Source organism: Ambystoma mexicanum, chromosome 3q (genome assembly GCF_040938575.1).
Source record: "Ambystoma mexicanum isolate Mex_15411 chromosome 3q, UKY_AmexF1_1, whole genome shotgun sequence".
Taxonomy (NCBI): domain Eukaryota; kingdom Metazoa; phylum Chordata; class Amphibia; order Caudata; family Ambystomatidae; genus Ambystoma; species Ambystoma mexicanum.
The window spans coordinates 1,081,171,190-1,081,710,891 of NC_090926.1; the positions used below are offsets into that span (position 1 = coordinate 1,081,171,190).

A 539,702-nucleotide genomic window follows, 5' to 3' on the forward strand; every position below is an offset into this window, starting at 1 on the left:
GCGTGAAGTTGGGGAGGGGTTGAGGGGGGTGTTGTTTGTGAATAGAAGGGAGAGAGCCAGGAAACGAACTAGCACGGGGAGCATTATGGGAAGGGATGGGATGGGGATAGTCCGACCAGATGGCATCGGGTAATCTCAGAATTGTGACCTGGAATGTACGGGGCCTTAACAGCTACCTGAAACGTAATAAAGTGATGTATTTAAAGAGGATGCATGTAGACATAGCCCTGCTGCAGGAGACATTCCTTACTAGGGAAAGGCTGGAGGTGGTCAGAAGAAAATGGAAGGGCAAGGTTGTGGGGGTGGCGTACTCGGCGTACGCTAGAGGGGTCATTACTTGGGTGGCGCCTCATATGCCGTTTCGGGCGCTTGATTCTACGGTGGACCCGGAGGGTAGAATGGTGGTGGTGACGGGTCTCCTGGAAAACAGGGAAGTGCATATAATAAATTTGTACGCCCCCAATAACGACACAGCAGCTTACTTTAGGACCCTCCACAGTAAACTTGGCCCCCTGGCAGGGGGCACGGTAGTGTGGGGGGGGGGCTTTAACTGTACCGTGAATCCCAGAATGGACAGGTCCAAGGACAGGGTAGGGAAAACGGCACTGGCGGCCAAAGCGCTGGGTACCTTACTGAAAGACCTAGGCCTAGAGGATGCGTGGAGAAGGCTGCATCCCACGGATAGGCAATAGTCACACTTCGCAGCGCCACATGACTTGCACACAAGGTTGGACTGCATGTTTGTGACAGCCGAGATAGTGAGAGACATAGAGGGAGCGGAATACAAGGCCCGAGTACTATCTGACCACTCGCCCTTGGTGGTGGACTGGAGACACCAGCCCCCGAGAGCGCGGATCCCTACATGGAGACTCAGGACCGAGGCTCTGGAGGACGAGGGGTTTCGGGAGGGCCTGAGGGATGCCATCGAAGAATACTTTGATATAAATACGGGAAGCGTCAGCTCTGTGGGCACACTGTGGGAAGCGTTTAAGGTGGTGGTGTGCGGGGTAGGCATTTCCCAAGCTAAGGGGCTACAAGGGGGTATCGAAAGGGAACTCCAAGAGGCGGAAAGGGAGCTAGAGAATCTCACGCGTTGCGAGAGCACCGCTCATGATAACAGAACCAAAGTAAAGGAGCTACAGTTGTCCTGCAACGCACTCTGGGATAGGCTATGCAGACTCAATTACAGGAAATATACGGCGAGGATACACGCAGGGGCGACAAGCCAGGCAGACTGCTGGCCTGGCTGTATAAGAGTGAGACCCCCCGCTCGGTGATCAGTGAGATCAAGGATGAGAGAGGTTGCATATGCAACACTCAGAAAGAGGTAAATGAGGAGCTCCTTAAGTTTTACAGACACTTGTATGAGGACACGGGGGAGGATATGTGTCAAGACATACTGGACACATTGGAGGACATAGAACTGCCCACCCTGGATGACCTAGAACGCGCAGAGTTAGACGCACCCGTCACCTCGGATGAGCTGGAGGTAGTGATTCGCCTGCCTGGTTCGGATGGGCTGCCTGGTGAGTTCTACAAAACATACAAGCAAGAGCTGCTTCAGCCACTGCTTGCCACTTTCAACGAGGCCTATGAGCAGGGGGAACTCCCATTGTCCCTCCGCGAGGCTGTGATCATCCCATTCTTGAAACCAGGCAAGCCGGCCGTGGAGTGCGGGTCTTACAGACCATTGTCCATGCTTAACCAGGACAGCAAAATACTTACGGCTGTGCTGGCCAATAGACTGAAGAAGGTGATTGGGAAACTGATACACCCAGATCAGACGGGATATGTTCCAGGCAGGAACATCACCGATAACCACAGGAGGCTACACCATATCATTGACCAAACTGAGGAGGACACGGGCGAGTTGGCTACAGTGTCATTAGACGCGGTCAAGGCCTTCGACTCGGTACAATGGCCCTGGCTGAAAGCGGTCCTGAAGGGGTACGAAATGGGACCTGGATACCTCAGATGTGTCCAGTTGTTTTACAGCACCCCGATGGCGAGAGTCAAAACAGTGTCCACAATCTCAGATACCTGGCAACTTTGCAGGGGGACCAGACAGGGATGCCCCTGGTCACCCATGCTATATATACTGGCATTAGAGCCGCTGGCAATATGCCTGCAACAACAATATGGGGAGGTGGGCATAAGCACTGTCAGTGGAGGGCTCCTGATATCACTATATGCGGACAATATGCTCCTTTATTTGCGTTATCCAGAAGAAAACCTGCAGTATGTGCTGTAGGTAATAGAACGGTACGCCACCCTTTCGGGAATATCGGCGAACCCTAGAAAGTCTATTCTGTTTCCTTTGGGCAGATACAGTAATGTCCCGGTACAGAGGCTGCCTGTCCTGCCAATACCATGGCAGCCCGTGACATTTAGGTATTTGGGAATAAATATTTACCACAAGGTCGAGGCAGAACACAAGCATAACACTGAAAAGGCAATAGAGGGGATCAAGAACAGCATGGTATTTTGGTCTAGATTGCCCCTGACCATGATGGGGAGGGCGGCCTTGCTCAAGATGGTGGTCCTGCCTAGACTCTTGCACTTTTTCGTGAATGTCCCGTTTTTGATACCTAGGAGCCTATTCGCGAAACTTCACAGCGTGTGTAGGGGTTTCGTGTGGGGCAGCTCTAGGAATAGGGTGGCTCTGTGGAAGCTCCAGAACCCATGTGACAGGGGGTGGGGGATAGGCCTGCCTAATTTTGAACTCTATTACCTGGCGGGGCAGCTGCAGTACATGGCCAGGTGGCTTTCGGCTGAAGACTCGGCAGAAGCTAGGCTTCTGCGTGGAGACTCAGCCCCATACTTTCTGATGGAAGTGGTGTGGTTGTGCAGAGACAAACTGGTGGGCAGGTGGCGGCTACTGAGGCTGGGCTGGGAGATCTGGCACACGACATGGAAGATTGGGGGGGATTCGGAGCCGTACTCCCAGCAGGCCCCTTTGGCGGTGCTGTGCGGGAACGACTCTCAACTACTTGAATCGGTCTGTAGATACTGGGAACAGGTAGGCCTGACCACCCTTGGGGACATATGGCAGGAAGGGGAGGCATTGGACTTTCATAGGTTGTAGGAAGAGACGGGGGTACATGGTGGCCAATATATAACCTACACTAGGCTTGCGAAAAAGACTAGAGAAAGATGGCCCGAGACAGTGCTAGCGGAAGACCCTGACGCCTCCCTGGAAACTATGTATGATGTATCGGAGGGCGGGCACGAAATATCGAGGATATACGAGCTTCTGCGAGTAAGGGCGGGGAAGGAGTTGCTTCAATTGAGACAAGATTGGGAGGAAGAGGTGGGAGGACCCATGACAGACAGGCAATGGGAATGGGCCCAGAGGTACCATTAAAAGGTGTCCCGGAACGCGAGATTCCAATAGCTTCAATTGTACGTTACCCACAGAGCTAATTTAACTCCCGGGAAGATTGCAAAGTTTGGGGGACCAGCTACGCAACAATGCCCCAGGTGTGGGGAGGTGAATGCAGGACTGCTACACATGTTTTGGGCTTGCCCGGAAGTGCACAGATTTTGGGACGAGGTTAAGACGAAACTGGCTGGTGGGGGGGTGGTGCTGCATGTGGAATCGGCCTGGTCATGCATGCTTGGGCTTTTTCCTAGACCTCGGCATTCAAAACACATAAACAAGATGAAGGACCTGGCTTGTGTTTTGGCCAAGCGCAGGATTGCCATGGGCTGGAAGGCGGCCCACAGACCCAGGGTGGAGCTATGGTGGACAGACCTCTTGAGGTGGGCAGAAGCTGAATCTGTAGTCTGGTTTGAAGCGGTCCCTAGGGGGGGCGAGGAGGAAGTAGGGCCCTTGCTGGCCTGGCGGCAATTGGTGGCCTCTATGGCAAACTCTCATCAGGGTAACAACGGTACAGAGGACCCGGATGATGATTGCCTAAGTACTGTGCTACCCAATGATGCTCCTGTAAATGACATGTGAGAACCGGCTCTAGTTTAAGGGGGGGGGGGGGTTGGGGAGTTCTAATGAAAATGTTTTGGACTATGATGCTTTCTATGATTTGAAACAGTTGTAATGTGTTTGTTTGACTTCAAAATAAAATACAAATATTTTTTTAAAAAAATATTTGCTTCCTGGCAAAGGTCCGGGAGGTGCCTGAGGTAGGGCTATAATTTGACGTAAAATTAGATTTCTGCCCCATAGGGTTTGTACTTCTACGGTCAGTGTTTGACCAGCATTAGCTAGGTGCAGCAGTTGATCCATGTCTTTCGAGCGTTGCTATCTGTCACAATTAATAAAGGAAATGCCCTGACCTGCAGATGTCTTCGGGTTAACAAAGAGAGTAAGGCAAACCCGGAATTTGTCAGAGCCCTGAATGGAGACAGAGGGTTGTGCAGAATCGGGGAAAAACCCTTAAAGTGGGAGAAAACCAGGGCAGAAGCACAAAGGTACAGTGCATATAATGGTCGGAACTCTGGTGAGAATCGCAGCACGGGACATGAACTGTGAGCTGTAGAGGTTTGCAGTATTCGATCGGCAGAACGAACTAGATGGCAGCTTTTGGGGAACAAAAGAATTAGCTGTGGGACAGCTACAATGAAGGAAGAAGAGTCGCGCCATAGCCAAACAAAGGCGGACTGGCAGATGTAGAAGGTTCAGACGGAGAGAAGAGTTAACAACAGCTGTGGACGAGTAGCGGAGTGGAAAGATAGTTAAAGACTGCGAGGTGGTGAAGTTCCAGCTGGAGATGTGTGTGATTAATATGAGCGCACTGGAGAGTAGATGACAGTGAACATTGCACGGACACACAGTGGAAGAGTTACAGCGGGGGGGGGTGCAAATTCGCAGAGCTAACCAGAGAAGAAACAAGATTGCGAGTTTAAGTGTATGGCCCCTAGTGCACTGCTCATATTCGCAAAGTCAGAGAGCGGAATGTAATTGACAATATAAAAGTATTCTAGAGTGGTGGCCTTTGTTCAGTGATGATGGCCTTTGTCCAGTGAAGGCATACGGCCCGTGACAGAATCCCTCCAACTACGAAGTGAACATTGTTACAGAGACAGTGTGAGGCGATACATTAGCAGGCAAGGGAAGGGTAGAGATTGACCTTCCAAAAATGTGAAACTGACACGAAAATAGAAGATCGGAATGCTTGCATACAGCACAACACGGGCTGGCTTGCTGTGAAAACGAAATACTACCGGAGCTGAAATACACTGAACGCTTGCTGAGGAGCACAGTCACCGGAGGGTTAGCACAGCGTGTGTGCAAAGAGTACAATGCTGGATTAAGGATATGTGACAAAAAGGAATAGAGGGAAATATGGAAGCCCGGCTCATGTGAAAGTGGGAGCCATGCAAGACAGCTAAGACACTGCGGTGCAGAAGGAAGACACGCAAGATGGAACGGAAGAGGACAAACAGCACAGGAAGAGAAAGAGTGGTCGGCAGATGGAATCTGGCACAGATGAGCCGAGTAATGTCAAGGTAGAGCACCAAGGAAGCCAGGATCTAAGATTATCCGAAAACTGAAACGGGGCTATTTAATTATAGCTGCCACAATACAAGCCTGGTGGTGCGTACACCAGCAAGAGAGGGGTAACCCAGGCCAAACCGATACTCAATGGACCCCCTACTTTATAGGAGAAGTGCAGCAACCACACCAGTGGAGGAATAGAAATCCCAGTGGTAGAAGACTACAGGGTGCTTGATACACTGAAACTTCGGAGACGCAGAGCATGCCCACAGCAAGGGTTGTGTGAATCCGGGGTTGATTGCTGGAAACGGCTCCCCCGGAAGAAGGCCAAGCTCGGTCTGTTAGGAGCATGCAGCAGTTAAAGCTGAACACAGAGTGTCATTAATGTAAGGCAATGACAGGAGGGGAGTACCTTGCTGGGCAGTTCAGAGTGCACTGCAATTGCAAAGCACAACAGAGTGGTACCAAAGGGAAGCGTTAAGACCTGTGGACTCAGATAGTCAGTAAAGAAAAAAAAGAGGGGGCAAGTAACACACAAAGTGCAAGTAATACAATGATCCTAAAGGCTAAGGCAACTGAGAGAAGATTCTAGAGTAAGTGGGATATTTGTGTGTCAGAGCGAGACCCTGTACGGATAAGACACTGAAAGTGCTTCTGGGCTGACAGCGGAGACTCACCCCCCCCCACTATTGCACCGGGGTAGCTGAGGGACTGCGCCACGTTAACTGGAGTAAAAAAGAGAGCCACAGTGCAAGAGAGTGTGACTATGGCATCTAAATCAAATAAAAGCAAAGGGAAACAGTCATCAATTGATGCATTCACCAAACCAGCACAGTTGACGGAAGGCGGAAAGACGACAGCGCAAGAAGCACGTAAAGAGGAAGCACCGGGCGAATTAATCAGCAAATACTGGAGGCCATAGCAGAGTTGAAGTCGATGCTGGAATTCAAAATAGACGCAATCAGTGTGGTTGTGAACTTCTTGAGACAGGATGTCGAAGCATTGACGGAATGTACGGGGATGTTAGAGAAAGAAGTGAAGGCGAACACCAGCAGTTGCAACGAAAAATCACAGGAAGTTTCCATACTGAAACAACAAGTGCGGAATCTCGAAAACAGTGCAGAAGAAGCGGAAGGATGGGCGCAAAGAAACATTGTACGGATAATTGGACTCCCTGAAGACGAGGAAGGTGCAAACCTGACCAACTATATAGAAGATATGTTCCTGCAGGAAATAGAGGCTGGAACGCTCATGCAAGGGTTTACCGTGGAAAGGGCGCATAGGGCCCTGACAAGCAAACCACCGCCCGGAGCCCTGTCCCGGCCGATAATTGCCAAGATACTAAATTGCAAACACAGAGAGAGAATCCTAGAACATTTCTGGAAAGGTGGCATGATCAGCCGAGCATCAGCGTCCATCACAGCATATCCAGATTATACCTTTTTGGTGCAAAAACAAAGGATGAACTACAGAACTGTTAAGAGGCGGTTGCGTGCCGCCAATCATAAAAACATGTTGTTTTACCCGGTAAAGATGAAAGTCCTATATAACAACTGCACCATTTCTTTTTAGACCTTGGAGGACATAAGAAAGTGGAGGAACATGCAGAATATACCGATAGAGAGACAAGACCAGGCGGGAGATGGACGTGATAAGTGACACCGTTCTTTGGGATTAATGTACTTTGGAGTAACATGGAGATGTGTATATAACGATCGAACATTGACATTTAAGTAGCGTAGCAAATGTGTGTTTCACTGTTAGCTAAATGCAGGAGGCACAAGTGCTGCTTAGTTTAATCAGTGCTGGGAATAACACTATTAACCACATTAGTTTAGAGTAGTCAGGATATAAGTAGTTCAGTATCCTCCTGCTGCACTTCGAGTACCGGCACAGAACCGGGAAAGGAGCGCGATTCAGGGAGGCCTGAGATCCAGAGTTGGAGCTGGGCCAATGTTGGGAACAGTTGGGGAAACGGGTGGGGTGGGAGTTGGAGTAGTTAAAGGGGAGTTGTCTTACGGATACGCACGGGAAAGTAAAGGAGGGAGAACCATTGATGAGAGGGGATGGAAAGATTGAAGAATATGGGTGAACTCAAAATAGCAACCTGGAATGTGAGAGGCCTGAATAGCTACATTAAAAGTAACTGGGTTATGACATATCTGAGATGCCAGAAAATAGACATAGCGCTCCTACAAGAAATCCACCTCACCAAAGAGAAACAAGACATGCTAGCAAGGAAATCAAGGGGGATGACCCTGGGTTCAACTTACTCGGCGTATGCTAGAGGGGTACTAATCTGGGTGGCACGGACAGTCCTATCCAAGATCCGTCAGACCTTTCTAGACAAAGATAGTAGGAATGTAATAATTCAGGGTTTGGTGGAAAGTAAAGAGGGAGGAGATTTTAATTGTATTTTGGACCCGACGATAGATCGATCTGATGATAAACTTGCTTGTCCAACCCCTTTGGCCATAGCTTTGAATACACTGTTACGCACGTTTAAGTTAGTGGATATATGGAGAACAATATACCCACGAGATAGAGTATACTTGCATAATGCCGACCTGCAGAACTTACATACGAGGTTAGACTATGTGTTTTTTTTAAACTCCAGCTTCTTCCTCTTATTCATTTTCCTCATTTTGTGATTAATTGGATACAAGATTTTATGATTTTTGTTTTAAATCGCTTACATTTTCTGTTTCTCCTTTAAACTGAATATTTAATAATTGTATATTTATTTAGGGAGTAATTAGTACACATTTTGTAAATGTTTTATAGGAATCCTGATGATTATGTATGTCATGTTGTAAAAGGTTATTTAACCAAACACAATAATAATTTTTTTTTTAAAACAATGTGTTTGTGGGGGCGGAGGCGCTGAGTGAGTTCACACAGGCTGAATACAAAGCGATGGTCCTTTCAGATCATGCCACCCTGGTTGTTACTTGGCAGGTTCTCCCCCCCCTACCACCCCAGGCTAAAGTCCCGACCTGGAAACTGAGGTAGAAGCGCTGAAAGATACAGGGTTTCAGGAGCATTTGAGGGCTGAGGTAAAAGAATATTTTGAGCACAACACAGGCAGTGTGGACTCAGATGGGACGCTGTGGGAGGCCTTTAAGGTGGTGGTAAGAGGGGCGCTATAGCTAAGTCGAAAGGGATGCAAGATGTTATACTTCAGGATATACGAAAGACAAAGTAAACTAGAAACTATAATGCACGTTGGTAATAGATCCTTAGAGGAAGCCAGGGAAGTGTCCTAACTACAACAGGAATGCAGGGAACATTGGGAAAGATTAGGAAAACCAAGATAAAGGAAATACATTGGGCGACAATATGCAGAGGGAGACAAGCCGTGCAGATTGATGGCCTGGTTGTATAAAAGTGAGACCACACGGAAGATAATCAGAGCAGTGAAGGGGACGGATGGAAAGTTGCGTGAGACGCAAGAAGAAGTAAATAAGTGTTTCTATGATTATTATATGCAACTGTATAAGGAATCCACGGAAGGGGAGGAGGTGGATTTACAAGAGGCATTTAGCGAGATCAATCTTCCCAAACTGAGCAAGTAAGAGAGTGACAGCTTAGAGATACCTATCACGATTGAGGAACTAGAGAATGTGATAAAAGAACTACCGATCAATAAAGTCGCGGGGGCACCCTGGCAAATTTTATAAAGAATAGCGTGTCAACATCCTTCCCCCCACTACTAGCAATGCAAAATGAGGTGCTAGAAACTGGGAAGTTGCCTGGGTCCTTGCGGGAGTCGATAATTATCCCCCTCCTCAAACCAAATAAGCTGGATACGGAGTGTGGCTCGTATAGGCCCCTTTCGTTGCTGAACCAGGAGGGGAAGATTATTATGGCAGTTATGGCAACGAGGCTTAGACCGATCATAGGTAGGCTTATTCACCCTGATCAGACAGATTATGGCCCACACAGAAATATTACAAACAACCTAAGAAGATTACATCACATAATAGATTATACCCGTAGAGAAACACAGGAAGTAGTAGCGGTAGTGTCACTAGATGCAGTAAAAGCGTTCGACTCAGTCAGATGGCCATGGCTACTAGCGGTCCTGAAAGAATTTGTCATTGGGCCCACATACATTAAATGGGTGTGGCTGTTGTACAATGCACAGACAGCAAGAGTCAAAACGGGCTCCACGGTCTCAGAGCAGTGGCAGCTGGGTAAGGACACAAGGCAGGGTTGCCCATGGTCCCTGATGCTCTTCATCCTAGCGTTGGAACCATTAGCGGTTTATTTAAGGGACGAGTATGGAGAGGCGGGTATAAGAATTCGGGAAGAAAGGCATTTGATTTTGTTATATGCGGATGACAAGTTCCTTTATCTGCAACACCCAGAGGAGAATTTACAATATGTCCTGGACGTGATGGAACATTACGCTACACTGTCGGGTATAACTATTAGCACCCAAAATGAGCCTGTACCCCTTAGGAGAGTACGGTGGGAAGGCCATACACAAACTGCCGGTGTTACCAATTAAGTGGGACATAGACACGTTTTGGTACTTGGGAGCGGACATATACCACGACCCTAAGAGAGAACACATACATAACACAGAGAAGGCGGTTTGCAAAATTGAAAATTGTATATCATTCTGGTCGAGGCTACCATTGTCCATAATGGGGCGCGTAGCATTATTGAAGATTGTGGTATGCAGGAGCTTCATATGGCATAATTCAAGGTGCAGGGTGGCGTTGTGGAAGCTGCAGAATGCATACGAGCAAGGGGGAATAAAAGTGCCCTATTTAGAGGTATATTATATGGCTATCCAGCTGCAATATGTGGGCAAATGGCTGTCAGATGGGCAAACACCTGAATCTAGGTTACTATGTGTAGAAAATACACCGTTCTTCCTGAACAAAATTATATGACTACCCAATTTGTTTAGGACCAGCGAGAGCCTACTGTTGTGCCTAGGGTGCAAAATGTAGCGCAGAGCATGTCAGTGGATTGGGAACGTAACGCTGTATTCTCCGCAAATACCGATAGTGGCGCAGGAAGGGATAGATAAACAAGTTTGGTTAAACGTGAGAAGGAGTTGGGAACCCATGAGGGTGGCGAATGTAGGGGACGTACTGAAGGAGGGGAGGCCCAAGGAATGGGTGGAGCTGATAGAAGATGCTGGGGTGCATCGAGGGCAACACAACACATACTCCCGACTCTTGAGGAGCCTAAGACAGAGATGGCCAGAGACTGAAACGACCCTTACAGCCAGATGAGATTATAAAGCCATTTTAGGATGCATCGGAAGGGGGACACGAGATCTCACGTATATATGAGCTATTGATTTCCAAGGAGGGTTGAGAGGGAGGACAGATAAGGCAGAATTGGGAAGCAGATTTACGGGAACCAGTGTCAGATAAGATGTGGAGCAGATCTGTGGGGTGCCACAAAAAAGTGTCGAGGAATGTGTGGCTACAACAAATTCAAGTATATGTGACTCACAGAGGATATTTGATCCCATACAAAAGTTCAATAAAGTAGATATACAGACCTGCCTGAAGTACAGGGAGGTTAATGCAGATCTGGTGCATATGTTCTGGGCGTGCACAGAGATTGGCAGATTCTAGGGTGAGGTGGCCCAAACATTGGAAAAAGTGAAGATTACCAAGGATGTGGGATCCCCCAAGGCTTGTTTGTTCGGGGGCTTCCCAAGACCAAAGTGCGCTAAACATGTGCGCAAATTCAAGGACTTAGCGTATATACTAGCAAAACATAGAATTGCGATGGGTGGAAGGCACAAACGAGACCAGCAGTGCAGATGTGGTGGAGGGATTTGGTCAAATGGGCCAACGCAGAAACCACGTGTGGCACAAATCGATCGATAAGAACAAGGGGAGGGAAGAGTGGAGGCTTGGAGGCAGCTGATAGCTGATCTGGCAGTCTCTGATCAGGGTACCCAGGACTAGGAAGAGACCTTAGGACACGCTGATACAGTAGCTAGGAGGGCGGATGACGAAAAAGGTGAAAGGCAGAATGATGGGTGCGATGTCGGCCTGGGATGGGTAAGGGGCCTTGTTCTGGGAAGGGGAAGTAGTCATACATTGAATGTGGTGGTTGGAAATGATTATGGTTTGTAAGTTGTTTTATTATGTGTAAAATCAATATCAATAAAAATTGTGTAAAAATAAAAAGGGATGGAAAAAACCCTGTAGATAATCGGTTCTTCTGTCTGCCGGATGGAGGTGGGTTCCGGGCGAGATGAGAAGATTGAATCCTGGGGTTTACAAGTATGTTCGCAATATTGATGATGATGAAGGGAGGCAGAAGAATTAAAGGATCCAGATGGAATATGTATGGTAATACTTGGAAAATAATACAGATGGAAATTTGTACCAGAGGGTTGATGGAGGGTATATTGTGATGGAGGCAGGATCAAGGAAGTGGGAAAACAAGAAGTGCTTTATATTAAAGATGGTTAGCCAAGTGCTGGCTGCGATAGAACAATGCGGTAGCAGAAAGGATATCACAGGGACCGCGGGCAATGAAGGCCGAGTTGTAATGAGAAGTGGGATGGCTGGTCTCCAAGCGATGAAAGGAGCACATATGGAGAAGCAGGAAACACGAGGAGCGGGTGCGGCTGGAGCGAGTGCTGCAGAGAAACAGTACAGCAATTAGTCAAAGTCACGAGAAATATTGCTGCTGTTATGCAACGCGATGAGGGGTTTAACAGCAAGGCTGACGATGCAACCACGGGTTGGCGCAAAGTAATCCAGTGTGGAACGTGAGGAGAGGGGCATTAGAGTATGCACAGAAAAGGGGGAGAAAGCTGCACGGTCGGGCAGGGAAGAAAAGAGGAAAGCACAAGGTGCGTGAGAGACAGGAAATCAAGGAGAGTTGGCAAGTGCAAGGAAGATCAGAGGGGGAGGCAGGGTGTTAGCAGGATCTGGATTAGTACAGCGGAATAGCTGCCACCAAGCTTCAGAGGAAGGTGGGCCGGAAACCACGGCTGCTGTCAACGAATGCCACAAGTGAGTAGCAACGCAGTGTGCAGCTGCGTTGTCTACGTTTAATTAGGGAAGTTGCTTGCCACTCTAGACTACATTTCTCATTCCTGGCTGTGTCCAATGTTGGCGGCCATCTTGGGGGTGTCCAAATAGCCCACTCTCACATAACAGGAAGACATCTGGGGCAGACTAAAACTGAGGCATACATAAACAATGGATTCTACTGGCCAGGGATTTTTCAGACCATTAAGACCTTTGTCCAGGCCTGTGATATCTGCCAGAGACCCAGTACTCACGTACCACCACCATATAAACCATTTACCTATTATTGAAATTCCTTTTTCAACGATCGGGATTGATATAATTGGACCTCTCAAACCTTCTAAAATGCGTAATATATATGTACTGGTAATTGTGGACTATGCCACCCGGTACCCTGGGTCCTTCCCCTTCAGAACTAATACAACATAGCAAATTTTAAAACACCTGCTACCCTCTCCTCCCGAGTTGGTTTCCCAAGTGAAATAATAACAAATCAAGGCTCTAATTTCACGAGTAGACTTATGGGAGAAGTTAAGGAATTATTGCAAATGACTAAATTGCGCACATCTGTGTACCGCCCCCAAACTGATGGTCTTGTGGAACGGTTTCCTAAGACTCTTCAAACCATTCTATGGAAGCTAATAGATCAGGATGGGAAGAATTGGGACCAGATAATTCCTTGGGCTTTATTTGCAATCAGAAAAATACCTCCGGTCTCTACTTGGTTTTCTACATTTGAACTGCTTTATTGGCGGGAACCCCAGGACGTCTTAGACATGCTAAGAGAACCCTGGGAGAAAAGGGAATACCACTCTCACAGACAGCAACCCGGCTGAAAGAATACATGGCAGTCGTCACATCCTTGGTACAGACTCATATGGTTAGCGCCTAGGAGCAACAGAAAACTTCCTATAACCAGAAAGTTGCCTTGAGATCCTTTTCTATCGGACAAAAGGTATTAGTACTTCTACCTATGTCCGATAATAAGTTAGTTTCTAAATGGCATGGGCCATACGAGGTAGTAGAACAGATGGGGCCATGCAATCATAACATCTTCAAGCCTCTTAGAAACACAGGTTTATCACACAAACCTACTCAAAGAGTGGAAGGAGAACTCCTCTGAGGCTAATGCTACTATTCTGTCCTGTTTGGTACCGGAAGAAGTAGAGAATACCACCTTAATTCCCTCTGATCTCATGAATAATCAGAAACAAGACCTTGTTGACCAAGTAAACCAATTTCCGGTCCGTTTTGTGAAGAACTGGGATGAGTGAAAGAAATATACCTTCACATTTGCACTCAATCAGGCAAGGTAGTACATTTAAGACCCTCCCTATTACCCAAGTCTAGAAAGAATGTCATCATTAAGAAGTAGAACAAATGCTCAAAGCCAACATAATAGAGCCTTCAAACAGTCCCTGACCCCCCCCCCCGTTGCCCGTTGTGTTGGTGGCAAACCCTGATGGTAGCTGAGATTCTGCAGAGATTTTAGGAAAGTGAATACAATGTGAGCTTTTGACACTTACCAAATTCCCTGTATTGATGACCTTATAGATAGATTGGGTAATGTTGTCTGCTTGTCCATCATAGATCTCACCAAAGGGTATTGGCAGGTTCCCCTATTTGGACCTGACAAAGAGAAAACATCATTTGCCACTCCCATAGAACTGTTCCATTTCAAAGACCTGCCCTTTGGATTAAATAGTGCTCTTGCAACATTCCAGAGATTAATGGACCCAATTTTACAGTTTTACTAGGACTTTTGCTGAGCATACATTGATGACACCGTGATCCACAGTAGAACATGGAAAGATCACCTATAACATCTATATACAGTTATGCAAGCTCTAAGGAAAGCCGGATTAACTGCCAACCCAAACAAATGCAAACTGACCCAGTCTGCTTTTAAATACCTTGGTTTTTTTGTGGGTAATGGTAGTGTACAACCCCAGCAAGAAAATGTAAGAGCTGTCCTTGAAACCCCTAGACCAAACACTAAACAGGATGTAAGAGCTTTCCTCTGACTAGTAGGATATTACTGTATGTTTATTCCAAATTTTTCTGATAAGACCTCTAGACTTATGGATTAATTGAAAAGTGCAGAGCTCCAACCGGTTAAATGGGAGGAGGAAGATGAAATCTGCTATAACACACCTTTAAACAAATCTGTGCCAGATCCCCATTTTAAAAGAGGCAGATTTTTCCAAAGAGTTCATTTTACAAACAGACTCCCCCTGACAGGACTAGGGGCCATTTTATGACAAAATCATGACTGTCTGGAACATCCGATTCTGTATATCAGTCGGAAGTTGTTCCCCATGGAGAAAAACTACTCTGTTATTGAACTAGAAGCACTGGCCATAAAATGGGCAATATTACATCCTGAGTACTATTTACTGGGGCAGAGGTTCAAACTAATTGCTGATCACTCTTCATAAGTCTGGATTAGCCAGAGGAAAGAGTCAAACCCGAGTGGTTTCTGGACCTACAACCATACTGTTTCTCCGTGGAACGTCGGAAAGTATTAGAGCAAGGAAATGTGGACTTTCTCTCCCGGTTCCCCTGCGAAGCGTCACGGCCCAACCCGCATAGGGGAAGGGTATGTGAGAAACCACAAGGCAGTCTCACAACCACTCCTCTGGTATCTTCTTACTGAGGTGGCCAGGGAAGGGCCATCACTTTTGGATCCCGACCGAGGGGGTAGACAAGCGAGGGAGGATCACCTGTGTGGAGCGTCCTGGGGTGTTGGGGAGAGGGAGCCAGACGGTACGACATGGTATCTCCCCTTTCCTAACACTAATTTACCATCCCTTCCCTCAGCCTTCATGGGCTATTTCCACTCATGCCCTATTTTTCCCCATGAGTTCCCACAAAGTACTGAGAAGAGGAAGAAGCCTTAAAGAGGAATGAACACTTCCCATAGAAAACATCAATCTAGTACTGGTGGACTTGGAAGACTACAGAGATGAAGGTCGGGCATGACCCATTCATTGTATTAACTATGGCCAGGCAAGACAGACTAAAGACTCACACCTGAAACCCCTTGACAGGGCTCAGGTTTATAAACAGTGGAGCCCACAACAGAAAGGGGGAGGTTGTCAGGAGAGAGCAGCAGAGAAGCCGGTCCAGCCTGGAGAGTACCCATGGAGGACAGAATGCCAAGAAGCTAAGGACATGCAGAGTGAGGCAGTCTGCGAAAGCGGAGCAAAGGAGATGTTTCTCCAGGGTGCTGGCAAGATCGGAAGGAGGGAGCCATGGAGATTGTTGGTCCCTTTGTTGTGGCTGCGAAGTATTCTTTCGCCTGGGTGGAGGCACCGACCCAGGAGTGTCTGAGGGCACTAGGTGAGACCCTGACCTCAATGGCAAGGCATTGTGTGAGCAGAGAAGCTGTGGGAAGCAAAAACATGACCAATGAGTTTCAAGTGATACGAGGAACCAGGTGCGGGAGCGTATGAAAGCGAAAGTGAATTACCATGTATCTGAGTGGTCGTGTATACGCGGTATGGTCGCGAAGGTCTCTGAAATGAGAATAATGAAAGAATGAACTTGATAAAGAGATTATGAGTGAACAGCAGAAGTGGGAGCTGTGAAGTGGTAGCAAACCCCCGAACATAAAGCTATGAGACCAAGGGTTAAGGAAAAGAGGCAAATATTGAAAGCCAGCGAAATGGAATATATTGAAAAGGGGTGATTAAGAAAGCGAATAACTCACCAGTGACACTTTTAAACAAAGCTTGGGAAAATAAGAAGCCAAACGGGAAACCAAGTGAGAAGCCATGGAACAGTGTTTTTCTGTTGGATTGAATATGCAAGCAGTGAACATTTAACCATATATTCTTTGTACAAGACCTGTGCCTTGGAGTCCACATCCTGAGTGAGAGGGGCATCCTTCTGGGTGAATAGACATCCAGTTTTCGTTAGATAGTTGAAAGTATAAGAGACAGGAACAGGTTTAGACACAGGACAGTGGATTTTTTTACTTTACGGACATCCTGACAGAGTCCTTTGTGTTTTTTTTTTTTAAAACAACTTTATTTATTACGGTTGCAGCATATATAGACAGTAAAGCATATGAGACATACCTGCCTCTTACATAGCACAGAGTAAATAGACTTAACTGTTTATCCTCCCATATTACTCCCATAGTGATCACCCCTGGAAGTTCGAAGTTCCTGGATCGTCATCGTCAGTGGGCGGGCGAGGGCATCTGAGGTCCCAGAAAGTTTGTCACCAACTGTGGCTGAAAGGTTAATGCTGGCAACCGATTGTGGTATTCCAATACCGGGGACCAGCAGTCTGTAAAGCGGTCTAGAGCTCCTTCCTTCGCCGCCGTGACTTTCTCCGCCACCAACTTTTATCCACCAAAGGGGTATCAAGAGGCCTTTCTGTGCTTTCAATTGGTGGGCCACTGCCGCCAGTATCAGTTGCGTGAGCAGTCTGGCGGTGCGCCCTGTTTTGGGATAGCACTCCAGGCTCGCTATTCCTTGTAGGATCACCTCTGGGTCCATGGCCAGTTTGTGTTGGATTATGTCCTCAATAACGTGCGTGATCTTCACCCAAAAGGCCTGCGCCATCGGGCATTCCCACCACATATGGAAGAAGGTCCCATGTGCGCCACATCTCCTCCAACAGTTTGGGTCTATGGATGTTTGGAAATGGTGCAAGCGTTCTGGGGCGTAGTACCATCGGTGGAGGAGTTTCAATGCGCAATCTTTGTTTGTGATGCATCTGGAGGCGGAATTGATCCGTGTCCAAATATCCACCCATGGGGTGTCCCAGGTCCGCCTCCTATGTGGCCATATACGGAGGTCTGGTCGTCAGCATGTCCTCCTGTAGGAATCTGTACAGCCTAGTGATCTGCGCCCAGCGTGGGCCCTTCTGTAGCGCGTGCTCAAGAGAATTAAGGTCTCTCGTGGCCCCCTGTCGGACTGACAGCTGAGAGATCCAGTGCCTAATCTGGGCGTATGTGAATCTCTCAGTTTCTGCCAGATGGAAGTGGCTCTTGCATTCTTCAAAGCTGAGTGGGGTGTTATTGTCATAGAGCTGTGAGAGGGTCCGAAGGCCTCCTCTGGACCATCTGTTGAAGTTTGCTATATACATTCCGGGGGAAAAGCTGGATTCCGGAGGACCGGGGACAGCGGGCCTGGGCCGTTGGGTAGCTTCTTTCTGTGCCGAGCCCATGACCATGCATGTAGGGTGACCTTGGTACATGATAGGATCATTCACCAATGACTACGGGTGATGCCTGCAATGTGGAACAGGGAGTTCAGCCGGAGCAGGCTTTTAGCATGTTCGATGCGTGTCCATTTGGGGGGGAGAAGGGTTGTCTGTTCCACCCAGGCCGTAGCGTTTGAGAGTTGAGCTGCTATGAAGTATTTTATGAGATTGGGAAGACCCATCCCTCCCCATTTGGCTGCTCCATTTGTCATGACCTTCAACGGGATTCTAGTTCTCTGTCCATTCCAAACGAATTTCGAGAGTTTCTTTTGTAGCTGCTCCAGGGGTTGTGTCGGGAGGGGAACCGGCAGGGTCAAGCAAAGGTATAGCAGTCTAGGGAGATGATTCATTTTACATGCCATAACCCTGCCTAGCAGAGATATTTCTTGTGCCTCCCAGTGCTTCAAGTCAGCTTTCAGTTCCTTAAAAAGGGGAGTGGGGGGCAGTTTGCAGCATACAACTGCTTTGGGTCCGCTGTAATACATATCCCAAGGTAGGATGAAGATGTGTTGTTCCATGTTAACAGGCAGTGCTTTTGGAGGTTTGCTGTATAATCTGCGGCCAAGTTTACCTCCATTGCCTCAGATTTAGAGTAGTTTACCTTGAACCCTGCCACTTGTTCGAATGTGTTCAGTTCTTCCAGGGCAACGGGGAGAGAGGATTGACAGTCGGTGATGGAAATCATAATGTTGTCGGTGTATAGGGAGATCTTAAATTGCTTGCCGTCTCGGTTCACCCCAGCAATCTTGTCATTTAAGTGAATCCTTCAGGCGAACGGATACATCACGAGGGCGAAGATCAGCAGGGAGAGGGGGCCACCCGGTCTCGTCCCGCACGAAAGTGGGATCGGAGTCAAGATCTTTTGCTTAACTCTCAATGATGTCTTCAGGGTTTGATAATTAGCTAGCAACATCCTGCGGAATGAGGGGCCGAACTGGAAGGCCTCCAGCGTGAGTCGCATAAAGTTCCAGTCCACCCTATCAAAGGCTTTAGTTGCGTCCAGAGTTAAGACTGCCAGACCCTTCTGATTTTGAGTGTCTATTTCAATGACTAGCGCCAGCCTTTTCGCCAGCACTTTCGAGTAGGCGTTTGCGTCTACATTCAGAAGAGATATAGGCCTATATGATGAGCATTCTTTCGGGTCTTTACCAGGTTTCAGAAGCATGATTGTGGTGGACTCCTGCATAGAGGGAGTTATGGTGCCGGTGTCTCGGAATGAGTTGAATAGATCCTTTATAGGGCCCAGGAGAAGGGGACAGAAGAGTTTGTAGAATTTAGATGGGACGCCATCCGGACCTGGGGCCCTAGGTTTCAAAGATTTGAGTACTTTCTCAACCTCTTCAGCTGTAATGGGGGCCTCCAGGGAGGATCTATCTGTAACCAATAGGTGTGGGAGACAGCCAAGCGTTATAAACTGTTCCTGTTGCGCTTGTGGTTGAGGGGAGGCTGTCAGTGTGTCAGCTAGATGCGCTGTTGCTATCCGTAGTTTCACCTCTTCTCCATACAAGGTTATGCCTATGGGCTCCTTAGGGCAGTGATATGGTTTTGCCGGCGGGTTCTGGCTAGCTTGTTCACCAGGAATCTGTTGGCCTTGTTAACGTTCACATAATAGTTCTGTTTCGTCCTAATCAGGATCTGGGCGGTATCTTCTGTGTAATGGGCCTCTAATTGTGTGTGGACCAGCCTCAGAAGTTTGGCTGCTTTAGGTGACCATTTCTTCTTATGGAGGGCTTCCGCCGTTGCTACCTCTTTATCCAGCTGCTCCTTTCTTTCATCTCGCCTTCTCAGGTATGCCGCTGCCTGGGCTACTAGTTCCCCCCTGATTACTGCTTTCATGGCCTCCCATCTTGTTGCTGTAGAGGTGAGGTCTGGAGGGTTCTCCTTGAAGTAGTTCTGAATCGCCCTGGTTACGGCATCTTGCACCAACATGTCATGCAGCATTGGTTTGTAGAGAGCCCATCGATGTTTCTCCGGAGGGTCTGGGTCGAAGATCTGGGCAGTCAACAATATTGGAGCATGGTCAGACAGGACCCTTGTACCAATCTCCACCTCATCTGTGAACGTTAGGAGTTGTGGGCTCGCCAGTATCAAGTCTATACGAGATGAGGAGCAATGGACGTGCAAAAAGAATGAGAAGTCTGCTGTATGCGGATGGAGGACCCTCCAGGTGTACACGACCCCCAGGGCCCAATGCAATTATCACGTCTCTTGGTGCCGGGGCACCTGATTTGTCCATCGAGGGGTTTGGGACCCCATTAAAGTTGCTCCCTATGACTACTTGGCCTTCAATAAAGGGGGAGGAGGGTAGATTCCAGGTCCGCGAAGAAGGCTTCTTGGCCCTCGTTTGGGCGTAGACAGCAATAAGTGTGTGTAGTTGGTCATAGAGGTCATCCTTTATCGCAATGTATCTGCCGTCAGGGCTTCGCAGGGTCTCTTTTTCCTTAATGGGTGTGCCTTTCGCTAGTAAGATTGCTGTGCCCCCTTTTTTACTGTTGCTCGACTCCAGTTATTGTTCTGGGAAAGCATGTCCTCGCAGCCGTGGAAGTCTTCTACAAGCAAGTGTGTCTCCTGGAGGAACACCACTGAGCCCTGGAGGTCCTGCAGGCACTTAAGGGTGGATTTGTGTTTTTCCAGGGCGTTCAAGCCTCTGATGTTGAGTGATATGTAGCGCAGCACGATGTGCGGCGGCGAGCAGAGACGTCTTTATGGGAGGGCAAAATGGGCACTTGCCCAGTGCCCCCACCTTGGAGGGGGGCCCCAAAAAGGCTGCCTGATCTGAAGAAGTAAGATTACATTGTTAACCAGTCTTAAATAGCACACATCAGGATATTTTATGGGGTGCTGTTGAGTCCTTAATCCCATTGCCTTTCTGTTTTGACAAGTATATTCTGCCTTGATCAATTCATCATGTATTGCTTTCTGTGTTCACTGTGGTGTACATAGTTTGTGTGTTCCTTACAGCACAACTCTGTAGCATTATTTCCTTCCTGTGGGAATTATGTTGATCATGTGCAATAGGCAACAGTGAAATGCATATTGATAAATTGAGTGCGACAATGGTTCAGAAGTTAGCTCAGTGTGTGAAGCATCCATTGCAGAGATGTGTGTTCATATGCAAATTAGAATATCATATTCCAGCAAGGCTGGCTGATCCTTTCCTATGTCTGAAGTTTATAAAACTGCCTGCATATGTACTTGGTTTTGCAGAACAACATCTGCTGGTATCAGCAATGTACCTGTACCAGATAGGGAATGCTATAAAAACTAACTTGTCATCCGTATGGTGAAGGTCTAGAAACTGGTTTGTTCAGATGAGGTGTTGTAAAACCTAGGCAATCGCCTCCAACGATGGCATAAACTGTTAGTCCAAGAGGTGACTAAGTATCCAAATTGAAGACTATGGAACGAAAGCATTCATGCTTGTATCCTGGCTTTGCCAGAAGACGATACAGTGATCCTGGTCAAATCATCTAATATATCTTACATTACTTTGCTGTCTTCTGTGAGGTTTGCCTTCTTGCATGCTTCTGGCATCGTCTAGCCCATTACTTGATCTTTCTTGTTATGTAGACCATTTGAGTGGAAGGGGTGGGAGACAGAAGAGAGCGGACCAGATGTTGCAGGCCTTAGGAGAAGCATATTTCAAGGTCTGCTTGTTTGACACAAAAAAGGTTAGCTTTTCGGTAAAAGTCAAAGGTTTTTATGCACGTTTATAAATGAAAATGTCACAAGCCATTGTTTTGAAAGTATTTAAAGCTTTAAAATACAAAAGACAAGCCCAGATTATATTTGATAAATCACATCGCTTGGTATGCTGGTACTTATATACTTCCCTTGATGATGGCGAGAATGAAGCTAGAACCATTCCCATTTTGCATAGAACCCTGCTATAATATTTTGTTAAAAATGGTCATGTTTGGTAATATGATTTGTGTACATTCCAAGTCCTTTTTTATAAAATGAGATTTTTTTAGTTAATGGTAAGAACTGGAAAAGAAGGTGTTCAAATGCAGAAATTGCAGTGTTGGCACAAATCCCAGCTTCACCCCTTCAATCCTTAACCAATGTGTGATCCTGGGCATCTCATTTAATCTTATATTGCCAGTCCCTAAACCCTTCAAAATTGTCAGCCCTTCAGAGTGAATTCCTTCTCATGGTATGATCTTCATAAACAACTTATTCATGGTTTCACTGGCTATAGGATTGCTTACACTTTAATAGTGAGCATATTCATATCGCACACCACAGGCATTTGTTCCTTTGATATCTAATGGCAACACTATTTGAAAACCATATCCCACTTCTAATCTCAGTCTGTCTGAGATTACAAGTGGATGCACTTCTGGTAGCTTCTAATCTGCATCCACTATCCATGCTACGGTATGTGTCTCTGTCCATGCATGAGCACTTTTGCATTCTGTGAGGCAGCTAATGAGAGTTCTCTGTCTATTATGGATGACATGTACCTTTTACATATTGTCCTGCATTAATACTAGCACTAGAGTAGTAACCTATTCGTAGACTGCTAATGTTGGTCTTCAAATGCTACTTGTTTATCATTCTGATTAGAGCAAGAATGACGAAGGTAAGGGGACTTAAAGGGAGTAAACTAGCTCATTATGCTGCGAGACAGCATATCAACCTATAGGTTGTGAGCGCAACGGGTGGGGGGGTGCGACCATTATTCTTGATCCCTTAATTTGTTTGGTTTGGTGGAGGGGGGGCCCAAAGATGTCCATGCTCAGGGCCCCAAAAGTGATTAAGATGGCCCTGGCGGCGGGGTATCTTGTTGTCCTCGGTTAGCAGTCAGGTGGGGAAGGAGGAGGGAGAGAGCTGCGGAGAGGAGGATGTTTTCCAGCGTCAGGTTGTAGATATTGGTCTGCTGCGACCAGGTTTTAGTTTTGTCCACATCCGGGCCAAACTTGGCCTGCCAACCTATGGGGCCCAACCAAAAAACTCAAAAACCAAAACTTAACCAAATTGGGCCCAGAGAGCCTCGGGCCAAAGTGTGTGTCCATGCACTCGGCTGGGGCATATCGTTGGATGCCCGGGTTCCGAGAGAGTACGTTCCGGCGCAGAGATCAGATAGCTTCTTGTTAGGTATGTGTGGCGGTTGGTCCCTCCCACCCCCCTGGGGACTTTCATTCAACAGTTCCACTGTAATTTCAGTGTCAAGCTTTGCATCTTGTCTGGGGATGGACTCATCAAGTCCTCATCTGGGGTTGATGGTCCCCCTCCCATGATGCCTTCGGCTTCCTCCAGGGAATGGATTACGCAAGTCTGACCTTCGAATGAGAATTGAAGGGTGGCTGGGAAGAGGCACCGATGTTTTTTCTTTTGGTCCTGAAGGAAGACTGTCAACGGTCGCAGGGCTCGTTGTCGCTGTACGCGCCAGGTCCTAGAAGATTTGTATCGTGGCTCCCTGATATGTTAGGTCTCCCTGCGTGCGACTGGTGGGCATGATCTCTTGCTCCGAGGCAAAGAAGTGCACTCTGGTGATTACCTCCGGGATGTCAGTTGCAAGGGTGCCCTTGCGGCTCCGCAGTCTGTGGGTGCTGTCTAGCATGAGTAGCGATTTATCACGGTCTGGGAGGAGAGTTTGGAAGAGGTTGCCAATATAGGCTGGCAAGGCTTAGTCTGATACTGAGGCGGGGACCCCTCTAATGCAGATGTTGTTCCTGCAAGCCCTATTTTCCAAGTCTTCCTGCTTGCGGTGCATATTTCCGCTGTTTTCTTCTAGGGATTGAATTTTCTGCTGCAGATCCACAGACTTTATCCTCAGTTTCGCCCACCCTGTGTTCCACCTCTTCTATTCGGTGGTCTAGCCCCTCTATTTTAGACGTGACCTCTGTCATGCAATTGCGAAATTCCATCTTAATTTCCACTAGGAGGCCTTGGATATCGTCTTTCGTGGCCCATTGGCACTGGGATCTGTCGGGTGATGTGGCCTGGGCTTGGGTGGGGTCCACCTTCTTGGGTTTCTCCTGCAGATGTAACATGCTGACTATGTCTGACGATTTCGTGCCTTTATGCTTGGTCATCTTAATGCATTAGTAAGTGGCAGCCGGGGTAGTAGCCTGGGAGGTGCTGCGTTGCCAGTTATCTGACATTGGACGAGTGCTTAACGCCTGCTTGTGAGGTCTTGGGCTATATAGGGGCTCTGTGTGGCTCCTGGGCTATGTGTCCTTCATTGGGCGAGATCGAGTTGTAGGGGGAGGGGCTTTGTGGTAGGGCAGAGGTAGCTATTCATGGCTCCAGGGTTGATTGGGCCCAGAGTATCGGGGTGGGCCCCCCGTGCCAGCGGCACAGGTCGAGTTGGGGGAGCAGCTCTGCTATTAAGGTTATTGCTAGTCTTGTGAGGGGTAACCCTTCAGTTGCGGGCCTGTGCCAGCTTACTTCATTGGGTGGAACTCGGGCATGGCATATGGTGCTTGATTAGTCAATGGCCCATTCACTCTGGCCTATGGGGGATGTCTGGGGGAGCCTTCTCTGCTCTTACCAGAATTGCTGCATTGTCAGTCCTCTTGTTCTCCCTGGATCACGGGCAGTGCGTGCTGGGTGCCCGCTGGTATCTATTTGGTGCTGTAGCTGTTGTTGTCTCGGCTGGCGTGGTGTAAGAGCAGGAGGCAGGGGGCTCCCCTCCGTTAGTAAGCCCCTTGCTGTGGCTGGCCGCTGAGCCCCCTCTGAAGCGGGATGGGGGCTCTGGTCCCAGCGGCAGAGCTGCGGGGGCTCCTCCTCCCTCTGGCCTCCCTGCAGGTGTAGTAGCTCACGCTCCAGCGGGGCGCTTTGGGCAGTGGTGCTGGATCTTTCCATGTGCGGGCCCACCGCTTTGGGGGCCCCTTCTGTTGTAAGTGCTTGTGGAGCCAGGGGCTCCCCTCACCTCCCTGACGCTCTGGCAGTTTGAGGGGGAGGGGCAAGGCAGGATCAGGGCGTAGTGTGAGTCCCCTCTTTTGCCGGGGCCTCTGCCAAACCCACAGGGCTTCTTCTTGCCATAGCGCTGCAGAGGGCGTGGGGTCTTGCCCAAGCAGGTGTATCTAGCGGGCTCAGGGCTGCGTGCCGTGTCGTGACTGAGGTCACACCGGGATGGGCTTTAGGTCTTCCCGAGGCCAGCAGCTGGATGTGGGTTCCAGGGCTTCCAGTTGCTTAGCTGCCAGGCTCCAGGGGGTCCAAGGGCAACAGCGCGGGAGCCGCTGTGCCGATGCGGCCAGTTCCTCCTCCCACGGCTCAGAGATGTCAGGGGGCCGCCATTATGGATTTAGGGCTTCTGCCCTGGCGCCACCCCGGAGCGCGGATACCGTGGCTTCTGCTGTTCGATTTTTCCCCCAGAGCCAAAGCTACTGCCTCTGGAGGGGTTCAACCTCCCGATGAGTTGTTTCATGTCGGATTTAGGTGTGAAATATAGGCTAATAGTGGCAAAAGCCTGGGCGTCCCATGGAGCTCTTAATGAGGCGTCCGCATTGCCAGAGCCTCAAGCCACGCCCCCTCTTTAGTGTTTTTGATGAGGTAGGGCAACACCCTCATAGTAAGTAGGGCAAGATAGTCTTTTCTATTCCTTTTGATTGTGAATAAAAGTGTATGCCAACCAATATGCCACCTCCGTGCCAGACTCATACTTCTGCACCCTTGCAGATGTCACAAACACCTTTATTAATAAGACTGATCAAAATAAATACAGGGTTCCTCTTCCTGTTTGAGAATGCAAACAGCTGTGTATATATCAAAATGTATATAAAAAATCATAGCATATGCAATAATGTATATATATGTGTATATATCTCGATATTAACAATGTTGTCTCATCCTATATTGATTTTGAAAATATATCTATATATCTCCAAAACTCGATATATCGCCCAACCCTAACCCTATCTAGCTCCTCCCTCGACAAACTAGTTTAGTCTCTTGCCTTTAACTACAACCTCTTCATTGAAAATACTTAGATATTCTTCTTCTTACCCCCCTTCATTGCTGCAATCTCAGCACGCATATGCAACTGCCTAATCGCCATCTGCCACTAAATAGGCAACAGTCATCCTCCTTCCTCACTCCAATGCCAATCCCACTCTTCCCTACTTCATCTCTCCCCCCCTGACCTCCTCAACCCCTCATCCGTGGCTCACAACATTTGGTTTCTCTTGTACAGAGCCTGAAACTCCATCAGGTCATCATAGCCACTGCCACCACAGCCAGACTCAACTTCGTAAGCATTTAAAAATCCAGCCATACCACTCACCTAACAATCTCTAACTACTCTTCTGCTCAGCAACCTAGACTATTCTGCAAGCCCACTTCTTGGTTTAGCCCAATACACTTTTGACACTTAGTTCAAAGTCCGCAACTTTGCAGCACACACCCATTTCTACCTACCCAGATGCTCCCCCACCGCTACATACCGTCACTGCTTTAGATTGCTCACCCTACTAAACTTCTCTCTGAATTCTTGCTCCTAGCCTCTAAATCAATCTATGATTTTGCCCCCACTGTCACACTGAATGCATCTCACTCTTCTCTCCCTCTCAAATCTCTGCTGCACATCAATCTAGCGCTCCCTTGCACACTAGTGCCTCCTCCTGCTTTCGCTCCTTTTGCCTTCTTGCCCACTCCATTGGAATGCTCTCTCCCAGCCATCAAAGCCATCTCTTAAATTGAAATCTTCACAAAAAGGCTCAAACTCCTGCTAGCAATGGGAGGTCCCCCTCACATCTCCCCACTCTCCTATCAAAAACTCACCACCCAACCCACCACTCCGGCATTCTGCCCTCCAGACAAATCTACATCACTTGTAAAAATGCAAATACTGGCCTTAGACTCTCAATGTTAAAAATGTTGCATGTCTGCAAGTTCCTGTGCCTGTTTTATGGTCCTATTTTTACCACTTCACCACCTGGTAAAAGTCATTTAGTTAAAAAATGCTATTATGTAAAGGCACCTCAGCCTAGTGTTAGAGGTGGCGTGTGACCCCCAGCCCCACGCATGCACACACACGCTCGCACGCATGCATACAGGAACACACACGGGACACGTGTTGCTGGTACGGGATCCCAGCCGCGACTGCCTTCCGAGACCTCCTTTATTACAACACGCATGCGTGGCCTGGAACGAGGCTTGCGCATGTGCACAATGCGTATGTACTACGCAACATCCCTCCTTTTCCCCCAAACAATGAACAAGTCTGACATTAACAAGTAACAAACACAACCTGGTAACACCGGAACAGTTCTCGACCTCCTAGAAGATCGGGTCCATGATGAAATCCTGGAACCTCTGCGGGCACTGTCGACCCTCACAGCTCGGGTACCTTCGGGACTCCTCTCGAGGTGGTCCTGGTGTCCCTGGGACCTCTGGAGGGTTTTCGTCCCTCTGTGGAGGTCCTGGTCCCGGTCCCGGAGACGACGGCTCCGGCGGCACGGGAGGTGGGGAGGCCTCCATCCACTTGAAGAACGAGACGTTCCGCGTGATGGTTCCTCTTGCATTGGCCGCTGTGACCTTGGACCCCTTGACGTGGGTTACCCCTAGTGGCTGGGCCTCGTACGGGAGTGCCAGCTTCCCCTCCGGCCTTCTGTTCCGGACCAGCACAGTGTCCCCTACCACAATCATCTTCGCGGGCAGGTGCCTGCGGGCCCTTTCCGGCTCGTTCTTGACCGCACGCTCTGCGCGTGCACGGTTATTGTCAATCATCCCCGGGAAGTGCCCCTCCACTTCCGGCAGCAGTTCTCGAGAGCACCGCTTGGATAGGGCCTCGGCCGGTGCGTCCCCGGTGGACTGATGGGGGGTTGTGCGATACTCTCGCAGGAATTCTAAGAGGTTTTGGCGTAATTCCCCTCCCCCATCCAACGAGATTCGGAAGACCTTATTGAGTGTCCGCATGAAGCGCTCGGCCTCACCATTCGCCCTGGGCCATAGCTGGATGACCTTCCAGTGTGTGATCCCTTTTTCCTCACAGTACCTGGCGAATTGCTGCCCCTGGAATGGCAGGCCATTGTCCGAACAAAGTTCAGTGGGGAACCCGTGGGTGGCAAACATTTTTTCCAGTGCCAGGATGGTGTGGTCGCTGACCGTTGACTCTACCAGCTCCACCTCGGGATACCGTGACCATGGGTCGACCACTGCGAGAAAAAACAGTTCTCTGCCTGTGGATCTGAAGTCGCCTTGCACTGTCCCCCATGGCTGTTCACTTCTTTCCATCGCTCTGATTGGTGGTCCCCTTTCCACCGGACTGGCCGCTTGGCACGGTACGCATGAGCGCACAAACTCGTCCACCCTTTTCTCCAGGTCCGGGAACCACACCTTCAGTCTTAGGCGTGCCTTTGTCTTTGCGGTTCCCTGGTGTCCTTTGTGGGCCAGCTGTAGCAGTTTCATCACCAAAGCTCACGGGATGACGATCTGGCGCCCTCTCAACAGAAGGCCGTCCTCCGCAACCGAGAGCTTGTTGCGCACATTCTAGATCTCTTGGAGGTCTCTTTGGGCCCCTGTCTCCCTCCTGGCGTTGTTGGTGAGCACCTCTCTCCACTCCCCGCAGTCCATGGCCTCCTTAATGATTAAGAACATCTCATCTTCATTTGAGGCATCTGCAATCTCCTGGCGCGCCAGGGCCACTGGCAGGGCCGCCTCCATGACATTGTGCACCATCTCGACGCAGTCCACAACCTCGGCCGTGTCTCGGGGGCGCACAGCCCCTGGATGTCTGGCCAGGTAGTCTGCAGGGTTATGGGTGCCCGGGCGATACTGCAGCTTGACCCCATATTCTATCAGCGACAGCATCCACCTCTCGATGCGTGACGGTGGCTTAGAGGAGACGCCCGCCATGATCGGAATCAGCGGCTTGTGGACAGTTATCACTACAATTGGTTTACCCAGAATGTAGATCCTGAAGTGCTTGCAGCCCCACAGTATATCTAGGGCCTCCCGCTCGATCTGGGAGTACTGTGTTTCTGTTTCTGTGAGCGCCTTGCTGGCATATGCGATTGGACGCATTAGACCCTGAGAGTCTGCTTGCATGAGCACCGCACCCAACCCCACCGGGCTGGCATCCACAACGATCTGGGACTCCCTATCCGGGCTAAAGTACGCCAAGGATTGGCCACCACCTAACTAATGTGCAAGATGTTACTATATTTAACAAAACTTTGCGTGCCTGACAAATTGCAAGAGCAAGGCCCTGTTTTCTTCTAAGAACAATGCATTTGAAACCTTGCTTTTTTCTTTACCTAACCAAAACGTCATATTTATGTTTAACAAAACGCACTGAATTCTGTTTGAAAATTTGTCTGTCAACATTGTTTCACAATTAGTTTATACTGACATCAGGATGAAGTATAATCCAGCTGTGCTTTATTAGTAGGTTGTAGAATTAGCAAAACTGCCTACGATTACTTCCTTTGGTTTAAATATTCAGAACCAATATGTTTTTAAGAATGGTTTTCGTGTAGTGAGTATTTTTCTGTTAAACAACTGCTTAACATTGCTTTCTACCCTTATCCTAAAACTCATGTTGAGTATTGATGTGGATAAATCTGTTGTTGAATATTGCCTCCATTCCTTGATTGTACATAATGACTATGATTTTTCTATTTCTATTCTATTTTTTGGTTTTTTGTTCATTTGATTTTCATTTATAACATATGTAAATAAATATATGTCCCCTGAAGTAAGGGGTTTACAATAATTGTTATGATTTGTTCTAACATATACTGCTAATTCTTCACTAAGTGAGTATATTTTGCATGCTGGGAAGCAGGTGATTATTTTTAACACCACTACAAACCCCCATAAGTAACACAACATTCTACAAATCAAGAATGGTTTAATTTTTCCGGCGGCTACCAACCCCCTAGGTGTTCATTCCTGGCCAGATAGAGCATTCTTGATCCCGGCAAACGCCTTTTGTTCCTTAGATGTCCATGCCCATGCAACATCGTTCCTCGTTAGGGCCTGTAAAGGCTCTGACAGTGACGCCAGGTCGCGGATGAACCGTCCACAATAGTTCACCATGCCGAGGAAGCTTCTTATCTCTGCCGGTGACTCGGGCGGGGCCGCCTCACAAATGTCTCTCACCTTCTCTGGGTCGGGCGATATGCCCCCGGCATGGAATACAAACCTGAAAAACTCTATCCGGTCCTTGAGGAACTCACACTTCTTTCGGTGCAGGGTCAGCCCCAGACCTTTAAGTCTTTCCAAGGCATGTTCCAGTCTCTTCAGGTGTTCAGACTCTGACTGTGCGAAGACCAGGATGTCGTCTAGCATGTTTATGACTCCTTTGAGTCCCGCCAGGGCTCCCCGGATGACGTTCTGGAAGACTTCCGCCACTGACGAGACGCCAAAACTGAGTTTTTAAACTGATAAAGCCCTTCATGGGTCACAAAGGTGGTAATGTACTGCGACTCCGGGTGGAGTTCCAGCTGGTGGTACCCCGACATCAGATCCAGCTTGGAGAAGACTTTTGCCCCTTCCAACTCGCCCACTATATTGTCCAGCGTGGGCGTCAGGTGACACTCCCTCTTAATGGCGGCATTTGGCAGTCTCATGTCCACGCAGATGCGGACAGCCCCTGGTTGCTTGGGCTTTGGTGCCACCACTATGGGTGAGACCCACAGGGTTGGGCCCCCCACCCTCTCGATAATATCCAAATTGATGAGCGATTGAAGCTCTTTCTCCACTTGCGCCCTCAGGTGGAACGGGATCCTTCGATGCTTGAGGGCCATCGGCCTTACTGACCCATCAATGTGGAGTCTGATGGGGTCGCCCTTCAGCTTTCCTACACCTTGAAAGATGCTTTCAAACCGTCGCAGCAGGTGATCAATGTCCGTGTGGTACACACCCAGAGTGAAATGCACGATGTCAAGGGCTTCGGATGCGGCACAACTCAATAGGGAGTGCGGGCTCACACTGGTCACAAAGAACCTCGCCTTGATCTTGTTCAGCTCATGTGACACCGGGGCTACGAAGACTCCCTGAATCGGCAGCGGCATGTCCCCTCCGAAGGAGTATATGCGGGCTTTGGACTCCTCCAACTTGGGAGGACCCGGGAGGGCCTCATAGTGTTCAGCTGCCAGCACACAGACTGATGCCCCTGTATCTATCAAGACTGGGGTGGGCACATCGCCAATGTTCACCCACACGTCGGCTGCCTGCTCTGCCTTGACCCGGTAGCTATGCTCGATATGGAAAAGATTTCCTCCTCTTCTTCTTCCTCCCCGGCGATGTCCAGATCTTGCCTGCTCAATTGACGATACGCCCCTCACTCGCCGGGCATTGCCCCCAACTGACCTCGCTGGCCCCTCGACGCAGCCACTGGGGTTGAGGCCCTGCACACTCTCGCATAGTGTCCCGGTGTGCCACACCGTCCGCATACTCTCGTCTTTGTAGGGCACTCACCCGTATGTGGCAAGTCATATCCACAGTACGGACACGACTGGGTATTTCTGGGTGCAGAGGGACTGTCTACTCTTCTGGGGGCCCAGCGCACCCTACCTTGAGTGGAGCGCCCGATGGACTCCGCCAGTTCATACGCTCTCCCAGTGTCAAGAATTTGCGGCAGCATCAGGCCTGGCTCCCTAAGCACCTGCCTCCTCAGCTATATGGAGCTGCACCCCTGAATCAGCTGGTTCCTCACCATCTCCTCCTCATTCACCCACCTGCAGGTGCTTGCAAGGTGTCTCAGCCGTGCACAGAACTGGTCCAAAGACTCCTCCCCATGCTGTCGAAGTTGATATTCGCCATGGGGAGGAAGTGGTCTTGGAGGGCCTGTTTCACCATATCATAGGTGACCACCTGAAGATTGAGTGAGCCATAAATCCTGTGGACCTCCGTGCCAGCTGAATATACCATTGAGGGCACCTTCGCATCGTCATCCGTCTCTCCTGAGGCCCTGAAGAACATTTCTAGCTTTTTCACCCACAATAGCCTCTTCGGCCCGAGCTTGGATGGTGGGCCTGTGGTGTCGAATTCAGGCATGGGTGCCAAGGTACTGTGCAACCTGCGTGGATTTGCCACTGGGGCTCCCTCTTCTCCCTCCTCCTCACCCATGATGGTGACTGGGTTGAGGATATTGCAGATGGGTCAGCCCTGGATTGCCTGCACTGACCTTCAGTCGTCTAGGATGTTGTCCAGGCACCAAAGGCTTTGGATGGAGGTGTGGTGGGCCTGCAGCAGGTGTAGGAGGCGCCTTGAGCCTTTATCTTTTTTTTTTCTTTTTTGATGAGCCATGGCCCTTTATCACAAAAGGGCCATGGAGTGTCCAAAAATTATCTGAGGATGATCCGGATCACAGCCGGCGCACAAGCACCCGTGTGGGCCGCAACCACTGTGATCCGCATGTATCCCAAGATGGCCGCCGGCCACGTGCGTAGGTGCGCGACCGCGTGGGGAAGGAAAGCACTTTCTCCGACTCAGCAGCAGCTGGAGCAATGTTGCGTTCCCCACCGTCGAAGTTCCTTGTCGCTAGTGTTAGAGGCGTTACAGTTAGAGTGTTAGAGTGTGACCCCCCAGGCCCCCCGCATGCACACACACGCTCGCACGCATGCATATAGGAACACACATGGGACGCGTGTTGCTGGTACGGGGTCCCGGCCGCAACTGCCGTCCGGGACCTCATTTATTAACAACGGGCATGCGCAGCCCGGAACGAGGCTCACGCAGGCGCACAATGCGTATGTACTACACAACACCTAGGCCTTCCTCTAGTCTGTTATTTTCAACTTTTTCAGTAATTTCTGTTCAAAATAACACCCTATTTCTATATAAATACAAATAACTGGTGAGAAGAGAGGTAATGGGGAGCAAAAGAAGACCAAGTACTGGGAGGAAGAAGAGAGAACGATCTAGGGTACTGGGGTGGAGGTACCTAGTAGCAGACTCCAAGAGGACCAACACCTGGCCTGAGGACTCCTGCATCAGCCAAGAGAGATGAAGAGACAGGAAAGAAGTGTTTGGGATGCTCCAAAACCTTGAGACCGTGATTGACTGTTTGAGTCGCCCCAACAAGGTGCTTACTTGGGGTCGAGAGGGAAGGACTGAGGACCATGGTCTTACCTTGTGGCATGCTAGAGCTTTGGTAACTATGACTGGGTCATGGCAGGACCCTGTCAGTGCGGTGCAGAGGTGGTAATGGGTGTTAAGGGGGAAAGGTCTCTTTCAGGTGGTTCTCAAGAAACGACAGGGGCCAGAATGCACCAGACTTTTCAGAAAACTGGGATGGATAATAATTCCTGGGAAAGAGCACTATTTAGAGAACAACTACAAGTACCACAATGCAACTGGGCCCATTTGACAGGATCGGGCCTGGAACAGGAAGACCGGACATGTTACCCAAATGGGAATAGAATAGCCTTGCCCATTCAGGATCCGAATTGGTGACCCAACAATTCTCTCAATAACCATGACATTGCAAAAGGGTACAGTGAGGCAGTTATGGTGGAGCAGGGACTAGCAAGAGACTGCCTAAGAATAGAGGAGATCTAGAAACACTGCCCAAACCCATTTGGACCACCTACTTACTAAGTAAAGGGGAGACACAAAGAACAAATGAACACAGTGACAGGGTGGCCCACATGGCAAAGATGAAGGCAGAAAAGGCAGCGGGTCTAGAGGTCTTTATGAAAACTTCGAGGGCACGTCCCGACCTTCAATGGGATAGCTCAGATAGAGATTGACCAGGGGAAGCAGCTGACTCCGATAACAAATGGGAGCAGAGGGGACCTTCCATACGGGAATAACTACAAAAAGCCAGCAGAGTCATTTGGCAGTGAGAGTTGTACAGGTGAGGTAAGAAGAGGAGAAGGTGGACAAAGAGACCAGAGAGTAGGGTGTAGCACCGGGGAGAAGGACGTGGAGAAGACTTTGGCGTATTTACAGGGAGGGCAGGTTAAGAGTTGGAACTGACAGAGTGGTACTAATTTAGCAGTTTGTATATGAGTGATGTATATGAGAGGTGATTGAAAGTACGTTTATAGGGTAGACTGTGGAGGAGGCATGTGAGGAAGAGAGTTTGTAAATGGGATAATGGGAAGTGAGAGGCAGGAGGGTAGAGAAGCCAGTCTCTTGAGACGGAAATTGCCTTACCTCTGACTTGTGTCGGCTACGCGGCTTGAAAAGATACAGTCTATCTCTGGAAGAAGCCAGTCTGACACCCCAATATAGTTGTAAAGGGTTACCAGCAAGTCCTCCTCCTAGCACAGATCCAAAATCAGGAGGGAAACACTCCGGGGCAGTAACCCTCTGATGCCTTTCCAAGACGTCAAGTAGAAGGAGGAAGCTGAGGGTCATGATCAGAGATAGGATTCTATGATGGTCCAGCATAGAGGCAAAGCCCACAAACAGATCAATTGGAGGACAGGAAGAGCTGGGAGCAGAGGATTCCAGGGAAGGCTCAGGGAACTAGCAGCAAGTATGAAGGAACAGGAAGAATGCTGCACAAGAATGAGGAGGATGGATAGGTCAAGCAAGACAAGCAGGGAGACAGAACGGATCTAGCGCCAATGCAACCTACCGAAGAGTTGCGATGCACTGAGCCTCTGCATCACAGGAAGGATATCCTGGAGCAGACGATGTCAGTACGTGAGTGAGATCTCAGACAGCTGGAACAACTAGACCATTACCCGCACCTTCCAAAGTTGGCGTGGCGGGACTACAGAGTATACCTGAAACGGGAGGGGCGTCTATCCATGACAAGATGACAGTAGAAACCGGGATAGGTTGATTACCAACCAGGCCCTGTTGGCTTCGATGTCCTGCAATAAGGATGGTAATCCTAACATTATGCATTGGTTACTAGCCCAACTGCTTTAAAGTTGAACATCAGGAAAGAAGCATCAATTTAGATGGGTAGGAGGGTGGGCCAATAGAAAAGGTGGTGGCACCTGACAGGGTTGTTAAGCAGAACTCTGTCACCTTCTGCGATGGATGCATGGAGCTGTGTATGTACATTGGTGACCATTTTTCAGAATAGATTCCTATCAGCCTCTGCCATCGCCAGGTCTTCTTTTGTACACTTCGAGGTGGCTCTCAATAGACTACAGTAACCATAATGTATGAGATTGCTCAGATACCTGTGATGGATAATTGTTCCTGGGAAACAGCACAATTCAAAGCAAAACTACAATTATCACAATTCAATTAGCCCAATGGACAACATCCAACCTGGAACAGGAGGAACAGACTAGTTACCCAAATGGGAATAGAATAGGCCTGGTCATTAAGGAGCCAAATGCGAGACCTAAAAACGATCTCACAAACCATAGCCTGGCTGCCGGGGAACAATTGGGTAGCTGCAGCGAGGCAGAAACTAGCAAGGGACTGCCAAAAAATAAGGGAGACCTAGGGGCAGTCCCCAAACCCTGTTGAGCCACTATTTTATTAATGTTTTTTTTTTATTTTTTTTTTTTTTTATTGTATATGGTTCAAAACAAAACAAACCATTAGAACCTTTACAATTTTTAGTGTTACAAAAACAGTCAAAAATAAAAAAGAGGGGGGCGCTGTTGAGCCGCCGACAAGATGGCCGCCTAGCTACGGAGCTCCGAGACCCACAGACAACGAGCGAAAAAAAAAACGGCGGAATCCGCACATCACCGACCCCGACAACAGTACCAGCTGATTCCCCTAGCTGTGGGGCGTACGCCGTCGAAATCCCGCCATCTGGGACCCGGCGGCGGCCGAGATACGACCGACGGCGCCGGCCGGGCCTGTGCTGACGGGGGGTGAGGACGGAGTGCCTGGTCATCCGAGTGCACCGAAGAGTCGGGCCGCGAGGAGAGCTCCTGCCGGGCCGCCGCCTTGGGCCGCTAAACCCACGGACCGTGGGCGTGAAAGGTGAGTGCCTGGGGACGGTCGAGCGGGCCGCCAGCCACCCGCTACCTCGCCGGGGCTCCCCCAAGCCCGGCGTCACCTCCTAGGCGGCTGCGGCTCGCTCCCTCCCCCTCACCTCGATTGTCCTTCCCTCCGGGTGCGGCAGCGGCCTCTGGCAATCCCGGACCCCGCTGGCTGCAGCCCTCCGCGATACGGGAACTGAACCCCCTCCTCGCTCATCCGGAGGCGGGGACGGCGCAGGGACAGCTCGCGAGCCCTGAAGCGCCCTGTGGAGGCTCCCGGCCCACAACAACACTACGGGCACCCACCACTGGCGACTCCGGCAGCACGACCCCCTGCCCAGAGGACCCCACGAACTGCCCACTCATGGACTTTACCCCAGCAAGCCCCGAACACCGCCGGGCACAACACTAGCCTCCCTGGAGACCACCATTCCCTCCAACTGCACCCTACGGGCCCCCCTGGCCAACCTCTCTCTACAAAAACACGGACTGGGGCAACACCTGCGACATTCGGCACCCCAAATACTTGCCAAATTACTAGCCGGCTGCCACCCCTGTCACTGTAATTCCGCTACTAACCCGCCCATCCGAGATAGGGATGTCGAACAGAGCGCGGGGAGCAAACAAGACAGGAGCTATGGACAAGTTCGCCAGGGCGGCGCCCAGGCCGGACCAGGCATCCTCGTCCACCATACAAGAAGACAATGAGACCCAGCCGGATCCACCACAGCCCGACCTGACGGCAATGATGGAGTCCATGGCAAAAAACTTTGCAGCGTTCCACGAAAAACTGGACGATATTAACGCCAACGTGGCCTCCCTGAAGGCCAAACTGGACCAACATGGCGCAAAGATCACGGAGGCGGAACAAAGAATAGGGACAAATGAGGACAACGTCCACACACTACAAGACACAGTTGCAGGACTCGTCCGGGACATGAAACATGTCAAAGCCAAGTGCGACGACCTCGAATCGAGGTCGCGAAGAAACAATATCCGCATTGTCGGGGTTCCCGAAGCTGCGCTAAAAGGGCGTATGGAACTAGCGGTCGAGCAGCTACTCAGGAACCTACTTGGCAACCCTGAGCTATCACCATTCTTCACGGTGGAGAGGGCGCATCGATCACTGGCCCCACGACCCAAGCCCGGAGACTTTCCCAGACCAATAATCGCAAAATTGCTCAGCTACAAAGACAGAGACCACATATTGCGCCTGGCTAGAGAGAAGGGGGAACTAAGGCTGGACTCCCAAACAATCAGAATCTTCCCCGATTTCTCCGTGGGAGTACAAATGGAACGTCGCCAATTTGGAGGAGTCAAAAGATGTTGAGAGATAGAAAAATTGAATACGCTATGCTCTTCCCGGCGCGCCTAAAATTCACTCACCGTAACAAAATATACTTTTTCACCGTCCCAGATGAAGCAGTCAAATTTATCGAGGCGCAAATCCCGCCAGTGGACCAAATGGAAGAACCGGTGAACGATGTTTGAATCCCAGACCCTGCCCGTTAGACCTGAGGGTTCCATTCACGCTATATGCCGGAGAGAGGTGCGCCACCGCGACTCGAGATCAGGATGACACCCCTGGTCCTGAACCTTGTCACCCCAGCCTAGCGACTAGGCACCAAACCACTCCGACAACAACGCAGACTTTGGGACCTAAGTACACACTTGCTTTCCTTGTAACCCTTTGTTTCAACAGCCGTGTAGAATACTTATGATGTACCATCGTGATATGTGTCAACAAATGTGGGTCGTCGGCAGCAGTAGCCCCCACTGCAGCTGCAATACCGCTTGTGACGAAGAGTTTATGGTTTAGCCCCTGTTGGGCTGTTGGTGAAGCGTTGCCTAACTTGAAATGGCACGCGGTTGGTTATACCGGGGGTGGGTGTTGTTACACTGCTGGCTCTGCCTGGGCGGTGAGGGAGGGGGGTGGGGAAGTTGCGGGAAGTTATAAGAAAAATGGCAGGAAGGTGATGACTGGGTTTGTACTGATGCATGACAATACCACAGATGCACATCTCATGGCAATCAGACACAGATCCTCTTGCACTTACAGTTGGGATGTCCCATAAAATGTCAACATGGCTCTCAAAATAATGACATGGAATATTCGGGGACTGACAAACTTTACAAAGTCCCGTAGGATCACGGCGTACGCACAAAGACATGGTATCACAGTACTCCTGCTACAGGAAACACACGCCCAGAAACTCCTATCATCCAATCTTGCACCGTCCTGGGGCCCCAATAGATTTTATACCCAATTTTCCACCCAATCCAGAGGAGTCCTAACACTCATTCACAAATCTATACAATTTAAACTCCATGCAACCCACATCGATACGGGAGGCAGGTATGTGATCCTCCATTGCACCCTAGCGGGTGAGGAATGCCTACTTGTAAATTCGTATGGTCCCAACACCGACTCCCCCGAATTTATAGACGCCGTAATGGCCATTGTCATGAAATATGTGGCGGTGCCCATTATATGGGGTGGGGACATGAATCTCATACTCAATAATGACATGGACAGGACAACCTCGACCCGCAGGGTGGTGCCCCGAGCTGCCAGGCGGCTCCTTACACACATGAACTCCCTGAACCTATATGATGTGTGGAGAACGCTCCACCCCCGGGTTAGAGATTACACCTTTTACTCCACGGTGCATGACAGCTCTTCCCATATAGACATGTTCTTGTTGTCGGGTTGCCGTGTGGGCAGGGTGCTAGATATCAGGATACTCCCCCGCACACTCTCCGATCATTCCCCCGTGCTGTTGCAGATCCAACTGGGCAGCGCTATGACCGCCCGGCCCGCCTGGCGGTTTAAATCGGAGGCCTTGGCTGATATTGTTTTCAAGGCCGAGATATTGTCTGACATAAATACTTTCTTTGAAAACAACAACGCGCAGGATACAACGGAGGGGACCCGTTGGGAAGCATTTAAGGTTTACATCAGGGGGATGTGTATCTCGAGGGAGGCCGGGGTTCTCAAAGCTATAAGGCAAGCCCTACACAGCTCCGAAGCGAAGCTCAAAACGCTTGAACAACAACACACCTCCGCCCCAACTCCAGCCACCCTTGCAAAAATCAGAAAGGAATTAGAAACGTTTGAATCTCACGCCCAGAGTGAACTGCGGTATTTAGCCCGACCCGTGGCCGCCCGCCGTTACGGCGAAGGTGACAGACCTGGCAGGACCCTGGCCAGACTGGTGCGGGCGGAAAGTGGCAAATCCCGAATAGACAGCATCCTAGACGAGCATAACGAGCGGCATTGGTCGGACCAGGCTATATCTGATATCTTCTCTGGCTTCTATGCCAAGCTCTATGGGCCCCAGCCGGAACACAACACACATGACCTAGACGACATGCTGGAACACATCCCCATGACCATCATCTCCCGGAGCACCAGGGAACAGCTTGACAGCCCGTTCACCCTGGACGAGATAGTCCAGGTGATCTCCGACCTTCCGAAGAACAAGGCCCCGGGCCCTGACGGGCTCACAGCTGAATTCTACCGCGAACACATCGCCATCCTAGCCCCCATTTTGCACGGTGTCTGGACGGAATCCCTCCTAGCGGAGTCTCTCCCTCCCTCCCTAAGGGAAGCCCTAATTATTGTCCTTCCCAAACCAGGGAAACCCCCAGATGAGTGCGGATCCTATAGGCCCCTATCGCTTATCAATACGGACATGAAAATTTTTGCCAAAGTAATTGCGAATAGATTCCTCTCATTCATGCCCCATATGATCCATGCAGACCAAAGCGGATTCGTCCCGAGCCGCTCCACTGCACTTAACATCCGCCGATTATTCAATATAATGTCCAGAATTGACCCGAAGGCAGACGCAGTGGCAGTCACGCTAGACGCTCAGAAGGCGTTCGACATGGTTTCCTGGAGATACCTGTGGGCGGTGCTGGGGAAAATGGGGATAGGTCCGAACATGCTTTCCTTTATTAAACTCCTGTATACTGACCCACGAGCCAAGGTGCTGGTCAATTCTGTTGTTTCCCCCCCCTTTGTGCTACACAGGGGCACCCGACAAGGTTGCCCATTCTCCCACATCCTTTTTGCGCTCGCCATCGAGCCCATGGCGGATCACATCAGGCACAGGCATACCCGCAAGGGTATCCGCCTACAGGGCACGCCGGAAATCATTTCATTATACGCCGATGATGTTCTCCTATATGTCAGACACCCCTCAACACATCTCGACCCAATTATTCGTGACATAACAAAAATAGGAACATACTCAGGCTTTACCATCAACTACTCAAAATCCGAGATATTTCCCCTCACTGCGGCAACCCGGCAGCCGACATGTGAATTCCCCCTGCGATGGTCACCGGGAGGCATCAAGTACCTAGGAGTGCAAGTGTCACAGACCAAGACCTCCCTATTGGCGGACAACTATGAGGCAACAGCAGAGCACGTCGAATCCAAATTGCTCAAGTGGCGCAACCTCCCCTTGTCCCTCGCAGGCAGACTGTCACTAATCAAAATGATAGCGGTTCCTAAGCTCCTCTACATCTTCGCTAACGTCCCGGTATGGCCCGGGAAGCAGTACTTTAAGAGGCTCCACGCCGCGTGTGCCCAATTTCTCTGGCATTCCGGGGCAGTCCGAAAAAAGTGGCTTCACATGACCCCCCCCTACGAAAAAGGGGGCTTTGCAACCCCAGACCTCACTATGTACTGGATTGCGGCACAGGCCCAACACGCCACGCACTGGTATGCACACCTGAACCCACCTTCACACGTCAAACTAGAGGAACTGGCGGGGGACGGCACTAACATAATGACCCTGTTACTACACCACACGTTCCAAACTGACGCCCCTGCAGATCCGGTGGCCACTACGATCAGGGCATGGAATATGATCTTGACCCCTACAGATGGGCACCGCCCATACTATAAATGGCTACCCCTGCGACAATTCCCAGGTCTCTCCCCCACACATGACCACCACTTCATCCAACATTGGGAGGCCCTGGGATACCGCGCACTCGCAGACCTGTATCCAGAGGGCAAATTCATTACCCCCCAGACATGGAAACCTGGGCACTCTAACTCAGCTCTGGAACTACTACAATACTTCATGCTGAGAGCGGCGGTCCGGGCAATGTGGCCATCATACCCAAATGAGCCCCCTGACGCGCCCGAACTCCAATTCATAGCAAATTCCGTGGGTGGCAAAGGTGTAGTCTCCTCACTGTATAAAATGCAACTGGTTAAGCGTGAGAATACGTCCCTAAAACCAAGGGAAGCCTGGGCCAGGGAGCTGGAAATAGAGATCACTGACGAGTTGTAGAACAACATGTGCGCGCACACACGCAAAGTCTCCCTGAGCGCTCGATTCCGTTGCATACAGTATAAGCTACTCAACAGACTGTATTACACACCGCTTAGAGTAGCGAATTTCACACGCTCTTCTGCCCACAGGTGCCCGAAGTGCGACTCCGAAGAGGCAGATCATGAGCACATGTTTTGGTCCTGTGCTGCGCTGAGCGCATTCTGGCTGGGGGTAACGGGAGCGCTCACAGAGATAATTGGATCCCCCGTGGACCCCGTCCCACAGGCCTTGTTGTTTGGAATATGGACAGGGGAGAACGCTAAAAAAATGTCCAAATTCCTGAACGTGGGTGCCATGGTTGCTAAACGGTGCATCTTACAATGTTGGAAACGCCGCTCTCCCCCCACCTTCGAAATGTGGCTTAGAGCCCTTACCTGGGTTCAGGCCTGTGAGGAGGAGTACATTGGGTCTCTGCCAGCACCATCTCGCCCAAAGAATGTATGGACGGAATTTTGCACCTATTTGAACAATAAAGATGAGATTGAGGACTCGGTGCCCTTGACCGTTCCTCTGGACACGCTACCATGAAGACGGGGGCGGCCGCCCCCCCCCCCTCCTCTTAAGTTGTCAGCACCCCTCCCCCCTCCCCGAGCCGTTCAGAAATGTATGATGTAATACCCGACTGTAATAATGCGAATATGTGGATTTCTGTGTAAACTATGCTATTCCTGTCTTGACTTCCCTTGCCAATAAACAAAAGTTTAAAAAAAAAAAAAAAAGAGAACACTAAGGGGAAGTAACCATGACCAATAAAACCAAAAAAAAACCCAAAAAAACTTGCCCCTTAGATCCTTAATAAAACTATGTCTCTAGAGCCTGAGAGTACTGTGGCAAAGTCCCAACTTTTCTGCCTTCCTGGGGGTTTGCCCTTTAGCGGTTTGACCCTTGTTTTTTTGTGGGGTTGTATTGCCTTTTAACCTTTAAGGGTTTCCGGTTTCTGGTAGAACCTCACTTTCTCTCTTTTCCTTAGAGATCGATTTTCCAACATTCCGGCTCTCTGTTTGGGCTTAGCCCCCAATTGTAGTTTCCCTGTCACTCTAGGTAAGCAGGTTCAGGATCTTCAGGATTTCTACCACTATTGCAGTTAACTTCACTTCCTGACCTGAGATCATTCTCTCCCAGAGGTGCTCTGATACCACTCCTTCCTCTCTATCTGTGAATCTTCTTAACTTAGCCAGTCTCAAAGTCCAGGTCCCTTCGCACTCCATCAAGATGTGGTGAAGCGATTGTAATTTTGAGTTGGCACAGATTTTACATTGTTTGACTGCCCTCTCCTCCTATTTTCTTATGGTCAAGATATCACCCGTAGGGGGAAGATTCAGTCTTACCCGTAATAAATTCGACCTTATTCTCGGGTCGGGGTACTTTTCTAGATAGCTGGGAAGAGAGCCTACCTTTTTTTCCGTCTTCAGGAAGGCATTATGTGGGCATGTGTTTCTCACCTTGTCTATAGTTTCGATCCAGTTCATACGTTGTAAATCTCGTTTAACCCTGAGTGGGTTGGCAATCAGGGTGCCCACGTCCAACGCTATTTTTCTAGAATAGCGATTACCCTGGTTTCCAAACCTGTCAGGGCATTTGATTCGTTTTTTTGAAAGAAAAGTGCTCCAATATCTTCGTATAACAAGCCTGGACTAGGATCATTTATCTCTCTAAAGAGTGCAATTAGTTTCCACTCTGCTTGACACTTTAAAGAATTGAGACCCAATTCAAACCTCAGGTTTCAGCCCGGGGTGCTTAGTGGAAGATTGAGAGAGTCTTTCCAAATGTTGCCTTCAATTCTGGCCCAGTTTAAGTTCCAGAGTGGTACTTTGGCTTCTAGGCCATACAAGATGATTGGTACTATTTTGGCTGTTTAATATTTTATCATTGGAAGAATGATCTTTTTCATGTGGGGTATCAGCCCCTGTACTTTAGAGAGAATGTTTGACTCCTGATTGGTTGGACTAGAGTAGATTTTATATCCCAAATAAAGTAGTTTGTCTACTCGCGGTATTAACTCTCCGTTCAGGGACCATCTCTCAAAGCTTATTTTTTTCTTTGGATGTTTGAAAACCAAGATCTTCGATTTCAATGGATTTATAACCAGATAATGTTTCTCTGCATATTCTCCCAATTTGGATAGTAGTCTTTGGAGGCCTATGGCTGTCCTATCCAGCAGGACGATGTCGTCTGCATAGGCCTGCCAAAAGATCTTCTTTCTGTTAAGGATTGGGCTGGCCAATGCTGCTGGTTCAGGTTCTTCTCCCATGTCTAACAGGAAGAGATTGAAGAATAAAGGTGCTCCCAGGCACCCCTGCCTTACTCCTCTCTCAACCACCACTAAGTCTGATAGGCTTCCTTTCTCATCTAGTCGGACCCTCACTGATGTATTCCGGTACAGCTCTATCAGTGTAGCCAGTAGAGCCTCTGGGACTCCCTTTTGCCTGAATTTTGCCCACAGTTTACCTCTGCTGATCGAATCAAACGCTTTAGACAGGTCAAGCCAAGCCCCATATAGTGGTGGGTTCTCCTTTCCTGTAGTGGTCTCACTAACCAGGCTCAGGGTCACCCTGTTGAGTGCTGTGGACATCCCCCTTCTAAACCCTGTTTGAAATCTGGACAATGCCCCCTCATTTTCTACCCATTGTGTTAGTTCTTTCACTACCAGCCTCATACAAATCTTGCTTTCTATATCTAGAAATGGGATTATTAAGGCTGTTTTCCTCGACAGGGGAAATTGTTTGGTGACAAGGATCTCTTTAAAAAGGTGCCTCAAAAATCTGGCCCAAAGATCTGGTTCGTTCTTAAGGACCTGATATGTCAGGCCACTAGGTCCAGCTGCTTTTGACGTTGATGAGTCTCTGATTATCTCCTTGATTTCTTCTTCGTCTAGATTCAGTGTCCCTTCAATATCCCGCGGCTCTATCGTCTTTTCCTCTCTTGGCTTCTTAAAGGTTTTTGAAAGGTGTACAATCCATTTCTTTTCATCGACCAAATTGCACAAGGAGCTGTTTGATTGAGAGTCCAATTGGCCCATGACAGACCAGAATCCTCTGGTGTTTGTCTTCGCCAGGAGTTCTAACATTAGTTCCCCGTCATTTTGCAGACGAGCCATTCTGTGGTTTTTAGACCAGTGTCTATAATTGTTCCTAATGCCATTTGCTTCCTTTTTGTATACATCTGGGCCCAAGTTCAGCCTCCTCAATCTACGTAGATCTTTTCTCGTTTCCCTTTTTTTGGCTCTTGCCTCTTCGTCAAACTTGTGTTGATGGTGCTGTTTGTTAGGCAGAAACCTGTGCAGTTCCCTTGGGGACCACTGCAAAAGATTTAAGACTACAGGTATAGCAGTAAACCCACTTGGTAGCAGTCTGCACCACCCAGATTTACCTGGTAGCTGTGGCTGAGCAGTCAGACTTCCCTCAAGAAGAGTTAGGCAGTATGTAAAGTATCCACAATAGGTACTCAAATACAATAGCACAAGCAAACACTGACCAGAGCTTGGTTTCAAAAGTATATAGTTATTTATTTATTAAATACACATAAGTTGAAATCACTCTAGCAAAATATAGTAAAAACACTTCAAACACAGTTATAATGAAAGCAGTTTCAACCCTTACTCCTATCTAGACAACTCTAGGTTAACACCACATAATTAAAACAGAGGTGAGCGCTTAACGTTAGATGACACTCTAGTAGGTTCAAGAAAGGGGATAAAAAGAAACAGAAATGGGTTAACACACCACTCTAAGGTCCAGAACACTTGCAATAGGCTCAAAGAAGCACAAAGTCACAGGTGAGCAAAAGTCACTAGGCAGGGCCCACTCTTAGAGTAGCCGGAGCGAAAATGTGCCCAAGATCACACTGTTATTAGGGATTCAAAGTCTTGCAAGGAGTTGGAAAGAGTTTAGGGTGGCTTAGAAAGTTTAGCCAGGGTGTTCCAGGCACTCCCAGGTTCGAAAGCCAGGGGCTAAATCTACCCCGTACAGTCGGTGGCAAGGGAAGCCAGGCGGAACACGGTACCTTCAGTGGACAGGATCCTCCAGCGGTGGCAGTTGTTCCAGGCAGTGGCAGCAAGGCTCGACGTCGGTCAGGGGAGAAGAAGTTCTCGCTGAAGAGCAGAAGAAGAGGGTCGTTGCACTGCCCGGGAAGAAACCAGCCGCGGAGTCCTCCGGTTAAAGGGTTGTACCGACTTTCGTGGTTGGGGTAAAAGTGGTGGGGTTCCGGTTGCCGGGGTGCTTGGCACTGGCAAGGCGGCCACGAGATACCTCCAGAAGCGGAAAGAAGGTGAAAACTGGTTGTCCCCACCAGTCAAGGGAAGGAGCCACTCCGTTAAGAGTTCTCCTCGGTCGTCGGGAAAAGTGGTGAGACGGTTCAGCAGGGCTCCACCGGGTGGTGTCGTCGAAGCAGGTCGGCTCAGCTCTTCCCTCGTCGGATTCTTGGTCCTGTGGCGACTTCTAAAGTTCCAGTCCCCAAAGCCCTGCTTTTATGCAGCAAACCCCCATTCACCCAGCCTAGCTGTCACTCAAACATGCTAAGTGGTGAGCCGGCCGGCTCACCACTTGGGCCAATCAGGACGGAGTGCGACTTGAGTTACCAAGGTAACTCAGTCCAGGGTGCCTAAACCCCCCTCCACCCCTCCTAAGTACCCCAGACAGAGTGGCACCACTTTGGAGGGCTTCTGTGGAGAAGCCCGCCAAAAGTGGAACAAAGGGCTCCACTTTGGGTCAGAGTTACAGAGGCGAACGCCAACGCCATTTTAGAATCAAGTTTTGGCAAAAAGTCCCAACCGGAGTTATAATAATAAATATATAAACCGGCGGTATGTTTAAGGCTACCGTAAATAAATAATTAAATGTGTTAGCCTAAAACAATGGGAAATCCCATAGGGAAATATTCGCGGTCGAATATAAAAAGTAGTTTCCACTGCCACCAGCCAAAACTCGATCAGGGGGGACGGAGACGTGCCCCCTCGACTAACAGACCCTGGGGCAATCGAATTGCCCCAGCCAGTACGTCCACAATATGATGGTTTGTACTGGTTCTGTTCAGGATTCCAGACTAGCAAAGTCTTTGGTGACTTTACATGCCCTGGGAGACAGTAGTCAGTCCCAGGGTATGGAGTCTATGTTGGGGAGTCCCTAGGACACCCCTGGGTCACGGCACAGAGGGTGCTGTGTAACCCACATCACAAAAATACATGAGGCCCTATGGAGTAAAAGACCCCATAGCCCATTCAACACAAGGTTTAACCAAGAAAACACACTTCAACATGTCCAAGAGTGAGGGTAAAAGAGTCTCACTCTTGGCAGGAGAAAAAAAGAAACCCTAGAAATCCAGCAAAGCTGCTGGGGGACTCACTAGGTAGGGAAATTCAGCCTAAACAGAGAATTCTCCCTAACACTCGCCCCCCCCAGACTAAGGGACAGGAGGATTTAATCCACTCCTGGATGAACCTCATACCTCTAGTCGATGATATACATCCTAGAGAGTCCATCAGCATTTTGATGGTGACACCCTGACCTGTGCTCAATGGTGAAATCAAACCCTTGCAGGCAGATTGACCATCTCAATAGTTTTGGATTTTCCCCTTTCATTTGCATTAACCATCTCAAGGGTTTGTGGTCAGTCTGAATAACAAAAGTAGAACCATACAAGTATGGCCTAAACTTCTTCAGTGCCCACACAATAGCAAAGCATTCTCTTTCGATTGTTGCCCACCTTGTCTCAGGATCCTTCAGTTTTCTACTGATGAAGCAAATGGGGTGCTCCCTACCCTTCTCATCCAGTTGGCTTAGAACTGCACCTATACCTACATTGGAAGCATCAGTTTGTACAATGAAAGTTTGGTGGTAGTCAGGAGCTCTCAATACTGGAGCTTGGCAAAGAGCTCTCTTCAGTTTTTCAAAGGCCTGATTGCATTCCTCATTCCATTTTACCTTTTTAGGGAATTTAGGAGAGGAGATTACATTCAGTGGAGAAGCTATGGTCCCATAGTTCTCAATGAAATTCCTGTAATACCCAGGGATGCCTAGGAAGGCTCTCACTTGGGTTTGAGTAGTTGGTGTTGTCCAACTTTGCACAGCTTCAATCTTGCTGAGCAAAGACCTTATTTCTCCACCTCCTACCTCATGCCCAAGGTAGACCACTTTACTTTGACCAATCTGGCACTTACTGGCTTTGATTGTCAAATGGGCCTGTTCCAGAGCCTGCAACACATGTCCTAGGTGGTTCACATGTTCTTCCCAGGAGTGGCTGAAGACTGCAATGTCATCCAAGTATGCCATGCAGAAATCTTCCATTCCAGCCAGAACTTGGTTCACCATCCTTTGGAATGTGGCAGGTGCATTTTTTAATCCAAAAGGCATGACCTTAAACTGGTACAAGCCAACTGGGGTTGAAAATGCAGTCTTCTCCTTGGCATGGTCTGTCAGGGCTATTTGCCAATAGCCTGACGTAAGGTCAAATGTGCTGAGGTACTTGGCTGCACCAAGTTTATCCACCAACTCATCTGTCCTGGGCAAAGGGTGGGCATCAGTCTTGGTGACTGCATTTAGAGCTCTATAGTCCACACAGAATCTCAAGTCTTTGGATCCTGCCTTTGGTACTAACACAACTGGGCTAGACCATGGACTAGTAGAGGGTTCTATTACCCCGAGATCAAGCATCTTCTTGACCTCTCCTTTGATGTGGGTTCTGATATGTTCTGACATTCTGTACCCTCTGCTTTTGACTGGCAGACAGTCACCAGTGAGTATCTCATGCTGGCCCCAAGGGGTCAAGCCTGGTGACAGTGAGAACAGGGAGGCAAACTGATTTAACATAGATTTGCACTCCTCTTGTTGCTCAGGTGTCAGGTCGGAAGAGAGATTAACTCCTTCGACTTTTTCATCTAAAGGCACCCCTCTGAGGAGATCAGGGAGAGATTCACTCTCTTCCTCCTCTGCAGCTGAAGCTAGAAGCAAGGCTCCTACGTCAGGTCTGGAGATGTATGCTTTTAGTCTGTTGGTGTGGAAGACTCTAGGAGCTTCCCTGGGCCTGCCCAGATCCACCAGATAGTTGACCTCTCCAAGCTTTCCCACAATCTTGAAGGGTCCCATCCACTTGTCTTGCAAGGCCCTCTGCCTTGTTGGGAGCATAACTAGAACTAGCTGGTCTTGAGTAAACTCAACCATGTTAGCCTTCTGGTCATGCCAATGTTTGACCAGAGCTTGACCAGCTTTCAAGTTGTCACTTGCTTCTGCCATCATGTGTGACATTCTCCTCCGGAGACCTATCACATAGTCAGTCACTCTGACTGGCTTGAGGGGAGGAGCACCTTCCAACCCCTCCTTAATCAGGGCCAATGGACCTCTGACCGGATGGCCATAGAGAAGCTCAAAGGGAGAATAACCTACTCCCTCCTGAGGGACTTCTCTATAAGCAAAGAGCAGGCATGGCAGTAGAAGGTCCCATTTTTTCTTAAGGGGTTCCTCTAAAGCACCTATCATGCTCTTCATGGTTCTGTTAAACCTTTCAACCAACCCGTTTGTCTGAGGGTGGTATGCTGTTGAGAACTTGTAAGTAACTCCACAGGTTTTCCACATGGCTTTCATGTAGTGGGACATAAAGTTTGATCCCCTGTCAGAGATTACTTCCTTAGGAAACCCAACCCTGGTGAAAATACCAAGGAGGGCCTTAGCCACAGCCGGAGCTGTAACAGTCCTCATAGGAATTGCCTCAGGGTACCTAGTAGCATGGTCTACTACAACAAGTATAAACCTGTTGCCTGAGGAGGTTGGGGGATCAAGGGGACCAACAATGTCAATCCCTACCCTCTCAAATGGGACTCCCACAACTGGGAGAGGCACTAAAGGTGCCACATTCTTGGAACCAACCTTACCAGAAGTCTGGCAGGTATGGCAGCTCTTACAATATCTATCTACTTCAGCCCCCATCTTTGGCCAATAAAAGTAGAGTGAGAGCCTTTCCTTGGTCTTCTTGAAACTCAAGTGACCAGCCAAAGGTATCTCATGGGCTAGTTGTAAGAACTGTTGTCTGTTCTCTTGTGGGACTACAAGGCGTTTGTAGTCTCCAGGTTCAGACTCAGTGGGTTCACTGTAGAAGAGGCCATCTTCTCAGTGCAACCTATACTTCCCAGGCTCTTGCCCATCAGCTTGAGAAGCTGCCTGGTGGCGGAGACCTTCCAGAGTTGGACATTCTCTTTGCCCCTTACGGAAAGCAGCCCTGCTAGGCCCACCTTCTGCCAGTAAAGACTGCAGCTCAGGATGGTCCTCAGGGTCCAAATCTCCAATAAGGTTTGGGCCTCCTTCTAGCTCTTCCTCAGAGTCTAGCTCAACCACACAGGGTTGTACCTCCCTCTCAGCCTCAGCTGGAGGTGGAGTTACAGGTGTAACTTTGGACAACCTAGGGGAAGTCCTTGTTGGAAGCACTGGAGTGCTTGCTGCTGGCTTTTTCCTAGGAGTCTTGGGTTGCCCCTTTGCTCCTGATCTGGTTGTTACTGCAGTAAGTTGTTCCAGTGGGAGAGGAGTGATTTCTGTCATCATCTCCTGAGATAACCCTCTCAGGGTTTTCTCTCTTGCAGGTTTTGTGAGCTCCTGTACCCTCTTGCTAGGGGGTCTGGGGGTATGAGATACAACTCCAAGAGCTTTGAGGTCATTACCTAACAGAACCCTACCTGGCACTTCACATTGTACACTGACAGGTATTTTTACAGCCATATAATTACATTGGATGAGAACTGGTAACTGGGGACACATCTGCACAGGCCCACCAGCTAACTTGGTGAGGCATTTGGGTGCCTTAGCAACATCCTCTGCCTTGAAAAATGATTCATCCACCACAGTTATGCTGGCCCCAGTGTCCCTAATGGCAGGAGTCTCCTGGCCATTCACTTGGACACTGTCTTTATAATACTCTTTAGTATTATCTGGGATAGAGTTATATACATCTAAATTCTGTTGTTCCCACAACCCCAGAGAGACTAAAGAAACACTAGCTGAGACTCCAGTGGGTTCATCAGCCAGTAATAGAAAGTTTCCACTTGCCATATGTACTTCCTCTTCTGGAGCGAAGGCTAAGGAGGCAAGTTGGACCCCTGAAGGTTTACCCTTACATCTGGGATCTCCTTTCACATGGTCAGTAGCCTTACAAACAAAGCATGAGCCAAAGGCTCGCTGGAATGGAGGCTTGTTCTGACCTCCTTCTGGTCTGGGACCAGAAGGTACACTAGCCTGATTCGGTTTCCCTTGTGGCTTACCCTTATAGTTTTGTTTGGGGCCCTCTTTGGAATTAGTAGTATTTGAATTCTCTTTGGAGTCCTTTTTAGGCTGTCTCTCCCCATCCTTTTTCTGAGTTACCCCCGAATCCTTGTGAGTGGCCCGGTTGGCAACCCACAAGTCAGCAGCCCTAGCTAGTTTCCGGGAATCTAATTCCTTGGAATCAGCCAAGTGTTGTCTGAGCTCAGGAGAGCAGGCATCATAAATAGTCTCCAACATAAACCAAATCTTCATACCTTCATAAGTGTTCACCTTGTAACCCTTAATCCATCCCTCTAAGTTTTTCAACCCTTCACTCACCCAGGTAGCCCAAGGGGTACCATCATGCTTTTTGAGGCTCCTAAACCTCTTAAGATACTGGGAAGGGGTCTTCCCAAACCTAGCTATCAAAGCTAGTTTCACACATTCATAGTCCTTCTAATCCTCCTCCCCCATCTCCATTACCACATCAGTTGCAACAGGGGGAAGCCTAGAGAACAACCAGGTGAGTAAGTCATTTCCTGTGATGTTCTGGAGCCCATGATTATATTCAAACAGAGACAACCAATCCAACACATCCAACTTAGGCTCATACATACCAACCAATTCTTTAGGCATCCGGGGTCTTTTAGGACTGGAACTTCTAGAGGAGCCGGAGAGAGAAGCATTCTCAACAGATAATTTCTTCATTTCTAGCTCATACTTGAGCTCCATTTCCCTTAGCCTTAGTTCTTTGTCAGTTTGAGCATTCAGTTTCTTATACTCCAATTCTAGTTTCATTTTCTCCAGTTCAAAGTACTGAGGACTAAATGTGGGACCTGGTAAAGGCCCAGTAGGTACAGCAGGTAGAGCAGGTAGAGGCCTAGGGGGGACAGTCACAACAGCCTCACCCTCCTCTTCTGACTCTTCCTCAGAATCATCAACATTTTGCTCCATGTTAATTTCAATACTGTCATCTACAGTTGCTGGAGTGGTAGGTTCCTCTGAACCCTCACCCAGACTTTGGTTAGCTAACAATCTTTCAATCAGCTCCATTTTCTTGCCCTTAGTCAGGAGGTCTTTATGTTTACAGAGCACTCTTAAACAATCAGCAGTTTTGGCTGCAAGGGACTCTTGACTATAGCTTTCTATAACTGACATGTTAGAGGTTTACTTTTATAGTGCTAAGCTTTGTGGTTAGTTGCACTAAGGTATCTAAAGCACACTAAAATGTATACTTAATACAAATCCCACCGCTGTACACCAGTGTTAGGCAGAAACCTGTGCAGTTCCCTTGGGGACCACTGCAAAAGATTTAAGACTACAGGTATAGCAGTAAACCCACTTGGTAGCAGTCTGCACCACCCAGATTTACCTGGTAGCTGTGGCTGAGCAGTCAGACTTCCCTCAAGAAGAGTTAGGCAGTATGTAAAGTATCCACAATAGGTACTCAAATACAATAGCACAAGCAAACACTGACCAGAGCTTGGTTTCAAAAGTATATAGTTATTTATTTATTAAATACACATAAGTTGAAATCACTCTAGCAAAATATAGTAAAAACACTTCAAACACAGTTATAATGAAAGCAGTTTCAACCCTTACTCCTATCTAGACAACTCTAGGTTAACACCACATAATTAAAACAGAGGTGAGCGCTTAACGTTAGATGACACTCTAGTAGGTTCAAGAAAGGGGATAAAAAGAAACAGAAATGGGTTAACACACCACTCTAAGGTCCGGAACACTTGCAATAGGCTCAAAGAAGCACAAAGTCACAGGTGAGCAAAAGTCACTAGGCAGGGCCCACTCTTAGAGTAGCCGGAGCGAAAATGTGCCCAAGATCACACTGTTATTAGGGATTCAAAGTCTTGCAAGGAGTTGGAAAGAGTTTAGGGTGGCTTAGAAAGTTTAGCCAGGGTGTTCCAGGCACTCCCAGGTTCGAAAGCCGGGGGCTAAATCTACCCCGTACAGTCGGTGGCAAGGGAAGCCAGGCGGAACACGGTACCTTCAGTGGACAGGATCCTCCAGCGGTGGCAGTTGTTCCAGGCAGTGGCAGCAAGGCTCGACGTCGGTCAGGGGAGAAGAAGTTCTCGCTGAAGAGCAGAAGAAGAGGGTCGTTGCACTGCCCGGGAAGAAACCAGCCGCGGAGTCCTCCGGTTAAAGGGTTGTACCGACTTTCGTGGTTGGGGTAAAAGTGGTGGGGTTCCGGTTGCCGGGGTGCTTGGCACTGGCAAGGCGGCCACGAGATACCTCCAGAAGCGGAAAGAAGGTGAAAACTGGTTGTCCCCACCAGTCAAGGGAAGGAGCCACTCCGTTAAGAGTTCTCCTCGGTCGTCGGGAAAAGTGGTGAGACGGTTCAGCAGGGCTCCACCGGGTGGTGTCGTCGAAGCAGGTCGGCTCAGCTCTTCCCTCGTCGGATTCTTGGTCCTGTGGCGACTTCTAAAGTTCCAGTCCCCAAAGCCCTGCTTTTATGCAGCAAACCCCCATTCACCCAGCCTAGCTGTCACTCAAACATGCTAAGTGGTGAGCCGGCCGGCTCACCACTTGGGCCAATCAGGACGGAGTGCGACTTGAGTTACCAAGGTAACTCAGTCCAGGGTGCCTAAACCCCCCTCCACCCCTCCTAAGTACCCCAGACAGAGTGGCACCACTTTGGAGGGCTTCTGTGGAGAAGCCCGCCAAAAGTGGAACAAAGGGCTCCACTTTGGGTCAGAGTTACAGAGGCGAACGCCAACGCCATTTTAGAATCAAGTTTTGGCAAAAAGTCCCAACCGGAGTTATAATAATAAATATATAAACCGGCGGTATGTTTAAGGCTACCGTAAATAAATAATTAAATGTGTTAGCCTAAAACAATGGGAAATCCCATAGGGAAATATTCGCGGTCGAATATAAAAAGTAGTTTCCACTGCCACCAGCCAAAACTCGATCAGGGGGGACGGAGACGTGCCCCCTCGACTAACAGACCCTGGGGCAATCGAATTGCCCCAGCCAGTACGTCCACAATATGATGGTTTGTACTGGTTCTGTTCAGGATTCCAGACTAGCAAAGTCTTTGGTGACTTTACATGCCCTGGGAGACAGTAGTCAGTCCCAGGGTATGGAGTCTATGTTGGGGAGTCCCTAGGACACCCCTGGGTCACGGCACAGAGGGTGCTGTGTAACCCACATCACAAAAATACATGAGGCCCTATGGAGTAAAAGACCCCATAGCCCATTCAACACAAGGTTTAACCAAGAAAACACACTTCAACATGTCCAAGAGTGAGGGTAAAAGAGTCTCACTCTTGGCAGGAGAAAAAAAGAAACCCTAGAAATCCAGCAAAGCTGCTGGGGGACTCACTAGGTAGGGAAATTCAGCCTAAACAGAGAATTCTCCCTAACACTGTTTAACCCCTGAAGCTGGCATTTTGGGGCGTACAACTAAAGTTGATGTGTTTATGTCGCTGACAATGGTCTATTAGGGTAGATTTTGGGAGTCGTTCTAGTTCTTTATTTAATTTTCCCCCCTAGACTATATTTGAATAGCCTCACTCTTCCGTTGCTCCCCTCCAGTTTTTGCTTATGTTCCACATGAGGATGTCCTCATAGATCTGGAAAGGACAGTTCTAAGCTGGAGTGGTCACTAACTGCCTCTGGTTTTATTTCCAGTGTGGCTATTAAGGAGAAGAGACTTTGGCTGACAAAAATATAGTCTAATGTAGAGGAGGAACCCCCCCGCTTCCAAGTTGTGGTAGTACTTTTGTCCCCCTGCGAACACCCATTTAACATTTTAAGATCTCATATGTTCATAAAGGCGAGCCATTGTGCCCCTCTCCATGATATTTGTTTTCCTCTCCAGCCTCTCTTTCCCTCCGTGCTGTTCTACGCATACTGAGTCGAAATCCCCTGCTACCATTATATGGGCACTCCCCATTTCTGCCTTAATTGTCGTCAGTAGTGTGCCTAAGATGGCTAGAAATGCTTCCAGTGAGGAGGAGGCAGGATTCCAATACACGTTTATCACCACTATTATTGGATTTGGTATCTCTAGGTTCAGATGGATCCTGGTGGCCAGAATGCCTATTTCATTCTTAAATATCAGTGTGGTGGCCTTCCCTGAGCTATTTTTGAATTCTAGTAAGAGCCCGCCTGCTGGTCTGCCCAGCGATTTTTGACTGGCTGGCAAACAGTACATGGTAAAGCCCTCTATCTCTATAGCGTTCACCAGCCAGGTTTCTTGTAGAACCAGAATGTCCATCTTACCCAGAATATAGTCCTTGATATTTTTTTATCTAAAAGTAGTGGGTCCACGTGTATTCCAGCTCAGCACATGAAAGCCTGTTTGACTAAAGTTGTCTCGCCCCCAGTCCTATACTCGTTAAGACCCTCATCAACGCTCGCTCATTGGTTGCCCACGCGACTGATGTCGCCGACATTATCTCCACTAACTACCTAGACTTTATCGCCATCACGGAGACATGGCTCCACCCAGCAGCTGGTCCCACAATAGCTCTAGCCACTCCTGACAACTACAACATCATCCGAGCTGATAGGAAAAGTGGAATAGGCGGAGGAATAGCAATTATTGCAAAATCCACTCTTAACATCAGAGAAGTAACTAGCACAACCCTACCTTCAGCCGAACTTCTATCTGTCAAACTCCCATTATCTGACACACAAACCATCCTGCTCCATATTAAATACAGACCCCCAGGATCCCCCTCTACCTTTGAAGAGGATATCTCTCTCCTACTCACTACCAATTTGAAACCGAAATCCCAAATCATCATTCTGGGAGATTTCAACCTGGGACTCAATGACCCCAATGACAACCAAGCCACTTCCCTAAATGACACGATTACTCATCTAGGCTTCACCCAACACATTAATCAACCTACACACACAAAAGGAAGATCCTTGGATTGGCTTGCAGATGCCAATTGCAACCTTTCACTGACTGACATCACTCCCTGTGCTTGGACTGATCATCATCTCATTACCTTCTCCTTACCCAGATCCCTACCATCTACCACACCACTCACAAAGTTACCTCAAATAATCTCCAGAAACAACCGCAACACCACTATAGAGAACCTCAAACCTCTTCTTGCGCCTATCAGTATAGCTAATCTACCCACGCAAAAAACAACCCAGCAGCCATAGTAGACCTATATAACAATACTTTAGAACTAGCCCTCAACCAGCTAGCTCCTCTCAAACAACGAAAAGCTAAACCTATTGCCCATTCCAACAAATGGTTCTCAGCAGAATTAAAAGCTCTCCGCAATATTAAAATAACTGCAGAAACCAGCTGGAGAAAAGCCCCTTCTCTCTCCACTAAAGACAAATTTGCTTCAGCTGCCTCCACCTACAAATCCGCCATCTTAAATGCTAAGAAAGAGACCTATAATTTGAGAATACAAAATGCCAAATCTGGCACCAAAGAACTCTTCTCTATACTAAGAGAACTTGAATCACCACTGCCCCCTAGAGAGGACTGCATCAAAGACAAGGCCTGGTGTAACAATATCCAGCTTGCCCTCGCTAAAAAAATTGCCCTCCTACAAACCAAGATAGAAGCAAAAAAAGCTAGCCTTGCCTCTAAGCAGAACCCCAGCAGCAAAATTAACCACACTACCCCTATCTGCCCATCTTTCCACTTCTCACCAGTCACAGAAGAGGAAGTAATCAAGGTAATCGCAAGCCTCAAACCATCCAACTGCAAAGGTGACATTTGCCCAGCATCCGTCATCAAAGATGGTGCTAATGAGTTAGCCCCTCTCATCACCTCTCTGATCAACTCCTCCTTCAAAAACTCAGTGGTCCCCAACAACCTTAAAGAAGCGTGGGTCCTACCCCTGCTCAAAAAACCTAACCTAGATCCCAACACCCCCACAAATTACAGGCCCATCACCACAGTCCCATTTCTTCTCAAAATCTTGGACAGGGTAGCCTATCTCCAAATACAACAACATTTGGCAGAAAACAACCTCCTAGGCCTGTGACAATCCGGCTTCAGACCAAGGCACGGGACTGAAACTGCCCTCTTGGATCTAAAAATCCAAATGGATGACGCCAAAGTCAAGGGCACACTGGCCATCTTGCTCTTGTTGGATCTCTCTGCCGCCTTTGATCTGGTTGACCACCAGATCCTCACTCAACACCTCTCCTCGGCTGCTGCATTCTCTCAGAATGCCACTAAGTGGATCCAGTCATTTCTGTCTGACAGGACGACTAGAGTCTTTGCCCCCACTGCGGCTGCGGACCCTATCCCAATCACATGTGGAGTGCCACAAGGTTCCTGCATTTCCCCCACCCTTTACAACATCTTCACGAAGCTCCTATTTGACCGTCTTGACGATCTGGGTGTCAGCTACACTAATTATGCCGAGGACACCCAGGTCCTCATCACGCTCACTGGTAGATATGAGGAAGATGCTGCAAAGCTTAATGATATCTACTTAGAAATCCAAGCCTGGATGGCCACACACAGTCTTTGCCTTAACGACGATAAGACAAAATTGCTTATCGTAGGCTCCCAGGCTCGCCTCAACAAACTGGACCAAAGGTACCATTCCTTTACCATTGATGGTAACATCATAAAAGTCTCCAAAGAGGTTAAAACACTATGTGTATACCTTGACTCTACCCTATCACTAAAGAAACAAATAAACTCTACCATCTCAGCTACCTCATACACCAATAAATTGATCAATGCCTGCAGGCCTTTTCTCTCCACCTCTAGCTGCCTCACCCTATCTAGAGCGCTGATATTGTCTAAATTAGACTATTGCAACACACTCTACTTAGGCACCACCACTAAAAACGTGAATAGACTCCAGATCCTGCAAAATAATGCACTAAAATGTGTCCTCAACCTCCCGCGCAAGGCGCACATATCCACTGCTAGAAAAGAAGTCCACTGGCTCCCGATCCGTGACTGAATCAAGCTAAGAACACTGATCATCACCCACAAGTGCCTATCACACACTGCCCCACGGTACCTTTCTGACAAATTCTCTAGACACTACCCCATTAGACCCACCAGAACATCTTACCTACACCAACTAAAGATCCCTAATTATAACCTAAAAACAGCAGGGGGATCCAGTTTTCCAGTGCTCGCAGCACAATGTTGGAACACCCTCCCAAATACAATTAGATCGGAAGCCGCATTCTGGCCATTCAGAGCCATGGTAAAATCATGGCTTCTAGCAGCCTAAACATCCAGACTCTCACCGTCATGACCTGTTAGCTGCCGCTCCCCACCTGTAGTAATGTTCACTCTACCTACAGCATAGTCAGGACCAACCTGTAACCCGGTCCGCATTAGCCACTGTAACTTATTTTTTCTCTTTGCATATTCTCTGCACATACTGTTCTCGGTATATTTTACTCCTGTATGTAAATATTCAGAGCTTGGACCGATGTACGCTCTGTCTGTTGTACTATGATGTGCGTGCAACGATATGTAACCCTGCTGTACACATGATTACGCGCCCAGTTACCTGAGGGTTCGGATGCGCTTTACAAATAAACAAACTAAACTAAATTAATTAGAATTTCTAGGAGTGCGGCTAGCATTTTTTCTTCTTTTGATGGATCCCCCAAAACTGCAGAATTTTCCATTCTATGGCCCAATAGGTCTCTTTCTTTGCTATGTGATCTTATATTTCTGGGCTCTTGCTGAGGGTTGGCTCCATCTGGGGTTATTTCTGTAGGATTTCTGTCCACTTTTAGGCCTTGAGATTCCAGATCCCTGGCTGCTTCTAGGCTTGCTTAGTATGCTTTTGTCGAAATCAGCCCCAGCTCCACCTTAAGTGGCTTATTACGTTCAGGGAATCTGACATATTCTATGTCGACAGATGCAAATAGGTACAAGCTCTTGGTTTTCTTGAACATTGAAAGGATTGTCCCTCTGCTTAGTAATTTATATTGATTGTTCTTTCTTGTGGATTGTAGCCAAATTCTTGGCACTTCGAAGCCTTTTATGGCCTCCTCCATTTCCTCCCCTTGTGTGATTTTTGTATCCTTCCCCTGAGCGCTCACCCTTTGCGTTTGTCCAATCTCTTTCGACTTTCCTGACCCATTCCATGCCCCCCTGGATTTTCTGGGTTTTACCTTCACCTTTTTGAATTGTCACCCCATTTTGGATGGCTGGCTCACCATTTGCCAGTTGACTTGGTATTTTTTTTGACACTAAGAAAAAGATTGGTGCTATTTTCAGTTTTACTCCTTCTGAGTCCATATCTGCCCTTTTGGTCACCATGCATCTCCTCGGTTGTTTGCTTTGCAGGAAAATTGGGGTTAATTTCATGTTCTTCCCTTTTTGGACGTTCTCCTCTTGCCAGGCTCGTTGGGCTATTTCCCCTTGAAGCTGCAATGGGGTGACCCTGTCCCCTGGTTTTGGGTTGCCATTCTTGTTGTTTGCTTTTTGGGCTGGGTCTAGTTGTTTGTCTGTTTGCAGGCCTATGCTCTCCTGCTGAATCTCAGGAGAGTTTTTGGGTGAGGACCTGTGCTGTTGTTTCTCGCACGCCAGGGTTTGTCCTGAACTTAACTGCTTACTGGAGTGTGAGCCAGGTTCTGTCGCAGGCTTAGTTAGACTGTGAATGTGGGTGCCTGTGTGTCCTTCGGCAGTTGGCATTGTAATATTACTCACAAAGTTTTGTAAACCTGCATTTTCTTTTTGTTGATTTTGTCTGTTTTTATTTTTTCCCCTGTTCATCATTGGGGTATTGGCCATTTCATCTGTTAATTTGAGCAGAATCCCTGCTTGACACTGGACCTCCCCCTTCAAAAGTTTGAACACTGACACTAAAGAGTTTAATAGAAAAAGTAGTTCCTTTAAGGTGGATTCATCTGGATAATGGCCTTTCTGGCACTCCTTTTCCCTTTCTGATGCTGTGCTCTCTTTCTCTAACTCTTTTCTTGAAATGGAGTTTCCTCCTCAGACCTCTATCTCTTCTTCCTCTGATTCTGAGTCCGTTCTTCCCCTTTTCGGGGTCACCTGTACTTGGATTGTACTTACAGCATGGGGCTGCTCAGCCTCTGGTCTTGGTGTTAAAGTACCCCAATTATCCACTCTTGAAACTGTGGCATCATTCAGGCTCTTACGTCTTTTCTTGACGAAGTTCTCTTTGGTCTTTCTTTGAATATTTTTTGTTGTGCCCGTAAATTCCAACCCTCGTCTCCATTGGTTGACTATTTCTGTGTGGTTGGATTGGACTTCTTTCTTCACGGTCTCCTGGTCCAAAGTGCCATGTATCTGGGCTGTCGTTACCCTTAGTAGGGTGGAATGAACGCGTCTTGAGCCTTCTGGCATTGGGGTCTCCAGTGTCGTCGAGCTTATAACTGGTGCTATATATGAGACGTTCCATTCTGGCTCATTTATAGGTTCCAGTAATGCTGTGCTTCGCAACTTAATTTTGATAAAGATGTGTTCTTTGTGATCTGCCTGTTGTTAAGCTTCCAGCAGGCTACTCCGAGGTATTCCTCCTGACCCTGCCCTCAACAGGGCCCGCTCAACTGATAATGTGTTGGGGGTCTGCAGCGTATCTTTTTCTATGCTTGTCTCGTTCTTCCCTTTTTGTCTTGTTATTACAAAGGGAAGGCCCCTTTCTTCTAATTCCTTCACTTGTACTCCCAGTGCTGACCTCTATTTGGCTTCCTTGGTTGAATGGTGGGGTGGCAAAATTCTCTCTTCCTCCTCCTTCTCCTTCCCCGCTTCCCTCTGTCCTAGAGCCCGGGGCGCTCTCCTACTGGGCTAGCGAGCGAGTGGGATCAAAGGGTTATCCCCCGCAGTCTCCCGCTCACGTTATGTGCGCTTCCCTTTAAGACCTTATCACAAAGGATCTTACTTGATTTTGTAATGCCGGGTCTCTGTCTGTAGGCGCAGTGCGTTGTTCCGGTTTTCCCCTCTTCTCGCTCTCTGGTCTCCGCTCCTGTTCCTGCAGTTCCTTGTGCGCGCTGCTAGAAAGGTAGGAAGGAGGTGTTCCCTCAAGTCTGTGTCCAGAGAAATGTTCTCGTGGTCTAGCGAGCAACGGAGCCCTCCTAGCCCGCAGAGCCCGAAAACCCAAAGGCTCTGCTCCCTGACGCTGCGTCCCGCTCTGCAGTCTGTCTGTGAGTTTATATCCAAAGACAGCAAAAGAGGACTGCCCACCTCTCTCAGCACACAATGTCCGTATGAGTAGAAGCTCCAAAGACTCTGCTGACTGACTCCGCGGCCCGCTCCGCGGTCTGTCTGTGATTTTATATCCAAAGACAGCAAAAGAGGACTGCCCGCTTCTCTCAGCACACAATGTCCGTATGAGTGGAAGCCACAAAGACTCTGCTCCCTGACTCCGCGGCCCACTCCGCGATCTGTATGTGATTTTATATCCAAAGACAGCAAAAGAGGACTGCCCGCCTCTCTCAGCACACAATGTCCGTATGAGTGGAAGCTCCAAAGACTCTGCTCCCTGACTCCGCCACCAACTTACCAAAGGAAGGGGAGACCCAAAGAATAAACGACTGCAGTGACTGTATGGACCACATGGCAAAGACTTACAGTTTTGAAGAGGGGAGACAGTGTGTCTGCAGAGTGCTGTACAGACCTGTCAGGCTAGAACCCCTCTCATTAGATAAGAACCATAGTATGAGCAAAGGACCGGGTAGGAGAATGGGGTCTCAAGGATCACCTGTCAATAACCACATGCAAAGCATTTATCAGCAGTATAATATCACCTATCCCTCGACTCTACGTTTTCTTCCCAAATACTTTGGTAGGCAATCCAGAAAAGGTGCAGATTGTGGCTGTAGACCACAATAGGGTAGGGATGGAAGCAGGGATGTTGTTTGGTGTTGCCAGGGGTCGTACATGCAAACCCTTATGTTTCACTTGCTACACCTGTGGTCTCCCTTGCAACCCCTAAAAAAATAAGTTAAAAGAAAATTATTTTTTTTTTGTTTTTTTTTTAAATTGTAGCTCCTGGACTGTGACCAGCGTCATGTGGTTATTTATTTCTGGAGTAACTGGCTTTCTTGTTCAGGCCTCTTTAAAAAAACAAGTGTAATACTTTGAGCAGTGACCCTAAATAAGAAAGAATAGGAGTAACACATAATTTGTCTTTCTGGAATTCTATACAATAATTGCTAGACTCATTAAAGATTTATTTCAGGCACACTTCAGGGGGGTGAGTCACTGATTTAGTCTGTCCTTAAACACCTCAAATTCACAATGTAGACAAAAACTTCCAAAAAGCATTTGGAGTAGAATAAGCATCCGTTTCGGACTATGGTCCTCATTACGAGTGTGGTGGACAGGAAACAAGGGTGTCGGTAAGATTACCGGCACCCTTATTTCTGGACTGCCACACTACGAGTTTGCCTGCTGGAGCCATTGTGCCTGGCAGGTCTGACCTGCCGGGTGCAGCGGCCCCGGTAGGCAGACTTTTTATGGAAGCACTGTCACAGTTAGTAACAGTGCCAGTGCTTCCGTCTCCCCACTCCCATAGAGTCCTATGGGGAGTTACAAAATCCGGCGTCTGATTTCCTGCGCCGCCGGGACTTTTAATGCCCGGTGGCACTGGGAAGTCAGGCGCCGAATTCAGTGTTACGGGTTTGGCGGAAAACCACTGCTCGCACTAGTGGGTTACCGCCAACCTCGTAATGAGGCCTAATGTATTTTGCTTTTCGCAAGTGCAAGTTGCAGTTTAACATGTTTTTTTCTGCCGTTGTCTCTGTTACGATTATCCCAAGACATTCCATCTCGGTGTCCTCAGTCACTTGAAAATATCCTGGCGCCTAAAAGCTTGTGTACAGTTTAGACATGTTTGACATACCACATTGTGGTCCTTGATTTCATTGTGCCACAATTAATGCTTTGTTGTAATGTGTATATCTTTCCTATCTCCATGGCACACTGTTCAGGATGTTTTATTTGCATGTATGAGGTAACGAGTGCCCAGAGTGCGGATGCTGTGTGAGTGCGCTGCTTTCCCTACGCTACTCTAAATTCTTTAATGCAGTTATTTTTTTTTTTATTAAATGATTTAGTTTTATTTACAAAAAGTTTTCATTATATCTAATCCTTGCATTAAATTTAACTCTAACGAAACAAAATCACTTGAACTTCACAGGAAATTCAGAAAAGGAATAAAAGGGTATAGCAAAAAATAAATTGGGAGTTCACAGTCATGGTGTCAGAATTACAGTTATGAACCTTCCCAATGGTATGTATTTTGCCAATCTCAGAAGCCTGTAAAGTAAATACACGCAGGCTTGACATGTGGCCAACTTTCCACCACACCTGCAGATGAACTGGCCTGATGTTAAATCTCATTTACCAGTTTAATGGTATACACTACAGAGAGTAATTTGTTTTCTGACTTTGAGAACATTGATAGCTATAACCGGCAAGATAGCACAGTTGGTTGAGCGCTCCCTGTTACGTGTGATCTGCAGGTTGCAGGTTTTTGACTCCTGGCCAGGCCAACTCAGCTGTTCATCCTTCTGAGGTTGATAAATGAGTACTAACACAGTTTGGGGGATTTTGTATGTATATTTGTTCTATATAAAGTGCTTAAGCGTAAGTGCTATAAAATAACACATCATTATCATTTGGCCTTGGATGCCTACTTGCACTTACAGTGATTTGGTAATATGGGCCTATACACACTGGTATTAATGATACATATGATGATCCATTCTTATATGAAATGTATATCACATTACAGTGATATTGTCACCATATTTTTCATAGTGTACTTAGGAACAATGCTATCGGATCCCACTTCCTGTTTTGTCAAGGGGTGAAAGGTTGTGTTGCAGAGCTTCCCGTGATGTCAATTCGGGTTGGGGTCAAATAGCATCCCTTCATGTGATGTCATTAGAGGTCAAGGGTTGTGTGATGCCACTCCCGCTATCCCTGGCATTTTGGCGAAATGACGTCCCTGAATGGAAGATGATCTATATGGCGCAAGGACGTAAAAGGGAAAAGGAACAAGAGAAAACAAATGTAGGACCTGACCCCAATGAAATGGGAAGACACTGGTATTATTGATGCAGTCAGTTCCTGGTAAAGGGTCTCTCATCCAGGAGAGGCAAAGATTCAACACAGTTCAATGTTCAAATCTGAGCATACGAAAGATAGTCTACAGGAAGAAAGCATGGAATTCACTCTCCTGTCCCCAAAGACAGCATAAGAATATTGACTGTGCCAAATCTGAGGGGTTAAACAAGCTGAAGTCCTATACAGTCCAAGGTCCGATAACCAGAGTATCACCTAACATCACAACGAGGAGGATCCAAAAAGCAGGTCGAAATTCATAATCTAGAGAACAGCCCAATCACACCAGGTATCCAGATACAAAAATAGAGAAAACGAGCCAAACAGAACTCGCCATTGTCGAGCAACACGTTTGTCTCCCACAGCTCTCTTATACATTTAGTGTCCTCGTAGGTCCTTGCAGTCCAGAAACGTGCATCAGGCAGTTGAGGACACAGCACACATGTGCCGGGCTGCAGCGAGTATATGAAGTTATACAAATTGCATTTAACAGGGACTGCGCTGCTTCCAGGCACAGGGTTCATTGTGCTCGTTTTAGCAAGACTGTGATGTCAGCAGATAGCGTGAGTGTGGGTTTAGCAGATAACGTGAGAGGGGGTTTAGATTCTATAAAAGACAAGGAGGCAAGTATTATGCATTATTCTTTACTTCTGACAACCACAGCAGCAAAGAAAAAACTTTACAAACAAAAACTTTGCTCAACAGAAAAAAAATGAAAACAGAGTTTAAAAGTCAATACAGGGGAAAGCCCCAATCGAACATGGAGGCCATGTCATGCCCTGCAGGTAACCAATGGGCAGAGACACGCCCCCATATTAGTCCTTTACTCGAATCCCAACTCCTCTTTATGTAGTTGTCTTGCATCAGACGCCCACTGTGAAGACAAGACGGAGTGGCGCGCTCAGTATCCACACGAAGTTCCAAGGATAACAACCTAGCCACCCCTTGTAACTGTGAAGGACTGTTCCTGAACGGACCATCTCACCCCAAAGCTATAAGAACAACAAAACAAAGGATGGGTGGGCGGGATAATACTCAACTCCTTGTCTTTAATAAAATCTAAACCCCCTCTCACATTAGTGAGTGGGATTAATCATTCTATGTCAAGTCAGGAGGCTTCATATTATGCAAGTTTAAAGCCCTTGCATCACATTAATCGCAACATGATCAATACGCTTGTGATAACATGTTTTAAACGTTGATTCCCTTGACCAATCAGCTGCTTTCAAAATTTGTTCAAGGCTACCCCGCAGGAAAGCGGCCTTAGAGGCCATAGTGCCTCTCACTGAATGGGACCCAAAAGAGGAAGTATCAACCACTGCTTCCTTCATAACCCACTTAACCCATCTGGCTAAGGTGGAATGAGACACAGGCTTATGGGGTGTCTTATAGGAAATGAGCAGCTGAGAGGTATTAGGAGGCCGAAGAGCCTCTGTCTTCAACTCAAAACATTTTAAACATTGTATCACACACAACTTAGAATCTTCAGGAAAAGCTTGGTAAGAAATTGAGGAAATTAAACATTTAGTTCTCCTGGAAACAAAGAAGGTAACCCCCTGAGGGGTGAACATCTTGTTATCCACATCCAATGCTCTAATATCAGAGACCCTTTTAATAGAAACAAGGCATAATAACATGGCTAACTTGGAAAAAGATGCTGCAAAGATTAATCCTCATTGGCAGGCCAAGAGTGAAACAGATCCAGTACCATATTAACGTCCCAAAAAACAGAATACCTAGGTTTAGGTGGAACCTTTATCCGTATAGATTTGAGGGCCCTGTGCACCAAGAAGTGCCTACCCACTGGTTCACCTTTAACCAACACATGTCTTGCTAAAATTCCAGATCTAAACCCATTTATAGTTCTGTAATCCTTGCCCTCCTTAAACAACTCCACTAAGAAGTTAACCACTTCTACTGGAGGGGCAGTTGAGCCACACACCAGCTAACCCAGTGGTTCCTTGCTGAAGAGTACCCTGACTTGGGAGAGGTCAACCAGGAGTCCTTGATGACGCAGATAGAGTCATGCGAAAGTTCCTGGAAGCACCAGGAAGAGCTGAACTCCTCCAAGCCATAAGGGAGAGATGCCCCCAAAGGACCAGCTCGTGAGGAAGACCCGTCGGGTACGTCAGGAGTCGTGGGGGGAGAGGGAGAAGATGAGGAATATTCACAGCCAACTCCAAGAGGGATGGAAACCACACCTGGGAAGGCCAAAAGGGGGTCAACAACACCAGCGTTGCCGCTTGTCTTTGCGCTTGAACCTGACTCTGGCTATCATGGCAAAGGGAGGGAAGGCATAGGAAAGGGGCCCCAACCAATCCTGGAGGAAAGTGTCAGTTGCTAATGCACTGGGATCCGGTCTCCAACTGTAGAACCGGGGAACTTGGCAATTGAGTCTCGAGGCAAAGAGATCCAACTGAATTGGACCCCAGAGAGACAAGATCTTGGCAAAAAAACGTCCTGTCTAACATCCAGTCACTCCTGTCCTGGAGATGTTTGGAATTCTAGTCTGCAACAGTGTTGCTGACCCCCGGAAGATACTCTGCTTTCAACAGAATGTCCCGATCCAGACAGAAATGTCAAAATGTCCTTGCTAGATCTGCTAGGGCCTTAGACTTGGTTCCCCCAAGTAGGTTGATGGATCAAACCGTGGAAATATTGTCCATCTGAAGAAGGACACAGCAATTCCCCTGATCCTTGAGGAGACTCTTGATTGCAAAGGAGCCTGCTAACAACTCTAGACAGTTGATATGTAGTTGCTCCTCTGAAGCGGACCACTTTCTACCTGTGGAGACCTGCCCTATCCTGGCCCATCAGCCCGCTCTGCTGGCATCCGACTCCAGGATGACATCCGGAGAGGGACCAAAAATCGCTCTGCCATTCCATGCCTCCATGTGCCTGAGCCACCAGAGGAGCTCCAACCTGGCTTCGGGAGACAGAACCACTAACTACGAGTAACTGTCATGCCTGCGCCATGGGCGCATCCATTTACGCTCAATATGGACTATTTGTTTATCATTTATTTGCAACAGACTCTTGGATCCATCTATATTTACTTTGGGAACTTTATTATTTTTCCCACAAACTACGTATACCACAATGCACCTGGCTACAAGCATCGATTCCTGGCTGTTCCTATGGGTTATCAAAGGAACTACACCCCCCAGAAGCCCTAGAGATTTGCCCTGCTTCCACCAACCCAGGAACAGAAAGGGAGGTGGCCGATTGCCTGCAGGTGTGCTTAGCCAGGTGCAACCAATTAGCCTGCCTCTGTGCTGGGCTAGGCAGTATAAAGGCTGCTGCCTGCAGTGGCTCAGCCTCTTGCATCTGAGAGTCCTTCCTCCACCTTTCACGTCTTCCTACGGATCCTGTATGCTGTTTACCTTCACTCCTACTTGGACCCTGCCTTGTTGCTTGCTACACCCTGCTGCCTACAGCCCTAGCCTTCTGGGCTCCCTGCCTCAGTCCAGCTCCTCTGGGCTTCCTGCCTTGCAGCCTGTTACACTTCGCTGCCTACAGCAATAGCCTTCTGGGCTCCCTGCCTCAGTCCAGCTCCTCTGGGCTTCCTGCCTTGCAGCCTGTTACCCTTTGCTGCCCTCCAGCCTCTGCCCTTGCCCTGCCGGGCTCTCCACATTGCGCGCGATCACGCTCTGCTGCCTTCCAGCCTCCGCCCTTGCCCTGCCGGTGTCTTGTGTTGAGAGTCGTGAAGATATAGAAGACCTCTGTCCCCAAGTGCCGCACAGGGAGAATCACTAAATCACTCCCTGTGCAACCTTTGCGGCCACAGGTGGAGATAATCCGAAGCCGGAACCTAAGTACTAGGAACCCCAAGGCAGCGGGGATCTGATGAAAGGGATGGAAAACCTGAATGGGAGGATGGTTCCGGGACTCACGTAGGCAAAAGACCCACCCTGCGGGATAGGTCTAGATGTACCTCGCCAGTCTCCACCTGGAGAGTATATTGAAGAGGGCCCCAGGTAATCAGGTGGAAGCCACCAACTGAAGAGTGGGATTCCCCGTGTAGAGGTGCAATCAGGGAGGCCCAACAGAGATCCGTTGCAGACGAAGGTCTGAAGCCAGGAAGAGCAGTCTACACCAAAGGGATAAACAAGAACGAGATCCAGAGGAAGTCTGTAGTTCAGTCCGGGGTCAGGAGCCGTGATGAGCAGAAAAGCCAATGTAGCCAAATCCAAAACGTGATCCACAAGAAGTCCAGTAAACATAAGCCAAGTCCAAGGAAGCCAGGTAAGCAATACAGGTAAGAAAAGTCAAACAGAGTACTCCTGGTAAACCAGCTGTGAAGCGTAGGATACCGGCACTGCACTGCTTAAATATCGTCCGCTTCCTGGTCACATGATGTCAACCGGAGTCACGTGACCGCGAAACCGGGGCACGTGACCGTTTCCTCGGGTCACGTGATCGGGCCACAACAGCACGAGCGAGTGTGTTACTGCTCGAGCGGTGGCCTAATCTCCAAGGCAACTGCCAATGGAGGAACGGCCGCAATCGTGACTGCAGGGTGTATGGCGATTGCTTGGCCAGCGCGCGAGCCAAACAGGGTTGCCTACGTGAGCCCCGGGAGACAGGTGAATGGGAGGGGTAGGACACTGGACTGGGTGTCGGGACAAGGTCGTAGGAACTACCCGAGGACATGAAAGAGCCCCCCCTCAAAGGCCCACGACCCCGTGGGCAGGAAGGATGTTCCCTATGAAACCGGGAGACCAATCGAGGGGCATGGACATCCGAGGCGGGGACCCAGGTGCGTTCCTCCGGACCATAACCCAACCAGTCAACAAGGTACTGCAGGCGACCCCGAAGGAAACGGGACCCCAATATGCCCGAGACCTCGAAAACATCTGGTGCATCCAGGGACACGGGGGCAGGAGAAGGGCGAAGACGCGTCGAGGATGGGCAGGGCTTGAGGAGGGAGGTGTGAAACACAGGATGAACCCTCCAAGAGGAGGGGAGTACCAGGCGATAGGCCACCGGGTTGATGACATGGGAAACAACATAAGGACCCACAAAACGGGGCATGAGTTTGCGGCAGCCCTTCAAGTGGAGATGTCGGGAGGACAGCCAAACCCGGGACTCAACGGGATACAACGGGGCCAGGGTACGCCTAGCGTCTGCGGAGGCCTTCATGGATGCCTGGGCCTCCTGCAGATGAACGAGGACCTGGGTATGGAGGGCTGACATGTCTCGAACGCAGGCTACTGCTGCAGGGTTCTCGGTGGGAGAAATGTCGGGGATAGGGAGGACCCTGGGATGCTGGCCATACATGGCGTAAAATGGAGAGAGACCCGTGGAGGAGTGAGTAGCGTTGTTGTAGGCGAACTCAGCGTAATGTATGTTCTGTAACCAGGTTGATTGTTGTTGTAGCATCAAACAACGCAGATATTGTTCCATGGACTGATTTGTCCTCTCGGTCTGGCCATCGGTTTCCGGGTGATAAGCGGAGGAGAACCGGGCATCGATACCCAGAAGAGCGGTCAATGCACGCCAAAAACGGGACGTGAACTGAGAGCCTCGATCGGACACCAGGACAGAGGGAAGGCCGTAGCGGCAGAAAACGTTGTCAAAGAATAACTTGGCCAAGGCAGGGGCAGACGGGATACTATGACAAGGGATGAATTGAGCCATCTTGGTGAAGACATCGACCACTACCCATATGGTGTCGTAACCCTGGATCTTGGGTAAATCGGTTACGAAATCCATGCTCAGGGTGTGCCTGTTTCACTGTCCACGGGGAGGCAGTAGTTCTGACAGAGTTCAGACTCGAAATGGACGTGTCCCGTTCCCCAATCTATATGCGGGTTATGTTCTCGTAACCAGGGTATGCCTACTATGACGCCGAACTGAGGCGTGGATATCAGATCGAAATGGAGGATTTCCCTATGGACTGACAGGATAGTGAGGATGAGGGGGGTGGTCTGTTGCTTAATGGGACCAGAAGCGAGTTCCGTCCCATCAACTGCTTGAACCGGTTCGGGTCGGGGTTTATTGATCAGGGGTAGGTTCAATGTCCGAGCCAGAGCGATATCAATATAGTTCCCGGAGGCCCCGGAATCGATAATGATCCGCACGGGGTGGATAATCCCAGGGGCAGGCTGTATGGTGGCATCTACCTGAATGGGCCTGATCTGACCAAATGATGGAACGATCTTCGGGGAATGGCATGGAGAACTCGATCCTACCCCCGTATCTAGGATCGAGCTGGATGAAAAACCTGCTTCTTGGGTCTGGGTCTCCGGGGACACTCCTTCACAAAATGCCCCCCTAAGCCGCAATAAAAGCAGGCATTCTCAGCCCTTCTGCGCTCCCTCTCTCTCTCGAGGTGATGGGACTCCTAACACCTCCTATTTGCATCGGCTCACCGGTGGCTTCAGAGGACGACGACGGAATAGCAGAGCTGGCCGATTGGGAAAACCCGGCCTCAGCCCTGCGTTCGGAGCGTCGTGCGTCTACTTGGAGAGCCAGGTCCACCAGGGCCGGGAACTGGACTGGCAGAGACGGTACCATAGCCAAGGCGTCTTTCATAGGGCTGCTAAGTCCTCTATAGAATACCACCGATCTCTTACTTTCAGGCCAGGAGGTCTCTGCTGCCAGTTGGTTAAATCTTGTGATGTATTCAATAAGAGAGCCCTTCCCCTGGGACAGGTCCAGTAGTTCTAGATCATGGGATTGTGCTTTATACCTGGTGTTGAACACTCGGGACATTTCCAATACTAGCTGATCGAAATCATAGAGGGCAGGATGGTTGGTTTCTAACAGCGGGTTTGCCCAAGCAGCAGCCGTGCCGGCTAGGTGAGAGAGAGTGAATGCCGCCTTGGTGGTAGGATCCGGAAAAACAAGGGGTCGACACAAGAAGTGCAACTTACACTGGTTAAGGAAAGTCCTAAACCTTCTTGGGTCCCCATGGAACTTTTCTGGGGCAGCCAAAGGGAAGGGAGAAGACAAAACCACCGGAACAGGAGCCTAGGGAGTCGGGATTGGGTGTACAAGGGGTATCGATGCTGGAGGGGCGTCTCCGAGCTCCGGGTCCAAGGGTAAGGGGTGTTGGGTGCTTTGTAACAGGTCAAGACGCTGATGGACCGCGGTATTAGCCGCCACCATATCGGCTCGTAGTAACGTGATTGCTTGGATGACAGCAGCCAGGGGGTCTTCGGCGGCACCCTCCATATCTTGCACGACAAGGCTTCACAGTCTGTCTTGTGTTGAGAGTCGTGAAGATATAGAAGACCTCTGTCCCCAAGTGCCGCACAGGGAGAATCACTAAATCACTCCCTGTGCAACCTTTGCGGCCACAGGTGGAGATAATCCGAAGCCGGAACCGAAGTACTAGGAACCCCAAGGCAGCGGGGATCTGATGAAAGGGATGGAAAACCTGAACGGGAGGATGGTTCCGGGACTCACGTAGGCAAAAGACCCACCCTGCGGGATAGGTCTAGATGTACCTCGCCAGTCTCCACCTGGAGAGTATATTGAAGAGGGCCCCAGGTAATCAGGTGGAAGCCACCAACTGAAGAGTGGGATTCCCCGTGTAGAGGTGCAATCAGGGAGGCCCAACAGAGATCCGTTGCAGACGAAGGTCTGAAGCCAGGAAGAGCAGTCTACACCAAAGGGATAAACAAGAACGAGATCCAGAGGAAGTCCGTAGTTCAGTCCGGGGTCAGGAGCCGTGATGAGCAGAAAAGCCAATGTAGCCAAATCCAAAACGTGATCCACAAGAAGTCCAGTAAACATAAGCCAAGTCCAAGGAAGCCAGGTAAGCAATACAGGTAAGAAAAGTCAAACAGAGTACTCCTGGTAAACCAGCTGTGAAGCGTAGGATACCGGCACTGCACTGCTTAAATATCGTCCGCTTCCTGGTCACATGATGTCAACCGGAGTCACGTGACCGCGAAACCGGGGCACGTGACCGTTTCCTCGGGTCACGTGATCGGGCCACAACAGCACGAGCGAGTGTGTTACTGCTCGAGCGGTGGCCTAATCTCCAAGGCAACTGCCAATGGAGGAACGGCCGCAATCGTGACTGCAGGGTGTATGGCGATTGCTTGGCCAGCGCGCGAGCCAAACAGGGTTGCCTACGTGAGCCCCGGGAGACAGGTGAATGGGAGGGGTAGGACACTGGACTGGGTGTCGGGACAAGGTCGTAGGAACTACCCGAGGACATGACAGCCGGGCTCTCCACATTGCAGCCGATCACGCTCTACTGCCTTCCAGCCTCCGCCCTTGCCCTGCCGGGCTCTCCACATTGCAGCCGATCACGCTCTGCTGCCTTCCAGCCTCCGCCCTTGCCCTGCCGGGCTTTCCACATTGCAGCCGATCACACTCTGCTGCCTTCCAGCCTCCGCCCTTGCCCTGCCGGGCTCTCCACATTGCAGCCGATCACGCTCTGCTGCCTTCCAGCCTCCGCCCTTGCCCTGCCGGGCTCTCCACATTGCAGCCGATCACGCTCTGCTGCCTTCCAGCCTCCGCCCTTGCCCTGCCGGGCTTTCCACATTGCAGCCGATCACGCTCTGCTGCCTTCCAGCCTCCGCCCTTGCCCTGCCGGCTCTCCACATTGCAGCCGATCACGCTCTGCTGCCTTCCTGCCTCCGCCCTTGCCCTGCCGGGCTTTCCACATTGAAGCCGATCACGCTCTGCTGCCTTCCAGCCTCCGCCCTTGCCCTGCCGGGCTCTCCACATTGCAGCCGATCACGCTCTGCTGCCTTCCAGCCTCCGCCCTTGCCCTGCCGGGCTCTCCACATTGCAGCCGATCACGCTCTGCTGCCTTCCAGCCTTCAGCCCTTGTCTTCTGGGCTCCCTGCTCTGCAGCCTGCCTCACTCTGGCTGCCTTAGCCCTTGTCCTCTGGGCTCCCTGCTCTACAGCCTACCTCACTCTGACTACCTACAGCCCGTGTCCTCTGGGCCTTCCTCCTGGCAGCTTATCACGCTCCGCTGCCTACTACCTACCTTTTCCGCTGGGTGCTCGGCCTAGCAGCCCTCTACAGTCCTCTGCTACCTTCTACGTTCAACGGCCCTGTCCCTCAGGGTTCACTCCGGAGAGGGGCCGGAAAGATGGCCTGGATGGAGGCTGACAACATCCCCACAACCCTGGCTAGCTGTCTGAGGGAGACCCTCCCCCTCTTGAGGAGGAGACGGGTCTCCTTCCGTAATTGGAGAGCCTGCAGTCCGGAAGGAGAAGGATGCACAGCTTGGAATCTATATTGAAGCCCAGAAATTGGATACATTGCGTAGGCTGGAATATGGATTTCTTTACATTTCTGACAAACCCCAATGTTTGCAGTAGAGACAATCTTAAACCTAGATGAGTCTGAAGAATCTGAGAACTCTGACCTAGCAAAAGCATGTCATCTAGGTAAATTATTATCCGAATCCCGTTGGACTGAGGTGAGCCATCACCGGCTTCATTAACTTGGTGAAGCACCAGGGGACTGACGAGAGGCCAAACGGAAGGGAAGCAAGTGCGAGACCCCCACTGGAACTGCAGAAATTCCTGCTGGGGAGGAAACACTGGAACCACCAGGTACGCATCCTTGAGGTCTATCTTGTCCATCCAATCTGCCAGGAGAAGGGTGTCCCTGAGTAGGTGAATTCCCTCCATCTTGAAGTGATGATACACTACAAATGAGTTTAGGGCTCTCAGGTTTATGACTGGGCGAAATCCCTCTTAGGCTTTGAGACCAGAAATAGCATGATCAAAAACTGGGAAGCTGTAAAGGATTCCGGGATGACTGCCCCCCTTGAAAATGAGGTCTCTGACCTGCGCATCTATCAATTTCTGATTGTCCTTGTCGGAAACTAGGCTGAAAAGGTCAGGCCAAGCTGACAAGGGGGAGAATAAAACTCTATTTGAAAGTCCCTCACCATTTGCAACACCCAGGGATCTGAGGTGAGAGCTTCCCATTGAGGAAGAAACCTGGCCAACCTGCCCCCCAGACCTTTGTGGGAAGAAACCTTTAACACATGTGGTATTACCTGGAACTGCTCTTGCTCTACCAGCACCCCTGCCGGTACGTCCTCTCCAGTGGAAGTTCCTCTAGGGGTAAAACTCAGCCTGTGCTCCCGGAGCAGAGGAGGAATTGTGTGCACCTCTTGATGTATATTGCTGGGGGCGTGTAGAGCCCTGGGAGAAATGGCCAGAGGAGCAGGCTCTACTTCTTCCAGCCCTATAAAAAACCTTAGGGGCAAAGATCTTTTTTATATTGACCTGAGCTTTATCTAATGCTGTGAAAGTATGAACATAGGCAGATAGGTCTTTGATAAATCTATCACAAAACAGGTTGCCTTGGGCCTTAGGACCCGCCTCCCCTTCTGCCATGTCTGCCAACTTGGAATCAAGCCGCATGAGGAGGGACTTACGCCACTCCCTAGAGATGGAGGCGTTGGCGTTGCCGAGCAGGCAAACTGTTTTCCGAAGCTAGCTCTGCAGGGCCTGTACATCAGTAGGGGAATTCAAAAGTGTTGCCTCCTCAATTCAAAAATGTTGGTCACCGCCCCCAACACATCCAACAACTTGTCCTGGCAGCTCCACCAGGCCTCATCCACCCCCTTCTTGGGGTGTTTCCCTTTGTGAGACAAAAAAGAGACCATACACTGGTCGATGTCTGGTGTAAGAGCCACCTTATCTGGAACCACCAGCCTAGGGTACTCAGAACGTAATTTGTTTCAGTCTTCCTTGGGTAAGAGGCGTCTAACCCAATAGTTCAAGAAGGAGGATACAGCATCCAAGTGGTGCCATTCTGCGGACCTGGGATGCTGGATAAGGGCTGGGTCAAAGAAAGGAACCCCACTGACATCTAACACTGACCCTTGGGAAGGAATCACTGGGTCTTCCTTTCTCTTGCGCCTTTGCAGAGGCAAGTCTGAATCCTCTGAACTGTCTGTAGTCGAAATGGGAATGGAAGGGGCACTAGCGGGAAAGCTGTGAGCCACCTGGCCAAGAGGAAACTGACTGGGACTGCTGGGACCCCTCCAATTTATGTTTCTTCGCACACTTACAGGAAGCTTGTACCGGTATAAAGAACCCTCCTCTGGTGAAGGGTGAAAATCAGAGATCTTATTAATAAGCCTATCAAAGGCTGAGGCCCACGCAGAATTGAGATCCTGAAGAGCAGTGTCTAAGGATGTCTGAATCACCTGAGCCACAGATGGCCGGTTAGGAAGGGATGGCTCCCCTATAAGTCTATTAACTATATCTTCCCCCAACCTCTCACTTTTTTTGGCAGGCCTAACCTGAGTGCTGGCATCTGCGGAAGAGGGCCCCTTAGACCCTCTAGTAGTCATGACAGCACAAGCACACAATATGGGGAAAAGGTAAACAAAAGAAAAAATATATATCTTTTGTGTATATTCTTTGTATTCAAAATAGCCCAGCAGGCAAGGGTTAACGTGATTATTTAACACGGCCCACACGTTGCCATATTATCAACATCGCCGAGCAGGTGAAATTCAAGCGGCTCACCCTAGCAGGGTGTGGCACCAAGCAGGAGCGAGGGAAATTACTTGCAATATTTTCCAGAAGTCGAGCAGGCTGCCGGCACCCCTTCAGTATTGGCAGGTCGACGATCCTGGCAATTCGCTGAGGAGAGAGATGCCAAGCATGTTGCGCACTATAAACAAGAAAAACCCACGTGTGCCGGCCTGAAATCTCCCTGCCAGGCTTGCACCATAAACAAAACAAAGAGGCCTGAGCGCGCCGGTCTGTAGCTTCTGTGACAGGCTTGCGCGCGTCAGGCCTGCACAGCAGGAGTCCCCATCCGAGGCGGAGCTCACAGCGTATGTGCGACCGTTACCGCTGAAGCAAAAACAAAGCGGCGGTCGAACACAAACTCCTTCCACCACACAATGAAGGGGAGGCAAATTACAACGTGCGACCATACCGCTGAAGCAAAAACAAAGTGGCAGTCGCACAAAAAGTCTTTCAACAATCCAATGCAAAGACAAACTATAATAAAAGGGATGTCCTCTAACGAAAACAAGAAAGAAGTGACCGCATCACCAATATCAGTATAATACTCAGTGCTACAATGTATACACACACTAACAAGTAATGACCAGCAACAAGGCACAACTAGAAGGAGTGACTTACTTTGTGGCATCAGCAGCAAAGAAAGAGGAGTTGGGATTGGAGTAAAGGACTTATATGGGAGCAGGCCTCTGCACATTGGTTACCCGCAGGGCATGACCTGGCCTCCATGTTGGTTTGGGGTTTTCCCCTGCATTGACTTTTAAACTCTGTTTTCAGTTTTTTTCTGTTGAGCAAACCCTTTGTTTGTAAAGTTTTTTCTTTGCTGCTGTGCTTGTCAGAAGTAAAGAATAATGCATAATATGAAGCCTCCTGTCTTGACATAGAATTAGGGCTTATCACGCTCTTTGGTTCAGCAGAGCGTTTAAAGTGGAAGCTCTTTATAAGTAATTGGTCCATTTAAGAACCAAGGCGTTCAAAAGGGGTATTTTATTCTGAAATCAGCTGGACAAAACTAGTTTTATGCCCAAATCGTCTTTTCTGAGGGCAATTAAAATATGTTAGAAAAAAATGTTGCAAACTATCTCGCCAGTTTTCATATATTTGTTTTTTGGTGTGGCAAATAAGTTTGCTTTGTAGAATATCACATTTCACTTGCATCATATGAAGTATGTCTTTGTTAAACAATACACAATCTTTTGTTACAAGTTTAAATTTGGAAAGAAAGCCTACAAGCCATTTTTTTATCCTTTTGCTGAAGCGCATTCTGGTATTTGTAATTTTCAAGATGGAGGAAAATAACAGTTGTACTCTTTCTGTCTAGCATCTTTCTATATGGATTCCTATATTTCTAGAGTATTTTAAAGATGAACTTTTCAAGTCCTCTTTATAAAACAGACTATGGCCCTCATTACAACCCAGGCGTTAAGGGGTTAACGGCGCCGTAAAAGGTGGCGGCGCCGTTAAACCCTTAACGCCTGATTACGAGGTCCCTTTGCGGGTTGGTTTTTTAACGCCTGCTTTTAGCAGGCGTTAATAAACCAACCCGCAAAGGGACCTTGGTGCTAAGTACGGTGCCGCAATTTGCGGCACCGTACTTAGCGCCTTCCCCATTCCCATTGAGCCCTATGGGGCAAAAATGGGAATGGGGAAGGGCCATGGCAGCATGGGGAATTACCGCCCCGCCAACCTCGGAATGGGGGTGGTAATTCCCCATTCCGCCATGGCAGAGTTGGTAAGTTACCGGCATGGACCATGGTGCTATTAGCACCATGGTCCAACGCCTGGGTCGTAATGAGGGCCTATACTGTTGAAAGCCAGACGTGTTGGTGAGGCGTGAGGAAAGGAGAGGATAAATTGGTTATGATGATTTAGGAGGTCCGTGGAAATGGGAAAAGCAGTTGATGGACTGAAGGTGTTGTTCTCCCTGGCCCTTTGATGATTTTCAGGGTACATGTTGAGGGTATATGTGGGTAGATTGCGTCCACCCACTTTTCACAGAACGGACATAACACCCGTAGGAGTCTTTGAGCCCGCATTAAAAGCTTGTTTGGTCAAGTGTTTGTCCACCAGGATTTGCACCCAGGACCTCATGCTCTCAGGGCACACACTAACGCACAACACCATGTGGAAATGTGTTCAAAGCACATGTCTTGTATTGGTATTTTACTTTCCATGGAATATTTCAATATAGATTATTGCATTTAAAAGATGTGCACCTTTTATACTTTGCAGGCAACGTTATAGGAAAGTCTCCTCTATCTGGTTCTTCTTCAGATATTGAAGGTTCATTTTTTGAAAGACAATGTTCATTTGTTTGTTTATTGTGCATTTTCTTCTATATGGAAAGAATACAAACTAAATTTGCATATTTCACTTTAAGATCCGTTAATTCCTGTGTGTATGTTAATGGGTCCAACACTTTTTTGGGGATTTGAACCTTATACATAACATTTGAAGACATGCGGAATTGCTTACGCCGTTTGCCTAAATACTTTGCCTGTAAACAAGCTTTGTTTTGATTGCACTATAAGGCAATCCTGCAGCAAAGTCACTTTGCTCTGTCTGGCTCAGAGCCAATACTCACCCGTACATCCTTGGAACCTGCAGGAAACAGCACACCATAGCTAATGGCCATGCCTTTTGGCTCATTCCGTGCATGTTGGGCTGGTGGGGTAGGAGGCCATTACTGCAACGAGGAAGAGCAGCGAGTAATGAAGATCACACACAAGTAATCTATGGATTACTTCCATATTCCTCTTTTTCATTCAAATACCTACCAATACGAAACTCCAATCCTCAATGCAGGTCCTCCAAGGCCCAGCCAAGAAGCTCCGGTCAGAGGTTCCATTCTCTCGGTTCCACTCCAAGCCTGGTAGGGAGACTAAAGTAGTTGCATAAGCCAGCCCAGTAGCCTTCCTGGGACGCTGCCAAAGGCTGGAACAATTTGAACTACAGCATGTCCAGACAATAGGGTGTTATACATCTGGTGGGAGGGGCGAAACATTAAACAAAAGCGAATGGACATAAAAGAAGGGCTCCTGACAATTGAGCTGGGTACCTCATAAGTAAGTACTGGGACAAGGAAGAGGGAGGTGAAGGTAGTGTAGCTCACTGTGTGTTTTAAACATAATAAAAGCATTGCTTGGAGATATTTTCTTTGACAGTCAAAATAATCATCTAAATTAAAGGTACACTGCTAGTTTGGACAATATGGCCAAATATATACACCATAAAAATAAAAGCAATTGTGAAACTGCTGCAAAAACAACAGTTAACTTCAGTTAGCAAAACATAAAACACCACTTTTATGCCCTGCATGCCGTAGTAGATTGAGTGTTCAAATCAAAGTTGCAAAAAGACCAGCCACAAATAATATTTATACTATCTACAGCTGTGAAGATATGTGCACACGTGCTGGATTTACAGATTGGTCTAAAATTCTGGCTTAATCACTAGACAAAATGGGTGCTCCTGGGCAAAGCAATTTATCTCACTAAGGCTTATCTGAGAAAAATAGAAGTGTCTACAAACGATTCAGCTCACTCTGTCGACTACTCCAAAATACTGAAACAGTGTATTTGATGCCAATGGATATTAAAGACTCATTTTTGTGACATCATTTTCTGTGATGCAAATAAGGTGGCCTCACATATCTTTTGCTGCCCATGGTCTGCAAATCCCAGGGACGCCTTAAATATCCATGCCTGTGTTTCACAAACCATGAAATAACAGTGTGATATTCCTGAAAACAGATCACACAGCATGTGGGGAAGTAGAACTCCAGGTTTTGCCATTTATTTTCTGGCTCAGCTCATGTTAGCTCCCAGGGGGCTAAGCTAGAGACCTGGGCTCTGCTATACCCATGAATTATCGGGCTCCCCCTACCTCGACTGCTCTCCACACACTACTAGACTGTGGCGCAGGCAATATTCTAAACTATAAATGGGTCAAGCCCTGCTGAGAAAAAGGCTGGTGACACTGTTTGGCTGCCTAAGCTGTGCTTAACAGTGTGGACAAGGACTCATTCGTTCCTTCTATTTCACACGGACTGTCTGCTGAAGCGCGCAGCGCCTTTAAGGATTCCAAAGCACCCGATCAGCTGACTGTGAAATGCCAGCCTGTGTGTTGCGGGCTGATGGAAAAGAAACAACACACCGCCCTTGTGGCGTAAAGCCCTGGTGAGAAAAGGGCTGGTGACACTGTTTGGCTGCTCAAACTGTCTTTAACAGTGTAGACAAGGACTCATTTGTTCCATCTATTTCGCACGGACTGTCTGCTAAAGCTTGCTGGAGCGTGCAGTGCCTTTAAGGACTCCAAAGCACCTGATCAGCTGACTGTGAAACGCCGGGCTGAGCGTTGCGTGCTGATAGAAAAGAAACACACCACCCTTGAGGCGTAAAGCTATGGTGAGAAAAGGGCTGGTGACATTGTTTGGCTGCTCAAGCTGTGTTTAACAGTGTGGACAAGGACTCATTAGTTCCTTCTATTTCGCACGGACTGTCTGCTGAAGCGTGCTGGAGCGTGCAGTGCCTTTAAGGACCCCAAAGCACCTGATCAGCTGACTGTGAAAAGAAACAACACGCCGCCCTTGCGGCATAAAGCTCTGGTGAGAAAAGGGCTGGTGACACTGTTTGGCTGTTTGGGTGGATGGTGAACGGAAGCTTCCCTTTAGGAGTTCGCCTGTCTGGCAGAAAACAGCAAGAAAAGAGGCCATTTACATCAGTTGATCCCTGCGGCAAACTATAGGAGCATGAAAGAGGAAGGGCGTCTGCTCCGGAGCTACAAGCCACGGCTGAAAGACCCGACTCTGAAAAGGCCTGCCTCAGCCCCTGATTGTGACTCGCGGGAGTCAGGTAAGCAAGCTCTCCAGTTTCATTTGTTGCATCGCCAGGGGGGACCCGAGCTGACTGCAACTAAACTTTCAAAAATTCAAATCAGCAGAAGGAAATCCATGAGTGGTGCCGTAGTCACAAGAAACAATGTATACGATCTAGATTCCCAAAGGTTAACCAATCCATGTCCGCCTGACCCAGAGGAGCCCTGTGACACGTTTTTCCCAGCAGTGGAGCCTACGGAGGCCTCCGCGGCTCCCTCATTGCTCCCCATAACTTGCCAATGGCAAACTCTGCAGTTATCAAAGAGGAGCAAGTATTAAAGCTGTTTCATTTGACGGCACACACAAATGAGAGCCCAACGACCGGCGATGAATCGCTGACTCAAATACTAAATGAATCCGTTGTTGGATTAATGAAGCCTCCATCTCCACCCAAACTATGTTCCATCGATTTTGAAGCCATATCACTCCAAGCGGGTCAGGTCGCTTGCCCTAGTCAACTAAGAACTAGTGAGGCAATTGCCTCACACATACCTGTAAATCCTGTCAAAAAGGATCAGTGTGTGGGGGAGACGGTGCCTGCTGAGCAGACGGAGGGGGCGGTACAGTCCAAAGTTTACCCCCCACTTATTGATTTCCACAATGCACAGGACTCTACCGAATTTGAAGACCTAACTGGCCTGCTTTCCACCCCCTCGTCACCTGTATCTCTTGCCAACGAGTCGGACAGGGAAGAGGCGGTAAGGTTCATGCCCGCCATGAAAGCCCCAAAAAAACCCGGATGATCAGACAGAGGAGGCCATCGGGGAATCCCTGGATCAGAACGCGGACTCTCCAGGGCACCCCACTAGGGAGAGACCACTGTTGGAAAAAGATCGATCACCTATATCGACGATCAAAGGTGGTGACTCTATTTCTAATGAAGAGGCCGGAAGCGAGGAACAATCTGCGGAGTTACAGGCATTGCCTAAACTACAAGACAAGATGGGAAGTGCTGCCAAAGGCAACCCATCTGTATAAGCCCATCAGAGCAACAAGAAAACCCCCACAAGACGAGGGACTGAAGGTAGACTTCCAAACCGCAAAACAACAGTTAACCTTATGAAGCAACAATTTCAGACAAAAGAGTTTGAATCTTTTTTCAAAAAGAAATGTTCATATTCAGAAAAACAAACTGAACTTTCCCACGCCGAAATCTTAGAATTGGCAGAGGAACCAACAAATCGAGTGCTTGAACATCTAGGGGCCAGCACTCCCGACGAGCAGTGCCCTCGACAGATAGAACCTGATCTATCTAATCCAACTAATTTGGGGCACAAGTCAACTCTAGCCTCAAATCAACTAAGATGGCATATCACTCCCAAGGCCCCAAACCAGCCAGCAAACTTGCCCCTTCTGTGGGCTCCCCAAAATAACACAATTCCACAAGATTCATCCCTGGATGAAAAAGGGGTCTCTCGTGGAGGAATATCAAAAAGCACTGCCATAAAGACAGGGCTCATTTTAACCAGTCCAGGTGAAAACAGGGGAGGCCAGACATAATCGGGAGGTGAGACTACAGACCCTGGCAGAGGTCTAGCCCATCCGTCATCGGATGACACCGACTATGAGATCTCTACTAATCTCCGGCCTGTGGATCATGCACGCAAGACGGCAGCAAATCGAAGCCCAAAAAGCCCAGAGTTTGAGCGCATGCGCCAATCCATTCATGAGCATAGACACTGTGATAGAGCCTCTGATCAATCTGCTCATTGTGACCCAGGGCGCCAACATAGGCGGCTGAGCAAAATCTCTCGCGCACCGGCAGAGACTCCCCTCCAAGAAAATAGATTTTATGACAATCATGTCAACGATCACCATCGCTTTAGCACCTTTCTGCAAATTGTATGAGGCATTGAATGAGGCCCAGAAGGACCAAACTACGCTATTAGCCATCATGAGTACAAAGTTGGCTTTTCTGGAAGGGTATATAACAGCAAACTTAAGAGAGAAAACTCTAATATGTCTCACAACATCTAAGCTCGAAATATTGACAACTGCCTACTCAGGGGATTTCGTGAGACCCGAGTACCACGGGGTGGAGGGGGGGGGGTTATTCTGGCCAACGTGATCAGGCACATCCAAGGCAGATTTTGGTCAAATTCACGTGGACTCCATCCCAGCCCCAATGGAGCTTTTGAAAACAAGAAAGTAGATGGGGCCAAGAGTGCTATTGCTACCTCCCCTAGAGGTATAGAAGATTCTACCCATGTCAATACTGGAGACACTGACCATCAGTCTGCTTCGAGTTCGGCAACTCAAAGCAGAAACAGTGACTCTGGACCTCAAATAACCACCCAGAAATGCTTGACTAAGACCAAAGCCCTGAGCGTATCACAAGACACTCAGAAAGAAACACCACAAGTGTCATTTGGGATTTTTTCACAAAAAGCTCTGACAATTGAATCATCTGCTTTTGAATCAACAAACATGTTCAACCTAAAAGGCCAGTTAGGATCCTCAATGGCAACGCTGAACAGTCATTCTAAAAAACTGGTTCAGCGCAGAGAAAAGATCATCCCACAGCACCGTGCGAGAAGATTTGGGGAAAAAATCCAGGGAACGACAGAGTGAGCGAAGAATCAGCATAAGAGTCTGACGATGAGACTTCATCAATCGAGTTCATGAATGTGAGTATATACTCAGTAGAAGACTCGGAATCTGAACTGTCAGCTAATCAGCCATTAAAGAGACAAATAGAGGAAACGGATGCAGTGATAGTCTCCCAAGAACCTCCAGCTAAATTACCATTTACCGAAGATATTTTGCCAACCACCAAGATGCCCGTAAAAGAGAGGAACTCCACGGAAAAGAACGGACACCAACAGGAGCGGATTACCAAGCCTTGCAATCAAGACAAAGGGGCGAATGCAAAGAGCCAAACCACCCACAGGGGAAGTGGTGGTGACACAGATTGGAGAACGAGATCTGAAGTCATTAAACAAGCTAGGAGAAGATCTCCTTCTATTTGGGAGACTGTACTGTCAAAGCGGAAGCCGGAAACAAGGTCCCCTGTGAAACCCCTCGAGGCAAGTGAAAGGGATCAAAATTGCAGAGAGAGGAAACCTGCAAAGGAAGGCATGTTATATAAGCCCAGTAACCATCCTGAGGCAATAAACCATACCAAGACCATCAATCAAGGCCTGTCCTTGCTGATCCCCCAACGCAGTAGAACCTTCCTTTTGGAGAGAACAAGACCTTTAAAGGATAATTTGATTCTAAATCGTCAAACGATTGTTGACCTCTTCAAGCAAATTCCGAGCCTCAGACCCCTTGTATCAAACGGTCTGAAGGTGGTGGAACCAAACACGATTAGGGGTCGATTAGGGGCAATGACAGCTCATTCCTTCATGTGGACTCACCTTTAACTAAAAAAATACTATTGGAAGCAACAAATTATTTGCTTGATCTGGGCTACAACCTGAGGGTAACAAATCCAGATGGCACGCTAAAGGGAGACTCAACTCCAAGGAGTGGTAGTAGGAATGGTTTAAGAACTGAGGGAATGCCAAAAGACCACACGGGAAAAAAAATCCATCAGGATTACCGAAGTGATGTGACAGAGAAGCATTCACTGGTCCGATCGGGAAACTCCTCTAAAAACGTATCGGATGCACAGCGATCAAATAAACAAATAAGGAGTAACACCTCGCAGATCAGCAATAAGGAAGACCATGCTCCAGAGGATAAAACCCTGAGGGAAAGAACACCTAGGGGACCTCACCCATGAAAAGGCCGTATTCTACCGCCCTAGTCGGAGGAAAGGCACAGGAAGATGGATGACCCCAGTAGGACCCGAGGTACTCATCGTTCATCACCGACCAATTGGTCATGGAAGGCTGCAGAGAAAAAGAGAAACTACTGATGTTAGCCACTAGACAGGAAGGACATGGCTGCCAGGGTGGGTCTTCCCCCGAAACATCCTCAAAAACCGCCGGAAAATACCCTCAAACTAGGCTCTTGGAACACAAGAATATTCAGTCACCTAACTTCCAACAATGGTGTCAATCTGGGAAGCTTCGACCTTTTGTGTTTCCAGGAAACCTGGCTTTGCGTACAAACAACTCTTGAGGGTTACGACATCTGTTTCCTGCACACAAAAAATGACTAAAAGGGCGCCCCCAGATTGGGACTGCTTACTGCATTACGAAGAGGGTGCGGCCTATCAATTAAGAACTGCCTCCAAGCTACGGAATTCATATTAGCAATCTTCCTAGATTGGCAACAATCCCTGATTACTGAAGGCACAGCTAACACCGAGCTTATCCTTCTGATAAATACTTATTGGAACCCCATTGCAATAACCACCAAATCCTTTCTAGAGAGTAGGGCAATGATAATAGAGGAGGCACAGGACGGTTTCCAAATAAACCATCTGATAATTACCTGGGACCTAAACGTTTGTTGCCAAGACCCAGCACAACAGAAAAAAAGAAAGTTGGCCTCATTGGACGGAGAAGTGCGGGGCCGGCAATGGAAAACTTTAATGAACGCGATAGATTTTCACAACATGCATTGGAGGAAATCAGTGAAATCCTCTAACATCCACACATGATAAAGACTGGGGAGAGATTTTAACATCGACCATACATACATATCAAGAGAGCTTTTGGCCCAGATAACAGCCTTTGAAATCCTACGAACCTTACACAGTGACCACAATCTACTTATGACCACATGGAATTCGGCCTCTTTTCCGAAACAAGTAATGTCCGCTAAGATCAAATCCAGTGGAAAGGGAGTACGACTTAAATTAACAAAGGAAGCAATTTTATCCCTCATGTCCAGATACGCCAGGCTTACCACACATAAGGAAGGAGAGACAGATACCCCAGTGGACTATCAACCTTTATTACAGGTTTACAAGGAATCCACAAACCTGGGTCGACCGAAAGCTCAGTCTCACCTCCACGAATTTAATATACAGCTGGTGGAGTGACGAAGGCTGTTAAGGAAAGCGAAAAGACTTGCCTCCACACACAAGGCCGCGGAATTACACGCAGAAGGGTTGGTGGAGGTCAAATGGTTCAAAGCACGGTTGAGACACCACTGTGCAACCTTGTACCAATTAGACTCAGAAACAATGTTGAGAGCATTGACTGGCAAGTCATAGACAGCCTTTTGGTCACTGATCAAAAAACCTTTGAGTGCCCCAATAGATGTGCTCCAAAACAACGCGGAGGAAAGAAAGTGGATTGACCACTTCACCATCCTATACAGAAAGCCACCGAAGGAACTCCTTCGCACATTTTCATCAGCACCCTTGCGGGGTCACTGGGATATATCACACAATCCATAAACCATCATGGACAAAATAAAAAAGTTAAACAACTCGAGACAGGGGGGCCTCATGGGATCTCCAACCTGGACCTGAAACAACACCCAGATGCATGGGCTGATTTCATAAGTAGGGTATTTGACAATTGCAAGAGCGCAAGAAAAATTCCATATATGCCAACACTCCCGCTTTAGGCTGGAGGGTCCCGATTTTTCATTTGACAATACTGCAACATTTTCGTTTCTCCCTCCTAAAATAATGGTAACCCCAATGCAATCGAATGGGAGAATTCGGTTCTCCCAATTTCGGTGAGACAATCTCCCTCCAAAGCAATGTAGAATGTTGGCATGTATGAAATTCCTACCTCTTGGTAAAAAGCTCATATTGTTCCGATCTTTAAAGGAATGGTTTGGTCAAAAAATGTTATTGCCCCTACGGGTCGGCCATGCGTTTTTAAGCCTAAGTCGCTCGATTTTAGAAAAATGTCCTATGGACCTTACCCGAGTTTTCGTCCATTAAACGCACGCGAAAACAGGCATCAGGGAGCTGCCATTTTGTGATAATCCTATCATTTCCCCCATCGACTTGGCTGACCTGCTTTTGCGGCACTAAATCATATCCCCCGCCCCTGAGCCTGACATTATCAAAACATTCATATTCCCTGCCTCTCTCTATGACGTTTCTGTGCTGCGTAGGCAAAAGCGCCCAGTTGTCTTTTACGCAACTTCACACAGAACCCGGAAACCAACACAGATCAACTCACAACACAGCGCGCCACAGTTCAGAATATGAAACTGTACTTTAAAATCAAACAGCAACACGGTACATTTGGTAAAGTACATTTATTTGACATTAAATGTTTATAGAATATTCAGCAATTGCCATATGAACTCCGAAAGCCATTTATTTTATTTTATCTCTATCTGCAAATCCGTAAAAGTTTATTGTGAGTCACGCGCTGTTCCTTTTCGTTAAAAGAAGCACTTTTGTCGCACGTTGAACCGCAAGGCTGTTCCATCAAGTAGGCACTAGGCCAGCGTAAAGGTTGATATGTTGCTTCTAGCCGCTAGTACCGCGTAAGGGCATATGGGCCCTTGGCGATCGTCCCATAAGATCAGCAGCATTGTGCAGTTGTTTACATTAAGCTGCAGCTGGCAGTTAAAAAAACATCTGCCTGTGTCTGAAACTGGTGGAAGTAGCAAAGGGAAGGATATACCTGTTTTGAAAACATAAAATTTATAATTAGTCTCGCCAGCCGATCTTTATTAATATTATTCATTTTATTTATTATGGCCGAGCTGAAACTATTTGCTTTCAAGGATAGTGCAATGGAGTATGTTCGGCTCTAAAATCAATGCGAAAAGTAACAAAATAAATCGAGGTAAGTACACAATGAGAAACGACTTTTTGTCTACATGCGTGTGGAATGTGGACCTGTATGCCAATGTGCCCGCTACAAGGACGATCCCACAAACGTTTTCCAGGCTCTTTATTCATTCATTTATTCATGCATCCATTCATTAATTCTTCATTCCGGTATAAAAGCGTCTAAAGAGTTACTTACATTATATTTGCAATTTCCATTGTGTCTCTGCGTAATGCAGTCCGTAAATCCCACTGTGCTGTTGACAACGATTTTTCGTATACTGAACTAACATGAAACTCGGTCTAGTTTCAGAATGTTCTGCCTTATCGTCTCTTACGTTATTGCACCCCCCCTTCAAATGAAGTCTTTTGGCATGGTCCCTATCTCTCAAGGTCAAAAAACAATAGAACCTCATACTGCCAGTGCGAGTTGTGGACCTCTTCAGGGCGTGAGCTGAAAATCAAAGCCGCTGACCTTCACTAGAAATGAGCATACATTCTTTCTTTGCAACATCCCGTAGTAAAGCCATCTGTGAGAACTTGAAGTTTCGAATCCATCTATGTAGTGCGCCTCAATGTGCAAATGCGAACTGGATTCTCTCCCATCTGCAACGGCTCGCTTGGTGCGTTCTAAGGCCCCCAATTTTGTCTTCATTGTCTGCGAGCTTTGAAGCCCCAAAGAACCATAACTATTGATACTTTTAATTTTTTGGGGAAGGTCAGGGAAAGTATAAACTACCCGAGGAGTTGAGTTGAAAGTGAGATTTATTGTTTGTTTGTTTTATTATTTGCAATACGCAAGCCTCCCCTCGGTTAACAGTGCGCAGCATTTACAAGAGATTGCAAAAATTAGTTACATCAACAAAAATATATACATACACATATAGACAAGGTCAGCAATATGAGGTGAATAGAGAGAGAATTCAAAGATGACACCCAGGTTGTTCGGCACCCAGGATGGTGAAGGTAGGGGTTAGGATTAGCGTACTTTGTATGCACACTGTATAATAACATTTATTTACAAAAAGACAATCGTATTACAATTATTTAAACCGGGATTTGTACTTCACAACCAGCTCTTCTTTGGGTGGACATGGCACAGTGGCAATGTTGGGTGGCAATGGATCAGTGCTCTGCACAGAAACGTTCAAAATTCCATATCTGTGCTTCTCTAATACAGCAACAATAAGGCTTTTGACAAAGTCGAACTCCATTTCCTCATAGACTGGTTTGATAACCCATTGCTTACTTCTTTTCGAAAAGGCCTTAGTGTAGCGAGGCATCCTTACATTACCCTTAGCCCTAGATTGTTCACGGCCGAGATTCTCGTTATGGGCCAAGACCGCTAGTAGAGTCCTATGTCTCATGCCCTGTATGCTGAAATGCAAGCGCTTTGTCCTGTACTTTAGGCACATATTGTGGAACACCTCCAAACCTCCTGTGTGACAGAAATCTGTCAGTCCCCTCAAATCTCTTGATAGAGTTTTATCGAAAACAATCTTCTCAATGGCTTTGTGTGTCGGTGAAGATGGATTCAACCACTTCTTCTTCCGTGCCTCCTCTGGGGACAAAGGGCCATGTTCACATTGGTGGAAATGTAGGTTTTCTGACCAGCGGTGCACGTTGGCACAGTGTTGCATCAGTGACCGCCATTTTTCAAGTAGTATTTCCACTGACCCTTCACAAGTTTTGGAGCTCCACCAAAGATGGTTGCTGATAGACTGGGACCACTCTGAAATACTTTCCAAACCTTCTTTTTTCCCCTGCAGTCGAGATTTTCTTATTGATTGATTTAGCATGCCATACGTCAAATTGATGTTTAATATGTGGGAACTGCTCTCTCATTGTCTTGGCAATTGAAACATGTCTGTCCGTAGCTATGAGGTCGATGTGCATTCCCCTTGATTGCAGATATTCCACTGATTATATAAATCCTAGTTTCTCCATGGCCACTGAGGATGTACATTGTGTTACCTGCACGACCACTGAACTCACAATTTTCTTACTATCCATGTCCTGAAAGTTGTAGGTGCAGTACTTGGCAGAAAATCCAGGTCTGTCGCACTGTCCATCGCCGGCTAGCCTGAATCGTTTGCCTTCGAATGTACTTGCTAGAGACAATTGTTCAATTTTCCAAGCATCACTAATGGCCGGAAACAGATAATCATGTTGGTATTTATGGTACTGCGTTTTTTAAATGAAATGGAGTCCCACAAACTGAAAGAAAGACTCTAACTTTCTAAAACTGGAGCCACTAAAAATTTATGCAGCTGCACACAGTAGATTGCCTGCTGGCAGTTTCCCCAGCATCGGTTGTGCAGACCATGAAAACGTATGATGTAATGTACAGGCGGCATGTATTGTGACGTTACTGCCTTGTTTTTGATGAGTCACATGAATCAATGGCTTCCCACATACTTTCCCTCTGACGCAATGCCCACATTTCAGCATACTTATAATATCCATCAAACAACTGTCGAATACTATGTATTTGCCCTCTTTCATTAGACTGTCATCCTGAGCCAAAGTTGTTTCGGCCTGTGACGTTGAGGACATATCACCACATTTGAAAGAAATATCGCTGCTATCAAGTTCTGATGCGTCAGTGAATGCTGCTGCTGGTTCATTCTCTGTCATTTCAACATCTGCTACTTCAACATTGATGGGAGAACACAACAATGTCGACAGCTTTTTTGGTGGCAATTTTTTGGCGGGTGTAGATTGTGTGAATTGATCTGCGACTACTTCAGAGCTATCTTCAATACATCCAGTATCATGTGGTGCGTTCGTACTGTAGCAATGGTCCAATACAACTTTGCCTGATTCTCCGGACACATTCATTTCATTTTCTGTACATTGGAAATGAGCATCCCGAGTCTCAACACGCCGCGTCTGAATTAATAGTTCCTCCATAGCATCCATAGTGTAAATGGTCTGGCAAGCAACATCTCTCATTCGCTTCACTGTCTGTGTATGTATAGTTCGTAGACCCACGGGTAACTAGAGGACAGATTGGAAAAGGGATGTTCAGTTTAAACACAAGATAAAGTATAGTACAATTGACTGGAAAAAACATAAAATAGTCCCCAGCACAAAAAAAGTCTAAAGTTATGAACTGTTTGTAACTAACCTTATTTTCGTTTCTTTTCTTTGCAACTTTTTTGACTCGACCTTCAACATCTGCACGCTTTTGCTCCGATACATATACGCATGTCTCCCCTTCCTCTTGCGCTGCAACGACTATATTATCTGTATCCGCATAGAGAGCACGGAATGAGGCTCCGTCGACTGCCTGAAACATAGTATTTTCATTACTGTGTATCAAAATATTGTTAGCATAAAACACACCTGAGGACGAACACACATGTACATCTCAATAGCCAAACACGATTTAAACATTCTGTGGAACAATCAAACGACAAGTATTCGAGCTCTGATGACCTAGTTCGATGGAGCTGTCAGTATCCATACCTCTGGCTCTGCATGGACTGCCACAAATGATTGTATTGAAGAGGAGGCATCAGCAACTCCCTGAAACACAGTACTTGCGTTATTATGGTTTTCAATATTGTAAACATAACACACACCTGGGGTCGACGGCACAGGTACATATAAAGAGATAACCACAAATGTTGCATTGCCTAAAAGAATCAAGGAATATTTAAATATGATCAGTATTTGCATTAGTAAGGATTACAATATTGAAAACACAACACACGCTTGGGGTCGACCACACAGGTACATATCAATGGCTAACCACAAATGAAGCATGGTGTAGAACAATCAAAGGACAAGTGTTCAAGTCCTGATGATCACGGTCGATTGAGCTGTCAGTATCCATACCTCGTGCTGCTGAAGAACATCTAGGGCTGTTGTCAAGGTGGTGGACGCTTCAGCATCTCCCTGAAAGACAGTACTTGCATTAGTATGGATAACACTAATTATAACTGAAAACAAACATCAAGGGACGACAACTAAGGTGTATATCAATTGGAAAGCACTAACCAAACAATTGGTAAAATAATCACACGATACATAAAAACTATTACTTGACATGCATAAAACAAGTCTGTAGCGGAATAGCCAAGTAAGATTACCTGATACGCGCTAGAAGTGGTTGATAACTGCGAGCACGTCACGGAAGTAGAATGTTCTTGCTTCAGATTCAAGGGATAGTCAAGAAGTTGTAAAGGTAAATTATTGTTTGATAATGAAATACCAATATTTAAAATTGCCATGTAAGGAGACAGAATACTTGAGTAATGCACAATATAGCACAGTTCCCGGTGCCCATATATAGATTTTGTTTGTGAGTTATGAAATCTAAAAATATTATATTGATAAATGTCATTATTCAAAAAGCTATACACTCATATCAATGTCGAAAGTATTACAAATTGGAAACAACACCTAAAATATCAATGAATCCATTTGGCTACCTACACACTACCGCAAGGCCTAAAGCTAAAAACGGACACTTGACTCACCAGTGGCGGAATGTGGACGAATAGAGTGGGAATAACGTTTGCGAGCAATTTTCGTGTCGATCGCCGTTTATTCTTCTTTGTTACCCAAGATGTGGTGTACATGTTCGAGGGAACGTGCCGGCTGCAGATGCGGTATCGATCACCCCTCTTGTCCTCAAAGACTTGTTGGACTCTACTTTCCAGCTCATCCAGTGGATATCCGCAATGTCTGACCCATTCTCTTATTCAATCAACAGTTTTCGGGAATACATGCATTGTAGTGCCTTCAGATTTAGCATGGGTCTTCGAAGGGCAACCGCTAATCGAACAGGCAGGCATTGTTGAAAATTCTGAAAAGTAAATATCAAGATTATTATAAAACCTTCATTTATATGAATAAAAATGTCATAAAAAAGTAAATGAACCATACCATGCTCAATGCAAGGTTTGTTTTGGTCGCCGGAACTATACCAGTTCATCATGTGCGGCTTAGTATTTGCATAAGTTACAGACATTTTTTTAATTATGTGACTAACCTCTGAACATGTGACTCGTCCCTTGGATGTTCTGTCTTGCACAAAAAGGAAACATGCTTACATTATAGACTGGACCCCCGAAGGATGCAATTCGATGACAATTGACACAAATGAAAATAAATAGATCTATTGATAGCATAACAATTGAAACTCAAGTCAATACCAATGAGACCAATGACCATAGCTCTATTGGGTACTGTAATCGCAAATAGATAGAAATGTAAAAATGACCGAAATATGACTAGGATACATGGCCGTACCTTGACCAACAAACAGTTGGATTCAGCAGGCCGAGCAGTATGTTGCAGGAGAACAGGTAGATGGCCACAGGTAGCACACTGACGAGTTTGCTCGAAGCAGTCACAGATAGCACGACGACGAGCAGATTAGCATAGATCTCAGTGCTTCTCGGGTAGAAGGTTCAGGAGTTGACTTGCAAAGTACAAAGATGTTCTCATGAGACATATCAAGTGGTTTATAAAGTATTAGAAACAGGGGTGTGTTTATGAATGAATGACGTATGTATGTTGTGGTATTATGTGGTTTGCAGGGGGGCGGCCTGCCTCAGGGGAGGCCTGCCTGGAGACACGGGGTCTGAGGAGGCCATGTGAGCGATGGCCCCTGAGCGTAGGATACCTTTTGAAGTGTACATGCTGTTTGGCACCTTGGCCGTTTGTGCCCGTGACAGCCCCCCATGCCAGCGCTCATCCCTGGGTGCGAACCGCCTTTGATAGAGGGGGGGTGGGATGGATGGGCCTGGGGCGTGCAGATAAGGCACAGGAAGACTGCTGAATGGAGACACACTTATGTGGATTGCAGGGGGGTGGCCTGCCTCAGGGGAGGTCTGCCTGGAGACACAGGGTCTGAGGAGGCCATGTGAGCGATGGCCCCTGGGCATGGGATACCTGTTGAAGTGTACATGCTGTTTGGCACCTTGGCCGTTTGCGCCCGTGACAGCCCCCCATGCCAGCACTCATCCCCGGGTGTGAACCGCCTTTGATAGAGGGGGTGGGATGGATGGGCCTGGGGCGTGCAGATAAGGCACAGGAAGACTGCTGAATGGAGACACACTTATGTGGATTGCAGGGGGGCGGCCTGCCTCAGGGGAGGCCTGCCTGGAGACACGGGGTCTGAGGAGGCCATGTGAGCGATGGCCCCTGGGCGTGGGATACCTTTCGAAGTGTACATGCTGTTTGGCTCCTTGGCCGTTTGCGCCCATGACAGCCCCCCATGCCAGTGCTCACCCCCGGGTGTGAACCGCCTTTGATAGAGGGGGGTGGGATGAATGGGCCTGGGGCGTGCAGGCAAGTGTGTGGGAGCGAGGGGCCATCAGGCCCCTCTCATCCTTTACCTCTCAGTAGAAACTCGTACCAAGTGCCTCAAGTAGTGGGTTCACCCTTGCCCTTATGTGATGTTAACTTTGGATGACATTCGTGTAGATGGGAACACTGAGCAGGACACGGGGCATCCATTTTTGTACCCCCTTTCCACTCCATCTTGGTGACCAGGCCTCACTGCGATAGTACAGCGTGCAGAGCACATGGCCCACACCCTTGTAACACATCACTCTTCCTCTGAGATCATGGTCCTGCATGTGAACCAGCCTGAACTAAGCACATAGCTCGTTCATCTCCACAAACGTGTCCTTGTCCACGCACCCTCGCCAGTGGAAACTTGCTGCCATTCTGACCCTGTATCCCTGCAAGGTATTCTCTTCATGTGCCAGACCACTGACCACGCCATGATGCCCAACTAGCATATCCCCAACTAACATTAGACCCCTACTGCAGCATATCGTTGCCTATCAATAACAAATGCCACATACCGGAGATTCTTGTGAGCACAGACCCACACTTCAAACAGTGTATTATAGTGGTCAAGACCCTTGACCTAAGGCCCGTATAATCCAATGTTAATTGATAGTTTAGATATATGTATGACTTTTATAGAGACATAACCGACTGAAAGACTTTGAACAAGTGTTATTTAGTGCATGCCTTATTGATAATATATTATGTTAGCTTAGATATGGACCACCCTGCTTCACAGCGACCTGACCTTCACCCATTCCGAGCAGAGATGTCTGATGTCCATCCTTGAATGGAGACACACTTGATTCATTTAAAAAATCGAAACAACTGTTGTTAAAATATATGTGGTGTTTTATTTTGTATCTTATTTTGATGACACAAAAATACAAAACTTTAAACATTGTACAGCTCAGGTTGCAGCACAGCGAGAGAAAAACCCCTGTACTGACCGCTGTCACTCGGGAACGTTTCTCTTATGGCACGAACGGCACAGGCGGGTATCACTCTTCGAACGCGGTGTCCAAGCCTCCCCTGAAGCCACCATGTAAAGGAACGATAGGCCACCAGCCTGTACCACCTGTGAAAAGGAATGAAACAAACTGTTTTTAAATGACCAAGATAAGTTTAATAAACGTTTTGTTGTCAATGACAATTCTTGTAACTAATGGCATTCTGCTCTGACAATTGCTATCTAGACACTGCACACTATTGAACGACTTTCATGCGTTACAATGATATGTATATGTAATTTTGGATATAGTAGAAGACCATGAAATAGGAGTGGCATGACAAGCAGAGTATACTTACTCGTTACTCGGATTACGAGGATGAACAGTTGCGCGAAGTTTGTGCATAAGCACCATCATTATCCTCAACACGGACCGTGTGAGGCAGGCTGCCCTCAAGTCTGGCAGCTCGGTGATGCATTGCGGTCGTGGCTCGCCTTCCGAAATGTAGGCCACGCATCCCGAGTTTTCACAGCAGCGGCAGTTCTCGTCCTCGGTTGGCATTAGCTTGCACCGGTTGCATGTGCACCAGGTGGAAACACCGACCATGCGACTAGGTCCAGGCTATTCAGCTGTTGAATCGTCCTCCCAACTGCCGTCCGAAGACCCATCGTTTTCGCGTGTTTCCCTTTCCAGTAGTTCCTCCTCGGTATACTCGGGCTCGTACATGTAGGGCATTATTGTAGCCATTGTGTGTTAAACAAACTAAAATAATTTATAGCGGTGGTACAGGTATCTGTTCACACGGGCTACAAGCAACAAAGGTAGCTGACCAGAGCACAGAAACGAGTCACAGAATACTCAAAGTAACACAGAGAGAGGAATGGAATCGAAAATCTGCTGCTGTGTGTTGTGAAACGGTCTGTTTATACTTATTGAGGAAAGAGGCGTACTGCCATTTCCATGGCGACACGTCATTAGCTGAAGCGCAGCGAATGTTGACACAAGACATGTTTTGGTGTTGTAAAATGGGTGGTACGTGTCTGCTGATGACAGGCTCAGGGGATATGATTTAGTGCCGCAAAAGCAGGTCAGCCGGGGAAATGATAGGATTATCACAAAATGGCAGCTCCCTGATGCCTGTTTTCGCGTGCTTTTAATGGACGAAAACTCGGGTAAGGTACATAGGAAATGTTTCTAAAATCGAGCGACTTAGGCTTAAAAACACATGGCCGACCCATAGGGGCAATAACATTTTTTGACTGAACCATTTCTTTAAGAAAGATGCTAGAGATGATCCCAGGCAGTACAGGCCAATTGCCCTTTTAGACACCATAGGCAAGATTTTTGGATCATTGGCCTTGGACAAGCTTCAAGAGTGGACTTGGGAAGCAATACGGCAGACCCAATGCAAGTGGATTTTGTAAAAGGACTGGGGACCTCGGCAAACATTCTGGCCCTGAATACCCTCAAAGCGAGATGCAAGGAAAACAAACCACCGATTTTCTTAGCATTCGTTGACCTGGTCCAGGCATTTGACCAGGTCAGCAGGAAAGCTCTGTGGGGTAAATTGAAGGCAAACAATTGTCCAGAAACAATCTTGGACCCTATCCGAGCCCTGTATACTGACACATCCATCCAAGTCAGGCTGAACAATGCAGGCCTCCTATCAACCAAAGTAAAAATGGAAAGAGGTGTGAAGCAGGGGTGCCCCTTGGCCCCAGCATTATACAACGCTCACACCAGTGACTATAAAGACAACGAAAGCCAAGTTAGAATGTTCCCACCATCCCTGGGTGATGACAAAATAGCGAGAATCATATATGCAAACGACATCATATTGGTGGACATGACTATGATCGGCCTGCAGAGACAGCTGGTAAATCTGCAAAAATATCTGAGCCACAACAATCTAAAACTTAACAAGGACAAAACAAAAATAATGCCCTTTGATAAACAAACTAGGAAAAAGGAAAAAACGAAAACAAGGCTCGATGGGAACTTGTTGGAAAAGGTGGATCATTTTCGATATCTGGGAGTAATAATCAGCAACAACGTAACTGAAACTCCCATGCAGGAGCACCTCTATGGGAAGACAAAAAACCTGGTAGCTCAGGCAAAAACCATTAACAAGAAATATGGTCGTTTCACTCTGATTCCTACCATCAAATTTTACAAGACAAAGGTGGTCCTGAGTCTGACGTATGGGGTGGAAGGTATGCCATTGTTACCGGAAAATCTCTGGCCTAAACTGGAAGGGCTCTTCTGGCGTCGCGTATTGTACCTCCCAAATTCATCTCCCGTGGCAGCCATTCGTAAGGAATTGAGCCTCATGTCATTAAAGTCCACAGTGGCTAGAAATAAACTGATGCTGTATAGGAAACTACTCCTACCTAATCCCCTAAAGATCTTGAATGAGCTACCGAATGAACTAACTAAAGGAACATGTAAAACTCTATTAAACTGGGGAGAAATAAACCATGCTCTTTTGAAGGAAATCGAAAGCTCAGAGGAGTAACTGATAAGCAATCCTACCAAGGTTTCTAAGCGTTTGCTTCAGTCAGATTGGATTACAACCCTGGAAGAAACAGCAAAGTTGAAATGTTCACTGTTCTTGCCCCATTTTCCTATTAAGATCAATGAAGTAAAGACCTACTTGGCAAGTTTTGCCAACCATTCAATCCGACACAGTTTTCTGAGGATTCGAATGAATCTGCTATTGACTAACGAAATTCTATCAACCAGAGGCCAATGGACCACAAAACACTGCAGATTTTGTAACAAGAAGGAAGTAGTGGAGAACATCAAACATCTCCTTCTTGAATGCCTGGGCATGAATTCGGCAGGTAAGGCGCACCGGGGCCCCCTATTCCTAGACCTATGTTGTTTTGATCGAGAGGAATGGTGGGCCAGGCTATTCAGCGGGGAGAAGGTCAGGTGGGTGGCACTGGTGGCAACCGTCCATTTCTTCCACTCATTAGGCCTTGACAGGCGACAGGAGAAGTCTTGAGTAGGAAGGGAGGACATTAAGAGAGGTCACGGGGTCTGATTACCAGCTAATTTGACCCTTTGAATCCTTGAATCTTGAATCCTTGAATTTGACCCCTTGAATCTTTAGTGGATTCAAATGAAAACAGGGACTGGAACTCGCAATTGAATTTGAACTGATAACTCGAATGTTGCACACCAATTTTAATTTACTCTTCCTTAAAGTGGAAAGACAGGTAAATGTGGACTAATTGGAACTCGTTATGAGCGATGATTAGAAGTAAAAAAAGAAATGTCAAAAAATGAAATTAAAGGAGGATAAATAACTTTTGTAAAAAGTGAAATTTCAATGTAATCAAATTTAAAAAAAATAAAAATAAATAAATGGGTCGCTTAAGAAAATACTGAATACTTCGAAAGCTCTACTGCCAATGTTTTTATCATAAATATTCTTTTAAAAACATGTTTCTGATCTTATCCTGCAAGAGTGTTCTGCGAGCAAAGCATGATGACTAGTGTCTCCTCTCTAGAGCATGCGCAGAACATTGGACTAGTTCCTGAACTGAATCCCCCGGTACGAGAGTTACTGAGCCAGCGGCTGAAGGACAATTAGTGCTGCGGCTTTGTCATATATTATATATAGAGCTGCCTCTTAAGCGCGGGTTATTGACCTGGAAAACTGGCCAATTGGAGGCAGGCGGGAAATGAACTTTCACGTCTCAGATAAGGTGAGCAACGTCATGCGCATACGCCGGCGGTTACGGGTTCGGTGCCCGCGAGACTGTGAATGGAAGCTATTTCTCCCGAAATGTTTGAGGGGGTTGCCCCGTGCATTGCTTATCGGCTCTGAAGTGAAAAACACTGACGCGGCGCTTAGATTGTCTCTTACATGAACCATTCACTCTAGTTTACAAGTATAAATGCCTCGCGGTCACTTGGAGTTAAGTCTTTTATTTAGGGTTAGGACATTCAAATTGATGTGTTTGGTGCATATGTGATGTCAGGATTTAACCTCATTCTTGAGTCAGGACAATTTGAGTGCGGTCTCTCAGCCCACTTTTAGTAGCTGCATTAGCATAAGGGGTCATTTTAAATAGAATTATAACCTCATGTAGTGGACCGCTAACACTTATTGCCAGAGCTGTCAACTGACCTGCAACTCACGGGGTTGGCCCCCAAACAAAAACGCATAACCCTCTGACCATAAAAGTGTCACGAAACCCATGAGAAAGGCAGACTAGAAAGCAAAGTATTTCGTTCCTGCAGTAATGATTGTTTTAGATGCAAAGCGATCCTTTCATCTGGTGCAATAGTTTTACTGATGTCTGCTTCTGGTAAAATCACAGAGCTTTGACCCCCTGTGACCTATGGAGGTTGCAGAATTCGCAGCACCGAATACAAAAAAGAATAGCATTTGCTGCCCCCATCCTCCCAAAAAAAAAAAAAAAAAGTTGATTTAAGTGCCTTGGCGTCAGGCACAAAAGTTATTGGTGTGGTAAACATGATGCTCATTTACACGCGTTTACAATTGTACTCATTATGAATCCAGATAATTGTGGTTGCTCCATCACTACATATATTAATTGCTTCCCTGCAAATGTCCTGGATGGAGACCCCCTGTGCTTCAGCCCAGTAATCACCCATTGCCCTAGTCGATTGCACTGGAACCTTGGAGGAGGAGTCCCATCCAGAAAGTGAGTCATGGAAATGGTGTCTGATCTCACTGCTAATGGTCTGTACGGTAGCTTTTCTGCCCAAACTAGCACTCACAAATGTCACAAAAAGGCCGCCAATGGTCAAACTCCCTTATTGAGATATTTTATTACTGACCTTCTTACATCCACATGATTACATGCCACCTCGTCTGAAGATACAGGGATTAGAAAAAAAAGGGAAGGATATTCTTCTGGCATAAATGAAACTTAGAGATGACTTTGGGAAGGAGGCCGTCTGAGGAACAGTGTCTCCTTCTGAGTAACTAAATGGGCAGCCTTCCATTCCAATGCCCCTATTCTCTCAGCTTCCTGGCAGAGGTGATAGCCACCAGAAAACGCTTTTGAGATTCAGAAACATCTATGAAATATCATCAATGGGCTGAAAAGGAGTAGCCTGCAGAGCCTCAAGACTAACAGAAAATCCTAATGAGGGATTCTGGACACTGCCATCGGTTTAGCGTGCAAGAAACTCTGCGAAATGAGCTACCTGAGTCCCACCCTCTGTTCCTCCCGACACCCTGTAGATCTGAAATATCTGATGGCTGCCCATTGGGCCCGCATGCCAGAGACTTGCCGATCAAATGTAAACCCCTCCTGTAAAAACCTGAGCAGCATATGGAATCCCAAAGCCCCCGCCAGAACATCCCTTCTGTGTAAGTTTTTCAATGTATCCAATATATATATATATATATATATATATATATATAGTGTATATATGTCGCGTTTGGGAGGTATTCAAATCTATTGATTGTTGGCAACTTTAATCTTCCAGCTAATACAACAACTGGAGGGAAGTCATACAGCAGCATCCTTAGCCATTCTATGCCCATCCCCTCCACTGCACATGCCCCCTGGCAAGGGAAGCAAGCACAAAACCTTGGAATCTGGGCATTTTCTGGGGCAGCAAAGAGATCCAGTTTGGGTGTCCGAAACCTCTGGCATAGCTCGAGGAAAATCTTCAGGATGAGCTCCGACGACGCAATGGAAATTTCCTGCTTAAACGGTCTGCTTCCGGATTTTCTTTTTCTTTTGTTTGTTTTGTTTATTTATTTTATATAGCGCACCAGACCCAGGAGTAAAAGGGCGCTTAAAGTACAGGTTACAGAGGTACAATATATATAAGTTCTGCAGTTATACAATTGTAGAGGTAATGTACAATATACAATATATACAAGCAATGGTAGTTAGAGCACGCAATTAATATTTGTATGGTATGTACAATATATACAATTAGTACTGTGCTTAGTCTATTTTGGGATTGTTTTTTTCCAGTAGCCAACTAATGATTCATTTCCTGAACAGTTGGAAGGATTTGGTCAATTTGATGCGGCAGGGTGTTCCAGAGTTGAGGGCAAGGACCAAGAAACTCGAGCCACCAGCTCTTTTAGTGATGAATCTGGGCACAGTGAGGCAGAGAGTATTGGAGGATCTAGTGATTCTAGTGCTTGGTTTCAGAGTGAGTTTGTTAGTGAGATAGGGGGAGGGCTAGGTGGTTTAGAGCTTTGTAGGTAAGGCAGAGGTTTTTTAAGTCCATTTTTTGTTGAATGGGTAGCCATTTGTAAGATATTCTTATGTGGGAGATGTGCTCTCGCCTGGGGATGTTTAGTGATGCTCGCAGCGCATTATTTTGGAGAACGTGAAGTTTATTGATTATAGCTTGGTTGGCACCTAGGTAGAGGCTATTGCAGTAGTCAAGCTTCGATTGTATGAGAGCCCTGGCCAGTGTGAGGCAGCTATTCGTAGATAGAAAAGGTCTGCAGGCCCTAATTAGTTTCCCAGTGTAGGCGGTGGCTGAGGGGGTCATGTTGACTTGTTTGGAGAGGTTGGTATTGGCCTCAAGGTAAAAGCCTAAGGTTTTTAACAACTGGGATGATGTTGCCATCGATGGTGAAATTGGAGTAGTCAAGGCTAAGTTTCTGTAGGTTGTTGGGAGATCCGACTAGGAGGAGCTCGGTCTTCTCATCATTCAGGCAGAGGCCATGTGTGGCCATCCATGCCTGAATGATAGAGAAGATTTTGTTAATCCTAGTGGCGTCGCTATTGTAGTTGCCAGTGATGGTGAAGAGAATCTGGGTGTCATCCGCGTAGTTGGTGTAGGTGACACCCAGATGGTCCAGTTTATCAAAGATGGTCTTTGTAAAGATGTTATAAAGGGTGGGGGAGACACAATAACCTTGTGGGACACCACAGGTAATGGGGATGGGGTCTGCTGCAGCCGCAGATGAAAAGACCCTCATGTTTCTGTTGGCTAAGAAGGATTCTATCCACATGACAGCAGAGGGGGAAAAGTGGGCAGCAGATGAGAGGTGGTTGCAGAGTATTTTATGGTCAACCAGGTCGAAGGTGGCTGAGAGGTCTAGGAGGAGTAGGATAGCTGCTTTGCTTTTGTCCTTGATGTCGTCAATCTAATTTTTGAGGTCAATAAGGGCAGTTTCTGTTCCATGTTGAGGACGAAAGCCAGATTGACGCAGGCCTAGCAATTGATTGGACTCGAAGTAATCTTGAAGGAACAGCCCTGATAGCCAGAATATTCTGCTCATTCCAAACCCCAAACTCCAGGGCAAGTTGCTGCAGGGGTCTGGTTCAGGTTCGCCTTGTCTGTTCACATATGCCATGGCCGTATTGTTGTCCATCTGCAGAGTCGTAGCATTTCCCTTAAAAATTGAAGAAAGAAACTTCAGGTCCCTCACAGCTGCAGCCAGCTGCCTGCAGTTGAAAGAATGACTATCTTTGTGGACTGTCCACCTTTCCTGATGTCTGACCTTTTTCTACCGCTCCCCCACCAACCTCACTGGCCTAGATAGTAGTGATAGTGCAAAGGTCTCTTGAGAAGAAACCTTCTGAATAGATTTCTGCTGTGGAGCCACCAGCCAAACTCTTTTGCAGGGATTATGATACCAGTACAGCGTTCTTCTGCAGGTGGTGCAAAGTTGCCTCATTTGTAGTCATGCCCACGGAACCTGGAATATGCAGGAAGCCTTGTGCCCAGAACTTATACAAAATCCCTAGCCGGGCCTGATGATGGAATAGAAACCCAATATGGGTTTAGAGTATATTTCACTCTCTGCTATCTGGGACAAGAACCTTTCTCCCTGCAGTGAGAAGGTGAGCGCAATGATTTGAAGATCCATTAATGGTAGAAGCCATGACCTACAGGCTCTAGGGGTCCTGCAAGTTTTGCACATCCTGTTGCAATTTCCCCTGAGATGATACCTTGAGCAGCCAAACATCCAGATAAGGAAACACATGAATGCCTTGCTGATGGATCCACGATGCAGCCGGCCACAGGTCATTGGTGAATACCCTTGGGGCCGACTTCAGACTAAAATGGGAGTGCTTTGAACGGGAAATGATCCTTTCCAATGGTGAACTGTAGAAATGGTTGATGTTTCTTATGGATAGGGATATGAAAGTAGGTATCCCTCAGTTCCACTGATGCAAACTAATCCCCCTCCTAAGTTATCCGAATTTATCTGAAAAGCACATGATAATTCTGCACATGTGCATCCGTTCGCCCGAAATTGCCTTTTTGGCTTTAATACAGCCGGAAAACCCTGTGCACCTTGAAAAATCGCTGTGCCTCCATTGATAACCACAAGGTGGCCCCAATCTAAGATGGCCGCCAACCTACTCCACTGATGCAGCCTGGCCCCAACTGCCTCCAGGTCCTGCAGCCTGCCCTGATTGGCCACTTGTCCTTTATGTGGTGCAATCCCACTAAGGAACCCAACAAGGAACAACTCCTGTCCTGACCCTGTCCAGAGCCTAGGGCCAGGAACTCTGCCTGTGCAACCACAACTTGTACTCAACCTTTCCTGCCAACACCTTCTGACAAGCGGTAAGCAGCCCTGAACTGCCTTTCAACTATTGGGAAACAATTTTCGTCCCGCCCACACACCGTCTGTAGTCAGTTGTCGGCTACCCAGTCTATCCACCCCTAGTTCTCTTATGCTGCGCCCTCTGCACTTTCTCTGTTCATTGAATCCTCAACTCTGCCTACCCCATTTACTACCCAAGCCACTTGTTGCCGCTGTTATTCACTACATGCTGCATAACTGCCTACCTATTATGCATATGTCGCTAATGTGGTTTACTCTGCCATTGCGTAGTTGACTGTACTCGTAGCACACTATGGGCCTCACCACGAGTTGGGCTGTATTCCCGGCTGTAATACCGCCGACTGTAATAGCCCTAGCACCGACAGGCCCAGTGGTATTACCACCGGATCACGGGTTTGGCCTTAAAGGTAAATCACCATTCCTGATTGGGTCCATTGGATCCAATGGGGAATTTTCAGTGCTAATATTGCGGGCTAATACAGCTGGCTGTAATACTGCCGAAAACAGGGATTTTCACCTCCAGAAAAAAAGCTGGAGGTAAAACAGCCAATTTAGCGCCCAACTCGTGATAGGGCCAGCCCTTAAATGCAGCGGTAATACCATTACCAACGCATTTAAGGGCTACAGCCCAACTCGTGATGAGGCCCCATGTCTTACGCTCTGAACATACCAGCCTAGTCATGGCCATAGTAATACTAAACCTGTAATCACTGTAAACCCTTCTGTTCACCTTGCGCACAAATGCATGGCCTGCTAGCTTACCAGCCCACAAATGACTGCTAGTGCTTTACTGGTGCCCTATTTGCCTTGCAACTACCTACTACAATGAGTCTGTTATTGTGTTTAGGCCACTGCATTCAGCCTATTTTTGCCACCGCAATTGCATTTAGCCTATTGTGCCATTGATACTGCATTTTAGGCACTGTGCTTTTTTGACTTTGCATTTAGACATTGCCATTGACTCTGCATTTAGCCCACTGTGTCTTTTGACTTTGCATTTAGCCTACTGTGTCTTCTGACCTTGCATTTAGCCATTGTGCCATTGACAGTGCATTCAGCCCACGGTAGCAGAGTGTAAAAATGCTGCAAACTCTAGACCCATCCTGCCCATCACACTGGCCTCTCTGGTTGCAGCGCACCTATTGGCAATCACTGTATTTCAGATCTTGTGTCTAACTTTACTTTCCTTTCTGTTCCTGATTTTGCCTTCAAGCCTACCAGTGCTCAGCTGCACCCCATGCCCACACTTGCTATGCTCCCCTCTCTCACACTATCCACTAATCTTATCCAGCATGGCTTCACCTTACCCTTATCTGAACGACCCAGCCCTCTGGATCCGACACTTTGCCTCTAAACCCACACCGTATCGCCCGTGCACTACTTACATCAGAAATTTGAGACTTGGCTCAAGATGTTGTCGTGCATCTACCAATCAGTCACCTAGCACAGCCAGCATAGCCACACCACCGACTCAGCCCATCGCCACCTACGCTCGCAATCTGAGACTAGGCTCGAGACTCCACTTGTCTCCTACACATACCCTTCCTCACGTCAGCAGCATCACAAGCCCTTGTCATGCCCTTGTCCAATTACCTTCGAACCAGACTGCACTCGCCTGCACTCACTGGAGTCAACCATGCACTTCACACATCAGAAATCAGAGACTGGCATCCAGATTCCATCTTGGGACGCGCCACCAGGGACATTACCCTAATTCCAAACTCCCACGACCAGTCAACGACCACATTCCTAAACACATCCCAACCCCAGTTCCCTCCACGAATCCCAACCCACCACCACTTCTGACTACATGCCATATTAAGGCAAATAATAATAAGAAGCTCATTGGCGCCCTGATTAATGCCCGCTCCCTCTCAGCACATGCCCTTGATATTGCAGACATGATTACTTCTGGTAACCTAGACTTCCTGGCCATCACCGAAACTTGGTTGCATAGTGCATCTGGACCTTCACTTTCCCTTGCAGTTCCAGATAACTATTCCATCATTAGACAGGACAGAGACACCAATCAATCCAAGGGTGGAGGAATAGCTGTCATCTTCAAAAGTTCACTTGATCTTAGGATGATGCCCAACATCCAGATTCCATCTGCTGAACTTCTATCCTTCAAGTTACCCATCTCCCCCAACCAAACTATTACAGCACATCTCCTATATAGGCCCCATGGCCCCATTACCTCATTTATTGATGATATATAATCCATCCTTGCATCTAGCACCAAGCCCAACTCGCAAATCCTTCTACTTGGTGACTTTAATTTAGGCCACCAAGATGTGAATGATCCCAAAGCCACTGACCTCCTAAACATTCTAACTGACTTTGGCCACACCCAACATATCCAAGAGCCCACTCATATCAAAGGCTGCACTCTTGATTGGGTTGCTGACCTAAACTGCAAGCTCAACGTGATCTGTGATTCCATGCCTTTGGTCAGACCACTACAAAATAACCTTTGCAATAACTCCAGTCCACAAATCTGCAAACCCAATCTAGCTTCTGCCACTCTAACCCGTAATAAGAAGGATATCTCGACCGAGAAACTTCTTCCCATCATCCTTCCTCTACTTAATACTACTCTGACCACCAGCTCAGACCCCACAGTTTTAGTGGATATTTACAACCAGGCTATGCTCAAAGCCCTCAATACTATTGCACCGTTGAAATTGCGTAAACCGAAACCTCGTTCTCATCTGAACTCCTGGTTCACCCCCCATCTCAGAGACTTATGCAAAGAAAAAAGAAAGGCTGAATCCCTTTGGAAAAATATACCCTCCCTGGTTAACAAAAACAACCTAACTGGCCTCCTCCACTTATAAATCTGCTATTCTTGCAGCAAAAAAAGATGTCTACAACAAACGTATCATACAGGCCCAATCAAACTCGAAGTAACTCTTTAAGATCCACAAGGAATTAGAGTCCCTTGTAGCCCCTCTTGGGACTTGTTCTCCAGACGCTGCCTAGTGTACAAATATTCAAAAGGCATTTTTGGACAAAATTGCCTTACTGCAAGCAAAAAAAATGCTAAAAATAATAACATATCTGATTTTACCTTGAACAGACCATTGTTTAACCTCCCAGCCCCTTCTTGCCCTCTAAAACCCTTCAGCTTCTCTCCGCTTTCCATTGAGGAAGCGGAAAATATTATCAAAAAGCTTAAACCTTCAAATTGTCAATGGCGATACCTGCCCTGCACCAATCAAGGAAGCTGCTCATGACCTTTCGCCTTTTATCACTACTTTTATAAATGCCTCCTTCAGATGGGGCATTGTCCCAGATAACCTTAAGGATGCTTGGGTTATCCCATTAATCAAAAAACACTCCCTTGACCCGAGCAACCCCGCCAATTATAGGCCTATTACTACGGTACCATACCGCCTAAAAATTTTGGACCGCGCTGCATACTTGCAAATTAAGGACTATCTTGAATCAAACCAATTACTGGGTCTCTGTCAATCTGGTTTCCATCCTAGACATGGCACAGAAACTGCTCTGATAGATTTAAAAACTCAAATTGACGACCTAAAAGAGAAGGGCAAGCTGGCACTCCTCTTTCTGCTCGACCTATCAGCGGCATTCGACTTGGTTGATCATAAAATTCTCTGCCACCATCTCAAAATTGCTGCGCACTTTTCGGACTCAGCGTCATCTTGGATTAGCTCCTTTTTAGCAAATAGAACTATGAGGGTCTTCTCTCCTCTAGTCTCTGCAGATCCTGCCTCTGTCCCTTGCGGAGTCCCTCAAGGATATTGCGTTTCTCCCACATTATACAATGTGTTTACCAAGCCACTCTTTGACATACCTCAACTATCTGGGTGTCTCATAAACTAATTACGCTGACAACACCCAGATACTCATCCCCATCTCTGGTGACTTTGCTCTTGATGCTAAGGCACTTAATGATGTCTACTCAATCATCCAGGCTTGGATGGCTCATCATGGACTTTGCCTCAATGATGAGAAAACGGATCGCATTCCAAATTTGCCAAACTTGAACCAGCTTACAAATCATTCACCATAGATGGTAACATCATTAAAGCGTCGAACGCAGCAAAAACTCTAGGCATCTATCTCAACGCAACTCTATCTCTAACTAGACAAACTAATGCCGTAGCGTCTGCTTCGGCCTATACTTGCAAACTCATCACAGCCTATAGACCCTTCCTGAACACTGAGAACTGCATCATCCTAGCCAGAACACTAATCATGGCAAAAATAGACTATTGCAACGCTCTCTACCTAGGGACCAGTCATAAAAACATTTACAAGTTACACAAAACAACGCCATCAGGGCGGCCCTCAACATCCCTAGAAGATCTCACATTTCAGACATCAAACGTAGCCTTCACTGGCTCCCCGTCGTGCAGCGAATATCGCTCAAAACCTTAGCCTTAACTTACAAGGCTCAGAACAACCTGGCACCAGCATATCTGACTAGCCGTTTTTTGCAGCATGTCACGAACAGACCGCTGAGATCAGCCTATGTCAACACACTCACTATACCTAGATTTAAGCTGCAGTCTGCTGGGGGATCAAGTTGCCCAGTCATTTCAGCTAAACTCTGGAATACCACCACTTCCACACTCAGATCATAATCCACGTTCCTCTCCTTCAAAACCAAACTCTGGCTTCACAAGCTTGATGAGCCTACTACACTTTCATCATAGGCACCGGCCTTTAACTACATTAGCACTGCTCACCCTTCCCATTTTCATCCCTTACACCTGCTTCAGTTTCCTTTATATGCTCTTGGAGTAATTATGTGTATCCTGTACCATGATGTTTTAAGTTCTGTTTTAAGCCTTATTGTATTATCTTTGTTAAGACTGCTCCACTGTCGGAACAGGTTATGCCTGCTTGTAACCACGTTCTTGTAACTAAGCGCTCAGATGCCTCAGGGCAAGGTTGCTTCTCTACAAATAAATAAATACAAAATACAAATAATAAGTGGAGTGATCCTCTGGAGACATTCCATCTTGAATCTTTTTTGTGATGATGAAATGATTTAGCCTCTTCAAATCCAGAATGATTCTGACCTTCCACCATGAACACAATGGATTAAAACCACTTACCTGCTTGGCTTCTGAGAACCTTCAAATTGCCCCCTTCTGACAAGGTTCTGGGACTCCCTGAAGCATAGCCTTCCTCTTCTGATGACTCCCGGGCACAGGGGTAGGAATGATCCGAGACGAGGGAGGAATGGAGACAAATTCTAGCTGCTAGATTAACCTGTTCACCCAAGCATCCGTTGCGATCATTGACCAATTTTTGTGGAGCCAATGCAGCTCTCCTCCAACTGACTTGGCATTCGTTTTTTGTCATGAAGATGTCTTATTATTTCTATGTTACCATCTCTGCCTTTCTCCAGCCGCACACTTTCGTTTTCTTTCTTAACTTCACAGCATGTTTATCCACCTTGATTATGCAGTGTACTTTATCTTCTAATGTATCCCCAAAAGGCATGATGCCACATGACTGTAGATTTCTAATACTAGTCTGTCTGCTAGTATTTAATGTGTAACAGCCTGCACCCTACCACCGCAGACCCCATAACCATGATGGAGGCCTTGATACGGTCATAGGCGAGATATGACATAAACCCAGTCTACATTTGGTTGCCCTGCAGAAAGGGAATGGGATCATAACCTTCATGCAAGGCCTTTGAAACCCTCTTCAATCTACCCTTGGCAGTGTGTTGTACATGAGGAATAGATTGCCGCATAAAGGTCTTGATGGGCTTCTCTGTAGACCCTTTTCATGGTCCTATCCAATGATTGTATCTGTGCTGTCTCTGGCATCTTCTTCTGGGTCTTTGGATGATTGCCTACCAGACTAGGTAGGGTTTGTGGAATAGCTTTCTCTTCCCCGGTCAGAGGATAGAATTCAGCCTCAAACCTAGGAACCGCCACCTTCTCAGGGTTGTTCCATTTCCTCAGGATTCTTTCTTTTACCTCTGGGAGGAGTGATAGCCTAGTCTTCATAGCCCGCTTGACCTGGGGAAGGACTCTAGTAGACTTATCCATGGTCGGAGAGAGCGCAGGATTTGGATCCCCATATAACTTGCCACCTGCATGAGGACAGAGGCGACATCCCCTTAATTTAATTACTTTACCTTCTTTTCAGCTTCCAAGAAGGAGGCAGACTTAGGAGAAGATTCAGATGAGGAGGAGGATGATGTACTAGAGGAAAATGATGAGGAAGAGGGAGCCTTCTTCCTTTTTTACTTCTATAACTCTCCAGTTTGATTGCTTTCCTAAATATCTCCAGCGATCTTTTTTCAGATATACTATCTGATTATTTTGATACATTTCCTGCATTTTTTGTGAGACGTAGGAGAAAAGGAATCCTCCTCCTCTAAAGGCTTGGGGCCTCATTACACGGTATGCGGTAACCATGGCGCTATTAGCGCCATGGTTGCCGCCAGTATTTTACTGTGTCTGCCTTGGTGGATCTAAGGTGAGCGGGGGTGGTAATTCCCCATTCACCAATGTACTTCCCCATTCCCATTTTTGCCCCCATAGGGCTCAATGGGAATGGGGGAAGGAGCTACGGTACCGCAAATTGCGGTACCGTAATTAGCACCAAGGTCCCTTTGCTGGCCCGTTCCTTAACGGCTGGTAAAACCAGCCGTTGAGGTCAGGTCCCGCAAAGGGACCTTGTAGTAAGGCGGTAAGGGTTTACCGATACCGGTGCCCTTACCGGTAAACCCTTACCGCATTCCGTGTAATGAGGCCCTTGGTCTTCCATGTATGCTTTCCCATACTGGCATCACAGCCTCTCCAGGATGCGCATCACCACAACCAGCACTGCCCGGCACTAGAAGTGCAATGGCGAGCATGGTATTACCACCGCACACAAACCCATATGGCTGTCGCTCCTAGCGTTGCCATGCCAACTGGACTGAACACAGACTGTGACTTTCCTTTCGCTCCAGCTGGTGCACAGGGCTTACTTTGTTCTTTCATGCCATGCTTCCTCTTTGAAGTGTAGCGCTGTTATAGCTGCACCTCCCAAGCTGTGCACTAGAAATGTGCCCTGCCAATGGCTCAATCAGCACACCCTTGCCCAGCAGGGTCACTGAGAACCTCTGGTCCCCTGGCCTCGTCCCATTGGAGCACTATGTAGGGTGGGGAGGAGAAGGGGCTCAGAGGAAATGCAGGATCATTGACCCTCCCTGCCGAGCACAAAGGGGGTTTTGATGCAACAGGTGGTCCTGCCACTTTCTAGGGCCCCTATGAAGGCAAGAATCAAAAGAAACAGTGGCATGCAAGGATTCTTGGGGTGTTGTACTACCAGGTGAGGGGCGGGCCATGCAAAAAGTAATATAAAAAAATGAAGACGTTCCTATAGGTAGGGCCAGCCTTAAGGCAGGGCTGCCGGGACGACCAGCACAGGAGCGTGGCCCATTTAATGACAATAGGGCACTGATATTTTCTCATCGGCACCTATTGCATAGTGATTACCGCCTGCTGGAAATTGACAAGAGGTTCGGGGGTCCTCATTTTTGGTTCATTGGCAGGCACTGCCTGTAGGAGTGCTGGGTCACCTCACACGTGTACAGGAACAAGGAAAAGGGATGTGGAAGTAATAAAGGGCAATTCCATTGGTTGTTTGTTTAATGACATATTTTTATTGACTGTTTTTCATGAAATAACACATGAATAGTATACATTGCTTTCAGGATAACATAATAATGCAGTAAAACCGGGAGGTATTGGAAGGGGTAAAAAAATAATTTGGGAACATAAAATAATAAACATCATAAAGCTCATGCAAAAGTTACATCTGCCATTTAGTCACCGTTGAATAGCACAAACATTTTAATAGAAGCCATAGTTTATGGGTTAGGTGCCACAGTGAATGGAGAGAAATAGTATATATGCAAAACATGGAGAGAATGGGACCCCCAATAGTGCTGCTGCCTTCAAAAGTAGGGGGATATTTGAATCTGATGTCCTAGGAGGTGTTTAGGAGGTCGAAGGCTCTAGGACAATAGGGGCACATACAAACCTTATTGTGTGTCTTCACATATTATAAGAAACAGTCCTATTGTTTGATACAGGTCATCTTTCCACATCTTAGTCAGCCAGTCCTCTTCCGTAGGTGCCCTGGGCGATTTCCAGAATGTGGCTCTAGTGATTCCAGGTATTAAACGCATTGGTCCATGCCGTTAGTTACCGACTCCGCCATGGAGAAAGGGGGAATTACCACCCCATTACAAGGTTGGCGGGGCGGTAATTCCCCATTCCTCCATGGCCCTTCCCCATTCCCATTTTTGCCCCATAGGGCTCAATGGGAATGGGGAAAGCGCTAAGTACGGTGCCGCAAATTGCGGCACCGTAATTAGCACCAAGGTCCCTTTGCGGGTCCCTACTTTAACGGCTGGTCTGCACCAGCCGTTAAGGTCGGGTCCCACAAAGGGACCTCGTAGTTAGGCGCTAATAGGTTAACGGCGCCGCAGCCTTTTACGGCGCCGTTAACCCATTAGCACCTGGGTCGTAATGAGGCCCATTGTCTGTAATGTGTAATACAGGCCTTTTCTATGCACCCCACAGGCATTTCTCCGGGGTGCAGAGGATATTAAGGCTAGTTATGTTTCAGGAGCTGAATTATTTCTGCCCAATATAGAGTGTTTGGGTCAATCTATTTTCGGCATATTAAGCGCCTAAATCTCTATGCCATGTCTTTACATTGCTTGGTGGGCTCTCGTTTAGTTCCGCATTCAAACACTAATAGTCTGGGGAGTAATTGTCCCAAAGAACCACTGTGAGAGAATATTATTTTTTCAAACACTGTAAGGGATCCAATAGCTGCCTTCCTGTTCTCCCCCTGCAGAGCCCAGTGCTGTAATTGATAGTAATGAGAACATTTGCTTTTGTCAAGCCTAAATGTCTTTTTAAATGATTCCAAGGATCTGATTTGCCCTTGATTGAATAAGTGTTAGGGATTCACAACCCCAGTACTCCAGAAATCTTACGCCCTGCCCTTATATGCTGGAAGAAAATTCGAATTAAAATGAATAAGGGTCGCAGGGCCTGGAAAAGAGGTAAATCCCAATCTCAAGGCTATGCTGTCCCAAACCTGTAGGGTGGTCTTAATTGTTGGTAGTTCATACATGCTTAAAGGTCTGTCTCTACGAGCAAGCCAGTATATGTACCTAAGGGGCTTACCTGTGACTTGTCCTTCTAGGAGTCTCCAACATTTAGTCAATATGGGATCTATCCAATCCCTAATGATCCACCGCTTGGTGACCCGGAAATATCTTAACAATATTTAGCACCGATAGCCCACCTTTATTCCAGGTTCTCTATAGGGTTGAACTCGACATTTTATGTGTGTAGTTTTTACGTATAAAACCCATTAGGTCGCGTTGTAGGTTTCTCAGGATCTATTTTAGTAATCGTTATTTGCAGTGACTGGAAAAAGTACAATAATTTGTCCAGAAGATTAATTTTAATTGAAGCAATTCTTCCGAACCAGGATATGGTTTATCTGATGATAGGATCAGAAGTGCACAATCAGACTCCAAGGCACATTTTAAAATGTTAAGGGAGCTGGAAGGTCCATGCAAGAATAAATCGGATACCATTGCTAAGGATGCTGCATGGTGTACTCTAATTCAGGAAGCCATGTTAGGGAAGTTGGACAGGATAAAAAAGAACATTCAGGTAAATAAGAAGGCTTGTGTTGTGGTACGCATCTAATTCCCCCCTCTACAGAATTGGCTAAGATCATCAATTTAACTTCAGATCTATTTCTGAGACCGAACTGGCTATGATCATTGCTAATCCAAAACCTACTAGCTGTAAGGGAGACCCTTGTCTGGCCATGATAATTAAGGAGTATGGCCCTATATTGATGGGCATACTCTGTACATTTGTTAATGCATCGTTCACAGAGAATCGTGTTCCTGTAGGATGTAAGAACGCTTGGATTACACCCTTACTGAAGAAGCCAGGCCTATGTCTGGTAGCTCCCGCAAGTTATCATCTCATTGCTAACACACCGCTTCTTTTAAAGATTCTGGACCGTGTAGCCTATATGAAAATTTGAGCATATTTGAATGAACACAGTATTTTAACCAAATGGCAGTCTGGTTTTAGGTAGGGGCATGGGACAGAGACGGCTCTGCTCAACCGGAAATCAAGATTACTGCAGTATATGTGCAAGGGGCAGACCGCCCTGCTCATGCTGCTGGATCTGTCGGCAGCTTTTGACCTGGTGGACAACACTAAATTGGTCACCAGGTTAAAAGAGGTAGCGCTCTTTTCAGATAATGCCACTCTTTGGATTGCATCTTTCCTGAGCAACCGACTGTGTAGAGTGGGGAGGCTGAAGCCCCCCCAGCACGCCTGGTGTATGGCGTCCCTCAAGGAGCCTGTTTAGTGCTGCCTTGTTGTCTTATGTTGTGCCCATAAGCCTCCGGGTAACTTGGTGCACATTAAAAATTAATAGAGTTGGTGCGCATTACAAATGAATAGAGTAAAGTAAATTCCGTTGCTTACGGTGTGACTTAATTGAAATACATTGGGATAATTAGCCTCTTACAAGAAGGAGAGGTGAGTCAGATCCTCAAGAATTTAAGATTGTGTTTGACCCCCCCGAAAGGGAGTGAGTCCCTTTACCTGTTCAATTCTCTCTGGTTGCATGTTCAAGGTCTCGTATTTGCTCAAATTTAATTTAAATCCTGACACGTCTTGGAATTCTTGTAGTAAGAGAAGCACCAGGGGAGGGAATATTCAGGTTATCAAATAGATCGTATGTCATCTGAAAATAAAGCAATCATATGTGGCGTGTCAGCCTAGGGTATGCCTTGGATTAGCTAATTCAGCTTCCCTTACCCTCAGATATTTGAGCCAGGCACATGCCACCAAGACCCAATATTGCTTCATGCACTTCCTTTCACACAAAGGGAACACTTTTCAGCCAAGGAACTATCATTACATTTCTAACTCAAGGGGGCCCTTTGGGTTATTACTCGGGATTGACTCAGTTGAATAATCTTTCTCTATTAGTAACCAATGGAAACAGAGCTAACAGCTCAAGTTATTTTTCACTGTGAATATGGTGTTGTTGGAACACCCTAGTCCTGACAAGGGCCCATTATGGGTTACATCGGAGTCACATCCTGATAAGGCCATGTTAGTAGATTTATCCGGGTAAAGATTTGAAAGCCATTCAGCAAAAAGCAAAACATTTTGGTTATCTAATCAGCGTTACCATACAGGACTTTCACCCTCACAACATTAAACCAGACTTTGAATCACAGCATTGTTACCTCAGTTTGCCTGTTTTGCTTCCATGGCTAGGCACCCCAGAACCCTGCATAGTGACTCCTGACTCGCTCTGCCTATTTACTTTCCTTGCCCCCCCACAGTTAAACCGCTAGCACTCCACATAGTAAACCAAAATCAGAACTATTGACTATGACTGCTGCTGCCGGTCCCTTCCACTACACAGCTTGACAAACTTGTGACAAACCTGTTACTAAACCTTACCGTCATCCTACTTTTGCTTGGTTCATTTTCCAAACTAAACTGAATGCTGGTCTATATGTGCTGTTCTCTGCCTGTCTGCCACTTCTCCCAGCTAGGTCCCACCAGCCCTCGTCCACTGAAATTAAACTTTACTTGAACCTCTATCCCTGCTCACTGACTTCTACCATATTCCGTATTACACTTTGTGATGTGCAGCCCAGAGAGCCGGCACTTTATATCACCTCAGAACTCAACAGAGTGAGTATTCCCCACTAGGAGTCAATGACATGGATGTACGGGCAGCTCTTCTTAAGGGCAGAGTTCAGGTCAAGAAGTTAACCTGCAGTTGATCTCACAGAGGTTATGCAGACATCGCAACAATTCCAGACCCCTCCCGAAAAACGGCACCAACTGCTCTAACTACTCATCGACTGAGTCTTGAAGAATCATGTCTACGAGATAGATCACAGATCCCTACCTCACACTTCGTACCCAAGTATCAGCAATGGATTGGCTGCTCTATTGAATCAGTTCAGGTGCTCAAACAGAGAGGAACAAGCACATGACACAGAACAGAAAACCGTCCTTTTAAAGCAACAGTTTACAGTAAAACAAGTTAAGAGCATGACCTTGCACAACACATGTCTGAGGGCATGCTCAAATCATCAGAAAGCATAATCAGGTTGTCAGCTGAATTATAGGAGTACCCAGCCTCATGGAGTGTATACTCCCTTCCATTTGTGCGAGTGGTTCATATACACACAAAGAGTGACTCTGTTATCGGCAATTTAGTTTTCAAGCATTGGACGACCACAGATAAGTTACAATTGCTGACATCAACAATGAGCCTGCTAAATGTAAGGAAGGCATGGTATCAACAGTAAGACAGACACAAGTGACCACAGTTCAAGGGTGTTTATTGAACTGCTGGGAGCAAGCTACGACCATCAAATAATAACGCAGTCCTAGTGGTGTCTTGTCAAAATAAAAGGGCCTATTCTAAACCTTATTGCCAATCCTTAACTCTAAATACAAATAGTTTGCGAAACAATGTTATGCAAAAGAAAAGTGTTCAAGAAATGATATAACAGGATATTCAAGCCGCTGGCTTTCCTTCCCCACGTTTTTAGCATGGGACAAGGCGGCACACTTGAGTTTAGCAAAGTCTCTGGCTTCTCTAGGTGCAGTTCAAAACATCAACATCATGGCCTTCTGTGCCATAGTCTCTTTGCCATTCAAAGTCTCTTTTCCAGAGGGCCTGATGCAATAACATTCCCTCTGTCCTCATCCTACTTGACCTCTCCTCTGCGTTTGACACGGTCAATCATACCACCCTGCTCAATCGTCTTCGTGACAACCTTGGTATCACTGATCAGGCTCTGGCCTAGCTGACCTCTTTTCTCTCTGATCGACCCTCCCAGGTACAACTTGGGTCCTTTTTATCTCCCTCTCCACATGTGGTGTTCCCCAGGGGTCTATCCTCTCGCCCTGGCTTTTCAACCAATACCTGGCAACTCTCACTTACTGCATCTCGATGTTCTGCTCAACTTTCCAGTGCTATTCTGACGACACCCAACTCATTTTCAGGGTTCCTTCTGCCTCCTCCTATCCTTCCCTCTTCTCCGATTGTCTAATCGCCATTCAAAACTGGTGTGCTGCCAATGATATATGTCTAAATGCCCACAAGACTGAGATCCTCCTTATTGATACCCCATCTCCATCCTTTCCTCTCACTCTCTGGCCAGCCTCCCCTGGCCCTCCTTCCACCCCCACTTGCGCAGCTAAGAACCTTGGGATTATCTTTGACTCTACACTTTCCTTCTTCGCACACATCTCGGATGTCTCCTAAAAATCTAACTTTTTACTTCACCTCTTTAGAGATACTCTACCTTTCCTCTCCTTCCCTCAAAAGCTCACTGTCTCCCAAGCTCTGGTTCTTTCCAGACTGGATTACTGTAACAGCCTCTTCCTAAATCTACCTGCCTCCACTCTCCGCCCTCTACAACTAATCCAGAACAGGACTGCAAGACTTGTCCTTGGCCTCAAGCCCTGGGATCGTACCTCTCCAGCCTTGAAATACCTTCTTTGGCTCCCAGTGGATGCCAGGATTAAATTTAAAACCCTCTGCATTGTCCACAAGGCTTTCTGGGGCCTGGGTCCAATATACCTTCAACTATCCCTCTGTAAATACCTCCCCTCTCGAGCCCTTCGCTCCTCTACTTCTAACTCCCTCAGGGTTAGTCGTTTTGCAAAATAACGAGCTGGGGGTAGATCCCTGTCTTCGGCTGGTGCCTCCCTTTGGAACAGCCTCCCGGCCACCTTGAAACTTGAGGAAAAACATCTTCGGTTCCGGAAACTTCTCAAGACCTTCCTCTTTGCCTCTGCCTTTGCCCCTCTTCTCCCCTGTTGATCTGTTTATTCTCATGGCATTGTGCACCTGGCCACCCTCTGTTCATTCGGTCCCAGGTATCTGCTCACCCTGCCACCCCCCTGCACTGCCTCCAGGCCACCATCTGCACTAGGGTTCTGTATCTGTACCCATACAGCCCCCCTCCCACGTTTCATATGCACTTATCAGATATACCTTTCTGACTAACTTTCACCTGCCACTTGCTGGCTGCACTACCATGGTTTAAAGCCCTTATTTATTATTTATTCTATTTAATATGTATTTGTTTTCTCTCCTCTGCTTCGCACTTTCCACTCCCCCCGCCTCCCTCCTTTGCACTTTTCCCCCATTTTCCTTTCCCATGCACTTGCGCTTTCGTAAATGTCACTGGGCCTAGTAAGATTGCTGTTTTTTCTGTTTTTTCTCTCCCTTGTTCCCCTCCCTTTTTGCCTGGTCGCGCTCTGAAACACTTGTGTACGAGCGCGATATAAATAAAATATTTCATTTCAATACGACAAACAACAAAGTTCCTTTCTCCTTAGGGTTTCACCTATACACAATTCTCTTAGGTGATTTACTATTCACCTCGGATCCGCATCCGCTAGGCTCACATCCATTTTAATACAAAATCTTCAATCAGTCTCCCTCTGCCGGGTTCGGACCAACTTTATCTACTTTGTCATCAACTTTCTTTACTGTATCAACATCGAAGACCTTCGATTGTGTGGGATTTTGCTTGCCTGTCGCAGGACCACTTCGATTCACAATCCTTTGCCACTCTTTCACTTTTGTCGACTCTCAGCTGGATACCTTCCAGAGACCTTCGTTTGAGCACAAACGCGGTGCTGGACCACTCTGTCAAAGGTATTGTATCTTGGTTTCAAAGTTGAATCACTCATCTGCAGTTCAACTTTTCTCGCATTAGTTATCACACGCGTTTCATACAATGTTCGTTCCAGTGCTCGCCATACAATGTTGCCGCATGCAACTTTGACTTCATCAACAGACACACTTGTATCTGTCTACCCATCTCACCAGCTGTGTTGATTTCACTGACGCTGCCTTGTTGTTGGAGCCAAGGACAGTATCACAGCAGCTGGCGATTCTCTCCGCCTTGATTATCTATGTAGCAGGACCCCGGGTACCTTCGACACACAATGCAGGATTCTTCAGCCTGGTTTCCTGGTCTTACGCTTTCTATTCTCAATTGTTTGTGAAAGTAACGGTTCCTTGTTGAAAAGGTCAAGAGAACCTCCCTCTTCGCGACCCCATTCTGTTTCGCTGTCTTGCTCCTCTTCTTAAACAGCCATCTTGGAACTGATGTTTCCTCGTGTACTTTGCCTCACTCAAAGTATGCTCTCGTGCTCCGCCTTTTATCCATGTGGGGAAGTGTAATGGAAGTCAATTGTGTGTGATGGTTAGTAATTGTTTGACCTCGCTTGACCATTGTATTGGGACATTTCAGGTATACGGCTCGGGTCTACGTTTCTCTCATAGCAAGCAGTCTGTGAGAAAGTGTTCATTTTGTAAATGGGGGCAGGGGTTTGAGTTCCTAAATATCCTACCTTGTAGGATGGGGGTAAAGGTGTGTCAAGGAAGAGGATACCGCATCTCCCACTCCCTGAAGACCCCACACCCAGGTGATCTTCCTGCACTGGTCCACCCCCAGGAACTGGATCCAAAAGCGATGCCTGTATATCCACTTCCAGCTATCATCATCACGTTGGATGGCTCTTCATGAAAAAACTGTTCTCTTTAAATTCCTGCTGCTCATCTATAAATGCACCCATGGTCTGGCTCCCCACTATCTCGCTGACTGCATCTCACTGTACCATTCCTCTCAAACCCTCTGCTCCTCCTTTCTTCACAACCTATCACTCAACTGCCACTTTCACCTTTGCTCCTTTTCACTACTTACCCCATTCCACTGAAATGCCCTCTCCCTGACCCACAAAGCCATCCCTTCAAAGGAACTCTTCAAAACACTGCTTAAACACAACCTGCTCGAGATGAAAGAATCCACCCAAATCCTTCCATACCCCTATCCAAACTAACCACCCGGGCCATCTCTCCTGCATTCTGCTCTCTGGAGCACTATATGCAATTTATAAATGTGTAACTACTGGCCTCAGACTCTCAATGTTAAACAAATATTAGGTCCTCCTGTCCCTGTGGCAGTAATATGTTCTCACTCTTACCCATTTACCGCCCGTATACATCACTCAATTAAACAATGCTCTTATGTAAAGGAATTGTACCCTGAATGTTTGTGGGCTGGCCTGCCTCCCATTTAGCTGTTTAGACCGTTTCACCATCAGTGAAGGGGCATTGGCCTTCACTCGAACTTATGTATCACAGAGGGTGGATTGTCTGGCCATTATGCTGTTTGCTTCTGTGGTACTATAGGCGGCATTCATACCTAGCATGCGACCCTAGCATGTTGAGAGATTGTTAGGGGAGAGATTGTTAGGGGAGCACTATCTGTTCTTTAGGTGCAACAACCTTCTGGTCGCTCTCCTAGTGCCTGCCCCACCCCCTTCTGTTGCTATTGCCTCCTGATATAAGGATAAGGAACAAGATGTGCACTGTGGTTGCATTTAGGCGTTTCCCACTGTACTAACTGATGCCATTCACATCACATAACTTCTCTAGAAGGCAACCCTAAATCGGGCGAAGTGGGCTCTTTTCCTCTGCTGTTCCCCACCGTGAACGCAATGAATATAATGAACTTTAATTCTTGGAGTGCAGCTAAATTTCGAAGTAGCACAGGAAGCAGGTTTTGTGTCTTTGGGTAGTCCTGCAGCTGGCCTTTACCCAGGACCCATCTGCGATTGAAATACGAGGAATGGGGTTGAACCAGAGTCATCCCGCTAAGGTCTCTACTTCCTTTGCTTAGCACAGCGTGGCCTGCCATCTGCAAAACGCAATTGATATTTCTATGTGATGAAATAGTCTTTCTTTATCTAACCTGTGGCACTAGAGCTACTGTGCTGAATCCTACTCCCTGGTGGTTTATTTAATGTTGTCACATTTTATTCTTTACTTGACATTCTGACACACTCATTATCATTCTTCGCCCCCACTTGTAGCTGAGTTTCGACTTCATTGCTACTCCCTTACCCTGGAATTACTCTGGTGTAAGAAATGCTACTCCAGTATAATTAATGCCTATAATGTAATGTTGATAATATTTGTTTGTATTTGTTTATTATTTATATCACACACCAAACCCTGAGGTAACTGGGTGCTTGAAAACTTAGAGCATACATATATAATAAGGCAACCAAGTGTAGAGACAATAAATGGGACACTGGTTACAGCTGGGTCGGATAACAGGAGATAATGTGCAGTATTCTAGCTAAACAGATGATGAACAGTAACATAAAATAGACAGTGATCGGATAACCTGATGATGGCGTCTTAGTGATGCGGCAAGTTGCTCAGCCAATTTTTTTATTCTGGCTTTAAAAGTGAGGAAGGAGGGTTCCTGTCTAAGAGGGATGGGAATGGAGTTCCATCGTTTGGCAGCTTGGACAGGGAAGCTGGCTCCTCCGGCTGTTTTTAGATTGAACCTAAGTACCACCAGGCTATGGGAGAGAGAAGATCTGGTGGTACGTGTAGGTGTACAAATTTTGTCCGCCAGATATTTTGGTGCTGAGTTTGTGAGGCATTTGTGCGTGATGGCCAGGGTGCGTAGTGGGATTCTGTCACGGTTGGGCAGCCAGTTGACGTTGTGTCTGTGATTGGATATACAGCAGGATCAAGGGAGACTAAGTGCTGCTCTTACTGAGTTATTTTGGAGTACCTGAAGTCTATTTAGATTGTGTTCAGAGGAACCAAGGAATAATGTGTTGCCGTTGTCAAGTTTAGATAAAGCGAGTGCTCTAGCTAGCGTTAGACAGCTGCTTGTAGATAAGCAAGATTTACAGCTGTAGATCAGTTTATTGGTGTAGGCCATGGAAGATGCCACACTGCTGACCTGTTTTTTAAGGGAAAGAGTTGAGTCGAAGTAGACCCCCAATGTTTTCATTTCTATAGAGACGTTGATTTTATTACCATCGATGACGAAAGATGTGTATCTCGTGTCGAGTTTATTCAGGCGTGCCTGAGTCCCCACGATCACTAAGTCGATCTTGTTGTCATTGAGGCATAGACTGTTGGTGGCCATCCAGGCTTGGATTTCACTGTAAATATTGTTTAGCAGTTTGGAGTCATGGTCGTAACAGCCAGTGAGGGGCATGAGGACTTGAGTGTCATCTGCATAGTTGGTGTAGATGACACCCAAGTTGTCCAGGCGGTCGAAGAGTAGCTCCGTAAATGGGGAATAAAGTGGAGGCTGGCTTTGGTGGAAGCTTGTCAAACGGTGGCTCCTTGGTAGACCTTTTGCACTGAGTAGCTACCGAATTCTTATTTAGTCTCTAATAAAAACTGACGATTTTTCACGTCTCGATAGAGGAAGCGGATGTAGCCAGAAACTGCTAATAGTAACAGGAATAGTTTGCGGCAAAAAAATGTTACCACACAATCTTGATTAAGAGCCGACGCGTGTGAGACTTTTAGTTACAATCACAGAAACAAAGGAGGTCTATCCCTTGATACAACAAGTATCTAACAATTTTTTGAAACATAACAACCACGATTACGACTATGCCCTAATTTGAAAAAGGCTGTTATCAGCCGAAACAAGTGCCAGCGCAAGGGCACTATACAGTGAATAAAATTGATTTATGCAAATTAATCAAGATTTTGTGGTAACATTTTTTTGGCGCAGTCTCAAAGAGCCATCCTTTTCCTGTAGCTTCGTAAATATATTGTATAATGTGGGGGACACCACAAAGTATCGGTGTGGGCTCTGTTGAGGCAAAAGGGGAGAAGATCTGGTGGTCCGATTTGATAAGGATTTAACCCAGTCAGATGCGTTGGAGGAGAATGCTGCCGCTGTGTTAAAATGCTTGGTGAGAATTTGGTAGTCGACTAGGTCGAGGAGTAGGAGGATTGCTAACTTACCTTTGTCCTTCACCTCGTCCATTTGGATTTTTAGATCTAGGAAGGCTGTCTCAGTTCCATGTCTGGGTCTGAAGCCGGATTGTCTAAGTCCTAGGAGTTTGTTATCCTCTAGGTGCTTCTTGAGTTGCAGATAAGCCCCCTGATCCAGGATTTTTAGAAGGAACGGAACGGTGGTGATGGGCCTATAATTTGTGGGGACATTAGGATCTAAGTTGGGTTTCTTTAGTAAAGGCATAACCCAAGCTTCCCTGAGGTTGTTAGGTACCTGGTTGGAGGAGAATGAAGACTTTATCAAGGAGGTGATGAAAGGGGCTAGGTTTTTAGCTCCCTCTTTAATGATGGTGGCTGGGCAAATATCCCCTTGGCAGTGGGATGGTTTTAGGCTTTTTATAATATCTTCAACTTCCTTTGAAGTTACTTGGGAAAAGTTAAAGGGAGTGCAGGGATGAGGGGTTTTCGCTGGGTCGGGGGCAGATTAGGAGTCGATAGTAAGGCTTGCCTTTTTAGCTTCAATCTTATTTTGCAGTAGAGTGATTTTGTCTGCAAGGTCTTTTTGGATTTTTGTACACCATTCTACGTCTTTGATGCAGTCTTGTGTAGGCGGTGCAGGGGATTCAAGCTCTTTTAGGTTGGTGAAGAGTTCCTTAGTACTGGATTTGGCATTATGGATTCTGGAATTCTACGTTTCTTTTTTTGCAGAGAGGATAGAGGCTGACGTAAATGCAGTTTTGTTGTTGCTGGAAGGTGATTTACGCCAAGTGGATTCAGTTGATCTTTTAGTGTTTCGGAGGCTTTTCAGTTCTGGGGTGAACCACTTGTTGAGGTGGGCCAAGGGTTTGGCTTTCCTAAGTTTCATAACTTAGGACAAGATCAAATTTGGATGGAGAATTATTTTAATCACTTTTAGAGCTGTTGAATTTTGATACATAACTATATTTCCTGACTTAAGTACAGGTAGCGGGGCGAGTGTCGGGCTTTGGCTGCTGTGCAAGCCCCTCAGGCATTCCATGCTGCAGTACGAACATTGGTTTCTTCTGTATTGCATTACATTTTCACTGTGAACATATCTTCTACAGTGACTCAACAGAAGCTGACTACATGCAGTTTAATGCACAATAAGGTTTGTAAAGTGGCAACTTTAATGACCCCTATAAACAATGCTAAAATGCTTATCCATGAGACGGAGGGATTACTCGGTGACCTAGGTGTGAGAAATATTATTCCTATTGCAGCTAATGGTGGGGCGAAGAGTACCATTTGCTTCAAATAAAACAAAACCAGGTTGCCTCCAACCCACATCTTCAACAGAGGAATCAAACACTGCTAAAACAGGTGTTGTGCAGTCTACGCGACCTTGCAAACCTTTAAATGGATACTACTCTTCCAAACCCTCTGTACGCAGGGAATACCTTTCTGAAGTTCTGTGACCATTACACTAGGAAGGAGCCAAGCTATATGCCACATTGGTTGTATTTATTTTGACCAGCGTGGAATATAGCATGTCTCCTTCCTGGTGTAATGGTCACAGGACTTCAGAAAGGTATTCCTTGGGTACAGTGGGTTTGGAGGTGTGGACTCCGTGTTCGTCTTATCCTGGACATTTGCATACACCTGAACGTCACGTTGCTGACCCTGCAATATCATGTTCTATTAGGTTTGATGCACTGCTGTTTGTTAATGATGATAATATGAGATCTGAAAACTAAGAATCCACCCTTGGTGCAAGGGGACCCGAGGACTACATTATCAACTGGGTTCAACATTGACAATGAGTATGTTGTAGGTACACTTTCCAACAGTTTGAACTATGATATTTTGCCTATGAAAATCGAGATTTATTAATTACATGAGTTAGTGGAATCACTGAGTAAGGATTTTATCATCCTGCAAATCAAGTCTAACACTAAAGTTGGGAATCCCATGAGTGAGAGACATTATGCTCAGCCCACCCCTATACTAACGTCTTCGTGGGTAGGGTGAAAGCATCTGGTATGCAATCTTCTAGAATGAATCAATCAAAAAATCTCTATTATAAAATCAAGAACTATTGCTAAGCCATCAAAGACTTAACCTTACACAGTTTACAGCATGGGACCCTCTTTAAATCCTTGTCTGCTATCTCATGCTGCTAAATTGCCTCCAACATGTTTAGAAAGGCATGTAATAAACCAGGCCTAGTTACCTCTCACTGCAGGAGACTTAGTTTACTGACACCATCCTCTGAGATGTGGGATAATTAATTTCTACCTCAACAGAGAGTTAAACAAATAATTGATCCAGTGCACTACGCACAATGTGAATTCCACTTCTGGGGATTTCAACCCGCTATCCCTGAAAAAGAATAGCTCCCAATGCTAGGGTTACAAAATCTTTTTAAACCCCAAAAGAACTTTGTTTTTCAATTTGTCCGTTTGCTTTACCTAGGAGCTCTGCTCAGAGAAAGTCACTGAACGTCCAACCATATTGTCAAATTTAGCTTTATCCAGCTATCAATAAAACATGGAAAGACTGGTGTTATTCTATGAGTTGGTTGTGTCTCTATTTCCAATTCTTTACATATTATACCATGCTTCTTTCAGGATTTTTTTGAAGGTAAAGGCCTGTCTCAGGATATTTATGTGTATATTATTAACAACAATTATATCCATTTTAACTCAGACACTGGTTTCTATTTTAACTGAGTTGCAAGAGTACCCAGTGTATAATATAAAAGATTTGTTTTCACAACACTTACCATCTCCAATCTTAATAAACAAAAACAAAATACATCTTATGTTGGTTCACCTTCTTCCAATAAATGTACTATAGAATGGTTTTTAGATGTATTTTATGCTCTCTAAAAGAAATTCTCTCTGCTTTTGTAATTGGAATACTTAGAAGTGTGGTGCTGCACAAAATATTCTGTCATGTATTGTCTCTACAATTTACACGAAGATCTAAGTGTATTGGCCTCAATCAATAATAAAAAGTACACCTCTCTTGGGGTACCCGAGTCCTGGTTTAATTATGCTCCCTTGCAATTCTCACTAGGAAGTCTCATACAATGCTTTAAATGCTCCCTTGTATATCTCACTAGAAACTCTCAAAAATGCTTTTTATTGAATGCCTTGCCTGGCACCTGCTTGAATAATGTTAATTATTGAATATCACATGGGTGCTTCTAAAAAAATAAAATAAAAATGATTTCAAAGAAATTAGATTGTTATTTCTCTCTTGGCTTGCTTGCTCATACCCATGCCTTCAGAAGCTTGCTTCGGTGTTTTCCTTCAGATCTGCTAAGGTTCTGCAGATCATCTGGGCATCTTCCCTCTGCTAAGGTTCTGCAGATCATCTGGGCATCTCCTTTCTTTTCTGCTGTGCTAAGGTCCTTCATATCATCTGGGCATCTCTCCTTTGCTCTGCTAAGGTTCTTTTAGATCATCTAGGCATCAGCCCTCTTCTCTGTTAAGGTTCGGCAGGCAGGTATTTTGGGCATCTTACCTATGCTCTGCTAAGGGACCTCAGATGATTTGAGCATTTTCCCTCTGCTCTGCTAAGATTCTTCAGATCTGGGCATATTACCTCTGTTTTTCTAAGGCCCTTCAGATCATCCGGGCATCTCTCCACTGCTCTGTTGAGGTCCTTCAGACCATCTGGGCATCTCTCCTATGATCTGCTAAGATTCTTCAGATCCTCTGGGACTCTTTCCTATGCTCTGCTGAGGGTCTTCTAGGCATCTTCCCTCTTCTCTGTTAAGGAACTTCAGATCATCTGGGCATATTCCCTCTGCTTTGCTAAGGAGCTTCAGATCTGGGCATCTCTCCTCTGCTACGGTCCTTGTCATGGTTAGGAGGCACAGGTGGTCGCTCGGGGGCAGATGGAAGCGCTATGGAGTACGTGGTTGTTTCTTTCCCAAGATGGCGCCACGGATGCTGTGCAACGTCTTTCCAGGGAACCCTGTCGGGGTTGGCTCCTCCCCCAAGTCGGGTGGATGTTCATCTACAGTCTCCTCTGGCACCGAGATGTCAGGTTGGAGCCAGGCCACGATCACCTACATGGCCCTCAAGGGCCTCTCCATCCCTCCAAAGACCCACTTGGAGTCAGACTTGGCGCTTGTGGCACCAGACTCACTCACTCCTATAGGATAACATTAGGGATTGGACTTGTAGTGCATTGATGGGGACAAGATGGATGCCCCCACATATTTCGGTTCCCAGAACTGCATGTGCAGTCTAGTCTTTTGGGTGTGGTTCAGCCCAGAGACACCTGGGATACCCAGAGACTATTTAAGCCACGCCCAGGCTGAGAAACATGCTTTGCGTTTTCTGCACCTGCAGCGTGACACTCAGTGTTCGGATCGGTCTCCAGTAGGCCTGCATCTTTCTTTTGCGCTCAGCTCCTGCAAGAACAAGAACACCGTTAGGAACAGCCTTACCTTGCGGCGCTTCTGCCCATCATTCATCGCTCCTTCTGTTCTGCGGGCATCTTCGGCGGTGTCATTCCCATCCCGGCATGCCGCTTCCTAAGGAAAAGGGAAAAGAACAGAAAAAAGGCATTAGTAAGCATTCTGCAAATCTTCGCTTAATTTTAAATACTATACGAGCTTCAAACGCTTAGCTGAATCCCAGCCGTTCTGGGGGAACTGTGTCTCTGGAACTTCTCATCCATCTGCAAGAGGGAAAAGACACTCCAGGTTAGTGTGGAAAAATCTAGAGGCGCTGCATACCGCGCGTACTCACCGCATTTGTTCTTCATAACCGGTATACACGCTGAAAACGTTGCGGCACCTAAAAGACACAGAAAAAGAACTCACTTCAATACAAATACGAAAGGGGTGCATCGTGCATCGCGCTACTCATATCAGCAGCATGCCGCCATCCCCGGACGCCGGCCATCATCTATGGAAGGAAAGGAACAAAGTTGGAGAACTGTTCAAAAGACTCATTATACTCATTATACTTACCTGTCGGACTCTTGCCAGTGAACTAACTAGGCAGCAACGAGCCCGCATCAATCATGCGCCCCTGCGCTGAAAGCAGGACGGAGAGCACACTATCCAAGAAAACAAGGTGAGGTATCGATCAAAGGGAAGGGTTGGACCCCGGGGAAGAAGTGGTTCAAGCACATAGAGACAATAGGGAGTGAATAGCCTCCAGGGAAGGGTTTGAGGTCGTAAGAGGTCAAAACAGGCTGAGTGACATCCCCGTGGATACCAGGTGAGCGTTACAGTAAGCCCGTGAAAAGATTTACGTACTCTAGCGCTCCCATTCCTGTGATTTACTCTGATATTCTGTTTTCCTTTATCCACTCTCAAAAACGTCCTCCTCTCTGTGACTCACACCACAGCAACTTGGGAACAGATTCCCGTCTCGGTAACTTGAAGACTACTCCCCACACGGTACGCTCCACCCTTTCCATATTCAACCTCCTGATATTGACACTCTCCTACATACATCTCCAACACTATCTGACTGTAGCAAAGGAGCAGGAGCTCCCAACAACGCTGCTGGAGCAGTGTCCCCCTTGAGAAGGAGAAGCAGGAGCTTCCCTTCATCAAGGTAAGCACCCAGGGCTGCACATATTTCTCACTAAAGCCCTGCAATTGTGCCCGACGCCCGTCGCAATCAGCAAATTGCGAAATTAGCACAGCTCAGCTGCTAATTCCACTAAAAGGCACCTCGTTTACTGTGCCTCCCTATCGGGCAGCACATGGGCACCTGCTCCAAGATGGACGCCCAGGGAATCTAGGCTCCATCCACTGCCTCCTCCCTACCCTGCACAACCAGCCACTGCCATTGGCCCTCGACGCTCACAAAACAGCCAATAGCACGCCGGGAGGCGCGAGCCAGTCATCTTCACTAAGGCCATCCAACCAAGGCTGTTTCCTGCTTCAGCCTGCCTATGCCTGACTCTGCCTACTGCCAGGGACCCTGCTCATCAAAACCGCTATATTTCTGAGCAACGGCAGCACAAGGTACCGTGTCAGCTAAACTCCATCTACTATTGCCTGCAACTTAACTCAACACCCACGCTCGCATTTCTTATGACCATTACAACCCACATGTACCCCCTTTGGCTGCCGCTATACCGTTATTAAGACACTGCCTCGAACAATAACCAGCACATGCCTTAAAAAAATCGATCTTACTCACTTTGAGATACTGTCATTAACTACAATTATTATCCTCAACTGTAATTCATGTACTCGCAATCTGCCCACAAGCATGTGCAAACCTCGTGCCCACCCATGCTGCAACCTCCAAAATCCAGCCCATAGCCATTATTAATGATAGTCCCCAGCCCAATAACTGCATTAATGCTGTGCCCAATCTCATTTAGCACAACAACATTGTATTACTGTATCTAGACATAGCCACCACCTTGTTATTGCAATGACGCATCTGCCCCTCTCTACCTGACTATCGCTTCTAACATATGCCCAACAGTTATTTAAATGCTATCTTGGTGCAAATCTAGCCCTGCTACTTGAATGTCACATCTAGCACATGTTCACCTGCTACTCTGATGCGAGACTAGCCCTGCCTTGCCCTATTACTTGAATGCTATCTTGATGCAAGACTAGCCCTGTTACTTGATTGTTATCTTGGTACAAATCTAGCCCTGTTACTTGATTGTTATCTTGGTACAAATCTAGCCCTGTTACTTGAATGTTATCTTAGTGCCAATCTAGCCCTGTTACTTGAATGTTATCTTGGTGCAAATCTAACCCTGTTACTTGAATGTTATCTTGGTGCAAGTCTAGCCTTGTTACTGGAATGTCACATCTGGCACACCCACACCTACTACTCTGATGTGGAATTAGCCTTAAATTTGCTCTATCGCCTGAATATCCTATCTAGCATACACGCCCACTGCCAGCCTCCAGCAACCTTTCTAGGTACCCATCCTCCACCACAGCCTTCCTCAAAACTGTACAGTGCGCCTCAGCAAGAATCAAACGGCCACCCTACCATACCTCCTCATACCCTTATTACACCTCACCATATCTACTGTTACTTTAACCATGTACCCAGCAGAAAACGCACCCTGTTCGACCTCAGAAAGAAACATCAGGCTTCGAGCCAGATTACCCCGTCTCTTCGAGCCCAGTTACCAGAACAAGTTCATAAGATCTACCTTACGACACCCTAAATCATGCCCCAACTTAACTACACACTGTAATGGCTCCACCCAACCAAAACTCATCCGGATAACAATCCAGGACACACCCAATACAACTACTCTATCCGGAGCCTTAATCAACGCTAGATTGCTAGTAGCCCACGCCACAGAAATAGCAGACACACTATCCACTAACAACCTTGACCTCCTGGCGATTACCGAATCCTGGCTGCATGAAGAGCAGGCCTAGCACTCTCAATAGCCATCCCTGTAAACTACCAAATAATCAGAATAGACAGACCCAATAACAGAAGAGGCGGACTGGCCATCATGATCTTGAGCTAAGACTATCGACCCAATCATCTCTCAAATCCTGCGAACTTGTCACGACCCTCGCCCAAAACCCCCTCTGGCAAACCCATTGGCCAGGTGGAGTCAGGACTCGGGCCTCTAGAGCCTGGCATCCTCTTCAAAACCCTTCATGTGGCCAGTCCTGGACAGAACGACCTGAAAGAGGAAGATGGGGGCAACATTAAAGAAAGCAGTATAGACATTTACAAATTACGAACTGTTCAAAAGGCTTACCTGGCTGGTCGGCTCTCGGCTGGCACCACTCCGGACATTCCACTTGCGCTAAAGAACATCGCGACCTACAAGGAAGGAAAACACAGCTTAGCAAAGGCAAGACTTTGCAGCGCTGCGCATAGCGCTTACTTACCGCGTCATAGCGCTCTTAATGCGCAATCATTTACCAACGGGGCTCACCCAAGCCAGTTCGCCGTGCTGAAGCTCTGCATACCTAAGGGAGAAGAAAGAGACATTTTAAACAAAGAAAGGCATGCAGGATAGCAACAAAACTAAAGAACAGCAATAAGACCTACCTGAACAATCTCAAACGGGCCGGCGTCAGTGAAGTAACTGGACCGCACTCGCCCATGAATGACAACGTGCCCCTGCAAAGTTCAGATAGTTAGAGGAATTGTTTAAATAGATCAGCTGAGAGTTGGCTGCGGTACAGGTAGAAACGGCGGGTTACCCTAACCCAACTGCAACAAATATGGTAAACCAATTATTCTCCTCTTCCGCGCTCTACACTCTTCTTTAAGAACAGTTAACAAAGAAATGGTGCCACAATTTTAGTTGCCTGTGAGCAGTACTAGGATTTATTAGTGAAGTTTCTGAACATATTAGTATCTCTCCAATTCAGAAGCTATGTGTCTAGAAACTATATTCATACTCTGCAGATATAAATCATTGTGTTTTCAACCACACAAATTCCAGTTTAAACAGTCAACAATTCACATTTCTTATCTAATAATCTCTTGTAGAGAGTCAGCAAGTTAACTAATACAAGATAGTTGTCCTAAAACACACTATAACCTGAAAATAATATACACAGGGTTGCCTAAAAATCATACACAGAATTGCCAACACGTGTTTTGACCTGAATTTGGTTAAAGTTCAGTCCATATATTGATTGGTTCACATGAATTATATAATAGTCATCCATGTATAACGACGTCACTGTAAGGATAAGGGGGATGTGGACAAACAAAGGAAAATACAGCTATATAGAATATTAAATAATCTCCAATTTAAAGTCATATTTTACTTCATGAGCATCTACAAGGTACTTGTATCAATAGTATGACTGCCCGGTCTCTATAGTCTAAATGACTCTGAATTTAGTTACTAGATATGCACAATTTCAACACCTCAGTATTAAGAGATCTCAATTGATGTGTGTAAAAGTGAGCCTCCGTCTAACACACATTATACAAGAAAACCTGTATTATATATTAGTTTTCCGTAAGGGGAAAGCATTATTTAAAGATATACATGTTACAAATACCTGTATCTCTATCCCATTAGTCGTGATGTGCACTATTTACAGTGCAATATTCGCATTGAAAATCCATCAATGTGGTTGCTTGCAGTTAATTGAATTCAAGCTGAGCGTTTCCTCTCTGTTTAAACAGCCAGACCGCTACTGACGATAATACAAATGGCAGAGTATCTTCTCAATAGAGGTAAAGACAGTATAGCCCTTTTTACCCCACAGGGAAGTGACAGTATTGCCTTCAGAAGTAGAGCATTGGCACCAGAGACGCTGGCCAATACATTTATCAAATTAGAATGCTTATGCAAACAGGAAATTAATACATTTTGGGAGCAATCGTCCCTCAAAAACAATTTGGAGCACAACATCATACCACAAGGGTTGAGAATATTGATATTTCCTGACATTACTAATGACGAAGACCATGATGATCAAGGATGATCAAGTTACTTATTACACACGCAGCACGAGAGCATGCACAAGTAATCAAAGAGATTGATGTAGTTAAAAATGAAATAGAATCCATGAAGAATCCAGCATCAACTAAAGAAAAAAATTATGAGAAGATGTTAAAGAATACCAGGGCGAAATTAAAATGAGAACATTTCGGAAATTTTACAGAGATGAGAGATTACAACGGTGACCGAGTCTACACTTTCAGTCCAAATATGATGGTAATTCACACCTAGTCAAAACACCATCTGGAACACCGACCACATCAGGTGCAGACTCGGAAGTGTAAGTGGGAATCACCCCAGAAGCAGGTGCAGAATCATCTTCTGGTTCTAACAGATCTCAACATAACAGAAGAGGCTATTTGCCAAAGGTACATACACCTTTTGATCAACTACCTCTAGTCAGACCAATTATGAGTGGTCATGGCTGGGCTCTGCTCTAGTCCTTCCGATTGTCTGGGCATCTTTCCTCAGCTCTGCTAAGCGACTGCAGATCTGGGCATCTTCCCTCTGCTTTGTTAGCCTGGCTGTCTGTGTGGTGGCCCCTTGTCCTTTTTCTTAGGTTCTTCTGAGGCTGCTCTCTAATGTGATCCTGTGGCCACCTTACATACTGTTTTTTGAGCTCATTAAATGTAGTCTCCAATGCCATTTGCCGAGGTTTACATTTCGTTATTAGTCACTGACGTAGTTGCCATATCTTTGTTTAGCTGTTAGTCACTCCTGTTTATAAAAAATATCTCTACGTAATTGGGTCTTCTCATGAGACTCCTGGCGCTATTCCAGGTCCTGCCTCTTGTTGATTATCTTTAATTGATAAAACTTTCCTACATTAACTTGGTCCTGATTGGGTCTTATTACCTCATCAGACACTTGATGTTAGTCCAGTGTCCTGTCTCCTGTTCTCTTAATTGATAAAAGTTGTCTCGTATACTAATTCCAACTTTGTCCTTTCTCTTTGTCCTTCTAGTACCTCTTCATATGTTCCATTTTATTTCTATTTTATTTTTGCTTTTGTAGCAGCACGCAAAACTCAAAGGCATCTAGGAGCTAGTTACATTAAGTGCAAAGTGACATTAACCAGTGCAAGACCACGTATAAGGGTTACAACATACGGGTGGACCTTGAAAGCATAATCTGTCGGAGCCACGCCTCCTGATACAGGGGGCTACTGTAGGTGTACAGGAACGCATGAAAGACAAAATTAGAGTAGATGCAGAGTCTGGCCACGCCTCATGGTACAGGGGGGCTACATCAGGGATACAGATAAAGAAAAGGACAACATTAGGGTAGGTGCACCGTCTGGCAAAGCCACGCCTCATTGGGCGGGGGTCTACATGAGGTGTACAGATACTCAAGAGACAAGATTAGATGGGCCCTGCCTACTGGTCCATGTTAGTTACAGTTGTAGCGGACCCAGCAGGCATAGGGAACGATAGTATCATGACAATTATAGTTAAACGTACATCACAGGGTAACCAAGTCATATTAGGCGGGGTGCAGCACAGGGCGTAATAGGTAGTAAAATCCAGTAGTTAGACTACAGATGTAGCACAGGGCTGATCAGTCAAATGCAGTAGTTAGAGACATGATTCAGCAGGACAAACCCCCCAAGAAACTGGTTAGGTGTTAGGCACGGTCGGCGTGCGTGTGAGTGTGGGGAGCACTAAGCCACAAGGGGGCTATTAGAATTGTTTGAGATAGGCAAGGTAAAATGCATCACAACTTAATTTAAGAATTCATAATTCATGAACTGACAAGTAGTCAAGCGCATGTTAGTTAGTGCTCTGGTAGTATAAACAAGGACTGAAGATGGTCAAGACCTAAAACAGCAGGGGCTACCTCGGTTATGCCGGTCTTAGCAGAACAGTTTAGAACACAGTAATGATGGTGATTGAATATAAAGTTAGTTGTACGTTCATCTTGGTTTGTCTTGGTCTGAGGGTTGTGCGAGAAGGCATAGTCAGTGACGTGTGCCAGGAGGCAAATTCAGGAAGCAGTCTTGGTGGTAGGGCAGGCATCCACGATCATCGCAGGTGGGAGGAGGGCAACGAGGAGAGGATGGGGCGTGCCGGGAGGGCAGAAATGGTGAAGAGGGATAAGGATAGCTGGCAGTAGACAATCTTACCTGCCAGTCAGAGTTGCGATATTTGCAAATTTTATGGAGCTGCTGGAATCAATTTCCTGTGGGTGGTGGTGACTTTGAGGAGAGCAGTGAGCCCCTCCAGGCCTGGACATGGCCAGACAGGAGACATTGTGCAAGGCTTTAAATGCTGGCCTTTGGGGGCTGGCGTTGCCTACCGGATCCCGCCAAGAAAGGTCAATGATGCTGCAAAGCAGCCTATTGGTGGTTGGCGAGGGAGGGTAAACAGGAAGGCCTTCTTCTGGTGGGCAAGTCGGTTGCATTGTGGCAGCTATCTTGTCTGGCCTCATGAGTCTAGAGGCGGGACCTTTCACAATCTGTTTTTTTATGATTGTTGCGTCAGCAAGATTGCGAAATAATGTTTTGGGCTTTCCAATTGTTAAATGTAAAAAGATGGCTTCATTTACCTGTTAGGATTTTCTCCATAGATCACACCTTAATATGTGTATCTAACTAATATTCTCAATAAGCAAGCTCTTTCTAAGCGCTTAGATAAGGTGTGTGAATGTATGTATGTATGTATGTATGTATGTGTATATATATATATATATATATCTATCATATATATATATAATATTTGCGTGTATAGAATGCATAGCTTCTTTAGCCTTGTGTTGGTGCTTCAGGCATGATATATGTATCTTTATTGAATGCATAAGTTACTTGAGGCCTTGTGTTGGTGCTTCAATAATGATATAGATCTAGCTAATTCATGGCTTACTTGAGGCCTTATGTTGGCCCTTCAGTAATTACATATATCCTGGTAGTAAATTAATGTATTTATTGTTTGCTTGTTAGACGCTTATAGAATAAGAATATACGGTTTCAAAGTCCCCACAGGGCATGGGAAGGGTGAGGAAATACAATTGCGGAGGAGGCGGAGGAGGCGGAGGAGGCGGAGGAGGGGGAGGAGGCGGAGCCATGGATGAAGTGCTAGGAATGTGCTACACAGCCTTGGCCACTGGAGGTGTATGTGCGAGTCTCCAGGGCGGAGAGTGTGCGGATGCAAAGTGCTGTGGATAGACAGGAGCTGGGGAGAATTGGTGTGCGAGGTCAAGGCCCCGAAGATGCAGAAGGGCTAAGGACACCAATACAGCACCTGTGAGATTAGTAGAGGAGGAAAAGAGGAAGGTCTTAACGAGTTAGCGGAATTTGAGAAGATTCTGCTCAAGGCGGCGCAGGGAGAGGAGGGGGCTAGTCCAAAGGAGGGAGCCCGCAGAGGAAAGGGAGCAACCCCCTGCCCTCTGTTTAGCAATACGCTTTACACACAAGGAGTTGGTCCCAGAGGAGCGAAGTGGTCTAGAGGGAGAGCATTGGGTGAGATAAAGTTGAAGATAGTTTGGTCCCCTGGCCCAGACAGCCTTGTGGATGATGCAGAGGGATTTGAATTTAATCCGTCTAGCAACTGGAAGCCAGTGAAGACTTTATAGTGCAGGAGAGATTTGGTGCCTGGGCTTAAGGCCAAGAATAATTCTCGCTGCTGTATTCTGGATAAGCTGAAGGGGTCACAGAGTGGAAGAAGGCAGATTCAGGAGGAAGCTGCTACAGTAGTCGGGTTTAGAGAACCGGGGCTTGCGTCACATTGAACCTCTCAGGGAAAGGGAGAAAAGGTAGAATTCCTTTGAGAAGGAAAAGCTGATAGTTGGACGTCTTGGCAATGTCCTGAGTGCGAGGGAGGAAGGAGAGAGGATTCAAAGATGACTCCAAGGTTTTGAACTTCAGTTGAAGGTGTAGGGGGGGAGCCCAAGGAGGAAGGCCAGAGTGAGGGGAAGGAGGGAGCAGGGGTCCCAATGGGAAGGATCTCAGTTTTACAGGCCTTGAGGCAGAGATCATTGGAGGCCCACCCGGACTGGATGGCAGATGGGCAGTCATGGATGATGTGGGGTGGGGAGGGGTGAAAGAGGGTCAGCAGGTAGTCTGAAGAGCTGTGTCATTTGCGTAACGCTGGAAGTTGGTGGAGATGAGGCATGCAAAGAGAGCAAGGTCGATGTTGAAGAGCCAGGGGGAGAGTATAGAGACCGGTTAGTGAGGAAAGGGGACAGCCAATCCATTGCCCATTCTGAGATACCAAGTGTATCGTGGAGCCTTTGTATGAGGATGCAGTGGTTACTGTGTCAAATGCAGGGGAGAGATCGAGAAGGATAAGGACAGCTGGGGAATTGGAATCCAAAGATGTGAGCAGTACTTCACATGTGTTCAGAAGAGCAGTTTCTGCACCTCTGGATGCTCAGAATCCAGACTGATGGTCGTGGAGGCCACCAACCAGTTCAGTGTGAGAGTTAAGTTGGGGCAAGGCCAGCTTCTCAAGTTGCTTCCCCAGGAAGGGAGCGGGGGGTAACTGGCACGGAAGGTAGGGGTCAGAGGAAGGTTTTTTCAGGAGTGGGCGCACAAAGGAGAGCTTGAGGGGGGAGGTGAAGATCTAGTGATGAGAGGGATTGCAGAATAAGCTTAGTACATTACTATCTGTATTATCGTTCTAAACTGGTTCATCACATCCATATGGGAGTATCCATACCAGATGTTACATATATGCTGTACACAAATGTAATCACCCAGATGGTCACATATACCCGTATGATCCAAATACTGTATGTTGAGGTTACAAAACTTAAGTATACCCCATAAAGAGCCGAATACATGCTACAATAAGCATGCCTGGTTTATAATGTGCTCTCTGTTTTGCTCCATTCGGGTGCACATGTACACACACATCAGTGGCTCCAGGTAAGTTTATGTTCTGGTAGTATTTTGCTTCCTGTTTTTTTGAAGTTAAGAGTAAAATTGATATTTCCAAATCGTGGTGTTTAGCAATTTAAAATGTTTATTTGAATTTTTTTATACCAATTTCTTTACATTGAATGGTTCATGGAAATTAAAATATGATACCTTAAAGTTTATCTTCAGAAGATGATAATAATGAGCTCTTCTATCCGTGATACAACTCTGGTACAACTCTGGCTGCAACCATTTCTGGGGAGCTGTGTGCGTGGAAGCAGGGGATAGAAACCCATTTTTGTTAGGGGGGTTTTACTCCCTATTTTTGCAAGATGGGAGTATTTTCCTGTGTTTAGGCATACGTCTCTGGTAAACTGTGTATCTTTAGACAGGCACAACCCTTTGATATTGAAGGATGCGATGGCTTCCCCGAGGGGCTAGCACAGCGTCACTAAATTGTCTCCACAATCTGTGCGTGTGTACAAAAAAAGAGAAAAACTGGTATGCATGTGCAAAAAGAAAAAAAGATTTGAACATTTGGTACAACTGCTTTCATTTGCTGAATATGTCATGTATACTTTGTTACCCCCAAACAGCCCACTTTCCATGATGTTGCTGCCTATTTCTCTGAAGACGAATGGAAGCTTTTACAGGAATGGCAGAAGGATATTTACAGGAACGTGATGAAGGAAATTCAGCAAGCCTTGACCTCACTTGGTGAGACTACACTTTCTTATCTTATACAATATGAGACAAACCCTGTATACTAAGTTTTGTGGAGGAAGAGAAAGCGATTTGTATTTTTCAATATGTTGTATGAACTGTATTACAGTTGTGATAATGCCTTACCTACGTGGAGATCTATGCCCATATAGATGATACATATAGGCCACAGCAGCCACAAATAATGACAAATTTGAATTAGTAATTGTTAGTCCCTGATTTTACACACCCATAAATGCACGCACACATACCCACACAGCACATATGTATTTGTAAATATATAACCTTGCATTAATATTTCCACCAGCAATAGATAATCCCAATTTCAAAAGTGACCAGTCCCTACTTTAAAAGGAGTACAATTTAACGAGTAACAGACTTGAGAACTGTTACAGAATTATTTACTGTATGCCGAGATTTTAAACAGTGGCAGTTTCATCCTTTGATATAAAGGGAACTCCTATATAAAGCTATTACATTGCACCATAATGCCCAGTGCTTCGTCATGGTGCTGAATAAAATGGATTACGTGCTAAAGGAGTCTATGTTCGTCCTGCCCACTACCACACTTAAGTGTAAAAGTGACAATTGACAGCTTTGAAGACAACAGATTCAAAGATAAAATGGTTTGTTAACTTAAATGTCAGGATGGTTGGAGCCCTAACTTGGATGCTAAGGTAGGATTTCCCTACTTAATGAAACTAAGGTAAATCTGAGTCAGAAAGTTCAACTTAAAAGTCTGTCTGTGTCCAAAACCCATCCTTGCCCTTACAACTAAAACTAAACAATGTGTATGGATGTTAACAATACAATAAATGGTGATCAAAACAAAGTTCTGAGCTTCTTTCAGCTCCTGCCTTACTTTTCAGCTCCCATTCCCCAAGTTCAAAACAGTTCTACAAAAGTCTTGATTACCTTTCCCAAGTGCAAAACAGTTCGACAAATCCTTGGAGTTCGTTTCCCAAAGTTCAAGGCAACACAGTTCCAAAGAAAAAGGTCTTGAGGTTTGAGTCCTCAAGACAGCACTAACGTTCATTAAGTGCCAGGTTTCCCTTCCCCAAGACTTCAACTTGCCAACTTATACTTGGTCTCAATCTCTCAATGTTCAAAACCACTCAAGATGAACTTAACACTCCAGGATGCCGCAACAATTCAATCAGCTTACTCCTTCTTGATTTACTTCAACAATGTCTTTGGCTTCCATAAGTTATGGTTCTCTGGTCTAGGCACAGCTGTCAGACCACACGGTCCACCAATTACAGGTCGCGCAACCAGAAACCCTAGGCTCTTTAGCTCACACAGGTTCTTCTGTATCTTCCCCTTTGTGAATGTTGACACTCTCGACAGCATCTTGGCTTTGCCACAATGTGTCGCATATCATTTGCCAGTCGGAGGCCCTGCCACACTATATTCAAGCATAAAGTTCACTTTGTATTGGTTTTATTCTTTTACCACCTCGCGGCTATGCTCTTGCAATCTTCGACTCTTGCCTCGTAGTTTACTTTCAAACGTGCAATATCTGAACATCATATTCATTTGTCATCAGGTCGTAACTTTGCCCATAAAGGTTTCATTCGGTTCGGTATTCAATATTGGTGATCATTTGCTTTGCTGCTTAATTTTTATCCAACCCGCGGCTTCAGGTTTGTTTCATTGTGCGCATGCAGTTTCATTCGTTCGGCATTCATCTTGCTTCCCTACAGCTCCCAGGAGAGCACCGGTTCAAGTGACTTTCTCCCTTCACTCACCCTGGCGTCACCTCTGGGCAGCTGGGCTGTTCGGTTTTGGCTCCCCCCGCTGCCTTTCCTCCACTTGTGAGCCCCGCTCGCGCTTTGGATTCTCTCCAGCTCGCGCCGGCAGATCTGCTTCCTTTACGCAGACGCTGGTGGCTACTTTGTTCCTTTTCTTTGCCCACAGCTCCGGCTGCATATCTCTGACCACGGAGGATCCCACACCTGTGGTTTTCATATGGGCCGCCTGTTCCTGGGCTCCACAGTTCCTTGAGGATGGTTGCCTCCTCGCAAACCGGATTCCCTGCTGATCTCTTTGCTGCTGGTCTCCTCCTTTCCTATGCACCTGCAACCCGTTGACAGTGTACAGATGAGAGTTCCCAATTGTAATTGCCTGCAATCAGAGGAGAACTTGGGACATGCCTGACCTTTACAATACTCTGCAGGCCTCTTCCTCTTCTAAGTCATTTCACCACTGTAGTACTGAGTAGTGTTCACTACTCTTAGTCGCCTCTTCCTCGTCTCAGTACTGTAGTAGGTTGAATGAGGGAAAATGAGGGGAGATGTTTTACAATAGCCAATAAAGGCTGGGGGAGGGTTAGATTTGTTTTCATATGTAACAGGCGATACCATGTCACACCTGTGGATATCCTCTCCCCAGTACTCAAGGACCCTCTACTCAGATGAGATTCCCTCGCTTCACCACCCCCGGGTCAGAATCCAAAAGCGATTACTTTTCCCTGGCCACCTGAGAAGAGGATCCAAGGGGAGTAGCTGTGAGGATACCCTCGGGATTCTAGCGCATCTCCCACAACAAAAACAATATTAAATTGTCACAACATTTTATTCTAGCAACACTTATCAATCCATTGCCAAACGTTACCAGATACACACACAGTAAGATGCCACTCGTAGATTAAATGGTAAGCATATTCTATTCATGGTGATAACTGGCTGAGATTGCAAAGTAGTTTATCACACAGTACTCTAAAGAAGAGCTTAAAAAATATGTGATACAACAGGGTAAAGCACACTGTGTGATAATTCACAGGGTATAAGGCGTTTGGGAGCCCCTCTACTGAGAATGAACATGGGTCAAATGCCCTGGTATATGGAATTTGTTCCACTCAGGAGGGTCTAAAACCATGTTACAGCTCACTGCACCCTTCGCAGAGGAGAAATAACCATTTGCTATACAGTGTTTGTCCTACCCACAAAGGCAGTCCAGCGCCGAAATGCTAGACAATTCTCCTCTGAACAAGAGTACCAACAGCAACCCCAGACACGTGTTTCGGCCTTGTTGGGCCTCATCAGTGACGTGAAGCTAAGCCTCTCTAAGGCACAGTGAGGAAGGGGTCCAATTCCCACCATACAGAACCACTGTGCTTAGAGAGGCACAGCAACCTTCACCGGAGCAGGTTTGGTGAAAACAAATTTGAATGAAAGGCAAGCAGGGGAAGGCAGGAAGGAATGTAGCAATGAACGGGAAACGAGAATAGGCAGGAAAGAGGGGGGGAAAAGAACAGAGTGTACACCAAGCCGAGTTGCCATGCGTCTCACCCCTGCTGATGCCGATTCTTATAGTGGAAACTGGAATAACCTTCCTGAATGATGTCTGTAGTGACACGGCTGACCCACCATCTTGGAAGGAGACTAGACCCTCATAGAAGGTTCCAAACACCATGCAGGGTCCTGAGTATGTACATATGAGGAAACCAGCACCACTTCCGCCATAAGGACTGGTAAGTACTGACACCCAGTCCCAGGAAGTCCCTGCAACATACCAAAGCCCTGTAAGAGGAGGTACATGAAAACCAGAAGGGACCCAGGGGTTGACACAGAGGCTAAGGTGGCTTTTGCCCAGACCGGTATTGGCACAGATGTTAATAGGTATAACTAAAGAATGGTCTGGGATCCCAGCAACCAGAGGGCTGCCATCAGAGGCATTCTTCCTCACAGCAGAGGTAATGAGGAAACCACTGACCACCAGAGAGGGGTCCGGGACCCCAAGAGTGAGAAGGAAAGCATCAGAGGAAATCCTCATTGGTGCAGCTGTAATGAAGCAACCACTGGCCTCCAGAGAAGGGTTTGGAAACCCAACAGTGAGCAAGAACTTTACCAAGCAATACCAAGGGAAGGGAGTCATTCCCCCTGGTTCTACTGGGAACTGCATAAGCTTATACCAGGAGAAGGGATTCATTCTCCTGGACATTGGATAACGTCTTTATGAAGCCCGTAAACCAGGCGAAGGAACTCATTCACCCTGGTATTTTCTGTTGAAAGAGAACACGTGCTGGCCACTATTCAAGAAGCAGGAGATGGGATCCATTCTCCGGAAGGAGGAACTTTGTTTGTTTACTTTTTAGTTATAGTCTGAGGGTTAGAGCAGGATTTGACACAGGATGGTGGAATTTTGATTTGATGGACATTCTGACAATTCCTTTAGTTTTTGTTTCAGGCAGGGAAACCCCTCTTAGAGACAGTGGGCCTCATTACGAGGCTGGCGGCCGCGGAAATAACGGTGCCGGTAAGGGACCAGCACTGTTCATTCCGGGCCGCCACATTATGAGGTCTGTAACGGGTCCTAATCTGGACGCCTGGCTAGATCAGACGTGCAGAGCGGGACCAGCTAGCAGACCAGGATGCTAACAACGGGCCCATCATTAATGGGCCCATTGTTAGCATCCTCCCCATTCCAATTGAGCTTAAAGTCGGCATGGCCTGGTAATTCCTTTTTTTTTGGGGACCCAGACCCGGTACACGGTTTGGGGGTAGCCATGCCGGTAAGAACGGCATGGCTACCTCCAAACTCCTAATGAGGTCCAGTGAGTTATTTTATTTAAGAAATAAGTGTATAACCAAAACCTTGCTGCCTTTGTGTCAGCTTCCTCCTTTGACACCTTTAAATATGTTGACAGGAGTGGGATCTGACTTAACTGATTTAAATTGGGGAACCCTGAAATGCTGCAAAATGAGCAATCGAGCCACTGGTGCCACTGTAGCTATTAGTGAATCTATAGGTTTTGACTTAGACAGCAGTCGGGATGGCTCGATGGAAATAGGTTAACGGCAGTTGATTCCCACAATACTAATTCTGTTACCTCCTAGGAGCACCTTCATCCACCTAGTATCCAAATCTGTGTTAGCCCGGAAATAGGACCTGGATGTAATGGCTGGAGTAATAGACCCAGACTATAGGGGTGACATAAAGGTATTAATATAGACTATTGGGGGAAACACATTTACTAGCATGTTCTCCCAGCAACATCACTGTGGCAGGTGTGGGCCTCACACATACAGACCCGAACCCCCACCCCCATCTCAGCATACAGACTAACAAGCATACACATGCATACATACACCCATACCATCCTCAAACAGACGGCTTAGAACGTATATTAATAAAACCCTGAAATACATTTTTTAAAAGCTAGTGGAAATCGCTGGAAGCAACTTGGACACAATGATCCTTTGGGCCCTTTTGCCATCAGAAAAGCTCCCCAAGCCTCACTAGGACTTTTCTCCTTCTGAGCTCCTTTACGGACGCGACTCCCATAGATGAACTGTACATGCACTGGAAGACCGGGGGAAATGGAAGAGGCAGTATTACCTATGTTCTAAACATGGCAACAGCCCTCGATTCCGGCATAACTAGTGACATTACATTGAACAGTCGATGTAAGTTTCGGGCCGTAGTCCTGTCAGGACTGAAACTGCATTGGTCCTTGTATACTAAGTGGGGCATCAACGGTAGTAGCCTAGCCACAATTACCTTTGCAAAAATGTTAATGTCCACATTGATTAACGATCACAATGGGGTATGAATCCCGACCCGGATAGTGTGAAAACGGGTGAGTGTGATTGTGTTGCACGCTGTGTCAGGTTATGTGGTTTGGTGACTTTAACATTGATATTACAATGATATATGTGAAAGTCATTGTGATTGATTGGTAAAGTGAATACATGTTACAAGTCACAGGTTGGACACAGCGTTTATAATAGAACAATACATTGTTAGAAATCGGGAGTACAAAGGAAAAAGGGGGGAAGGGATTAAGAAAAGGAGAAGGGCAAAGAGTTATTAGAATATGTTAGTATAGATAGCACTTGAGATCATGGAAGGTATAGAATACAGGGAAAGGAATCTTTACTGTGGGTAAAAGTGAAGTTATTAAATAACAATTGGTACTTTTGGGTAGAGCCTCCAAATGGAAACCAACCTGTCGGGTAAGCATATTAAGAGTGGGGTTAGGTAACTAATAGCAGGGGGTTGCCATCAGGGTTAAGCAGCAACAGCCTGAGTGAAACTGTTACTGCAGTTGGAGATGGAAAAGGGCTGTGGGGGGGCACCAAATGGCTCAGGCTGGGGAGAGCGAGTTGGATGGGGATCTGTAAGACCTGGTTATCGCATTGTGTGGCTTCTAGTTTCTACGGACGATGGTAATTACTGTGTCAAACAACATTTAATCAAGCTGAGGGGACGAGTTGCAGCCATGTGGTGCACATCTGATGGGTGTGGTGGTGGGAATTGTTCCATGTGAACTGCTGTGCCAAAAATAATCAATGTTGACTTAATAGACGCTAGGGTTCCCATGTGCATAAGTGCATGGTTGTGTTGAGCACTGGGATCTCATTTAAAGTACAGTTGTGTTTCCCCATGGCATGTGCGGCAGAAGCCCGGGTGCCCATATGTACCCTGAACCATGCTCTAAAAGGCGAGGGATGTGCTGATCGAATCGCACCATCCTTCATCAGTTATAACGTGGCTGCTGTTAAGGCTGCGGAGATGGAAAAAAATAGGGTGGGCAATGAATTAAGTACAGTTCCCATTCAAATTCAGAAAGTGGCAGTGTTTGGGCATTGAGATGGTGGTGGGCATTGAGACTAAAGGATGGCCCGAGATCCAGGCACACCTAGTACACCATTGCAGAGCAAAACAGGATAGAGATGTAAAGTAGACCAAGCACAGAAGGCAGAAGCAAAGTTGGTGCAGAAAAAATTAGCTAAATTCAGTGTGGAAGGAGCAGTCATTACAAACACCACAGAAGGACAACACATGTAAAACCCATCAAATGGAGGGGGTATTTTCCACAAAAGCGAGGGCACGATCCACAACAAGGGTATTTTTCACAAGGAACATGGTATTTCCAGAGAGGGAGGTGGACTGGAATTCGATTCAGAGTAGTAAAACCCAGGTTCGGAGACCCGTGTTGGGTTTGAGGTGAAGTGGGACACTTTGCATGAGTGTGCAGGAGCAGAAATCAAGTACAGTATGGCCCTGGTCGCGTCTCAGCAAATCAGACCATTTATGTTTTTATTCTTTAAAATGCTGACTTAGCTCAGGAGAAGCAGAGCGCGGTACAAGTGTGGGTCGGCATTTGGACTGGCTTCATTTAACAGTAGCGCAGTACCATGAGGTTTGTTCGTGGGTATTTCCGTCCATTGGAATTGGTCCTTGGTCAGGTGAAATGATATGATAAGTCTTTTATAATGTACCTGTATACAAGTGTTTATATGCGCGACAAGACCAGGGAGGTAAATAGCGGGTAGACAAGACAAACAACCTTATTATGCCTTGTGTCATTCAGATTGTGCAAGTGCGACGACGTATAGTGCAGGGGGCAGGGAGTAGGGGGAAGTGTGCAGGGGGAATGGAGGGGTGTGCCAGGAAGAGGGAATGGGGTGAAAGTGCAATCATGGCAGCATTGCTCTGAGTAAGTGCAGCCAGTGCAGCAAAGATCTGGTTAAGTGCAAGGAGCAAACAGGACTGTGGGTAACCGTAACAGCCCTTAAGTGCGCAGAGATGGTAGGCAGTGTAGGGGAGACTGATTGAGGAGGAGCCTGGTACTCAGGGGACTCTGAGGGCAGACAAGCAACCAGTTGGCTCAGGAGACTGGTAGGCCAGCAGGCAAAAGAGAAAGCAGAGAAGAAAAGAAAGGTCTTGAGTTGTTTCTGAGGACTTCAGGTGGTCTGTCTCAAGTTTGAGAGAGACAGGGAGGCATCTGCAGAGGAGAGATCTACCCCCACTCTCTGCCTTCGGTAGCGTCTGACCCTCAGCGTTCTAGATAGCTGAGCGAAGGGCTTGAGGAATGGTATTTTGGAAGAGAAAGTTGGAAGTAGTATGGGTCCAGGCCCTAGAAAGCCTTGTGGATGATGCAGAGGGTCTTGAACTTCATCCCTGCAGCCACTGCTAGCCAATGGAGAGATTTCAGGGCTGAGAGGTGCAGTTTCTGGGCTTGAGGCCAAGGACAAGTCTTGTTCTGGATTAGTTGCAGATGGTGGAGGGTAGAGGAAGGCAGATTGAGAAAGGGGCTGTTCGAACCTAGAGAGAACCAGGGCTCTGGAGACAGTTAGCTACTGGGGGAAAGTGAGAAAAGGAAGAATACCTCTGAGGAGGTGCAGCTGGTAGTGGGCCTTCTTGGCAAGGTGCATGATGTGAAGGAGAGAGTGGAGTCAAAGATGACACCGCAGATTTTGGCCTCATCGGAAGGCAAAGGAAGAGGGCGCAAGGAGGGCGGCCAGAGTGAGAGGGAAAGCAGGAGCAGGGGTCCCAATGAGAAGGATCTCCGTCTTGCTGGTATTAAGGCCGAGATCATTGGAGGTGCACCAATCTTGAATCGTGGATGGACAGTCAGGAATGAGCGAGAGAGAAGAGAAGGCTGAGGGGAGCCTGAAAGAAAGATGAGTGTCATCAACATGACGCTGAAAATTGGAGCTGAAGGTAGGGATCAGGTGGGCTGAAGGTAGAGATCAGGTGGGCTGAAGGGGCCAAGTAGACATTGAAGAGCCAGGGTGAGAGGATAGAGCCCTGGTGCACATGTGTGCAGAGAGAGGTGGTGGCTAGAAAGAGCTCAAGTTGGACCTGGGAGGTTCGGTCTAGGAGGAAGGAGGTCAACCAATCCAGAGACTGATCCTGCTGCCCAGGTTCTCGGGGAGTCATTTGATCGGGATAGCGAGAGTGACCTTGTCAAAGGCATAGGAAAGGTCAAGGAGGATGAGGACATAAGGAAGGCTAGAGTAAACATTAGTGAGCAGATCATCATGGCTGTTCAGGAGGGTAGTTTTCATGCCTCTGGCGGTTCTGAAGCAAGACTGATGGTCATGGAGATAACCAACAGATTCAGTGTGAGCAGTAAGCTGGTAGATGGCCAGCTTTTCCAGAAGTTTGCCCAGGAAAGGAGTGATGAGATCGGGCGATAGTTTTCCAGACCGGTAGGATCGGCAGAAGGCTTTTTATAGGGGGGGGGTGTGCACAAGGGAGTGCTTGAGGAGAGAGGGGATGGGTCCAGTGGTAAAAGAGCGATTGCATAAATCAGCTAAGGCTGGACCGAGGGTGTTAATGTGGTCCTTGATCATTCTGGAGGAGCAGGGAAGCACCTGTTTGGATGATACTTTCATAGATTGGACTGGTCTAGCAACATTGTCAGGTGGGGAGAGAAAGAGGAGAAAGGAGGAGGAGAGGGAGAGGCGTCCAGAGGGGGCCCAGAGAGGTAGATCGAGGGGCAGAGAGAGAGGACAGGATGTCCTGAGTTTTAGTGGTAAAGTGAGAAGCCAAAGCTGTGCAGAAAGCATGGGCGTGAACTGGAGAGGAGGAAACTGCAGATGGATTGACCAGCTCCTTGCAGATTTGAAAGAATTTGTCCATGTTTTTAGAGGCTGCAGAGATACTGCTTGGATGTGGACTCTCATCTTGGACAGGATATAGAGTCTGTATTGCCTTTGGAGCAGGTGGCAGGATGAAGCCCTCCACTTCCTCTCAGCCACCCTGCACTATTTGAGGGCGGCGAGTTCGGAGTCATACCAAGAGATGAATTTGGAAGTAGGCTTCAGATGGATTCTCATGACAGGGGCAAGGACATCTAGAGTGCTGGAGATGGAAATATGAAGTTTAGAGGGGGCTGTGTCAGAGTGTGAGTCAGCCGCAGACATAGGAGGAGCAGAGAAAGTAGCGGCAAAAGCATCCACTGACACACGCTTCATGGGCCAAATGACGAGAAGGTAGGTGGCAGTGGTGGGGCGGGCTTTGCCTAAGGGATAGAGTTTCAGGTGAGAGGAGATCAAAGTGGTTAGTCCAAGAGAAAGTAGTGTTGAGGGGGTTAGAGAGGGGGATGTCTGAAGAGATGAGAACATCCAGTGTGTGACCGGCAGAGTGTCGAACCAGAGGGTAGAAATGAAAGAGAGGGAGTTGCAGAGGTTGCAGAAGAGCCCAGAGGAGGGATTAGAAGCATCCTGGTGGATGTTGAGGTCTCTGAGCAGGAGAAATTGAGAGGTAGTGGCAAGGAGAGAAGAGGAGAGGTCAGCCCACTCTGAGAGGAAGAGAGCAACCTCGCCAATTGGCCTGTAGATGGTGGCCACAGTCAGAGATGGGCTGGGAGAGATAGAGCCTTCATACCAGGCAAAGGAGGAGGCCTGTGTAGGAATTACAGTAGCTGGGACCCACTCTGGAAAATCGGGGCTACTCCACCTCCTGCTGGGTTGGTTCTAGGTTCGGAGAGGATCTTGTAGCCACCAGGGAGGAGAGTGTCAAAACTCGTGACCGATTGGCTGTGAATCATGCATTGGTGAGAGCAAAACCATCCAGGTCAAGTTCTTCGAGGTTGTGGGAGTTGTCAGAGTGTGTTTGACAGCAGAGCAAGAGTTAAGAGTGGCGACGTGGAGCAGGTTGCCACATTTGAAAGACTTCCATGGTGGGGTACAGGCTTAAGGTACACCCAGTGGAGGAGGAGGGACCCGAGAGTGGGCAGAGGAGGTAGCAGGAGGTGGCGTAGTTGCCCGAGATGAAGAGGAAGTTGCTAGGGAGGTGGCAGAGAAAGGAGGTGGCAGAGGAGCCCAAGAGGTGCTAGGATGAGCAACAGGAGAAGGAGGGAAGTTGATGGGACACCTATCTGAAATTGGGCTGAGGCTGAGGGCACTGGACCAAAATGGTGCCATTCAAATGGACATTAGTGATGATCTTGGAGGAGTGGAAAGAGGCCAAGAGGGCTTCCCACCGAGTGCCACCATTAATGGGAGCAGAGGAGATAGGAGAGAGAGCCAAGACCATATGAGGGGTCCATTGGTCTGGTGAGGGAACAACATGGAGGATGTCAGTGAGAGTCTGTCTGGAGGAGGCACTGATGTAGGTTTCAGTGATAGGGAAGCCTGGGTTGGAAACCAAGATGTCCCTCTTGAACTTCTTCATTGCAGACTTAGTGAGATGGATAGGCTCAGATAGAGTAGCAGTTGGAGAAGATGGGAGAAACCATAAGGGGTGCAAGGAGGAAAGTAGTAGGAGGGAGTGAGAGAGAAAGGAGAGTAGTACAGCCCAGTACCGAAAAGCACAGGATATGCAGGGGGTGGGGTCACACCAAAGGGAGCACACAGAAAGGAGCAGATAGGAGGAGCAGGCAGGACACCAATGATACAAACGTAACCCCCAGCAAGGTGGGGAACTAGAGCATGGGAGAGAGCATAATGGGACACAGATCATAGTACAATCCTTGATATTCTATATGTATTGTATCACCCATTGTAAGCGACCACTGTTTTTCTGTAATAGCCTGTGTCAGGCATTGTAACTAAGTTTCGAGTCCTCTTGTATTGCTGCGCCCAGATGCCCACGGGCTTGGAGCGCATTACCAAATAAATAAACAAACATACAACAGTAATCCCAGATGAATTGGGGCCTGCAGAGTGCCTAATGGGAACCAGGCCACAGCACAACAGAAACCGCAATTGAAGGGGACCTAGAGAAAAGGACACAGGGCATTGTTGAAAGAGCGATGTTTTGAGAGATTTGCGAAATTGGAGAATTGGGCAATCCCCATTTCCCACAGAATACGGTCCAGCACCAGTTGCCCCAATACCCACAACCAAATCCCCTCCAAGCACAATCGCAAACCCCTGCTCACCAGTGGGATACAAATGTTTTACACCAGGGCATAGTACCACAATACACAGGAGTGACACTGTTGGAAGGGAACCTTTTTACATTTTCAGGTAGACATGAATTCCCACTAGGATAGCCTATAGAGGGCTTCAACGTGCCCAGTTTTATCGATACCTTTTAGACCCGGAAGAGGAACCACAGTTTGCAGGGAAGCTAGGTGACAGGACATTCTTGTTTTTGGTCGACTTAGGAGCTACCACGTCTTGTATTAACAAAGGAAGATTTTATTTTTTTGGACAAAATGGGTATACAGGGATTTTCTGGGGCTGTTGTAACAATTCTTTTCATTGAGGATTTAACCCTTACCATAGGCATGCAGGAAGATGAAGCACCCTCAAAACAAACACCAGTTAACATATTGGGCAGTGATATTATGAGCAAACAAAACATGACCGTTTCTTTCACCAAACCGGGCATAGTGTCCCCCCCCCACCAGATATGTACTGCATACATGCTAAGGCAGTTATACAAGCAATCTGCGCTTGCAGCACTCTGCGAGGTGCTCCACTTTCCCCTGAAGTATTCCTTTACGGAGTGCAAGTGTTAGGATGGGTGCCCAGGATTGAAGAAAACACATTTCAATTAACCACATAATTTTCTTTCAGACAAGCAGTGCACAAGGAGGTAGCTCCTTCCACCACTATTATAATACAATTAGAGGCAGCAATTACAAGAACAGACAAGGTTGTTTATTACGTGAGGCGATAACTGGAGGACCGAGACATAAGAAAGAGGAACTAATCAGTGAGTGACTATAGATGAATAGCTCTGGAACTAACAGGGCTTAAAATGATTGCAACCCTCAATTATAAAATCGCAAATCATGCCGCCCAATCTAACAAAGTGCATCCTAATTGCAATGCCGTGTTTGGAGTAAAATAAGAGAAACTGATCTACCTATGTAAAAAATGCATCCCTAGTGACACAACTCAACCACATTGATTATCCCCATACAGAGTGCCGGGAATAATGGTACAAACAGCAGAGGTGAATTACTCACCTCAAGTCTAATACCAACACAGGCACTCCATAAGCACATTATCCATAAGAGTCAGAAAGGTAATTTAACATAACCTAATTGATTAATATGAAATGTATGTATAAGGCTGACTCACACTAACTGGCTGAACACTCCGCCCTTAGGAACAAGAGTACTTAGGAATGTGAAGTGTAACCATAGGAGAATGAAGGAAGGTGAAGCATAACCTTAATGAAAAGTAACTAGCGATACGGATACAGCAGATCATTCAGGTACAACGGCTATAAGATTCTCATAAGTGTGTTGCTACAGAGAAAAATCAAAAATAATAAAAGTGATAGAGGCTTATTACTCAATAGGCTAACGAACAAGACGATGACAATCCACATGAGATATTGGATTGATTCGCCATAGGAAGACAGGTGAGCAAATAGCACCTGCCGACAAAAATACAGTGTATCATGTATGTCCTTAGAAGTGTGACTTAGTGTTCCCTTTCTATTTCTCTCCAACCAGGGCACACGAAAGCCAACCTCCCAAAAAGTTTGGAAAACCTGAACACCACCCAGGAAGCCTCCCTAGCCAAACAGGGAGCAGAGACAATAATGAAAAACTGTCTTCTATTAACAAATTAAATACTCTGACATAGGCAGGTGTATACTTGTCCTGAAGAAGGCGGATACATAGAATATAGCCGCCGAAACTGGTCGCCAGAAGGATCTTTTTGGTTTGGGGTGATGACCCAAACCCCCTATACCCACTAAAAGCGAGTTGTGGACTCGGTAGAATAACATCACAAAATCATATTTTAATGAGTGACAAAAATCATGATTGTCTGTTGCATGAAGAAAAACTTGATTGACACCAATTAAGTAATTTTTATTAATAAGACACCTAAACACATAATCAACCTACTTAGAGTGTGCACTTCCTTTTAGCATTTCTAGGAAAGCATTAGAGAGGATCGGGTCAGCCTCTTGCATTCCTCCCTCCCTAGGGACATTTACTTGTACATCTAAGGGGAAGTAAGAGGCTACATACAGGGAAATCAAGTTAGCTATAGGGACTTGGAGCAGCAGGAATAACTTTGTAATCAAAATGGTTCTGTCAGCAATGTGTTAAAAATTTTTGGGTAAGACAGAATGGAATCACCCAGATACTCCAAACTGTATAGACCCACATTCTAACGGTCAGATGATGACGGCTGTCTCACCCACAAGCACACAGGCCTTTGGCTTATTACAGTCTTCTAGACCCAGTAATACAGGGAAATTTTTCTTTTGAGCAAGCACTTGCAGCAGCAGCATTTGCCATACACAAATAATCCACCATTACTATGGCTACCCAGTGACACTTTAAGTGGCACATGCAGTGTTTGCTATCCTAGAAAAATCGAATTCTACCCTTACCCCCCAGCGAGCTGCGGGTATGAAGTGATTCTATCAAATCACTCAATTAACATAGTGGTTTCAAATTGTTAATCCAGCAACATTTCTTGCAGTCCCAGTGCAACCAGGTGAATATGTACATATTGGGTGATAACAACCTAAGCCATGTTAAAGAAGACCTCTTAGAGGAAGGAGAGATACTTTTCCTTAACAGGTCATCAAGATCGATCAGAACACTGGCTACAGACTGAAGGAGGTAGATGTGGTACGATGTGAGAATGGGTTAATATAAACAAATTAGACTTCCACGACAATATTCGGCACACGCAGCAGGTCTTGTGACATTAATAACAGCAATAGAAATGTCAAAAGGGTGTGTGCCACCATTTATTCAGCATATGTCATCAACAGTGCACTCAGTGATGTCCAGATGGAAGAGGCGAGGGTTTAAAAAATCAGATGGCACACCAGTGCAACATGCAGATTTAATTTCCAGATTGATAGAAGTACTGCCCCTTCCTTCAGCATTAGCAGTTGTAAAGTGTGCAGCCCATACAAAAGGTACAAACTTAATAACTCTGAGCAATGATGTAGCAGACAAAGCAGCGTATTTACCACATGTTACTGAAAAAGTTCCCACGGTCTCAAACATTCCACAATAAAGTACAAATCACTAAACCCTATAATGCCCTGCTCACGGCTCAGAGGGTGTTCTTTATCCCCCGCACAGATTTAATATGAAGACAAAATATTTCAGCGTAGCCCATTATGCCCCAGGAGCTGCTTAAGATTGCCCTTGAACAATTGCATTACCCAGCACACACATCCAAAGAGTACATTGCAGCTGACCTGCAAGAGGAATGGTTTGTTCCAAACTTGCAGGAACACGTGGCAGAGTTCATTACTAATTGTGTAACATGCAAATGTTATACTGCTAAAGATGATATCGCCCCATCCGTCATGGCCTTTTGGACATCTTCACATAGTTTGTGGATATGTTTGCCAGATGCAATCATTTCCACAATCTGGTTGGTGTGTGCTCATTCTCCCGTTGGGTTGAAGTAGGTCCCTGTGTCCACCCGTTGCCAACCCCAGAGCTAAAGTCCTTGAACATGGTATCTTCCCATGATGGGGTATTTAGGAGGTGTTGAGCTTTGATAATGGACCACATTTTTTCAACCACCTCTTCAAAGAAATCACTTCCTTATTGGGCATAAAACATACATTTTGTTCAGCTTACCACCTTCAAGCCAACAGAATTGTGGAGTGCCTCAACAGCTTCCTAAAAATGCTGTGCGAAGATGTGAGAAACACTCCACAAGAGCTGGCTGCATTGCTTGCCTTTAGCTTTGTTTGCTGGTTCAGATCATCACTTAACCCTGCATGAGATTGTAACAAACAGGAGAGGAGGCTGCAAGCACTGCTTACTCCTGTCCGCACAGCTTCTGATGCTTACAGCTCAGCAGAGATTTTGGGTGATGAGTTTCAGCGATATCTTGGGGAGCTTACCAATTCTCTCAAGTTCATATTCCAACAGATGGGGCCCTGCCAAAGTTGGCTAGCCGCTGCAACAGCAGACAGACCAATGCTGCAAGACAAAGCATCACTGTTACAGCAAATACAAGTTTATCTGGGGGACAAAGTCTTTAAGAACTTTATGCAAAAGTGGAGTGAACCTAGTTTTCTTGACCCATCCGAAGTGACTTGCGCCACACTGACTGCTGTGAAGTTTGCTGGTCGTAATGCATGACTCCATTTGTTGTACGTCCGGAAAGACAAAGGTAACCCCCCTCCCTTCTAGGAGAAGATAGGGGGGGGGGTGAACAAGGGGAGTATCTGCCAGCTGTGGGGAATCCTGCAGATCCCTCACCAAAACCCTGCCTAAAGTCTCCTCCCAGTTGGCCTGGAAAGGGTAGGACTCTTTCTGATCCCAATCCTGGCGGTGGTATACTGCAGGGGGATTACCTGGGTGGAGACCAGGCCAATGGTGGTGGGGAGATTCCGTGGGGTGAGACTCACTGGGAGGGATACTATTATTGCCACTGGGTTAAAGGGGGAACTGGCTTATTGACACTTTGATATATCTCAACCTCCTAGTGACGCTGAAAGGGTAAACTCCAAGCTTGTAACCCTGAAACATATTGTATCAAAAGAACAGGTCTTTTGTATCCCTAAAATTAAACAACTTCCTCAATGCCAAATGTCTACCAAAAGGAATGATGCAAATGTACTCTTTCAATAGCATCTGTCTCTAAAAAGGTTTAACCTCGCAATCCCTCTTCTAAAAATATTAAGGGAACCCCCTTAAAAGTGTGGAAGGTGGAAAAACATATTTCCTTCAAATGAACTACAGGTCGCAGAATACCTCAGGGACTGTGACGAAGAGGAGGACTGAGGAGGCATGCAGAAGTAAAGCACAGGCAAGTAGGCCTAACAGCCTTTGCCAGGGTCGAGCAATTAACATTAAGAACCTGCGCCTGAAGTCCATTGCCCCACCTGAGAGGCATAAAAGGCTGCAGCAGGAAGGGGCAGGAGCTGGAAGGTTGGCAGTTGAAGCGGTAAGAGAAGAGTACAAGGCTGGCAGTTCACAAGGAAGTGTCACTAGTTAAGGGGCGCAAGGATTAGGAAAGAGCAGATTTCACCTGCAGGTTCTGAGTTGGTCCTGTGCTCAAACTCTGTCTGGCTGTGGCTGCACTGAGAGAGACTTGGAAAAGTTAATGGTTTCCCCAGGTGTGCATAATAGCTGTGACTGCAGAGCTGAGGTTGTGCAGCTACCCGAGACCCATGTGCAAAAGCAAGCTGAGGGAAGTAGGAGACTCTTGTGGTAGAGGCCGAATCGCATACACTCGTGCTACAGAGCTACAGAGGGTGTGGGTCACAAGAATGCCTGAAGTAGTAGTAGTAGCAGGAAGTAGCAGGAAGAAAAGTTGCGAAGTGGAAGCCGCTTGCAACCGCAGTGTTTTTGGAGCTAGTGAGTGAAGCTCTGTACTCCAATTCACTGAAAACCCATTGCCGGTAACTGTAACCAGCTCAATTAAAACATGTGTAGAAGTAGGAGCAAGTAAGAGGTTCATTGCTGTGGGAAATCTAGACGATAAAGGAAATGTATCATGCGCTCATTTAACAAGTGCTTGCATATAAGATAAGTCTTCTATTTTACATTGTTGTATTAAATAAATGTACCGAGTGGTTGCATGTCTCCAATTAAGAGGTAGAATGCTGGTTTGTAATCTCTCGAAAGGTAGCAGCTGACTTTCCCGAATTGTTACAAGAACACTTACATCAAGGAAAGGTTGCTTATGAATGATTGTGATTCCCGATCCATGTTAAAACAGCATTCTGTAAGAATAAAAGGGAACACCATTCTTTAGTTCTTTTAAAGTTGAAATTCTCCATCAAAGAGTGGTTGCGTGTATCTAATTATGTTTCCCTTGTGAAACCTGAATCTTGTAACATCCAGAACAAGTACTTTGTAATTGTAGACGTTGCTGAAATAACGAGAAGAGCAAGCATTATCCAAGCTAGTAGTCAAATTCTAACGTGAAACCAGCCCTATTAAGATCTAACCACCTATATTTTGAAGTTGTCAGTGCTACAAATCCAGTGCCCTCTGATACAAGGGTGACAAAGCTATCCAAAGCTGGTAGAGTGGCAATGAAGCTTTGGGGTAACTGCTGGAAATATGGTGTACATAAAGCTGGGGAAGGGAGCTGGGTGCTTGTTAAAAGAACTGATCAACAATCTGTAAAGCTGCGACTGTTGAAGTTGAGAGAGAGAAGCAGTCTAGAAGCCAAGGTCGATTCTTGTGTTGGTGGTAAAACAGACAGAAGAGGCAAAGAGCGTGCCCCTTTCTTATGTTATAGGAAGGAAGAGTGCCTGTGGTGGTCAAAGAGTCTTGTCTTTAAATTGCCTAATAAATCCTCGGTAGCAAATTGCAGTAGAGCTAGTGAACATTATATTTAAGATGATTGAAGCAGTAGTACACTATGAAGCAAAGGGCTCTGCTTTCACAGTGCCATTAGCAGAAGGGAGTTGTCAGAAAGAAAGCAATCCACTTAGAAGAAGCATCCTGACAAGTTATATCAAAGACGCTGCATAGGTTACAAAAAGATGGACAGTTGTTGAAGCAGAAGTGGTACTTTGGTTTTGAACTTTGCCAAGTCTCTCCTGGAAGGAGGCATTTAGGATTACCATTTGTGCTGTGTTCTTTGTGGAGAAAGAGCTGTTACCAGTGGATTTTTGTTTGGATGAACTTGTGTTTCTTTTGGAACTGTCAAGTACTGGTTCAAGACTTTACTTTTCTTCGTGAGAGATTGATTTTGGACATTCCTGGGAAAGCGATCCAAGTCACTGGCTATACCAAATCATTTATTTATGTTAAGGATTTATGTTTTGTTGTTTAGTGTGAGGGACAGTTTTTTTTATATGCTAGGTTTTCCCTTGGAGCCTAGACTATGTAGGGAACTCTTTGGTAGAGTAGGTTTAGGTAGGTTTTCTTTGCATTTTCTTGTATTAATAAAATGTCATATACTGAGAACTCTACAAGCAGTCATGCGCCTTGCATTGCTGACCCCCGCACACATCTAATTGACTTGTATAACCTTGGCTTCTCTTTTTGGGCAACCAGGCTCCTTTTTTTTCAGATCCACAGCAGAAGAGACCCGTAGGAATAAATGGATTTTGGCTACACATAGCGCTAATGTTGTATATGTATCAAAGAAGGTTAAAGTCCATGACCAGGAGCAAAACAGATGAATTCAGAAATGGTCTTGAGCTGCACTAGGGATGAGCATCACACCGACACTGATAACATGTGGTGTAACCACATGAAGGCAGTGAGAAGAGAGAGGGCAAATGATACCTGCTATGTCTGTTCGTGAATTCCATTTGCAACAGGCACACCGGAACTCACAGCCAGCACACTATTTGGTTCACCTGGCTTTATGCAGGGTTAGGGGGGGCTCAGTGGGTGATATTTATGAATATAATGACATCAAGCTAAACAAATGGCAGAAAGGGAAGAAACGAAGGATGTTGTATTGCATTATGAAACCGAAGGATCATGGAGAGGGGAGTTATTTTCAACACAACACACCCTTTCCTGTAAAAAATGAAAGAAAGAGGACATGTGCTGCCTTGTTGCAGGACCAGACCACGATTACATATAGGGGGTGCTGTTTTTTTATGAGGGTGAATGGGTGGAAGGGCTTATAGGATGTAGGGCAGAAGGATTGGTGAGATTTTCGGAAGTGGCTATGCATATCAACGTGACTTGCTTTAGCGTTTGGGAAAGTAATGTACAGACATTAACATAGCTGTGTGAAAAGAAGTACCCCATTATTATAAAGGCACTTACACAATCTTCCTTGTGTTTCAGATCGAAGGGTAGTGTTAAGGTGGGAGTAAACAAACAGTGCACAAGAACAATGGAGCTCTCGAACCTACGAGGAGGAACAGCAGCACTCATGGATCATTACTGGGCATTTGACTCCTTGGCATATACCCAAATCCCACCACATTGTGCCAGAGTTTGTTCCCTTATTAGCCTGCCCTTACCAGCACTGGTAGTACCACATTCTGATCTTGTGTCGCTTTCTGAACATCTGCTTATTTGAGATTTGTACCACAAGTAGACTAGGTGATCCCTAACCTTGCAAAGATGTCACAGTAATGACTATTTTTCCTAAGAATCCTGTGATAGATTAGCAGAAATACCTATGGGATACCGTCTCTTCCGCAAAATGACATCACTCTTTGCACCAGGTATCCAGACAGCGGCCATTGACAAATGGATTCAGATAACCCATTCGGAACTATTGCAGCTGACGAATGGTACAGAGCAGGGTTTGAATGCTATCAGGGAAGAACTCTGGCCAGTTAGATTGACCACCCTGTGGAATAGATATGTCATTGACCTGATAACCGCTATGGGAGGAGTGTGTTCAAAGATCAGATGTTCCTGGTGCACATATGTGCCCTCAAATGAAGCTGAAAATGGAAGCTTGACTGAAGCCATCAATTCACTGCACATACTCTACACTACTATGGAGAAAGAAAGCAGCAGGGAGGTTGAAGAGGGCTGGTATACTACCATTTTTGATCTTGGGTGCCCACCTGGTTGAGTAAGATTGTAAAAGTGCTAGTTCCTATCCTTGTTGTGGTGTTTATTGCCCTTTGTTTGCCAAATGGTTTTGGGTTGTTGCAGAGGAGTTGGGGCTAAGGGAATGTTGATGATGCCCCTCACACAGAACAATTCCAACCTAACTCCCACACTTTTCTCGAGACATGTTGATACACAGGCAGATAAGTGGAATGGTGAGATTGAACACCATATGGTTCATATAGGAAATCCAAAGGCTCCTCCAGGGACACTGTTTGTCTCCCCTCTAGATCCTGAAATTTACACTCAACATCAGATAGATTGTAATGGTGATGGTGATTGCTGTTTTATGACCTGTACACCTGAGGAGTACGCATCACTGGGAGAACGCTTACATGGCGCCTGTAAGGCATCGGTTCCAATAGATGATAGGGTTAGAAAGGAGTTACCATTTGCCAAAGGGGGGAGTGTAAATGACTCCAATGTCCTAAATGTGTGTGCGAGTATATGCTGAGAACTCTTTTAGCAAGGTATTTGACCCCCGATAGTGACATGGCTGTCACGTGCCTTTTTGTAGTGCGATATTGTATTTAGGGTAGATCTAGTTTTTAGGCTGTCTGTTGTGTAGTAAAACACAAATATAGCAAAGTATTGTTTCTTATTCTTTCCACCACACCTACCTTATTAAATAATGTTATGCAACTTGGGTTGCAGCTTGGGTTTAGTTTTGATGTGTAGATGGAGCTTTATTAAGTATAGTCATGAAATGGCATTTATAACGCTCCTTTACACAAGTTGTTGTAATGAGCAAGAGGTCTGCCATGTTAGAATAGGCTATTGTTAAAGCCTGCATATTTTGCGATTTTAGTGTAGTAGGCTGCATTATTGAGCTTTGGTCATTTCATTGAATTTTATTTATGCTCTTGGACAGAAAGCTCAAAACCAAGGTCTGGATGGAAAGGGATGCAGAACAGTTTTCAGCTAATTGTTGCAAGTGCAAGTTCTCAGGGACCTGAACTGAGACTTGAGGCAGCAGGTGCCTTCTCAGACGATGACGAATTGTTGCGAAGGACACTGTACGGTATGCAAGAAGGCCCAGCCAGCAGCATTACCAATTCGCAGAACTAGGTTGTGAGCACAGCGCGTCCACTGAAAGCAGTGCAGAAGTGCCTTGGTAAAACACATAAATAGAAGAAATAAGACCTGTTTTTGTGAGAAGATAGCAAGGTGATTGCTGCCAGAGTTTTCAACATGTATCGAGATGGGAGTTGCAGAGTGAGCAGGTGTAAGGGGCAGGGAGCCAAGAGGCCCATTTATGGGGAAGGGATTGTGGTGTTGCAATCCATGGAACAAGGCTTTAACCTTGCTGATTTCCACTCACTAAATGATTGGTCAGTCGAGTGAGATACCGCATCCCAAGCTGCCTCAGGTGTCATTGTACAATGAGGACTGAGCTTTTTTTTATCAATTGCACCATGTTGAGTGCCAACCAATTAAAATTATGCATTTTGTGCTGACTATGAAATTATGTATAGTGCTCCTTAGGGGCTCGATAACTATCAGCCAATGGAAATGTTGGAATTGGAATTAATGTTGCATTTGTAGAACATGTTAATTTTTCAGTTTCTCGCTTTAAATATTGTTGCATGTTTTCCGTTCCATTGAGCTGCCTGCTTCCCACAGCCCTATTTGCAAATATAAAGCTTTTTTTCTTACAATTTATGAACTCTATTTTTGTATTACTTTTGGATTATTTTGGGGTACTTCACCTTTAAACACCTTCACTCGTCCTAACCGCACTCCTACAACTGACACTCAGCATTTCCTTTTGTCTCCTTTTCTTTTTTGTGCCTGCTGCCTTTAACTCCTCCAGCGCTTCCACTGGTTAAAGCACTCCCCTTTCTCTAGGAACCAATCTATGCCCGTCTTCTACCCAGGAGCTGAGTTACACTAGTCGAAGGTTTTAAAAACCCCTAAGCCACATCTATTCACTTCTACATTCTTCCAAACCAGCAGATTGGTAGTGAAGAGAATCAGACATTCTATTTTGACAAAAAGGAGCAACCTTGCGAGCTGGCATGGAACCTCTCATCCAATGCTCCACTTGTTTTTTTAAATGTCAACTGTTAGCCAATATATTGAATGAACAGTTGCATGGTATTTTTTGGTCTTTAGTAAAAAACAAAATAAAAATAGAACATTTCAAATGGATTTTGTCCTCCAACGTATTCCTCATCTTTGACATGTAGTGTCCACATTTCGGCTGCTTTGTTCATTTTTCGGCAGAGGGCGCCCTGCGTCAATGGCATCCATCGAGGGTGATGTCATCGGATGTTATAAGTAGCACGCATGGAACCCGTGGCCTCAGTTCCATTTTTCCGCAAACCTGTTTGCTGTTGAAGTTCATTGTTATGTCTTCGTCTTCCACTCCGATACCTCAGTCCGGATTCAAGAAATGCCGGGACCGCGGCTCCAAGATGTGAATCACGGATCCGCTTAGAGTCTGCCTGTGGTGCCTCAGTGAGGGCCAGGACACGGATACGTGCTCCAAACGCCGTCAATGACTGGAAAGGGCTTGCGGGAACGAAAGGGGAAGCTCAAGGTAGGAAAGGTGTCCAAGCCCCACGTGCTGGTCCTTTCGACCGACGAGTCGAGAGCAGACTCCCCTCAGAGGAAGAAGGCTAAGCGTTCACGGGCCAGGAGTGGATCCCATCACTCGTCCTCGTTGAAGCGCTCTAGGAGAAGGCACCGCCGGTTGCCTTCCTCGTCTTCTTCAGGCGGCACCCCCAAAACGGTGAGTTGCCAGTCCAAAAAATCGACGCCAGCTAAGTGGGAAGCTTTCCGCCTGGAAATGCTTAAGATTATTGAAAAGCGGGGCAAGGCCCCGTCCACGCATTCCTTTGAAGCCGGCAGGGAACTGTCTCGGCTGGACACTCGTGTGCCTTCGAACTTGGGTAAACTGCACGATCCTCATCAGGAGCGTTTGAAGCCCTGTTCAGACAAGGTATCTAAGGATCGTTCGAGACATGAAGCGAGGTCTTGGTCTTCGTCTCCATCGAAACCATCCAAACCGTCAATGCCCTTGAAGCCATCAAAGCCTTCGATGCAATCAGCGCCACGCCGTCGATACTGCCTGTGGGGTCTTGCACTCTGGTCCAGCCCTCAATGCCTTTGGCGCCGTTGTCGGTGACTATTTTGCTGGCGCAGCCCCTGTTGTCAGTGGAACCTCCAAAAAGGGTGGTATCGAAGTCAACGCTTTGAATCCTCTGGCTGCTATACCTGAGAAAAGGTGTACTCCTAAGCCAAAGACTTTAAGTCCCTCCACTCCATTTTTGATCAGGATGATCTCACTGACATTTTGGATCAGGGTCCCCCTACGGATCCAATATTGCCATTTCATGTTTCTCTGCAGAACAGGGTGCCCAGAAATTGGGAAATCCTGGAGACCAATCCAGCAGTGAATAAGTCTCTGACAAGAAAATACTGCCCCTCCAGTTGAGACCCCGGCTATCTGTCCTCTCACCCTACTCCTGAGAGCCTGGTGGTCCAGGCAGCCACGGCTACCTCAAAACAGACTGCGTACCCTACCAGCCCTACAGATAGGGACGATAAGCGCATGGATGGGCGTGCAAGCTATTTACGGCTGGCAGTATGGCATTGAAATCGGCCAACTCTGCTTGTGCCTTGGCAAGATTTATGGCGGCTGAGCATATTCCTGAAGGGGAAGAAAGGGAGGTCTACCTGGCTATTGTGAAGGACGGAAAGGAAGCCATGTGTGAATCCCTACAGTTTGGATTGGATGTTGCAGACAGTGTCAGCAGGTCCATTGCTACAAGCACTGTGATACATAGATTTGCGTGGTTGCATAAGTCGGGTTTTGCACCGGATGTGCAGGCTAGACTTCTGAACATACCATTTGACGGGTCTCACTTTTTGGCAACAAGGCTAACAAGAGCCTTGAGAAGCTGCAGACCTCTAAAGCAGCCACACGTGTTTGGGCACCGCTGTTCGGCAGCCTCAACCTTTTTGTCCTAGCAGACAGCAGTGTAGGGGTAGATCTTTTCATCTTTTCGCTAATACTTCTCATTTGGAAGGGTGAGAGGAATGGCCAGTCAACAAGGCCAACTTAAGTTTTCTTATGGTGGACATGGTCGAGGTGCAAAGCACGCTGAAGCAGCAGCCTCTTTGCCATCGGGCTCTGATACCGCTGCTTCAAAACCGCTCTGAGGCCTTTTGTCACAGCTCACCTGTGGGGGGCAGGCTGTCTCAGCATCTAGAAGAATGGCGAGCCATTACTTCGGATGCTTGGGATCTGGCAACAATAGCCCACAGGTACTGCCTTCCTTTTCTACAGAAGCCTCACACCAATCCACCGGGAGTACACTCTTTGAGGATTCCAGATCCGCTCCTTGTGCAGTAAATATTAACCCTGCTAGAGAAAGGCGCTATAGAACCAGTGCCTGTAGTGGAGAGGAATAAGGGAAGGTACCCCCCCTTATTTTTTGGTCCCCAAAAAGGACTGGGGACTGAAACCCATCTTGGACTTGAGAAATTTGAACAAGTTCATCAGGAAGGACAACTTTCGCAGATCTTTCAGGCCCTCCAACTTCAGGATTGGTTGGTGTTATTGGACCTTCAGGATGCTCATTTTCATGTGCCGATCCATCTCCAGCACAGGAAATACTTGAGGTTTGCCCTTGGTGGCTCGCACTATCAGTTTCGAGTCCTGCCATTGGGATTGACTTCCGCCCAAGGGTATTCACCAAACTGATGATGGTTGTCGCAGTGCATCTCAGGAGAGGGGGGGAATTCACATCTACCCCTATCTGGACGATTGGCTGATAAGGGCGAGTTCTCCCGCACAAGTTTTGCTCATCTCAGCGTTACCTGCCACTCCATTCACAGACTGGGCTTCTCCCTCAATTTCAAGAATTCCCATATGAGACCTTCCCAGCAGCCCCAGTACATCAAGGCTGTTTTGGACACATCCTTGGGGAAGTGCTCGCCTCCCAGGGTGAGGGCTCACAATATTCTCCAGATGGTAACCATGTTTCAGAGTGCCCAGAGTCTTTTGTCCTTCGACTTCTTTTTTTTCACTTTTCTTTATTGGCATGACGAGAGAACAGACAATCAAAGCAATGCACAAGATAAAAAAGGTAGCAGGTACATGGGTGGTAATGCAATACCTGGGAAATACAAGCAAGGGCAGACATACAATTATACAAATCTGTGAGGCTCAACAATGGGCTAGTTTACATCACCAGGAGGAGGGGAAGACAGTAGTTCTAGGTCATCCTTGCTCTTCAGATAGGTACAACATTCCGTCCATATATTCTTGGGTCGAGGGGTCATCGGGAGGGTATTGATGTAGTCCTCCTCGTACGTTTGAGTCCAGGTGAGGGCCCTTAACCATGTCTCAAACGAAGGGGGGGATCTGCGCTTCCAACATTGTAATATGCATTTTTTGGCTACTATGGTGGCAACATTCAGAAACCTGGACACTTTCCTCAATTCAGGGTTATCCCACAGGCCGAACAGTACAGCTAATGGTTCTGGAGGGATGTGGGACGCTGTAATTTCTGAGAGAGCGTCTATTATGGCGTATATTATTTACATCTAGGGCAGGTGCGAGTCTGGGTATGTGCGAACCTGTCCAATCTGTGCAGTGTGTAGTATAATCTGTTCAGGAGCTTATATTGTATACACCTATGTCTGGCATTTAGAGAGGTGGTTCGGGTGTGTATGCACATTTTCTTCCACATTGTGTCAGTGATGGGGAGACCCAGCTCATCGCTCCACGTATCACGTGCCGTAAGTAGCACATCTTTAGGGTTGGCCATCAGCATTTTGTACAGTGAGGACACTATCCCTCTAGCCCCGGCTGAATTGGATATATAGTGAATCTCCGGCGAGTTTGTGGGCTCATCGGGGTATGAGGGCCACCAGACTCGGAACACCGCTCTCAACCTGAAGTATTGTAGTAGTTCCAGCGCAGTGCCGGATTGACCGGGATGCCATCTCTTCGGGGTGATAAACTTCCCTTCAGGGTAGAAGTCGCTCAGGGCTCGGTAGCCCAAATCGTGCTAGTGTTTCATTAGGAGTTTATCATGTGTAGGGCTAAGGCCTGGGAACTGCCAGATGGGCAGCCATTTGTAGTACGGGTGGTGGCCGGGTTGTGTCTGTAGTATTCGTTTCCAAGCCATGGTTTTAGCCGCTACGGGGTCGACCGGGCATCGGTATGAAATGTGTGGTGGAGTATGAGAGGGGATGTTGACTTCTTCGCATGCTAGTTTCTCGAGCTTCACCTGCGGGGGAGGGTCGGTGAACGTGTACCAGTATGTGGCGTGTTGGGCCTACGCGGCTGTCCAGTATTTAGCGAAGTCGGGGCGGTGAAGCCCCCATTCTCATAAGAGAGAGTCATATGCTGCCATTTCTTACGAACCGCGCCAGAGTGCCACAAAAATTGAGCGCATGCAGTGTGCAGATTCCTGAAGTATCGCTTTCCGGGCCAAATCGGCACATTAGCAAAGACGTACAGCAATCTAGGGACAGTTATCATTTTGATTAGAGACAGTCTACCAGACAAGGAGAGCGGGAGACTGCGCTATTTCAACATTTGGGCCTCTGCAAGCTGCGCCACAGCCAAGTAGTTGTTGGACAAAAGTGAGGCTTTAGTGAGGAACACCTGCACCCCGAGGTATCTGATGCCCTTCGGTGACCAGCGGAGGGGGAATTCACAGGGCGGCTGTGTAGTGGTCGGCGTGAGCGGGAAGATTTCATATTTAGTATAATTTATGGAAAAGCCTGAGAAAGTGCCAATTTTAGTTATGTCCCATAATATCGGGTCCAGGTGGGCAGCCGGGTCTCTGATATAGAGAAGCACATCGTCGGCATATAGTGAAATGATCTTGCGGGTGTCCCGAAGACGTTACCTTTGCGTGTGTGTTTGTCCCTAACGCTGTCAGCGATGGGTTCAATAGCAAGCGCAAAGAGTATCTGGGAGAACGGACAGCCCTGGCGGGTACCTCTATGGAGAGCGAAAGGGGCCGAGGCCCTGGAGTTGACTAGGACTCTGGCCACGGGGTTTGTATAGAGCAGTTTGATATACAATATCATGCATGGGCCAATTCCCATTTTGTGAAGCACCGCCCACATATATTGCCTCGACACCATGCCGAATGCCTTCTGGACATCGAGAGTGACTGCCACGGCGTTTGCATTGGGGTCAATTCTGGACAAGCGACGGATATTGAGGGTGGTGGATCTGCCGGGTACGAAACCACTCTGGTCGGGGTGAACTAAGTGGGTCATAATGGAGAGGAATCTATTAGCAATAATCTTAGCAAATATTTTCGGGTCAGTGTTGATTAGGGAAAGGGGTCTGTAGGAGCCGCATTCGTCCAGCGGTTTGCCCGGCTTGGGTGGCACAATTCTAAGCGCTTCGCGCATGGATTGGGGTAGGGTGTTCAACCTTAGTGACTTGTGCCACACCTCCAGGAGTCTGGGTGCCAGGATGGCTACATGCTCCCGATATAAAACTCTGAAGTGAAGCCGTCCGGGCCTGGTGCCTTGCCCTTAGGGCAGTTCGAGATGACTGTGGTTATCTCGTCGAGGGTGAATGGAGCCTCAAGTTGGTCGCTAGTCGCGCAGGAGAGGAGGGTCATGGGGATTTGGTCTAGCAGGATGTCCGTGTCTTGTGGGCTGCGTTCTTGCTGGGGGCCATACAGGGTCGTGTAGAACACGGTGAATGTCTCGAGGATGTCTTGGTCGGACCAGCACAGGGCGCCACCTGTGTCTTTGACATAGTCAATGCGAGTCCTGCCCCCCTCTGCGCGGACCAGTCTGGACAGTGCCCTACCCGGTCTGTCTCCCTCACCATATTTCCTGGCTGCTACAGGACGGGCATAGTATTGAACTTCCCTCTGGGCATGAGTCTCGAATGTTTCCAATTCTGCTGTGATCTGTGCCAGTGTGCTCGGGGAAGGGGCAGAGGCATACTCCTCAGGCTCTTAGCTTCGCTTCCGATTGCTGCAAGCTATTTTTTATGACTTTGAGGACTCCAGCTTCTCTAGAGATGCACATCCCCCTGATGAAGACCTTGAATGCCTCCCAACGTACCCCATCGGAGGTGTCTTGCCTGTTGTTGCATTCAAAGAAGGTGTTAATGTCAGCTAGGATATCAGCTCTGAAAACTATGTCTTGGAGGGCCTCTGACTTAAATCTCCAGGAGGATCGGGGAGGCTGGTCCTGTCCTAGTGTTATACGAAGTGTTACCGGTGAGTGATCCGATAGTGTGCGCGGCAATAGCTTGGTTTCTGTGGCCCTGCCCACCATGCAGTCTGATATGAGAAAAAGATCTATCCTGGAGAGGCTATCATGTACCGATGAGTAGAAGGTGTACTCTCTAGCCTGTTGGTTGAGAGCTCTCCATACATCTTTGAGACCTAGTGTGTCCATGTGTGCGTGTAATCTATGGGCCGCGCGTGATGAGGCTCTGCGGGCCGCCCCAGATCTGTCCAGCTCGTTGTCCAGAATTAAGTTCATGTCTCCGCCCCATATGATGGGAATACCAATATACTTCAGAAGCGTGGTGGTGATGGCATCAAAAAACTCTGGGGCATCAAAGTTAGGGGCATATGTATTCACAACGAGGCATTCCATATTGACAAGTGAGCAGTGAAGTATTACATATCTGCCCTCGGGGTCAATGTGACTGGTGCGCAATGAGAACTGGACTGATTTATGGATTAGTCAGGACCCCCCTGGACTGAGTTGAGTACTTCGTATAGTATCTATTGTTGCCCCATGTCGGGGCGAGGTATGTCGCTAGGCGCCCCAAGGCATGAGTTTCTTGAAGAAAGAGAATCTTAATGCCATGCCTCTGGGCATAGGCAGTTATCCTGCGGGCCTTAGTGAAGTTACTCAGACCACGAATATTCCATGTCATGATGTTAAGGGCCATAGTGTCACATTATGGGACATCCCTGCAGTAGTATTCATTACCTTTCCACAGTTTGCATTCGCCGTTTGTACAGTTATATTGAGTTGAAGTCATGTAACTCTCTGCCATGTCTTTTACTATTACTCCAGCCCCAACTGTGCCACCCCCCACCCTCACTGCCCAACCCCAACATGCACTGCAGTCCACCCACCCCAAAACACAAATGCCGCCCTTTGGGCCTGCTCCAACCGGGAGGTGAAGGTCGGAGGGCCAGGTCCAACGTGGATAGGCCCACAACCCAGCCCAACAGAGGCCAGTCATTAGGAAGAACAAAATGAAATCGAAACCAAACATTGCAACTGCAACGGGGGGCGCTGGTGCCGTGCGGCCGGCATTTTAAGCTTGGTGCTGGGCAGCATGTGCTGTCCCGAATGTGTTGCTGCAGTAAACGGTTATTGCAAACAGCCTCTGGAGCCAGAGAGTTCACTCTGGTTGGTCGACATTGCAGGAAAGGGTAGGACACAAGGCTAGCTCCGAGAACCAAGAGGGGGAAAAGGCGGTGTATAACGTTTAGGAGCCAGTCTGCAGCCCAAGTGCATATGATAGGAGGCCATAATGCTGAGTGGACATAGTGAGGTTGCCATCAACACATCTTAAGGCAAGGATCAGTGGGCGTAATATATCACTGTGGGCCGTGCTGCTTGTGATTAGCTGTCATTGGCGCGGTCGTCTCTCGGCCCATGAAGCGGCATTTGTAACTCGATGAACTTCACCGCTTCGTCTGGGACAGTGAAGAAATCTAGCTTGCCATTATGAGTGATTTTTAGCCGTGCTGGGAACAGGATGGCATAAGGGATGTTGCGCTCCCTGAGCAGCTTCTTAACGCCAAGGAATTGACGCCTCTCGTGCTGCACCGCCAATGATAAATCTCAGAAAATTCTGATAGTGTGTACCTCAAATCGCAGGTCTCCCTTCTCCCGCGACAGGCAGAGAATGAGGTCTCTGTCACGGTAATTGAGTATTTTAGCGATGATGGGCCTGGGGATATCGCCAGGTCTGGGGCGTGGCGATAAGGTCTGTTGAGCCCGCTCCATTGTGAAATATGGTGAGAGATCAGGATTATCCAGCAGGTCTTTAAGTAGTTTTTCCACTGCGTCTTCCATCCGCCCCTTGAGGGCATTCTCGGGGACTCCGATAATGCGCAGGTTGTTTCTGCGGGAGCAAGACTCTAAATCGTCGCACTTTGCCTTAACACTTCATGTCACGCGATAGGGAGGCCACAGTGTCTTGGAGCGAGTGAATTCCATCCTCATTCTATTTTCGGCCTCTGTGATCCTCGATCCCGCCTGGTCTAGTTGAGTTTTTAGCGAGGCAACATTTGCGTTGATGTCATCCAGTTTTTCGTGGAAGGAGGCGAAATCTTTGGCCATGGATTCCATTAGTGAGGTGAAATCTGGCGTTACGACCCCTTGGTGAGGGTCCAGGTCAGGTTTGTCCTGTGATGACGCACGGGCCGGCTCAGCCCGGGGGACCGCTTTAGTAAACTTGTCCATGGTGCCCCCCTGGGCAGTGCCCTTGGATCTGCCCGGCATTGCAGCTAGAGTGGGCCCGGGTATGGTGAATGCGTGTTGGTGGATAGGATGGTGCAGTGGGGGGTGTAGGCCTAGATGGGGCCGGAGGCCTCCCATCAATGTCTCAGCGCCAGCAAAGTGTGCAGATCGTAGCAGAGGCAGACAGTACCAGCTGCAGTGTTGCTTGTCATGCAAGTCGCCCCATGGCAGCCGGGGGACCGCTGCAGATTGTGGAATATTACTGTCGGAGTACCAGTACTGTGATGGCTGGAGCACGTGGTATCTTCATGTGTCCAAACTGCCCGCGGCGTGCAGGAAGGGTCTGCAGCCAGTCACACTGGATGTAGCCAGGGCCGATGATGGGGGGGCAGGGTGGTTCGGGGGGCGCCGCTCACATCCAGTGTGTGCTGGTCAAGTGATAAGAGGACACAGTGAGGTGGGGGTCGTGGCGAGGAGCAGGCCTCAGGAGACACACAAGCAGTGTGTGAAGCACAGGTTGGGCAAGCCTGGGTGGTCCTGCGCTCTGGTCCCCGGCGGCTCACATGGGGAAGCACCGGAGGCGGTAAGATCGTTCCCAGGGGGGGAGGGCCCGTGCACAGTTAGCTATGATGCCGCCACGTCAATGGGGCCGTCGGCGCCTTCGGGAGAAAGAAGTCTGGTTGGGGCGCATGCACACAGGAGGAATGGGTAGTGGTGAGGCAGCCACAGGTCGCGGCCTGTTTGGGGGTTGTCAAGCTAATGTTCCAGCGTCAGCGGATTGCTTGGGCCTCAGAGAAATGGCTGTGGCTAGGTTGGAGTGGAGTGCAGAGCGCAGGCCACGCCGCGGCAGTCAGGGGCAGTCGTAGGATGCAGCTAGTAGACAGATGGGCCGATGGTGGCTATGCTGGAAGTATCTGCATTACGCCAGACGGGGGGGTAGGAGCCATTCTCCGCTCTGCATAGGGGCCAGGCGTTGAGGGCCGCAATATGAAGTGAGGCTTTTGCGCGACAAGTGGCCCCCCGACCTGACCAGGAGTCTGCAGGACTCAGACAGTGTAGAGGTAGCGGCTCTGGCCCAGGGAGGGATGCGGATATGTGCAGAAATAGATTATGAGGGCAGTGGCGCCCGGCCCGTGCAGCCAGCAATGGGCAAGGGCCCACGAAGTCAATCGCAGCGGTCAGGGGGCAACGCCGTGCGTTCTTCTCCCCGCGCCTCACCTGGTCGGCCGCGGGGTCTGTGGAATCCTCTGTGTCCTCAGTGCTAGTGAAGGCCATGCAGAACGCTGGCACAGCGGGAAGTGGCCACAGCACCGCCTGCCTCTCGCAGAGCTCGGCCAGCAGTCCGCGGCAGATCACAGCATCTGTAGCGGGTCCCCCTCTCAATTGCAGTGATTCCTCAGAGAGGCGGGATTCAGGGGCCGGCCGCCTCAACAGCCACAGACGAGCACAGGAGTCAGGCGGGCCAGGCGGGGGGAAGCCGGAAACCAGGCGACTGCCGGGGCCGGGGAGAGCACAAGGCCCGACACCGCTGGGGGTGCCACAACTGGTTCCCGGGAGGTCGGATCAAGACCAAATTTGCAGAAAGTGCGCAGTGCAGTGGTGGAAGCAACACAGCCAGTCAATGGTCCTGTAGAGTGGCGTATACCGCAGATGTGAGCAGATAGGTGCTGAGGCCGCACAGAGCTGAAAGGCTAGGCAGCCATCTTGGGCTGCTCCACAGCGCCACCCTCTGCCTTCGACTTCTTAAGGTTGCTCGGCCTCATGGCATCCTGCATATTTCTGGTGCCAGAGGCCCGTCTGAGAATGAAATCCCTTCAATGGGCTCTCAGGACTCCGGTCAGGGTCTCACAGGATCTCCTGTGGTGGGCCTGTGAGGAAAATCATATGAAGGGAGAACCTTTTTGGCAACCATGGCTGAAGATGACTGTAGTGACAGGATGCTTCCCTCACAGGGTGGGGAGCTCACGCCAAAGATTTGCCCATCAGCAGTCGTTGGTCTCCATCAGAGTCCAGACTACACATCAATCTTTTAGAGCTGCAAGCAATCAGGCTAGCAGTGCAGGCTTTCCTGCCATCTGTACGGGGAAAGAATGTCCTGATAATGAGTGGCCATGCATTACCTCAACAAGAGAGGAGGCGTAGGCTCACTGTCTCTGTGCATAGAGGTAATGCAGCTCTGGTACTAGGCAATTCCAGAGAGAAACTCCATTGCGCCGGCACACCTATCCGGAGAGTAGAATGTGGCGGCGGATGCTCTGAGCAGGCAGAGCGCAGTCTCCCATGAGTGGGACATAGCTCAGGAAGTCCGTAGGGAGATCTTCGCCCTTTGGGGAACCCCTCACATGGATCTGTTCACGACCGGTGCCAACCGGAGGTGCGAGCGGTACTTCTCAAGGGAATTTCCTCTGAGGGGAGCTCTAAGAGACGCGTTTGTGGTGGACTGGGAATTCTCGCTACATTTCCTCCTGTCCCCGTCATCCCTAAAGGTCTCAGGAGGTTGAGGCTGTTCGGGACCCCCATGATCCTCATTGCTCCGGATTGGGCCAGGAGATTGTGATCCCTGGACCTTCTAGATATGTCCATCTGTCCTCCGATACGTATACCCCAAAGGGAGGATCTTCTCTCGCGAGTGGAGGGTCGGGTTCTCCATGCAGAGGTCAGGACTCTCAACCTTCACACATGGTTACTGAAAGGTTGAGATTCAAGGATTGGGACCTCCCGGAAAATGTGATGGAGGTGTTGCTTTCGGCCAGGCGGCCAGCAGCAAAGTCCCTGTACTGTTGCAGTTGGAATAAGTTCTGCGACTGGCAGGAAAAGAATATTCATCCTTTTCAATGTTCAACCCCGGATGTTCTATCCTTTTTGCTTTCTTTAGCACACAAGGGTCTTCAGGTGGAAACCATTACAGGTTACCTAGCAGCGCTCTCAATCTTTAAGCGCTCATCCGAAGAATGCTCTTATTTTAAGATTCCACTGGTTACTCAGTTTCTAAAGCGCTCACAAATGTGTTCCGGCCATCACCGTTTCAGGTTCCGGTTTGGGACCTTAATTTGGTTTTAAAGTTTCTGATGGGTGCTCCATTTGAACCATTGCACTCATGTCTGTTAAGGTTGTTGACCTTTAAGACTGTTCTATTGGTAGCTATTACATCTGCAAGTAGAGTGGGGGAATAACAGGCACTTTCTTCTAATTCACCCTTTACTGTATTCCACAAGGACAGGGGTTGTGTTGAGTCAGACCTTCCTTCCTAAGGTAGTTTTGGACTTTCACTTAAGTCAGAAAATGGTGCTACCTGCCTTCTATCCTCCTCTCCATCCTAGTAAGGATGAGCAAAGGCTTCAGAGCCTAACAGAGCATTAAGCTTTTATATTTCCAGAATGTCCAAGGTGAGAGTGGACAACCAGATCTTTGTGGGGTATGCAGGGCACAAGCTAGGCCAGGCTGTTTCTAAACAGACCCTGTTTAGGTGGATCATCCTCACTATTTCTGAATGCTATAGATTGGTGGGCAAGGACCCTCCTGAGGGCTTGCACGCTCATTCCACCAGAGGCATGGCTACGTCGACAGCCCTACAAAGGGTTGTCCATCTGTGATGCGGCGCACGTTTACTAAGCATTATTCCCTGGATACATCCCATGCTCAGGATGTGTCTTTTGGTAAGGAAGTGCTTTACTCTTCCCTTTAATTTCTACTGTACACAATTCTTCACCCTCCTCCAAACCTGGATAATGCTCTGGGAGTCTGTCAAAGATGAGGAATACATTGGAGGACACAATCCAATTCGAAGAACAAGTTACTTACCCCTGCTAACGTTCTTTAGATTGGATGTTCCAACGTATTACTCATTGCCCTCCCACCCTACCCCTCTGTAGAGGTTCCCATGCTATTACAGGTTTTGTTCCATCAAGTTTGAGAATGGTCAGGCCCGTTTTGTGGCCTGCTGCTACACGAGAAAGGGGAAAAATCAGAACTGAGGCAACGGGCGGCGTGCGTGCTACTTATGACGTCCGATGACATCACCCTCGACGGGGGGCCTTTGCGGGACATCGACCCATGGTGCCCTCTACCAAAAAATGCCTGAAGCAGCCAAGCTGTGGATACTACATGTCAAAGATGAGCACTACGTTGGAGGAACATCCATTCAAAAGAACGTTACCAGGGGTAGGTAACTTGTTAAACTATGGGTACAGGAAAGCACTGAAAAGGAGCAGCCATGACAACTGAGAGTAAACATGACTGCCAGTTCTCAATTTTGTTTAGTCTTTTATTTTCATTTTATTATGTGAATTAACCACCTTTCTAATTCCTGTGATTTTGCAAGCCATGAGTGAACGAATGCAGCACCAATTTGTTTCTGCATCAACAGCCCTTCCCAGGCTACTTTGACCTGTCTCTGCAGTGGTCTTCATTCCTTCCCCAAAGGCATAAGGCTGGGAAGAGTATTTGAACAGGCCCTGAGCATTTAATCTATCCAACAATTAAAGTAGTTGGCAATGTTCTGTCCCACAGAGAGACAATGCTCATTCATTTAGGTTTTTTGTTTAGTTTCCCATTACATCACAAAAAAATCACATAAAATGTAAATTTGAAAACCACTAAAAGGAGAAATGACAAAAGGAAAAGAACATTATTTGTCCCAGGGGTGACCAAACTTCTGCGCTCTGTGATGTCAGGACTACTTTCAGCAGTTCCAGTGGCTACAAAGCCATTGGTGAATATTCAGAATTGTTGTTATATGCATCATAATAATAATATGAACAGAATATTGTTTAAAATAATGGGTGCTCATTGGCATAGTTTTTGGGGGGCTGGGGGGTGGTGGAATTAGGCAGCCTTGTCCGAATCCATGTATCAGTTAAGCTGTGGAGACTTTATTAATCATTATTATTAATGGGTGGGGGGAAACGAATAATAAGGTTACTCAACCGTAGTGACCACCTTACTCCTAGTCCATAGTACCCTTTCATCCATACTTATGGGCCATTCCTCTGTCCTGTGGGACGGGACCGAAGCATTTTCTAAAAGGCATTACATTTTTCAAAGATTTGTCCATCCTCTCTTTTTACGCGGGGTACCGCATGTGGCTGTAACCCTGCCCTCAATAGCTCCGCCCAGCGCATCGCCCATCAGTCCTTTTCTATCGCCAGGTCAGAGACCTTTAAGCAATAATAGAGGAACCTTATTAGAGGGGAGGGCGGGCGGGGTATGGAGGAAAGGGGACTATGGACTAAGAGTAAGGTGGTCACTACGGTGAGTAACCTTATTATACTCCTACGTCCCATCCCCTTTCCTCCATACTTATGGGAGATTCCCAAGCACTCCTCACAGGAACTACGGGTGGATGGAAACCCCCTGCTGAAAAAGTTTTTTTTAGCACAGCCTGGCCAAACTGAGCATCAGATCTGGAGCTCAGGTCCAAAGAGTAGTGTGTACAAAAAGCTGATTGAGAGGCCCAGGTAGCCGGCTTTCACAATGGTCTCCCAGGGGACATACTTTTGAAAGGCAACAGCAGCTGCCTTGCCCCGTACCAGATGTGCATGAATCCCTTTAGGAGGTTGGAGATTCTGAACAGTGTAAGACTCCATAATACAGGCAGTAATCCATCTGGAGATAGTCGCTTTGGAGGCCTGTTTACCCTGCGGATTACCAAAAGTCACCATTAGTTGAGAAGAACTCCGAAATTCAGATGTTCTGTCCAGATATATCTTAAGAGCTCTTTTAACATCCAGGCAATGCAAAACCCTCTTGGCTTCCGAAGCCGGGTTTGGGAAGAAGAGGGGCAAGGAGATTGACTGATTGAGATGAAAATCAGAGACCACTTTTGGAAGGAAAGAATGATTCGGCCTCAGGACAACCTTATCCTTGTGGAAAACCAAGAGGGGATGCTTCACTGACAAAGCCTTGAGCTCACTCACACGTCTTGCCGAACTCACGGCGACCAAGAACACTTTCCACGAAAGGTGCTTAAGATCTACCGTAGCCATTGGCTCAAAAGGCTTATGGCACAAGGCCGTAAGGACCATGTTCAGATCCCACGTCGGATGCAGTTTGCGAACAGGAGGGTAAAGACGCATTAGACCCGCAAAGTGCCTTTTAATCACTGGATTTGATAGTGAAAAAGAGCACTGGTCCGTGGATAAGTAGGTGGCAACAGCCGAAAGATGAGTCCTGCATGACAGGACATGAATGCCCGACCCTGCTAGATGAGAGATGAAGGACAGCACTGTGTCGATCGTAGCCACCCTGGGGTCCAGATGTTTGGCTAAGCACGAGTGACAGAAACAAAGCCACTTGCTCCTGTATTGAGATCTCGTTGAGGGCTTCCTAGCTGCCTGAATAACGCGCATGTTATCAGCAGACAGGTTGAGATGTTCTAAAGATCTGAACTCAGGCACCATGCTGCCAAGCTGAACGATTGTGGGGAGGGGTGCCGCAGCTGCCGATCTCTTTGGTGAAGCAGGTCGGGAACCAACGGAAGCCTGATCGGTGCACACACCGACAGATGTTAAAGCTCTGAAAACCAGAACCTGGCCGGCCACCACGTAACTATGAGCAGAAGAGAACAGTTCACTGTGTTCCTCAGTTTGCAAATCGTCCGATGAATCGGAGGCAGAGGCGGAAAAGCATAGGCCCTCATGTCGTGCCAGGGAATCTCAAGAGCATCTCCCAGCCTGTTTCTGGAGGCATACAGAGGAAGTTTCCTGTTTGCCGATGTTGCAAAGAGGTCCACTTCTGGAGTGCCCCAACACAGGAAGACATGTTAGAGGACCTCCACTTTCAATTCCCACTCGTAGCTGACCATCGTTCGTCAGCTGAGGGCATCTGCAGTAACATTCAGCGGGCCCGGGATGTGTACTGCCACCAGCCAGATGCCATGCTGAACCGCCCATTCCCAATCTTAATGGCAAGATCCACAAGAGGAGGGGACTTGGTACCCACCCTGCTTGTTGATGTAAAACATGGACACCACATTGTCCGTGCGGACACGAACCACCTCGTTGACAATGACCGGCCTGAACGCCTTGAGCACCAGGAAGATCGCCAGGAGCTCCAGGTGATTTATATGGAGGAGCTTGTCTTGGGGCGACCAGAGATCGGAAACTTGAAGGTCCAACGTCGCACCCCACCCCAGAAGGGAAGAGTCTGTCGTGATTGTCACTAGCAGGATGTGCAAAGACCTGACATGTGGCCACTAGAACTGCCATTCTGACCCCTGTCAGCTATAGTCTGCAGTCGATCGTGTTCCAACGAAAACCCAGGAAAATCAGGTCCTGAGAGACCATCCTGGAGGATTTCCGCCAGTTCACCGACAGCCCAAGGTGGAACAGGAGCTGGAGGAGAGACTGAAGGTTGCTTGTGGCTTTTAGCAGACAAGGACTGCATAGCAGCCAATCGCCCAAATACGGATACACATGGATACCCTGAAGCCAAAGATAAGCTGTGATAACCAAAATCATCTTCATAAAGACACGCAGTGCCGAGCTGAGGCCAAAAGGGAGCACTCAGTACTGGAAGTGCACCTCCCCCACAGAAAATCGTAGGTATCTCCGATGCGGATTCCAGATCAGGATATGAATATACACATCCTGGAGGTCCACCACGCTGAGCCAATCGTCCTTCTGTAAGGAGGATTTTATTTGACCGGGCGTGATCATCTTGAATTTCTCTTGGGGTAGAGAGAGATTGAACTGGGACAGGTCTAGGATGGTGCGAAGGCCAGCCTGGTTGGGTTTGGGCACCGTAAACAGCCAGCAATAGAAGCCCTCCCCTCGCTACTCTAGGGGAACAGGTTCCACCGCCCTGAGATCCAGTAACTTCTGAATCTCGGCCCTGAGGGAGGGCGACCCCGACTGCTGGAAGGGAGGATTGATGGGTGGGGAAGAAGTAAGCGGAAGCCCACCCGAGCGACTGACAAGACCCACCGGTCCCCGTGATGGTCTGCCACGCCTCCCAATGAGATGTAATGCGTCCTACCACTAGTGTCTCGTGCGAGCGCAGAGAAACTTAATTTAGCTGGTTTTTCGGTCGCAGCGCCACCTGAACCTGAAGAGGAGGCTGAGGAACGGTCAAAAAACCAGCTCTGTTGCTGCCGGTAGGTCCAAAACCTTATCCTGTACCTCCTTAGAGAACTTGGTGCCGTGCAGCCAAGCCTGATGAGAGGTGGCCACGCCAAGCATGAGACCCCGGGCCGAGGTGTCGACATGATGCGCCGCGGCCTCCAGCATATCCTGCGCCAGGACCCTAGCATCTGACAATCCCGCTCTGACATCCTCTAGCTTTTCAGTGGGAATAAATTCCTCAAATTCCAACAGACCTTTCCATATTTTCATATTCGCCCCCGCTAACACCAGTTCTGAATTCGTTTGACGTAAATGCAGGGCTGAATTAACTAAAATCTTCCTCCCCAAGGTGTCAAGAAGCTTGTCCTCTTTGGCCAGAACCTGTGTAGCCGTTGTGGAAGACGATGCAGCAGGTCTGGATTGTAAGGTGGCAGCAGCCACTACCGTGGAGCAGGGGGGCGGACACACCGCTAGAGCCACCTCTTCCGAAGAATGGAGTCTTTAAAGTGCGTCAATCTTCTTGTTAACAAACAGTCCAGAGTGTGGTTTTTCCCAAACTTTACGGACCTCGGCCAAAACATCCTTCTGCAAGAACAAGCCGGTACGCTCCGAAGGAGACAAGGTGAATCCCCTCGCCTGCAGACCGGGTGCCTCGGGTACTGGAACATCCAAAAGTCACATGTCCAGCACCCAGTCGTGAAAGGCTCTGACAGAGGGGGGCTGGTCTTCGCTGTCCTGATCCCCTTGTGCGTTGTCCAACAAATCCTGACCAGGATGAGTCGCATCAGGCACCACTGTAGACTTGTCCACTGGGGACAACAGGCGTAAGGGAGGAAGAGTTGGGGGAGACCAGGCCGGTAAAGGCGGCACCGGCGGCGGAACCAGAGGTGCTACAGCTGGGATCGTCGGCGCAGGTGGGCATATCTCCCTAAACAACCCTCGAAAGTACTCCTTCATGGGGTTGGTATGCATTAGCCTTTGAAATTTGACGAAAAAGACATCCTCCGCCAACGATTTAGGCACGACTGGAGGAGGCCTTTCATGAGCAGAGTAATTCCAGGGACGCAAGGGAGAGGGGTGCCAAGAGGGCCCTTCCCCACTGGTGTCCACATAAATCAAGGGCGCCGAGGCCGCAGGGAGTGAGACATTGTGCGGTAGGGGCATCTGAGCGTTCCAGTCAAAAACTGGACGAAAAGGATGTGCACAAGAAAACCGATGTTCACCTGAAAAAACACTCCCCTCACCCAGAGTTGATGGCATAGTTGTAAGGAAGGTATCCAAAATGGCCACCGTACACTTGGCGGGAGCGGCCGCCGTTTTGTCAGCACCTGAGGAGGCAGGGGTCTCAACAGGCGGGTCAGGTGTCTTCATCTGAGCCTTAATACAAGGAACCTCGGCCGAGCCATTTCTGCGTGGCCTAGAAAGTTTTTGAGACATGCTATCAGCCAGAATAGCCTTCAACAGAAGGACCTCGGCCGGGGTGCTCGAAGAAGTAAGAACTCACCAGGCGTTTCTTCGTCTCGTCGATGAAAGCTTGAAAATGCGAAGGGGGAGTGCGCCGAAACAGCTCCTACCACCGCTCCAAACGACGTTGAAGTGCCCGGACTGAAAGGGAGTTGCAGTAAAAACACAAATCCCACCAGTGGTCCGGCCCCAAACAATCTAAACAAAGAGGATGGGATCCGCACTAGCGAAGCGCCGCTGACTGGATAAACGAGTAGGAAAATCTAACTGAACCGGCATAGACGGACTACCACGTGACCACTAAGCCGGAGCAGGAGAGGACGACACTGGAAGGAAAAAAATCTTCCGAAGATGCAATTGCGTCCAGTCCCGATCGAGCAGAGAAAAGGACTGATGGGCGATGCGCTGGGCGGAGCTAAGGAGGGCGGGGCTACGGCTGCGTGCGGTACCCTGCGTAAAGAGGATGGACACATTTTTGAAAATTGTGAGGCTTTTTACAAAGTGCTCCGGTCCCATCCCACAGGACGGAGCACTGTCCCATAAGTATGGAGGAAAGGGGACGGGACGTAGGAGTATAAGATATTTCATAAGTGGAATCGGGGATGTGATGGTTCCCAGCACTTGCTTACTTACTGTAATGTGTTAAAGCTTCATGATCACATCATTCGTAGCGTACAGGATCGGACAGGGATGTTGACAAAAGAGATAGGTTTGAAAACCATGCAAGGAGCTGCAAAATGATCATTGATTCTTTTCTTTTATAACAGGTCCTCTGATAGCTAGCTCTATCTTTTCATTAAGAGCTAAAGGAATGGATGAGCAGTGTTTCATAGACCACCTGAACCCTGAGATGAGATGCACTAGCAACCAACCAACACGTAAGTAAACCGTGCACATGAGCTCTTAGAGGAATAGTAGAGCTTGATTCTTTTACATGCAGCTCTAGTTGGATTGGAAAGGTGCAGTGTCTGACCTTTGGAGGCCTCCATAACATCTCCCCATATTCCTCCTTCTCCGACAAATAACACTGAAACCCTATGGCCGTTACTTCAGTGTTATAACCAAATTTGAGGTGTCAAATCCACTATAAGTGAAAATAAATGATCATCAAATAAATTATCAGGCATTATCGTTAGTCCCCTCCATCCAGTGGCGTCGCTAGGGGGTGGCCTGGGGGGGGCAGTGCCCCCTGTGAAACCCTGTGCCCCCTTTGTGCCCCCCCACCTAAGATGAGCAGTGACCATGTTCTCCCCCTACACTTGTCTGTGCCCCCCCTACTTTTGTCTTTGGCCCCCTCTGTGCCCCTCCTAAATTTGATTCCTGGCGACGCCACTGCCTCCATCCTCTACTACCTCATATTTCAGGTTTAGCCTCCAGTTGGTACAAACATAATTGAAAGGCTTGGATTTTGTTATCCACTCGCCTCTTCTTATGGCTCCTATTTGAAGTACAAGGGACACTGCCCTAACATTGCAGCGGAAGGAGATCAAATGTATACCTGGGCGGAATCACGCATATCAGAACTCAAAGCAATCTATATTCACGTAATTCCCGTAATTCCATAATGCCGAACACTGGAATCTGTCTTAAGAATCTGTTTTAAGAACAATACGAAGTTATGATTCCAGTCTCAAAAAGGATAGGAAGGACAATCACTTGAGCAGGGTATTTCCATCTTCAGTGGCATTGTGTCTCTTAAGAAGTGCCTTCGATCTGATATGCCACTTGCTTAGGCTTCCACTAGAACTCCTGGCTTCCCATCTACTGGTCCAGGACCTTTTGGAACTAGAAAAGCAAGGATTCCAACAGCTGGGTGTGTCTTTTGAAAGTTGTAGAAGCCATCCAGATGTCTAGATTAACTGGAATGCCCAAGGCCCAGTCCAATAAATGAATATTGTTTCCATCATGCTGCTTGTCTACTAGTTTGGATCCACTGTGATATGATCCCCCAGAATTCTAGACTTTTAATTGGATGGTTTTGCCATGGTTTTGGATGGTCTAGGCCGTGGGCTGTTTCTGCTTTCCAGCCCACTCACCCCTCTTCCTTCAACCTTCCATCCCAGAGGAAGATTATAGTCCCTCTTACTTCTATGCCTGATTCTGGGGTCTCTACAGGGGCCTCCATTTTAACATGTATAAGACTGTGAATTGGTTCTTCTCTAGTATTACATTCATGTTTTTGGTGGCAATTGCATTAGACAGAAGATTATATGACATGGCATTATTATCCTATCATGCTCCGTATTTGAAAATGTTGCCTGGTGTGCTGGTATTGAGACTGGTACTTTGACCGAAGCTGTGTCTACCTGTGACAAATCCACTGTAGGGAACACAATGGATCCACAACCAGGCTCTGACTCTGGCAATACCAGGATACGCACGGCAACAAAGGGTTAATTATAGATTTCAGCTGAAGGGGCTATTTGACAGCTAGAACTACCAATCCCTGGCAGGGATCCAAGTGTTGACCTTTCTTTGTTTGTCCTGTCGTTGCTAGGAGACGGGTGTGGTGGAGAATGAAGACGACGGTTATAGTTGGGCTTACTGAAAGCTCCTGAGGAAACGGAGAAAACTGTTTATATATTTCAAATACGAACGGCTTCAACCAGAAACTATTCAGGCGAGCAGCACTCCACGAACAAAAGTGTTCCAATAATCCAAAGAATCACGGAAATCCAACAGCAAACACTGCAGCATAGGTTGCATATAATATAACAGCCTTTATTTTGCGTGTGCAACAGATAAAAAGTAATCTCCCAGTGCAAATTATGCTTGGCCAGACGGCAGCCTGACGCGTTTCACCACTAACCAGTGGCTTGTTCACAGTCTATATATATATATATATGAAAAAGAGTTGCGCCGTTGCGCTTATACCAAGTTATTCCATTGAAGTTTTGGAGCGATCAACACGATTGCAGAGTGAAGCAAGTGACTACCGAGGTCTTTTCCCCGTAATCAACGCGACGACCTGATGAGAGGTGAGAGGGAGACCGTCACAAATATAAGGAGGGGGAGAGTCTGAGAAACGACCCACTAGTTGTTACAAATATAGTGGGAAAACCCTCCCGAAGCACTCGATTCGAAGATCATTGTAACGGAAGCGGAGGGGGAAGAGTGCCGCGTGAGGCTGGGAAATCGCTGCTTCGGCAAGTAAAGACAAGAGGTGGAGCTTACTTGGAGCCGCCGAGTTAAACATAACAGTGCCGCTGAGTGAAACTTACAAGGGCCGCCGAATTTCTTCATGACAGCACAGCTGAGGGGCGGAGTTTTAACCGGCGCCGCTGCGTTATGAAAGACTGAGGGAAATAAAGGCAGAAAAGCCATTACGTTTGTTTAGCGTGTGAAATTGAGGAGGGTTCCGATAAAAAGAAACACTGAAAACCAAGTTCGAGAGGGGACTTTAAAACAAGCCCAGGTTCATAAAAGCCGGAGGGAGACAGAGAGAGAGAGGAGCTACAGTAAGGAGCGAGTAAGAGTAAAGTAGAATTTAGAGAAGCAGACAACTTCACAGTGAAAGAGTGTTTGAATAATTCAGGAAAGAACATGATTTTTGAAGTAAAAAGAAAAGAAGAGGAAATATACTATATTCTGTTGATAGAAGTTAATGACTGAAGAGATCATTAAACAAGGTGCTAAAGGCACAACGGATAGAAATTCAGAAGGAGAATAAAGCACCAGAACTGAATGTTAGGAACAAAGACTGTGTAATTCAAGGAGCTATAAAAACAGTATTAAAGTGAAATAAACAGAAAAAAACCAAAGGAACTTGAGGAGAACTGAACTAACCGAAACTATAAGAAAGACTTGATGAAAGAGAAAACAGAATACTCCCCTTATAGACCTACCTGAAGAAGCCAGTTCCACTGCATGAAGTTGTTTTTCCAGTTGAGGATGTCGACAAAGTTAAAAACGTATCCTTTTTCCTAAAAAGAAAAGAAAGTTAAATTAAATAAAAGTTGCTTCTGGAGCAGACAAACCCTAACTTTCAGTCTCAGTGTACTTATTTCATATCACATATAGATTACACGCTACAAATTTGGTGTCAGAGTGGGATCGAGATAGAACACCATGGAAGAAGTCATTAAAACACTGAGTGAAGGTCAGCAACTTCTCCAACAAGCTTTGCAAATACAGAATCAGCAAGCGCAAGCGGATAGACAAGCTTTCCAGCAAGCAATTCAAGTCCAACAAGCCCAATTATTATAGGCTACCGCCATACGTAGACATTCTCAGGTACCAGCTTCAGGACTTCAAAAATCTTCCACTGGAGAAGACCACGCCCATTTTTTTGTTTATTTTGAAAGGGTGGTGAGGGGAATGCACAATAGCCTAATGAGAGTTGGTGTCATTATATTGTGCCGCTCATGACCGGCGAAATACAGAGCGCCTACCAGGCGGCAAATCCAACGGGAGAGACGATTTATATGGATATGAAGAGAGTGGTCCTAGAACGCTTAGGACATGATGAAGAGGCATACAGGCTGAAGTTTTGTGAGGTCAAATTGCAAACGGAAGAAACGCCACGCCAACTTTTTTATAGGGTCAAAGAGCTTGGAGATAAGTGGTTACAGACACCGAAAACCACGAATCAAGAGGTGCCCGAAAAAATCGTTATGGAACAATTCATTGAAGCCCTGCCCATTCCTATGCAATGCTGGGTTCGTCAACATCATCGACCCAGCCTTGTGGAGGCGCTGAACATTGCCTCTGCCTATCAAAAAGCAGGACAGGGTTGTTCAATGAATTATCTGGCAAATGTTAAACCACCTACAAACTTAAGTAACCACTACACCAAAGGCATAAACGCTCCAAGATGGCCTAACTCGATGCTCCGGAAAACGGATTGCAAACCCACTAGAATACGACCTAATAGTGAAAGCCCCGCTGGGATTCGAACGCCAAGTGTGGTTCCTAAAGGATACAGTGTTTTGAGTGTGGAGAATGGGGGCACTTGGCAAGAATGTGGCCTAAAAGAGTCAAGATAGAACCAATGGATGTGGGGAACATCGATGTTCCTAAAGAAGGAGAATTGCAGGAACCAACAATGGGTACACGATCACCATATACCTACACCTGTGAGGCTGAGGTCGATGGGAAACCAACGAGAGCCATGGTGGATAACGGCAGTTTGCAAACTGTAAAAGTACCCATCTGGTAGGTAATGTAAGACTTTCGGATAAAAAGATTCCGATTCGCTGTGTCCATGGGGATGTGAGATCCTATCCTACCAAAGAAATAAATTTAAAGGTGGTTGGAGAACAAATGGAAGTCAGGGCCGCTGTGATGCCGGTATTGCCAGAGCCACTCCTTATTGGATCAGATTTCCCGAACTTTGCAAAGATAGTAAAGAGAGTTGAGGAAAGTTGGTTGCAAGACGCCCCTTTTTCTCATTATGAAATTCCTATAACTTTAACTAAAGAAAAGAAAACAAGAGCTCCAATAAGAAAACTGAAAAAAGACTCAGGTCGGAAAGAAATGTTTTTCCCGTAGTAATGGATTGGAAAATTGATGAAGGTGGCGATAGTTTTCGTATGGCCCAAGATTTAGACCCATTATTGGCAAATGCTAGGTCAAGTGTTCAGGAAGACATATCAGGAAAAGGACCCTACTTCACTAAAGAGAAGGGGCTATATTATCGGATCAGTAAAGGTAAAACTGGAGTTACCACAAAACAGTTACTGGGCCCTAGTAAATATTACCAAACTGTTATGGAAGTAGCTCACTTGCAATTGGGTGAAGGACATTTGGGAACGGATAAGACCATACAGAAGATTTTAGGAAGGTTTTATTGGCCAGGTCTATATGCTCAAGTAACACGGTTTTGTCAGGCTTGCCCGGAGTGTCAAAAGAAAAATCGAGCAAATGTAAAAAAAGCGCCTCTACAGCCCATGCCAATTATTTTGGAACCTTTTAGTAGAATTGGGTTAGATGTTATTGGACCCTTAGAACCATCATCCAGAGGGCATAAATACATCCTAGTAATTGTTGATTACGCAACTGGATATCCAGAGGCTTTCCCGCTTAAATCTACCAACGCACACACATTTGTGACGTATTGATACCCTTTATCAACAGGGTAGGGATACCAAAAGAAATCGTCACAGATCGTGGGCCTAATTTTATGTCAGCAGTCATGGAGCAGGTTTGTGGGATTTTAAAGATAAAGCATTTAAAAACTGCTGTTTATCACCCACAGACCGATGGTCTCGTGGAGAGGTATAATCAGACAATAAAGCAAATGTTACGCAAGTCCACAGAACCCGGAGATAGGGGTTGGGACCGGATTCTATCATTGTCATGATGCCTACCCCCGGAGCACCACGCCAGGCCCAGCACCCCCGGGAGCAGGCATCACGCCCCCGGGTAAAAGCCCAGCGGCCCTTTATAGGGGCTCTTTGGACTCTGTCCTGGCACCGTTGGCGCCAGGCTCATGTTGGACATCAGTCCTGGCGCCATAGGCGCCAGGCTCATAAGGGGAAGTGTTTGGTGCACTTACCTGAAGCAGACCATGCTGCACACTCACCTGATGCAGACCATGCTGCATGAAGAACCAAGCCAAATGAGGCTTAGGAGGGACTATTTTTCTGAAGGAACTATTTTGCTACTTGGGTGGGGCTGTGGAAGAATACTCACCTGGAACTACTTCCAAAGCTATTTAAGCCACGCCCGGACAGCCACACGTGCTTCGCGTTGTTCTGCATCCCAGCAGCTGAACGCTCAACGTGTCTGCTCCTGCACCTGGACTCCAGCCACGCCCGCCTCGAACCTGGAACACCTGTAAGGGAATAAGAGAAGAGAAAGGTGAAAACCAAGAACTTATTCAACCTTCTTACCTGCATCCGGAATCTTTACGCCAGCATTCCTGAAGGAAGACTTCCATTTAAAAGCACCGCGTTGCTCGCTGCAGCGCCGCACTTCACTCACCTGTTCCCGAGACGCCGCCCGGCTCCATCGCGGCTCTCAGCACCGGTCGCCACATCTCTGCACCTAGGGGAGAGAAGAAGAGACAAAAGGTGAGCAAGGGAACACAAGAGGAAAGCCGAATTTTCAGCCATATTACTTACCATACCGGCTTTTCTTGGTGAACCATTCCACATCTCGGGTCGGCACCGCATCTTTGGCAGGTACCACATCCCGGCCCCTATGGGGAAAGGACAAAAGACATTACTGGGGAATTATAAAGACATTTAGAGGGGTCGCCCCCATCACTAACTCACCTGATTTACCACCGGCAATTTAACCCCTCAACCCATCGCCTTTGTTCTGCACCTGAAATAAAGGACAGAAAAAACAACATAAAAGGAGGCTCACACTTGAACTTTTGCATCTTCATACTTACGGCGTATCGCTCAGAAAAGTCAAGTGGATGTGCCAGCGCCATTCTGAAAACCAGTGAAGTAACTGGACGAACGCGCGCCCCTGCACCAGAAGCAGGATGGAGAGTTCATCCTTCCAAACCATAAGGTGAGCTTAAACTGGGGGTTTTGGAGGAAGTCAGAGAAGAACGAAGGGGGAAAGGGGGGAGCAAGCACACTATTCAGCAGACAGTTAATCCCCTTTCTCATCTGCAGAAGGATATTCCTACGGGCCAGACAAGCAAGATTTGGGGATCCTGTTCAATCGGTGGTCCGAATTCTGCGCATCACGCTTGAAGAGGCCACAGCAACCCAGACCAGACCAGCGCCTCCGTGGGAGCCAGGTGAGCGTTACAATCATGGATCTTACTCATACTCTACAACACACCCCAATCATCAATGGGGTTCTCTCCGTTTGAACTGATGTTTGGGAGACCAGTGAGAACTTTACTCGACATTTTAAAGGAGAGTTGGGAAGAAAACCCGGGACAAGAGATTTCTTTAACATAGTATGCCTGTCAACCTAAAGAAAGAATAGGGAACTTACAGAAAATTGTGTGAGAAAATTTGTTGCAGAGTCAAATCAAGCAAGAGAATTATTACAACCGAAATTCTCTATTGAGAACATTCCAAAAAGGGGACATGGTGTTGGTACTACTACCAACCTCCGAAAATAAAATGTTGGCAACTTGGAGGGGTCCACATGTGGTTGAAGAAGTCCTTGGACCCTTGACCTATAAAGTGAGACAAAATGACCGAAGAATGCAGACATAAACGTACCATGTGAACCTGCTGAAGAAATGGATTGATCATGTATCAACCATAGCAATGATTAACACTAAGCAAATACCCATGGAACAATTTCCGCAGTTAAAAGGAGATTTAAGAATCGAGGCATTAAATATAAATCAAAATTTGTCAGAAGGACAGAAAATGGAACTCTTAAAACTTATTAATAGGTATGATGAGACCTTTTCCAGTTTACCAAGAAGGACGAAATTAGCCTACCATCACATTAAGACCCAACCTGGGGATGTGGTCAGGATCCGACCTTATAGAATACCGGAGGCAAAGTTGGAATCAATTGATAAAGAGATCCAAGAGATGTTGGAGTTGGAAGTGATAGAGCCCTCGAGTAGTGAGTGGTCGTCACCCATAGTTTTGGTGCCCAAAACCAATGGTACAACTCGCTTTTGCTTGGATTTCAGGAAACTGAATGAGATCTCCAAATTTGATGCCTATCCTATGCCTAGGATAGAGGATTTACTTGATAAACTCGGGAAGGCCCGATTTTTAACGACCATAGATCTAACGAAGGGGTATTGGCAAATACCCCTCCATCCTAATGACAAGGAGAAGACTGCTTTTGCCACGCCCTCTGGTTTATTTCAATTTACGGTTCTACCTTTTGGATTGCATGGGGCTCCTGCCACTTTTCAGAGACTGATGAACTCGATTATTCGAGGTAATGAAAACTATGTCAGAGCATATCTTGATGATATTATTGTTTTTAGTCAAACCTGGAATGATCACCTTTCACATCTGGACATTATACTTCGACTATTGCAAAAGTCCGGACTCCATGTGAATCCCAAAAAGTCCTTTGTGGCTAACTTTCATACAAAGTATTTGGGCTATTTTGTCAGACAAGGCATTATTAAACCCCAAGAGGAAAAACTAGAGGCTATAAAAAACTTACAATTCCCCCTGAAGGCCAGACAAGTTACAGCTTTCCTGGCATTTATTGGATATTACAGGAGATTCATACCGCATTTTTCAACGTTGGCTACACCTTTGACCAATCTCCTGAAGAACTCGGCGCAGCCAAAAAAGGAATGGCGTTCGAAGGAGACAGAGAGCGCTTTTAACAACCTAAGGAATGCTCATTCAGAGAAAGCAATTCTTCATTGTCCCTATTTCTTAGCTCCCTTTTTCCTACTTACAGATGCATCGGGGACAGGCCTGGGAGCTGTATTGTTCCAAAATCAAGGAGAGGCGGAGAGATCCATTATTTTTATAAGTGGAAAGTTACTTCCCCACGAGATGCATTATGCCACGATTGAGAAGGAATGTCTGGCCGTAAAGTGGGCTATAGAGGCATTACGATATTACCTATTGGGCCGAGAGTTCACTTTGGTAACCGACCATGCTCCTCTGGTGTGGTTGGCTTGTAACAAGGACACGAACCCCAGAGTCCTCAGATGGTTTCTCTCCGTACAACCCTTCAACTTCAAGACAGTACATCGTCCCGGAAAGCTGTTGGCACAAGCCGATTTTTTTTTATCTCGTAGCACCACCCTTCCCAAGCGTAAGGGCCTAGAAGGGGGAGGGGGGTGGGTGACAAATCCACTGTAGGAAACACAATGGATCCACAATCAGGCTCTGACTCTGGCAATACCAGGATACGCACGGCAACAAAGTGTTAATTATAGCTTTCAGCTGAAGGGGCTAATTGACAGCTATAACTACCAATCCCTGGCAGGGATCCAAGTGTTGACCTTTCTTTGTTTGTCCTGTCGTTGCTAGGAGACGGGTGTGGTGGAGAATGAAGACAATGGTTATAGTTGGGCTTACTGAAAGCTCCTGAGGAAACGGAGAAAACTGTTCATATATATAAGAAGAAGAGTTGCGCCGTTGCGCTTATACCAAGTTATTCCGTTGAAGTTTTGGAGCGATTAACATGATTGCAGAGTGAAGCAAGTGACTACCGAGGTCTTTTCCCCGTAATCGACGTGACAACCTGAGAGGTGAGAGGGAGACCGTCACAAATATAAGGAGGGGGAGATTCTGAGAAACGACCCACTGGTTGTTACATGTATAGTGGGAAAACTCTCCCGAAGCACTCGATCCGAAGATCGTTGTAACGGAAGCGGAGGGGGAAGAGTGCCACGTGAGGCTGGGAAATCGCTGCTTCGGCAAGTAAAGACAAGAGGCGGAGCTTACTCGGAGCCGCTGAGTTAAACATAACAGTGCCGCTGAGTGAAACGTACAAGGGCCACCGAATTTCTTCATGACAGCACAGCTGAGGGGCAGAGCTTTAACCGGCGCCGCTGCGTTATGAAAGACTGAGGGAAATAAAGGCAGAAAAGCCTTAACGTTTGTTCAGCGTGTGAAATTGAGGAGGGTTCTGATAAAATGAAATGCTGAAAACCAAGTTCGAGAGGGGACTTTAAAACAAGCCCAGGTTCATAAAAGCCGGAGGGAGACCGAGAGAGAGAGGAGCTAGAGTAAGAAGGAGAGAGTAAGAGTAAAGTAGAATTTAGAGAAGCGGACGACTTCACAGTGAAAGAGTGTTTGAATAATTCAGGAAAGAATGTGATTTTTGAAGTAAAAAGAAAAGAAGAGGAAAGATACTATATTCTGTTGATAGAAGTTAATGGCTGAAGAGATCATTAAACAAGGTGTTAAAGGCACAACGGATAGAAATTCAGAAGGAGAATAAAGCACCAGAACTGAATGTTAGGAACAAAGACTGTGTAATTCAAGGAGCTATAAAAACAGTATTAAAGTGAAATAAACAGAGAAAAACCAAAGGAACTTGAGGAGAACTGAACTAACCGAAACTATAAGAAAGACTTGAAAGAGAAAACCGAATACTCTCCTTAAAGACCTACCTGAAGAGGCCAGTTCCACTGCATGAAGTTGTTTCTCCAGTTGAGGATCTCGACAAAGTTGAAAAGTATCCTTTTTCCTAAAAAGAAAAGAAAGTTAAATTAAATAAAAGTTGCTTCTGGAGCAGACAAACACTAACTTTCAGTCTCAGTGTACTTATTTCATATCACATAGAGATTACACACTACACTACCCTTTAATGTAGACCAGGAATTTGTGCTGCTCAACTTATTGTTTTCCAGCCCCAGGCCAAGCAACCAAGGTATATGTTCCCTGGGTGTGAAAGGGCAGTACTTCCACAGGAGTGATCACTTTAGGAAACACAATCATCTCTTGTGCTGCCACTTGAATAGGTGGCAAAGAATGTTTATTGCCAAGGCTTATGAGATGCCAGATGAGCCTTTCCCGCTGATTGGTCAAGCACAGATCTCTAGGCTTGTTGCAGGTGCTTAGGCTGAAGCTTTAGATGTTCTTCACTTTGTAAACTTTATAAACGTTGGCTCTGTCATCCTTTCAACACAGAATCCACCCGTCTCAGAATCCCCTGATGTTGCATTCACTTTCAGTGTCTGTGGTTTTGGTGATGATAGGCCCAGCCACCTGATATAGGGCATCTCCTCATATGGGAGAAAGGGAAGAAAGTACTCTTTTACCGTTACCACTGGTTGTTTTGGCTGTTAATCCACTAAATTACAAGTTGTGGTAATGCAGTGTTGGTCTCCATTCATGGAGTACAGAAGACTTCATTTGAAATGTACAGCATTATCACATCTGCTAATTCTAACTGTGGTAAAGCCGTCATTTTTGGCTAGTCATGTGGAGGAAAAACCTGCTGTTAAGTGCTCGAGATTTTTCCTCAACATTATTATTACACTTGGAATTTACCGCCACATAGCAAAACTTACAATTTTTTCTTCTTTCAACTGATTGCACCCCACACATGCCATCCGATGTATTGCAAGTAATCATGCAATATTTCATGTGGAAAAATGGTCCACACTTTAGATTTTTCACCCAAAATTCTTTATACTCTTACGAGGTCATTAAAAGGGTGGTGGTGATATGATATATGATGGGTTATTTATAATGTGCTTAATACCCAAAGGTCTCTAAGCGCGGACCCGGGGATCAAACCTGTATTGCTCTGTGTCGTCTTGCTTCCAAGTCGAGCATGTTGCCCCTAAGCTATCCCCCGAGACTGCGGTAATAATGGCAGTAATTTTATTAGCGGCATTAGAATTACTGCCATTTTGACTGCCCAAATATGACCTGGAATTGGAGGATTTACCACCAGTACTCTGCTGGAGGTAAATCCTCTCCATTAATGGCCAAAACTGAAGGAATTGCTGCTGGTGAAATTGCCATCCATGGTAATTCCACAAAATCCCAATGGGAGCTAACTCTGCCATACTGCCACCTGTAATCTAGCAGTAACTTTATTATTGTGGATGGTTGCTGTATTTCTTGATTGAATAGTACTACATTGCAATTATTTTTAGTAATATAGATTACAATTTAAGATTACATGAAGTTGATCTCCATCTGGGGAGTAATTTGTGTAATTTTGTTGAGAATGATAGATCGAAATTACACTTTACTTTTGTTGTATTTATTTATTGGGCGCTATTATTTAAACGCTACTATTTAAAACAGTTTACAATGTTAAATACATATAATGTATACAACAACCTTATCTAAACAACGAGATTTGAGAGATGTTAAAGGTGCTAAAACCTTTCTAATGAAGATCAAAGCAGCAATTATAATGGGGCTCTGTCTGTCGCTTAAAAGTCTCTTTAAAAAAGTCCAGCGAACCAAGGGAACTTGTGTCATGCGCAAAATGCAGAAAATAAAGTTCTTTTAATTTCTTTAATGCAGCACAGCGTAAAACAAGGTTTCCAGCAAGGGATCATCCTTACAGAATCTAAAATTCTAACCTTGCAAGGGTTTCCACATCTATTTTGTGAGGGGGGATAGCTCGGGGCAACACATTTGTCTTGGAAGCAAGGCAACGTGGCGCAACATATTTTTGAATCACGATCCCGCGCTTAGAAACTCTCTGGTATTACGCACGTTTATAAAAGAACAATTATAAAAATAACAATTATCTGGCTCCTGTTATTTCCTGTTTTAAATACAGATTGAAGTGCAACCTCAGAAACGACTTGGTAACTCTGTTACCACTGTATTACCGCACCACCATACTACAACTTTGGTGGTGCGGCAGAGGAAAACACTCCAGAAAAATGCTGGCAGTAATACCAGCCACATTACTGTCAAAATACAGCCAAATCAGCAGAATTACTGCCCACGGTTATTCCGCCAAAACTCCCTTCATAAATGGGGACTTACGCCAGCATACAACCACTTGTAATGCGGCGGTCAATCTGCCAGGCCATGTGGCAGTAACAGGAATTCCATTTGGTAGTATTTCGGCGGATTTACCTCCAGAATACTGCTAAACTTGTAATGTGGCCAGTTGTCCTTAACCACCCACTGGGGGATTTTAATAAATGCCTTGTTAAAACCTAATCTTTATTTTTCTTCTAGAGCACAATACGAAATAACTTCAAGTTGTTTATAGAATCTCTTGTTGAACACCAATCATGGACCCAGAACCTTTTTTTCACTGCATCCTGGTTACATATTAAAACCTTGCGCGATATGTTAATAACACTCAAAAGATGATGGCAGGCTTTGGCCCATTCCATGATGAAATCTTCCTAAAACGAGCAAAGGATGTCCAGCTAGTCATTCATACCAAGGACATAACCCAAGTTCATGCTTCAGAATGGCCATAGGTTCACCTTGAGAAAGCCAAAAACTCTCTTCCAAATCAGGCCTTCTTCTGCTGCCCAGCTCTTATCCTTTTTATGGAGATTACTTCAGTCCAATAAAGCAAGTGAGAATGATTTTGGCTCCACAAAAATATAAACGGGTAAAAAAATAAATCCATATTTAAATCGTATTCTTCATTTGTGTGGCATAAAACAATGCTTTGTTCTGTACTTTTTTTTTAAAAAAAGAGGCATTGCTGCTGCTTGTCTTTAGTATATTATACCCAACATACTTAAGTTATCCACAATTTTGATACATTTTTTTCTAATTTGCCAGGAAACAAGCCATTTTTTTTTTATAGTTTGAAGATACTAGCATCACTTTAGTTTTCAAAATGTTCATAGAGACAATCGATGTTAGGAAATCATCCACTGCGGTAAAGGCCTTTTGAAGGTCTACCAGTGTTTGACCCAAAATAAGTGATCCATCTGCAAAGCATTGAATAGGGACAGAACCTAATTTCAGCGGAAAAGAAAGCACATTGGAGAGGGAATACTCCAAATTTTATGTTATTTTGCATTTGTAGACAGAGGTAGAGAGAGAGAGAGAGAGAGAGAGAGAGGGAGAGAGAGAGAGGGAGGGAGAGAGAGAGGGAGAGAGAGAGGTAGAGAGAGAGGTAGAGAGAGGGGGAGAGGGGGAGAGGGAGGGAGAGAGAGGGAGAGAGGGAGTGAGGGGGGGAGAGAGGGGGGAGAGAAGGACATGATAGCTGCTTCTTAGCAGTAGGTGTGGTGATGAGGAGATCAGTTGGAGATCATTCTGGAGGGTGGCCATCCAGACTGAGTTCTGGCTGCATTAGGCCTGAGGAGACTCCTAAGCTAGCTGTGTTTTCCTAGGATGATGGGTAGTTTGATGAGTCATGTTAGTATGAGAACAGCTTTACCAAATGTGTCATAGTACTGCTGTGTTCTAGTTGAATGGTGGTGTATAAGAGAGAGTAAGCGATTGTGGTAATCAGTAAAGTGTATGCGACAAGGCACACTCAGTGATGTTGGGAATACCTTCTAAATTCAACTTTAACACAGTGACACTATTAGGGCACACTTTCTAAGTTCAACTTTAACACAGTGACGCTATTAGGGTGCGGATAATCGTTGGACCTTAATATGTGACTGTATGATGTAACACAGCAGGATTTCTGGGTAAGAATGGTAGGGCTTTCAGGTGTGAAGTGATTGGTTTAGTCCCCACCCTTGCCCCACTTGCGTTTTTGTTGGTGCTGGTTGACGGCGGGCTAGTTGCTTCTTGCTTCTCCTGCAGATACGATCTGGAGCCGCCTCGTTGGAGCCGTCCTTTGCCTCAGGGTCCTTAGCCGATGGGGCTGCCGGGCAGAGAGCTTCCCTGGATAGGTCTGTAAAGGCCTGGTAACACGGCTTACGGCCCAATCAGAACAGGGGAGGCGGGTCGGGAGGAGGGAGACCATGAAGAGGGTGCGGGGAGGGCAGGGGTCACAAGGGGTGCTTCAGGGGGCTGGGGGCCATTTTTGGTGGGCAAATTGGGAAAGAAAAGCCCAATATGGGCATACTCACTGCACCAGCTCCCTCGATGGACTGAGGGAAGCCGGTGTGCATTGGGTCACTAGACCCCTCTAGCACGGGCCTACAGCCCAATCAGAGGAGGGGAGGCGGGAGGGAGACCAGGAAGAGGGTGCGGGGAGGAAAGGGGACACAAGGGGTGCTTTGGGGTGCTGGGGGCCATTTTTGGGTTGGAAAATTGGGAAAGAAAAGCCCAATATGGGCATACTCACCGCACCGCTCCCTCGATGGACGTGAGAACACGGACGCAAGCACTATGGGGCACTCCGAAATGTACACATTTAAAAAGGTCGGGTGCAGAGTAAATCGCTGGTGCATTCTCCCAAAAGTATAAGTATATATTTCTATTCAACATGCTCCCTTTGGCATCCAGCCTTATTTGTAATGAAATGTCAGTAGGCAAGCTCTTAAATAAATCGAAGAGCAAGAGAGGAAAGTCCCAGTTGAAATGTATGACCCATAGTTTCCTACCATTTACAGAATAAAATTCCAAGGATAAAACGTTGAATGCAACATAAAGGTCTCATTTTTTGCACAAGCCTGAGAGCATAGCATGTGCAGCAACAACTCATTTTGGCTCCCCATTAGGCCCTTTCTAAAACTGCCCTGAAATTGATTCACCCTATTAGAAAGACCGTCCCACCGCAAGGCATATATTTGTTTTCAAAAAGGTTTGCTAAATAAAAATGTCTTGATTAGTAAACAAACAAATTTGATTAGCAATTGTGTACTAATATGTTTAATGTCACCAGAAGTTATTTGTACCCAAGACATAAAATGAGCAACAATACAGCATTTTTGGGTACTGCTGAAGTGAGACATTAGTGAGATGAGTGTCTGTAAAATGTAAAGGTTGGCTGCATGAATGGACACAAATAAATGTAAATTATCAAAAGGCTCTGAAAACAGCTTTGCCGTGCAAGGGTCTGTGCAGCCGGGTCCAGTCAATGATGCAGAGGGCTGTGTCCCATATATTGTATGATCCACATGCTTGACCCATCATTGGGTTTGCAAGGGGAAGTTTAGATGTTTCATGAATCAAAAAGTCATTGCCTGAGATGATGTATGCAGTATGGTGCTGCAACAGGCATGCGGTCATTCATGATTTTCATTATAGCATTAAATACCACTTTCGGGGGAGGGCAGGCCTGCTAATAACCTCAACCCCAAGCCAGGTAGGCCCAAACACATAATTTCAGCCCTCTACATGAACGTGTTATTTATCGCCATTAGTACTCAGAGCCACTATTTGTGTCACTGATATTTATTTATGGCCTTTTGAACTTTAAAGAGTGAAGGAGGTTGATACTGTTGCACACTCTCTCCATTTGCCCCTTTGAACTTGCAATGAACAGGAAAAAGAGGGCGGAGAGACCCTTAAGGACAACAGAGGAATGCAGGTTGTGCAATGCTTTCATTGAACAGGGTGGTTTAAATAGCAGGCCGTGCTACACACGTGTCAGTTTAATTAGCAAATCAACAGAATTACATTGCAAATTGCGATGTGACACTGCTTATTTTATGCCTTGCACCGCTCCACCTGCTTGAACACAATTGAGGCAAAAGTGTTGCTACTTAATCATTTTGTTTTTCTTCCCTGTTTGACTAAATGCACAATAATAAAATATATAAAAAGAAGTTATCTGGAGGTAATTTGCTGGTAGGAACTTATCACCTTTTTTATAGGAATCAAAAACCTAGATTCTAGTAATTGGGAAATTCTTTTTGTTTATAATATTAGAAAATAAAATAATAGAAATAGCGGAGTACAAAATAAAATAATAAAAATAGCGGATTACCTTTTAAAATGGCCTTAGAGAGTCTGTCTTGCCCCCTAGCATTGGTGCTTTTTGCCCTTAGAATTAAATCATCAATCTCCTCCTCTGAGAATTCCATATCCCAATCGGGATTACCCGAAAACGTGGGACAAGGAGAACTTTCTTTCCTTGCATTCACCCTCATATAATAATCCTTGCGTACCTTTTCTGCAATTGACACTTTAGAGATCATATGGGTATATCATTTTTTCTTAAACAGTTTCCTTAAAGTACATTAATGCTTATGAATTGAATAACATCAATAATTAATATATGTGCTTTCTAAATGTTCAGGTTATAAATGGAAATAAACATAATTTCTCATATTAAATAAATTGGGCGATACATTCGTATTAACATAATCCATCTAAGAAAGTCACCAATACATTTTGTAAAAGTCAAATGTAGATGTATAAATCAACAATCATATCGAGTTTTAGACATGAAGATCGTCTCGATTAATAGAAGTAGCTTCATTGAGGTGCTACTACTTTTCTATATGTCTACTAAGGGCTTAAGAAGGCTAACCCTTCTTTCTTGGCATTACTTACATAGAAAAAGATGAGCCCGCTTTTGCCTACCATTATACACAGGTAAACTAAAACAGTTTTAAGGAAGTCTTTTGTAGACATAGAAACTATTAATAATGTTTCGTTTTTTACTTAAAAGTTAAAGTTAGGCCAGGAAACATGATCACCAGGGGCGAGCATTTTCAAGCACGTCCACTGAGGACATATAAAGATTAGTCATGTTTTGCTAACCATTAAACACTAATCTGTCAGTAGTGCTGTTGGGACTAATGTGAGAACAGAATCATAGCGTGTATACACTGGCTTGCACTATGAAGCCGACATGCCCTGTTTTGTAAAATATAGGTAAGTCAGCAAGTTAAGTAATACTTTATGTAAAGTATGATACTGGAAAAACACAGGGCGTGACATTCTGTTGGTTGTTCATCTTCTCACAGAAATTCCTTATGAAGTGCACTAGTATAACCAACACAAAAGGTTTAACATATAAAATAAAATTGGAAAATATCTGGTTGAATAGAATATAGGTGTGTTCTTTAAGGAGTTCTTGTGAGGTAATCATATAATGGACCAGATAATGTTTTTGGAGTAGATTGGGACACATGCACACGATGATGGATCTTCAGCATTTTACCTTTCCCATGCTCTATTGTTTTCTATTGCATCCATACCAGAGTTTAATATGAAACCATAATTGATCCCTATTCGGAAGCAGAGGTGAATTTTCAAGGGTGCATATCAGTAAAATGTAATCAAGTCCTGCGTTGTGCGATGAACTTGGTACTATATGGGCTGCAATTAATATGCCACGCAAAAACAATTAGGCAGTTGATATGGTGAACTATCCTTTGTGAGTTTTTATTACATGACTCATAAAATCATAAGAATAAATGTTTAAGCAATAGGACTCCATACATGTTTTTTGAAAGTATGAAACAGGCTTGTTCATAAATATAATGCTTGCTTTAACTTTATAATGTTTGTTTTTGTTAGTCGAAGTAGTAACATGTCTAAGAATGCAAGATAAATGATATTATAAAAACATGTTGTTTATTTTTTAGTATTTCCACCTTGAAAACGTGTCAAATAGTGCAAAACGTATTGGCTGCAGTGATTACATGCACAGCTTCTTAAGATACCTTTTGTGTTGCAGGTTAAGTGTTTCTAATGTAAATGAAATTCCAGGTGACAGTACCCCATGCTGATGTAAACTCCAGTCTCCTCTCTACAGGTGATACAAGTGCATATTCTGATGTTGTGTTGGCAATCAACTGTGAGGAACATCAATATCCGACAGATCCTCTGGACCCAGAGAGAAGGTCAAGCAATGGGAGTCTCCAAGCAGGTGAGAGGAAGTCATGGATCTGTGATCAGGGATGGGACGAGACTACTATTCTTTTACTTGCATAATTAACTGCAAGAGAGTTACCAGCAGAAAAAACAACTGAGGGCCTGGTTAGAGTCTGGCATAGCGGTAAAACAAGCAGTATTTGGAAATATTTCCTATTTAGGTTTGGGAACCAAAGCCCGGTAAAAGTCACCTGCTTAAGAGTGGAGGTAAAACGGTCAGTAATTGTGGCAGTAATAGTTGGAGGTTGTACTGCCCCCCCCCAATGGAGTCCAGACCAGTGGGACTCCAAAAATGGTCAGTAACCTTAAATATAAATCAGGTAGCAATCTGTATTTACCACCTGTAAAAGGAGAAGAAAGCGCCACTGAATCACATGGTGGTAAATTATGTATGCTCATGAGCTGTGGCATTACTGTTGCATTGCTTGGATTAAAGATTGCTATGCATCCTAAAACTAATAGTTCCCTACCTCTCTTACCTACACCGAATTTCTGCCATTCTTGCCATCATCTCCCGTCTAGACTATGCCAACTCCCACTATCTGGGTGACCCAGCGCATCAGCTTAGGAAACTCCAACAAACCCAAAATTCTGCAGCCACGCTGTTCCTCGGACCCATAGAACACATCTCCCCCGCCCTTAAAGCGCAACACTGGCTTTGCATCTGCCATTGCTTGACTTTTAAAGTCATGTGCATCACTCACCGTGCCCTCCATAACACTGGGTCAGAGTTCCTTCAAGAAAAGATCACTTGCTACCAACCCGCCAGAAACCTCCGGTCCAGCTCGACACTCTTCATAATTCTCCCTCAGCTCCACCAGGATTGGAGGAACGGCATTCTCTATCCAAGCACCCTCTATTTGGAACACCCTTCCTCTTCAGATCCACTGCAATGAGGACTAACTCTCCTTTAGAAAACAACTCAAAATCTGGCTATTTGCCTCCGCAACTTGAAATCTGTCACAGAGAAAAGTTCAACGATCCCCTCCAGCCAAATTGCAGTCAAAGGTCAACCATACAGCGAGTCTAAAAAAGTTGAATTGGTAGATAGTTGTCTGCAAGGTGGATGTGCCTATATTGGTATAAATAGTGTTATTTGGTTAGGTCATCCAAAATGATCCAGCTAGGGGTCTAATGAATAAAGCACTTACAAACTTGTAGGGTGGCTAAAGATGCATTTATTTGGGTTGTCTTTGAAAAACACAGAGTGGCTCAATAGTCAAGAGTTCCTTTGATTTCAAACCTCATCTTTATTCTGTAAAGTTGTTTGGTTCAGTTTGATATTTTCTCAAATTGTTCTCGATTTGTCTCTGTCCTTTGAGCGGTTCTCAATGATTAGAGGTACTTTTGGGCTTAGATGTCACTTAAATGCAGTGATTTGTTATTTGGTTTACTTTTTCTCACTGTTTGTCCTTTGTGTTCCCAATAAAATGTTTCTCATTGATAATGCTTTCAAACTTCTTGTATCGATTTTCCTTTATTTGTCGCAACCTCAACATGTGTTTCCCCATTATGTCTGAAGTGGATCATCAGGAGGATTTGTTGGGGTCTTTCATTCAGTCCTCACCTTTGAGGCATATAAACACAAATTACTTCAGCCACTCCTCTGCCTGTGCCCTAGGAAAGAAGCATCCATGACTAAGAGTCTGCTGCCACACACAGTAAATTACCACACAACTATTCGAGTTACTCAATGTAAAGCTGTGTTTAATACCTTCACATTGAAACCACTGGTAGACATTCCGTCCATATATAAAGAGTGGGCAGGTGTGCCTCTCTACAAACCTCTGGAAATGAGATTTATCCTGGATTGAGCACCTTCTCCCAGAATAAATGCTGCTAAGGACTATGCCGTAGAAATTGCGACAGGGACCCATGTACTAAAGGTCAGATGGGAAGCCTTTCTCCATTTCCCAGCTGATCCAGTGGTAACCCACAAAATGTTGGCTGATTGAAAGCTGGCTGCCTTGTCTAAATAAATCAAAACACATTAATTCACATACAAAAGTTGCTAACTTTCATCCTCTGACGATCCAGGCAAAGATAAAATGCAGGTAGGATCAACTCCTAAAAGCAATGGATATCCAAAAACACATTTGGCGGAACAGGTTTGCTCTAAACTCAAAACCAAAGCCATCGGTTCTAATGATGCACCAAAGAGCCCCATCTCTCTCAACCGCCTTGCTGAGGTGATGGGTCAAAAACACAAACTTTAAAAAGCAAACCTTTCAAATCTACTGCATCAATGGGCTCAAAGGGTGGATGTTGTAGTGCCATTAACATCAGTAGTAAATCTTCGTCTGGCACCCATGCCACCACTGTAGGCATTGTGACAAAGTCACATGTTGGGGGCGGAGGATAGGCAGCTGTGATCCTGTAATCACCTGCTATGTAATCCAGGCACCTATGGAGGTATATGGGGAATGCCCTCCGGTCCCACATCCAATCTCTATATTCCCATGTTGTACCAGTTCTCCTAACTTGAAACCTCTATGGCTCCTGAGAAGCAAAGGGGTGGTGGTGGTGAAAACACAGCCCACAAGCCACGCAGTTCTCTTGGAGAGCCTTAATTGTCAGTTATAATAGTTAGTGTTTCTGTGTAGAGCAGGTTTTAAATAACATGCATAAGGAAATGCGCTTCTAAAAACAAAGCTCGTCCCTAATAATATTTCGAAGTGGTTTTATGCTAAACTATAAAATATTCAATTTTCAAGAAGCATAATGCTGCCTATGTCTGTTCTTATAGAATAATTTCCTTGTTACATACAATACCGAGTGACTCCTAGGCTCTCTATTTAGTATCTTTCAGTTACTGAAAGATACAGGGTAAAGATTGATTACCCCATAGTGGTGTGTACTCATTTGGAATTGGAATAGGCATGCTATAATCAAAATTGTAAAGATATTGTGGGAATCGGCTCCTGCTGTGAATGTGTTTTGTCTATGAAATCATGAGTGAGTCATATAAGCATGTTGAGTGTGTAGAATGGTGGGTCCTCGTGTTCCCACAGTGGCAGTTATAGTTTGCCTGGTCTCCCCTCTCTCTATTGTGAACTTACTTTAATAAACAAGACTTACCTTAGCCCATGTCTCCGACTTCCTTCTTCATGGAACTTGCTCGAGGTTGCAACGAAACCAGCGACTAGTCTGCTTTTACTGGTCCTCCGGAGCTTCTACTGGGACGCCCTCTACTGCTGTAGTGGGTGTAGAATCCAGCATCTGCAGCTTGCCCCTCCCACCCTAGATCTGCCCACCACCCAGGGCATTCTGCTACCTCCATGGTCTGGTGTTCACTGCCTGCCTTTGTAGGTGTCCCAATGTCAGCAAGGCTTTTTCCTTGCAATGGGAGTTGAAACTGTTTGGACAGTGGTGGCTGGCTGCACCAGAGAGCCTACGGCGGGAGGTGCCCCAGTCCCTCAGGGTCACCTGCTGTGTGCTGATTTAGGCTACAAAGCAGACCCTGTGCAGCAGCCAAGGCCTGCCGCCTCACTGAAGTTGGGGCATCCCAAAAGCTACCATCAACATTCTAGCTGCTGTTTGTATTTTATTTAGATTTTTATAACTCCTAAGCGCTGTACAGAATTAAACGGTACAATCAAATGAAGCTGTTAAAATATATGTCCATTATGAAGAAGAAAGCAAACAGGATTGTAACTGAATACGAAAAGCAGAGAAAGAAGTAATAGACTGCATGGAAAAGAAGAAAATGTCAGTTTAGGAGCCAGAAGTGAAAAAGAACAGAAATGTGACTGGTCACAAGGACACGAGGGCTGGCCAAAAAGAATTGAGCTTCTGAGCGGCGTAAAGATCGAGTAAGCTGTTACCAGAAGACCATGGATGACCATTAAGGAGGAGCCACAGCTTATAAAGATTTGAAAACAAGACAGAGAAAATGAAATTTGAGACAAGAGTCAAAAGATAACCATTGTAAAGTGTGATGTGCAACTGAGAAAGGGAGCAAATGAGGCGAATGGAAGAATTAAAAATGGATAGATGATATGGAAGATGAGAAGCAGGTAGCCCAAGAAGAAGAGACAAACAATAATCCAAATGAGAACAAATAAAACTTGGAAAAATAATGTTTTGCCATTAAAAGTAAGAAAAGAACTGGCTTTACGAATGTTGATTAAGTGGAAGCAACAGGTCCTAGAATCCACAGAGATGTGAAAATAAGAAATTATGCTGAGATTGTGAGCTGATAGAGAAAGAGGAAATGTGGGAGGGGACAAGGTAAGATCTCAATTTCTATGGAGAAAGCAGTCATCTAAGATTCGATGGTAGAAGGATAGGCTGAGTGACTGAGGTGCATAGACTTTGAGAAGGATGAAAATGAGAGAACGATTTGAGTCGTCTTCATAAAAGTGTTAGGAAAAATTATGAAAAACCTTGAGGTATTGGTGTTCGAGAGTAAAGGTAGAAATAGAGTGAGAAGGGGAACTAGTTGTGTCAGATAACCTGGGAGTATCAGAGTAACAGGAGAAATAAGAATGAGAAGAGAATATTAAATCAAGGGAGGAGCCAGAACTGTGAGAAGGTGGAGTTGGGACTTGGAACAAGTGATATGAATCAATTAGCGAGAGAAATTGAGAAGATTTATGAACAGATGAAATATAGAGATTAAAATCACCCAAAAGAATAAAAAGGGCATCGGCAAGTAGGAAATTGAAGAGTAATGTTTTAATGGCATTACAAAAAGAGGAAAGAGTTTGAGATAAATTACAAGGACACTTAGAGGATAAGGATATTTAAAGGAGTAGAAATGATACTCGAAAGAAGAAAAGGATGTTAAGTTAGGGTGTTGGGTAAGAGATGCCAGGAGGAATAAAAAAGGATATCAGTACCTCCCCCTTTGGCCCATCACATGTGGACAGTGAGAAAAAGGAGAAAAGGAAGTAGACAAAGTAGAAGGTGAAGCAGTATTAAAGGGCGAAAGCCATGTTTTGGTAAGCCATAAGAACCTTTAGAATGAGACGGAAAAAGAGATCTAAGACAGAATGTGTCTTATTACAGATAGAGAGAGCCAGTGTGAAGAGCCATGGATCCATAGAGCTCATAGTTTTTGCCATAGACTTTTATTCAAAATAAAAAGGGGGTTGGAAAATGCCTTGCTGTCCCTATTCTAGGAGGTGTTTTCCTACCTCAACCAAAACTAAGGGTCTGTCCGATATCACTAAGTCAAAAGCAAAAATGTCCTGTGTTCGAAATACTAGTTCTGCCCTCACTTTCTAAAAGAAACTCTAAGGTGAAAAGGGTAATATCTTTGGCCTTGAAAGTGCATAAATGTTCAAGTTCAACAGGAAAGGCGTAACTCCAACACCCAAGTTCCCAATTCATAAACTTCACAGTTCCAGAGAAGGACTCCCTTCCCCTGGATTTCTCTTTGATATCCTTTAACTCTTAAGGATATGAGTCTTCCTTAGACATCTCTGGTCAACAAAACAACTAGTATGCAGAACAAATTGTATCCAACTTTGTAGGATACCTGCTATACTCCCCTGCCAGGTTTTTCTCCACTGTAATGTTACTTCACTCACAAGCGTTGCTTTCCCTGGTGTACTCTCCTGGCAGGACTTACTCATGTGATTCACTTCACACACTTCACAACTTGAGTTTGCCTGGTATACTGTCCTGCCAGGGTTTTCTTATGTAATTCACTTTACAGACTTACAAACTTGACTTTGCAAGTTATACTCCCCTGGATGGGCTTTCTCATGTGTTTCACTTGACACACTTGCAGACTTGTATATATCTTGCATTCATTCTGCTATTTCCCCTTTTTACATATTGGCTCTCATATTCCCTTTTCTATGCTTCCTTTATCTCTATTTGTCCTTGGTAAGGTTGCCAGTGTCCCAGCTTTCCTCCTGAGGAATCACTGGTTTTCTGTGGTGACTTTGTTGCTGTTGCGCCCCAGTATCCCCCCTGAGGACTCACTGGCTTTGTGTTGTCCTCCGGTTCTCCTGCGGTGAACATGACTCTTTGGCATCCTGACCTCACTTTACAGGCTCACGGACTTTGTTTGTTGGCTGGCTCCTGCGTCCTTTGCGGCTCTTGCCTACCTGCTGTGTGCTTCTCAGTGTTCGAGTGGTGTGGATACTGCTCTCCGGTTCCCACATACGCCAGGAAGTCTTCCCCTCTCTTCATCTCATGGTGTCTACAGAGTGGACTGGTTCCTTCTGTTGTCTCTCTCTGGCCTTCCCCTTGAGCCAGTTGGCTCCATGGTCTTCCTTGCAACACAGTAATCCCTTGATCAGCACCGAGAGGATGAGGCTTCACCAGGCAGTGTCTCTCACCTGTCAGCTGGTTAGAGTTTTTAAATGTCTTGGTACCTATAATGCACTTGCAACGACTAGGGCGCATCTTGTGCTTCTCGCCTTTACTGATCCTCATTACTCCTTTCTGCTCTCTCGTCGCAGTACTTTTGCATACATGGAAATGGAAGTCATTTCTTGGTAATTTATGTATACAACATTGGAAGGTATTCTCGGTAGCCCCTGTGGGTGGTTGAAGGGAGCAATGACAATATTCCAGTAAAGCATGGGCAATGGAAGGGGTTATTCCTAAAAGCAAAAAAAGGAAAAGGGATACCATGTCTCGTCGGATGATGCACATGGGGGGAGGTGACCTCTGGTGGTCACCTCCCCCCATGTGCTCCTCCCTCATATAGCCACCCCTCACAGTCAGGATCAGGTAGCGGCTGCTGTTCCCTGGCCACATGGAAAGAGGCTACCGCTGGGATAGGAGTGATGACATCATCTGATTCATCACACAAGTGAGATGGAAGGATTGGAGCTGTCGACTGCAGGCAAGTAACACAAGTCTGAATGGGAGGACACAGTATGAGAAGAAATGAAATAGACTGAGGCAAAAGTTTGGCAGTATTCCGGTGGTAAATTCACCTGAATACCAGACAAACTGTATTATGGTTACTGCCACTTGGTCCCGTGGGTTTACCACAGAATTGCAAGTGGTGGTTGGTGGTGTAAATCCCCATTTTATGGGTGATTTTTGGCGCTATTACCGGGTGGTTATTCTGCCAATTTATGGGGTAAAGTCGAGGCTCTACCTCCAGCATGAAGCTGCACTTTTTCCCTGCACCGCCAAACTTGTGATGAGTCCCAAAGTATTGAGAATACTTAAAGAGAATGAGACTAATTACTGGAATGCTCCTACTCGTCCCAGTCAAGACAAAGCATTGAGAATATTTAAAGAGAGTGTGAATTGATACTGGAATGCTCATACACATACCAGTCAAGGTCAAAAGTGGACAATAAGTGCCAGGGGGAAAATACAGATGAAAGTGCTGATGCATCCTGTGAAAGTAAACTCATAACAAATAGAAGTATCAGAGTCCAAGAGTAGCGTGAGAAAGCGAACGTAAGCTGAGAAAAGCAATGAAACCTGGAAGAATCCAGTATCCGAACTGTGTGATTTGATGAGACTGGTGGCCAAAAGCCATGGGGATTTTTTTGCATTTACGTAAATCTGCCTATTTTTGAAGGGGTGAAATGGAAGATTTACCGCCAGCTGGATTCTCCACTTTACCTCGAAACCTTGTAATATGGCGGTGCTAGAAAGTAACTGTAAAGTGGTGGTTACAGAATTACTGCTATTTTTCCTATCCAGCCATACTCTACATTCGGGCCAATGCATTTGAAAGTTATCGAGTTTGCTAAAACTTGATAGTCCTGCTGCATCTTCTGTCCATGGTGAGACACATCTTGCACGACCTTGCACCAAAACATTTAAAGGAAGAGGAGTAAATACATCGATCAAACACGCACACACACCCTCTGCTCCAGCAATGGAAACGCCACCTAGAAATTTAACTAAACCACAACGCCAGCAGCTCCCTGAACAAATACCACAAGTGTGACTTCACAGAGACACACACACTGCCCCCTGGTCACATTATCCAGAGAATTGCACATGCCCATAGCTATACTCGTAATTCTACTGCACAGACACACATTGTCTCTGCACTGCAAACAGCACCCCAGCACTATATTTCACAGACACACACTGCCTACTGCACAACACATATCTGATGTTGGCATGCGTGTCCCTAGCACTGCTTTCAAGGTAGATACTAGTGTCGCTAAATGGTGTAATAAAGCTGCCTATTCTACTAGTGCTTTAAACTGAGCAGAATCCGGTATCAAGCCCTATATGAAAAATAAGATATTATTGTGATGAGTTTCTGGTGTGTCAGGGAACACTGTGCTACTGTGTTCTCTTTGTTACTGGACTTGCTATTGGGAAGTTGCTATCGTCGGCAAAAGTTGAATCATTGAAGTCTTTCCACCAGCTCCTTGCCAGACCCTGCCTCCAGCTGACGCCTGCTCTCATTAACACCCACGAGAGCGTAGCGTAGCAGAGTGTGACGAGTATCAGGTGTCCGGTGGGCCGCCGGGCTGCAGGCCCAATGGAAGAAGGTAGGACATTAAGAAGCGCTCAGAACAGGAAAGAAGGCGGCTCTGCAGTGATAGCTACGGCAGCCGCCTCCACAGTGATGTCGGTTGTGCATCTGGAAATGGACGGCACGGAACAAGGCGCAGCTGAGGTAGGTAGGACTGCATTGAAATCTGCAACACTAAACATTTCATTGCTGTCTTCCCCAAACCCTCAACGAAACGTACTGCCTGATTTAGCCTGAGGGGAAAAAGCACCTTATGTGCCGAAGGTCACTGCTGCTCAAGAGTCCATAGCTATATCCCCATTGTGTGTGGTAAGGGGAATGAAGCAGGTGCCTTCGCGGACACACAGTGCTATCTCTCGATTGAGAATGGGTTTTCCACCTCCCGTCTCAGGTCTTATCATGCAGGGGATTGACACAGGAAATGTGTCTGTGAGCGATGAAGGTAACACTACGAACAACTTGTTATTATTGCCCATAGGTAGGTGGTTGCAAGGGGGTAAAACGGATCTTGCCTCACCATGACTACGGCCGTCTGCCTCGTTGGAGAGGGAGGCCAGTGAGGCCAAAGGGGAGGCCGGCGCAGTTGTACTCGATGCTCAGACTCCAACCAATGACTTACTTTTGGCAGAAATAGGCCCAATTTTGGGTGGTGTGCCCCTGGTGGTAATGGCCCAGATGCACGTCGACCCCAATGTGGTAAAAAGCCTGTCCAAAGTTCAAGCCAGGAGCTCGGCTTTTACGTCCCCGAGAAGACTTTTGGAGAATAAGGATTTGCTAACCCAAGTAGCAAAGATTGTTTCGTCGACTCCTTGTGAAACTGTCAAAAAACCCAAACCTCTGCTCAAGAGTAGGATATGCGCCTAAAGGAAATTCACAATAAACAGCGGGGAAGTATAAACTCATTAAGACAATTTTCCTACTTCACGTCAAGGCGAGGCACAAAAATCCCTTCACACTGCACAATGGAACTAATTAAACTGGGAACACAGCCCAGGACTTATAAAAAGGCATTGGTGGGAGGTCAGGCCAGGTATTCACTTTTTAACATCTAAATTGCCGAAGTCATCTGGTGCCGAAAGCCCCCAAGCATTAGATAAATGATTTATCTGATGCAGAAATACTGGAATGAACCGATGGCTGTGGCTACCAGTCTACGAGAACCATGGTTAACCAGGACATTACAGTTGCAACTCTGGAATTACCATCCCCCTTTAACTTTTCACCTTTTGTTAGGCCAGGTGTTGGTAAAAAAATCCATGACACCATCTCTTTGCTGGGGAGTTCTTGCAAAACCTTCTATGGCCACCGAGGAAATCGCAATAGAGGAGGCCGCGGGTGGTTCCATAAGCCCCTCGGGGGTGCCGACGGTTTTGGGCTCTGGAATTCAGGGCAAGGAACAGCCGGCTGGCTACCAGAAGCCAAAGGCAAATAAAAGCTCTACGCTTATGTCATTCGGGGCTCTTTGGGTGGCGCAGAGGCTTCACCGGAAAAGATGACTTTAAAAACTACTGTTAGCAATGTTGAAGAATTACCTTGTTCACCGAATCCTATAGAACTGGAGCCTCGGGTTCCCGACCAAATGTATGCAATAACTGTACGAGACATTACTACTAACCCATTGTTGCAGAAGTCAAGTATCACCCGCCCAATTGACTCATCCTTTGATCAGGACTCTAGTCAAGCACAGAAGAACGCATCAGCTAGAAATCCATATCTTCTATGATGTCGACAATCACCATTGCGCTTGCTCCATTTATGAAGCTTTACGGGAATATAAATGACTCTCTCAAAGACATACCACCTTGTTGGGGATGACACACTCCACATTTTTTTTTTGTGGAGGGTTTTGTTATGGCTAAAGTGCCCCGTGTAACATCTGAACAACTGCAATTTGATTTGAGGAGGGAGACATTACAACCCGTGCCGGACTATCAAACAAGGTGTTCTCAAGGTACACAGACAACTCCAGTTATTCAGCAGGTGGATTTAACAAATGACGCTGAGGGACGGTTAAGCACAGGTACTCAGGCACTAAGCAACCTACCATCTTTCGTACCTGGACAAAGGCAAAGGCCCTTTCCGACCATAGCAATGAAGAAATTCAGACCGACCCGGAGAAACCCAGGCGACTTAGTGAACCAAGCTTTTGCCATCTTTGCTTTAAATAAACAAAGTGTCACTGGAAAGGTCTCTATGGCTAAATTGCTGCGGGAAGACCCCCAAAAACAAAAGATCGTGTGCTCCCGATCCATCACCAAAAGCCCAAGAGAGGAACGCCAAAACCAGCTGCCAGGAAAACCCTCATAAATGTAATAAATCCGATGAACAACAACGCTTTTGCGTCAGCTTCAAATAAGGAGCTCCCTCATCCGGGTGAGAACACTGCTACTGAAGCAAGTCCGATGCTTCAGATCTTCTTGGATCTTTCAACATATTCTATAGACGATTCACTTACTGGCCACCTGGAAGTGCAAGATCTACTTTTGCTCAAGATGAGGTGGATTCACTCCTGGGCTCCCCGTGTGGTTCATTCCACACCTCCTTTTCTCACTTTGATGGAAAAAAGAAAGATCTCTGACTGCCCATACTCAAAAGGGGCGAACCATTCAGAGTGGTTCCAGGGGGTCAGATGTCGATACAGACTTAACTACTGGGGAAAAAGACCCCGAAGTGGAAGCGAATTTAGTTCTTATGGACCGGCTTACAGTAACTAAATCTGGGATTCCCAAGCCTGTGAGCATTCAAGCAGCAAGTGTAGATGATAGGCGTTTTCATCAACAAATAAACAGAGCCAAAGCCCATTAAAAAATAGAGAGAGCAGGCTAAATGCTGCGGATAAACCAAAGGGACAGGCTGGTGAGTCCCTATTTCAAAATACTGCTCACCCAAGCAAAATCGGAAAACAGTATTAGATCTTTTTCACTATATTCCAAATCTGTGACACTTTACATCACAAGGTCTGAGAATAATCTAGTTTGCGGATGAGCAAAGAACAGTCCAAATTTATTTGCATCTCACCTCACCGGTGGTCAAGACCATGTTGATCAAAGAAGCAGAAAGTTTCCTGATGATGGGGTTCGATCTAACGATACTCAAAGATTCGGAGAGGGAGAACAAAGCTATGCCTCGTGAAGTGTCGTCCAGCCAAATCTCTGAACAAGAGGGTTCAATGGGAGGATCAGCCCCTAAAGTAGCCAAGGATGGTAACCTGGGTGCAAAGTACTTGGACTCTCTCCATACAGGTCGGGGTCCGGTTGTCCCGGGACCAAAATTACATGTCACGTTTCAAACGAAGTCTGTCTCACGTCAAATTAGAATTATTAGTCAATTGCCATCTGCTTCATCATTTGCTATCAATAAACAGGACTGGTCCTGGTTGCCAAGAGCATTGACATCGCAGGAGGCGCCCCAGCAACGCAAATCCTGGTCATCTACCGAGACCAAACTGACCAGCAAGACTTGCTTGAAGCACCCAGGTTTAACAATTGCCTTGTGGCATACGCAAGGTTTGACTCACCTTGCTAAGGCCAGTGATATTATTCTGGGACACTTTGACTTATTATGCCTTCAAGAGACCTGGCTCAGGGAGAACCCGATTTTGGATGGCTTCGAGACTTCATTGAGTGCGGCTACAAAGGGTAAGAAGGGGCGACCTTCGAAGGGGCAGCCTTCCTCTGGTCAGTTAACGGCTATTAAGTCTGGTAGCCCTTTGACCTTAATTAAATCTGTCTCGACCAGTACACTGTCACAGGAGTTGATGATTGGTTTGGAGACTAAGGACAACAAAAAAGGCACAGAGACACCAACAAGGTTGGTCATAATCAACGCTTATTGCAATCCGGCGTTAACATCAAATGAAGGTTTTATCAATCACATATCAGATCTGATAGATGATGCATATATAACTCAGCTGAAGCAGAACGTGATTGTAGAAGTGATTTGAATACCTCATGCCTCAGTGAAAATTCCATCTCTCAAAATACGGCCGATATATCCTCTCGAAACACCAGACCAACTATGTGGAATGCACCGATGGCCACAAAAGGCAGGCACATGCTCAATGGAAACACTGAAAATCAACTGCCCCAGGCGACATGGGAGAGTATGTGCCGCTTGTCCGTGATAGACATCTTTGTGTCTCGTCATTTTCTGCCATCAGAGACTTCATTTAAAGTAATTAAAACAAAGAACAGCGACTATCATATGCTGTGTATGGCATGGATAGGCTTGGTGCCTAATACCCGTCCAAGGATGCCTTTTGACCTGACTATCACTAGTGGTGGACCTTGTCTAAAGTTGACAATAACTATGGAGAAACTTGCTGTGGATTTCAGATTAGGGGGTGCTCCGGTGGAATACACCCCCCCCCCCCCGCCCCCTTCTGAAACCTTATCTGTGCAAATCCAATAAGAGACGGGACCATCTGTAAATCATTGTCACTTCTTTAATTTGTATTTGGTTGCCCGCCGAATGGTGGTGAGAAGGCTTGTCAGAGTGGGCAAGAAATCGGGTGCAGTAATCGGTCTAGAAAATGCCCGTTTGGGGAGAAAGAACTTCAGGAGTTGGCTTTACTCACATAGACGGTCGTTATACCAGCACAACCCAGAAACAATCCTTAAGGTTCTTGTAAGTAAAAAACAAGGGACTTTTGGGTGCTCATAAAGTTGGTGGGAGCTCAGCTGAGTGATGACCAGACATACCCTATTAGAGAACTCTCGTGGATTCAACACTTTCCCTTGACAGGGCAGAGCCTTGGGTCTTCTCAGCTACCATCAATGATATCCAAGTACGTATTGCCAAGTTAAGTAACTCGAGGGCTCCTGGCCCTGATGGGTTAACACATTTAATGTTGAAGGAACACCAGGATGAATGGGCAACTTTTTTTCATGCTCTATTAACCCAGATTTCTACTTCACATAGAACTCTGAGTTCTTGGAGAAAGGCGATTGTGGTCCCCATTTTTTAAAATGGGGCACGTGGCAACCCGAAAAACTATCGTCCATTCGCCCTCCTGGATGTAATTGGCACACTGTACAGCGCAATCATTCTAGATCATTTTCGGAGCTGGTGTGTGGCTTGGGTTCCAATGACCCATTGCAAACAGGGTTTGTTAGGGGTGTTGGGACCGCTGTGAACATTTTCATCCTCAACATGCTGAAGGTTGGAGTCCAAGATGGGAAACCGAAACTCTATATGGGTTTTGTCGATCTGGTGCAGGCATTTAACCAGATTGATCACCAAAAGCTATGGGATAAACTGGAGGTGAAAAACTGCCCAGAGTCTCTGCTGTAACCAATAAAAGCTATGCATCGGGCTACTACCCCTAGGGTGCGACTGGTCAAATCCAGCCTCCTATCAAAAGAAATCCCAACAGCCAAAGGAGTTAAGCAGGTGTGCCCAATGAACCCTTCGCTGTTCAAATTATTTTTGCCGGATATGAAGGGTACAGAGTCGAATTCAAGAACTTTCCCGCCTAAGGTTGCAGGACTCCAGTTATCTTGCATACTCTACACCGATGATATAGTTGTGATAGATCAAACGCCAGTAGGACTCTAACAACAACTTAACATCTTGCAGACCTTAATTAATCCAATGGCCTGGAGATCAATAAATCAAAAACCAAGATCTTTTGGGAACTCAAAGAGAGGGGAAAATCGCTATTTTTGGTCTTTGGATGGCATGGAAATTTAACAAGTGAGTGCATTTAAGTTCTTGGGGGTCTTGCTTAGTGACACATCAGAGGCCCCAATGGTTTTTCAACTAAGAGCTAAAACCAAGGTGTTGTCCAGCCAACCATGTGCCCTGAACCAAAAATATGGGCGCTTTTCCATCTTGCCGGTCCTCGCCTTTTACAAATCCAAGGCTGTACCAACAATTACTTATGGATCAGAGGCAATGCCCAATATCCCAGAAACAATTTGGCCCCAACTGGAAGGCCTATTTTGGAAGAAAGTTCTGGATCTCCCGCAATCAACACTGATTCAGATCATACGGCGGGAGCTGGGCCTGTCCTCATTGAAGGCAGCTGTGGTCTGGAAGAGCTTGGCTCTGTTCAGGAAATGTTTTGTATCTTCACAACCAGAAATCCTGGAAATGTTGTGTAATGAAATTATGGAACTGTACGATCGGACCGAAAAAAAAGATCCGACCGTACAAAAGGCCCGAAAAATGGTACCACCAAAGATTCAAAAACCAAAAGTTTGAACCTTTGGTGGTAGCATTGTAGGTAAGTATAATAAAAAAAGACTGCGTGGATGTCCCCCCGCAGCACCCCCTCGCTATACTGTGTGGTATAGTAAGCGGGGTGTTGCAGGGGACATCCCCGCAGCACACCCGAAAAAAAAAGAAAAAAGACCCTGCATCGCCGGTTCCCAATCACGAAAGTGAAAGGGAACAGGCGCTGCAGGGACTCAGCGTGTGAAAAAAAGGTAAGTAGGATTTGTTTATGTTGGGGGTGTGTTGAGGGTGTGGGTGGGTTCGCATCGGAAATGTGCAAGCCTTTTGTGGTTCGCACATTTCTCATGCAAACTTTTCCATCGCTGACTTTTCCGTGACGGAAAAATCACACAGATCCAATCACAATACGTCCTGCTCTTGGGGTTGGATGTCAGTAAGTAGATGTCTTAAATAATTAGTATGCCTCTCCACCAAAGCTGGACAAGCGGTGACCAGATGTTTTAATGATTCCACGACAGAAACGTCTTTACAAAACCGACACTTGCTGCCATCTGATAAACCCCGAATTGATTGGATCTCATTTGTGGGTTCAAGATTAAGACGAATATGCAGGAATTGATCTCTAAGTTTCTGATCCGGGAATTAAGTATTCACATACAACATCCCGTTTTCGTGGCTCCAGAGAAATTCTTAATCCACATAGGGTTAGTAAGTAGGATCTTGATTGAGCCCCCAATTTCTTCCAACAAGGAGCACATTTTCCTTCTCCAGGTCTCTAGCATGGTGTTTTGAGATGCCATAATTTCGGATCTGCGTGATTCAGCGGCAGAACGTTTTTCCACAAAAGGTTTGCACATTTCCCATGCGCACACGCATTCAAAACCCCTACATACCGACACCCACACCCTCAACACACCCCAACATAAACGGACCCTGTTTATCTTTTATAGAACGCTGAGTCCCATGATCGGGAACCGGCGCTGCAGGTTCCTTTTTTAATTTTTTTTTTTCATTTTTGGGAGCTGCAGGAGTGTCCCCCGCAACCTCTGCGCACTATACAACACAGTATAGTGAGCGCAGTGCTGAGGGGGACAACCCCGTAGCCCACGTTTAAAAAAAATAAATAATAAATAGAAATGTCTTTTTGTGTGTCTCCCGCAACACCCCGCTCACTATACCACACTGCATAGTGAGCGGGGTGTTGTAGGAGACGCCCCCGCAGCCCTTGCAGTCTTTTTAAAAAAAAAATGTTTATTATACTTCCCAACCATGCTACCGTACCAGGTTCGAACCTTTGGTGGTAGCATTTTTCTGGCCTTTTGTACGGTCGGGCCTTTTTTTGCGGTCCGATCGTACAATTCCTCGAGACCGCTTCTGATTGCAGGGAACAAGACGTGTTATGTGATTGCTATGAATACATTTCTGGCGCCCTTGTTTAACAGATGATCAAACATGAAAGATCTTTCCATTTCTACTTCTCTTACCTGCTCAATTTTACCTTTATATTTTCTGTTAATGTGTTGCGGGCGACACCAATTGGAACAGTAATAACATTTTTTTAACTTGATGCTAGGATGATATGTAGGAATATGATTTTGTTGTTTTTGCTAAAAAAATGGTTTCAATTTTATGCAAATAAACAAAGTGATAAAGCCACTGTTCTCTTTCTGGATTCTGTGTAAAGTCACCTAAGGCTCTCTCCTGTCTTGTGAGTGCTTCATCAATTATTCGCCATCATGGTTTCCAATACAGCGAAACATGATCTAGCATATCAAATGATTGGTCGCTTTATTTACCTTCATGAATAGCTGTATAATTACTGTACATAACTCAGTCAGGTGTGAACTTCCTAAAGGGAGGATTTATGCTCCACTGCCATTACAATTACCCATGTACAGCTTAACAGGCAGACAGGTTTTTAGCTGTGCAGTTCTCTGAGGCTTATGTTCGACTCCCACCTTCTTTTGAACATGGGGGAACACTTTTGTGCAATGTTCCTCCTTTCCACCATGTAGTAGAAAAGGGATGAGTAAACAAAGGTGATTTACGACTTTACTTTTCACTTTTGCACTAAGTGATTGAAAAGTATCAATGCTGCTTTGCAAAGTATTCTTTGCATGCTGCAATTACAATTGGAATCCACTGGTATTTACCAGGTGGTAATTGCAGGCGGTACCCTGGGAATCTGTTGCATTACCCCAGCAGGAAAATCAATGCGGGCGTTAATGCACCTGCATTTGTATGGTGGGATGTGAAATGGAGTCAGACGCTTTTGGATCTCGTTTTAAAAAATCCCATAAATTGACTGGAGGGGACTGCTTATGATTGCATGCTTATGTCGTGCACGCAAGTCGACCCACGCAAGTCCGCCCAAGGCAATTTTCATCATTTGCACTGCAGACGGAGGTGTAAAATCGTGGCGGACATACCTTTTCACTTCCCTTTTCCCTTCAGAAATGAGTGACCGCCACCTGCCATGGCAGGCAACATTGACAGTGGATTACTATGGTATCAACCTGCTGGTGTAAACAGGTGGATTCCATTGATTTGATGCCAACATGAAAATATCATGGTGGCATAAAAACAAAATGGTTTTTGAAGGATGAGGGGAAAAGTTGGACATAAACGTAATTCCTGTTCTGCCGTCTCCCCTTCAAAAACCACCAAAAGGCCTCAGCGTGTGAATGGTAGTGTTAAGATGCAGCACCTTTTTTCTTGCTTTTAAAATCTTCATTTATACTCCTGGGAATCCAAAAGAGAGCCTGTTAACGTCCACCTCTCTTTGCAACTCTGCTATGGAAATTAAGCAGAATGAGATGCATCGCAAAAACTGGTGGTTCGCAAGTCATCGCAATTTATTATAATCTGCAATCACCTGGACAATACTCCCTTGTGGGCGTCAAAGGGGATCCTCCTACCTGGAAGGAACGGAAGGAACGGAAGGATATCAAATAGAAGGTTGCAATAGAAATGCTGCTCTGATGTCTTCTTCATATCATCTACTGCAGAACATGGCCCAGTGCAATGTCAGAATCCATCGAGAGAGAGCCATGGCACAGGGGCATTGGCATAAAAGTAAACCTTCATCTAAAGTAAATTAAGCAAATACTGACAGTGGGCTAATGCCACAGAAAAGAAGCCTTCTCTGCCTACACCCCAAGACTATGGAACCTGCTCCCCGTCGGCATCGGACTCGCCTTCCCGCTCCTACAATTCAGAAAATAACTCAAGACCCACCTCTTCAAGTAGCCTACCCTCCTCTACACCTAGACCATCACGGTGGTCCCCCGTGCCACCTGACTCCCTAGACACCACACCGGCCCCTTTACTCCCTGCCACCCAGTGGTGTACAGCTGGACCCCTTCTCTGTACCCCTCTGTATCCTACCCCCGTGGTATATCAATTCTGTTACCACTGAGAAGCGCTTCATTATGCATCTGCAATGTTGAACACCTCTGTAAAATGCTCCGTTATGTATCTGCACTGGTGTATACCCCTGTAAAGCGCTCTGTTGCTTCTCAAAGCTAGGTTCACGCTCAATAAATACCATAGTAATATTGACAGATAATGTAACCGGAGTGTACTCCCCTCCATTTCCCAATCTCCCAGTAAAGGGGGGTTGGCAGTACTGCTGATGTAGCCAAGAAGTTACCCTCTTCATTGTGGAGAGAAAAACCCAGTTTGTGAAGAAAAGAGGCTGCTAGATAGGTGCCTAATTCATCTGCGTCTTCGTGTAATTATGGAAAGCGAGGAAACATATTGAATTGGGGGCACTATTAGATGCCACATATCAATGCCCATAAGTTCACTGAGCTTGCAAAAGACAATGCCAGGTAAAACAAGAACTGGCACAGCCAACAGTTTTTGCTGTTGTATAGGCATGTGATAGGAACTTTTCAGGCACTGCCATAATGTTACTACCTAGCCATGAGATGGCAATAGCTGGAAAGTTGTGCCTGGCGAATATCTATATAACATATATACCAAAATTATTGGCTTTGCCATTGATGTTTTTTTACAGGATGTCTGTGCAAGGAAAAGATGCAAGGACACACATGCATTGCTTATGAAGCAACTGGCTGAACGCACAATTGGTTACGAGATTTGGATTAACTGGGGAGCTCATTTACTGCTGCATTTAAGCTATTAACTCCGATAACAGATGATTAGAAAAATCAATGGCGTGATCTATACAGCATTTCATTTTGTTATTACTGCTTGCTTGATAGAGCGTCCTCAAAGGGATCTCAGGATGGTGTGAGGGAGGGGCAGATTGTGGGTGGGAATGGCCAAAGGGATTACCATGGCCATGGACAGTGACTACGGTGTGTAAAAGAACAGAAACACCATCCACAAGCTGTGTCCCTCCTCACAATTCATCTATCTCCTTTCTGTACTCCCATGCAACCATTTTGGCACATAGGTGGTGCAAATGTACCACCAAACTGCCCAAAGTCAAAAAATCTAATTCTAGAGGGAAAAGGTATGCATTCTTGCCCTCCAAAGCTCATTGTGACGTTTGTATATATTTTTACATTTGTGGCATATGATGATTTTTCAAAATCCCTACTTCAATCACAACATTCTTTAGTAACACATGTATGCTTATCTGAATGCAGGAGATGCACCAACCACAAAGAAAGGTTCATTACAGATAAAAGAAGAGAGTGAGAATTGTTCCATAGACCACCAGTCATCTGGGAGAGGACAAAACCGGAGTGTTCCCACTGGTGAGTAATGTCTGCTAATCTGAATTGAATCTAGGTTTTAATTGCAGTAGAATTTTTCATACACGTGTATCTGGGATTAAAGGTGTCTGATGAGAATTATAAATAATACCCAAGAAGCGGCAGCAGAGGAGAAAATCAGTAGAACCCAAATGAGAGTTATGAGAATTGGCCAAATGAGAGGGGATAGGCACCCACTGCCATTTTATAGTTGGGTGGCATGAAAGATGATTGAAAAGTAGGGGAACAATTTAAGATGAAAGAACCACAAAAAGCAAAACAAAATCGAAAAGTATAAGGTCAGTGACAGTAAAGGTTGCTCAGGTGAGTTATGTATAGAACATTGAGCGTATGGTAGAAAATACAAGTTTACAAGTGAGATGCTAGTAATGAGTACAGCAATATGCTAAAAGCAATAATCAGAGGGAAATCACTTAACTGGGATATCTGATTGTAGATTGCGTCCGCATCTGTGGAGTTTTTGCTACTATTAGTTTCGTGATTGAGCTAAACATGTGAATGTGATTGAGTGGTCTGAAAAATGTTTGAATGAATAAAACCCTGTGATTGGTGCTTTTCACTCTTATTTTAAGACTAGATGTAAGGATGCCCTGCTAAATTCAGCAACCTCCCAAGACTCCTCTAATGGAAAGCAATTTCCTAATCCTTTATGGTTCTTGAGCATCAATACCTCGACTCCTGTGGCCCTTAGCTGCTCCTCCAACCAGGAGAAAAACCTGTAGCAGCTCTTTAGTACCACTTTAATCCCCTACACTGGTAGGCAGAAGCCGGCTTCGGGAGAAGGCCCGAGGGAAAAGGCCCTGTTCCTCCCCAGTAAGCCTCACTCAGCTGCATCTGCTTGCCTAGAAGGGTGAGAGGGCTGAAGCCCTTCCCTGCCCCTCACGAGCATACCAGAAGCATCCGTCTGAATATTACACTTGTGCTGCTTGACCTACACGAAGCAGCATCCACGGAATCAACAGCATTGGTGAGGCGATCGCATGGCTAAATAGCCTCCTTCACCCTTATTGTGCCTGCCCTCCGAGCCCTGTTGCCCACCAGAGTCCCACCTGTTTATCTGCACACTACCGCTGCGATGATCCGCCATCTTGTTGTAATCATGCGCCTGACCCTAAAATGGTGGTCGCAACGCGGCCCGAAAACGAGGCTGCCTTTGGTTGCTAAGCAACCTGATTAATCTTCAGCCAATCCCCTACAACGTTAGGCGGAAGCCGGCTTCGGGAGATTGCCCGAGGGAAAAGGCCCTGTTCCTCCCTTGTTCGCCCCGGGAAGCCGCGGAAACACAGTCAAACACGCCACTTATCTGACTTACTTTCAACGTTCCTACAGCCTGTCAGCCACTACTGCAACACAATTGCGCATCTCACAGACTGTTGTCATTACTGGACTTTGAACTGCCTCAATACCCACGCTGGTAAGCTACACACCGCTCCAACACCGCCATATATCTTGGCAATATCCGCATGAATACTGCTATCAAACTATTAATCCGCCGAGTATATGCTAACGGGTTGCCTACACCTTATCGATACTTTACAAACTCAGCAACCCCCACCACCCTCCAAGAAACTAATATACGCAGTACCTATGCTAATTGGCTAAATTCTCTGCCTTCTGTCTAAGCTCCCGGCTGGGGTGACCCATCACTCTATATTTAATTACTAGGCAATTCATACCATTTGTACCACCTGTTGTACGCTTGACAAACTATCAAACGGCACGCACATGTTATGATAATGCTCATGTATAGCAATGTAAGATCCTGATGCCATAACTTTATACCAAGCCGATGTAGATAACTGTTTATCTAACGTGTTTAGGAAACACAAATCCCTAGTACAACGTTAACTACCAATTGATGCCAATGTCACTGTGTATGAAAATTATGTTACCTAAATTACATACATAGCTAACGAATGATTGCTCTGCCTACCACAGTGTTTAACCTTACTTTATACAAAGGTAGTACTGTTATGTTTTAGTCATTGTGTCTCACATCATATACTATATCAATACACTATGTACCTACTGTCTAACCCAGTTTACCTATGCACCACCTATATGGTAATGACACTCTACACAATGGCAACACTATCTAGGATAGAAAAGTTAATAGACAACCAGACCCTGTCGCCTAATTCACCAGCATTTATGTCTGATGGACCCCTTCTCTCGAACCCGTGCAACACTACACTCAGAAATGCCAGACTCCGAGCACGCCTACCTAGAATTCACGACCCACTCATCAGACATGAGAGTAAGGTGCCACATAAACACTCACCTAAGTTCAATCACGAAACTAATAGTAGCAAAAACAAACCCTATACTAAAACAACGAGAACTCCGAACCTCACCAATCTACACAGATCCACTTGCCCTCCCCTAGAAAAAGCTGTCCCTAAACTGAAAGACCTAATAAATGCTAGATCTCTAGTCGCGCATGCCACTGAAATAGCAGAGACCATTCTATCAGAGGATTACGACTTTATTGCAGTCACAGAATCTTGGCTTCACAAGGCTGCAGGCCCCGCACTGTCACTAGCGGTCCCAAATAATTACACAGTCCTCAGAGTGGACAGAAGTGAAGCCAGAGGTGGAGGACTAGCCATTATTGCAAAAACTGATCTTTCTAGGAGAATTTCTCCTTCACCTAACATTAACTCTTGCAAAGTGATGTCAATCAAAATGCCGGCAGCCAACTCGCAAACCCTGAACATCCACTTAGTATATAGACCCCCAGTCCCTATTAATACGTTCATTGAAGACTTATCCACAATCTTATCGGAAAACCTAAAAGATACCTCCCAAACTATACTGTTATGAGACTTTAACATAGGCTTCAATGATGTTAATGACCAACATTCCACAGCAGCAGCAAATACTCTGTCAGAACTCGGCTTCTCCCAGAGAGTAAACAATCCAACCCACAACAAAGGGAGAACTCTTGACTGGGTTGCAGATCATAACTGTAATGTCTCCATTACCTCTGTCTCACCTCAAATTTGGACAGACCACTATCTTATATCTTTTACAATAGCATCCAGTAGATCCACCCAACCGACACCTCTTGCCCTCCCGGCACTCACAAGAAAAATATCACTCCTGAAAAACTACTCCCATGTATTCTACCCACCCTCAACTCCCTAACGGACAATTTGGATCCCAGCGCCCTTGTCAAAGAGTATAACAAAGCTATGACCACTACTCTCGATGACATCGCCCCACTAAAACTTAAATAGTAACACCAAAAACCACCTCAACAACTGGTTCACCCCTCACCTAAAAACTCGTAAGACTAGACAAAAGAAAATGCGAAACCACCTGGAAACTCCATCCTACCCAAGAGAACAAATCTAAGCTCAAACAAATCTCATCCCAATACAAGAAGGATATACTTTTGGCAAAGCGAGACACCTACAATGCTAGAATTTCCCAAGCAAACTCGAGCACGAAGGAACTCTTTACAATACTAAAAGAATTAGAAAACCCCATCACAGCCCAAGACAACTGTGTCAAAGATAAAACCTGGTGCTCCGATATCCAGCACGCACTAGCGAACAAAGTGGCTAACCTTCAAAATAAAATAGCACAAAAAAAGCCTCTCTAACAATCACCACTCCACCACCAAATAAAAATAAAACTAGTCCACCCAAACAACCATGTTGCCCAATTTCACTTCTCCAATGTCTCCACTATAGAGGTCGAGAAAGTTTTTTTTTTTTTTTGTAACTGTTTTTTTTTTTTAAACAACACAGAAAACATTTCAAACATTGAGGACATTCATATTGAATCAATAAATCCACATATTGTGCACCACAGTCCAACCCCCCCATCCACCTCCTTAACTCGAGCCCCTGCTTCAATGCCTCCAGTATGCATGTTGCGGGCTTGTCTTCCTCATTACTCCCCCTCATATTGTCTGCACTAAGTTCGGCCTGGGAGGTTCCCACCATTGTGGCCACCAGTTGTCTCCATGCTCTCAGGGGCCCCGCTTCCTCTTCCCCTCCCCTACTGATTGCTTCATACCAGACTGCCGTTTCTGCGTCTGCCCACTTCAAGAGGTCCGCCCACCACGTCTCTATTCTAGGGCGTTGGGCCGCCTTCCAGCCCATTGCAATTCTCCGTTTGGCCAGGATGTAGGCAAGGCCTTTCATCTTGCTAATGTGCTTAAGGTTGCGTGATCTGGCAAAACCCCCCAACATGCATGCCCAAGCTGACTCCAGCTCCAGCGTAATCCCTTTTTCGGCCAGGCGTAGCTTGACCTCTGTCCAGAATCTACCCACCTACGGGTAATATGTGTAATATCCCCGCTTCCACCTCCCTGCACCTTGGGCATTTCTGTATCACTGACCTCCCAAACCTGGCAATTTCGCTAGGGGTCATATATGCCCTATGAGTGACATATAACTGGATCTGCTGTAGCCCCGCGTTTCGGGACACCTTCTTGTGATACTTTTGTGCCCTATCCCATTGTCCATCCAGCATATGTTCTCCCACCTCCTCCTCCTCTCAGTCACGCCTCAGATGGAGTAACTCCTTGCCCACCCTGGTCATCACAAGCTCAAATATGTGGGATATTTTGTGCCCACCCTCCGAGATATCATACATCGTCTCGATAACCGTATCTGGTTGCTCCTCCAGCACTGCCCCAGGCCACCTCTCACATCCGTTTAATAATTCTAGTGTTAGTGATAGGCCTATGTGCACCCCGGTATCCTCCATTAGTCTCTGGAAATCTAGTGCCTCCCCCTCTTGCCATATGTCACCGAGGATTGCAAGACCCATCGGTTCCCAATATCTACGGATCTCTTTTACCGCTTGCGGGTCCTCCCCACTGAGCGCCGCAAGCGGCACCTGCAGGGAGCATGGGGCCCGATTGCCCACTATTTGCCATGCCTTGTTCCATATTTCCCAGCCCAGTACTAGCAATCTCGCCCGTCTTTGCAACATTGATTTGGGCAATCACACCTCCTCTCTTAGAAAGAAGGTGGCGATATCCTTGTACAGAAGCCTGGTTTCGGTCGTCTCTTCTTCGGACAACCACCCTGCCACGTACTGGAGCTATCCCGCCAGGTAGTATATCTCGAATTTCAGTAGGTTTATGCCCCCCCTGTCACACAGGTTTTGCAGCTTCCAAAGGGCCACCGCGTTCCTGGAGTTATGCCATATAAAGCCCTTGCATAAGCTATGGAGTTTCACAAAAAAGCGTTTGGGGGGCATGTACGGCATGTTCACAAAATAGTGTAACAGTCTCGGGAGGACCACCATCTTAATCAGGGCCGCCCTACCCACCATGGCTAGGGGTAGTTTGGACCAAAACCCCATGCTATTCTTGATGCCTTCCACCGCCCTTTCCGTATTGAGTTTGTGTTCCTCCTCGTCCGTGTGATAAATGTTGATTCCCAGGTATCGGAATGTCCTGGTCTGCCAGGGTATCAGCAAGACCGGTAAGTTCCTGTGCAGGGCCCCCCTGTATCTACCCAGGGGCAACATGCTCGATTTCTTGGGATTTACCGCTATGCCCAAGAGGGTGGCATAGCGCTCCATCACCTCCAGGACATACTGTAGGTTTTCCTCTGGGAAGCGCAGGTATAGCAACATAACATCGGTGTACAATGATGTGAGGTGCAGTCCTCCCTTCGTGGGGATCCCTATTTCCCCATATTGTTGTCTGAGGCAGATTGCCAGTGGTTCCAGGGCAATGATGTAAAGCATGGGTGACCAGGGACAGCCCTGTCTCGTGCCCCTACTAAGTAGCCACTTGTCTGAGATTATTGCGCTAGTTTTAACCCTGGTGATCGGGGAGATATATACCATGTTGACCCACCTCAGGTAACCCGGCCCCATCCCATATTCCCTCAGCGCCGCTAGCAGCCACGGCCACCTCACTGAGTCAAAGGCCTTAATGGCATCCAGCGAGACTATCGACATCTCGCCGGGATCCCTTTGTCTGTTCAATAATGTGGTGGAGTCTCCTATGATTGTCAGTTATATTCCTGCCTGGGACGTAGCCTGTTTGATCGGGGTGTATCAGTTTGCCGATAACTCATTTGAGCCTGTTTGCCAGCGTAGCTGTGATGAATTTGCTATCTTGGTTGAGCATTCATAGGGGTCTATATGACCAACAATCCGTGCTTGGCTTGCCCTGTTTCAGGAGCGGGATGACCTCCGCCTCCCTCAGGGACTCCGGCAGCCTCCCTCGTTCAAACGCCTCTTTGAGCATGGCGAGCAGCGGGGGGAGCACCTCCTGCCTGTATGTCTTGTAAAATTCACTTGGGAGCCCGTCCGACCCCGGGGCCTTACACGTGGGTAGGTGCTGTATCACTGTCTCTAATTCTTCTAATGTGATCGGGGCGTCCAGGTCCTTCCGCTCCTCATCGTTCAACTGGGCAAGCCTATGTCTTCCAGTGTTTCCTGAATCTCCCAACCCATCTCCTTCCCTGTGTCCTCATAAAGGTGTTTATAAAATCTGAGGAACCCCTCGTTCACTACCTCCTGGGTATCCCTGGTCTTGCCATCCCCCCTTATCTCCCTGACCACTGGTCTTGATGTTTCATTTTTGTATAACCATGCTAGTAGCCTTCCTGGTTTGTCTCCCCCCGCATGTTGCCTTTCGATGTATTTTTTTATAGTTCAGCTTGCATAGTCTGTCCCAGAGATCCCTACTAGTTTGTTGCAACACATTCATCTGTTCAGCATCCTCCTGTGAGGTGCTCTCCTTATCCATTATTTCTTCCAGCTCCTTCTGTCTCCAGTAACTCTCGCTCTATGCTTCCTTGGAGCCCTCTGGATTTGGATATGGCTGCCCCCATGCTACCACTTTGAACACCTCCCATAAGGTTCCTTCCGACTTCACACTCCCCGTGTTGATGTCGAAGTACTCGACAATCGCCTCCCTTAAATACTCGCAGAATCCTGAGTCCTGCAGGGCCTCGGCTGTAAGCTTCCAAGTTGGGATTTTCGCTCTCGGGGGCTGATGCCTCCACTCCAACACCAGGGGGGGGGTGGTCCGAAAGTATTCTAGACTTGTATTCCGAGCCTATCATTTCTCCTACCAGCTCCGAGGCGACAAACATATAGTCCAATCTCACAAGTCGAGAAAGTTATATTGGGTCTTAAACCACACAACTGCAAAGGTGACCAATGGCCAGCACAATTTATTAAGGACGCTGCCAGGGACCTTTCACCTTTCATCACCAAACTAATTGATGCCTCTTTCACATCCGGCACGATACCCAGCAATCTGAAAGAATCCTGGGTACTCCCTCTTCTTAAAAAACAAATGCTTGACCCGGCCATACCGACTAATTGCAGGCCCATCACTACAGTGCCATTCCTGTTGAAAATGTTAGATAAGGTAGCATATATCCAAATCCAGCTCTTCTTAGAACTCAACCAACTCTCAGGTTCTCGTCAATCTGGCTTCCAGCCATTACATTGCACAGAATTGGCTCTCATCGATCTTAAAGCCCAAATAGACAAACTAAGAGACAATGGAAAGCTTGCATTACTCCTCCTCCTTGACCTGTCGGCGGCTTTCGACTTGGTCGACCACAATGTCCTTTGTAGTCACCCTTCCCTGCCCATTTCTCCAGCGAGGCCATAACATGGATACAATCCTTTCTAAGTAACCAAACAATGAGGGTCTTCTCACTTTCAGCAGCTGCGGACCCTATCCCCATCACGCGTGGGGTTCCCCAGGGCTCCTGTGTCTCTCCAACCCTGTATAATATATTACCAAGCCCCGGTTTGAGGAGTTGGACCGTCTGGGTATCACTTACACTAACTATGCAGATGATACCCAGATTCTCCTATCACTTACCAGGGACTACTGCAAGGATTCAGGATTGGTGAATAGAATTTACAGCATCGTTCAGACATGAATGGCCACTCACGGCCTCTGTCTGAACGATGATAAAACAGAGCTCCTCATCCTGGGATCCGCATCCCTACCCAATAGACTTAGCAAAAACTACTCATCATTCATCATTGATAGGAACCTTATTCAGGTTGCCAACAAAGTAAAAACACTAGGTTTTTACTTAGACGCTAAACTAACATTCACAAAACAGGTAAACTCCCTAGCCTCTTCAACAGCTTATACATGCAAACTAATCAGAGCCAGCAAACACTTCCTCTCAGCCAACAGCTGCATGATCCTAGCAAGAGCTCTCATCTTATCCAGAATAGACTATTATAATGGCCTCTTCATCGGAGCGAACAAATATATCACCAACAAAATACAGACTCTCCAAAACAATGCCCTTTAGAGCGGCACTCAATATCTCCAGGAAAGACCATATTTCTGAAACCAGAAGAAAACACAAATGGCTATCCACACTGGAGAAAAAAAACTAAAAACAGCATCCCTCATTCACAAAAGTCTCAACAACAAAGCCCCTCGATACCTAATAGAAAGATTTTCTAGAAAAACCTCTACTATACCCATGAGACGAGTTAACTCCAACTGCCTTCAGGTGCCTCGCTTTAAACTATCCACTATCTGAGGTACTAGCTTCCCAGTTAAAGCAGCTCAACTATGGAACTCACTGCCCAACACACTCAGAATGGACCAAACCTTTACCAAATACAGACAAAATTTTATTAAATGGCTCTTAGAGATTGCTGAAAGTTGCACTTACTGAATTTGATCTCACATGTAAACATTCTCTGTTTAATGTAGAATTTAGAAGTGTGCCTAATAGTCTAATATCCCCTCTGTACAAAATTGAATTTAGAAGTAGGCCTAATATCATCTCTATGTAAAGTTTAATTTAGAAGTGTGCCTAATATCATCTCTGTGTACAGTTGAATTTAGAAGTGTCCCTAATATCATCTCTGTGCAAATCTAAATTTAGAAGTAGACCTAATAGCGCACCTTGCACGCATTTAGAAGTGTGCCTAATAACGTGCCCTAGTGGAATTCAGAAGTATCGCTAATACCCTCTCTGTGCAAATTGAACTTGGAAGTGTGCCTAATATCCTCTCTGTGTACATAATATCCCTCTCTGTGCAATAGTGTGCCCTTTAGCGTTGAGTTATTAGTTGAATATAGAAGCATCCCTAATATCCTATCTGTACAAAACTCAAATTTAGAAGTGGGCCTAATAGCGCCCCTTGCTTGAATCTAGAAGTGTGCCTAATAGCGTGCCCCGATTGAATTTAGAACTACAATTAGAAAGTCCTCCTAAACTGCACTTAAAAGTCCACCTAAAAGCATACCTATGGCGTTGCTACATTCAATTTCTCCCTAATAGCTTACCTGTATCCCAGCTTGCTAGAAGAAAGTCTACCCATCAACGTAACTGTGCTGTAGTTGCAACTAAATAGGCCGCCTAACAGCATATCCTAAGGTCTAGCTACACTTCAAAACGGCCTAATATATGCAGCCTAGTTACAATTAGTACACTAAAACCTAGAATAAGTGAATAATATCACCCTGCTTAGTGGAACCCTGAAACCAAGACTAATCTCACCCAGTGATATAGCCGAACTTGTCCAATAAAGTGTAAGTTGCACCTGAAACTATATCTAATAGCACGTACTAGCCATGAGTGCACCCATTCCACCATGGTCGGCCGGAAACTACCACCGTGGACCGCCACCACTCTCCGGTCAGCCTTGCCTCCTGTTCCCCCCTTCCCAAATCATCCATCATCCCACCCTGCTTCACATCCCCTACCCTTCCCCTTTCCAAACGCCAAGCCAGAGGGGCACGATGGCGAGCCAACCACCCTAAGACCACTGCTCCCCCGAACCCCACCACCGACCAGCCTACGTTAATCATGCCCGCTCCCCTCACTATCGTACCAGGCACACACCACCCTGCAATTATGCATCCCCGCTTTACCCACCATCCCCCCCGACCACACCCCTTCCCCTCTCTAAAAAATGCAAGCCTAGCCCTAGCAAGAACAGAAGCCTCATCCCTCTCTCCCTCTGATCCCCTTACCCTCTCTCACACACCAATTGCAACAAAGACACTAAAGAGGAAACGTACCTGGTCCCCCTCAATCTCTCAGCACTCATCGCCTCCCCTGTCCCAACTCACCACCTCATTCCCCCAATCACCACCATCCCCCCTCGCTTCACCCTTCCTGAAACCCCTCTCCCTCGATGTCTCACCGACTGCAACTGAAACTCCTAACCGCCCACACCCCACCTTCAAATCCCCCGTGCCAAACCCAATCACCCTAACACACACATATCCATTCTCTCCCACCCGAAACCCGCCAACTTTTCTGCTCGCCCACTTTTCTGCTTGCCCACTTTTCCCATCGATCATCAACCACCCCACCCCTCTCCCTCTCCAGTTTCCACTCTCCCCCCCGCCCCCTTCCGCTGCAGCTCTGACTCCAACCTCACCTACCGAAGTGAATTGCATCCTATTTAATGCCCGATCCGTAGCAAAAAACAGACACAGCATCTTTGACCTCCTCGCCTCTGACAAACCAGACCTGGTTTTCATCACCGAAACTTAGTTCTCTGACGACTTTGGCCCAATCGCTAATGAAGCCTTCCCCCCTGACTACTCTCTCATCCCACTGAACCGTCCCTCTAGAGGTGGGGGAATAGCATTCGTCTTCAAGTCTCACTTCCACGCCTCAATCATCAACAATCAACCTTCCATTCCTTCCTGCGAATCACTCCTCGTTAAACTATCCCTCTCCTGGTCGTTCTCACACAGCTTCCTAATAATCTACAGACACCCTGGCTATGATAGACAATTCTCAAACAACCTCTGCAACTCTATTACCACTCTTCAACTATACTATCCCAACCTCACCCTTCTTGGAGATTTTAACATATGGCTCAACATCCTCACCAACCCTATGACACACTCTCTGACGGTCTAGACGCGATTAATCTCCAACTCCACATAAACGGCCGACTCACTATAAAGGACACACTCTTGATGCCATATTTAGCTCCCACAACCGGATACATCTAAACCCCCCACCCCTATCATCTGGTCCGATCACTTCATTGTTTCTTTTGCCATTCGCTTACCCGACCCGCTTCCCGTACTCAAATCTGAACCTCCAAATCTACACAAATGCTGGAAAAAACTAATAATCATTCCTGACCTAGCCGACGCACTCCTCCACTCTCCTCCACCTACCTGCCAACTCAATAAACAACTAACACCTGACGCCTTTGACTCATGGCTCAACACCTCACTAATGCGGCTCACACCCTCTTGCAAACCATCAGCCCGCCGTGGCCTGTTCCCTAGATGGTTCACACCTGATTTGAAGACCACTAAACAACTATATAAATACCTATAACGCAAATGGCAGAAAAACAAAACCCAAGAGAGCAGAGCCACCTTGGCCCGACACCTTCATCAGTACAAGGCCGAAATCTGGAAAGCAAAAAAACGCCACTACAACTCCCGAATCCTAAACTGCAAAAACCCCAGCAAAGAATTTCACAAAATCATCTCTGAATTCACCAAACCGGCATGCACTACCACCGTCCCGACCCCTTCACAATCACTGTGCGACTCACTCTCTCTCCACTTTTACGCCACGGCTCTCGAAAGAACAAATGCTCTAACCACCAAACTGGCTCTCTTACATCCACCAGGCAACCCTCCCCCCATACTGGCCAACCCACAGCCTGCGACCACTACACAACCAATGTTTGACTCCTTTAATCCAATATCACCCGACCAATTTCTCAAACTTCTCTCTGCCCGCAAACCATCCGGCTCTCTGCTAGACCCTTGCCCGGCCACAACCCTCAAAGAAATTTTTACTTCTACCTGCGCAGGAGAACACGCAAGATCCATCATAAATGACTCCCTTTCCTCGGGTATTTTTCCCGACGCATTCAAAATGGATCATGTCAAACCTCTAATAAAAAAAACCTTCTCTCGAGCCGAAAAACTACCGCCTGATCTCAAACACCAGGTTCCTTGCCAAACTCATTGACCAAACTGCCTACTCCCAACTAAATGCCTTTGACTAAGCCAACAATCTCCTAGACCCGGCACATTCAGGTTTCAGTGCCCGTCAAGGAACTGAAACCACCCTAACCTCAATCTGAGATGACCTTAAAATCACGGCAGACTCTGCGGGATGCGCCGCATTAATCCTTCTTGACCTATCTGCCGCCTTCGACACAATCAATCACTCAATCCTCCACTCCCTAGGAATTTGTGGAACCGCTCTCAAATGGATAGCTTCATTCCTCAAAGACAGGTACCAAATAACGATACTCTCCACCTATTCCTCCCAAGCCCGACCAGTCGACACGGGAGTCCCACAAGGAGCATGCCTATCTGCCCTCCTCTTCAATCTCTACCTGATCACCCTCCCACCAATAATTCGTTCACACAACATCCTGTGTTACAACTACGCTGATGACGCTCAACTAATTCTAAAACTCCTGAACTCAAAACCCAACTGCCGACCTGACCTCGTCTCCTGCCTACTTGACATAGAGCTCTGGATGACCCAAAGCCACCTCTTGTTAAACCCCTCCAAAACTGAAATCGTGGTATGTGGCACTCCGAACTTCTTCCATACCAACTACCCTGGCCATCCGCCATGGGCAACTCACAGACTCCCTCTAACTCAGTAAAAAACCTTGGATGCAACCTTGACTCTGACCTAACACTCTCAAAGTCCTGCCACTACCACTTTAAAACTCTTAGGCGCATCTTTCCATATCTCTTCTTTCCCAACAGACTCTCCGCGGTCCAATCAATTGTTATCAATTGTTATATCAAGACTGGACTACGCAACCCCCCTCTACCTCGGAGTCCACGCTTAACAACTGAATAAACTTCAAAGGGCACAAAACAGCCAAACTGCTACTTGCGCTCGGCCCGAGAGACGACATCTCCCCAGCTCTTAAGACTCTGCACTGGCTCCCGGTAGCTCGAAGGGTAACTTTCAAAACCTTATGCATTTCTCATCGAGCATTGCATCAAACCGGACCTCAATATCTTCAAGACAAGCTAAAACCCTATCACCCTCCACGTACTCTAAGATCAAGCTCAGCTGGCCTCCTAGTCATACCTAAAACAAACTCAGTCAGGTTAGGCGGATCATCATTCTCAGCCTTGGCTCCCATGCTGTGGAACGCACTCCCACCCCACATCCGCCTAACTGAAGATTTAATGCTTTCCGCAAACTACTGAAAACTTGGCTCTTCCCCTAAAACCAACCCGTACGCAAACTAACCCAAACAGAATGTCAGCATCTCAATGACACCAATCCAACAAACTACTAGATCTTGAATAACAAGACAAATAACAATACAGCATCAAGATCCATGCGAGGAATCGACAACTAATGACTGCTAATGTAAACTAAAAGGACAAACAGAATAGAACGAGTAAAGTAGATCAAAGCAGTGAAGTGGATAAAAAGGATAAATCATACGAAAACAGTAATGAGGTTTAAATTAATGAAATGGATGTAATGAGTGCAATGGACAAAATGAACAGAATGGGCAAAATGAATAAAGAGTAGAGGATGGAAAGATGAATACAAGAGACTGATGAGTACACAGACCGATGACTCGGACTGTATGAGGGCATGGCATAAATGGAAAGTACAGAATAGACGATTCAAGTACATGAGACTGGTGTAGTGCATGAAATAGAGAGCATGGAACGGATCCAGTGCGTATGACAAGTGACATGGCCTGATTCGATAATGCATGATGAATGAACGAAGTGAATGGAGCGGATGAAATCATTAGAATGGATGAAGCGCGTGCAACGGGTGAGTGCGCTGAGCGGATGAATGCGTTGAGCAGATGAGTGTGTAGAACGGATAAGTGTATAAGTGCGGAGGAGTGTGTAGAACCCAGGAGTGCATAGAGCAGATGAATGTGCAGAGCGGATGAATGTGCAGAGCGGATGAGTGTATAGAGCGGATGAGTGCGTATGAGCGAACGACTTTGTAGAGCTGATGAGTGCATATAGCGGATGAGTGCGGGGAGCGTGATGGGTGCGCAGAGCGGATGAATGCGCAAGAACGGAGGAGTGTGTAGAGTGGATAAATGCATAAAACAGACTAGTGGGTAGAGCGGACAAGTGTATGGAGCAGACGAGTGCGTAAGAACGAATGAGTGGGTAAGAAAGGAGGGGTGCGTAAGAGCGGACGAGTGCGTAGAACGGACAGAACGGGTGACGTATGTGGACGGAACGGGTGAAAATATGTGGATGGAACGGGTGAAATACGTGTATGAGTGCATAAAACAACTTAGAATACACGGAACAGATCGGAGTACATGGAACAGATTCGAATGCATGGAGCGTGTGGAGTGGACTGGAGCGTGTGGAGCGGACTGGAGTGCGTGGAGCGGATTGGAGCGCATAGAATTGCGTGACTTACATGGAATGGTTTGGAGTGCATGGAACGTTTGAAAGAGCATGTAACCCATCATATCACATCACCACGCTTACTCTCTTCTTTACACCACCATTCAACTAGAACACAGAGATACTAAGACACCATTTGGTATAGCTGTTCTCATACCAACATCTGCCTCAAACTCCCCATCACTCTAACTAAACACTGCTGGTTACACACCGCTCAGCCAGGCGTTCTCCTCAGGCCTAACACAGCCACAATCGGTCTGGATAAATCCTGCCAGAACTAACACATACTCTTGATCTCTCAACCACCACACCTACCGCTAAGAAGAAGCTATTACACGAATGCCACACCAGCTGCACACATATCCGGTGCTCACACACACCTTAGACTCTCTCTACTCTCGCTACTGACCTGAACTCCGGTTCCCAAGGGCGTTCAACCTACCAGCGCCTTCAGACCATACCAATGGTACATAAGGCGCTATATAAATGCAAAGTAACATAACATAACATTTGTACATTATATCAAATATTGACTGTCTGTTGTTTTGTCCCACCACTGATCACTATATGTATATACACTATTTTTACTAAACTAGATGTTCTTCCACAATGCCATTATCTTGTAACAAAAGTAACTATGTACTAAGCTGTATGACTTCTTACTGCCTGCGCCCTGATACCTTCGGGTCTGGCGGCATAATAAATACTAAACAAACAAACTGATACTGGAGGACTCTCAGGACATCACTCCTGCAATCTCTGAGGCTCCCTCAGGCCTGAGAATTGGGTACCCAAACTGTTTCCCATTCTTTTGTTTACAGACCAACATCAAGAGCATATCTCTCTCAACCAATCAGAAACTCTCTTCTCTTTTTCACTATTACTTGTAAGAAACATGTACTGTGGTCCCTCGGAGACGCCTCTCTACTGAACAGTGACTAAACTGTTCATTATTAAATCAATGGAGACAGTAACCCCACTGTTGACCTTACTCTAATGGTAAGGGGTGAACTAATGCCTTGCCGTAATAGTTTGGACTTTCTTCCTTTTACCTTGCCCATTACTTTACATAAAGATCTACTCACCTTTAAGCCAAAATAAAATCTCTGTAGCTATACTCTTGTGTGGGGACTTCTCTCTCTGTTAACCTGTATCCCTGTCCTTCTAAATTTGCGCCAGAGAGATTGACCTGGAATGCTCACCTACTGCTCTTAGTAGAAGAGGCAAGATTCTAGATTGCCCTGTAAAGCAAATATCAATAGCCTACTCCGACCATCACACTTGAGATCCGGGGGCATTTCCTAACAGAAGCCCACATTGAGGGATTGACATACAAATCAAAGTTAAGGACTAAACGGTCAAGTGTGTTTATAACACTACTAAAAATCTAGGGCTTTTGGACTACATCTTGCATCAGCCCTACTTAGAATAGTCACTGGTGTGGGGCCATGGGAGTCATAATCCAAAACATTGGGAGAGCCATAGGTTGCAGACCCCTCGCCAGAGCTTGCAAGATAACTCCTTCCATGACTCGGAAATGGGCTGTAATGACACCTGTTGGAGAGTTCAACACAAATTGCTGTCTGTGACATGTGGTGAATCTAGCAATGTCATCACTGCCCCTCCGGGAACACTCTTCTTTGAGACAGGCATGGTATTGTGAGTTAGAGACAGACACAAAAGTACATGTTTCAACACCTTCATTTAAGATTTGCAGGGGGTTGGAGACTTCCTAACTAGCCCCATCAATATAATGGGAGTAGTCTCGACTATCAAAGAAAACAAAATAGTCAATGTCAGTCAGTCAAAATAAAGAAAAGCCTGTGTCAGAAACCTATGCTTGTCCTCACTCTCTTACAATAACTAAGTGTAGGGTAATGTATCAAAAACAAGAGTGTATCAAAACAAAGATAGAATGGCACTGGAGCTGGTTCACAACTCCCTTCCCCAAGCATAAGTCAATGGGGCTCTTTAAAAGTTCCTTCCAGATGGGTGGTAGGCACAGTTCAAAGAATTCACATAAGTCTTTCAGGCTTCCGCCGCCCGACTCAGCATCAGTTCGGATTGTATCACAAAACACAGTTCTTTCAGGCTTCCCTCACCTGTTTTACAAAACTCCTTCTTTCATCCTTCCCTCGCCTGTTTCACAAAATATAGTTTGAATGGATTGTGTTCTCCCACATATTCCTCATCTTAGATATTTTGTCTGCCAGCTTTGCTGCTTCGTAATTTTTTTTCGCCAGAGGGCGCTGTGTTCGAGGCCGCGGAGTCCAGGTCCCTCGAGGGTTGCCGTTGACTGACGACGTCATCTGCAGTATAAAGGGCTTGAGCTGCGCCTGTTGTTCTCAGTTCCGTTTTTCCGAGCTTCTGCTTCATGTTACAAAACGGCGCGTTAGTTCTTTCACTTCACTATGTCTTCGTCTTCGACTCCATCCACACCCAAGACGGGTTTTAAGAAATGTCTAAAGTGTGGTAGGAAAATGTCGAACACTGACCCTCACCGCAACTGCCTTTGGTGTCTCAGCCCTGACCATCGGGTCGATTAATGTGGTTCCGGTCAGGCGATGTCTAATAAGGTCCTTAAGGAACAGAAAGGTAAGCTGGCGGTGGGCGAGGAGTCTTATAAATCTTCGAAAAGACAAGGAGACTCGGGAGGGTCGAGTGGAAAGTCTCGACACGGATCGAGGCGGTCGAGATCCAAGAGTCGCTCGAGGAAATCCTCCTCTTCTTCGTCCAAAAAATCGAATAAGCGACGTCCCATATCTTCTGCCTCCTTTTCCTCCTCGTCTGAGAGAAGATTTATTTCATATCCTTCCAAGCACGATTCCCCAGAGAAATGGGAGGCCTTTAGGGCATCGATGCTAAAAACATTCGAGAATGCGGCACAACCTTCGTCGACTATGTCGAAGCCGTCGTCCAAGATGGCGTCGATACCTTTGGTGGCAATGTCAAAGCCTCCTTCGATGACATCGAAGCCTCCTTCTAAAAAGTCGAAGCCAGCGTCCATTCCTTTGACGCCTTCAATGCCTTTGTCGAGGCAATCTTTAATCCCAATACCCAAGTCGACACCTAGGTCTAAGCCTATGTCAATTGCACCCGCTTTGCCAGAAAAAATCTTCAATCCTCAGCCCAGGCAGGAATTTGTCAGCTCCATGTCCTCTATCTACGAGGAACAGTCCTCTGAAGAGGATGTTACTTCAGCTGGAGTTAAGTTTGGAACCAAGGAAGCTCCTGAGGAGTTAATGAACCCAAATTCTAAAATGGCTAACCTGTATTACTGCCTTCAGTCAGCCAGTGGCCTAGATACCTTCCCTGAGGTAGAATTTGAGAGACCAGACCCTGCAGACCATGCAGAACCTGGGTATAGAAACCTTATGGGAAGGGTCATCGACTTCATGGGATGGACGACGGTGTCCCCTAGTTTCGACTAGGACGATATGACTGATATTATAAATGAGGGACCACAAATGGACCCAGTCCTTCCTTTCTACAAAGCACTGCAGAAAAGGGTAATATCAAATTGGGAAACCCCAGTTTCTGGGCCGGCAGTGAATAAAAGGTTTGTGGAAAAGTACAGGCCATCATCTTCAGATCTGGAATACCTGTCTAAGCATCCCTGACCTGAGAGCTTGGTAGTTCAAGCTGCAACCTCCACTAGGCAATCAGCTTACCCTTCCATGCCTCCTGACAGGGACGACAAGAACATTGATGCTTGGGCCAGGAAGGTCTTCTCTTCGGGCAGTATGGCCCTTAAATCTACTAATGTAACTTGCACTTTGGCAAGATTTACATACACCCTGTGGACTGGATGAATTCAGCGGCTAAACACATCCCGGAGGGTGAGGAACGGGATGGTTTCCTGGCGATAGTAAAATATGGAAAGGAGGCTATGGAGGAATGCCTCAAGTCAGGACTGGACACTGCTGATGGTGTGAGAAGGTCCATGGTATCTAGCACAGTCCTACGCAGATTTGCTTGCCTGAGGAAATCTGGTTTTGCACCTGATGTGCAGTCCAGATTACTCAATATGCCCTTTGATGGCTTGAGGCTGTTCGGCAGCAAGGCGGACGAGAGCTTGGAGAAGCTGCAGACCTCGAAAGCGGCAGCTAAATCACTCAGCGCCGCTATAAGACCGCCTCAACAACATTCATACGCAGGGTCATCTTCCTGGAGGAACCGTCCCTTTTGTTTCTACTCCTCTTTTGGAAGAGGGAGGGGATAGGCCAGTCCAGTCAAAGAGGTCAACAGAGAAAACCCTTGCGTGGTGGAAGAGGGAAAGGTGCTAGATCAGCCTCAGCAGCAGCAGCTACTTCCTCCTCAGCCGCTTCTGCAGCTGCTGCAAAGCCACTCTGAGGTCTTCACCCACAAGACCCCGGTGGGAGGCAGGATCACTCAGTATCTGAACGAAAGGCGGGGCATTATGTCAGATGCCTGGGCACTGGATATAGTGACCCATGATTACTGCCTTCCTTTCCTAAAAAGACCTCAAGATCATCCACCGGGAACCAATTCGGCCAAGATTCCAGCACCACTCCTCGTGCAGGAGATTTCTACCCTGCTAGAGAAAGGTGAAGTAGAACATGTACCTGTAGCAGAGAGGAACAAGAGTTGGTACTCCCCATATTTTCTCATCTCCGAAAGGACGGAGGATTGAGACCCATCTTGGACTTAAGAAATTTGAACAAATTCCTCAGGAAGGATAAGTTCAAGATGGTGACCCTTTCTCAGATCATTCAGGCTCTTCAGTTTCAGGATTGGTTGGTTTCATTGGACCTTCAGGATGCTTATTTTCATGTGCCGATCCATCCCAAGCACAGAAAGTACCTGAGGTTCGCCATTGGCAGCTCTCACTATCAGTTCTGGGTTCTGCCATTTGGGCTCACCTCCAACCAAGGGTTTTCACCAAGCTGATGGCGGTAGTGGCAGCGAGTCTCAGGAGAAGGGGGATTCACGTCTACCCTTACCTGGACGATTGGCTGATCAGGGCAAATTCACCAGAACGAGTCCAAGAGCACCTGGCTATGACCTGCCACTTCTTGCACAGGTTGTGCCTCTCCCTCAATTACAAGAAGTCACAAATGATTCCACACCAAAGGCTCCAGTTCATCGGAGCAGTCCTGGATACTTCCTCGGGCAAAGCCTCGCCTCCCGAGGAGAGAGCTCACCACATTTTGCACATGGTAACAGTTTCAGAATGCCCAGCATCTGCCGGCCTTCGATTTTCTCAGGTTGCCTGCCTCATGGCATCCTGCTTTTTCTGGTGCCGGAGGCCAGATAAAGAATGAGATCCCTTCAGTCGGTCCTCAGAACTCAATGGTCCCAATATTCGGGGGATATGTCTGATCTTCTACAGGTCCCATACAGAGAAGCTCAAGATCTTCTATGGTGGGCTTGCAAGGAAAATATCCTGAAGGCAGAATATTTTTGGCAACCATGGCTAGAGAGAACGGTGGTAACGGACGCCTCACTCACGGGTTGGGGAGACCACATCAACGATCTGACAATCAGTGGTCGTTGGTCTCCATCGGAGTCCAAACTATACATCAACTTTTTGGAGCCGAAGGCAATCAGACTAGTTCTGAAGGCTTTTCTGCCCTCTGTACGGGGAAAGAATGTCCTGATAATGACAGAAAACACAGTGGCCATGTACTACCTCAACAAGAGAGGAGTTGTAGGGTCACTTCCACTGTGTAGAGAGGTGATGCAGCTCTGGTTTTACGCAGTACAAGAAGGGATCACTCTATCGGCAGTTCACCTATCCTGAGAGAAAAACACGGCGGCGGACTCTCTGAGCAGGCAGAGCATGGTATCCCACGAGTGGGAACTAGCTCAGGAAGTTCTTCAAGAGATCTTTGCCTTTTGGGGAACCCCTCAAGTGGACCTGTTCGCGACCGGGGTAAACCGGAAGTGTGAACTGTACTGCTCAAGGGAATTTCCTCCGAGAGGAGCTCAAGGAGATGCGCTCGTGGTGGTCTGGGAGTTTCCACTTCTGTACGCGTTTCCTCCAGTCCAAGTGATTCCTCAAGTAATCAGGAGGTTGAGAAAGTTCGGGAAAACCATGATCCTCATCGCCATGGATTGGGCTCGGAGAACGTGGTACCCGGACCTTCTGGACATGTCCATCTGCCCTCCAATTCGTCTTCCCCAAAGAGAGGATCTCCTCTCGCAAAGGGAACTTCAGGCTCTCCATCTAGAGGTTTAAAACTCTTAAGACTTCACGCATGGCTTCTGAGAGGCTGAGGTATAAGGATTGGGACCGCCTGGACAACGTCATGGAGATTTTGCTTTTGGCCAGAAGGCCAACAACAACATCCGTGTACCGGTGTTGGAAAAATTCAGGAACTGGTGCAGGGATAAGGATGTGGTCCCTTTTCAATGTGGCACTCCTATGGTGCTTTCTTTTCTGTTACATCTGGCCAACTCGGGGCTCCAATTTGGCACTATTAAAGGTTATTTGGCAGCGCTATCTATCTTCAAGCGCTCCCCCGAAGAAGATTCTTATTTTAAAATGCCCTTAGTTGTTCAATTTCTTAAAAGGGCTAACAAATGTGTTCCCTCCAACACCTTTTCAAGTTCCTATCTGGGATTTAAATTTAGTTTTCAAATTTCTCATGTGTGCCCCCTTTGAGCCTTTACATTCTTGCCCTCTAAGGCTCCCACTTTGAAAACTAGTTTGCTATTGGTTTTAACATCAGCCCGCAGGGTGAGTGAGTTGCAGGCTCTTTCTTGCAAGCCTCCTCACACCATTTTCCACAAGGATAAGGTCATTCTGGAAGTCAAACCATCCTTCTTACCTAAAATAGTTTCAGATTTTCACCTGTCACAGAAAATTACTCTACCTTACTTTTACCCTCCTCCGCACACAAGTAAAGAGGAGGAAAGATTCCACAGGCTGGACCCTAAAAGAGTTCTCAGCTTCTAAATCTCTAAACTAGAGACATTTTGACAAAGTGACCAACTGTTTGTGGGTTACACTGGACACAAATAGGGCCTTGGAGTGTCTAAACAAACTCTATCCAGATGGATAATTCTGGCAATATCTGAGTGTTACAGATTGTCTGGGAAGGAGCCTCCAGATGGGCTAACGGCTCATTCAACCAGGTGCACGGCAACTTCTACGGCTCTTCAGAGGGGTGTTCCGTTGCAGGACATTTGTGCGGCGGCCACCTGTCATCAATGCACACTTTTGTTAGACATTACTCTTTAGACTCTACCTCTTACCAGGGAGGCCTTTTTGCAAAGGCCATCCTTCATTCAGTCCATGACTAAATACTCTGGTACTCCCTCCTCCAAATTCCAACTTTTATCTAAGATGGGGAATACGTGGGAGGAACATCCAGTCGAAAGAACGTTACAGTTGGTTAGTAACTTGTTCTTCTTTGACAGTCGAGTCCCTCCAGGTTTTCCACATCGGAGTCTGGACCTCTTTTCCCCAACCGGCCCCTCAGGCTTCCGTCATCCAGGTCTGGGCTTTCTCTTACCTTTTATCTACTTCAGCATCGAAGACTTTCGAAACAGCATAGCTTTACTTGGGCCTATGCTTGACCACTTTGACACGCTGTATTCTGGTACACGTGGTTCTCATTCATTACATTCACTTGTGATTTCCTAGAACCCTGGATTCATACACGCCATTTTATGCACTTCAGAAGTTTCACTTCCCTTAACACTTTCATTAAATGTTCCAAAAACCAATCCTTTTTGGATCACGGCCCCCTCTCTGGCGAGCCTCCTTGTTCGACTTGCTTGTCAAGAAATGTCTGTTTCTGCCACTGTTTTCATTTATGGGATCACTGCCACCTTTCTGGCAAGCCTCCCCTTCACGGGGATCACATCCCCTCTCTGGTGAGCCTCCCTGTTCGACTTGCCTGCCGAAACCACTTTCATTAAATTAACTTCCACTCACTTTTCTTTCGGAGTTGTTGTCACATTTCACAGAGACCTTTGATAATGCATACTTTACTTCTGCAGGACCACTCTGTTACTTTGTACTTCCAAACACTGGCACCTTTCTTTTCACGCGTCGGCCGTCATACGCGTAACCTTGCTGGCAACATTATCGCTTGCAGCTTCACAAACCGGGCTCCCAGTCCATTCAGGAACTCATCGGTTGTGAATATTGTCACCTTGTCTATTGTCTTTGCGGTCAGGATCTCTCCCCTCTGCCTCCTTTGATGTTCCCGGACACACTTGCCTGCTCTGGGGAAACAAGCACCCTGCTGGCGCCTCACAGAAAGTTTCCCTGGCTTCTTGGAGATACGTCTCCCTCACCTTGCTTTCCTTTGCCTTCACTTGCAAACCGCCAGCGTCTCGGCCCTCCGTTCTCCTCAGCCTGGGTCTCGACAGCCCTTGCTTAGCCAGACCTTCTGGCACCCGGTCACGTTCACTGTCTGCTTCCATTCTCCACCTTTTATACTTGATGTGATTATCAATGTGTTTTAGATGTGTACGCTTGTGACTGAGTGCCTGACCCTGCCTGACCTCATTAACGGTACAGGGATATTGTAAACCACTAGGGGTAATCCTCATAGCCTCAGTCTTCCTTTTCCTCATCTCAGTAGTTGGACCGAAAATGAAAGGAGGGTAATTATGGGAGATGTAGTGTCCCATATAGGCAGAGGGAATATGGGTCAAATGGGTATCAGGAAAGGGGGATACCATGTCTCATCTTCAGATGCTTTACCCCCACTCCCCGAGGACACCCTTCCGAGGTGATCCTGCCTCGCTTGTCCACCCCCAGCGTCGTGATCCAATAGCGATGTCCCTTCCCTGGCCACCTGAATAAGGGATCCCCAGGGACTGAGCAGTGAAACACCTTCACGTTTTTCACACTTCCCATATGGTCAGGGAAAGGCCGCCCCTACCTGATGCTGATCCTGGGGGTGGTTATCTGAGTGAGGACCATATGGGTGGAGACCCCTTCATGGGAGGGAAGTGGACTCACTAGCTGGAACATGGTATCCCCCTTTCCACGAGAGTATAACACTAACACCTTGAATTCCTGTATGGCCTAATGTAATAAAGAAACTAGAACCTACAATCCGCAATGATAATAAGGTTCTTTCATACCCTTGTGGTAAAAGGACTGAGACGAGGAAGAGCACTAGAGCAATGCAGAGCACTGAAGCCACGAAACCAGAGACGCGCTCTAATTGTTGGATGGATCCGATAGGTGCCGGGACGTTTTAAAACATCAAGCGGCAAGAAAGAAGGAGAACTATTACTACTGATGCAGATCGGGAAACCGAGATGAAGCAAGTTGCAGCGAGGAGCAAGAGAGCTCCTGCAGGTGCCGTCAAGAGGTGCACTGAAGTCTGGGGGTTGACACACAGTGGCTGAGAGAAAAGACAGCTGTAGAACGAAGGCCGAGGCATTGCGGGCATCGGCGAGCCAAAAAGATGCCAGCAAAAGGAGGAAGCAAGCCGCTGGGGAAGTTGCAGATGGCGGAGAACGCCAAAGCAGACAGGAGAGACTGATGAGCCCAGAGTGGGGAGTTATATGACCTGGGTTAACCTGAGCAGGGGAGCTGGGACCCCAAGTCAAGTATTGAATTAAGTAATTAAGAGGGTCAAGGACTCAATGGTTGAACAAAGAATTAATAAAAGCGTGGCACTGTTAGCAATTGAGAAAGTCCTGGCAGGATAGTACACCAGACAACCTGATTGCAAATCTGGGATCCGCACCCAATTGAACATAAGTGTTTGGAAACACAGGAGGAGGGTGCGCCAGACTGACAGAGGAGGGTCTAGGACTTGCACTCATGCTTGTCAAGAATATGCATGTTAACTGAGGAAATCAAGAGATGGGAGACAACCTCTTGAGTGTGTGGAATCCGGGGCAAGGGAGTCATTCCCCCTGGACTTGAAACAAACATATTGTAACTAAAGGAAGGGAAGCAATCCCCCAGTGATTGGAAATGTGTGAACTGTGCCTTGGGGCCAAAAAGAGGAATAACATCTTGGCATTGTGAATTCTGAAAGTGAGAACATGATCAGAGAAAGAACCATGCCCTCTGAAACTGTGAATTGTAATGAGCCTGAGAAACAGGAAACATCTCCTGAGGATTGTGGAACTTTGATTGTTTATTTCTTTTTTGCACCTTTTGGAACTTTGATAGAACTCTGGGAAAGAGCTGCAGACAACCAGTTTAAAGACTATATCCATTTTTACTTTATTTTGAGTGTACTGCGTAAGGGTCAGGTTAGGATTTGGATAGAGGACGGAGAACTTTAATTTGGACATTCTGACAGACATCAGTTAGTATTGTTGAGGCAGGGAAACCTTTCTTAGAGATGGAGCAAGACAGGATTTCCTCCAACGCTCTTTTTGTTTTAATAAGTCTTTACCAACCTCCATAATGCCATTGCGTCCGAGTCTTATTCCTGGCTCCTTACAGACAGAACTTGGTATATCACACCTTATGTGACCGGGTTGTTACACCTCCTAGTTTAGGCCTGTACCATCCAAAGGGTTTTGTAGCAATGGGTGAGAAGCCAGGCTTAATCTAGGGCTTTAGTGAGGCACACAGTACTTGGAGCATACACTTAATTCAAGGAAACACTGACATACCACAAGTTATATAAGAATAGTGATTTATTTTGTATACACTAAGGTTGTAAAAGTAAGGCAAATAAGTACTATTCACACTTCAATATCAGTGTAATAAAAGGTAACACACTTTGAATTCATTGTTACGCAACACAAAGTGGGATAAACTATTGATACTTAATAGCAAACATTGGATCAACTCTTGTAACTTCAATTAACCCCTGCTTAACCAATCTTTGAAAGTCCATGCCTTTACTAGGTGAGTTTCAGAGTCAAGGGGAGCACTGGGGGTCCAGTGACCGAAGGCTGAGGAGGAAAGAAGTAGGTAAGTAGCAGACAGAGCAGAGTCTATGAAGGTTGTTAGGCAGAAGTATATGCAGTACCCTTTGGGAACACTACACACAATTAAGACTACAAGTGACAGTACAATTTCACCTTTGGTACAAGCCTGTAATACAGCTATTGTGGTAGCAGTAGCAGAGCAGCCAGACTTATCTCAAGAGTAAGTGAACAGTACAAATAGTTACACAATGGACAGCAATTACTATGATTCAGGCAAACACTGACTCAAGATTTTTAAGTAAAAGAATATATATTTACTCAACAGTTGTATAACATTTCACGATTCTAAGCAGGTTAAAAATCCCAATCATAAATACACCACAGCACTTCCCTTAAATTCCAGACAAGTTAGGCTCACAAAATGAAGTGGGAGCAAAATGGCACTCCAGCAATTTAATAGGGAGGGAAAGACAAAAGTTATTAGAAATTAGACAAAACCAACAGGTAAGTAAGTAGGGCAACTGAACAAGAGAGACTACAATGTTAAAATCAGATAGAAAAGGCTTAGGGCCAAAGTCAGTGGTTCAAAGGTCTTTTGCACAAGATAATAGGTTCAATTTAGTTTGTGGTAAAGTTCGTGGCACAGATTCCGGATGAGGTTGGTCGGTAGAAAAGTAAGTTCAAAGAGAAGAGAAGGACAAGCCCTCGGATTGGAGAAAGATTTCAAACACTTTCACTGCGGCTGAATGAAACGAACATCCGGATTTGCACAGTACCTTAAAATGGAGAGGGAGCTGTAGCTGAGGTGGACATTCCTGGTGGTTCCTGCAAGCTCACGGTTCCTGAAGCGACTGTTGGACTGACACGAAGTAGGAAGCCTGGAGGGTCCTGCGCGACCCAGGGAAGAAACCAACAGCAGAGCAAAACAACAAATAAAAGGGGCGCGCCTTAAAACCCAAGCAGGGTCCGACCTTCCTGGCTATCTGGCCCACTGTAGCTCTGTACAGCGAATTTGACCAGAGGAGGGGTCCTGGCTTGTAGTTTGGGCGAACTAGTTGGTCCCACCAGCTCAAGGGAAGAAGTTTCCTGGAGGATCTTCTCTGTCGTCGGATTTGGAGATTCAGACCTGCAGCAGGGCTTCACCGGGCGGTTCAGTCGTTGTAGGGGTCCTCTTCTTCCAGTTCCTCGTTGGTTCTTTCGTTCCAGTGGCGACTGTCTTTCCAGTCCCAGAGACCTGCTTTTTATGCAGTTTCCCCCATTCATACAGCCTGGCTGTCAATCACACAGCAGGGTGGCTGGCCTGACAAGGCCAGTCCCTTTAGCCAATCAGACAAGAGTGCGACTTGGGTTACTAAGGCAACTCATGGCAGGGGTCCGAAGATAATAATAATAATTCTGCATTTATATAGCGCTACGAACCCTCAGGTATCTGAGCGCTGCTTATTATTACCCACGGTGTGTGGTGCTCATTTATAGACCTCGGAAGGATGAAAGGCTGAGTTTGGCCCTGCCGGGATTCGAACCTGCGTTAGCAAGCTCTGCACGGATGTCAAAGGGAGCACTCAACTCGCTGTGCCACTTGACCGGCTATCCCTCCCTCACCTCCTGCCTACCTAGACTATCAGGCGCCTTAAGGAGGGCTTCTGTGCAGAAGCCCGAGAAAAGACAGTGAACAAAGGAATCATGCCCGGTTTGGCGCGCAGAGTAAAACACGAGAAAGACCTTAACAAAAAGAAATGGCGAATAAACCCAGCCGGAACCAAAATAAAATGTATTTGGTCAAGCGTGTTTATGTTCGAGGCTACTATAATAGCCTGGAACAATACCACGTTTATATAATATAATCGCGTTAGGAAAGATACCACTGCTACCAGCCAAGTCTTAATGTTAAGGGAGCGAAACAAGGCTCCAAGAGGCACAGACAAAAAGGGATAAGAGTTAACCCTTTCCAGTACTCCATGTAAGATGGGGTGTACTGGGTCTGTAGTTTAAAGTGACTATATAAAGTTAATGGCAACTGTACCTGTTTTTGGGGGACAGTAGTCAGCCCCAGAAAAATGGAGTTAGGGGAAGTCTCAAAGACAACCCTGTGTCACTGCACTGAAGGTGCTGTGTAATACATACGAAAAGTGGGGCACATGGAGTAGGTGAGGCTCCAGTGCCCAAGATCACACAAACAGAAAAACTACACACAGCAAACACATGTAAGAGTGGTAAAAAGGCTCACACTTTTACTAGGTAGAACAAAATAAACCCTAGAATTCCAGCAAAGCTGCTGGGGGACTCTTTAGGTAAGGGAAATCAACCATTTATGAGCATCCTCCCTTACAAAGGTTTCTTTAGGTCTTGCGTGTAAGTAAGTCTGTTTATCAATGTTAGGTCACAATGGGTGGTTCACCCCAATGGGATTTGGGGTGCCCTGGAGGGGGATGCAAGTAACAGCTTATCTGCAGCCCTCTTAGAACATAGCAAGACCAAGGTAAGTACATATGCTCGGGAAAGTAACACTGCAATGAAGAACGTGATGCAGCAGGCTGGTCCCCAAGGAGAGTAGTTCTCCCCGATACAGATTTCTGGGTCTGGATGGCTGAAGAAGGAACTTTGGAGGAAATAGACGGATGCATTTGAGCAGTGGCACGTCCTGACAGTGGATCTTTGCGGCAATGGTGCTTTGGCGCCCTTCACAGGCTTCGGTTCAGTCTGCCAAAGACAAAAGACCCATCAAGACCTCCCCCACCCAGGCAGGTAGGAGAAGGCTCAAGTAAGAAAAGTCATCATGAACAGGACTTAAAAAAATACAGCCACCATTTTAGGCAAATGGTGACCCCAGTGTCCCTGTCACAGCTGCAGAGAAATGTCCACCAACAGTTGTGCAAAAAGGTACACTACCAGCAGCCTGTCAGATGAACTTGTAGCAGTAACTAAAAGGTACTGGGACAGTGTGAAAAGGGAGACCATGTTTCCCCGCAGCATTCCACATAAGGTGGGGTGTGCTGATTTCACAAAATAAAATACAAGAGGGAAAATAGGGGGTAACTCTGCCCTGGTAACATGTACACAGAGATAAAGTAAAAATGAAAGTTGAAGGAGCTTCCTGCAAAACTACAGAATGCTGTGTGCTACAATGATAAAATGTAGATGTCGGGAAACTTGGAGGAAACTATAACTCCATTAAAAAGGACCCAAAAGAGGTAAAAAGGGTTCCCCAGGTTAGTCAAAGAATGAGTGCGTGTGGAAAAAGGTTCAGGAAGAATTATTCAAAAAGGGAATTCTACACAGCACCAGTACAATATTAAGCTGTGAAGATTACATTTCAATAACAAAGTCTGTTTATTTTAGTTTTCTAGTACTAAAAACTACAAGGCTAATTTCAAAAGGGCATTGGGGTAGATGGTATTCAAACTCGGCTCCCATGACTGCTCTTCATTCAGAGGGCCATGTCATATCCTCTTGCCAATCCAACAATGTTTGAGTGAAACCCAAAGAAGTGTAGATGAGTTTTAACACACTCCATAAGTCATCATGCTCTCAGCTTAGGCAAAACCTCCTCCATGAGCCGCACGTTTACATCTAGTGCCACAGCATGGAGAGAGTTGAGAGATGAAGTTAGAGTGTCTTTATGTATATTGGTGACAGGCAAAAAGAAATAAATCCAAAATATCCTCACCCCAGGTGGCCAGGGAAAGGCCATCACTCTTGGATCCTGACCCTGGGGGTGGATATGCGAAGGAGGATCACCTGGGAGGAGACTTGGGGAGTGGGGATGAGGCATCCTTGGGTGAGACATGGTATCCTCCATTTCCCTTTCATCAGGAATGAAATGCCCCCAGGCTTTTATGGGATATTTCCAATCCCTTCCCTATTGTATTCGAAAACCATCTCCCCATGTATACCACTATGATACTGAGATGTGGAAGAGAACACATAGGAACTCACATTCATCCTTTATTGACTTAGACATACACAAACACCACTCTGGTACTGGGACGAGGAAGATGGATGCTGAGTACCATGACCATTGTGAAATCAATGCATATGGCCTGCACCTGAGGCCAAGAGGGCAGTATAAATGGCCCGCTCAGGTGAAGCTAAGGAGATCGAGATTTTCCTGGGTAATGCTTGCTGACGGAGGAGCCAGAGGTGAAGGCAGGGAGACGCGTGTCTGAAGCGCTGAGGTGCTGCAGAGTACTGGCAGCAGAATCAGAGTGTGGCAGCCGCTGTTGGAAGGTCTCCAGTGGATGGGTCAGGCTACTGACTTCCTGGAGTCACGAGGACTCCCACTCTGGTAGCCTGAGGTGGAAGAGGGGCTTTCCGAGCCGGGAACAGCAGCAACCACGAAGGACTGACAGAAGCGGAGAAGGGCACACAAAGACAGCGTTACCCGGTGAGTCAAGTGAGGTTGAATGACTCTGGGATGCTGTGGTGGGAGCCGCGTGGCGAAGGAAGGTCGGAGCAAAAAGCAATGGGATTGACGGTTAAAGTGTAAAAAGATGTGAAGATTGATGAACAGAGTGGATTTTGATTACCGAACTGTATACAAATTAAGAAGGCAGAGGAAGGCCCAGAAAAGCAGCAAAATGTATACTGAATGAGAAGCAAGCGAGCAAGATAAAAATTCCCAGCAGGAGAGTGAACTGGGAATTTGCAGTCAAATTGGTTTTGAGCTAAATGAACTACAATCTGAATACAGAACCATAGGAAAGCAATGAGTGAATGGCACATGACTAGAAAGCAGAGAAAAGTGTCACTTGATAAAAGGGGGATTATAAATCATGGACACTAAAGAAAGCAAGCATTGGGAATTAACATTGTGAATTGGACAAACTGCGAAAAAACAAACATTGGCAAGAGCCATAAGGAGAAAGGGAACTGTACAACATTGAAAGTTAAACCTGTGGCAAGCTGTGAGAAAGTTGATAATCCAACAAGTGAACAGTGGCAAAACAATTGTTGAAAAGGACTGAAAAAGAATAGAAGTCCAATACCACTTTTGAGCCGAAGCAGTGGAGATGTTACTGTGGAAAAGAAGCCAATCGGGTGTGTCGGATGCGTGACCTGTAATGGATAGACAGTGTGGTCTGACAACTGCACCTAGACAGAATGCACCCCACTAAAGAGAAGCTACTTGAATCATTTATACGTTTATGGTTGAATATCCAGAGAAGCTGATACACTGTGAATTAAGAGTTGCACTTTATGATGTTGATGAGAGCCAAAAGCCTGAAATCTGGGAAGAATCACGAGGAATGGTGTTGTTGTGGAAACAGTGAGAGACGCCGAATCTTGGGAAAGGGAGAACCCCTTTCCGACCAAGAGCTGGAAGATGCTCTGAATTTTGATTGAACACCTTTTCAGTTGATGTTGATATCCCTACGCAGTTACGTGAGGGCAAGTATAGGTTTTGAACACAGACGCACATTTACTTTGGACTTCTAACACAGACTATCATTAGTTTCAGTTAGGTAGGGAAATCCCACCTTAGCATAGGGCAAGATAGGCCTTAACCCTACCTTTTGTGATTGTGATAAAAGTTTGTAGGCCAAACTTGACTCTGTGTCTACTTCCTGATACCGTCACAGAAGTCACTCACAAGAAACATTGTTTGCATTGTGGCAAAGAGTGTATTGTGTGTTGGATGATATTACCAATGGTGCTCACAGGTACTGTACCTCCCATCCTTCTGATATGACTGATTTCTATGTTGTGTGAGACACCTGAAGGTTTTCTCTCATATAATCCCCAAGGATCCTTGATCCAGGCGGCCAGGGAAGGACTATCGCTCTTGGATCCCAACCCTGGGGGCGGACATGCATGAAGGACCCTTGGGGAGTGTTAGAGGGAAGACCTCAGGTGAGACATGGTATTTTCCAAAAGTGGAAGAAGAGAATAATATAGCAGAAGCCTTTATAGGCTATTCCAAAGCCCAATCTTGGAAATATGAAAAAGCATTAAAACCCTATACTGTAAGGAAAGTACCAAACAAAAGGAGAAAAGATGCATTAAAATGTAAGGCAACTATTCTTTCTAACAATCCATCCTCTTTTTCCTCTGACTTTCAGAGTTGTTGTGAAACCCAACCCTCTCATTCACTATAATTTTTACTGCAGCAGAGCGAGACCAAGAATAAAAGCGAAGTGCCATTTCCTGTTACGCTAAAAGTTTTCATAAACATAAAACTATACCACAAAACTATTATCCCCACTGTTTTAGCAATCACAGATCCGGCACCTCCAATATCCCTAGGGGATACCACAACTCCCATCTTCCCTATGACAGTCCTAATACTGAGAGGAAGAAGACAGAATCTGTAAAGATTACATATGGTAATGTTCCACGGCTCTATCCCTCTAACAAGGCCAGGCAGGGTCAGGCACTTAGCTACGATCACAAACACCTGAATTCAATCTGGAACCAAACGAAGTATAAAAGGTTGAACCCAGATTCACAATGGGGGCATGAAAAGCCAGGAAGGCCAAGATGAGTTTGAGAAGGAGAGCAGGAGAGATGGCAAGCAGCTGAGCAGAGGCTATTGAGAGCCGGACTGGAGACAAAGGGATGCCGAGACGCTAGAAGGCTGCAGGTTGAAGCAGGAGAAAGCGTGGCGAGGGAGCTGTCTCCAAGAAGCCAAAAGGGATTGTCATTGGAAGCCGAGAAGCTGGCTAATGTGTTTGAACTTTTTGCCAAGAGATTGCTAATTTCCCTGGGAGAGCAAAGCCACCCAGGAACGTCTGAGGGGCAGGAGAAGAAATACCCTGACCTCAGATAGAAGAATCGTGAAGGAAATGCTGTTAAAAGTACAAAGTATAAAGTGAGTTCAAAGTGAGAAACCTATTGAACTGAATCAGACGAGCAGGAAAACTATTGAACTGCCTTTTTGTGAACTGCTTGTAACGAACTAAACTTTTGGAGATCCTGAGTGACTAAAGCTTGGGGAACGGAGTTGAGAAGAAACTCAATGACCATCCTGATATTCTTTTGAGACACTTATATACTTTATCCAATACACTACACATTGTTAAGTTAGAACGAGAGGGCAAGCCTAGGTTTGACACAGATTCTTTACTTTTGATGGACAGACTTTTGGACTGTTCTTTCTTCTTCCTTTTAATGGTCGAGACTACTCCCATTTAGAAATAGGGCAAGTTAGGCATTCTTCAAACCCCATTTTTATGAATAAAGGTTTTCAAAACGTGTATCCTTGTGTCTGTGTCTACCTTTGAGCACCATATCTTTCTCCCAGTTGTCAGATAGTCTCAAATAAGGATAGCTGTTCTGGATTAGCAGTCAGAAAATGGACATGCTCAGGCGAGCACCACATAACTATTATCCCGACCGACGGGGACAATAAAAGTTGTACCCCGTGTTTCCCATTCCAAGCTTTTCATTAACATTATTAGAGCAACGATTCAATATGGCAGCTAGGGAATAAAAATCATCTAATGAGCAGTAACACTCTATCACTTGCTTCACATATGCTGCGCCTGTAAGACGTTGTCATTTATTGATTTAACTATCAATGGAAGAACTGTGGCCTGATGCTTAATTTCTGCTGGGTGTTTCGGACTTGCATATTTTTCAGAACTGTAGCAGCTCCTCTTTGCGGTAACACCTTAAAGGGGACACTGACTTTGTATTTCTTCCGATGTTAACCTCCCACCCCAGCTGTTGAAGATTATGGGATGATTTTTGTGCTGCATGGTCAGTTTATTACTGGACCTTCATTTGCTCTGTTTTTCTGGTTCATCATTGCTTTCTTCATGGTTTCTTTTTTTCTTTATGGCTGTTTTTTTCTTCTCTGATATTCACGCCATCATATCACTTATTGCACCTCACAAATGTATTGTAAAGCGCTTCAGCGTGAACCGCTATAGACGCAAAATGAATAAATAAACAAAAGTGACTGTAATATTCAGATGGCAACCCACTCCACCAAGTCAGGAATTTTAACCATATTAAGCCATCTGCTTTTGGCATGTAACTAGATTTGGCCCTCTGAAACTGCACTTGTTCACGCGAGGCACCATTTAAATGCAATTGGTTGCTAGTGGCCCTAGTGTGCTCCCCCCCCATGTCCTTACCTTCCCCATCATGCACGTATATACTAGTACTACTCCTTCCCCCTCCCTCCTCTTCCTTTCCTATCCCCAACCTTACCTTTCACTGTCACATAGCCTCCTAAACCCTATGCTCTCCTCCTTTCTAGCCCTCTTGTCACTTACTATTGGACTCTGGAATGAAAAATCTCTAAACACTCCTTTTTCGCTGACCACTATGACTCCCACAACTCTCAATCTGCAGAAATGGGATTGGCTGAAACCTGGATTTTCCCCTTGACACGGCTAGGTTTGCTGGAATCCTCTCACTCTGCCACCTTCCTTCGCTGTCCAAGTGAAGTGAAGTGGTAGGCCTAATGTTCAACTGGGTGAATCGTTGAGCCTTCTTCCACTGTCTGACTTTCTCTCACTCTGTCTGGAGCACACTGCTACCTGAATTTTTGCCCCATGCACCTCATCCTCTTTATCTATGGTCTCCTTGATCTCAAGTCCTCCATCCATAACCTGGTCCTCTTAATTGATTACAAATACCTCTATCTCCCTTAGGAGCGACTTCAATCTGCCAGAACTCTTTTGCACCTGCGAAGGTGAACTTGACACTCTGCCCACTCACTGACCCCTACATTTCAATGTATTTGTTTGACCTCTTCTATATGCAAATGCATGTTTACTTATGACTCGGTGGCTCTCTACCTGGTCAAGATTAAATCCTCTCTTAACCCTCGGATCACTTCCTCCATTAAACAGGATTTAATGACTTTAACTTGACTCTCAACTACCTCTTAGAAAACTACTACCCTGCTCCCACTATTACACCATCATGCCTCCACCCTAACCCCTGGATCACTGCTGAGATTCAATACCTTAAAAGCGGCATGCTTCACCAACCTATTCTCCTTGCTACTCACTGTACAGGTGAATGACCGAGACTGGAGGCTACTTCTGTGGTTCTCTGGGTGTTGCTTGAAGAACTCAGGTTGGAGCCTCCACCCAAGCCTCCTCTCTATGAGGGATAAAACTCTTTTCTGTGATATGCCCCTTTGCTGTATTGTGCACCAGACAAAGAGACGGTTCCCCTAAAAGAGCGGGGAGAATGCACCGCCACAGACCCATCTGAAAGAAAGGAAAAGCAACAAAAAAACTGGCAATAGTCACCACTAAACACCAATATTAGGAATAAGTACTTGGGTAAAACTCCCCCTCCTAATATAAGGACACGGACACAGGGGCCTTCCTGCAAGTGCAGAAAAGTATTAATGAGTAAGTCTATGACCACCACAAAAGTGTAGTAGAAAAGGTAATTGTCTTACCGATACTGGGAGTTCAGTGTATTTGCAGGGTAGAATCCAGAGAAGGAAACAATAGGAAAAAATAACAAAAAGGGAGGTTAGTGAGGATTCTATACCCGGGCGGCACGAAGAGTGCACTTGCTCCGGGTAGGTGCACGGTCTGCGGAGCGTCTTTTTGTGCACTTGTAAGTATGAGAGTTTGGTAATCCAAGAAAGAGAGGCGTGTCCAAGACGGAAGGAAGATGGAGTTTGCAGCAGAGTTCAAATGACAAGCAGAAAGAAAACAGGCTTACAAGCTGTTAGGGACAGAAGGTCTGTAGTTTAAAGTTTGTGGGAAATCCGCAAAGTAAGTAGCTCAGAAGCACGGATTAGCACGGAAGCAGGCAGGACGACTCACTGTGTTAATGATTCACATGGAGGCAGGTGCTTGTGTTGCCGTTAGGATTAAGAGCCTGTGTTGAAATAAGGCTCGGTATGCAGGAGGGTCGGGCTCACGTTTGGCGTGCAGACTTTGCAATCTGTTATCAGGCAGAGGGTCTGCAAGCAGGCAGTGCTCACGTTTAGCGTGCAGAATGTGAAATACGTTATCAGGCAGAGGGTCAGAATAGAAGTCCGGTAGAACGGAAACCGGGTCTGGTACACAAGGAATCAAAAACAGAAAGAATAGGCAATGAAGACGGAACTTTGCAACGCCGGTAGCAACTTTGAATAGAAGCAGCGTTCAAAGAGCTTGCGCAGTTTAAATCAGGAAGGTGGCGGGTTGCAGGTTCAGAGTGAGGCCAGAGTGAGGCTTGCTGTCACAACCCTCGCCCAAAACCCCTTCTGGCAAACCCATTGGCCAGGTGGAGTCAGGACTCGAGCCTCTAGAGCCCGGCATCCTCTTCAAAAGCCCTCAAGGGGCCAGGCCTGGCACCTATGGCGCCAGGCTCATACACCATGAAAAACAATGTGCTTGGGAACTACTTTATTGTATTGTCAGCCAAAATGGAGGCATCCACATAGCTTGGTTCCTAACAACGAAGCTATGCGGTCTAGTGTTTTGGATGTGGTAGCCTAGGGACTACTTTATCTGGACTATTTTGTTGGGGCTATTTAAACCACACCCAAGCAAGACAACACGCTTCGCGTTACTTTGCAGCTTGCAACGTGACCCTCACCGTGTCCAGCTATTCCCTTGAACCTCAGAGAAGCAGAACCTGGAAGCAGACAAAAGGAGCACATTAGCAGCAGCATCTTACCGGTAGTGTTCAGCTTTAAACACTTGCAGTTACTGAGAACAGCTTCCTCGAATCTGCACGCCTCCCGGACAGAATGACCTGAAAGAGGAAGATGGAGGCAACATTAAAGAAAGCAGTAGAGACATTTACAAATTACGAACTGCTCAAAAGGCTTACCTGACTGGTCGCATCTCGGCTGGCACCACCACTCCAGACATTCCACTCACGCTGAAGAACACTGCAACCTACAAGTAAGGAAAACACAGGTTAGCAAAGGCAAGACTTTGCAGCGCTGCGCATAGCGCTTACTTACCGCATCATAGCGCTCTTAATGCGCCATCATTTACCAGCTCAACCAAGCCAGTTCGCCGCGCTGAAGCTCTGCATACCTAAGGGAGAAAAAAGAGACATTTTAAACAAAGAAAGGCATGCAGGATAGCAACAAAACTAAGGAACAGCAATAAGACCTACCTGAACAATATCAAACGGGCCGGCGTCAGTGAAGTAAGTAGCTGGACCGCACTCGCCCATGAAAGACAACGCACCCCTGCAAAGAAGGCAGGACGGAGAGTACGCCTAATTCTACCACAAGAGGCGCAGAGGGACTGAAATCATATGGGGGTGGAGGGAGGCTACTTACCCCAGTCGGTCAGTCTTGAACACAGTCCTCCTGTATTTTCAGGCAGAACCTTCCCCGCAGACCACATCAGGGCAAAGCTGAGAAGCATACCAGCGAGTAACCTGGCTGGGTGGCGTCCCTGTGGATACCAGGTGAGCGTAACATAACGCGAAGCCTACCATAACAAATCCACCTGGGTGCCATGGAGACATCAGAAAAGAACCAATTGGCCCAATTACTAGGAGAGCTTCGTGCTGAGGTTCATTCTCTCCGACAAGAGACTAATGCCCTCCGGAGAGACCTAATAGTGAGCAAAGAACGCACTGAAGAGATTAGCAGGCAATACTTGCAATTACAGGCAGGACAGACGCCTCTACCTGGAAGCAATCCAACGATGCAAAACCCCGCCATATCACCCACTCGGGTACAGATCACGTTATCTGGAACAGTGCCGCTGGCACCACCAGAAAGGTTCTCATGTGACCCACGGAAGTATGCAGCATTCATCAATCAGATTGGTCGGTGCCGTTGGTAACCCATGACGATCCTCTATTACATGACTTTGGGGGGGTTCCAGAGAGAAATGGAAAAACGTTTTGCTCACCATACCCAGGAACAAGCAGTAGAAAATGAACTCTTATCCCTCCGACAGGGGAATCAGGACTTGTTAACGTACATTGCTACCTTCAACAGACTGGTTGCCGAAGCTAGGTGGCCAGAAAACAAAAGAACCACGTTATTCCATCGAGGCTTACGAGGCGAATTAAAGGACATCTTAGCCCAGGTGGTTGATCCACCCACAGACTGTGCAGAATTCATAAATCTGGTCGTGCAGCTAGACCACCGGTTGCTGGACCGAAAGGCAGACCGGTCTAAGATGGACCCTCGGACCGTATATGTTCGACCAAGGGAAAACACACCCTGTGTACCTGCAAATGCTGTAGAACCCATGCAGATTGGAGGGATACGGCCTCCGTTAACAAAACAAGAGCGGGACAAAAGAAGACAACAGCTTTGTTTGTATTGTGGGAAACCAGGACATTTCCTGAAGGACTGTCCAGTAAAACCCCCATGAACAACAGTTGGGGCCACAGAGAAGGATGAAGCTAAGGAATCGGAAAACTATCGTCTAGACCTCCCTTATGTCATTGAAACTGATGCGTCCAGTCTCGCAATGGGGGCTGTCCTTTCACAGAGAGACCCGGATACTGGCCAGCTACATCCTGTGGCCTTCTGGTCGAAAAAGTTCTCACCTCCAGTGATTAATTATGCAATCACGGACAAGGAACTCCTGGCTATCAAATCCGCCTTTAAAGCCTGGAGGCACTACCTTCTGGGGGCCAGACACACCATTACAGTCATCACAGACCAGCAAAACCTGCAATATCTCAAAATATCTCACGCCAATTACGGTGGGCCCTTTTCTTTGCCGAATATGATTATGTAATCACATTTCGACCAGGAGTCAGAAACGGAAAGGCGGATGCCTTAGCTCGCATGGGCATAAATGAAATAGTATATACAACTCCAGACCCAGTACCTATTATACCTGAAGACAAACTCTTGGGTATCACGACAGCCTTAACACAAGCAGAACTACGAAAAGAAATCCAATGGACAATGAATCCTGATGCCTACCTCGCATGGCAAACTCAAGGAGAACAATATACCATCAAGGATCATCTACCCTTTTTTAGGGATCGCCTATTTGTACCCAAGAAGGAATTACAACAGCATATTATTTCAAACTATCACGATTCACTGATCGAAGGGTATCCTGGGATCACCAAAACCCTAGCTAAGGCGAAAGAACTTTCGGTGGCCTACCTGGCGTAAGAATATCATTCAGTATATTCAATCCTGCGGTGTCTGCGCAAAAAATAAATCACAGAAACAAAAACCATCTGGTCTCCTGCAACCATTGAACATTCCTCCAGTTCCATGGCACACTCTTTCCCTTGACTTCATCACTGATCTACCTCCAAGTCAAGGGTTCAACACCATCCTTGTTGTTGTGGACTTATTCTCGAAGATGGCCCATTTTATTCCTCTTAAAGGCCTCCTAGACGCAGCCACTTTAGCAAAAGTGTTCCTGGAGGGCGTGGTTAAGCTACATGGCTTCCCTTCGGTTCTGGTCTCTGATCGAGGCAGCCAGTTTGTTTTAAACTTCTGGAAAACGTGTTGTGCAATGGCGCAGATCGACGTTCGGCTATCTACCAGTCACCATCCCCAAACAGACGGCCAAACCGAGAGAACCAATCAGACACTCGAGCAATATTTGTGGTGCATGCTGCACCACGAACAAAGGAATGGGAAAGACCTACTATAGATAGCCGAATATGCATATAACAATTCTTTGCATTCAAGCACGGGACAAACGCCCTTCTATACCCTTTATGGCAGACATCCACGTACCTCTGAACTAGACCTTCCAGCCAGCTTGGAAATGCCAGCGGTAAAGACTCTACACACAACCATTACTCAGGCTTTCAAAAGGGCAAAGGAACACCTTATTCATGCCAAAGAAAAACAAGAGATTCGCCGACCAACACCAGAAAAAGGCCCCTGATTATCAAGTAGGAGACAAAGTTTGGTTAGCCGCTAAATTCATACCCATCAAGGGAACCCAGACCTTTCATCCCAGATTCTTAGGACCCTATACCATTAAGGCAATTATTAACCCAGCAGCCGTGAAACTGAATTTACCACCTAATCTACACATCCACCTGGTATTCCATGTGTCCCTCCTGAAACCAATGCAACACAGATTGGGACACCACCTAAGCCCATACTTGTTGACGGAGAACCGGAATTCGAAGTCAAAGATATTTTGGACTCTAAATACTCTAGGACCAAGCTATATTATCTCGTCGATTGGAAAGGATTTGGACCACAAGATAGATCCTGGGAGCCCAGTGAGAATATCCACGCACCAAGTCAAATCAGGAAATTCCATCGGAACTTCCCAACCAAACCTGGGCCAGACAGAAGGAACACCATGGGAGGGGCCTTAGGGAGGAGTGCTGTGTTAGGCAGAATCCTGTGCAGTTCCCTTGGGGAACACTGCAAGTAGATAAAGACTATAGGAGTAATGTCATGATGCCTGCCCCCGGAAGACCAGACCAGGCCCAGCAGCCCTGGAAGCAGGCATCATGCCACTTGGAGCATGCCCAAAAGTCCCAGTTAGGTGCTGTTTGGGTGCAGTCCTGGCGCCTATGGCGCCAGGCTCATAAAGATAAAGTCAGTCCTGGCGCCATGGGCGCCAGGCTCATTATTGATAACTTACCTGAAGCAGACCATGCTGCATACTCACCTGAGGCAGACCATGCTGCATGAAGACTCAAGCCAAATGAGGCTTAGGAGGGACTATATTACTGAAGGGACTATTTTGTTACTTGGGTGGGGCTGTGGAAGAATACTTACCTGGATCTTCTTCCAAGGCTATTTAAACCACGCCCGGACAGCCACACGTGCTTCGCGTTATTCTGCTTGCTGCAGCGTAACGCTCACTGTGTTTTCAGCAGCTCCAGTCTTCAGCCACGCCCGCTTCAGTCCTGGGACTCCTGAAACAAGAAGAAAAGAAAGATGAAGGTTAGAACAGGAGTTTTAACTTTAATCCTTACCTGACTCCTGATCCATTTCGCCACGGAGCTGAAAGACAGAAGTCTTTGAAGCATCGCTTCGCATTCCTACGGCGCCGCGCTGAACTCACCTGCTTGGCGGTACTTCAGCATTCCATCACGGTCTCTCCATCTCGCGGCCGCCCTCCGACACCTAAGGAGACAAAGACAGCAAGGTGAGCAAGGGGACTCTCTAAGGCTATACAAGCTACTCCCAAGGACTTACCTGATTTACCAAGGGGGTTACTCAGCTCATCTCGGGTCAGCGCAGTCAACTCTGCTTTATCGCCGTACCCCACCCCCTAAGGGGAAAACCACAATAGACTTACCTGAATCTTACCAATTGCCATTTGGAAATCTTCGAGTGGATTAATCGGCAACCTGCAAGGAATCGGACAGAGTGAAGATCAGACATTTGAACTCTTATGAACAATTGGACTTTAGAGTCAATACTGGAACTCACCAATTCCTCCACGCCAGTGAAGTAACTGGTCATCAACGCGCCCCTGCGGTCGACACAGGATGGAGAGCTCATCCTTCCAAACCATCAGGTGAGACTAAGGAGGGGACATCAAGAGTGATCTGTGGGAAGACAAGGGGAGTGGGGAAGGTGGGTTGACACTCAATTCCACGGGTGGTTAATTCCTCTTCTCCTTTGCAGAAGAATATTCCTGCGAGCCAGACAAACTAGGCTGAGCGGGCCAGTCTAGTCAGTCATCTAGGCGCTACACGTCATGCTGGTGGAAACAACAGCGGCCCCGTTCCGGTCGACGCCCCCGTGGGAACCAGGTGAGCGTAACAAGTAAACAGTAAACCCAATTGGTAGGAGTCTGCACCACCCAGATTTACCTGGTAGCTGTGGCTGAGCAGTCAGACTTCTCTCAAGAAGAGTAGGGCAGTATGCAGAGTATACACAATAGGGCCAAAAACACAGTAGAGCAAACAAACACTGACCAGAGCTTTGTATAAAAGTATATAATTTATTTAAAACACACTTTATGGCATATACTAGCACTCTCAATCAAAAGCAAGTTAAAACAGTCAGGAGGGGGCGTGGCTAAATGGCCACGTAAGAGGACGCGTCCGTGGGGAGCTCCTGTGATCAGACATTGATTTTCTACAGAAACTGAAGTATCCAGTGAACATCGCACACCGGCAACACTGCCAGGTGTGCATGAATACCCAAGGCATATTCCGAGCACTGGAAGGGTCGGATCGAGTGCTGGTGCAGAAAGCCCCGGCCGAAAAAGTAAAGCAGGGTGCCCACGGACTGGACGCGGACGAAATGGTGGACCAGAACAAAGGGTCATAAAAATGACCACAGCGCCATGCTAGGAGTGCTCGCTGGAGCGGCGTGCCTGTGCCCGGCACTGCAACAGGAAACAAGGGGTGCCTAGCCTGCAAGCTTACCAGCAGACCCAGACGGTGGACAGGCCGGCAAGGCCAGGAGGCAGACTCCGGTGTCCCCAGCGGTGCGGAAAGGACGGGGGGTCCTGCACCGAGCTGGAGCGGGCGAGGCGGGCGGACCGGCTGGCGGTGTGCGCCTGGGGCCCTGCAGCAGGATCATTATCCCCAGAAGGAGGGGCGACCCCCGCGGGGCCCAGGCCCGAAGAGGTAGGAGTGAGGAGAGTGCGCGGGCCCGCATTGTGTCAGTGAAAAGCACCGTGGCAACCCTTGTCTGGCTGCAGCAGGCTCCAGCGGGCTCCGCAGTGGATTGTGAGCACGGAGGCTGGGACTGGCCTCGCAATAGTGCTGAAGGAGCTGAAGAGGGGTCCCCCACCAGATCATGTAGATGGCGAGGACGCCCTGTGGGAGGCGCCGGACCGGCCCTGTGCTGCACCCGCTATCTCTTCTCTTATAAGCTTACATGCATATGCACGCAGCCGGAGCTGGAAAGAAATGAAGACAGACATCTCAGCACTTGATCATTTCAGAAGCTAGCGGGAGGATGATGTGTGTTTAAAGAGAGGATGGTGGAGAGCATTCAATCAGTCTTCATTACCATACTTGGTAGGCTGCACTACTACTATTCGGATTTGTTATCTCAAGTGGGGCGCACACCCGAACCCGGACAGTGAGGTGGGTGAAGACCCTCAGCGGTCCATGACTTATTGATAGGGCGGCCGCCAGCGTGAACACGGCCAGAAGAGATGAAGCCTGGGAGCCTGGACCCATGTCTATAGGAGCGGACCACGGCTGGGATAACCGGCAAGAAGCGGAGTGAGCGACCGTGTGTCGTGGCCCATGCTGGAACATCTGGGTCACGGCGTATCCAAAGAGGGACCCGCAGATGGTGGCGATCTGAGAGTGAAACTCATTACAAATGTGAGCGTGATCGTGTGGCGAAGCTTGGAGCCCCCCAGGGCATGGATGCCGAGTGCCCAGAAACTGGGTAGAATACAGAGGACACATGCGCTGTGATGCGATGCTGCACACAAGAGGACTGAGCGGCCGTGCACATTAGAAGGAAACTCAAAAGTGGATGGGAAAAGGACATGCGGCCGCAGCAGGATTGTGCAAAACGGACTTGGGCTTTGGAACTTTGTAACAATAGATAATGCTGGCCCGGGAACGAGACGGAGGCAGTCTCTGAACAGAGTGGTCACCGAACGTACACACTGTTGCGAAGACAGCTGCGATAGGGGAAAGGGCGAGTGCACACGAGGACAGACGTTGGCTGGCACACCCAGAAGTGCAGTGTAGTGAGCAGCCGAACATCGATGCCTGTGCCGGAGGCACCCGGAACGCAGAAGGGGCCGTAGGCGACCACACGGAAAGCAGGGAAGGAGGTACGAAATTCCGCGGGTGTGCGCGTGTGACCGTGCCGTGAAGCCCGAGGCCCCCGAAGCTTGGACGCTAAGTGCCCGGGAAAAAAGGGCTGCTTGCAGCGGCCATATGTGTAGCAAGCAGTTGATGCGCCCAGGGAAGCACACATGAACGAGCGGCCACAGAAAGTAAAGAAGAGCTATGCGGAAGACACGAAAACACTGCAGGACTGCACCACTGAGTGATTGCAAGGCAGCGAGTATGAGCTATTGCCCAACAAAACCGTACGAACAAAGTCAAACACAATAAACATAGCCTCTCTATATATAAGGTAGAGCTGCCAACACACAATAAATAAGGACCCCGCCACACTCCTCAGTGGCGGGAATGCGCTACACTGGCTTGGCCTTCCACAGTGCACAGACTGACTAGGACACGGAACGGGTGGATCCGGAATGAAAGGGCACCCAGTTTGAACAGTAGGTGGGTGTGAGTGGATTTGTTGGTTACGGCGGACTGATCCAGACAAGTAAAGGAGGAGGCCAAATGAGCCTTTGAGGTGCGGATGCCTCTAAGCCTGAGATATTGAAACGGAGTGTGTGCTCCCCCATTAGTGGAGCATAGAAGGTGAGCTGAACCACAACACACGGCTGCAGCGTCATGTCTAACAAGCCTTCAAGACTAAAAGTGAAGCAACCCACGCTGGACGAATTTGCCAGGACACCGCCGGGCCCGGAAAGCGCCAAGAGCAAAAACAAGCCTCCCGCAGGCGGCATGGCCGCCTCGGGCACGAATCGGGAGGTCCTGGCGGCGATGCAGACCTGAAAGCAGACTTGAAAGCGGCCTGGGAGGCCAAGCTCGAAATAGTGGTGCCTGAACTGAAAACAGCGTTGGACCTTAAGGTCGGTGAAGTGCAGGAAGAAGTGAATCTACTCCGACAGGACGTAAGGTCCCTGGCGGAGCGCACAGAGAGCCTTGAGAAGGAAGCGAGCTCGAATACAGCGGATTGTGCCTCACGCAAGTCGGAACTGCATGCCATGGTACAAAGAGTGGGCAACCTGGAGAGTAGGGCGGAGGAAGTGGAAGGACGCGCCCGAAGGAACAACATCCGCATTGTGGGTTTGCCGGAAGGAACGGAGGGCCACAACCCCACGGAGTTTGTTGAAAACATGTTGCTGCAGGAGATACCTGGAGGAGCCCTGTCTCAGGGATTCGCTGTGGAACGAGCGCATAGGTCTTTAACGAGGAGGCCGCCGCCAGGCAACCCACCTAGGCCAGTTATTGCCAAGATCCTTAACGACCGGGACCGGGAGAGGATACTGGAACACTTCCGCAAAGGTGGAACAATTCAGTGAGGGGAGGCAAACATAACAGCCTACCCAGACTATACCCTGATGGTGCAACAGAGCCGTATGAACTTCGGGGCTGTTAAAAGGAGACTGAGGGAAGCAGGCCACAAGTACATGCTACTTTACCCGGCGAAATTGAAAGTTTTTCACAGAAACAAGACTTTGTTTTTTGACACTCCGGAGGATGCCATGGGATGGCTTGACATGAAGGGTTCCCCCCAGGAGCCCGACATCCAGACGGGAGAAGGAGACGGACGAGATAAGTAATGAGTAATGAGAACACTGGGAAAGGGAGCGGTTTAAGACTATGGGACTTAGTCTATAGTCACTGATACGACCTGTTAGTGGATGAGACCAGATTAGAATAGATAATGTAGTGTTCGCACTGAGATTGGTGCTTCATTAAGGAGCCTTGTAGAGCTAGTCCTAACACCCCCATTTAGTATTAACAGTTAAGTGGCCATTAGGGCGACTTCACCCCACTGAGCTCTGAGTATATTAGACGGGGCTAGGTGTGGGGGTGGCTGAGATCCAGGGATGGAGCTGGGCAATAGTTGGGAAGGGTGGTGTTGGGGAAGGGATGGGAGGGGGGAGGAGGGGGAGGCGGGGAGTTGGATATGTATATAGTTTTGGGGAGTTTGAGTTTTAGTTTGAACATGAGCCTATATAGCAAAATTGTATGGTTGAATCTGTGTCGCGCAGGAAGGTGGGATTTGCGGGAGGTAGATAAGGAGGATGGTAATGAACTATGGGGGATCTTAAAATAGTCACGTGGAATGTCAGGGGACTTAACAGCTACTTGAAAAGGAACAAGGTTATGCTATACTTGAAGAGGCAGAGGATAGATATCGCGCTGTTGCAGGAAACGCATCTGACACAGGAGAAGATGGAGCTGATTGCTAGGAAATGGAAAGGGGTGGTGGTGGGCTCGACATACTCTGCGTATGCCAGGGGGGTACTAATCTGGGTGGCGCCGCATGTTCCGTTCCAACCACTGCAGGAGGTGGCGGAGACGGATGGGAGGATGGTCATGCTGAGAGGACTGGTGGAGAATAGAGAGATAAGCATTGTAAATACATATGCCCCAAATCGGGATACAGCAGCCTATTTCAGGACTTTGAGTGCCAACCTCGGCATATGTATGGGTGGCGCAGTGTACTTGGGTGGTGATTTTAACTATGTACTGAATCCCAACGTAGATAGATCGGATGGCAAGGTTGATAGGCCTTCCCCAGCGGTGAAAGCACTACAGACACTGCTAGATGACTTTCATCTGGCGGACGTGTGGAGAACTAGACACCCCCAAGAAAGGCAATGCTCTCATTACTCCGCCCCTCAACAGCTACATACGAGGCTGGACTATGTCTTTGCCACGCCGGATGTGTTGGTGGAGGTTACTCAGGTAGAATATAAGGCGAGGGTCCTCTCTGATCACTCGCCATTGGTTCTGGGTGGCAGTACCGCCCCCCGAGGGCACGGATCCCGACATGGCGCCTTCGTGCTGAGGCGCTCAAGGATCCAGTCTTTAGAGGATATAAGGGAGGAGATTGCAAATTACTTTGAGGACAATACGGGTAGCGTTGACTCAGCTGGTACATTATGGGAAGCCTGTAAGGTGGTGATGCGAGGGGTTGCGATAGCAAAATCGAAGGGCCTGCAGGGCGGGGTTCTAACTGACCTACAACGGACAGAAGAGGAGCTGGAGGGAGTATTAAAGGGTGGATGCGAAGATATGGAGCGGGTACTGGGGCTGCAACAGAAATGTGCGGAACACTGGGAGAGGCTTAGCAACCTTAATTATAAGAAGTACATCGAGAGACAGCATGCGGGAGGGGATAAAACAGGACGGTTGTTAGCGTGGCTATACAAGAGCGAGGCTCCCAGACCCCCGATCAGAACAGTAATGAGGGAAGATGGTAGCGCAGTGGACACCCAAGAGGGTGTCAACGAGGAGTTTGCAGAATATTATAAAGCGCTGTACGCAGACGAAATGGGGGGCAGCCGAGAGGAAATATTGGAAACATTAGACGATATAGAACTACCCATGATAAGTGAGGAGGAAAGGGAGGAGCTAGATGCACCGATCACCCTGGAGGAGTTAGAAGAAGTGGTGAGGCAGTTACCCACCTGCAAGACCCCGGGGGCGGATGGGTTCCCGAGTGAATTCTATAAGACATACAAGGAAGAGGTGCTCCCCCGATGTTGGATATGCTCAATGAAGCGTTTGAGGTGGGACAGTTGCCAGAATCACTCAGAGAGGTGGTCATAATACCGCTCCCCAAGCCTAATAAACCTGCACACAGCTGCGGCTCCTACAGACCTCTCTCGATGTTAAACCAGGACAGCAAGATACTGACGGCTGTCCTGGCAAACAGATTGCAGAGAGTAATTAGCAAGCTTATACACCCTGACCAGACAGGCTATGTCCCGAATAGGAACATAACCCATAATCATAGGCGACTCCGACGGGTGATTGAATGGGGTAGTACGGCCGAAGTTGAAATGGCGATCGTGTCCTTGGACGCGGTCAAAGCTTTCGACTCGGTCAAGTGGCCGTGGTTGTTGGCGGCCTTGGAGAAGTATGGCATGGGGCCCAGTTATATGAGGTGGGTGACTATGCTATACAGTGAGCCACTGGCCAGAGTGAGAACGGGTACAGTAATATCTGAGAGGTGTGAACTGAGTAGAGGCACTAGGCAGGGGTGCCCTTGGTCCCCGATGCTCTATATATTAGCCTTGGAGCCCCTAGCAATATACCTCAGACAGCAATATGACACAATAGGTATTGAAGTGGGAGGAGAACGACATCTGATCTCCTTGTACGCAGATGACTTGTTGCTATACTTAAGATACCCGGAAGAAAATCTCCAGTACATACTGGAGGTGATGGCGAGGTATGCAGAACTGTCTGGGATAGCGGTGAATCCCCAAAAATCCAGCATTTTCCCGCTAGGTGACTATAAGGGAACCCCTAAGACGCGGTTACCGGTGTTACAAATACCGTGGGAGGTTAGTTCTTTCCGGTATCTTGGGATAGACGTGTACCATATGGTGGAGGAGGAACACAAGCATAACACCGAGGTGGCACTCAGGAAAATTGAGAAGTGTATGCAATTTTGGGTTAAGTTGCCTTTAGCAATGATGGGACCGGGTGCAATGCTAAAAATGGTGGTCCTGCCCAGGCTTTTGCATTGTTTTAGCAATGTCCCATACATGATACCCAAGAAGTTCTTCGCTAAACTTAACAGTATGTGTAGGGATTTTTTGTGGCATGGTAGAACCTTTACGAAAGAGGGGGGATAAAACTGCCCAATTTTGAGGTGTATTATGTAGCAGGTCAGCTGCAATATGTGGCTCAGTGGCTTTCAGACGAGGCGACCCCTGAATTTAGGTTATTTGGACATGATTGTGCCCCATTCCACTTGAGAGAGATGATCTGGTTGCCCAAGTCCGAAATGAGAGTGCCCCAGGATGATGATGCTCGGGTGGCAGATGTGGCGTAGGGCGTGCCAGATGATGGAGAACCCATTCCCATGCTCCCCGTAGGTACCGCAAGTCGCGCTGGCAGGGGAAGATACGCAGTTAAGAGCGATACTCAGGACCCATTGGGAATCGGTGGGGCTAGTAACGTTAGGAGACGTCTGGCAGATGGGGGCCATTTTGGATTTTGAGGCCCTTGGGGTGGAGACAGGATTGCACGCGGGCCAGTACATCACGTACCACAGAATTGTGCAGAGAATTCGGGAAACGTGGCCTGAAACTGTATTAGAAGAAGAACCAGATGCCATCATAGAAACAATATATGATATATCGGACGGGGGGGCATGAGATTTCTAGGCTGTATGAGATGGTGATGACTAAGGTTGGGAAGGACCTGACGGAGCTGAGGCTAGATTGGGAGGCGGAGGTGGAAACCCCGATAGAGGATGGGATGTGGGCACGGGCACTGGGATATCATAAGAAGGTGTCAAGGAATGCTAGACTAAAACAAATACAACTATATATAATGCACAGACCATATATGACGCCTATGAGGATATCCAAGTTTGAAAACGCGGGACGACAAGCATGTCCCAAATGTGACGAGGAGAACGCTGATATGACACATATGTTCTGGTCATGCCCAGTAATTTAGCGTTTCTGGGGAGAAGTGGCACGAAAGCTAGCCGAGAAAGGAGTCACGTTGATCATAGACACAGTTTGGGCCTGTTTGCTGGGAGGGTTCCCCAGATCATCAAAACTTAAGCATGTTGATAAACTGAAAGATCTAGCATATGTGCTTGCTAAACGGAGGATTGCCATGGGATGGAAGACTTGTCATAGGGCACGGGTGGAGGTGTGGTGGAAGGAGTTGCAGAAATGGGCAGAGGCAGAAACAATGGTATGGCAAGAGTCGAACACTGTAGGGGGGGAGGAAGAGACAGGGACCCTGATGGCATGGAAATCATTAATAGCTGAATTGTTTGGAGCAATACAAGATCTGACCGAATCTACAGGAAGCAAGAGCCCGCCGCATGCGGCGGACACGGAGACCGATGAACAGACAGGCTCATGAATGGGGGTGGGAAGGGGAGAAGCAGTGGACAAGATTGAAGAATTACTGTGATTATTTTGTTGCAAAATGCACTGCGTGTTTGGTTGTATTGTGGTTTTGTTTTGTTTGTTTTAAAATTAATAAAATTGTTTTTAAAAAAAAACACAGTCAAGTAAAGTATACACACCTCCCTTAATAGTTATCAGACAAGTCGGGGTTAAAACACTATTTGTTAGAACAGATGTGAGCGCTTAACCAAGATGGCACTCTGATAATGTAGTTAAAGGGAGAGACCTATTGTGAGGGGTCAGCAATGAGAGGTGGATACAAAGTTGTGGTTTTTTCAATGTTTGCCATATTTATTAAAAGTAAAGAGGGGTGAGATAAACGCCTATCTGTCCCTATCCTAATGAGAATGTTCCCACCTAGCAAACTAAAACTAAAGAAAGATGACCATGTGTCCAAATGTATCTCACCATTACACTAACATATATAACCAAAGTTCTTAAGGTAAATATATCTATTTTCAGTTAAGCAAAATGTGCAAAGGTTCAACATATAATTCTCACAAACCAATCCTTGTGACCAGGGTTTGATTAATTTCCCCTGAATCAATTCAGGAAGACTTTTGAAGGAGTTCTGTTCCAATGAAATTCTGTTGAGTTCAATGAAAATGGGCCTCATTACGGGTCGGGCGGTCCGGAATTAACAGTGGCGGTAAACCGCCGCCACTGTTAATTCCGGACCGCCCGATCCCGAGTCCTGCAGGCGGGAGGTGATCATCCCGCAGGTCTGACCTGGCGGGTTGAACACCTCCCGCCTGCAGGCGGACTTGGAAATACCAGCACCATCACGAGATGGTGCCGGTGTTTCCACTTCCCCATTCCCATTGAGTCCTATGCGACTCAATGGGAATGGGGATTAACACCATTCCACCTCCGTGACTCCCGGGACACCGGGGCTGTAATGTCCTGGTAATTCCGGGAGTCACGGAGGCGGAATGTTAATACGAGTCCGGCGGTAACCAGGTGGTTTTACCACCGCGGTTACCGCCGGACTCGTAATGAGGCTCAATGTCTTTTCCATCAAATGTGTTTCCAATTGGTAAAGTAAATGTCTCCTTCACAAAACACTTGTTCAAAACCAACGTAAGTGTGTCTTCCACAAAGTATTCTTCTAAAGATATAGAGAGGTTATCAGGACAGCACAACAAATGGCTTTTGTTATATAAGTTTGTCAAGATGATAAAGTTAATAGTTTCTTTTCACAACACTTTTTCCAACAACCATGTTTCTTCAAAGCAAATATTTCTTTCCTGGTTATCTTGCCTGCCAGGAGCGTACACTTGTAGGTCTTTTCTTCTAGTGGCAATCCCTGTTCCAAGTTTCTCTACACCAATATCCCATGTGAGCAGGTTTGTACAATGTCTGCCGGACTTTATAGTCTCAACGGTTGGCAATGTAGGTTACAGGCTTCCCCATACTGATATTTCATGAGAGGATAATTGCAAACTTGCCATTGCCATTGTATCTCTTATTTATAGTGTCTTGGCTGTTGGCAATGAGGGTTATAGGTTTCCCCAAATGGATATCTTGTGAAAGCGCCCTTTTTGCCCTCCTTTTCTATTTGTTCGGTATTCAAAACTGTCTTTTAGTGATAATTGTTCTGCTCAGAGTGCCCCGGGTTTACCTTTCGGTTTAGGCGAACACACCAGCATCTTTCGGCGTCTCCATGTCACTCCTTGGTGCTATGTGATCACTACGCCGCCCGTAACTGCCGACAAATGTCGACCTCAGTTATGGCACGGTGCAGTGATCAGATTTATCACTTTGCCTGTGTCTTCCGGCCCACATTCCTCTACCCGACACCCCATTTACCTTTATGACGGCACATTTCTGTGTGCGCCACCGACTCCCTGCTATCCCTGTGTCCTTCAGTTCCTCCCACTTACGTGGGTCGCAGCTGACGCCGCAGGATGCTTTTTTTTTAAAAAAACGTACTTGTCCCCCGCAACCCCTTACTCCCATTACTATGCCTACGAGAGTGGGGGACAGCCCCGCAACCACCGTACTGCTTGGGCGCAGTAATGGGATTCAGTAAAAAGAAATGTACCAAAGTAGCCTTTACGTAGTCGGCATTTTGGTGCATTTCCCTTGGTGCTGCGTTGTAGTATCGGTGAGGACAGGATTTCGGTGTACAGCCCGACCCTTCGAGAGTCCTGCAATTTCATTGACCATTCTCCTGTGACTGCCGTTGCCTGCATGGCCGTTCTCTGGAGATCCACAGGCTGTGTCGGGTCGCCACATCCTCTAGCACACCTGAGTGACTCTCCTCGGGTCAGGAGCACCTATCTTGTACAGCTTGGTTTCTTTACCCAGTGCCGTTTTCAACGATTCTGCTTCCGGCTGCACATATTCTGAAAAAATGCATCAGTTTCTCTCCTGACTGCTTCTGCCTCTGCTAGTCCTTCTTTCACCTGTATGTGATTCCCCACATTTAAATGTCCCACTTACAGATTTGAATTAAAACAACTAGGCTGCACAGTCTTAGTAGCACCATTGATCATCATTAACTCTTTGTTCCTCTTATTCGTCCCAGTACCAAAGCATTATGGTTCTTGAAGTTCATAATGGTTTTAGGTTTTCCATGGTTATTTAGTTTTGATTAAGTATTGAACTGAAGGTTATCAGAGCTAGGAGATGTTATGTGAGTCGGTGGTGCTTTGACATTGGGGTTAGGATTTCTACCTAAGACAGAATCATAATAATTGGAGGATGTCACAATTGATTCAAGAATTCCCAAGTTATAAAATGTTTTCTGTTCAGGTGGCTTTTCATAGGTTATTTGGGGTACAGGGGAGGGACCTGTACAGTGACTGCATGCCATTAGATATTTGTGAGTTATAGAATCCTCATCCTTGTAACAGGAATACTGTGTCTCTCCTAAGGGGGTCACCACTTCACCCCGATAGCCATCTCCTCCCATGTGATCCTCCCTCATAATGCCACCCCCAGGGTTAAGATCAGGCAGCGGCTGCCTTCCCCTGGAAACAAGGCTGGGGATCTGTCACGCTCACCTGGTCTCCATGGGGGCGTCGGACATCAGACATCAGGAGCAGACCAGTCTACCCAGGTTAATAACACCCATGGGGACATTGGTTGCCTTAGGACTTTGTGGAGTCAGTCCTGGTGCCGTTGGCGCCAGGCTCATATTATTCCATCTTGTGGTAAGCAGCATGGGACTACACATAGCCCAGCCTGAAGGAACTGAGCCATTCGGCCTAGCTTCGGGTGTGGCTGGAAGGACTACTTTACCACGGACTACTTGTGCAGGGTATGGCTGGAGGGATTACTTTACCTGGAACTACTTGTGCAGTGCTGTATAAACCACACCCTACAGACAGAACACGCTTCGCGTTATTCTGCACTCCTGCAGCGTAACGCTCACTGTGTCTGCCCAGTTCCAGTTACCCGATCTCCAGCCACGCCTGTCTTGGGAACCACGAAGAGAGGCTGGAACATACTGCGCCCCTGCATGCAGTTGTAGGACAGAGAACCTGCCATAAGCAGAGAGGGGCACTATGAGGTTACGGGAGGTGGGAGCCAAACCCCCCCCCCTCACGGCTGGTTAACATCTCGTTTCAACATTCTAGGCAAATGCTCCCCTGTGAAGTAATAGTGAGAGAGAGAAGACACGTGCAGGCATTCATCACTCAGCTTCGCGCAACGCACGTGCAGACGTCCCTCGTGCAGGTTCGTGTGACACCCCCGTGGAGACCAGGTGTTGGGCGCCGCCCGGGTGTCAGGTGCATATGACCGCATTTCCGCATCGGAGGACATACATTGCCATCACGTCTTCCGGTGTAGCGGTCTAGTGTTTCTCCACGCACGGCCGAATGCGTTTAGACACGCCCCCCTTTGCTGCCGTTTCTTTGCAACTGTTTTGGTCAGCTTCACTTCCGCTTGCCAAACCGTTGTTGCTATACGCTCTTTTTCATTTTCGCTCCTTTTGTACTGCTCCCCTTGTTTTCTTGCCTTTTTCCACCGGGCCATTCATCTCCTGGTTCGGCCCTGCATTTCCCTCTTTTCTCCGGCACTTGTATCTTCCACCCTCTTGCTCCGGCACGTTTCTATCTCTGCTGTTTCTCTTGCTTACCTTAGCTCGTGCGAGTTTCCTTTCCCCCTCCTTTTCCTGTCATCTTCAGTGTTCTCCGCTTCCCTTTTCTTTCCTTCCGGATATTATTGTTTCCTCCAAGTCACCTGCATTTCCCCACTTTTGGCGGTGTATCATTTGAGTTACTCCTGTCTGCGAGCCATTTGAGAGCTTTGACGTCTTTCCCACCACAGAGCCTACTGTCCAAACGGATATCACCGGCTGATTGCTTCCTTGGGGAGTAACTTGGGGAGCTATTAGCGCCATGGTTCATACCGGTAAAATACTGGCACCACCTTGGTGGAAAGGGGAATTACCGCCCTATTCCAAGGTTGGCGGGGCGGTAATTCCTCCTTCCCCCATTGCCCATCCCCATTCCCATTGTTGCCCCATAGGGCTCTATGGGAATGGGGAAGGCGCTAATTACGGTACCGCAAATTGCGGTACCGTAATTAGCTCCCTGGTCCCTTTGTGGGTTGGTTTTTAATGCCTGCAAAAAGCAGGCGTTAAATTCCCCAACCCGCAAAGGGACCTCGTAGTAAGGCGGTAAGGGTTTACCGGTACCGGTAAACCCTTACCGCCATCCGTGTAATGAGGCCCATTGACTTGGTGGTCCAGCTTCGTCACAGACTGCAGAACCGTAAAGCTGACCAAGCTAGCATGGACACTCGGGTGTTTGTGCGTCCAAGGGAAAATGCTTCCAAAATCACTGACATGTCCGAACCCATGCAGATAGGAGGAGTGCAGGGTCCGCTATCCAAGGCTGAAAGAGACCAAAGAAGGCAACAACAGTTGTGCTTGTATTGCAGAACAGCCAGCCACTTCCTCCGAGAGTGTCCGGTGAAACCACCCAAGGCGGTAGGGGTTGCCGGCAAGGTCGAGGCAGAGCCAGAGCCGAAAACGTCCACGCCTGATCAGCGTAGAGATCCGTTTATTGAGCAAAAAGGACTCCCAGACCTCGCACCTAGCCTTGCCAATGATTCTCATCAGTCACCAGCAACCGTCTCGTATGCACACAGTCAGAGTGTACATCGACAGTGGAGCCATTGGTAACTACATGGATCAGGAATTGGCTTCAAGGATGAATCTTCCTCTTTGCAAGAAGGCAACAACTGATTTAGTCACCACTGTCGACGGAACAGAGATTTCTTCATACTCCACGACAGAGATGACGCTTTTGTGCCAAGACGGGCATCGGGAAGCCATTGTGTTCGACTTAATCAAGACTCCACAATTCCAAATAATTCTGAGAATGCCATGGTTAGAGTCACACAATCCTTGCATCGACTGGCTTGCTAAGAGGCTGACCACCTCAGTCGAATGTGCTTGTACATGCTATCACGCAGAAGAACCTTTGACCAAAGAGGTGGCAACAATTGTGAGTTTAACAAATCAGCTACCCCAGGTATACAAAGACTATCAGGATGTTTTCCAGAAGGATCAAGCCAATACACTTCCTCCCCACAGACCATATGACTGCCAGATCGACCTTATACCTTGCGCACAGATTCCATGCGGCCGAATCTATGCGCTCACTGAGCCCCAAAACCTTAATTTAAAAATATATCTAGACCAATATCTGGCAACTGGTTTTATTCGTCCGTCCAAGACCCCAGCGGCCTCACCCTTATTCTTCATGCCTAAAAAGGAAGGAGATCTAAGGACTTGTATTGACTACCGCGCATTGAACCAAGTGACTGTTAAAAATCAGTCCCCCTGGCCTCTGATTCCTGACCTACTGGATCAAGTTAAAGACGCTTGAATTTACACTAAGTTAGATCTCTGAGGGGCGTACCATCATGTACAAATTAAGAAAGGGGACGAAAGGAAAACCGCCTTCCGTACAAAATATGGGTTATTTGAATATCAGGTGATGACCTTTGGGCTTTGTAAAGCCCCGGCGGCGTTTCAATATTTCACAAACGACGTCCTACGAGAATTGATTGATGTCTGTGTCGTAGTGTACAATAACAACATTCTGGTGTACTCCTCTTCCGAGCAAGAACATGTGAAACACATCTGTGCTGTCCTTAACAAACTCCGGCAACACAAGTTATATGCTGAATTAGAAAAATGCTTCTTCCATGTTACTGAGGTGAGTTTTTTGGATTTGTCCTAGCCCCTTGTGGTGTTCGTATGGATTCGCGAAAGGTAAATGCTATCCTCAACTGGCCTTCTCCAACTTCAATCAAAGGAGTTCAGAGTATGCTCGGGTTTGCAAACTTCTATCGTCGATTAATTCCGGGCTTTTTGCAACTAGTACACCCCATCACATCCTTACTGCGAAAGAATAAACGCTTTCAATGGTCGGGAGAGGCGGAAAAGGCCTTCCAGAACTTGAAACAAAAATTAATCTCAGCTCCAATCCTGAAACACCCTCGCCCAGATCTCCCGTACGAGACCGACGCTTCCAGCCTGGCAATGGGAGCGGTCCTCTCTAAAAAGGACCCTGAGACGGGTCAACTTCACCCGGTGGCCTTTTGGTCACGAAAATTTACAGCACCAGAATTAAATCACGCCGTGACGGACAAGGAGCTTTTAGCCATCAAGGCAGCTTTCAAAGCCTGGCGGCATTATCTCTTAGGAGCAAGACACACAATCACGGTAATCACACATCACCGCAATCTACAATACCTAAAGATGGCAAAGGCCCAATCCTCTTGCCAACTTTGATGGCCGTTGTTCTTTGCTGAATTTGATTTTGTAATTACATACCGACCTGGTTGTCGAAACGGAAAAGCTGATGCCCTGTCCCATATTGGAATTGAAGATGCATACACAAGTCCAGACCCCGTACCCATCATCCCTGGAGGAAGAATCCTTGGAAATACAACATCTCTGACCCTGGATGACATCCATGAGGAAATGTCGCATCTCATCGATACCAAGACTCTGCAGAGCTGGCCAACTAAAAGCAAACACCATTCAGTCACAAATCATTTGCCATACTTTCAGGGACACCTTTATCTGCCCATTAAGGAACTTCAGGAAAAGGTCATCTCAAATTACCACAAATCATTGGTAGGTTGGTAGACCATGATTGGTTTTGGTGGTTTTGTTAGTCGAGTTCCAGGTTACACTGGTTTCAAAAGCGAGACGTGAAACACGGGATGAACCCGCATATGTGGATGTAACTCCAATTTCACAGCCACCAGATTAATGATGGCCTAAAAGGTGTATGGACCCAAATATCTGGGATTGAAGGTATGGGTTCCTTTCACTGGTATGGGCTTCGAGGCCAGCCAGACTTCATCCCCAACTTGATACTTTGGAGCTTCACTCCTATGTAGGTCTGCAGATCTTTGTATTTTTCCTTTGCTTGCCTTAGATGTTCAGTTGCCCTTTTGAAGGCTTGTGTGATGGTAGTGTGCAAACATTTTACGGCTGGCATTTCCAGAAGTTGAGGCGTGTCAAGATTAGAGGTTCGTGGATGCATCCTGTATATCGTATAGAACAGACTCTGCACAGTGCTAGAGTGTAAGGAATTGTTATAGGCATACTCGGTTATCCACAAAACATCTTTCCAATTACCTTCCGTTTGGTGTAACATGCATCTTAGGTACTGTTCTAATGTTTGGTTGGTCCTCTCGGTCTGACCATCGGTTTGGGGATGATGACTTGTGGAAAGTCTTACATCGATTTGGGCTGACTCGCAACATTTTTTCCAAAAATGTGAGTTACATTGACTGCCACGATCTGAAATCAGGATGGAGGGAAATCCGTGTATTCGGACAATCTGTTCTAGGAATTCCTTTGCCAGGATCGAAGCTGAGGGTAAGCCTTTTAGTGGAATGAAATGGGCCATTTTGGAAAACAAGTCTACTACCACTAAAATGGTGTTGAATCTATTACAAGGAAGGAGATCAGTGATAAAATCAAGAGACAACGTATGCCAGGGTGTAGGTGGAATATCCAGAGGTTGTAGTAGGGCTGGTGATCTTTTTTGAGCCTTGTTTTGTGCACAAATACCACATGATAGTACAAACTGCTTGATGTCTTTACGCCATGTTGGCCACCAAAAATGCTGCTTGATCTCAGCTTCAGTTTTTGCAATTCCTGGATGACCTACCAGTGATTCGTGGTCATTTGAGATTACCTTTTCCTGAAGTTGCTTACTGGGCAGATAAAGGCGTCCCTGAATGTATGGCAAATGATTTGTGACTGAATGGTGTTTGCTTTTAGTTGGCCAACCCTGCAGGGTCAGAGATGTCGTAATTCCAAGGATTCTTCCTCCAGGGATGATGGGTACTTGGTCTGGACTTGTGTATGCGTCTTCAAATCCAATACGGACATGGCATCAGCTTTTCCATTTCGACAACCAGGTCGGTATGTAATAAAATCAAACTCAGCAAAGAACAACACCCATCGGAGTTGGCGAGAGGATTGGGCCTTTGCCATCTTTAGGTATTGTAGATTGCGGTGATCTGTGATTACCGTGATGGTGTGTCTTGCTCCTAAGAGATAATGCCGCCAGGCTTTGAAAGCCGCCTTGATGGCTAAAAGCTCCTTGTCCGTCACAGCGTAATTTAATTCTGGTGCTGTGAATTTTCACGACCAAAAGGCCACCGGGTGAAGTTGACCCGTCTCAGGGTCCTTTTGAGAGAGGACCGCTCCCATTGCCAGGCTGGAAGCGTCGGTCTCTACCACGTACGGGAGATCTGGGCGAGGGTGTTTCAGGATTGGAGCTGAGATTAATTTTTGTTTCAAGTTCTGGAAGGCCTTTTCCACCTCTTCCTACCATTGAAAGTGTTTATTCTTTCTCAGTAAGGATGTGATGGGGTGTACTAGTTGCGAAAAGCCCGGAATGAATTGGCGATAGAAGTTCGCAAACCCGAGCATACTCTGAACTCCTTTGATTGAAGTTGGAGAAAGCCAGTTGAGGATGGCATCTACCTTTCGCAAATCCATACGAACACCACGAGGGGTTAGGACAGATCCAAGAAACTTGACCTCGGTAACATGGAGGAAGCATTTTTCTAATTTGGCATATAACTTGTGTTCCCGGAGTTTGTGAAGGACAGCACGGACGTGTTTCACATGTTCTTGCTCGGAAGAGGAGTACACCAGAATGTAATCGATTTACACTACGACACAGACATCAATCAATTCTCGTAGGACGTTCATGAAATATTGAAACACCGCCAGGGCGTTACAAAGCCCAAAGGGCGTCACCTGATATTCAAATAGCCCATATTTGGTACGGAAGGCGGTTTTCCATTCGTCCCCTTTCTTAATTCGTACAAGATGGTACCCCCCTCGGAGATCTAACTTAGTGTAAATTCGAGCGTCTTTAACTTGATCCAGTAGTTCAGGAATCGGAGGCAAGGTGTACCGATTTTTAACAGTCACTTGGTTCAATGCGCGGTAGTCAATACAAGTCCTTAGATCTCCTTCCTTTTTAGGCACGAAGAATAAGGGCGAGGCCGCTGGGGACTTGGACGGACGGATAAAACCGTTTGCTAGATATTGGTCTAGCTACTTTTTTAAACAAAGGTTTTGGGGCTCAGTGAGCGCATAGATTCGGCCGCATGGAATCTGTGCGCCAGGTATAAGGTCGATCTGGCAGTCATATGATCTGTGATCTGTGGGGCGGAAGTGTATTGGCTTGATCCTTCTGGAAAACATCCTGATAGTCTTGGTATACCTGGGGTAGCGGATTTGTTAGACTCATGATTGTTGCCACCTCTTTGGTCAAAGGTTCTTCTTGATAGCATGTACGAGTACATTTGACTGAGAAGAGAAGGTCAGCCTCTCAGCACGCCAGTCGATGCAAGGATTGTGTGACTCTAACCATGGCATTCCTAGAATTATTTGAAATTGTGGAGCCTTGATTAAGTCGAACACAATGGCTTCCCGATGTCCGTCTTGGCACAAAAGCGTCATCTCTGTTGAGTGTGTTCCAGGACCTGGAGAAATCTCAGTTCTGTCGACAGTGGTGACTAAAACAGTTGGTGCCTTCTCGCAAAGAGGAAGATTCATCCTTGAAGCCAATTCCTGATCCATGTAGTTACCAAAGGCTCCGCTGCCGATGTACGCTCTGACTGTGTGCATACGAGACAGTTGCTGGTGACTGATGAGAATCATTGGCAAGGCTAGGTGCGAGATCTGGCAGTCCTTTTCGCTCGACAAAGGGACCTCTATGCTTGTCAGGCGTGGAAGTTTTCCGGCTCTGGCTCTGCCTCGATCTTGCCGGCAACCCCTACCGCCTTCTTGGGTGGTTTCACCAGACACTCTCAGAGGAAGGTCCGCAATACAAGCACAACTGTTGTTGCCTTCTTTTGTCTCTTTCAGCCTTGGATAGCGGCCCCCGCACTCCTATCTGCATGGGTTTGGACAGGTCGGTGTTTTTGGAAGCATTTTCCCTTGGACGCACAAACACACGAGTGTCCATTGTAGCTCGGTCAGCTTTACGGTTCTGCAGTCTGTGACGAAGCTGGACCACCAATTCAATGTATTCAGCACAGTCTCTAGGTGGATTGACCACTTGAGCCAACACGTCTTTTAACTCGCCTCTCAACCCACGGTGAAACAGTGTTGTTCTTTTGTCGTCCGGCCAACCGGTTTCCACTACCAGTCTATTGAAGGTTGCGATGTACGTTAACAGATCTTGGTTCCCTTGACGCAGAGACAGGAGTTCATTATCTAATGCTTGGCCTTGGGTTTGCCAGGCAAACAACTTCTCCATATCCTGTTGGAATCTCTGAAAGTTTTGTAAGAGGGGGTCATCCCGATTGACACGTGGTACCGACCAGTTCGCGGCACTGCCACTGAGATATGAAAGCACAAAGGCCACCTTTCATTGGTCGTTTGGAAAGGCTCCCGGCCTGCGTAGGAAATGTATACGGCACTGATTTATGAAGTCTGCATACCTTTTTGGGTCTCCCGCAAAGCGTTCAGGGGGTGCTAAAGGTACGTCTCCCGGAAGGAGCACCTGTACAGGGTTACTTGATGGAGCTGGGACTGATGACCCCATTCCAGGTAGCGGTGTTTGGCCAGCCTGTGATTGAAGCAATTGTCTGGCTAGGTCATCCGTACAATCCTTGGCCACAATCAGTTCTGTCCTTAAAGCATTGCTTTCTTGCCGAGCTGAATGCACCTCTGCCCTGAGTTCCCCCAAATGTTGGGCTAACTGGTCAGTCTCTGAGGTTTCCATGACGCCCAGGTAGAGGATTTTTGTAAGTCTTTGCCTTCTGTCACGCTCACCTGGTCTCCATGGGGGCGTCACACGAAGCTGCAAGAGGGACGTCTGCATGTGCGTTGCACGAAGCGGAGTGATGAATGCCTGCACGTGTCTTCTCTCTCACTATATTTCACAGGGGAGCGTTTGCCTAGAATGTTGAAACGAGATGTAAACCAGCCGTGAGGGGCGGGTTTGGCTCCCACCTCCCGTAACCTCCTAGTGCCCCTCTCTGCTTATGCCTCACCTTAGGTGTTTCAATCGCTGGTTCTCCGTCCTGCAACTGCATGCAGGGGAGCGGTATGTTGCAGCCTTTCTTCTGGATCTAGTTGCTTCACTAATCCTGCAGGCTGTAGCGGAGTCTTGAATAACTCTGTAGGTAAGTCTCTATGACAATACTCTCTTGGTATAGTTTGCTTAAGTGTTTTTGTTACCAAAGTTCTCACTATTGTTCTTTATTTCTATATAGGTGCGGCTTAGGAGGGTTTCATATGAAGGATTGCTGTCTCCCATGTCGCTGAGCAGAATTCCTGCAGGTGAGTATTAGCGCAAGTGCGCAGTGTCAAAATGTTCTATAAATGGTTCTTTTCCTGTGCGCAACTAACCTGCTGTTCTTTCTTTCCTGCACTGCAGGTGCGGCGTGGCTCCGGAGCAGCGATCGCATGAACCGCTTCAATGGAATTCAGGAAGAATGCAGCCTCTGGGTGAGCATTGGTTCTCTATGTGTGTGCATCCTTTCTGCAGATGCGACGATCCAGAGAGCGGCTGAAGATACGGCCTTTCAGATGGACCGCTTCAGGTAAGGACTCAACTGCTGTTCTTGTTCTCTCTTTCCTTTCTTCACAGGTGCTGGTGGTTCGTGGTTCCCAAGACAGGCGTGGCTGGAGATCAGGTAATTGGAGCTGAGCAGACACGGTGAGCGTTACGCTGCAGGAGTGCAGAATAACGCAAAGCGTGTTCTGCCTGTAGGGTGTGTTTATATAGCCCTGCACAAGTAGTTCCAGGTAAAGTAGTCCCTCCAGCCACACCCTACACAAGTAGCCCCTGGTAAAGTAGTCCTTCCAGCCACACCCGAAGCTAGGCTAAATGGCTTAGTTCCTTCAGGCTGGGCTATGTGTAGTTCCATGCTGCTTACCACAAGATGGAATAATATGAGCCTGGCGCCAATGGCGCCAGGACTGACTCCAGGAAGTCCTAAGGCAACCTTTTGGGGCCTTAAAGGTCCCCATGGGTGCCAGTAAACGGGGTAGACTGGTCTGCTCCTGATGTCTGGGAGCATGCACCATGACAGCATTGGTGATGACTGCAGGATTCATCACAGTATCTTCAAGAAGCACTTTGCTGACACCAACAGCTCACACTATTGGCCTGTCTCACTTCTCCTCCACATTACACAATTCTGGGCCATGGGGCCTTCATCGGAAGCACTGGGTACTTGGAAGCTAACATGCTCTATGAGCCCCTTCAGTTTGGATTCCCTAGCTGTCACTCCACAGAAATGGCATTCTCTCACTACTGCCAAACACCACAAACTCTCAAACATTCTCTCCTTAGTGAACTTTCTGCAGCATTTTGACGGTATCAACTAATGCCCCTCTCTCTCTCTTGCTCTCGTACTTAAAAACACATGCCAATGCATCCACTAACCTCATTGATCAATCAATTCCCTTCTTTTGGAATACAGAGACCTCTGCCTCTACCTCTGTCCTAGTAGAAATCCTGCAAGTCCCTGTCCTGGGCAAGATACTCTTTAAGCAACGCACTGTAACTCCCCAGGAGGCTAGCACATCTCTTCCTTTTGATTCTTGTATTATCCCTTTGCATTTGATCCACAGATTTTCTTTTCTTTTCACCCCAGACCTCTGTCGGGATCTTGAAGTGTCTTTTGACTATCCATCACTGGGGATATCTAACTCCCTGTCCATATCGCTTTACCATGAACCATTTCCTTTCATCTTGACCTCCCGAAGTCTGGCATACTTGGGGTCCAGTTAGAGAGCAAACCTAAACTCCTCCAGTTTTTCTCCTCTACCACTGCCAGGGTCTACCACTGCCAGGCTCAATCTGCATAACAATTGTACATTTCTCTTAATCTGCCTCCTGGCTGTTTTCGATAGGGCTAGATGTAGAAGTAACTTAGAGAATATAAGTGAGGAGGATGATCGGCTTGAAAGGCCATACATAGGTCTTTGAATGGCTTATTGACAACCATACACGCACAACACATCACAGTGCCCAAATCCAATACTCTGAGCTTGTCTTCCCTGTTTCTTAATTTGCCCTCCTACAACCCAAAAAATAAGACCAGAAGATTAGTTAATTAGGGAATTAAAAGTTGCATTGAAACATTCTCCCAAGTACGTTTATGCGACAGCAAACCAGGTACTGCAACACTATCCTCAACAAGACCTTTCTGTGCCTTAAGCACCCTGACATTGGATTGGATACTGAATCATCATTCAGAAATTATGCAAATGCTAGCTACGCACCAGAGATCACCAGCCCATGAGATTCGAGAGGAGGAGCAAGCCCTACGAATTCCACATATGGAAAGTCGAAAAGAAAAATTCAGGCTGAAGCTAAATTAATATTAGAATCTAGAAATGTTCATGAAATGGCTACAAATGGAAAAGTAAGTGGACAAAGACAAATACCAAGGGAAATGAGGAAAACCCTCAGACCACCCTGACTCCTACCAGGGCCCAGGAAGTTGTCAGTTAAGGAGCAATGGGACTTGACGGAACTGATTTGTTGGTTCCATTCCCAGTCGTACCTAAATCAACTTGGAATGGTACAGTTTCTAAATGTTCCCAAACATTGACCCAGGCAAGGAATGAGAGAAGTAAGAAGAGGGAAATCCAAAGTAGACTGGAGAATATCCTCATACTAAAATCACAAATGCTTAAAATGTTTAATTGTAAACTGAAAGACCTGTGAGAAAATGGGTGAAACATAATATTTACAAATGTGGTAATGCCATCACAAGGGGAGCCAAGGGATTCCTGGGAATACTGGGGATCTAATAACCTTGCACATGACTCATATTGTGACATTAAGCCCATGTTCCAAGGTCTGGAACAGGGGGTAATGGCCCAGCAGCCAGGCTCTCTTTTTATCAGTCAGTATCTTTGATCGCCCTTTTTCCGGGCTCAGAACCCCATTTTCCAATGATTAAAGAATACTCTTTCTCTGGTGACTCATGGTTTACCCCGGATCCCCCTCAGCCGGGCTCAGATACTTTATTCATCACAATTAGTCTCCATCAGCTGGGCTCGGCCCAATTGTAGCATGCATTCACCTATCAAAGACTTGCGAATGTGCACAGGATTTAGCTTGACCTGTTGCAGGACCACTTCAATCTCAAATCTCCCCTTAGTAGTAGTTGCCAATTAATTGGATACCTGACGGAGACCTTTGTGTGAGCATCCACTTGGTGCTGGACCACTCCGTCTATGGTATCTTATTTGGCATCCCAAAATTCAATCACTCCTCTGGTTTTCAATTATATTCTTCATAAAACCTTGGTTCTAACATAGGCTGGTTTGGTATCAGTCACTCCGATTTACCGGCTATGCTGTTTTAGCTGGCACTGCTTTGTTGTAGTAGCCAAGGACAGTACCATAACGGCAGCTCCACCTCCCTGCCTTGATTATCGACGCAGGAGAGCCCCGGGTACCTCTGACACACAATGTAGGTTTGTGCAGCTTTAGTTTCCGGTCTTAGATTTATTACTTTCCAAGGTTCGTGAAAGTCTGAAAAGGTCAAGGGCACTTCCCTCCTTGCAACCCTCTCTGGTCTCGTCGTTTTTCTCCTCGTATTAAACTGGCATCTTACAACTGCTATTTCCTCGTGTGCTTTACCTCGCCTTTTATCCGTGTGGGGAGGTGTGATGGAAGTCAGGTGTGTGTAATGATCAGTAATTGCCTGATGTTGCCTGACCATTTTATTGGGACGGTCAAGTATACAGCTCTGGTGTTGGTCCGTTTTCGCTCACGGTCAACTGTTTGTGAGAAAGTGTTTGTGAGGGGGTAGGGGGGTTCAGTTCCTAGGCTGCCTCCTCGCAGCCTATATCACAAAATGAATCAATGTGCGCAGACCCTTCCTGTCACCTGACACTTGCATCACACTTGACTACTGCAACTAATTATTTGCGGGCACTCGCGCTCGTAACATCAATAAGTTGCAAGTGATTCAAAACGATGCCTTGAGAGCAGCCTTGAACATCCCTAAAAAGATCATATATCTGCAGAAGATAAGTGCATTGGCTACTTATAGCGATCACATTCTGTTCAAAACACTGGCCATCACCCACAAGTGCATCACCAATAATGCCTCAAAATATCTTTCCACTAAATTCACCAAATGTCAATCCAACATACGCACCTGTTCTTCTTATTTTTTTTTTAAAACAATTTAATTAACTTTTTACAACCAATCGCATAAAACAAACTTAGCGGTATATGTTATACATTTTAAGTAGCTCGTGTCATGTTTAAACCATAGCCGCCAAAGACCCCTCTACCCTCCCCCCACAACAACATGAGCCTATTCCATTTCGCCGCCCGCCATATCCTCTAGGGATTTACCCTCTTCTTTGTCTCAGGAGATATCATTTCCACTTGGACTTTCCTGGGTAGACCCTGACAATGTGGCCACTAAGTGCCTTCAAGCCATCAATGTATCTGCCTCTCAACGATTATTTCTTACCCATACTTTCCAAATAATGCTAAGCTGTGCGTGGCGCACTGTATTAAAGACTGTGAGATAGCCACAGCAGGAGTGAGGCCGAGAGGGGTCACCCAGCTATCAATTGCACGCAGGAAGCCTTTTCACGTTGCTGCGACAGCCACTATTGCGAGATGGGTTAGAGAAGTGATGCACTGGGCAAGAATTGGCTTATCCCAGTTTGACGCGCATTCCTCGAGGGGCGCTATGGCGTCTGGGCCATTTGAAGCAGGCGTTCCTTTACAAGATATCATGAAGTCAGCTGACTGGTCTAATGAAGAAACATTTAAGAAATTCTACTGCCTGTTTCGCAGATAGCTAATGGAGTGATTGATAGCTTTGAACAAGCATTATGCACGCCTCCTGTCTCGACAAAGAATGAAGATTGCCCAGGCTTACAGCGCAGGGTAGTCTTGATTCTATTAAAGACAAGGAGGCAAGCATTATTTCCCACCCTGATGTTTTATGCGCGTACTGCTAACTCTACTAATGAGTATGTTAACGTTGGACCCACCGTTATAATAGCATCTCCATTTCATCCAGGAGAAGAGCATAGGTGACCAGAGTGGAAGTGAAGAGACATGGGGGATTAAGTTCGGGAAGGAAGTCTTCTCGTCGTCATATGGGTGAAGTTTCAGCACGATGTATTGTGCAAGTTCTTCAGTTGGTTCCAGTTGACTGTTGAGATTTCACTTACATTGGTATTGGCTGCAAAGAAAGAGGGATTGGGCTCGCAAGGGGTCTCTCTTATAGGTATTGCCTGAGCTTGATTGGGCAAATGGGACAGATAAGGACTACTCAAAACCAGAGGATTATGGGGACTAGTAATTTATGAAGAAATTGTCCTTCCTTTTTAAAACTATGCTACCAACCTTTTGTGTTTTGACCTCCAGTGGACCTGGGAGGAAACAAAAGATGTGTGTGAATGTTTAAAGTTGAATTACTGTGGGATCAGTAATAAAGAAGTAACGCATAATGCATAATGCTCGCCTCTGTGTCTTTAATAGAATCAAGACTACCCTGCGCTGTAAGTCTGAGCAATCTTCATTCTCTTCTGTAACCAGTGCCTTCATGCCTTCGGGCTTAGCAACCTTTATAAATGATTAAATAAATCAAATAAATAAATATGCACTCAAGTGCTTTGACCAAAATGTCTTTCACTAAACTTGACTTGGCTAGTTGCAGTTAACCCCCTCCAACCACTGACTACCCTGCATTTCCGATCATGCTAGACTTGAAGTTGCCTGTCTGGCTATCAATTGTCTTCTCAATGTCTTATGATTTTTACAGTGTGTCCTTCGCTACCTCCCACTTTTCTTAACCTGCTCTACAGGAATTGAGATGCCACTATTTGGATGGATGTTAAAACTCTTGTTTCTCGTCCTCTACCTTGTGTTCCATGCTCCCCCAAACTTTCAGCAGTGGTGCCTCCAAGGGCCTTTTGACAATATAGTGCCTTATCAATCCCCAATGTATGCATATGTTTATAGAGAGGTGTTTACCAAAATTCGATTTTCGAGAACACATTTCTTTTTTAAATGATTCCAAATGTAACGTTATGCATCTTTTCCACAGGCTTTCCTTCTTTCAGCTACACGTCTCAGGCCAATGTTATGAGCCACAATGCTGCAGTAGGAAGAGATTCCAACTCGGGTAAATTACAAATGTTTGACATTACTTAACTCCTGCTGTTTAGAGTCCCCTTTGTGCCTGCAGTTGAACTCTCGGGGCATCTTAGTGGTACTGGACAGCAGATAAGCTCATTCTCCTCCCATATGCATTCAAATTCATTCCGTAAACTTGATTGCATATACCCTACTGTATTTTAAAGGCTGTTATGAAAGTCTAATTTTGTGGTATGGTTTTATTACAAGATTACATGGCTGTTAGACTGATGCCACATCAGACTTTGGGCGACACAGCTAGCAGAACATATACTGCTTGTAGGACCGGGAGGGCAGGGATGTGGAATAGTGGTGAGCGGTACACAATTATGGGAAAGGGACAGAGAGGGAGTAACCAGGTGGACTGAGCATCGGAGGGGAGGAGGCAGGTCAGCAGGACACAGTGAGAAGGTCGCAATGGGCTTCTGTGATGAGGGCAGTGGACACAGTAAAACGGAGCAACAAGGTAAGGAAAACAGTGATGAAGAACAGGTTAGGGAGGGATGCAGCAATGGTGAGGGAGCACAGTCCAACATTGAGGGTGAGTGGGATTGGCACAGGGCAGTACATAACGGCTGTGAGTGGACATTGAGCGAAACACAGAGTTATGGAGAGGGAGGACACTGGTTCGCAATGATGAGAAGCATCAGCGATAAACCGGTAGAGCAGAACATAGCAATGGTTAGTGAGGCAGGGGGAACTGTGAGGACATCATTAAGCAAGACAGACAACAGATTCAAAGTTCAAAATGGTTTATTAATTTAAATGTCAGGATGGTTGAAGCCTTAATTTGCCCTATGCTAAGGTGGGATTTCCCTACCTAAAGAAATTAAGGATAGTCTGAGCCAGAAAGTTTCCAGCTCCCCTTTTCCAAGTTCAAAACAATTCCACAAAGTCTCCGAAGGGATCTCGGGTTTCCCTTCCCCAAGAAAACACAGTTCAAAATTAGTTTCAGGATTCTCCTCTGCCAAGACCCCAGCTTGCTCATCTTGCCAACTTGTACTTAAGTTCAGTCTCTCAATATCCGAACCCAATTTTATTCTTATTTTAAGGGGGTGTTGTGATGGAGGGCAGTAAAGGGTGAAATGTAAAAAGTTTGTAATAAACTAAATCCAAATAAAAAAAGAAAATAATAATAAATTCCAGGTCAACTTTATACTTCTAGTTATGGATAGTTCATACAGATTGCTTTCTTCTGCTTCACTTCAGCAATCTCTTTCAGGCACTTGTATTTACTTTCTGTATAGTTCTTTGACTTTCACAACCGGTCCAGGCACAGTTGGTGGATCACACGATCCACCAATTACAGGTCATGCAACTGGTCACCCTAGGCTAGCTTGCCCACACAGATTCCTCTGTAGCCGCACCTCTATTCTGGCTCACACTCACTTGGCTCTCTTTGCCAGTCTTTTGGTGTTGTCACAACATGTTTCACTCTTTGCCAGTCTCTGGACTTTGCCACCATGAGCCCAGTTATACAGTACACTTTGTGGTGATCTTTTCCCTTCAGCACGTTGCTCTCACACTCCATAGCAATGTTCCATCCTTGCTTTATATTGCATTTCATTAGCTTCACTCTTAACTTGCTATATATGGTCTTCGCTTTTCACACCAACTTGTCGTTTGCACATTGGTTTATTAAAAGCTTTCATGTGCTCACCAAAAGCTTTCATTCAGTTCACTATTCAATAGTTTCCAGTTCTTGTTGCTCACACTTCGCAGTAATCATCAAAACCAGTTACTTTGGTTCACCATATCTTGCATCTACTCTGGGAAGCTTCCACCTCCTGCTCTGCTCCACATACATGTCCTTGATGGACAGCGAGCCACGCTCACAGTTCGCTGCGCTCTCTCGGTGGGGGTTGCTGGCAGCTCCGCTCGTGTCCCCCGGCTGCTGCCGGTGACTTAGAATGACTGGGTCTCTTGTCCGGCCCACAGCTCATGAGGCCGGCACTGACCAGTGAGGCTCCCGATACTGTGGCTTTCGCTCTGATCTTTCTGGCGATACAGTTTCTTCCCAGTTTCGCCGGCATTTTGTTTTCTCTGCAGGACCACCCTCAGCTGCCTCATACTCCGCAGGATTTCTCTGTCTGCAGGCCTCCCTGCTGGTCTCTCCCTGTTCTCTCTGACTCCACCATTTATACACCTGCAAAAAGCTAACAGGTTGCTGGTGAGAGTCTTTAGGCTCAACTGCCTGACCACAATTAGTGAAGCATTCTGGACATGCCTGGGCCTTGCACTAGTCTGTAGGCCGCTTCCTCATCTCAGTACTAGAATGGTCTAAGAATGTGTTAGTGTGCATTCCTCCTAGTCATCTCTTCCTCCCAGTACTACAGTGGAATGAATGAGAGGAACTGAGGGGAAAGGGTTTACTATAGCCTATGAAGGCAGGGGGAATGTTGGTTCTCAATTGGAAAAGGGGCATACCATGTCTTGCCTGTAGATATCCTCCCCTAACCCCCGAGGACCCTCCACCCAGGTGATCTTCCCTCGCATCTCCACCCCCAGGCTCAGGATCCAAAAGCGATGGCCTTTCCCTGGCCACCTGAGAAGAGGAACCAAGGTGAGTAGTTGCCTTGGGACCCTGAGGTTTCTCACAGGACACAGAACAGAGTAGGATAGGGAAGGGATGTGGTAAAGATGTGCGGGATTAATTCAGTGATGAGGAGTGGAGCAGGGAAGGACGCAATTGTGAGTTGCTTTGTGAGTGGGGGGCGTGGAAGATAGGGACAGAAAAGGGGCCATAAGCGTCATCTCATCACTCTTTTCCACATAAAGGACATGTAGTGAATGTTTCACTTTTCATTTTGACATCATGGATATTCACAGCATCAAATCAACTATGTCGAGGATGCTCAGCAATTTTTCAGGACTTTAAGAACTTAGCAAAACACAATCCAATTGATATCTGTTGCGGGGTGAAATGAAAGGTCTGATACCAACGCGCTGTTAATTTGAGTAAAGGACCTCCTCGGCGCGCAGAGAAAGTGGAGACGCCGCAGCCGTTGCCACAGTGGCGACGTTATCACTAGATCTCAGGCAGAGTTGAGAGAAGAGCTCCCGCTCTGCAGAGTTGAGAGAAGAGCTCCCGCTCTGCAAAATGGTGCACCCTGTTGTCCCTCAGCGTTCCAAGGGCTAGAAAGTACATTTTTAAACCTTTTAAAGTAATTATTGCGCCACCGTTTGCCGCAACCTGTCAACTCCTCCTCGCACAGGTGCTGTGTGGTGAGAACCAGTGTTTACTAATAAGGACAATATCGCACAGACCTTCACTGTGACCTTCCACTTCCAATACGCGGCTGTGGGCTGTGCGCACCGGCTCGTTGAGGTAATCTAAGCCTCCTACTCCAATCAGGAATACCAGGAGGTAAGTAGTTTACATGTAGGTTTATTCTGTTAGTTCATAAGTAGAGAAAGCACCTGGACATCCATCTAGCCCAGCACATTAGGTCCAACTGCCACCAGTAGAACCCTGCACTCCAAACATCCATCAGCACTCCACCTAAGGTCCCAGTGACATCACCACACCAACACTCCACCTAGAATGTCAGTTGCATCACTACCATCGCAACACTCATAGCCATAATCAAGCACAGGACAGATTATGACATAGCTCCCTCTCTTCAACTAACATAACAATAGACCCATGGTAGAGACACATAACAAGTTCAATATTACCAGAAAAGTTGCAGCTCAGAAAGCATTTTCTACTTCCCCTGAGCCGAACCGCAACACCCCAACATCTAACCAAGATCTGAAATGGAAAACACAAAAACTAACTCAAACCACAAGCTCTCCCCAGAACCTGAACCCACTCAGCTACAAACCCGCTGAATGAACCACAACAATGGAAGAACCAACAATAAGTCCTTCACCATGGAGACCACTTACATCATAACCAAAACTAACCCACTCGCCATCAAATCCCCACACAGACATGTGGCCACCATGTCTATGTCCAACACCGAAAAACGCCAACCATAACTATGATCCCACCACCAAACTTAATGACAAATCACTATCCCCATGACTTACTAAGACAGCACCACACTGCCCCTAAAATGACCAGACAGCACCTCACTGCCCTTAAAAACACCCGACAGCACCTCACTGCCCCTAACAAATACCAGGCAGCACCTAACTACCACCAAACAATTCCAGGCAGCAACTCACTACCATCATTAAAATTCCAGGCAGCAACATCACTACCATCATTCACCCAAACCAGGGGACATGCCCCTACGAACACAAAAAAAAACATCATAGGACAACATATAAACCCTCAAAAACCATCCAGTTAAAGTCTATGGCGCCAAAGTCCCTGCGCCAACCCCAAAATATCCTGAGGTGCCAAGCAACTAACTGCAAGGCCAGTAATTATAAAATACAAAATGAATGAAAGTGACGTGGCACCAAAGTCCCTGCGCCATACCCCTACCCACATGTCCACTTAAACCAACCTGCAAAAAAAAACATTGAAAATATTAAAAACTTTGCCAACTAACCCCACCCACGAGTCCATCCAGCAAACCCAAAGGAATGTCCTAACAGCAGGCCACCACATTAACACAACAACAGTACATTAATTGACAGGCCTTAGACTGCTAACATTAACCCAGGACCAACCCAAAATATGTTCTAACCCCAGAGGCCACTACGTAAACACAACAGCATTATAATAACACCGGCCTCCCCAAACACCTACCTCAGGTTAGATGTCCCACTCCTCGAACACAGTCATCCTTGAAAGACCCCACAAGTCAGGATCAAGCTCCCACCACAGCACTTTTCACCACCACTTTGATGCTGGGACACTCTCTCGGAGCACTTGCAACTAATGTCCTCCACCCATATCACGTCTGCATGCTTTTCCTCAGACCCAGAAAACATTTTGTTCATATTAAAGCGCACTCCTGGATAATGCCAAAAATCTGCCTCGCTCTCCATCTGTGCCGACCAGTAGATTTCTCCATGACTGCCAGGTTCAGTTCTGGATCTTCCCGGTGTAGCGCAGCACCCGACACTGGCGCCCGCATGACACTCTTGCAAAACGTTGCATTCCATATAAACGTTGCGTTCCAGCTGGGACCGCTGGAACGCCTGTCCTCCGCCCATTGACGCCAGCCCACCTCCTGCCGACGTCACCACATCGGCACCTAGCATCCTGAGGGGAACGATCTCCAACGGGCTCCAAAATGCATCCCACAATGCTGTCCCCATGTATCAGTGCCGGCCCCAGCTGTGCCTGCCTCGGCCGCTCCGACCTGCATGGATCACCCATCAGCCTGCAAACGCACATAAGAAAACAGGCTCGCATGGCCCAGGAGCGGCCCCCCACGCACCTCATGGCCCTCCTCACCAGGCACCACCCGCCTGCCGCTGTTAGTCCCAAACAAACGGGATGCTCCTTCCACGCGGCAATAACAGCCGTACCTCAGGCTATTTAGGCGTCACGGCAGCCCCCTCCGGAACCTCTGTCAAACTCTGGACCGACCCACCAGAGTGCACGGTGGTTCCGCAGCTCCAGGCAATGGCCAACCTCAGCCCCGGCGCCACCGGGACCCTGTACCTTCCGGGAACTGGGCAACCTAAGCCCCCAGACAACCTCCTCTGCCCGGTAAAGCAGACATATAACAGCGCCACCAGCTGTTCCTCGTCTCCTGGCACAGCGATTATGGGCCACCCGAACTCTTCAAAGCCCCAGCACTGGACCTTCAAACCTGGGCCAGAGCACCGCCCAGCCTGCAGGACACCTCTGCTTCAGCTGGACCCCGACCTGGACCTCCACTGCACCGCCCGGCCTGCAGCTATCTTCCTGTCTGATGGATGTCTCCCTGGAAGGCAGCGCTTCTCACCAGCTGCCCCTTCCCAGCAGCACATATCCCATCCTCGTCGCCAGTGAGGTAAACTAAGCCTCCTTCCCCAATCAGGAACACCAGGAGGTAAGTAGTTTACATGTAGGTTTATTCTCTTAGTTCATAAGTAGAGAAAGCACTGGGACATCCATCTAGCCCAGCACATTAGGTCCAACTGCCACCAGTAGAACCCTGCACTCCAAACATCCATCATCAGTGACATCGCCACCATCACAACACCCATAGCCATAATCAAGCCCAGCACAGATTATGACACTCGTTAACCAACCCTCAGCCCCCACGTTCCACCGAAACTCCTCCTTGCACAGTTTGCAGCAACAAGTCAACTGCTAACTTCATACAGGTCTACTCTGCTGTTCTTCTAACATCCTACTCAAGTAACCATAATCATATGGATGGTTCACTGCCCTCAAGTGGCCATAAATCATATGGATGGCTACACTGGTTACGGATGGCCCACTGCGCTACATTGGCCATAAACCTATGGATGGTCCCACTGGTTACTGGTGCCTCCCCAGTGGCTAATATCTGTAAGGTGGCCCTGCTGGTGCTGCTCCAGTGGCCCAAACCTCAAGGTGGCTTGCCTATTCTCCAACTACTACTACAGTCTTTTCCCGCCCCCAGATGCCTCCTTCCTGCAATACAACTACTGTAGGGCCATGGGACAGGGGCCAGCTCATCTTTGGGGCGCGCAGGGCCGGTGGATGTCCCCTCCTTGGTCTCACTGCTTCCTTTCTTCCTTCAGGCACTGCTCATTCTTTACAGCTGTAGGTTCCTGGCCCTTCCCTCAAGCCAGCTTGTCGCCAGTGTGGTGGGGTGAAATGAAATATCTGATACTCGGGTAAGGGAAGTGAACTTCTTTACTAAGTTCCAGTGACAAGCTATATAGATCAGGTAAGTCCCAGGTTAAGTAGGAAGGTACACAGGAGGCATCCACTGGCCTCCTCTCACAGGCTGCTTCACTCCAACTGACATTCATGGAACTTACAGGGGCACTCACACCACAACATTCCACAGGCATACATTCCATCAGGCATTCTCTCATGCAAGCATTCATGGCGGACCAAGTCAGGGAACATAAAACACAACAATATCCTTTGTAAAGTAGTGGATCTGAGAAGATGTCTTTGTCTCTTTTAGCTCTACATCAGACATTGCTGTCAGTGTTTGGCTGCCTCTCAACGAGATTCCCAGCCTACGGAGTGCGGTCCTTGAACATGGTCTCAGCCATCCGAGCTGATTAAGAATCAACGCAGGATTGTTACTCCTAATCTGTATACATGACATGCAAGGGCTTATAAAAGGGATGTTTGAAATGGGACATGCTTACAACATTCTTATTCACACAGCTGTTACTCAACAGCTTCTTTTATAATAAATAAGAGGGCTGGAACTAAAAACTTCAAACACTGGTATTGTAATCTGAATAAAATGGAGAACATTGATTAAATCGATATCCTTTTGTACCAAGTCGGATCTGTCAGTAATGAACATAGTGTCAATGTGAGAGTACAAGCTGTGGATTAAGGGCTCAGTGTGCTTTACAGTTAAATAAAAGCTTGTGAAGGAGAGCCAAAGAGAAATGGGCACCTGTAGGCTCTACTTTATATCACATACATTTCCTTTTCCAACTTCCCAATAGTGCCTTATCTCTTATGTTAACTATTGTCCATCTACAGTAGTTAGTCTGAAACCACTAAACAATACATTTAGGCAAAAACAAAGAGATCAGGGAGTGCTCCCCAGACACACAGAAAATGCTCCAGATAACGATTCCCGGAATCTAAGCAGAGTGCGATTTATTCCAAAATATCTGCACCCACAACAAATCATTAGATTCATGTCTGAGTTTGTTTTCCGTATTGTGATAGTGATTTTTACAGTACTCCACAGTAGGTCTGTAGTAGGTCTGTAGTTGGACAATCGCAGGTTTGTGACAACTGAACAATTTTCTTTAGATATTCAAATATCTATTGTATTTAAATGTTATACATTTACGTTCGTACTTGTTATGTTGACCTTTAAAGAGGAACATTTAAAAAAGCTTTTTATCTGTGCATTTTTGTTCTAATACATGAATGTTTGGTATGCAGCTGAATTGGCCGAATCCAAACACTCATAAATCAATTGGTGAAGTTCTATCAATGTTTTCATGCCTGAAATAATTGCTGATTAAAAGCAGATTTTTGCATTAATTCTGTAGACACCAAATCTCAACATTGTAGGCTCTGATCTGCGAGATATTTGACACACACCAAGGTCTGAGGCAGAACTAGCGTACACCGCAGGAATTATGAATACAAGATTAGCCAAACCCCAGAAATTCACTTTTTTAAAGCCAAACAAATGTGTGGATATTTCAGAACTATTTTTCACAGTGTAGACGCACAAATATTCATTAATTTTTTCATTGCGTGCGTACGAAGGGTAATATCTCTCAGAGCAAGATGTTATGGACACTTTCAGGAGAGTAAAGATGAATGTGTTAATCCAGTAATATCTAACATTTCTAAAAGTCAAAATGATTGTAGTAAATCATTCAAAACTTTTTCAGGGACTCTTTGCCCATCCTTGCCCTTTCTTTTCTTCAAATAAAGACTTTATTTTGTGAAAACGGCCTTTCCACAAAGCATTAAAGGTGCTCACTTTTTAAACCCAGGGAAAGATTCCCTGGAAAACAAAATCCCAAAATGAGTCAAGTGATTCGGCAATCACAAAAATTGCTCCAAAACATTGCTCCAATTTGTCTTGCACCCAACAATAAGCAGGCCAAGGCACTTAACTATACCCAACGAGTCCATTACCTTACTTATATATTTGTAACCTAATCTATTATCTGCTTCCTCACTCAAATGTATGTTATGCTTGCGGCGAACCAAACTGTAACTGACCTGCCATTATCTACTATGCTTCTCCCTGGACCACTCTGTAACAGGTCATTTGAACCACACTGTAATATATCATACTCACCTGCTTGTATGTGCAACAATCTGTAACCACTGTTGTACTTAAAGACTTGGCGCCCAGTTACCTGAGGGTTCGGTAGCGCTTTACAAATAAACAAACTAAACAAGAATTCCTCAAAACAGCTCTGAATACTGACAAATACGAATATTGTGTTTTTTTTTTACAAAGAAAACAATGTAATATCGAATTTCTTTTTTACAAAGAAAACAATGTAACATTGAATGTTCAGAGTTTTTTTTAATAATGTCAGGGGACAGGAGCAGAAGCAATGGCAGAAAGCAAAGTGGAATACATGGGGGGGGGAGTAGGGCAATTTTCCTATTTTTTGCTAAGCCCCCTCTCCAGCCACCATTTCCACCCCCCCAAACTTCTTTCCGTCCCTGCTCACAGTAAAAGGCACCACTGTGATGGGGGGGGGCAGTGTTTTTAGGTTTAAATCTTGGAGTCCCTTTTTCTTCAGGGGTGTTTTTCCCATGTTTACCGGATTGAACTGAAAACAAGAAAGCCTACCAATAAAACAACCAACCCCCAGAAAGAAGCCACAGCAAGGCTATCAGTCACTTAGCCAACAGCATGATGAAACACCGTGAACCCCAGTGAGGCACTTCATCCTTGTACAAAAGTTGAGTTTGATGTTCATTGCAGCCTAACACTTGTACATTTCGACAAGATCCCCTGCAAGACTATGGAGACTGGCAAGAAGGTGATTCCGGGGGCAGGTGCTACCCTGATCCAGTTTATGTTGGCATGGAGGCGGTATGGGGAGGGCCTCTGGTCTCCTTAGCCCGGTCTCTGACGTTTGCCAGGAGACTGTTACATTGCCTGGCCACTGATCTGCCCCAGAGGATCAGTTCCACCTTGCCAGGGGGTCAGTGCTGCCTTGCCATCTAGGCTCATCGGGACAATATATCAGGAACTTGAACCTTGAAACCGACCATTACATTACATTGCACTGCAGGTTAGAGGATGAGATCCCCCTCTCCCCAATGGAGGGAACCTAAAGCTCAACCTAATCCGATCCAGCCCTCCAGTACTGAGATAGAAAACCTCATATTTACAACAACACTGTGGGACAAGCGAAGGTAGCACATACAAGGCTTCTGTTACCAATTTGTGCGGCACATACAATGAGTTATACCTGGGAATTTGTAGAACGCTGAGGGTTCATGGATACAATGTTTCCCACCCACAGTGTCTGTAACATGGAGAGAACTGACAGGCAGGTCAGCGTTAAAACTTCTGAGTTCACCTCCAGTTAGAACTACCACCAGGAAAACGATGTTTCATGCTCCCCATAAATGCAGGTTTGACAATATTCAGAGTGTAAAAAGTGTACCCAACTTTCACATGGTGCAATCACACAGCCCTCGATTCCGCAATCTCAGAGGGATCTAACGGAACAAGTCTACATTCCAAGATGGTGGATATGGGCTTGGTCTCAACCCCTGAACTAAAATCACCTGTAGCTGCCCACAAAGAAGTTAACCAATCACAATCCTAACATCAACCTTGCAGTTGCAGATCCTCAAAGTAAGAATCACTCGGGGCCATGGGGAACCAATATATAAATGCATTGGACACAGTTACTGAATATGGGTTGTTGGAGTAGGTTGTGGCTGTTTACTGGATAAGTTTGAAACACCTTTTGAGGACTGTGGAAGAGTGGAGGCAAGCAGCGGAGTAGGAGGCAGGAGGAAGTGGTCAGAATGTGAAGGTAGTTGTGTTACATATAGAGGGGGAGGCTCAGAGCTTGTAGGAGGTTGTGTAACATCAGGAGGTCAGCATCTGGAGGAGGTGGTTTTATTAGGAGGATGTGGTAAAATTGTTCAAAAGGTGGAAGAGGATGTAACATCTGGAGGAGCTACAGAAGACATGGATGTGGTTGTAACATCAGAAGACTGCTCTAACACAGACAGTAGGAGCAGGCTGATTCTGGCAGACCAGGTTGACCTTAGGCAAGCTAAAATGGTGGGAGGATGAACGAGACAGGGACAGGAAGTTTAACAGCTGATCGGGGATTTGAAGGGAGAAGAGGCTAGAAGATACAACTCTGCCAGTATAGATGGGGCCTGGAAATATTAGAAGTCTAAGCTCCAACTCAAGTTATATCTACAGGTAATGGTGATAAGCAGCAGGAGATCAAGAAGCAGTCTTTTGCCTGGCTTGCAAGCGAAAACTTGGTGTTAGTTAGCAGAGGGTACAGGACCCAGGGAAGCCTTCGTATAGATAGTCCGAGACTGGCCATTCCCTAGGACATGAGGATTTGGCAACTGTGATGAATCTAGCGAACTCGCCACTGATTCTCCAAGGGAAATCACCCCTCCCTCATGTGGCCATGGAAAGGCTGAAGCTACCTGACTGACCCGGGGTGTGGCTATCTGTGGGAGGGCCACATGGAGGACAAGCCTTGGCTGCCAAGTGTAATCAGGGAATCACATCGTCTTTATCGATATTTCTAGGTAGTACCCAATTACATCCTTCCCATTCTTACATGGCCTATTGTCATGTGGATGATGAACCTCCACTAATTGTTGACCACCGATTTTACATCTCTTCCTCTCACATAAACATCTCTGAAACAATTAGTACTGATACTTTTGTACTCCCCCCTTTTTCACAACACTAAGATGAGGAAGTGGAGTGGAGTAATGAAGATTACCAAGAGCGGCAAACCAACGCACAGTCTAGAATGAGAGGTCGGAGCCTTCCAATGCTGTTTGGGACACAGTAGGAAGTGAGGCAGTCTGAAGCGGGAGAAGACGGTGTCCAGAGAAGTCAGGCTGAGAAGTGTTCACTACGTTGCCAGGAGGAGCAGCCAGAACCGTCGGGCAAAGGGGAAGGCGAGGTGAACAGTGTCAGGTTCCCATCAAGTATTTCCTTCAGAAAAAGGTTCCAGGTATGGAAGTACAGGAAAGGTGTAAGATTTTAAGTGAATTGCTAAGGCAGGTATCTTGGGGCAAGTGTATATTTTTTCAGCTCTGATCATAATCCAAAATGGTGAACATGTAGAGCAGCAGTGATTGGTTCTGGTAGCTTTGAGGTAGTTTTGAATCTTGAGGTAGATTCTGAACTGCCTTTCACTCCTGCCTTGATCAAGGAAGGTATCAGCAACATTAGCTCCAATGAAAATTGTGAGAAACTGAATAGAATTGCCAGAATATTGAAGGCAACTGAGATGTTACAGTGAGAAGGAACTAGCAGCTGAATCAGATCAGTGATACAAAGAATTTCCAATTTTAGAAACTAATTTTAGCTGTAGCTTTGTCCAGAACTTTATTGAAAAGGTAATACCAGAAGATGTCTGAGGTGAAAAGCAGCACGCATAACCAAACAAAGTAACTGCAATCTCGTAACTTATAAATAAAGCACAAGCCGGATGCATGCAGAGGAGGGTTAGTTAAAAGCTCCTGCGTGCGAGCCCGAGCGTCGAGAACTTGTTAGAGGCAGAGACTGTGTTGGTTATTAAGCGCAGTTCCACAGGAAGGCTCTGGTGCCAGCGCGTCGTTGATCTCAGCCCATATTATGTTTTGAAATGATGCTTGTGATGCATCTCTAACACTGTGCGCAGCGCAGCAGATTACATTACAGATTTTATTTTTCCCAATGTTGCATGCAAAGGAAATAAAATCACTTCATGCAGGTCCAGGAGAACAAGGATGAAATGTTAGAAGTCGCAAGTAAATACGTTAGGAGGTGAGTCATTAAAGAGAAGGAAAATGCATAAACTGTACTAGAGCTTTTCAGATAAAAGAAACCAGAGGAAATTAAGAATTGCATGTTTACTTCCACAAGCAGTTTTGTGTAAATAGTTATATTTTGAAAGCAGGAACAGTGGTACAATAAGATGAAGATCTATGGTGATAGAGCATCACATATTCTACAAGAAGTGAGTATTTTTGGAAGTCAGCATTAATTTAAAGATACTTTTCAAAAGAATTCATAAGAAAAAGATTTCAAAGTTTGCAGCAGCAGAAGCAAGTTGCATCTTAAAGACATATTCAGAACAGTGAGAGAACCTCCAAGCTTGGGACAGAGGTAGTCCGGTAACATCTGACTCTCATCTGACCCCCTCTCAAGTCCATCTACCACTCCTCTATTCGTACTCTCTACCTCCTCGGCCCTCGTGACTCTATTTCCTCCACACTTTCTCAACTCGGCTGGTTTCCCTTTCCCTCCCAACTTAAATATCAATTTCTCTGCTTGGTCTTTAAATTTCTACATGACCTTGCTCCCCCTTATCTCTCTTCTCTCCTCTCCTTCTATACTCCCTCTCGCTCTCTCCGCTGACCTCTTTCTACTTACTGTACCCCCGTCTCCTTGTGCTGCTTCTCGCTTCTGGTCCTTTCAGCTTCTGGCCCCCTACATTGTAACACCTTACCTCTCTCTATCCGCTCCACCCCCACCTACACCTCCTTCCACACCTCCTTGAAAGCCCTTCTTCTCCAATCCCCCCCTTGAACCACTTTTCTCCTCCCTTCTCCCCATCCCCATCCCTCCCCTTCCTCTCACAGCCACTCGACTTTATATCACATAACTGAACTTTATCCTCTTTCCTTCTCTCCCTTCCTTCTCACTTTCCCTCATCTCCAGTATCCAAGGAAACTGTTCTACATATTGTTACGCTGGTTTGTCTCAGGTTTGTTAACTTGCTTCTCCATTATTGTATCTTGTTGTTTTATTGTAAAGCGCTTTGGTGTAAAGCGCTATATAAAATTAATAAACATGATAAACATAACAAGGAAAGGTGGTAAAGAACATTTAGAGAGAGTCAGTGAAAATCAGCTGGAACCTGTTATTTTTTAATTTTATCCACTTCCCTTTTCCCCCCCGGTCTGGTCACCACAGCAATTGTAATTCTAGGATTGTTGGGTTGACCGGATTAAGGGGGATCTGGAGGACTCATTGCCTGCTCCTGCAGGGTTTTGAAAGCTGGGACCTGATGCACAGAGGCTGACTAGGCGCGCACCCGTATAACTGACAGACCACAAAGAAATCGGAGAATGGGTTACCCGGGACGCTTGAGGTTGAATACCACGTACCGTTAGCAGTAAACAGAAGCACTTGCACGGGAATTGGGGTAGTAAGCTTAACTGGAGAAGGGTTGATAAACCAAAGTGTAAGAAGTATAATTACTTGGATGCAAGCACAAGCAAATGCAAGCAGAGAGAGGAAACCTGGTATTTGCAAGCAGATATTAAGCAGATTGAAAAAAAAGGCACTCAGCGAGTCTGGTACTCGCACCAAAGTAAGCAAAGAGAAACACTCTGGCAGGAGAGTAAAGCAGGAACTGGAGAACCGGGTCATAGACGCACTGTGTTTTGAGATACTGCGGAAAGCTGAAAGAACTGGAGAGGAGATCCCCCACATCTTGTTTGCCTGTAACAAGATATCCGAGAGCCAAAGAAATGACACTATGAAACATCTTGCACACATTACCTAATATGCAATTTCAAGACGTATATCACAGTTATCAGACAGCACACTGAAACATCATACACATTAATAAAATTTAATTAACTATGCTGACATTTCAAAACGAATGTTATACTTGAACACTATGTTAAAAATACAGAAGAATCCTATTGACTTTACCTAATGTACAATTTCAAAACACACACTGTCAGCCTCAAAATACACTACTAGTAAAGCCTTAAAAAAATTTTAATGCAAGAATCGGTGGCAGAAGCTTTCAAATATTGGCAAAGGGGCTACAGAATATAATTCTAACTGCATTGAAAAGCAGCACTTAACACTCCCATAACAATTGAAACCCCAACAGTACAGAATTTAGTAGCAGCAAGGGCTCTGGTTCCATGTCTTTTGTGAATGTTCTAGCAAGGAGAAGCCACCCAGCAATTGCATGCTCAGTAACTTAAGATAACATAGCAGTGCCACAGTGTATTAAAAGATACACAAAAACATCACACACACTAAAAAAAATCAGTAAGAGGTCTGCATTTTAAAAGTTGAACAGCAGATTACAAACCACACTGTAATCAGATAGTGTGGGGGATGTTGCAGAGACAGCTAGTAGGTACACATTACAAACTACATAGCTCTACTTAACAAGTTGGAGTGCCTATTTTAAAACAGATGTGTGTAAAGCAACAACTAAAGAAAGGTACAACCATAATAATGCTCAGGCAAATAGGGTAAGTGACAATTGCAAAAGCTATTTGTATTTCAAAAAGTACAAACCAAATTATGCAAAACATTAACAAGTACAGTGTCAATAACAATATGCAAATATATCCTTCCAGATCCACCTTCACAGGTGCCTCGGAGTGTTTCCCGCGTGGAAAAATACCAAGACTTTGAGTTTCCAGCAGGCCAGCATGCTACAGTGAGCGCCTCATCCTTGGTGCACGCTGAATCTGGTAAGCACAATGTATTATTTTAATGCAAATAAAACTAAAAATACAACACACAACTAAAACACACATACCTCTTTCACATCTATCTGACCTTGGCCAAAGGCACGCTCACCACTACACAACCCCTACTCGCCCACATTCATGACATTGATGGATTCCAAGCTACAACCATCAGACAATCGTACCATCCTACAAATAATAATTCACTGTAAAATGACCCTCCAAAACTTAACCTACAACTACAGCAATCCCCAGCAACAGAATCTCATGCTGGGGTAACAAAGTATCATGCTGTGCGCTCACACAACTCAAAGAGTATAAAAAGCCTACTCTGTTTATTTCCACACTGTAATGCAAATGTTGGAAACACTACAGCCCAATGCCTTCTGAGTTCAGTCATTTGGGAGCTCCACAAGGCGCGTTTGACAAGAGTTCACTTGAAAGCCCCTTTTTTATGCTGGGAAGATGTATGCATCCATAATATGGATCAGAGCCCCCCAGGGGAAATATACAGGGCATTAATTGTGACAATTTCTGGTCCCAGTCAAAGTGAGGCACACCAGATGTACCTGAGATTTTTTGTGACATGACGGTGAATGATGAGGTGACCGCAACATAAGGAAGACCATTTTATGTTATGTTAATGAGTTTTGTAGAGCGTGAGCATTCGCCATGGGCATCTTGGCGCTGAGAGGAGGGAGTTCCAAATGTCTTTATTGCTTTCCTGAAGGCAAGGTGGTTGGTTAATTTCTTGATGAAAGATGGAAGTTCATTCCATGCAATAGCAGCGGCTATAGAAAAGGCCCTGCCTCCTATCTGTGCTCGCTGATAAGGTGGCACAATAAGAAGGTCCGCAGTAGCAGAGCGCAACAAGCGTGCAGGAACATAGCGCCTGAACCTACCTCAAAGAAACTCGGCTCCCAGATTGAGCACAGCCCGGTGCACAATACACAGAGCCTTGAACCTGATATTTTGGCTTACAGGGAGCCAATGAAGGGACCATAAAACAGGAGAAATATGGGCTCCAAAAGGGGAGCCAGTAGCCACTCTTGCGGCCAGGTTTGTAAGAGCTGCAGTCTCTGAATAAGCCCTTTCAGTTGAGCCAAGTATAAAGAGTTACAATATTCCTGGTGTGATAGGATCAGACCTGCTACCACTCGCGGATGAAGAGCTCAGGAATCAGTGGGAGTACTTTCTTCAGGACTGTAAGCTGAAGTGGCCTATTTGACAAAAGGTAGTGATTTGACTCGCCATAGAGAGAGAAGCCGACAGTGTCAAACCCAGATTTTTCACCTTCTTAGTAGGAATGGGAAGGTTGCCAAATGATATAGGCCGGAAAGAGGACACCCAGAGTGAGGGGTCAGGAGGACACCCCACCACCAAGATCTCTGACCAATTGTCGTCCATCCACTTACCAACAGCAGTCGGGTATCCTCGGAGGCACAACACCATCTCAGCCAGATCTAGATCTAAAAGTATCAGTATCTGAGTGTCATCAGCATACGAGTAACACCTGACGCTGAAGGAGCGGATGAGACGGACAAGTGCCCAAATATAGATGTTAAAAAGAATTGGAGACAAGGAGGAAACCTGCGGTACTCCACAGCTTAGAGGACAGGGAGTAGGTAGAAAGGGTGGCATAGAGAGAGTCTCAGTGCGATCCGCCAGGTGCTGATAGATCTAGTAGAATCAGTGCACCAACCCCACCAGAATCCACTAGCCTGGCCATATCATCCTGGACGGAGACAGAACACTCTCAGTGCCTCTGCCTGGTCTAAAGTCAGACTGCGCTGGGTCAAGAAGAGAGGATGATTCCAAGAAGGAAGACGGTAAAGGGGACACCAGGGATTCCAACAGTTTAGCAAGGAAAGGAAGAATAGAGATTGGACTAAAGTTAGCAAGGACAGTGGGGTCAAGTGATGGCTTCTTTAGGAGAGGGCTCACTCTTGGAGCTTTCAGCTCAGGTGGGATAATCCCGGACTGACAGGAGTTATTAATAGCCGCAGTGATTTCATCTAGAAGACTCTGGTAAACCATTATCATGGTGGCTATATGAATGGCATCAGACGGGAAGCAAGATTTTATCTTGTAAATAGCTGCTAGAACAGCTTCTTCCGAGAAGATTGGAAAAGCCGACCATTTTGGGGGTTCAGTAGGCAATCACATCAGATTAATTCAACATTAATCAATATTACTACCTGTCGCAGTGGAAGCGTCTTTTGCGATATTTTGGCAGATAGCGCTAATTTTGATGATGAAAAAATAGGATAAATCATCACACAGTTGTAGTGTAGGCCTGACACTAGAGGTCAGTTTGTCATAGAATGTGAGAGCTTTCACGGCATTAAACAAGGCTTTGGGTTTACGGAGCGCCATTTCAATTTTCTCCTAAATATAATGCGTCTTAGCTGTCTTGACCGCTATAGCATAGCCTGTTAACTGGCGCCAAAATTGAATTTTAAGATGGGGATCATAAAATTTGTGCCAACTGCGCTCAGCTTGTCTGTTTCTGTCTTTCGGCTTTGAGAGAGACCAAATACCAGGGCTTAGAGGGTAACCTGCGTGGATAGATTGAGCTAGCCTGGTTAGGGAATTACATGGAGAGGCGTTGCATTTAACTGCAACATGTGCGGCCAAACCTTGTAAATCGGCAGATTGCCATGAGCGGAGCAAGATCTTGGGTACCGCCCTCTGCGCATGGAGCCGATCCATTAATCTTGCATTTTATAAAAAATGGTCAGACCATATTACAGGCTCAACTGACTGCAACGATGAAAAGGCATCTTTTGTAAAGATCAGGTCTAGTATGTTACCTAATTTGAGTGGGGGTGGATACGATTTTTATGTAGACCAAGATCAGATAGGCTATCAAAGAACAAATTCAGAGCTGTGGACCTAGGTAGATAACATTTTAAATTAAAATCCCCTAGTATTACGAAGTTGATATGTCTCATCTGGAGATCAACAACCAAATCCGTTAAAAGTTCCCCAAGGTTCCCCAATAGGTACGGGGGACAATATATAAGCAGAAGATGGCATGAACATGAAGGCATCTCTTTTTATGTATAAAACAAAGCACCCTCATGAAAAGCGTGCCTCCAACTGCCATAATACTAAGCTAAATAGCAGAGTAGGGTTGGCAGCTATATCATTCCACTATTCAGAAATGGCAGCCCAAAGCCAACAACTTCCACGTTTGAGGGTAAATACAAAATCATTAAATTCACGTATAGATTGTATAAATATAAAGCTGAGCTCAAATAAATGTGCACAGTTAATTACATTCAGTATCTTTTGGACAATTAATGCAAATGCCTTTTTCCAATTAATTAATGAGGGGGAGAATGATGTCACTGTTCTCAACAGAAGTTTTAAAGAATTTTAAAAGGCTTGTTGTAACACAAGGCACACGTTGAATCTATTGGGGTACCATGTAGCACATCAAAGAATCACTTTATTTGGTCTTTATCTTAACCAACACTCATACTTGTCTCAGGCACCTGTGGAGGCACCACAGCAGCACTGGGAGAGTGTTCACACCAGCAACACTCCTGCCCACATGCCTTCCGCCTGAAGAGCTGGTTTAGGCAACAGCACTATAATAGTGCCTTGGCAAACCAACTGTATTCTGAATAATGAGAACCTTTGGCACTCTGTGAAGGGGTTCTGATGAAGTCCACTGACTTATTTTAGGGGCATTTAGTGGGCTAACCAGCGTGACTGGTTTCCTCCCAAAACTAGTGTATGATGGTCCTGGTGTGGTATGGGCAGGATTACCTTGTCATCCCCACTTAGACCCTGCCACTGGGCAGGAGACAGTCACTTGCCCAACCAAAATGCTACTGGTCCAGAAAACAAAACTGCTTTGGAGGAAAGATTACATATTCTGGCCGTTCATATCTACTAACAGTGAGAGAGGTGCTATGGAAACCAAAATTCATTATAAGAAGGCAGTATTGCGTTCCTTTTCAATCGGACATAGTGTTGGTTCTCTTACCCACCTTGGAGCACAAAATGCTTTTGCAATGGTATGTGCCTTATGAAATATTAGAAAAGACAGTTCCTTATAGCTATAAGGTCGCTCAGCCAGACAGAAGGCTTAAACCCCAGATCTACCACATCAAGTGGAAAGAGCACCCGGTAGAATTTTCTTCTGTCCTAATGGCTACCTTGTTATCTGAAGAAACATCTGAATGTAGCTTGATCCCCTCTGATCTATCAGAGCACCAATAACAAGATATCCAGGACTTATGGGATCAATTTCCCGGATGTCTTCAGTAGTGAACCTGGGCAAGAGAAAGGTGTTAAACACTACATTTGCACCCCACCCCCCAGGCAAAGTAATTTTTTCTGATGCCTTATAGAATTCCAGAGGTGAGAAAGGAGATGGTCCTCCAGGTGGTGGAGAAAATGCTAGCCACAGATGTATTAGAGTCCGTGGTCATCTCTAATAGTCCTTGTGGCCAAACCAGATCAGTCGTGGAGGTTTTGTATAGACTTCCGGAAGTTGAATGCTGTATCCCAGTTCAGCAACTATCCGATGCCTCGGATTGATGAGCTTATTGACCGACTGGGATCGTCTGTCTACATCTCCACGATTGATCTAACCAAGAGCTATTGGCAGGTGGCACTGAACCCTTGTCCTAAGGAAAAACGGCCTTCTCCACCCCCAGAGGATTATTTAATTTCAAAGTCCTTCCATTCAGACTTCATGGGGCCCCAGCAACCTTTCACCGGCTGTTGGACCAGATACCCTCACCCTTTTCCCACTTCTGCAGCGTGTATCTGGATGATATCATGATCCACAGCAAGACCTGGAAGAGCATATGTTTCACTTGTATGAGATCACATGTGCTTTGAGGCAAGCCAGTCTTACCGCCAATTCTGAAAAGTGTCATTTCGCCCAGTCGGCAGTAAAGTATCAAGCCTTTTTTGTGGGTGAAGGAGTAATCCGACCTCCACTGGAAAAAGTGAGGGCTGTGCAGGAAAAACCTCCCCGAAAGACGGAAAGAGACCCAAGGGCCTTTTTGGGGCGTTCCAGAGGTTTATTTATTCAGCCACAACATCTTGCCTCACTGATGAATTGAAAAATGCTGAGCCACAAAAACTGCAATGGCAGAAGGAAGATCAGGCCAGCTTTAATACACTGACACACATCTTATACAGTGAGCCTGTCCTGAAAGTTGCCATTTTCAATAAAGAGTTCATCCTCCAGACGGATGCTTCCATTATAGGACTAGGAGCAGTTTTATCCCAAGAATATGAAGAGATAGAGTATCCAGTTTTGTACATCAGGCAAGGGAGAAAAATGTTGCCACCATCGAACTTGAGGCCCTAGCAATCAAATGGGCAGTGGGTTATTTTAAATATTACCTGACATTCAGAAAATTCACACTAATAAATGACTACTCACTTGGCTCAGTCTGAGGAAAGAGACAAGCGCTGGTTCCTTGATCTCCAGCCTTTCTGTTTTCATTTAGAACACAGAAAGGGCAAAGCACAGGGGCATGACGATTTTCTTTCCCGATTTCCCTTAGAGAGAGATAGGGAAGCCAGCAGCATTAGGGGGAAGGGTATGTGATGGAATGAAGTCATTATTCTGGACGTGAAACTGCATAAAGGCTGGGAGTCATTCCCCCTGGTTTTTTGTTGTATGAGAAAATAATGTTCAACAATTATCCAAGAAACAGGAGAAGGGAGTCATTCTCCTGAAGAAGGAACTTTCTGTTGGTTTATCCTTTAGTTATAGTTTGAGGGATAGAAGTAGGTTGTGACACAGGACGCTGGAGATTAATTCCCAGACCCTTTAGTATTAGTTTTGAGGCAGGGAAATCTCTTAAAACGAAAAACATGCCACCTTTGTGTCAGCTTCCTTCTTTGACACCCTTACATCAGGTGGTGAACATCAGAAGGTAGTAGGAGAAGAAAATCAGGAGGCAGAAGGGGTGAAACAGGACAAAGTAGGATGGGAAGCATGAGGAAAGATCCAGTGCTTGCAAACTGCAAGATGTCAAGGTTGGGTACGGTCAAGCATCACCCAAAGCAGGTGGCTGGGTATGACCCGATCAAAGGGGTTGATGCAATGGTGGCTGGAGGTTCAAGAATATGACATTGCAAAGGGCCAGTACCAACATAGGAGTAGAGAGGAGATGTTGAGGATAGAAATCAGGACCCTAGGAAAGGGAGGTGATAAGGCGCACAAACTCCTCTATGGAAACTTGGTCCAGCAGACTTGGTTGGCACTCTCTGCCAGTAATGAGAAGCTCCTATTGTTTCAAAGACGAGGGAGAGATACGCAGCAACACCTATAGAAGGGATCAAAGAGGAGTCAAGATTGAGGACTTCTTGCAAGAGTGGGCTGCAGAAACTTAGAATGCTTGAGTTCTTGGGAACTTGGCAACCATTTAGGAAAGAATGTCCTTACAATTTTCATTCAGTTTTGGCCAAGTAGTCATTTGTTTGTGTTTTTTTAAAATAAAATGGTTTTCTCGAATTTGTGTTTGGACTCTTTTGTGGACCCTACTCTACCATGACAACTTTTGAAGCCCCCCGCCCCAACACCATCATTTACCAGGATATGAGAAGGCACCACATGTGGTGTTGGCGCAGCACTCTTGTCTCACCTTGTTAGGAACCCCTGTGTGCCAATCCTAATGTGCCTAATGTGCTGTTAGGATAAAACGTTCTAATCCAGCACTAAAGTCTATACAAGAGACCCTGGGCCTCATTACGACCTCATCGGTAGCCATGCCGCTATTGGCGGCATGGCTGCCGCTGAAATCGCGTCCGGGTTCCCAGAATGAGGAATTACCGTGCCATTCCGAGTTCGGAGGGCCCGGTAATTCCTCCCTCCCCGGACCTGGACCTTCCCCATTCCCATTTCAGCCCCCATAGGGCGGAATGGGAATGGGAGAGGGAGCAAACAACAGGCCGATTACGAGTGGCCCGTTGTTTGCTCCCTCTTCCCCTCGAGGGACCCTCGTAATGTGGCGTAACAGGTTTAATGGGTCCGCATCCTTTTGCGACACCCGTTGACCCGTTCCGCCAGGGTGGTAATGAGGCCCACTGTGTGGAGCACAATCACATTGTCTTAAAGCAAGCATGGCATTCAGAAATCAGTGTCCCTGTGTGATGTACATAAATAAAGCTAGCTGACACTAGATCAACTTCTAGCACCACACCTTGCAAAACCTTCCACCATGCCACATTCGCTGCCCAGATACCCAAAGCTCACCAGGACCTATGATCAGACTAGTAGAAAACATTCTCCCTCTTGAAAGAACATCCTGATGTTATGTGCGCCATACAAAAACATAGGCTTTAGTGCCTTTATTTGTAGATTTGAGGTCCCCTATCCCCAAGTGTTACCCTCTTACTCCATGGACATTGTATGGGCTCTCCCTACCCAAGGGTTCTGACACCTCCAGGCTTGTCTCATCAGCAGGTGTAAATAATAAGGGTACCTGTCAACCAACCAATCCTTCAGATAAATAATACAATTGTATTCAAAGAAGTGAATATTGGTGGTGAGGTTGGAGCAACACACTACACACAAAATTCAGTACAAATACATCAGTTCATCAGTTTAATTCAAATATTATATCACAAAGTTAAAAACCACAACAATAATATACATAATCAATCATGTGCTTGGACATCTACCAATTCCCACCTTTCATACTCATTCAAACTATCACACATCCAATGTCAAACAAAATACAATCGATACAAAGGAAAGTACCATTGAAGTCTTGCTTGTATCTGTAAACAAAGCAATATATTCTTTCTGTTGCACCCTTGATTCCTGATGGTGTGTATATAAGTCCAATAGCATTGCTTATAGACTGCGTCTACATATGTTTCGATCGGTTAGCACTAGGCCTGAAATTATAGCCCAAAGTAGTTCCGACCTTCTTCAGGACAAAAACGGGTGTGGAACTTCCCTCACACTCTTAACAGATATTGGTGGAAGATGTCTTCAATAGTTTCTTTCTACATAAAACATAAACAACATCCATTTACAATCCAACCTCATTTCTTTTGAGCGGCATCTAAACTTATGCGTATCAAACATTCATGATTGCAGTGGCTCGCACTCACCTCCAATATTGATTGTTGGGGGTGGCGCAAACCGTAGGAGTGAATCCAAAGTGCTCCAGTGGGCAGTATATTGAGGAGCCTGTAAAACACATAGGCCCAGAGTGAACCTGCAGCTAACCCAGTATAATTAGGCTAACCTAGCACGATATAACAGAACTTACTTGTTAATGCTGTGTGTTTGGCAGTTCTCTACTTGTCAGTCAGATTGAAAGTATCATGTCCCCAAAAGTACAGTACCTTATTAGTTTAGTGCATCTGTTTGTCCTGGTCATTCTGAACATTATATCTATACCATCTCTGCCATGGGTAGCTGCCACGGGATGAAAAGGGCCCTTCTGGGGCCTTGCTGGCTGTCAATATCCCTGTTTTTTCCTCCTTGGGGGTGGTGTTGGCGGTGCATCAAGTGGTTTCCTCCGTGGTGGTCCTTTTGTCAAAGGTGCTTTAACAACCCTATGTTTTCCTCTGTGGTTGTGTTTCTAGCTCTGTTATCTTCCTGCTGTTATATGATATGATAGTTTATTTGTGTTTCAAAGCACTTCAAGGCAGGTGAGGTAGCAAGGAAAAAATACAATAACATTCTTACAGCCCTTGAGACAACAAGAATGGATAATTTATTATCGTACTAGGCCTGACTACATGTCAGATAGTGCAAGAGCATTGACAATAAGTGAGGGAAAGGAGGGATGGAGGGTGGCGGCAGGAAGGAAGGGGCAAACGAGGACTAATCATACTAGGCCTGATGGCATATCTGATAGTGCATGGAAATTGACAATAGGGGGGTCCTGGAAAATGCTTCCATAGTTAAGCCCCTTCAGAACCTCATACATGATTCGACCCCTGAGGCTCTGCCATGGCCTCAGGCAGCAGAAGAGGATTTTGTCAGCATAAAGCAAACAGTCGAAACTGGTCCGGCTTTGGGTTTTCTGGATTATAGTAAGCCCTTTGTGCTCTACTGTGACAAGCGTATTGGATTTGCTTAAAGTTTGTTGACTAAGTTGCACAGTGGCAAGCATCTGCCTGTATCCTACCACAGCGTTGCTTTAGATCCAGTACCCACAGGACTCGCAGCTTGTCTGCGAGCCACCGCGGCTTGCGCTCTGTTGATAGAAAAGACTGGCTCACTAGCGCAGGATCATCCAGTCACAATTGTGGTTCCCCAGGCTGTGCTGTCGTTATTGCTCAAAGGGAAGAGACAGCATGTGTCTAATTCCCATTTCACCCGACAAAAAAGCTGCTTTTTTTCTGCTGCTAATGTAATTTTGAACCGATGTTGAGTCCTGAACCCTACTTCTTTGCTGCTAACCCCTCTGGATGAGGAATCGCATGACTGTCAGGTTTTTGAGGAGATGCTCATTTCCCCATGTGCTTATTAGTCAGATGTGCCGCTGTTGAACCCCGACCTGATCATCTTCGTAGATGGCTCTTGTTCTCTTTTGTGCCGAGGATTCTGGGAAAACGCTGTTGTAATGCCACCTGTTTCCGTGCCAGTGTTTCCGGCAATGCCTCCAGAGGTTCCTGCTGTTTCGATTCACTGTGCTACCGGCACCAGTGGCATAGTGTCCGTTGTTACCGGCTCTGTTACTGGCATTCCCGCTCGTAGTGCTGCAGTCCAGAAAAAGTGGCGGTAATTGGAATTGCTCGCAAGTTGTTTCTGGACTGCCACACTTGTAATGAGGTCCTATGTTTGGCCATATTTCTCTTATTATCAGATTTACTAGTACCCTCATAGTAATATAGCTGCTCATAGAAGGATTTGCCTCAGAATGAGATGTGGGGCTACAACTGTACTTGCACTATGAGATAATGGTGTGGCTTTTTCCATTTGTACTAACATATAGATTTAATAATACCCTGTTAGTAATATAACTGCAATGCATTTTAGAGGGCATCCACATCCCACTGCCCCGCCCCCAAGCTGCCTCTAATATAGACATGACAAGATAAGGAGGGATTAAATCCAAGTGACGTACTAACACCACACGTCTTGAGGCATACTTTTATTCGTCGAGATGCGCTATAGTGATTCGTCTGAGATCCAGTCAAGGTTAATTATCTCTGTAGGACATAGCAGCAGAGGGTTTATTTATAAGAATGAGGCCACTCTAAGATGGCGCTCCCCACAACAGAGTTTAGTGGCAACATAGAAAAAGTTCACAAGGCCTTTTTACATACGCGTCACCATGTTAACCGTTGCTACCACAATAAGACGCAGACCGCTTGAGGCCGCCGCAGCGACGCACAGCACAGCAACGAATTTCTGTCTCCTCTCCTGACAACATGAGAGGTAAGCTAGCACTTTGGGATCACCTCTTCTAGTGATCCAGGGTAAAAAAAAACATGCCCGTTTGTATTCCCTTGCAGCCTCCAGCTTCTACTGACGAGCGCGCTCCACGGTACCAGCAGCCATTCACGTACATCGCGCTGTAAAATACTGATGATCAGGTATTCGCTGTCATGATCTCTGCTTCCAAAAGGTCAGGGTTTTCCCAACTCCCTTGGAAGCAGATCCATAACCCAGGTTCCGAGTGCCAACCAGTCCCAATTGGGACCTTTTGGACCCAGTCCTGGCGCCAGTGGCACCAGGCTCATAAATATGCCCAGTCCCCGCGCTGGAAGCGCCGGGCTCAGAATGCTTGGGTGGACTTACCTGCAGCAGACCATGCTGCTTACTTGCCTGCCAGTTGAGCCTCTGATCCCCTTCTGTTTGGAACTACTTTTCCTGTTGGGTGGGGCTGGAGCCACTCCCTAGATTCAGAACACTGGAACTCTTCTGGAAAGCAGGAACTCTTTTCTTACCTAGGCGTGGCTGTGGAAGGAGACACCGAAGCACTACAGGAGGCTATTTAAACCACACCCGGTGGATGAATCTTGCTTTGCATTATTCTGCAACCTCTGCAGCAGAACGCTCATCGTGTCTTCTGCATCCGGTCCTGGGCCTAAGGAAAAAGGCTTACCATCCTGAATCCAGTCTTCAGCAACACCTATAAAGACAAGAAAGAACAGGTTAGCATTCCGGCATCTGAAAGGCAAAGGCTTACCATCCTGAATCCAGTCTTCAGCAACACCTATAAAGACAAGAAAGAACAGGTTAGCATTCCGGCATCTGAAAGGCAAAGGCTTACCTACTCTTCGTGCGCTCCGGAGGTCTTCACACTGCATTCCGGCATCTGAAAGACAAAAGCTTACCAACTCTTTGCACGCTCCGGAGGCCTTCGGCGCTGCATCCCGCATCTGGAAGACAAAACAAGGTGCGTTTAAAGACATTGGGGAACTTTAATACTCACGTGCCATTACTCATTTCCACATCTAATCCAGTGGGTATTCCGGCACCCTGCAGCTGCTCCGAACTCGTACCTGCAAAATAAAAAGACAGAGCGCATCGTGAAGCAGGCAACAAGCGCTTAATTACGTGCTTCCAGGCGCTTCTATTCATCACACGGGCTCCATCTTCAACTCACTTCAGCCCGTCATCCGCCATCGCCGGAACCCTGCAAAACAAGAGACATCATTACTAAAGACTTTAAAGACATTTGAATGACTCGAAACTTACCGTTCGTGCAGTAAACGACGGACAGCAGTCCTCTGAAGTCAAGAGGCCTGCGCTACCTATCCAGTGAAGAAACTGGTTACAGCACCCTGCCCCGAGGCAGATGGAGAGCTCGGCATTCACTTACCTAAGGTGAGAGCGTTAACCTTTGGGGGTCTACAGGAGAGGAGAAGAGGAAAGAGATAGGGACACCCCAATAACCCCAGTTCATTAACCCCATATTTTCTATCTGCAGACATCTTACTCTACACGTCAGGCATACAGTGCACAGAGGTCCAGCCCAAGAGCCAACCGGGTGCTACACATCACCTTTGGAGATACGGTAGTCGCCCAGTCAAGACCGGCGCCTCTGCGAGAATCAGGTGAGCGTTACATTCGCCTACACACTTCTGCACATGTATCGGCTACTTGCTCTGAGACTATACTTAGATGAAGGGCACGGACAGTGATACAGTCTTCCTCCTGTTCCCACAGTTTGATTCTATACCCAGGAGTATTACCTTCCAAGCCCAGCGCTGATGAACAAGGGACATATGTCCAAAAGACCCTCACACTCCTATACACCTGAATCCTGGCCGCTGAACCTCCTTATTAGTGGTGAGTTTGCTACCCACTTCTTTAACACGGATCCACTCTGAAACCGATGGATCCCCGCTCTGTGTAGCCCATAGGGACACCCCTGGGGCAATGTTTTTAGCGATGTGAAAGGCATACTTCATTTATGCTTTTCTACCTATTAGGTATTAAGAAGGACACACTTTGCTCCTACCTCCATCTTTCGTGATTGGCATCGCCCTCTAAATGCACCAACTCAGGTAATTTTAAACCTTTTGAGGTGTAACACCCATCTAATGAGTCTGACTAGAATTTTGAGAAACCGTATCTCACACTAGTCCTTTGTTTTTTATTTTGTCTGATAGGATAAGGAAGAAATGAAATCCCTCCTCGAGCATACTAGCGTAGTCAAAACGCTTGTACAAGAACCAGGGTTCGACTCCTGATGAATGTTCGGATATTTTGTCTTTGCTAACTGAAACATGTTGAGATTATACTGTTTAATGAGAATACAGTGCTACATTGATGCAAATAACCAGAGTGTTATGCAAGAGATTATACTGTTTAATGAGAATACAGTGATAAATTGATGCAAATAACCACAGAGTGTTATGCAAGAAAAACCCTTTGGAACTGTGTTTAACCAATGAGCAACTAATCCAGAATTTGGTGATTTATGTGATTTTAGCGAATTAATTGGATGATGATCAATGTTTAAATCTGTTACGATTAAATTGGTTTTTAACCACTGAAAGAAGCCCCCCCCCTTTCAGTCCTCTACCTCTGAGCACCATGCCTTTCTCACAGCCAGGCATATTTTTCTTTAGGAATTCGGCTCTTATAATGAGATGTGCAATGGTGCAAGTACATCTTTTCACAATTGCACATCTCATTGAGGTGTGTTTTTGTTTGAGAAACTGTCCCCAAGTATCTCTATAAAGGCACACGGCTGACTGTATCAGAAGCCTCCCTATGCACCTGTGTCCACTCCGTTTTTTGTGCAGTATGAATATTCGTCTGCTTGAGTGTGTGACCCCTTTAGTGATATTGATTGAGTTCTGGATTTTCCCAGCATCCAGTAAGCCATTATCAAGCATGAGGCTGCCCCGGGAAGCATTCCATGCATGCTCTTGCTGCCTCCAACATTTAAAGCAGAAAATGCTCCTTTTTTCTCAAAGATTTTATTTTTAGTGCATGTATTTTGTTTATTCATTCGCTCTGTGACCATCATCTGATGGAAAAGTCTAAGGGAATTTGAAAAGCTAATGGCTTGTACCATCTTAGCATATTTAAATAGGCCAAAGTCCTAAGTCGTTCTGCATTGTGCTTTATTTGTTTATTATTGTGATGTTGGTTTAAACATGTAAACCTTACACACAAACATTTGCAAAAAGCTACAATACAAATAAAATTACTTAAATTACTTTAGCGGGCTACAACAATTGACTTTTTTTTTCCACTTAAGTTTTATTCATTTTAACATTGGATTTGAACATACAGATGGGTACATATTAGGCACTGAGAGCTATCTCATGCCAGTGTTCAAGTCTGCCTTAACAAAATGTATCAACATTAACGTTCATTATTCCAATGAGGAGAGAAAATGAAAGCCCTGCCCCCCTCCTCCCTCCCTCCCTCCCTCCCGATTCTCAAGTCTCCTCCTTTCAAGGCGTTGCTACTTTGAATCGATGTAGGCTGCATGGCATTCATCTTCAATCGTCCTTAAGTCACAGATCTCCAATATGGACTGTGACGGGCAAGGGTTATTGGCAGTGGGTCGTCCTGCTTTCCGCCAATGGTGGCGTAGGTTAAATGTTAAGATCTTTGCTGTGGTGTTGAGTCATCTGTGGTTGAGCGTGGGATATATTGTGCGTTGAAATCGCACCAGGCTTCCTCTTGTCTTGCGGCTTTGTCATGTAGTATTGCAGTTATTTTGTCCATTGTGTAGATGTTTGTGGCTATTTGTATCCAGTCCTCCTTATCCGGTAGGCGTGGGGCTTTCCATTTTATCACTAGAGCAGCTCTTTCCGTGAGTAACAGAGGGGATGTCAGACCTTTTACCCTGATCATGTCGTCGTCTTCTTCCTCGAGGCCAAAAAGGATCAGGAGGGGTGTCAATTCCCTCTCTATGCCGTCCAGTTGTTTGATCCATCCCAGGACCTCCTGCCAGTAAATGCGAACTTTGGGGCAGGCCCACCGCATGTGCCAGTAGTCGGCATTCATACCGCATTGTCGCCAACATCTCGGGCTGGAGGTCTGGAACATCTTAGACAGTCTGTATGGATCATACTGCCATCTGTGAAGCAGTTTTATAGTGTGCAATTTATACTGGGCTGCGATTGATATTTTGGATGGCGTCTCACAAATTTTGTCCCAGGCTTTTTGGTCAACCTCTCTCGCGAAGTCTCGTTCCCATCTTGCTTTGAGACGGTGGCTTGGTGCGTTGTCTTTGGTAATTAAGGCCCTGTACATTCGTGCTATGAGGCTTTTGGAGGTGGTAGTCGTGTCTAGGATCATCTCAAAAGGCGTTAGTTCTCTCTGTGTGGTGGCCTTCCATTCCTTCCTGGATAAGGCGCCCTTCAATCGCAGGTACAGGAAGACTGGTATTGGGTGGATTTGGAGGGCTTCTTCTTGATCCATTATTGAGATGAATTTCCCTTTTCTCCACAGCTGACCGACTCCCTCAAGGCTGGCATCGAACCAGGATTGGTATCTAGCATGTTCCGGGGTTTCTTCTATGATCCCGGGGGGCCAGAGATGTCTCAGGGATGAAGGCCACGTGGTGACTCCCAACATCGTTCTCCTTCTTCCATATGCTCCACATTGTGCCCAGTATCGGGTGGTTACACAGTTTTCTCGTCAGTTTCGGTCTGGGTACCCATAGCCATTCTGCCAGAGTTACGTTGGCTAAAACGTCGTTGTCCAGTTGGACCCATTGGAGATGCTTCCTATCTCGCAGGTGTGGGATTAGAATTCTGAGCTGTGTAGCTTGATAATAGCGTTCAATCTCCGGCAGACCCACTCCTCCTAAGTCCTTTGTTAATATTAAGACATCAAAGGGGATTCTGGGTTTCTTTCCATTACAGAGGAAGTCTAGTATGGCCTTTCTGACTTGTCTGAAGAAGTGCTCTGGGATTGTAATGGGTAAGACCTGAAAGGGGTATAGGAACCGTGGGAGAGTCACCATTTTAATTGCGTTTAAGCGTCCCATCTAGGAGATTGTCAGTGGTTTCCATTTTTTTAGATCAATCTTGAGGGCTTCGAGAAGTGAAGGGAAGTTGGCTTCGTAAAGGTCATCGAGGTGTCGCGTTAAGTTGATCCCCAAGTATCTCAGTGTTGGGCCTCCGATGATCAGGCCGAGGTGCTCGAGGGCGATTTGATGTTCCGGAGTTGGATCGTGGAGTGGGAAGAGAATGGATTTGGATTTGTTGATCTTGAATCCTGCGAGTGTGCCGTATTCCTCTATCAGCTGGATCGCTCGCGGAATGGAAGACGTTGGGTTTGACACATGGAGTAGAATGTCGTCCGCATACAAGGCTAACTTATATTCTTTGCCATTCAACCATATCCCTTCCACTGCAGGGTCTGCTCGCAGCATTACGGCTAGGGGTTCCAGGGACAGTGCAAAAAGTATTGCAGAGAGGGGGCTTCCCTGTCTCATGCCCCTGCTGAGGGGAAACCAGCGGGAGAATTGGGCGTTCACCATGACAGAGGCTCTTGGGGATGTGTAGATTGCTTTGATCCCTTGACGGAGTGTGGGGCCTAGGCCTATCTTCTTTAGTATGCCCTCTAGGAAATGCCACTCGACTCTGTCGAACGCCTTCTCGGCATCAATTGAGAGTAACGCCGGTTTGTTCGACGATGTTTGTGCCTCGTGGATTAGGTGCAAGGTTTTCCGGGTGGAGTCCGCTCCTTGTCTGCCTAGGATGAAACCCACCTGGTCGTTGTGGATTATTGCGGGCATGTGTGACTCCAGTCTTGCAGTAAGGATTCTCTTATACATTTTGGCATCGATATTTAGAAGGGATATTGGGCGGTAGGAAGCACACAGTTTTGGGTCCTTACCCTCCTTAGGGATGACGGTTAACAATGCTTCGGAGAAGGATTCGGGTGCCACACCAGATTGGAGGATATTGTTAAATAGGTCAACCATGAATGGGAGAAGGGCATCTTTGAAGGTCTTATAGAACCCTGCCGTGTACCCGTCATTTCTGGGGGCTTTTCCCGTTGGGAGTCTTTTGATTGCCGCTTCAATTTCTTCTCCTGTGATGAGGGTTTCCAAGGTCTCTGCAGTATCAGATGGGAGAGTGGGCAGTGGAATTTTGTCCATATATTCACTTATCGCTTCTGGATGCGAAGCAGCGCGTGACGTGTATAACTCTTTGTAAAAGTCGGCGAAGGCTTCCGGGACGCTGGAGGAAGTGGTTCGCAGGAGCTCCCTTCTGTTTGGATCGTGGGCACCCACCGCTCTTGCCGTTGACCTCGCAGTCTTGCGGCTAATAAGGCGCCCGCCTTATCCCCGTGTTCATAGTGTTTCTGCTTCAGGTATTGTGTGCGATGTTACCCGCCTCCAGTTGTCGTAGTTTCTTCCCTCTTATCGTTGGCATCTTTAATCTTTTGTAGTATATCCTGGTGCGCTGACTGTGCCATGAGGTCCAGTTGGGTAATCTCTTTTCGGAGCCTGTTTTCTATCAACTGTCTTTCTCTTTTTTTCGCTGCTCCCTCTTTAATAAGAAGCCCTCTCCAGGTCGCCTTGCCTGCCTCCCAAATTGTGTTCATGGAAGTTTCCCCGGTGTTGTTGATTTCAAAGTATTGGGTGATGTCCTGCTCTAGTTGATCCCGAAAAATTGGGTCCTTAAAGAGGGTCTCGTTACAGCACCATTTGGAGCATCTGCGAGGGAGGGCTATTTGACTAAGGGTGACCGTGACCATATCATGGTCTGACCATGAGACAGGGATTATAATGGCTTCTGTCATTGCTGTGATGAGATCTGCAGTGAGATATATATATATATATATATATATATATATATATATATATATAGTCTATTCTGGAAAAGGTCGCATGTGGCGCTGAGAAGAAAGTGAAGCCAGTTTGGATGGGATTGGTATGTCTCCACGCATCGGTAAGATTGTAGGCAGCCATCATATCTGCAACCGGTGGGCGTCTGGTGCTCGCTGGGGGGGGGGGGGCATAGAGGTGCGTCCTGATTGTCTATCCTGTTCCGGATCCATCCACGTGTTCAGGTCACCACCAAGTATTACGTCGCCTTCTGCTTCGCTCATGACTTTCGGGATTATCCTCTGCAGGAATCTATCTTGTCCTGTGTTGGGGGCGTATATCGCCGCAAGGGTGACGACAGTGCCTTGTATCCTGCCTACTAGGACCAGCACTCTACCACTGACATCCATCCATGATTTCATGAGTTCAAATCGGATCGTTTTGTTGACTAATATGCCGACTCCCGCCTTCTTCAGTGGGCCAGAGCCCCAGTATTCAGAGCCCAGTTTAGCATATAAAACCTTCCTCTCTTCTCCCTTGCTGTATCGGGTTTCTTGTAAGAAGAGTACGTCTAGTTTGGCTCTCTTGAACTCTCTCGTTACCAACGATCTCTTGGTGGGGGAGTTGAGACCCTTAACATTCAGCGTGCCAATTTTAAGTATGCCCTGCCCGTCACTTGATTCGTTATGTCTGCGGGACATTGACAAGTTCGTAGCAAGCATTTGCAATGTCACGCTGCCCATTGTAGGAAATTGCCTTAATGGAAGTAATGTCGTAGCTGCCTCTCCTTAACTGAGGCTTTACCTGAGGCTGTGCGATCCCCTGTGTCCCTCCCCCTCCAACCCCACCCCTGTAGGGTATTGAACATCATACCCTTTGCCCTCTGTTCTCTTGCGTTGCTCTTTGGTTCTTCAATGAGGGTTTTTGTCTATTTGTGATGGCGTCCGAGTTGGACTGGATGTGAACAGCCGGTCTACTGTCGGACCACCAGCAGGAGTCGTAACCGTATTACCCCGTCAACTAATAACATCAACATAGCATTTTTGAGCCCCCACCCTCCTCTCATAGAAATTGTGTAACAAACGGCAGTATGTCGAACACCAACAATTTAAACTGTAGGCAAATATATATTGTGATACATGCGGTATCCGGCGTCTACGTCCCTCGGCAGTTCTCGTTTGTGGTTCAGGCAGTTCACTTGTCACATGATGAAATCAGAGATACAGGAGTGCCATGGTCCAGGATGTAGGTAGATCCCCTGCGGGTACCGTGCAAACAAAGGTCGCCGGAGTATAGAGCTTGGGTTTGCAGTGTCATTTGTTGCTATCCGGTGTGTCATTGGGTTGCCTGTACTTCCTGGATCCCTTTACTCGTTTCCTTCTCGGGCCCTGAAGTTCCCATCCTGATCTGTCCTGCGCAGGGGCATTCTGGGTTCCGTCACCCGAGGGCAGTCCGAGGAGGTCGGCGATGCATTCTCGGATCTCTTCCTCGAAGCGTAGAAGGATCTTCCTGCTCCCGTGTTCAAACGCGAGAGAGAAGGGATATCCCCATCTATATCTTGTGCCTTGCTCTTTTAGCCATCTCGTGAGAGGACCACAGAGGTGGCGTAGGGCCAGTGTCAACGATGAAAGGTCCTGGAAGATAGTAATCTGCGCCCCTCCAAGGGTAAGGGTGCCTCCGGATATGGCTTTAGCTAGTATCCTTGTTCTGTCCCGATACCTGTGAAATCTGGCGAGGACCGATCTCGGGCCACCTGGGGGGGCCACCAGCTCTGTGAATTTGTTCGATCTTGAGTTCATCAATGTCCTCGTCCGCTGTCAGGATTTTGACAATATCATGTATCGTTTTTTTGAGATCTTCTGTCTCCCCTCCTCTCTCAGGAATTCCAAAAAAACGTAGGTTATTCCTTCTCTCTCTATTTTCTAAATCGCCTATATTTAGACGAATCCTGTCTTCTTTCTTCTCCATGTTTCGTATTCTTAGGTCCATTTGGGTGTCCAGGGTGTCGATTGAAGCTTAATTGTTCTCGACTCCCTCTAGTCTCTCCTCAATGTTGTCTACCCTCTGGGTCATCTTGTCCATTTTATCGACGAGGTTGGCACCCATGTTCCGAATTTCAGTCAGGAGGGCGGCGATGTCTCCCTTGGTAGCGGCTGCCCCCGTTTCGGAGGCCTCCACTGACATCGTTGGTCTGGGGTCGTAGGCCTGTGACAGCGGAGTATAGGCGTACTTGGCAAGCTTACCCGGAATGTTCATGGAGCACTCGCGGAGGCGCACGCCTCAGGCTCGGGGGCCGTCTCCTCGGGCCTAGTGTGTTGAAAGGCACGTCGGCAATATTGGCGGGCACTGGGGTGATTCTGGTAGCGGGGGTTCTTTTGACGGGAGGAGTGGGAGGAGGCACACGCCCTGTCTCCAGGGGTCTACCCTCCGTTCCGATCTGTCTCTTTCAGTGGGTCCGATGTCTTGACCGGGGGGGCCTGAGTATCAGTGCAGTCCGGTAGTGGGGCTTCGGGGGGAGTATGTGGGGCCGGGTCCCAGGGAGAGGGTCTCGGGTACAGGCGAGGCAGGAGGGTGAGCACCTCCAGGTATTCCGCTGTTCTCCGTTGGTGGGCCACTTATCTGTGTCCTGTTCAAGCCGTGAGCCGGGGCCTCGCCAGAGGAGGGCACCCGCCCCAGGAGTGGGGGCCCAACCCTCTGCCCTGCCACGGTGCACCAGTGAATATTCTGCTGTGTGGGAGGAGGCCCCGAGCAACAAAGTCCGCAGGGATTGCCCACCTAGGTCTAGTTAGGGGCAGACGAGGCCGGGGTGCAAGCTGCACTTCATTTACTGTGTGGGGTCCCTGCTGTTGGGAGGCACGGGCGACTTTGTGGTCCACTGGGGTTGGTGCTGCGTAGCGCAACAGTTACCGATGGGCCGGAGTATGACTTGCGCTGGGCGAGCGGGTCCGTACTGAGTTTGGGGCCACCTCGAGCTGGGCTCTTGTGATTAATGGGGCCCTCTGTGGGCGTCAGAAGAGGGGTGTCTGTGGGAGCAGCCCGGTAGAAGGCCTCTGCGGGCTCGCTCACCTCCCTGTGCTATGTGCTGCCAGGTCCTCAATGAGTGCGTGGGAGGAGGGTCGATTTGGTCGGGAGGAGTAGGCCCCTGTCAAAGCGCGGTGAGTGGGAGCGCTTCAGGGGGGGCGGGCACTTACCTCCGCGGCCCGCTCCCGCCCGTCGCTGGGCCGACGTCCAGAGATGCGGATGCCACCGCGCAGGGAGTGCGCAAGGGGATGCCTGGGGTGGCCGGCCCTCGAATCACGCCGGGGCGGCTGGGTGTTTGCAGCCTTCTCCGGCGCCTCAGCCTGGCGCAGCTCCACCGCGGGGGAAGCAGAGGGAGTAGGCGGGCGCCGCGGGCGTCGTCACCAGCTGGTGTCCTCATGGGCCAGAGGGGGACAGGTTCCAACAGAGCTTTCTCCTGTTCTGCAAGTCCGATTTTTGTCAGGTTTTCGCTCAGGGAGTGGGGGGGGCGCTTCCAATGACTTAATCTGCCGTTGTTGGGCCCGGGGGGGGGGGTAAAAGTGGGGGCTCAGGTCACTTTTGGGGCCCGTGGGCTAAGAGCTCACATGGAGGCGATCATTGTCCGTGCGCCCCCTGGTGGCCAGTAACAATTGACTTTTAAGTGCAGAGTTTGTAACAAAGTGCATTAATAAAGTGCTAATGCTAGAGCAAATACTACAAGAGTGCTTAGTATAGAATAGATTAAAAAGCAAATGCATAAAAGATTCATTGAAATAACATATGTAAAAGACAAAACAGCCTACCATCTAATAGCTATAATATTAATTCTGTGTAAAAAATTGTAATACTGCAATTGTTAATGGAATTTCATTCCCACTAGATAAACGTATACAAAAGTCCTGTTCCAAAAACAAATCCTCTGAGGTAACAATCCTGAATAATGCAATTCGTAGATTGTGCAGCGTACGACACTGAATCATCTGATGTTTTAGAGTTTGCATAGCATCTGGTTGCCCACACAAACAACTATCAGCCTGTTTCACATTAAAAGAATTAACTATGCTGCAAAAAGTAGCACTGTGTTTAGTTGTCACTATTTTCAGCATACCTTCCCCGTTCCTTTGCAAAAGCAGATGACGGTAGCTTTGATGCCAATTTTAATAATGCTGTCGAGCAAGCCAGATTTATTTTTAGTTTTCTCTAGGTCAGGATGTTCTGATTTATAAATGTTAAGTTTTACAACGTGATCATAAGTGTACACTTTAGATTTTAAAGAGGGCACTTTCTTTTTGGTTGCTAAATGATTATTGAAAGTTTGAAAGTTGTCAGGGATAAGAATATACATTTTGAATGGATTGTGTCCTCCACGTATTCCTCATCTATGACATATGATGTCAACAGCTGTGCTGCTTCGGAAAATATTCTCTGCAGAGGGCACCCTGGCGTCGGGTCGATGCCCCTTGTATGCCTCCGTCGAGGGTGACGTCATCAGATGTTATAAGTAGCAAGAATGGCACCCGTAGCCTCGGTTCAAACGTGTTTGCTTTGAGAACTCGGCGCGCCAAATGTCTTCTACTTTGTATTGTGCGATTCTGTCTTCTTCCTCCCTGATGACCGTGCGGTCTGGCTTAAAGAAGTGTCGGGACTGCGGGTCCAAGATGTTCATCATGGACCTGCACCGTATCTGCTTGTGGTGCCTGGGCGAGGACCACGCTACGGACGACTGCTCGAAATGCCAGTCGTTGACTGCCAAGGCCTTGCGGGAGCATAAGGGGAAATTGAATGTAGGCCATGTTTCCAAACCCCATAAATCTAAATCTACTGGTCTGTCGACCGACGACTCAAGAGGGGACTCTCCTCATCGAAAGACGTCTAGGAGGTCTAGGTCCCGGAGTGGTTCACGCCACTCTTCCTCTTCATTGAGGGGATCCTGGAAGCAGCGTCACCATTCGTCTTCCCCATCCTCGTCGGATGACGGCTGCCCGAAGAAGGTGGCGTGCCCCACTAAATCCTTTACTCCCGAGAAAAGGGACACTTTTCGGGAGCAAATGTTACAGATTTTCCAATCTCACGGCACCGTTCCGTCTGCGCCTTTGGTTGAAGCCGGCAAAGGACAGTCTCGGGCCGATACTCATGCACCCTCGGGCCTGGGTAGTCGGCACGATAAACATCGGGAGCCCTCGAGGTCCCGTTCGAACAAGGCATCAGGGGACCGCCAGAGACGTGCCAGGTCCAGGTTGCGGCCTTAGTCTCCAACGAAACTGTCAACAACTGTGAAGTTGTCGAAGTCTCTGTCGACTCCATCGGTGGTTTGACTGTCGAGTGCGCCTGTTGGGCCTTTACCCCCGGCCAGGCCTTTGAAACCTTCTGCGCCGTCGGTGCGGTCGATGCCATCGGCACCTACTGGGCAGAATTTGCCGATGGAAGCCCCTGTGGTTGTGTACTCCTCTTCCTAGGAAGAAGTTCTTTCACTCTCTCCAAAATATCTTTGAGGAAAAAGAGTGGTCTGAGGAGGAGAATGGCCCTTTTGGTCTTCCTTATGGGACACCTTGTGTTCCGGAATGTCTAATTTCCAAGGAAAGTCGAATTGAGGATTTGCATCAATCATTGCATGATGCCAGTGGCCTCGACACGTCTCCTGAGTTGGAGTTTGGTAGGCCCGAGCCGACGAGACAAATCTCATGAGAGGAGAGCTGTTTTGGCAGCCATGGCAGGAGGTCACGGTAGTGACGGACGCTTCCCTGACATGGTGGTGAGCTCATGCCAATGATCTGTCCATCAGCGGTCATTGGTCTCCGTCGGATTCCAGACTTCACATCAATCTTTTGGAGCTGCGGGCCATCAGACTGGCGGTGAAGGCTTTCTTGCTGTCTGTACGGGGGAAGACTGTCCTGATAATGATGGACAACACAGTGCGAAGCATTAACTCAACAAGAGATGGGGTTTAGGGTTGCTACCTGTGTGCAGGGAAGCAATGCAGCTCTGGTTCTGGGCAATTCAGGAGGGAATCTCCCTATCAGCGGTTCATCTCTCCGGAGAAGAGAACATGGCGGCGGATGCTCTGAGCAGGCAGAGTGCGGTCTCCCACGAGTGGGAATTGGCTCAGGAAGTCCTTCAAGAGATCTTCACCCTTTGGTGAACCTCGCAGCTAGACCTGTTTGCGACCAGTGCCATCCGGAAGTGCAAAGGTTACTGCTCGAGGGAATTTCCTCTGAGCGGAGCTCTAGGAGACGCGTTCATCGTGGAGTGGCTCTTTCTGCTACTGTACGTGTTTCCTCAGATCCCCATCATCCCTCAAGTTCTCAGGAGGTTGCAAAGGTTCGGGACCCACATGATCCTCATTGCTCCAGATTGGGCCAGGAGAACGTGGTACCCGGGCCTTCTGGACATGTCCCTCTGTCCTTTGATGCGTCTACCCCTAAGAGAGGATCTACACTCGGGAGAGGGAGGTCGGATTCTCCATCCAGAGGTCAAGACTCTCAACCTTCACGCATAGTTTCTGAGCGGTTGAGATATAAGGATTGGGACCTCCCAGATGACGTGATGGAGGTGTTGCTTTCGGCTAGCCGGCCGGCAACTAAGTCCCTGTACCGTTGGCATAAGTTTTGCGAGTGGTCCAGAAGACCGAATGTTGATCCTTTTCAGTGCTCGATTCCGGAGGTTCTCTCCTTCTTACTTTCTTTGGCCCACAGGGGTCTTCAAGTGGGTACCATTAAAGGGTATCTGTCATCGCTGTCTGTATTTAAGCGTTCTTCAGAGGAATGCTCTTATTTTAAAATTCCACTGATCACTCCGTTTTTGAAAGGGCTCACAAATGTTTTCCCGCTGTTTCAGGTGCCGGTCTGGGACTTTAATTTGGTTCAGAAATATCTGAGTGCTCCATTTGAGCCTTTGCACTCTTTCCCGTTGATACTGTTGACATGGAAAACTGTTTTCTTGGTTGCAGTTCTACTCGTAGAGTGAGTGGCAGGCACTTTCTTCTAAGCCACACTTTACTTTGTTCCACAAGGACCGGGTTATATTGAGAGTACGTCCGCCCTTTCTACCTAAGATGGTGTCAGAATTTCATTTGAGTCAGAAGGTGGTACTCCCTGCTTTCTATCCTCCTCCTCATCCTTGTAGGGAAGAGGAAAGGCTGCATAGGTTGGATCCTAGAAGAGCCTTGAGCTTTTATCCTTCTAGAATGGCCAAAATCAGAGCGGACAACCAGCTCTTTGTGGGGTATGCTGGACACTTATTGGGACAGGCTGTTTCTAAGCAGAGCTTGTCTAGGTGGATTATCCAGATTATTTTGGAATGCTACCGGTTGTCTGGTAAGGACCCTACTGAGGGCTTGCGGGCTCATTCCACCAGGGGCATTGCTACTTCAACATGTTGCCTTTGGTAAGGCAGTGCTTTACTCTGCCATTTAATTGGGTATGTCTAAATTATTTTCCCTCCTCCAATCCTGATTACTGCTTTGGGAGTCTGTCATAGATGAGGAATAAGTGGAGGACACAATCCATTCGAAGAACAAGTTACTTACCAACCTGGTAACGCTCTTTTGACTGGATGTTCCTCCAACGTATTCCTCTTCGCCCTCCCAGCCTACCCCTCTCAAGAATTTCCCATGCCATTCCAGCTTACATCCTGCAAGGCTAAGTGCAGTCGATGCTGTGTTCTGGGCATGTGTGCCACACGTTGTGAGGGGGGAAAAACATGAACTGAGGCTACCAGCGCAGTGCATGCTACTTATACCTCTTCACCCTCAACTGACATCTTTCGAGGCACATCGACTCAACGCAAGGGCGCCCTCTGCCAAGAATTTTCCAAAGCAGCATAGCTGTGGACATCATATGTCATAGATGAGGAATACGTTGGAGGAACATCCCAGTTTGGTCAGTAACTTGTTCTTTTTCCCCAGGGGTTGTGTTCTCGAAGGATGAACCTATTTGCCTATTATATAAGTTAACATTATTGACCTTCAGAGATCTACTGTTCCCTGATGTGGATAGTGTAAACTTAGTTCAACCGAACAATAAAAAAAGCATGGTCACTCAATTCAGTATCTTGATCTATGAAACTCCTGGATAACTCAAGCAGTTTTGATGTTAAATATATGTAGTCAATGCACGGCCCTGATCATTGATTACCCCAGGTATTTTTACTAGGCATATCTCTCCCAATACATTCCCATTCATCTGAAGGTCCCATCGCAGCATTAAATCAATCAATTTTTCCCCATTCTTGTATTTATCGGTTTGTGAATATTATGATCCATTAGAGAGAGCAACAGTAACATCAGATGCAACTTTACAATCAAAGTTTAAATCACCTGCAATTAAAATATACTGATGATCTGGTCTTTCGAAGTAATATTCTACAATACGACCAATCGAGATTAAAAAAGACTCTAGTGGATTCCAAGATGGCGACGCTCTGGGATAGAAATGAGCCTGTAAACTCCGTCTCTGCAACCTCTGAATTTACAATAAAGAGTGGCCAGCATGCCCCGCAGCAAACCTGAAAAACACCCCACAGCAGTTGTAGGTGAGCAGGATAATCAAGAGACAGTGCAACCCACTACCCGGTGGAAAGAGCAAGTTGGCGGACAGCGCTGGACCCCGCAGGCCCGGCAGCAAAGACAACCCAAGGGCAGAGCACCGAACCAGGCACACCTGCGATGAGCCCCGCTCAGGAAGCAGAGTTTTGAGCGGGTGCCCTGACCGAGGGGTGCGACCCAGCACATCCAGAACACCGGGGGAGAGAGCAGGCACCCCACCAATGCACAACAAGGTGCGCCTAACTAGGCACTGCCACACGGGTCCGCCGGGGGAAAGCAGCGGACCAGATTGCAGCCTGTCTGTGTAAGGAAGTGAGCACCGCCCTAGAAGGTTCTCGGTAGCGGCCCGGGAAGCAGAGGACTTGGTGCTGCGTGCAGAAGCGGCACAGGGCAAGAGCAAGTAGCCCCTACAGCGCGGAAGGCTGACAGGAGCTCCCAGGTGGGGGATCATTCATATTACATGTCCCAGTGCGCTTCACTCCAAGCCCTGTGAACGGGTGAGAAGTCTGCTCCCTGCATGCCCCGGCCTTGAAGGTGCTCCTGCATTTTGCCCAACAGAGCTGAAAGTGCGGGGGGGAGGGGCTGCTCCCAGAGTGGCCCAATACCAACTACCACCAGTGCTCCGGAGCCAGGAAAGGTGGGGAGGGGCTGCTCCCTGTGTGGCCCACATCCACATGCTACCAGTGTACCCACGCTTCCTGGTTCTGGCTCCTCCCAGGGAAGCTACAGCAGCTCCAGTTCCCAGGAGGAGGCAGCAGAGCCAGACTAGGTGTAAACCAGACACCGGGCACAGTGAGTAGTCAACTACCCCCATAAAGCCTCCAGAAGAGCTGTACCCCACAAATACGGAATATTGCCACGAAATGGCAGGTGGCAAAGGGCGGGTACCCCTAGCAAGTTTCAGCCATTGCCTACACCACATGAGGGCACCCTCTGAAAGTGCTGGGCAAGGGACCCCGATGCACCCCTTACGCCCGCTCAGGAACTAACCAACAACAACACACGCCCGCCAGCAACACCAATACCATGGCAATGTCCAAAGAGGTCCTGGAAGCACGCTTTCACAACTTCCTGAACAAGCTTATGGCCTCCTTTCAAACCCAGTTCATGACCTTCACCTCATAGGTTAAACAGGTGATTCAAGATCTGAAAAAAGATTTTACGAGTGGTAACCGGGTAATATTGAATCTTGTCTTTTCAGGATCAAAGGGGACGTCATCATAGGCGTGGCTGTAACACTATCCCTAACGTGACATGTAGTGTACCCAAAATCCCTCTCACGCCGAGGTCCCTCAGATTGTTTTTTTCCGCCCAGATTACTGGTCGCCATAATGCAAAGCTCTTACATAGAGATAGCGTTATTGTCTTAAATATCGGCTTTGTCATTATTCCCGTTAAGTCACTTCGACGGTTGAGTCCTGTGCAACGCCAAAGACTGCTGTAGACTTTAGATGCCTGTTGATCCGGCCAGCGCTGCCATCCACGTTGCCGGGCCTTCCCTATATTAGGGAGAGGGGGTCGGGGTAGCCATATTCATTACAAGTATGCCTTTCCTATTTCACCCTCTTTGCTCCCTGGGTTTTGTCTTCGCTGTATCTGTCTTTCGCTATGGAAAAGACGCCATTTAGATTTTGCCCCTCGTGTAGAGCCAAATATTGGTGGAAAAACAAGCTCTCTTGGTGCAACAATTGTCTTCCCCCTCGACCACAATGAGTCGTTTTGCACTGCCTGTAAACTCCTGCACCCCAAGACGCTTAAGGAGTGCCGCCTGAAGCGGTGGGCGGCCTACGGCATGTGGCAGGCCCAATGGTCCCCCCCCCCCCTAACGTCGCTACTGTCGAAAGTTATGGAGGGACTAGCGATGACCAGGTCTCTGTGTCAGAAGCCATTGACCTAACGGCGGATAGCTCTGTCTGCGGCGCCCGTCCCCCGACCCCACCAGGCCTGACGCGAGTCACGATATGGGTAAAACACCGGGGCAGGGGTGCACACGATCATAACACCAAATGCACAACCCATGGTTCTGCTTCAGCGGTACCGTCAAAGCGTGCTAAAGCACCAACGGACCTGTGAAACTTCGACGGGATCCGCTAAACTTTACGATCGGCAGCCTTCCCTGCAATCGCAGTCGCGGCCTGTGACTGGGCAATCTAAAACCAAATACATGCGGTTGTCGAAACGCTCCAGGTGGGTGCGCAGATGCCACTTAAGGCCCCGATGGCGTCGAAATCCACTGATCAGCCTCCATTTCAGCTGGCATATCGCCCCGTTTCCCGGAGCGCCATAGCATTGCAAGAATTGCCTCAGCAGTTAAACTGAAGGAACGGTCGAAGGAGGCAGCGAGGCACAAGGAACGGCCTAGAGACATGCCAAAAGGCACACCACAGCACCCGAACCCTGCAAGGACTTCGTTGAGAGTCCTATGTCTTTGTCATGCACATTATAGGACAAATCTCGACGTCACAAAGAACATGAACCCTTTCCTCCCCTGGACCCCTCTGGTTCATCCTCATGGACCAGGGAGAAATTTGACGTGTGTATGGACAGTTTAGAGAAATGTGTCTCTTATTCTGAGTAGCTTGCTCCCAAGAGACCTTGTGAAGACCTTCCTTCTACACCTATATCCAAGTTTCAAAGGACCTTGGAGGATCCACATGAGGAGTATACCTATGACCTCACAGATGATGACGTCCTTATGGACACATATGTTCAGGATGAGGATGCCACCTTTCTGGAAAATTACAATGTGGATGACCCGGCAGATCCTAAGGACAATTGGGAAGACAGCCGTCAGGTTGATGCTCAACCTTGGACGCCCCCTTCTCCCACCGAGGACCCCGATGCCCTGTGCATGGATTGCCCCCACCACTCCAACCCACCAAGCCTCCCCAGTGGATGATCAAATGGCATTAAACGCCATCTTGAAAAAGGCGGCTGACCATTTTCAGATAGCCACACAAGAAGCTTTACCAGATTCTGATATTCGTGGAGGATATATCCTCCAGGAAAAACCTCCGGCCAGCCAGGCCATCCCTTTGTTGAACTGTATCAAAAGGAGATTGGCACCTTCCTTGTTGAGTTGACGCCAGCCCAAACCAGGGCGGTGAACCCTAGTGTGGAGAAGTTGTTTCGTCCTTCTCCGACCAACCCTGCCTACATCAAGGGCCTTGCCACTCCGGATTCTTTAGTGGTTACCACAACTAGAAAACGGGCTGGTGTTCCCCTGTCTACAGAAGAGGCACCAACTGATAAGGAGTCCAAGAGACTGTATGCACTGGGAAAGAGGGTCACATTGCTTCTGCGTTTTCCACCCGAATAGCCAATAACACTACGCTATTGGCCAGCTATGCAGACGTACAGTGGAAACTGCTGCAAGAAGGCCTTCAGGAAGTGCCAGAACATACACGGACCAAGTTGCTCGCCAACGTTTCGGAAGGCAAGCAAGTCAACCAGAATGTGCTCAAGAACACTCTGGACGCTGCTGAGTCAGCAAGAAGAATACTGGCACAAGGTACCTTGCCCAAGCGACATGCATGGCTGAGGAACACTGGGTTCAAGCCGGAAACCCAAGCAGACTTGTTAAACAGACCCATTGAGGAGACCAACCCGTTTGGCAAGGCAGTGGACTATGCACTTGATACAGCCCAAAAAGAACATGAGACACTCAAATCCCTTCAACAGATTACCCAGAAACCCACTCCTCAGCGAGGGAGTGGCACTCGCCGGTCCTTTCGTGGGCAATCTCGTTTCCCCGAAACCAGTATAATGTAGGAAACAACTGGAATTCGGGACAAGGGTCTAATACCTCCACCACTTATCCACCCAGAGGACAGCGGCGTGGGAAAGGTGGAGGCTGAGGTTCCAACCCCAGAGGCACCCCGGCCTCTGGTCAGAAATGACCTTCAGATTCAGGTCCCCTCCCATGCCACCCCGGTCTGGGGGTGTACAACATCTTTCCTTACTGCATGGGAGGGTATTACAACAGACCAGTGGGTACTGAAGACAGTCGCCCACGGGTACTGCATAGAATTTTCCTGACCCTCCCCAATTCAGACTGGCAAAATCAAGACGCCTGATGCCGGACCACCTGCGGATCCTACTGCAAGAGTTGGAGACCCTTCTAGGAAAGGATGGCATAGAAGTCATCCCTATTCTACAGGTAAACAAGGATATTTATTAAGTGTACGTCCTTGTACCCAAAAAGGATCTCTAGACTTGCGCCCGGCAAACAAGTTTGTCAAACCTCAAAGGTTTTGTATGGTCACTTTACAGGAAGTGAACCCGCTGTTGAGACAGGGGGATTACATGGCAACACTGGACATGAAAAATGCATACCTTCATATTTCGATGTTGCCAGCGCACAGAAAATACCTAAGGTTCATGATCGAGGATAAGCACTATCAGTTCAAAGTACTCCCCTTCGACATTGCCTCGGCACCAACAGTGTTTATGAAGGTACTGGAAGTAGCGGCAGTACACCTGTGCAGACTATCCATCCTGGTGTACCCTTACCTCGACAGCTGGCTCATAACTGGGGAGTCCTACAAAACATGCCTATTGAACACTCAGAGGACAATAGACCTCTTATTCAGTCTGGGATTCCTCATCAACGAGAAGAAATCAAGCTTAGACCCCAGTCGAGTCAAACAGTTTCTAGGGGCTCTAATTCGGACGAAAGACTGCCTCGTCTTCCCCTCCAACGAAAGGGTTCAAAACATGCTGTTTCAGATCCCTCAGTATGTAGCCAGTCGGGTAGTGACGGTACGCAAAGCCATGCGACAGTTAGGAATTATGGCGTCCTGCATTTACTCGTGTCTGCGCATGCGTCCCATGAAAGAGTGGCTCAACAGCCATTGGTGTCAGGCCAGCGGACAATGGGAAGATCTGGTAGTTGTCTCACCAGCCCTCATTCGCTCTGCAGTGGTGGTCGAGGGAAAACCTCTTTAAGGGGAACACCTTCACCACCCCCGCAGTAGAAGCCACTCTCACGACTGACACATCTCTCACAGGGTGGGGGGGGGGGGCTCACCTGCTCCAGCAGACAGCACACATGTGGTCCCCACAAGTAGCATCCAACCACATAAATCTGTTGGAGCTATTAGCGGTATTCAAAGCACTGAAAGCCTTTCAGACACAGTTACTGGGGAAGACAGTCCTGATCTTCAGACAGCACCACAGGCATTTACTAACTGAACGAACAAGGGGGCACACACTCTCCAGGGCTATCCAAGCTGTCCCAAAACATTTGGATATGGGCTCTCAAACACAGGATGTTCCTGTGGTCCCATCATTTTCCAGGAGAACTCAATCTATGGCAGACGTACTCAGCAGATATTTCCCACTGACCGTAGAGTACAAATGGCGACTACACAAAGACATAGTCTCCAACGTTTTCGCAAGATGAGGATTCCCAGAGATCGACCTGTTCACAACTCTGGAGAACTCAATGCCAAGATTACGCCCCAGGTACCCCCAGAACCGCTCCAAGGGGAACGGTGTCTGGATAGCATGGTCGGGGAAATGTGTTTACGCTTCCCCCCCCCCGACTACCCTACTCAACAAGATTGTGCACAAGATGCACCAGGAACCAGTCACCATGATATTGGTGGCCCCTATGTGGGCCGGCCAACCCTGGTTCTCTCATCTGATGGAGATGTCCCTTTCTCCTCCTATGAAACTGCCCTACCCGTACGACATGTTATCTCAGGACAGGGGAGAAACACTTCACCCATGCCCACAAACTCTGAACTTAGCGGCTTGGCTCCTGAGGCCATAGAGTTCAGAACTCTTTCAACTCCCTCAGAGATGCATGGACATACTTATGGAAGCGAGGAAACCTAACACCCGATATTGCTATTCCAGTAAATGGAAACGCTTTGTTATTTGGTGCAATGCCAAGGGAGTCAATCCCATTGACTGCTCTCCTACTCACATCGTATTGTACCTGACTCACTTATTGGCCTGCTTTTTAATTCCCTAAATATTCACTTAGCTGCTCTCTCAGCCTACACTATGTCACAACAGAAGGGGTTGTGGTGGAAAATAGCAGTTATTAAGGCTTTCATGGAAGGGGTTAAAAGGATTCATCCCCCCATTTCGAACCCAGCTCCCGTATGGAACCTAAATGTGGTATTAAACATACTTATGGGGTCTCCCTTTGAACCCATGCATACGGCAAGTCTCAAAGATCTTACCTATAAGACAGCCTTCCTAGTAGCTATCACTTCCATAGGAAGGGTTAGTGAACTACAGGCCCTTAGTTCTAGACCCTTTCTTTACAGTTCAGAGATAAGGTGGCTCTGCGCACTCACCCTTGATTTGTACCTACATTTATTTCCAAGTTACATGTGAACCAATCAATAGAACTGCCTACTTTCTTCCAGAACCCTGCTAACATGGCAGAACAAAGCCTTCACACATTAGATGTGCGCAGGGCAGTCATGTTTTACCTGGAAAGAACTAAACCGCTGTGGAAGACGAACCAATTTTTCATTTCAGTGGCAGCTGGTAGAGAAGGGGATCCTGTCTCTAAATAAGCAATCTCAAGGTGGAATGTCAAATGCATCACACTCTGTGCATCTCTTGCTAAGAGAGTACTGCCCTTCAAGCCTAGAGCACATTCTACTCGAGGCACTGGGGTTTCCATAGCATTCTTTGCAAATGTTCCCCTAGAGTCCCATTTGTACACACCTTTACAAAACACTATTGCCTAGACACTCAATCTAGATCTGATTCTTAGGTGGGACATATTTTCTCTACTGTTCCTTCTCACAACCCACCTCCAGGTACTGCTCGCTAGTCTATGCACAGCATGTGATTCTAAGCAGATTAACAAGCATCAGAAGACATGCATTATTCACCGTAATAGCATTTCTGATGATTAGATTCACATGCGCCCACCCTTCCTCCCCGCTCGGGTGGAAGGAACATAGACGTCTTACTACTTTTTCTCTTTCATGTACTCACTCACGTTAGTCATTGGGCTCCCTCATGGCACAAAAAATACAATCAAAGGGATCTCTGCGCCTGAGGGTTTTTGGGTGCACCACACATCACGGGGATAGTGTTACAGACACGCCTATGCCGACGTCCCCTTTCGATCCTCGAAAGACAAGAGGCAATACTCTGCGGTTACCACTGGATGTCGGACCATATGCACAGCATGTGAATATAAGCAGATACAATCATCAGAAATGCTATTACGGTGATTAATGCATGTCATACCAGGACTTGGCCCAATCAACTTTACAGAAGCACACAGAGATGGGTCCGGTCGTAAGAGCTCTTCAGGCTAAACAAATCAAATACAAATGGACCTTCCCCTTTGGCCTTCGCCAGGGAAGGACGACAGCATAGTCACCACAAATGATGAAGGGGTTCATATTCTCTGCTTGAGCGATGAGACGCAGCGTAGGACATCTGGCAGGGCAGAAGCACCTGCACAGAGGAAGTCCTGGGACTGGACACCAGTGAGTAAGCCGTGAAGAAAGAATCGGCTCCCAAACATCGGCTCCCGGGACATGCACCCCATAAATGGCCGACCTCGATATGACGATGAACAGCAAAATAGCCGGCGGACGCCCATATTACTAAGTACTTTAACATTGGGTCTGTGGAGGCGGAAGCTCATCTCAGCGCACCCACTTGGAATCGTAGGAGACTTGCCGTGCGAGATTTGTCCTTGGCCTCAAGCCCAGGGATTGTATCTCTCCAGGACTGAAATCTCGTCATTGGCTCCCAGTGGTTTCGAGGAATAAGTTTAAAACCCTCTGCATTGTCCATAAGGCATTCTGGTACCTGGGGCCTCAATACCTTCAACTCTCTCTTCCTAAATATCTTCCTTCCCGAGCCATTCGCTCAGCCACCTCCAACTCCCTTGGGTCAGTCGCTTCTCCAAGCAACGAGTTGGTGGTAGATCTTTCTCCCTCCTTCTGGAACGGCCTCCCTGCCTCTCTGAAACATGAGGAGAACCATCTCCGGTTCTGGAAGCACCTCAAGACCTTTCTCTTTGCTTCTGCTTTCTCTCCCTTTGCTGAACTCCTGGCTCAGTCTGAAATTGCACTGGTCACCTGGCTACCCTCTGTTCTCGGGTCCAGGTCCCCTCCCCGCTAGTTGCACACCTGCACTGCCCCCTCCCCTGCATACCTCCTGCACTCGGGCTGTTTCTGTATCCCTACAGCCCCCTACCAGCACCTGACACCTGATGTCTGCACTTATCCACGCACTTGCCACCACTTGGCTGCACTTCTTATTTATTGTATTAATTGGTTTTATTTATTTTGTTATCCTATGTATTGCACTGCCCCCTCTCCTATCCCCCTAGCCCCCTTGCACGTTTCCCCCTCCCCCGCACTTGTGCAATCTCAATTTCACCTGGCCTAGTAGGATCATTAGCGCCGTCTTCCCTCTGTTCCCCCTCCCTTGCCTCGTTGCGCCTTGAAACACTTGTGTATAGGCACATTATAAATGCCATATCATACAAGGGGTTATAGTTATACCACGCTAGATTGCCCTGGAAAATTTGACGAGCCAAATATGAGGGCATTATGCCTGAAGAATCCTTAGGAAATTTGGCTTGCTCCAGGGGGTTGAGGGAGGGTGGGAGGGGGGACTTCAGGGAGGGGCTTTCAGGGAAGTTGGGGGGGGGTGGGGGGGAAATACCAGGAGGGTTTAGGTGGACACGAGGGACGCAATAGGCAGGGAAGGGCAGAGGGTGGAGGAGCACAGCACAAAACTCAAACTAACTCTCTTCAAATGCCTGACACTAAACGCTAGGGGCTTAATTTCCCCTACGAAGCAACAAGGTGGAGCGATTTCTCTAGAGAGAGCAGCCAGATGTAGTGGCCTTACAAGAGTCCGCTGGGACAGGCACAGATATAAACTGTGACACTACCCACACATTTAACACACCAACACCCAGGCTAAGGTAGCTGGGGTGCTGATGGCGATCTGCTCAGATCCATATATGTGGATTCTGGACTCCCGGGCCCATAGCCAGGTGAGATACATATTCCTAAAAATCCAATGGGGTATAACAACACTTAAAATAGCATTGATCTACGCCCCAAACACAGGACAGGGTGCCTTTCTTAGAGCGGTTCTCACTGAACTAGAGGAATTCCTTAAGGGTGAGATACTCCTGATGGGAATCTTAATCTGGCGTGGGACCTGGGGAGAGATAGAAGCACGTGTATACATCATGGCAACCCCCCGCCTCGCAAGCTCTGCGCTAAGATGGACCAACTGGCTCTGACTCTTGGGTGGCTTTAAATGGGAAGGAGAAGGGCTACACATTCTACTCCTTCTCCCAGATCGTGCCCCGCTGTGTATAAGATTAGGCCTGTAGATGACGAGGAGAGGCCTATGGAACTGGTCGTTCTCCCAGGGGCTCCTAGCGGATCAGGTACTGCGAGAGGACATTGAATCTAAGATTTATTTTTAGATTCAATGTCCTCTCTCAACACCTCCCCGGAAATAAAAGTGCTGCCTCTGGGATGCCTTCAAAGCGACATTATGGGGAGATCTAATAGCAATGCGCCCAGCTATAGTAAAACAACCTTTTGGCTCGAACAGGAGATGGAGTGGGAGCTCCAGGACGTTATGCATAGAATGGAGACAGATGCAGGGATGCAACTCCATAGAACATATATGGGCCTACGTGGAAAACTCGAGTTACTCCATACCAAAAAGGCGGATAAAGAACTGCTACACCTCCGGCAGAAATATTATATGAAGGCCAATAAGGCTGATGGGCTACTAGCGTGCCTATTAAAGCAAAAGGCGGCGTCACAGACCATTTGCAAAATAACTCCTGGGGGGCCCCAAGTCACCTCCACGCAGGACTTAATTGACGAATTTACAAAATTGTACACCTCCCTATATGCATGAGACGGCCCTGACAATGCCTTGCAGGATGTTATCTGAACTCGGTCCCCATGCAAAACATCACCCTGGGAGAACATGAATAACTAGAGCAAGACATTAGTTGAAGAGGTACTACGTGCAATCGGAACTCACCAATAAATCCCCCAGCCCGAATGGCTTTACATCCATTTTCTATAAAACCTTCCAGAACAAACTTGCCTCCAGACTGACTAGCCTCTTTAACACATTCGGGAGCCCTGATCCCATAACCTCAACAATGGAAGAAGCATAGCAGGACACGGGTGGTGGGGAAGATTCCGCATTCACTGCCTGGGGCTCGAGCTGCCAAAGGCCAACGCAGAGCCTGCGCTGGAATGAGTGAAGGTAGAGGAGGCCCAGGCCAGCCTGAGAGCATGAAGGAGGCTGTGAGCAGTGAATCCTCATATAGACTTCCAAAAAGAGGCTGCATACGGCCACCAAGGTCCGCCAACACAAAATCAGAGGATGCAGGGATGCAAGCAAGCCCACGAGATGGAAGAGGAGGCATCAGAAGTGGAGAACATGCACACAGGAGTGCTGTCCTGCCCTCCCCGGGCCACCACAGAAGTGCCCCTTCATGAAGGAATGCCCTTCCTAGCCACATTGACCAGAAGAATCAAGTCTGCCTAAGATGGCCGCTGCTGTGGCGCATCCAAACAGAGCTGCTTGCTCCCTGCTTCGCCCGCCTCTGCTACGCCTTGATTGTCCAGCACAGCTGTATCAACAACTTCCTCTAGGAAGCTGGCTGGCTTTTCCTGCCCCCACCGAAGGCCCACACATAAGGCCACTTACATCCCCTGTCTGGCCCTGTCCAGACCCTGGCCGGTAGCCGCAGGATATCAGCACTGCACTGTATGTGGAAAGATTATTATTTACCTTAAAATGATAGCTTTCTTCCACTGTCTCATACCATCCCGCCCTCTCTCTTCTTACTAAATGCCTTATTGGTCAGTACTGTGCTGGAACCTGACTCTTCTGCCACCACTTGCAAGCCGCCATCCAAAACAGTAGTGCTGGGACTGCCCCATTTGCTCCAGCGCAATATCCGCCTTTCTAGCCGTACCCCTCGCTCCAATGCTATACCTATTCCAACCATGGCCAGAAACCTGCGTATGGGCGTCAGCACCGCCCCATCTGGGATATCAATCTTACAGATCTGCCCAGGTCTTGTCCGCAACATCCTCAACCGGAACAGCAAACTCCAAAACCCTGACAATCCCAAGCAAAGTTCGATCATCAACTCGAACAGGATCACTCCCCGCGCCTTCATCCCACCTTCAGGAACACCCCCATCTTCAGTGCTCCTACAAAAGAACCACAGTTAGCCTCACAGGTACCCTGACTCACACAGTTCCAGCTACCTGGGTAAGCCTTACTCGAACAATGCCAAACCTAAATTGAGACACGGACGCATGCCTACTACTACCAAGACTCCCTCATCTACTCGCTGTATTGTCACAGTATCAAATGCTACAATAAACGTCATGCAAAATGTTCCTGTCCCATACTCTAATGTGCACAACGCTTCTGATTTACGTGTTCGCACAATTGCTTTGAAAAATGTTGATCCTATCCCATGCTCTAATGTGCACAATGCTTCTGATTTACATGCTAGCACAACTGCTTTGAAAAATGTTGATCCTGTCGCATTACCAAGTCTGAGTACATTACCAATACCAAACAACACAGCCTCCACTATCGGCAGATGTACTCCAACAGCCAACAACCTGAGCCCCATCTGTCCCAGTAACACTTTCACACCTGCACTGAAATCATACACCACCTCCGCCCAGGACCTCATCAACACCCGCTCTCTGACTGTGCACACCTTAGATATCCATGACCTCTTAATCACAAATAATCTAGATGCCTTTGCCATCATTGAAACCTGGCTACAAGTAGCATCTGGGCCCTTGTTATAACTTGCCCTCCCCACAGGTTACACCATCTACAGAAGTGACAGACCTAATTCAAGAGGTGGTGGTGTGGCCTTTATTGTAAAGGACTACCATATCATCAGACAAGTACCCTCAGCACTTAACTGTAACATTCTCTCCCTTAAATGTACCACCTCCCACACTACAATGATCTCCATTCACCTTGCCTATCGACCACCAGGCCCCACCCTCACCTTTGAGGAAGACTCCTCCTTCACCACAATCTCAAGCCTTCCTCTCAAACGCTCCTCCTAGGGGATCTCAATTTAGGTTTCAGCCTCCTCACTGGCCATGGCCTTTGCATCCCTCTGCTTCGACCAATGAGTCCACAATCCCACTCACAACAAAGGACGTACACTAGACTGGCTGGCTGACCCAAATTGTTGGATTGCCGTCAAAACAAACTCACCATGCCCATGGTCCGACCATCAAGTCATCACCTTCTCACTCCCAGCAGGACCACCCGCCAGACCCCCCCACCAGTCCCACCCCATCCACCTTTGCCCACAGTTCATGAAAACTTACCAAAGAGAACCTTACCCCCTACCTCAATCCTGACTGCCTAGAGATCACGACTCATTGTTCCTAGAACAACATTACTCCACCACCCTCACCAGCGCTGTCAACACCATTGCACTACTTGCTGCCAAAAAAGCGAAACCAACAATTCACAGTAATGCCTGGTACACCCGAGAGCTCGCCTCCCTCAGAGCTGAAAAGACTAGCAGAGTCTAACTGGAAAAGGTCTCCCTCTGAATTTTCCAACAGTGCTTTCACCATTATCGCTAATACATTTGAAAAAGCCACCATACTTGCCAAAGCCTCCTCCCTCAACACAAGGATCACCAACGCCAGCTCCGACTCAAAGGAGTTATTCTCCTTCCTTAAAGAACTTGAAACTCCAGCACCTCAAGTCTCCCCGATCCACAAGGACTCTGCCTGGTGCAACACCGTACACAATGCCCTTCTGATGAAAATAGAGATGTTAAAAGAAGAAATCCAGGCAACAAAAAAAAACCTGCATCACACAACAATCCCTGTCCACGTCTACAATCCGGCTGTAGGTCATATGGTCGAAAACAAAAGGATCGAATGCCTTTTGATCGACAGTAAAATGATCGAAAAAAAGGGTTGATTATTTTTTATTTTATTTTTTTATGGGGGGTTCCCCCCCAACCCCCTGTTTTCTTTATTAAAATCATTTTTCTACCAACCCAAACTAAAAATATATATATAAATAAATGAATAAAAAAATCGACCTTTTTTTTTTCCGACCATTTGACTGTCGATCAAATGGTCCTTCGATCCTTTGTTTTCGACCATTTGACTGGACACCCTACAATCCCACTACCCAGCAAACTCTCAGAATCCTACTAAGTCTAAAGCCCTCTAGATGCAAAGGGGACATGTGCCCAGCGCCATTAATCAAAGACTGTGCCCTTTTAGCCCCCTTCATCATATCCTTTATTAATGCCTCCTTTTAACACGAGTACAGTACCCACGTGCCTCAAAGAAGCCTGGGTCATTTTTGTTTGTTTGTGTTATTATTTATAATGTGCGCCAGACCCAAGGGTATTAGGGCGCAGGAGGCAGCAAGAATATTTTCAGCTTCGGTTGCAGTGCTGTAGTTATATACAGAGGGATACGGTCAACAGGTTCAGAGAGTTGTGTGGTTAAAAAGAAGAAAACAACATTAGATAGTATATACAGACAGAGATCTGGTCGACACAAGTGGCAGAGTATTGAGGATGACCTTCGAGAGTATGTGCAGGGGAGATGGGGATGAACTGTCAGATAGTAGGTTGCGAAGGGCGGCAATACATACAGTATAAGGTGGAGAAGTGGAGTCAGCGGGAGGCGTCCTGTGTATTACCGGTCATTTTCCTTAATCCAAATTGTGTCTGAAGTGTGGGTTTGTTCGATCTACCCTTAGGGCAAGGGGTAGGGAATTCCACAGCTGAGCGGCTTTCACTGGGTAGCTGCTTCCTCCAGTTTTGGAAAGTTTGAACCCAGGTACTGTCAGGAGATTAGAGTTGGCCGTTCTTGTTGGACGGTTGGAAGATTGTCTCTTAAATCTGTCTATAAGATAGCGTGGGATGGCGTTGTTTAGGCACGTATGTGTGAGAGACTACATTTAGTGAGATTTTATCTTTTGTGGTGAGCCAATTATTTAACCTCCTTGTTTCTGAGATATGATCTTTTTTTGCTATTCTCAGTGCTGCTCTAACAGCGTTATTTTGGAGAATGTATTTTATTAGTGATGTACTAGTTAGCCCCCAGATATAGGGCGTTACTATAGTCCAGTTTTGATAGAATTAAGGCTCTTGCCTGGGTGGCGCAGCTGTAAGTGGAAAGGAAAGGCTTGGCAGCTCTAATTGGCTTACAGGTGTAGGCAGTAGTGGAGGCCATGGAATTGACCTGTTTGGTGAAGGAGAGAGTGGCATCTAAATAGAAAACTAAAGTTTTAACTTCTTTGGCAACTTTGGTGTTGCCATCAATGTTGAAGCTAGTGTAGGGGTGGTGCCGAGGTTTATGAGCTCAGTCTTGTCATCATTCAGGCATAGGCCGTGAGTAGCCATCCATGTCTGGATGATAAGATACACTCTATTCACCAAGGTCAAATCCTTGTCATAATCTCCCGTCAACGGTATGAGGCTCTGGGTATCATCAGCATATTTAGTGTAGGTGATACCAAGACCATCAAGATCGAAAAGGGGCTTTGTGAATATATTGTACATGGTAGGAGAGACACATGATCCCTGAAGCACCCCACAGGTAATGGGAATGGGGTCGGCGTATGCTGAGGGTGAAAAGACACAAATGGTCCCGTTATTCAGGAATGATTGTATCCAGCCTATTGCTTCTTGCGAGAAGTGCACAGCCAAGTCCAGATGGTTACAGAGGATTTTGTGGTCTACCGCCGCTGATAGGTCAAGTAGGAGTAACAGGGCAGTTTTTCCCTCGAAGTGTGTCAATTTGTGCTTTATGGTCTATCAGCGCTGTTTCGGTCCCGTGTTGGGGTCTGAAACCTGACTGGTAGACTCCCAAGAGATGGTTTTGTTCTAGATATTGCAGTATTTGGAGGTATGCTACCTTGTCTAAGATTTTGAGCAGGAAGGGAGATGTGTTAATAGGTCTGTAGTTAGTCGGTATTGGGTATGGAGAGGTCCAGTGATTGTTTTTTGAGTGAGAGTACCCAAGACTCCTTGAGGTTGATGGGGATAGTGCCGGTGGAAAAAGAGGCGTTAATAAGCTTTGAGATAAAGGGTGATAGGTCTCTGGCAGCGTCTTTCATCATTTGGGCTGGGCATGGGTCACCTTGGCAGTTAGGTTTGAGAGTGAGTATGACTTTTTCAACCTCTAGGATAGATACTTTAGAGAAGCTGAAACGATGTGTGGGTTTGTGTGAGGGTGTAGATGTGCTTACTAGAGGGGTAGAGTGGTGAAGGTTTTCTTTTTTATTGGCAATCTTGACCTGGTGTGAAGCTACTTTGTTAGAGAGGGCTTTTTGAATGCTAGTGCACCAGTTTTTATCCTTCACACAATTGTCTAGCACTGGGATAGGAGTTTCAAGTTCTTTGAGGATTGTGAATAGTTCTTTTATACGTGAGTTAGCTTGTGAGATTCTCTTGTTGTAGGAGTCTTGTTTGGCTAGGAATATTTCTTTCTTATAGTGGGAGGATATGTTGCTAAAGTTGGCCTTATTGTCGTCTGATGGTAGCTGTCTCCATATAAGTTCACATTTTCCTTTTTCAAGTCTCAGTGATTTAAGGTGTGCGGAGAACCAGGTATTCAGTTTGGGTTTGCTCTTTCTCAGTTTTAGTGGGGCAAAGGAGTCTAGGGCTACAGACATTATTTTGTTGTATTCATTGACTAGAATGGAGGGATTGGTGGATTCTGATAGGGAATTCAGTGTCGGTAGTATTAAAGGTACAATTTTTTCGGCCGTTATGTTTTTTTTTATTCCTGGTGGGTATAGAGGGGGCAAAAGGGTTGTTTTTGGAGGTCCATGTTATGGCTTCTAGTGAGAATGCTAGGAGGTGGTGGTCAGTCCATAACTGTGTAGTGATGGAAGTGATGGAGGCACTGCAGTTGTAATCTGCCATCCAATCAAGAGTTCTACCTTTGTTGTGGTTGGGAAGAGTCACTCTTTGACTAAAACCTAGATCAGCAAGAGTGCCAGCAATTAGTGCTGCATGCTGGTCTTTAGGGTCTTTAAACCCCAGGTTGAAATCACCTAACAGAAGGATTTGAGACCTATTTTTAAGTTGTCAGAGAGGATGGTAGTTAGATCCTCCTCAAACGACCCGATAGGGCCGGGGGGGTCTGTATAGTATTTGAATGGTAAGAGTTTGGGATCCGGAGATTGGTAGTTTAGCGATAAGGGATTCACAAGATTTGGCATCGGGTGAAGGAGCTAGTCTCATGGCTAGATTGGTTTTGGCTATTATGGCTATGCCTCCCCCGCAGGCCTCAGTTCTGTCTGCTCTGAGTATTGTGCAGTCCTCTGGGACTGCTTGCATGAGGGCGGGACCGGCTGCGGTACAAAGCCAGGATTCAGTCATGGCTAGGAAGTTGAGCTTTTCTAACTGTAAGAGGTTGGCTATCTCTGTAGCGTGTGCAACTATGGAGCGGGCATTTATTAAGGCTCCTCTGAGGTGTGGAGTGTTATTCTGAGTTGGTACTTTAATGAGAAGTGATTATTAGTTTCGTTCTTAGGAGGTGCATTAGGTGATTTGTTCTGCTGGCAGTTCTCGGGTGGTGGTGTATGAGAGAGATGGGAAGTGTTTAAGTTAGTATTGGTGGGTTTGCTTAGTGGGCACATTTTCCTAATATTTCCTGTTTTTGTGGTGAACGTTGACCTGGCGAGAGGTTCAAACAATTAGTCTGTGGTTTCTGGTAGAGGAGCTACACAGTATCAGTTTTAGGTGGGTTCTGGATGTGAGCGATGGGGGTTAATGGATGTACAAGACTCCTATTACTGGGTAGCAATAGTACTGATGGGGCATCCATGATTGCCAGTAGTTGATCTGCATCAGGTAAGGGTGGGAGGTGTAGGCTTGTGAGGCTGGTCATAAAGATCAGGTCTAGAATGGCCCTTAGTAGGACTATGTATATGCCCCTCACGTACATAGTGGTGTAGCGCAGTCTGGGATAGTCAGCAAGTTACGTGTAGCTACCAGTGTGTGATAGCAATGTGGGTTAGCAGGCTAGTTCAAAGTTTCTGCCAATAGGGTAGAAAAGCACACTTTGTCAAGTGGGTTGGTACAAAATTGCTAGCAATAGGGAGGAGAATACACTCTGGCAAAGTAGGCAGGTTGGAGAATGCTACCAATGGGGTATAAAAGAACTCTAGCGTAGTAGGTTAGTACGACAATGCTATGAATGGGTAGAAAAGAGCAATTTGGCACAGTAAGATAGAATGACATTGCAATAAATGGGTGGAGAGCACAATCTGGCACAGTAGGCAGAGATGAAATTGCTATGAATCGGTAGAAAAGCACAAGCTGGCACAGTGGGCTAATACAACATTGCTGTAAATGGGTGGAAAGGCACAATTTGGCACAGTGGGCTAATACGACATTTCTATAAATGGGTGGAAAAGTACAATCTGGCACAGTAGGCAAGTATGAAATTGTTATAGATAGGTAGAAAACCACAAGCTGGCACAGTGGGCTAGTACAACATTGCTATGAATGGGTGGAAGTGCATAATCTGGCATAGTAGGTTAGTAAGGCATTGCTACCAATATGGTGGCGAGGCATACTCTGGCATAGTAGGTAAAAGCTGTTTTGCCGCTAATGGGTGAATGCGGTAGCAGTACTTTGCTCATTTCTTAGTAAGCATAAAACAAGGCAAAGGTAGGTAGGCATACTCTAAATATTGTTCGGTTGAGCTAACAGAAAGTCATTGTACATACATACCGTAGGCTGTTCGTGGTGATGCTTGGTATGCGCCAAGCTGGGCTCGGAGATGTAATTGTTGTATTTAGCAGGTACGCTAACACTATTTATAGTGTACTGCAGGGGGAGATGACAGATCAGTTTGTGCGTAGTGCTGGGCGTCTATGGTGGATGTCGCTGAGTCAAGGACGCACCGCTAGAGAAGTGTTTAGCATGAGCGGGCAAAAGAGGCGAGGGTAATGAGAGATGGGATCGATTATAATGGCGTACTCGCATGGATCTGTAATTGATGACCCCGAAGCAATTGGGCTGCCCGACTGTCGACGAACCATCACAGACAGGCGCAGACAGGCCCTTTTGTTTGGCCCTTCTGCGTGGGGCATCCGGGCAACGGCTTCCGCCCATCGGTTGTAGTTACAGACAGAAATAGAAGCGCCCAGCCAATCCGCGGCTGAGGCACAAGAAAAGGAAATATAACGTTGAAAGATTGTATGGAGCGTGACTGCCATTGACCGCTTTGCCATCAATGGCAGCCAATGGAGAATCTTTCAAGTATTGTGTCTGGAACTTGTAAAAAGACCAGAAATGCGCTCCGCTATCTAGTAAACCACAATTTATGAATTGTGGCTTTAAGATCAGGAGAAATTGTCAATGGCGACACGGCTTGAGTCGCTGCATTAAGGAGGCTCTTACCGTTTGGAAATGCGGGTGTAGAGTAGGGGAGAAGGGCTCCTGCCCCCTCCACTCGAAGATGAGACTGCTGCAGTGTTTCCCAAGACGCAGACAGGCGCTTTTGCTTGGCCCTGCTGTGTGGGGCTTCCGGGCAACGGCTTCCGCCTATCGGTTGTAGATGCAGACGGAAATGGACGCGCCCAGCCAATCCGCGGCTGAAGCATAAGAAAAGGAAATATAACGTTGGAAGATTTTAAGGAGCATGGCGGCCATTGACTGCGTTGCCGACAATGGCAGCCAATGGAGATTCTTTCAAGTATTGTGTCTGGAACTCGTAAAAAGACCAGAAATGCGCTCCACTATCTAGTAAAGCACAATTTACGAATTGTGGCTTTAAGATCATGAGAAATAGTCAATGGCGACACGGCTCAAGTTGCTGTAGTAAGGAGGCTCTTACCCTTTGGAAATGCGGGTGTAGGGTAGGGGAGAAGGGCTCCTGCCCTCTCCGCTCGACGATGAGACTGCTGCAGTGCTTCCTTTACTAAAGAAACCTACGCTTGATCCTACCACTGCCAACAACTATCGACCCATTACCACAATCCCTTTCCTCCTTAAAATCCTCGACAAAGCTGCCTACTTGCAAATTCAATCTCACCTAGAAACTAACCAAATTCTAGGCACCCTCCAATCGGGTTTTCACTCCTGCCACGGTACTTAGTCTGCCCTCCTCGACTTGAAAATCCAGTTAAACGCCACAATAGATAAAGGATAAATGGCCATGCTTCTTCTCCTTGACTTGTCTGCAGCCTTCGACCTAGTCGATCACAACATCCTATGTCACCATCTTACCTCTTCTGCTGCATTCTCCCCAGAAGCTGCCGCCTGGATAGCATCCTTCCTCCAGGGGAGAGTGATGAGTCTTCTCTGAAAATGCTTGCGCCACACCCTCCCCTATCAGCTCCGGGGTCCCTCGAGGTTCCTGTGTCTCGCTCACGCTCTATAACATTTTTACTAAGCCCCTCTTCAACCACCTGGACTCACTCGGCATAGCTTACACTAACTATGCTGACGATATGCAGATTCTCCTCCCACTCACAGGATCCTACCTTGAAGATTCCTCCACTCTCAGCACAATCTGCTCCACTGTTCAAGCATGGATGGCGATTTATGGCCTCTGTCTCACCGATGAGAAAACTGAGCTTCTCATTGTTGGGCTGACAGCTGCCCTAAAAAGCCTAGACCCACAATATGCCACCTTCAACATCGACCGATCCTCGATTCCAGTCTCATCCTCAGTAAAAACTCAACGAGTCACCTCGATGCAACACTTTCCCTAACTCAGCGTAAATGCCATCTTCGCAGCAGCCTACTCAATGAAACTGCTTAATGCCACCAAGCCCTTCCCATCCAGTGATAACTGTCTGTCGCCCGTGCAGTGGTCGGCAACAGGCTAGACTATTGTAACGTGCTCTTCGCCGGCACATCCACACGCAATATAAAATAATGTCAAACTATGCCGAACAATGCCCTACGCGCTGCCCTCAATATCCCAAATCCGAACACATGTCAGCCGCCCACAGAGCTGCTTACTGGCTACCAATCAATGAAAGAATCATGTTGAAGATGCTATTCATCACCCACAAGCATATTGCCAATGTAGCCCCACCCTACCTAGTTCACAACATTGCCGAAATCCAATCAAGTAAGCTCATTTGACTCCCCTACTCCCACAGGTTGGTCCAACTAAGTTCAAACGCACTAAAGCTGGAGCATCCAGCTTCCCAGTCCGTGCTGCCAAATATTGGAACTCCCTCCCACCCGCCTTGAAAGCAGAAGAATCCTACGGGGTCTTCCGCAAGGCACTGAAACCTGGCTATTCACCAAGCATACATTCTTCCCACTCCTATTGACCACCAATGCTGTGTACCTGTAACTGTACCTGAATATGTAATGTCATACCTGAAACAATGTATCTGTTCCTATGCCTCGCCCTCTACGGGCTACATGTAACTGGTAAAAGTGCCTTGATGCCTATAGGTTTGTGCGCTATACAAATGAAAAACAGAAATAAATAGCTGGTTCTTTTCCCAAAGCTGGCCAAGGATCCCACACTTTGTGGGTCGTAACGGGCCACCACCCCAATCAATATAGACGCCAAGTCCTGGCGAATCGAATAGAGATCATCCTCCCTAGGCTAATACACCCGGACCAATCTGGGTTTATTAAGAGGCAGCAGACATTTGATAACATAAGTAGGGTGTGCTGCCTTGTTGATAAAGCTGCAAGGAAGGTCACTCCATTGGTCCTGCCCTCGCTTAATGCAGAAAAAGCGTTCGACCGCATGGAGCCCTTCTTATTCCGCACAATGGAGCTGATGAGGTTTGTGGCGTCCTTTATGCAAAAGGTACGCGCCAACTACAACAAGCCGACAGTTAGGCTATCAAGTAATGGACAGTTATTCAAGACTGTCCCACTAGAAAGGGGAACCAAGCAGGGCTGCCCCCTGTCCCTGCTTCTATACGCCATCCACTTAGAGCTATTACTCTGTAAACTGAGATCCATGTGGGATATTCGTGGGATCCCGTTTGGAGGTGAGCACCACAAGCTTATGGCTTTTGCAGACGACATGCTCCTCGCCCTCACTGATCCCGAGCACTCTTCCGGCCGTAGTACGGGAAATAGAGGCATTTGGGGTGGTAGCGGGATTGAAGCTTAACATTGCAAAGTCAAAAATCCTAAACTTGCCGCCCGCTGGCGATTCATTACAGCGGGCTGCAGAAAGCATCCCCTTTCGATGGGCACCGCAGGGCATTAAACTTTTGGGGGTAGCAATTACCAGGTCCCTAGCAGGGTTGTATGATGCAAATTATAAACCTCTGCTGGAGACAACCAAAACTCACTTAAGTCGTTTGGCCACCCCTTCCCCCATTTGGTCTCCTGGCTGGGGAGAATTAATACCATTAAAATAGTGATTCAGCCTAGACTCCTATATTACTTTCAGACACTCCCGATCCCTGTCCCCAGGCACTTCTTCTGGGTGCTACATAGAATAGTGACAGCTTTCGTGTGGAACAACAAAACTCAGAGAGTAGCCCTATATATGATGCACAAGGGGGGGCACCAGTTCACGGGGGGGGGGTGCTGGGTCTCCCGAACTTCTCCCTCTATCACAAGGCAAGCCAATTGAGGTATATTAAGGTCTGGGTCTCAGGGGAACCCTGAAAATATATGTGTGCGAATGGACAGGGCAGTGACAGGCACCTCACCTGGAGAGGTTCTGTGGCTGAACAGAGGAGATAGACCACCAAGGGCGTTAATACGGGGCCTTCATTCTCACATCCTTTTACACAACTGTTTTAAAACCCCCCTAATTCAGCCCCGGGGATGGCACTGGGAGCATTTATCAGGTGGAAGGCCATGGGATGTACCAAGAAGGAGATATGGTTCAGGGCCAGGGGATTAAATTGTTTGTACAGTGCAAAAGGGAGCTGGATTTGAGGGAAGGTGACAGGCTGCAATACCTATAACTCAGACACTGGTTAACCTACCCCACCAACAAGGCAGCTGCAATGCGGTCCCGCATCCCATTTGAAAAATCTTACTACCAATCCGGGAAAAAAAAACTAGTCTGCAACATCTATAAATATCTGGCAGGTAACACCTTTAGACCACCCAATTCATATATGGCTAGACGGGAGCCCACATTGGGGGGCCCATTGTTATGGAGGATTGGGAACAGTTGTGGAGGGATATCCCGAGACTCACACGGGCGATCCACACTAGGGAGGTGTGGTACAAAGTCTTGACCCAGTGGCATTACACTATATTGCGGTGACACTCCATTAGCGGGAGATCTTCCCAGGACTGCTGCTGGCTATGCAGGGAAGAGGGGACTGGGCCCATGTTTGGTGGGGCTGCCCAAAGCTAGTGAAATACTGGGAGGTGATCAATGACAGTATGAAGAAAATGTTTGGCTGCCAGATTGAGAGACATAAAAGAATGCATATTGGGCTTGGGAGGCTCTGCACCTCGAGCCTGACCGAAATCCCAGAGGAAGGTCTACGCAATACTAACACTGGTGGCGCTCCTGGTAATAGTGCAACACTGCAAGGAAAAAGAGCCCCAACCGAACAAGACTGGTACGCCAAAGTGTGGCACTTCGTGGCCCTGGCGTGGCTGACTTACTCCCTCCAGGGGGACAGCGTCAAGGTCTCGGCCGAGTGGAGTGTGGTCCTCAATTTCCTGCAAGATGATTACTAGGAGCCATACTGCCCGCAAAAGATGCGCATCCTGGGAATTCACTAATATTTCCATCCAGCGCTAACCGATTGGACACTCTTGTCAGCCTATCTGAACTTGGGGCAGGGGGACTGGGTAGGTAGGCAGGGAGAGTTGGGGAATTTTCAATGCTAATGTTAGTTTTGAAATTCCTAATAAACTTTTTTTTTTTAAAAAAAGGAAAAACTCTAGTGGAATTGAAAGGTTTCCAATATAGATTCACTATTAGCAAATGTGTAATACCACTCCATTCCTTGAGGATTGCTATTTTCGCAAGGGTGCCATATATCAAATCAGAGACTTTCTCAAATGTACCATGTCTGAAATTTGAATAGCAATACTATTTTAAATAAAACATCTGTTTTATCGGGATTAAACATATTGACCAATTCAATATCTTTCGATATAAGCTAATGTAGGCAATGTATTTTGTGAAAAAGTTTAAGAACATTTCATTCAAAGATTGAAGTACATATTCTAAAATCAATTGATCAGTATAACAAAAAGTAGCAGAGACAGTGTTGCTAATAACGGTAGATGCGTCAGTTTGTCATTCAGCTGAACATTTTGTCTTGCCAACCTCATTCTGTATCGGCCAGGGAGTTACAGATTTAAGTAATCAGCTGACTGCAAGTGGGTGTCAGATCATACATCTTTTCTGATTTTGAAACACCAGATAAAACATTTCCAACCATATCCACCTCCTTAAAAGATTTATTCTGGGAGATTTATTCCAATGTTACAACCTTACGTTGCGGTTTTTGTGAGGGAGTAATATTTGGTTTTGCAATATTAACCGCATTTTGGTTCTCTATTCATACACGCGTGAGCCGCCTCCTCAGCCAGATGTAGATTGTGTAGAAATTTCCTGCAGCATCTTTTGTTTGTCAACCAGTCAAACAATGCTTTATTCAGCAAATTTTACCATTAGCATACACAATTCATTACATAGCTCACAAAAGGGAATACAACAAACTTTAGGATGATTCACGTAAAATATAAAAAAAAACTCTAGGCTTAAAGATACAATCAAAGGTTGGATGCAATCTTCCTACGTAACCAAGTGCGATATATATTTATATATTTAACAACAAATTAAATCTCATTAGTTGATGCAGTGGACAGACATAGGGCATCCTTGGCTGCTTCTGACGCATTCTCTCTTAAACAGTGGAATTAAATACATTTTCCTTAAAGCACAATAGCATTCACAAAATAACAGGAAATGCATTACTGATCAGAGGCCAGAACACAGGCTGGGTAATCTGATGAAGAACCCCTCTATCCATCCAGCCACAGGTGAATGCTGTCACCTGTAGAGTGCCCATTCTAAATTTGATAAATGGGGTACGAGTGTAGGCAGGGTAAGTAAGATCCAAATAACGTTCTCCTTCTAGGATAGGCTTTGAGAGGAGATAATCCTGTCCAGTTTTAGACACAAACAAGATGTTCCTGGGTGTTATACCTACCAAACCGATTCACGTCGATTTTTGAACTAGTGGGCATACAAAAAGGGTTATTCCAGAGATCTTCCAGACCTGCCACTGCAAGTTGTTGCTTTACATGGCACAGCGAGGGAAAAGAGCAACAACCTAAATAGTTCTACATGTTGGTAAGGGCTTCCCGATATTTGCCGCGATCCGGGGAGCACCATAATCTGACCCAGGAAAGGGCCGGTTTTCACATTAGTTGGCAGACTAGCGGGACCAAACCACACTCCATCATTAGTGAGGCACTTGGGGTACTGTACGGTAGTCTAAGGAGCTTTTTATTTAAATGTTGATCAGCCACACACAAACTAGAGCAAGTGGAACATCCCCATATCTCGGCTCCATACAGTACAGCCAAGGTAACCTGAATGGTATAGATGTCAAGAGCTGGTAAAATAGCCTGCTCACCATTGGAACTAAAAAACCTCCTCAGGCCACCACTATTCTTTTTCGAGATGAACTATGATTTGGTAATTTGGCCTTCCCAGGTACCATTATCAGAAAATCTTACCCCCAGGTAATCATATGGATAACCTGTGCCAAAATTGTCCCTTCTACTTCCAATCCCAGTGTTACCCCAGACTTCTTGGGTCGGAACACCATAACCTTGGTCTTACTCCTGTTAAGGGTAAGGCCCAACTGGGCACACATTGAAACAAAACGCTTCAAGCTTCGTTTTTTAATACCCATTGGAGATAAAGCCAACAAAAACGAGTTGTCAGTAAAAGCAGAGCTGGAAAGAGATCCATGCCTAATTTTGGAGGGTCCAAATTTGCAGCATGTCAATACACCAACCGGGCCATAATGATAGAATGAATAGAAAGAGTAAACCAAAACGGGGCAAGAACACAGCCTTGCCACACGCCTCCGTTAACTGGAAACTGCTCTTTGTGTCTCCAGCTGGGCCCCATCGCTCCACCGCAGTATTACAAGAGTGTAATCACTGCCACCAGATGATATGGGGGGGACCCCCCTGCTTCAACAGAACCTTCAAGAGCAATTCCCTAGGGACTCTATTGAAAGCTGCCTGGAGGTCTATGAATACTCTGTACACTTGCATCTTTTTTAGGACACAGTATTTCTGTAGGATCATATGGAGGCAAAAACACTGATCCATTGTACTCATCCCCTGATGGAACCCAGCTTGGAGGTGGGATAAAAGGTCCTTAGATTCTACACACTCCAGCAATTGCTGGAGAATAACCTTAGCAAAGATTTTCTCTGATGCGTTGCGTAGCGAAATGGCCTATAATTGCTTGGTTAGTCCTGCCCCCTTTTCTTATAATAGGTATTATCTCGGCACAACGCCACGAAACAGGGACCTTAATAAGGTTAACCACTGATTGGAAGAGCTTGGTTAAAACCAACACCCAAATATCTGGCTCATCTTTCCATAGATCAATTGGTAGGGGCATTTTGGCCCTTCGAGCTCAGCAAGGCACTTCTCACTGCAGACAAGGGGAGGTCATTCCGAGGTAGGTGGTAAGGGGTTAACGGTGCCGGTAAAGGTTCTGGAGAAGTCAACCCCGTACCGCCTTATTACAAGTTCTGCTCACGTGACCCGCTAAGGCCGCCTGGTAAAGGGTCCCGCGAGCAGACCAGGGTGCTAACAACGGTCCCGCTATTAACTGGCCCGTTGTTAGCACCCTGCCCATTCCCATTGGGCCCTATGGGGGCTCGAATGGGAATGGGGATGGGTTCCTTGAATGAGGAATTACCTGGCCCTCTAAGGTCGGCATGGCCCGGTAATTCCTCATTCACGGAACCCGGACCCGGAACCCGGTAAGGGGGTAGCCATGCCGCTAACAGCTGCATGGTTACCCCCTACCTCGTAATGACCCTCAAGGTCATATTAACGGGTACACCCCTTTTGATCGCCAGCTTGACCACTGGGCCCTCCAGGGCTATTCTACAGGGACTGTCAGAGGACACCACTTCATCATACAACCCACAAAAATGGAGGAACCATTCTTCCTCAGTTATCATACAGTGGAGATCATTGTCCTTAAATTCTTTCTGCTCGGAGACCAATGACCAAAAGGCCTTGCTATCCTTAGCGATAGCAGCTCTTGTAAGTTCATTCCATTTACGAATTCAGACTGCTTAAGTTTCAGAACACTCTTGTATCTGCTCCTCGCTGTATACTCAGAAGTGAGAGCCATGCCTCCTTGGCCTGTCTATAATCAGGGGGAAATCTTCACAGGCTTCTGCTTGGTAGTAGGTTTTGACTTAGAAAACCATGGGTTAAGCTCAGAGGTTAATTGAACAAATTCAGATAGAATTTCTCCATCTCCACAAATTGGGTTGGCATATGATTTTGATGGAGTGTAGGTTTTTGATGGAGTGCAGAATAAACAGATAGATCGGGAGCTTTGAAACTGTTGTCAAAATATTGTCCCACTTAACTGTACGTCTAGCGCTCCCAGCTATTCTAATTGGTACGCTAGATTGGTTATTCATCTGTTTATTGCCACACCATCTCACCCCAATTAAAAGGAGTTAATGATCACTGACTAAGTGCTCCAGATTACCTAACTCTTCCACTTCATCCCAATCACTCATCTCAATCCAGGTCTGTCCACCACACGTCTACCATTACACGCCCTCATGTCCAGCCCATATAATATAATAGCCTTGCCGAATCCACAGCATACCTATTGGCCCTCGTGGGATAGCTAGCCTCCAAGGACAGGATTTTCCCAAACAGCTTCCACAGCCCCTCAAACTCCCAGAGTGTTTCCAACTGGAGGTTAAAATCCCCCCGACAAATGTCCTACCCTCAGCATCCTGGGGTCCCAGTTACTCACTGTGTCACAAATCAGAGTCAAAGTCGCCAATGGATTGGGCCCAAAAAGCCTATTATAGACATTAGAAATAAGCAGAATGAGCCCTTCTTGATTGGTAAGTGATCATTTGCAGGTCTGACGTACTCTCGCTGCACATTTGAGGTTCCCATCTCGAGTCCACAGCACCAAGGTCAGTATTCCCCCAGACCCCACGCCCTTCCTCTAGGCCCCTTTTTATATGGGGAATTGAATGCTCTGAACCCCAGGATTTCAGTAGCATCAACTGCCCAAGTTTCCTGAAGGCGGATGATGTCAGGGTTCACCAGATGCCTAGAAATCCCTGCTATGTTCCAAAACACAAGTTTTGTATTGCTGGGGACAGAGAAGTTGGTTGAAGAAGGGCCACCTCTTCCAAGTCCACCACCCCTGGGGTAGAACTCGGGACACACGTGGATAGTTGGCCTCTGGGAGGGTGCCTCACAGGAATCACAGGTAATGAGAGTGTCAAAGAATCACTGGAACCTGAGAGGGGGTACGTTCTAGTCTCAACTGACAAGAGTCCATCTACCATAATTGGGTTCATGATGACCAGCTCTACGTAATCCAACAACCCCTATGATAGATTTAGCCCATGTCGGACCCTTGGCTACACAGGTAAATGGTTCCCCCTCAGTCCCATCACTAGAGCCCTTAGATGAATCCACGCAGTTTTCATAATTTGGCTGTAGCTTAGTAGTCAAATGGATGATCTCCCTCTGGGCTTCCAGGAGTTTTTCCCCCTGGGACATCACAGTACTAGACAAGCTGGCAACCATCCCCTTGAGGTTACCCATCTCCAGCATGAAGTGCTGCAGGTGAATTTGCCATTCACAATTAAACTTAACACTAGAACGGACAGAGCTTGACCCACGCCCCCCCCTTCTCCACCGACCGAGACAATACATCCTGGGCTTCCACGTTAGTCTGTGGTGCCTTGCCGGGAACCAAATGCATTAGATTAAATGTTCAGCTATTGGGCACAGTTGTATTGAGTAAGGGGGAATATCTGCAAAACAGACTAATTTCAGGAGACATTATATGGGTCCTACCATTCTCTGGCTCTAACCCACTCTCTGGCACTCATTGCCCCCACGGTAGAACATTCTACCTCAGCCGTGGCAATTGTATCCAAGCTAAAAGATTTTATGGTATAATTTGGGGGAATAAGTGGGTGGGGGGCCGTGGGGGCACTGGTACAAAAGTCATTACAAACTGAGTTAGGATGTACTTTAATTATGCTACCATTTTGGGATCCTCCATCCCCTACTGATTTTGGACAATGGACTGAGAGTTGGTAATTAACCTCACCCACCTGGGCCACTGTTTTGTCCACAATATATTTGGCCAAAGGATCCTTCCTGGGTTGTCTTCCTATGCCAGAAAAAGAGTGATGAGAAAGATCCCTTGCTCTTTCGCTCGCAGAGTCCTGTTCACTCCACTCCTCTATTTCACCTATCACCTTACAACTGTCCTGAGCAATAACACAGTTAGAATTAACAGTGGGGCACTCACAGGCCATCTGTCTTGCACCATCCAAATCATATAGCAAAACTTCTATTACACCTATTAGAACATATGTGTTTGAATAGTTTATACACTTTCGTTCAGCCCCCCTCCGGTGAGCCCGGTTGAATAGCCTTACCTTTCACCCTTATGCACCCCCTAAGTCCCCTTTGGGCCTCTAAGGTTCTATACCGATAATAACACTAGTTGCCCCCAAAATCCCCTGTGATCTCCCCAACCCCAAAATCCACAGGGTTAATAACCTGATACCCCATCATGGTATCCGGGTATCAGTAATGCTAATGGCAATATTAAACACTTTAAATCTACAATCAACAGTCGCTATCTCAAGAATATCATTATACAAGCTATATAAGGTGCAGAGTGCAATATGCAGTAACACTTTTATTGGTTTGCCAATTATCGTTAGGGAAGCAAAGGTCTGCACACACTGTGCAAACAATTTAAGGTGCAAAGTACGGTGTGCAAAAACGCTTGGATTGGGTTGCCAGTTAATGTTTGGAAGAAAAGGTCCACCCACACCATAAAACACACCATAGGGGACACAAATAGTATACAAAATTGATTAAAAATGGGGTTGAAAATGAGAATAAAAACGATTGCATAATCCGACGGTTAAAAGCTATTAAAAGTCAGTACTCTTAACATTCAAAGAGAATGCATAAGCAATACCAATACGTATGCGGATGAATACGGACAGGTGATACTTAAAGGTCCTCTATGCTGCCTCAAGGCCCTTTTGGTCTCTCTATAAAATTATAGTGGACAGTCGCCACACACAGTCAGTTAGAATTGGTGCTAAAATGCAGTAACACAGTCTTCATATGTTGCAGGATCAAATATCCAGGAAAGGACTTTAATGCATTTAGCAGTTTGTAGCAAGCCTGAGGGGCATGGAACGCCCGACAGCTCGAGGAGCTGCCGTTGTCCGTCTCTTCACCTCTGAGAGTTAGTTACCTTCGGCTCCAAGTTTAAATTAAACCAGGATTAATTTCAAGAAGACAAATTCCCGGTTTCACGCTGTCGTCCGCTATGTTGTTTTACACAACGACATTCACCAGGCGTCCTATCTGTCCAATACACCAGCCAGGTGTCGCATAGACACGGTGTACAAACGTGATGGTGCGACGGTGTAAATGGGTGAGAATAACTCTAGAGTCCTCTTGAAAGTGGGGAATTGGAGAGCTGGTTGAGTTTTCCCCAAACACCCACACGCTCCACCACAAACCACCAGTAACCACCTACTGGCCCACTTCCTTGCCCGGGCTGCGCACCACACTGAGCAGGCTGCTTTATGGCATACAACAGCTTGCTGGGTCCAGGCTCCTCCTTGCAGCAATGGAGAGAAAGAACAGACTGGGCCACCAGTAACCACTTGCTGACCCACTTACTTGAACTTGTTTTCTTTTTTTAATGGTTTTCCTTTAGCATCGATGGGTAGGTTGACCGTTGCAATATTGTCCACTGTTATTTCAACCAAAATCTTTGCAGATGTTATAGCATTGGGCCAGGAAACCAAATTGGAATCTTGAATATGAACTCGGCTCTGGGCCTCAATAGGCATAGAGGTATTAAGAGAAGTTTTTTTTTTGGTTTCTTTCCATTAGGTTGGATTCCAGCATTTCTTACTTTTTTCTTTTAATCTTACTCGGCACCATCGTGTGGGATTTCAACTCTTTGCTGATATATAAATTAGCGAATTAGCTTAAAACCATTGTTTTACTTCATCTAGTTCACTGAGGGTATAGTGCAATTGTGAGGTACAGGATGAGGTAGTGACAGAAGAGTCTCTGGCAGCCATAACCATAGATTCACCCTCATCTAGAAGTGTGTTTTATTAGTTATTTATATTGTGCGTAATGCCCAACTGCTCCAAGTTCTAAGGACCAGATATTATCTTAGATTATCTATTAATGAAGCCAACTGTGAGTCACGGTCTGGTCCGGGGTGACCACTAAGATTGCGTGATGACGAGATATTGTGATCATCATTGTGCATGTCTAAATCCAAGAAGCTTCCATCATTTCTATAATTAGAATCACTGTCTGGTAGTGGAGATTGTTTTGTAAATGTTGTACTTTCTTTACTATTCTCATCTTAGTACTTGTGCCGGCTAGCGGAAAAAAGTCTGTGATTTTCGCAGATGTCACAGAGCATTTTGTTTTTTAAAATGTATTCTCAGAGGCTATGTTAATCTCTGTATCAGAAACATTTGACAATAATGAGGAAAAGATTTGAGCTGAGACAAAGGGCCTCATTACGAGTATGGAGGTAGCCATGGTGCTATTAGTGCCATGGCTACCCCCATACCGCATACCGGGTCTGGGTTCCCTGAATGGGGACTTACCGGGTCATTCCAACCTTGGAGGACCCGGTATTTCTACATTCAGGGAACCCATCCCCATTCCCATTCGCGCCCCCATAGGGCTCAATGGGAATGGGGAGTGAGTTAATAACGGGCCCTTTGTTAGCTCCCTGCTCCTTTAGCGGCTCCTGCTAAGGGACCTCGTAATGCGGCAGTAAGGGGTTAACGGCACAGGCATCCTTACCGGCGCCGTTAACCCCTTACCGCTGACCTCGTAATGAGGCCCATAGATTTGTCCACTAACCACCGGGGACAGGAACGTAGACGCAGAGGGAAAAGACTGTGCTGATCTAGACAAAACTATGGCATTAGAATGAAGTTTGAGGGTTCTAATAGAAGTAGCCCATGACCTAGTGTCGAAGGAGCAGTTTGACGAGGCAAAGGTAGGGAGTTGCTGTCTCGTATTGGAGATTATTGGATGAGCTACATGCCCAGCACAGGGGCGTCCATAGTACAGTCGACTGTAGTTGACCTACTCCGCAAATCATACATTGGCACAGTTTGGTGGAGCGTAGTATGAAGAGAAGAACAGCAGAAAATAAAACTCACTAACTTAGTTCCTGCCACAAACTGCCAGTAACTGAAGGCAATCGGCTGTGCACCATGATACCTTGCTGTTTTTGTTTGTAACGGTGCAGCAGGAAAAGCAGACACCTGGGAACCACCTTCAGTCGAGAAACACGATCTGCAAGCACAGTGGAAACCAGCACCAGACTATCAAAAATTATACTTAAACGTTATCGTACTCAAAACAAAATTTATTTTCACTCCCGCTCACCAGTCCTGGACCCCAGATTGACACCTTTAGCTTTAATTAGACATAAACACTGGAAGGCAAGAGGATTCCACGTGGCAGCTCACTTAACCACTGACTTCCAATTTTCTCTCATTGAATTTCAGTTACATACAAACTGTGAGCATTACATTGTTTAGACTTCAAAGAAATAGACTAACTAGCGCAGTTTAGTGTAAGGAGTTTCTCTCTAATTTAACTGAAGCACTGGCTTGAGCCCTCGCATCCTCATTTCTGCAGAGATTGCCTACAGTAATCCTCACAAAAACCTCAACCATGTAGCAAGAGCATAATGTCTTGTACACAATGTCTATGGTCAAGAACATGATGTGTTTAGAAGGCCTTTTCATGTAGAATAAAGCACTACTCACTGATCTCAAATTACATTTCAGCTGCACTCATATTTTTATACAAATCCTTTGTCTTTGTTTTTATATCAACAGGGGAAGGAAGAAGGAAAAGAAGAAGATACAGTGGCTTCTCTGTGGTGCACACAGGAAAAGAAAAAGCATGCCATGATACCATGTCTGAAATTAAAGTGGAGATTCTCAAGAGTCCTGAGAAAGGAACTAACTTGAGCAGTAGTTTATGGCCAGGAATGAATCAGGAACTGAATGAGGCTGACACTACTCTAAACGAAAGTGCATTTTTGTATCCAAGAAACTCCAATTTCCATAAGGGAATATCCAACACAGATACATACCATCAAATTGACTGTAATCTGCCGAATGCAAAAATGTCTATAGGCCAACTCCAGGCACAAAACAATATCCGGCCATATGCATGTCATGAATGTGAAAAATCTTTCAAAACAAAGCAGGAACTTACGAGACACCAGAGAACCCATTCTGGAGAGAGACCGTATCATTGCACGGAGTGTAAAAAGAGCTTTAGTCTGAGGCACCATCTCATCGGACATAGGAGAACTCATACGGGAGAGAGACCCTATCAGTGTGCTAAATGTGAGAGAAGGTTCAGTTTGAAAGGAAACCTGAATAAGCACCAGAAGAAACACATTGAACAACTTGGAGGCTTATCCCTCTGAGTGAGTCATCTCTTGGAAAGTATCCACCAGACATATCTTAAGACGAGCTCCTTCCGAGAAATGCCCACTTCATTCTCCCGATCTGCTCAACACTCCCTGGAACATGGTGGTTTGTTGATAACTTTTGAACATAAGATTAACCTCTCAAGGACCCCAAAAAATAAATACAACATCACAGGAGATGGTGCAGCTGTCCCTATGGATGTATTTTATTTTTGGTTTAGATGTATTTGCTTTAGTGAAATAAATGATTGGTGATTTCTCTTATTTCAAACTAACTTTTTTATCAAATCTTTTCAGTCTTTATCTTGATAGGCTTTCACTGCCTTTTTAATACAGTTCAACCTTTGTTTAATAACCCATAATCCCTGGTCCTGGTAACACCCTCCTGTTTGACTAAGCGGTCATGTGGTGTTCGATCAGGACACATATTAACTGTCACACTCACCTGTGTCTCTGATCATCCTGAGCAGGTAAGCAGAAGCAGGATGATTTGGAGCAGAAGCTGGCTGATCCAGAGCACGGCAAGTTTGTTGCTGATACAGCTCACAGTAAGCAACACGAAGCACTGGAAGAATCTTGGGTGTGGCTTATATAGCCAGCCACACCCAAACACTAGAGAGCTCATGAGTTATCATGCACTTCCTGTTTGGCAACAGGAAGTGGTAACCAGGAAGTTACTACAAACACTAGGAAGATATTAAAGGAGGGATTTGCTATGGGTTCTTTGTGTGCCTATGCCAGGCCTGCCATGCCTCCACCCAGCGTGCCCCAACTTCCTGCCTGATACCCATGACATTAACCATCAGCTGGTGAGGCTGAATATTGGCAGGTTTGAGCATTGAAAATTATCCTATCAAACCCTGAGCTCCATTTTCTGGGATACTACTCTGGTGGAAATTTGTTTCATGGCATTTGTACTGTCTCTCACGACTGTTTGCAGAGGCCTTACTTGGTTTACCTTAGTTTACTGTGGTGTGTTTTGCATCATTTACATTATTTTGACAAATCTACATGTTGATTGCTGATTTATGTACAGTTCTGTCAATAAGTTATTTTATTAATTGTTGTATTTTTGTCTGCTTTGTTGGAATTTGTGTTTGTATGGATCATCATAGTTTTTTTTTCTCGAAACAGCTGCCACTACATTTTTGCAGTAAGTACGTACTTCATAAAAGTACAAAATAAAAAATGAGCCTTCAGTGTACTGCACGAGATTCACTCTTGGTGTGCATTTCTGGAAATAAAACCACATTGAATATGTTAAACCTAAGGCAAAGGGTCCTAGTCAATTTAGATTCAAAACATTAACATCATACAAATGCCAGAAAGAAGGCATGGACCATTGAAAAGAAAGCTTGCTGCTATCACTCGGTAACTGTTATGTAACCAGTGTACTAATATGCCCCATAGTGAAGTTCAATACTGTCATAGGCAGTGCTCTAAAGCCATAAGTGTTGTTTTTTTAATTAGTTATTGATATTGTGCGTAATACTCAACTACTCCAGGTTCTAAGGACCATATTGGGGATGGAACCCATGTTTCATGCCATGGTCTTGTTCAAAAGACAAGTGAGTTGCCCCTTAGCTCTGATCCGGGTTAATGTGCCAAGTGGTAATTTAGAAAATACGGGGGTGTTTTTGATGTAGACATAGTTTAAGTAGGAAATGATTCCCTGTTTATTCAGCAAAACAAATGGGGACTTTGACCCCATTTACAACACATCATTGGTTTCCTTTGGCATCCCTAACTAGGCAACCCTGATGTCAATGCACCAACCTTTAGCAGAGGTAAAGAGCCTGGTGTGTGGCTTTCACGCCTGGATCTTTCTGGTTATCACTATTAGTCGGTGTCATTCAATAATCTGTAGTTCTCCACAGAACTGCCTGACACCCATTACTGTGGGACATTCACAAATCATTTCACACTTCTGTCCTACCTGGTGACAGGTACGAATACTAGAGGTCAAAGACCTAAGTATATTAATGATAGTCCTGTTGAGGGCTCCAGCAAATTATACAGTAAGGTACAACCTAGAAGGTCAACCAGATTTCATATCCTCATATATTAGAAATACTTAAAGTGGGTGATTAAAAGACATAGATCTGATGTGTAAATTTAGATCTACTTCAATTTTACATATTTGCTGCAATCATCTAGAAGAAATCGTACACTTTGGGACACTGTTCTTACCTTATGTCTGAAGCCAAACACTGCACCTGAAAAGTGGATTCATCTACAAGGCAACCTTTAACATTCTTTGAAAGTAACTCCCCTGATATTGTAGAAAGGCAACCAAGCAAAGAAATTGCTGCTAATTTGCAGGTATATCCTTACAACCTTTTAATGCAATGGTCTTATTTCACCCAGCCATGCATCGAGTCTGTCTTAATTAATGCAATCATAACCTCAGCTATTACTGTTATCCATACTGTGCCTTTTTAAACTGATCATTTGAAAGTCGACTAGATACCTTCTTAGATCTTTAGGAATATCTAAAAAAAAATCTTTAGGATCACAGGCTATGGAATTGTCCACAAATTCCCATTTTGTCTCTTATGAAGGTCTTAGGATTTAAAAGCGAATTTGTTCAAAAGCATTTAGACCCTCGACGACAACCCTACGGATCAGCTGTCGATAAACCAGGTGATCAATCAGATACCAATTCAAAGAAGGACGCCTTGTGCCTTGGTCACATTATATATGAAACCACTGGTGGCTAGGCTGTGGATACTCCATAAATGCCACTTTCAGTATGAACAATAGAAACGTGAAAGGCAGCCCATACAGTGATAATCTGGTTGTATAATCAGATCATTACATGGTGCTGGCCCAAAGCACTTTGTAAGGTGTGAGGGGCCAGAAATGTGAGTCAGACAACTTGGTAAAGATTTTCACAAGTAGACATTTTATTAACAAACATTTGTGACAAACGCCTCACTATCCCTACACTAAAGAGGGTTTCCCTGCCTATCAAAATAACTAAAGGAAATCACTCTAGCAAAAGGAATCTGTCCCTCCCACTTATACATACTACAAACTCAGGTAATCGACGGCAATTCAAATGTAACAGAAATAAGTTATCTACAACTTAAACCTAATAACTGTGTATCCTTGTGACCTGGGTTGGATCCCCTTCCCCAGATTCAAAGCAGAAATTTCAAATGTTCAACTAAAGTTCCTTTTTGTAACCAGGTTTTTATCATAAAGTTCATCTTACTCCAAATGTCTTCCACTTGGACATTTAACAAAACTTCAATCAGATGAAAAGTCTTTGTCTTCAATTATAGACAAAGATTCAACACAGTTTCTTCTTAAGAAAACACATATACTTACACATTTCTTCTGTATCAACAGCAATCTTTTGTCAGGATGATTCCATAACTATGACAAAGTTCAACACTTTAGTGATCTTGCCACTTTTTTCTTCTTCACAACTTCCAACCACACTACAGTACTTCAATAATTTCTTCCTGGTCCACTAAGCTGCTAGGATTATCACTAAAATGTCTCTATCCTGGTATACTCGCCTGCCAGGACAAAAGCTCCTAACACTACTACAAGTACTCTGTCGTAAGCTTTGCATTAAACTTTTGGAAAAGTCTTTGACTTTCAACAACATCAAAATTCACAACTTCTTCTGAGAAAACATGAGAAACATTGGTGCTGTTTGTTCCACTGTTTATTTGCCACAGCCAATGCAGGTTATTTGCCTATCCTCCTTGATACTTTATACCAGGAGGGCTTCTCTCCTGCCCCTCCTGTTTTTCCATTTCTGCAGAAAGGACCACATGAAAGAGGACAAACTCCAGGGGGACAGAGTGAACCATCTAGATCAGAACAGACCTTTAGTTGATTTCCTTGAAAACACCTACTTGCCTTCTCCCCATTCTTGTATGGCATGCTGTAGTGTGGATAAAGAATCTCCACTGTTAATTGATCACCAACCTTATTTACACCCCTCTGCCCTTATAGTACTGAGACGAGGAAGAGGAATGGAGTAATGAGGATCACTACAAGATGTAAATTAACACCAGGTTCTAATCATTGGAGGAGATCAACAGGTGCCGCGACATTCAAATATGGCACACCTGAACAGAGCGAGAGACCCGCTTCCCCCAGACACTGGTTGGGACACAAGAGGAAAGCATGCTGCAGACCATAGCGAAGAAGCTGTCCAGGGAAGTCAGGCAGCCGATGGTTTGCCATGCTGTTGCTTCGAACATCAGGAGCTTGCGAGTAAAGGAGTAAGCAAGGCGGGAAACGAGGAGCCGACAAGACACGCTCCGCGTCAGCAAATGGGCAGAGGAAGAAATGGTGAGATGCGCGGAACACCGATGTCCCCAAAGGATCCCGGTATTCCCACAGAAAGAGTGGTGTACTGGGGCGCTACATGGTGGATGCCACGTACCGTTCGCAGAACAAGTGAGCCAAACAAGGGAGCTGAGACATTGAGTAATGGTAAAAAGGGGTTGGTGACCCGATGTATAAAGAATGTATTAAACTGGCTGCCAAAGAGTGATTTTGAAAGCGAGGTGTAAACCGGGAATTTGCACAGAAAAATTGAAGCAAGATAAAAAGCTGTGCAGGACAATAAACCAGGTATACATCAAGTCTGGGACCCACGGACGTAATTTGGGAGTTGCTATGGGTCACTGCAGCCTTCCTTGCGACCCTTGACTTGCCCTTTGCGACTCTTAAATATATAGAAAAAACGGCTGCTCAGAGCCTCCGGTTTTTTTCGCCTCTGTTTATTCAAATATAGGTGGTTTCCTGGGCTGTGCTGCTGCGTCAGGCACCACACTGTCTGGAGCTCCAGCTGGTTTAAAAAATTCTGCCTTCTGTAACTTTCACAGTGAGAGCTCTTGAAAGCATGGGCGGGCGGGCCCACCGTGCTCTTTCCCCTTTGGCGTTCATGGCTGAAGCATTGGGTCCATGTGCGCAGCACCTCGCCAGCTCAGAGATCACCTGCACTGTCAGCAGTCATAGAGCCCAGCACTATCATCGAGGCTCTGGCCCTGCACGTCACTATGGACCTAGTGCTGCGAGAGGCTGACAGCGTCAGGTCACTGGGGTATGGAACTGGGGCCTGCGAGAGGGCGGAGACAGTAATTTGGGAGCACTGTCAGAGAATGGGTGGGGATCAACATTTGGCTGGGATTTAAGAGGAACTGGACACTGGAATGATCAGACCTATGATTAGAAAAGGGGTGGTGCGGATGTGGATTTGAGGGAGTGCCAAGGCTTGGGGTGCTAGAAGCTTACCAGTGGTCTAGCTACCACCACCAGTGGCTTGTTTGAAAGTGCGTACAGAAGTTCCGATTTCAGTTTGAAAGTTTTCCTGACTTGGGGCACAACATTTTCCCCCTGTAAAAACCCCGCCTCCAGTATTTATATTCTAGTAGCACATTTTCTGATGCGCACTGCTGTTGACCTGATGCTTTGAAATTATGTGGCTTTTTTAAAAATTTCTTCTGCAAATTGTGTTGTTCAATGCACCATTTTGAACCATTATTAAAAAATAAATCTCAAACTAAAACTCCCCCACACTACTGTAGGTGCATTTGGGCTCCCTTATTTCATTTGTTTCCTATTGAAAACCAGTAGCTTTAAACACAATTGACCAGAAAAAAAAACAAACACTTAAGTGCTCCTCCGCTGCAGTATTTGAAAGATTGTCCTAGTCCTTCATTGAACATGTTTCTCTTTTCTGTAGAACCTCAGACAGGAAGGCCAGGGTAGCAACAGGAAGCAGAGGCAGGAAATGTGCCAAAAGGCTGCTGAGCACAGCAAGGCTTGTGTACATGGCCTTGTTTTCCGGCAACAATACTGTTATATGAGGGCCTAAATCTAACATCGCCTTAACCTGAGGCGGGGCCATCGCGATAAGCAGTTCATACTCAGCTGATCCGCATCTTTGCGACGTAGACTGTGATGGGTACATGTGATGTGTGGGTGCATAAAGTCTGTGGGCGTTTGTAAAACAGGGGTTTTGGGTGCTAGGTGAGGACATTTATTGCTGCTTTTGAGCCTTCATTTACTGCAAGGAATGTTTGATTGCTGCATATTTACATCTGAAGTTCAAATGTTGAAGGGCTTGGGAACTGTACAATACATTCTCTTAAACCACTCTCTGGATAAGCCTTGCTGCTGTTAAGCCACTATGGATGTGACTGGGACAGTACAGAAAACACTTAAAATCACAGATAGAGAAGTTCAGTTCAGTAAATCGAATTATGACACTCATGTCGGCACAGGTTATACATAGGTTATACATTGGTTTGTGGGCCTTTTACAGCCATGCCTCACAGGGGTCCAAGGAGTAGTGAGCCCTCCTTGCTGTTGACTGGGTATCAATGGTATTACGGTTTACTCTGTACCATTATGCCTTTGGGCACAGCACATTAGGTGCTTAATAGTTGAAGTGGTGGCTCAGGTATTGGACAAGGTGTGTTTTTGGCACTCTATTGAAGGCTGCATGATTTTGCTTAATGTGGCTATCGGCAGGGAGACAGTGCCATACTCTGCATCATGCTCTGGGAGTGTGAGAAGGTGGTATTTGGCACTGTTCTGAGGGCTGCATTACGTGGCTACCGGCAGGGAGGTTGTGCCAGACTCTGCATCATGATCTGGTAGTGTGGAAAGGTGGTGTAAGGGAACGTTGGGCCATTTGTGGAACAGTCTGGGCAGGGTTACGGTTATCTTGTTAGCGACCACTGGCTTCCGGTAATAACTATCAATGGTGACAAGCCACAACAATGCGACAGCCGCCCTTCCTTTGGTACTCGCCTATCACGTGCTGTATCGCCATTTTTGGGTCAATTTGTCCGCCCTACTGACACACTGTTGGGCTGCTCGAAGCGTGCCGCTGTCAGCCTGTCTGAGAACCAGAAGGTCTGTGAATTGTCCTGCTCCCGCCTCCATCTGAGGGACGCGGATGAGACAGCGCATGCCACGTGGGGCCGTGTTCTGTTGTTTGCAGGACTGTCCTACCTAGCACCTGGTTTTTGAATTTCCGAGTCTTCAGCAAGAGGACGTTGGGGTTGCAGAGAAGCGTAAACACTGTGAGAAAGGCATGGTGCTCAGAGGTAGACACAGGCATAATCGGGTTTGGAAAATGCCTAACTTACCCTATTTCTAAATAGGAGTACTCGCGACCATTAAAATTAAAGGAATAGTCCAAATGTCTGTTTGTCGAAATAAAAGGAATCTGTGTCAAATCTATACTTGCTGTCATGTTCTAAATTAACAATGTGTAGGGTATTGGGTAAAGTATATAAGTGTCTATAAAGAATATCAGGATGACCATGGAGCTTTTTCTCAGCTCCCTTCCCCAAGCTCAAGTTGCTCGAGATCTCCAAAGTTCTGTTGGTTTTAAAAAGTTCAAACAGGCAAAAAGGCAGTTCAATAGTTCTCTTATTCGGCACAGTTACATATTTCTCTCAAGCTTCCCTCGCCTGATGCAATCCTTCTTAGCAAAACACACTTCTGTCTTAACACTGTTTTCTTCTCATGCTTACGTCACCTGATTCAATGTTTTATCATAACGCAGGTCTGTTTCAACAATTCCTGAATTTAACACTTTTGACTTTCATTAATTTGCTTTCATCATTTCATCTTTCTTGACACACAGGTTCTCTTCCCCTGTTTCTTGCTTTCTTTGCATGCTTTATGTTGAAGACTTTCGAAACAGCATAACTTTCTTCAATCCTATGCCTGACCACTTCAACAGTACTGCATTCTGGTGCTTTCTTAGCACCTATATTCCATTTCCATAGCCTTCCCCTTCGGGCTCCGCTTTAATTAACTTCCTTTACTTATTGAACTTGCTTTTCACTTAGCATTACTATTTTAGCATTCACATTTCACAGAGACTTTCGAAAATGCAGCACTCTGCAGGACCACTCTGTTACTCTGGTTCATCCAAAGTTCAACCAAACCAATCAAAGCTTTCTTTCAACGCATCTTAATTGGCACGCGTATCTTCTGCTTGCAACTTTGTAATCTACTTGTGTCTTTACATACGGGCTCGCAGCCTTTCGAAGTCGCCAGTTGTATGCAAACGACGCATCCTTCATTTTCCTTTCATCCGAGGTCAGGATCTCTCCCCTCCTGCCCCTCAAACCTTCCTGGGCTGCCTTGCTGTCCCAGGGAAAATGAGCAATCGGTTTGGCACACAGTTCAGACAGATTAGCCTGCTTTTCGGCTTCTTGTGACAAACGCCTTTTTGCTTCTGCGAGACATGTCTCCCTCACTAATGTTTCACCTGCTTTCATTTGCAGCCATATAGCGTCTTAGTGTCCTGTTCTCTCAAGCCTCTGCTCAGCTGCTCGCCATCTTCGAATTCACCCTTGCCTCCTTGGCGTTCCGTGCTCTGTGCTCTTTTGGGTTCCACCTTTTATTTCCTGTCCGGTCCTCAATTGGATTCAGGTGTGTGTTATCATAGGCAAAGGCTTAACTTCGCCAGGCCTCAATAAAGGGACATTCACAGATTCACAGAAAGAGATGCGTTCTCATGAGTGTAAGTGATTCGTCGGGGTGTTAAGTCTGGAGAAGCTTTGTTTCTGGGGAAACCAGAGGTCTGATTGACAATGGGCAATGGGAATGTCGGGAAGGGGGTCATCTGAAAAAGGGGGAATACCATGTCTCACCCTCGTGTAATCCCTCCCCAGTCCCAAGGGGCCCTCCACCCAGGTGATCCTCCCTCGCTAGACCGTCCCCAGGCTCGTGATCCAAAGGTGATGGCCCTCAACTGGTCACCTCTTTGGAAGTTCCGCTGGAGTAGGGATGGAAACCCCTCAGGTTTTTTATAACACCCACGGTCCGAGACATTAAGTGCACTTCGTTATGTTCACCTACATTAAGTCCTTGAATTTGAAATCTGCTTTTGAAAAGGGATTGGGTGCATTGTGTTGGTGCATCTGGAAATGTATACTTGTTAATGTTCATGAGAAACCCTTTGCAGTGTGTACTTTCTGAGAACCAATTCTGTCATTAATAAAATGTTGTTAGCATATCTGTGAACTATTTCATCTCCGTTTGCATTCATGTATTCAAACTATTCTCTTCTCTGCTTTATCGTGCAGATTGTATTCAATGTTTTGTTTCTGCATGTTACAAGCCCTTCATTGTTCATGTGATTTTTGGAATCCAATCACCCAAGGCAGTAAAGAGCTCTGCGGCAGATGCCACATGTTTATAGAGACTTGTGCAGGGTATTACTGCGACTTGTTGTGGCTTTGTTACACTGTTTGACCTGCCCTGACAGGGAATATTTGCAACTAAAAGTATGCTTTCACTTTATTGCTGAGGAACTGAACATAACTTTTTTTCCAGCACCCAATTTACCAATGCAATACTCGTATATCCAGATTTTGTTTCCCATCTAATTCGGGCATCTTTTGTAGTTGAAAAGAGCATTTCTTCCATTCCTTCAAAGTATTACATACAGAGAAGTACTACTGATGGGGAAAAACCCTGTGAACTGAAGAGGAAAATGAGGTTGTTATGAGGTGGGCTCTTGTTGCAGTGTTACTTACACTGACAAATCTCACCTGACTACATTCTGCTGATGGACTCAACCAGGCACTCTGGGAGTGCTGCAGCACCACTTGTGGATTCAGCACCACTGCAGATGTGCTCTCCTCATCTCCCCCACCTCCTTCCTATATCGACACAGATCTTCCTCTTGAACCAAGTCTTTTTTTCCTTTTCCCTCTCCTCAAACCTCTTATGTCGCCAGAGCTTCATTTTTCCACCTCCTGGTAAGTTTTCTTCTCCACCTCTCCCCCATCAATCCCACCTCCCCAGGTACTGCTGCCTCACTGTGCACCAATGCCTTGGGGTTAGTTAATCCATACCCCTTTGTAGTCCTTATGCTGTCACACAGTGGCCACGTTCACAAAGAGTACTTTCTCAGTATAACAGTCTTTGTGTATGTGTGTAGCTCTTGTAAGGTGCTAGTCTAACTGCTCCAGCGTTCTGCCTCAGTTTGGGTCACGCCCCTGCCATCTGTGGTTCTGTGGTAGGAGTGGATCAAAGGCTGCACAGAGAATGCAGGTTGACTCTCTCTGCTCCCAGGTGCAAGTGTGATCTGATACCGCAATGGTTTCCTCCAACTTAGTGCAGCATGTGCCTACAAGGACCCCCTCTGGGATATCCATCTCCCACCTTGCTGCGAATTTCCCATTAACTTGGGGCTTGGAAGTCTGCTTACATTCAGTCATTTTGTAATATGGGCCTATACACACTGATATTAACGCTACATATGGTGAACCATTATTCTATGAAATGTATATTATATTCCAGTGATATCGTAACCATATTTATTTTAGTGTCCTGAGGAACAATGCTATGTGATGCCACTTCCTGTTTTGTCAAGGGGGAAAAAAGATTGTGTGCCATCACCTCCCATGATGTCACTTGGGTTGGGTCAAATAACTTCACTGCCTGTGATGTCATAAGAGGACAAGGGGCGTGTGATGTCACTTCCGCTACCACAGGCATTTTGGTGAAACGACGTCCCTAGCAAGAAAACAAAAGCCCTGGCAGGAGAGTAAACTATGGAGTGGAGGAAAGGGGTAGATTCTTCAACAACGTAAAACTGTGAAAATACTGCAACGACTCTGGGGCAGAGAACCTCTCCTTAAGTTGTGAAAACAAGATAAAACCCTAGCAGGAGAGTACACCAGGGATTGGAGATACAAGTCTGGAAGGTAAGAACCCTATCCATGAAAATTGTATATCTGAAAGTAATTGGAGATCACTCAGGGGAAGAGCCATCCCCTGTGATATTGTGTAAAGTACTGTGTAACTAGAGGAAACTTGGGGGAAGAGTTGCCCCACCCACCCCCACAACCCCTCCACCGCCTGAGAATGTGACGTATTGAAAGTGTTGAACTGCAGAATTGGAGGACACTCAGAGGAAGAGCTATCCCTTGTGAGGGGTGGGTAATGAGAGACTCAAGAATGTGTTTAGTTTTCTCAGGATTAGACATTTCATTGTACACAAAATTATTAAATAAAACCAAACTCAACCTACTCTACCAGGGGATTCTCTAACTAGTCTAGAATCTATGGAAACACCTGCTATCAGTCACAAAACAGACCCTCATACTAGAAAAAGCAAACATTAAAAGTAACATGAAAACAACATGAAAGGTTACCAAACACCCAGTGTCTTGGATGAATTCTAGTAGTCCTGGGCAGAACCCGCTCCCCAGGAATGTCCCAAAGTCAATTTCTTCCAAGGACCAAACAAGTCTTAACCAAAGTCTTGCAAAGTTCCAAAGAAACAAAAGTTCACACAAATAAAAATCCACTGGCAAATGTCTCTTCTAGGTGCAAAGATTCTCCTTTTACAGTTCCACAAAGAAAATAATAACATCAATGGTGTTTCCTGGACGACTTCTTTCCAGGAAAGAATAGATCAAGTTGAAGACAAAAAGTACCACTTCCACTTTGATGACAACATCTTTGCTTTCAACTTCTACAGCGCCTTATATACACAGTTTGTTGGGATGCTTTTGCTTAAGGTTTGCTCTATTCTCGGCACCTTCCTTCTGCTATCGAACTGTGAGTGCAGGCTCTCTTGCCCCACAGTTAGTTTCAGCTTCTACTTCTTCCAGCTTTTGATGACCACAGTTGTGCTACTGCTACTGCAACTTCTGAGATAAGGTAATTTCGAAGGGATTGTGTCCTCCGACGTATTCCTTATCTTTGATAATACGTTTCCAGCTTGCTGGCCTCAGAAATTTTTTCTGTAGAGGGCGCTGCGCGTCGACGTCTGCCGAGTCGATGACCTTCGACGGCCACCGTATCGGCGCCGATGTGACCATGCCCATAAATAGCCACGCGCTGCGTCCGTTGCTCAGTTCCATTTTTCCTCGCTTCGTGGGGCCTCAGAACATCGTTGCTCAGTTCAGTCAGGATAACCCTTTATATCTACTCGAATAAATACCAACTCGTTCTCGATGGCATCTTCATCGGAACCAACAACGCCGCGATCCGGCTTCAAGAAATGTCGAGACTGCGGTAAAAAAATGTCGATAACGGATCCACACAGGATCTGCTTGTGGTGCTTGGGAGCCGAGCACCATTGTTCGGAGTGTGAGGACTGCATGTCCATGACGGCGAAAGCCTTGAAGGAGTGCAAGGGGAAGCTCGAGAGAGGTAAATCAGTCAAAACCTCCTCGAAGGTTTCTTTGGCTGAGTCGAGGCATTCGTCTCCTCGCCGTCGAAAACATTCCCATTCTAGATCTCGAAGTAGCTCCCACCATTCGTCGAGATCAAGACACTCAAAAAAGAGACGTCGAAGATCCCCTTCCTCCTCGTCTTCTGTTTCCCCAGAAAGGGTCTCCTGTCCCACAAAACACAGATCTCAGGCTGAGTGGGAGGAATTCAGAAAGAAAATGTTAAGCGTCTTCGAGAAAGCGGCCTCGACCCCCTCGAAGACAGCTGAGGGTGATATCCCGGGTGAAAAAGCCAAAAAATCAAAACGCCGTGAGTCGCTGCACCCGGCGAAACATTCCACCCGAGAGCGCCACGAGCCATCGGGTAAGAAGGCACCATCTTCCTTCAACGCATGGATCGGCGCCATCGACGCCGTTGTCGAAGGGTTCGTCGACGCCGACATCGACGCCGATGAAAGAGAAGACCAAGGCTACTCCACAGCCAACGGTGATTCCAAGGGCCTCCGGCACGACACCGAGACCGTCGTCGATGTCCTCGAGTAGGATCCCGATCCTCTCGAGTTCCTCGAGACTGTGTCCAGTTTTCTCGACGCCGTTCTCGGCGCCTTCGAAGCCTGTCACATCAGCGTCGACGACATTGACGTTTTCTCGCCCAATAATGACGAGTTTGGCTCCTTCTGCCTTAGAGATGGGTTTTACACCATTTCAGAGGTCAGAGTACCCTGGACTATCTTCAATTTATGAAGAGGGGGAAGATTCTGACCAGGAAACATTTGGGTTGCAGAGGTCCACACTGCCTATTTCAGAGGATTTCACCTCTGAGGAAAGAAGGTTGAAGGACCTACAGGAGTCACTACATGAGGCAAGTGGGCTGGACACTTCCCCAGAAGTGGAATTTGTTAAGCCAGACCCAGTGGAACATGCCGAAACAACCTATAGAACCCTTATGGCAAGAATTATTGAATTTATGGGTTGGTCTGCGCCTTCGCCTGCTTTTCAACAGGATGACCTGACAGACATATTAGAAAAAAGTCCACAGGAGGACCCTGTGGTCCCCTTCCATGCAGCCTTACAAAGGAAAATTAAATCTAATTGGGAAACTCCTGAAGTCATCCCCGCGGTCAATAAAAGATTGTCAGCCAAGTATAGGGTAGCGGCTGCTGACCCTGAATACTTATCAAAACACCCGACTCCAGAGAGCCTGGTGATCCAGGCGGCAACTTCATCTAGCAGTAGGACCGCTTACCCTACTGTCCCACAGGATAGAGATGACAAGAGGTACGATTCTATGGCGAAGGAAGTCTTCTCTGCTTGTAGTATGGCGTTGAAGTCCATCAATGCCACCTTTACACTCGCCAGATTCAGTCACACACTGTGGGAGTGTGCTTCATCAGTGGCTGACTGCATACCCGAAGGAGAGGAAAAGGAAGCCTTCCTTAACATTATTAAAGATGGCAAAGATGCCATGTGCAAATCACTTCAAACTGGCATCGATTCCGCTGACAGTATCAGCAGGGCCATGGCGGCAAGTACAACAATCCGCAGGCATGCGTGGTTGCGAAAGTCTGGCTTTGCTCCAGATGTACAGGCCGGACTTTTGAATATGCCCTTTGACGGCTCTTCATTATTCGGAAAAAAAGGCTGATGACAGTCTGGAAAAGTTGCAGACTTCTAAAGCAGCAGCAAAATCTTTAGGAGCTGCTATCCGCCAAACTCCTTTTCACCCCTCAGGAACCTCTGGGAGAGGAAAGTCCTTTCGCTATTATTCCGCATTCGGGAAAGGCAGAGGACAGCCGGCTCAAAGAGGCCAAAGGAGATCCACCCGAGGTGGACGGGTCAAAGGTACTAAGGCTGCAGCAGCAGCAGGTGCCTCTTTACCCTCGACATCTGCATCAGCCGCGCCCAAACCACTCTGAGGTCTTTCCACACAAAACACCTGTAGGGGGCAGGTTAACTCACCATCTGACGGAATGGCAGGCTATAACGTCAGATGCTTGGGCATTGGAGAGAGTTGCCCAGGGTTACTGCCTACCCTTTCTACACATTCCTCAGAGTCATCCACCGGGGCACAGCTCTCTAAAAGTTCCAGACCCGCTCCTCTTGCAGGAAATTATAGACCTGCTAGAGAAAGGTGCCATAGAACCGGTACCTGTAGCGGACAGGAACAAGGGCTGGTACTCCCCATACTTTCTCATACCAAAGAAGGACGGAGGACTGAGACCCATCCTGGACTTACGAGAATTGAACAAGTTCCTCAGGAAGGACAAGTTCAAGATGGTAACTCTCTCTCAGATCCTTCAAGCCCTCCAGCTCCAGGACTGGCTGGTATCTCTGGACCTTCAGGATGCTTATTTCCATGTGCCAATCCATCTCAAACACAGGAAATACCTGAGGTTCGCAATTGGCGACTCTCCTTATCTATTTTGAGTTCTGCCATTTGGACTGACCTCCGCCCCGAGGGTCTTCACCAAGCTAATGTCGGTAGTGGCTCCGGGTCCGCGCTTAGAACCCTCTGGGTATTAAGCGCGTTATAAATAACCTATCTTATCATGCATATATTTGTCGGGCCTGGGGTAAATGCCCAGCAAACATTGAACCGGATCCCACCAATATTGCATGACCCTCAGTGTTCACACAAGCCATCTCTATCAGGCACCAAAAGGCATGCATCAGCGCACACTGCCAGAACATATGTATGAGATCTGCATCATCGGCGCCACACCACGGACAACCATTCATCATCTTAGAATCAAACCTGGCACTTGAGTAGGTGTCATATATGTTCGGTGGAGCACATTGGGTTGCAGGAGACAAAACTTTGCATTACATGATATACTCTTGACAAAAATCAATGCATTGTCCTATTGAACATCAGTAAGCTCCCGACCCAAATCCTCCTCCCACTGCACCTTCAATCTCATTCCGCACACTGATCGTGTTCAGTAAGCACCCATACAATCGAGACACCAGGAACCAGCCATGCTCCAGTTCAACAGCGCGGCAGGCTTTGGTTTGCCTGGCCAATTCGCCCATTTACTTTTTGCCACCCTCACAGGTTTTTAGATCTTGTAAGAACTGACCTTTGGATAGACCCTCTGTCTGCACTAAGACTACCAGATCTCGAAAAACCCTGTCTTGGTACATATCTCCCCACGTAGTGAGCCCCATCTCATCCCACTGCCATTTCGGAGCACACATCTGCTGTTATGTGGATGTGCAGTGACGAGGGATTGCGTAATTTAAAGAACCTTCAACAATCTACTCCACACCTGCCGTCCCAAGCTGGCCATTAGTGTCAGTTGACCTATGCAGCAGTCTATGACCCACACGGCTTCTTTAATCATTGCTGGGTGCAGCACTGCTTGCAGCAGTCTGGATTCTATATTAGGTTCATCTGATAGCCAGCCAACCACATATTGGAGTTCCGCAGCAAGGCAGTAGAGTTCGACACGTGGGAGCTGCACATCCTTATATGCCATGCAGAGGGTATTCAGTGCAATCTTCTGCCTCCCGTAACTTCAAAGAAAACCGGAGCATAGTGTCCAAGCTGCAAAAGAAACCAGCTGCAATATAATAATGTGTGTTTGAAAACGTGGCATTGTGGTATTATCATTTTCACTAATGCTACCCGCCCCATAAGCGATAGTGGCAGTTCGCCCCAGAATTTCATGGACTGTTCCACCCCCTCTACCGCCTTAAGTGTATTTCTGGTGTGCGTGTCCTCTGGTGTGTGCACTATGTATATACCTAGATACCTGAAAGTGTGTACCTCCCACCGCAATCTCAATTCTGGCAGGTCTCTAACATCATATCGTAGTTAGGGGGAAGAGACACGACTTCAGTCTGCTGAAGGAAATCGCAGACACTATAGCGAAAGCATCTAGAACCTCTTGGATGATGGCTAGATTATGTTCCAGTTCACACTTCACACGGATACAGGAAAACACCACCTGCGTAAAGAGCAACGAGATGTCTAGCTCCCCCCAACACCAGCCTCAGAGAATTCCTGCCCCAAAAACACCGCCAGGGGTTCCAATGCCAGTACATACAGCATGGGTGACAGCGGCACACCTGTCGGGTTCCTCTCTGTATGTCCCATGAGCCCAACGCCTGGCCACCGGTTGTGTGTATAGCAGCATAACCCAGCGAATTAAGCCCTCTCCAATCCCAAAGCCCTGTAAGTCTGCGCACATCCATTCCCAATAAACTGAATAAAATACTTTAATAGCGTCCAATGACGCCACTGCGTATGGCACCTCTTGGGGGTTAGTCTGGTCAATTATGTGCTGCATGCATCGAAGATTCAAAGCAATGCTCCGTCCGGGTACAAATCCTGTTTGGTCCTGTGTATTAAGGCGCCAATTACCTTGTGAAGCCGCCCAACCAGCAGTGCAGTTAGTATTTTAACGTCTTGGTTTAGCATTGCCACAGACCGATATGACTGACATATTGCGATCTCAAAGCAAAGATAGCATTTAGGGAACCCTGCGTCCAGCTCGTGCCCTCTGTCCTCAACAAGGCAGCCAGGGTGGTAAAGGATGGAGTGCGAGCCCAATATGTCCCAAGGCGGTGGCAAACAGTTACAAGCCTGTGTGGGTGGCAGTGCAAATGTAAAGGTGGCAGCTCAATAACCAACCTGCGCAGGGTGTCCTCTGTGCAGGAGGCCTCCAACGTGCAACCACGGTAAGTCGTAGTTTCCTGGCAATCCACTCAATTTGAATCTTCTGTAAACATATCAGTCTCCTCACCAGAGTTACATGTATTTTAATTCGCCACTGAATGTGGGCCCCCACCTGATCGCAAAGATATACACAACAAAATGAGTAGGCTTCCACACACCTGGCAATCCACACCCGAAGTTTCTAATATCCCCTTCCCGGAGTCCCAAGTAGTCAAGGAAGGTGCAGACCCTCAACAAGCCTACTGCATTTATAATCCAACACCGGGCGCACAATACTTACAGTCCCAGCGTGTGCTGGGGCCGCTACGTTTGCCGCAGCGGCTCTGTAGGGGAGACAGGAGGCACCCGGGTCACATGTACCTCTGTGCGACCCCCTGTCCAATATGTGCCGGTCACTCCTGTGGCAGTGCCAAATCCTATCTCTCGGGGAGCCCGATGCACATCCCCACAGCTGCTCCGGCTGCACAATCCCGTGGGAGGCACTCAATCTCCGACGTGGGTCGCGGCATCAGTTTGCCCACCTCGCTGCAGATCCAGGTGTAGATCGGAGGTGCTGTAAGGAGTTCCGGCTTCCCAGTCCGCTGCTATTTTGTGCAGCTGCCATTTTAGATTCAGGGAGCGCAACAGAGCCGCGCAGTATCTCATCTCCTGGGCTGGGACCGTTCGTTGGAGGAAGCCTCAAAGTTGGGCCAGTGCAAATTCGTAAAACAGTGTATTAATATGCACCGCTGAAAGGATCTTTGTTGTGATCTAAGCAGGAGCTCACGCCAGGCACGTCCTCGCAGCATGGACTCTGGCCACACCCCATGGGCCTTTTCTTGAGATACGAATTTGCGAGATGGTCTCACGTTCTTCCTTTTATCCACCATTTTACCCATATGTTTTGAATATTGGCTGCCTCCAAATGGGCTTGGGCAACCTGGATTGTAGTCTCTAAGCAGGGGTTGGGGTTGTTGTAATATCCCTCATTATAGGGATGGGGGGGTAGGGTGTTTATAAATTATTCTAAAGCCATGGTCTCCAAAACTTCTAGTAGGCTTTTCATTCCCAGCCACTGGGTAAGAACATTTTGTACCCGACCTGCTAATTTAAGGAGACTTAAATGTCCTGAAATCCTTTCCAGTAAAAAGCCTCAGTCTGTCCCACCCATTCTAATAGGGCCCTCTTTATGTTGGAAAAAGGGGTGATCCCCAGCGGGTTTATATTTTGATATGATGCTTGTAAATCTCCCTTTAATAACGGTTCCAGATAACACTTTTAAAGCATTGTTACAATTGAACTGAGTTGCTATATGTTCCAAGTTGATAAAGAAGCCACCCTAATCCTTTCCTTCCTGATAGGGTTGGAATACCAGGAACCTGCTCATTTTTGGTCAAGGCCTTCTTGTAGGCATTGATGCACTTGTATCTGGTGATCTAAGGATGGATTTGTTCATAGTCATCAACGTCTGGCTTGATTGAGGCGAAGGAAGCCTCTAAATAGCTGATTCCTACTTCTTCCCGCTTGTGAGTTTTCAAGGAGTTTTAAGTCACTTGCAGTAGAAGTTAGGTTTTTGGAACCGCCGGAGTTGGATTTATTTTCTAATGGCAGTTTTATGCCCAAAAGTCCTATGGGTGGCAGCTTGTCGATGGGCGTTGGCATAGACCTTTGGTATCCCACTTCTGACACTGTATGTGGTGGGTCGTAAGAAGGAGTCGACACATTAAGGACATTTTTACTTGCTTTTAATGATTTGAAGGCCTATTTTTCCCTACTCGTAGATGGGTGTCCCTGCCTATCTAACATAACTAAATGTGCTTGTCTGTCGTCAGGAAGTCCCAAAGAAAGGAATATCCTCAATCCAAATCTAATTCTACTTTTCCCTACCACTAATATAAGTAACTTAAACAAGGACAGAAGAATGGTTTAATTGCCCTAGTATTCTGTTATCACCTTATAGTATTTTTATAGCAGTGTCTCTCTTTCTTGTGTCTGTTCCTTAACATGATCTTCTATAATAGTCTTTGAACAATATTCTTGGGTCTTCTACTTTCTTTAGTGATGTGTCTGTAACATATTTTCTTGTAATATTTCCTTACATTCTTGTCTGAACTTTTAGACCTCTCACGGTCTGTTGATCCGGGCTTCCCCAGTTTAGATGTCATTTGATGCAATTTGTTATCTTCCCTCTCCTGGTTTCTCCTTCTATAACTTTCTTGTTCACTTGGTAGTCTTATCGCCTCTTTTTTTATTCCTGGATTTTATGCCAGACTTTCTCCTCTTTCACCTTTGAACACATAGGGTAATGAAGACGTGGAGAGGTTGGCGCCTCCCCCTGCGTATGATACTCTCTTCCTGTTTGGTCCTCCACTCATCTCAGTTAAGTACACGTCTCTTTTTAAAGAGACATCTTAATTTTATTTTTCTTGTTGGTTTATTTCGGCGTTGCTTTTCAGCCAAACATGCATAGGTTACATTATTGTTTGTAGCAAATAGTCCCATATATGCTACTATAGTAGGTGGTTTAGGGCATTCCTCACAGGAACGGGAGTCCTTGTGCCCTAAGGGGGTGTCTCCCCCAGTAAGGTCCATTTGCACAGACCCCTAGGGAGGGTCTTGTGCAACAGACTCGCCTCTCTAGCCTCAAAGGGGGAGGCTCCCCCATGGTGAAAAGAGATGACTACCCTTGATACACCACACAAGGCATTCACTCTTGTTCTTATCTGATATATGGGATTTGATCACCCTGATTGAAGGCATGGCAGTCATACCTACTCTTGAGATACTAATCACCTTTGATGTAACAACATGGCATAGTAGTATCCCCCAGGAAAAGGCTTGATGGGTGACAGAGCGAGCACTGGAAGATGGATCATTACCACATCCTGAATTGCCATTGTTTATTGTTAATCTCCTGCTATCCCTCAAGGAGCCATTATTTCCCGTTTCATCTTTTTTCGTTCAGCCATCGAGTACTCTTTGCTAATGCCGTCATATCGCTGTAGATTTCTGTAAATTAGTTTCCACATGCTTGATTAAGTATTTGATTCTTGGCCTTCAAAGAAATCAATATTTCTGTGACAGAATCCTTCCAAAATGTCCTAAGTAAGCTTATGCATCACCAGGCCCAAACAATTGCACTGTTGCGGGAAGGATAAATATCATGTTTCAACCACAGTGCTTTCTGTTTGAATTGTTCTGGTTTTCACATCAATTAATGTGAAAAAAAATGGATTCCCAATTGCAATTTTCCCTTCAAGATTGTCCTGTAAAATGGGGTTTGTTCATATCTGCCTGTAATTGCTTGGAACTCTACCATATTAATTCAAGACAGAAAAACAGAAAGCAGCTGAAAATGTTTCTTCTTGAATGTTAAAGGTCACTTTCCATGATTTCCCTGGATCGAAGAACTGAATTATATTGAGTTTGGATTTTCATGTTGCTTGCTTAGTGCAATGATGCCCTTTGGGGGCATAGGTTGCATATTTAAATAAACTGTGACAAGGCCAACAATGTCTCCAGCCTTGCCTCTTCAGTATGCAAATACACAGGGCCTCATTACATGTAGTGCGTTAAGGGTTTACCGGTACCGGTAAGGGCACCGGTACCGGTAAACCCTTACCGCCTTACTATGAGGTCCCTTTTCGGGTTGGTACTTTAACGCCTGCTGTTTAGCAGGTGTTAAAAACCAACCCGCAAAGGGACCAGGGTGCTAATTACAGTACCGCAATTTGCGGCACCGTAATTAGCGCCTTTCCCATTCCCCTAGAGCCCTATGGGGCAAAAATGGGATTGAGGAAGGGCAATGGGGGAAGGGGGAATTACCATTACCGCCCCGCCAACCCTGGAATTTGGCATTAATTCCCCTTTCCTCCAAGGCGTTGCCGGTATTTTACCGGCATGGACCAAGGTGCTAATAGCACCACCGTGTAATGAGGCCCACAGTATTGTTCTTTTGCAAATGCAGATACCAACACTGGAACAAGAAGAGAAGCCGGGGAACTGATGAACAATCCCTCGCATCACCACTGCTGAGCGGCGGATGATGGAGGCACGCTAGCTGTAGCTAGGCAGCACCACAGAGTGGAAACCATAAAGCAGAACCTGTACAGCTCGCCAGTAATCTTGCATTGGAAAGAGACAATTCATTAGACCACCATGGACTAAAAAGGGGAAAGTTCCTTGAACTCACCAAGGGAATCCTAGCCAACGGGTGCAAAACCGCAAACTGTAATACAGCTTTTACAAGTCTGCAGAGAGGCAAGCACACGCGTAAATAGTGTGGGGGAAAGGGGGTAAGCCGAATTTTAGTGTTATTTCCCTTGAACATACACGCCTTGGGAGGATAAAGAGAAAACCAGATTGGTTTGGGACAAATAGCCAACCAGCGCAAGGGAAGGCAAATTTAAGTAGGGGACAGGGAACAGGAAGTGCAGGTGTATTGGGTGAGGTCAGAGATGGACCAAATGACCAGCAGAAGCAAGGAGGGAGCAGTAGCCTGTGGAGAAGAGCTTTGCATGGGGTGAGGCGTTGGCTTAGTAGTGATGGTGGTTCTGGCGTGTAAGTGTGCATGAGACAAGTGTGGTGGTGTAAGGTGTGAATGTGAGATGACTGATGCAGAGTAAAAGGAGGGTGGTTCAGTAGTAGTGTGGGAAGATTAGTAGTAGTGTGGGAGGACTAGGAATAGTATTAGTGTGGGAGGATGGACAGGTTTCTCTACTCATTCCCTCAATTTTCACGGTTTCCCAGGGTCCTGCACGTTTTCAGGAAACATCAGTTCAGATTGAACCTGTGGCCCAGGAATGGCCAAGACAATTGTGGTTCTCAGAATGCCTCTGATACATCTACTTCTTGTTTTCAACCTCCTCTCCATGGACAAGGGCGCGACACTGCATCATGATCCAGCCTCCCTCAACGTTTCCTACTTTCCTGGAATTTGGAAATATCCCTATGCCGCAGGATTGCTGTGATGTTCTGGTTAAAGTTTCAACACCCTCAACTCTCTCTTACTATCACAAGTGGAAACGTTTCATGATTTGGTGTGCTACCAGCCAGGTTCATCCCTTTTGCTTACTACTTCGTGATATTTTACCATACCTTCTATCCTTGGACCGCGGTGGTCTTTTACATTTCTCCATTACGTTCCATCTGACAGTAATTTCTAGGTTTACCCGCACATAGGCCACACCATCTCTGTGGTCCCAATGCCTTGTTCAAGGTTTTCCCCAGGACTACCCCACTGTGTGGACGCCGGCCCCAGCGTGAGAGTTGAATGTTGTTCTTTCCAAGCTAATTGGTCCTCCTTTTGAGCCCTTGCACAAGGAGGATTTAAGTGTATCCGCTGGTAGACTGTCTTTTTGGTCACCATCACCTCTGCCAGGAGGGTTGACCAGATCCAGGATTTCATGCGAGCCACCCTACCTGGTGTTCTTTAAATCTACGGTTGTTTTACTGAAGGATCCTACTATCATGCCAAAGGTGCCTTTGTCTTTCCAACTTAACAAATGCTTGGCTCTGCCTGTTTTCTTTGCTTTGCCCTCTACTCAGAAGAAACGCTTCCTGCATTCGCTGGATGCCATGCAGGGCTTGAAGCATTGTGCTGCACGTACCAGACAACTTCTCAAGGCCTCGCAATTGTTTGTGGCCTTGGACCCCTGGCTGTTGGTAAGGGGGTGCAAAACCAAATGTTGATGGCTGGAAGGTTTTGAATAAATCATAACGACGGGCACAGCTCTGGGCAAACCTCCAGATCATCATTTTTCAGCTAGCCCTTTTATTACGGAAGGGGAAATACTATATACAAATCAGGCTTGATTCCCCCACAAAAGATGCAGTCCAGCCCGTACTCCTAGGTCACATCCCTTATGCACGAGACCACAAGCATCCCCATGCATGTTTTGGCCTTGTTGGGCATCATCAATGAGGAGTAGCTTGGGTGTCTAGGCATAGCAGGCTCGGGACTTAAGTCAGTTAGGAACCAGGGTGTGGCCCTTGTGCGGGGCATGGGTGCTCAACTCTGGGGTACTTGCTGGCCATTGTTCCTCTGCATCATCATCCTTCTCCGCCTCCTCTGCCTGTTAGCCTGTTGCTACTGTAGCACCCCCTGCTCATGGAGCTGCATTTCTGCATGCAGCGCCTCCAGGTCCATGACTGCTGCTATGAGTGGCAGCATGATTGTTTTGGAAGGTGTGTGGGTGTGGTCCTTTTCAGCAGTCATTGTGTGTAGCTGGGTCAATTGGGTGCACCTGCGGGCTGTTTCTACTCATCTGCTTACCGCCTGCTCTGCGATGCCAGTGTTTCCGGCGCGATTTTCAGAGTGGCACCAGCATTTTCGTGCCAATGTTTCAGTGAAATCAGCTGTTGTAATACTGACTTGTTACCGTGCTGCCGGTGTTTCCGGCACAGTTCATAGGGGTTGTGCTGTTTCTGTTGCTGGTGTGGTCGGCAATGGTCGCACAGTGTGTGCTGTTGCCAGCAACGTTGTTCCTGGCATCCCGTCTCATAGTACGGCGGTCCGGAATTTGAGCCAGTAATCAGAATTGTTTCCTGACCACCAACCTTGTAATGAGGCCCTATGTCTCAATACAAGGAATCAGAATACGGAATTCATTTTGACCATGAATAGGTCCTCTTTGCCATTTTTGGACATCACCTTTTTATAGAAAGATGAGTTTTCAATATTGAAATTGTACCAGAAACCTATTTTAAAATCCACTAGTCGGCATCCCTGTTCAACTTGGGTCAATATTTACGGGTGAAACTTAATTGTTCAATCAAAGAGGGCTATTTTGACAAGTGGGGGTATGGGTGGGAGGGTGAATGATTGAACGGCTGATATTGAGGGGTATTCCAGAAAGAGTGGTTCACGCTCACTGAAAAAAACCTGGTAACATTATTGTGATGTCTTATTGAACAAAGCACATAATGAAACGAATTTCTCTAAAAATACGAGTGCAATACCAAAAGTGTGTTCTTCAAAAATGGCGTATGTTTCTTATAGAAGGGAATGTTTTGGGTCTCCCAATTAAAACTCTGGTGAAGCCTGAGAGATCACTCAGTGCACTCAATATGCAAGAGGGAGAAAAGGGCTACTACTTTAATGGAACTATGGTGATTGACAGGGCTTGACAGCAGTGATTGGCCACTACCTCTTTTGTCAATGTACCTTTTATAATCTTACTAAGGGTATGAAGGAATACAAAATGGTGATGTGATTAGGAAGGCAAGGTAACATATCAGCTGCCAGACACAGAAGGATGCTTATGCCACAGAGTGTCGATGCATGTGGGGAAGACAGCTAGACTGGTGAGGGTTGGGATCAATGACCACAGATCCAGAATTGGACTGGGTATGATGCCAGCACCTCTTGCGACCGATTTCAGACAGTTACACTGAAAAACGTCAACGCAACAAAAACCATGAAATTCAGCAGGTTTGGAAGAAAAGCCACCTTAGCTCTGAGCCACCTGTTGAGTTCTAGAGGATGTGATCTATCATATCATTGGTGATACCGTCTGTGATATCCTCAGTGTACTCCTGGGCAGAGCGACAGTGGGTAGGGGACACGATTCAAAGTTAAGTTGGCGTTGCTTCCAACACCTGCCGAGTTTCATGGGTTTTGTTGCATTGAATTGTTTCAACGTAACTCTCTTTTAACTTACGTTTTTCACTAAAATTCATGGGTGTTGTTATGCTATGCCTCACCACGCGTGTAGTTGTAAAAGACTATCGCCTCCCTGCCTTTGCCAATGGCCAGTGGCTCTTTGCACCAATGAAGGTAAAATACAGTGGGGGCACTGGCCATGGCCAATGGTTATAGACTGTGGCCCTGGGCACTTGCAAGTTTACAACAATTACGGTGAAACTTGTGCAGGTTTCTTGCTTTGTTTTAGCAGTCGTTTTTAAAAGGCTGAAAATTATTTTTTGTCTATTTTTTCTTCTCTTAAGATTTACTCGTGGGATTTTTCCACAAGAAGATCTCATGAGAATGTATGTGTAGTTCCCGCAAGAATCCCCTATGCTCCAGTAGCTACTTGTGCAATTTTCACAAATGAAAATTTATTTCCAAGATACCCTCAAACATGAACAGGCTGATTCATGGATTTAATTTGCGCCGAAAATTCCGGCGCTGAGGCGCCAAAACGTGCGATTCGCAGTAAAAGTGCGAAAATCGCAGTGCAACTGCGAAAATCGCAGGGAAACCAGCGCACATCGATTCATGGAAGTCGGTGCACGAGAAAAATATTGGATGTGCGCTGAAAAAGTGCGTGGCGCATGCCAAGCACAGGTCATCCAACGGCGTGCGCCACGGCCGCTGCGAAATCGCACATAGCGCGGCGCACATAACAAAAGTAGGGGGAACACGGGGCGTAACACTCGGAATGGGGAACAACGCGTGAAAATATGGGCGTCACGGGGAAAGTACAGGAGGCAAGTGCGCGGAACGCCCACACGCTCGCCTACAACTCGTATTCATGGAATCGAATAGGGTAAACCAGCGCACGGTCAAAGAGGCGCACAGAGCCAAACAAGTACGCCACAAGAAAGCAGGCAGTAGCGTCCCTGCGCCTGAAATAAATGTGCGCCAAAATGTGCGCTAACAAAAAGCACCCATATACAGCTATGATGAATGATCCATACTGTGGCCCTCTAGGACAAATGAGGTGCAAAGGGGTACCGACAAACACGGACACCCGCTGTGTGAAAAATACCGTGTGCGTGTATTACGGGGTGCGCGGGAAGTTCCACATGCGATTGGCCTGGGCACGTGTATTCCGGGGTGCGTGGGAAGTTCCACACGCGATTTCAGCATGGTACGTGTATTTCGGGGTGCGCGGGAAGTTTCACACGCAAATTTTCAGGGTACGTGTATTACGGGGTTTGCGGGAGGTCCCACACGCGATTGCCCTGGGTACGTGTATTTCGGGGTGCGCGGGAAGTTCCACACGCGACTGGATCTGTGAGAGTGGGGTACGTGTGGGCGGGAATATTTACTCACAACTGGGCCTGGGAGAGCGTGTTACGTGTATTCCTGGGGTGGGCGGGAAGATTTACACGGTCGCCTACAACGCGCCAAAAAAAAGGTCCAATCCAGAAACACGTACGCCAGCATGAAGTAGGCGCACGTCCCGCGCAGCATAAAAGAGTGCGCAAACAACAAACAAGCTCAGACGCCAGGATGAATATACCGTTCCTAGCAGCAGTGGCCGTGGGATACCGCAGGAAGAGGAGAAGGATAGTCATGGCCAGAATCTTCACCCCCAGAACCAGCCTATTTGGTATGCCTGATGACCAGGTGTATAGGAGATACAGGTTTCCACCACACATAATACTCGACCTGGTCAGTGAGTGGGAGGATGACCTCACATCACCCACCCTGTGCTCCCAAGCACTCAGCCCCCTGGAGAAGGTCCTCAATGTACTGCACTTCTTGGCTACCGGATCATTTCAGTGGACAAGTGCCATAGTGGGGGGGTGTCACAGGCCACGCAGTCACGGTGCCTACACCAGGTGCACTGCACGCCCATCTGTCCGCAGGCACATATACCTGCCCAGAACACCTGTAGAAAGGCAGGCTGTCAGCCAGGATTTCTACAGGGTGGCACAATTCCCCAAAGTGCTAGGTGCCATTGATTGCACCCATGTGGCTCTACGTCCCCCCAGGGCATCTGAGCACATCTATAGAAACCGCAAGCACTGGCATTCCATCAACGTCCAGGTAGTATGTGATGCCAAGGGAATCATCACCTCAGTATATGCCAACTATCCAGGGTCCACCCACAACAGCTTCATTTACAGGATGTCAACCCTAAACCGGGACATGGAAGCTGGGCGGCATGGCAATGCATGGCTGCTTGGTGAGTATAAATGCCACAGCACACGCATGCATGACAGATACAGAGTAATGTCACTACCCCACTAATGATCCCCATCACCACCTCCCCAGGGGACAGTGCCTACCCTCTGGGCACCCACATGATGACGCCAATTCGGAACCCCATCACGCCTCCCGAGGTAAGCTACAACACAGCCCATATTGCAACCCGGGGCATAGTGGAGCGCACATTCGGAGTGCTCAAGTCACGCTTTCGCTCCCTTGACCGTTCTGGCGGGCAGCTGTTATACGCTCCCCCAGTAGTGTGCAGGATCATAGAGGCAGCATGTGTCCTGCACAATGTTGCAACACGCCGGGGCCTGGCTGTGGACATGGTGGTGCCCCCACATCCCCAACCACATGCACACCCGCTGTGCATGGAGGGGAAAGGGCACAGGGTGAGGCAGCCCGTACGCAGCTGGTGGCTAATTACTTCACATAGAAATCACACCCCTGTGGAGTGCACACAGCCCTGGCACATACCATCTGACAATCAATGATGACTCAATCTGACAATTCTGATGAATTAAGGGACAGTCAACTGTCAGAACCATAGCAGCCTGAGATTGTTCATCTGGAAGTGTCACAATAGGTGCATCCCTACCTACACAAACACCACCAATGCAGTGTCATCAAAAGACACACTTCTATGCAGCAAAAATGAATACCCACTTGCAAAATACAACATGAGGACAGTGCCATGTCACCCAACCCCTCCCCGGCACCGCCACACAACACACCATGGCATGTCATGCTATGTGAGAGCAAACAAATGAATCCCCACAACATGACACAAGTGTCACAAACTACAGTGTCCCTAATGGAAACTGGCCACACATGAAATGCTCACAGTAATGCAGGACCAACAACACACATTACCAAATATTTACCAATAATACTAATCACCTACACAACCTCCAACCTACCATAAACATGACAGTACGGACTTCAAAAATTGGTAGCCTCACTACCTGATAATGCCAGCACTTCGAACACTTCCAACTGTACAGTGTTAGCGCCACGCAAAAGTGTAGGTGCACTGCTTACAACATGGACTCCATTTCCAAAGTAGACCGCCTTGTGAAGACATGAGAAACGGACCTGCAAATTAGGAGGATGAGATGGATGCAGAGGCACATATCAATACACCATGCAGCGTACAATACAACAACAATATGCACTAGGAATGTATACACAGTATTGACTACAGACTGCCCACACATCAAATGGGAGTCCAACGTCACTGAGTAAGTCAATGTCACTTGGGCACACCCTTTGCAAGCCCATGGAAACGGGAAGCAGGAGGGGTGTGTGTCACACAAACCCAAGCATCTGACCCAAATTCAGGACAAGCCTGCATGTACCCAGCCACAATACAGCGTATGCCCACGGGAGCCACACAAGGCAACACACTGTCCAAAAAATCAAAATTCAAAAATCAAAAATAAAAAATGGCCATGAATGGGCCAGGGGGGCTGGGGGAGACAACCCACGAGGTCCGAGGACAGGGTGCACACCAAAACCCACCTGTGTGGATCTTGCGAAAAAAAAAACACCTCCATGGGCTCATGGCCTGCACGGCTACCCGATTGTGAGAGATTCGCTGCTGTCGCTCTCCTCACCCTCTGCAGCTGCATCAGGAGGTGCTGGCACTATGGGAGGCAGCCCACGCAAAGCCCTAGTCTGGTCCTCCATGGCAGCAAGCATGCGGGTGTGGAAGGTCTGGTTCTGGAGGATAATCGTGCGGAGGTCCCCATGCAACACTCACGGGATGCCCGGACCTCCTCCCTAGTTGCCTGCATCTCAGCTGAGAGCATACGTGTGAGCCGCTCCAGCTGCTGTTCTGTCCTTGTGTTAGTTGAAGCCTCAAGCTCAACAAGAGTTACCCTGAGCTGATGGAGTTCCACCCTCAGGGCTTCTCTGTGGCCCTGGGACTCAATAGAAATGGCTTCCCGCAGAGTCTCCAGTGCCGCCCGCCTGTCCCTGTTGGACGCCAACATGTCCTCCCTGTGTGACTGGCAAATGGAGTCTGTTGCCTGCTGCAGTTGTTCAATCAGCCTTTCTTGGGGGACAATGGAAGTGGCCACCCTATCCATGGCCTGAGCCATCATCTCAGATGATGCTGCCTGTTGGTTTGCCATACCGTATATGGATTGCTCCCATTCGGTATTGCCAGGTGGCGTACGGCCACCGCGTCGGCGGGCACCACACCTGTCTGGGGCAAGGCGAACTGCGCCTTGCTGTGCCGGCACTGCCTGGGGCTGCAGGACTGCATTCCCCCTCTGATCTTCTGGCCCAGGAACAGTATCAGATGTTGCGGAGTGTGACCCTGCATCTGTAACCACCAAAGGCGGACCTACCAACACTGACATCCCCATTGAGGGTTCTACCCCTGGTGCAGGTGGGTTGGACAGTACAGAATCCCTCCCAGAAACACTTACCTGCGATGGCACATAGGTCTCATCATCCGAATCGACACCTGAATAGAGCTCGGGGGAGGTGCACCCAGAGACACCCCTTGAGATGATGGTCTGCAGCAAGTGTGGGTTCTCACCCACCACCACACCACGTCCCTCACTGGTGCCCGGTCGGGCCTGAGACCCCTCCTGGGTCTGCACCATTTCCACAACCCCAGCAGTATCAAGTGCGTCATCCCCTGCAAAGACATGAAAGAAAAGAAATGGGAACAGGCATTAGCACCATGGAACACAATTAGGGCTGAGAAGCAACAGAAACAGTACTTCATTGACACATGTCCCACATGACTATAACCCTCCCATGCATGCACCGTCAGTGCGTATGAAGGGGAGGCAAATGGCACACATTGATGACACCAAGATGGAAGACCAACTCATTTGCTGCATGCTGGCTAGCAGTGCCATCACACATTGGCGTGTGATTGGCATGTCCAATACACATACATGACACATGCCATCACACAGATGGCATGTACCATAGCCATGTCACACATGTGACAATAGGACTGAGAAATGCCTAGTGAAAGTGGTGGAATGCAGACAATCAGCCTGAATGAACACAGAATAATACGCAACTGTGTAGTGGCAAGATGACACTTCAAGGGCAACTGGCGTGAGGTTAGGCTGAATGTCTACTGTTGCCAGAAGGGATACTGCAATACCCAAATCCTGGTGCGCAGAATGTATTGGATGAAGCGCATGGGTGACCCAAACCACTCAGGCACACACACCCTTACCTGGCACTCAATCAGAAGCCCTCACACACACACCATGCACATGGATGACACACACTTGCATGTGCACTCACCGGACAATGCCTCGTAATCGGGCAGGTCTCCCGCGCCTTGGATCTGTTCCTCCGTGACGTAGGTCCCAGCAACATACTCATGTGGAGTGAGTTCTATGTCCTCTGCTGGAGGACCCACCTCCAGTCACTAGAGTTGCGGCATGACTTGAGGCCAGCTTTTTCTTTGGCCTGCGCTTCAGGTCATTCCAGCGCTTGTAGCAATCATTAGCTGTGCACCTCACGAATCCAAGGGCACTTATGAGGTCCGCGATGGTCTGCCAGTGTGCCTGACGTTGTGCAGGTGTGGTCTTGCATCCTGCAGTAATCACCATTTCCCTGTCATGTGCGGACACATACTCAACAAGTGCATCAAGTTCGGCCTGATTGAAGCTGGGCTTCCTTGGTGGGCCGGACTGTGTAGCCGTGTCTGGGGCATCAGCCTGTACTGGACGAGCACTCTTCCTCTTCCGCTTGGAAGGTGGTAGGGATCCTGAGTGTCCTACGCCGCTCTGGACAATAGGGGCAGGAGCCCCGGTGGACTGTGGACTAGGAGTGTGGGAATGAACACTCACCATGGGACTTGGTGCAAGCATTTGCTAAAGTGTGATGTAGTCTGGGGGAACGTCAGCAGGATGGACTGGGACCAACACTGTCCTGGCTGGGAGACTCAGAGCTGGGGTGGATGGAGCCGCAGCTGCCCCTGCAGCCTCCCCACCCTGCCTTCTCGGGGCAGCAGATGACATAGCTGCCCCTGATCCACGTGGCCTGGTGACACCAACGTGCACCGCCACACGTGGCCTAGACCTGCTGACCTGGAAGTCAGCCATGGAGTCACCCTGTGCCAGGTCTGGTGCCACAATGGGCTGGTCCAACAAGGGCTGAACAGGGATGGTGTCAGCCACGTTACCCTCAACCAGGGGGGGGGCATGGGTGTCCCTGACTGGTCACCCACACATGGGGGGCTAGGGGTACCCTGCAAGTCCCAGCCACGTCCCCTACCGTATCCACCACGGCCACCTCTTGTGGCTCGGCCACATTTGCCATCCTTACCGCGTGCTCGCCTCTCAACCATGGCACTGATGTTGTTGTGCGTATGGGAGTTGCAGTAAACTATTGTCCTGGGCAATTGGGCATCAAAGGGGTAGGGTACTAGATGGAATTCGTACCCTAGTGCTCTAGCAAGGCTGTATGTGACCCCTGGAGGAAGATGACGGGTCACGCAACGCACAGGCACCCCAAAAAAGGGGGATAATGTGCACACAACCTTTCCTAGACCACGTGCGTGGAAGAATAAACCTGCACTACGCTGTGGCACCCAGAAACACAACAATGAATGTATGCGTGTCACACGCAGCCTAGACTGACCTCTGACGGGGTAGGCAACACACGGGGCAAGCACAGATGTTAAATACGTGCGCGACTCACCGTCTGCCAGGAAAAATCGCGTGAAACACCCCCGCCAAAAGAAGACTTGTACGCTGTCTGAGGAGACAGGACAACAGGAGAAGTGAACGCTGTTTGAGGAAACAGGCCCAGGAAAAGGACAAAAAGAGAAAAAGCTGTCAGAGGTAACAGGGAGTACGAACTTGGAACGACGTGAAGTAAATCGCGTGTGAACCAACAAGAAGTACAGATTTCACCCACTCGCTCTCCACGAAAAGCACGTACAAGGAAATGGCATTCTACACGTACCTTTTAAACATGCCCACACGTCCAGCGTCACTTCCGCGTGTACGCGCTAAGGCCCCATCCTCCAATTACACGAGCTGACACTCTGACGTGCAGTCATTGGACGTGAAACATGCACCCGTGTACAGGGAAACGCCCGTGCACACGTCACAGATGCGCATACGCGCTGGTGGCCTTTGGGCCAATGAATTCACGTACGTGTGCTGACGTGCTTACGCGCTAAGGCCCTTTCCTCGAATTACACGCAGACGTGCTTGATTTTCACGTGCCAAATCACTCGGTATCAAGCTGGCCACGCGTAAGCACACGGAAGACCACGCTCCTGCCCAGAATGCCGAATTACTGCCCCCCAGAGCCCCGAGCACGCTCCCACCTGCCATCTGCTGCTGCCTGATTGCCTACTGCCCACGTGCCCTGCCATTTGCTGCCTGCACATCAGCCAGGGGTGCTGTTGCTGTGACCACTCCTGCTGGAACCGAAGACTCCCGACTGGGATTCCATCACTCCACAGACCTGACCCAGTTGCCCACCCACTCCTGCCGGTGGGGATGTCATGTCGGGCACTGCAACATCTGGCACCACTGGCAACCCCCGGCCAGAGAGGCAGAGGGGCACCAGCTTCACTGCCACTGAAGTTGGTGTCCTGGTGGAGCAAGTCCTGGGGCAGTATAATGCCCTCTTCGTAAGTTTGCGCGCCGACAAGGAAGGACGGACTCGGATCTGGACGGACATCGTGACTGCCATCAACATGGAGGGGGTAGCAGTCGGACTATTCCATCATGTCAAGAAGCGTTGGGAGGACTTCAGGTCCAGGACCCTCAACAAGGCCCAGCGCCTCTTGAAGGCAGCAGATGCTAAGGGGCGCCCGGGCCACTTGTTGGACGATCAGATGAGGGTCCTGGAACGCATATCCCCAGCGCTCCACTTCCAGGTCCTTGAGAGGCAGACCCGTCTGGAGTCGAGCGGTAAGTGTACATGCATCATCATTGTATGCTATGCGTGTGGTGATGTGCCAGTAGTATGCAGGTTGCACATGTGTTTTTATGGGGCCAAGTATGGGGTGGGGTGTACAGGGCCGTGAGGCTAACACATGCGAGGGCTCTCATGTGTGAGACATGGATGGTGCTTGTGTGTGTAGGCTTGCATGCCAAATGCAGTTGTGTGAGCACACATGTTTGGATGAATGTGTATGTAAGTAAGCATGTTCGTGATGTCACACATGGATGTTGGTTTCAGCAGCATGTATCAGCAGTGTGTACATGGGCATGTGTGTGTATTTGACAAGGGTGCAACAGTGATGCAGCATAGATTCATGTGACAGCGGGATGTGGAAGCCTTATTGGCAGATGTGACATGGATGCCATTCTGAACACTGCGACAGTTGGCAAAGGTGTACACATGCATGCAAGTGTGGTGGTGTGTGTGCATGTGTAGTGCACTCCCTGTGTTGCATGTGATGTCTGGGTCACCTTTGCCTCCTCATGCAGTTGTATGTGTATGGATGGTGCTGGCTATTGCGATATGGCTGTGGTATGGCTCATGTGTGCGAGTTGAAATGACATGTGTGTTGGCGATTGTGATGCCATGTCTGAGGTTTGCCAATGCCACTCATGTACAACTGTCATGTGTGTATGTGTCCATTGTACAGTGCCCTGATGCCTGTGTTTTATTTCTCCCTGTCTGCAGCGTCAACTGATGAAGAGGGCGGAGAAGGTGCTGTGGAGCACAGCCGTGGGGATCGCACCGCCAGCCGGAGACGCAAGGCCCGGCTCCCCTCCCAGGTTGTCATCTCGTCGGGGAGTGAGGAGTCCGGTGCCGTGTGCCAGGCCGCAGCTGCCGGGGGGAGGTCCAATAGGCGGAGGTCGGAGTTGGACTCCTCGGCAGCAGAAGGGGCAGCTGGGACCCCACAGGGCCCAACGGGGGAAGATGGCACGGAGTCATCCAGGTTGGTGGGGGGTTTGGTGGAGGAGGAGGCTGTGCAAGCGACAGAGACGGGGTCTGGAGGTGGGGATTCCACTGGTGCTAGTGGTGCAGTGCAGGACCAGGGACAGGAGGCAGCACAGGCCGGCGCAGAGGTGCCTGTGTGCAATCCTGTCCCTGATCCTGTCACTGCATCATCTTGCACCAGCAGGGATGCCTACGTCCAGACCCGTTTTCAGGCAGGGAATGAGTTTATGACAACTGGCCTTCCTCTGCCTGTGGACGTGGCTATCCAGGTACGGGTTGAGCCTGTCCTGACTGGTGTGGCGTTGCGTCAACGGGCCATGCGAGGTGACCTGCAGTCTTTTCATGAGGAGACTGCACGTCATCTCGAATGGCTCGTTGACCGCGTCGGCCTACTGGGACAGATCACCCAGGCCGGACTCCTCCGTTTGCTGGAGCTTATTCCGACCCCCTCCTCAACTGAACACCCTATGCGCCAGTCGTCCTCCGTGCCATCTTTCCACCCATTTGTCACCTGGGTGCCCTGTGGAGCTGCCTCTGACGGTGCGGCCAGGCTGGTGGAGGACACATCCCTGCCACAGTCGGGAGTCGGACGTCCAGCAGGGGTGGCCACATCAACGACTGAACCCCGGCCGGTGGAGGATGTGCAGGCAGCAGGAGCCAGGGCACGGGCACAGGCATAGCAGCAGCAGCAACGAGGTGGGAGCCATGATGGCTCGGGGCCTACGACATCGGAGGGGCAGGCATCGGCCGGAGGGCAGGAGGACCCAGGACGGGAAGTGTCTTCCGTGTGGCAGCGGTTGGGCCACGCCATAGATGCGGAGCGGCAGCGGGCGGAAGAGGCACGGCTCATGATGGTCAGGTCGGAGAACTCCATGCGGAGGGCCCTGAGGCGGCCCGAGTGCCTCGAGGCAATCCGCAGGGAGTTGGAGGAGAACATGTCGTCGGCCCTGCGGACCCTCGGGGCCATGGAGGAGGACCACCTCCGGGACATTGAGCAGGAGTTCGATGATGCCCTGGCCCGGAACATCCCAAAGTGAGCCGTCGGACTAGCCTGCTGCCCTTGTAAATAGTTATATAGTTAGTGTTAGGTTTCCTTTGGTTTTTCTGTTTTTTTTTGGACCTTTTGGACAATGGACCACATTTTTGTATATATTTTTTAAATTAGGTAGTATTAGTAGATAGGTTTCATTTCTTCTGTTGGGATCATGGACCCTGGGTTGGTTAAGCTGTGTATAGTTCACTGTTGGATTTTATTTTTTTATTTAGAATTTACCCATGGAGCAATTGTTTTCGGTTTTGATTTTCCTTTGGGTTTACTTTTTTGAACTGTGACTTTGGACACCTTTCCTTTGGATTATGATTTGTGGTTTTACATTATTTTACGGACATGCTGCTTTTTGTTTTTGATTCCCATTGTCGTTTGTTTATTTTTGATTCCATTTATGTTGCTTTTAATACATTTTCTTCATCAAACTTCAATGTGTAGTAGCATCTCATTGGTTTCATGCATGTCATGATATGTGTTTTGACATTCACTGAAACCCATTGTGTGTATGTGAGGGACATGTGTTCATTTACATACTTACATACTTGCCATTGGGGTTGTATCATGTAATTGGCATTTCTAAGTGGGTGGATGCAATACTTGGGTGGGTGTTTGGCATGTCGAGGCAGCCCATAAGGGCCAGGGATCTAGATTCTGATGACGTGGTGGCTGGAGGACATGAGTGGGGGCATGGTGGAGGGTGCCCCTGGATGCTGGGGGGTGGGGGTGCAGAGGGACATGAGTTGGACATGAGTGGGGGCCTGCTGGCAGGTGCCCCACAGTGCTGGGGGGTGGGGGTGCTGGGGGACATGAGTGGGGGCCTGGTGGAGGGTGCCCTGCACTGCTGGTGGGTGGGGTTGCAGGGGGACATGAGTTGGACATGAGTGGGGGCCTGGTGGAGGGTGCCCCTGCACTGCTGGTGCTGGGGGTGCTGGGAGACATGAGTGGGGGCATGGTGGAAGGTGCCCCTGCACTGCTGGGGTGTGGGGGTGCTGGGAGACATGAGTGGGGGCATGGTGGAGGGTGCCCTGCACTGCGGGGGGTGGGGGTGCTGGGAGACATGAGTGGGGGCCTGGTGGAGGGTGCCCCTGCACTGCTGGGGGGTGGGGGTGCAGGGGGACATGAGTGGGGGCCTGGTGGAGGGTGCCCCTGCACTGCTGGGGGGTGGGGGTGCTGGGAGACATGAGTGGGGGCATGGTGGAGGGTGCCCCTGCACTGCTGGGGGGGTGGGGGTGCTGGGAGACATGAGTGGGGGCATGGTGGAGGGTGCCCTGCACTGCGGGGGGTGGGGTGCTGGGAGACATGAGTGGGGGCCTGGTGGAGGGTGCCCCTGCACTGCTGGGGGGTGGGGGTGCTGGGAGACATGAGTGGGGGCATGGTGGAGGGTGCCCTGCACTGCGGGGGTGTGGGGGTGCTGGGAGACATGAGTGGGGGCCTGGTGGAGCGTGCCCCTGCACTGCTGGGGGGTGGGGGTGCTGGGAGACATGACTGGGGGCCTGGTGGAGGGTGCCCCTGCACTGCTGGGGGGTGGGGGTGCTGGGAGACATGAGTGGGGGCCTGGTGGAGGGTGCCCATGGATGCTGGGGGGGGTGCAGAGGGACATGAGTGGGGGCCTGCTGGGGGGGGAGGGTGCTGGGAGACGTGCATTGTTGATCAGTAGTGCAAGGTGACATGTGGCTGGGAGGGGGGGCATGCCCATGGTGGATAGGCTGCCTGCGGGACATGAGCAGGGGTGCACGGTGTCCCCTTTGGTGTGGGCTGCCTGCAGGGGCCGTGGAGGGTGTAGAGGGAACACCTGGGGGGACCCACACGGCCAATTCACGTGTAGTACTCCCTGCGCACCCCTGAAATACACGTACCCTGCTGGATTTACGTGTGATACTTCCTGCGCACCCCTGGAATACACGTACCCAGGACGATCACGTGTGGAACTTCCCGCGCACCCCTGAAAAACACGTACCCTGCTGAATTTGCGTGTGAAACTTCACGTGCACCCCTGAAATAGACGTGCCTTGATGGAATCGCGTGTGACGGTTCCTGCGCACCCCTGAAATACACGTACCCTGCTGAATTTCCGTGTGATACTTCCTGCTCACCCCTGGAATACACGTACCCAGGACAAACACGTGTGGAAATTCCCACGCACCCCTGAAATACACGTATCCTGCTGGATTTGCGTGTGAAACTTCCCGCGCATCCCTGGAACACACGTACCCAGGACAATCGCGTGTGGAACTTCCCGCGCACCCCTGAAATACACGTGCCCTGATGGAATCGCATGTGTTACTTCACGCGCACCCCTGATATACACGTACCCAGGACAATCGCGTGTGAAACTTCCCGCGAACCCCTGAAATACACGTTCCCCACTTGGCGTTTGCTGTTTGGCAGCCCTGTGAACTGGTCCAGGGTTAGCGCAGACATTTGCGATGAATGGGGGATTTTGATGGCTTTTCCTTGCGCGAGGGCGTTCTTGGGGGCGTAACTGGCGCTGCTGCAGGGTCGCTGCGCCACTCTGCGCCACGGATGGTTTTGGAGGCAAAAATCCATGAATATGCTGTGCGATGAAATGGATTTTATCGCACGCGGCTGGCGCAGTGTATCGCACGGGGACACTGTGCACCAGCCGCGTGCGCCACTTTTGTGCGAAATTCTACGAATTACCCTGGAAATGTGAATCAATCCTTTTTTGTCTGCCTACATCCTCCCTAAAGTCAACACCTCCCACCCTCATCCTAATACCATTTTATCTAAGTTTCTACTTGGGATGCATAACAAATTCCTGCTCGATTACTGCAGTTTCTCACAAAATGACACTAAGAACTGTACTTTTGTTTTCTTTTGAAAAGACAAAAGAAATGGGACCAGAAAAATCTCAACTTCTCCTCCCCAAACTCTACAACTCGCCAGTTGATCCTCTTTGACCCTCTCCACATGCCAAATATCTTAAGCATGTTTTTTTTCTGTTCTTCCAGGAATTCTTGCGAGAACGCCTTGCATCAGCCTAAAAAAGGACAGGTTTTCATTTATGAAAATTCTGCCTTGCTGCAATGCACCACGAGAGATATAGAAGATTTTTGTTTAGGAGGCACAGTATGCTCTGCCAAATTATTAAAAAACAGAAAAGGGCAGCCTCTAACAATATAATCTGCCTTTGCTTCCAGACTGCTTCTCTCTCAGCTTCAACAGTCTCAGCATTACAGATTATTGATTTACAGATTATTGATTTGATCATTTTACAAGCACCCTGCCCACAAATGCAGCGTTTTATGCACACCATCTTGGTTCCAGCAGCTACTCCAAAGTTGTATTGCCACTCTTCCAGCTTTAGATAACCTTGTCACCCTTGTACACTGGACATTTAACAACTTCAAAATATAGGTGGTTAGATTTTAATAGGGCTGGTTTCACTGTAGAAAGGATTTGCCTACTGGCTTGGGTAATGCTTGCTCTTCTCTTTACTTGAGCAACTTCTACAATGACAGAATACTTGTTCTGATTGTTACAAGATTCAGGTTTCACAAGACAAACAGATTTGGTGCACACGACCACTCTTTGATGGTGATTTTTTACTTCAAAGAACTGTAACTGTAACGAAGTGATACTTTGAAAATCACATATTGTTACAAGAACTATTATATCAAAGAGAGGTAGCATATGGATAATTGGGATTCCCAACCTCTCTTTAATGTAATGGTTCTTGTAACCATTTGTGAAAGTCAGCTTTAACCTTCTGAGTGATTGAGAATAGTGTTCTGCCTCTTAATTGGAGACGCGCGTCCACTCCGGTAAAGTTATTACAGGAAACTTTACACAAGCACCCTAACTTGCATCAAATGTGTGCATGATATATTTCCTTTGTTGTGAAGACTTTTCACAGCAACAAACAACTTCTATTCGCTCCCACTTCTACTCAAGTTATAGTTGAGCTGGTCACAGTTACCAGCAACAGAGTTTCAGTGAATCGGAGTACGGAGATTCACTCGCTGGATGCAGACACACTGCGGTTGTGGGCAGCTTCCACTTCCCAACTTTTCTTGCAGCTACTACTACTACTACAGGCACTCTTTGGACCTACACCCCTCTGCAGCATGGGTGTCTCTGGTCCGGCCTCGACCACAAGGAGTCTCCTTCACTCCTTTGTCCTTCGGCTTGCTTCTGCACACGGTGCTTGGGCTGCAGCACGATCTCAGCTCTGCAGTCACAAGAACTAGGCGCAACCACCTTTAACTAGGTGCAACCTCCTTTAACTTCAGCACGTCTCTCTGTGTAGCCATGGCTAGACGGAGTTTGTGAACACAGAGCCAACTCAGAACCTGCAGGTGAAATCTGCTCTTCTCTCGTCCCAACGTCCCTTAAGTGATCACACTACCTCACAAACTGCCAGCCTCATGCACTTCTACTTCTGCTACTACTGTCATCCTTCCAGCTCCTGCTCCAGGTCCTTCCTTCAGCTCCTTCCTGCTGCAGCCTTTTATGCCTCTCAGGTGGGGCAATTGACTTGAGGTGCAGGCCCTTAATGTTAATTGCCTGACCCTGGCAAAGGCTATTAGACCTACTTGCCTGTCCCTTGCCTCCACATGCTTCCTCAGCCCTCTTCTTCAGGTCAGTCCCTGTTGGATTCTGGGACACGCAGTTAATTTTAAGGAAATTAGGTTTTTCCACTTCTTTAGGTTGACAAAGGGCCATCAAAAGGGAGGGATTATCGGGAAAGTTAAAAAGGTGTTCCTCCTTTCCTGGTCTGATAGGCCTCCCCGCCCCCTGTGATCCTCCCGCGGTACACCACCCCCAGGGTCGGGATTAGAGAGTGCCTGCCTTTCTCTGGCCACATGAAGAGTTTCCCAGACCAGGTTTATGGGGGAAGCCCATTAGATTCTCCACACTGCTTTTTGGGGGCACCGGTCCAGGTGCGGAGCTGGCATCTGCTGCCTGCACCACACAGCCGCACCACAGGAAGACAGAGAGCCCAGACAGAGACAAATGTAGGAGTGAGCCGGGCCAGCCGCGACTCAGGACATTTGGTCTGAACGCTCCAGCCATATGGCCGTCTGGCCCAGGCAAAGGACCAGATGGCCCAGGAAAGTCCACCCCGACCAGATGGCCGGGCTGCCATGAGGTTGGGCCTGCCTTAAGGCTACCATTCGGGCTTAAGCCACCACCTACGCATGCTCGATCGATGGCTTAAGCCGCCACCTCCATGCCCTGGGGCCGGGGCTAAAGCCACCATCCACAATGAAGGCCCAGCCTCTCTTCCCTGCCTCCCATGGGCTGGGTCCTGCCACTCTGCTGCCGGCTGGGCCTAGGCCATCTGGTCTGCTAGGCTGACCGGAAAGGGAGAAGAGTGCTCCCCACCCACATCCCCGTGGGTGCGCCCAGCGTGGGTGGGAGTTTCCTGTGTGCCCCGTGGCGCAGCAGGAAGGACGGAGACCATTGCCACGCTGCCACCCCGGTGGACGTCTTTGACAAAAACTTGGCCCAGAGAATGATTTTCAATAGATTGCTGCAAGGTAGCTGCTCTGCTACTTACAAAACCCTAACCCAGAATCAGGTCATCTACGAATGATTTAGCACCAGGTTACCCATGAACATGTGGTCCACTATGGGCAAGAAAGGGAGCCCCCTTCTGTCCACACTCGAACTCTGAGGTGGGCCGGCTATCCTAGACAAACGCAGGCTACACAGCACTGCAATATCTTTACGGTTTAGGGGGGGTTTCTGAGGTGTTCAGTCATAATTCCGCAGATGGTAGCTTTGCACCATTGGCTCCTCAGCTAAGCACATTCACCAAATATCCAAACCTGCGGTTCCTCTCGCACTGAGCAGGTTTACTATTGCAACAACACATCATCAGTAGGGTAAAACCACCTGTTTCACAACTGTCTAAACACAGCTCACGATCCCCATTAATGGGTGAGCAATCGAATGCCTGGTGATTTCTGCTTCACAATGAGAGTAAGAGTCGTCATCGAAGGATCAAAAAGTGACTTCACTATGAACTCTTGTCCACCACAAGCCAATTATCACTGTGGTAACCTTTCAGACACCTCCTGCTTGAAACCCAAAAAGTCAGAAGGATCGTGAGGCCCCGCTTTCACGGTCTGTATTCATACTGAAAATCCTGATCAAGAAAGCTTTTGCCCTTTTGCTCCGCAGGAGGTTTCTTTCCTCCCTGAGCTTAACTCAGAACATCTGTGGTATTGTTTGACAGGTGTACCGCCCCAATCACACTCCACAACTGACAGTGTCCCTGGAGTGGGTCGTGTCCGTGGATGCTTGGAGCCAGAAGCGAGAGCCCCAAGGGGCTTTTCCCCCCATGCCTTCAACTTCTGTTCACATGGAACCCTTCTCCACTTTGGCCTTTAAAGTACTCATTTGAATATTTGCTACTACCACCAAGATCTGCACCTTCGGTGGTTTCACCTGGGCCCTCGCACTTACCCCATGCTTCTGTGCGCAACGGCATGGCCCTCCTACTCTTTGCAGCTTAGCCCCCAGGTATGGACCCGACGCTGCAGTACCATCCATTTTCAGGGCTAGTTGATTCAGCATGTGAGTTTTTACACACTACTTAGCATATTCTGACTTCCATGGCCACCGTCCTGCTGTCTATATCAGCCAACACCTTTGCTGGGGTCTGATGAGCACCAGCATCGGATGCCTTAATTGTCTTTCAGTTCATCACACAGTGCCAGTTCTGCTTACCAAAAGAGGCCCACTGGACACATTCATTCAAAGCCCAGCTCCACATCAGTGAGCTTGGCTTCGTACCCATTTAAAGATTGATAATAGGTTGAGATTGTTTCGGCCGCAAGGCCTCTAATTATTCGCTTTACCAGTTAAAACTGGGGTTTCTTAGTGCCACTTATCCTCAAGGAACCTTCAGAGGGAACCAGTTACTAGATGGTTTGATTAGTCTTTCGCCCCTATACCCAGGTCAGATGACTGATTTGCAGGTCAGAACCGCCATGGACCGCCACCAGAGTTTTCTCTGGCTTTGCCCTGTTCAGGCATAGTTCACCATCTTTTGGGCCCTATCACTCACGCTCATGTTCCACCTCCCCAACAGAATGGGCAACTCAAGCTGGTGGTGCAAACGCTGCAATGCCGTAACAGGATCCCACATCTGCCGGCTCACGCCAGCCCTCCCTTTCATTGCACCACAGGTTTTTGTCTGGCCCTCCAAACCGTGCTAGACTCCTTGGTCTGTGGTCAAGACGGGTTGGGTGGGTAACCAACATCACCGTAGATCTCTGGTGTCCCTCGTGGGTCTCCCTGCCCAGCATCACGATGCGGTTGGGGCACACTGAAGACAGTCCACCCTAGTCGACAGGCACAACGGGAGCAGGGTACCCTGTCATAGTCCCCGCAACCCCCAAGAGGGGCCGGGACTGTTGCCGGAGAAGGGCGTGGTGCCGGTCCATTTTATTTTTCGCAGCCCCTCAGACATGGCAATACTGCTGAAAGGGGTCTGTAACACTATCGATCCGGAGCCAGTCGTGGTGCACCGCCACAGAGAAAATGGGCGACCATCCTGCCTTCTTTGTTGAATCCTCCGGACGGATGACATGGACCCCGCCTTTTTAACTCTCGACAGTTTGAAACCTTTGGAAGGATAGCTCAGCGGTAACGTGCTCGTCTTGGAAGCAAGACGACATGGAGCAACATAGGTTCGAACCCCGGGTCTGCGCTTAGAAACATCTGGGTATTAAGCGCGTAATAAATAACCAGTTACAATTACCCCCTTGGACTCTTTCTTCAAAGTTCTTTTCAAATTTTCCTTCATGGTACTAGGTGGTTATTGGTCTCAAGCCTTATATGGAGTTTACCACCCGCTTTGGCCTGCATTCCCAAGCAACCCAACTCCGAGAAGAACTGATCTCAGCACATCAGGGGCAGCTACCAGCCTAAAACTGTCCGTGGGGCGAGCCTCGATCAGAAGGACTTGGGCCCTGTGAGAATCCTGAAGGTGTCTCCCTGACTAGTACCCAGTGATCTGTCATCCAGGTGGCCAGGACACGGCCATCGCTATTGGACCCAGTTCCTGGGGGTGGACCAGTGAGGGAGGATCACCTGGATGAAGGGTCCTCGGGGAGTAGCAGCGACACTGACGGGTGAAATGTGGTATCCCCCTTCTTATAAAACCTTTTCCCTACTCTACCAGACACTCAGACACTGTACCCCACACCCCCCTTTTTCAACACAAACACTTTCTTACAGCACGAAAGACAACAGACTAACACTAGAGCTGTTTACCTGACATGTCCCAACACAAGGGTCAGACAGAGTAAGGCAATTGACCAGAACCACACTCACCTGACGGCCCTTTCCCTTCCCCATAGGGATAAAAGGTGGAGCACGAGAGCACACTACGAGCAAGGCAAACCACACAACGAGACAGCTATCCCAGTACGGAAATTCAAGAGGAGGAGAAAGGCATCGAGAACCTAAGGGGCGACAAGGAGAGAAGCGATCTTGCCCTTTCCAACCCAGACCCGCAAAGACTCCATTAAAGGAATCATAAGACCGCGAACAATAGCCAGCGTGTGTTCGAGCAGATTTCAACTGTACATGGAGCTCTCGTACATTGAGAATCAAGACAGGGAGAGACGCCTGCTACAGTGGTACGGTCCTTGTCTCCAGAGACAAGAAAAGCCAAGCGGTTCATCACAGCTGGTGAGTCGAGGGGAGAACCGATAAGAAACCAAACTGTGTTGAACGAAATTTACAATTGGCAAATTGAGAGAAACTTACAAAGAACTGTTAACATTAAGGGAAAGCCAGCTGCAGATCGGTCCGGCACCACGTGGGTGCTCATTCGAGAGACCCTGATTGATCCCACATTTGTTGAAACTACCGATACCAGAAGGTCCTAGGAGAGCCGTACGGAAAAGGTCAAAGTGGTCATACAGGGGTCTAGCAAAACCCCCGGAACAGTCAAAAGTCTTTGACCTGCACGTAATTGGAAAGCTAAGGGAGAGGAATCCCGCATAGTGAGAAAAAAGAAAGAACTGTGTGATTGGCAAAAGTTGGCAAGAGTGAACCCGACGGAGGGATGCCAATCGAAAGGGGGGGGAGTCTGAAGTCCCTATGAACAGTGTGTTGACAAGAGTGAATCCGACAGAGGGATGTCCACAGTGAACTGTTTGAAGACATTAAAACTTGTGAATGCCACAGGTGAAATTGTTTTGAAAATGCTGTAGTGAACCCAACGGAGGGAGGCAAACAGTCAAGAAAGGTCTAAGCCCGGGAGAGGGGGATCCAGGGGTGAATAGCCATGACCCTGCCGACACGTAAATGCAACAGAGAGGTCCTTTGAATACAAGTCAGAGTGAACCCGATGGAGGGAGGTTGTTATTCAACAAGGGTCTACGCCCAGAAGAGGAGGACCCAGGGGTGAAGCATCATCACGCAAGTACAAGCAGAAAGGAACTTTCGTTTATAATTTTGAACATACCAGGCCCTCGGGAGCAAGATATCTAACCACTGAAGGTCCTGATATCGCGAAGAACATTTTGTGGATCTGAGCCCGGAAGAGGGGAATCCAGGGGTGAAAATCCATCACCCCACGTACATTGAAAAGGAACCTATTGTTCGTTAATTTTGAACACATCAGGTCATCGGAGGCAAGAGACTTTTTGTAGAAAAGAGACTTAACCACTGAAGGTCCTGATACCTGAGAACAGAACTGCTGTCCCCTTGTTGGGAAAGCTCGAGAATGTGCTGTGCTTAGGAGTCCTGCCTTGTCCCATGCTCAAAACGTGGTGAAGAGAGACCCCGGCTACCACATCCTGATCATTAGTGAACACTTCTTTCTTTCTTGTGAATCCCACACTTTTTTTGTATTTAGTTGTAAGGTTTGGCAATAGTTTTTTTTTAATATAGGCCCTTTTATTTGACAAGACACCACTAGGACTGCCTTATTATTATTTGATGGTCGTAGCTTGCTCCCATCTTAGATTTAGGTTTAGATTAGGCATTTTTCCAATCTGCATATACAGTTTAATAAACAGCCTTAAACTATGATCACTCTTTACTGTTGCCACCATGAGTTCCTTACATCCCCCAGAGTGACACTTGAGCGTCGGTCTTCTGTACGCCACAACCACTGCGCCGTTGCAGGATGGAGATTCAGTGCTGGGCTCTTCCCTCTTCACTTGTCATTATAAATTCAATGTCTTATCTGAGGTCAAATAAATAAATAAATAGTCAGGGAACCGAAGCTGGCCGGGTGTGAGCTGTCCCGATCTGCGCCAAAGCCTGCTTGGGGAGAGGTAGGCAGCCGTGAGACACCATAGACATGCGACATGGTCAGCCATCCCGGAGAGAAGGTGCATCAGGTTGTTAGGCTGCCACCACCACCGGGGCACGTCGGTCACCTGGCCCTCCTGATCCAATGAGGGGGGAAATGGGGAGGCCAGGATGCACAGGCAACATCCCTGCATTCAAGGTCCAGGGATCCTGCAAAGGTGCTGATCGGGGTCTGACCTTAGGGTGACAAAGGGAACAAGGTCCCTGTGATGGCCCTGGCTGTGCCCTGATGCAGGTACCCGGGGCGTTTGAGGTTCATGCGAGCCTCAGACCAGTGTAAGGCCTCCCGGGGCCACAAGGTGTATTTGAAGTGTCGATGATCAATGTGTCCTGCAATTTACACTAATTCACAGAGCTAGCTGCATTCTTCATTGACGCGGGAACCAAGTGATGCACCGCCAAGAGTTACAAGCACATTTTTTTACCAGCTGTCGGCCTGGACCTGCCGGTGCAGGGGAGGCAGTGGCACCCGTCTCTCTAAGGCGGCGAGACTGCCTGGTACCCTGTCTAGTTTCCACACTTGGGAGTCAGCGAAGACCATCAGGGCTTTAAACAAACATGTTCCAGGTGCTCAGCCCAGGAAGCATGACCGCCGTATTCTGCGACAGTGCGACAGGGCGACAAGGCTTCCCACCCAGCTGATCGCTCATCCCCCAACCGTGACCTCCTGCTCTGCTTTTAGGGGGACAGAGAAGAGGACCGGAGGTGATAGGGGGGTTGGGTGGGACTGCTAGACTCTTCAAATCCCAACCCAGCTGCTCAGAGCCGATCTCCAGGTACCTAGACACAAGGGAAGGTTGCCCGGTGCACCGGCAAACCTGGCAATTGCTCACCCATGGTCGTGGGCGGTCGGAACCTGGAAGCCCACCCGTCGAGTAGGGTGGGCTGCGCCATGGCTCAGAGCTCACCCAGCATGCCAGGCCCCCGTCTGCCTAGGGAGGCTGTCTTTAAGAACAGCCAGGTTTCCCTCAGATCCCGGATGCCTCCACCCAGTACTTCCCTTCTGACAGGAGGGGGCCCCAGCCACCACCCGCCTGCTGGTGAGTCGAAGACCGAAATGCCCGGATGGCACAGTGGCTCAGTGGCTGGCTTGGGGAATAGAGGGGGACACTCTGGGCTCCCTCTCTGGTGCGTTGGGGATGTCCCGGCAGGTTAATTCACGCCTGTCTGACATCCCCATCGATCTGCTTGGTTGCAGACCCCTCTGGTGGAAGGGATCCCGCTCCCTGGTCCCCATGTGCCCTGGCTGCACTCTGCTCTGCTGGCCAGACGGTAGTTCGATGGGCACCCCAGGCTTTGGGGGTGCACGTCTGAGTCACAACCAAGGGTAAGCCCTTGGCTCTCCCTCCAGCTGCTCCACCCTTAATGATCCTTCCACAGGTTCACCTACGGAAACCTTGTAACAACTTTTACTTCATCTAGAAAGTCAAGTTTGGTCATCTTCTCGGCGCTCCGCCAGGTCCATTGCCGACCCCAACAGGGTGCAGTGGATTACCAGCACCTATCACCGAAGGGGAGACACAAGCTGATCCATTCAGTGTAGTGCACGTTCAGCCCCGGACATCAGTGGGCATCACAGACATGTTATTGCTTGATCTCGTGTGGCTGGACACCACTTGTTCCTCTAAGAAGTTGAATGCAGACCGCTGGGGGTGGCGTAACTAGTTAGCCTTAAGTGATCTCGTTCGTTATCAGAATTAACCAGATAAATTGCTCTACCAAATAAGAACAGTCATGCATCACCACCCACAGAATCGAGAAGGAGCTATCAATCTGTCAATCCTTTCCGTATCTTGGCCGGGTGAGGTTTCCTATGTTGAGTCAAATTAAGCTGCATGATGGTGTCGGTTTGTCAATTCCTTTAAGTTTCAGCTTTGAAAATATACTACCCCCGGAACCCAAAGAATTTGGTTTCCTGGAAGCTGCTCAGCTGGTCATGGGAATAACGCTGCCGGATAGCTAGTCAGCATCGTTTATGGTCTACTGAAATGGTATCTGATTGTCTTTGTACCTCCCACTTTCACTCTTGATTAATGAAAACATTCTTGGCAAATGCTTTTGCTTTGGTTCGTCTTGTGTCGGTCCAAGAATGTCACCTTGAACGTCACAGTTTGAATGCCTCCGGTTTTCCCTTTTAATCATGGCACCAGTTCCGAAAACCAACAAAATAGCACAGGAGTCCTATTCCATTATTCCTAGCTGAAGTATTCAGGAGACCGGTCTGCTTTGAACACTGTCGTTTTTTCAAAGTAAACGCTTCGGACCCCCATGACTCGGGCTGCAGAGAGACTGTGGTTGGGACATGCAGTAGCTCACCTCATGGTGGACCACCAGCTCGATCCCAAGATCCAACTATGATATTTGGAACTGCAGCAGCTTCAATATACGCTATTGGAGCTGGAATTATCATGGCTGATTGCACCAGACTTGCCCTCCAATAGGTCCTCGTTAAAGGATTTAAAGTGTACTCATTCCAATTACAGGGCCTTGAAAGATCATGTATTACTATTTTTCGTCACTACCTCTCCGAGTCAGGAGTGGGAAATTTGCACGCCTGCTGCCTTCCTTAGATGCGGTAGCCATTTCTCAGGCTCCCTCTCTGGAATCGAACCCTGAGTCCCTGTTACCCCTGGTCATAATGGTAGGCACGGAAAGTACAACCGAAAGTTGTTAGGCAAAACATCTGAATGTATTGTCGCTGTCACAGGGACGTGCAATCGGCCCAAGGTCACCTAGAGTCATCAAATCGGCAGGGCAAGATAAATGCATGCATACCAGGAGGTCAGTGCTTGTGGGCATGTAATAGCTCTAGTATTACCACAGTTTTCCAAGTAATAGATGGCGCGATCAAAGGTACCATAACTGTCTTAATGAGCCATTTGTAGTTTCACTGTACCGGCCATGTGTACTTACACATGCATGTCTTATGCTACTGGCAGGTTCAACCAGCTCGCCGTACCTGCTGGAGGGTGGTAACGTGAAGAGCTGCACGCCTGCCTTGGGCTGCCCTTCACACATTGGGTGGCCTGCGGGACTCAAGCATCAGAGTGTGCCCCCAAAAAACACAGGTAAACCACATGGGCACCGGCGGCCCAGCCTGCTCCCGGGAGGTAGAAGAGGAGAGGCTGGACCCAGGCACAACTTAAAGCGGGAAGGGTTTCCCACATGCCACCACCAGTGTGGCGACAGGGGGTTCGGCACCCCACGAAACAGTTGTTAAAAAACTACTGGAGAAACGTGCTCGGTGGAGAAGGCACAACAGCATGGCTTACAAGGCCCACACCGGGGCTAGCACCACACAAGCCTGCCCACTCTGATCTGACCACTAGGGAGCTGCCAGGCTGCTCGGCGTTTGCTCTACTTGGAGAGGAGAGACACCCACGTAAGTGGACCATCCCCATGACAGTGTGCCAAGTGGGTGGAAGCTAATTGCTTGAAACATCAGCCGAGGCCGTTCAAGCAGTCCAACCCTAGACGGACCAAGTACGCCAAATCAATCCCATGGAGTGCAGGGTTGCACATGGGCTGGCTGCCCTGCCATCTACATGCAAGTCAGTTGAGGTTCTTTTTTCAGTCCGGCACCCGGCTTTTATTCCCCCACCATGGGCCAGCAGGGTGCCCCCAGCAGGCGAAATTCTGATGGGACATTGTGCAGAATGCAGCTCTTGGCCAGTTTAGTGGGGTGCAGTGGTTTCACCAAAGAGCCTGGGTTGGTTCCTTCCATTCATTCATATGCCCAACTACCAGATGGCCGGGCTCGCAGTGCAGCCATCTGGTAGTGAAATGCATTCCAATGGGCATAGGCAAGAGAGGTGAGGGGACCCCGCTGGGGTGGGGGGCGTGACTGCCACTGGGCAGGGTGCTGGTCGACCTATGTGCGAGGCAGGTTCCCAAGGAAGAGGCAGCAACCCCGGCCGTCCTGGAGCTCTGGTTGGAGCGCATTAGAGCTTTTCCCTTCAGGACGGAGTGCAGCCCTCGCCGGGACACACTGCGACCTCAGCTGGGCAGGGGTGCGCCCAAAGAGCATGGGAGGCAGGCACCATGGGGCAGGGGCAGCACCCCTGGCCATCCTGGAGCATAGGTGACAGGTTTCCTAGTTCCATGCGGAATCTTTGAGCCACTCCTGTGTGTATGTTTCACACTGCATGCTGGGACTTGTAGGCCCACCCTTTGCTATCGGAAAAACAAAACTACAAGTTCCAGCATGCAATTGGAAGCAAAAAGCAGGATAGCTCAAGGAGTCATGCATGGAACTGGGAAACTTGACAGGGAGGGCATTAGGGTACATCAGGTGACGCGTACACTGTAGTGAAGACTCACTATGCAAGTGACTGAAAATGCCAGAACAGCCACAGCTTTGAAAATAGGAAGAAAGTACCTGTGGTTTCTGCTTCTGGACAATACAAATAAAATGCCAGCTGTCTTGCTGCTCTTTTTTAAAGGCAAGCACGAGAACAGCTTCCCCAGGAAGGTAGCTAGAGGACCTGTTTAGAAGGTCTCACATTGCGATAGCTTGAAAATGTTAAAGTGACAGGACCACTATACATAGTACTATTCTCAGTCTCGTTTAAGATTTCATGAGATTTATTGTGAAGTTGTAGAGGAGCAGGTGGACACCCACCCCTGGTCTCCACCCCCTTAGCACGGTCCTATTGGAATGACAGACGAAGAGCCACAATTGGGAACCCATGTGTGAATTCTTGCAATGTTCCTGTACCACGTTGAGCATATACGAGGCAAAATGCTCTTAGGCAACCATTTAGAGTGTACCCGCAAGCTGACATAATGGAGGAAAGTTACCAAGAAGGAGGCTCTTTGCTGAGCTGTCGAAATGCAGCCATGAACAGAATGGATGTACGTTAAACCAAAGTCTGACGACAGCAAAAGGAAGTCATAAAGAAGATGTAAGAACCTAAGCTGAAACGATATGAAAATACTTAAGTACAACATAACTGAAGCACTGAGAGAAACATGTACCCTACGATACAGTTATGTTATGTTATATTAAGTTAAGTTCTAAACGCGCACGGTCACCCGAAGGTATCATTTCGCTGGAGAGAGGGACCATATACAAGCCAGGTGTCAGCGTCGCAAAATTACTTTACCTAGAAGAGCTCAGTTTTCAGCACTTTTCTAAAAGCTAAATGGTTCCAGAGTTTCCTAATTGCGGGAGGTAGACCGTTCCAAAGGTTGGCTGCAACTATGGAAAAGGCACGGCCACCTATCCTAGTACGTCGAAACCTGGGGACAGTAAGAAGATCTGCAGTAAAAGAGCGTAGGGAGGGTCCAGGTTGATATCGAGAGAATTTAATTTGAAGGAACTCGGCGCCTTGGGAGTGGATGGCGCGATGAACTATAAACATGGCTTTAAATTTGATGCGCTGGCTGACTGGTAACCAGTAGAGGGAGCGTACAACCGGGGAAATATGGGCTCCATAGGGGGTACCAGTTGCCATCCGAGCAGCCACATTTTTTAGACGCTGCAGCCGCTGTATAAGGCTGATTGGGTGGGCCAGATACAGTGAATTGCAGTAGTCTAGGCGAGATAGGACCAAAGCCGCAACCACCAGGGGGGCAGAGAGGTTTAGGGATCATGGGAAGAACTTTCTTCAAGACCATAAACTGGCAATGGCCTTCCTGGCAGACAGCCGCAACTTGGTTTGCCATAGACAGGGAGGCGGAGAGGATAACCCCCAGATTCTTCACCTTGCCAACCGGACTAGAGGGGGAGCCAAGAGTAGAAGGCCAAAAAGCGGACACCCAAAGTGCGGGATCAGGAGTACACCCCACCACTAGGACCTCCGTCTTGTCTCCGTTCAATTTGAGACAATTGAGGTCCATCCATTCACCAACGCCCATTAAGCAACTCCAAAGGCACGACGACACCTCAGCTCGATCATGGAGTAGCCGGATCAAAATCTGGGTGTTGGCATAAGAGTAGCAATTGAGGCTGTGGTAACGGATGAGGCAAACCAGGGCCCAAATATAGATATTAAATAAGATCGGAGACAATGACGAGCCCTGTGGCACTCCACAAGTGAAGTGACAGGGGGTAGAGACGAAAGGGGGCATCGCAAGAGTCTGTGTGCGATCCACCCGGAATGAGGTAAACCAGGCTAGTACCTGGCCAGATATTCTTATCCGGGCAAGGCGAGATAACAGGATAGGGTGGTCAACAGTGTTGAGTGCCGCTGATAGGTCTAATAAAATCAGGGCCCCTACCCCACCTGAATCCATCAGCCTGGACATGTCATCCTGGACTGATACTAACACACTCTCAGTGTCTCTGCCAGGTCTAAAACCAGCCTGTGCAGAGTTAAAGGCTGCTTTGGTTTTGATGTCTGCCAAATAGGTAGAAAGGCATGATTTATAAGATTCTCTAAGCAGGGGATTGTACGATTTGCTCCATTTGCGTTCGGTCTGTCTCAGCTTCAGACAAGCTGCTTTGAGTTGGTTTGAAAACCATGGCTGCAAAGGCAATCTACGTCATTGTATCAGTTATAAAGGGGCAAGCTTATCTGCTGTGTCTTGTAATACTTGAGACATCAAAGGGCCTCATCTCACCCAGGCGCTAATGGGTTAACAGCGCCGTAAAAGGCTGCAGCGCCGTTAACCTATTAGCGCCTAATTACGAGGTCCCTTTGCGGGACCCGACCTTAACGGCTGGTTTTACCAGCCGTTAAAGTAGGGAGCCGCGAAGGGACATTGAGCCCTATGGGGCAAAAAATGGGAATGGGAAAGGGCCATGGAGGAAGGGGGAATTACCGCCCCGCCAACCTTGTAATGGGGTGGTAATTCCCCCTTTCTCCATGGCAGAGTCGGTAACTTACCGCCATGGACCATGGTGCTAATAGCACCATGGTCTTCGGCCAGGGTCGTAATGAGACCCAAAGACAGAGATATGGGTGCAGAAGAGATGCACTTTGAAGTTATCAGTGCGCACAGTAATCATGAACATAAAGAAGAATTAAGTGACTTACTGGTCAATAACTGTAAATATGCTGAAAGACAAGGTAGAAAAAACATATAGAAGCTTGCTTATGAGAGGTATATATTCAACGTGTAGGACGACAATTAGAAGAAGATGGATGACGGCTTATGTCAATCACCTCAGCTACCTCAAAATACGAGCCTAGGATCTTAAAGTGAAAAGGTGATGAAGACGTTGCAAAATAGAAGAGTCATTTGTATAGGACCAAGGATGCTATTTCGTTAGATGAAGGCAAAGTACGAAAGGAGTCCAATGAGCAGACCAGGTGCAAAGGACATATTTCTCAAGATTAGGAGGAACAAGTACCTTTACGGATGCCAAGTATTGGACAATTAAAAGTGCACAAAGTTTATATGGGATAGAGTGAGCAAAAGCCAAAAAGGAGCAACTGCACCCAGTATAATTGAATCAAATAGTGCTGAGTACACTGTCGAGCTCACAAACAAGGGCTATTCATTAGGCTTGAAGCTAAGATAATGGTGCACATACACTCCCTTGAATGTTCCGGGACAGTGCAGACTGGCAAGGTCAATCTTTTAACAGAGGACATTGGCATGAGTCCTACAAATGAGAGAGGGTAGACTAATTCGGAAGAGAAGGGGTGAGCTGACGTATTTCCAAGCACCTGGGTTTCTTTTCTATGTTCGTGCTGCTAGCCAGCCGAATGTCCAAGGTTGGATTTGGGTTACCAATCGGAAAAGCCTGCCATGCACTTTTACGTACAATGTTGCAAGTATTATTCTGCTGCCATATTTGTTGCTGTAATCAGTGCGCTACATGTGTATAAGTAGCTCACGATGTGTCCTACAGACAAGGGATGATTAATATTCACACATTCTATATGTAGACATGTTCCGATAATCCAATCCCACCCCTCGATAGGTTTTTGTAATATGCCACATAGGATGATGTCATATGATATGATATGGCATTTGTAACGCGCCTATACACAAGTGTTTCAAGGCGCGACGAGGCAAGGAAGGGGGAACAGAGGGAGGACAGAGACAATGGGCCGGTGACCGTTAACCCTTACCTCCTTACTACGCGGTCCCTTAGCGGGTTGGTACTTTAACGCACGCCTTTAGCAGGCGTTAAAAACCAACCCGCTAAGGGACCTTGGTGCTAATTAGCACCTTCCCCATTCCCATTATGCGCTATGGGGCAAAAATGGGAATGGGGAAGGGCAATGGTGCAAGGGGGAATTACCGCCCCGCCAACCTTGGAATAGGGCGGTAATTCCCCTTTCCACTTAGGCGGTGCCAGTATTTTACCGGCATGGAGCAAGGTGCTAATAGCACCTTGTTCCACCGCCTACCGTGTAATGAGGCCCAATGATCTTACTAGGCCAGGTACAGGCGATGGGGGAGGGGAAAGGTGCCAGGGGAAAGGGGAGAGGGCAGTGCTGTACATGGGATCAAAATAATAACAAGACATGCGGCCAGCAGGTGGCAGGTGCAAGGGTAAGTGCAGAAAGCATGTGTCCAAAAGTGCAGGTAGCGGAACTGTAGGGTTACAGACACATACCCAAGTGCAAGGGTTGCCGGGAGACAGTGTGGGTGTGCAGGGACCGGGGCCGGAAATCAGCCAGGTGACCAGTGCAGTATCAGACATGAAATCAGTAGGGGAGAGGAAGAGAGAAGGCAGAAGCAAAGAGGAAAGTATTGAGGTGCTTCCAGAACCAGTTCTCCTCAAGTTTCAGAGAGGCAGGGAGGCCCCAGCCGAAGAAAGAGATCTACCACCAACCTGTTGCTTGGAGAAGCGACTGACCCTGAGTGAGTTGGAGGTGGAGGAGCGAAGAGCTCAAGTAGGAAGGTATTTGCTAAAGTATTTGCTAAGAGAGAGTTTTAGGTATTGAGGACCCAGGACCCAGAAGGCTGTGTGGACTACGCAGAGGGTCTTGAACTTAATCCTTGCAGCCAATGGGAGCCAATGCAGAGATTTTAGTGCTGGAGAGATACTATCACTGGGCTTGAGACCAAGGACAAGTCTCGCAGTCCTGTTCTGGATGAGTTGCAGAGGGCGGAGTATAGAAGCAGGCAGATTTAGAAAGAGGCTGTTGCAGTAGTCCATCCTAGAGAGAACCAGAGCTCTAGAGACAGTGAACCTCTGGTGAACATCTTCAAAGAAATCCTCAACCACAGAACCCCAGCGAGACACTTCTGGAACCTGATGAACCTATCACTGGAAAAAGTAATCGTACCAACCACCTTCAAATCAGCATAAATCAAAACACTGGTAAAAAAGGAATCCGAAAGCGCAGAAGACCCGAGCACCGACAGACCGATACCCAAACTGCCCTACTCAGCAAAGATCCTGGAGACCCATGTGTACAAGATCCTTCTTAAATACCTCAAAACAAACTGAATACAGGACCTGTCACAAGTTGCCGCTTTTGACACAAATAGCCACGCAACACTAATAATAAGACTGTTGGAATGTGGCACACAGGATTCCACACTAAGGTGGCTTAGTGCATTCCTCAAAAACCAAACTGAAAGAACCTACTTATCAATGTTCATCTCAAACATCATAAATATCTCCTGCAGAGTTCCACAGGGATCCAGCCTCTCTCCCCTGCTTTTCAACATCTACATATGCTCCCTGATGAAAATTATTCAAACCCACAGACTAATCGCCTATAACTACGCAGACGACACGCAACTGATTGTGAAGATGACCACGACCCAGGAAGAAAATAATCACCTCGCAGACCTCTACAACTTGATGACAACGAACAACCACAAACTAAACCCGGGAAAAACAGAAATAATGGTCTTGCCCACAGAAATCAACGCAGCCAACACACAACTGGACTAGTCGGCCGGCATGGGAACACAACCAGAGACCTCCAAGGTATTAAATAACCAAGGAATACTCATGGACAACAGACTATCGTTGGAACCGCAAGTCAAAGAAATCACCAAAAAATGCTTCCTCCTCCTACGACTACTTGAGGACTGCTGCCATTCCTCTCCTTTCCTCACAATCATTTCCCTGATACTTACAGGATTTGACTAAGCAAACAGCCTCTACCTAGAAATGCAGGAAAAACTCACCAAGAAACTCCAAAGGGTGCAAAATACTGCAGCCAGGATTCTGCTAAGATTAAACAGAAGGGACCACATCACTCCAGCTCTGAAAGGACTACACTGGCTACCAGTAAAAACTGCATCCCCCATATGCCTTACACAGAAAAGGAGCCGAATTTCTCAAAGCCAAGATCAGCAGTCACTAAGGGACCTAAGATCAAGAGACGACCTACAAATATAGACAAAACAATACGAAAAAAAGAAATTTGGAGGGACAGCGTTCTCATATCTAATGTAACACCATGCCCAAAGAAATTAGAACCACAGAAGACGACATCACCTTCAGGAAATGACCCACACCCTGGCAATTCAATAGATAATGACAACCGCAAAGAAACATCGGCAGCAATAACAATGCAAACCAAAAAAAAAGAAAAAAGAAATACACGGAGACACAGTCACAGATAACAGCAGCAATATCTTACAGGATCAGAACACTACACCATCCCCTATCTCCCACCCGCCCTCAACCATGCCAACCAGCTAGAGTGATCATTGAAGAGAAAGCCGCCCAACCAATGGACAGATTTAGGGATAACAATCCTGCCTACCTAGCAGAATGCTATAACAAAGACTTACACATACAATTGATGCACTTGCCCCCATCACTACCAAATCTCAGACACCAGACAAACGCTCTTGCTTCTGGTTCAATGAGGAGCTAGTCTCCCTGAGACGCATAAAAAGATCACTCGAGAACCTCCACAGAAAAACAAACACCACAGAATCAACGAAAGGCCTTTGAAGAAGCCAATAAAAATTATAAATCAGCCATAATTTCCCATAAAGCCAATGCCTTTAACCTTCACATCGCCAATGCTACCTCCGACAGCAAAGAACTGTTCTCTATCCTAAGAGAGCTAGAGATCCCCTGCCAAGTCGTAGCACCTACCAATGCCAGTAGAACCTGGTGCACCACAATACAAGACGCCCTAGCCGCCAAAATATCACTGCTACAAAAGAAAATTGATAGCAAAAAAAGACTCATAGCGGAAAAAACACCTCCTACCATCATAGCGAACCAATCCAACACCTTTCCGGATACCCCATTTCACTTCTCACTTGTCTCACACAAAGAAGTGCTAGACACAATAGCCAATCTCAAAGCCTCTAACTGTAAAGAAGACCAATTCCCGTCCCACCTAGTCAAACTCTGTGCCCCCACCCTATCACCTATCATTACCAAATTCGTCAATGCCTCCTTCAACAGAAACACGGTCCCCACCAGTATCAAAAAAGCATGGGTAACCCCCTTCCTCAAAAAAACAACCTTAGATCCTTCAATCCCTACCAACTACTGACCTATTACAACGGTCCCATTTCTTCTGAAAATAATTGACAAAATAGCATATTCCCAAATACAAAACCACCTAGAACACCACCAATTATTGGGGGACCGACAGTCAGGATTCCGCCCTAACCACAGTACGTAGAGGGCCCTTCTCAGCCTAAAGATCCAAATGGATGCCTCCAGAGAAGCAGGCAAACTCTGCCTACCAATGCTACTAGATCTCTCGGCAGCTTTTGATTTGGTCGACCATGAAAAACTCTGTGTGACCCTAGCCAATAACTTAAATCTGTCCAAGGATGACACTGACTGGATCAAATCATTCTTAGCAGAAAGGACCTCAAGAGTGTCCATCAGCAAAGAATCAGCCGACCCCATAGCAGTTCCCATAGGCGTCCCGCAAGGTTCATGCCCATATACCAAGCTGCTTTTCACAGCTCTGGATGCCATGGGTGTCATCTACACTAATTTTGCAGATGACACCCAGATCATCATTCCACTATCAGGCAACCATGAGCAAGACTCACTGCTCATCAACCAGATTTACGCACTTATACAAAACTGAATGGCTATCAGTAGCTTATGTCTAAATGAAGATAAAACAGAGCTACTCATACTAGGATCATCCTCTAAAATAGACTCTCTGCAGTCTGCTTACACATCCTTCATCATTGATGCCACCACGATCCTAGTGCTTAAACAAGTCAAGACACTTGGTGTTTACTTAGACGCCACCCTAACCATGTCCAAACAAGTCAACAACCTAGCCTCATCCACTTCCTACACATCCAAACTCATCTCCCTAAGCTGCAAATTCCTCACTCCTAATAACTGTATTACGCAAGAGCGCTAATACTATCCAAACTTGACTACTGCAATATCCTCTTCCTTGGTACTTCCATTCACAAATATAGCCAAACTCCAACTCATGCAGAATAAAGCCCTCCGAGCTGCACTAGGCATAAAAAAGTTTGATCACATCCCCAATATCAGGAGAGACAACCACTGTCTCCCCATCAAAGCTAGGATTCTATTCAAAACCCTCAGTATCACACACAAATGTATTGCCAAAAAAGCGCCCAAATACCTCATTGATAAAGTTATGATGAAATCCCATACCAGCCTCCTCAGATCCAACAACGCACACCTCGAAATCCCAAGATACAAAAGAGAGAAAGCGGGGGGCAGCAGTTTCAAAGTCCTTGCTCCAAGACACTGGAAAGCCCTACCCACTAACATCAAGAACGTGACAGCATACCTTAAATAAAAATTCACTGAAAACGTGGTTATTCAACCAATACTAACTGGAACCAGCCCCATCCTACCCTGACTTGACGTGGCCTCGACCTTCACCATCATTTGTATATATATTGTATGTATTCTCACTTCTGCTTTACTGTGTTTTTATTTTATAATTTAAGATTGTATTACCCACTGTCTGTAACTACGCCGTGATACCTCCGTGTCTGGGCATATAACAAAGGTAATAAATAAATAAATAACACCACACGCTGTTACTCTCCAAAGAAACTCAGACAGGTAATGAACTAAAATCCAAGCATCTCCCGAACCTGCCCAGCTATAACTAGGTCCTCCCTAACCTGCCGACACATATCTATGACCGCCCAGCTGAGCACCCCTTGCCCCTTATAGCTATGTTTATAACTCTTGCTGCACACCCTTTCAGCAACTGCCCGGACATCAGGCTCACACCCAACAGCTACGATTAACCTGGACGGGTAACCAGGAACACACTACGGTACAACTATCCACTTGCGACCATAACCCGCAATAAAGTCAGCACCCTGACCTAGTGAGGTGGTGAGATGGGGCAACAAACCACAACCAAGAACGTTGGCAGATAGCGTTAAGCAGCAACCAAAGACTCTCACCAGAGGCCTCAACAAACCGACCAACTTACTAACCCACTTCCTGCTCCTCCAATATAACCAATGCCACTACACTCGCCTAGGGGATAGCTACACTACACAAACACAATGAGAATCAATCTAATGCTTGCATCCTACCATCTCTCAGATTCTGGAAGCAATCAGAGGGAACGCCCCAACATAGTCCATAAACTACACACATACACATCTACACATTAATACATCAACACAATAGACAACCACCAAAGCCATCTGCGACTCTGGACCCCTTATGGATACAACTAACTAATGCACAAAACCACAATCCACCATAACATAACACAACATGGCACACACATCAACACAAACACTAGCACACATCCGAGGTACTGAGTCCTACCCATATGGTTACAACACACTGGCCCTCACGATGCAACTCCCACATGCAAAACAACACTCACAGATGCCAGTTCCTCCTGGTTCTGTACCTATCCTATCCTCACTAACACACCCAGCCCTCCTCTCTTGCAGAGACACGTGAGCGACAGGAAAGTGCCCTTGGGTGGTAGCGGCGTTCGGTATAAATCAACATAACATTAGTGAGAATGGTTAGGGATCCAAACTACTCAAGCGAAAAGGAACAAAGCTTCACTATAGTACAGTATGTTTCACACTAACCATACACGAACAGAGACAACGAAAGACCCTTGTCATGTATCAGTATTTAGCAAGACACCACTTGAATAGTCCCCTCACCACACTGCCAACCTCTGCTAGTAACAACCAACCACTCCACAGGCCGGATAACTCCATCGGATTTCAGCCAGTCAATACATTCGACCTCATCACGAGTTTGGCGGTAACCCTTAATTGCGCTGGTACCGCTATTAGCGCCACATTTAAGGGTCAGTCAAATCACAGGTTTGGCTGCATTTACCCCCAGCTTACAGGATTTCCGATTTTGGGCGCAATTACTGTGCAGTAATACCACAGATGGTAATTGTACTGAAAATTCCCCATTGGGTCCAATGGGGAATGGGGAATTCCCGAATGGGCCCAATGGGGAATGGGGAATTACTGTTCCGCCAAACCTGTGATCCGGCGCTAATAGCGCCGGGGGGTTTGGCGGTAATGTTATTTGACCTGGCGGTATTCCAGCGGTAATACTGTTGGAATACCACCCAACTCGTGATGAGGCCATTGTATTTACCCTCTAAAAAAAAGAACGTTATGTCATCCTTCATCTCAAAACTTGTAGATAAATATCAAACTTTGAAAAGCAATGGATTTGTGTCAACACCTACCTTCAATGGTTGGCAAAGAGACTAACATGAAACGGAATTATTAGCACTCTGCATGAATGTGTCTTCAACACTAGGAAACCTCAAATGATCTTCAGTGAAATGACGCATCTAGCATTATATAAACTAAGCATAATCAAAAGGACATTGTGATCCTGCATGAATCAATTTGTTGAATGAGGATCTACCCTTCTTCCCTTCATTGATATAAAAGCATTATTTTACCATCTTCTTTGAGTCTGTCCGGTTGTTTGGTCAAAGACATTTTATTGGTAATTCCATCTAGCACAAAGACGCTTCAAGGTGCTAGAGCACAAAGGGTTAAACTTTAAGCTACGTTTTACGATAAAGGATGAGGTAACAAACGTTGTTAGCACTCAGAGTCACTAAGAAATCCGGATGAGAGCGAATACGATTGGAAATTGATGGAGTAAAAGAAAATGTCTGATAAATCAAATACATCGCTCTTGAAACTGTTTACCTGCCTACAAGTTATCTTATATAACCTTCATAAATAAGCAGCCTTGATACATCTTCTTGGGAGATAATGGATAAATGGAGTGGCTCGTGTGAACAGCGAATCGTTACTGTAATATTGTCATATAGACCATGGGCCTCATTACGACCCAGGCGCTGATGGGTTAACGGCGCCGTAAAAGGCTGCGACGCCGTTAACCTATTAGCGCCTAATTACGAGGTCCCTTTGCGGGACCCGACCTTAACGGCTGGTGTAGACCAGCTGTTAGAGTAGGGACCCGCAAAGGGACCTTGGTGCTAATTACGCTGCCGCAATTTGCAGCACCGTACTTAGCGCCTTCCCCATTCCCATTGAGCCCTATGGGGCAAAAATGGGAATGGGGAAGGGCCATGGAGGAAGGGGGAATTACCGCCCCGCCAACCTTGTAACGGGGTGGTTATTCCCCCTTTCTCTTTGGCAGAGTCAGTAACTTACCGGCATGGACCATGGTGCTAATAACACCATGGTCTTCCGCCAGGGTCGTAATGAGGCCCCATATCTAGTAGGGCTCGTGTCAAAACGTGGCGTACAGAAATGTGTTTGGATAGTCTCGAAACCATCTACTGACTGTAAGGAAAGCAGTTTGTGACGTGAATGAACTAAGTACAAATTAGTTTGAGGGGTTGAAATGGGAGTCTCCTTTTGAAATGCAGATTTTTTTTTTCAACATTATGCACTTTGTGGAGAAAGGGATGTTATTGCTTGTTGCTATGCATTTTGAAAAATAAAGAGACATTCTAGACATTCTATTTTTTCCAACATTGGAATTACCAATGTTTTCTTTTTTGGGATTATAACATTTTAGTAATTTCAATGTTATCCTTTACAAACATTCATTGTCATGATGCTTTATTTATTCATTTATGTATTTTAATTCTTATTGAGGGCTACACGCCCATGGGCCTCAGAGCACACGAAGAACACAGACATGGGGTCAGACGGGAGTCAGAGACAGAGGAGAGAGATGTAATCTGCTGAGTTGAAGAGGGTTTGACAGTCCTTTTAAAAGCCACCAGCGAGGAGGAGGAAGGATGAGTATCTTTCATTCCATTCCCATGGCGCATGGGTTTCAGAGCTTGTCCCATTAAATGTGTCCAATCGGTAACGCGGTTGGTTCAAGAGGTGTTACTCGTTAGAGCGCAATGCCCGAGCGGCTTGTCTTAAGGTAAGCCTGATGATTAGGTATTGGGGGGCCGAGGGGTAGAGTGGCCAGCTTCTGGCACTTGCAAGTAAGAGATAAGATCTTGTGCCTGATTCTTTGTTTCATGGGTAGCCGGTGTAGTGTTTTTCTGAAGGAGGAGACGTGATCGCGTTTAGGGAGTCCCAGGGACGTCATTTAACCAAAATGCCAGGGGTAGCGGAAGTGACATCACACGACCCTTGACCTCTGATGACATAACAGGAAGTGATGTTATTTGACCCCACCCCGAAGTCACATCACGGGAAGCGATGGACCACGACCTTTCACCCCTTGACAAAACAGGAAGTGGCATCACATAGCATTGTAACCTACGAAAAATATGGTTAGGATATCACTGTAAAGTGATATATATTTCATACAAGAATGGATCACCATATGTATCTTTAATATCAGCGTGTATAGGCCCATTTAGCAAATTACTGTGAATGCAAGCAGACGTCCAAGGCCAAACGATAATGATATGTTATTATATAACACTTCTGATATGATAGGTTTTTTATAACGCGCTTAATACCCAGAGGTATCTGAGTGCGGTCCCAGGGATCAAACCTGTGTTGCTCCGTGTCGTCTTGCTTCCAAGGTGAGCATGTTGCCCCTGAGCTATCCTACCGAAAGCATTTCATATAGACCAAATATTCATACAATATCACCCAACCTGTATTGGTACTCATTTATCAACCTCAGCAGGATGAAAGGCTGGGTTGACCTTGCTGGGAGCCGAACCTGCAACCTGCAGAGCACACACACATTGCAGCAGCGAGTGCTCAACCCACTGAGCTATCTTACCGGCTAAAGCTATCAGAAAACGAGCCACTCCAGAAACTCATAGCCACATGCTGCTGGCCACATCCCAATAGCCCAGGACACTCAATTAAAAAAAAAAAACATTTAAAAAACTTTTTTTAAGGGAGACCCCAGGGGCCGCACCTAAGTGAAGTCCCTCGTAAGGTCGATTTTGATGAAGTAATTAAATCACATAGCTGCATGAAAAGGGGATTTGTGAGACTTGTTTCACGGAAAGCATATGTTCGAAGAGGACACCCAAAGTTTTCACAGATTTTGTAACTGGGTTCTGGTTACCAGCGATAATAAAATGGGAATACAAGGTGTCAAGTTTCTTTATTCAAGGGCCAGAGGCAATAATGAGAGGCTCTTTCTTCTCATTATTCAATGCCTGGAATCGAGTGCCATTCAAAATCCAATTTCCGTATAGACCCTGTTCAGGGGACTGGTGTCTACAGAGTGTGTCTGAGTAAGTTAACAAATTTGCAATGAGATAATGAAAGAGAAATAAAAGACAATGGGCCTCATTATTAGTCTGGCGGTCCGGAAACAAGGGTGCCAGTAAGCTTACCGGCACCTTTGTTTCCAGACTGCCACACTTTGAGTCTGCATGCCGAGGCCGCTGCGCCCGACAGGTCTGTCACTGGCGAGCGCAGCAGTCCCGGAAGGCAGACTCATCACAGAAGCACCGGCACCGTTAGTGACGGTGCATCTGTGAACCCATTCCCCAGGAGTCCTCTGGGAATCCATGGGAATGGGGACTAACATTTTCCGGCACCTAGCATCCCGGTCCGCCGAGGCTTGTAATGTCCCAGTAGCACCGAGAAGCTAGGTGTAGTTAAGATTTTCATATTTATGATAAATCTTCCTGACCTGTGTCAACCCCAGAACTTTTTGCTTTGACCAGGTAACTATTTGACCTCATCCCTAAGTGAAGTGGAACCTTTTTCTCCTCACACCTAGTCTTTTACTCTTTTTATGGGTGACCTTGTTATGTCTCACTATAGTGTATGGTTGAAGTTATAGTTCCATACAACTTTTGGGATTAGTCTGGGTTGCCCCTGTGGGCTCCCCTTTTACTTTCTCTTTCCTATACTTGGGTGAACTACAGTTCCCAAGTAGTAAAGAAGGATTTTCATCCCTTTTACATTTTATATAGTGAGCTAGCACATCCCACCTTTATGTGGAGGGCTGGGGATACACTGCATCCCCTTTTTTACTTACCTGGAAACCTTTTGTTACAATTGAGAGTTTTACATGAATGGCTGGTGGCAGTGGTTTTACCTTTATGACTTTTAGACTGTATTACTCGCAGGCGTTAATTCAGCCTCCGTAATGCACAGACGGGCCACGATTTTTCTAAAAGGGTGGACTCCTTTTTTTGCCATTTCTTGTATGCTTGCTATTTCTGAGGTTTTTCCCTGCTATTCTAGGTGGGAACAACCTCAGTGGCTGTTTTGTCTTTGGCGGAATCCTGTGGATTCCCCGCCCAGGCTCCAAAGTGTCTAAAAAGGCAGGAAGCGAGGGAGGAGTACAAAACTCTGCAGCCCTTTGTCTTTTACCTTTCCTGAAAGGAAACAACTCCCAGTGGGGGGCTGTCTGTCCTGATTGGACATCCAGATCACCCCTTGCTGTAAAATGCAGGGAGGGAATGCAGAAGTTGTGCTATAGTTCCTGACAAAATCTCTGAACCTGGAAGATGCTGACATATCAATCACTGGAGCTGAATCTAAAGAGGAAGATGAAGGCAACGCGGCTGAGATGATTTGCAGAGACCAGAAAGCCTGCTGTAGCCCTTCCTTCCAAGCGACCAGGGGACTTCAGAAACGTTGACTGTGGCCCAGAGCCTAGTGGGATCCACTAGACTCAAGAAGACCTGCATTTCGAGCTATCCCATGTCATGCTGTGACCTTGCGGGGCTGCAATACCCCAATTCCCTGGGACCTTAAGCTCTTGTGCGGTGCACAGTATTCCTAATTCCAAACCGAGCTGAAACCTTGGTGGAATTCTGCTGGAACTACAGAGACACAAAATGAGTCCTAAAACGCCCCTCATCAAAGTGCTCGACCTTGCAAATGATGAGAAACTGATCAGCGATATTCAGTCTTCTTCTGAATCCTGAAAAGGGCAGCAAATCTACATAACCGCATCCAGCCACAAAGAAACTCTTGCCTGGAGCCTTGTCCATTGATCCCTGCTGCAGAAGCCCTTCAGAGTCCTTTCTCCTGTCTTCATGACAAAGGAATCCATCGATTGGGTTTTTGGCTGAAGATCCTGAAGTCTCCTCTGCTGCAAATCTTCTTCATGCTGAGGTACTGTGTTGGCTGGAGTATTTATCTACCTTAAGCCTTTGTGATTCTTGTGTAGCTTTGGGGTGTTTCGATGATTGGGAGGTCACTGATCCAGTTCATCCAGGCACACTGCTGAACTCCTCCTAGGGTGTCTTCCTTTGAATCCCTGGACCCTCAACTAACTTTAAAGTGAACTACTTACTTGTTTGAACAGTCTCCCACTGGAACTCTGACTTTTGCCTGCAACAGAACCATTATCCCACCCTTCCTACAGCTGGCACCTAGACCCCTGGGGTCCCTCTTCTGCCCCCGAGTGAACTCATGCAATAGAATAGGTAATGACTGGATAAGTAAAGAATTTGTCTTAAAAAGTATAATACATTTTTTAAAAGTACTTACTTGTGAAAGAGTTAGTTGGTAACTGTAACTCTGAGAGTGAGCAGTTAAAAAAGTTCTTACCTTGAATGTGTGTTGTGCGATTCTGAAAAGTATATATAAGGTTGTTTTACTCACCTGTGAATTGGTTGTACCTCTTTCCCAAAAGTAATGCTGTTGGGTTCACTAACCATTTATTTCAGAGAATAGGTGTATACGTTTTCTAACTGGGTCTTGCTTCCACTAACTTGCTGTATAGCCTGTTTAGAATAAGTCTGCCTTGGGTTTTACCTACGTAGAATAACACTGAGTCATTCATAAAGTTTAACATTTGCTTTATCTGGTCTGTTTTATACAGATGCTAAAACAGTCTTAGGTTTATACCTACCTTTAAGTTGTTGTAAGCCCCTTTAAAAAGTATATGGGTTTTTCGTACCTTGAGTTAGCTGTATGCCATCCTAAAATAAGTTTGAGTTATTGCTTACCTCAGTCTGTGTTTCACTAGTCTGAAAAGCAACTGTAATAGTATATTACAACATTCGGTTTTCCCTGCCTAGAATAGCTGTATGCCATTCTTAAAAAGTGTTATTAGGTGTAGCTGACCTTGGCCTGCCTGGTGCATCCTAAATTAGTATAAAGAGTTCTTGCTTATCTTAGTCTGTGTTCCACCGAGATGAAAAGCAACTATAATTGAATATTACACCAAAGGTCTTACTCACCTAGTATAACTGTGTGTTATCATAAAAGTAGTTATAGTTTTCTACTGTTCCTTGAATTAATGTTCCACTGTTCAGAAAAGTATACTTGCAGGTTGGTTTACTAAGTGATTTCTTTGCTGAGCATCACGGTACAACTGCTAGGGTCTACCCTCGTATTAATGAAAGTGATCAAAGAGTAACTTGTGGTTTTACTACCCATGAATAGGTGTGTCCTATACTAAATGTGTTTGATATGGTCTGACTTACCTAAAATACTGTTAGCATTCTAAATAAGGTCTATGCTTTGGTCTGTGTACTTTAAAGCATAGTGTTGTGTTTTTATAATTGTGGTTATATATAATGTGATAGTGCTTATTTACCCAAGACTTACCTTGGCCTACTTGTACTTAAATAAACACTTTATTTTTATTTTTTTACAATACATAGGGCCTCACTACACGGATGGCGGTAAGGGTTTACCGCCATCCGCCAATTTGCGGTACCGTAATTAGCGCCTTCCCCATTCCCATAGAGCCCTATGGGGCAAAAATGGGAATGGGGAAGGGCAATGATGGAAGGGGGAATTACTGCCCCGCCAACCTTGGAATAGGGCGGTAATTCCCCTTTCCACCAAGGCGGTGCCGGTATTTTACCGGCATGAACCATGGCGCTAATAGCGCCATCGTTCACCGCCATCCGTGTAATGAGGCCCATAGTGTTTCAGTGTTTCTTTGGACCAAATGTGTACTGCAATCCCTTTGACTGATTCTACAGCCCTCTCTCCCTCCTAAAATAAGCCTGTCTGCTCTATCTATACTACCATATACTCAGGTGGTACAGCCTTATATTAAGAGTGGAGTCGTGTACTGTCTCAGTTGAATGGTTTTACTAAGCCTTTAGTTGGACTTCAGAAAAACTGTCCTACCAATGAGAAAAAGAAACTAATGTAAATCATGTTGACATCTACCAGTCTAGGGATTCAGATTAACCAACCAATAAAAGGGTTTATTTTTAGTATAATCCAAAATCCACTGGTCTGGTGATTCTCGCAGTTCATACGGATGGAGCACAGACAATGAAAACATAGTAAGCAAACAATACATACATGATTTTGCTTAGAGGTGTTCAAATACTCCCACTAATCATCAATATTGTGTTCATTATAACCTGTTCAGCAACATTTATTTCCTCTTTATATTTAATTACCAAGATCCTGTTAAAATCCCATTCAATATCGATTAATGTCCCATAAAATGTTTGTGAAATACATAGGATGGGGGAAAGCGTGACAAATGGTAGTCACCCCTATATCGCTTTTTCAGGTGGGATATGACAACATACATTCATAAATCACACAACTTTTTCCGATTCATGTGGGGGTCGTTTATTATTAAGGGCACTTTCCCCGGCTATCTGCTTAACCAGGGTCTGGCGCTTCTTCACAGAATAGCTGAGCACTCCCCTTCTGACATCCAAGGTTCTCCAGAGTTCTTCCTCCGGGGAGAATGGGCTGTTTAAAAAGGAGGGAAAGACAATCCTCTGAGAAATATGAGAAAAGCGGGAAGGCACCGGAGGAACAAGGATTCTGGGTTCACCACCAGTTAGGAGGAGGCTTTGCAGGAGAGGGTCCCAAGCTCCGTGAGACATCTAGCTGAGGTGACTGCACAAGAAATACTGTTTTGAGCGCCAGAAACCTTAGCTGGACCTCCCCCATGCGCTCAAAGGGAAGAAACAGCAAGGCCTTGAGGCCAAAGGGGAGATCACAGGATGGGAACCTCGATGCAGAAATGGCCTAGAAATGGAAAAACTCTTCAGGAGCCTGTTCACCAGGTCCTAAAGATCAGCAGCATTGGTACCAAGGAATTTGAAGGCACAGTTGATAAGCCCAGGATAAACAGCTTGCTAACCTTCAGACCCACTAACAGAAGCCAGCACCCTAAGAGGAATACTGGCTCACAGACCACCCACGCCACCACTAGCAGTACCACCACCAGCTTCTCCTCTAGTACCAACAGTATGGTGTACCAGGCACAGCGCCACTAAAACGACACTGCCGGTAGCTACACCCCACCCTTTCCTAAAAGGAGCCCTCATAAATGTTAGATCGCTCCCAGCTCACGCCTTAGACATAAATGATCTGATCACATCCCGAGACCTGGACCTGCTTGCCATTACAGAAACCTGGCCTCATCAAGCCTCCGGCCCGCAGCTATCTTTAGCACTACCAAATGGCTTTGCTATCCACAGAAGCGACAACTGACAGAAGTGACTTCTCATTTTAGAGACTCCCTACAAATTAGACTCTCTAACAGTACACTGGAAGGGAATTGCAAGCTTCTTACAGTCAAGCTTTCATCCTCCCCTTCAGACACTAGTACCATCTATATAATCTACCGCACACCCGGCCCAAACGCCTCCTTCTAGGAGGACTTCATTCATACTGTGTTAAAAAATATTAAACCTACCTCTAGAACGATACTTCTAGGGGATTTAAACTTAGGTCTTAATGACCCCTCGGAAACGACCGCCATTGCCATGGGCAGCACACTCTCTGCTTCAAACATTGTGTAACAGTACACTCAGAACAAGGGCAGGACTCTGGACTATTTAGCTGACCTCAACAGCCAGATTTCAATCTCCGCCAATGGCTCTTGCCCCTGGTCAGATCACCATATCCTGGCCTTCACTTTCTCCCCTACAAAACTGCAGTCTTTTGCTCCACCGACCCTGACCCCCGCCTGGTCTTGCAGCTCCTAGAAGATGACCAAAGACTCTATCTCCCTCCATCTCACACCACTCCTACCCGAGCACCTAGACCTGGCAGACTCGAGGGGCCTTGCAGACATCTACATGAACACCCTGACCAAGGCAATGATTACGGTTGCTCCAATAGTCCCCAGCAGGACATATCAACTCCTGGTTTACCCCCGAACTCCAGGCCCTACGTAAGAAAATACTACTGGCGGAAGTCTCCTTGAGGAAATCGACTCTACCAAAGCCCCATTTAATGTGATTGCCAGAGAATATAAGCAGGCCATCATTGCAGCCAAATCTGCTCCCAACAAAACCAGAATAACTAATGCTAGCTTGAACTCCCAAGAAATCTTCATAATTCTTAGAGTTGGAAACGCCATAAATCCCACCTACCACCATTACGAAAGACGAGACATGGTGCTCAAACATCCAGAGCGCTATGTTTCCCTGAAAACAGAACTATTCGGTGATCGAATTGGAAGCCTTAGCTTATTATTTGATGGTTGTAGCTTGCTCCCATTTTAGATTTAGGTTTAGATTAGTCATTTATCTCACCTATTATAAAGTTCAATAAACACCCTTGAACTGTGATCACTTGTGTCTGTCTTTACTGTTGCCACCATGAGTTCCTTACAAGATGTACCTTTCAACACCCAGTTATTTCATGGGGCAGTGTCAAAGATTTCTGAAAACACTGGGCTTTTGCTCCTCCCTTGTGCGACCACTCTGACTCCTGATCCGCTCTCCTTATACTTTGTATCTTCCTTCTGGCACCTTACCCTCCGCTTTCATCCTATTGTTTCTCTTCCACCTTTCTTCCCACTTTGCTGTGCACAACTGCATCTTCTTATCACTTTGCCTAGCCTCTTGCGCACTCCTCTTGGTTAGCCATGCCCCTGGCACACGCATCTCACCTTGCTGTGCACCCCTGCACCTTCTTTCCTAATACTGTGCCTCTTGCACTTTCCTTTTTATGCTTTCTGGTTGCTTGTACCCTCTTTCCTGCTTTCGGGTTGCTCACACCCTCTTGTTGCTTTCCGCTCCCTTTAAATTCACTCTTTCTGTTTTTCCGGTCGCTCACACCCTTCTTCCTGCTTTTGGGTCGTTTGCACACTCTCTTTTCTTTCTGACTCTTTAAATTGACTCTTTCTGTTTTTCTCTGACTACACGCAACTTGCTTTCTGCTTACCGTGCCGCTTCCATCTTTCATCACTTCTGTTCCCGTTCCAACCACCAGCACGCTATTGAGTTTCTCTCTCTCTTTCTACGAAACTCACCCAAGTAGCGCAGTGGTGTCAAACAGTTCCTCAGGATATGTGGGTCGAGGTGAGGGTCTCACCACCTGCCCCTCATGTACCCCTGGAACTTCTTAGGGGAATCAGCAATGGGCTGGACACGGCCAGCAACTTGCAGTTCGCCTCACTCTGGAACCTTGGAGACATGGCTCCCTTGCCACCCTGCAACCCCTCTGACACACAGGTTCAGCATCTTGGTGTCCTGCTCTCGTCCGGATGTTCCATGCTTCTCTTTTTGCAGCATCCTGATCTCTGGCTTCCACAATCCAACCAGCAACCCTAGCTCGGTCATCTTCTTTGGCAGAACCAAACCTTTTATACCCTAACTGAGAGTCAAGTGGAGTCAAGTGTGCATGGTTAAGATGAAGTGCCTGCCCTTGCCTGACTCTATTAGTGGGACAGCCTAGTGGTGAAATGTAGGTTGCCTCTACCTGCCTCCCAATGTTATCCCTATGGGTAATCCTTACTGCTCTCGATAGCCTCTTCCTCATCCCAGTACATGTTGGAAATGGGGAGGGGGAGATGGAATGGGATTGGAAATATCCCGTAACAACTGATGGAGAGGGTTTTGATGTACATTGGGGAAGGGGGGGATACCATGTCGCACCCTTGGGCATTCTGCCCCTAATCCCCCATGACCTTCCACTCAGGTGATCCTCCCTCGTGAGTGCACCTCCAGGGTTGGGATCCAAAAGTGATGGCCCTTACCTGGCCGCCTCAATGGGGGAGTAGATGAGAGAATACCATCAGGTTTCTCACAGGCCCTTTATAAATTGTGTGAAGTAAAACCGTGCCACAGAAGTACTTGTAGTAGTGTTGGTAGTTGTATTAGTCCTGGCAGGAGAGTACACCAAGACAAAGGACCTTGTAATGTAGACCCGGCAGGTGGGTGGATCAGGCAGAAGTCATTGAAGTACTGTAGCATGGTTAAAAGTGCTAAAGAAGAAGTGGTAAAACCACAAAAGCTCATGGTGAACTGTTGTGGAATCATCCTGACAAAGTAATATTGCAGATGCAAGTATTTTGTGAACTGTTGCAGAGTTATCCTGACAGAAGAAATGTTGTTGCTACTGATGAACTGTGGAGGTACATTTATTTTTGGAGAAGCAGTGTTTGGAACTCTCTGCCACCAGTGGAGGGATAAAATAACATTCTAAACTGTTGGTTAAGTGCAAGTGAGAGGCTTACTGGAGTAAGAGGAACTGTATCAGGACTTTGTTGCTAAATGGGTTTTCCTTATTCCTTTGAACTGTTGATTGAATATCCTTATTGAATCTGGGGAAGGGGAACTCACCCAGCTTACAAGGAGAAACAGTTATCAGGCTTTGAACATAACTGTTATATCTGAATTGCCATATATTATCCTGTTGAGTTTGTTTTGTTAGGTAGGCAAATCCTTGTTAGGGTAGGGATAGTGAGGCATGTATCAAAACTATTTTAGTTAATAAAATGGCATCTTTTGAAAAACCTTCACAATGTTGTCCGCCTCACATTTCTGTCCCCTCATATAAGTCAGGGCATCACTTGGTGAGAGGGAACCAGGTTTTGCACACAAGGGTCAGGGACCCATGCAGCTTGGAGAAAGTAGCCATGGGCATGGGATAGCTGTCAAACTTGGACACTTAACTTATTTTTCTGAAATCTATACAGAATCTCCTGGAGTTATCTGGCTTGGCAACTAAGACAATCGGGGAGGACCAGCGACTCTGTGAGGGTTCAATAATATCTGCCTTCACCATATGTTCTACTGCTTCCTGAATGATTTCCTTTCTACTTTCAGGGATGCAGTAAGGCTTTTGATTTTCTACCTGTCCTAGAGGAGTATGTATATAATGGTATACTCTTTTCACTCTCCCTGGCTCAGGTTTAAACACATCTGGGAACTGTTGTAACAGCTCCAATAAATCCTGTTTTTGATTTTGTGATAACTCAGGGGAAAATAGCTGGTTATCCTTGTTCGCTTCTGATTGAAGACTGGTTAGCATGATAGAGGTATCTTTCTCCATATTTTCTTCCACTATTTAAGTAAATTGATATAATAGATATGAGTTTTAATTTTCCGATCAGGTTGTGATATTTTGTAATTATAAGGTTCCATCTGTTCAAGTATTTCATATTGTCCATGCCACCTAGAAAACATCTTATTATCAGATGAGGGAAGAAGGACCAATACTTTCTGTCCTATGGAGAAGGATGTCATCAATGCCTTCCTGTCATTACATTCTTTCTGTTGTTCCTGAGCTTTGACCATATTGAGATGAACTATTTTCCTTACTGCTGCCATTTCTTCTTTCAACTTTGATCAGTTTGGGATAAGGGAATAGTGGTTGTCTCCCTCTCTTCTCAAGTTTCCAGTAACATGTCTAACACATCTCACGGTTCTTTTCAATACAACAACTCAAAGGGAGATACTCCGGTAGATGACTGGGGACTTTTCCTAATGGCGAACAGTGCCCAAGTTATCATAACATCCCAGTTCTTTCTGTCTGCTTCAACCGATTTCTTTAGGATATGTTTTAAAGTCTGGTTGAACCTTTCAACTAACCCGTCAGTCTGGGGATGGTAACCTGAGGTTCATAGGGTTTTAATCTGAAGAATATCTTTTACCTCAGCCATATGTTTATTCATAAAAGTAGAGCCTTGGTCAGTTAGGATTCCTTTTGGGATGTTATGCTCACCTGGTTCCCACAGGGGCGTCGATCGGACCCGGACAGCTGCGGTCTCCACCAACGTGATGCGTAGTGCCGATATGATTGTCTGGACTGGCCCGCCTAATCTTGTCTGCTTGATCCATAGAAGTGTTCTCCTGCAAGTGGAGAAAGGGATTTAGCCACCGTGTGGATTTTAGTGATGGCCCCCCTCCCACTGTTCTCGTTCTCCCCTCTTGTCACCTCTGATATCCATATCCCCTTTTAGTAATCTCACCTTATGTTTTTAAAAGATGAGCTCTCCATCCTGCATGGCATGCAGGGGCGCATAGATACCAGTTACTTCACTGGTTCGAGGGTGCTGGAGTAGTTCCGTAGGAATCTTGACTCCGCGGTTTAGAAGTTCAAAGAGTTCAATATGTCCGAAGTTCACTTTTATTCCATTCCCTTGTTGAGTTGCAACTGGTTCAAAAGAATATTGCCTGGAGGCAGCTGATGGCGTTCAGGTAAGGGTCTGTATTACCCAACACTGTCCGGTATAAGTTGCATGAGTTTAACCTGTTGTTTTCTCCCTTTATAGGTGCGGCAAATGAAGATGAGGTAAATCAGGTAAGCCTATGGTGGTAAGAGATTGTATTTGTCGGCTCTCTTGGCTCACCTTGTTGTTTCTTTTGTTTTTTCCCCCAGGTGCTGGAGTTCGGCGAAGAAAATGATGGAGGCAGCGCCGGATCGAAAAATGCTGTGAGGACTGGTGAGTATGGCGATGCGACGCGTGCAGAAATAATGTCCTTTTCAAGTTCGGAGACGTGACGGATTCGGAATCAGGTAAGGATTGAAATAATGTCAGTGTTCTAACCTTTCCTTCTTCTTTCCTCTTTTGCTAGGAGCTCAGGATTCGAGACGGGCATGGCTGAAGACTGGATGCTGACTGCAGGCACGGTGAGCGTTACGCTGCTGGATGCAAAATAACGCGAAGCGTGTGTTGCTGATCGGGCGTGGTTTAAATAGCCTCCAAAGTAGTTCCAGGTAAGAAGTTCCCCAGAACCACACCCGAGTAAAAAATAGTCCCTGTAACAAAATAGTCCCATCCAAGCCTCACGTTGGCTTGGATTCAGTTGCAGCATGGTCTGAATGAGGTAAGTAATGGCTATGAGCCTGGCGCCTATGGCGCCAGGCCTGATTCCTATTATGACCATGGCGCCTAAGGCGCCAGGACTGAACCCAGACAGGCCCTAGCAGGGGCTGCTGGGGTTTTAATAAATATCTGGATGCCTGCTCCCGGGACTGATGGGCTTAGTCCGGATGCCCGGGGGTAGGCGTCATGACATGGGAACCCAATTTGGGAGAATAACAGCGATAGATGCTTCAAGGTTTGCTGGGAGGTATTATTCCTTAAAGGGAAGGCTTCAGGATACCTGGTAGCATAGTCTAAAATATCCAGAATATAAGTATTACCCAATTTCAATGTTTCTAACAGTCCTTCTATGTCCATCCCGATTTGGGAAAAAGAAACATCAATAATAGGTAAAGGTTGTAAAGGAGCAGACAGTGGCATTTTAGTACTGGTCCTCTGGCAAAGCTCACAAATACCTATGAACTTCTTTATATCAGCATAAATACTGGGCCAATAGAACATGTTCGCAATTTGGGCTTAGGTCTTATTCATACTCAAATGTCCCCCAGCCAAATGAGCATGAGCCATCTCCATTACAATATATTTATGACCCCTAGGTATCACAACTTGTGTTCAGGGTTTACCAGAGGGATCGATATCCTCTCTATATAGTAACCCATTCCTTTCGAGAAAAAAAATAGAGCAACTTTTTTTCCTACCTTCCTTCTCGCTTGTTACCTGATTAAAAGGTTCTGCCAGCAAAAGATCATTATACTGGGCAAAAGCTAAGTCAGGAATAATTTCCTCCTCCTTGTCTATATGTACTGGTACTTTTGGTTCACAATCCACCTCTCCAAACCCTTGAGCTCCCCTTTCTGTTTGTTCACAATTTTTTATTTCTTCAGGCTTTAGGAATATAGCACGTTCCAATATACCTTGTGCTATCCTCTCCCCAGCTTTAATTTGGTATGCCTTCTTTCCATTATTTTGTATTAACACTTTAACATCACCTCTATAGTCCGCGTCAATCGCCTCTGCCAATAAGTCCTGGCCATACCGCCAGGCCAGGCCTTACTTAGAGGCGAGGCAGACATAATTACCCTTAGGGGGAATACAAATTAAATCTGTGGGGTTGAAAGCTCTTTCCCCTGGTTGAAGCAATACTCTACTGTTATAGATTTCAAACCCAATAGAGTGTTCAGTAGCTAAAGTGGGAGTAGTGGCTCTTTTTCAAACTTGAGATTTTCCGATTTTCTATCAATTGACTCTGATTCCCTACCTGACACCATGTGAGGGGTCAGCAATCCGAGGCGGATAACTTTTTGATGATTGTTCAAAACATGCCATTTTATTAAATTATAAATTATATTAAATACCTCACTATCCCTACGCTGATTAGGATACTGCCTAACAAAACTAAAGGGAAACACTCTAACACAGGATGTCTGACCCTCAAGTCTTTATTCAGTTATTGCAATTCCAATGTTAAGATAAGGTTTGTTAACCAAAGTTCCAACAACAACAAAGCTCTTCTTCTTGGTGAAATGAAGACTTTCCCCTTCCTCAAAATAGCATCAATGTTATTCCCAGCCATGATGCTTTGCCACCACTTCCAGTTATGCAAGACGACTTGAAACAGTTAAAAAGAAATACAACTTCTAGGAATGTTAGTGAAATACACGTCTTGGTTAACAGTTATGTTGTTTCTTTTGAAAATTATTATTCACAATAGATATATTTGTCAGGATGACTTCACAGTGCTGCTGCTTCTCCTTCAACAACTTCACTTCCACTAGAGTTTACCTTGAGGACATTCCCCTCTGCCCCATAGCATTTCACTTCATTCGTACCACTGGAGTCTTGCATCCACTGACAATCAGATATAGTACCACAGCTTCAGTATTTTGTGATACCATCACAGCTTCAGTAATTTGTCACTTAAGACAGGTTCTGACAAGATTCACTTTAAGGTACTTCAACACCTCCAAATAGGCAAGACACTCTTCCTCTGAATATCTCTCTTCCAAAAAGGGCAGCCTCTTTGCCTCTCTTGTCTGTCTGCCACAATAACAACCCAAGTGTGCCTTTATGACTCACTTCTCTATTTCTCTCACAGTGTTTGGCAATATAGGTTGTGTCAACTTCAAATAATCTTTATACGAGGCAAGGTATCCCTTCCCCATCGTTGCCTTCACCTCTCTGCCAACTGTTAGCCAAAGTAATTACCCAGAAGACTTGGTGCCACTCTCTTGGCGTCAGGTAATGCTTGCATACTTGTATCTTAGGCAAGGTTGAACATCTATTGGGCTCACAGTATTGTTTAGATTGTTTTATGGCTCTGAGAAAGGCTGTTTCTTTCAGTCTTAATAGGAGAATACTCTTGGCTTGGGCAATGCTTGCTCTCTCTTCAACTGCAGATACAATCTTTAACAACTTAACTTCTTTTATGAGTAACGATTGTTCACGTGAATAAAGATCTAGGGTTCAGACTTCATTTGAAAAGCGAAATAAGGCATACGCGACCACTTCTGCTTAAAGGATAGTTCCGGGACTTTTTTTTTATTGTCCCTACGGGTCGGCCATGTGTTTGTAAGCATAAATCGGTAGATCGTAGGAAACTTTCCTATGGACCTTACCCGACTTTTCGCCCATTATCGCACTCGAAATCAGCCTCCATTTTGTGATAATCCTATCATTCCGCCGCATCGACCTGGCTCACCTGCCTTTGCGGCACTAAATCAAATCCCCCGCCCCTGAAACAGACTTTATCAAAACATTCATATTCCCCGCCTCTATCCGTGACGTGACTGAGCTGCGTAGGCAAACGCGCCCAGGCGTCTTCTACGCGACTCCACACAGACCCCGGAAATCAACACAGATCAGCTCACAATACAGCGCACCACAATTCGGAATATGAAACTGTACTTTGAAATCAAACCGCAAGATTGTAAATGTGGTAAAGTACATTTATTTGACATCAAATGTTTAGAGAATATTCAGCGATTTGCATTTTTATTTGCTCATGTTCCAAAAAGTTCGTATTGAGGAACGCGATGGTCCTTTGCTGTACACAGGGTCTTAGAGCATCTCACAATACAGCGCCACAATTCGGAATGTGAAACCGTGGTTTAAAAGCAAACGGCAAGATTGTACATTTGGCAAAGTACGTTTATTGGACATCAAATGTTTAGAGAATATTCAGCGATTTGCATTTTTCTTTGCTCTCGATCCAAATTAGTTCGTCTTGAGGGAAGCGATGTTCGTGTGCAGTACACAGGGTGTTGGTTTACGATAAAAATAAGCTCTTCGGTCGCACTGATAATCGCATGGCTGTTCCAACAACGAGGCACTAGGCCACCACAACGGTAGGTATGTTGCATCTAACCGTTAGTACCGCGTAAGGGCATACTTGTACTTGGCGATCGTCCCATAAAATGGTCAGGGTGGTAACGTTGTTCACGCGGAGAAGCAACTGGCGGCTGTAGAAGCCGTCCGCCGGTGTCCGGTACTCGTGACACAGACAGTAGTGAATGATGTACCTAAAAACATAAAAAATGAAATTAGTCTCACCATCAGATCCTTATTAAAATCATAGCGAGGACAGCGCTACTGGGTGTACACAAGTGTTTAAAGGTGTGGCGAGGCAGGGAGGGGGGGAGTGGAGTACAAGGTAAGTAGCATAAAATAATAAATAAATAGGGCCAGCTGGTGGCAAGTGCAAGGTAAGTGCAGAACAAGTGCTGGGAAGGGGGGGCTGTAGGATACTGAGACAGTCCCCCAGTGCAGGGGTTGACAGGGAGGCAGTGCAGGTGGAGAGTGGAAGGGCCCAGGACCGAGGTCGCAGACAGTGGACCAGTTGTAGCAGGGGAGAGGGAGAGAGAAAGCAGAAGCAAAGAGGAAGGTTTTGAGGTGCTTCAGTAAAAGCAGATGTTTCTCCTCAAGATAGTGCGCGGTAGAAAACAATATGCCACATAGAACGAACAAGTACAACTGAACCCGTCTTTAAAGCCACTGTATAGTAATGAAATTGCGGTATAAACTCATCAAAAGTTACTTACATTATATTTGCATTTTCCATTGTGTCTCTGTGTAGGGCAGACCCGAAACACCACTCCTTCTTTGCCGACGTTACTTCTTCTAATGAACGTGGCTCATCGTTTCGTTTCTGAAATTTTATTCATTATCTTTTCTTAGTCTTTCAGGATGGTCCCGGCCTGTCAAGGTCAAATCACAATAGAACCTTATACTGGGTCGTGGGCCGTTCCGCCACCCGAGCAAAACATCAAAGCAGCTGACCTTCACTTTGAGCGAGCACACATTTCTAGTTAGCTCCAGTTAGTGTAAGGGCATCTTGTCTGCGTGCCTTTTTTTTTATTGTCCCTATGGGTCGGCCATGTGTTTGTAATACGGAAACATTCTATGATTTTTGTAAAAATGATTTATATTACTGTTTGGTTTAATTGCAATGGGCCTGCAACATGAGGAGACTCGAGAGAACAGACAATCAAATTACAATCATTTAAACCGTGATGTGTATTTCTCAATGAGCTCTGCTTTAGGTGGACATGGAACAGAGGCAATGTTGGGTGGCAATGCAGTTGTCCCCTGCATAGGTTCGTTCACCACTCCATGTATGTGCCTATCGAGGACATCTACGATAAGTCTCTCAATAAACTCATATTGCATATCCTCAAACACTGGTTTGATCACCCATTGTTTACTTCTTTTAGTGAAGGCCTTATTGTAGCGAAGCGTCCCTAAAGTTCCGGTCGTCCTACTTTGTTGACGGCCAACATTATGGTTATGTGCCAAGACCGCTAGAAGAGTCCGATTTATCATGCCTTCCATGCCAAAATGCAATCTTTTGGGCCTGTACTTTAGGCACATATTGTGGAACACCTCCAAATCTCCTGTGTGGCAGAATTCCGTGAGTCCCCTCAAATCTCTTGTTATAGTTTTATCAAATACAATCTTTTCAATGGCCTTGTGAGTGGGTGATGAAGGAATCAACCACTTCTTCTTCCGTGCCTCCTCTGTGGACAAATGGCCATGTTCACATTTGTGGAAATGCTCATTTGTCGACCATCGATGTACGTTGCTACAGTGCAACATTACTGACCGCCATTTTTCCAGTAGAATTTCCAACGACCCTTCACATGTTTTTGAGCTCCACCAAAGATGGTTGCTGATTGACTTGGACCACTGTGAAATACCTTGCATATCTTTTTTTTTTCCTGCAGCCGACAATTTTTTATTGATTGTTTTTGCAAGATGCCATACGTCAAATTGGTGATTTATATTTTTGTACTCTTCTCTCATTGTCTTGGCAATTGAAACGTGTCTGTCCGTGGCTATCAGGTCGATCACCATTCCCCGCGATTGTAGTTCTTGCAATGATGCTACAAAGCCAACTTTCTCCATGGCCACTGAGGATGTACTTTGTGACACCTGCACGACCACCGAACTCACAATTTTCTTACTTTCCATGTCCTGAAAGTGGTAGGTGCAGTACTTGGCTGAAAATCCTGGGCTGTCGCACTGTCCATCACCGGCTAGCCTGAAGCGTTTGCCCGCGAATGTACTTTCCATTGACATTTTTTCCATTCTCCAAGCTTCGCTGATGGCTGGAAATAGATAATCGGTTTGGTATTTGTAGAACTGACTTTTCGCAATGAAATGGATTCCCACAAACTGAAAGAAATACTGTAACTTTTTAAAACTTGAACCACTAAAAAGTGCGGCCGCTGCACAAAGTAGATTGCCTGCTGGCAGTTGCCCCAGCATGGGTTGTGCAGACCATGCGAACGGATGATATTGTGTACAGGTGGCATGTATTTTAAGGTTAGTGCCTCGAATTGCACGAGTCACATTAATCAATGGCTCCCCACATACTTCCCCACCAACCCAATGCCCACATTTCATCATCATAATAATATCCATCAAACAGCTATCGAATACAATGAATTTGGCCTCTTTCCTTATACTGTCACTCTGCATCCCAGCTGGTTCGGCCTGTAACGTTGAGGACATGTCACTCGCATGAAAGGTACAATCTCTGATATCGTCTTCCGCTATGCTGAGTGATATTGATGGTGTTTCATTGTCGTCCACTTCATTCTCTTCCATTGCAACATCTGTTCCTTGTCCGGAGATGGGAGAAAAAAACAATGTCTTCAACTTTCGCGCGCTCTTATTTTTTGCGGGTGTGGATTCTGTGAATTGATCTCCGACTGCATCCAAACTACCAGGAGGACATTCACTATCAATGGCTGGTGGTGGTATAGCTCCGTTGTCAATCACTTCATATTCTTCCCATTGGCACGATGCATCTCCAGTCTCAAGTCCCTGCCAAAAGGTTTGACAAGCAACATCTCTCGTTCGCTTCACTGTCTGTGTAGATCTAGTTCTTACACCCACTCGCAACTAGAGGACAGATTAGAAAAGGGATGTTCAGTTTAAACACAACTTACAGTATTGAACTATTGACAGTGAAAGACAACATAATATAGTGAACAGGACACTAACCTTCTTTTGCTTTCTTTTCTTTGAAACTTTCTTGCCTAGAAATTCAACATCTGGACGCTGTTGCTCCGACTCGTGTGTGCATGTCTCCACTTCCTCTCGCGCTGCAACGACTATATTTTCATGATAAGCACATCCATCACTCACTGAGGCTCCATCGACTCCCTGAAACATAGAACTTTCATTAGTATGTATAATAATATTGAAAACACAAAATGTACTTGGGGACCAATACCCATACGTACATCTCAATAGCAAAACACGAATGAACGCATTGTGTAGAACATTCAAACGACAATAGTTCACGCATTGTTGATCTAGTTAGATTGAACTGTCAAGATCCATACCTCGGGCTCCGCATAGACTTCCATTGATGATATTATTGAAGATGACGCTTCAGCAACTCCCTGAAACACAGTAATTGCATTAGTATGGTTTTCTATTTTGTTTAAAAGAACATAAACTTTCTGCAGGCGTCAACGGCTCATCTAAATAGACCTGCACAAATGATCAGTTGTCTAAAATAAATAATGGATATCTAAATATGATTCGATTTGCTCCATCGTTGGAAGTGTCACCACCCAGAGATCTGCATCAACTACTAGGGGTGATGTTCTTGTTGAAGAAGCTCCGTCAGCTCCCTGAAACATAGTACTTGCGTTAATAAAGAAGGAAGTATAGCGGATGTAATCACGTCATTTGATCTCGCATGATTGATCTGTCAGTATCCATACCTCGAAATGCATAAGAACATCAAGGGACGCTGTAACTGCGGTGCACACTTCTGCAAGCTGTTGCGCCGACCCGTAACTGCATGCTCCCCCTTCTTCTTGGACTAATGCTCCATCGACTCCCTGAAACATAGGACTTTCATTAGTAATGAACACAATATTGAAAAAAGAAGACACATAGGAGGGCGACGACAGAAGGACATACCAATGGCTAAAAACGAAAGAAACATTGTGTGTAACAATCACGCTACAAGAATGCAAGATCTGATGATCTCCATCGATGGAACTGTCCGGAAACGTACCTCGAGCATCTGAGTGACATCTACGGTTGTCGTCAATGCGTTGGACTCCTCAGCATCTCCCTGAAAGACAGTACTTGCATTATTTTGGATAACAATAATTATAACTGAAAACAAAGACTAGAGGACGAGTACTGTGGTGTACCATTAGGTAAAATGATTACACGATCAATTAAAACTATTGATTTACATGCCTAAAACAAGTCAGTGTCAGAATAGCTAAGTAAGATTACCCGATAGGCGCTTGAAGTGGCTGATGACTGCAATAACGACACGGATGGAGAATCTTCCGCCTTCATATTGAGTGGATACATAAATGGGGAAATTATTGTTAGCTAATGCTACACACTACCGCAAGGCCGAGAGACAAATACGTAAACTTGACTCACCAGTGGAGGGATGTGGACGAATAGAGTGGGAATAGCGGTTGAGAGCAATTTTCGCCTCGCTCGCGGTGTTTTCTTCTTTATTAGCAATGATGTGGAGTACATGTCTGGGCTAAAGTGCCTGCTGCAGATGCGGTATCGATCACCCCTCTTGTCCGCAAAGACTTCAAGGACTCTACTTTCTAGCTCAGAGGCTGGATATCCGCAATATCGGACCCATTCTCTTATCTGATCTATTGTCTTAGGGAAAACATGCATTATAGTATCTTCAGATTTGTTATGGGTCTTCGAAGGGCAACCGCCAATGGAACAGGCAGGCATTATGGAAAGTTCTGAAAAGTAAAGATCAACAATTCTCTATGAATACCAATGTGTTAAAACATTAAATGACACATAAAAGGTTCAATGCAAGGTCCGTTTTGGTTCTTGGAACTATACACGTTATTCACATGCGGATAAGTATTTCAATAACTTTCAAAAAATAGAAAAAGTAATTTGACTAAACTCAGAACATGTGACTAGTTCCTTGCATGTACTGTCGTGAACGAAAAGAAAACATGGATGCAATTTGATGACTACTAGCAAATAGATATAAATTAAAAAATTGGACGCAAAATGATTATGGTACATGGACTTACCTTGACGAACAAACAGTTAGATGCAGGGATCAGAGTAGTTTCTTGTCGTAGAACAGGGAGCAGTTCACAGGTTGCAAACTGACGAGTTTGCTCAAAGTGGTCACGGAAGTTCACAGAGACGAAGAGCAGATAACCAGCACCTTCACGGGTTGACTAGCAAAGCGCAAAGAAGTTCTCATTAGAAATATGAAGTGGGTTATAAAGAATTCGAAACAGGGGTGTGTTTGTGAATGAATGACGTGTATATGTAGTGGCATTATGCGGTCTGCAGGGGGCCGTCCAGCGTGAGGGGGGATGCTTGGCAGGAGACACGGGGTCTGGAGGTAGACATGGGAACAACAAACCCATGCTCTATAGACCACTTTGAAGTGTACATGGTCTTTGGCACCTCTTGGCCTTTATCGCTCCCTGACAGCTCCACTTGCCAGCAGCGCAAGTACCCCGGTGCGAACTGCCTTTGATAGGGCGGGGGTGGATCGGGGCGGTGGTCGTGCAGACAAGACACAGGAAGACTCGTGAATGGAGACACACTTATGTGGATTGCAGGGGGCCGTCCAGCGTGAGGGGGGATGCTTGGCAGGAGACACGGGGTCTGGAGGTAGACATGGGAACAACAACCCATGCTCTATAGACCACTTTGAAGTGTACATGGTCTTTGGCACCTCTTGGCCTTTATCGCTCCCTGACAGCTCCACTTGCCAGCACAAGTACCCCGGTGCGAACTGCCTTTGATAGGGCGGGGGGGTGGATCGGGGCGGTGGTCGTGCAGACAAGACACAGGAAGACTCGTGAATGGAGACACACTTATGTGGATTGCAGGGGGCCGTCCAGCGTGAGGGGGGATGCTTGGCAGGAGACACGGGGTCTGGAGGTAGACATGGGAACAACAACCCATGCTCTATAGACCACTTTGAAGTGTACATGGTCTTTGGCACCTCTTGGCCTTTATCGCTCCCTGACAGCTCCACTTGCCAGCACAAGTACCCCGGTGCGAACTGCCTTTGATAGGGCGGGGGGGTGGATCGGGGCGGTGGTCGTGCAGACAAGACCCGTTTGCCGCAGGGCCTCACCAAGGAGAGGCCATCTAACTGAATGTAAGAGGATGGCTGCAGGATCTACTACATGGAAGGCAGGGGGGTGAGTTTATAAATACCTCACCCTCCCAGGAGAATATATGGGGGTCATCTCTGTACCCGGTGCCCAAAAAGAGGATTTATTATGATCAACCATATTTATTATTTACCTATAACCATGTTTTGTATCAATAAAATCCAACAGCTTTTTATTGCCAACGCTTGATGCCAACCCACAAAATAATATATGTATGACTGCTGCATATATGGGTTCAACGGTTATGTGGATTGAAGGTGTGCGGCCAGCGTGAGGGAGGATGCTGGCCGGAGACATGTGGTGTGACAAGACAAGGCACTGGAAGGCTATTCAACGGAGACACACTAGATTCATTTAAAAAATCAAAACAACCATTGCTAAAATATATGTTGGGCTTTATTTTAGATTTTAGTTAAACATAAATAATAAACATTACACATTGTAAAGTTGAGGTTGCAGCACATCGAGGGAAGATCCGCGGTATTGTCCACTGTCACTGGGGAAATGTTGTCTAATGGCAAGTACCGCACAGGCAGGTATTACTCTCCGAACGCGGTGTCCGAGCCTCCCGTGAAGCCACCAAGTGAAGCAACGATAGGCCACCAGCCTGTACCACCTGTGAAAAAAAAAGATGCAAACTGTATTAAACTGACCAAACTTTCTTATCAATGTCGATTCAGGTAACACATGTCATTTTTCTTAGAAAAAAATTATATCTAGAAAATGCACTATATGGAACCAATTTACATGCGTTCGAATGATATGTAAATGTAATTTTATATGTGGGAGACGACCATGAAATAGTGGTGGCATCACTGACATCACAAACAGAGTATACTTACTCGTTACTCGGATTACGCGGACGAACAGTGCCACGAAGTTCGTGCATAAGCACCATCATCATCCTCAACACTGTCCGTGAGAGGCAGGCTTCCCTGAACTCTGGCAGCTCGGTGATGCATTGCGGACTTTGCTCGCCTTCCTGCAGACTTTGCTCGCTTTCCGAAATGTAGGCCAAGCACCCGGAATTTTCACGGCAGCAGCAGTTCTCCTCCTCAGTTGGCATTAGCTCGCACCGATTGCACGTGCACCAGGTGGAGACGCCGTCCATGCGACATGGTCCAGGCTCTTCATCCGTTGACTGGTCCTCCCAACTGCCGTCCGAATCCCCATCGTTTTCGCGTGCTTGCCTTTCCAGTAGTTCCTCCTCGGTGTACTCGGGCTCGTACATATACGGCATTATTGTGGCCATTGTGCGGTAAAGATAGTAAAATAATTTACAGAGATGGTACAGGTGTTCACACGGGCTACAAGCGGCGAAGGTAGCTGACCAGAGCACTGAAACGAGTCACAGAATACTCAAAGTAACACAGAGAGAGGAATGGAATCGAAAATCTGCTGCTGTATGTTGTGAAACGGTCTGTTTATACTTATTGGGGAAAGAGGCGTCCTGCCATTTCCATGGCAACACGTCAATAGCTGAGGCGCAGCGATTGTTGACACGAGACGTGCTTGAAATGGGCAGTACGCGTCTGCTGATGTCAGGCTCAGGGGCGGGGGATTTGATTTAGTGCCGCAAAGGCAGGTGAGCCAGGTCGATGCGGCGGAATGATAGGATTATCACAAAATGGAGGCTGATTTCGAGTGCGATAATGGGCGAAAAGTCGGGTAAGGTCCATAGGAAAGTTTCCTACGATCTACCGATTTATGCTTACAAACACATGGCCGACCCGTAGGGACAATAAAAAAAAAGTCCCGGAACTATCCTTTAAGTATTGCATAGGCTAAATGTTCAACAATGGCTTTCACAATGTTTGTTCTGCATAATGAGAGAAACGCGTCACCATCTTCCCAAGATTTACAAGGGTTAAGTGTTTAACAATGGACTTTTGCAGCATTTGCTCTTCAGATGAGAGAAAATGAAAATTACCTGATCACACGCAAGAGTAACTTTCCCATTGTCCCCTTGTTAAAGACTCAATTAACAACTTCAGCTCACTTCTGCTTATACGCAAGTGAATATTAAGCTGGAATCTGTTGCTGGCAGTGCCCGCACAAGTAATCAGAACGCCAGGTTTGGCCCACTGGCTTCTGTGATGCTCTTTCCATGTGTTGCACAACTTCTACTGCTTCTGCCTTGACTTGGGACCCACACCCTTCCTCGTTGAAGATGTCTCCGGTCCTCCCACTCAATTCAGGAGCCCTTCTCACTCCTGAGACCCACGGCTTCACAACAGCTCTTCGACTCGGTCTCTGGCACGTTTCTTGCACTGCAACCTCTACAATTAGGGCTGGAGCAGAAAAGACTAGAGACCCAAGCGCTATCACAATAAACAATAACTGTCTAAAATGTCTGGCATGTTCAGAAATAATGACACAAACGCAGCAAGTGATTGCCTGTTGTGGGTATACTGCTCTATACTGCCACAGTTAGTTACATGTACAATTGGAAATGCATTCACAATGCGCGAATAGTAGGACTTGTCACAATGTTAGTCATGTAGGTATCAGTATTGGTGTGATGAATTGCAATCCTAAATGTAATCGTTAATCGGCTCTTAGTCCATTAATTCAGGCGGTATAACAACACAAAAGTAAATGTATTTGAGATTATTTGTAACTATCAATTTTATATACCCTTCCAATATAGGGACAATGTCAAAGTCACTGTATCACATTTGCAGTATGATTACACCAAATAAGTATTAATATTCTTGTATTGTCCGAGTCAATGTATTTCAATGATTGGTCATTGGGATATATGGTGGTATAATTAACACCATCCAGATGTGATTCTTGGGTGCAACACAGGTTAATACAATATTAGTAATATTGCGTGCTTGAATTACGGCTATTTGTGCCTAAACAGCAGTAGCGCTATTATCTGTGTTTAAATTTAGAGGTTCACATAACATTAGCAATAACATGTTCTATAACTGAGTTCTTTTGCATTTTTATAAAACCGGAGCGATACAATTGGTGTCTTCAGATATTCGATTTACACAACTGGGGGTAACATGGAGATGTGGTGTATACTCCCACTATCTGATCTCAAATTGCTAAGGCACATGGTATTTTGTGCTCCGATAAACAGTATGGGCATGATTTGTGTCTAAATTCTGCGGTTGATATAATTGTAATATTAATGTCTGTAACAACGGATTCTCTTTGTGCTTCAAAACAGTAGCGGCCCAATAGGTGTTTCTTGATATCTGATCACACAATGGCATAGACTCTTCAGAGGGCCATTCATTTGTTAGAGCAAGCAGTAACACTGTATCATTGCTCTCAACACTAAGCTAGCGATTTGAAAACCAAAAAGGCCGCCCCGCGGGCATGTTTGTTTCAATCAAGAGTGACAGACTTGTCACTCACTCTAAAGTTATTTCTTTAAGTCATGGGAGCCTCACGTTTCCTTGACAACGGGGAATACGCCGAGAGGCTAGGTAAGTGCAGGTGCTTTGGATGCGGTCGCGAAGGCAGCACTTCAATTTAATTAAGTTCCGCGCAATTGTCTAAGACATAACTTATTATTAGTTCATTTCACTTAGACACTCGTGTCTGTCTTTCCCTTTTTCTTTGCATATAAATGGACCCCGCTCAAATCTTACGTGTCGATGATATCTTTACCTTTGGGCAATTTCATGATTGCAAGCAGATTTGAAGTATACCACCATGGCGATGATATATAGACAGGTAATACATTTTACATGCAGTTTTGGTGCCAGACAAGGCAATGAGTATCTTTTCTGATTACGTGATTGTAGTAACATTGAGGCATTGTATGCGAGGTACAAATTAGTTGCATTTATATATATTTTTTCAGATAAAATAGGAGACTATGCATTACCAATCGGTAAGTTAGCAATTTCATTGGTTGCAATAGCTAATTAAGTTGGCATCATTGGACAAATGTAACATAGTTGTTCAGTTTTTGCGTGTGTTAGCACCAGTTGCGTAAGTTCAATTTCTCATTTTTAGACAGGCACATGAATAGAGGAGCGCTAAGGTAGATGGACCATTATGATTTTACTGATCAATATTGATTTGACACATACGATAAAAACCACCAATCCCAATCACTAATCACTTGTTTTTATTATTTTCTCTTTCTTTTTTATTTTGTGTGATTGTATGTTTGTTAACCATATTCCATTCATTTGTACCCGCCATTTGTTTGGTTAACGCATGTGATATATCAAATATTTCTGTGCAATATATTGATGTTGATTTACACCTATTGGGTTCCAGTTGTGATGCGGGTGTTCATACATGCACATTTATTTATTTTATATGTATTTTCACAACTCAGCCTTAGAAGAAGAGCATAACCTCGAAAACACATGTCAGGCTGATCCATCTAACAATACAAATTGCCTTGAAATACAATCTAGCTGTCTGCGATTACACAGTTTTCCATAATATTGGACTATTTGCGCATTGTGAATGCATTTCCAATTTAACCTCTACAATTAGGCTCACGTGGGGAAAGGCAGCCTTCCTGCACGCCTTCCGCTGCTCAGCCTCTGTATTTCAGAGTTTTAGGGAACAGGAGCATCTCAGAACAAGCAGGTGAAATCTGCTGCATCCACGTTTCAGCATCCCTCTGTTTCTCCCACTTCTGTCCGGATTGCCAACACTGTGCCTTATTCTTTCTGCCTCTGCTAATACTGCTCAAACTTCAGTCACAGTTCCGGAAGCATGTGGGAGCTGAGGGCGCGGGTGTTGGTATCAGCTCGTTATGATTGCCTGAACCTGAGGGGGCCTTTTATGCCTCCCAGGTTCCATCAGGTGTGGGCTGTTAGGCTTAATTACCTGACTACTGCTACAGCATAACTCTTCAGTCCTCTTCCTCGTCCCAGTACCTATGGGATTATGGGACTGGTGGTTCTTTACAATTTCTGCTGTTTGGAAAATAGCCATCAAAAGTGTGGGATTACAGGGAAAGTTAAACAGGTGGAGTTCCCTGTCTTCCTGGTCTGACTTCCCCCCATATGATCCTCCCGCAGTACACCACGCCCAGGGTCGGGATCAGGCAGCATCTGCCTTTCTCTGGCCACATGAGAATGGTCCTAGACCAGGTTTCTGGGAAGAATCACTACTGATTCATCACACACTGGACAGTGGGACTTTTACTTTGGACTTTTTGACATTAGTTATTTCTGTTAAGTCAGGGAAAGCCTTCTTAGAGTTAGGGTGAGTTTGGGTTTCATTTCCTTTTCCTGCTGCTAATAAACATTTGTAGCCAATACCCTAACAAAGTTCTGGTAATAAGGTTCTTCTTGCTCCAAAAAGTCTCTCAGTGGAACTTCCCAACAATTCCAAGAGAAATAACAAATCGTTTTTTCTCCACTTGTAACACAAAGATCAACACATACTTCTTCAGAATCAAGAACACTTGCACAGTTCCTTATTGGCAATGAAAATAGTTTGTCAGGATGATTCACCAATGCTTTCACAGTTCCTTAATAGCAACAGAAATTATTTACAATTTTATTTAGTTGTCTTGCCACTTCAACTTCACCATAGTCTTTAACCACAACACAGTACTTAAATATCCTTTACCTGGTCCACACACTTGCCAGGTCTACCACTACAAGGTCCCAGCCTTGGTATACTTGCCTGCCAGGACTAAAAGCTTCTACTTCTACTTAAGTACTTCTGTGGTAAAGTTCATCTTCAAACAACTTTTTAAAGTCTTTTGACTTTCAACAACTTCAATAATAAACATGTCTTCTGAAAAGACATGAAACATATTGGTGCTGTTTATGCCACATGTAATGCAGATTCTGCTCCTCTCCTCCTGAATACTGGCTATCAGGAGCACAGCTCTTCTGCCACCACAAAGTCTTTTGGTTTCAACAAAATCAGCATCAACAACTTCGTTATGGGCTGCTTCTTCTAGGAAAGCTTAAAACACTTTGATGTTATGTATTCCCTCGTTTGGAATGCCACCTGCAATGCAGATTACGCTCCCCTCCTCCTGAACATTGGCTATCAGGAGGGCAGCTCCTCTGCCATACTTGTTTTCCCACTCCTACATCAACCAAATACTGGTAATGTCCGTTTATCACCCTTGCTCTTCTTTGGCTTGAACAATGCGTGTTTGGGTCTTCCTTAATTATTACCTCTTCTTCTTGTGACAATAGAGTCTACAACAGATCTTCTTAATTGGCCTGTTGAAGTTGGGGGAATATTGGTTGCTGTTAATGTCTTCTACTATTGCCATCTCTTGGCTTTGGCAATGGTGGTTTTTGCCACCTTTATAATTACTAATTACAATTGCCCCCAAAGTTCTTATTCTGCCACTTTAGCTGATAAACATCAGTTTGGTATGCACAATTATGTCCAGTCTGCTGTTTCCGCTTCTTAACATTAGTTCGATATTCAATATTATGAACCATCCAGCGGGTGATCACGGAACATTCTGCGTCACATTTAACAAGCATACTCACTGGGTGCTGCATACGCGTCCACTCGCTCCGCTGCCTTCGTGTCCTCTGCTGTTTCTGCTTTCTGCTCCAAGGTAAGTTACTTTCTCCTGCGCTCCGCGCCCCACGCCAGTCAGGAGAAGAGCGTTCCTTGCTCCACAAGTGTTCCGGTGCTCGTCTGCCACCGGAGCACACTTTAATTTGGGTCAAGCATTCAGAATTAATGCTTCCTGCTGCACAGTCTCTGCACACGTGATCTTCAGGGGTAAAGCTTTTAGGAATAATGCTTCCCACTGCGCAATCTCTGCAAACATGCTACTTGACGGTAGAGACCCTCTCGAAAATCAGCATCCGCTCACCATCAGCAGCGGCTCCGCCTCTCTGCTACCCCTCAACTTCAGTTGCTGCTGCAACGTGGAGTCACACGGATTACTCCACCCTCTGGTTCTTCTTCTGCTACTGCCCATGGCCTGCACCTGAGGCTGTCCTTTATACTTCCTAGTTCCTAGTTCCTCTCGAGTGTGGGTCATGGAAATCTTTAGACTGACTGCACCTTACAGTCTAATGCCTCCAATCCCTCTTGCTTGTCCCAGTACTTTGGGCATTGTGGGACTTGAAGTCCCCATCGTTGCATTAGATTTTTCTCTCTGCCTCTTCTGTTTGAAGGGATTTACTTCACTTCTCTTATTAATCCTGTTTTCAGGAGGACATTTAAACAGAGTCATTGACTGTTTTGAAATCAAAGGAGTACTAGCTCTATCAGAATTTAAGATGGCAATGTTCAGATACTCACATTTAACTTCATGAGGGGTAGCTTTACGCTAATAATGTTTGATTAAGACAGGTTTCTCCTTCACCAGGATCAATAGGTTTAGAACAAGAAATCTCACTCTGACAACAAGCCATTCCATATGCTGGCATCACTGACCTTTCTTCCTCTGAGGGAAATAAATACAGCTTCTCACCCAACGGTGTCCTCCTGTTCCCTTGGGGCTCTTCTCCTCCCAGGTGATCCTGCCAGCTAATACCACCCCCAGGGTTAGGATCTGGTAGGCGCGGCCTTCCTCTGGCCACCTGTGAGGAGACTTTAGGTAGGGTTTTTATGAGGACTCTGTAGGATTCATCACATCATACTGAAACGCATAGGAAAGTTCTGATTGTATTCAGCAAACAGTCAAGTGCATTATCCTACCCTTACTCAGAGGCATAGACATGGTAGGGCCTGATTGGGCAGTGCTGTGTGGGCATCTGCAGATGTTAATATCACTGTGGTGGGACCAACTACATTAGCTTCAGGCCCCACTTATTAGACAATCCTGGCTACACCTCTGCTCTTACTGATAATGCATCTTAATATTTTCACAGGATATTTGTGTTGTATCTGAGGTACATTTCATGTACTCCCTCACTACTTCTTCCGTTTGGAAGGAGTCATGAATGACGGTCCCATTGTGGAATATCTGGTTGCTGCTGCACTGTGCAGTATTCTTTGTAGAATGGTTGCAACATCTAGGATCAATCTTGTCGCTCGATTCCGTTTGTGTTTACATATTGAGCTATTGTGCTCACTTTAGTCGCAACAAAGTAACAGGAGGAGTTATAAGAAAGTGAGATGTGGGAGAACAGGGAATATGGATATTTTATTAGAAAATAGAAGGAAGTAAACAATTTGCAAGGGTTTTTTGAGAAATATTTTTGTTTGAATGTTGGTTTATCTACAATCCTACATTTATACATTACTATTGAAAGTTACTGTATGATATGATATGATATGATAGGTTATTTATAATCCGCTTAATACCCAGAGGTTTCTAAGCGCGGACCCATGGATCGAACCTGTGTTGCTCCGTGTCGGCTTGTTTCCAAGACTCAGAACTCCCTCATACTATTTTGTATGGAGAATGTGGAGTATGTGTTATATGTTATGTTAAGAAACTTTTAGAATGCACACCACACCACCGTAGTGATCTTATAATGTTGAGTTATACATTATATATTATAATGTTAACCTCGACCTACGGAGCAAAATTAAAGGAAAGTGGTTGAGAGGTAAGAGCAAACCGGATGTAGGAAAGTGATGAACAGACATATAAGTACAAGGGGAATTAAAGGAATTAAAGGAAGAGGTTTATGATAGTGGTCACAGGAATTTATTGTAAGGGTCATAGTGATTAGCAGAAGCTTACCTTTGTGAAATTGAATCTTTCCTGCAATTTAGAAAGAGATTCATAGTAAAAGTCCTCAACTTTTATTTCCAGTTAGGCCTCTTTTGATGTGCGCCTAGATGCACTTTCGTGTGAATGTGTGCTATACAAATTAAAAAATCAATTCAAATCAAATCAGACACTGTTATTCAGTTGAGAAAATTAAAAGAAAACCCTATCGTGCCCTAACTCTAAGAGGGCTTTCCCTGCCTCAACCAAAATAACTAGTGTCAGTTGCAGAATGTCCAAAAGTAAAAGTCCAATGTCAGAATCCTAATTCTGTCCCCCACACTCTAAGTTTAAACTAAATGATAAGAAGGTCTTTCTAGCACAAAGGGAGTGACTCTCTTCCCCTGGTCAAAAAGACAGTTCTGGAATCTAGAGTTCCTCAAGTGCTGGGGGAATATCTCCCTTGCCCAGCCTTATTCAGGCTTCTTGTGAAGTTCATCAACTGCCGGGAAATGTCTTCCTGCCCCAGCCTTCCTCAGGCCTGAAACACAGTTCAACAATTGTTGGGGAAATCTCTGTTCCCTAGTTGTCCCTTCTCAGGCTTCTTCTCTGTCTCTGGGTCAGTCACCGACCCTGATTGGCAGACCTGGTTCCCTTTCACCAGGCACAGTTGCAAAGAAGAGGAGTTTGGATGTATCTACAAACTGTGGTGGGTCCCTGAACCTGATTAGCAGGCCTGGTTTCCTCCTACCAGGTACTGCAATAAAGAAGACTAGCTTGGATGCACTTCCAAGCTTTGGTGGGCCCCATGCAGACTTGATTTACTCCCCTGCCAAGTACTACACTCTCACAGTTCTCTTAGTGGTTTCTTAATTTCCCACACAGGCTTGATTTATATTGGTGCGGGTCCCAGACTTGCACTGCCAGTTTTCCACAGTACCCTGCTAAACTTGTTTCACTGTTCTGACAAGTGTTATTATCTCATTTTAGTTTTCTAAATGTCTTTTGACGTCCACCAGGGTCCCAGACCCAAGCAGGTGGCTTATTTTGCTTACTTGCCCCCTCATGTTGTCTCTTCGACTCTACAGGTGCCCCGGCGCCTCCCCGTCTATCAGCGTACATTATTTTGTGGTTTGTGATGGAATTGGGTCGTCCCATGCACCTGCCGCCTGCGGTGGGGCTTCCCCTGCTTTCTTCTCTCATCCCTGGGCATCGTCATCTCCGCTTTGTCTGCTTCTTGCTTGTCGGAGTGGGACCATTCTTCCATGGGTGCCGACCTTCAGGGGTGCCAGGAGTGTCTTCCTTGCTGCTCGCCGCACTGTCCCTACACACAGAACCAGCTTAAGGTCTGGAAGATTCTCAAGACCCAACTTTTCTCTTCTTCATTCCTCACCCTGCTAATTCCCCCTCTGTCGCATTGAATGGCTGCCTGGTCACTTCTGAGCTCCACCGGGCACCAGGCCCTCCCCACCTAGTATACCCCAGCACCCTGTCTTTCTGCCCCCCCCCCCAAAACCTGCACTTACCCTTCCAGGCCCCTTTCCCCTGACAATCCTGGCAGGGTGTGCATCCCTACCGAGCCTGGTCCACCCCCATCCACACATATGTGGTCCTCACTCCCTGCTTCTCCTGGCACTTGCCCACCTGGCACTTGCCTAGCCCCATTGGCCCTCTTTTTCCCCTCCTCCTCCCCCTGCACTTGTATATCTCCTCTTGCCCCGCACTTCCCTCCCACCCTAGCATTTTCTCTTTGCCCCGACCTACACATTCCCCCTCCCCACACCATCCCCCCTTCACTTCTTATTACTGCTCTTGAACTATCCAAATGACACAAAGCCTAGTAGGACCGTTATTGTTTTTTTGTTCCCTGCCCCCCTGCCCCCTTTTTGTCTTGTGCCACCTTGAAACAACATTTTTTGTATAGGCGCTTTACAAATAACCAATAAATAAATAAAATAAATGAAGTCTAACTTCGCTGGAAAGTAGGAATCATGATAAGTGGCTGCAGATTGCAATAGACCAAAGGTGTATGTGCCACAGTGTTAGCCAACATTGAAATAACGAGCGAAGGAAAATGTCTTGCCAATGTGCACTATGAACATGCGCCTGTGGCCTTTGCACATTTATATCTTACTGTGGAGGCCCACATTTTGAGGACAACCAGGTGCCCCTGCATCAATGCAGAAATCAATATGATTGTTGGAATATGTATACACAGAAGCCAAAAAGCCTTTCAAAACGGCACTCATTTGAGGCATGCTGGAATTTTAGTGATGTAAACTTTTTTTTAAATTATTGTTGCTCAATGCCTGTATTGCCCTTGCCGGAGCAGTCCACCCAGCCTGGGACGAAATCGCCCCTTTGCCCCCTCCCTTCCCAGTCCTGTGCCGTCTCTATATATTAACCTACCACTTTTCATTCATCTATATCCATTAATCTGTATTTCATGATGTAACCATCTCTATACGTCAAGTATGATCACAGAAATGAGTTTGTACGTTTTTAATCTGCACTGATGGTGGGTAGTGAATAGCTACTTAGCTAACAGCAATACATGCTTATCAGGTGTTGTGGACTAGGTGCATAGAGTACTGTTGAAAATCCTACAAAATACGGGTAGATGAACAAAAAAGGGAGGAATACTGCGTCTCACCATCGGCTGTCTCACCCACACTTCCCGAAGACCCCTCATCACTGGAACTGGACCCAAAAGCGATGGCCATGTCCTGGCCACCTGGATGATACATCCCTGATGAATACCCTTCCCCTATGTATGGTGGATAGGTTTGTTCTTCTCTGAAGTACTCTATTCTGAGGCCTCTTGAGAGGACAAGTGGAATCTTTATCCAGAGACTCTCGCATATCCACATAATTTCTCTTTGGCTATGCTGGTAGCATCTGGATGTCAACCTTAGTTCCCTGTGAGTAGCCATGAACTGGGATTGAGGAGATTTGACATAACTAATGTCTCTATGAGGCTCTGGTTCCATCCATTCCCATACTGGGGAGGTTTGGGAATCGAAATCGGACTGCCATTGATCTTGTGGTGTAATTTTACGGGGTGAGGAAGAGGCTCTTCAGGGAGGGTCAAAAATTCTGGAAAATCTCTTCCTATAATAACCTTTTTCGGAAGTCCAGGGATAATGGCTGATGATACTAGCCGGGACTCTCTCCCCTCTAATATTAATGTACACCAGTACTCTGGAATAGATCTCGTCGGTATTACCCAAAATGTTCGAACACAATTGTTCGAATTACCTAATTGACCGAAAGCCAAGGGTCGGAATTGACCTTTGCACAATTGACCGCATGTATATATATTTATATATATAATGGGGGGTTAGCAGGGTTTCTCCCCGCATATATGTAACAATTGACCTTCACAATCCGGTCAATTGTGCAAAGGTCAATTGTAATTCGAACAATTGTAGTTCGAACAATTCGTATACAACCGCTCTCGTCATCTCTGTGTAGACAGGTGACTCTAACTATGGTTGCATGTTCTAGATCTGCTGAAGAGACAACATTGCTTCTTATGGCTATTTGTTTACTGCCAGAATCAACTAATGCTTTTACTATCCTTCCATTCACCAGAGCTTTTTCATATGTAAAATCTACTGAGGATCGGCATAAACATATGGTAAAGGCTACTAGCTCCTCCTCTTGTTCTTCCCATTACTCTTCTCTTAAGCAACCTATTTCCATAGGCTCCTCCTTTTGATTTTTGGGACAATGCTGAGCTTAATGACCTGTTTCTCTACATGAGAAACAGATGGGTGGTGTTGGCTTTATCCCTTTGGGTTCCTCTCTCCTTAATTCTTCTTTAATCCTAATGTCAGGTTTTTTTATTTCTACCTTTTCTCTCGGGTTCCACTCTTGGGTTTTAGAGAGTCCTCCTCATTCTAAAGTCAGGTTTTGAGAGCGATAGGGTGGTTTTTGGTATTTTCTATCTTCATTTTTATGGAAGGAATGGAAATATTTTACTGCATCTGAATGGTTTTGGGCAGTTTCAATAGGCAGGGTAAGAGTCGGTCAATTTCATTGTGATACGGTGAAGAGAGGGTCCCTGGAATGCCCCTCTGGACCCCAATAACTATGACAGCCCGAACAGTCATAAATGCAAGATGGCAGTCACAGTTTGGCCTTCCCCCAGTAGGGCCAATGACATCTACATATGAGAACAGATATTCTCTCAGACAACCTTTCAAACCTTACCCAGCTGACGTCTTCATGAATACAGGTGCCCCAACGCTGATCATGGATACAGGTGCTGCAACACTGGACCTGGTCGACTAATGACAAATATCCAGCTGTGCTGACGTCATTAGAAACAACACAACATAGTAATGTTAGCCATGAAGCAAACTCACATCCCGGGATGAAGCTACACAGACACACACGTGCACACACGAAGAACATGCTTACACAGTTCAGTAGATAGAGGACAGATACATACTGTCAAAAGCCTTTCCATTTCATTAGTCAAATGCAGAAACACAAGAAAAGCAAGAGATGCAGAGCAAGCTTGTAACCACTTATTGCAACTAAGCATATGGAACTACAGGGTTGTATAAGGAACCTGGAAGGACCAAGTACCACTAACCCATAAGGAAAATAATACAATATAGACATATAGAAATCATAGCATAACTGTAGTAGAATTAAATGAAACCACAGCCCTCAGACTATGGGACGAAGGAAAACAGATTTTGCAGCACACTGTACAGGGCTGGTGCTCGCAGCCGAGGTCAGAGACAGGGAGACACCTGCAAAATAGCAGAATGAATCTTCACTAATTGCAGACCAAAAAGCTCAGTTTTGCGGTCTTCACCCACGTGATCCGGCCGGGCTGAAAAATAGCCATTCACCCACGGTGGGAAGAGGAGCAGTTCCCAGGGAAGGAGACAAAAACTGATACAAGCCAAAGTGGATATACCAATAGCAACAATGGGGAAACATAGTCTTTCTCATCACCTTGAGAAGGTACTCGGAGAACCGCTCCAGCCAATCAGGGAACACAAATCCAGGGTTGGCGGGCAAAGGGCAAGGGCCAATGGTAATCCTGCGATCCTGCAACAATGTAATAGATAGTTTTTGGGGAAGGCTCAGGGCAATTCCACCTGACATGTGAGGGCCAGTCAGCTAACCTCTATAGGTGCCGTCTATAGGCACTACCACCCCAATCACCCAATAGTGTAAGCTCTTAGGTTTTTGGGGAAGAGCCCCAACTTGTGACGACACACAGCAACAAAAGCCCCTGACACAGGCTCAGCAGCTGTGATTGTTGGATAATTATTTCCTGTATGATCCCTGTCTCTTATGGAAAATAAAGGATAGTTCAAACATGCCCTTGGCTGAGTCCTCCGTCTGTTTACTGGGGTTTGTTGGGCCCTGGGTATTCTGCAGAATGGTGCTTGTGTAGCACAAACCCTGGTCCTCTCGTATACCTATACAAATTGGTATCAGATGGATAGTTCACTACGCCTGTTCGCACAGAGCCGCCTCTTCCGTCGCAGTGCCTGGAGGGCTGTGAGGCGCCCCATGGAGTGAAAGTCACACAGGAGTGCACCCCGCGCAGAGGCCATCAGAAGCCATCTTGGAAAATATGCTGCCTGTGGTCCGTGAGGAGCTCAGAAGGGCGGTGTAGCAGTTTTGGGGGGAGCCGGTAGCCGAGCAGCATCAGTGGATCCCAGAGTGTAAGTATTGACTCAGCCACACAGCAATTGAGGGGGTGGTAAAGAAATGTTGGGTGTGGGATAGTGATAAGTATTGTTGAGTATCGTTGAGGTATTGTTGAGTATTGGTTAGTGTAGTAGAGAAAGGAGCAGAGGTACATGTCATTTGTTTGTGGTTAGGGAGCATTCGTTCTTGAGGTAAAAGGTTCAGACAGTTAGCCTAGACTATGGATTTAAGGATACGAATGACAGAAGTTATGTAAATATTGGATTTCCTGTGGATTGGGCATTTTAGCTCGGGACATGTATGATGGTATCCCGGAGTATAGGGCTTAGCAAATGAAGCTTGCCTCAACTGCGGAAGGTGTTCTTCTGGTTAAGTCTTGCAGGTGTTTTAGGTGTTTTATCTAAAAGGAGACGCGGTAGGTACAGATGGAGCACATGAAATATTGGCATCCCCTGTTAGGAGGCAGGACGACAGCCATTGAAAATATCTGTGTAATGGGACTATATCGTTGTGAGCTCTGTTAGTGATTTCTATCATTCACTTACTTACTGAAGAGGTGACGCCACCAGTGAGGTCTTTGTATAGGACTAGGAGAGCAGGAGGAGGTGCAGGATTCAGTTCGACAATCAAAAATTGACCAAGTAGGCTTTTCTGTGGCAATGCATGGAAGGCGCATGACTAAGATTGGAGAGAGTTGCAGAAGGGAGGTGCGCGGAACACGTCTGAGATGTTGGCTGGGAGCCAGAGAGGCTTGTGATGTTTTGAAAAGAACTGGTATCTGTAAAATTGAAGAAAAATAAGATAAACTGTATTATTGTGTCTGAATAACAACAGAAGTATCGAAAAGCTTGGGGTCAAGTAAGTATTAAAAAAAAACAACGTATTGTGGTAAAGGAGCAGGAGACATGCCCTTACAGCATCTATGCAGAGACCTTCCATGATATAAGGACAAGATTTGTAAATATAAAGTGGAATGGACGAGAAGCACGGAAGGTAAATTGTCTAAGCCATGGCCAAAGGGCGGGAGCTCCTCCAAATATGTGCAGCAACCGTTAAACACACACACACACATATATAAGATGTTCATGAGGGGAAAAAGCTGAGCAATTGCATGGTGATATTTGAGCTCTCGAAGATGTTTTAGGATGGTGGAGGGGATGTGGCGAGGCATCAATGGGTGCTGAGCCAACAGGAGACCCCACTTTCCCACCTCCTCCTGAACATGAAAACAAAGGGGCTCCAGCAGGAGCCCAGGGATAATATCCTATACAAGAATTAAGAGCAGCAGAGGGGTACACAAATCCAACATTCGCACCATACACCAAGGAGGAGGGGCAGAAAGGGGTTGCACCAACACGAGGGGGAGCAACGCATGCCAGAGGGGAAAAGAGGTACACAGCAGACTGCAGACAAGTACAAGGGGATGTGACCTGGTAACAGAGGAAAGAAGGGGGGGCTGTAGAATATGGTATTGAATGAGCGGGTCGGAGGATAAATACTCCTGAAATTAGACGTGAAAACAGCAGGAGTAACAGGAGAGGCGAGTAAGGAAGTAGCTGGTTGCAAAGGGAACAGTGAAGCACTAGAGTGTGCAGAGATAATGGGAAGAGGTGGAGAGACAGGAAAAGGAGGAACATGAGAGAGTGCTAAGAGAAAAGCAAAAGGCAGACGAGAGCAGCGAGAGGTGAGGAGAAAGAGGGAGCTAGAGGAGATAGAGAGTTAAAGGGAGGAAGAAGAGAAGGAAAAGCAAGTTTTAGTAACGAGGGAGAGGAGGAATTGGGAAATAGAGCGGCTTGTGAGAGAGTGCAAAGGAGGAGCATGCAGTAAGGGACATAAGGCTGAGAGTGGGTCTAGCAAACTTGAACGACAACGGAGGAAGAGACGAGCATGTAGGGCGAGATTGTGGTAGGAAAAGTGATAGGGCAGCTATGCTGCTAGACAAACCCAAAACTGGGTCCTCGTGAGGGGGGACTGCGAGAACTAGAGGAGGAACCACAGGGAGCACCGGCACTGAGGAGACTGAGCTTCCATGATGATATCGACAGTGACTTGGGAGTGAGGATGAGGGAGTAGGGTGACCTGTTCATCGATCGACAGGGAAGCACACCAATCGAAGTTCCACATGGGGAGTAGACAGAGACACAGTGGGATTGCGGGGCGACAATGAGAAGAGACCACTTAGATCCAGGGTTACATCGTGCAGCATAGACAAAGACAATGGGCCTCATTACACGGATGGCGGAGAACCATGGCGCTATTAGCGCCATGGTTCATGCCGGCTAAATTACCGGCACCGCCATGGCAGAAGGCGGAATTACCGCCCCATTCCAAGGTTGGCGGGGCGGTAATTCCCCCTTCCACCATTGCCCTTCCCCATTCCCATTTTTGCCCCATAGGGCTCAATGGGAATGGGAAAGGCGCTAATTACGGTACCGTAAATTGCGGTACCGTAATTAGCTCCCTGGGTCCCTTTGCGGGTTGGTTTTTAACGCCTGCAAAAAGCAGGCGTTAAATCCCCCAACCCGCAAAGGGACCTCCTAGTAAGGCGGTAAGGATTTACCGGTACCGGTATTTTACCGGTACCGGTAAATCCTTACCGCCATCCGTGTAATGAGGCCCAATGTAACTCTGTATACATAGAGGGTTAGGGACCTTCCAACACAAAGCAGGGGAGAATTGGCAAGGGTATTAACTGCCACCAGATACACTGGGAGATGGGATGGGACATTGGGCCTATAGGAAGATTGGCAGGGAGACACAGTTGCCCTTACTGGAAAAAGGAGGGAGGCGACCTCAATGCATAGCATGGAAACATATCAACAAGGAACATTTGAGATGTAGGCTACCCTCATTGACCATACAAAATGGAGAGGATGACCGCAGGGCAGACGTTAGCAGTAGGGGACATAAAAGGTTTATTATTGGCGACTCTCTGAGAGACTGCTGATGACGTGTGCAAAAAGGGCTGGATACCCATGAGCAACAACACGGCACACAATGGTTCACCATTTAATGACGGCAGAACGGCCATATGGCAAGATCTATGGGTGCAGTACCCAGACACATCAGATATTAGTGCGATTATGGTAGGTAGGATGGGGGAAGACGAAGACCCCCTACAATATATTCAGGGTATTCAAGAGTTATGGAGACTTGAAACGCAAGTACTGTGGGACACAACAGTGACATTATTCTATCATATACTATGTCATGGGCTGCCAGAGAAGGTTCAAAGTCAACTAAAGATGCTGGTGGGGATGGAGGCAAAACCGTGGTCAGAAATTCAGCTCACGATAGTACATTACTGCAGGTTAATGCAAAGTTATTGCAGAAGAAACTGTCTAAATATGCCATGCAAGGGGCAGTGTTAACCAGCACAGGAGGACAGAGCACACCACAGACACAGTATGCCACCTGCCAGAGGAGGGTTCATGGGGCGGGGGAAGGTGCAGCATGGGATCAGAGGAAGAGGGGGGCCACCAAGGGGATGCGGGTATGGGCATCAAATGCAACAAAGCCAAGGGTGGTTTTCATGAGGGTATCACGGATATGGTACCAAATGCAGCATGATCCAGTAGGGTTCTCTGCAGGGTATCTGAGTCAAATAAGAGAACCACTCCAGTGCTGGGTGTGTGGACAGATAGGACATATCTGGAGGGTATGTAGAAGCAGAGTGGAATGCCACAAAATGGGGGAATGCCATACCAGCCAACATATCCAGGGGAACAGAATGAGTATTATGCCCAGATCCAGACACAACAACAACGACAGGCAGCAAACGCATACCCAGAGAGACATCAGCCCATGACACAGACACTACAAATGCAGGCGCCAGCGCAATAGTATTCACAAGCACCACAGATCCTGCAGATGCAGAATAACATGCAGCCATCATACACAGCACAGCAGAATGACGGGACACTGGCACACACAGACTCCATTGCAATGACTCCCATTAGGAAACTAGGGGGGGTTACCGTGGTGGGGGGAAACCCATTCACAGGAAATGGAATGTCATTATACTCTTAATAGGACAGCCCACAGACAGACCTGATGTGTTCCATCCTATTGATTACACCAAACCCGGTAGAGGAACCACGCATAGGGGTGACGATGGGTGACAACATTTCTCCTTTCTTGAAGAAACTGAGGAGACAAGATCATGCATCCTGGAGGGGAAGTATAGAATGTCAGGCAACACCATGAATGCTCAGGGATTTTCTGGGTCGACGGAATAGGTTCCATTTACACGATATTGCTCTTTCTATAGGATAGTACTGTAGAGGAGGCCCCGAATGAGGCCTGCACTCCAGTCACCCATTTTGAAGTACCAGGAACGTTCACACCGAGATATGTGATGTATGATGAACAAATAAACCAGCAGAGAGCCGCAGTAGGGCTCTGCCCAGTGCCTATCAAAAGAATAATACCTATTGAAGCACTGATAACCAGACAACCCTGGACAGTAAGGTATCCATTGAGAAAACCCTACCAGCAAATGACACGAAATGAAGATTGCTTAAACACTGTCCCGGAAGAAACTCAAAGGGCCTTAATTGAAGATGAATAGTGACGTCACGAAGACCCGGACAGACTTGCAGATAGAAGATAAGACGACCCAAAGATGACATACAGAGACGAAATGCCACGAATAAGGATATCGTGAACTTAGGAGAGACGATGTTGACATATAAAGAAACTTAAGCCGTAAGCAGGATGAAGATATTCAACCAGCTAACGCCTGTACATATGCTTGAAACCGCAAGAAGCTAAGAAAACAGTGTGGCTTGCTATGCTTAGTAGAAGATAGATCGCAGCAAGTGCCACTTATACATATCTACCTCAACGAAACACAATATATGAGTGCGAGTCCACTTTATACAAAAGCAGAATTAACTCAGGTTACTAGAGGTCAAACAGGACAAGATTCGTATTCCAGCTAAAACGAGAAGAGATGGCTTAATTGAAACTCAGCAAGAGCAACTCGTGCCTGGGAAGCCAAGGTCAGACCAAGAGAAGGAGCGAACAGTAGCTTTGCGGAATCGAAATTTAAGAACAGAACAGCCTATCTCAGGAAGGCCGAGATAAGGAGGCCCAGGCAGGTGGCAAGCCGAATAAGAATTAAATGCGCAAATAGAAGGAAAACTAGGCAGATTCACGGTGTGCTAGCACGTGACCAGCCGAGCGAGAAGAGGCACAGTTTCACACCTACGCCTGGCTGTCGCCCAGACAGAAGATATCATAACTTTTCCTGACAAGAAGATACAGCTTCGAGGCCGACCATAGCCAACTAATTGACACATAGCCACTAAAGTAATGATTGATGGAAGGGAGGCCGGGAGAATCTTAGGGCATCCTGCACCTGATTGACCATTCTGCGTGCTGCTAAGTAAAGTGGAGATTTATGCATGGGATTGATGCCAACCCAATCACAATGGACCAAATAATCTAGGGTTCTATAGATAGTAGAACCAATGGGACGTCGTATTTTTAGTGACGTCTACCATAGTCATTTTTGAAAGAAGGGCTTAGACGCCCACCTGATAGTGTTTATCAAATCCCTGCACTCCGTTGCCATATACAGATATAGCACCTATATTAAAGTTACCTTTTCCCAACCAATAGAATTGCATGTTAACTTTTAAGTATTACACGTCAATGATGACAAGTTTTGGGTATAAATGTTACTGTTTGTATGAAGTTTTTGGGAGTTGAAGCGAGACAGGCCATCGCATCAATGTTGATTTCCATGTTTCGCCATTTTTTGTACTTGTCATTAAACGGACTCCCGTTTGCCAAACCATTAGGTTGCCTTTATTGATTGGTTTTGGATTAAGAAAACCTGCAATCCCATCCATCTCAAGGTGCAGCTATCTTGTCTTAAAGTACTGCAGAGCAAACCATGACTCTAAGGGCCGACCGGGCGTCTCTCCAGTACACTTGGTAGCAGAGGATGGTTTATCGACTATCGATTATTGATTAAAATAAGACACCTATTGACCGTCGACATAAAGTAACTCTAGGTCTTCAGCAATATCGTGAGTCCTTTGCCATTCGGCTGAGCAGACCGTGAAGCTCCCCGTAGACAATGGTAGCGTAAGCACGAAACTGCAGTTAGGGCCTGAAGGGACCCGTTTTCCAACACTTCCCTTCCCATTCCTACGGGCAGCCAATCGGGCGAAAAGCTGAAGAAGGCGGTAACAAAGGCAGTGATCCCGAGGGTCCAGAGAAGAACTATGAGAACGGTGAGTGTAGAAAAAATGGGGTGCTTTGGCAAACAGTGCATGCTTTAGAACAAGTAAAGGGAAAAGGTAACGGAGGGAGGAGGAAAAACAAAAAAGTCGGAAGTAGAGAAGACTGTATATATATATATATATATATATATATACATATATATATATATATATATATATATAAGGGGATAGTGACTCGAGAATAATAAAATCAATAGAGGTTACCGGGGTGGACACCCGAGAAGAGAGAGGTTACCAGGGCGGACACCTGGGAAGTGAGAGTAATCGCCTTATTCCTGCGCTTTAATATAGCGGCCAGAAGAAACGTGTACCCAAAGTCCCCCATAATGGTGACTGAATAGGCTACCACAACGTTTAAAGACGTCGTGAAAGGTGTTTGTTTATACTCCATGAAGGGGTAATGATTAGAGGCAGAGATATTTGTGTCCAGCTGGTTTCTGTCTAGTCTGTTAAGCGTCTGTCTTACATGTTTTCTGTCGTGACGTCATATTTATTAAACATTTTGGGCCTCATTACGACCCAGGCGGTAAGGGGTTTACGGCAGCGTAAACAGCGCCGACCCTTACCGCCTGAGTACGAGGTCCCTTAGCGCCATGGAGGTTTTAACACCTGCTTTTAGCAGGTGTTAAAATCCATGGCGCTAAGGGACCATGGAGTTAATTACGCCACCGTAATTTACGGTGGCGTAATTAACGCCTTCCCCACTCCCATTATGCCCTATGGGGCAAAAATGGGACTGGGGAAGGGTAAATGGGGATTGGGGACTTACCGCCCCGCCGACCTCGGAATGGGGCGGTAAGTCCGCCTACCACCATGGCGTAAACGTAGTTTACGCCATGGTGGTAAAGTCACGGCCCAGGCGGTAACTTACCGCCTGGGTCGTAATGAGGCCCTTTCTTGAGGAAATTGAGTTAAAATTTCATGCGATTGGATAGCTAAGACATAATCGCACATGAATTGATGTTTCTGAACAAATTGTAAGTATAAAAAGTTTTTCGTAAAAAATTGGGATTGGAGCTTGCGATATTTGGTGCTCGCTCATATTATTTGTAGTATTGAATTTGCATGAAAGCATTGACAAGTGTTATATAAGAGGAAAGGGAACAAATGTAAGCATGGAATACATTACTCCATTAGCACACTTATGCAAGCAATTGCCAAAACACGCACCCAAGCTAAAGAAATATAGCACTGAGTGGGTTAAAGGTACCGCCCACAAGATGCTTATGCCGTGGCCGCAAAATGGGTCTTTATCTAAAGCTGTCTTACAGCATATGACGACATATTTGCATGCCACATATACAGTCAAGAAATTAGAAAATCGCCTTGCTGTCCTCGAGTTGTGGAAAATGTACGAACAGGTAAAGGAGGAAGAGCCGCCAGCAGATTGGATACTTAATGTATGCACAGAGGGGGGTGAGACACCTACCACGCCACCTGCCCCGCCTGAAACAAAACTCGAAGAAAGTAAGGACGAGGGATTATACCCGTTAAGGGAGCTCAAAGCAGCCACGGGGTACAGCAACCTCGCATACGAGTCACCTACACATAGTAGTGACAAGAATCAAGGGAGAGATAAGGACAAGAATATTGCCTCAATAGTCCCAAGGGACAAGGGGAGACGAGATGATGAAAGGAAAGATCAGACACAGACAAGTGCAACGCTCACCTGGTATCCACGGGGACGTCACTCAGCCTGTTCTGACCTCTTACGACCTCGAACCCTTCCCTGGAGTCTACTCGACTGGAGACTGGGCCTTTTTTTCTTGGAAAGTGTGCTCTCTGTCCTGCTTTCAGCGCAGGGGCGCGTTGATTGATGCAGGTTTGTTGCTGCCTAGTTACTTCACTGGCAAGAGTCCGACAGGTAAGTATAATGAGTCTTTTGAACAGTTCTCTAACTTCGTTCCTTTCCTTCCTTAGATGATGGCCGGTGTCCGGGGATGGTGACATGCTGCCGAGACGAGTAGCGCTGAAGGTGAGTGAGAGCGCACGATGCACGATGCAACCCTTTCACATTTGTATTGAACTGAGTTCTTTTTATGTGTCTTTTAGGTGCTGCAACGTTTTCAGCATGGATGCCGGTTATGAAGAAGAAATGCAGTGAGTAAGCGCGGTATGCGGCGCCTCTAGATGTTTCCACGCTAACCTGGAGTGTCTTTTCCCTCCTACAGATGGATGAGAAGTTCCGGAGACAGAGCTCCCCCAGAGCGGCTGGGATTCAGGTAAGCGTTTGAAGCTCGTACAGTCTTTAAAAATAAGCGAAGATTCGCTGAATGCTTACTAATGCCTTTTTTCTGTTCTTTTCCCTTTTCCTTAGGAAGCGGTGTGCCGGGATGGGAATGACACCACCGAAGATGCCTGCAGAACAGAAGAAGCGATGAATGATGGGCAGAAGCGCTGCAAGGTAAGGCTGTTCCTAACGGTGTTCTTGCAGGAGCTGAGCGCAGAAGAAAGATGCAGGCCCACTAGAGACCGATCCGAACACGGTGAGTGTCACGCTGCAGGTGCAGAAAACACGAAGCATGTTTTTCAGCCTGGGCGTGGCTTAAATAGTCTCTGGGTATCCCAGGTGTCTCTGGGCTGAACCACACCCAAAAGACTAGACTGCACATGCAGTTCTGGGAACTGAAATATGTGGGGGCATCCATCTTGTCCCCATCAATGCACTACAAGTCCAATCCCCAATGTTATCCTATGGGAGTGAGTGAGTCTGGTGCCACAAGCGCCAAGTCTGACTCCAAGTGGGTCTTTGGAGGGATGGAGAGGCCCTTGAGGGCCATGTAGGTGATTGTGGCCTGGCTCCAGCATGACATCTTGGAGGGCTGGGGACATGAGAGGCAGGAATCATGACACAAGTACATCTCTCGACAAGGAGAGAGAAGGGAAGAGATTGAAAGGGAGCGAAGACATAACTGATGAGATAGCATTTGCAAAAGACGAATGGATGGGAGGACAAATCTTATTGAAACTCGATGGGAAAGGCAGTGATGACGCGAGACAAAAGGAGAGGTTAGATGAGACACAGAGAAAGGGGAAAGAGAAGGAGTTAAGAGACGAAAGGATAAGAAAGAAAGACAGACAAAGGCGAGAACAGCTATATCGCGAAAAGCAAGAAAAACAGCTTGATCGCAACACAAGAGCAGCCTATGATCAAGACAGACAGAAACAGCAAAAGTTAGAAGAAGAGCAAAGGGTACGTGAAAAAAGGATAAGGAGATGAAGAGATGAGGAAATGCAAAGGGCAGATGAACGTAGAAATGAAAAGAGAAAGGAAGAAGATAAGGTCAGAGAAGCGGCGAGGAAGCACAAAGAATTTGATGATGACGTAGAACGTAAGCGAAGACAGAGAGCACGCAATCTTGAATATCTGGGGAGAGAGGTTAAAAAACCTGCTCCAGTTGTAGACTGGGAAGACATTGAAGAATTCTTCCCTGCGTATGATTCAGTACCAGGCACGTCTAGGGCAAATATTGATGATGACTTTGACACCAGAAGCATCGGAGAAGCGATCGATAGAATATATGATGAAATGGGGCTAGAACAAATACCCCAAGGGGATGGGGAAGACGAGAGCCTGGAAAGCACTCAGCTGTTCGAGTGAGGAGCTCACTCGAAGAAATAAGCAGGAACAAGGAGGATACGAGAAGTTGCGTGAATTGGGGACAAACAATGTCCAACTCCAAAAGGGAGGAGCGCGAAGAAAAAGAGGAAGGGAGGTGAAGTGAAAGGCGGCTCCCAAGGGAAAAGGAAATAAGATGGTCAGACGCTAGCGAGTCCGCACCGAGGGCATCAGAGTCAGCCACGCAGTCTGACCGACATGAAGGAGTACCTCATGGTCAGAGGGGGGTTTCTTCACCACCCCACATAGACAGACTAAGGACATTGCCAGGTAGACGGCGATGTGGGAACATTACCCCTGCGATAGACAGGAGACCAATGAGAGAAGAGAAAGAGGGCTATGCATTCCAATTTCCGCTACTAGAGAAGCGGGGAATAAGACCACAATATATTCCATGGCCACACATGGATCGAGAAAAATTGAAAAACTAGCTTCCAATGCTGGCATCAGAAGCCGGAAAGTGGATACATGAGTTAGAAAAAATGACACGAGGAAACATGTTAGCTATAGGGGACATTAAGGGTCTCCTAATCGCCAAACTTGGTGAGAGAGCAGACGATGTGTGGGCGCGAGCATGCTACCCTGGCGTACCCACAATTAATACTGAGCATGACGGAGTACCATTTAACAATTGTAGAGCAGCAGTATGGAAAGCGCTACGAGTACTTTACCCAGATACTTCCGATATGGGAGCTATCATGACTCGAAAAATGAAGGATTCTGAAGATCTCCTAATTTATATACAGAATTTCCAAGACGCGTGGGTGCTCGAAATGCATGAATCTTGGACAAAATCAATACATGTGTTTTACCATATATTGTGCCAAGGGTTGCCAGAACCGGTGCAGAAACAACTCAAGAAATTGGTAGTTGAGGCTAAACCTTGGCCTGAAATACAGTTGACTATTGCACATTATTACAGACTGCTGCAGGAAAAGAATCGCAAAAAGGAGGTAACTCGAAAGGGTGAGGAAGCGAAATTGGTGCAGAAGAAACTATCAAAGTATGCTCTTGAAGGAGCCATGATAACTAGCGCAGCTGAACAAAGCATGCAGCAGGTGGCTAGGCCACAACAGAATAATCAGGGTAACGTAGGGTTTTACCCACGGAGAAGAGGATTTAGGGGAAGAGGATGGCAGAGCAATCGGGAAGGCTTCCAATAATCAAGGAGGCTTTCAAAATAGGCAAAATGGAAACCCGGATATGTCAAATGGGCAAATGATCCAACCACCGCCAGTTTGTTGGCTGTGCGGAATGATAGGGCATTTGGCACGCACATGCAGAAGTCAAGGCATGATGCAGAACGGCCAAGGAATGGGAGCAGGCACGGCGAATCCACCTGCAATTTTACAACAGGGCGTTGCACAGAATCACACGGTGCAACAACAAGCGCCAGGAGCGCAACAAGGAGTGCAACCTCGGAGGATGGGTAGTTTTCCACAAAGACAAACCCAACAGGCACCGTTGCAAGTGTCACACACGATGAGCACAGGGCAGACCCAGAACCCTGGAAGGGGAAGTAACAATGGGAATGGGGAAAATCCACAAGTGCACAGTGGGCCAAACTTGTATATGAACTAGGACAGCTCACTGGGAACCCTTATGTGCTCTATCCTATCAGTGACACCAGACCCTCATAGGGAACCTAGGGTGGATGTCGTTATAGGGGGTAAAGAATATTCCTTCCTAGTGGACACGGGTGCGAAACGCTCGTGTATACGTGAAGGCAAGTTTTCCTTGTCCAGCGAGGCCATAGATACTCAGAGATTTACAGGAGGTCACATTCGAGTGCCCTTTACAGACGCACTCCCAGTCTCCATTGGAGAGTGCAAACTGAATGTCCCTTTATTATATTCACATCAGACCCCAGTAAACATTTTGGGTCGAGACTTAATGACAAAGTTGAACATGACAATTTCTTTCACAGAGGGGGGCATAGTATGCTCCACTCCAGGAATGCACTATTCAAATGTATGCGAAATGGTTAGAGCATACTCAGGACACATAGCCATGAGGGCCATACCATTAGAGCCAGAGATTTTCGCATATGGCATGCGAGTGCTTATGGCGGGATTGCCAGGCCTTGCAAACAGGAACATGAGAACCCCGGATGAGTTTTTATTCAGACCAAGAATACCTATGTATGAGGAGGAGGGACAAGTATTTTCCTTGATGATACACACAGCTGCAGTGCGAGGGAAAGTGGTATTGGTTGACGGTTACGATGATGAAGGCAGACAATGGAGCGCAATAATTGCCATTGAAGAAGGATATCGAGTGACTGACGTCACCGATGACGATCTGTTTGAAGAACAAACTGAAACAGGGGAGACAATGGTGGAAGTAAGTCTCACCTTTTGGGTAAAGATGATTAAAAGAGAAGTGCCTCATAGAATGATGTTGGTGCTAAAACGTCCTGAATATTTTGATGATGATATAGCTAAAGTGCCTGTCTCAGTGTGGACTACCAGACCCTATGACATAGGCCTCTTGAAGGGGGTGGGAGAAGTGAAAATTAAACTGAAACCAGGAGCAATTTTACCAAGAGCCCGACAATATCCCATGTCCAGAGAGGCAGATGAAGGGATTTATAAGACAATTTCTGCCCTGATGGACCAGGGCATCTTAGTGACTTCAGAGTCACCATGTAATATGGCAGTTTATCCTGAGGTGGGGTCTTGGAGGCTAATTCAAGATCTTAGACTGATAAACGATATTGTTGAGGCCGAGTTCCCTTTAGTCCCGAACCCGGCTACAATATTATGCAATATACCTGTCAAGGCAAATTATTTCATGGGGATTGACTTGAAAAATGCATTTTCCTCAATCCTGTTGCACCGTGACTCACAAGATCACGTTCAGACAAATGCATCTGAAAGGCACGAGGCTGCCACAGGGATACTGTGAGTCTCTGTCTATTTTCAACAGAGTTCTCCAGATGTACCTAAGCAATATTGCATTAAAAAGTGTTGTCTTGCAGTATGAGGATGACATCCTAATCTGCAGCACCACAGAAGAGAAATGCAGGCACCATTCTGTTCAGCTACTGACTATATTGGCTGAGAAAGGTTATAAGGTTGACAAGGAAAAGTTACAATATTGTCAACAGGAAGTGCTGTACATAGGCCAGCTGATCTCACATGAAGGCAAGAAAGTGACCCCAGAAAGGGCTGAAGCCACATTAAACACGGCTAAGCCACACACGATAAAGCAAATGCAGAGCTTTCTAGGCCTGTGCAACTATGTTAGGGCATGGGTTTTCAATTACAGCTCTTATACTAAACCTTTACTTCAGGCCCTAAAGAAGGCCCAAGTGACAAAAGAAAAGATTTAATGGTCTCAAGCCATGGAGAAAGGGTTTGCTGAACTCAAGAGAGCAATTTGTATGGCTCCAGTTCTCAGAATTCCCAATCATGCAGAGGAATTTTACCTGTTTTCACACACAAATGGCAGCGTCATGACGGCAGTGCTCTCTCAAAGAACCTCCTTGGGGTACAAGCCCCTAGCATACTACAGTGGGAATCTGGACCCAGTAGTGAGAGGCCACTTCCCATGCGAACAAAGTTTAGCTGCCGCAGCGTTCGCCATAGAGAAGGTGACAACCATTGTAATGGGATGCTCCATGACTTTTGTACATGGAGCACTCATTATTTTCCATTCTAGAGAAACCAAAGGACACATTGACATTTCAGAGAGCTTCTGCTTATGAAGTGATCTTATCAAACGCATCGATTAAAGTGGTCCGATGTAGGATAGTGAACCCAGCTATGTTTAAAGCAGAGCCAGTCACGGAAGGAGAACCGATGCATGACTGCACAAATTATGAAGAATTCTATGATGAAATTCCCAGGGTAAAAGAAAATGCCTTGGCAGGAGGAGAGATTGTCTTTATTGACGGGTCTTCGGGAATCGAGCAAAGTATGGCCAAAGATATACAGGCATTGCTGTGATAAAGCACACAGCGAATGGAGAATTTCAAGTGCTTCTTAGTGCACAAATACCATCTCATTATTCAGCACAGGCTGCAGATTTATTGGCGTTGATACTCGCCATTGAGAATCACGCAGACCAGGAAGTTACGGTGTATAGTGACTCCGCCTATGTGACATCACATAGCACGCAGGCTTAGCGTGCTGGAAAAGGAGGCATGCCAGTGCAGAACGCAGCCTTATTGGACAGGCTGATTAAGGCACTGCAGCTCCCAGTGGGCAGAGTGGTCGTGAAATGCGCCGCCCACACGAAAGGGACAGATTTTGTCTCACACGGAAATCTAGCAGCAGACACGGAAGCCAAGCTTATGGCATCCAAAAGTGAGACAACTATGGAAGTGGAAGTCGTGTGCACCCATGAAAGTATGATGGTTGCACAAACAACATTTGAAGCTTATAACGATCTTGGGCAAACACAGCTAATGAAAATCCAAGGGGAGGCGCCGCAGGATGAGAAAAACCTGTGGAAACGTTGAGGGTGTTCTTTAAACCCCTCTGACAGCTTGTGGCGACAAGACAGCACTGGTAAACCAGTAATGCCTGTAGCCCTATTAAAAATAGCACTGGAGCAGTTACATTACCCGGCACATATGACAAAAGAGAATCTAGCAGCAACGCTCACAGTAGACTGGTTCATACCGAATTTAGCTAAGCATGTTGCATTTTTTATGGTGAACTGCATAATATGCCAGCAATTCACCGCTGGGCACACATCAAAGGTAATGAGGAGTCATCCCCAGGCCAAATGGGCCTTTTTAGCACTTGCATCTCGATTATGTCGACATTATTCAAGCATGCAATGGGTACAGATACTTAATTGTTGTGATGTGTCCATTCTCTAGATGGATATAAGCAGGTCCATGTACACACCCAAACTCTACCTGTGCAGCCAAATATTTAGTGAGGGAAGTGTTCCCCAGGTGGGGGAGGGGGGTGTGAAGTCATGAGATCAGATAATGGGGCTCATTTTGTTAATACATTGTTCGAGCGGATTAACTTGCTGCTTGGTATAAAGCACAAGTTCTCATCGGCGTATCATCCACAAGGTAATGGAATCTGTGAGAAGCTCAACGGCTTGTTGAAAGAGAAAATAGCCAAATTGAAGCTTACTCTAAAGAGGGGATGTTTGCACTGCCTTCCACTGGCACTGTATGCTCTTCGGAACCAACCTGGCTCCGACCATCATCTTACGCCACACGAGATAGCCACAGGAAGAAGAATGAGAACTCCCCTCACTGTCATGACCACAGGTTAGGTTTCCCCTACTAGTCCTAAGAGATACAGGTTCATATGGAATTCATGATGCCCTAGCGGGTTATTGATTCGAATTCCCCCATGTTAATGGTTGGTTGGAGTTTCCTTAATGGCCAATAGGTGGTGCCTCTTAGTCAGTTAGCTAGCGGGTCTAGTTGTTTTCATGTGCCGGCTATTTAAGCCCCGCCCATCAGGAGGCTTGCGCTTCGCGTCGTTCGTCTGAGTTCAGATGGAACTCTCGCCGCATACCTCCGTTTTCTGTCACAGCTCAAATATTCCTTGTCCCCTTACAATTACCGTTCATTCCATTAGTAACTATTACTAGATATCAGTTCCCTTCCTGTTTTTTCCAGTTTGCAGTCGCTCCCGCTCCAGTCACAGTCCGTAGTCCGGAGTCCTGTCAAAGCGGTCTCCTCACCTCACAGTCCGTTGCAGTTTCTCTCACGCAAGTACTCCTAGTGATATGCGAATGTATTTGTCAGATCCTCACTCCTCTTGACAGGCGCAGAAGCAGCACAAACGCCTCCCTTCCCATTGGGTTTTGGCACCTGGGAAATAGACACCGCAGGCCTCCGCAACCCTCTGGGGAAAGAGGGTTAGGGTCCGTGGAGTGGATGGGTAGAGGGAGTTCAGGATGACCGGAAAGAGGTTTAGGAATTAACAATGGATGGGTTGGGGGAAATTAGGGTAACGTACTCCTCGACTCCTGTGCCGATCTTGCAGGTATATAGTTGAGATACACCGCCCACTCATACATGCACATTTAGTACCACATACTTAACTCAGAGATTATTTCTTGGAAGGCTTTTGTATTGGAGCCTCTAACCAATGATCACCTTGTGCTCTGGTGTCACTTTTGTAAGGCTTGCCCAAGATATCATAGCAATGTGCTGTCACAAGTCCCCCACATTTACCCCATGTGTAGGCAACAAACAATAACATGCAAACAAGTGCGAAACACTTAGCTCTGGCTTCTGCGTGAGTTCGCGGTCCTTGGGCCTTTCTGTGTTGATGGACTGTGATACTTCTCACCAGATCCGATTCGAACTCATGCTGTGAACAGTAAAACAAAGTCAATGCACGTGCGTGCGAAAAGTCGTTCCATAAGAACGTTCCCTACAGGATTGCAAGTTTGTTAATTAGTGCGGTTACTTCACCGCCTAGCCCACTCCAACTTGGGGTTAGTAATCATGCTCTGCATGCAACCAGTAATCAAGTTTCCTGTGCTTCGATTCAGCCTAGGAACATAGATCCAGCCGCGCGTAGCGCGACTCACTCAGCGCGTCTCACGCCGACAAAAGTTAAACGTGTACTTAGCTTTCTTTTGTACGCGGGGCCGGGGATGTAGCAGGCGGGGGGTGCCCCGCGTAGGCGTGCCTCCTGGAGCTCGGGAAGAACACGTCCTCTCTCGCCGGTGACCTGAATTGCGAGCGGAGCTCCTTGGGCGCGGCTCGCGCATGCGCAGTTGTGCGCGTGGGATCCGATTGCTCCCAGCAGGTCTGTGAAGCACACGGCCTGCTGGGAGATGTAGTTTCCGGGCGGTTCTCCATCCCAGGGCCTTCTTTCTGAAAAAAGGATGGAGAACTCGCCTGGAGAAGCTGCTGGCACAACCCCAAGCCTCCTGAACTCCTCCCAGGCCCCCCACAACTCTATCAATGGCTCCAGCCCTGACAGTACTCCCCCTCCCTCCAGCAGGCCCTGGTTTAACGGGATTTAACAGATGAAACTGGCGGAGGAGTCGAGGAGCATGAATGTTACCTGCGGGCTCCCAAGAGCGATCTTCTGGGCCGTACCCTTTCCAGTCCACCAAATACCAAAGAGACCCCTGTCTCCAGCGTGAATCCAGAATATGGTGTACTTCATACTCCGGGACGCCATCGATTAGAATAGGCGAGGGTCTTTTGGATCTTATGGAGGCTGGGGCTGGTTTTATCAAAGAGATGTGAAACACGGGGTGTATCTTCATGGATGAGGGTAGGGTCAGTTTCACTGCCACAGGACCCACCAAGGCCTCAATTGGGAATGGACCAATGTATCGTGGGCAGAACTTGCGAGACCCTCGTAAATGCAAATTGCGCGTAGAAAGCCACACTCGGTCCCCCACCTGACATTGTGGACCTGGTCTTCTTTTCTTGTCTGCATGACGTTTATAAGTCGCTTTGGCGAGATTCAGGTTGTGTTGTGCGATTCGCCAAACGTTCTCCAATTGTTTCTGCCTCTCACAGACTGCTGGTACTTCGGGTATTGATTCTAGAGGCACAGGTTGAAATCGGGGATGGTAGCCGTAGGCACAATAAAACGGCGTAACCTTGGTTGATGCGTGTACTGCATTGTTGTAAGCTAATTCGGCTAGCCAAATCACTTCAGCCCATTCGTTCTCTTTTCCCTGTGTTAAGCACCGCAAATACTGTTCCAGAGTTTGATTTAATCTCTCGGTTTGACCATCGGTTTCTGGGTGGTAGCTGGTGGATAATCGAATCTTGATTCCTACAGTTTTGCAAAACGCTTGCCAGAATCGTGAGGTGAACTGAGGTCCCCGATCTGAAACTATCCCATAAGGTAGGCCGTGGAGGCGCACCACATGTTGTAGAAATAAGTTCGCTATTGAGCTGGCAGTTGGAGTGCCCTTACATGGTATAAAATGAGCCATCTTGGATAAATAGTCCACCACGACCAGGATAGCTGAAAATCCTTGACTGGGTGGCAGATCAACAATTAAATCCAAAGACACTGTATGCCACGGTGTTGGAGGAGTAGGAAGGGGTTGCAATGTACCCGCAGGTTTCCTGTGTTCGGTCTTATTTCTCAAACAGATTTCACATCCTGATATGTATTGGAGCACGTCCTTTTGTAGACTAGGCCACCAGAAATGGCGTTTGAGTAGCTCCTTGGTTTTCAATGCCCCAGGATGACCCACAAAGGGGGAGTCATGGCACCATTTAATAGCTTGTTGTTGGAGCGGTTTAGTAGGTAAGTACAGTGCAGACTTGTAAAATGGTAATCCCTCTTTTATGGTCTGTTCTTGACCTCCACTTGCCCATCGTACCAGATCCTGTGCAGACATTGCCTTCCGAATCTTTTCAAATATGATGTCCACCACCACACTTCCCACTACACGGATTGGATCCACAATCGGTTTGGGTTCATCCAAGTCTTTTGGCAGAAGCGAATTTGACTCTGGATACCGAGATAGTATATCTGCCTTCCGGTTTTCCACTCCAGGTCGATACGTGACGATAAAGTCATATTCTGAGAACTGCATAGCCCATCTAAGTTGTCTCGGACTAAGGGCTCTAGCGGATTTCAAGAATTGCAAATTTCGATGATCTGTATAGATGGTGATTGGGTGGCGAGCTCCCATGAGGTAATGACGCCACTCGTCAAATGCTACCTTTATGGCTAACAACTCTTTATCAGCTATCACATAATTTTGTTCTGCTGGTAGTAATGTTCTTGAATAATAAGCAACTGGATGTAACTGTCCATTATTGTCTCGCTGCGACAGGATAGCGCCCACTGCATAACTGGATGCGTCAGTTTCTATGAGGTAAGGCTTAGCAGGGTCTGGATGTTGCAAGACAGGTGCTGTCACAAATGCTTCTTTCAAGGTTTGGAAACTTGCTTCAGCCTTTTCGTTCCATTGGAAAGGTACACCTTTTCGCAACAACTGAGTGATGGGTCGTACCTTTTTAGCGAACCCCTCGATAAACCGGCGATAGAAATTGGCAAATCCCAATACTGTTTGTACTTCTTTCACGGAACTTGGGGAGGGCCAGTTTACAATGGCCTGCACCTTTTTTTGATCCATAGTAACTCCTTGAGGTGATAAGATGAATCCTAAAAACTCAACTGTGGTTTGGTGGAATTGGCATTTCTCAAGTTTCGCATACAGCTTATGTTCACGCAACCTCTGTAAGACAGCCTTCACATGACCCTGATGTTCCTCTGCGTTGTGAGAATAAATTAGGATGTCGTCGATGTATACGATGGCAAAAACATCTAAATACCCCCGTAACACCTCATCTAAGAAGTGCTGAAAAGCTGCAGGGGCATTACAGAGCCCAAAGGGCATGACCTGATATTCGTACAGGCCGAACTTGGTCCTGAACGCCGTCTTCCATTCATCGCCCTCTCTGACGCGCACTAAATGATACGCGCCCCGCAAATCCAACTTCGTGTATATGGTGGAACCCCGTACCTGGTCTAACAACACGGGAATCAAAGGCAGCGGGTAACGGTTCTTGATGGTAATGCGATTGACCGCCCTGTAATCAATACAAGTCCTCAGGTCTCCGGTTTTTTTTGGTATGAAGAACAAAGGAGAGGATACTGGAGATGTTGAATGCCGTATGAAACCATTTGCCAGGTTGGTCTCGATGTACTCCTTCAGGTGCTCGTTCTCGGCTTCAGTGAGCGCATATATCCTACTACAAGGTAATACCGCACCCGCTTCCAAGTCTATGCGACAATCAAAAGGCCTGTGTTGTGGTAGGGTCTCAGCGGCCACCTTACTGAAGACGTCCCGATACTCCTCATATTCCTCCGGTAGGACTACATCAATACTGCCTCCTACAAAATGGGGACAACGTTCCTCCACACTACAACTAGTCTGGCAATACTTCGAGGTGAACTGTAAGGTTCCTGTGACCCAATCCACGACTGGGTTATGTAGTCGTAACCATGCTAAGCCCAAAATGAACCCAAATTGAGGTGCTGTGATGACATCGAAATCGATTGTCTCTCGATGTCTTTTTCCACACTCGAGCTCCATGGATTGCGTGTGTTGGGTAATGGGGCCCGAAACCAACGGCGATCCATCCACTGACTTTACTGGTTCTGGTTGTTTCTTAGTTCTTAATGGAAGTCCTAGTCTTCTCGCTACTTGGTCATCCACGAAGTTACCCGTGGCCCCGGAGTCGACCATCAGTGACACTGGTATACGTTTTCCCTGCACATTTAGATGACCAGCCAGCATTATGTGAACAGACGGAGTATGGTGTACATTTGCTAACATCTTTGGGGTGTCTTCATGTTTGCTCGCCCTCACCCCCTTCATGGACGAGCTGCCGCGTTTCCCGACGAGATTCCTTTACCGGGTGGTTTAGTTGTACATTCTCGAACAAAGTGGCCTGATTTACCACAATAGAGACATAATTTGTCTCTTCTTCTTCTTTCTTTCTCCTCCTTAGTCAAAGGGCCTCGTACAGTTCCAATCTGCATTGGTTCTTCAGTTCCTTTTTCCGACGCCTTGCTGGTCTTTTGTTGGTCTAGCCGGACCATAGGTTTGTTGTCCCATTTACGACGGTCCTGGCGACGTTCGCTTTGTCTCTGGTCTAACCGTAGTGCCAAATCTATCATAGTAGAACAGTCTTCAGGCTGGGGGTCGACTTGGGCCACTAAATCCTTCAACTCCTCTCTTAGTCCCTGATAAAACAGGGCCATCCTTTTCTCCTGAGGCCAATCAGTCTCTACAGCCAACCGATTGAAAGCTGTCACATACGTCACCAAATCCTTGCTTCCTTGTCGTAGCTGCAGCAACTCCCGATTCTTAAGTAGGGTCGCTGACCTACGGTTGAATATCTTACCAAATTCTTCTAGGAATGTGTCCCAACTGTACAACAAGGCATCCTCCTTGCGCACCAAAGGTGTCGCCCATGAGGCTGCATCTCCCGTCAGGTAGGAAATCACAAATGCGGTACGAGATTGAGCTGTTCTGAATACTACGGGTTTGGTCAAAAAATGTAATTGACATTGCATGATGAACTGGTCAAAGTGCTGTGGGTCCCCATGATACCGCTCAGGAGCAGCAAGAGGCAAGGTTGGCTCCGTGGCTACCTGTACTTGTACCGGAGTTGGTGGGGGTTGTCTAGGCAAAGGCACTGCTTGGGCCTGGCTCTGGATAGTCAAGGTATGGACTTGGCCTGCTAGATTCTGGTACCCTTGCCTGGTTGCCGCCAATTCGGCTTTCAAATCCTGGAGAAGGGCTACTACGTCGGCCATAATTGTGCTGCCTAGGCGCCAAAAGATACGTGGGCTCGCAATTCTGTCAGATCCTCACTCCTCTTGACAGGCGCAGAAGCAGCACAAACGCCTCCCTTCCCATTGGGTTTTGGCACCTGGGAAATAGACACCGCAGGCCTCCGCAACCCTCTGGGGAAAGAGGGTTAGGGTCCGTGGAGTGGATGGGTAGAGGGAGTTCAGGATGACCGGAAAGAGGTTTAGGAATTAACAATGGATGGGTTGGGGGAAATTAGGGTAACGTACTCCTCGACTCCTGTGCCGATCTTGCAGGTATATAGTTGAGATACACCGCCCACTCATACATGCACATTTAGTACCACATACTTAACTCAGAGATTATTTCTTGGAAGGCTTTTGTATTGGAGCCTCTAACCAATGATCACCTTGTGCTCTGGTGTCACTTTTGTAAGGCTTGCCCAAGATATCATAGCAATGTGCTGTCACAAGTCCCCCACATTTACCCCATGTGTAGGCAACAAACAATAACATGCAAACAAGTGCGAAACACTTAGCTCTGGCTTCTGCGTGAGTTCGCGGTCCTTGGGCCTTTCTGTGTTGATGGACTGTGATACTTCTCACCAGATCCGATTCGAACTCATGCTGTGAACAGTAAAACAAAGTCAATGCACGTGCGTGCGAAAAGTCGTTCCATAAGAACGTTCCCTACAGGATTGCAAGTTTGTTAATTAGTGCGGTTACTTCACCGCCTAGCCCACTCCAACTTGGGGTTAGTAATCATGCTCTGCATGCAACCAGTAATCAAGTTTCCTGTGCTTCGATTCAGCCTAGGAACATAGATCCAGCCGCGCGTAGCGCGACTCACTCAGCGCGTCTCACGCCGACAAAAGTTAAATGTGTACTTAGCTTTCTTTTGTACGCGGGGCCGGGGATGTAGCAGGCGGGCGGTGCCCCGCGTAGGCGTGCCTCCTGGAGCTCGGGAAGAACACGTCCTCTCTCGCCGGTGACCTGAATTGCGAGCGGAGCTCCTTGGGCGCGGCTCGCGCATGCGCAGTTGTGCGCGTGGGATCCGATTGCTCCCAGCAGGTCTGTGAAGCACACGGCCTGCTGGGAGATGTAGTTTCCGGGCGGTTCTCCATCCCAGGGCCTTCTTTCTGAAAAAAGGATGGAGAACTCGCCTGGAGAAGCTGCTGGCACAACCCCAAGCCTCCTGAACTCCTCCCAGGCCCCCCACAACTCTATCAATGGCTCCAGCCCTGACAGTATTTGCTTTGTTTGCTGTCTTATCAGATACTTCGAATTGTGTATAAATGTTATTAGGCTTCCTCACGCATTCTATGGTATTACGCTGTCATTAGCGGGTTCTTGCCTGGCTGTGGAGTTTGCTTTGGAAGTTTGTTTCTAGTCAGAAATTTTGGTCACACTCATGTTCATATTGCGCAAAGTCATGAAGTGCCTCCATATTTCCAGCTGAGTAGTTCTATGACCCTTCTACTTAGTTTTCAGGGGTTTACTATTCTGTCACGCATTGTTGTGAGGAAGTTGGCAAGTCGTAATGTTTCTTCACTGCTCTTTTGTCAGTATTTTTACACACGTATCTCACCACAGCATATTGCCCCCTTTTAGGTCAAATTAGGAAAGGGCTAACCTTCATTTTGATCATTCCTCTTCCCAGTGATAATTGCTCTCCATCACAGAGCCTATTTAGCCTCTTCCCATTATAAAAGAAAAAAGAAACATTCTCCTGTGTCCCTTCTTCAGGACTTGCACCCCTGTATTGAACAGGATGGAGAGCTCAACAAATTAAATACCAAGGTGAGCTATTACTGGTCCTATAGTTACAAGTCTGTTCCTCCTATTTAAAAAGAAAACTAAGGAAGGGAAAATTGTTATTTTCTTCACAGAAATTCCGTGTCTAGCTCTCAGGAAGGTAGAAGTCAGTTGGAGTTCCAGAAGGTTCCCGTAGAGTTCAGGTGAGCGTTACACTCATACCCTGAGATAGAGCTAGATGTGATGCCCAGTCCACAGGAGAGGTTTTAGGGTCTGAAATGCAAAACTATCTGAACTGCATGACATCTTGCCTTAGTGTAATTGCAGACCAGCTGCAGCGACGACGAAAAGGGTTCAGCGCAGCACAGAACACAGAAGGAGACACTACACCCTGGAGACGCCGTCTTGGTGAGGAATCACACAAGGAAAAGGTGGGATGAGCCAGGGTTCAACGGTCCTTTCACAGTGGAGGACTGCACTCCGTCCGCAGTCAAGCTACAAGGAAGAAGAGCTTGGATCTTCCTGGGTGATATCAAGCCATACATCAGAGGCATCCCCCTGCCTGCACCCCACCGCGAAGAGATTACAGACAATGGGGAAGAACCACAGCACGTGCCGACGAGATCCATGATGAGGAAGAAGGACGCATGACCAGCAAAGTAAAGACAAAGAACTTTTTGCAAGTTGTGGCTTAACTTGGACACTTCCTCTAAGCAAAAAAGGGGATAAGGACATAAAAACTAACACTCTGTGCATCCTAGTTGCAGGGTGAAGAAGAAAATTGCGCGTATAGGCCACAACATGTTTTGTTGAGTTGAACTTTGAACTGAGGCACAGTTAAGCCGTGATGAGAAAAAAAGACTATGACAAATTTTGAACGAGGATATTTACATTGGAAACAGATACAGTATCCCTATTCATCCAAAACCGAGACTTTGTTTGGAAGTACTTATGGTGTCCCACAGTAGAGACATCATAAAGGAGGTGGTTACCTATTTCAACCTAGTGCTAAGATCGTATCCGTCACTGGTAGGGAGACTCACCAGTGTCACAGACTTTCTACAAGATCCTGAGAACGAAAACATAATCAGATAACTGCTTACTGTCATTGCCAAACAATTCATCCTATTCCCTGAGTACAGTGAGACAGAATCAAATGCTTCCAACACAGGTGGAAATAGATGAGCTCATCAACACACTGTTCTTTCGCATAATCGAAGACTGTCCAACTATTGTCGGGAGAACAACAGGCACCCTCACATTCCTTCGAGATCCAGCAAACACTGAACATTTAAGCCATCTTTTAAATAAGGTCATCATTTTGGTCGCACTCTACGCGACCGTACAGTGCAAACATTGTTTACATCAAGGAAAAAACATATGATCCCGAATCTCAACAAAGACTGGACAGATGTCCTTGTCACCAGAAGACAGCAGATTTGCATATAATGTCTTCTTTCACCTCATTGAGAACTTTCCAGAGCTGGTGGGAAGACCAACCAATGTTGATGTACTTACATTTCTCAGAGATCCAGTAAAATGTACTCAGCTAAACATGCTCTTGCATGCTATTATAGCTCAAATCAAAACTTCCAACCTCCATCGAGTCCTTAGGAGAAGGCCGTAAAACTTTCCGCTGAGCGACAGATCGAGGGAGCAGAGTTGAGAACTCCATTTGTTATGTTTGTTGTTATTTTTCCCTATTTCGTCATACTGACCAGTGTCCAATATGTCCTCCGGACTGAAGCAGATTCGAAGAGTGGACTGGGAGCTCACGTACTTTGAACATGCACAGTAAACGTGACTCACCGAAATATTATTTTAATCTTTTTTTCCCATAGTCTAGCAAAGGAACTGTATCCTGAAGTAAAAGACAATTGTTGCTCGCAAGAGGGGGGACACTTGTGGAGCACCTGACACTTTTGACACAGAACTCGAAGAACGATATTGGGTGGGGGAACAAGAATGATATTGGGTGGGAACAATAAAATTGACATTGGGTGAATGATCGAGATGGGGGCCCAGATCAGCAACCCGGTTCTCCCACAAGCACAGAGCCACCGCCGCTTCTCTGGATGAAAATGCTGTCACCTGACGTATAAGGGCATAATGTACTTATGTATTATATTTGTCATTATCTTTTTGTCATTAACAATCAGACCTGCATTCTTTATTGGTGCACAAAGCAGTCCAATTTTGGTGCACCCACCTGATGATATACGCATGAAACCCACAAAAGCACCCAGACCTTATATAGTAATTCCAGTCGCTAGAAAATCTGACGGTAAAGTAAATGAACTTGAAATGAACGTGATTAATAGTGACATACACACAGTTATGGTAACGAATGAGCAGAAAAGCCAGAGACAGTGTCGGCATGAAATGAATGAAGAAAAAACACTGACAACTACACGCACACACACACTGAATGCATATGAAACAGGCCTAGTGTCAATGACCACAGAACCACAAACGAAAGCAGCAGAGGAGATGAGACTGCCTACCACAAAAACCTTCACAGAAGATAGTGGGAGAAAACAAGAAGAATTAAGAGAAAGAGCAACAGAAGCAGTCATATCAGAAACCCTTAAAGGCATGGTCCAGTAAAATGTTTTATTGTCCCTACGGGTCGGCCATGTTTTTTTAAGCCTAAGTGGCTCGATTTTAGAAAACTTTCCTATGGTCCTTACCCGAGTTTTCGTCCATTAAACGGACGCTAAAACAGGCACCAGGGAGCCGCCATTTTGTGATAATCCTATCACTTGCCGCATCGCCTTGGCTGACCTGCTTCTGCGGCACTAAATCAATTCCCCCGCCCCTGAGCCTGTCATCAGCAGACTCGTACCGCCCATTTCCCAACGCCAAAGCACGTCTTGTGTCAACATTCGCTGCGCTTCAGCTAATGACGTGTCGCCATGGAAATGGCAGGACGCCTCTTTCCTCAATAAGTATAAACAGACCGTTTCACAACACACAGCAGCAGATTTTCGATTCCATTCCCCTCTCTGTGTTACTTAGAGTATTTTGTGACTCGTTTCTGTGCTCTGGTCAGCTACCTTCGCCGCTTGTAGCCCGTGTGAACACCTGTACCATCTCGGTAAATTATTTTACTTTTTTTACCACACAATGGCTACAATAATGCCCTACATGTACGAGCCCGAGTATACCGAGGAGGAACTACTGGAAAGGGAAGCACGCGAAAACGATGGGGATTCGGACGGCAGTTGGCAGGGCGAATAAACAGTTGAAGAGCCTGGACCTAATCGCATGGACGGTGTTTCCACATGGTGCACATGCAATCGGTGCAAGCTAATGCCAACCGAGGAGGAGAACTGCTGCTGCCGAGAAAACTCGGGATGCCTGGCCTACATTTCGGAAGGCGAGCGACGACCGCAATGCATCACCGAGCTGCCAGACTTCAGGGCAGCCTGCCTCACACGGTCCGTGTTGAGAATAATGATGGTGCTTATGCACAAACTTCGCGCAACTGTTCATCCTCGTAATCCGAGTAACGAGTAAGTACACTCTGCTTGTCATGCCACTCCTATTTCATGTTCTTCTACTATATCCAAAATTATATATTCATATCATAGTAATGCATGAAAGTCGTTCAATAGTGTGCATTGTCTAGATAGCATTTGTCAGTGCAGAATGCCATTAGTTACAAGAATTGTCATTGACAACAAACGTTTATTAAACTTACCTTGGTCATTTAAAAACAGTTTGTTTCATTCCTTCTCACAGGTGGTACAGGCTGGTGGCCTATCGTTCCTTTACATGGGGCTCCACGGGAGGCTTGGACACCGCGTTCGAAGAGTGATACCCGCCTGTGCCGTTCGTGCCATAAGAGAAACGTTCCCGAGTGACAGCGGTCAGTACAGGGGATTTTCTCTCGCTGTGCTGCAACCTGACCTGTATAATCTTTAAAGTCTTGTATTTTTGTATCATGAAAATAAGATACAAAATAAAATACCAAATATATTTTAACAACGGTTGTTTCGATTTTTTAAATGAATCAAGTGTGTCTCCATTCAAGGATGGACGTCAGACATCTGTGCTCCGAATGGGTGAAGGTCTGGTCGCTTTGAAGCAGGGTGGTCACTATCTATCCAAGCTAACACAAAATATTCTCGATACTGCATGCACTAAATAACACTTGTTCAAAGTCTTTCAGTAGGTTATGTCTCTATAAAAGTCACACATATATCTATACTAACAATTACCATTGGATTATACAGGCCTTAGGTTAAGGGTCTTGACCACTATAATACACCGGTTGAAGTGTGGGTCTGTGCTCACAAGAATCTCCAGTATGTGGCATTTGTTATTGATAAGCAACGATATACTATCAAAGGCAGTTCGCACCGGTGTATGAGCGCTGGCATGTGGGGCTGTCTGGGGCATAAAAGGGCAAGGTGCCAAACAGCATGTACACTTCAAAAGGTATCCCACGCCCAGGGGCCATCGCTCACATGGCCTCCTCAGACCCTGTGTCTCCAGCCAGGCCTCCCCTTGAAGCAGGCCGCTCCCCTGCAATCCACATAAGTGTGTCTCCATTCAGCAGTCTTCATGTGCCTTATCTGTACGCCCCAGGCCCATCCATCCCACCCCCTCTATCAAAGGCGGTTCGCACCCGGGGATGAGCGCTGGCATGGGGGGCTGTCACGGGCGCAAACGGCCAAGGTGCCAAACAGCATATACACTTCAAAAGGTATCCCACGCCCAGGGGCCATCGCTCACATGGCCTCCTCAGACCCTGTGTCTCCAGCCAGGCCTCCCCTTGAAGCAGGCCGCCCCCCTGCAATCCACATAAGTGTGTCTCCATTCAGCAGTCTTCCTGTGCCTTATTTGCACGCCCCAGGCCCATCCATCCCACCCCCTCTATCAAAGGCGGTTCGCACCCGGGGATGAGCACTGGCATGGAGGGCTGTCACGAGCGCAAACGGCCAAGGTGCCAAACAGCATGTACACTTCAAAAGGTATCCCACGCCCAGGGGCCATCGCTCACATGGCCTCCTCAGACCCCGTTTCTCCAGCCAGGCCTCCCCTTCAAGCAGGCCGCCCCCCTAAGACCACGACATACATACGTCATTCATTCACAAACACACCCCTGTTTCTAATACTTTATAAACCACTTGATATGTCTCATGAGAACATCTTTGTGCTTTGCAAGTCAACTCCTGAACGTGCTACCTGGCAACCACTGAGATCTACGCTAATCTGCTTGTCGGCGTGCTATCCGTGAACTTCTGTGACCGCTTAGAGCAAACCCATCAGTTTGCTACCTGTGGCCACCCACCTATTCTCCTGCAACATACTGCTCTGCTTGCTGAATCCAACTGTTTGTTGGTCAAGGTAAGGCCATGTATCCTAGTCATAATTCGCAGATTTTTAAATTTCTATCTATTTGCGAGTAGAGTACACAATAGTGCTATGTTCATTGGTCTCATTGCTATTGACTTCAGTTTCCATTGCTATGCTATCAATAGATCTATTTATTTTCATCTTTGTCTATTGTCATCGAATTGCATCCTTCAGGGGTCCAGTCTATAATGTAAGCATGTTTCCTTCTCGTGCAAGACAGAACATCCAAGGGACGAGTCACATGTTCAGATTTTAGTCACATCATTTATACATTTCTGCAATTTATGCAAATACTAAGCCGCACATAATGAACTGGTATAGTTCCTGCGACCAAAACAAACCTTGCATTGATCATTGTATGATTAATTTACTTTTGTATCAAATCTTTATTCATGAAGATTGTATAATAATGTCGATATTTACTTTTCAGATTTATCAACAATGCCTGCCTGTTCGATTAGCGGTTGCCCTTTCGAAGACCCATGCGAAATCTGAAGGCACTACAATGCATGTATTCCCGAAAACTGTTGATCGAATAAGAGAATGGGTCATACATTGCGGATATCCACTGGATGAGCTGGAAAGTAGAGTCCAACAAGTCTTACAGAACAAGAGGGGTGATCGATACCGCATCTGCAGCCGGCACTTTTCCTTGGACATGTACACAACATCTTGGGTAACAACGAAGAATAAACGGCGAACGACACGGAAATTGCTCGAAAACGCTATTCCCACTCTATTCGTCCACATTCCGCCACCGGTGAGTCAAGTGTCCGGATTTAGCTTTAGGCCTTGCGGTAGTGTGTAGGTAGCCGAATGGATTAATTGATATTGTAGGTGTTCTATCCCTTGTAATAATTTCGATACTGATATGAGTGTATAGTTTTTGAAAAATTACATTTATCAATATATTCTTTTTCGATTTCATAACCCACAAACGAAATGTATATATATGGGAACAGGGAACTGTGCTGTATTGAGCATTTTTTAAGTATTCTGTCGCCTTACATGGCTATTTTCAATATTGGCATTTCATTATCAATCATTAATTTACCTTTACAACTTCTTGACTATCCCTTGAATCTGAAGCAAGAACATTCTACATCCTTGACGTGGTCGCAGTTATCAACCACTTCTAACGCGTATCAGGTAATCTTACTAGGCTAATCCGCTACAGACTTGTTTTATGCATGTCAAGTAATAGTTTTATTCTATCGTGTAATTATTTTACCGAATGTTTGGTTAGTGCTTTCCAATTGATATACACCTTAGTTATTGTCCACTGGTGTTTGTTTTCAGTTATAATTAGTGTTATCCATACTAATGCAAGTACTGTCTTTCAGGGAGATGCTGAAGCGTCCGCCACATCTACAACATTTCTAGATGTTCTTCACCAGCAGGAGGTATGGATACTGACAGCTCCATCGAGCGTCATCATCAGAGCTGGAATTCTTGTCGTTTGATTGTTCTACACAATGTTTCATTCGTGGTTAGCCGTTGATATGTACCTGTGCTGTCGACCCCAGGTGTGTGTTATGATTTCACTATTGTAATCCTCACTAATGCAAGTACTATGTTTCAGGCAGTTGATGGAGCGTCAACCCCTGCACTTGATGCGGAGCCTGACATTCAAGTAATTCCAGGGGAAGTGGAAGCGAGACCATGCGTATACGAATCGGCGCAACAGCTTTCGGAAGTGCGCACTACCTTTGCAACATCCATAGATATTCTTCAGCAGCACGAGGTATGGATACTGACAGCTCCATCATGCGTGATCATATAACGTGATTCCATTTGCTATACTTTCTTCCCTATTAACGCAAGTGCTGTGTTTCAGGGAGACGACGGAGCTTCCACTACAATCACAACATCCCATTTAGATGATGCAGATGTAAATAAATCGGAGAAATAAGTCGATGAAATGTGATCATATTTAGATTTTCCTTGATTGTTTTAGACAATGTATCATTTGTGGTTATCTCTTTATATGTACCTGTGCGTTCGACCCCAAGTGTGTGTTATGTTTCCAATATTGAAAACCATACTAATGCAAGTACTGTGTTTCAGGGAGACGACGGAGCTTCCACTACAATCACAACATCCCATTTTGATGATGCAGATGTAAAGGAATCGGAGAAATAAGTCGATGAAATCTGCATATTTATATTTTCCTTGATTGTTTTAGACAATGCATCATTTGTGGTTATCTCTTTATATGTACCTGTGCCGTCGACCCCAAGTGTGTGTTATGTTTCCAATATTGAAAACCATACTAATGCAAGTACTGTGTTTCAGGGAGATGCTGATGCCTCCTCTCCAATACAACCATTCATGGCAGTCCATGCAGAGCAAGAGGTATGGATCTTGACAGTTCCTTCGAAATATATCATCACAGGTCGAATACTTGTCGTTTGATTGTTGCACACAATGTTTAAATCGTGTTTGGCTATTGAGATGTACCTGTATGTTCGTCCTCACGTGTGTTTTATGCTAACAATATTTTGATACATAGTAATGAAAGTACTATGTTTCAGGGAGACGATGGAGCCTCATTCCGTACTGTCTATGCCGATACAGAAAATATAGTCGTTGCAGCGCAAGAGGAAGGGAGGACATGCGGAAACGAATCGGAGTTACAGCGTGCAGATGTGTCATGATCTCTGCTTCCAAAAGGTCAGGGTTTTCCCAACTCCCTTGGAAGCAGATCCATAACCCAGGTTCCGAGTGCCAACCAGTCCCAATTGGGACCTTTTGGACCCAGTCCTGGCGCCAGTGGCACCAGGCTCATAAATATGCCCAGTCCCAGCGCTGGAAGCGCCGGGCTCATAATGCTTGTGTGGACTTACCTGCAGCAGACCATGCTGCTTACTTGCCTACCAGTTGAGCCTCTGATTCTCTTCTGTTTGGAACTACTTTTCCTGTTGGGAGGGGCAGGAGCCACTCCCTAGATTCAGAACACTGGAACTCTTCTGGAAAGCAGGAACTCTTTTCTTACCTAGGCGTGGCTGTGGAAGGAGACACCTAAGCACTACAGGAGGCTATTTAAACCACACCCGATGGATGAATCTTGCTTTGCGTTATTCTGCATCCTCTGCAGCAGAACGCTCATCGTGTCTTCTGCATCTGATCCTGGGCCTAAGAAAAAAGGCTTACCATCCTGAATCCAGTCTTCAGCAACACCTATAAAGACAAGAAAGAACAGGTTAGCATTACGGTCTTCAGTGACAGCGCTTCACTTACCTGGTCCATCGGCTGTCACCAACGCCTCGCGCTGCATTCCGGCATCTGAAAGACAAAGGCTTACCGACTCTTCGTGCGCTCCGGAGGTCTTCGCACTGCATTCCGGCATCTGAAAGACAAAAGCTTACCAACTCTTCGCACGCTCCGGAGGCCTTCGGCGCTGCATCCCGCATCTGAAAGACAAAACAAGGTGCGTTTAAAGACATTGGGGAACTTTAATACTCACGTGCCATTACTCCTTTCCACATCTAACCCAGTGGGTATTCCGGAACCCTGCAGCCGCTCCGAACTTGTACCTGCAAAATAAAAAGACAGTTAGAGCGCATCGTGAAGCAGGCAACAAGCGCTTACTTACGTGCTTCCAGGCGCTTCTATTCATCACACGGGCTCCATCTTCAACTCACTTCAGCCCGTCATCCGCCATCGCCGGAACCCTGCAAAACAAGAGACATCATTACTAAAGACTTTTAAAGACATTAGAATTACTCGAAACTTACCGTTCGTGCAGTAAACGACGGACAGCAGTCCTCTGAAGTCAAGAGGCCTGCTCCCCTTACCCAGTGAAGAAACTGGTTACAGCACCCTGCCCCGAGGCAGATGGAGAGCACGGCGTTCACTTACCTAAGGTGAGAGCGTTAACCTTTGGGGTTCTACAGGAGAAGAGAAAGGGAAGAAGAGAGAGACATTCAATAACCCCGTTCATTAATCCCATATTTTCTATCTGCAGACATCTTACCCTTCGAGTCAGACATACAGTGCACAGAGGTCCAGCCCAAAGAGCCAGCCGTGTGTTACACATCACCTTTGAAGATACGGTATATGCCCAGTCAAGACCGGCGCCTCTACGGGAATCAGGTGAGCGTTACAGAACGCAAAGACTACCACAAAACTCCCGTCCAGGCGCTATGGAAACCTCGGATACCGACCAGCTAGCCCAGTTACTTGGGGAACTAAGGGCAGAAGTGCATGCAGCCCGTCAGGAAACGAACGCTCTAAGAAGGGAACTGATTATTTCCAAGGAGCGAACAGATGATCTCGCTAGACAATTGCTACAGTCACAAGCCGGACAGACCCCGTTACCCGCATCTGGGGGAAATCTTCCTTCTACACCCTCTATGAATCCAGTGCAGATCAACCTACCTGGGAATGTACCTCTGGCTCCGCCCGAACGATTTTCTGGTGACCCAAAGAGGTTTGCAGTATTTATCAATCAGTGCCGGTTGCATTTCTTATGCCGGCCAGCAGCCTTTCCAACTGATCAAGCTAAAGTAGCTTTCGTGCTTTCGTACCTTAGTGGCAATGCGGCAGACTGGTCGATCCCTCTAGTAAATCAAGATGATCCGGTCCTCCATGATTTTCAAGCTTTTCAGCTCAGTATGGAAAAACTGTTCGCAAGACATTCACAGGGGCAGGCCTTGGACAATGAGCTTCTTTCGTTGCGACAAGGTAATCATGACCTTTTGGCTTATATTGCGTCTTTCAACAGACTGATAGTGGAAACTCAATGGCCTGAGGACAAAAGGATTACGCTGTTTTATAGAGGTCTACGTGGAGAGCTCAAAGATGTGTTAGCCCAAGTAGTGAATCCCCCACAAGATTGTTCGGACTATATAGACTTAGTCGTTCAAATAGATCACAGACTGCAGAACAGGAAGGCCGATCGTTCCAAGTTTGATGCTCGAGTATTTTCCAAACCGCCAACTCCTTCCAAAGGAGTAGACTCCGGGGAACCCATGCAAATAGGGGGCCTGAAAGGTCCTCTAACACAAAAGGAGCGGGAAAGGAGAAAACAGTTGCAATTATGCCTCTATTGCGGAAACCCAGGGCACTTTCTTCGAGACTGTCCGTTGAAACCTGCCAAGAAGGCAGTAGGAGCTGCAGTTACCAAAGTTACAAACTCTGAGCAGGGAAACGACCTCGCCCGACAAGAATAGAGGTCCTCTTGCCGAGCGTGAAAACCAGTTCCGTGACCTCGCATTTCGTGATACCTATGGTCCTCATTAGCCCTGATAATCCGGATCGATTACATGCAATTGAAGCTTACGTCGACAGCGGTGCCATCGGCAATTATGTGGATCATGAAATGGTTTTGAGGATGAATCTAACTCTTTGTCCCAAGGCTGTAAAGGACGTCATTACTACGGTGGATGGAACGGAGATAGCCTCCGGACCAGTAACGCATACCACTCAAGAAGTGACGCTAGTAAGTCAAGATGGACACCATGAGAAGATCGTGTTCGATGTGATCAAGGCTCCTCAGTTTCAGATTATTCTAGGAATACCTTGGTTAGAGAAACACAATCCTCTGATCGATTGGCGAGCAAGAACGGTCCAGTTTCCAGAATGTGTCTCTACTTGTCACCATCCACCTGGTGTTGCACTGGCAGCAATTTCTTCAGAGACTCCCCAGTTACCTCCCGAATACCTAGAATACCAAGATGTTTTCCGGAAGGATCAGGCTAACTCTCTACCTCCTCATAGGTCTTATGACTGCCAGATAGACCTGATACCTGGATCTACTCCTCCTTGTAGTAGAATTTATGCCCTCACCGAGCCTGAGAACCTTCACCTTCGACAATACCTGGATCAATACCTGGCAAATGGGTTTATTCGTCCTTCCAAGTCCCCTGCTTCTTCAGCTTTGTTCTTCGTTCCAAAAAAGGAAGGAGACCTTAGAACTTGTATAGATTATCGCTCCCTGAACCAGATCACCGGCAAGAATAGATATCCGTTACCTTTGATCCCTGAACTCCTGGACCAAGTCAGAAAAGCATGCATATATACAAAGCTGGATCTTAGAGGAGCCTACCACTTGGTACGAGTAAAAGAGGGCGATGAATGGAAGACGGCCTTCCGCACCAAATATGGGCTATTTGAATATCAGGTCATGCCCTTCGGACTTTGCAATGCCCCGGCCGCCTTTCAATATTTTATGAACGATGTCCTCAGAGAGCTCATAGATGTGTGTGTTGTTGTTTACATTGACGACATCCTCGTTTATTCTTCATCGGAATCTGAACATCGGAAACACGTGAAAATGGTCCTCGAAAGATTGCGTCAACACAAACTTTTCGCTAAGTTGGAAAAATGTGTTTTCAACGTGACTGAAGTTGAATTCTTGGGATTCATATTATCACCTAGCGGAGTGCGTATGGATTCAAAGAAGGTCGATGCAGTTCTCAAATGGCCATCACCATCCTCCGTAAAAGGTGTGCAAAGCATGTTAGGCTTCGCTAACTTTTACCGCAGGTTTATCCCCGAATTTTCTCGAATAGTCCAGCCCATCACTGCCTTGTTAAAGAAAAACAAAAGTTTTGAATGGTCTACCGAGGCGGAACAAGCTTTCCAGGATTTGAAGACTAAATTTATCTCTGCACCAATCTCAAAACACCCTCGCCCCGAACTCCCCTACATCGTGGAAACTGATGCTTCAAGCCTTGCCATGGGGGCAGTTCTATCACAAAAGGACCCGGTAACCAATCAGTTGCATCCCGTGGCATTTTGGTCCTGCAAATTCTCGCCTCCTGAAATCAATTACACGATTACTGACAAGGAACTTCTGGCTATCAAGTCTGCCTTTAAGGCTTGGCGGCATTATCTGCTGGGGGCCCGACACACCGTTACTGTGATTACGGATCACCGATCTACCTCCATGCTCCGGATACAATACGATTCTAGTAATCGTGGACTTATTCTCCAAGATGGCGCATTTCATTCCGCTCAAAGGCTTGCCAACAGCAGCAACTCTGCCCCGAGAATTTCTCGAAAACATCGTCCGACTGCACGGTTTTCCTTCGTTTCTAATTTCGGATCGAGGTAGTCAATTTATTTCTCATTTTTGGCGAAGTTGCTGTCGGTCGGCTCAAATTGATGTGAGACTATCGACCAGTCACCACCCTCAGACCGATGGACAAACCGAGAGGACCAATCAAACTCTGGAACAGTATTTACGCTGCATGCTGCAACAAACTGAAAAAACTTGGAAAGACATCCTTTGGATAGCCGAATATGCCTACAATAACTCTGTCCATTCGGGAACTGGGAAAACCCGTTTTTTCTTTTATACGGCAGTCACCCTCGAACCTCGGAGTTGGATTTCCTCCAAGATCTTGAAACACCAGCAGTAGACTACCTGCATTCTACAATCACCCAAGCCTTTAAGGAAGCTGTTTCTCACCTTCAAAGGGCTAAAGAACAATACAAGAAAGGAGCAGATCAACATCGGAAGGAAGCCCCTCAATATCAAGTAGGGGATCAAGTCTGGTTATCCACCAAATATCTACCTCTAAAAGGGCCACGCACATTCAACCCAAGATACCTTGGTCCCTATTCCATCACTACCATAGTAAACCCAGTAGCGGTCAAGTTGGACTTGCCCCCGCACATGAAGATACATCCGGTCTTCCACGTCTCTCTATTAAAACCCGTGCAACCTCAAACCCGACTAACTAAATCTCCAAAACCCATCCTAGTTGATGGAGAACTCGAGTTTGAAGTCAAAAGCATTCTGGACTCCAAGATCTCCAAATCTAAACTATTTTACCTAATTGACTGGAAAGGCTATGGCCCCCAAGAGAGATCCTGGGAACCTGCTGAATATGTCCACGCTCCTCGCCTAATCAAAAGATTTCACCAAACATTTCCTGACAAGCCAAAACCCCCGGAGAAGCCCGGTTTGGGAGGGGCCTTGATGGGGGGTACTGTCATGATCTCTGCTTCCAAAAGGTCAGGGTTTTCCCAACTCCCTTGGAAGCAGATCCATAACCCAGGTTCCGAGTGCCAACCAGTCCCAATTGGGACCTTTTGGACCCAGTCCTGGCGCCAGTGGCACCAGGCTCATAAATATGCCCAGTCCCAGCGCTGGAAGCGCCGGGCTCATAATGCTTGGGTGGACTTACCTGCAGCAGACCATGCTGCTTACGTGCCTACCAGTTGAGCCTCTGATTCTCTTCTGTTTGGAACTACTTTTCCTGTTGGGTGGGGCAGGAGCCACTCCCTAGGTTCAGAACACTGGAACTCTTCTGGAAAGCAGGAACTCTTTTCTTACATAGGCGTGGCTGTGGAAGGAGACACCTAAGCACTACAGGAGGCTATTTAAACCACACCCGATGGATGAATCTTGCTTTGTGTTATTCTGCATCCTCTGCAGCAGAACGCTCATCGTGTCTTCTGCATCTGATCCTGGGCCTAAGGAAAAAGGCTTACCATCCTGAATCCAGTCTTCAGCAACACCTATAAAGACAAGAAAGAACAGGTTAGCATTACGGTCTTCAGTGACAGCGCTTCACTTACCTGGTCCATCGGCTGTCACCAACGCCTCGTGCTGCATTCCGGCATCTGAAAGACAAAGGCTTACCTACTCTTCGTGCGCTCCGGAGGTCTTCGCACTGCATTCCGGCATCTGAAAGACAAAAGCTTACCAACTCTTCGCACGCTCCGGAGGCCTTCGGCGCTGCATCCCGCATCTGAAAGACAAAACAAGGTGCGTTTAAAGACATTGGGGAACTTTAATACTCACGTGCCATTACTTCTTTCCACATCCAACCCAGTGGGTATTACGGCACCCTGCAGCCGCTCCGAACTTGTACCTGCAAAATAAAAAGACAGTTAGAGCGCATCGTGAAGCAGGCAACAAGCGCTTACTTACGTGCTTCCAGGCGCTTCTATTCATCACACGGGCTCCATCTTCAACTCACTTCAGCCCGTCATCCGCCATCGCCGGAACCCTGCAAAACAAGAGACATCATTACTAAAGACTTTTAAAGACATTAGAATTACTCGAAACTTACCGTTCGTGCAGTAAACGACGGACAGCAGTCCTCTGAAGTCAAGAGGCCTGCTCCCCTTACCCAGTGAAGAAACTGGTTACAGCACCCTGCCCCGAGGCAGATGGAGAGCACGGCGTTCACTTACCTAAGGTGAGAGCGTTAACCTTTGGGGTTCTACAGGAGAAGAGAAAGGGAAGAAGAGAGAGACATTCAATAACCCAGTTCATTAATCCCATATTTTCTATCTGCAGACATCTTACCCTTCGAGTCAGACATACAGTGCACAGAGGTCCAGCCCAAAGAGCCAGCCGTGTGTTACACATCACCTTTGAAGATACGGTATACGCCCAGTCAAGACCGGCGCCTCTACGGGAATCAGGTGAGCGTTACAAGATGTTGAAGGTCGTGTCAAAAAAGTTGCAAAGAAAAAAAAACAAAAAAGGTTACTTACAAACAGTTCATAACTTTAAAAAAATGTTTGTGCTGGGGACTATTTTATGTTTTTTTCCAGTCAATTGGACTACACTTTATCTTGTGTTTAAACTGAACATCCCTTTTCCAATCTCTCCTCTAGTTACCCGTGAGTGTCAGAACTATACATACACAGACAATGAAGCGAATGAGAGATGTTGCTTGCCAGACCATGTATACTATGGAGGAACTATTAATTGAGGCGAGGCGTGTTCAGGCTCGAGATGCTCATGTCCAATGGCCAGAACATGAATTAACTGTGTTTGGAGAATACAGCAAAGTTGCATTGGACCATTGCTACAGTGCGACCGCACCACCACAAGAAGATGATATTGAATGTATTGAAGATAGCTCTGAAGTAGTTGCAGATCAATTCACACAATCTACACCCGCCAAAAAATTGCCACCCAAAAACCTGTCGACATTGTTGTGTTCTCCCATCAATGTTGAAGTAACAGATGTCGAAATGACAGTGAATGAACCAGCCGCAGCATCCATAGACGCATCAGAACTTGATATCAGCGATATTACTTTCCAATGTGTTGAAATCTCCGCAACGTCACAGGCCGAAACAACGTTGACGCAGGATGACAGTCTAATGAAAGAGAGCAAATACATTGTATTCAACCAGTTGTTTGATGGAAATTATAAGTATGCTGAAATGTGTGCATTCCGTTAGAGGGAAAGTATGTGGGAAGCCATTGATTAATGTGACTCGTCAAATAAAAGGCAGTAACGTCAAAATAAATGCTGCCTGTAGATTAAATCATAGGTTCTCATGGTCTGCACAAACGATGCTGGGGAAAATGCCAGCAAGCAATCTACTGTGTGCAGCTGCATCACTTTTTAGTGGCTCCAGTTTTAGAAAGTTAGAGGCTTTCTTTCAGTTTGTGGGACTCCATTTCATTTCTAAATCGCTGTACTACATATACCAACGTGATTATCTGTTTCCGGCCATTAGTGATGCTTGGAAAATTGAACAATTGTCTCTAGCAAGTACATTCGAAGGAAAACGATTCAGGCTAGCCGGCGATGGACAGTGCGACAGCCCTGGATTTTCTGCCAAGTACTGCACCTACCACTTTCAGGACATGGATAGTAAGAAAATTGTGAGTTCGGTGGTCGTGCAGGTAACACAATGTAGATCCTCAGTGGCCATGGAGAAACTAGGATTTATAAAATCAGTGGAATATCTACAATCGAGGGGAATGCACATCGACCTCATAGCCACGGACAGACACGTTTCAATTGCCAAGACAATGAGAGAGCAGTTCCCGCTTATTAATCATCAATTTGACGTACGGCATCTTGCTAAATCAATCAGTAAGAAAAACTCGGCTGCAGGAAAAAAAAAGTTTTGAAAGTATTTTGCAGTGGTCCCAGTCTATCACCAACCATCTTTGGTGGAGCTCAAAAACTTGGGAAGGGTCAGTGGAAATACTACTTGAAAAATGGTGGTCACTGATGCACCACTATACCAACGTTCACCGCTGGTCAGAAAACCTACATTTCCACCAATGTGAACATTGCCCTTTGTCCACAGAGGAGGCACGGAAGAAGAAGTGGTTGATTCCATCTTCACCGACACACAAAGCCATTGAGAAGATTGTTTTCGACAAAACTCTATCAAGAGATTTGAGAGGACTGACAGAATTCTGTCACACAGGAGATTTGGAGGTGTTCCACAATATGTGCCTAAAGTACAGGCCAAAGCGCTTGCATTTTAGCTTTCGGGGCATGAAACATCGCACTCTACTAGCGGTCTTGGCCCATAACAGCAATGTCGGACGTTAACAATCTAGGACTAGGGGTAAAGTAAGGATGCCTCGCTACACTAAGGTGTTTTCAAAACGAAGTAAGCAATGGGTGATCAAGCCAGTCTATGATGAAATGCAGTTCGACTTTGTGAAAGACCTTATTGTTGCTGTGTTAGAGAAGCACAGATATGGAATTTTGGACGTTTCTGTGCAGAGCAGTGATCCATTGCCACCGAACATTGCAACTGTGCCATGTCCACCAGAAGCACAGCTGGTTGTGAAGTACAAATCCCGGTTTAAATAATTGCAATACGATTGTCTTTTTGTAAATAAATGTTATTGTACAGTGTACCTGTAACCCTAACCCCTACCTTCACCATCAGGGGTGGCGAACAAGCTGGCTGTCATCTTTCAATTCTCTCTATTCACCTCATATATGTGTATGTATATATTTTTCTCATGTCTCATCTCATGTAAATGTAAATGCTGCGCACTGTTGCGCACTGTTAACGGAGGGGAGGCTTGCGTATTGCAAATAATAAAACAAACAAACAAACAATAAATCTCACTTTTAACTCAACTCCTGTGGTACTTTATACTTTCCCTGACCTTCCGCCAAAAATTAAATGTCTCCATTTGGGCTGCAAAGCTCGCAGACAACGGGGACAAAATTGGGGGCCTAAGGACGCTCAAAGCGGGCCGTGGCATTTGGGAGAGAAGCCAGTTCACATTTGCACATTGAGGCGCACTACATAGATGGATTCTAAACTTCAAGTTCTCACAGATGCCTTTACTACGGGATGTTGCAAATGAAGAATGCGAAGGACAGCGGCTTTGATTTGCAGCTCGCGCCCAGAAGAGGCCCACAAGTCGCACTGGAAGTATAAGGGTCTATTGTTTTTTGACCTTGAGACAGGGACCATGCCGAAAGAACTTCATTTGAAGGGGGTGCGCAATAATGTAATAGATGATAAGGCAGAAAATTCTGAAACTAGACCGAGTTTCATTTTAGTTCAGTATACGAAAAATCATTGTCAAGAGCACGGTCCGTTTTACAGACTGCATTACGCAGAGACACAATGGAAATTTCAAATATAATGTGAGTAAATCTTTAGATGCTTTTATACCGGAATGAAGAATTAATGAATGGATGCATGAATAAATGAATGAATGAAGAGCTAGGAAAAGCAAGGAAAACGTGTTCGTAGTGGGCACATGGGCATGCAGGTCCACTGGTCTCACCGATCTCGGTCCTTGGCCCAGCCAATTTTCCCTGCACTGCCTACCTGCACTACGGGACTGTCTCTGTATCCTTTAGGCCCTTTCTCCCGGCATTTACCTTGCACTTGCCACCAGCTGGCCCTATTATTTATCTTGTATTCTACTAACCATGTACAGCACTTTTACCCCCCTCTCCCGTTCCCCATGCGCGATCTGAAAGACACCTGGCCTAGTAGGATCGTTGTCTGTCTCCCCTTGTTCCCCCCCTGCCTAGTCGCGCCTTGAAACACTTGTGTATAGGCGCGTTACAAATTCCATATCATATATCATATCATTCCACACGCATGTAGACTAACTGTCGTTTCTCATTGTGTGTTGGCCTCGATTTATTTCGTTACTTTTCGCATTGATTTTAGAGCCGAACATACTCCATTGAACTATCCTTGCAAGCAAATAGTTTCTGATTGGCCGTAATAAATAAAATTAGTAATATTAATGAAGATCGGCTGGCGAGACTAATTATAATTTTTTTGTTTTCATAACAGGTATTGCTCCCCTTCTGCTACTGTCATCGGTTTGAGACACCGGCAGACGTTTTTTTCGTCAGACACCTGCAGCTTCGTGTGAACAACTGGAGCACACTGACAATTTTATGGGACGATCGCCAAGGGCCCACATGCCCTTACGCTGTACTAGTGGCTAGAAGCAACATATCAACCTTTACGATGGACTAGTGCCTAGTTGATGGAACAGCCATGCGGTTCACCGTGCTTCCAAAGTGCTTCTTTTAACGAAAGGCAACACCCTGTGTACCATTGCGGATACAGATAAAATAAAATAAATGGCTTTCGGAGTTCATATGGCAATTGCTGAATGTTCTCTAAACATTTAATGTCAAATAAATGTACTTTACCAAATGTACCGTGTTGCTGTTTGATTTTAAAGTACAGTTTCGTATTCCGAATTGTGGCGCACTGTGTTGTGAGATGGTCTGTGTTGGTTCCCGGGTTCTGTGTGGAGTCACGTAGAAGACGACTGGGCGCGTTTGCCTACGCAGCACAGTAACGTCACGGAGAGAGGCGGGGAATATGAATGTTTTGATAATGTCAGGCTCAGGGGCGGGGGAATTAATTTAGTGCCGCAGAAGCAGGTCAGCCAGGGCGATGCGGCAAGTGATAGGATTATCACAAAATGGCGGCTCCCTGGTGCCTGTTTTCGCGTGCGTTTAATGGACGAAAACTCAGGTAAGGTCCATAGGAAAGTTTTCTAAAATCGAGCCACTTAGGCTTAAAAAAACATGGCCGACCCGTAGGGACAATAAACATTTTTACTGGACCATGCCTTTAAGAAAACAGAAGCAGCCTCAGAAAAACTCTCCACAAGGACACAAATGTTAGTAAACGTACTATTCCCATACATAGCCAGAGCGAGGAAATGACAAGAGGAACTGAAGAATAAAACGACAGAGACTGTATTACCCAGCATACATGTTCTAACACAAGGGACAAGAACAGACGACCTTCATGCAGGCGGCGCTGCATGTGTTCCAGTCCCCTACATGTGCCGCCAGCAAGAAAGATTTGACGCTCGTAGGCTCCTCCGCAAAAACACCCTTATGGGTGCTATGGAAACCGGCCTCATAGTTGCATCTCATGCGAAACGAGACCCTGAGTCTAGCGAGCTCCCCCCTCTCGGGCTGAAGCTTCAATATCACAGTGAGCGGCAGAGGTGTATCGATTGCAGCGGCAGCACGACCTGCGGCTCAAACAGGGTATAGGTTTTCCCTGGACTCTGATGCATTATCTGTCTGCACCATGGCGAGTTTGGTCTCAAGCAGACAGCTGGGACCATAGAGGCTGCCCTATGGGCAAACATCCCTCATCCCACCACCAGTGTTGATATCTGTTGTGCCTCCTTGGCTGAACGGCCATATATGACCTAGAACACAGCGATGGTGCCCTCATCCCGCTTCTTGCTCTCACGGCCCAACTCTGAGGTGGATACGGTGCATCTTGGAGCTTCATCATTCTTCACCTGGGTAGGACGGGGCACCTGGCAGCTCCTCATTATGGTATTCATCTGCCGGCTGCGACAGCCTCCCTGCTGGGTTGGACACGTGTGGCCAAGCATCTTGGTGCAGAGTATCAGGCGTAATCAGAACTGGCCTACAATGTCTAAGCCTCAACTGAAAGTGATATCGGGACATAAAAGCACTGCTCACAATGCAGGAATGTAAGCCCAAAGCTGCCCAAGCGGTGAGGGCTGAAGTCCATCTCCCCTCAACCAGAAGTAGCTCCAGACGATGCAATGATAACAAAGCAGGAGCTCCAATATGTTCTGCAGCGTCAAACAAGAAATCACGTTGGAGATCAAAGGCTCTAGCAACAAGCTATACAAATCCATTGCGGAGATGAACACTCACATGTTTGCTCTGGAATCTTGAGTGAATGATAGGGAGACCATGGTTTGCGAGCAAGCTCATAACCAAGCAGAAATCCTGAACAGTGTTGTATGCCTTGAGGAGCATATTGAACTTGTCTGGCTCCTCACTTGATGCCTCTGTGGCCTTTCTCCAAGAAAAACACATCCTACCAAGCTACAAGCAGATGCTTCTACCAAAGCTATACCCTCAGCCCAATTTCACAAGTAGTGTCCTTAAGAAACTTGGGGTTGCCATATTGATTCGCAAGGGGGGAGTAGAGGGTGGCTCTGATCAAGGTGCTGGCTGCACTAAGGGTTGAAGAAGGGATGTACCTATTGCTTTCTGCTCTCCTCAATGGGCAGAGGTTAACACTAGCAGTGATCTACGCTACGAATGATAAGCAAGACACCTTTGCTACTTTTTCCGAGATCCTGGCAGGCTTTGCTGAGGGGGACATACTAGTGGGAGGCGACTAATTGCTTAGTGAATCTGACTGTCGTTAAGTCACTCCCGCCACTGCTAGGGATGCAAATAACTTTAAGGCTAGGACGACCTTGCTGCGCAAACATTCGCTCATTGAAGCTTGCTGCCTTTTTTACCCCAGGGAATGGGAATATACTTATTATTCAGCAGTTCACAAAGGCCTGTCTAGGATGGATAGGATTTTAGTGGCTAGCACCCTTATCCCGGAAGTGACCGGGATAAAGATTCTCCTGAAGCCTCTTTCTGACCATGCCCCAGTACAAGGCATAAAATAAGCAGTGTCACATAGCAATTTGCTATGCAATTCTGTTGGTTTGCTAATTAAATGGACACTTGTGTAGCAAATTTAGCAATTTAAGATACCCTGTTCAATCAAAGCACGGCTCACCCTGAATTCCTCCGGCTCTCGCCACCCTTCTATCTGTTCACTGCAAGTTCCAATGGGCTAATGGAGAGAGAGTGCAATAGTAATCATCTCCTTCAGTGCTAAAAGGGATATGTGGAAGTGATGGGCAAGATTTTTTGTTTCATGGGTCATCAACATTTGACCAAACAACTCGGGAAAGACATACTGGGACAGCAGAAGTGAGATTAAAGGAGGATGGGTCGAGTGAGGCGGTGACAAGCGCACGTCTATGTCACATCTTTCAGCACAAGCAGCAGAATTAGTAGCCTTAATATTGGCACAGAAAAGGCAAGGAGGTAACAGTATATTCATATTCAGCCTACACAACATCCACAGTGCATTCTGCACTGTCACGTTGGCTGGGGAGGGGCTTCAGACGTGCTGATGGGTCACCAGTGCAGCACGCTTTATAACTGGACAGACTCCTGTACGCACTGCGCATGGCAGTGGTGATGTGCCAAGCCCACATGAGGGGGGATGATCCCATCTCTAGGGGCAACAAGGCAGCGGATGCAGAGGAAAAATGCACCACCTATTTTAGGGACATTTTAGAAATGGATGCTTCGTCCCCAGCATGCAAGTATGTGCGAACAATGATATTAAAGAAGGATGCAGCACATTACCAGTGACACAGATTATGGAATTACAGTTAGCTGCACCCAGGGAAGAAAAGGGGTTATGGCTAAAGAGGGGATGTACAGTGTCTCCGACAGATGCCTTATGGTGGCAAAACAATAGAGGAAAAGTGGTAATGTCATTCTCATTATTGCACACTGCACTGACACAATTACACCATCTTACCCATATGGGGAAGGAGGTGCTTGCTGACCATATTGGAGAAGATTAGTTCTGTCCCAATTTGGTGGAACACGTGGCAGAATTCATGACTAATTATCTAGTTTATAAATGATTTACAGCAGGTCATACAGTAAGGGTAGTGAGAGGAGTCCTATCTCTCCCAATGGGTCCATTGCAACACCTTCACGTCAACTATGTTGACATGCTCAAAGTATGCCAGGGCTACCTCTACATGATAGTGATTGTGTGCCCATTTTCCAGATGGATCCAGGCCGGTCATTGTTCCCATCCTAATGCCATTAGAGCGGCAAAATTCCTGGTCTGAGAAATCCTCCCACGATGGGGGGTGTGTGAGGTCCTCTGGTCTGACAATGGTCCTCACTTAGCCAATGAGATGTTTCAATACATCACAACCTTTTTGGGAATACAGCACAAATTCTCTTGTGCCTATCACCAGCAAGCAAATGGGGTGTGTAAGTGCCTCAACGGGCTGCTAAAAGAAGGCATTGCAAAAATTAAAAAGACCCTTAATATGAGCTGACTGCACTGTCTACCATTAGCATTATTTGCATTGCACAATAAACCAGGGTCCGACCACCATTTAACCCTGCATGTAGTGGTGATAGGACAGTGCATTATAATTGCCCTGGCCCCTCCCACTAGGGCTTTAAAAGATGCAGAAAAATGTCTGATGTATTGGGTCAGGAAATGTACGAGTACACCACTTCCTTGATGGCTAGAGCCTATTTTAGTTCTCGTCAACTGCATGGACAACGGGAGAGACCTGAAGTAAGAGAAGAAAACCAAGACCCGGAAGCAAACAAGGAGCTTTTGAAGCAACCTCAGCTGTATCCTGTGATCAGGTGTTATTAAGAGACTTCACCAAGCGGTGGTATAAACCATGTTTTACAGGACCATATACAGTAGAAAAAGTAACTGATCGAGCAGTAAAGTTACAAGGGAAGACGGCCTGGAATCACCTGGGGGACATCAAGCCCTGCAAAGCGGTGGCCTCTCCTAGCACCAACAACGAAAGGGCCAATAATCCATAAGCAGAAGAACAAAACAATTGCCTTGAAGCATCACAACCCAGCAGAGACCAACCTATGATTATTCACTCCAGAGCGAGGGAGATAGGGAAAGGACTTCCTACACATCCAGAGTGAGGGCACACTGTCTATTTATTATTTTTCTTTCCACACACTGCCAGCATTCATCGTGAAAGTGTGACTGTTATTATTTGAATTGTCTCATGCTTCCTCTTGATCCTCATCCCGAAACCTTCCAAGGCCAATTTGTATAATTTGTTAGGAGATCCAACAGTGCAAGAAGGCACCACCCTGATGTGTTTTTCCGTGTTTTTAGAGCTTATCTGGCCCGCGTATACTGTAAGGAAGGCATGGTATAAAACAGTAAGACATACACAAGTAATCAAAGTTGAAGGGTGTTTATTGAACTTCAACTGGGTTTGAAAAACCTATCTAATCCTAAATCCAAAGATGGGAGCAAGCTACGACCATCAAATAATAATAACACCACCATGATGGTAGCTTGTCAAAGTAAAAGGGCCTGTACTAATAAACCTATTGCCAATACTTACTTCTAAATACAAATAGTGTGGGAAACAATGTTATGGAAAAGGAAAAGTGTTCAAGAAATGATATGTCAGGATATTCAAGTCTTAGCCTCCCTGCCCACGTTTTCACCACGGGACAAGGCGGCACACTCAAGCTTAGCGCAGTCTCTGGCTTCTCTAGCACGAGAATGCAGTTCAAATCTCAGAATCAGGGCCTTCCATGTCAAAGTATCTTTTCCATTCAAAGTCTTTTACTTCAGAGGGCCTGATGCGACAAACAAACATTCAAAAGTTCCTTTCTCCTCAGGATTCTCATGTACAACTTCTTGGGTGATTTTTAAATTACCCCGGGCACCCCTCCGCTAGACTCAGACCCACTTTAACAGAGAGCTTTCAAGAGATCTCCCTATGATGGGCTTGAACCAAACCCATATAATTTTCCAAACTTTCTCTACTTTATCGAAATCGAAGACTTTCAACTGTGCGTGGGATTTGACTTGCCCTGTTGCAGGACCACTTTGATTCACTTTTATTCAATCTCTTTCAATTGATCTCCCTACACTGGGCTCAGACCAACTTTATCTACTTTTATCACTTCTCAGCTGGGTACCTTACAGAGACCTTCGATTGAGCCCTCATGCGGTACCGGACCACTCTGTCAAAGGTATTATAGCTTTTTTTTAGTTCAATCACTCATCAGCAGTCTTATCTCTTAACGCACACGCATTTTTACAATTTTTGTTCCAGCACTCGCCATACAATGCCTTCAACACAGACCTTGATTACTGATGCGCTAGTGCCCCCGGGTACCTCTGACACAGAATGCAGGATTCTTCAGCCTGGTTTCCTAGTCTTACACTTTCTGTTCTTGAGAAAGTACTGGTTCTTTGTCAAAAAGGTTTAAGGGAACTTCCCTCCTTGCGACCCCCTTCTGTTTTGCCATCTTTCTCCTCTCATTAATGATGTTTCCTCGTGTGCTTTACCTCGTTCAGAGTGTGCTCTCGTACTCCACTTTTTATCCGTGTGGGAAGTATAATGAAAGTCAGGTGTGAGTGATTGTCAATAATTGCCTGATCTAGCTGGACCATAGTATTAGGTAATGACAGGTACACAGCTCAAGTGTTAGTCTGCTTTCCCTTAGAGTGGGTCAGTGAGAAAGTGTTTGTGCTGTAAAAGTGGGGGAGGGTAGAGTTCCTAAATATCCTACTGGCTAGGAGGGGGTAAAAGTGTTACAAGGAAGGGGATACGCATCTCACAATCCAGTGTCCCACTCCCACTCCCCGAAGACCCCTCACCCAGGTGATCCTCCTGCAATGGTCCACCCCCAGGAAATGGATCCAAAAGCGATGGCTGTGTCTTGGCCACCTGGAGGACAGATCTCTGGGAACTAGTGGTTGAGACACCTGGTTTCTCATATGCCCTTCCCCTATGTGATATAGCCGCATCTGTTTCACATGGAAACCGAGAAATGAAATCAGTGTTCCTCTGGTCTTTACCTTTTCAGTGCTCCACAGTGAAACAGTAGGGTTTGTAACGGAACTCATGGTGGCAACAGTAAAACAGTAAAGACAGACACAAATTATCACAGTTGTTCATTAAACTGTATATGCGGGTTTGAAAAACACCTAATCTGAACCTAAATCTAAGATGGGAGCAAGCTACAACTATCCTAGTGGCGTCTTGCCAGATAAAAGGGCCCGTGATTCGCTGCTCTAGGGGCAACAAGTACCTGTTAACAGTAACATGCTTGTTTACCAAATGGGTGGAATGTCTCCCAGCCCCAAATTGAAAGGCACAAACAGCTGCTGCCCTGATGATCAACCACATCTTCTCGTGTTTTGGCCTACCCCAAAGGATTGAGTCAGACCGATGTAGTCACTTCAACAGCAAAGTGATGACAAAGATGTGGGAGATACTTGGGGTAAAACGGAAACTTCACATTGCATACCGCTGTCCTCTAGTGGGGGAGTTGAGAGGTACAATAAAACCATTGTGAGCATTCTAAAAAGAAGTTTGTGGCAGATTCTGGGCCAAGTTGGGACATCCGATTACTGCTTGTCCTGATGGCCATCAGATCTACACCTTCTTCTGCAACCAAGATATCTCCACTTGAGCTAATGACTGGACGAAGGATGGTACTACATCAGCATCTGCTCTATAGAACACAGGAGCAGACACTGATAAACGCCTCCACAACTCATGGGTATGTTGAGAATCTAAGAAAACACCTTCAACATGCTTTTGCTGTCATGATCTCTGCTTCCAAAAGGTCAGGGTTTTCCCAACTCCCTTGGAAGCAGATCCATAACCCAGGTTCCGAGTGCCAACCAGTCCCAATTGGGACCTTTTGGACCCAGTCCTGGCGCCAGTGGCACCAGGCTCATAAATATGCCCAGTCCCAGCGCTGGAAGCGCCGGGCTCATAATGCTTGGGTGGACTTACCTGCAGCAGACCATGCTGCTTACTTGCCTGCCAGTTAAGCCTCTGATCCTCTTCTGTTTGGAACTACTTTTCCTGTTGGGTGGGGCAGGAGCCACTCCCTAGATTCAGAACACTGGAACTCTTCTGGAAAGCAGGAACTCTTTTCTTACCTAGGCGTGGCTGTGGAAGGAGACACCTAAGCACTACAGGAGGCTATTTAAACCACACCCGATGGATGAATCTTGCTTTGCGTTATTCTGCATCCTCTGCAGCAGAACGCTCATTGTGTCTTCTGCATCTGATCCTGGGCCTAAGGAAAAAGGCTTACCATCCTGAATCCAGTCTTCAGCAACACCTATAAAGACAAGAAAGAACAGGTTAGCATTACGGTCTTCAGTGACAGCTCTTCACTTACCTGGTCCATCGGCTGTCACCAACGCCTCACGCTGCATTCCGGCATCTGAAAGACAAAGGCTTACCTACTCTTCGTGCGCTCCGGAGGTCTTCACACTGCATTCCGGCATCTGAAAGACAAAAGCTTACCAACTCTTCGCACGCTCCGGAGGCCTTCGGCGCTGCATCCCGCATCTGAAAGACAAAACAAGGTGCGTTTAAAGACATTGGGGAACTTTAATACTCACGTGCCATTACTCCTTTCCACATCTAACCCAGTGGGTATTCCGGCACCCTGCAGCCGCTCCGAACTTGTACCTGCAAAATAAAAAGACAGTTAGAGCGCATCGTGAAGCAGGCAACAAGCGCTTACTTACGTGCTTCCAGGCGCTTCTATTCATCACACGGGCTCCATCTTCAACTCACTTCAGCCCGTCATCCGCCATCGCCGGAACCCTGCAAAACAAGAAACATCATTACTAAAGACTTTAAAGACATTAGAATTACTCGAAACTTACCGTTCGTGCAGTAAACGACGGACAGCAGTCCTCTGAAGTCAAGAGGCCTGCTCCCCTTATCCAGTGAAGAAACTGGTTACAGCACCCTGCCCCGAGGCAGATGGAGAGCACGGCGTTCACTTACCTAAGGTGAGAGCGTTAACCTTTGGGGTTCTACAAGAGAAGAGAAAGGGAAGAAGAGAGAGACATTCAATAACCCAGTTCCTTAATCCCATATTTTCTATCTGCAGACATCTTACCCTTCGAGTCAGACATACAGTGCACAGAGGTCCAGCCCAAAGAGCCAACCGTGTGTTACACATCACCTTTGAAGATACGGTATACGCCCAGTCAAGACCGGCGCCTCTACGGGAATCAGGTGAGCGTTACAGAACGCAAAGCCTACCACAAAACTCCCGTCCAGGCGCTATGGAAACCTCGGATACCGACCAGCTAGCCCAGTTACTTGGGGAACTAAGGGCAGAAGTGCATGCAGCCCGTCAGGAAACGAACGCTCTAAGAAGGGAACTGATTATTTCCAAGGAGCGAACAGATGATCTCGCTAGACAATTGCTACAGTCACAAGCCGGACAGACCCCGTTACCCGCATCTGGGGGAAATCTTCCTTCTACATCCTCTATGAATCCAGTGCAGATCAGCCTACCTGGGAATGTACCTCTGGCTCCGCCCGAACGATTTTCTGGTGACCCAAAGAGGTTTGCAGTATTTATCAATCAGTGCCGGTTGCATTTCTTATGCCGGCCAGCAGCCTTTCCAACTGATCAAGCTAAAGTAGCTTTCGTGCTTTCGTACCTTAGTGGCAATGCGGCAGACTGGTCGATCCCTCTAGTAAATCAAGAAGATCCGGTCCTCCATGATTTTCAAGCTTTTCAGCTCAGTATGGGAAAACTGTTCGCAAGACATTCACAGGGGCAGGCCTTGGACAATGAGCTTCTTTCGTTGCGACAAGGTAATCAAGACCTTTTGGCTTATATTGCGTCTTTCAACAGACTGATAGTGGAAACTCAATGGCCTGAGGACAAAAGGATTACGCTGTTTTATAGAGGTCTACGTGGAGAGCTCAAAGATGTGTTAGCCCAAGTAGTGAATCCCCCACAAGATTGTTCGGACTATATAGACTTAGTCGTTCAAATAGATCACAGACTGCAGAACAGGAAGGCTGATCGTTCCAAGTTTGATGCTCGAGTATTTTCCAAACCGCCAACTCCTTCCAAAGGAGTAGACTCCGGGGAACCCATGCAAATAGGGGGTCTGAAAGGTCCTCTAACACAAAAGGAGCGGGAAAGGAGAAAACAGTTGCAATTATGCCTCTATTGCGTAAACTCAGGGCACTTTCTTCGAGACTGTCCGGTGAAACCTGCCAAGAAGGCAGTAGGAGCTGCAGTTACCAAAGTTACAAACTCTGAGCAGGGAAACGACCTCGCCCGACAAGAATAGAGGTCCTCTTGCCGAGCGTGAAAACCAGTTCCGTGACCTCGCATTTCGTGATACCTATGGTCCTCATTAGCCCTGATAATCCGGATCGATTACATGCAATTGAAGCTTACGTCGACAGCGGTGCCATCGGCAATTATGTGGATCATGAAATGGTTTTGAGGATGAATCTAACTCTTTGTCCCAAGGCTGTAAAGGACGTCATTACTACGGTGGATGGTACGGAGATAGCCTCCGGGCCAGTAACGCATACCACTCAAGAGGTGACGCTAGTAAGTCAAGATGGACACCATGAGAAGATCGTGTTCGATGTGATCAAGGCCCCTCAGTTTCAGATTATTCTAGGAATACCTTGGTTAGAGAAACACAATCCTCTGATCGATTGGCGAGCAAGAACGGTCCAGTTTCCAGAATGTGTCTCTACTTGTCACCCTCCACCTGGTGTTGCACTGGCAGCAATTTCTTCAGAGACTCCCCAGTTACCTCCCGAATACCTAGAATACCAAGATGTTTTCCGGAAGGATCAGGCTAACTCTCTACCTCCTCATAGGTCTTATGACTGCCAGATAGACCTGATACCTGGATCTACTCCTCCTTGTAGTAGAATTTATGCCCTCACCGAGCCTGAGAACCTTCACCTTCGACAATACCTGGATCAATACCTGGCAAATGGGTTTATTCGTCCTTCCAAGTCCCCTGCTTCTTCAGCTTTGTTCTTCGTTCCAAAAAAGGAAGGAGACCTTAGAACTTGTATAGATTATCGCTCCCTGAACCAGATCACCGTTAAGAATAGATATCCGTTACCTTTGATCCCTGAACTCCTGGACCAAGTCAGAAAAGCATGCATATATACAAAGCTGGATCTTAGAGGAGCTTACCACTTGGTACGAGTAAAAGAGGGCGATGAATGGAAGACGGCCTTCCGCACCAAGTATGGGCTATTTGAATATCAGGTCATGCCCTTCGGACTTTGCAATGCCCCGGCCGCCTTTCAATATTTTATGAACGATGTCCTCAGAGAGCTCATAGATGTGTGTGTTGTTGTTTACATTGACGACATCCTCGTTTATTCTTCATCGGAATCTGAACATCGGAAACACGTGAAAATGGTCCTCGAAAGATTGCGTCAACACAAACTTTTCGCTAAGTTGGAAAAATGTGTTTTCAACGTGACTGAAGTTGAATTCTTGGGATTCATATTATCACCTGGCGGAGTGCGTATGGATTCAAAGAAGGTCGATGCAGTTCTCAAATGGCCATCACCATCCTCCGTAAAAGGTGTGCAAAGCATGTTAGGCTTTGCTAACTTTTACCGCAGGTTTATCCCCGAATTCTCTCGAATAGTCCAGCCCATCACTGCCTTGTTAAAGAAAAACAAACGTTTTGAATGGTCTACCGAGGCGGAACAAGCTTTCCAGGATTTGAAGACTAAATTTATCTCTGCACCAATCTTAAAACACCCTCGCCCCGAACTCCCCTACATCGTGGAAACTGATGCTTCAAGCCTTGGCAGTTCTATCACAAAAGGACCCAGTAACCAATCAGTTGCATCCCGTGGCATTTTGGTCCCGCAAATTCTCGCCTCCTGAAATCAATTACACGATTACTGACAAGGAACTTCTGGCTATCAAGTCTGCCTTTAAGGCTTGGCGGCATTATCTGCTGGGGGCCCGACACACCGTTACTGTGATTACGGATCACCGAAACCTGCAATATTTGAAAACCGCAAAAGCCCAATCCTCTAGACAACTCCGTTGGGCATTATTCTTTGCCGAGTTTGACTTCATAATTACCTATCGACCTGGTACAAAGAACGGTAAAGCTGATGCCCTTTCTCGGATGGGAGTGGAAGAACACTTGATCAACCCTAAACCTGTACCAATCATTCCCGAACAAAGAATTCTGGGTGTAATCGCCACAGAATCCATAGAGGAAGTTAAGGATAAAGCCAGGCAACTTGTAACTCCAGCAGACATACAGAATTGGCATCTGCAGGGAAAGGACTTTGCAGTAAAGGACAACTTATTGTATTTCCACGAACGATTATACCTACCCAGCACAGATTTACAGAAAAAAGTAATCTCTTGTTATCACGATTCTTTAATGGAAGGACATCCCGGTATGGCGAAGACCTCAGAAAAGATCAAGCGCTACTTCTGGTGGCCGTCTTGGAAAAAAGATATCAGAGACTTTATAATGTCCTGTGGAGTATGCGCCCAAAACAAGAGTCAAAAGGAAAGACCAGCAGGCCTCTTACGCCCTATTGACATCCCACCTCGCCCTTGGCATACGCTTTCTATGGACTTCATCACCGATCTACCTCCATGCTCCGGATACAATACGATTCTAGTAATCGTGGACTTATTCTCCAAGATGGCGCATTTCATTCCGCTCAAAGGCTTGCCAACAGCAGCAACTCTGGCCCGAGAATTTCTCGAAAACATCGTCCGACTGCACGGTTTTCCTTTGGTTCTAATTTCGGATCGAGGTAGTCAATTTATTTCTCATTTTTGGCGAAGTTGCTGTCGGTCGGCTCAAATTGATGTGAGACTATCGACCAGTCACCACCCTCAGACCGACGGACAAACCGAGAGGACCAATCAAACTCTGGAACAGTATTTACGCTGCATGCTGCAACAAACTGAAAAAACTTGGAAAGACATCCTTTGGATAGCCGAATATGCCTACAATAACTCTGTCCATTCGGGAACTGGGAAAACCTCGTTTTTTCTTTTGTACGGCAGTCACCCTCGAACCTCGGAGTTGGATCCCCTCAAAGATCTTGAAACACCAGCAGTAGACTACCTGCATTCTACAATCACCCAAGCCTTTAAGGAAGCTGTTTCTCACCTTCAAAGGGCTAAAGAACAATACAAGAAAGGAGCAGATCAACATCGGAAGGAAGCCCCTCAATATCAAGTAGGGGATCAAGTCTGGTTATCCACCAAATATCTACCTCTAAAAGGGCCACGCACATTCAACCCAAGATACCTTGGTCCCTATTCCATCACTACCATAGTAAACCCAGTAGCGGTCCAGTTGGACTTGCCCCCGCACATGAAGATACATCCGGTCTTCCACATCTCTCTATTAAAACCCGTGCAGCCTCAAACCCGACTAACTAAATCTCCAAAACCTATCCTAGTTGATGGAGAACTCGAGTTTGAAGTCAAAAGCATTCTGGACTCCAAGATCTCCAAATCTAAACTATTTTACCTAATTGACTGGAAAGGCTACGGCCCCCAAGAGAGATCCTGGGAACCTGCTGAATATGTCCACGCTCCTCGCCTAATCAAAAGATTTCACCGAACATTTCCTGACAAGCCAAAACCCCCGGAGAAGCCCGGTTTGGGAGGGGCCTTGAGGGGGGGTACTGTCATGATCTCTGCTTCCAAAAGGTCAGGGTTTTCCCAACTCCCTTGGAAGCAGATCCATAACCCAGGTTCCGAGTGCCAACCAGTCCCAATTGGGACCTTTTGGACCCAGTCCTGGCGCCAGTGGCACCAGGCTCATAAATATGCCCAGTCCCAGCGCTGGAAGCGCCGGGCCCATAATGCTTGGGTGGACTTACCTGCAGCAGACCATGCTGCTTACTTGCCTGCCAGTTGAGCCTCTGATCCTCTTCTGTTTGGAACTACTTTTCCTGTTGGGTGGGGCAGGAGCCACTCCCTAGATTCAGAACACTGGAACTCTTCTGGAAAGCAGGAACTCTTTTCTTACCTAGGCGTGGCTGTGGAAGGAGACACCTAAGCACTACAGGAGGCTATTTAAACCACACCCGATGGATGAATCTTGCTTTGCGTTATTCTGCATCCTCTGCAGCAGAACGCTCATCGTGTCTTCTGCATCTGATCCTGGGCCTAAGGAAAAAGGCTTACCATCCTGAATCCAGTCTTCAGCAACACCTATAAAGACAAGAAAGAACAGGTTAGCATTACGGTCTTCAGTGACAGCTCTTCACTTACCTGGTCCATCGGCTGTCACCAACGCCTCGCGCTGCATTCCGGCATCTGAAAGACAAAGGCTTACCTACTCTTCGTGCGCTCCGGAGGTCTTCACACTGCATTCCGGCATCTGAAAGACAAAAGCTTACCAACTCTTCGCACGCTCCGGAGGCCTTCGGCGCTGCATCCCGCATCTGAAAGACAAAACAAGGTGCGTTTAAAGACATTGGGGAACTTTAATACTCACCTGCCATTACTCCTTTCCACATCTAACCCAGTGGGTATTCCGGCACCCTGCAGCCGCTCCGAACTTGTACCTGCAAAATAAAAAGACAGTTAGAGCGCATCGTGAAGCAGTCAACAAGCGCTTACTTACGTGCTTCCAGGCGCTTCTATTCATCACACGGGCTCCATCTTCAACTCACTTCAGCCCGTCATCCGCCATCGCCGGAACCCTGCAAAACAAGAAACATCATTACTAAAGACTTTAAAGACATTAGAATTACTCGAAACTTACCGTTCGTGCAGTAAACGACGGACAGCAAGCCTGCTTGCCTTATCCAGTGAAGAAACTGGTTACAGCACCCTGCCCCGAGGCAGATGGAGAGCACGGCGTTCACTTACCTAAGGTGAGAGCGTTAACCTTTGGGGTTCTACAGGAGAAGAGAAAGGGAAGAAGAGAGAGACATTCAATAACCCAGTTCCTTAATCCCATATTTTCTATCTGCAGACATCTTACCCTTCGAGTCAGACATACAGTGCACAGAGGTCCAGCCCAAAGAGCCAACCGTGTGTTACACATCACCTTTGAAGATACGGTATACGCCCAGTCAAGACCGGCGCCTCTACGGGAATCAGGTGAGCGTTACATTTGCGTACGCTCAGCGGAATCTGGAAAGATCTGCAGAGGGGATGAACACTCAATATGACTTAAAAACAACCAAAAAGGAATACCAAGTAGGAGACAGGGTCTACTTGTGTCAGGAATGGCACTCTGTCAAGAGTGGCACAGGGTACCCAAGTAGGGTTTGGGTGGCTGTGCTGAGGTAAGGTAGCAGAAAAGCACACACAGCAGGAAGTTCAATAAGAAAGAAGAGTAGGAAACAGTAGCTGTGAGCCAAAAGGGGCAAAAGATACAAAGGTACAAACAAACTGGATTCCCTCTTGGGGTGTATGCTGAAATGGGAAAGAGTGTTCCACGAACCTTAGGACACTCCAGCCTTCTGCACAGATTGCTATAACAGAGGCCCACGCTGTCTGCTCATGGCTGGGAACAACAGCAGTGCGTGTCTGTAACACTGAAAACGCGACAAAGGAAGGGGCAGAGGTTGCCTGCCGGAAACCAACAGGCAAGCTCTGTACAAAGGGATTACATAAGACACATGAGAAGACAAGAACAGAAATATCCAGCGAAAAGGAAGTCAATGAGCAATCTAGCAGAAGGAAATGAAGGAAAGGCAGTTAGACTGAAGTAGATAACCTAAGATGGAGTACAGAGGACTCTAGGAAGAGAACAAGGGAGCAGCAGTCAGGAAAACAGAAGGGCTGCAAAGTAGGAAGCAGGTCTGCAGTCAAGAGTGGCACTAGGTGCAGGCAAACTGTAGTGGACCGCGGAGGTCTGTAGTAGGCTGCAAGGCAGGGGGCCTCATTCCGAGTATCGCGGTAAGTAATAGTAATTACCGCCATGGCGTAAATACCATGTACGATGTGGTCGGAAGGCGCTATTTCCACCATATTCCGACTTCGCGTGCACGAGTATTCCGCCATGGCGGTAAACTCCCTTGCGGCATAGCGCAAAAGGTCCCGTCAAACCCCTTACCGCCATAAGCCTAGACGCATTTAACACCACCGCCTTCGATCGAATCCGTAATTAGCGGTGACCGTAAGTTACGCTGACCGTAAATTACGGCCACCGTTAAATACCGGAAACGGAAATAACGTCATCGCACAGGAACGGGAAGCATCACGGCGGCCATATTTAAAATCACAATCCATTGCAATCCTCACCATACAGGACATACAGGACTCCATACAGGACTCAGATCGACCAAATATACAACAGAGAAGATCATCATGCCAAAAGTTCTGAAAAAGGGCGCTGCGCGCATCCGAAAAGAAAAATTCACCCAGGATGAGTTACAGGTCCTGGTCGACACCCTGCATGAACATGCAGATATCGTATTCTGCGGCGACATGCGTAGGCCCACCATCCTCAGAAAGAAGGAGATATGGGAGTTGGTCGCACAGAGGGTGAGCGCCGTTGGAAACACCCCCCGCAGCACAACGCATTGCCGCAAACGGTGGGATGACCTTCGTCTCAGGGTGCGGGCCATCATGTCAGCAAACCGTCAGCAGGCCCTGGAGACAGGAGGAGGCCCAGGCTCACCCATTAAAATGATGCCCTGGGAGGAAACATGTGCGGAGATGATGGGCACAGAAGCCATCGAAGGTGTGGGCGAAATGGATTGCGGTGACCCCTCATCCGCTGATGCAGGTGAGTGTCATGAGTCCAAACAGTACATGCATCCTTAATTTAATTCACCGCAAAGGGCCGCCCAAAGAGTCACATCATGTTTGCTTCGTAGCCCCCCCCCCCCCCCCGCAACCATGTCGTAACAAGTGGGACCCAGGATGATGTCAGGTGCAAGGCAGACACCCATATTGGCCATTCCACACAGAAAGCTGGCCAATGTCACTCACCACTGTACTCCGCCAACATGATTGACCCCGCCAACAGTATGCTTTTACCATCCAAGCCAAGTTCTCTCACCAACCAAAATATCACCAAGACGCTGCTCTCCCAATGTGTTACCATAGGCTTGTAGTCATGATGACCCCCAGATCATTGATCATGCTGTCTCTCTCCCTCTTGCCCCCCACAGGTAGCGGACATGAAAGTGAGGAGCAGGAAGGCTCCCGGCCAAGTACCTCCCGGGACAGGGGCAGGGTACAGCGCATACCTGCTGGCAGACATAAGGCCCATTCCACGCCACCTGCTCCAGCAACCCCCATGGAGGGTACACAACCCCCACCCGCGCACCTGGACATGGCTGCAGTTCCGCAGGAAACATGCCCCACGCTGCACCCTGAGGAATCCAGCATGTCAGGGGAGAATGCTGCCATGTGCCTCCTTAGTGTGCCAGACAGCCCCACATCCCATTCCGGGGTCAACGTGGAGGAGACCAACGTCTGCAGCCCTGAGTCACCATCATACAGCCAGGTTGCACACAGCGACTCCGGGTCGAGTGATGGGCCAGGCCTCACAGGCGAAGGGGCAACACCTGTCTCACATCAGCCCACATCCCCTGGCGCAACACCTGAGAGGCCTGCAGGCACAATACCGAGCCTGCAAACCACATCCCCCACAACGGCCGCAGAAGCTGTGCACTCCCAGAACCTCACGGCCATGATTGAGGAGTTTCTCCGGGACAACCGGGAATCAGGGTTGGGGCATCACAATGACCTGCAGGCTCTGGGCGAGGTCATCACTACATCAACAAACCGGCTCTGTGAGGTGCTCGGCAGGATTGCTGATGCCCTGGAGGCAGCTACCCCCAGACCTCAGCCCCAGCAGGAGGAACCACCCTCCCAGTGCTCCTCCACGCAGACCAGCCCGGTCCGCAGGTCACAACGCACAATGCGTAAATGATTCCTCATGCTCGGGGCGTGCCCATTGACTATGAAGCCACACACATGTGGCCTATGTAGTATTGATGGGACCATTGTGGGGCTGTTGTGGGGGGAGGGTGAGGGGGGTGAGGGTGTGCGTGGGAGTTGGGGGGGAGGGGGGGGAAGGTGGAGGATTATTTGTACACGTTTTCACATGATTGTAAAATACACAGTTTGGTGTTTCCTTGAAAACAGAGTGGACATTGATCATTGTGCATGTGTCTTTTAATGTCTCACAGTGCATGTAGTACACGTATCCCCACACCCAGTGCCCAATGTCCTGTCATCCTCACCCCCTCAGCTGACTTGTGACTCAGAAATATTGGTCAATCAATGCTTTTCGCACGTGACGTCCCTCCTGTGCATCGGCCCCGTGATGCTGTCCTGCCATTCCTTCCTCCTCCTCCTCCTCCTCCTCCTCCTCTGGTGGGAGCAGACCCACGTCAGGGGGCAGTGGCACGTTCCGATGGATGCACATGTTGTGCAGCATTGCACATGCCATGGTGATCTTGGACACCTTCTCGTGGCTGTAGATGAGGGCCCCACCTGACCGGCTGAGGCAACGAAATCGTGCCTTCAGAAGTCCGAAGGTCTGCTCTATCACCACCCGTGTACGGGTATGAGATCTATTGTAGTCCTCCTGGTGCCTGTTTTGTGGGTTGCGGACGGGGGTCATGAGCCATGCCTTCAATGGGTAGCCAGCATCACCTGCATGAGAGTGGAATGAAGGTAAGTGTTCGTGCAATCATGGTGGAGAAATGGGCTAATCTGACATTGCAGCAGGTGTTCACTGGCCATGCACACATGTCCCAGGATACAGTGACCCCATTACATCGTACAATGGCGTTGACTGCCCCAACCTTATGCATCTCTCTACCCCACCCTTTACCACCCTGGTGGAGTATGCTGGCAGCCTACTCACAGCCCCAATGGACTGCCATGGCCCATTCCGGTTACTCACCAAGCAGCCAGGTACGTCGTTCAGCATGTCGCTCCATGTAGCGTGGTAGTGTAGAGTTGCGCAGGACCAAGGAGTCATGAGTTGATCCGGGGTATCGGGCATTGCATTGTGTGATGGTTTTACTTGCATTACACACCATCTGGACGTTGATGGAGTGATATTGCTTGCGGTTGCGATACGGCACCTCCATGGCATGGGGCACCACCAATTCTACGTGGGTGCAGTCGATGGCACCTATGCAATTTGGCATGCCTGCAAGTGCATGGAAAGCAGCTTTGGTATCATATGTCTCCTGGGGAGTCCGGGGGAGGCATATGTAGTCCCTTCTGTGCTTGAGGAGGGCATCGAGCACTTGGTTGAGTATCCGGGAAAATATGGGCTGTGAAATGCCATGCATGTGCCCCACTGTATGCTGGTAGGTCCCTGTGGCAAGGAAGTGGAGCACAGACACTACCTTTAGTAGAGGGGGGATGGCAGTGCTGATTTCTATTAGGCTCACTATGTCGTTATGTATCAGGGCCACTATGGTGGTTATCGTGTCCCGGTCAAGGCGGTACAGGGTGTGTATCTGCTCTGGTGTGAGGTTGAAGGGGGTGGGTCTGATGCGTGGGATTGGGGGTTGACGGTGTGGTAATTGTGGCTGCACCGGTAGGGCATGCTGGCCCTGTCTCTGCCTCCTTCTCCTCCTGTGTATCCTCTGTGGTGGGGGCTGTGGTTGCTGTGGTTGCTGTGGTTGCTGTTGTTGATGTTGTCGTCGTTGCTGCCTTGCAAGCAGGGCCTCCAGCTCCATGAATGCTGCGAGAATTGGTATCATCTTGGTGTGGGAGGGGGTGTGGTGTGTGGGTGTGCTCCTTTTGTGCTGTGCCTGACTCTATGGACTCCACCTGTGCTGATTGGGTGCACCTGTTCCTCTTTCTGGCACTGTTCAGGGTTGTTAACACCTTCTCTGCGATGCCGGTAATTACGCCATGGCGTTAAGGTACTTTGCGCCCTTGTGGAGGCCGTTTTTACCGTGTCCGCTTTACTTGGGATCAGCACTGGTTTACGCCTTGGCGTTATTTCCGACGTGGTGTGTCGGGCGCGCGACACTGGTACGCTATTTACGGCGTCGTACTTTACGGTGGCGGTAATTACGGTGTGAAGGGTCGGAATAGTCCACGGCGGTAAATGATGGCGGAATTACTTTACCGCCATCGTTTTTCCATTAGCGCCGTACTCGGAATGAGGCCCAGGGAGTCCAGAAGAACAGGACAGAGAGAGATTAGTAGTAAGCGACAGACAGAGAGCCCAAAAGAATAGGGCCGCGAGGTAGGGAGCCCAGAGGAGCAGGGCCGTAGGTAGCTAAGTGTAATACAGGCTGTAAGGCAGAGGAGTGTAGCAAGCCGCAAGGCAGGGAGCCCAGAGGACAAGGGCTGTAGGCAGCGGAGGGAGACAGGCTGCCAGGAAGGAGCCCAGAGGACACGGGCTGTAGGCAGCGGAGGTATCTGGCAGCAAGAAAGGAGCCCAGAGGACAAGGGCTGTAGGCAGCGAAGAGGTGCAGGCTGCAAGGTAGGGAGCCCAGAGGACAAGGGCTTGGAGACAGCAGAGGGTTGCAAGCTGCAAGGTAGGGAGCCCAGAGGACAAGGGCTGTAGGCAGCCGGAGTAAGGCAGGCTGTAGGCAGGGAGCCCAGAGGACAAGGACCGTAGGCAGCCGGAGTGAGGCAGGCTGCAGGGCAGGGAGCCCAGAGGACAAGGACCATAGGCAGCCGGAGTGAGGCAGGCTGCAGGGCAGGGAGCCCAGAGGACAAGGGCTGTAGGTAGAAGGCAGCAGAGCGAGATCGCCTGCAAGGCAGGGAGCCCGGAAAGGGCACTGGATCAAAACAGGATAATGCAGAAACAGGAACAGCATACAAAGTAGCAGGTCAAGGCAAACAGGAGCGGGGAGAACTCAAGATGCAAGACACTGTGCTCCTGCAGGCAGCTGCTTATATACAGCCCTGCCCTGTTCTGAGGCAGGCTAATTGACAGCACTTGTAGCAGCACACCTGAAGACAATCTGCCTCCTCCCTCTCTGGTCCTGAGCAGGTGGAAGCAGCATTGGCTGCTAAGGCTTCTGGGGATTGTGGTCCCAATAACGATGAATGAGAATAGCCAGGAATTGAGGACTGCAGCCAGGTGCATTATGGTAAATGTAGTTAATTGAATAAAATAAGAAAGAACCAAAGTTGAGCAAATGGAAATAAAAGACCAAGGCGTGAAAAGGAGTTGTTCAAGGAGTATTAGGAGAATAAATGAGTACCAAGTAGTCCATGATGGTTGCCAATGCGTGCGCCAGCGGTGCGGGCATGACAACTTGTACAATTTCCAAAGGAACCAGAATAAGGAGCGGATATTTCTCCCTAGCTGGCACGAACCTTTTCAAATTGTAGATAAAATTTTACTTGTTGCCCACAGAATCTGCATCCCCAAAGGAGAACTGACAGAAGAGAAATGGGTCCATATTAATCAGATAAAGAGTTGCCCCCCTAGGCACACTTTGCAGCTTATTAAGGAGCCAAGAGAAGATCAAATAGAGGAGACATCTGGAGAATGAGAACCAGAAAAAGAAGAACCAGAAGGGAACAGGTAGGTGTAAAGGTATAATTATTTAACAGGGAGTATTTTTCTTCATTGTCAGGATGAAAGGGATTCTCCAAAATTCTAGCCAAATCCATGGTCATCTGTGTCTTGTGAGTGATCATTTGTCTATATTGTCTAAATATTGTCATTATTGAATGCATGTGTGTCCCACTGCTGTCAACCTTCCTGGAAGGCAGTCAGTGGGAAAATGTAGTAACCGGTTCTTATTTATTTAATAGATTCATACTGGCTACGCTTGTCATAGACCAAGGAGGACCTCCACGGGGACCTGGAAAGGAGAGATCGAAGAAGAAGCTGGGGGTGTTGCTCCACACCACAAAGAAAGACCCAAGAGAAAGCTGTGGGTGTCGCTCCATACTCCAATGAGCGGATCGTGGCGTACCGCTCCCTGATGGAAGGACTCCACCTGATGAACCCCACTTTGCCCTACTCTCCCTCGACAAGGATCTCAGAAGAGTCGGGGGGGGGGGGTTTGTGGGCTACATTGACCCACTCAGCAGAATTCCCATCCATAACCAAGCTGTGCTTCTGAAGTCAACAGCAAAATGGTTGCGTTGGCTCCTTGGAGCACCATTGCTTCAAAACTGCATTTGGCAGCGACAAAAGGATGGCTGCACCATCTTGCCAAACACCTTTTTGGGCGAGTTGGAACAGGGAGCACACCGAGAAAAGTGCCAGTTTGTGCTCTTGTGTGCACCAAAAGAAGCTAATTGAAAAAGACTGCGCTGCTCAGATGCTTGCAAAAAGTTCCCATTGAAAAGGGAATATTTTACACAAAAAAGGATGCTGCCCTGACGCTATTTCCATCTATTCCATATCACATTGCTTTTATCAATAAGGCCCTGCCATGCCCATCGATATTCACTTTGTGCTTCAGCAGAAGAGAGAATTATCTGTGAATGACAGGCTAATGTCAATCCAAATCTGGGAAATCTAAGAAACTTCACTTGCACCCGTGCGAAAAAACACGTAACTTTTGGGTTACAAAATGTCAAAAATCAAGGCTTTAAAGAAATCCTAGCTCTATGGGCATATGTCAATTTCAGTGAACCTGTGGCTTGAACAAACTGCTGGATAAAAGAAACCGAATAGGGCTGCAAAACAATATTGGGAAGCCAGGTGGAAGAGAGAAAAAACGAATTTAAAAGAGAAATCCTAGCAGCTTTCACCATGTGTCAAAATGGGCTTTTGCAAACCAAAAGAAAATGCCTGTTTTAAAAGTACAATGTTGAATAAAAATGTGTCCTTGCCTAGCAATGTAAAGGAGGGGTTGCTGGGGAACATATAGGGGATGTTTTATTCAACATGTTTGTTTTTGATTCAGCACAAAATAAAAGCAAATAAAGGAATTAAAATGCATTGGCTGGATTTTGCAAACCCCACAACCGGTCTTTCTGCTGGCTAAACTGAGGCCTTCCCCCAAAAGGAGCCACCATAAACTTCTGGGACACATAATTGATAATTGCTAGCTTGGAAAACTTTGAATAGGACCAGTAGGCCGCATATCACAGGCTCATCAGACTTTTGTCTGGGCAGAGGCCTCTTACAATAGAGATTCTGGGACACCAACCTGTGAAGTGAGGACGTGGCAATAAACATTCAATCAAACTGGGAAACCCCCATTACCACACTGGGCTGAAATGACATTTGGTGGTAGCTGAGAAAAGAAATGGTCCAAGTGAAGGACAAAGGCCAGCCCCATTTGTTTCAAAAGACTATTTTGATTAAGAAACTTTCAAGACTTTTATCTTTGCAACAGGACTTTGCAGGAACGTAAAAAGTTAACAGTGTAAATGTAATTTTGTGGTTTTTAATTTAAGACGTTGTAGCCTTCACTGCCATATTGGGAACAGAAATGGCAGAGAATTGCATATTCTAAGGAAAGTGTACATGATGCCACTTTGAAATTCAATACTGATATGCCTAATAATAGTCTATACACATGTATAAAGTTATAGGGCCTCATTACGACTCAGGCGGTAAGGGGTTTACGGCGGCGTAAACAGCGCTGACCCTTACCGCCTGATTCCGAGGTCCCTTAGCGCCATGGATGTTTTAACACCTGCTTTTAGCAGGTGTTAAAATCCATGGCGCTAAGGGACCTTGATGTTAATTACGCCACCGTAATTTACGGTGGCGTAATTAACGCCTTCCCCACTCCCATTATGCCCTATGGGGCAAAAATGGGAATGGGGAAGGGTAAATGGGGATTGGGGACTTACCGCCCCGCCAACCTCGGAATGGGGCGGTAAGTCCGCCAACCACCATGGCGTAAACATAGTTTACGCCATGGTGGTAAAGGTACGACCCAGGCGGTAACTTACCGCCTGGGTCGTAATGAGGCCCATAGAATTTTAGGCCGGATATTTCTTACTGAAAACAATGAAAAATTGTTAAGCAGACGAAACAAAGTCTTACAAACTGGAGAGTTGGACTGGCACGCTCTGCGTAAAATATGTATCTTACCATGTGATTTGTTAAAGTGCCACAACTGTACAAATGTGTACATTATGTTAAGGCTGACTTTTGGCAAAAAGGTCTGTGGGAAGGCTTTGCACATCATAAAGTCCAACGCCATAAACTGAGTCTCTTCCTAGAAGAGGCAACCAACATGGTTGCCCTATCTGGGTATTGGGGGTAGGCCTAGGTCAGTTCTACCCACCAATAGTTCTATGATGTCACTGTGTCTTATAAATAAGGGTTGCTGACAGAACTCTAGACACACTCTCTCCTGAATTTACAGCGCCTGTGTATCCTGACATTCCAGATCCACCTTTGCAGGATTCCAGACTCTACTGCAAGGCCAAAGCATAGCTGTTCCTATCCCAGCAAGGCCAAAGCATAGCTGATCCTATCCAGTAAGGCCTTGATCCAGAAATCCCACTAAAACCCCATAACAAAATCCCACTAACTTCAGGGAGAAAGGGGAAAGGTGGCTCAGCCCGCTGTGGGATTCTCCAGTGCCGCCTGCTAGCCCGCTCCATCCCGCTGAGGCATTGTTGTGCTGTGGCCAGACCTTTGCCCAGCTTTTGCCAGGAGAGGCCGCTATCTGATGACCCGAGCCTTGGAGGCCAGAACCCGGTTGGCTGTTCCTAATCCCAAATCCAAGAGCGGATTGTGAGTATTTACCCTACCATAGCAATCCATAGCCTACCCCATCTTTATACTTTGTCTTTGTTCTACTCTCTAAGTAATCCTATCCATACCTTGGTAACTTGTCCAAAACTGTTAGAATTCTCTGTGCACCCTGTCCTTGTTTTTCTACTGTTAGCACAATTCTTTCATTCACCTCATATTGTAACTCCTTAGCAATATTTGGAAAATTTTAAATTAATCTCAGCCACATAGATCTAAACCCAGGGTCAAAGGGTTAAGTTGCAAATTAACCTGGGATCGTACTATGTCTGTCTTTAACAATCTAGTCTTAATAATCTAGTTTTTTAAATGTTTTATTTTTATTGGCAAAGGTTTACAACAAACACGTATGACAGAGCAAGCGATACAATCAAAGCACACAAGGACGAAATGCGTCTACTGCAAGAGTAATACAATAGCAAGTGGGAGGGTAGTCAATTATGAGTCATCACAACATTCAAGAACTACATTGTGGGGCCAGGGGCGAGCCGCTCTCCAATGTGCTCTCCTCCTGACTGTTGAGGTAGCTATTAAAAGCAGCCCATATGTTCTTGGGGCGAGAGTGAGTAGGGAGCATAGTGAGGTATTCTTCTTCACAATTCCGGGACCATGTTAGTGCATTGAGCCACTTCTGAGAGGTCGAGGGGGAGGGAATCTTCCAGGGTTGTAGTATACATTTCTTGGCTACCAGGCAGCTTGTATTTAGGAATTTAGCCATGCATCTAGTGTCATCTGTATTCCATACCCCAAATGAAACCCCCAGTGGATTAGGATCGATCTCGGCATCAGTGATAACAGCGAGTGTCCTTAGGATCTCATCCCAGAAGGCTGCTAATTTATGACATGTCCAGAACATGTGTAAATGATCTGCGTTCTCCGCCTTGCAACACGCACAGGAATGTGTGGTGGTGTGGGCAAATTTAGAGATTTTAAGAGGGGTGTAATATAACCTGTTAAGTAATTTATATTGCATAGCTCGGTAACGGAAATTGAGGGACACTTTCTTAGTGTGCTAGCACATCTTTTCCCATAGTTGGTCAGAGACCTCAAGGTCCAACTCGTCTGCCCATTCAGTGCGTGCCTTGGACGGTTGAGTTGGGGTGCCCACCAGTAACATTTTATATAAAGAGGAGACAACGCCACGGGCGTCGCTCGAGTTGGCAATGTATGCAATCTATGGGGTTGTCAGAGGACTCGACAGGAAAGGTGGGCCATCTGGTGCGGAATGCCGCGTGAAGCCTGTAGTATTGCAACAATTTGAGTGCAGACCCAGAGTGGCCCTGCTTCCATGTCTGTAGTTCGATGAACCTACCATCGGGATAGAAATCCGTTAGTGCTTGATAGCCCAGAGTCTCCCAATGTCGAGCCAAGGCTGTGTCGTGAGTAGACTCCAGCCCGGGGAACCCCCACACGGGGAGCCATTTATAATAGGGGTAGGATTCCGCGGTCGCGTTCAGTAGTCGGTCCCAGGCACGTAAGGTAGTTCTGACTGACTCGAATCGGGTACATAGTGCTGATGTAATATGAGGGTCATTACGTTAACTCCAGCTGCCGCAAGGATTTCTAGCTTGACGTGTGGGCGGGTTAGAGAGCTAGGATACCAGTAAGTGGCATATTGGGCCTGTGCAGCTACCCAATACAGTGTTAGGTCAGGGGCTGTGAATCCCCCCTCTCATATGGAAGCGCCATATCTGACCATTTCTTACGCACCACACCCAAGTGACATAGGAACTGTGCACATGATTTGTGTATTCTCGTAAAGTATTTCCTCCCGGGCCAGATGGGTATGTTACTAAAGATGTAAAGCAACATGGAGAGCAAAACCATCTTGATGAGGGAGAGTTTCCCAGCGAGTGACAGTGGGAGAGAGCGCCATCGTGCCATTTTCCATTTTCGACTCGGCTAGCTCTGCTGAGGCCAGGTAGTTGTCTCCCAGCAGGGAGGTCTTGGATAGAGACATCCAGACTCCCAAATATCTGATTCCATCAGGGGACCAGCGAAGTGGGTATTCAGTGACGGGCTGTTGGGTGGTGTTGGTAAGTGGAAGGACCTTGAACTTGGAGTAGTTGATTGTGAATCCAGAGAAGGTACCCACGCGTGTTATATCATGCAATACCAGATCGAGATGGGTGGTGGGGTCCCTGATGTATAATAATACATCATCTGCGTATAGCGATATGATCTCGGGGGTGTCCTTCAATCGTATTCCTCTATGGGAGTGGCGCGCTCTGAAGTGGTCCGCCATTGGTTCTATCACTAATGCAAAGAGGATCGGGGAGAATGGGGAGCCTTGTCGGGTACCTCTGAAGAGTGTGAATAACGTGGATGTCAGTGAATTGACCCGGACCTCGCCACTGGACCGTTGTACAGCAATTTAATGTATCCAATCATATTGGGGCCAATGCCCATTGTTTCTAACACCAGCCGCATGTATTTCCATGAGACCATGTCAAATGCTTTTTGAGCATCGAGTGTGTCCGCAATGGCATTGGAGCCCTGGTCAATTCTGGGCATCACATTGAAAAGCCGCCGGATGTTGTGAGAAGTGGATCTCCCCGGTACAAAGCCCCCTTGATCTTCGTGGACCAGGTACGTCATGATCGGGAGGAAACAGTTTGCTATCCCCTTAGCGAAGATCTTGGTGTCTACATTCATAAGGGAGAGGGGACTGTACGAGCCGCATTCATCGCTAGGTTTGTCGGGCTTAAGCAACACCCTTATGACAGCTTCGCGGAGGGAGGGTGGGAGGACAGACACAAGGAGTGATTCGTCCCAGACCTCTAATAGTTTGGGGGCAAGAATGGCAATGTGTTCTTGGTAGAATTCATGTGTGAGCCCATCAGGACCCAGCGCCTTACCCTTGGGGAGTTCTGAGATGGCTCTGACTATCTCATCCAGTAGGTTTGGGGAATCTAGTTGGTCCCTGGTCGAGGAGGAGATACATGTTATCGGGATCTGATCAAGGAGATCTCTCATATGTTGCTCACTATGTTCCGGGGGTAAGGTATATAGGTTTGTGTAGAATTAAGTGAAAATATCGAATATTTGCTGGTCTGACCGTCGTGGAACGCCTTGTTCGTCCTTGACAGAAGTAATCTGGGCCTGGCCCCATTCCCTTCTAGTTAGATTTGCTAGTGTTTTGGGTCTTTCACCCTCCCCATATTTTCATGCAGATTGTGGGCAGCTAAAGTATTGAACTTCTCTCGTGGCTTGTGTATCAAATGTCTTGGGTTCCTCGCTGATTAGTGCGAGTTTGGCTGGGTCAGCTGTTGTCGAACAGTCCTGTTCCAATTCTCACAGCCTGGATTCAGAGCGACCGAGGTCTCTCCTTATCGTTTTTAGTACACCCGCCTCCCTTGATATGGACATCCCTCTGATGTATGCTTTAAAGGCATCCCACCGAACACCTGAGGTAGTAGCTTGAAGGGTATTGCACTCAAAAAAAGTCTCGATATCGCTAATATGTCAGCCTTGAACACCACGTCCAGGAGGGCAGCAGACTTGAAGCGCCATGTGCTAAAAGTCGGCATGGGTGTTCCCAGTTCCACTGACAAGGTAATCGGGGCATGGTCAGATAGCGTGCGGAAAGGTATCTGCACCTCATCAACCCTACCTATCATGTCCCTAGATACCAAGAACAGGTCAATTCTGTAGGAACTATCGTGAACAGAGGAATAATAGGTATATTCACGTAATTGAGGATGGAGAACCCCCCAAGCGTCTCGGATGTTGAGTGTTGCGCTGTGCATGTGTAATCTGCGTGCTGCACATGACAAGGACCTGGGAGCAGTTCCCGTCCTATCTAAACTGGCGTCTAGTATCAAGTTCATGTCACCTCCCCAGATGATCTGGATTCCCACATAGCCCAATAGTATAGAGGCGATAGTGTCCATGAATTCTGGGGTATCTACATTGGGTCCGTAAGTGTTTACAAGGAGGTACTCCCTGTTCACCATTGTACACTGTAATACAACATACCTGCCTTCGGGATCTATGTAGCTCTTATGGAGTATGACTTTAAGAGATTTGTGAATCAATGTCAGCACGCCTCTGGCCTGTGTGGAGTAAGATGTGTAGTATCTGTTAGGCCCCCATGATAGTGCAATGCTCATTGCCAGGCGACCCAGAGAGTGCGTTTCATGCAGCATAAGTATCTTACTGCGGTGCCTATGTGCATAGGCCATGATTTTGTGGGCCTTGGTGTAGTTACTCAATCCCCGGATATTCCAGGACATTATAGTAGTAGACATTTCAATGTTCTAGGGTACATCCCAGCTCGTTTGTCCCAGCGTTTATTTGCAGTTTGAATTGTTACCATTGAGATGCTCTGACATGGCATGAAGTGCCGGTCTGCCTCTGCCATTTCCAATAAAACTTCCCCAAACAATGCCTCCCCCCTCCCTCATCACACCATTATTTTTGGTATAACATCCCCCAACTTCCCTTCCCAATCCCTACCCTCCCACCTCCATCACCGCCACCCCAACTTGAGCAGTGCTATCCCCAATCCTTGGTCCCCGGCAATGGCTAGCCTCCCCCAACTTGGCAGCCCTGCATGGTGGGCCCAACAGGGGTCCCCGCATAACCCAACCTCATTTTCAACCATTGCAGTCGCAGTGGAGTGCGCTGCTGCCGTGTTACCAACCAAAAAGGATTCATGGCAAAGCCACACTATGTTGAGTATGCTGTACACAGACCGAACTGGTCCACTATGGACCATGAAAGGGAGAAAATGATATAACCCTGCACCCATCACTGGGCGCTGTAGTGTCAACATCCTGTGGATGACAAGTACAAACATAAATCAAAAGAACATGTGAAACCAGAACAAATGAAACCCTCCTCTAAGGATAATCGACCAGGGGTGTGGCCGAGACCACGGAACCCCCATCACCAGGAGTCACACCACACCATACGTGCAGTGTAAGAGTGCAGGAAGGCGCTACATAGGGGGGGTGTTCATTTTTCAGTTGTTCTCATCCAGATTCCTGGGAGAATTATGCAGCGGGATCTGTGCCTCAATGAATTTCACAGCCTCATCCGGTACTATGAAGAAATAGAGTTTGTACCTGAAGGTGAACTTGAGGCGCGCAGGATATAGCATCGCGTAGGGGATGTTCCGTTCTCTCAACAGTTTCTTCACTCCTACAAATTGCCAACTCTCCTGCTGCACACTGACAGAGAAGTCAGGAAAGATTCTGATGATCTGGGACCCCAGTCTGAGCGCCCCCTTCTGCCGCGCCAGTCAGAGTATGTGGTCTCTGTAGCTGAGCACAGTTTTGCAATTATAGGCTTCGGAAAGTTCCCGGGTCTGGGGCGTGGGCCAGAACACGGTGTGCCCGCTTGACAGCGAAGAACGGGGATAGAGCAGGATTATCCAGTAGTTCTTTGATGAGTTCCTCTGTGGCAAGCTCCATCTTCCCCTTGAGGGCATTCTCAGGCACGCAGACGATTTGAATATTGTTCCTGCGCGATTTTGTTTCTAAATCATCGCACTTTGCCTTGACAAGCTTCATGTCCTTAGCCAGAGTGGTCACCGTTACCTGGAGTGCATGTATTTCATCCTCATTGGTCCCAATTCTCGATTCGACCTTAGTAATCTGTGTACCTGCATGATCCAGTTGAGATTTAAGTGACACAACGTTGGCATTGATATCATCCAGCTTCTCGTGAAAAGATTCAAAGTTCTTAGCCATGGACTCCATCATAGTGGTTAGGTCTACAGCAGGAGTCTCAACAGGTCTTCTTGGTCCGCAGGGGATTGCCCCTGATCCAGCCTAGGCGCTGCTTTAGCAAATGTATCCATTGCCACGACTTTGTTGGCGCCTCAGGATCTATTAGACATTGTAGAGTTGCAGGACACCCAGAGGTAGTGTGATGGCTGCCCCAGGCTAGTGCCGCAGGTGAATCTCCAAGGCCTCGCTGCAGCCTCCGAAGGGCACCTGGCACCATGTTGCGGGTAATAGACGCCTATGCAGGCCAATGTCGCTGTACAACCATGGCCCCCAAGTTCCCGCCCTGCGAGCAGTTTCCCTAGGCCCCAAGAGGTGGTCAGATGGAGCAGAGAGACAGACCAAGGTGGAAGGTGTAACAGGCGGTCAGCAGAGGCCCAACAGAAGGACTGTAGCAAATGTCACTCAGAGCCAATAGCCTGCTCAACAAAGCAGAGGTGGAAGGATCCCTTACGGTCAGGCATGCAGGTTACAGCAGCAGGGCAAGGAGGTTGTGCCGGTGTGGGCCTCATAGATAGCCATTAATTGCAAAATTCAGATATCAGCAGAGCCAGGGCGTCCCCAGGATTGGCAAGATAACGGAGGGCAGGAGGGGAACCCAGGCCAGGAGAGCCTCTAGCCCCCAATACGCGCCAACAGCTGCTTAGGTCATGCCACAGAGGCCTCAGGCCGTAGATCCGATCCGGGCGTCTAGCAGTGGAGGGTCCATGGTCCCTCCCGAGGCAAGTGTATTCCAGGCAGCCCAGGGAGGAGAAGGCGCATGCAGCGCGGCAGATCAGCAGGGGAGCACAGGCGGACCAACATGGAATCCGGAGCCAGGCCTGCTGGAGGGGGAAGAGGCGGCAGGCCGGGGGACCCAAAAGACCCACAGAGCCACGACCGCCAAAGGTGCAGTGCAGCTGGCGCGGCCGTGGTGGAGGAGGCACCCAGCCGCCTTTGAAATGGGCTGTACCCGCTCGGGCTCAACTGCAGCCTTCTCGCTATGGTCCCGGCCTCCGCAGCACCCCAGGCGCAGGAGTCCTCCTCCTCCTCCTCTCAGGAGGCCCGTCGCACTCTGCAGCTCTACCACAGGGGGGGAAAGGGCGTACGAGGAATCCACAGCCCGAAGCCCGATTTGGAGACCTCCAATGGTCACAGCCGCTGAGTAGTGGTCCTGCAGCACCTCCAGCGCCAGCGGAACTCCAGGATCGGCCCCCGACAGGGCCAGCACAGCGGTCCCCTCCACCTCGCCACACGGCCAGAAGGATGTAGATGGCACTGATCACGCCTCGAACAGAATGTCCCGGTTCTCAGCCACAGGGCAACGGATACCTTTGAAACTCACCAGGGGGGTGCCCAAAAGAGCACCTGACAGCTGGTCCTAACTGCAGGATCGGATGGCCAGCAATTCTGTAGATAATTCCGGATAAAGGTTGGTGCAGCACAGAGCCAAAAAGCTAAGCAGCCATCTTTCAGGCTGCTCTACAGCGCCCCCCCTTAATAATCTAGTTTAAATAAAACTTTTCCTTTCTTTCCAAACCAGTTTGCTCTTCTTAATTGCTTCATTTGACCAAAACTGAACTTCCTTTCACCTTGAAAATCTCATCCAGTTCTTCAGCTATAGTCACTCTTTCACATTCATATTATCCCTGTGATGTGCATCTACCACCCTGCACAAAAAACGCTTTCCGCTTTTGTATATTTCACCCGCTTTTTTTAAAAACCGTTTTGACATTTAAAACCCAAAAAAAGTGTAAATGCAACTTTTCCACGTGTGATTTCGACTGCATCGTGTTCTTACTTTAAACTTTTTTTTAACTGTATGCCTTTGTTGATACCTTGCCTTGTGATTGCTAGGGTTTATGCAGTACTGCTATTGTGAGAAACCATATTTGCCTCATAGATTTAACCGCACATTAATTATTTATTTGTCAATTTCCGAGTGTCATTTTAGGCCATTGCAAAGGCTATTTTGTGAGGGAAGGTCGGATTCTGTTTGCTGCCTCATATCCCTGACTTCCTGCTGCTTCTTTCTATCCACTCAGAATTCGATTAATTGTGGGTTGAGGGAACCTTGCAGGGGGAAACCTTAACTTGGGTTTTATCTATCTTAATTGAAAAAGTGCTCCTATTCATTTGTGCTTTGGATATGTTCTTGTAGAAGGTTAACCAAGTGTATTTCAGTGGATTTCATTATAATTATCAGCCCATTGGTGATTGCTGCCTAGTATTAAAATGTGTGTGATTTTTTGAATTTTAAAATAAATAAATATTGCATTCCCACCAACCAGCCTGGTTCATGGCCATTGTGACGCGGGGTATTTGTAAAGGGGGATGTGAGACGGGTTGTGTGCCATCTCAAATTGAATTCATAGAAAATAAAGAGAAAGCATTCCTATTGTGCGCTACATCCTAAGCTAAGACCAAGGTGTGTCGCCCGATTGAAATCCTTAACAGTAACACAGTGCCAGTGTTCCGCTGTTCTGCTGTGGGCATAGTGTTCCTTCCTGCGTTCAAGTCTGAGGTGGGCGGGGCTTGCCGGCGTACTGCTAACAGTGCCGGCGTTCCTACAGCAGTGCGCAGGCCGCGACCTGCAGGCCTGTCCCTCACCGCATGCGCTCTGCGGAGCTGCGCGGCTTCTCTTTCCTTCCCGTTGCTGCGATGGTGCCGGCACAGGACACTGGGAATGAGTCTGGCTGAGGTGCCACGAGGACAGCCCTGCAGGCCAAGGGACGCCGGATGGCGATGAAGGGCGTGCAGCTTGCATGGAAGGATGGCGTCTTGCCGAGTCAAAGAATACTTGGTGTATATTTTTTATCCTCATTGTCAGTTGTTAGGAGAATTTGCTAATCATGACGGATAAAGGACAAGACACGTCTTGTCCGTTTAACATTTATTTTCTAACTAACTCCCCTTCCTTCCACAGGACTCCTCCTCTTCCTCCTCCCACCTCTCGCTTTCCTTAACCGGTTATGTGCCTTTCCTCCCCCCCTCATAACAGCATAGCTCTCAACTCACCCGCTTTTGGAGGGTGTCACCCATTTTGCAAGCAGCTGAATCACCCGCCAAGTCCCTCATATGCCCATTCACTTCTATGGGCTTTCACCCGCCAAAAACAAAATTGGGTGTTTTCACCCGCCTTGGTGACACAAAAGGTTTGGAGGAGCTATGTAACAGAACCGACAACAAATAGCCCCTAAATGGCCCATGTCATGCGTGACACCGTGAGATAGCTCTCAACTCACATGCTTTTGGCGGATGTCACCCACCTTGTAAACAGCTGACTCACCTGCCAAATCCCATGCACGCCCATTTGTTTCAATGGGCTCTCACCCGCCAAAAACAAAATCAGCTGTTTTCACCCACCTTTGCAACACAAATGGTTGAGAGCTATGCCATGAACCAGTCCTGGTTTTATATCTCTGGACGTTTAGGCTCATACTTGGGAATAACAAAAATACCAGCCCATCATTCAAAGAGAAATGCCCAGACTGGCTCGCTTTGCCATATGACATGGGGCTACCTGGCAGCTATGCAAGGTAGCCGAGGACTATAGGGGTGACAGACTCAAGGTTCCAAGTACATTAGGAGTGCGACCCACCAAAGAGCTAAGGACCAGCTGGAGGGCATACCTGAGAAGCTAGGAATATGCTTTTAAATCCATATATTGATACAAGAAAAGGAAAGAAGGGATACTAATTGTAAAAAAAAAGGAAATTTCAATAAAAGGTGTGATGTCCTCACTTCCTTATCGTTTGGACGGAAGTCCTATGTTTATGTTTACACACGGGCTGCGACCCGTGTACGTATAGGGGCGAGGTTGGCCGGCCATGTTGGGCAGTTTAATGAGGGGTCCCTGGCAATAAAGACGTGTTGCACCCCAGCTCCGTGTGCGACTCTTCCTGCGCTGCTGTGAATCGCGAGTCCCATGTAAGAGAGTGAGGCGGTCCACAACGGGGATACCACACTGGCGACAAGGGAAACAAAGTTCCCGCCGTGCCCGCGATCATCGGTCCACAGCTCGTGGTGTGTCAACTGTCACAACTGGGAGCCTGGACCTCGATTGCACGTGGGCCCATAGTGGTGGGTGGAGCGCGAAGGCTCCCCACTCTGCAAATCTTCAGCACGAGTGTGTTCGCACGGGTGGAGCGGCTGCCAGCTCCCCGCATAAACACCATTCTGGGCGGTGGAGTAAAATCCTCCCGCCGACGGCAACGCCTGCGGAGGCCCGGCCCAGCACAGCAAAAAAAATCACGGGTGGAGCAGAGACTCCCCGCGCGGGTGGAGCAGCTGCCAGCTCCCCGCCGAAAGCAGCTCCGGGCGAGGGAGGAGTTTGGCCCCCGCCAACGGCAACACTCGCACGAGCGGAGGAGGCGCGAACCTCCCACTCCAACGATCGGAAACATAGGGGTAAGAGCGAGCCCCTCCTTTTCTCCCAAATCTCAAATCTAACAAACCACACCACGCACGAGGGCCCCATGTGCAGCGCCCCCTGCTGACAACAAGGTGCCACCGCGCCAAGAAGAGGCACCACAGCACCCCTGCTGGCAACAAGGTGCCACAGCACCAAGACTTATATTACTAAAACAAAATCTGCACTACAGCGCCCCTACTGCAAAGTGATAACCACACTCAGCTCAGCCAAATAACGCACAGAGACACTTCCATGAGCAATTCAGAGGAAGACTCACTGACCATCCCAGTGACACCAAGCAGCACAGGCCACAAAAAAATGACAGACAGCCTCCTAACACAGCTGCCAGCAAATTTTGACCTCACTGGCACCCTTGGATCAAGATGAAAAAGGTGGCTGAGGGACTTTGAAGTATGTCTGAAGGCAGCAGGCGCACTAGATGATGAACAAAAACTCAATCTTCTAAATCATGCCGTAGGACCAAATGTCAGAGACATTCTTGAAGAAATTCCAGAGGACAACATAGACACCTACGTCAAGCTAAAAACAACACTCACGGAGTACTTCACACCTCACACTAACGTGGACTATGAACGCCACATATTCCATACCACAAAACAACACAAAGGTGAAACCATAGACACATTTGTCATGAGACTAAGAGCAAAAATGAAACACTGTGATTTCAATAATTATTCAAATGAAGAGGCCCTCAGGTCACAAATTATAGTGGGGTGTCAAAGTGCCGACTTCCGCAAAAGACTCTTACAACAACCGCGCAGCCTTGACGAAATCCTACGGCTGGCGCGTTCGGATGCAGCCCTAGCCTCACAAGTGGAAGGTTTGGATGACATAAAGATAACCCATGGAAAGCACAAAAGTCTCAAGAAACTGGAAGGGACTGCAAGAAACAGTGATCCTTTCTGCTACCGGTGCGGACACGAATACCCCCACAAAGGGACGTGCCCCGCAATGGGACAGAACTGTTCCGCGTGTGGTGGGGAAGACCACTACAAAGCCGTGTGTCTGATTTTCCGCAGCAAGATGAGAGGGGCTGGAAGGAGCCACAAGCCCATGCCAGAACAGGAACAATATCAAATAACACCCCACCGCCACCATCGAGGATCACACCAAGCCCATGAACAAGGACGCCAGAAACATCATGACGAACAGACGGAAAGAAGACATGATAAGAGAGAATGGAGGGAGAACAGGACACCACTCCCCAGGACAAGAAGAAGACCACGAAGATATGTACGGTGCCTCATCAAACAGTCACAGTCTGACAGCGTGTCCAGTGCATCGTCGGATGAGAGAACACCAAAATTGGAAAGAAACCAGGAGACACCAAGAAAGAAGGGATACCTATACACCCTAGGAAACAGCACAGCAAAAGAACAAAGCCCAATCCTCAGAATACAAGTAAATCAGACGGCAGCAGAGTTTCTGATTGACATGGGGGCAACCGTAAATGTGATCAGTGAGAAAGTCTACGAGAGCATACCAAATGCCCCCCGCCTGCAACCAGCTCGAACACTCATTTTTCCATATGGATCAAAGACCCCGCTTGCATGCAAAATGTTCTTCATGGCCTCGTGCCGATACAAAGAACATGAAAAGAAGTGTAACGCTCACCTGATTCCCGCAGAGGCGCCGGTCTTGACTGGGTGAATGCCGTATCTTCAAAGGTGATGTGTAACACACGGTTGGCTCTTTGGGCTGGACCTCTGTGCACTGTATGTCTGACTCGAAGAGTAAGATGTCTGCAGATAGAAAATATGGGATTAATGAACTGGGGTTATTGGGTGCCTCTCTCCTCTTCCCTTTCTCTTCTCCTGTAGAACCCCAAAGGTTAACGCCCTCACCTTAGGTAAGTGAACGCCGAGCTCTCCATCTGCCTCGGGGCAGGGTGCCGTAACCAGTTTCTTCACTGGATAAGGGTGCAGGCCTCTTGACCTCAGAGGACTGCTGTCCGTCGTTAACTGCACGAACGGTAAGTTCTGGGCACTTCAAATGTCTTAAAAGTCTTTTGTAATGATATCTCTTGTTTTGCAGGGTTCCGGCGATGGCGGATGGCGGGCTGATGAGAGTTGAGGATCGAACCCGCGTGAGGAATAGAAGCGCCTGGAAGCACGTAAGTAAGCGCTTGTAGCCTGCTTCACGATGCGCACTAACTGTCCCTTTTATCTTGCAGGTACAAGTTCGGAGCTTTAGAGAAGCTGAAGGGTGCTGGAATACCCACTGGATTCGGCGTGGGAAGGAGTAATGGCACGTGAGTAATAAAGTTGCCCAATGTCTTTAAACGCACCTTCTTTTGTCTTTCAGATGCGGGATGCAGCGCCGAAGGCCTCCGGAGCGTGCGAAGAGCTGGTAAGCTTTTGTCTTTCAGATGCCGGAATGCAGCGCGAGGCGTTGGTGACAGCCGATGGACCAGGTAAGAGATGCGCTGCCACTGAAGACCGTAGTGCTAACCTGTTCTTTCTTTGTCTTTACAGGTGCTGCTGAACACTGGATTCCAGGATGGTAAGCCTTTGTTCCCTTAGGCCCAGGATCAGAAGCAGAAGACACGATGAGCGTTCTGCTGCAGAGAATGCAGAATAACACAAAGCAAGATTCATCCATCGGGTGTGGTTTAAATAGCCTCCTGTAGTGCTTAGGTGTCTCCTTCCACAGCCACGCCTAGGTAAGAAAAGAGTTCCTGCTTTCCAGAAGAGTTCCAGTGTTCTGAACCTAGGGAGTGGCTCCTGCCCCACCCAACAGGAAAAGTAGTCCCAAACAGAAGAGGATCAGGGGTTCAACTGGCAGATAAGTAAGCAGCATGGTCTGCTGCAGGTAAGTCCACCCAAGCATTATGAGCCCGGCGCTTCCAGCGCTGGGAATGGGCATCTTTATGAGCCTGGTGCCACTGGCGCCAGGACAGGGTCCAAAAGGTCCCAATTGGGACTGGCTGGCACTCGGAACCGGGGTTATGGGTCTGCTTCCAAGGGAGTCGGGCAAGTCCTGATCTTTTGGAAGCAGAGATCATGACAGCACCCCCCTCAAGGCCCCTCCCAAACCGGGCTTCTCCGGGGGTTTGGGCTTGTTAGGAAATGTTCGATGAAATCTTTTGATTAGACGAGGCGCGTGGACATATTCTGCAGGTTCCCAGGATCTTTCTTGGGGACCGTAGCCTTTCCAGTCAATCAGGTAAAATAGTTTAGATTTGTAGATCTTGGAATCCAGGATGCTTTTGACTTCAAACTCGAGTTCTCCATCAACTAGAATAGGTTTTGGAGATGTAGTTAGTCGGGTTTGAGGTTGCACGGGTTTTAATAGAGAGACGTGGAAGACCGGATGTATCTTCATGTGAAGGGGCAAGTCCAACTTGACCGCTACTGGATTTACTATGGTAGTGATGGAATAGGGACCAAGGTATCTTGGGTTGAATGTGCGTGGTCCTTTTAGAGGTAGATATTTGGTGGATAACCAGACTTGATCTCCTACTTGATATTGGGGGGCTTCCTTCCGATGTTGGTCTGCTCCTTTCTTGTATTGTTCTTTAGCCCTTTGAAGGTGAGAAACGGCTTCCTTAAAGGCTTGGGTGATTGTAGAATGCAGGTGGTCTACTGCTGGTGTTCCAAGATCTTGGAGTGGATCCAACTCCGAGGTTCGAGGGTGACTACCGTATAAAAGAAAAAACGGGGTCTTCCCAGTTCCCGAGTGGACAGAGTTATTGTAGGCATATTCGGCTATCCAAAGGATATCTTTCCAAGTTTTTTCAGTTTGTTGTAGCATGCAGCGCAAATACTGTTCCAGAGTTTGATTGGTCCTCTCAGTTTGTCCGTCGGTTTGAGGGTGGTGGCTGGTCGAAAGTCTCACATCAATTTGAGCCGACTGACAGCAACTTTGCCAAAAATGAGAAATAAATTGACTACCTCGATCCAAAATTAGAACTGAAGGAAAACCGTGCAGTCGGACGATGTTTTCGAGAAATTCTTGGGCCAGAGTTGCTGCTGTTGGTAAGCCTTTGAGTGGAATGAAATGCGCCATCTTGGAGAATAGGTCCACGATTACTAGGATCGTATTGTATCCGGAGCATGGAGGTAGATCGGTGATGAAGTCCATAGAAAGCGTATGCCAAGGGCGAGGCGGGATGTCAATAGGGCGTTAGAGGCCGGCTGGTTTTTCCTTTTGACTCTTGTTTTGGGCGCATACTCCACAGGACATTATAAAGTCTCTGATATCTTTTTTCCAAGACGGCCACCAGAAGTAGCGCTTGATCTTTTCCGAGGTCTTGGTCATACCGGGATGTCCTTCCATTAAAGAATCGTGATAACAAGAGATTACCTTTTTCTGTAAATCTGTGCTGGGCAGGTATAACCGTTCTTGGAAATATAATAGGTTGTCCTTCACCGTAAAGTCCTTTCCCTGCAGATGCCAATTCTGTATGTCTGCTGGAGTTACCAGTAGCCTGGCTTTATCCTTAACTTCCTCTATGGATTGTGTGGCGATTACACCTAGAATTCTTTGTTCGGGAATGATAGGTACAGGTTTAGGATTGATCAAATGTTCTTCCACTCCCATCCGAGAAAGGGCATCAGCTTTACCGTTTTTTGTACCAGGTCGATAGGTAATTATGAAGTCAAACTCGGCAAAGAATAGTGCCCAACGGAGTTGCCTAGAGGATTGAGCTTTTGCAGTTTTCAAATATTGCAGGTTTCGGTGATCTGTAATCACAGTAACGGTGTGTCGGGCCCCCAGAAGATAATGCCGCCAAGCCTTAAAGGCGGACTTGATAGCTAGAAGTTCCTTATCAGTAATAGTGTAATTGATTTCAGGAGGCGAGAATTTGCGGGACCAAAATGCCACGGGATGCAACTGATTGGTTACTGGGTCCTTTTGTGATAGAACTGCCCCCATGGCAAGGCTCGAAGCATCAGTTTCAACGATGTAGGGGAGTTCTGGGCGAGGATGTTTTAAGATCGGTGCAGAGATAAATCTAGTCTTCAAATTCTGGAAAGCTTGTTCCGCCTCGGTAGACCATTCAAAACGTTTGTTTTTCTTTAACAAGGCGGTGATGGGCTGGACTATTCGAGAGAATTCGGGGATAAACCTGCGGTAAAAGTTAGCGAAGCCTAACATGCTTTGAACACCTTTTATGGAGGATGGCGATGGCCATTTGAGAATTGCATCGACCTTCTTTGAATCCATACGCACTCCGCTAGGTGATAATATGAATCCCAAGAATTCAACTTCAGTCACGTTGAAAACACATTTTTCCAACTTAGCGAAAAGTTTGTGTTGACGCAATCTCTCGAGGACCATTTTCACGTGTTTCCGATGTTCAGTTTCCGATGAAGAATAAACGAGGATGTCGTCAATGTAAACAACAACACACACATCTATGAGCTCTCTGAGGACATCGTTCATAAAATATTGAAAGGCGGCCGGGGCATTGCAAAGTCCGAAGCGCATGACCTGATATTCAAATAGCCCATACTTGGTGCGGAAGGCCGTCTTCCATTCATCGCCCTCTTTTACTCGTACCAAGTGGTAGGCTCCTCTAAGATCTAGCTTTGTATATATGCATGCTTTTCTGACTTGGTCCAGGAGTTCAGGGATCAAAGGTAACGAATATCTATTCTTAACGGTGATCTGGTTCAGGGCGCGATAATCTATACAAGTTCTAAGGTCCCCTTCTTTTTTTGGAACGAAGAACAAAGCTGAGGAAGCAGGGGACTTGGAAGGACGAATAAACCCATTCGCTAGGTATTGATCCAGGTATTGTCGGAGGTGAAGATTCTCAGGCTCGGTGAGGGCATAAATTCTACTACAAGGAGGAGTAGATCCAGGTATCAGGTCTATCTGGCAGTCATAAGACCTATGAGGAGGTAGAGAGTTAGCCTGATCCTTCCGGAAAACATCTTGGAATTCTAGGTATTCAGGAGGTAACTGGGGAGCCTCCGAGGAAATTGCTGCCAGTGCAACACCAGGTCGAGGGTGACAAGTAGAGACACATTCTGGAAACTGAACCGTTCTTGCTCGCCAATCGATCTGAGGATTGTGCTTCTCTAACCAAGGAATTCCTAGAATAATCTGGAACTGAGGGGCCTTGATCACATCGAACACGATCTTCTCATGGTGTCCATCTTGACTTACTAGCGTCACTTCTTGGGTGGTATGCGTTACTGGTCCGGAGGCTATCTCCGTACCATCCACCGTAGTAATGACGTCCTTTACAGCCTTTGGACAAAGAGTCAGATTCATCCTCAAAACCATTTCATGATCCACATAATTGCCGATGGCACCGCTGTCGACGTAAGCTTCAATCGCATGTAATCGATCCGGATGTTCAGGGCTAATGAGGACCATAGGTATCACGAAATGCGAGGTCACTGAACTGGTTTTAACGCTCGGCAAGAGGACCTCTATTCTTGTCGGGCGAGGTCGTTTCCCTGCTCAGAGTTTGTGACCCTGGTAACTGCAGCTCCTACTGCCTTCTTGGCTGGTTTCACCGGACAGTCTCGAAGAAAGTTCCCAGAGTTTCCGCAATAGAGGCATAATTGCAGCTGTTTTCTCCTTTCCCGCTCCTTTTGTGTTAGTGGTCCTTTCAGGCCCCCTATTTGTATGAGTTCCCCGGAGTCTACTCCTTTGGTAGGAGTTGGTGGTTTGGAAAATACTCGAGCATCAAACTTGGAACGATCGGCCTTCCTGTTCTGCAGTCTGTGGTCAATTTGAACGACTAAGTCAATATAGTCCGAACAGTCTTGCGGGGGATTCACTACTTGGGCTAACACATCTTTGAGCTCTCCACGTAGACCTCTATAAAACAGCGTAATCCTTTTGTCCTCAGGCCATCGAGTTTCCACTATCAGTCTGTTGAAAGACGCAATATAAGCCAAAAGGTCTTGATTACCCTGTCGCAATGAAAGGAGCTCATTGTCCAAGGCCTGCCCCTGTGAATGTCTTGCAAACAGTTTTTCCATACTGAGCTGAAAAGCTTGAAAATCATGGAGAACCGGATCATCTTGATTAACTAGAGGGATCGACCAGTCTGCCGCATTGCCACTAAGGTACGAAAGCACGAAAGCTACCTTAGCTTGATCAGTTGGAAAGGCTGCTGGCCGGCATAAGAAGTGCAACCGGCACTGATTAATAAATACTGCAAACCTCTTTGGGTCACCAGAAAATCGTTCGGGCGGAGCCAGAGGTACGTTCCCAGGTAGGTTGATCTGCACTGGGTTCGTAGAGGATGTTGAAGGAAGATTTGCCCCTGATGCGGGTAACGGAGTTTGTCCGGCTTGTGACTGTAGCAATTGTCTAGCGAGATCGTCTGTTTGCTCCTTGGAAATAATCAGTTCCCTTCTTAGAGCATTCGTTTCCTGACGGGCTGCATGCACTTCTGCTCTTAGTTCCCCGAGTAACTGGGCTAGCTGGTCGGTATCCGAGGTTTCCATAGCGCCTGGGTGGGAGTTTTGCGGTAGGCTTTGTGTTCTGTAACGCTCACCTGATTCCCGCAGAGGCGCCGGTCTTGACTGGGTGAATGCCGTATCTTCAAAGGTGATGTGTAACACACGGTTGGCTCTTTGGGATGGACCTCTGTGCACTGTATGTCTGACTCGAAGAGTAAGATGTCTGCAGATAGAAAATATGGGATTAATGAACTGGGGTTATTGGGTGCCTCTCTCCTCTTCCCTTTCTCTTCTCCTGTAGAACCCCAAAGGTTAACGCCCTCACCTTAGGTAAGTGAACGCCGAGCTCTCCATCTGCCTCGGGGCAGGGTGCCGTAACCAGTTTCTTCACTGGATAAGGGTGCAGGCCTCTTGACCTCAGAGGACTGCTGTCCGTCGTTAACTGCACGAACGGTAAGTTCTGGGCACTTCAAATGTCTTAAAAGTCTTTTGTAATGATATCTCTTGTTTTGCAGGGTTCCGGCGATGGCGGATGGCGGGCTGATGAGAGTTGAGGATCGAACCCGCGTGAGGAATAGAAGCGCCTGGAAGCACGTAAGTAAGCGCTTGTAGCCTGCTTCACGATGCGCACTAACTGTCTCTTTTATCTTGCAGGTACAAGTTCGGAGCTTTAGAGAAGCTGAAGGGTGCTGGAATACCCACTGGATTCGGCGTGGGAAGGAGTAATGGCACGTGAGTAATAAAGTTGCCCAATGTCTTTAAACGCACCTTCTTTTGTCTTTCAGATGCGGGATGCAGCGCCGAAGGCCTCCGGAGCGTGCAAAGAGCTGGTAAGCTTTTGTCTTTCAGATGCCGGAATGCAGTGCGAAGACCTCCGGAGCATGCGAAGAGTAGGTAAGCCTTTGTCTTTCAGATGCCGGAATGCAGCGCGAGGCGTTGGTGACAGCCGATGGACCAGGTAAGAGATGCGCTGCCACTGAAGACCGTAGTGCTAACCTGTTCTTTCTTTGTCTTTACAGGTGCTGCTGAACACTGGATTCCAGGATGGTAAGCCTTTGTTCCCTTAGGCCCAGGATCAGAAGCAGAAGACACGATGAGCGTTCTGCTGCAGAGAATGCAGAATAACACAAAGCAAGATTCATCCATCGGGTGTGGTTTAAATAGCCTCCTGTAGTGCTTAGGTGTCTCCTTCCACAGCCACGCCTAGGTAAGAAAAGAGTTCCTGCTTTCCAGAAGAGTTCCAGTGTTCTGAACCTAGGGAGTGGCTCCCGCCCCACCAAAACAGGAAAAGTAGTCCCAAACAGAAGAGGATCAGGGGTTCAACTGGCAGATAAGTAAGCAGCACGGTCTGCTGCAGGTAAGTCCACCCAAGCATTATGAGCCCGGCGCTTCCAGCGCTGGGACTGGGCATCTTTATGAGCCTGGTGCCACTGGCGCCTGGACAGGGTCCAAAAGGTCCCAATTGGGACTGGCTGGCACTCGGAACCGGGGTTATGGGTCTGCTTCCAAGGGAGTCGGGCAAGTCCTGATCTTTTGGAAGCAGAGATCATGACAAGAAGATACCCATGCACGTCCTAGAGGCAGCGACGGAGAGCGGATGCATACTGAGTTATAAGGCAGCAATAGAAATGGGACTAATGCACACACTGTACCGTCTCATGGTACACAAATACCTAGACCCCACAGCAAGCATAGAACAAGTCTTTCCATCGCTATTCAAAGGCCTTGGGAATCTGAAGGACAGGCAAATAGAACTCCACATCGACACCAAGGTCCCACCCATAGCCCAACACTATCCAGGAATACCCATAAACATTCAAAAACAAGTAGAAAATGAACTAACAAAGTTGCTGGATGCAGACATCATTGAGCCGGCAGAAGGACCCACCCCATGGGTCTCCCCAATCGTACCCGTACCCAAAAAGGACTCCCAAGACATCCGAATATGTGTGGACATGAGAAGGCCAAACGAGGCCATACTAAGGGAACGCTATCAAGCCCCTAGGATAACGGACATGGTACATCTGCTAAACGGTGCCACCGTATTCTCCAAACTGGACCTCAACAAAGGGTACCACCAGTTGGAACTCTGCAAAAGCTCACGATACATAACCACTTTCGCCACCCACCTAGGACTCTTCCGCTACAAGCGGCTAAGTTTCGGCGTGTCGTCCGCGGCTGAAATATTCCAAGCAGAAATTCACAATGTCATCAAACATGTACCCAACTGCTTAAACTACAGCGACGACATCCTGGTGTTCGGTCAAACTCAAAAACAACACGACGACACACTAACGAGAGTGTCCATGGCTCTGGAAGAGGCACAGCTCACACTAAACAAAGACAAATGTGAGTTTTGCAAAAAAACACTCCGCTTCTTCGGTCACATATTCTCTGAAAAGGGAATGACACCCGACCCGGAGAAAGTCAGCGCACTCCGAGAACCCCCGCCACCCGCCACCACATCAGACCTCAGATCTTTTTTGGGCCTTGCGAGCTACTGCACCAGATATATAAGAGACTTTGCATCCATCAGCGAACCTCTCCGAGCAATCACCAAACTCAACACAGAATTCACATGGTCCCCACAGTGTCAAGAAGCTTTTCAAGCAATTAAAGATCGCATATCCGATGCCCGGAACATGGCATACTTCGACCCCAAAAGAACGACAGAACTCATCGTCGACGCCAGTCCAGTAGGCCTAGGCGCCATCCTGACACAACTTGACGACAGAGAAGGAAGCAAAAAACACATAATATCCTATGCCAGTCGAAGCCTCTCCAAGACCGAGCAAGCCTACTCCCAGGCGGAGAAGGAAGGTCTGGCCGTAGTGTGGGCTTGTGAACATTTCCATTTGTTCCTATACAGAAAACCTTTCATAGTGGTAACAGACCACCAAGCCCTCACTTTCATTTATGGCAACCCTCAAGCGAAAATGCCACCACGCATAGCTCGATGGGCCCTCCGGCTACAGGACTATCAATTCTCCATCACTCATAGACCTGGAAAAGAGCAGAACCCTGCCGACTTCCTTTCGAGACACCCGAAGGACGCGTGTGGACCAGAACCATCTATAGCTGACCAGTACATACGATATGTCATCAACAGCAACACACCACAAGGACTGGACATGGACCACATTATTAGTGAGTCCAACACGGATCAAGGGGTACAAACTATCCTCAGATGCATAGAGACAGGGCGATGGAAACACGCCAAGCAAATTCGAGAAACCATGAACGAGGACGTCAAGAGGGATATCACATGCTTCTTAGCTGTGAAAGAAGAACTCGCAAAATCAGATGAAGGGATGCTGCTGAAAGGAACAAAGCTAGTGATACCGCGCAGTCTGCGCCAGAAGGTACTCGAACTCGCTCATGAAGGACACCGGGGAATTGTGTCCACCAAAAGGATGCTGAGGCAGAAACTATGGGTCCCACATCTAGACACGGCGGTAGAGGAACTCTTACAAGACTGCCCCACCTGTGCACTGGTAAAACCACACACCTCCCCAGAACCCCTAAGCATGACCGCACTCCCCGAAGGAACATGGGAAGAAATAGCTGTTGATCATTTTGGGCCCATGGAAGGAGGAGAATACATTCTGGTGGCTGTCGATGAATATTCAAGGTACCCTGACCTACAGATAGTCCCGTCCACATCAGCCCACCATACCATACCAGTGTTAGACCGGATGTTCGCAACATATGGAGTGCCCAAGGTAGTAAAGTCCGACAATGGACCCCCATTCACCGGCCAGGACTTTCAGAGATTTGCTGAGTACATGGGTTTCAAGCACCGGAAAGTGACACCCCTATGGCCACAGGCCAATGGAACAGTCGAGCGCTTCATGAGCAACATCAAACGTACCACACAAATTGCCTGAATCACGGGAGAACCGGTCGAGAAGCTATTGTACCAACTAATGAGAGACTACAGAAATACGCCCCATAGCACTACGGGGAAAACACCATCAGAGGTGATGTTCGGGCGAACTATACGAACACGGATACCGCATGTGACTAGTGAGGGAGAGAAATACACAAGAGATGATGAAATGAGAGAAAAGGACACCTACATGAAGGAGGCCATGAAAAGGGCAGCTTACACCAAACGGCGAGCAAAGACAAATAACATGGGGCCCGGAGACTTGGTAATAGTACGTCAGCCCCAGCCTCGAAAAAATGTAGCCCCATTTAGCGAGGAGCCTTTCATCATCATCCACAAGAAAGGGTCACTCATCACAGCGGAAGGAGACCAGAGAACCATAACAAGGAACTCATCCCATTTCAGGCGGGTATCGAGAGCCCCAGCCAGAGGAGACGCAAACCTGAGTGACGAGATCATTCCATGGGATGCTCCCTATGAAGGAGACAGAGAAGACTCCGAAGGAGAAGCGACTCCCGAGAGAGGAACAGATGTTCCGACAGGAACGGAAGGTCGACCAGCTAGGAAGAGGAAAAAGCCCCACCGCCTCATTGAGGAAATGAACTAGACGGACTAAATGTTTAGTAATGGGAGGGTGTGATGTCCTCACATCCTTATCGTTTGGACGGAAGTCCTATGTTTATGTTTACACACGGGCTGCGACCCGTGTACGTATAGGGGTGGGGTTGGCCGCCCATGTTGGGCAGTTTAATGAGGGGTCCCTGGCAATAAAGACGTGTTGCACCCCAGCTCCGTGTGCGACTCTTCCTGCGCTGCTGTGAATCGCGAGTCCCATGTAAGAGAGTGAGGTGGTCCACAACGGGGATACCACAAAAGCTTTATGCGATAACATACTATGTCAGTTTTCTCTCTACGTTGCGCTTACTAATGTGTTATGATTCTTAGTTTTGAGACCTATAATGTTTTATATGTGCGCCTATTATTTGCATAGCTCTCAACCATTTGTGTTGCAAAGGCGGGTGAAATCACCCGATTTTGTTTTTGGCGGGTGAGACGCCCATTGGAATGAATGGGCGTGCAGGAGGCTTGGCGGGTGAGTCAGCCCTTTACAAGGCGGGTGACACCCGCCAAAAGCGTGTGAGTTGAGAGCTATGGATGGGTTGGGCGTCAGCTTGTTTTGAAGAGGCATCCAGCTTGTTTTTTTCATTACAAACTGTCAACACTGTCGCCAGAATCTTCTGTGTGTCCACACGCCATCATACTTACACCCCGTATACCGAATGCGGTGAGACCCCTAAGGAGGATGCGGTGGAATGTAAAAATAAAAAAAAACATACACGTTTTGCTTCATTCAAGCAGGGGCTACACTCAGTTCTGAGGAAGT

General features: G+C 47.0%; 1 protein-coding gene across 5 annotated transcripts; it reads left to right on the plus strand.

Annotated features, from left to right (window-relative positions):
- The first annotated feature begins 96,886 nt into the window (after window positions 1-96,886).
- Window positions 96,887-354,572, plus strand: LOC138583269 (zinc finger protein 75A-like). Of its 5 annotated transcripts, XM_069655355.1 has the most exons (8): window positions 96,887-97,064; window positions 135,629-135,749; window positions 176,663-176,773; window positions 194,811-194,924; window positions 214,145-214,255; window positions 280,522-280,599; window positions 295,714-295,830; window positions 353,704-354,572. In XM_069655355.1, the coding sequence occupies exons 1-8, from the start codon at window positions 97,041-97,043 to the stop codon at window positions 354,303-354,305; spliced, it is 1,278 nt and encodes a 425-aa protein (XP_069511456.1). In that variant the 5' UTR covers window positions 96,887-97,040; the 3' UTR covers window positions 354,306-354,572. The 5 variants fall into 5 exon arrangements, with proteins under 5 accessions (XP_069511456.1, XP_069511459.1, XP_069511457.1 ...); XM_069655358.1 differs by lacking the exon at window positions 295,714-295,830; XM_069655356.1 differs by lacking the exon at window positions 280,522-280,599.
- Window positions 354,573-539,702: the final 185,130 nt, after the last annotated feature.

What these genes read in the sequence shown, in the direction of transcription:
- LOC138583269 (XM_069655355.1), top strand. Translation starts at nt 97,041, where the DNA reads ATGAACTTTCACGTCTCAGATAAG. An exon ending in GCAAGCCTTGACCTCACTTG is followed by an intron (nt 135,750 to 176,662) that starts GTGAGACTACAC and finishes CTTTTATAACAG; the next exon opens with GTCCTCTGATAGCTAGCTCT. An exon ending in AAACCGGAGTGTTCCCACTG is followed by an intron (nt 214,256 to 280,521) that starts GTGAGTAATGTC and finishes TCTTTTCCACAG; the next exon opens with GCTTTCCTTCTTTCAGCTAC.